The sequence below is a fragment of the Hypanus sabinus genome, chromosome 13, assembly GCF_030144855.1.
Source record: "Hypanus sabinus isolate sHypSab1 chromosome 13, sHypSab1.hap1, whole genome shotgun sequence".
NCBI classification, from domain to species: domain Eukaryota; kingdom Metazoa; phylum Chordata; class Chondrichthyes; order Myliobatiformes; family Dasyatidae; genus Hypanus; species Hypanus sabinus.
The window spans coordinates 96,561,555-97,019,048 of NC_082718.1; the positions used below are offsets into that span (position 1 = coordinate 96,561,555).

At 40.2% G+C, this 457,494-nt stretch overlaps 8 protein-coding genes and 4 long non-coding RNA genes across 23 annotated transcripts in view; 6 read left to right on the plus strand and 6 right to left on the minus strand.

Moving 5' to 3' along the window:
• The window catches only part of LOC132403541 (uncharacterized), an 18,761-nt gene extending 10,230 nt beyond the window's left edge, over positions 1-8,531 (minus strand). For both annotated transcript variants that reach the window (XR_009515288.1, XR_009515287.1), the window contains exons 1-2: positions 8,398-8,531; positions 1,022-1,094 (exon numbers count right to left, since the gene is read on the minus strand). This is a non-coding gene — a long non-coding RNA (uncharacterized LOC132403541). The remainder of the gene's footprint in view (positions 1-1,021; positions 1,095-8,397) is intronic.
• Positions 8,532-63,960: 55,429 nt separating this feature from the next.
• On the plus strand, positions 63,961-91,097 carry LOC132403543 (uncharacterized). Its single transcript, XR_009515289.1, has 3 exons — positions 63,961-64,011; positions 67,780-67,908; positions 90,848-91,097. It is a non-coding gene; the product is annotated as an uncharacterized LOC132403543 (long non-coding RNA).
• Positions 91,098-150,907: 59,810 nt separating this feature from the next.
• On the minus strand, positions 150,908-173,371 carry LOC132404189 (uncharacterized). 2 transcript variants are annotated; one of them, XR_009515446.1, is made up of 3 exons: positions 170,031-173,371; positions 162,079-162,158; positions 150,908-151,109 (listed from the first exon to the last, which is right to left on the minus strand). It is a non-coding gene; the product is annotated as an uncharacterized LOC132404189 (long non-coding RNA). The 2 variants fall into 2 exon arrangements; XR_009515445.1 differs by having other exon boundaries at positions 150,908-151,112.
• On the plus strand, positions 169,842-209,108 carry nipsnap1 (nipsnap homolog 1 (C. elegans)). Its single transcript, XM_059988265.1, has 10 exons — positions 169,842-169,982; positions 173,380-173,513; positions 173,612-173,657; positions 176,866-176,960; positions 184,447-184,517; positions 189,511-189,651; positions 193,347-193,378; positions 202,931-203,025; positions 204,486-204,569; positions 207,965-209,108. The coding sequence occupies exons 1-10, from the start codon at positions 169,903-169,905 to the stop codon at positions 208,027-208,029; spliced, it is 843 nt and encodes a 280-aa protein (XP_059844248.1). The 5' UTR covers positions 169,842-169,902; the 3' UTR covers positions 208,030-209,108.
• On the minus strand, positions 184,526-193,338 carry LOC132404188 (uncharacterized). The gene is made up of 3 exons (XR_009515444.1): positions 191,080-193,338; positions 190,010-190,106; positions 184,526-188,045 (listed from the first exon to the last, which is right to left on the minus strand). It is a non-coding gene; the product is annotated as an uncharacterized LOC132404188 (long non-coding RNA).
• Positions 209,109-214,651: 5,543 nt separating the features above from the next.
• cfap73 (cilia and flagella associated protein 73) lies at positions 214,652-240,612 on the plus strand. 2 transcript variants are annotated; one of them, XM_059988264.1, is made up of 7 exons: positions 214,652-214,831; positions 219,028-219,133; positions 229,778-229,882; positions 233,414-233,614; positions 234,204-234,425; positions 236,771-236,926; positions 237,061-240,612. In XM_059988264.1, the coding sequence occupies exons 1-7, from the start codon at positions 214,776-214,778 to the stop codon at positions 237,124-237,126; spliced, it is 912 nt and encodes a 303-aa protein (XP_059844247.1). In that variant the 5' UTR covers positions 214,652-214,775; the 3' UTR covers positions 237,127-240,612. The 2 variants fall into 2 exon arrangements, with proteins under 2 accessions (XP_059844247.1, XP_059844246.1); XM_059988263.1 differs by lacking the exon at positions 214,652-214,831 and adding an exon at positions 215,247-215,522.
• A 124-nt stretch (positions 240,613-240,736) lies between these two features.
• Positions 240,737-281,921, minus strand: ddx54 (DEAD (Asp-Glu-Ala-Asp) box polypeptide 54). Its single transcript, XM_059988261.1, has 21 exons — positions 281,856-281,921; positions 281,117-281,386; positions 273,030-273,156; positions 272,525-272,595; positions 269,398-269,586; positions 267,621-267,670; positions 267,477-267,518; positions 265,263-265,358; positions 263,519-263,640; positions 260,473-260,534; positions 259,611-259,742; positions 258,292-258,502; positions 257,644-257,778; positions 256,957-257,178; positions 254,137-254,210; positions 253,849-254,040; positions 252,565-252,704; positions 250,159-250,272; positions 247,949-248,050; positions 244,937-245,037; positions 240,737-241,578 (listed from the first exon to the last, which is right to left on the minus strand). The coding sequence occupies exons 1-21, from the start codon at positions 281,904-281,906 to the stop codon at positions 241,340-241,342; spliced, it is 2,742 nt and encodes a 913-aa protein (XP_059844244.1). The 5' UTR covers positions 281,907-281,921; the 3' UTR covers positions 240,737-241,339.
• On the plus strand, positions 281,631-293,574 carry LOC132404187 (RBPJ-interacting and tubulin-associated protein 1-like). Its single transcript, XM_059988266.1, has 4 exons — positions 281,631-281,835; positions 285,200-285,560; positions 285,838-285,845; positions 289,880-293,574. Exons 2-4 carry the CDS (start codon positions 285,262-285,264, stop codon positions 290,431-290,433), a joined length of 861 nt encoding a protein of 286 aa, XP_059844249.1. The 5' UTR covers positions 281,631-281,835; positions 285,200-285,261; the 3' UTR covers positions 290,434-293,574.
• Positions 293,575-293,672: 98 nt separating this feature from the next.
• Positions 293,673-305,309, minus strand: iqcd (IQ motif containing D). The gene is made up of 5 exons (XM_059988262.1): positions 305,055-305,309; positions 301,712-302,500; positions 298,451-298,684; positions 295,812-295,883; positions 293,673-294,091 (listed from the first exon to the last, which is right to left on the minus strand). Exons 2-5 carry the CDS (start codon positions 302,438-302,440, stop codon positions 293,819-293,821), a joined length of 1,308 nt encoding a protein of 435 aa, XP_059844245.1. The 5' UTR covers positions 302,441-302,500; positions 305,055-305,309; the 3' UTR covers positions 293,673-293,818.
• Positions 305,310-305,494: 185 nt separating this feature from the next.
• tpcn1 (two pore segment channel 1) lies at positions 305,495-388,067 on the plus strand. Of its 5 annotated transcripts, none has more exons than XM_059988268.1 (28): positions 305,499-305,627; positions 315,240-315,334; positions 332,278-332,408; positions 340,570-340,746; positions 345,263-345,376; positions 347,913-348,043; positions 350,452-350,540; positions 352,535-352,569; positions 355,459-355,517; positions 356,625-356,724; positions 356,844-356,960; positions 359,488-359,612; positions 359,780-359,828; positions 361,036-361,099; positions 362,022-362,066; positions 362,512-362,568; positions 367,117-367,170; positions 367,706-367,778; positions 369,078-369,185; positions 374,871-374,942; positions 375,032-375,121; positions 378,005-378,117; positions 378,207-378,253; positions 378,341-378,409; positions 379,755-379,839; positions 383,135-383,274; positions 385,431-385,511; positions 385,868-388,067. In XM_059988268.1, exons 3-28 carry the CDS (start codon positions 332,376-332,378, stop codon positions 385,991-385,993), a joined length of 2,253 nt encoding a protein of 750 aa, XP_059844251.1. In that variant the 5' UTR covers positions 305,499-305,627; positions 315,240-315,334; positions 332,278-332,375; the 3' UTR covers positions 385,994-388,067. The 5 variants fall into 5 exon arrangements, with proteins under 5 accessions (XP_059844250.1, XP_059844251.1, XP_059844253.1 ...); XM_059988269.1 differs by lacking the exon at positions 305,499-305,627 and adding an exon at positions 313,835-314,966; XM_059988267.1 differs by lacking the exon at positions 315,240-315,334 and having other exon boundaries at positions 305,495-305,627.
• slc8b1 (solute carrier family 8 member B1) lies at positions 375,973-423,558 on the minus strand. 5 transcript variants are annotated; one of them, XM_059988274.1, is made up of 16 exons: positions 423,419-423,558; positions 422,555-422,766; positions 419,286-419,438; positions 415,549-415,601; positions 414,665-414,723; positions 409,922-410,026; positions 402,805-402,972; positions 402,575-402,685; positions 401,540-401,596; positions 401,117-401,253; positions 399,939-400,080; positions 397,293-397,414; positions 395,693-395,846; positions 395,184-395,264; positions 395,043-395,107; positions 375,973-376,409 (listed from the first exon to the last, which is right to left on the minus strand). In XM_059988274.1, the coding sequence occupies exons 2-16, from the start codon at positions 422,750-422,752 to the stop codon at positions 376,128-376,130; spliced, it is 1,887 nt and encodes a 628-aa protein (XP_059844257.1). In that variant the 5' UTR covers positions 422,753-422,766; positions 423,419-423,558; the 3' UTR covers positions 375,973-376,127. The 5 variants fall into 5 exon arrangements, with proteins under 5 accessions (XP_059844257.1, XP_059844259.1, XP_059844258.1 ...); XM_059988276.1 differs by lacking the exon at positions 423,419-423,558 and adding an exon at positions 423,103-423,395; XM_059988275.1 differs by lacking the exon at positions 423,419-423,558 and adding an exon at positions 423,036-423,395.
• A 58-nt stretch (positions 423,559-423,616) lies between these two features.
• Positions 423,617-454,299, plus strand: plbd2 (phospholipase B domain containing 2). Its single transcript, XM_059988278.1, has 12 exons — positions 423,617-423,879; positions 424,632-424,725; positions 427,872-428,045; positions 432,214-432,314; positions 436,170-436,384; positions 437,096-437,187; positions 441,852-442,012; positions 445,332-445,427; positions 445,635-445,706; positions 446,979-447,131; positions 449,980-450,142; positions 453,111-454,299. Exons 1-12 carry the CDS (start codon positions 423,617-423,619, stop codon positions 453,276-453,278), a joined length of 1,752 nt encoding a protein of 583 aa, XP_059844261.1. The 3' UTR covers positions 453,279-454,299.
• Positions 454,300-457,494: the final 3,195 nt, after the last annotated feature.

The window sequence follows — 457,494 nt, forward strand, 5'->3', positions numbered from 1 at the left end:
CAGCTGCTTGATTTACCTTTTATGAAAAGAAAAATGTACAACCAATAGCCAATCTGTTAAAATACTCCAATTCCTTTTCTAATAATCTTTCTCATGTGACTGTCCTCCATGGGAAGATCGCTTTAATTTGATGCTACCTTATAGCACCGCAAAATCAGAATATACTTTCTGCAGATCCACATCGAGTATATTCCATGAATACAATCGATGACTTCTGCCATTCACCAGCCTATTGCTTCACATTTGTAATAAATGTGAATTAATTAATACTAAAACCTTGAGACACTGCCTTCTGTGAAAGAGGGTCTCAAACTTTTACTGGAAATCACAAAATGATGGAATATATGATAGTGTGCATCGGCAGCAAGATAGTCAAGGAACAACTAGCCCATATTTATGGCATTGGAGTCAAGTTGGACCCAGAGCTGTAAGAATGCCTGCTATAATTCAATCACCTGTGAGAAATCCTCTTCCGCTCTCAAAAACTCATTAAAATACCTCCTATCAGCATTTCCACTAGGAATAGTTATTGGAAAATAACATTTTTATGATCAGATAAAAAAAAGACCCATGGGACATTGAAATCACATAAAACAAATTAATCTTATGGAGCACATTAACTTCACACAGTTTGCATTTTCACAGAAATAGCCTGGAGCATTCAACTACATATTCTATGCAACTGAGCTTAAAGCCTTAAAACTGTTCACTGCAGACCAGGGCAAAATAAAACCTAAAACATTGATTGTAGACATATAGAATTAAAATATGATCCTTTCATAAACATGCCACAGTGAACAGCATACTACAAATGTCTTGTTACCTTAAAGTAAAATGTCTTGATCTTGGGCAAGAGACAAGAATTTAAAATGTATTATAACTGAATGGAGTTTATTGTATAAATATTCTTTTGAGATTAATGGATAAGAGCAAAAGAATGGCATTTACGTTGTTGATACTAATGGGGAAGGCAACTATAGAAGAAAGAGCAAATATATGATCAATATTCAAAAATGTTTACCTGAGTTACACCTCACTGGGAATGTGCAGTTTGCCAGGAGCCAGTGGCAGATTATAGCTGACATGACTCAAACCTGCCGGAGAAAGTTATACACTTTAGTTATATGGAAGTAATAAACTGAGAAATTTAATTGCCCATGGAGCCATGCTAAAATAACACAACACAGGGGATCTACACCAGTTGACCTAGATACCATTAGTGTGTGACTTCCAAGTGCATAGACCATGTAAAGACTCGAGTAGCTAAGCAACCCCATGTGCAATCCTTTCCTCGTGATACGCATTAAGTGGAAATGATTTCAGGAGCCTTGTGCACCAGCTCAGACTTACCTCAGCTAATCCCTGTGTGTTAAAAGTCAAAGTGAAAAGTCAGTCAAGCTTATTGTCACCTGCACAAGTACACACGCGCACAGGTGCAATGAAAAACTTACTTGCAGTACCATCACAGGCATATGGCATCATATCAATAATAAAAACTTAAATTTAACAATGTTTTACAAGAAAACAAAATCAGAAGAAAATAAGTCAATTTTAGTGCAAAAGTGGTCAAAGAGTTCACAGTGTTGTTAGTCTGGAGTGATTAGGGTTTTGCCTGTTAGTTCAAGAGCCAAATGGTTGAAAGGAAGTAGTTATACTTGAACCCAGTGGTGTTGGACTTCTGTATCCCCTGCCTAATGATAATTCTGAAAAGATAGATGGCGGGGATTGCTGGTGATAGATGTAGCCCTCTGGAGGTTGCATCTCCTGTGGATAGTGCCAATGGTGGGGAGGGATGTGCCCGTTCTGTATTGGTCAAGAGTCCAGTAGAATGAACCTATGCTAGACATTATTATGTAGTTTTGGAAACTCTCAAGAGGGAACCATAGGCTTGGGAGCAGACACACTGTTTCAATGCCACTTCCACATTCTGAAGAAAATCCATGAGGTCTCACATGCAACGGACATTGCAGAATCAGAGCACAGTTCTCCTACCTCTACCTCGAATCATCCAGAGTTCAGAAAGACAGCAGTCTTTATCTCTGTAAACAGATCAGTTGGGGCCGCAGGTTGCAGCTCTTTCTGTAAAGGGTGATAGATCTCTGTCATACTGGTGTTATGAATCTTAGTCTCTGGGTGCATTGCTGTTCTGACACCAGGAAGTCAATGGAAGGATGGGTCACCCTAGCAATGACCCTTCACCGTCCTCAAGGGAGGGTAATTAACATTGCTTTGGGATGCACTAGAACCCAGCCAGACAGCTTCCAGAGCATCCATTGATTTCAACCAAAAGGATAATGCCTGATCGGTAAAGTTCTCCAGCAAACAGAGGTACAGCAGTTGCAGATCCAATGAGTCCAACAAGTTCTATTCCAACCCACTCCCTAACAAATCTGGTCACAACTGAGGATCCTTATGCTGTATATAGGAGAGGTTGAGCACTGCTTTCTGCTGTCCAGGCCTGCTTTCCTGTGCATTCTTGCATCCTGGTACATAGACACTGCTGAGTTGAATTCTCGGCAAATTTCGTATTACACAAGGTCAAACCAGTATGGTTCCAGTATTTACCCCTTATGCTCATACAATTGAAAAGCTCATTGAACTGTAAGATACTGATCATATTTAGCAATTCATTTTATGTTACACGTCAAAAAACATGTGAAGCTTTTGAATTCTAGTAAAAAATATATGTATTATGTAGACCATCACTATTAGGAATTCTGGGATTTCCATTCAGCTGTAGTCAGTTTAGTCCTATCACCACTGCGATTGCAAAATCTGACTTAAAGTCTGAGAGTCTGTATTTTAGTACTGAGAAGTTTCTCTTCATAACTTCTAGAGTTTAGAAAGAATAAAAATAGTCTTAATGAAACGTGAAGTTTTTGGAGGACTTATGCTGTTGTGACTGTGATCAAAGTCACTGGAGAGACACTGAAGCTGGAGAATATAGAAGTCTTTATTCTGCTCAACAAGCAGGCACCATACTGGAGACACTCTCGGATAGAGATTCTGTGACCCAACATCGCATCATGTTTTATATGTAAAGGGACAAAGGTAACAACAGGACATTTTCTATAGTTACAATGTATTCATTATATTTCTTTTGAGTTACATATAATTTTCAAATGACTAGATTTTCACACCTACACACCCAGAATAGTGTTAATCAATGCTGTCTCCGAGATGCATTCATGCATATCCTGGCATCTCAGATCAGTGGCTGTTTCCTGGTTTGCAATTGACTCCAATCTGCAGCTCCAGGAAGACCATTGTTCTGAGCTGCATTTTAAATTCAATTTACAATCCACATTCAGATCTGAAGACTGGTTGCTGTTGAGATTAATATTTGCTATATTTCATATTTCCAGAATGCACCCTAACAGAGGTTAAGAAGCTAGAGAAACAAGAACTAGCAATTATGAACTCCATTAACCTCAATAGAAGTAGGTGATTCCTACAGCATGTGCATTCCTTCTAACATCTCTTGGTATCATGCAAGAATTTAAGTGAATCTCTCCGTGCATTACCTGAGATCATTAAAAATCACATACCCTCAGTATTAATCAACAAGCTCCAAAACCTGGCCCTCTGTGCCTCTCTCTGCAACTGGATCCTAGACTTCCTCTTCTAGAGACCACAGTCAGTATGAATCGAAAATAGCATCTCCACCTCACTGATAACCAACACTGGCACAGCTCAAGGATGTCTGCGTAGCCCACTGCTCTACTGTCTCTACACCCATAAATATGTGGCTAGGCACAGCTCAAACACCATCTATAAATTTGCTGATGACACAACTATTGTTGGCAGAATTTCAGATGGTGATGTGGAGGTGTACTGGAGTCAGATACATCAGCTGGTTGAGTGGTGTCACAGCAACAACCTTGCACTCAACATCAGTAATTGATTGTGAATTTCAGGAAGGGGAAGTTGAGGAATATACACCAGTCTTCATCAAAGAATCAGCAGAGGAAAGTGTGTTATTATGTGTGTGCGTTATAAAGAACTTCATTTTTGATGGTGATGGTGAAAACAACTGAGTAACAAAATGTTCTAGTGTTCTCCTACACCAAGGTTGCCCTTATTAATAACAAACATAACATGGTGTCAGAAACTTGTTGTGAGAACTAAACATGGCCAGTAAATGACTTTTGTGTACAACTGAGGAAGAGATGTTGGCAATGGAAAGAAGCTACAGTCCAGAGAACAAGTTGTGTCACCGAATTCACTGAGAAATTTAGGTGAGAGGCGAGAGTTCCTGTCATGGATAAGCTAAACCCTCCCACACCTATGCAGTTTGCTGGCATTTAACAGATAACTAGAAAGGCTTCCAACATCAATTCAATATATATTTAGTGGGAAGTGATGAAAAATTGAAAGCATCTGTTTTTCTACATGACAAGGATGCTTTGGACATCTATAACAGCTTTCAAATTGATGAGAGAACTTTTATATTGGACACTGTTGACAAAATTTGAGGAATATTTTGTTCCAAGTAAAAACATCACATTTGAGAGATATGGTTTTTCCCCTGTGACCAGAAAAAAATGGTGTTATCTTTGACCAACTCTTAGCTGAGCTTCATAAATTGAGTAAGTCTTATGAGTCTGGAGATTTGAGGAACTCACTGGTGAGAGACAGAATTGTTTTCAGATCCCAGATAATGGGCACAGAGAAAGATTGATGCGTGTTAAAGACTTGACACTGGAAAAGGCTGTGGATATGTGTAGGGCAGCAGAAACCACACAAGTACAAGCCAAGGAGCTGCACAGGACAGACACAACAGTGCGTGCTGTGAAAGCAGAGGAGTAGTGCACAGGGTCTTTCCCAAAGCAACAGCTAAGTAAAAAGGAAAGCTCAAACAGCAAATGTGAAGATAGGCACATCCCAAAGACATGCCCTGCTTATGGAAAGTCCTGCAATCATTGTGTGAAGATGAATCATTTTGCAAAGTTCTGCAAAACAGAGGCTATCAAGAAAAAGGTGCACACAGTTGGCAAGGAAATAAAGGAAGACTTTGTGGGTTCGCTACTGGCTATTGGTGCTGTTAAAACAGAATGGATTGTCCCAGTGACTGTGCATGAGACAGTAATTCCATTCAAGCTTGATGCTGGAGCCCAGATGAATCTGTTATCCATGTATGATTACAAGACTTTCAAAGTAAAGAGCAAGTGAAGTAAAAAGTGACAGGCTATACTGGAGAGAATGTCCCAGTAAAAGGGGATGCACAAGAGGCAGCATTGAAAGGTATAGCTACTGTTTGTAGAAAAGTGAGTACAGCCTAGATCTGAGTGCATGTGAAAACTCGATCTGGTGAAAAGAGTTTTCATAGTGGCTTCACATACCAAAGATGACCACTTAACACTTATGGAAGAGTCCACAGATGTCTTTGAGGGCCTTTGATGCTTACCTGATATAACTCAAGAAACCCCTAACAGCATCCTTGAGAGCTCTGGAGAGATTATGCAAGAAATGCACAAGAACTCCACGTCCCACAGAAAGCTGTACCAGCTACACCAGCATGACAGTCAGGATGCCAGTGCTAAACGGAGTAATCACAATAACAAAGCTGTTACTCTTTCATCCACGTCATGCAGCGTTGGGTCAAAATCTCCCTCTTGACTTCCAGTAACAGACTGGCAATCAAAAATATCTCCACGATCTTCTCTGAAGTTGAAAAGAATAAAATAACAAGGAAGATGGGGGGATCACACCATCCCCAAGGACAGAACAACAGCAACAGTTCATTACAAAGCAACAGGAGGATTTGTTATCTATAATATGCAGTCAACAGAGGAATTGAGACAAAATCAGTTGGAATTTGTGCAAAGATTCACTGATCACATGGACGCAGTCTTGGGATTCCATTATGGAGTGAATTATGGTCACACATCAAGAACAAGAAAAGAGATGAACAGATAAGATCTTGGTAAAGGATGTGAATTAGAATTGACACGAAGTGCAAGCAATACAACTATGGAAATATATAACAGACCAAAAGGATCATTAAACCACTTCAGAGACTGCTTGAAAGTTCACGAGTGAAAAGGAGACTGGCTACAGAATATAAATATCTTTATTGGAAAAGATTCTTGTTTCTTGCAGCTTTGTGGGACATAGTATTGTGATTGCTTTTCTATAAAAGGGGGAAAATGTGTTATTATGTGTGTGCATAATAAAGAACTTAAGTTCTCAAAGGGCAATCTTGGTGGTTCACCCAGAACTGGGAGCTTCGATGGTGAGCTGGTCACACACGCTCAATGTTGAAAACTATTGAGTAATAAAATGTCCTAGCATTTATCTATGCCAAGACTGTCTTTATTAAAAGAAAGTGTGAGCAGATTCAAGGGTGTCAACATCACTGAAGATCAATCCTGGGCCCAGCATATTGATGCAATTACAAAGAATTTACAAAGGCATTGACTGTATTTCACTAGGAGTCTGAGGAGATTTGATATGTCACCAAAGACTCTCACAAATTTCTACTGATGTACCGTGGAGAGCATTTTAACTGGTTGCATTACCTTCTGGTATAGAGGGCCCTATGTGGAGGATTAGAAAAAGCTGTAGAAAGTGCCGAACTCAGCCAACTCCAACGTGGTCACTAATCTGTCCATCATTGAAGGCATCTTCAAAAAGTGACACCTCAAAAAAGGTGGTATCATCATTAATGACCCCCATTACTCAGGACAAGCCCTCTTCTGATTGCTACCATCTAGGAGGAGGTACAGGAGCCAGAAGTAACACATTTAATGTTTTAGGAACAGCTTCTTCCCCTCCACTGTCATGTTTCTGAATGGACAGAAAACCCATGTACACTACCTCATTATTGTCATGCTCTTTTTACACCACTCTTTTAATTTACCTTTGTATATGATATACCATACATATATACTTGTGTGTGTGTGTGTGTGTGTGTGTGTGTGTGTGTGTGTGTGTATATATATGGTATATACATATATATGTGTGTATATGTGTGTCTATGTGTGTGTGTATATATATATATATATATATCTTATAGTGATTTATAGTTATTTTGTTATGCATTGTAATGTACTGCTGCTGTAAAACAATAAATTTTGCAACATATGCCAATGACAATAAACCTGATTCTGATTCTGAATTCTCATTGACAACAAATGAGGAAAGTGAAAGCACAAATTTTAATTAACTTTTTTAATATTTTGCAGGGCACTAACTGAAATTTTGAATACATCCATGAAATTAAAGTAGAAGCTGAAGTATCATTAATAAACCATAAAATATTTTTATTTAAAAATCTATTTTATTTTGTAATGTTTATCTGAGAGATATACAATCCATGTCAGTCAAGTTATTTTTGTAATAACAGTGGCTTTGCTATAATTAGTTTTGCTAATGCATCATTAAAAATTTCAAAGCTCTCTGCAGCAGAAGAATACGTTCAAAGCAATTTACATCTTAATTCCATTGTCATAGGCTGAAAACAATGTGATATATAGACAGACAGTAATAGCAACTCTGGGATTTCCATACACCTGTAAGGAAACCCACAATTTGTTTTCAGTTTATTTCTATTACCATCGCAACTGCAAAATCTGGATCAAAATCTATGGGTCTATCAATCAGAGTTGAGAAGATTTTCCATGCAGACTGCTTTGAAACTATAGTTCTGTAAGCTAAATGATCAAACATTAAATATTAAGGTCACCAAGAGAACCAAAGGGATGAAAGTTCAAAGGAAATTTATTATCAAAGTACATATATGTCACCATATACTACCCTGAAACTCATTTTCTTTCAGCATACTCAATATAATAGAATAACAACTATAATAGAATCAATGAATGACCAGTCAAACTTGGGTTTTCAACCAATGTGCAAAAGACAACAAACAGTGCAAATACAAAAAGAAAGATAGAATAATAAATAAGCAATAAATATCAAGGACATGAGATAAAGAGTCCCTGAAAATGACTCTACAGTTTGTGGGAACATCACAATGATGGGGCAAGTGAAGCTGAATAAAGTTATCCCCTTTGGTTCAAGTGCCTCAAGGTTGAGGGCAATAACTGTTCCTGGTCCTGGGGCTCCTGGTGTCAGCAATGAGAAGGGAGCACGTCCTGGGTGGTGGGGGTCCCTGATGATTGGTGCTGTTTTCCTGCAACAGCACTTCATGTAGCTGTTCTCAATGGTGGGGAGAGCTTTACTCATGATGGACCAGGCCATATTTACTACTTTTTGTAGGATTTTCCATTCAACGGCATTGGTGTTTCCATACCAGGCTGTGATGCAGCCAGTCAATATACTTCCCCCTATACAACTATAGAAGTTTGCACAAGTTTTAGATGACGTGCCAAATCTATACAAAATCCTAAGGAAGCAGAGGCACTGATGTGTTTTTGTTGTATTTGCACTTACGTTCTGGGATCAGGCCAGTTCCTCCAAAATAACAACACCGAGGAATTTAAAGTTGCTAACCCTCTCCACCTCTGATCCTCTGATGAGGACCTCTGGTTTCTTCTCCTGAAGTCAATAATTAGCTCCTAGTTTTTGCCGACGTGGAGTAAGAAGTTGTTGTTGTGGCACCACTCAGACAGATTTTCAGTCTCCTCCCCACCCCCCCCCCCCCCCATCTACTGATTTGTCACAACCTTTGATTCAGCCTATGACATCAGCAAATTTGAATGTGGCATTGGAGCTGTGCTCAGCCACAGTCATAAGTGAATGGACATTGAATCCACGAATACTACCTGGCTACTTTTTTATTTCTATTTTTGCATTACTTACTTCATTACACTTAGCGTAATTCAGATTTTTCTCTATTATTATGTATTGCATTGTACTGCTTTCACAAATTCAACAAAGTTCACAACATATGCTGGTGATATTAAACCTGTTTTTGTTAAGTGTAAGGTGAGTAGAGCAGGGGTCTAAGCACAGAGCCTCGTAGTACACCCATGCTGATGGAGATTGTGGAGATGTTGTTGCCAATCCGAACTGAAATGATATGGGAAGAATGTAGATTTGATATGGAAGCTCAGCTTATTATCTGCTTAAAGCTTTGGTCCTTAAGTTCATATTTTCCTAAGAATCTTATTTCAAACTCAGATACTTTATCAGAAATGTGATCATTGGTAATAATTATTAATCAGGAAATTTGACACAGAAATTTTATGATTGCAAAGGGGAATTTCATTCTCACTGCCACTGATATTTTTTTAAATTATAATCTTACAGTTGTCAGTGGGGACACATTCTTCTGGGGCAGTGGTATGATTGAAGCAGGTAGTTAGTATATTCAGGAGAAGAATAAAGGAGTACAAAAAAAACTGGCACATATTTTCAAGGCAGTGGAGAAACAAAAATAGTGTCGTAAAAATTACTATGGCCCAACAATTAATATTAATGAAGTAGATAGAACTCTTTATTAACTTTTGGATCATGAAATGCAGCCCATTTCAAAATGTCTGGTGTCATTAGAAGAATAAACTAAACTGGAATCAATTACTTCTGAAATGGATCAAACAAAGAGGACGTGTAGTTTTTAATTGTTATTTGAATCAGTGTTTTATAACTTGGTAGAATGTTTGACTAGTGGATATGAAGTTGAAAATAATGAGAGCTTATCTCAACCAGAATTTTCAGTACTCTTCATTTTATTGAGGATTTCACTGATAAGGTTTGCTCTGGAAGAAACCAAGAGTACAAGGTTATGGAAAGCATAAACATTGAAAAATATCAGAAAGTATGAAGGGTATAAAGATCAGGCAGCATTAATTCAACACCTGCCACCTATTATGTTAATTTAAACTTAGAGAATCTAACCCAAACATAAAATCTCAAAGGCTTATTCGATAATGTTCTCCTCATCGACACTCCCTGTTGAAGTTTGAATCAAACAAAATGTTTTACAGAAACCAACACACACAAAATGCTGGAGGAACTCAGCGGGTCAGGCAGCATCTATGGAAAAAAGTAAACAGTCAATGTTTCAGGCTGAGACCCTTTGGCAGGACAGGCTGAAAAGTCAACTTTACTTTTTTCCATGGATGCTGCCTGGCCTGCTGAGTACTTCCAGCATTTTGTGTGTGTTGCTTGGATTCCCAGCATCTGCAGATTTTCTCTTGTTTGTGATTGTTTTACAGAAAGTAAACTTTGACTGGTAATTTTGTACTTTCTGTCAATAATTACCAGTCAAAATTTTATTGGTTGGACAGCACATGGGGAGAAACAAGAATAGTCTGCTAAGGGGTACCAATTCTTTTTAAATTTTGTTCAAACACTTTACATAATTGTCAACCTTTTATGACCACCAGGTTATTAAATTCACTGTCATATAACTTCCTTGCAGAAAAACAGCATACAGTTATTTGTTGTTTTATTGTAATCTACAGTCTTGTTTGCTCTAGAAGCTCAACTTAGAAACTATCTTTAATACTATGGCACTTGTGCACCACGGATAATAGCAGTTATGTGATTTATTTTCTTACAAGTTTCCTAATAAAGATCAATATTAGTCTCTCAATGTGTTCCTTCTTCTGAGCTCGATTCTAGTCTGAACATCACCAATGACCACTTGCACTTTTCAAGGACACAAACCTGGCTGACAAATTAACAAGCATCTAGCACTGAGTTACATGTGGTCTCAAAGAGACATGGTTAAAGTCCCAAAAACAGTTTTTATTTACAGTTCTTAAGTGCAAAATTTTGTGGTTCATTTTTCATGAAAGGCAGTTAAACTAGGGTAGGTATTTCCATCCAGAAGATTGTAAACCTTGTTGTCAGGTCTAGGAGCTTTGACTTCTTTGGAGTGATTTCTTAGATACCGACGTATTCAATCTACATAATGATTGGAAAGTAGACTATAAGTGCGCTTCATCAAATTAGACAACTGCGGAGAAGCTTAGGTATAAAAACATTGCTGCAAAATTTAGATCAATCAAACAAACAGAGAGACAGTGAGAGAATGCAATTAATCTTGACAAGAGTATCTCCACTGATCCTTATTGTTTTTTTCCACATAAAACCTCAATTGAGTTGTCAGATAAAATCTTACTTGAAAAAAAATGCTGATTGTTCCTGATGCTTTGTGCTGTCCCTTAATTTGTATTTAACCAGAAATTTGCTAACCAGTTATGTTAGTTTGACCAGCCTGTTTTACAGAATAATCAAATGGTAATCTGTATGTTCAAAGATTAGATTTTTAAAGAACCCTTTCTAATTGGACAGTGTGACTTAATAATTAAAAACATGAATATGATGTTGGTTCATTTAGACTCTTCAGCAGAATACATCTCTTAGGAATTTAGAGCAATGTTTAAGTTGATGAAGTGAAATTTGCTACTTTATGTTCAGTTTAGCTTTTCCAAATCATGGGAATTGGAATGACATGAAAGGGTTACAAGGCTGATGCCAAAAGGTGCAGGAAATGTGTTGAAAGAAAACAGGGAGTAACCCAACTTCTGTAGTCTTCATTAGATAACACTGGCAAGAAAAATAAGGAAACTTTCCACTAAGAAAGTAGAAAAGGCCAACACGTTTAAGGATCAATACCCAGGCAAGTTCTGCCAGTGTGGACTGTGAGACCTGCTTAATGTTAATGAAAAAAATAGATTTGAACAGATCTTTGACTCAATGAGCAATAACTCTGCATTCATAAGCAATTCCTAATATTTAACATTTTTTGGGCTGATTTCACCCTAACAGCCTCTTGAGATTCAATTTCAATCCAAAGGCATTTAGTAGTAGAATGAGTGCTGTGGATGATATTTGACCTTTGAAATCCACAGAGAATCCATGACTTCTGCTGGTTCCACGATGACAGATTGGCCCAGTGCCGAGCACAAAGAGCGTTTTACTGTCAGAGAGAAATATCATCATGGCCTAATGCAGAATGTCCACATGAAATTCTATGGAATACAGAATGTGCTTTCAAACCTGGGTGCAAAATGTCAATTAAATTGCTTGGATAATGAAAAGACTAGCTATATCCCATTCTGTTTCTGATGTCAGGCATGGCCTCTTCAACTGTCAAGATGAGGTCACACTCACGTTGGAGGAGCAACACCTCATATTCCATCTGGGTAGCCTCCAGATTGATAGCATAAACTCCAGATTGATTTCTCTAACTGCCAGTTATTTCTTCCCCCTGCCCCTTCTCTGTTTCCATTCCCTATTCTGACTCCCCTCTTACCCCTTCTCTTCTCCTTACCTGCCCATCACCACCTCCTCTTTCCCTTTCTCCCATAGTCCATTGTTTTCACCTATCAGATTCTTTCTTCTTCAGCCTTATACCTCTTTCACCTGTCACCTCCCGGCTTCTTAGTTCAGCCCATTTCCCCCGCCCTCCCACCTGCTTCCACTTATTATGTGCCAGCTTGTACTCCTTCTCCTCTCCCCATGTTCTCATTCTGGCTTCTTTTACAATCCTGCTACAGAGTCTCAAACCAAAACATTGACTGTTTTTGTACTCCTCCATAGATGATGCCTGACCTGCCAAGTTTCCCAGGTACTTTGTCTTTGTTCCTCAAAATTAGCAACATTGCAAAATCTCCTGTGTTTCTAACCATATAACTGACCTTTCTATTTGCTTTTTATGACATTTTTTTTGCATACACATCCATTTATTTAGTGGATGCTGAGGGTACACAATTAAAAATAAGCATTTTCACATTTTTCAAAAATCATCATATTCATGGAAAATCATCTTTGAATTGGGTGACCCATTAAGCATAATAAGCAGTTGAAAAGAAGTATTAGACGTACAAGACATTCTCTGAATAGAAAGGAAACTGGTCCTTTGTAAATTCTTTCTAATGCGTTAAATGTTTAACAGGAAGCTAAAGTCTATGAGCATGGTGGTCACTTTAATCATGTTCCAAAAAAGATTTTTGAGATTTAAAGTCTTATAATTGAGTTGTTATGTGTCAAAGTTAAAATACTCCGCTGCCCATAATGGAATTTCTAGTCAACATTTCTTGACTATTTTTGTAAAGCATCTAATCCTCCTCCCTACTGGGAATTTCAATAAGTAGATAATTTGATGTAATAATTTTAAAACTTAATATAATCCTTTGGAAATTTTCAATAATTCACACAATTTAATTTCTTTGCTTCCGGATATGTTGTATGAAGGAGGCAGCAATGTGCAGTAGTTAGTGCCTTTGCCTCACACTTCTAGGGACCCTGGTTTAATTGTGACTTTGAAAGCTACTCCTCACATTCTTTCATGACCGCATGGTTCTAGCGTCTTCTTCCCCATCCCAAGGATCCTGGTAGATTAATTGGCTGGTGTAAATCATACTTCAGTCTAGGTTAAGTGTAAAATGATTGAGGATGAGTGAATGGCTGTGTCAGAGCAGATGAGAAGCTACTTGGATCAGATGGGATGAATGGTCTCCCTCCATGGAGTTGTAGGTATACGATATGAATGCTTAAAGATGACAGTTTTCCCTCTGACTCTTGCAAAGTGTAGATTTTTTTTTCATTTTTTTAAAAATAATGACCTCAGAATAAATTCCCATAAATTAACTTTTGAGAGGGAAAAAGGGGCAGCCAATTCAAAACAAAAGGAGACAGCTAATTGTGACCTGAATGCTACAGGGTAATGGACCAATTCTCTCAATATTGTCTTGCCTTATATTATTCTGAAATAGATTAATTATAAAACTTAGCTCTACAAAACAGAATTACAGCTACAAAATCAGAGCCAAAGGGCTTCAGATTATTCTGTAAAGCATAAATTCTAATAATCTACAACAAAGGTGTTTGTTACATATAATGACATAAAAAACAACAGAAATAGGAGCAGGAGTCAGCCATCTGGCCCATTGAGCCTGCTCTGCCATTTAATAAGATCAAGGCTGATCTAGTCATGGACTCGTCTCCACCTACCTGCCTCTTCCTATAACCCTTAAACCTCTGCTACACAAAAATAGATCTGACTGTGTCTTAACTATATTTTTACTGCTTCCCTGGGTAGAGTAATCTACAGAGTTGTTGCTCTCAGGGGAAAAGCACTCTCTCCTCATCTCTATCCTAATTCTATTCGCCCAAATCTTGAAGCCTAGTTCTAGTCTCACATACCAATCGAAACAACTTTCCTGCCTCTACTGTATCTTATCTATCTCTTTCATAATCTATGAGATCTCCTCTCATTTTTCTGAATTCCAGTATGTATGGTTTCAAGTGACACAATCTCTCCTCATAAGTTAACCCTCTCATCACTGAAATAAACCACATGAACTACTTCTGCACCACCTCCAAAGCCAGTTTCTTTCTACAAGTAAGGAGAACAGAACTGCACACAATACTCCAGATGTGACTTCACCAGAACCCTGAATAGTTGCAGCATAACCTCCCTGCTGTAAAATTAAATCTCTCCGGCAATGAAAGCTACATTCCTGTTGCTTTCTTGATAACCTGTTGCACCTGCAATTCCTACACAAGCACTCGCAAAACCCAGCATGCTGCAATCTTTCAGCATTTAAGTAGTAATCTGATCTTCCATTTTTCCTTCCAATGCGGATGATCTCACGCTGATCTATGTTGCATTCCATCTACCAGACCCTTTCCCACTAACGTTATCTACATTACGACACGATAGCTTAGCAGTTAGCGTGACGCTATTACAGGTCAGTGTGCGGGATTTCAGAGGTCAATCCCAGCATCGCCTGTAAGGAGTCTCTCTCTGTTCGCCCTGTAGAATGCATGGGTTTTCTCCAGGTCCCTCAATCCAAAGACACATCAGACAGGTCAATTAGCCATTATAAGTTGACCAGTGGTTTGGTTAGTTGTTAATATGGGATTGTCGGGGGTTGCTTGGTGGGGTGACAAAGTGCTGGAAGGGCTTATTCTGTGCTGTATCGCTTAAAATATATTAAGTATAACAATATATATAATATATATTCCAATATATTTATATATATATCCCTACACATCTTCTGCACAGTTTGCCTTTCCACTCAGATTAGTGTCATTAGCCAAATTAGATATGCTACACTTGGCGCCCTCTTTCAGATTATTAAAGAACATTGTGAACAGTTACAGACCCAGAAATCAGCCCTCTGCTCACCGCTGACTGCCATCCAGAGAAACACCCTTTCATCTGAATTCTCTGCCTTCTGTGGTTAACCAGTCCTCTCTCCACGCTAATACCTTATCCCAACTCTTCTTGTATTACTGAAAGCTCTCCAGAAAACCAAGCGTACAATCTGCACCTGTTCCTCACCATTCACCGCACTCATCGTACCCTCAAAGAACTTCGGTAAGTTTGTCAGGAGCACCTGGCCTTCACGAAACCATGCCTGGTAGAACCCCTTCTCACCAGACATTTCACTATTCTTTCTTTAATGATAGTTTCAAGCATTTTGACGTGTGATAACAGTCATTAATACAAACACATTAATTTTACAGTTACCTGAGATTTAATCAGTGTTAACAATGACAAATGTTTATAACGTATTCAACTCTATATCATATGATCATTATGTTACTCATTTTCACTGAAACATAATGGCTTGGCTTACAATATTTCACTTATACTTTGGAACAATTTTTGAGGTTAAAGCTGTCAAATTGTTTCTGCTCTTCGTATTAACAGTCACTTCTTACTGCTGAAGCCAACTTGTTGGTTGATTCAAAGAGCAGAACCCACTAATGACACCACAGACTTCTGAGATGTCTATTACTTTTCGTGAGATCAAAAGGCACAATAGATTTTCTCCCAAACTGTAAAATGAGAGGGATAATTGGGGAGAGAAAGAGGGGCGAAGCTATGATGGCGCCCAGCAGTGATTCCTTTGAGCTCACCTGTGGAAACAGCTTAGGTTCTCCCTTTGATGTGTCTCTTCTCCCTTTTCAGAGTGGATGTGGTTCTGTCAGAGACCCTGACCTGGAGTTACTGTCAGACTTCGGTTCTTTGCAGTGATGGGACCCACTCCCGGGGCCACTTTTTGAAATCACAACAATGAGGCCTGGAAGACTAGCACGCCATGATGGTTTTGCGACCCTGTGGACGAATCAACTCTATGCTGGTGTGAAGCATCGCAGGAGGAAGCAGAACATCGGATAGGCTTTCAAGGACCTCTGTACTCGGAAAATCATACTTGCTTTCTCTCTCTCTCTCTCACACACTGATGCACCATCAATAACTCTCTCTGAGACGTAAAGGCGAGATATTGACTTTTATTGACTGGAAGAAGGAACAAGCAGTGAGTGACCACCATACTACATCCTGGAGGCTGAGAGGCCGGGCTCAGACCTCAGTCGCCTTTATACCGGGGTCAGTGGGAGGAGCAGTCAGCAGGGGGCGTGTCCAGACAGGTATATGTAGTTCACCACACACACACACACATACTCTCTCTCTCACTCTCATTCTCTCTCTCTCTCTCTCTCACACTCACTCTCTCCCTCTCACTGGAGGAGAGCTTGTTGCCAATTCTCAAGTCAGAGAACTCAGATATCAGCAAATCAGTGAGTTGTTCTGTTCCATCTCCCCTCTCGCTGTGAAAGGGTGACTCCTCTCTGTGCCTTTATTAGGGAGAAAGAGAGAGCCTGTGGTATGACCGATTGTCGGGGTGAACGATTGGTTTTTGTTAATGTGCAAATCATGGCCTTTCCTGGAGGCTTTGCTTGCTTGATGGGTGGAAGGTGCTGATGCTTTTTGCTGAAGTGGAGGGGGGTGGGGGAAGGTAATTGCTTTGCTGTTCCTTGTGAGTGGGGGGGTAGTAGGGGGGACTTTGGGGTGCTAACTATTTTACTGTCATTCTTTGGGGAGCTTTTCTGTTTTTGTGGATGTCTGCAAAGAACAAGAATTCCAGGATGTATATCGTATACATTTCTCTGACATTAAATGGAACTATTGAAGTTTGGTTAATCCTTTTCCTGAAATTTTTGGCAGCCATTAAATCATCCTTTTGTATGAAATGATCAGCAAAACAAAAGAGTTTCCTCACAGGTGGCGTGACTCAAAGCTCATTGATATTGTTATTGTGTTGACAAACGGCAAGAATTTTTATCCTAGTTTTAGATTTCCTGGTTTCCTTGATGAGGAAATCATTGCTTTGCCAGTTTCTCACTCTCCCTTCAAATATATTCAAGGTATTAAGTCCTTACACTGTGAAAAAGATTTTTAAAAAGCTACAACTTAGATAGCTAATGGACATCTTTAAAAATGCTTTTAAAATCCTTTATGGAAGTATATTATTAGGAATGGTCAGATTGCCAAATTTTGAGAATAATCTCCACACCTTTCACTGGAAGAAAATGTAGGAGCCCTTAGAATAATGCCACTCGTTGTTACAATTAATTCTAAATCACGTGTAAGTTCCTGCACATTACTGTTAGTCTTTATTTAGTTTTGCAAAAAAAATTGTATTTCTTTTTTCCTTGTAATTGCCTGCAAGAAAATCAATCTCAATGTAGCCAACAGTAATGCATATATCCTTTGATAATAAACTTACTTCGAGCTTTGAAATGACCAAATGAGTAGCAGAGTGGTTTTTTAATGTTCAGTACATTCTTGCCCAGTGTGAATGATATTTACATTGATCTGGTGCTCCGCATTGAATTGCTGAAATATGTTTTAAAAGATTTACAACGTATTGCAACCATATTTCTCATTCCCATTCTTGGCAAATTTTATTTGTGAGATGCATCAAGTGCTGAAGTCTATATTATGCAGAGGTCTTGTTATTTCAAACATTATCCAGGCTTAACAAAGCACTGCAGGTAGGCAACTGCTATGTAGGCAACAATATTCTGTAGTATTGCGGGTAGTACATCAAAGGCAAGGTCAGCCCTTATCTGTGACAGGCAAGGCCCTTGATTATACTGTATGTAACTCAATTCTCTATGTCACAGAATCCGGATTTCTTTTCCTTCATTCTACCATCAGGACAGTCACAGAGGCTGCTGAACAAAGGATGGCTATGGACCAAGAGGTGTGACCTGTGGACCAAGAGGTGTGACCCATGGACCAGTGCAGCACATGATCAACCCTGGTTCGGTGACCTGGACAAGAGTATTTGATGCTGAAAGATCCGAAACGCCCTATGACCCCACTGATGATGAGTCCCAGCACATCCTGTGATATATCACGGTACTATAACCCAGCTCTTTTGCCTTTGGTTTCACTCTATCTCACAACATCAGAATTTCTTTTCCTTCGTTCTCCTATCAGGGCCACCTCAGCGGTTGCTGAGCGAGCCTCCAGATAGCTATGGATCAAGAGGTGGGACCCGTGGACCAATGCTGCTGGAACACAAGCTGGGGCTTGGTCAGCCCTGGCTGGGCCACCTGCGTGGAAAGACACAAGAAATCTGATGAGCACAGATTGCATCACTGATGATGTGTCCCGTCGCATCCTAGGATGGATCTCAGAATCATCACACAGTTCTTTTGCCTATGGTATCGCTCTGTTTCACAGCATCAGGGTTACTTTCCAATCATTCTCCTTTCACTAATCTCTGCAGCTGCTGTTGTTTTGTAACTTCAAGACATTAAATTAATCCAAAGGAGTCATGAGAGTCCAGGAATATGAACGTAATTCAAGTTTACTTTCAGCGAGGTGCACGCATGTTACGTGATAGCTGGATGTTTTGGGCAATTCATATACTTTTACATATAACACATGATTAATCATTCAAACAAACAAGAATGCTTAATCAAACTAGGTATATATAGACAGGTTCTCTCAGATATTATTGAAATTCTAAATGCACAACAGCTGCCAAACAGTTAAACCTGACCGCTCGCTTCCCAGTTACTCTTTACTCTGTCCTAAGACCCATAATAAAAGCTTTTGTACTTTTCTTCTCATTTCAATAAATTGTAGGCACTCAAAGCAGAACTGGTTTAGGTCCAAGCAGTTCCTACATCATTCCACAATATTGTCAGTATTAATATTTTCATTGCTTCTGCCTTTATAGGATGGAAATAAAAGATAAATTCTCAAATCAAAAGCAGTTATGACATACACAAATTGGATTTGCTATTGCAATGCACAGAATCTTATTTTATTTAAACAAGCTGGTTATGTCTTGAGCAGAATATTTGCTCTGTATTCTTCTTAAAGAAAGATTTTAAAGATTATTTTCATTTGTCATATGGACATTGAAACATACAGTGAAATATGTCCTGTGCATCAACTTGATTGGCCAGCGGATATGACCAAGGCAGTTGATGATACCAAACGAGCTCTTTCTCGCACACCCTTAGCCATTCCCACTGAAACCTCAGACTAAGCTGTGGGTACTGTGCATGAACAGTAGTGTGGAAGTGTACTTGCATTCTTCAGCCAGCAGCTCTGTTCTCCATCTCCACCCCCACCCCCTAGCGTAAGATAGTACGGCATGTTTGACCATGAGCTCCTCGATCTCTATCTGGCTGTATGCCATTTCCATTTTCTTCTAGAAGGTCGCCCTTTCACAGTGCTCGTTGACCACAAATCCTTCATGCATGTGATGGTCAAACTATCAGAACCTTGGTCAGCATTTCAGCAATGCCACCTGGCCTATATACCCGAGCTCACAACTGATACACAGCATATCAAGGGGAAAAGTAATGCTGTGTCGGATTGCCTCTCATGGCCAGCCACTGAGGCCGTACACTTAGGGGTTGGCTATGCCAGCATGGCAGCTGACCCAGTTACTGACCCAGAGATCCAGGCTTACTGAACATAGGCCTGCGGTCAGCTGACATCAAGTTCGAGGAAGCTGGTGTTTCTCTCTAGTGCGTTGACTTAACCGGTTGCCCTGGCCTGCAAACTGCAGGCGGATTGAGAGGCCAGGCCTCTTGCATCTGTTACTTGGAACCAGCAATAATAGATGTGGAATGGAGTCAGGATATCAATGGAAAACAACAGAGTTTATTAACATTTAAGCAGAAACATAGAAAATTAAACAAGCGACTAACTTAAAATGAACTTAACAGTGCTATGTGTCTATAGCTCCCAAACAGTCAAACTTAAGAAAGAATTCTTAACGAGTCTTACTGGAGCACAGTCTCAGAATGTCAGTTCAGAAAGTATCAGGGATCCACAGGGGAATTGAGAGGAGACTTTTAGATTCAAAGTGTAGCAAAGAGATGATCTCGAAGATGGAGATTCAAAATACAGCAAAGAAGCAAATCTCACCGGGAATGGCCACCGTACCTTTCTGAAGGCAATTCGGCAGTCACACAGTACCCAAGAAGTGAGAATTTCGCCACGTAACTGACAGGAGACGACCCTTTTCCAGGACTGGTCACCACGCACCTGAGACCTTGCAGGGGTTTACCAAAGTGGGTGCCAAAAATCCACTTTGGGTTATCCAGTTCCACAACATACAAAGTGACTCCAACAGTGATTTGCCACAGGACTGCCTTCTTCAGTGAACTACCACACCCAGACAAGGATTAAACCACACATGGTATTCACAAAGGTTTTCCCCTCACCAGAGAACCCCCTCCTGTGGATTAACTATGTGACAACCACACTTTCATATTTGAATGGAATCAAACTCACCCCTATGGGCTACTTGGAGAGAGTCCAAATGGTGATCTCTTTGTCACTAGGTCTCTTCTGTTTCAAACCTTCCTCTCCCCTCTTCTCTGCAACTACCTCCAGCTGCAGCAACCGTGAGAGTCATTGATCAACACTCTGGACCGATCTTAACTCACCTCTTTGGGCGACTTGAAGAGTTTAACCAGTGACCTCACTCACTGGCGTCTTTCCATGATCGAAACCATACTCGACTCTCTGGAGCAATCTGCACTGCTCCTTTTATACTGTTGGGGTAGGTCAATGCGTGACACTCACAGAAACAAACTCACAGATTTCCAGTACATCACGTACCATCCCAAGAATTGATACTTGAGTACATTACACCTCACAGGAACTGATTGAACTAAAATTTGCTTGGCTTGGCCTCAGAAAGGACATTTGTGAATGGACTGCTGCCTGTTTTGGAGTGTCAGCGGGCAAAAGTTAACCATCATGTTCGGGCACCATTGGCACATTCTGAGCTCCCTGAGCAATGGTTTAACCATGTCAGAGTGGATCTTGTGTGGTGAACTACATATACCTGTCTGGTCACGCCCCCTGCTGACTGCTCCTGTGGCTCCTCCCACAGCGTAGCTCCTCCCACGCTGTCTCACTGTGGTGAACTACATATACCTGTCTGGACACGCCCCCTGCTGACTGCTCCTGTGGCTCCTCCCACAGACCCCAGTATAAAGGCGATTGAGGTCTGAGCCCGGCCTCTCTGTCTCCAGGATGTAGTATGGTGGTCAACCACTGCTTGTTATTTCTTCCAGTCAATAAAAGCCGATATCTCGCCTTTACGTCTCAGAGAGAATTATTGATGGTGCATCAATTTTATTGACTGGAAGTTTTAAAACATGGAAACTGTTTTACATCAGGGAAGATTGGATTTGGACCCCCAAGACCCTGAAGCAGCACTTGCCTTTGAACTCTGGCTTGCATGCTTCCAATCATACTTGGAGAAGGTTAGTGCAACTGAACCCGCTGTTATGCACCAAATTCTCCTCTCGAGGGTCACCCCAAAAGTTTACTCACTTATCAGGGACCTGCCGACCTACGAAGGGACACTGGACACCCTCAAAAGACAGTACCTGCGGCCGGTGAACACCATCTACGCAAGACATCGCTTAGCTACGCGATGACAGCAACCTGGAGAATCGAGTGCCGAGTTTCTCTGAGCCCTACAGACACTCGTCCGAACTTGTGATTGCAAAACTCTCACGGCGGAACAGCATGCGGAGCTGCTAGTACGAGATGCCTTTGTTACAGGAATTAGGTCAGTGTATGTGCGCCAGCGGCTGCTGGAAAATACCGATCTTACCTTACGCTCGGCGATCGAGACGGCTGACACGCTGGAGACTGCTCTGCACAACACTGACGCTGTCCAGCCGCATGATTCCCTGCCGGTTCCGTGGACACCTCAGACCCCACCGCCGCCGGTTCCCGCGAGCGAATTCGCCAACGCCGTTGCCAGTCGTGATTCCACGACCTCCCCGAACCCGACCACAGCTGCGGCCAGGCGAAAGCCCAAGCTGTGTTACTTCTGCAGACTCGAAAAGCACCCCCAAAAACGCTGCCCGGCCCGAGAAGCGACCTGCTCCAGCTGTGGGAAGAAGAGCCATTTCGCCAAGGTCTGTAAGTCTAAGCCACGAGCGGGATCGAGCAGCGCTGTGTGTGAGACATGGGGGCTGCCATCTTGCATGCCCAGATGTGGGCGGCCATCTTTGTCGGCGTCAACATGCCCTGCTTCCGACCCGCCGTTGTTTACCAGGCACCAAGTCGGCGGTTCAACTCTGGCCACTGTAACCTTCGACCAAAGTGCCCCACACCAGCTTGCAAGGTCAATGATGGACATCCTGGTGGAGGGGCACAGGACTAGCTGCCTGTTTGACACGGGCAGCACTGAGAGTTTTATTGACCCGGACACAGTGCAACGCTGTGGACTCGTGACATGGCCGGTAAGTCAGAGGGTCACCTTGGCATCTCAGTGATATTCCACAGACATCCGGGTGGGTTGAGTAGCGACATTGGTGGTGCAGGGCACAGAATATCAGAACTTTGCGCTACTGGTCATGCCTCAACTGTGCGCTCCTGTGCTATTGGGGCTGGACTTCCAGAGCCACCTCGAAAGTGTGACTATGGCATATGATGGGCCCCTCCCACCACTTGCTGTCAGGAATCCTCAGTTTGGTGGGACTTCGCTATATACCCCTCTACTGACCACACACACACACACACACACCGAACCACACGTCCCACCCAGCACCATGCCAACAGCTGTGCTACCGACACCACTTGTAGCCTCTCCATCCTCAAGATCCCTCCCCCATCACTGTTCGCCAACCTGACCCCCGACTGTAAACCAGTGGCAACTAAAAGCAGGAGATACAGCGCGGGGGACAGGACCTTCATTCAGTCAGAGGTGCGGCGGCTGCTCTGGGAGGGGATCATTGAGCCAAGCACAAGCCCTTGGCGGTCCCAGGTGGTTGTTGTTCAGACTGGACAGAAAGATAGGATGGTTGTGGACTATAGTCAAACCATCAATAGGTTCACGCAGCTTGACGCGTACCCCTTACGCCGCATCACGGATATGGTCAATCAGATAGCTCAGTACGAGGTGTACTCGACAATAGATCTGAAATCCGCTTATCACCAGCTCCCCATCCACCTAGAGGACCACCCCTACTCCGCCTTCGAGGAGGGCGGCAGGCTCTATCACTTCCTGTGCGTCCTATTTGGTGTCAGAAATGGTGTCTTGGTCTTCCAGAGGGAAATGGACCAGATGGTGGACCAGTGCCAACTGAAGGCCACATGTCCCTATCTGGATAACATCACATCTGTGGTCGCGACTGGCCGGATCACGAGTTATAATCCCCGGGGAAGTGGACAGGTGGAGAGGGAGAATGCCACAGTGTGGAAGGCCACACTTTTAGCCCTTAAGTCAAAAGGGTTGCCGGTCTCTCGATGGCAAGAGGTCCTCCCCGAGGCACTCCACTCTATCCGCTCCCTATTATGTACGTCCACTAATGCCACCCCTCACGAGTGCCTATTCTCTTTTCCCAGGAAGTCTGCCACTGAGACCACCCTACCAGTTTGGCTGACGTCCCCAGGGCCAGTGCTGCTCCGGAAACACGTGAGGAGTAATTAATACTCCCCGCTGGTCGAGAGGGCTCACCTTCTACATGCGAACCCCCAGTATGCCTACGTGGTCTTACCTGATGGGCGGGAGGAAACGATCTCCGTCCGCGACCTGGCGCCCGCAGGAGCAGCAGACCACTACCCCAAACACTCCACAGTAACTATGAACCCTGAACCCAAGGTGACACCACGCACACTGAGCCCTACACAGACTCCTCACGACACTCATATACTGGGCGTCTCGTACGCGTATATACCAGGCGCCACGCACACGCATGAGGGATCACTGACGCCTAGTGGGCTGACTCCTCCAGTTAGGCCGGAACCAGCACAACCTCCGTCTCCGGTGCAATCACCACCGGCATCTGTGCAATCACAGCCGGTGCTACGTAGATCGCAGCGACAGATTCGATCACCTGATAGACTTAACCTGTAAGAAACTTCGCCCCATGGGGACTCTTTTAAAACAAAGGGGGGGTGAATGTGGTGAACTACAAATACCTGTCTGGACACACCCCCTGCTGACTTCTCCTGTGGCTCCTCCCACAGACCCCGTTATAAAGGCGATTGAGGTCTGAGCCCGGCCCTCAGTCTCCAGGATGTAGTATGGTGGTCAACCACTGCTTGTTCCTTCTTCCAGTCAATAAAAGCCGATATCTCGCCTCACGTCTCAGAGAGAGTTATTGATGGAGCATCGCCTTGTTGCTCCTCTTCCCCTCTCCTGCAGTTTCACGCACCTTACCATGGTGGACCGCACCACTAGGTGGCCAGAGATTGTCCCTCTAGCATCAACGACGGCCGCAGAAACGGCTTGAGCATTCATCAGCACCTGGATTGCTCGGTTTGGCACCCTACCTGATATTTCCTCTGACTGTGGTTCCCAGTTCAAATCAGACCTCTGGGCTGTGATGGGCCAGAACCTTGGCATTAAGCTACATCACACCACGGTATATCAGCTGCAGCCCAATGGCCTATGGCTCCTTCAAGGCTGCTCTGAGGGCTTCCCTGACTAATGAGTGTTAGGGTGATCATCTCCCATGGGTCCTGCTGGAATTCAGAACAGCTCCAACAGAGGGCCTCATTTGACTGTGGCTGGGCTCATATATAGGCCAGGTGATTTCATTCCTGATGCCATGACCACCTGATCAGCTTCTCAACCTTCCTCAGTAAATTCAGTTCCTTTTCATTTATTCCTATCTCCCATCATGACATATAGTCTTCTTGGTTACCTGTTGACCTATATTCTGTCTCATTTGTTTTCATCCACCATGATGCACACCAACATCCCCTTAGGCCTCCTTACAGTGAACTGTTCCCTGTTTTGGAATGGGGAGAAAAGACTTTTATTATATATAAGAGGGGTAAAACAGGACGTATTTTGATAGATCACCTTAAACCAACCCACTGAAATTTGACGTATTCTGTCCCCATGCCCCTGGCATCGCAACATGACCACGAGTGAGTCAACACACCTCTGGATGAGCCAGAGGCACCTGTCATTCCTCCCCCATGGGACACAGGACCCGAGCTCCAGACAGGCTCACAGTACTGGTTATAGTGAATTCTGAGGGGGGCCTGTCTAGGGTAACATAATTAGGTGAAATGTACATCATTCACAACCACCAACATTGAGCTAGGGTTTCACTTTAAGAGGCTTGACTGATGTGATGATGTGATTATGTAAAGATTTTTATTCTGTTTAGGTTCTGGAGTTCAATAAAATGTGTTATTGATTTTATTAAACATAAAATGCCTCACTTGGTTTTATTTGCGAAAACCTACAAGGCGAATGATTTCCCCCAGGGTTTCCTGGGAGATTGGGCTGGGCTACAAGCTGCTGGTGGGACCAGGTCTATACAACTGGAAACTGAGAACTGGATATGAAGAGAGTTTGCAATGGTTGTAGGCGGGAAGCCAAATTCCTGTAGAGTGCATGCAGTATGCAGCCAGAGAGTGAGGGGAAATGGGGCAGAAATTGTGAGGAAAAGAGAGGAGCCAAGGAGGAAAGCAGGGGTGAATGAGGGATCTTTGAGTTGACAGGATGGAAGGACTATAGGAGGGGAAATCTGTCAGAAGCAGATGGAGGAAAAGAGATAAGGGGGTATTGAGTGAGGGTAAGGCTGAAGGAAGAGGATGAGGTAAAAAGTATGGCAAATGAAGTGTGCCACAGTGTGTGGCATGACTGTGCCTCAACAGTCAGAGGATGTTTGTTTGTGTTCAGAACATAAGTATGTGCCCAAACACACATGCTCATTCCTTGTAGTAAAGTTGGGTCTTGGGTCTTGGATTGCCGCTGAATCCTCTATGTGATAGTTACTGGGCAAAGGCTTAAAACGCTCATGGAGAGAACCAGAACAGAAGCATGTCATCCTTGATTCCAAGGGTAATTCGAAAAGATGATACTCCTAATATTCCAAAATTACATTGAGTTGAGAATTGATGCGAAGTTTTCTTCTGCAAATGTATTGCAACATGAAAAAGAAATGTAAGCCAAGCACGAGTTAAACTTAAAACTCAAAACTGTAATAAAAGGAATGGGATTAATATTCCTGCTTAGCAGAAGCATTCTTCTAATTGTTTCATTCTTTAACTAGACATGGAGAAGTACAAATCTATTTTTGATGCAGGTTCCATTCTTTTTCCAAATACGTGTTTTTCAACTTTGCGGGAAGTGTTCTGAGAATGTATTTTATTGAATTTTGGGATTTTTTTCCATTAATCTAAAGTAATTTTCATAGCTACAATAAATACAGCCATCATGTAAGTCAATTAAATAATATTAAGCTGTCAACATTGTTTGTTATAATGAGCTTTTTCTTGTCAATTATACAAATTATTCAGTTGTTAGGTTTTAAACCGACTGGATGTCACATTGCAGTTGCAAAGTGCTTGAAATGTATTAAGTTAATTAAGTGTAGGATGCATGAAAATTATACCGTATTATTATGTGATCGCCTCTTCCAGACAAGTGATAGAGTGGTTGTATCTAAGTGCATTTCTGAAGTTAATAAGATAACCCTCTTGTTCTTTCTTGTACCATCTTTCTCCTTCTCAAATGAGAAAGCAACTGTACGTATAAAAGAGCCAAAGGCCCAAATGTAATTTACTTTCTTTTGATCATTGAAATCAGTCTGTTTTCTCCTACCAGCTTCATACTCACAACAAATATGTCATTAAATTCAAGTAGACAATCCTAAACACGGAATGATTAATCACTTAACTCTGTGCTGGGAATCTGAATGAAACTCAAAAATAAAAAAATATTTCATCTCTAATATTAATCTCTGAGCTCCCGCAGGGCATCTTACACCAACACCACAACAGTAGCATCTGTAGCCATTCTGATTGGTGGGATATTTTCAAATTTTATCTGCAGTTTTACAGGTATTAGAAAGCTGGTTCTTGCAATTGCTAGCTCCATTTATTACATAAAAATGGTGTATAGAAGTAGTAGACTCCAGGTTTCCTTTTAAATCTTGTTCTTTAAGTGGAGATGTACTTGTCCAAAAACATCCATACGTGACAAAAATAGCAGTTTCAGAAGAAATAAGTTTCAGAAAATCAGATTTCATAATAACTAACATCTCAGACCAAACTTCCAAATGGAATCCACAAGTAACTTTTAATTCAGTCTGCTCAGTTTCAGAAAATACATTTTTAATGAATGTGGTATTGCAGTAATAGATATTTTCATACTGTTTTGCCAATGCAACTTTGATTATGGTTACAATCTTACCACAGGCAGCTTTCAAAATTTGATCCATTCCCGCTGGACACACAAGGCTCGGCTCAGAAACAAATATGGTAAGGATGTGATCCAGACTGGTTCACTTTCAGAGAGTTGAAGAAAATCTGTGCTCATCCAGAACAGGATATCTGACAAGTAGACAATTCAGAAAGAGTGGTGCGGATAAGTGAGGTACGGTTAGATCGATGCAGCATCAACGTACAAGTGTACTTGAGACAAATAGGATGGATGTATTTATGAAGCAATGTAGTAAGGGAAAATGGCATATAAAGAGAGGCTAATAAGATGAGATGCAATCGAGTGTGAGGAGGCCCCTATAGAATTCAAACACTAGTGCAGAGCAGCTGGGCCAGATGGCCCTCATTCTGTGCTGCAAATCTCATGTGATATTTATCTTTCTCTTATTTGGAATTAATCAAATTCAAGTGAACTTTGAAAGTTGTTTGGTTTGACATTGTCGCTTTACAGCAAATTTGCCTTGTGTAATGATAATTATACCACTGAATACACAATAACTTAGCTTGTAAAATAATCATCATAGTTCAAATAAAGGATACTTTAAAAATAGGCTTCTTAGTAAAACTTTGTAAGGTTGACTATTTTGTAATTTGTAGTCTTCATGAAATTAACTAAAGGAACAATGTAATATTACTCAAAAACAAACTAATAATAAATAATATTGAAAACATCAGTTGTAGTCCTTGAATGAGACAATAGGTTGTGGAATCAGTTCATTGTTGGGATGAGTGAAGTTATCCACTCTGGTTCAAGAACCTGATGGTTGAGGGGTAATAGCTGTTCCTGGGCTTGGTGAAGCGGGTCCTAAGGCTCCCTGAAGCAACTCATTAGTCTTCCCAAGCTCCAGTTTCCACCCTCCTCCCAATTATTGTATGTTTATCTGGTAAGTTATTTGGCTGTTGTGTATGTGTAGGTGGCTGGCCGAGTTAATAGAGATGCAAGAGGGAAAATAAGATTGGGGCTGAAGGGACGGGTTCCTAACTAATATAACTGCTGCAACTTCATTGATTATGAAAAATTATTACAAAATTCACCATGAAATTTGCTTTGATGCAAAGTTCAATTTGATCAAGGAATATTTAGTTATATATATTTACTTACTGTCGATTACACCACTGGCATTTAGGACAGCAATGAAGGTCCTCCATCTCTGGTGGCATTCAGAGCTTCCTTCATCATATAACCATATAACAATTACAGCACGGAAACAGGCCATCTCGGCCCTTCTAGTCTGTGCCAAACGCTTACTCTCATCTAGTCCCACCGACCTGCACTCAGCCCATAACCCTCCATTCCTTTCCTGTCCATATACCTATCCAATTTTTTTTTAAATGACAATATCGAACCTGCCTCTACCACTTCTACTGGAAGCTCGTTCCACACAGCTACCACTCTCTGAGTAAAGAAGTTCCTCCTCCTGTTACCCCTAAACTTTTGCCCCCTAACTCTCAACTCATGTCCTCTTGTTTGAATCTCCCCTACTCTCAATGGAAAAAGCCTATCCACGTCAACTCTATCTATCCCCCCTCATAATTTTAAATACCTCTATCAAGTCTCCCCTCAACCTTCTACGCTCCAAAGAATAAAGAATCATGTCAGTAGCTTTCTCTTAGTTTTCACTCCTGTCAATCACACAAGTCCCGAATGGACGTGGATATAGAAGGATCCTTCTTCGCTGTTTGCATAACAATTTTGTTTTACCTGTCAGTGTTGTTTGCCCTGAGCTGAGCCCCCAAACTGGTAGACCATTCTTAGACTGGTCTCTACCCTTTGACCTGTTTGGCATGGATAGCCCTCCCAACAGCCAAAGCATAAAGCCCTGACTCCAGCTAGCATAGCTCACTGGGTCTTTGAGGCACTCAAGCGTCCAAAGGTTATGGTCCTCCTGGATGGTTTAGCTATTTATGTTAAGTGGTAAAAACTATTTATAACGCTGGCAAAAATGCAAATATTAATGCCATGGATATGCAAGGTTTACCTGCAGCCTTCTACTGTTAGTGTATACCATCAGACTTCAGATGCAGCTTTGCACTGAGTGAGCTGTTCTGTGACTAGGCTTGAGTTAAATTGGGGTTTGCTAGGTGGCACAGCTCGAAGGGCCAGAAGGGCATATTCCGCGTTGTATCTCAATAAATAAAAATAACATTTTACTTTATGATAGTGCACAAACATGAAGTGAAAATCAGCAGCAAATAAAAACAAGATCATCATGAATATGTAGCTTCATTCATTGCTGCATGACAGGTAACAGCACCAATGTCATACAAATGAGAGGAGACGAATCAAATAAATAAAATGTTGTAACATCGAGAGCACAAATTTCTGGGAAACAGCGAACAGCAATGTTCATTGGTCAGTTCAAGCTTAAGATTCATGCACAACTAATTTTTCACATCAGAATTAGTGACTCCTGGGCAGAATTAGGGTAGTGAAGTGTGCAGTTTTGAAACTACAATCCTCCAAAGAAGGTGACTCGAGATTCACTGGTTTGTCGAGTAAGTGGTAAGGAAGGAAAAACGCAACTAGAATTAAACTTGGAAGTTTGAACATAAAACAACATAATAGTGAGATACTGCGTATATTGTTGGATTTCTCCTCAGTTTCTGATAAGAGTTCTTCCAGGAGTCAGAAATAACAAGCAAACTAAATAAAGATCTGAGAAACAATGCCAAGAGAGGAATTAACATGAAGGGGTTTCAGACAAAGGAATAGTAGTAAAAGACGGCACTTCTGAAAAATCTTTTTATAGGTGAGGTAAAGAAAATTCCTTCATTAGGAATGCATTGGTTAATAGGCTGCAGATGTAACACAATTACATCATGCAGGTAATACTTAGCCAATGAAAAATGAGAAAGGTGATAAACTGTTAGTGAATCCCCCTTTTTACCCAGCAACTTTAGAGATGTGCCTTGTTAGCCCCTTGTGGTGATAAAAATAACCTTTTTCAGACCCCGTACTCTAGGGTTAATGGGTTTTGGGTCCCACCAAAACCAGGAAGTTGGGATGTCTCCCCTACCGGTACCCTGATCGGTAGTAATACTATGCAAAGACTGCCCCCATGCAATTAGCCGTCAGCAAGAAATAACAGATTGTACATTGCATACAAATATAAAGGTATATTTACAAATGTCAGCTTTATCAAACAGCTAATAGGAAAAGAAAAAGAAAAATAATAAAAAGGGCCCATTACAGTTAACTCAGTCCAAATTGTGGTGATATCACATGTCACGTGTAAGAACGTGATGGGCCGGAGCTATGAGCATGTGCAAAACTGACAGAATGATTGAGAAGCCTGTATGTTAAGACATGGTTGCTGTTTGCTGTTAAATAAAGGTTCTAGTTATGTTCTTCCAGAATATGTGTATTTATGAGTAATCCACAGTGCATATAAAGAACACAACATGGTGTCAGAAGTCGGTCTGGAAAAATAATTCGTTTCACTAATGGGGAGAAGTGAAGGTAATTAAAAAAAGTGCAAACTTTTTCGTTGTTTGATAACAGCTTTAAAAATGGAAGCTTTGCAACCCTCTTCGACACTTCAGCTGACTGAAAACGTAGCTGAAAATTGGAAAAGATTTAAACAGTGTATTGAAATTTATTTATCGGTGATCAGAGCAGATGAAAAATTGGAAGAAACAAGAGCTGCCATTCTGCTCCACATGTCAAGGGATGATGCATTTGAGGTATATAACCATTTTACTTTTGAGAATGGAGATATTTTGAATCTATAAGCGATAATGGAAAAAGTTGACGCATTTTGTATACCGAAGTGCAATGTGACATATGAATTCTTTACCTGTCATCAAAGAGCTGGTCAAACGATTGATCAATTTGTTATGGAATTGAGAAACCACAGTAAAACATGTGAGTTTTCAGAGCTGACGGATTCTCTCATTAAACACAGAATTGTCTACAGCATTCTGGATAATGGGCTGAGAGAAATACTCGTAAGAGGACCAGACATAAATTTGGAAAAAGCTTTGATTCTCTGCAAAGCTTTGGAAACTGTGACGTCGCAGGCTATTGAGAACTGCAGCATACATGCTGTGAATAATCGTGAACATGTTAGAAAATATAATGAAGCAGCAATGAAACCAACAGAGAGCAAGACATCGTCTGAAAGAAAAAAACTTTGTGATCGCTGTGGGTGGGAGCACTGACCTAAAAAGTGTCGAGCGTATGGAAAAACTTGCAATCACTGCAGTCAGAGTAATCATTTTTCATGCTGTTGCAGTAGTATAAAGGAAATAAAACAAGTAAATGCAGTGCTTGAAAATGAATGTGAGGAGTTTTATATTGATGTGCTTTGTAAAAACAAAGTAAGAATGACTGGACTATGCCATTGCAAGTGAACCAATACATTATTCTGTTTAAATTGGATACTGGAGCACAAGTAAATGTTCTTGCAGAATTTGAGTTTAGTGCATTAAAGCCAAGACCAAAGTTACATCAGATGAATATAAAAGATACTGGGTATTCAGGTGCAGACATTCCAGTTAAAGGAACATGTGTGGCAATAGTATCATACAGAAATATGGTGCACGCGCTTTCATTTGTGGTCGTGTTTAAGAATGTACAGTCAATATTGGGTTTATCAGCCTGTGAGAGACTGAACTTGGTGAAAAGACTCTTAGTCCTGGACAGTGACACAGAGTCAGAATACAGTGACTTGATGAAGGAGTATGAGGACATGTTCAAAGGGCTTGATTGTCTTCCAGGAGAGCACACGATTAAAATTGACAACACAGTGCCACCTGTAGTACATCCATGTGCCTTTTGCATTACGTGATCAATTGAAAACAGAGCTTGATGGAATGGAATGGTTAGGAGTCATATAAAAAATTGATGAACCATTTGAATGGGTCAATTTGCTTGTTATTGTTCATAAGAAAAATGGAAAACTGAGGATTTTCTTGGATCCAAGAGACTTGAATTGAGCCGTTAAAAGAGAGCATTTCAAATTGCCTACTCGTGAAGAAATTATGTCACCGTTTGCTAACGCAATGTACTTTAGTTAATTAGATGTATTCTCTGGATTCTGGCAATTTAAACAACATGAATTGAGTTCAAGGATGTGTACCTTTAACACTCCTTTTGCCAGATAGCATGTTCTTAGGCTTCCGTTTGGAACTGCATCAGCTCCTGAAGTGTACCATAAAACCATTCACATTTTATATGAGCACAGTGAGGGTGTGGCTACTTCCATGGACGATATTATTGTTTGGCGATCATCTAAACAAGAGCATGATACCAGACTTAGACAAGACTGAGAGGCAACACACAAGACAAACCTGAAGTTGAATAAAGACAAGTGTCAGCTAGGAGTGACTGAACTTACCTCTGTGGGTGATATCATCAGCAATGAAGGTGTGCGTCCTGATCCATTGAGGGTTTCTGCTATTGAGAACATGCCAAAAACAGATCAACGCCTACCTTCTGATAAGGTCTGTTTGTAACTGACAACAAAGATTCAACTATTAACAGCAGATTACTACTCCTTGTATCCTGAACTGTGTGGTTTGGGCAGAACAACAGCAGACAATGTAATTACATGCATGAAATGAGTTTTTTTCCAGACATGGTGTACCTGATGAAGTTTTCGCAGACAATGGTCCACAATTCAATGATGAATGCATGAGGTGTTTTGATCAGGAATGGGGCTTTGTCCATACGACATCTAGTCCATTTTTCCCTCAGTCCAATGGATTAGTTGAGGTCAGTAGGAATTATCAAGAAACTAATGCACAAAGCAAAAAATAGCGGAGGTGATTTTTATAAAACTTTGATAGCCTATCGTAGTACTCCACTTGAATGTGGATTTTCACCTGCTCAGCTCTTGATGGGATGACGCTTGAGATCCAATCTGCCAATTGATGAGAGCCTTCTGAGAACAGAGGGAGGTGAACTAGTGAAAAGGTGGAAAGATGAACACAAGGCAAAGCAGAAAACATACTTTGACAGATGTTCTCACCCATTACCTGAACTGCACCAAGGAGATGAAGTGAGGATACAAGACAAAGTGAACACACGGACACAGAAAGCTACAGTACTTGAGGAAGTACAACCCAGATCATACATGGTCCAAACAGAGGAAGGAGCAGTGTTAAGAAGAAATCGCAAAGACCTCAAGAAAGAGCCACCTTCAGAGTTTCAGTTAACCAATGCAGACCAAACAAAACATGGAAATAACAATGAAACACAAGAACTGTGCGAACCACTTGAAAGTTCTGCTTGTGTTCGTAAACCCCCAGAGAGACTGATAGAGACATGTTAAATTATGTGTTTGTTTTGATTAATGTTGCTAATTGTTTCTATTTTTAAGGAAAGGAAGATGTGGTGATATCACATGTCACATGTAAGAACGTGATTGGATGGAGCTATGAGCATGCGCAGAACTGACAAAATGATCAAGAAGCTTGTATGTTAAGACGTGGTTGCCATTTGCTGTTAAATAAAAGTTCTAGTTATGTTCTTCCAGAATGTGTCTTTATGAGTAACCCATGGTACATATAAAGAACACAACACAAATGTGCACATAAGTTGAAGCTCGTCTTGAAGCTGTATTTAACTCACGTGGTGGTCACACAGTCTGCTTAAAAGCACACACCACCTTCTGATTGTTGCTTGAAATCTATTTTGAACAAAGAGGTGTCCCACAGGAGTATTGGTCTTTCCTCCTTGGAGCCATTCATCTGCACAAAACCCTTCAGCCATCTACCCTCCTGTCTTCTCCTAGCTCCTGCCAAAAAGACCTTGACCCACACCAGTGTCTGCCACCAAAACCTCTCTGCCCAGCATTCTCTAGAACCTTCTCCCAACTCCACCATCCTGATTGGCTGACACAACATTCCTAAGTTGAACAACAAAGCCCCTTATCTTTAGCTCAAACCCAAACAGACTGAAACCAGAACAGATTGCTTTTACGGAACTGCTAAAATGAATTGCCTACAGCATTGCAGTAATATCTTGCCCAGGGCATTACACTGGTTTAACTGCTATACCACTTTCTGCCAGTGAGTGTTAAAAATACTTGAGTTTGCTAAAAAGTACAAACTTATAGAAAGTATTATTTTTTTAAAAAGTGCTTTCCAACAGTATCTTATTAGGTCCCCATATCTGTAAATCAACTGTCACTTGAAATAAAACCCCAAAAAACTGCTGGAAAATCTAGTGTAGTTCAGGGAGTCAGCTAGCTGGTGACGGGAATTTGCTGGTCAGGATTTAGAGGGCAGGGTAAACAACAGAGGTAATATTCTAAACAGAAGACAAATGCAAAGAGCAGCAACTGATTGAGATTCCACCTTCCACTGCTCAAAAGAAAGCTAGTTGATCACTTAAGTATGTTATGAATGTGCCACAACTCTGAGGGGCGGAAGGGTACAAAGTAGCCCCCTCCTTTGTGAGAATCGCAAGATCGCTATTAATTCGAGTCTGGGATCCAGGAAATGAGAGAGAGACACTCAGGATCCACAAGGGTTTGGAATGTGGGTCCTGGCCTCAGCGATACAAAGCCACGGATAACGGCCATTGTCTCTTGGAGACGGAATTGTGTATTGAGTACTATACTATTCATTGAAGCCCTCAGGGGATGACCAGAGTGGGCTGGTTGAGGGATTGCATCATCCCAACCTGATTGGCATCCAAAACCCCGTGAGTAAGGATAAAAGAGGGTCTGGGGAACAACCCCTTCAGACACACCAGGAGAAACGTATGAGACCGGTGGGGACTTGTGTGTGTGTCCATCCTTGCCCGGATGACAAGTCTGCCACGGAACGGCCTCGCTAAAGGATGAATACGGATCAAGATTGCATAAAGGAAAGCTGGCAAGTTTCTATTCTCAAAACCACTCTCTCTCTCTCTCCAACAATTGAAAACCCAGTGGTCCTCAAAGGCTGAAGCCTGTATGAACTGAATGAACTGAGTGACTTTTATATTTCCATTGGACAATACATTTATCCCCTAGACAACGATAGAGCTATTTCTTATTGATTAGTATTATACCCGCACTTTTAGATGTAGTATTGATGACGTATATTATCTGTATGTTTGCATTGATATTATTTTTGTGTATTTTTACTAATAAATACTGTTAAAAATAGTACCATCAGACTTCAACGGACCTCTCTATCTTTGCTGGTAAGTGACCCAGTTACGGGGTTCATAACAAGTACATTAATCATTTATAAGCAGCTGCCTTAACGGTGGTTTCTGAATTCTTGAGTTCTCGAACTATCATCAGTGAAATGCTGGAAAGAGCAAATGGGCGATATACAGGAGCCAAAGAGGTGACAATGCAATCCCACAATAAATAATTCAACTTCACAGCTGCTCTCCTGATGTCCTCTGTGGAAGCACTTCTTCAAAGGAGTTGTGCTCACTCTTTCAGAGAGTTTTGAGGAAGTTCGGGGTAGCTAGTGCTTACTGCTTGTTTAGTATCTACATTTTTGGACCTACCAACTGCGTTATTGCTGTTAGAATATGGACCCAGGAAGTAGAAACTGGATAAATATGAAAGCCCAAATCTCATTGCAAATCACTGGTATTACAGGCTACCACCACCAGTGACAGATCTGCCATGCTTTGGAACTGTTGCTCAGACATTGCTAATGACCATAGCTCTCAATCAGAGCCTCAGAAGATGATAAAGTTACCTCCCCTGCTCCTGAAGGTCCTGCAGGAAACTCATGACCCAAAGAATAGATCACAACTTCTTCATGGTCCAAGATCCTGGCCCGAAATGCCAACTGCTTATTCCTTCCCATTGATGCTACCTAACCTGCGGAGCTCCTCCAACATTTTGTGTGTGTTACTCTGGATTTCCAGAATCTTCTTGTGTGCATGACATGCAGACTTTAATGATATCTGCCTTTCCTGTCTCTCTGCTGTCTACAGTGCCACCACTGACTGGTAGGGATAGATGAATTGAGACACAAGAAATTCATATTTTACAGTGAACACAAGAGGTAAAATGAATAAAATACGTCAAGAACAACAATTTCCTGTCATGATACAATCTGACATCCTACTGCCATGATATAATATCAAAAAGAATGATCTCCTTTGAAATGTTACTTTTTTTCTTTCTAAGCCTTTGGAGATGCCGCAATTAATGATTTCTACAAATTAAATATAATAGGTCCAATTACAACGGTACCATATAATCCTTTTCACCAGACTTCAAAAATAAAGAAGCTGAGCTATTTTCAATCTGCTTTCTGTGCTACAATAAGCTTCATTTGCTCCTGTAGGAACTATTTCTTGTTTTCCACCAAACACATCAACTGTCTCATGGTTTGCCATTTGTTGCCATGTTCAAGTTTTCAACCACAAGCATCTCTGCAAAAAATAAAAAAAAAACTATTTGATGTGATTTGTAAGAAAGTTCTTATGTTGGCAAGACATAATGTTACAAAAGCTGGTTGTTCACGAAATGGAGAGTTGACTGCATTAGTTTACAAGGCTGGTTAACTGAAATCAGCTTTTTGTCAGTAGAATAAAAGTTAATTTCCTGTGAATGGTTAGTCGATAAAATGTTGTCTTAAAACTTGGCAATCAAATGTTAATATAAGACTCTCCCTTTATTGTAGAGAGAAAACTAATTCTTCCCTACAGGATTCTTGATGACTTAATTCTAACTATTTATGCCGGTTTCATATTGATTTATTCAAAAATACTGCAAGACAAAGTGGTGATTATCAATTAGCCTGCTACCCTAAGATCTCTACTGTGTCTTCTAATGGATATTCACTCTTCCTGTGTATCTGTATCTGGAATTTTTCCCACACAGTAGGAGAGGGAATATTTATATATCATATTTCAAGCCATAATTTAGATTATCAGGGAAATGAAAGGGCAAAAAAGCTGAAGATTTTTTTTAATGTTTTAAATACAATTTCTCAGTATTTTAGTATTTTTTGGAAAACAAACCTTTTCATAGCTTAATAAGAAATATCCTACACCAACTTATAATGTGTTTTAACCTCATTCATAAGACCATAAGACAAATTTCACAAATTCATCATCCTTCAGCTAAAGAAATTTCTCCTCATCCCTGATTTGAAAGGGTGCCCTTCTATCCTGAGGCAATGCCAAGTAAGTAAAATAAAGAACCCTTGCTGTACTCTTTACAAAGATCATGAAGTGTTTAAAAGATGGTTGCTGGATTATTTCTTTTGGATGCTTGTACCTTGGTGGTGAATTTGTGGAATTTATTGCCACATGCAGCTGTGGAGACCAGGTTGATGGGTGTATTTAAGGCAGAGATTAATGGCATCAGAGGTTACGGAGAGAAAGCCGGGAACTGGGGTTGAGGAGGAGACAGAAAAAAAAAAGGATCAGCCATGATTGAATGGTGAAACAGACTCGATGGGCCAGATGGCCTAATTCTGCTCCTATGTCTTATGGTCTTGTGCCCATACAGAAGGCCATTCCATACCGGAGTTTGAAAGTCTGCATGATGAAACTGGAAATGGAGTACTTCTATTATTTGAAACTTTGACAAGATCTTTCCAGGCATAGATATTCAGGAGGGGTTTTCTCAGGGAATTGGGCATGACTTTGCGAATGAAGATGCCAAGCAGAACAAGAGAAACCGCCTGGAAAGGAAAGGGTGGGGTGTCAGTGATGGAAGGTAGGATGGGGGGACAGGCAGAGCTTCAATTGCCAGAGATAAAAGAAAGAATATATTTATCTCATTTCAGCAAGGACAAAGAGTTGAATGGTCTTCTTTTCACAAAAGTGGTAGTAACTAAAATCGTGCACCTGCTGCGAGCATATCAAACATTACCTCAGACACGGACAGCATCATTTGTGGGTGCCTGCTTCAAATTCAGCCAGTTCCAAATTCTCGCTGAGATCTTAGTGACTGTGGTGCTTATTTTTCTATTTTATCAGACTTTTCCTAGAACACTGCTGAAGACCAAAGCAACGTCTTAGAGCTGCAGAGCAGTTGTGCATTTCAGGAGGACACAATGGATGTGGAGACAGCCTCCCCACACTGTCTGCTGCCAAAGCCAAGCAGGAAGAGGAAACCAAATTGTTTGCATTGACTGCAGGCTTTTTAAAGTCTCACATAAATCTTTTTTTTACAGAAGTCATCAACTTTCAAGAACTCAAAGGGATTCAGCTTGCTCAGTGAATAGCGACTATGAACTGCAAATCCAGCAGATGAAATGCTATTAGCCTGGAAGTAGTCACAAGGCCTGCAGTCTGCAGTAGTCCTCTGCACTTTGAATTTGAAAGCCAGTAAGATGGTGGCTGCTGAAACACTGATAATCTTGATGCTCACTCCCTCGTCTACTTATGGAACTCTCAAAGAATCACATCCTAGATTGGTTGGAGAAAATTCCCAATGCTTCATGCACTTATTATCTACCTTTCCTTAAGAGGTGCATTGTGCCTTTAAGTAGCACTTCAAAGTTCAAAGTTCAAAGTTCAAACTTATTACCAAAACATTATACAGTATACAACCTGACATTTGTCTTCTTACAGGCAGCCACAAAACAACAAAACACCATAGAACCTGTTTAAAGGAAACCCCCACACAACAAGACCAGCAATCATGCGCGAAAGAAACAAATCACGCAAACAGAAAGTCATAATCAACACACGTGATGCACCATCAATAACTCTCGGAGACGTGAGTCGAGATAGGCTTTTATTAGCTGGAAGAAAGCACCGTCAGCAGCAAACGACCACCACACAGCATCCTGGAGACTGAGGGAGGAGCAGTGCCTCCAATCGCCTTTATACAGGGGTCTGTGGGAGGAGCCACAGGAGCAGTCAGTGGGGGGTGGGGGGGCGTGTCCAGACAGGTATATGTAGTTCACCACAACACGGAACATTAAACATCAAACCACAGAATCCCCAAAAGTGCGTCCACAGCGATGAGCCGCCAAGGTCCAGAAGCTGATGGCCACAGAGTCTCTCGGTTCGGCACTGTGCCGGTGGCTGCTGGCCACAACCACAGATCCAGTTCTGCACCGAAATGCCTCGATCAAGTCGCTCAAGTTGAAAAGCATGCCCAGCACCGAGGACGTTAAACATCAGACCGCAGCCGAAGGTGAGTCCGCACAATGAGCTGTCGAGGTGATCGAACCTTGCTGTGTGGGACCAGAGACTCCTGCAGTTTACACTGGCAGCAGCCGGGAGACCAGTCCAACACGGGTGGGCGGCACTGAACACGGCTCGTTTTCACCTACCACTCAAAAAAAAAATCAGGTCCACCGCTTTTGCACAGGTTTGACATGCTGTTAGCATGCAGCAAACAGGTGTGTGCTCATCGTGACCCAAAAACCACACGTGCGAATGGGCTGTACAATGTCTTCACTTAACTTTAATGGCTGACATTTGCTGCATTGTCTTTTTCCAAGGCAGTAACTCAAACGGCATGCTACAACTAATATAAATTCACGAACCGATTCAAGAGTGCATTTCGGTCTGCCTGGACGGTCTAAGCTGATCACTAGATTCTGTCGAGCTTTTCATCACATTAACTGACTTTTCAAATACAGGATGTACATAACAACTATCATTTCCCATGATTGCTCAGTAGGCCTGTTCAAGGCAAAGGAAAAGAACCTCAATGCCTTCATTTGCCCTGTGGCTGTAGTCAATTTGGTTAGCAGCTACAGAATACTAATGGGAACTGCACAACAAAACATTTGCCAGAAATCTGGATATTATATAACCTTGTTTATTTTGGATGTTAATTGAACAGCTGCAGAGATGTTCAATAGTGTGCTGCAGTAGTTACTCATCTGCGTGTTGGTGCGTGGTCAAGTGGTTAAGGCGTTCGTCTAGTTATCTGAAGGTCGCTAGTTCGAGCCTTGGCTGAGGCTTGCATGTTGTGTCCTTGAGCAAGGCACTTAACCATATATTTCTCTGCGACGACACCTAATGCCCTTCCCTTGGACAGCATTGGTGTCATGGAGAGGGGAGACTTGCAGACTTGAAACTTTCCAAGGTGCAAATCCACGGTCTATCGAGATTAACGGAGGTCTACACACACACACTCATCTGCCAGTACTCCATTATTGTTGCCTAGTCAGTTCAGAAACTTGGGGCACAAAGATTCAAAGTACATTTATTATTGAAGTATGTTTGCAGTGTACAATGGAGATTCGTCTTCTCCAGACAGCCACTAAACAAAGAAAACCATGGACCCCATTCAAAGAAAAACTTCAACCCCTCCACCCACCACACACAAAAAATGAACAAATCTCACAAGCAGCAACAAGAAAGAACGAGCAAAAATACAGAATATAAAAACACGAAATTGGAAGATTCCATTCAAACTACCGTCCAATCCACAAACCGCAGACCCAGAATTTCAATACCATCCTCCGATGGCACTGAGGGAGAAAGAGACCATCACACACAGACACCTGAACACTCGGCTTGATATTTCAATCTTCCTCGATGTCTTAATAGGCGAGATTGGTGAAAAATGGAGTCGATCATAAACTTGCACTCCGCCTCTAAGCTTCTTGGCCTCAAGGCCACTCACCTCCTAGAATTTTCTCAGAGGCAGCAAAGTGCCTCATCAATCAATTGGTCCAAAAACTGTATATCACAGTCTCCACTAGTACCAGAACCACATTTGAAAGAAAAAGACTTAAAAGAAATGAAAAAAAAAACAGTTTCATGGACGTTCTGGAAGGCGTCATCCAAGGTAGCATTCTTTCGTCTCACGTGTGCTCATCAGCACCCCTCACCCAATTCACCATGACCAGGGCCAACTTACAGCAAGCCATCCAGTTTATCATTTGTTTGGAAGCCCAGGCCAAGTCACAGGCAGAATGTACATATAGACAGCATTAAAAATCAGATCGCTAGGTTGCTAGAGCTCTGACACAGCTGTACTACCAGCTGCTCCACTGTGCGATGCTCCTCGTGCACTGTGAGGAGAAGGGTCATCTTCCGCAGTCGGGAGAAGCACTGAATTTGTGAAGGGGCTCTCTCCAGTTGTGCGCGTGGACTTCTCTCTCACGTCTGATATTAAACTGAAGAGGCAGCCACAGAGCAATCTTCTCAGTACCTCATATAGATAAAAACTACCACAGAGGAGTGAAGGAATCTCCATTCAGATTCAGGTTTATCGTATGCACGTACATTAAAACACACAGAGAAATGCCCCACTTACATTAAAAAACCAACTCATCCATAAGTGTCACTTCACATCTCGGTGCCAGTCTTGCACGCCCAGAGTGCTCAGCAGTACAAGACAGAACACAACAAAGCAGAATATACCAAGCAACAAAACTACAGCAGTGAAATAAGCTCCGGTCCTGCATCCCTCCCTGCCAACAAACCACGCACATACACAGTCTGCTAACTGCAGGACAGGCCGTCCTGGTCTCCACCCTTCAGCAAACTCCTGGAATTGCAGACACTGGGCCCCCGACTTCCCCAGTGGACCCACAGGTATTTGCAGACTCAGGACTCTGGCCAATGGGCCTCTGCTTCTGACTACTGATCGACCTGTGGGCTGCAATCTGGACCTTCAATCGACCAATGGGCTGTGATCTGGACTTTCAACTGACCTGTGGGCTGCGATCTGGACCTCCAATCGACCAATGGGCTGTGATCTGGACCTTCAACTGACCTTCAGGCTGCGATGCGGAATTTCATGCACCAGGAATTTAATGTTTGTGGTGAACTACGTGTACCTGTCTAGACACGCCCCCTGCTGACTGCTTCTGTGGCTCCTCCCACAGACCCCTGTATAAAGGCAATCGAGGCCTGGGGCCGGCCTCTCAGTCTCCAGGATATAGTATGGTGGTCACTCACTGCTGGTTCCTTCTTCCAGTCAATAAAAGCCGATATCTCGCCTTTACGTCTCAGAGTGAGTTATTGATGGTGCATCAATGTTCTTCGCTGTGAAACCCTTCCACTCCCCTGCAACCTCTCTCTTATCATCGGTCACCATTACTCTGATAGGGCTTTGATACAATAAGTGTGACACCAGCGCAGAAGCATTCCTCTGCTGCACAGCAAAGCATCACAAACCATGATAAAATGAGGACAATCCTGTTGGGAGGCATGCAGATCCAGCTTTTGCACTTTTTTTTTCTGGCTGTTCAAACATCTTCTGGCAAATTTCACAGTTACTGAGGAGTGCTAATCTGGTGCTGTTACTAAAAGCAGCGCTGTTTTAAACAAATAAGTGAAATCTAATTTCTAGGATTCTCTTTACTTAGAGATGGATTTGCTTCCATCAAATATGCAGTTTCATGAAGAGCATATTTAAGAGAGAAAGTCATCAGTAATTTCCTTTCTTGCGTCTGTAACAGAACCATTTACCGTCAGTATGGTCCTCAAGCTTAAATAGTTTTCCTTATTTGTGATCAACAATTGCCAAATTGCATATATTACTGTGACTTTTAATTTTTATTAGAAACACTTGTAATATGTGCTGTGCTGTAGAAATCCGAGTCTCTTGAGGAAAGGGAACCGGTGTTCCTTGGGTATTCATGGGAAAATTCAGAGTGTTTTATGGACAGAATGACTGAGGGAAAACTTAATCAGACTCCACTGTTTAATCAAGGTTAGAAATTCCACATAAGGCTACCCCTTAACATAGTCAACATGCTGTAGTTTAGAAGAATGAAGGGGGATCTTATTGAAACCTATTAAATATTGAAAGGTCCAGATAGAGTGGACATGCGGACAATGTTTGTTACAGTGGGGGAGTCCAGGGCCAAGAGGCACAGACCCAGGGTAGGATGACTTCTCTGTAGAACGGCGATGAAGAGGAATTTTTTTAGCCAGAAGGCGGTGAATCTGTGGAATTCATCATCACAGACAGCTGTGGAGGCCAAGTCATCATTGTTGTGTATTTAATATATCAGCAATATTTGAATAATGTTGTAAATATATTGTTTGATTAAGCATTCACTGTGCTTTACATAATGCATTGCGAGTTATCCGTAAAAGTACGTAATGGCATACATCATCATGCCACCTCGTGATACCTACGCAACTTGCTTAAAATAAAAAACTTCCACTAGTAACCTCCTGGGCTCTCATCTGTTTATTGCAAATTATCTTTTATATTTTGGAGTTATAAAGCATAACAATTATATATGTTTAAAGTGGATGTTGATAGGTTCTTGATTAATAACGGTGTCAAAGGTGACAGGCAGAGTGCAGGAGGATGGAGTTGAGAGGGATAATAAATCAGTCGAGATGGAATGGCAAAACAGACTCGATGGACCGAATGGCCTAATTCTGCTCCTATGCCTTATGTTTGCTCCCAGCGCATCCTTTGGTGTGTAAACACAAACGATGCATTTCACTGTAAGTTTCAATGTACTTATGATAAATAAATGAAACTGAATCACTGAATATTTAGACTAGCCCATGTGCAACAGTACAGTCTCCTTCCCTAAATGGTCTATCTGGTCTACAACAGAAGTTTGGTAACCCAAATGTCTGGATTCCTCTATTTCTGGTCTTTTGTTCATCTCCTAATTTCCTTTGGCAGCTTCTTGGGTCCTCAAGCTCTGGGAGTTACTTCCTCAAATTCTTTCACCCCGTGCTGTGGATCTTACTTAAAACCTATCTTTTGACAAAGCCTTTAGTCACGGGTGGACTTGAATTTGGAAATCCTACATGCAGACATTGGACTTTCAACTACACCAGCAGACTCTGGCTGACGGGCCTTGATCCTTGGCATCGACTGCGAACCTGCCAATAACCAGTCCTTGCTAATGATGGGGCTCCGAACACCAGGTCTCGAACTCTGCCGTCACTGATTCATGAACCCGAGGGGTCATTGGAGCCATTCCTCTTGCCCCCATGGGAATCTGACTCTGGAACCCTCCGACAATGTGCTGGCCCTGGGGGCGACGCGGCCCCAGCCTTCAACCATGCTGCTTGGTCAGTCTGACATCTGGCTAGACATCCTCCACCCAGGCCTGGCTCACAGATGTCCCCCACCCATGTCACTAGCCTTCAAAAAGGAGCAGAGACTTAAGTCTCCACCCTCTCCTCTAATTCTCCCACATTCCTGTTTCTTAACCCCAGCCTGACCCCTAATTCCCCTCCACTACATATTAAAATTTATTTGGTATGTTTGAAAGAGAAGATGTCAACACAGAAAATGTAAACAACGTCAAGATCATTCTATTTTGAATTAATACTGATTACGTAGCAGACATGAAAGAAAAGAACATTCTCTAAGATTAATTGCAGCTTTTGTGGCTTCTTAAATGCAAAGCAGCCTTGCATGTTGTGTCTCTTTAAAAGCCACATGGAAAGGCTTACTGCAGGCTTAACTTTGTTGAATCTTATCTTAGAAAGGATGTGCTGGAACTGGAGAGGGTTCAAAGGAGGTTCATGAAAATGATTCCATGATTGAATGGCTTGTCATATCAACAGTGTTTGAGGGCTCCAGGCCTGCATTCTCTAGAATTCAGAAGAATGAGGGGTGATCTCATTGAAACATATCAAATGGTGAAAGGCCTTGATAGAGTGGATGTGAAGAGGACGATTCCTATGGTGGGAGAGTCTAAGACCAGAGGACCCAACCTCAGAATAGAGGGGTGTCCTTTTAGAACAGAGATGAGGAGGAATTTTTTTAGCCAGAGAGTGTTGAATCTGTGAAATTTGTTGCCACAGCCAGCTAAGGAGGCCAAGTCTTTATGTATATTTAAGACAGAAGAAGTTGATAGATTCATGATTAATCAGAGCATGAAGGGATACGGGGAGAAGGCAGGAGATTGTGGCTGAGAAGAAAATTGACTCAGCCATGATGAAATGGTGGAGGACCCTCGATGGGCCAAATAGACTAAATCTGCTCCTATATTTTATGTTCTTATTGAATGCATTTTCACTGTCCTTTTTATTTGGCAAAGGTTCTTGCTGCCCTGATATTATAAGGAAAACCTTATAATTTTACCAGCAGAGACTAAACTGCTAAGAGCACTTATCAGGAAATGTGTGTGGCCCACATTGTATTAAACAATTAATTTTATCAAACAGAAAATCAGTGTATCCGCATGTTCCAAATTTGTAATCCTAGCAGGGATTACAGGGATCTAGCTTCTGCTAGAAGCATGATTTTGTAAAATCACCCTTATCCATCGTTGGTTTTTATCACTTAGTCAGACATTATTTTGAAAAATTTAAATGTTGAAGAAAAATAAATGGGTTGGTTGAAATACTTTCATTTATTATAGCTAAGACCAAAAGATATTGGAGCAGAATGAGGCTATTTGGCCCATCGAAATTCCTCTGCCATTTCATCATGGCTGATCCAATTTTCCTCTCAGCCCCAATCTCCTGCCTTCTCCCTCTATCCCTTCACGCCCTGACTAATCTTGAATCTATCAACCTCTGCCTTAAATATATATAAATACTTGGCTTCCACAGTTGCCTGTGGCTATGAATTCTACAGATTCACCACTCTCTGGCTAAAGAAATTTCTCCTCATCTCTGCTCTGAAATTCCGCCCCTTTATTCTGAAGCTGTGTTCTCTGGTTTAGATTCCCACCATAGGAAACATCCTCTTCATATCCACATTATCAAGGCCTTTAATCATTCAATAGGTTTCAATGAGGTCACCCCTCATTCTTCTGAATTCTCGTGAATGCAGGCCCAGAGATGTCAAATGCTCTTGATATGACAAACCATTCATCCTGGTATCATTTTTGTGAATCTTCTCTGAACCCTCTCCAGTTTCAGCACATCCTTTCTAAGGTGAGGGGCCCAAAACTGCTCACAATACTCCAAGTGAGACCTCACCAGTGCTTTATAAAGTCTCAACATTACATCCTTGATTTTATATTCTATCCTTCTTGAAATGGATGTTAATATTGCACTTGCCTTCCTTACCACAGCTCAACCTGCAAACCAACCTTCAGGGAATCCTACATGAGAACTCCCAAATCCCCTTGTACCTCAGTGTTTTGTATTTTGACTTCATTTAGAAAATAGTCAACCCTTTCACTTCTTCTACCAAAGTGTATGACATACACTTTCTGACACTCTATCCCATCTGCCTTTTCTTTGCCCATTCTTCTAATCTGTCTAGGTTTCTCTATAGCCTTGCTACTTCCTCAAAACTTCCTGCCCATCCACCTATCTTCATATCACCTGAAAACTTTTCAACAAAGCTATCATATCCATCATCCAAATCACTGACATATAATGTGAAAAGAATCAGTCCCAAACAGACCTCTGTGGAACACTACTAGTCACCAGAAACAGCCATAAAAGGCTCCCTTCATTCCCACTCTTTTCCAACTTCCTATGAGCCAATTTTATCTATGCAGAATCTTTTCTGTAAAACCATGGGGCTCATAGCTTGTTAAGCAGCTTCATGTGTTGCACCTTGTCAAAGCCCTTCTGAAAATCCAAGTACACATCAACTGATTCTCCTTTGTTTATCTTGCTTGTTACTTCTTCAAAGAATTCCAACAGATTTTTCAGGCAAGATTTTCCCTTGAGGAAATAATGCTGAAAATGGCCTTTTTTATCATGTGCTTCTAAATACCCTGAAAATTCACCCTTAATAATTGAATCTAATATCGTCCCAACCACTGAGGTCAGACCAACTGGCCTATAGTTTCCTTTCTTCTGCCTCTTTCCCTTCTTGAAGACTGAAGTGACATTTGCAATTTTCCAGTCCTCCAGAACCATTCCAGAATCTAGATTCATGAAAGATCATTACTAATGCCTCCACAATGTCTCCAGCCACCTTTGTCAGAACTCTGGGGTGTACACCATCTGGTCCAGGTGACTTATCCACCTTCAGACCTTTCAGTCTCCCAAGAATCTTCTCCATATTAATGGTAACTTCACACACTTCATTCCCCACGACACCTGGAACTTCCAACACACTCCCAGTTTCTTCCACAGTGAAGACTGATACAAAATACTTATTCAGTTCATCCGCCATTTTGTTGTCCCCCATTACTACCCCTCCAGCATCATTTTCTAGTGGTCCAATATCCACTCTCACCTCTCTTTTACACTTTGTGTATCAGAAGAAACTTTTGGTATCTTCTTTATTATTATTGGCTAGCTTACTTTCACATTCCATCTTTACCTTCTTAAACACTTTTTTCATTTACCTTCTGTTGGTTTTTATAAAGCTTCCTAATCCTCTAACTTCCCACTTATTTTTGCTTAACTCTTTGCCATCCTTTTAGCTTTTATATTGATTTTGACTTCTCTTGTTAACCATGGTTCTGTCACCTTGCCATTAGAATACTTCTTCCTCTTTGGGATGTATACACCCTGTGCCTTCTAAATTGCTTCCACAAATTCCAGACATTGCTGCTCTGCCATCATCTCTGCCAGTGTTCTTCTCCAATCAATTCTGGCCAACTCCTCTCTCATTCCTCTGTAATTCCCTTTATTCCACTCTAATATTGATACATATGATTTAGCTTCTCCTTCTCAAATTTCAGGGTGGATTTGACCATATTATATTCACTTTTCCCGAAGGGTCTTTTACTTTAAGCTCTCTAATCAATTCTGGTTCATTGCACAACACTCAATCGAGAATAGCCGATCCTCTCGTGGGCTCAACCACGAGCTGCTCTAAAAAGCCATCTCATTGGCACTCTAGAAAATCCCTCTCCTGTAATCCAGCACTAACTTGATTTTCCCAATATACCTGTATATTGAAGTCCCTAATGACTATTGTAACATTGTTCTTTTGGCATGCATTTTCTATCTCCTGTTGTAATTTGTAGACCACATCCTTACTACTATTTGCATATCTGTATACAACTCCCATCAGATTTTTTTTACCCTTGCAGTTCCTTAGCTCTACCCACAACGACTCAACATCTTCTGACCTTATGTCACCTCTTTCTAATGATTTGGCTTCATTTTTTTGTTTACCAACAGTGCAACCCCTTTGCCTTCCTACCTGTCCTTTCAATACAATGTGTATGCTTGGACATTGAGCTCCCAGCTATATTCTTTCAGCCATGATTCAGTGAGGCCTACAACATTATACCTGCCAATCTGCAAATGTGCTGCAAATTCATCTACCTTATTTTATTCAAACTCAACACCTTCAGTCCTGTATCCAACCTTTTCAATGTTCTTTGCCTTTTACTTTGCAACTCATCCTGTTGACTGTAATTTTGTCTTAACGCCAGCCTCCTCACTATGCATTGCCTCTGTTTGGAAGCCAGCTACCTCATCTTTAGCAATATTATCTGCCTTTCCTACGATACTTCTTGCACTGAAATATATGCAGCTCAGGATACTAGTTGCACCATAATCAGCCTTTTGATTCCTAACTTTGTCTTAAGTCTTACTAACATCTAACTCGGCAACCTGCAGTGGATGTAGTGTACATGGATTTCAGTAAGGCATTTGATAAGGTTCCCCATGCGAGGTTCATTCAGAAAGTAAGGAGGCATGGGATCCAAGGAGACCTTGCTTTGTGGATGCAGAATTGCTCTGTCCACAGAAGGCAAGAGGTAGTTTGTACTCTACGTGGAGGTCGGTGACCAGTGGTGTTCCACAGGGATCTGTTCTGGGACCCCTCCTCTTTGTGATTTTTACAAATGGCCTGGATGAAGAAGTAGAAGGGTGGGTTAGTAAGTTTGCTGATGACACAAACATTGGGGGTGTTGTGGATGGGCTGGAGGGTTGGCAGAGGTTACAGTGGGACATCGATGGGATGCAGAACAGTGCTGAGAAGTGGCAGATGGACTTCAACCCAGATAAGTTCAAAGTGGTTCATTTTGTTAGGTCAAATTTGAAGACAGAACTTAATATGAATGGTAAGACTAAACTTCCAATGTCTAAACTGATCTCTGCTCAAAGCTCTATCTCTGCATTACTTAAATAGTGCATCTTGATGCACCGCAGCTTTTTTTTTAAATCAATGGTGATACCCTGTATTAGAGACTACAGTTCTTCATGTGGGTTTATGAATAATAAATTCAGCAACACATAATTTGGTCTTTTTTGGCTGGTGCGGTGAAGAGGTCATAGCTTTGCTGTTGACTGCGTGGGTGGGGGGAGCTGGGGGGGCTTTAGGGTTCTAACATTTTAACTGTCATTCATTCCTTGGGATACTTCTGTTTTCATGGATATCTGTGAAGAAAAAGAATTTCAGGATGTATATTGTATACATTTCTCTGACATTTAAATGCACCTATTGAACCTATTTGGTCTGAATTCACTGCACAACCGGATTAGCAAGTTGGTAATGTATAATGCTTTTGTAATGGTATGTGCATTGGAACAATCCTGAAGCTACATTAAAATTAAAAAGGCAGGACAATTCCACATCATTATTGAAAGTATAGAACAGGAATAAAATCAGAATCAGAATCAGGTTTAGTATCACTGGCATATGTCGTGAAATTTATCGACTTTGTGGCAGCAGTAAAAATGAAATACATGATGGTATGGGAAAAAAACGTGAATTACAGTAAGTATATATGTATATTAAATGGTTAAATTAAAATAAGTAGCACAAAAATATAAATTTAAAAAACGGTAGTGAGGTAGTGTTCTTTGGTTCAATGTCCATTCAGGAATTGGATGGCAGAGGGGAAGAAACTGTTCCTGAATCACTGAGTGTGTGTCTTCAGGCTTCTCTGGTAACAGTGAGAAGAGGACATGTACTGGGTGGTGGAGTTCCTTAATGATAGATGCCATCTTTCTGAGGCACTGCTCCTTGAAGATGTCTTGGATACTATGAAGGCTACTGCCTATGATGGAGATGACTAATTTTACAACTCTCTGCAGCTTGCATCGATCATGTGCTGTAGCCCCCCTCCCCCCACCTTCCCATACCAGATGGTGAAGCAGCCAGTTAGAGAGCCCTCTGTGGTACATCTGTAGAAGTTTTTGTGTATATAACACTGAAGTTTAAAGTAAATTTGTTATCGAAGTATGTATATGTCGCCATATACTACCTTGATATTCATTTTCTTGCAGTAACCATTATTACACCAGCAATGACTAGTTCAAGGACCTTTCTCTATTTTGTTAATTAAGTATCCTGACCACCATCTTCTGGTAATATACATGAAAATAACTGAAGTGAAGATTTCTGCCTTGAAATTATTTCAGGATTAGTAATTTAAAAAATAACAAGTTATGCTATAATAAATTAAAATCACTGATTATGCTTTACAGTATCACAAAGCAACTGGGAAATATTTAGAGGACCTTTCCAATTTTGCCTTATACATCAAAATAATTATAGTGTACTTTTCACTCACTAATGTCTGCAAAGATCCATATAATTCCATATTGGGATTTCTTGTTAATAATTAATCATTAACCTTCTCCTGGCATGCACTCTCTTTATGCAACACCGTTAAGTAGTATTCTTAATAATTACTGTATCGCTAATAATCAAAGGTAATGCCGTATAAGCTGCTTCCTCAAATTAATGGTGTTTTTGATTATGTATCTGAGAAAGTTCATGCAATGACTCGTTTACCATTTCTACAGGAATATTAACAAGACAAAATTATGTTTGTAATATGTGATAAAAATATTCAAAGAAAATTCTGGGAAGGAACGCTTATTTAAATCCTTATATTATTGGGTATATATCAATATCAAATATTTAAATCTTTTTGACAAAACAAATGATAAAAACTGCTAATTTGAGGTACAAAAGTTAAATCTCTGATGTTTTGCAAACATCATGACATCAAGATGCAAAATGCAGCTATTAATATAATTTAAATTTGTTAATGAAGGTGACAGCGACCGTGGAGAATATCAGCAAGTAGCCAATTTGACAGTGTTTGGCTTTGCTAACCTCCTTCTCCATAGCTTTAGCCACACGTCAACACAATTAGAAGATAACCTTCTGTGTATGCTCAGTACCCAGATCACATCAGTAACCTTTTAGCCAACATTTTCAAATTAATCTTCAAACCAGCAGCATTTAAATGATTGTGTTCATACTTCTGAAGCCACCATAAAAAAGGATTATTTCTGGATGGAAGCAATGATAAATTCATTCATAACACACTGTGTTTCAATCATAAAGCTATACAGCAAAGAAAACTAAATTGTATGTTCAATGGCCTCTCAGTTGTGCAATATTGTTATAACAGAAAATATTCAATTTATACCCTTTTTCAAAGTACTGTACTTGTTTTCCACTGTATCTATATTCTCATTGTGTATGATATCAAAAGGAGCCTCCTGCTTTTTCAGCTTCAGTTCTTCAACTTCAATCTTCAGTTCATTTAACTGTTCATGGAGATGTTTACTCTTCTCCGTGTACTCAGTTCTGTAAGTGTTTGAAGAGAAGAAATCTGTAATAATGCATCTTAGTCACTCCACACTGCGAACAATGCAAACAATGTAATTGAGTATATAACAGATATATAAATGACAATGAAATCAGAACAGAAGGGAGCAACACACACACATTATCAACAGTACACACTGTGTGTATCATAAAGTGCTGAAAATACTTGTCAGGCCAAGATATCTCTGTGCAAGGAAAACCAAGTCAACTTTTCAACCAGTTATCTTTCATTGGGTGTTTTGCCATCTGGAACGATCAACCCAGGCTCCATTGGAGCACCCCTGCAGAGCTGTCAACTCCAAAGACCTTGATCACATCTGGTGAAAAGCCACAGGGGAACATTGATCGACCAAAGACTGAAACTTGAAGATCGATCAGAAGCCCGATGTTCAAAGCCCTGGGTCTGCAAGTCTGAAGTCCACTGGGAAAGTGGGAAGCCCGTTGTCGGCAAGTCCACTGGAGATTGGAGGGGCCGGATGTCCATGAGCCTGAATTGGAAATCATGCCCTAACAACCTAAACTGATACCCACTGTTTCACTGAGGGAATGCTCCAAAGGTGGGGAGTTTTCTTTTGGATGGTATGCTGTCTGCTCCATCAGGAAAATGTACAAAAGATCCTATTTGATGCATCTGTTTTATCACTGAAAGCATGGAATATCTCATCATTACTGCATTATTTGTGGGGCTTTACTTTACTCAAATTATCTGTCCCATTTCCTATTTAGCATAATGACCAAACTTCAAAAGAACTTCACTGAATGTTCCAAAGTGCTTGAGTAAGGAACAGTTGGCTGGAGGAACTCAGGGGGTCAAGCAGCATTTGTGTGAAAAAAGGAATGGCTGGTGTTTAACGTTAACAGCTTCCAAAGAGCCATGGTATCATGAGCCTTTTAGACTTCTGTGGCGTGCTATTGAGCTTTGGGCTTCTGGGGTTCTTGAGCAGCTGTATTTACTCATTGTTACAGCCGTTAAGCCCGGGTGCTTTATGTGTTGCTCTTGTCGGTTTGATTGTGACCAACTCGTGTTTCTCACATTCTGTGATTATTTAAAGGGGACTCTCGAGGTGTTGTGTAAGTGGAGAATGACTTATCTCACGGAGTCGCAGACGGTCGTGTCTCCAATGCTCTGCTGGTATTGCTATGCCTAACTGCTTGTTTCTTTCTCTTCATGGGGAGTCCACTGTTCCTCCACTCCTGGGTTGAGTAGTCACCAAAACTCACCGTGACGGGGTTTGCAGACGTCCACTCCTGGGCTGAGCCGGTGCCAGCGACCACTGTGACAGAGAATCTGCTCTTCCTCCGCATTTGGGGCCAGGGCTGCCAGCCCATACCCTGGCACAAACATTTATAAGAAAGTGCACCAAAAAAGCAAGATTTTTCAATTTTCTTTATACCAATGTCCGCCCCCTCCTGCTGACTTCCTATTTTTCTAGCTCACCAAATGGTGGCTTATTACGAGGCCAACATAATGTTGAGAGAGAATCTCACCCTATTCCAATGCCAACCTATCTTATGCATTGTCGTCAGTTAACTTAAATTATGGCTTTCCAAGCATAAAGGCCAACATCTAATTAGCATTTGTGACTCATTAATAATGTAAACATATATCCCCCAAAGTGTCTCCTGACCTCAACTACAAATATAAAAAAGGCAGAATTGAGCACTTTCCAAATCCAGAATTGATAATTCCTAATTGATAATTACAATTCCTAACAATGCAATTCTCTTACTTTTCATTTATATTAATGATACTTATGATGATACTTATCACCACAGGTTCCAAAGACACACACACACACACACACACACACACACACACACACACACACGTGCCATTGATATCTAGTTATCTATCCTTGCTTCCAAGTTGCTTCTAAACAAGATGAAACACAGAACATAAAAACATAGAAAAGTAGAAAACCCACAGCACAATACAGGCCCTTTAGCCCACAATGCTGTGCTGAACATGTACTTACTTTAGAAATTACCTTGGGCTACCCATAGGCCTCTATTTTTCTAAGCTCCATGGACCAATCCAGGAGCCTCTTAAAAGACCCTATTGTATCCGATTATTATGGGATCCTGGACATTTCAGTGCTTATCTATTAATTCACTCTCCTGACAATCTGCCTGCTTCCTAACCAGATTAATTTATGCCTTCAATTCCATAAGCTTTAATTTGGGTAAAACTCTCATGAGAGACTTTCTCAAATGACTTCTGGGAGGCTGTTTAAATAATATCACTATGCTTTTGACTGCTCACTACTTGGGTTAACCCTTCAAAAATTTCAATCAGGTTCATCAAGCTTGAATGACCCTTTACAAATTCTGACAGATTCTCTCTGATAAGCCACAAATGTAATGCATTTAATGGCTGTAACCAAATGATTTCCAAAAATTGATGGCTGCAAAATCCTCAGTGTTTCTGACTACTCTCACCAAGCTTACTTAAATAGCACTGTGGCATGCAACATTTTCTAACCAATAGGCTTGACCAGTGAATTGAGAGGACTTTTTCAAATTATAGATAGTCCATGTGCAATATGTTCATGTATCTTTTTAAAACCTTATTCCAAATGTAAACAGTTTGATCCTAGGAATTCGCCTCTCTTCAGAACTATAATCATTTTATTGCCAGTAGTTGAAACATACTGGAATTGATTGTGGCTCAGTGCCCAGCATAAAACACAGGACAATACCGTAACAGACACACAACACCAACTGACAATTTTGGGAAAAAAAATTGCAAATAGCCATGAGCTTTCAACAGTTAGCAGAATAGTCATGTGCGCAAATATCAATAATCAAACTTAAATTAATGTGAAATATAAAAGAATTAAAACCCGAAAATGTATTTGTTGTCCTGAGTGTGTACTTATCCCCAGGCTACAAAAGGTATAATTACTAAATTTGCTGACCCAGGAAAATAAGTTGTGGAGGGCAAAGGGAGACTACAATGGAAAAAAGATGCTAGAAAGTTAGCAAAGACCTGGCAAATGGAGTATAATGGTGAAAACATCTATTTTGGCAAGAAATATGAAGAAACGTTATCTAAGTGGTGAGAGATGGAAGGATCTGGATATTCTGATGTTTTATCTGCAAAAAGTTAGATTACAAGTACAGCAACTAATTAAGAAAGTTAACAATATTCTTGTTTATTTGTGCTGGGGAACTGAACACAAATGTCTACCTCACTTTTGCTCCAGCTAGATAAAGCATTAGCAAGACCAATCTGAAATGCTATGTACAGTAGTGGTCTGCTTATTTAACAATGGATGTGAATGCACTCGACGCAGTTCAAAGATGGCTTAGTAACCTAATGCCTGGAATGAACGAGGACTGGACTTGCATCTACCAAAGTGTGGGAGTGGGATTTTAATTGAAACATATACTGTAAATACTCGAATAATCCTGATAGACAGGATATGAGGAGAGTGCTTCTGCATGTATGATACTCTACAATCAAGAATTAGTGTTTTTAATTAAGGGATTCCCCCATCCAAACTTGACTGAATTCCCTTGTCCACTCTACCCATGTGATCCTGTGGTACCAAGGACTGCTACCTCTGACTCCCACCTAATGCCCCCCAACTCACAAGTAACCTGCCTTTTCTCCTACCTGACAAACCTGAAAACAACACCTAAAGAGAACCCTTCTATCTCAGCTTAAGGGCTAAACCCACTCCTTGGCCAAGTGTCCAGCTTATCCTACCATAATACTGGACTTAAATAGAAATAAACCTGGATAAAGTACTCAGTTAGGTTGACCTATCACCACAGAGCCCAAACCAACCCGAATGTAGAAAACAGATCTGACCCAACTCTGACAAACTCACTCAGCTCAGGTCAAGTGGCTAGGCTCCAAGTGATGTGATTCTGTAAACACTTGCTGACTACACTACAAAGAATTACTTTATTTAATTGGGCCCCTGAAATGGGATCTCAAACATTTCACGTTCTCCTTCAATTAAAATTCATTCTGGTCTATGGAGTCCAACAGAAAGCACTTCATTTCAGTTAAAAGCTGTTCATTAAAGATACCCTTGAGGAAATTGGTAAAAACTATTACTGCAATGTTTTAGGTAGCAGGTATTACTGTAGAAGAGTACTGTGATGATTATTGAATTAAAAGCTGCCCGATTAATGAAACAGAGTTGTCAAATGGGTCCCTCCATACCACAAATGTTGCATACAGGGAACACGATATGTGGCACTGTGCAATAATCTTACACACACATATAGAGCAATGGTGCCTAAAACTGAAATAATTTTATGTATTGCACTGTACAGCTGACATACATGAGTGATGATAAACCCGATTCTGATAGGGGTCTCTATTGTGGACTGGGAGTAGGAAGGGGACAGCGAGAGTGGAATCATGGTTAGGAAAATGGGAAGAGAGAGGGGAGGGAGTGGGAAGCAGCAGAGAGACATTCTGTAATGATCAATAAACCAATTGTTTGAAATCAAATGACCTTGCCTGGTGTCTCAGGACCGGTGCCTGTGCCAACCTGCCCCTCCCCTCCCACCCTCCACCCCACCCCACCCCCATTTTAATCCAGCTTCCTTTGCTCCAAGCACCTATCTGATCTGCTATATTCCTTTCTTTCTTTTTAAATCTTTTTATTAATTTTTAAGCAAACATAAATGAAACATGAATACAAAGTGTTTGAGAGTACATAGTTGATAGTTTAAGTAGACATTCAAATATATAATAATCAATACATATAGCCTCCCAAACTCATAGTATTTATGAACAAAAGAAATAAAAAGAAAAAAACCCCAAAAAAAAGAGAAAAAACACTAACCAACATGGGCTATTGCATAATGTTAGATACATACAGCAGTGCCAATAACTCCGAACCTCCATCCAAATAATTAAGGATAATAAAAGTGAGGTTTAGGAAAAGACAATTTAACTCATATGAAAATGATGAATAAATGGTCTCCAAGTTTCTTCAAATTTGACTGAAGGATCAAAAACAACACTTCTAATTTTTTCTAAGCTCAAACAAGAGATAGTTTGTGAAAACCACTGAAATATAGTTGGATTAATTTCTTTCCAATTCAATAAAATAGATCTTCTAGCCATTAACGTAACAAATGTAATCATTCATCGAGATGAAGAAGATAAACGACTATTATCCACCATTGGTAAACCAAAAATTGCAGTAATAGGATGCGGTTGGAAATTGATATTCGGAACTCTTGAAATACTAAAAATATCTTTCCAGTAATTTTGCAGACTATATTCCAAATGATGAAGTGACGTCTGTTTTAATCACCAACATTTTACATCCGTAGCAAAGAATTTCACGAGTAATTGGCAGAAATGCTGTCATATACTGTTAATCTTCAAATAATGCCTCCCCTCTTTGTAGAATAACCTTCAATTAATAACCTTAGATAGCAATTATCCTGACGAGATCACAAGACAAACACTTGCTGCACCCATATTAATGGCACAGCCTTCATTAAGGTGAAGCACTGTATTCCGCTTTTGGCATTCAGTGTTGTGACAGTGAAGATCCTTCATCCCTCTCCCAACAATTTGTAAAAGCCTCCTTCGCTGAAGAGCCCCTTTTATTGCAGCAAAGTGCCTTGCTCATTTTTCACACCGACTCTTCTTCAGGAAATTGCCAAAATCTGTCAAATCAATTTTGTTCTTTGACCCAGGTATTAGAAATGGAAGAAACGTTTGCTAATCCATTGAGGTACCGAGGTCGGCCAGCTTCACTATTTCAACCACAAGCAAGTGCTGAAATTTAATTTTCATTCATATCATCAAATGCTAATTCAACTTTGTCCATAAACTAATTACCTCTTGCCATGACAGGTGTTTCATCAGATTTTGGATTACTGATTTCTACGGAGACAATTTCAGTTTCAATACATTTTATTAGATAAAGGTGCCGCAGGTAACCTCTAGATTTGACAGCTGAGTTACAATGAATGGAAGGATGAAATATAATGTATTCTTGGCATGTAAATTAGATTAGCTAGTTTAAAAACATAAGAAATAGGAGCAGGAGTCGGCCATTTGGCCCATCGAGTCTAATCCGCCATTCAATAAGATCAATGGAGATCTGGCCATGGACTCATCTTCACCTACCTGTCTTCTCGCCATAAACCTTAATCGTTATGCAAAAATCTACCTAACTATGCCTTAAATATATTTAATGAGGTAGTCTGTACAGATTCCCTGGGCAGAGAATTCTATAGATTCACTGTTCACTGGGAAAAGCAGTTTCTCCTCACTCCAAAATCTTGAGGCGATGTCCCCTAGTTCCAGTCTCACTAACCAGTGAACAAGTCTTTCCAGCCTCTATCTTATCTATCCATTTCATAATTTTATATGTGTCTATAAGATCCCCTCTCATTCTTCTAAATTCCAGCAAATATAGTACCGGGATGGAGATAATGTCTCTATCAAGGGAGGTGCCAGGGGCTCCTTCCCTTCGCTAGCCTGAAGATTACCCTTGAGAAAGGTGTTGAACCCGCTTAGCCCCCGATCAGGGTCACGTGGATCCATGGGAGCAGGTGGAGGATGGTCAGATGATCATAGAAACATAGAAAGCCTTCAACACAATACAGGACCTACGGCCCACAAGGTTGTGCCGAACATAGAAATTACTAGGCTTACCCATTGCCCTCTATTTTTCTAAGCTCCATGTACCTATCCAAAAGTCCCTTGAAAGACCCTATCTTATCCACCTCCACCACTGTTGCCAGCAGCCCATTCCATGCACTTATCACTCTCTGAGTAAAAATCTTACCCCTGACATCTCCTCTGTACATTCTCCCCAGCACCTTAAACCTGTGTCCTCTTGTGGCAACCATTTCAGACCTGGGAAAAAGCCTCTGACTATCCACACGATCAATGCCTCTCATTATCTTGTACACCTCTATCAGGTCACCTCTCATCCTCCTTCGCTCCACGGAGAAAAGGCCGAGTTCACTCAACCAAGGCATGCTCCCCAATCTAGGCAACATCCTTGTAAATCTCCTCTGCACCCTTTCTATGGTTTCCACATCCTTCCTTAGTGAGGTGACCAGAACTGAGCACAGTACTCCAAGTGGGGTCTGACCAGGGTTCTATATAGCTGCAACATTACCTCTTGGCTCCTAATTTCAATTCCACGATTGATGAAGGCCAATACACCATACGCCTTCTTAACCACAGTCAACCTGCACAGCTGCTTTGAGTGTTCTATGGACTCAGACCCCAAGATCCCTCTGATTCTCCACACTGCCAAGAATCTTACCATTAATACTATATTCTGCCATCATATTTGACCTACCAAAATGAACCACCTCACACTTATCTGGGTTGAACTCCATCTGCCACTTCTCAGTCCAGTTTTGCATCCTATCAATGTCCTGCTGTAACCTCTGACAGCCCTCCACACTATCCACAACACCTCCAACCTTTGTGTCATCAGCAAACTTACTAACCCATCCCTCCACTTCCTCAACCAGGTCATTTATAAAAATCACAAAGAGTAAGGGTCCCAGGACAGATCCCTGAGGCACTCCACTGGTGACTGACCTCCATGCAGAATATGACCTGTCTACAACCACCCTTTACCTTCTGTGGGCAAGCCAGTTCTGGATCCACAAAGAAATGTCCCCTTGGATCCCATGCCTCCTTACTTTCTCTGTAAGCCTTGCATGGGGTATGTTTTCAAATACCTTTCTGAAATCCATATACACTACATCAACATACACTACTGCTCTTCCTTCATCAATGTGTTTAGCCACATCCTCAGAAAATTCATTCAGGCTCGTAAGGCACGACTTGCCCTTTACAAAGCCATGCTGACTACTCCTAATCATATTATACCTCTCCAAATGTTCATAAATCCTGCCTGTCAGGATCTTCTCCATCAACTTATAAAGCACTGAGGTAAGACTCACTGGTCTATAATTTCTTGGGCTATCTCTACTCCCTTTCGTGAATCAGGGAACAAGATGTGCAACCCTCCAATCCTCCAGACCAGGTTCTTTTCCCAATACCAAATCAAATACAGCCTCTCCTCTTGTAGGCTTATCTACATACTGTGTCAAGAAACCTTCCTGAACACACCTAACAAACTCCACCCCATCTAAACCCTTCGCTCTAGGGAGATGCCAATCGATATTTGGGGAACTAAAATCTCCCATCACAACAACTCTGTTATTATTACACCTTTCCAGGATCTGTTTCCCTATCTGCTCCTCAATATCCCTGGTGTATGCTGGTGTATGTCGCAAGTCCTGGTTATGCGACAACAGGTGATCTCTGAAGAGTATTGATCATGGTTGGGGTCTCCTGTCTTATAAAGACACGGATCAGAAGAAGGTTTTTTTTAAAAAAAAACACAAGCAAACCACTTGTGCAGAAAAATTTGCCAAGAACAATCAAGGTTAAAGACCATGAGCGCCTATGTAATATGGTGCAGCACATAATGATGATGATAATAGTCTCAGGTGATTCAATCTCTCCTCATAGGATAACTCCACTCATCTTCAGAATTAACTGTGTGTACCTCCTCTGCACTGCCTCCAAAGTCAGTATCCTTTCCTCGAATAAGGAGAATGGAACTACATGTGGCGCTCCAGGTGTGGCCTCAACATCATCTTGTTTACTTGCAGCATAATCTCCCTGCTCTTAATTTCAATCCCCCTAGCAAGGAAGGCCAGCATTCCATTTGCCTTCTTGATAACCTATTGCACCTACAATACAACCTTTTGCAACTTCATGCACAAGCATTCCCAAATCCCTCCGCACAACAGCTTGCTACAATCTTTCAACTTGTAATAACATTACAGTGGCCAAAGCAATAAATCAAGAAATATCTCAGGCAAATAAGAAGGGAACAGTTGCTGACATGGGGAACTTTCCCTCGCTTATGATCTGGATGAATCAAGTTGGTTGAGGCAGTTTTGAAGAGGTCTTCATAGAATGCGTCTGTGGTTATTGTTATTTAATTAGGAAGATGAGATAGGGTCAAAACTTACCAAGATTTTACAGTAGTTCCATGTCAAATTGTTGGCAATTGCACACAGCTGCAATCAGGTTGTTACTCAGTCATAAACTCAGAAGTCTTGAATTTGCTGGCCAGATAACAGCCTGTGATTTCTGGGCTGCAGTCCGAGTTCAAATTCTCGTGGAGTCCACTGTAGATTTTGCAGCTGCCTAGTTATTTGATTATATACACAGATGTAGGGGGAAATCACTTGCAGAACCTAGACCAATTTTAAATCTGGAACATGAATGTAAATCCATTCACTGGATTGGAAAAGAACGTTGCGTGAGAAAAGATTTGCACAATTTTGATTCCTTTGTAAATTGGTTGTCAGTCTTTGCTTATGTATCATTTTTTAATAAATTCTATTCTATTTATTTTTCTATAAATGGCTGCAAGAAAATGAATCTCCTGGTAGTATATGGTGTGTATACTTTGACAATAAATTGACTTTGAAGAAAGTACAAGAAAAATCACATTTTGTTTTAATTAGATTTTTCCTTTATATATATTCATACTTCATTATTTTTTAATATTATACATTCACAACTTGATAATTAGCAAAATTAGTCAGACTTTTCATGGTTGGGAATTATTTATTGTGACAGCATTGGGTTTGCTTACTTGAAATTCTAAATTCAAATGAAGACTTTCAAGTTGTCTGTTACATAAACCAAAGCTGGAGAGATGGATTCTAGTTCTTCCATGCTTACTCTATTCCTTATAAGCCTGAACTGCTTTCAACATTATACACCTTTTCTCCCACTTGAGTGTCTTCACAAGTATGTGATATTTCCTCAGATATCACAAACAGTCCAAAAGCATTTTTGGGAAACATAGATCTTGACTAGCTATTATTAATGCTGTAGAGCTAACTTCAGAGTACATAAAACTCTTCCACCTATAAACCCATCAGTATTGTTATGTTGCATGATATTATCCATCTGGTTCTGCAAGCTTTCTTGAACTAAGAAACTTACGAACCAGCTGGTCTGTTTGAAACAACCCATTATCTTATTCTCTACTCTTGAGCAATAATAGAACAGATTCAGTGACTCTTTACAAACAGAGCATCTTCAAAATACAGAGCCTATTTGCAAAGCTATTCTATACAGGGTTTTTTTTAAACTTCAAACTGCTTTCCATCTACATTTCAAGAACTGAAGAATGACTTCCATTTACAACTAAAAGTTAAACAAAGCAATATAGTTGAAAGTTTACTTATGACTGTTTGTGACCTTTCAAATGGCAGCTGCTATTTAGAAAGCAAGCTTAGCAAACATGACATAAAAGCAAATATCTATCACATTAGCTCCCATTATCCACCTTACACCAACCCTCCCTGTACCCACACCATCATCACACACAAGACACACAACACCCCCAAACCTAAGAAGATTGAGGCAACCAAGGCTCCCACCACCCCTCCCCCCCAATCTTAGCTGCATTTCACAGAGGCACCATTGAGACCATCCTGACAAGTTGCATCTCCAACTGATGTGGGAGCAGTTGATCATCGATCCAGAAGTCCTTACAAAGGACTGTGAGAACAGCTGAGAGGATCTTAGAGGTCTCCCTATCAGAACATTTATCAGGAGCGCTGTGTACACAGGGTCCTTAGTATTATTAAGGATCCCACCCATCCATCCAGCAACCTCTTTGACTTTCTACCATCAGACAGGAGACTACGATGCATAAATTCAAGAACAGTTAGAATGAGAAGCTGTTTCATCCCCTGGTCATTAGGTTTCTGAACTCCCTGCCGCATTATATTTGACGTGTTACTGGTTAACCTGTTTTGGACCTTGCAATATTTAATATTAATACACTTTAATTTGTTATTTTTGCATTATTCATCTGTAGATTTTATTCTTACCTTCGTAAGTTATCATGTGATATATTTGTTATGTGTACTACTCTGCTTTACAGCCTGGTTCGAAGAACGATTGTCTCATTTCCATATACATTATATGGTTATATACATTGCCTATACAAAAGGAATCACCCCCCGCCTTGAAAGTTTTCATGTTTATTGTTTTACAACATTGAATCACAATGGATTTAATTTGGCTTTTTTGACACTGATAAACAGAAAAATATTATTTCGTGTTAAAGTCTAAACAGACTTCTACAAAGTAATCTAAATTACAGGTAATTACAAATACACAAAATAATTGATTGCACAAGTACTCACCCCCTTCAAGTCAGTATTTAGTAGATGGACCTTTGATACCAATTACAGCCCTGAGTCTGTGTAGATAGGTCTCTATCAGCTTTGCTCATCTGGATACTGCAATTTTCTCCATTCTTCTTTGCAAAACTGCTCAAGCTCAGTCAGATTGCATGAGGATCATGAGTGAAAAGCTTTTTCAAGTCCAGTCACAAATTCTCAGTTGGATTGAGGTCTGGATTCTGACTCAGCCACTCCAGGACATTAACTCTGTTGTTTTTAAGTCACTCCTGTGTAGCTTTGGCTTTATGCTTGGGGTCATTGTCTTGCTGGAAAACAAATCTTCGCCCAAGTCACAGTTCTCTTGCAGACGGCATCAGGTTTTCCTCCAGGGTTTCCCTGTATTTTGCTGCATTCATTTACCCTCTCCCTTCACAAGCCTTCCAGGGCTTGCTGCAATGAAGCATCCCCACAGCATGATGCAGCCACCACCATGCTTCATGGTAGGGATGTGTTTTTGAAGATGTGTGGTGTTTAGTTTATGCCAAACATAGCATTTTGTCTGATGGCAAAAAAGCTCAGTTTTGGTTTCATCAGACCATAGAACCTTCATCCAGCTGAATTCAGAGTCTTCCACATGCCTTCCAGCAAACTCTAGCTGGGATTTCATGTGAGTTTTTTTTGCCACTCTCCCACTGTAACTAGTGAAGCACCCGGGCCACAGTGGGTGTATGTGCAGTCTCTCCTATCTCAGCCACTGAAGCTTATAACTCCTCTAGAATTGTCATAGATCATAGGTCTCTTGCTGGCCTCTCTCGCAAGTCCCCTTCTTGCATGGTCGCTCAGTTTTTGAACAAGGCCTGATTTACAGCTGTGTCATATTCTTTCTATTTCTTGATGATAGTGTGCTGTCTTTACAACAGTTATTTAGTTTATAATATTTTTGCTTAGTAATTCATTCGATAGTATTTTCTAGTTAGAATTAGAAGTGTTTAAAGTATATTCATTGCATGTAAAATATATCGGCATGCGATGACGTCACATCCGGTTTCGCCGCGTCTTGTGGGAAAATACCGGTTTGAAATTAGCGCGAGGGTGGGGGCTTACCACGAGGCAGACCCGAGCAGAAGTTGTTTTGCAGGCATGAGAAATCACAGTGAGAGCAACGCTGTAAGTTAATAGATAATCGATATATTGAACTAAGATGTTAATGTCGATCCTGTTAGAAGTAACGACAGTCGATAATGTTTATGCTTTCGTTAGTTAAAGAGTCGCGGATAGTTTGCATGGAAGTGTATTTAAAGTAGTCAATGGAGCAGGTAAACTCTCCCTGTATACTGCACCTTAGTGTAATGTAGTTATAGTCACCTTTGCAAGTATTTACAATTGAAATGTGATATTAAGGAAGGAACAAATACTGTATCAATCTTGTATTGTTTTATCAACAGTTTTCACCATATGTTAATGTGAAGAGTGAACAGTAAATGGTTAATCTTACTGCGATCTGGTTCTTATTAACTGTGGTTTATCTCGACGTTAAATTCGGCGTTCGTTACACGCGAAGGAGAACGTTACAGATAGACTTAACTGCACTCCAAGGGATATTAGTGTATCCTTCTGTGCTTTTCAACAAGCTTTTTGCAGAGTTGCTTGTAGTGTTCTTTAGTCTTCATGGTGTAGTTTTCACCAGGATACTGACTCACCAGCAGTTGGACCTTCCAGATACAGGTGTATTTTTACTACTATCAATTGTCACACCTTGACTGCACACAGATGATCTCCATTTAACTAAGTATGTGACTTCTAAAACCAACTGGCTGCACCAGTGATCATTTGGTGTGTTATATTTGGAGTGAATACTTATGCAATCAATTATTTAGTGTTTTATATTTGCAATTAATTTAGATCACTTTGTAGAGATCTATTTTCACTTTGACATGAAAGAATCTTCTTTCAGTTGTTCAGTGTCAAGAAAACCAAATTAAAGCCATTGTTACTTCAATGCTGTAAAACAATAAACATGAAAACTTCCAAGGGGGTTGAATACTTTTTCTAGACACTTAAGGTGCTGGGGAGTAGGTACAGAGGAGATGTCAGTGGTCAGTTTTTTACTCAGAGAGTGGTGAGTGTGTGGAATGGGCTACCAGCAACGGTGGTGGAGGTGGATACAATAGGGTCTTTTAAGAGACTTTCAAATAGGTACATGGAGCTTAGTAAAATAAAGGGCTAAGGGTAAGCCTCGTAATTTCTGAGGTAGGGACATGTTTGGCACAACTTTGTGGGCCAAAGGGCCTGTATTGTGCTGTAGGTTTTCTATGTTTCTATGTAACTTCCCATTTCTCAATGTATCCTTTTGTCATCTTTTATGATTGCCTTATTAACCTAAGTAATCTCCATATTTGTATCTAGATTATTTGTTTTCTTCAACAATCTTCATCTCCTTCCTTCCATGCAGTAGGAGGCATTTTCATCTTTCCTTCCAAAGTACAATGACAGAATTAATTTGCCACTTGCATAGCAACTCTACACACACTAATAGCACCATGGATTTTGTTGAATTCTTCGATAACTACACACAAATAGGTATCAATTATTAATCTGCAGTTACTTCAAATTTCAGAGTTCAGACTATTAGCATAAATTGTGAACAACTGTGGGCTCGACACCAATCTCTGTGAAACTTCCCTCTTTTTCCCAGTCTAGGTAGATAAGAACATAAGAAACTCGGGGCAGATGTAGACCACTTGACCCATCAAGCCTGGCCTATCATTCAGTATAAACATGGCTCATCTGCTCCTGGCAATTCCTTCTCTTCTGTGCCAGTTTTCCATAGCCTTCAATTCTCTGATCTTTTACAAAAGTTAGCTTCTCTTTAAATGCCTCCAGCAATCTAACCTCCATAACATTCCTGAGTACTGAAATCCAAAGATTCACAACCATCTGCAAGTTAGTCCTGACGAGGGGTCTCGGTTCAAAACGTCGACAGTGCTTCTTCCTATAGATGCTGCCTGGCCTGCTGTGTTCCACCAGCATTTTGTGTCTGTTGTTTGAATTTCCAGCATCTGCAGATTTCCTTGTGTAAGGATTTCAGTTTGAAGTCTACATTGAATATACCATGGTACTTGGTTCTGGGGTCCAGAAAATTAGTCAGTAAGCACAGGTTTTAAATGAACGGAGATATAGTCTATGTTTCAGGCCAAGACCCTTTATCAGGACTGGAGAGGAAAGGGGAAATGGCAGAAAAAGAAGGGGGGTGTGAGTGGAAGAGGAACTAGAAGGTGTTAGGTGAAGCCTGGTGGATGAGGGAGAGGATATGAAGTAAAATCTGGGCGGTGACAGGTTGAGGATGTAGAGGAGGCCCTCACCTACATCTCCTCCATTTCCTGGGCCTCCATGCCTCCTCCATCTTCCTGCCACTTTAACAGAGATAGAGTTCCTCTTGTCCCCACCCACCACCCCTCGAACCTCCACATCCAACACTTCATTCTCCGCAACTTCTGTCATCTACCCCACCCCTCAACCCACCTTCTTATTCTTCGTCCGCAGTCAAAAACATTGACTGTTCCTTCGTTTCCATGGATGCAGCCTGACCTGCTGAGTTCCTCCAGCATCTTGTGTGTGTCGCTCTGGATTTCCAGCATCGGCAGAATCCCTTGTGTTCATGTTTTAAGAAAAATCAATTGCAAAATACGAGTGCAGCTTTATCTTTCTCATTGTGGGCAATGCCTTCTTCACGGGCAACTTCCAAGAATGTGAAGGGCTATACATGAAGTACCCTGAGTGTCATAGGTGACATCAAACCACGCACAATGCCAGTTGTTGTGGCACAGTGTTAGCTGGGTATGTGAATTACCAGGAAGATCCCAGAGTCTGCAGAAAGACAAAAATTGAGTAGTATAATGTGTGGAAAAGTGAGTGTTAAAAACATGGGTTATTACCTTTAACTTTACCACAGAAAAAACAGCAGAAGTCACTTAGCACTTTAGTGTAAAGGTGTGTCAAAATATGAAACTCCCAAAAATAAGTGAAAATTGTAAAAAAAATGCCAATACTTACAAAAAGATACACAATAGATCTGTACTAATTCTTGTCCAGTGGGAACTCCTATCTCTGCACCATACTGAGAGCGAGGAGCTCCTTTTATAGGCACTAGGACATACCATCTTTAATTAGCAACATGTTAACTTAAGACTGCACATGAATTAGAATATGATGCACCCCACAATGTAATTACAATCATTTACAAAATGAACAGAAGTATTTACATTAAATACATTATACAAACAACAGATACGCACTTACATATCCCTATTACTAAAGAAATGGACTATTCCACTGTGCATGGCGGGAAAGGCGCTATAAAGCCAACTTGAGTGCATCAGCTCAGTTTAGGAGCTTGTGCACACTATGGAACTGTCGGGAGACAATAGCGTGAAACAGGAGAATGCTCAATACAGTCGCACACCTACAGCTAAGTACAAATAGAGAATGAAATTAAGTTAGACTTTGGTGTCTGGCTCTGAACGAATGTAGCAATGCCAGGGAAAAACAGTGGGTTATGAGGATATACCGGGGAAGACGTCGATGAGAGTGTCACTCAGCTCAATAACAAGGCAATGTGTGTGTGTGTTTACCAAGTGCTCTCTGTCACAAAGGAAAATTATTCACATTGGTATGAGTAATTGAAAATAGAGTATTTTCTAAATGGTAAGACTGCAACTAGAAAATTCAAAGGGAGGTCCTGATGTGTCAATTAGCGAAGTGTAGTAACGATAAAATTCAGGTAGTTCAAGCAGATCGGAGCACAAGTTGTATTTGAATTATTACTCCAAGACAGTTAGAGTAAGGAAGTCTGCAGATTTGGTCACAGCAGCAAAGGAAGGATGTACTTGCTTTGAAAGTAAGCCTAAAACATCGACTGTTTATTCCTCTCCACAGATGCTGCCTGACCCGCTGAGTTCCTCCAGCGTCTTGTGTGTATTGCTCCGGATTTCCAGACGTTCTCATGCTTCTCCCCCATTCTCCTCTTTCTTCATGGATGGTGCGCGTCCAGAAGCAAAGTAGCAGGTAATTCATCTCCGAAGCAACAGGAAGTGAGGGAGGCGTTGATCAGACAAAAGACAGCTGAGCTGGGGAAGCTGCGAGGATGGAGAAGAAGGAAGTATAGACAAAATAGTTGTGGGGATCTTCTTCTAAATGGCCTGGAGAGGCTGCAAAAGAAATTCAGCTGAATGATTCCAGGAATGAAGGAATTAAGTCAAAGAATGAAGATGCTATAGTTTTTCTCCTTGGAGGAAGAAAAGTTTGAGATGTAGGTGTCCATGATCATAACTGGTTTAGATAGGGTAAGTAGAGTGTAGCTTTACCCATTATTATATATTATATGGTTCCTTATGGTTGTTATAACCAGGGTGGTAATGAGGACAAGCTCCCACTACCTATTAAATGTTCCCAATGGCATGTGCCTCAAATAGTATCTGATAACTAAGTCCAGCTCCCAAAACGTCGACAGTGCTTCTTCCTATAGATGCTGCCTAGCCTGCTGTGCTCCACCAGCATTTTGTGTGTGTTCCTGGCCTTCACATGCAGCTTAGCTACTAAGCCTGGTAGAACCATTCCTACTGACAGGAGAAGGGGCAAAGGCAGGTTACTGGCACCTTAAAACCAGCCGTGTCAGGCAGATGGGCTGTCAGCTGTGGATGGCAAGGCACCTAGGAGAAGGAAAACACAGATCTCAAACCTCTACTGCCTTGTGGCTACACCCATTCATGGGGAAAGCTTCAGGAGTAAATCCCGAGGGAAAAATCCACAGCTGGAGCCCCTAAGGCAGTCTTACATTGAGTTTAACGCTGACTGGCAACTCCAGTAACACGGTATCAGTCTCTGCCGTTCATTTGAGTTCATCAGATGCATGGGGAGCGGAGCTTGCTCTCCATATTGTACTGCCCAGCATCGCATATCCAGAGAGTTGGGATACAATATCCCCGGTCAACCCTGACCAAAGGAAGCACAGATAAGATTCAAACACCAGGAGGGACAGATTCAAATTGATGGGCAAAAGGCAAGATAATGCAAATAAATATTGTCTTTTAAGACACTGAGAGGCTGCGACAATCTGGAATTTACTGCGTAGGGGTGCTGTATGCAGAGTTGATCAAGGCTTTCAAAAAATCAAATAAGATGCGCAAATTTATAGGGCTGCAAGGAAAGTGTGGGAGAATGGAATTGCACTTGTCTACTAACTGCCAGCATTGAAATGATGGGCTACGATGCCCTATTTTTCTGCCTCAAGGATCACATATACCTACCAAAGAGAGCCTAACATGATATTGTTAAGTTCTAAACTACTTTCCAGCCAAATGAGTATTTGTAAGGTTTTCTGGAATGTAGTGAGAAAAAACATTGCCTGAGTTACCAGAAAGAGGAATGAGATTATTAGCAGCCTGTTTCAGTGATAGAAGTCTAGGGATAACTATAGACAAGAGAGCTCTTCACATTATTTATTGTGTAAATCGCCCAAAAAGGCTGCCATACGTCCTGTGACAGCAACACCTTAAAAATATAACATTGCCTATAAAAATGCTTTGAGATATCCTGAAAATGCATCAAAGATGATCTGCGAATACAAACTAAAAATATAAATACTGAAACTACCCAGTAGATTAAAGAGAAGCTCTGCAGAGAGGAATAAATCAATGATTTTTCATCAAGATATTAATAATAAAACAGTTCTGTCAAGGCAAGGTATTTCCTAGAGAATGCAGAAAATACTTTGAAAATATTCTAAATGTCTTACGAAAAATGTTACCAGTACTTGGAATCTGACTACTATAAAGAAAGCAAGACAGCAGCTATACTTCATTAGAAGTTTGAGGAAATTTGGTATGTCAACTAAAACACTTGCAAATTTCTACAGTTGGAGAGCGTTCTAACTGGCTGCACCATCAGCTGGTATGGGGGGGGGGGGGGGGACTACTGCACAGGATCAAAGCGAGCTGCAAAGAGTTATAAGATTAGTCAGCTCCATCATGAGCACAAGCCTCAGTAGTATCCAGGACACCTTCAAGGAGCAGGGCATCAAAAAGGCAGCATCCTTCATTAAGGACCCACACCACCCAGAACAGAACACTTCTAAAAATCACAGAACTAGAATGGAAACAAGTCATCCTTGTCCCAGTTCTGCCACTGTCCAAAAACATCTGAAAGTCATAGAACAATGTCTGAATATACAGACCTCAAAGTGCCTTCTCGATGGCTGTAACTGCTTTGTTGGAAGATGACTTGCTGAATCTTGTGATGAAGTTGAGTTTCTTTGGAGCAGATGAAGAGGGGGAAATCATATAGGACTCAGAGGTCACTGGTAACCAGAAGTTCATAGTAGAATTGTGCATGGGTTCACCCAATCTGCATTTCGTCTCCTCGTTGCAATGCAGACCTCAAAATTCATGAAACAGGTACTCCAACTTGAAATAAGTGTAAATATTTACTGTATCATGATGAGTAAGTGGTTTAGATCCCAAAAGGATGGTGATGCAATTGCACAGCAAGGGAAAAATTCAGAGGCAAAATCCTGTTTTGGTTTTGCACCCAATGTTGATTTTGCAGTGAAGTGCAATGTTTATTGGAGGTATTCAACCTAAGTTAAACATTATGAATAAATAAATAATAAATCAATACTGTACCATATATAAAGACATGCTAGTGACCTCCAAGAGCTTTTGTTTGGATCTTTGCTCAGATTCCCGTACATCCTTCAAATCTTGTTTCAATTGCTCAGTCTCAGTTTAAAAAAAAGCAAAGAGATGACATGGGTCAATTTTGTAGCCTGGAGAAAAATACACACGCAGGACAATAAATACTTTTTCCGGTCTTTAATTCCTTTATCTGCTTTAGATGTTCTAATGCAGAAAGAGGGTATTGAAATAAAAACTATGAAATGAATAATAAAAAAACAGTTCCTGCTGTTACAATCTCAGCTTAATTTCAGACCACACCCTTGTTACATATGCAGTATGAAAATAATTAAAACAAAATATACAAAACCAATACAGTAGAGGCAGTTCTAAAAAAACAATGCAATTATCACTAGAATCCCACCAATCCTGTCCCTTATACACAACATCAAAAATATGAATAAATACATCTCATCTTAACTAAGAGCTATGCTCACATTGGCACGCCCGTGCTTAACTTCCAAACACATAAAGGTTAGACCCTGAAACGAGTTCCCCTCGCTCACACTACGTGAACAGAGATTAACACATTCACATTACTCCGTTACATTCACATTCGGTCAAGAAGAAATAAAAAGAGACAAAAATAAACTTCTGCAAGAACTTTTACAATATATTGCCTTGTAGTTGAATTACTAAAAAGACTAACTTACTAGGCCGATAAGGAACGTCACCCAACTAGGCTATTTAATTTTACTTGTGAAAATCTGAAGCATCCACATGTAAAACATGTCAAATTACCAATATTCCAGATTCACAAACAAGTGTAAACAAACTTATCAAATATTGTTCACCTTTCCTCACGAAACCTGGGAAAAGCACTCGAACGTTGTTCTCTCCGGAACTCGGCACTCTTCATTCTAATCCACTTGTGCAAAATGGCACCATCGTTTCCTCTTAAAGGCACAGGCAGCTGTTTTAGCATTACCAAGGTGAATACATAACATGCACTTTAACAATATAAAAAATAATATTCAAAGGTCACCTGGTTACGTAAACAACGTAATTGATCTTTCATTTTAAGCATGTATTGCATTGAACAAAATGGCAAAACAATATTATTTAAGAACTTGAAAGATAGATACAAAGAAAGTTATTCATTAACAATATTGCATTACAATAAAAGTAGCCTCAGTTCACATGATCCGTCGACATCTCAGGACTATATCACAATAAATTACAAATCTACAAAACCATTGGTAACAAGCAACAACATGACAATATTCTCAGGAAGAAAATGAGAAGGCCAAACACACAGAGCTCCTAGCAAACCTCTCGTTTTCATTTTGTAGACAGTGCGGTTGGCACTTAGAGGTCAGCGGGTCAGTCAGGTTGTGGTGGGAAAGGTAGTGTGACCAACAGCACACTGCTACAGCTAACAGTATGACTCCAGCAATCCAAAGCACGGAGATTCTGGAAGGGAAGAGATAAACACCAGGGAAATCTGTGCAACACTATTCACTTCCAAGTTGGCACACATGTTTATTTCATGTTGCAGTGTTGTTTCCCTGATTTAATTTCTCTGCATTTCCATTAACTCTCAGCCTGCAGAGGGGAAATTAATGTCTAGGCCAATGCCATTGTATTTGAATAACCAAGTCCATCCCATCATGAAAGGAGGTAAATGTAGCCAAAACATAGATGACAAAAACTGAAAGGTAACAGAATTTAGTTCTACTCTTTATACATGGTGCTATTTTGTTTAAATTGAAAGAAAAATGTGCAGTGGTTTTCACTGCAAACAGTGAGCTCACAGTTAATGGACTGAGATAGAGAGGATGAACAGATCTCAAATGTTAAATGCTTGCAGGATAAGGTTTCAACCCCCTGGCATTACAAACAATCAAACTAACCCATTAGATGCAAGTGCAGCTTAAGATTAATTACCTCTGCTCAGATTTGATTCTGCAGATACATATTCTGACAATGTGCACCACTGTTAAACAGATTACATTATCACAATCAAAACATTTACCACCTCTCCAATTCTTCAGCCACTTTGAGCATAAGCATCTTGTCCTCTGAGACGTTGTGCTGCATCAGTCTCTTTGCTTCCACTGTCCTCAAAACTGCAATCTTCAGTCCGTGTCTATCTTGCTCCATTGCTGATGCCTTCTGTGCCAATACTTGGCTATTCTTCTGCAACCTGAACTTTTTCTGCGAAGAAGTCTGTGATTTCTTCAGATAGCTAATGACGGACAACTCCTCAGATATAATTCTTAGCTGTTTATCCATAAGTAAAAGAAGCTGAGATTTTTATTGAATTCGATCACTTTATCTACCGATAATGTTGATTACCAAAGCTTCATTTGCCAAATGTCCTTCATTTAAAACTGCAACAATCAGTGTTGTAGCTCATCAGTTGATCTTTCTGCTTCCTCTGTCATCTGTTTTTCCTGTGGAAGCCATTGACGGTCCAAAGCAACACACAAAAAATGCTGGAGGAACTCAGCGGGTCAGGTAGCAGCTGTGGAAATATATAAACAGTTGATGTTTCAGGCCAAAACTCTTCTTCAGGACTGGAAAGGTGCCAGAATGAAGAGGTGGGAGGAGGGGAAGGAAGATGGCTAGAAGGTGATAGGTGAAACCAGGTAGGTAGGAAAGGTAAAGGGCTGGAGAGAGAGGAATCTGATATGTGAGTGGACTACAAGAGAAAGGGAAAGAGGAGGAAGCCCAGGAAGAGGAGATAGGTGAGAAAAGGTAAGAGGCCAGCTTAGGGAATAGAAGAGGGGAGGAGGAAGGAATGCTTTTTAATCGGAAGGAGAAATCAATATTCAGGCCATCAGTTTGGAGGCTACCCAAATGGAATATAAGGCAGACGTCCCACCTCTCCCAGAAGTTCCAGGAGTCTCCTGCATATTGATAGCAGCTCTCTGACGCCCACAAATTATATACAATATTCCAGAAATCGATTTTTTTGAGAGGGAGAGGGAGAGGAAGTGGAAGAGCGAGAGCAAGAGGGAGCATCCCGATTGGTCTCTCTTTGTGCTAAGTAGACCTATCAGCTTTCTCTGTGGGCGGGCTTTACAGTCGACCTCTCTCTCTTTCATTGTCCATCAGTTCAGTTTAGTGTCCTGCTGCGCCATGGCAGTGTTCCAAAAAAAGAAAATATAAACGTATTTTACCCCAGACTACACTAAGGTGTACCCCTGCCTAATAGGGGTCAAAAATAATGACAGTTGCTCACTCCACTGTTTGCAACAGTGACTTTTCTATTGCCCATGGTGGGTTAAAATGTAAAAGACATGTTGAGGGGAGTTTAACAGCTGTCATTTGTTCATTAGCGTAGCTAACGTTATTTAAACTAGCTGGCTCGCTGCTAAGGAGCTACTCTGTTGATGTCCTACGTGATGAGGCCAAACTCCCTGTAGACTTGTTTAAAGTTGTAACAGAATAAAAAAACGACTCCATGATAATATAAGTACATATTTCAATGTCACATTTTCTGCATATACCCAACTTGGTTTACAGATTAGACAACATCACTAAACAAAGTATTACATACACCCTTGGAGGTCGACCGGGTGTGGGGGAGGGGAGTGGTATATGGGGTTGTGGGGGGGTGGAGGTATGAGTTTTTGCAGGGTGGGATGTCTGATAGGGTGTTGCTCCTCCACTCTGAGGGTGACTTCCTCTTGGCACAAGAGGAACCCATGGACCAACTTTGTCAGGAGGTAAAATGGTTGGCCAGCCAGAAGTTCTGCTTTTGGCAGATGGAATGGAGGAGTTTAACGAAGCAGTCCCCCAACTTATGATGGATCTCACCAACATAGAGGAAGCTACGTCGGGAGCTACAGACACAATAGACAACCCCAGCAGACTTTGTCAGTCCGTCTACCAAAGGGTAAAAGGAAATAGTATTGAATGCATCAATGTATATCCATGACTGATAAATTAAATGAAAATGTAATTTTATTATTCAATGAATGCTGAAGAAATGGAACATTGGTTCTCTTGAATTATTTAATTGAATAAATGCATGTTTAAATTGATTAATAAAACAAGAGCTTTTTAAAAAAGTTATAAAAGTGGTGTTTCAGAAAATAAACCTTTAAGATTAGCTGTTACATTTTATATTACTAACTACTGTAAATAATGAGAAAGGAAATTGTTGTCAGCACAACACTAACAAACAGCCCATTCCATCCCTCTTCCAAAAAACATCCTGAAAGGGAAGGAGGACTCTCTGTTTGACGTCACACTGATCTCCGGTGAAGCCCTAAGCATGGTCAAGGCCTTTACTTGCACGACATTGCCCCACTTCACACTGGCTTCTATTGGTGCACAAACTGCTAGGCACGTCTGTTGACTTTAGCCTAACCATTTGACTGGATTTTAGCAAGCCTTTCCTTGTCCTTCCCTTTGTAACCTTGTAACATTGCCCATGAGCAGGAGGTCAGGCTCATCCATTATCCCAACTTACACTGACTCCAAATTAAGAATCTTATTGTTTTAAAAAATCTCACATTGTTTTCCAAATCTCTCCTTGGTCTTGCCCATATCTATGACCTATCCAAGCCTTACAACCCATGACAATGTTTATACACCTACAATTCCAGTCTCAAAACCAAAAGCAATTGTTCGGTCAATGGCAGCCATATGCCCTCATCTCCAAAATTCACAGCATGTTCTTCACTCCTCACTTACCTCCTTCAGAACTTCTTATGACCTAATGTTTTAAGCACCATTACTCATCTACTCCAATGTGCCATTACATGACACAGCACTAAATGTTGTTTTGATAACACTCCTGTGAAGTGCTATGCAACTCCTGGCTATGTTGAAGGTGTTATATAACATTTTTACAGAACTCTAAAATAATCATTACAATGCCAACAAATACATCTACCAAAGGGTAAAGGAAAATAACATTGTATGCATCAATGTATATCTATTACTAATAAATTAAATAAAATTAAATGCTGAATTACTAACATGTTCAAGACAAATGTCAAAAAATCACTTCAAACTGCTTATGATAATCAGTCATAATAATGCTTAATAAAATTCATGCAATAGTGGAGATAAGTAAGATTAATGACATATAAACAGCATAAGCTATAAATATGGCATAACCTACATTAATCTCAATTTGACTGAAATATTTCATTCATCTCGTTTGCAATCCATAACGTACAGGTGTCACGATTATAGTATAGGTGCAATGTCCTTTGCTTTGTTATCATTTAGCTACAAACTAAACAAGCATGTTTTGAAATGCAATTGGTCTGCATAAGTGATTTTTTGTTCACTTTAGATGTTTACTGACCACAAACAAAGATTTAAAATAACTCTTCCTACTCACTCGAATGTGACTTATTTTATAGAGACTGATGTTACCAATTTAACTTCTGCATGAGAACCAAGCAATATATTAAGATTTATGGGGACAGTTTAAATTATTTTAAATATCAAAATAATTTTATAGTCATAAATTATTCAGTTGGAACACTTAAATACTTGGAACACAAGAGATACTGTAGATACAAAATTTTGAAAGGGATAGATAAGATAGAAGTTGCTTCCATTGGTAGGTGAGACTAGAACTAGGGGACATTGCCTCAAGATTCAGGGGAGTAGATTTAGGACAGAGATGAGAGAGACTTTTTCCTAGAGAGTGGTGAATCTGTGGAATTCTCTGCCCAGGGAAGCAGTTGAGGCTTCTTCACTAAATATATTTAAGATACAGTTAGAGAGGTTTTTACATAATAAGGGAATTAAGGGTTATGGGGAAAAAGGCAAGTAGATGGAGCTGAGTTTACAGACAGATTAACCATGATCTTATTGAACAGTGGGACAGGCTCGATGGGCTGGATGGCCTACTCCTGCTCCTACTTCTTATGTTGTTATGTATGTTGCAGATCCAGAGTACATGCACAAAATGCTGGAAGAACTCCGCAGGTCAAGCAGCATCTGTGGAAAGGAACCAAGAATCAACATTTCAGACCAAGGACCATAATTGAATATTTGAGATAATTCACAGTGCATCCTTTCCATTCAATGCCAACATTAATATTAAATGGTATTATGTTCATTAACATTGCAGTTCCCAAACGGTTTTGATAAGAAAATAGGTTTTTTTTCTGTTTTAAAGAATTACACTCGACTTTGAGTCACCTTCTAAATCAGAGGTTGCCAACCTGGGGTCCACGAACCCCTCGGTTAACAGTAGGGATCCTGGACATAAAAAAGGTGGGAACCTCTGCTTTAAATAAAAGTAGGGAGGAGGCTTTAAGAACCTGCAATCCAGATTTAATCCTGCCCTTCCCCCTCCATTGAAATCAGCCAACACAGATTCCAGCCAGTGGAGGGCCTAGTAAAAATATGTGAATGTAACCAAAATTCATTCCCCAATAATGAGTCTGCAAAAACATCATAATATCATATTCAGCCATTGTGTTATTCTACATTATGAAAAAAATTGTAGATGAGCAATTGACACTCCCGGCAACTATTATTCTCATCACCAATACTCCCAAATCCCCTAACCCATCAATCTCCACGATTCACAATCAGGACAGAATCTTCAGATGCCGGAAATCCCGATGAAGGATCTCGTCCCAAGACATCAGCTGTTTGCTCTTTTTCGTAGCTGCTGCCCGGCCTGCTGAATTCCTCCAGTATTTTATGTGTGTTACTTTAAATCTCCAAGATTGCTTGAATTTGGTTGTCAGCCGCTGCAAACTTAGGGGGTGATGGCAAAAGGGGCAGTGCAAATTAGGGCATAGAGAATAGGAGTTCGGAGAAAATTGAATGGGAGTGACTACAAAGAGCAAACATGTAGATGCAAGACCTGAACCAGTATAGGAATAGGGGCCAGAGCCAATTGTGATTGACTGTTTCTATCCATTGCAAAAATGCATCATAAAATCTGGTCCCGAGACATCAATTGTCCTGCTGTTACATATTTGGAATTGCGGTCACATACACAGCGTTTGCTGTGAAACGCCATTATGCATCCACACAGAATGCTTTCTAAGGTGTATTGAAAAAATAACTGGTGAGGGTCAATGGCGACATGCCAAATTTTTTTAACCTCTTGAGGAAGTAGAGGCGTTGGTGAGCTCTGATGAAACTTCAATCTCATGTTGGAACTTTGAGTAAAGTCAACCCAAAAGTAAATCTTATAATTTAATTTTCATCTCACAATCTATATTGTTATCCCAAAAAATATTGGGCTACTAGTCATTTTACTTACATGTTTCCTGACCCACAATTTTGAAGAACTAAAGTTAAAAGCATCAGTATTTTTACTTAAGGGGTTGATGGCGAACTGGAAAAGAACGTAAATGAATGAGGAATACAAAGGAACTGGTAACATGAGACCTTTGTCATTTTTAACATAATTACATTAAACTGGTTAATTAATATAACTATGTTAGGTTATGCAATGCAATTATAGATTTCAGTATTATTTCAGGCATTTTAATAAGAGTTTACAAAAGAGCTTGACTCTATTTTATTAAGTTAGATACTCAGATTGGATCCGTTCGTTGAGAAACTTCACGTGATCAAAACAAAAATAGCACGGCGATCGCTGTTCATGGACGGAGTTCAATTCTGACAGGAAGATGTTTCCGAAATTCTAAGATTTATGTGATTATTCGGCTGTAGTTTATATCATTCTCCTTCAGTTTTCTGTGTTTTCCTCCTTGCTGCTGACTGGTAGGTTGGGGTTCTGGGTGGGTGATATATTTTTGTGGGAGGAAGTGATTGGGGATTTGAGCTCTGATGTTCTTGTTTTTTTCAGCGTGGGTGACCTGTTAGTTATTGCGTATGAGAGAGGGAGCTGGGGTTTGATGCTATTGTCGCTGTTTTATTATGAAGGAAGTGTTGGGAGTTTGACGTTACTGTTTCTTGTGAGGGAGGGGGTTGGGGGTTTGGTGTTTGATGTTCCAGCCGCCGTTTTCCGTGTGGGCAATCTGTTAGCTTTTGTGTTGGGGTGGGTGGGGTGCTGAGGTTTGCGAGTCTTGTTTCTTTTTCCTTTCCTTGCAGGGAGGGTTTTGGTGTCTTTTCTCTTTTCTGCATTTCATGGCTATCTGGAAAAGATGAGTATCAGAGTTGTATTGTATGTGCACACTTCGACAATAAGTGAACATCTGAACCTTTGATTTAAAAAATTGTCACCACAAATTTAAAGAAATCACATTTACTCACATACTTTGCACATTATATTAAAGCCTAATGAATGACCAATATTTTCCTACCCTCACAGTGCATATATACAAAGTTATACAGTGAGTTAAACACGTTCTCAAATATCACCTGAGACAGACGCTTCCTTCAGGGTTTTTAATGAGATCTTATTGTGAAAAGATACTGTTGTTTCATGGGTAAATAGAGAAAGGATGGAAATAGATGTCTTTCCACCATATGCTTCAAAATGAAATTGAAATTAACCCATGCAGGAAATTATTTATAAAAAACAGTTTACGAACAGTCACTGATGAATATATATGAAATGAACCGTGCCTCTAGAGGCCAGAACATTCCCCACCTGCATCCACAGGCCATCAAACTTAACTATTGAAACAGAAGTCAAATGATCATTTTATTAACTCTTTGGTAAAGGGAGGATAGTCTCAGGCTACATCCACACTAGACCGGATAATTTTGAAAACGCCGGTTTTGCGTAAAAACGATAGACGTCCACACCATGCATTTTTGAAAATATCTCTATCCACATTGAAACGGAGATTTCAGTGAATCTCCTCCTACTGGGCATGCGCAGGACACATCTACCAAAAACAAGCGACATATTTGGTGTTGAATCTTGCTGTAAAAGTGTGAGTTTGTGTAGTTAAAGACTAGAAAAACTTAAAACGATGGACAGCTGTTGGCTCTCGCGCAGGAGAACTTAAAAGTTAAAAAAAAAACAAATACTGGAGCGTACAGAGGCAACTGACAGGGCGTTCAGGGACAGATTGACCCGGCTGATGACAAATATTGAAAAACTGACTAACTCTGCTACATTAATAAAGCACCTTGTTAAATATATAAATGCTTTAATGTCTGCATCAGTGTTATCTTGTATTTCCATACAATGTTACATTAGGCTGTTACACATCTCTTGTCAGAGAAGTACTTGCATAAATAGGTAAACCACCTTCATAACAGCAAGGACAGAAAACAGGGCAAAGTGAGTATACTTATTTATTCAGTAAGTTATGGGTCAAAGTATTTGGTGAGTACATTTCTAACTCTTCTGGCTTCAGTCTCGTTGCCGTCTGTTCTGAAATTGTTAGGTTGTGTTCAAGAAAACAATGAAATAGCGCACTGCCGTCTGAGAGCGTTTTCAGAAGTCTCCGGTTACCCCGTCCACATTGATCTGCCCAAGCAGCATTTTCAAAAGTACCCACCCTGGAATGTGTTTCTGAAAAGCTCCGGTTTTGGGGGACAAAAACACCGTTTTAGTGTGAACGGAGGGTAAAAACGAAGAGAAAAAGCTTCGGTTACGGATTTATCCGCTGTAGTGTGGACATAGCCTCAGAGACTGGTCAATCGCGTAGCCTCATTGCAATACATAGGCTACGTGTAGGATTCTATTCTGTGCATTTTAGAAGAGCATTGGAATATTATTGACTCTGCTGAAGAGATATTCTTCAATTGCCTCAATTGCCTCAATTGCCTAACATTTTTCCAGCCTCTGCCACAGGATTTGGAAACCCTTAGCTGGATTATTAATGTACGTTGCTCTATCCCCGCTTGTGTGTTGCAGTGGCTCCTCATCAGGCCACTTACAGAGAGGGTCTAGCTCTTCACTAGGATTGAGACTTAGTCCTTCCACAGCTTTGCAAAAGCCTGACTCCCAGGACAAATTACTGGCAAACTAGTTGACAAACACTTTTAGGCTTGTTGTGATGAGGTCTCAATGAGTGAGATACCACATCAAATCTAATGCACCTGTGGTCCTGAATGAGGGCTTTACGGAGATTGTTTTTGCCAAATGTGTGTCCTGGGATAGATGGAAGTTCAGTTTGTCCATGTCTGTGTAGATGGGATTAACATCAGTAGCAACTCTTGACTGATATCTTGCTCTGATGAAACTGCAGAAGGGGGTGTTGTGGTTCTTTGCTGCTGTAGATCTCGACTCTCAATACCTGGCCTGTGTGAAAGTTGTCTCAATGGTGTGGACAGTTTCTCCTTGTATTGCTGGAGCACTGTCTTTCTCATTGGGAAAATGTGTTGGACATATTATTTAGTAAGCTGCATTGGCTGTAGTGTCGACAAGGCATGACTAATCTGGTTATCAACCCATCACTGTCAATGTCAGCCATGGCTTCATACTCCTTTCCCTCTGCTGAGGCAGTGGCAGCTTCACATTCTTCCTTAAACTCACTCAATGTAACCATTACACCCGTTCTCTTCATGGCAAAAGTGCTCCCTCCATGTCTATTGGGGTTTTCACCATGTCTATGCAAGCTTTCCCTGTTTGAATCTCAACTTTGCATTTAGCCTAAGCTGGCCTCATTCGTGCTGCTTCACTTCCAGCGAGGCTCGTGCTGCAGCTTCCTGAATCCCGGATTTGTTCCAGCGTAGTGAATACGGGATAGATGTGCCACATTCTGACCTCACTTCTAGGTCTTGGCGATCAACGTTACTCAGGTCAAAAGCTGACGTTGTCACGTGCAGAGTCCAGATACGTCTCCAGCACACGGGCAATGCTTTTGAAGACATATCATCTTTTCACTCTCCTGCCCCCCCCCCCCACAGTGCGTATATACAAAGCTGTGCAGTGAGTTAAATGCCTTCTCAAAAATTATACAAGAAGCTCTCTTGAGGGTTTTTAAAGAGATCTTACTTGTGAAAAGATATTACTGTTTCACGGGCAAATAAGGAGAGGATGGAGATAGATGACTTTCCAGCGTGTGCTTCAAATCAAATCAAAATTAACCCATGCAGGAAAAGATATTTTTAAAAAACAATGTAAGTACAGGAAGGGACATTCATACAAAAGAAACTGCATGCAAAATTAACTGTGCCTCCAGAAGCCACAGCAAATATACTCCATTGATTTTTTGAAAGAAGATGAAGAAGAGCCTAAAATGAGCAATTTGCTGGCATCTAGTTCATTTGGCAAAATCATAAGTACATGCAATCTTGAGAACTTGAACAATATCCCTAAATAAGTAGGTCAGTTAGGAGCTAAAAATATCATCTCTGCTCCCAATCTTTGACTAATGAGAAAAACGATATGTGTTGCTTAGAAAATGCAACAATAGGTTAGGATGTGAAGCTTTTTTTTAATATTTTGCCCTATTATAACATCAATACTTCAGAGAATTCTGTTGAGCATTTTACTCTAATGCTTCCTGCCCTCATTAGACCCTCAATTAGTACTTGATGTATGATAATTACGTCACACAAATGAATGATTATGTGATAACAAGAACCCCCTTTACTAACAAAATGGCACAGACTGTGAGATACGATATACAGAAAGTCAGAACAGGTTAGAGAGGGGAAAAAGATCAGTCAAACCAGCCGCAAGGAAAAGGTAATCAAGGAATAAGACAAGAAGAGAAAGATTCATAATGTATCCAAAGAATCAGCACTGTAAGGAAAAATAACTGTTAGGAATATAATTCTAAGAAACTAAAGCAAAGAATGAACTCAAATACTTTGAAACAAAGCAATACGCGCAAAATGCTAGAGGAACGCAGCAGGCCAGGCAGCATCTTTGGAAATGAAGTCGACGTTTTGGGCCGAGACCCTTCTTCAGGGCTGAAATACTGTGAAACACTTTTTTTTTTTGCCTTTTTATGATTAATGGTTACTTGCCATCCTGAGCTATTTCAGCTTGCTGGACTGGACGGTGTATTTTAAATCCTTAGTACATTCGCATGAATGGAGAAGCCATGCTTCCCACGGTCCCCTTGCTCAAATGGGAGGGAGAATTTTAGAAAAGCAAATCTGGCATTCAGCCTTAGAACACAAGTATTGCCTTAATACATTTTATTAAATTTAGTATGCCATAGATTGGGAATATAGCAACACACACCGATACTTCTGTCTCAATTTAAAGTACTCTCCAGTGCAAATGGAACAAAAATTAATGGGTAATGCTGTTGCCAAAGCCTAGTCTACCTTTGGAATACATGAAGGTATACCTGGGCTTGGCATGAGATAAAAAGTCAAATCTGTTTGGAATATCCATCAATTTTCCTTTCTGTAGAGTCACTCAATTTTCTTCCTCATTCTTCATGTGTTCTTTCCCTTAGATCAGATTCCAGGAACCAATTTTGTAACATCTAATTCAGAGCTGCAGTGCTGCAGCAAAATGAGAACATCAATTATGGAACCTGGAAGTGGTCCATTTAAAATTCAGAAATAACTTTCAAGACCATAGCCCATGTTAAAATTTTCACTACATTCCACAACAAAGCAATAACTTGCTAAAAGTAATGTTAGGAATTTCACTCCACCATAAAAAATATTTTAGCTGTCAGCAGCGTAATTATGAAGATCAAAGGCATCAACTCCAAGCACCAAACCTGTTCCCTTCTTATTTGAAAAAAACACCAAAGGAGACATAATTGACAGATGTACAAATGGTACATTATGGAAGAGATTTACTAATGATAACTGCAGTTATATCTATGTAAAGAAAATAGGAGCATTCTGTTAAGCTCTTGAATGTCAGTCAATTTACATTTTCAGAATAACACTCTTTAATCCACATTCAGTGGAGAAGCATGGCCAATTTTATTTAAGCCCGGAGAAGCAATGCTCAAACATGCATGGGTCTGAAAAGCCTGATAGAACTGGGGATCTCCATTCCGGTCAATGGGACTAGGCAGATTAAGTGGTTTGGCATGGACTAGATGGACCGAAGGGCCTGTTTCTGGGCTGTCTTTTCTCTGACAAAGGACCTTACTACACCAACATGAAGTAAAGGGCTACTTTAAGGCCTCTGGATGCAACAAATTCAAGTTTTGCACATCTCTCGTTATTTGAGGTAAACTGACTCTGAAAATTTATTTACATCTTTCACTGAATGTCAGATCATCATGGCTGCAAAAATCCTATTTCTTCCCTTACTTTAAATCCCACTGAATTATTTAGTTTCAATTTTATCAAGTATTTTGTAATGCGCCTCACTGCAGGAATTATAGATAAAGAATTATATCTTGCTCTAGAGATATGTTACTGTGTTAATTTGTTTTTGTGTATATATGCAGCACAAAATAATCAATATTTAACAGTACTTCATTATTTGGAGTTACTTTTCTCGAGTCTCCCTTCCAAGACAAACTTAAGTATATTCAATCATATTTATTGTGCCTGTTAAAAATGCAGTAACTTGTTTACCACACTGCATAAATATAACTCACTCTATGAGCCAATTCTTGATCTGAGCCGATATGCTTTTTCTGAAGTCTGATTGGTCAATCAAGGAAAAAGACAGGTTGCTGTGCAGTTACATTTGGTGCAAAACTGCACTTATAAACAGCAGTGAGAGAATTTAATTCTCCATGCAAGATAAAGGAAGAGAATTAATGGTCTGGATTTTGCAGTAAAACAACTAGTTGTTCGCCAATATTACTCCTTGGAATTACCATACATGCATATTCAAAGGCAGAAAGCCATCAATGGCCGTTAGCTATTTGACTCAACTCCGTACTGAAATCAACATGGAATTCCAAAAGGGACTGAGAGTTTGGGCTAATTATCCAACACTTAAAAGTCACCCGATGATTCTCCACTAGATACGAGGCTTTGCAATAAGTGCTTTTCCATAACAGATTTTAATAGAATTGAACAGCTGTGAGCCACTCAGATAGCAAATTTAAAGCAGCTTGTCAAGTCCTTTTAAAATCTTACATACTTATTTTTAACTGAAAAAATATCTCTAATAGTTCGTTAATTAACTTTTTAAGCATACATCAGAGTTTTAAGTTTAACTTTCAGAATATTTCTCCTGTTTTTGCAAGTTTAAATACTAAATTCCTATCATCAAGGGGAGACGTGATTCAAACAAACCTTTACTGATTTTGTGAGCTGGGTTCCACCACTCGACGTAAAACCATTGTTTCACCTTTACAGTGTAATGAAAATACCCAGTGTTTGGACAAAGTTTAAACTGGGAACATTACTAGAGGTATTTGTTTACTGTAGTCAGCAAAGAATGACAGACATTGATCAATAACAGTAAAATTTGGGTCAATGTTCCTCAAAAAAAATTGGTAGCAAGTCCACAATAAGGCTGAATAACTTTTTCTTGCCTTTAAGATCTATCTGCTGACTACCATTTATGATCATGGTCCAAGTTGCATGGCGTAAATACAAAAGAAAATTGTTAATAGTTAAAACATTATGCCATCCAAATCCATAATTTGTCCAGAAATTGTTGCTATATTCACCTTATTTGCCTCTACGGATTCCTTCTGTCCAGTTCCAAAATACAAGGAGAACAAGCGAAAGTTTACCATATTAAAATTGGAATTCTACATAGGAGATACTATGGAATCAATGTAAGCAACAAGTGGTGGTAGACTACCCTGGTAAATGAGGAACTGGTGAGGCTGTATCAATATCCAAAGGAAAGGTTCAAAGGTCAAATTAGTATAGACACATTACCACGTACAACTCTGAGCCTCACTTTCTTGCTGACAGCTTTGCAGAAAATCCTGTCCAATACCAGTCCACCGAGATGACGCTGAGCGTCCAGTCACCTGCCATTGTAGCTCTCCAGTCCAAGTCCACTCTGCCCCTTTGCCTCCTACAATAGAGCTCAGGGAGACATTATCTCTATTTCTCCACAACACACACAAAATTCTGGAGGAACTCAGCAGGCCAGGCAGCATCTACAGAAAAGAGTAAACAGTCAATGTTTTGGGCTGAGACCCTTCGGTAGGACCGGAGAGAAAAAGATGAGGAGTAGTTTTAAAAGGTGGGGGAAGGGAGGGAGAAACACAAGGTGACAGGTGAAAGCCAGTGGGGGGGGGGGGGGGGAATGAAGTAAAGAGCTAGAAAGTTGATTAGTGAAAGATACAGGGTTGTAGAAGGAGGGAGTCTGATAGGACAGGACAGAAGACAATGGAAGAAAGAAAAAGGGGGAGGAGCACCAGAGGGAGGCAAGGAGATAAGGTGAGAAAGGGAAAAGGAGATGAGGAATGGTGAAGGGGGGGGGCATTACCATAAGTTTGAATAAACGATGGTCATGCCATCAGGTTGGAGGCTACCTGGCTGGAATATAAAGTGTTGTTCCTCCAATCTGAGTGTGACCTCATCGCAACAGTAGGGAAGGCCATGGATTGACATATTGGAAGAGAATGAGAAGTGGAATTAAAATGGGTGGCCACTGGGAGATTTCACTTCTTCTGGTAGACGGGAGCATGGATGCAGAGAGAAGTGGTCTCCCAATCTATGTTGGATCTCACTGATATTCAGGAGGGCACACCGGGAGCGCCAGACACAGTATACGACCCCAACAGACTCAACAAGTGAAGTGTCGCCTCACCTGGAAGGACAAGGGAGTCATGTCAGGAGCGTTCTCTGTGGAAAGCTGAAAGATGAGCTTGGTGGTGGGATCTCTATTTCTCTCCCTGCAATTATCACCAACTTGGAGCTCCTTGCATGTTCTGCTTTTACTTTGGATTTCCACCATGAACAGTTTTGTTTTTCCACATCTTGTTTGCTGTGGCTTACAAAGACAGGCTCCTACAAAACACTTGCAAAGCCATGATCGTCTCAATACACTAGGATGCTTAGGGAAAAGCTAACCTTTTGAAGGGGATCTCAAATAGGCAACAAGTTGATATAAACACACATTAGAGAAGGACAGTCGCAGCGATTGTTTAGGTGGTTGGTGGCTAACTCATTGCAGCTACATATTGACCTCTGGTTAGAGCTGAAGTCTTATCAAATTTTAACATTTCAGGACAAGATAGATTTCACCACAATTCTGATACAGATTCCAGCAATATTTTTCCCCCAACAATAGCCGTTATTCTAAACAATTTCTAAACAAAGTGTATTATATGCCAAAGGTATAGAAGTCACCAAATTTTAAAAACTTAATTTTCATAAGAACAGCAATTATTAATTTCAAAGTTAGATTGAATTTAACGGTCAACAATCATTTGTTCCTGTGCTGGAACCATATCTGCTTTACTCAGAATGCTCAATGTGTGTTTAAATTTGCATTACTTTCAAACATTGATGCAAAATGTGTCCTGAGCTCATCTCACTTAATGAGTAATTGTGATTATTATCTAGTTTCAAGGGCTACACTTTGCCACAGTTTAGGAGTACTTCAATTTTTATTAATGAATATTGAGACTGATCAGTGAGATCAAATTAGTCCCAGAACACATTATTCAGCACAAGGAGCCTATTTAATTACATTGCTCTATTCAGTAATATCAGGCATCTATGAAAAAAAATAGAAAAGAATCGACACTTCAATCTTGAAAGTAAACAATTTAGACAGTGTATGCACCCTATGAATAAAATTATATGCCACATTCTTAATTTCTTATATTGCATGTCATTATTAAATCAACACAGCTCTTGAGAAGTCATGATGGCTTGTGGATGTGCTGATTCACTCTGTAATAGGCATCAATAGAAAAAGAAAGTTACCATGAAACTCTTAATACCATTTTATTGGGATTAGTTAGGAAACTTTCAAAGAAAACTGCATAACAAGAAAATTATTAGAAATAATGAGGCATAATCAATTATTCCAAACTGGTCTAAACTTAGGAGAGTGCCATTCTGATGTGGGTAAAAGCTCAGGGATGACTGGATATTGACATTTGAAAGACCTCATGGCATTAAAATAAGGAATTGAAATGCTGGGCAAAGTAAAAAAACAAGTGATGTGTTAACTATCACATGAGAGGATTTCTACCTCCTGTCACCAGGAGAAGCTTCAGTGTTACAATCATGAAGAAGGCATGACCCTCCTGGAGAATGGCCATCAAAGCATTCAGGGTAGTCGTAGAGGTGGCTTGGTGAGGAATGAGGAGACTGGAGGGGACGAAGTGACAATGGGAAAGGAAAATATAGATCTACACAAGAGTTCTTTCACTTTGAAAATATCTGACTTGCTACACAGATTACACTGAAACATTGTAAAACACTTATACTGTTTGGAAAATAGTTCATGCCGTACATTTCAAAATGGTGTGTAACCTTTAGGTATTCCATTTCAGGTTAATCTCCAAGCAAAAATGCATCATTTGTTTACATTAGAAACCTGAAGCAGACACACAATAAACCTAATATCTGTGAACCAAACAATTTTCTCTCTTAATTGCTAACAATTTGAAGGCACTTCAAAATTTCTCAAGCAAGTTAAGATTAATTGTTTGGAGCTAAAGTCAACAGCCCCTGCAAAATGGATTGTTAAGAGTCGTATGCAAGTCCATGCAATATAATGCAGGCTGGATGTCAATTCTATCCTGCTTATTAATTACAATGTCTCTAGCACTAACCATGCTGGTCATCCAGTCGAAACTCCAATAGTAGAGATTAGAGTGGGGATGTTGTGAATGATGTCCTGCAGTTAAAGCTAGCCTAAAGCAGCCTCTTCTTAATAGGGACGTACATTATAACGTAAACAATCATTGGCAAATATTTCATTTGAGTCTAGCATAGGAAACAAAGCCCAGAGCAACACAGAAGAGGGGCTCCAGTATTTACCGGAGGTGGAGGAAAGCAGGCAAATGCCTCCTGCTCAGAAAGCAATGAAGCCAAACAACATCAGAGATCAATTGGACAGTAGTGACCAGAGGACGTCCAAGAACCCTCTATTTTACGAATCACACTGCGAGCGTCAGGCATTGCTTGCTTCACCAGATCCATCAGTCAAGGTTCATATCAAAACTCTGCACATTAATAAGCACAAAAATGGAGGTAGAAGCCCGAAGAACATCTTGCATGCTCAATTGTGACAGATCGCAGAGTTCCACAGAGTTGGGACCCACTTCTTTTTATGGTATATGTCAATGACTTGGATGACGGATTTGATTGCTTTGCCACAAAGTTTGTGGAAAATACAAAGATAGGTGGAGGGACAGGTAGTTTTGAGGAGGTAGAGAGGCTGCAGAAGAGCTTAGACAGATTAGATGACTGAGTAAAGAAGTGGTAGATGAAATGCATTGTTGGGATGAGTATGGTCATGCACTTTGGTAGAAGAAACAAAAGTGTAGGCTTTTTTCTAAATGGAGAGAAATGCAAAAGTCTGAAGTGCTATAGGACTTGAGAGTCCCTAAAGATTAACTTGCAAGTTGATTCTGTGGTGAGGAAGGCAAATGCAATATTTGCATTCATTTCAGGAGGACTAGTATATAAAAGCAAGGATGTAATGTTGAGACTTTATAAAGCACTGGTGAGGCCTCACTTGGAGTATTGTGAGCAGTTTTGGGCCCCTTATCTTAGAAAGGATGTACTGACGCTGGAGAGGGTTCAAAGGAGGTTCTCAAGAATTATTCCAGGATCGAACGACTTGTCATATGAAGAGTGTTTGACGGCTCTGAGCCTGTATTCACTGGAATTCAGAAGAATGAGGGGTGACCTCATTGAAACCTATCGAATGTTGAAAGGCTTCAATGAGTGGATGTTGTGAAGATGTTTCTTATGGCGGGACATATAAGACCAGAGGACACAGCCTCAGAATAGAGAGGTGTCCTTCTAAAATGGAGATGAGGAGGAATTTCTTTAGCCAGTGAGTGGCAAATCTGTGGAATTTGTTGCCACAGGTGAGGCCAATTCATTGGGTATATTTTAGGCAGTGGCTGATAGATTCTTGATTAGTCAGGGATTGAAGGGATGGGGGAGAAGGCAGGAAACTGGGTTGAGAGGGAAATGGATCAGCCATGATGAAATGACAGAGAAAACACAATGGGCCAAATGGCCTAAATCTGCTCCTATATCTTATGGTCTTCTGGTCTTATAAATGACAAAGTATAAGCTGAAATATTTCTAATCATCAGTACTGACTGGACAATTCCATTATGAACTTCTCCCACAGTCTTAACCCGCATGGTATCGAGAAGTGGCTGAGGGGACAAGATTAAGCAGAGACTGTGAGCCAACTTGCAATAACAAAGACCCGGACTTCAGAAGTAGCCAGCCTTTAGCCAAGCTGTTTCATTAACAATCCTGGCAGCTAACCAACAATACAGAAATCTCTCCCAATGCACTGTGCTCACCTATTCCTCAGTCCTTTGCAAAGTAACAGATCAACCTGCATTTATTGTCCAATATCTTTCTTGTTGATGCCCAGTTTGGGCTTTGCCAAGCTTACTCAACTCAGTTTCTCGAAGGACTCAAAGTACATTCATTATCAAAGAACGTATAAATTATACAACTTTGAGATTTGTCTGCTTACAGGCAGCCACAAAGCAAGAAACCCCAAAGAGCCCAATTTAAAAAAAAGATCAATACCGAATACGAAGAGAAAGAGGGGAAAAAAACACACAAACTGTGCAAGCAACAAAAGCGAGCAACAACATTCCGAACCGAAGTAAGTCCATCGACCCACAGCCCGGAGCATCTGGAGTAGGCCCACAGGCTCAGTCTCCGTTCATCACACAGTGGGGCAAATCTCATCACTGAACTGGGCTAAATTGGATAAAGGACTGAGATAAGATCTTGATATCTATCGTTTATTTGGTCATTATTACTTCTTTCATTTTATTTTTGCACAATGTTTTGCCTTTTGCACGTCTGTTATTTGCTTGTCCTGGCCTTTTATTAATTCTATTGTGTTTTTTTGTATGTTCTGTGAATGCCCACAAGAAAATTAATCTCTGGATTGTATATGGTGACATATATGTACTCTGATAGGAAATTAATTTTGAAATTTTTCCTTTTACCAAGAAAGCAAATGGCTGAATTTTCCATTTGATCATTGTATTGATATTATAACTGTGAATTAAAGAGGAAGGTTTCCATTTGATTAAGTCATACCTAATGTTAAGTAATGTTGTGGATGTCAGAATACCTCAGATCCCAGTTGTCCTGTCAGGAAATCATCAGGACGGTATCCCAGCCCCTGACAACTTCAGCTTTTTAAACACAACATTCCTGCAGTTGCTGGAAATCCAGAGTAACACATAGAAAATGCTGGAGGAGCTCCGCAGGTCAGGCAGCATCTGTGGAGAGGAATACAGGGGCGATGTTTCAGGCCGAAACCTGCCTGACCTACAGAGTTCCTCCAGCATTTTGGGTGTGTTGCTTCAGCTTTTTAATCGATGACTTGTTACCCAGGATGTAAGAAAAGGAAGAGCTTGTGAGTTTAAAACTTGTCCTTCTTACAGGAAACTCCTCAGATAATGAAGCAAGAACTGGACAGCCTCTGGAGGGAGAAAGTAACAACTTTACCAGGAACGAAGATAATGTGACTTTTGCTCTATACACATCGCACGGGATATGCACAGGAGTTACCACCATCTCATCAACAGATATACCTTGTGATCTAGTTCCCACCATTGGTTTAGTGAGGTAAAGTCGACAGGAAGAGGACAAAAGCATTATAATTACATCTTAAGTAATTAAATAATCATACAACGAGTGCTAAGGGAGTCAAATCCCTTTTGGTTTCTGCACGGCGTACAAATGACATTGTGTGCCCTACGTATTTCACAAAAATAAATTTGCATACATTTCATGTATGTGCAATTACAGCATAGACTGCTTGATCAATATAATTAATAGTATTTGACATTATTATCCAATAATTAGCTACATAATTAAAACCACGTTAATTATTACATTAGAATCAAGACAACTTGCTCTCAAGACATTTGTTTTTCTTGAATGAGCTAAGAATTAATAATTTAGGCAAATTGAAGTAATACAATGAATTAAAGATATAAATTCTTTTGTATGTAAGAAGACTTCAGCAGCGGACAGCTCAGTGCTTTCTCGTACATAAGTAATTTAAACGATATACTTAGCCGCTGTTTGAAGTAAATTACATTTTAAAAATTTCATTTACAATTGTGGACTGTCAACGCCAAAAGTGTCTGCTGACCAATTCCAATTCTCCACAAGAAGGTGATGAGTTGACGGTTTAAATTGGTGCACTCTAAGCTGTGGAAGTATTTCTTCAGTACCATTAAAGAGGGAATTCCACGATTTTAATTTCATGATATGCAGAACATTCAGAAGTGCCTAACTATGTTAGGTATTTCTGAGGGAGCCAGATGTTGAGACAATTTCAGCAGAACATCCTGCTCTGCTTCTGCCCTTTATCCACTGTAATTACAGTTCCTGGTCATTAATAACCCAAAGATAAGGATGCGGAGAGATTTGATGATGGCTATACCATTAAACATCATATGCAGAAATTCAGATTATTATTTTAATCTTGAAGGTGCAGTGTCATTGTTGGTGTACTTTCACTAACAGTTCAAGGTCAATAAGTGTCTGTGCACTAAAAATGCTCTTACCAGCAACATTAACAAAAATTTTTAAATGATGTTGGGCATTGCCTGACACATGTGTAATTCAAATATTGCTGGTCACTTATCAACCCAAGGCAAAACTTTGTCCAGGTTTGCTTTCAAGAGGGTGAACCCTCACAAGGCATCAGGACCTGATGGTGTACCCGGCCAGGCTCTGAAAACCTGTGCCAACAACTGGTGGGAGTGTTAAGGACATCCTCAATCTCTCACTGCTACAGTCAGAAGCTCCCACCTGCTTCAAAAGGACGGCAATTGCACCAGTGCCCAAGAAGAACGGGGTGAGCTGCCTCAAAATCTATCGCTGTCACACTCACGTCCACTGTCCATGAGGTGCTTTGAGAGGTTGGTCACGGCTAGAATCAGCTCCGACGTAAGCAAGGCTCTGGGCCTACTGCATGTTGCCTACTGCCACAATAGGTGTACAATGGATGCAGTCTCACTGGCTCTCTCCTCAGCCTTGAATCACCTGGACAATAGTAATGCATACGTCAGGCTGCTGTTATTGACCACAGCTCAGCATTCAACACAATCATACCCTCAGTTCTAATCAAGAAATTCCAAATCCTAGGCCTCTGTACCTCCCCCTGCAAATGCATCCTTGACTTCCTCACTGGGAAACCACAGTCTGTGTGGATTGGAAATAACATCTCGTCCTCGCTGACAACCTACAGTGGCGCACCTCAAGGATGCATGTTTAGCCCACTCCTCTGCTCTCCCTGCACCCACGACTGTGTGGCTAGGCACAGCCCAAACACCACCTACAAATTTGCTGACAACACAACTATTGTCAGCAGAATTTCAGATGTTGACAAGGCTGCATACAAGAATGAGAGAGATCAGCTGGTAGAGTGGTGTCGCCGCAACAACCTTGCACTCAATGTCGTAAGACCAAGGAATTGATTGGTAAGTTGAGGGAACTCACACCAGACCTCTTCGAAGAATCAAAAGTGGAAAGGGTGAGCAGTTTCAAGTTCCTGGGTGTCAACATCTTTGAGGATCTATCCTGGGCCCAACATATTGATGCAGTTACAAAGAAGGCATGACAGCAGCTATATTTCATTAGGAGTTTGAGGAGAATTGGTATGTCACCAAAGACACTCACAAGTTTCCTCAGGTGTACTGTGGAGAGCATTCTAACTGGTTGCATCACCGTCTGGTATGGAGGGGTCACTGCACAGGATCAGAAAAGGCTGCAGAAAGTTGTAAACACAGCCAGCTCCATCATGGACACTAGCCTCCCCTGTATCCAGGACACCTTCAAAAGATGATGCCTCAAAAAGGTGCATCCATCATTAAGGACCCCCATCTCCCTGAACATGCCCTCTTCTCAATGCTACCATCAAAGAGGACACACACTCAACATTTCAGGAAAAGCTTCTTCCCCTCCACCATTAGATTCCTGAATGGACAATGAACCAATGAACACTTCCTCAGTACTTTTCCCCTCTCTCTGCAATGTTAGATTTGCTTTTTATATATACTTACTGTAATTTATAGTTTTATTAACATGTACTGCAATGTACTGCTGCTGTGAAACAACAAATTTCACGATGTATTTGTCGCTGATGTGAAATCTGATTCTGATTCTGACTCAGCGGCCATAATTGGTCAAATGCTGACTTGATAATAAAGTCTGCTGTTCTCAAGTCACCTCCGGAAATCAGCTCCTTGGTCCTTGGGTCTGGAACCAGGCAAAATCTAAACTGAGCATCTGAGTATTGCGGAGTAGTATTTGACAGCACACAATGCTTCCATTGTTTTAGGAAAGCACAGCATTCATTTATGTATCACTTTGCATTCAAAGAAAGCAGTCCAATAAAGTTCAAAGTTAATTTATTATTGAGGTGTGTGTCTATACTGTACACAACCTCAAGATTTACTTCTTCCAGGCAGCCACAAAACAACGAAACCCAACACAAGCCATTTAAGAAGATCACACACAACAAAGACTGTCAAACACCAAACGAATGAAAAGAAGAACTAATTGTGCCAATAATAAAGTTTAAAAAACAGACAGACAGAACATTAACCGCGGAGTCGCTGGAAGTGAGTCCACAGCCACAGGGGCGAGTGAAGCCAGTCCAGGAGTCCAATGTTTGCAGGCTGCAGTCATGGAGCCAGTTCAGCACTGAGGGGAGTACTGATGGTTGCAAGCTCACCTGCAGAGTTAATTCAGTGCTAAAGTGAATAAACCCCGGGGAGTAGTGAGCTGAACGCCAGTTCTTTCTTCAAACTTGGCCTTAAGTGAGTTCACAGCTGCAAGAGCCCGTTCAGTGCTGAGGTGACAGAATCCCGTCCAGGAGGCCAATAGCTGCAGGGCAACAACTGTTCCCAAACCTGGCAAATGGGATCCAAGCCCCCTGCACCCGCCTGCCTGACAGTAGGAGCGTAAAGAGAGGGAGACCAGTCAAACACAGGCAGACAGCACTGAGTACCTGTTGATTCTCCACTTTCAACTTCAACTGTTTTAATCTCTCAGCGCTTTCAATCTTTCAACTGTTTCAACGCTTTAATCAGCATGGAGTAATGGACCACAGGGTCATCTTCCGCCACTAGGTCTCGACGCAGCATCCAACCCCAGCAATGGCCGCCCTGGCCGTACCTGCATCCCCAGGAGGAAGAACCCCACAGGAGTCTGGTCGTTTAGTCAGTTCAAAAGTGAAATTCAGGCTGCAGACTGCAGCGATGGCAGTTCAGAAGAACTCTATTAGAGCACCTTGTAGTTTTGTGAGCTGCCTGCAAATTGTCGCCATCTTGTCATGCATTGGGTTTCAATATTAGGATGCTTATCTTATATGCAAATGCAATAATTTCTTGAATAATAGTTTATGATCAGATATGTTGCGTTACTACTTATTTATTGAAATCTCAATATCGTACCTTATTTGGCTCCTGTACTCTGAATTCCAGGCTGGCTATTCTCTCCTCATGTAATTCAGGGGTCAACTGATATAAATTTGTAACCTGCAAGATCAGTTTGCTGTGAGGATTGCTTAAAGATGCAAAATAACAATGCAAGAATAATTTTAGTTTGTTGAAATATCGTTGAGGTTGATAATGAAAATTATGTATGCTTAGGAATCCAACATTAAGATAACATTACTCAAGGGATTCACATTAGCTTCCCATATTACGTGGAGCTAAAACGTACATCTGACTCATGTAATGATTAATGTATTTAAACAGCAGAAATTGTACTCATTTTCACAAAAGTGCACAATAACTGAATTATTTTCCAAACTCCAGCTCCAGCTGATTGTAAGTGGCACCAACTGAAGTCACTGCTGACAAATTCTACAGGCAATCACTGCTGTGCTTGGGAGAGCTTGCTGGAAAATTGGAGTGGGCATATTAACTTTCATTTGCTAAATTGGATGTTTGAATCAAAGAGATGGAAGCCAGGAGAGACCACAAGCACACATGGAGTACCAGCAAATGATTCTGAATCAAGTTGTATCATTTCTATAGCGAAGTTTCCAGGAAATCCATAAGACCTAGGAGCAGAATGAGGCCATTCAGCCCACTGAGTATGCCCCCACCATTCCATCATGGCTGATTCATTATCCTTCTCAACATGATTCTCCTGTCTCCTCCCCACAACCTTTGATGTCCTGATTATCAAGAACCTGTCAACGTCTGCCCTAAATATACCCAACAATGTGGCCCACACAGCCATCTGCGGCAAGGAATCCCATAGTTTCACTACCCTCTGGCTAAAGAAATTTCTCCTCAGCTCTGTTCTAAATGGACGTCCTTCAATTCTGAGGCTGTGCCTTCTGGTCCTAGATTCTCCCACCACAGAAAGCAATCTCCACATCCACTCTATCCAGACCTTTCAATATTTGATAGGTTCCAATGAGATCACCCCCTCCCCCCATTCTTCTAAACTTCAGCAAGTTCATCAAACTCTCTTCACACATTAACCCTTTCATTCCTGGGATCATTCTTGTGAGCCTCCTCTTGGACTCTCTCTCATGCCAGCACATCGTTCTTATATAAGGAGACCAAAACTGCTCAAAATACTCCAAGAGCGGTCTGACCAATGCCTCAAAAAGCCTCAGCATCACATCCTGACATTTGTATTCAAAATAAATGCTAACATTACATTTGCCTTCCTTCCCACTGAATCAACTGCAAATTAACCCTTAAGGAATCTTACACGAGAACCCCCAAGTTCCCTTGCACTTCTGATTATTGAATTTTCTCCCCATTTACAAAACAGTCCATGCCTTAATTCCTTCTGCCAAAGTGCATCACCACCCATATTATATTCCCTCTACCACTTCTTTGCCCATTCCCCCAATCTGTCTACGTCCTTCTGCAGACCCCCTGCTTCCTCAACACTACCTGCCTTTCCAACTACCTTTACAATGCCTATAAAAAATATTCCCCCCCCCCTTGGAAGTTTTAATGTTCTATTGTTTTACAACATTGAATCACAGTGGATTTAGTTTGGCTTTTTGACACTGATCAATAGAAAAAGACTCTTTCATGTCAAAGTGAAAACAGCTCTCTACAAAGTGATCTAAATTAATTACAAATATAAAATGCAAAATAATTGATTGCATAAGTATTCACCCCCTTTAATATGACACGCCAAATCATCACTGATGTAGCCAATTTGTTTTAGAAGTCACATAATTAGTTAAATGGAGATCACCATGTGCAGTCAAGATGTTTCAATTAGTTGTAGTAAAAATATACCTGTATCTGGAAGGTCCAACTGTTGGCGAGACAGTATACTGGAAAAACCTACACCATGAAGACAAAAGAACACTCCAAATAACTCTGCAAAAAGGTTATTGAAAAGCACAAGTCAGGAGATGGATACAAGAACATTTCCGAGTCAGTGAATATCCCACGTTAAGACAGTCATCAAAAAATGGAAAAAATATGGCACAGCTGTAAATCTGCCTAGAGCTGGCTGTCCACAGAAACTGACTGACTGTGCAACAGGGGGCTGGTAAGGAAGGCCACTGAGAGACCTATGACAACTCTGGAGGAGTTACAAGCTTCAGTGGCTGAGATGGGAGAGACTGCGCTTACAACAACTGTTGCCCGGGTGCTTCACTTGTTACAGCTTTACGGGAAAGTGGCAAAGAGAAAGCCACTGTTGAAAAAGATCTCATATGAAATCTCAGCTAGAGTTTGCCAGAAGGCTTGTGGGAGGCTCTGAAGTCATCTGAAAGAAGGTTCTGTGGTCTATGAAACCAAAACTGAGCTTTTTGGCCATCAGACTAAAAGCTATATTTGGTGCAAACCAAAGCCCGCACATCATCAAAAACACACCATCCCTATCGTGAAGCACGGTGGTGGCCGCATCATGCTGTGGGGATGCTTCACTGGAGCAGACCCTGGAAATATCATTACTAAAGCCTCCACAATCTTTTCAGCTACCTCTTTCAAAACTCTGGGGTGTAGTCCACTCTGGTCCAGATGACTTACCTTCAGACTTCTCAGTTTCCCAAGCATCTTCTTAGTAATAGCAACAACTCTCACTTCTGCTCCCAGCTCTTTTGCTTTTCTAGTGTTCTGCTAATGTCTTCCACAGTGAAGACTGATGCCAGATACTTATTAAGTTCCTCCGCCATCATTTTCCAGCAGCCCAATATCCACTTTCATCTTTCTTTTACTCCTCACAGATCTATAAAAACCTTTTGTATCCTCTTTAATTTTATTGGCTATCTTACCATCGTATTTCATCTTTTCTCTCTTTGTGGCTTTTGTAGTTGCCTTCCATTTGTTTTTCAAAGCATCCCAGTCCTCTACCTTCGCACTAATTTCTGTCATGCTGTATGCCCTCTGATTTGCTTTTATGCTGTCTTTGACTTCCCTTGTCAGCCACAGTTGTCTCACCCTCCCTTTAGAATACCTCTTCAACTTTGTACCCTTTCCCCCAGAAACACCAGTAATTGCTGTTCTGCTGTTATCTCTCTTAGTGTCCTCTTCTCATCAACTTTGGTCAGCTCTTTTCTCACGCATCTGTAATTCTCTTTCCTCCACTGTAGTATTGATACCTCCAATTGTAGCTTCTTCTCAAACTGCATGGTGAATTCTATCCTACTATGATCACTGCCTCTTTATCTTAAGCTTCCTACATAACATCCAGTCCAGAATTACTATTCCCCTAGTGGGCCTAACCACAAGCTGCTCTAAAAAGTCAACTTATAAACATTTTACAAATTCCCTCTCTTGAACTCCAGCTCCAACTAGATTTTCCCAATCTACCTGCGTATTGAAATACCCCATGGTTATTGCAACATTACCCTTTTTACGTGCCTTTTCTATCACATTCTAATTTGTAGCCTACATCCTGGCAACTGTTTGGAGGCCTGTACATAATTCCCATCAGGGTCCTCTCACCCTTGAAGTTTCTTAAGTTTACCCACAAGGATTCAACATATTCTAATACTATGTCACTTCATTCTAAGTCAATGCCAGAGCTATGGCTAAAGAATTAAGACAGTGCCTGAAGGTATCCATTGACCACACATGAGGTCAATGAACACATGAAGAAGTCCCATTCACAAGCACCTCTACAATGGCTTTACTCACTACTACATGCATCACACCTCTAAGGCACACCTAGCAGCTTCCTGCCTAACAACGACACACCATCAAATTACATTTGCTCGATCTTACCAATTCCAATGTACTCATACACACATGCAGGCAATCACTTGCACCAACTGCATCAATCAATCATTCTTCTTGGAGCTTTGCAAAATAAAATGAGGGAAACTAGGTGACCAATGACGGGCTCTAACATTCTCATAGACTAGGCAGAAAATGCTGGATATCATAGGTTTGGCTTCCGGGAAGACAGTTGCCAGTAGATGAACAGAGATTGTGAAAGGTGAAAATACATTGGTTCTAGTTCTCTTCCTCATATTCCACTCACTCAGACTTTGCAGAAACTGCTTTTGAATTGAAAGTGTTAGCCATCAATGTGTTATCATTTTTCACAATCTCTGTTCAGCTGCTGGTAACAATATTTCCTGAAGCCAACTCCATGATATCTCGCATTCTCTCTTTAGTCTGTGCTAAGTGTGCTCCTTGCAGACAGTTCTCTCCAAACCATGATCATAAGCTTGCCTCATTTCCCTTGCTGATTCCCCAAAACCTCCCTCTGCACAAAGCTGAGCCACTAAACCACTATGAATAATCATTCTAGATCCTTTTTATGCTATAGACCCCTGCCAGTAACTGAGGAGTTTGTGGACTGCAAGTTGGGAACCGCTGCTCTAGATGGTGGTTGCAGACACTTGTTCAGTTATTTCAATTGCAAATGTACTGTTGGTAAGATTAGAAAGGGTATCCACACACGGTGATTCAGCAGTATGAGTGGAACAGGAAGAGCATCAAGGCATACCAACGATAATACAGGGAATGCAGATGTACGTTGCAAAGTATGATTCCAGCACTTATGTACAAGAGGTGTTAGATTGCTACACCTTTTGAAAATTTGAGCCTCTGGATTTGTTGCTGCTCAGCTAAACACTGAGCTTGTGCTCACATCCCCTAGACATTTGATGCAGGGAGGGGTAGTTCTTTCTATTTCACTAGTTGTGTGGAAAGCCAACACATTTCCACTAAAGTATGCATTGCACATCACAAATATCAAAGTATAATCTTTTATGAAGTAAAAAGAAATGACCAGCTTTGCCAGACTGATGTTCAGTTCCATATAAAGCAGAGATGTCACGTGCAGCTAACACCTGCAGTTTTGTTGGAAGTGAAAATACCCTTTAAATATCCTTCAAAAGGGCTAGACCCATCCTTGGCTACAACCTGGACTCTTCTGAGTCAGTGCTGGAGAGGAGGTCACTAAACAAACTGCTATCCATTACAGACTATCAGACACATCTCCCCCATGACCTACTGAATAAGCAGTGGAGCACCTTTTCAAATGGACTCATTCAGATCCGCTGGCAGAAGGATCGCTACAGAAAATCTTTCCTACCAAATGCAATAAGCGTATTCAACAGTTCATCTCTGTGTGACTTGGATGAAAATGTAGATAGGTATGTTAGTAAATTGGCGGACGATACAAAAAAAATTGGTGGTGTTGTGGATGGTGCACAAGACTGGCAAAGAATAAAGCAGCAGATATGGGTGGAAAAATGGCAGATAGGGTTTAAGCTGGCCAAATGTGAAGCGTTGCACCTTGGTTGTTCAAATGAACAGAGGAATCTTGGAATCCAAGTTCATTGCTCCCTGAAAGTCGCTACACTGATTGATAGGGTGGTTAAGAAGTCACACGGTGTACTTGCCTTTATCAATTGAGACATTGAGTTCAAAAGTCAGCAGGTTATACTGCGGTTTTATAAAACTCTAGTTAGATCCAGAGCTGTGGGTGTCCCATTGTAGGAAGGACGGCGAGGATTCGAAGAGAATGTCGAAGAGGTTTACTAGGATGCTGTCTGTATTAGAGGGTTCATGCTATAACGAGGGGTTGGGTAAACTTGGATTGCTTTTCCTGAAGTGTCAGAGGCTGAGGGGAGATCTGATAAAGGTCTATAAGATTATGAGAGGCATAGATGGTGTTGGCCAGAAAGAATGACATCTTCAAATCAGTGAATTCAAATGAATCAAGGGCAGTGGAAGCGGTTTTTGTTCTTGCCGTGTGCTTGGGGGATGGAGGCTGCCATTTTGTGAAGACACTCGATTCTCCATTTTGTGAGCTTGACATACTGGGCTTGATTAGTGTTTTAAAGAAGGCACAAAGACGCTTCAGGTAATCTGCTGGACTGGAGGTCATTTCCAAATAAGGAGTTATTTGTGAGGTGTTCTTTGGTTGGCTATAACATGCAGGATTGTGAATGCCTGAGGTGATTCAAGCTCATTGCTGACTGAGAAGAAAGAGCCATGAGTCAGTAGCTGTCCCTTGATGGGAAGAGGACAATAGATGGACGCTGGCTTGGACCAGAGCCAATGACCAGGTGTTAAAGGCCAGACACATGACCTGCAGCCAATGACAATGCAACATTTGAATTGATAAGCAATGGATATAAAAGTGGATGCTTTGTGTGTGCCGGTGGCGGTAACTTCGAAGAATAACCATCGCAGATACAAGCGAGAAGAACCCTGCGTGAAGCACGTGGAGAGTGAATCAGGACCACGAGGAACAAGGAACGCCTGGCCAGTGTAAATTCCTCCGCCCGGGTAATACCTTTGCTATTCTTTGACTATCCAAGAGAGTCAGGGATACTTAGCAGGTGTGCGCACAAAGTATTTAGTGAATGAATTCACGTATTTGTTAGTTTGAACAATAAAGGTAATTGTCAGTAAATACAGATCTCTCTGTGCCTCACTCAGAATCGTTGGAAGGGGTAGAAGCAGTATCTCTCTCTCACTTTTTCCAACAATGGAGTAGAAAAATAATATCTTCTTCCAAGGATTGAAATATCTAATACCAGAAGACATGTGTTTAAAGGGAGAGGCGTTAAGATCAAAGGAGAGGTGAGGGGAGAGTTTCTTTTTGAACAGTGAGAGAGGCGGGCACCTGGAATTCACTGCCTGGGGTAGTGGTAGAGGCAAATATACTTGGGACTTTTAAGAGATGTTTAGATAGGCACATGAATGTGAGGGAAATGGATGGATATGGACATTGAATAGGCAGAAGGGATTAGTTTAGTTGGGCAATTGATTATAAATTTAATTGGTTTGGAACTACATTGGGGGCTGAAGGGTCTGTTCCTGTGATGTACTGTTTTATGTTCTATGTTCCATCTCAGCCAGTAACCACATTGAATTGTACTTGCCTAAAGCAATTGCAAAACATTAGTAAGTCTTTTTCAACATGCAATTCTAATATCCAACATGTACGAAAAAGTTCATCTTCACCAAACATATGTGTATTAATAGTTTACTGCTAATGGAGTATAACGAGAAGTCTCATCATGGGTACATTATATTTGTATTAAATGCTTTGGCTTGTATATTTTATCACAACAAATTATGTACCATTTGATCATTTACATGCTTTGATTTTCCAGGAACAATCATCTTTACTGGTGCACTGATTTTACTTACTATTTTTGGTAATAACTCCCCTGGTGCTAGAAAATCAGCTGTGTGTACCTTTGGATCATTATTTTATTTTTATTTAGAGATGCAGTATGAAACTGGCCATTTTCTCACTGAGCTGTGCTGCCCAGCAACCCATCAATTCAACCCTAGCCTAATCTCAGGACAATTTACAATGACCAATAAACCTGCGAACCAGGATATCCTTGGTCGAGCTCCCAGAGGAAATTCATGCACACATGGGAAGAACATACAGACTTTCTTACAAAGGCCGTCAGAATTGACGTCTGAAACACAATATCCTGAGCTGTAATAGCTTCGCAGTGACTGCTATGTCACCCCGGCTCACCTGTAATCACCATATTGTAATAGAAAGAGATGATTAAAACCCATTCATGTGCTTCTTAATTACAACATTTTTTTTCCAAATTTTCATTTCACTTAAACTGAACCATTAGATACCAGATTATATCCCAGAACATTTTCCACCACAATTAAACATCAAGTGGGCCAGGAAATTGGGTGGAACATCTGAGCTAACTGTATATTAAATGGGGAACAATCATCTTCACTGATGCACTGCATTTTGTATAGAAAATACACAAAATACCAAATATTAAATTACAACATGTCATTGCATAACCTCAGAGCTTGAGCTGCAGTGTCCTGCCTCTACATGCCTGGTTGTCAATGAGTGAACAGTGGGACAAGGGTTCCTTTTAATCTGTTTTCAAGATCAGGCCATTGCTGGCAAGGTCAATATTTATTCCTAAATTTAATTGCCCTTTAAAAAAAATGGCAAGTTGGCTTCTTGAATTGCTGCAATCCTTTTGGAGAATGGGCTTCTCCACAGTTCTGTTGGGCGGGGAGTTCCAGGGTTTAAGCCCAGCAACGGTGAAGGACAGCAGGTGATCACGGTCATTTAATTCCAAGTCAGGGTGGCTCGGGATAGCACTGACTGAAGAATCTGTATGTAATATGCTCCCATCCACCTTCAATACTTACCCTTCAGTGGGGTGGGGGGGGTGGTTAGGGCAGTTGTGGGAGAAGTTGCCATTTTAGGACAGCCTTGTACCTAATAAAGTAGCCACTGAGTGCATATTTGTGGTTTTCTGCTGCTGTAGCCCATCCACTGACTCCTTAATGCTGTTATAGCCAGTTGTGGTAAATGGGATAAGCTCTCACCTCCTACTAAATGCTCCCAATGGTGTGTATCTCAAATAGCCTTTTAACAACCAAATCCAGCTGCCGGCCTTCATGTGTGGCTTAGCTACTAAGCCCGGTGGAACCATTTCTACTGACAGGAGAAGGAGAAAAGGCGAGTTACTGGTGACTTAAAACCAGTGGCTTCGGGCAGATGGGCTCATCAGCCGTGGTCATCCAGGAGAAGGAAAACTCCGATCTCAAATGTCCGCTGCCTTGCGGCTATGTCCACTCCTGGGAAGGCTTTGGGAGTAAACCATGAGGAATAATCCTGAGCTGGAGTCCCTGACGTAGTCCTATGTTGAGTTCAAAGCTGACTGGCAACTTCTGCAACGCTGCTGTTGCCAAACTGTATCGGTCTCCGCCGTTCCTTCTGATTCATCAGCTGCATGGAGGGGGGAGCCTGCTTTATGGGCAATAGTTTGTCCTAAGTACTGCCCTGGTTTGTGTATCATGTAGACAGCTGGGACATAGCATCCATTGTCAAGCCCGACCAAAGGAGGGCCTCAGAAGCTCACCCACTTTGAGCTTTGACATGTTGTGCATTCAGAGATGTTCTTCTTCTCACCACTGTTGTAACATGTTACCTACAACTTCCTGGTCATATTCCTCTGACCTCTCTCACGAACAAGCTGAACAGAGACCATAGCCCTTCATATTCCTCCTATCTATGGACCTATCTAAATTTCTCTTAAATGTTGAAAATGAACCCACATTCACCACCTCCGCTGGCAGCTCATTCCACACTCTCACCACCCTCTGAGTGAAGAAATTCTCTCTCATGTCCCCCTTAAACATTTCTCATTTCACCCTTAACCCATGACCTCCAGTTATATTCTCATACCCCTCATAATTTTGTATACCTCTATCACATCACTCCTCAATCTTCTACATTCTGGGGAATAAAGTCCTTACCTATTCAACCTTTCCCTACAACTCAGGTCCTCAAGTCCCATCAACATCCTTGTAAATTTTCTCCGCATACTTTCAATTTTATTTACATCTTTCCTGCAGGTCGGTGACCAAAACTGCACACAACACTCCGAATTAGGACTCACCAGTGTCTTAAAATTTTTCAACATAACATCGATCTCCTATACTCAATACATTGATTTATGAAGGCCAATGTGCCAAAAGCTTTCTTAATAACTATCTACCAGTGACACCAGTTTCAAGGAATTATGGATCTGATTTCACAGGTCCCTCTGTTCTACCACACTCCTCAGTGCTCTACCACACTCATCAGTGCTCTACCACATATCATGTAAGATCTACCTCGGTTGGCCCTCCTTAAATGCAACACCTCACACTTGGCTGCATTAAATTCCGTCTGCCATTTTCCACCCCATTTTTCCAGCTAGTCCAGATCGTGCTACAAGCTTTGATGATCTTACTCGCCATTCACTTCACCTCCAATCTTGGTGTCATCCACAAATTTGCTGATCCAGTTAACCACATTATCATCCAGATCATTGTTACACATGACAAACAACAATTGACACAGCACCCATCTCTGTGGCACAATACTAGTCACAGGCTTCCAGCCAGAGAGGCAACCATCTACTACCACTCTTTGGCTTCTCCCGTGAAGCTGGTCTCATCTAACGTGCTACCTTATCTTGAATGCCAAGTGACTGAACCTTCTTGACCAACCTCCTTTGTAGGACCTTGTCAAAGGCCTCACTAAAGTCTGTGTAGACAACATCCTCTGCCTTCCCTTCATCAAGGTTCCTGGCAACTTCCTCGAAAAACTCTATAAGATTGGTTTGTCATGCCCTACCACACACAAAACCACTATCCTTAATCAGTCCCTGACTATCCAAATACTTATATTTCCTGTCCCTTAGAATACCTTCCAATAATTTTCCCACTACTGATGTCAGGATCACCAGCCTATAATTTCATGGTTTATTCGTAGAGCCTTTCTTAAACGGAACAACAGTAGCTATCCTCCAATCCTCTGGTACCTCGCCTGTGGCTAAGGATGTTTTAAATATCTCTGCTAGAGCCCCTGCAATTTCTGCACTAGTCTCCCATGGGGTCCAAGGGAACGCTTTGAAAGGCCCTAAGAAGTCTCCCTAGTTTGCCTCAAGACAGCAGACAACTCCTCCTCCGTAATCTGTATCTGGCCCACAACCTCACTGCTGTCTTACTTCTATAAATTCTGTGTCCATCTCCCGAGTAAATACAAATGTAAAAATCCATTGAAGACCTCGCCCATCTCCCTCAGCTCCACGTGTAGTTTACCACTCTGATCTTACAGAGGACCATTTTTTCCCCTTACTACCCTTTTGCTCTTAATATATCTGTAGAAATCCTTAGGATTCTCCTTCACCTTGTGTGCCAGAGCAACCTCATGCCTTCTTTTAGCCCTCATGATATCTTTCTTAAGTGTTCTCTTGCATACCTCGTTTGTTCCTACCTGCCTATATGTGGCATGCAGCTGCTTCATTTCTTAATATCTCTCAAAAAACAAGGTTCCCTAAATCTGCTATCTTTGCCTTTAATTCTGACTGGAACGTGCAAACTCTGCTCTCAAAATTTGACTTTTGAAGGCCTCCCAATTACCAAGAACACCTTTGCCAGTAAACAACCTGTCCCAATCCACACTTGCCAGATCCTTTCTGATATCATCTAAATTGACCTTTCTCCAATGTACAATCTCAACCTGAGGACTAGACCTATCTTTTTCCATATTTACTTTGTAACTAAATGATGAAAAGACCCCTCCACAAATTCCTTTCACCTGCCCAGTCTCATTCCCTCATAGTTTATCAAGTATCACATACTCTCTTGTTGGGATTTATATATATATTGATTAAAGAAGCTTCCCTGAACACAGTTGACAAACTCTATCCCACCTAGCCTTTTTACAGTATGGGAGACCCAGTCAATATGTGCAACATTAAAATCATTTACTAGCATAATTTTATGTTTCTTCCAACTGTCTAAGATCTCTCAACAAGTTTTCTCCCCTAAATCCTGTGGATTGTTGTGTAATCTATAATATAATCCCATTAACGTGATCATACCTTTTTTATTCCTCTTTTCTACCCATGAAGTTTCTCTCCAGACAAGCACTCCAGTCTGCCCTGTCTGAACACTGTCATGGCATCTTCCCTGTCTAATTATGCCATTCCTTCCTCGTTAATCCCTCCCGCTTTGTGTAGGCTTACTGATAGCTTTCTGCACAACCCGTCCACTATCTGCTCTGGCACTCTGGTTCCCATCCCTCTGCAATTCTAGTTTAAACCCCACTCCACTCCATGCAGCACTGGCAAACCTTTCCGTTAGGATATTAGACCCCCTAAGGTCCAGGTGTAAACCTTCCCTTCTGTTCATGTCCCACCTCCTCTGGAAGAGAGCCCAATGATCCAAAAATCTGAAGCCCTTCCTCTTGCATCATCTCCTTAGCTACATATTAAACTGCATCAGTTTCCTATTTCTGGCCTCACTAGCAGATGGCACAGGAGCAATCTGGAGATCACAACCCTGGAGTTCCTATCCTTTTACTTAGCACCTAACTCTCTAAACTCACCTTGCAGGACCTCACCACCCCTCCTATCTATGTCATTGGTGCAATGTGGACCACAACCTCTGGCTGCTCACTCTCCCACTTTAAAATACTATGGTCTCAATCTGAGATGTCCCTGACCTTGGTACCCGGGACATTGAAGGACCAGGAGTGTACAAGTATAGGAATGGGAAATCATTGATTTCAAATCAAATTGAGGTCCATAAATTAAGAATGGAAAATGATAATTGTTCTAAGAGGGGAAAGAAGGAATAAAGAAAAATAATTTTAAAACAATTGATAACTTTCAAGGAGGAGTCTGATCAGGGGCAGATATACTTCATAGTATGAATGCTTCCAGTTCTCAGCAGGAAGGGTTGAATGATATTATAGGAATATGAGTCTTTACATTAACAAGGAAAAGTTTAAGGTAGTCAGGAAGTTGGTCACTCATCCATCCTCTGAATTGCTTTTGTAGTTATGCTACTTTTGTTCCTAATCAATGGGGGTACCTAAAATATTGAAGGTGTTAATACTATTGAATGTCAAGGGCAGATGTCTAGACTCCATTTTTTGGAGGTAATCATTGCTTGGCATTATTAACTCCTGATTGTTCTTTGTAAGTTACGAACATGTTCGTAACAGAGTCTGGATGTAGCCAAGGATTGCTTCAGTGGCTGTGGATTTACAAATGAATCCGAGCATTGTGTAATATCAGCTGATGATCCCTTTTCTGGTTTTGCAATTGAAGCAATGTTACAAAGTAAATTAAGATAGTAGGGCTCAGGACACTGCACTGAGTTAGTGGTAACTGCATCTGGGATGAACAATTTCTAACAACCTCAACCATCTTCAGAGGGATATTCTGCTGAAGTTCTTTTCCATAAAGAGGATGGTGGAATTCTGGATCAAGCTGCCCAAGGACAGGCTAAATGTGGATACAATGCATTGTATAAAAGCTGTTCAGACAAAACTTAAGATAGGGAAGATCTGCAAGGGAAAGCGAGTAGTGCAGATAGGCATCATGATTGGCATAAAGTACTGTGCTAAAGTCTTAGGCTCATATACAGTATACAGCTAGAGTGCCTAAGGCTTTTGCACAGTACTATATTTGTCAATGTGGAGCAGAGAGTGAGTTTGCAAATCTGGTGGGAGCAAAGGATATTGGGAAAGGTTCATTGGCTACATTTAAGAGGAAGTTAGATATGGCCCTTGTGGCTAAAGGGATCGGGGGTATGGAGAGAAAGCAGGTACAGGGTTCTGAGTTGGATCATCAGCCATGATCATACTGAATGGCGGTGCAGGCTCGAAGGGCCAAATGGCCTACTCCTGCACCTATTTTCTATGTTTCTATATAAGGGTAGAGCACCACAGAAGGGGTGAGGGACAAGTGGCAGAGAAGGAATGCCAGGGGCAGGGGATATAGTGTGGATATAAACACACCCAACCCTGAGACACCAGGCAGGGCAATTTGATACCAAACAATTGGTTTATTGATCATTACAGAATGTCCCTCTAGTGATTCCTGCTCCCTCCCCTCTCTCTCCTCCTTTTCCCAACCACGATTCTCCTTTCTCTACCCTCTTCCCACTCTCAGTCCACAATAGAGACCTATATCAGAATCAGGTTTAGCATTACTCACATGTGACATGAAATTTGTTTTTCTTTTGGCAGCAGTACAGTGCAATACATAAAATTACGCCATTACTGTGCAATATGTCTTAGGCACCCTATATGAGCCTAGGACTTTTGCAGAGTACTGTGGATGTGTTAGCCTGAAAGGTCCCCATTTCTGTATTGTATATTTCTATCCTTCCTTCCATGAGTTTTATTGAAAATTTATATGTATATTTAGCAAAATTAGCCAGCTTACAAGTTGAAGGTCAGCTGCCTTTTTGACTACAGTAACAGAAAGAGAATGGTAATTGTCCTCTTGTGGTGATTTACAATCTAGAAAAGTCTCTCACCATCACTTCAAGTTGATCAATGAATGGCACTTGCCATTATTAAACTTTCCAATGTAAATTAAGTAAATGCTAAACCATTATTCTCTTTTTCAGTCACCTTGAAACAGTCCTGCTTTACGATATTCTGATACTTCAAATAAATATAAAGATAGATATTTTGAACTGGTAAAATCTGTTTGCCATCATTCCTTCAGCTTTTGATATTCCATTGATGATAAAATGTCAAAAATAGAAAATAAAATTTTGAAAGGTTATAGACAAAGTCAACAGCTCAGACATAGTGTTAATACAGAAGCAATAAGCCGAAGTGTTTTTATACATGATTCTATATTGAAGAGCACTGCATGTGCACAGTATGTCAATTATGCTCAAGATTTTCTTTTAAAAAGTACAATTACATAATTGTGTAAATTGCTAAATTATCTTAGTGTAGTGATTAGGTTCAATTCCTGCCACTGCCTGTAAGGCACAACGTTTTATCATACACGCCACCTGGGTTCAATTCCTGCCACTGCCTGTAAGGAGTTTGTATGTTCTTCCCAAGACCACGTGGGTTTCCTCTGGGTGCTCCAGTTTCCTCCCACAGTCCCAAGACATACCGGCTGGTTGGTTAGTTGGTCACTGTTAATTGTCCTGTGATTTGGCTAGAAATAAATTGGTGCGGGGGGGTGTTTGCTGAGCTGCACTATATCTCAAGAAATAATAAACTATTTTCCCACTATATTTTAAAAAATCATGAGCTGTGTTGTGTCATAGAGTAGAAGTGATGTACAGCACAGAAACAGGCTCTTTGGCCCATCTAATCTATGTCAAAACCATTTAAACTGCCTACTCCCATCAACCTGCACCCTCCAATTCCTACCTTCCATGTACTCATCCAAACTTCACTTAAATGTTGAAATCAAGGTCACACTCACCACTTGTGCTGGCAGCTCATTCCACACTCTCATGACCCTCAAAGTGAAAAATTTCCCCTCATGTTCCCCTTAAACTTCAAACCTTTCAACCTTAACCCCTGACATCTGGCTGTAGTCCCACCCAGCCTCAGTGGAAAAAGCCTGCTTACATTTACCCTACCTATACCCCTCATATTCTGTATACCGCTATCAAATCTCCTCTCATTCTTCTTTGTTCTAAAGAATTCAGTTCTAATCTATTCAATCTCCATATTAGGCCTCGCCAATGTGTTATACAACTTCAACATAACATCCCATCTCCTGTACTCAATATGTTGACTTACGAAGGTCAATGTGCCAAAAGCTTTCTTAATGACTCTATCTACTTGTAAAGTCACTTTCAATGAATCATGGACCTGTGTTCCCAGATCCCTTTGTTCTGCCACACTCCTCAGTGTAAGACCAAGCGGGTTTGGTCCTATCGAGGTGCAAAACTTCACACTCGACTGCCTTAATTTCCACCTACCATTTTTCAGCCCATTTTTCCAGCTGATGCTGATTCCTCTGCAAGCTATGACAGCCTTCCTCACTGTCCACTACACCCCCAATCTTGGTGTCATCTGCAAATTTGTAGATCCAGTTAAACATACTATCATCCAGATCATTGATATAGATGACAAACAACAAAGGAACCAGCACCGATCCCTGCGGTACACCATTAGTCACAGGCCTCCAGTCAGAGGGGCAACTCCCTTTCCCTGCCAAGCCAATGTCTAATCCAATTTACTACCTCATCCTGGTAACTTTCCTGGTAACTTCCTTGAAAACCTCTATACAATTGGCTAGATATGACCTACCATGCACAAAGCTATACTGACTATCTTTAATCAGTTCATGTTTATCCAAATACTTGTATATCCAGTCCCTTAGAATACTTCCAATACTTTTCCCACAACTGATGTCAGACTCACTGACTTGTAATTTCCTGGTTTATGTTCAGAGCCATTTTTTTAAATAGCAGAACAACATTGGCTAACCTCCAATCCTCTGCTACCATCCCTGTTGCTAAGGATGACTTAAATATCTCTGCAAGTGTCCCGGCAATTTCTGCACTTGCCTCACATAGGGTCTGAGGGGACACTTGGTCAGGTTCTGGGGATTTATCCGCCCTGATTTGTCTCAGAGCAGCGAACACCTCCTCCTCCTCTGTACAGGGTCCATGAAGTTGATGCCACTTTGCCTCATTTCTACAGACCCTGTGTTCATCTCCTGAGTAAATACAGAGGCAAAGAATTCATTTAAGATCACCTCCATCTGTTTTGGCTCCACACATGGATTACCATTCTGATCTTCCAGACGACAAGTTTTGACCCTTGCAATCCTTTTGCTCTTAACATATCTGTAGAATCTCCTTCACCTTGTCTGCTAGAGCAACCTCATGCCTTCTTCTAGCCTTCCTGATTTCTTTCTCAAGTGTTCTCTTGCATTTCTTACACTCCATAAGCACCTTATTGGTTCCTGCCTCCCTGTACCTGCTATGCACCTCCTTTTCCCTCTTAACCAGTGCCTTAATATCTCTTGAAAACCAAGGTTCCCTACACTTGTTAACTTTACCTTTAATTTTTTATCCTGACAGGCACATACAAGCTTTGTACTATCAAAATTTCAGTTTTGAAGGCCTTCCACTTACCAAGTACACACTTGCCAGAAAACAGCCTGTTCAAATCCACATTTGCCAGATTATTTTTGATACCATCAAAATTGGCCTTTCTCCAATTTAGAATCTCAACCCGTGGACCAGACCTATAATTTTCTTTATCTATTTTGAAGCTAATGGCAGTGTGGTCACTGGATGCAAAGTGTTCCCCTACTTCTGTCACCTGCCCTGTCTCATTCCCTAATAACATATCCGATATTGCACTTTCTCTCATTGATGAAGGATACTCAGCTAAACACATTTGACAAACTTGATCCCATCTAGTCCTTTTATATTATGGGATTCATAGTTAATACGTGGAAAGTTAAAATCACCTACTATAACAACCTCAAACACAAGGTAATCTGCAGATGCTGGAAATTCAAACAACACACACAAAATGCTGGTGGAACACAGCAGTCTAGGCAGCATCAATAGGGAGAAGCGCTGTTGACATTTCGGGCCGAGACCCTTCATCAGGACTAACCCAAAGGAAAGATAGTAAGAGTCTGGGCCCGAAACGTCGACAGCGCTTCTCCCTATCGATGCTGCCTAGCCTGCTGTGTTCCACCAGCATTTTGTGTGTGTTGTTACTATAACAACCTTATGTTTCTTGCATCAGTCTGTGATCTCTTTACAAGTTTGTTCCTCTGAATCCCGAGGAGGGCTGGGTGGTCTGTAATATAGCCCCATTAACCTTTCTTATTTCTCAGTTCCACCCATAATGCCTCACGAGTCAAGTTCTCCCGTCCATCTTGGTTGCACACTGCCGTGACATTTTCCCTGACTCGTACTGCCACTTTTAATCCTTCCTACTCTGTCATGTCTAAAGCAACGGAACCCCCGGGATATTAAGCTGCCAGTCCTGCCCCTCCTGCAACTAAGTCTCACTAATGGCTACAACATCATAATTCCAGATATTGATTCATGCCCTGAGATCCCCTGCCTTCCCTGTGCATTGAAATATACACAGCCCAGGACTCAAGTTGCACCACACTCAACCTCCTGACTCCTGACTTTGTCTGCAGTCTCCACAACCTCTCAACTGTTCATACACCTGTAACTCTAATTCACACCCCACCATGCAGCATTAACAAACCTTCCCGCTAGGATATTAATCACCCTCCTATTCAGGTGTAAACTGACCCTTCTGTACTGGTCCTACCTTCCCTGAAAGAGAGACCAATGATCCAAAAATCTTACAGCGCCCCTCCTACATCAACTCCTTAGTCATGTGTTAAACTGTATAATCTTCTTAGTTTTGGCCTCACTAGCATGTTGCACAGGTAGCAAACAGGAGCTTATACCCCTGGAGGCCGTGCCCTTTAACTTGCAGAACCTCGTCATTCATCTTCCCCATGTCATTGGTACCAATATGGACCACGGCTTTTGGCTGTTCACACTCACACTTCAGAATACTGATGACTTGACTCGAGATGTCCTGGACCCTGGCATCCAGGAATCTCATTCTCACCCACAGAACTTCCTGTCCGTTTCCCTAACCAAGAAATACCCTATTACCACAGCATGCTTCTTCTCCCCCCATCCCTTTCCCTTCAGAGTCACAGAGGCAGTTATCAGTGCCAGAGCTCCGACTACTGTGACTTTTCACTGTTGGGTCATCACCCCCACCAGAATCCAAAATGATATACCTGCTGTTGAGGGGGATGGCCACAAGGGTACTCTGCACAATCTCCTTAACCCCTTTCACCTAGTTTCCTGTGTCCTACACCTTGGATGTAACTACCTCTCTAAATATCCTGTCTATCACCACTTCAGCATCCCGAATGATCCAGAGATCAACCAGTCCGAGCTCCAACTCCTTAACACGGATTATTAGAAGCTGCATCTTGATGCCCTTCTCGCAGTTGTAGTCATCAGGAACACTGGAGGTCTCCCTGCCTTCCCACATCCCACAAGAGGAGCACTCAACTCTCCTACCTGGCCTCTCTACTGTCTTAACTAGGCAGATGTAAGGAAGGGAAGGGACAAAATACTGGAGCTTTTCTTTTTGGCCTTCTCTGACTGAAGACTCTCTTCGCTGAAGTCTCGAAGAGCTAAAGTCTCACCATTCTCATTTTGTCCTCTACAACTACGGCTGCTACCACAATGGCCGCTCTGCTTGGCCATGCCTTCCTTTAATCTGTTCTTGCTAATCAATCCCAAATGCCAACTGTGGTGCAACATTTTAGGACATGAATGAAGTCAAGTGAAACAGTGGCCTGAATTTCCTTTGAAATCAATGCATAATCCCAAAAAAATAATAGGCCTCCCAGTAAATGCAGAAATTCTAAATTGCTTGTGTCATTAAGTTTTAAGCTTTAAGATACCAGATTAGATCTAATGCAAGATTAACGACTCAATTCTAGGAGCATTAAGTAAAATGTATTCCTTTGAATTAATGTTGTTTTAATTAGCAGTTCAGCATTTTAAGCTTTTATTTCTTAAAAAGAAACTAGTTTGATTAATTCTGCTGTACACAGCAATGGCCCAATTACACAATGGCATTTGTGTTCCAAAGGCACTCTGCTGAGTAGGGCCTTGAAGGGGACAATTGGAAGAGCATCTTTAGCAAAGTGCTCACAGGAGGACCTGCTAAACGAAATTGGAGACTTCAGGGTCATGTCAGCAATGAAATTGTGAGCTCAACGCTGACAGATTGTTCGAAGCCAATGTCAGGAAAATAAGTATAAATTGCATCATATTTTCTCTAACGCATCATCAAAATGTCAGAATTGCAAATGTGAAACAACTATTAAATATTCCAAACTGAAGTGTCTATTCACAGTCATATCCGGATGTACTGGCATCAATCCAACAATCTAAGATGGCTAATTGAAGGTAATTCTGAAAAGAAATTAGTTCACAAGACCTACATGCTTGGCATGCTAGACTGGGCTTGCCCACAGTTTGGGCCTACTTGCAGTCCCCAGGATAGTCCATTCTTCCTAAAATGAGAAGACGGTGAAAATATGAGGCACTTGGCGGGTGGGGGGAGGAAGAAGGAGGCAGCATGCAAATTTTACTAAGCATGAATGTGGGACTTTAACTCAGAATGAGTGGGAACTGGAGGCTGACGTACTGCACATGCAAACCTGTTTCATGAACTAATGGACGACAGAAATGAGAATTTATCCATAACCTAGGTAACATTTCAGACAGTGATATCATCTGGGGAAATGCCACAGGCACAAACATCGTTAAAGCTATTTCTGTTCTCACAGAACACTGAAGTGCAGTTGCAGCACCTTTTGTTTTCTGAGCAAAATCTTAATCTCATCCGAGTACTACGGCCTACAGCAATGTTTCAGTCATGGGACACAATTCACTAATACTGAGTAACACACAAAACAAATGCTGGAGGAACTCAGCAGGTCAAGCAGCATCTGCGGAGAGGAATTAAGAGTCAACACCTCAGACCAAGATCCTTCCTAAGCACCAGAAAGAAAGGGGGAAGAAGCCAGAATAAGAAGGTAGGGGAGGGGAAGGAGTACAAGCTGGAAGATAATAGGTGAACATAGAACATTGAAATTTACAGTTCATTACAGGCCCTTCGGCCCCCAGTGTTGTGCCAACCATGTAAGGTACTCTAGAGACTGCCTAGAATTTCCCTAGTGCATAGCCCTCTATTTTTCTAAGCTCCACGTACCTATCTAAGAGGCTCTTAAAAGGTCCTATTGTATCTGCTTCTACCACCGCTGCAGGCAGTGCGTTCCACACACCCACCACTTTCTGTGAAAACTTACCTCTGACATTCCCTCAGTACCTATTTCCAAGCACCTTAAAACTATGCCCCCTCATGTCAGCCATGTCAGCCCTAGGAAAAAGCCTTTAGCTATCCACAGGATCAATGCCCCTCATCATCTTATACACCTCTATCAGGTCATCTCTCATCCTCCGTCGTGAAGCCAGGTGAGGGGGAAGGTAGGTGGGTGGGGTAGGGGTTGAAGTGAGAAGCTGGGAGGCGATAAGTGGGAAAGGTAACAAGATGAAGAAGAAGAAGAAATCTGATAAGAGTAGACCATGAGAGGAAGGGAAGGAGGAGGGACAGCAGCGGGAGGTGATAGACGGATGAGTAGTCAAGGGGTAAGAGCAGAGCCAGAATGGGAAATGGAAAAGGAGAAAAGGGAGAGGCAGAAGCAATTACTAGAAGTTGGAGGAATCGATGTTCGTGTTGCTGAGGTGGAGGTTCTCCAGCTGGAATAGATGGTGCTGCTCCTCAACCTAAGAGTGCCCATGGACTGACACGTCTGAATAGGAAGAGGAGTTGACTTAAAATGGTTGGCCACCAGGAAATTCTCCCAGTTGCATTTGGAGCAAAGGTGCTGAATAAAACAGAACCTCAATCTATGTTTGGTCTTACCAGTGTAGAGGAGTTCACACCGGGTATACCAGATACTGTAGATGAGCCCAACAGACTCACAGGTGAAGTGTTGCCTCACCTGGAAGAACTGTTTGGGATTCTGAATGGAGGTGTGGAAAGTGGTGAATGGGAAGTTGTCGCACTTGTCCACTTGCAGTGATAGTGTCAGCAGGGAGATTAGTGGGGAGGGACGAATGGACAAGGGAATCCAGAAAGCAGAGAGCATGGGGGAGGTAAGAATGTGTTTGGTGGTAGGATCCCATTAAAGATGGCAGAAGGTTCAGAGAATGATGTGTTGGAAGCCCAGGCCAATGGAATGGTAGGTAAGGACAAGTGGAACTCTATCCCTGTCAAGGCGGCCAGCGGATGGGGTGAGGGCAGATGTCTGAGAAACAGAGGAGATGTGGGAGAGGGCAGCATCATTGTGTGAGGAAGGGAAACCCCGTACTTTGAAGAAGGAGAACATCTTTGATGTTCTGGAAAGGAAAGCCTCATCCTGGGAACTGAGAAAATTCCCCCTCTGAGATCCAACATAGATTGGGGAACCACTTGGTCAACATCTTCACTCCGTCCTCAACAGGGAGTATTTCCTATTAACCAACCATTTTAATTCCACTCTTCATTCTGACATGACGAACTATGGCCTACTCTACCGCTAAAATAATCACACTCTCAAGCTGGAGCAGTCACACCTCATATTCCATTTGGGTAGCCTCCAACTCGATCACCAACTGCCGCTAATTTCTCCCTCCTCCCTCTTTCCCCATTCGGGCTCCCCTCGTACCACCACTCTTCCGCTCAACTACCTATCACCACACTCTGATCCTCCTCCTCCTCCTCCTCCCTTTTCTCCCACAGTCCACTCTCGTTCCCTCTTCTTCAGCTCTTCACCTATCACCTCCCAGCTTCACACTTCATCCCTTCCCCCTCACTTGGCTTCACCCATCACCTTCAAACTTGTACTCCTTTCACACATTCTTATTCTGGCCTCCTATTCCTTTAAAGTCCTGATAAGCATAGAATATAGAAGAGTACAGCACAGGAGCAGGCCATTCAGCCCACAATGTTGTGCTGAACCAGGTAAAAACCAATCAAATATACCAAAATACTGATCTCTCCTGATGAATGGTCTAGGACTGAAATATCGACTGTTATTCCCCTCCATTGATACTGCCTGGCCTGTTGAGTTCCTTCAGCATTTTGTGTGTGTTGCTCTAGATTTCCTGTGTCTCCAATACTCAACAAATTGCAGGGTGCAGAACCGCAGTGATGAAATAATTGGATGGCTGATCTCAGAAGATCTACCAGGGCAAAAGTTTAAGTTCTGTCAGGGTAATTGGAGAAATTAAACTTAGCTTGTTTTTAAAGATTTGCCAATAAAATCTAATAAATGCATAAATGATCATTAAATTACTGGATTGTCAAATAGAATGGTTTGGAAGCTAAACAATCTTCCCTCCCCAAATAAAAAATGTTCCCAATATCACTATATGCTACCACCAAAATAATTTAACAATGTAATAGAAAGAAATTATCTTAAATAACTCAATTAGTTCTCTCCATTAATCACACTCCTGGAAATATGCCTACTTAATGTGATCTATCAACTGAACCCTAGGAACAGGATGATTAAAAACAACGTCAATCTCTTGTGACCTTCATAAGTAAGTCAAAAGGGATGAAGAAAGATGCAGAAGTAAAAGGATAAAACAGCAAAACGCGATAAGGAAGTGCTTGTCAAAAGATGGGTAAGGCAAAAAGAAGGGAAGAGAGAGAGAGAGAGAGAGAGAGAGAGAAGGAGGGAGAGAAAAATTAAAATAGAATGATTGAAATGGATGAGCCAAGAGATGCAAGGTGGGAGCTACCTCAGCATAAAGGGCTCAATAGAAATGCATCTATGTTCAAGTCAAAATTAATTGACCTCCTTATGTTCTTATGCTCTTATGTTTCTTCTTGCGTATTCTGGTGGATTTAGATTTAAAGGGTTCAATTTGGAAATGTTCCCAGTCAAGGATTAAAATGTGAAATAAGCCACAGACAGCTATCATTAGGCATATTACACATTGTCAGAAGCAACGACTCTTGTACTTATTTAAGCTGTTCCGAGGAATTTTACCGAGAGATCACTCAAGTTTTGCACAACTCCTGACCGGAAGTTAATGGCTCTACTCAGGTCTGTTGGCTGAAATTTTAAATTCCGCTAATTATTTGTTCCTTACCAGGTTAAGAACTACATGCTTTCACATATGTTACCTCCTCTGGAAATGAAACCAGCTCCAATGCAGATTTTGAGACTTATAGCAGAACTTTCAACACTATTGCCAGTTGTAGAAGAGAACAAGTACTGCAGATGGGAGCCTACAGCTTTAAAATAGATTTCTCAGCAAGAAAACCAATCGTGAAATTTTCAATGCATACAGAGATGCTCTGTTGGATATTTCTAACATATCAGTGACTGACTGACAATTCTCTGAACTGGAGAAAGGGAAGACACGAACAGCAAACTGCTAATAAAAACTGGCATTTGAAAATTAAATGTACAATTTTGGACATTCTTGGAAGAAAGATCCTGTTCTCTATAGTACTATTTGCACAGTAATTCACACTGACTACCCATATAAGAAATCATTTTAAGATAGAAATACTGACAACTGCTAAATCAATCCTTAATTCAGAAACTAACAGGAATTATTCTAGATGGAATCACGGATTCTAAGAGGGCAGAAAAAGAAAACTACTTTGTTAACTGCTTTTATTCATTTTTATGTTCAAATTATTAATCAGCAGCATTAGATTTTTACAGATTAATATATCCTACATATTCAAGTTTAGAAAATAAATAAGTTTCTGCTAAATATGTAAAATCTTTATTTATCAGGCGGAGAATTATTATTTAATAGAGGAATATCTAAGTAGCATGCAACAAGTAAAATAAAATCTAACAAGACATTGTTGCATTGTTGTGATGTAAGGAATAAGCAACTACTGCATATTGACGTAAAAGGGAATGCCAGAGGACAATACATGCAGTAAATCTAATGACAGGTAGTGGTACAAAATGAAGCTGTAGGGTGGTCTGGCCAGTGCTGTACTAAAATTAGAATATATATTAGAATTGTTAATAGACAATAGACAATAGGTGCAGAAGTAGACCATTCGGCCCCTCGAGTCTGCACTGCCATTCTGAGATCATGGCTGATCATTCACTATCTGCTCATCAGTAGTTATGGGTTTAATTAATGGCATTAAGATTCTTAGACTTTTTATGTGGGACATAAATAATTGAAATTCATTCCTTCTCCGAATTAACTACTATGTTACCACAGAAATTGCAAAGTTTCAACTTCACAAAATTTTACTTTTTTCCCTAAAATAAGCATACGTGAATATACCAATTAATAAAATAAAGCAACAATTGATTTTAAAACATGAAAAGCAGGATCGTGAGAATTTTCTCAGTGGATAAAGTTAATTTCATATGATACAGTAAAAATATGTAAAAATAGAGTTCTTTCATAGGGTGAAAATGAATGTTATTACATTCGAAACATAACATCTAGTCATTTAAAGATATCTAGCATAATACTGCAATTTAAATTAATCTGCAAATATCAAGACCACTGCAATTCACTTTTCAAACTGTTACATAAAACCAGGCAACTGATTTTCAGAACCGTAGCACAAATATCAAAGGCACAATCATGTCTTCAAAGCTATATCAACTACTGTACTTTGGTATTTTTAAATGAGCAGATGGTACAACAATTATCATTCAAAATGCAAAAGAGAAAATTGAAATATTAATGATTGAGGATTTTTTATTTAAATACAAGCATATTTCTCTGTCCAGTTATAGTAAGTGTTTTAATAGATCATATAATGAAGGCCGGTTCTTTTCAGTCTCTATTCAGAACAAGCTGCCTTGCTGCTGGAATTTATGGGTCTCTTGTGATAAAAGCAACCCATCTCCATCCCACTGCTTCCCACTGCCAACTGATTTATAGATGATTTCAAGGAATGAGACAGCTCTTCACATAAAAGAACTTTCATGCCATCGGTACCTTCTCAGCCGCGGAAAAAGCATTTGACAATCTAGCCAGTTTACATACCACAGCTGTCTCAGCCCATTTCAGAGCTACAGGTTCATCATGCGATGGTTTCTGAACCATGCTGCAAAAGCCTTTGGTTGCCTCTCTTACTCCCATCTGCAGACAAGCTTAATAGGATATTAATCAGTTGCTCATATATTTAACAAGTGGTGTTGTTCAAAGTCTGGTCACATTTTTCCACATTCAGTCCCAAGAGGGTGAAATCACTTATCACATGGAGATTATTTTAGCAATTGTACTTCTTGTTATCACCGAGTAGATCATTACAGCTTATGCCATAACAAATCTAATGGGTTATGACTAAAAGCCATCTTTATTGTGACCACTTACTCGATGGATTTTGCTTCCACTTTTATTCAGGGGAACAAGGGGCCAGTAACTTCTCTAACAGCAGCCTGTAAAGAGCTGTTTATTGTTCACCAGTTTTTAAAAGTCAACAAGCTTTCAGAATGGGCACAATTTTCGAAAGACAGGCTGCCTATTCAAATGAAAAGGTTGCAAACCTCCTACAAAGTTCAGTGACACTGGCTCTCTCAGCTGCCGGTATAGGTTCAAACTTGAAAAATCTGACCCAAGAACGGCAGAAAATCTGCAGATGCTGGAAACCCAAGTAACACACAGAAAATGCTGGAGGAACTCAGCAGGCCAGGCAGCATCTATGGAAAAGAGTACAGTCAACGTTTTGGGCCAAAACCCTTCAGTAGGACCCAGTGTAGATAACTTCACTCACCCCAACAGTGAACTGATTCCACAACCTGTGGACTCACTTTCAAGGTCTCTACAACTCATGTTCTCAATATTATTTATTACCCTTTTTTTTTGTATTTGCAGTTTGTCTTCTTTTGCACACAGGTTATTTGTCTATCTTTGTGTGTAGATTTAAGTGATTCTAATGTGTTTTTTAATATCTACTGTGAATGCATGCAAGAAAATAAATCACAGGGTAGTACTGTATATGATGACATATGTATTTTCATAGAAAACTTTCTTTGAACTTTGAAGAATTGATGTCAGTACTTTTACAGTTACCAAGCCGTAAACTGGGCCAGATTGCTCTGACTGAGGCCAAGACCAAGTAGTGTGCAGGTATTCAAAGGCCAGGAGGAGTCTGAAGCTTTTTCAAGGGCTGCTGATTAATCTGCAAAAAGTCCCACTTCCTATTTTCCATCCACAGGGAAGTATCTCAACAGGGTACAATAATAGAGAGAATAGCACACTGCAGACATTAAAGCTTTATACAAGTGTGACACATTATTCTCACAGTGAAGAATATATTCTACTGAAAACAAACATAGTTTGAGTTTTTGCAAATGTTGGTCTTCACGGTCTTACTGATGTAATAGAAATATCTATAAATCTGTAACAGAATCACAATCAGAATCAGGTTTATGATATATGATATGATACATATCAAGTCAAGTCAGATCACTTTTATTGTCATTTCGACCATAACTGCTGTTACAGTACATAGTAAAAATGAGACAACGTTTTTCAGGACCATGGTGTTACATGACACAGTACAAAAATTAGACTGAACTACGTAAATAAAAACACAGAGAAAGCTACACTAGACTACAGACCTACACAGGACTGCGTAAAGTGCACAAAAACAGTGCGGGCATTACAATAAATAATTAACAGGACAATAGGGCTAGGTTTCAGTCCAGGCTCTGGGTATTGAGGAGTCTGATAGCTTTGGGGAAGAAACTGTTACATAGTCTGGTCGTGAGAGCCCAAATGCTTCGGAGCCTTTTCCCAGATGGCAGGAGGGAGAAGAGATTGTATGAGGGGTGCATGGGGTACTTCATAATGCTGCTTCCTATGCGGATGCAGCGTGTAGTGTAAATGTCCGTGACGGCAGGAAGAGAGACCCCAATGATCTTCTCAGCTGACCTCATTATCCGCTGCAGGGTCTTGCGATCCAAAATGGTGCAATTTCTGAACCAGGCAGTGATTCAGCTGCTCAGGATGCTCTCAATACAACCCCTGTAGAATGTGATGAGGATGGGGGTTAGGAGATGGACTTCACAGAAAGTGAATTAGCTGGGTATGTGCACGCTTTGCCCCTCTGATGGCTCGGGACAGTTTGGCCCTTGCTGTTGTTAGGGCTGCCTTGTTGCCTGCTCTGAAGGCGGAGTCACGGGTCCTCAGCAGTGCATGCACCTCCGCAGTCATCCATGGCTTCTGGTTGGCACGTATAGTGATGGTCTTGGACAGAGTAACATCATCAATGCACTTGCTGATGTAGCTGGTCACTGATGCTGTGTACTCCTCTAAGCTGGTAGAGTCACCATCGGTTGCAGCCTCCCTGAACATGTGCCAGTCAGTGTGCTCAAAGCAGTCTTGAAGAGCAGAGATGGCTCCTGCTGGCCAGGTTTTCACCTGCTTCTGAACTGGTCTGGCGAGCCTGACCAGCGGTCTGTATGCTGGGATTAGCATAACAGAGATGTGGTCTGAGTAACCGAGGTGGGGGCGGGTCTCTGCCCGGTATGCATTGTGTAAATAAGATCCAACGTGTTCTCCCCTCTCATTGCAAAGTCCACATACTGATGGAATTTGGGGAGCACTGACTTAAGGTTCGCATGGTTAAAGTCACCGGTGACAATAAACAGTCCATCAGGGTGTGCGTTCTGCAGTTCACTAATAGCCCCGTACAGTTCACAGAGCGCCTCCTTAGCATTAGCACTGGTGGGAATGTAGACACCGAATAAAAGGACAGAGGTGAATTCCCATGGCAAATAAAATGGTCTGTATCTAACAGCCACAAACTCCACTGGTGATGAGCAGTGTCTGGAAACCAGCACAGAGTTGTTACACCATTTCATGTTGATATAAATACACACACCACCACCGCGAGTCTTCCCGGAAAGAGCTGCATCCCTGTCCGTACGAAACAAGGCAAGCCCGTCTAACTGAATGGCAGCATCCTAAATTCCATCAGTTTGCCCCGTTTCTATAAAAACGTACGCAGAGCAAACTCCCGCCGAGTATTTTGTTGCAGTCGGATGTAGTCCAATTTATTTTCCGGGGAGCGGACATTGGAGAGCAGAATGGACGGGAGAGCCGACCGGCTCGGGTTCACTTTTTTGCCTGGCACGGACCCCTGCTCACTTGCCTCGCTTCCGCTTCCTCGCACATCGCTTGCGACATCTCCATCTCCAGCTACCAGCATCAGGCGAGTCCGAGGATTGTAGGCCGAGGTTGCATAATTCAACCAGCAGATCCTTGTGGAGGTTTGTTTTTGGGCGATCTCTGTATTGTAGTAGTGTCTGGCGATGGTAGATAGCCGCTCTGTTATCCACGTGCCCTAATTGAAAATTGTGTATCAAACTTAAATTAGAAAATTAAATTAAAGTAACACCAGGTCTGAAAGGCCGCTGCTGCTGTGCCGCGCTGCCTCATGGTATAATATGATACCATGAGGTGATATAATTCATATCTTATATGATATAAGATATGAATTCAGTGAAGACTTCATCCAGGTTTGTTTGAAGATACCCTGGCCCATTTATCACTAGCATAAACCTGTAGCACCAGAGATCCCAACATACTTGACCATTGTAACACTACGATAAGGAACGCCTACCGCTCCTTGCCCAGGCTGGATTTTGGTAAATCAGGTCACCTGGCTGTCCTCCTCCTACCTGCATACAGACAGAGCTCCTGAGATTAGGACAACAGAGGTGATCATGGGAGGCAGAGGAATAAATACAGGATTGCTTTGAGTCTGTGGACTGGGCCATGCTCATCAGATTTCTGAATAAATACACCATGGTTGTAGCAGACTTTATTAAAACGGCTGTAGATCAGTGTATCCCCACTAAATCATTTAATCTACCCCAGTCAGAAGCCCTGGATGAACCATGATATCCGTAATTTCCTGAGGGCCAGATTGGAGGCGTTCAAGTCAGGAGACCAAGAAAATTATAAGAGATGCGGGTATGATCTCCGGAAAGCCATCTCACAGACGAAACGAAACAGGAATTCAAGATCAAATCTGAATCAACAAGGGATGTTTGACAGCTGTGGCAAGGCTTGAATGCTATCACCTCCTACAATATTAAATCAAGCAACATGGGAGACAGCAGGGCTCTGTATCCAGGTGAGCTCAATGGCCTCTATGCTTGCTTTGAACGTCAGAACATGGAGGAAACACCGTGAACCCCCACATTCTACAATTATCCTCCGATCTCAGTCTCTGAAGCTGATGTGTGGGCTGCCTTTGGGAGGGTGAATCCATGGAAAGCATTAGGACCGGACAGGGCACCTGACCACATACTAAAGACCTGTGCTGACCAACTGACCGGTGTGTTCACTGAGATCTTTAACCTCTCACTTCGGCAGTGTGTGGTACCCACCTGTTCCAAGTAGGCTTCAACTACACCAGTGCCTGAGAAGACTGTGGTGACCTGCCTGAATGACAGTTGTCCGGTTGCGTTTACGTCCACAGTGAGGAAATGTTTTGAGAGGTTGGTGATGAAACATATCGGCTCCTGCCTGAGAGGCCAATTGGACCTGCTCCAGTTTGCCTACCAGAGTAACAGGTCAAGAGCAGATGCCATCTCATTGCCTCTTCATTCAATGCTGGAACATCTGGACAGCAAAGATGCACACATCAGGATATTCTTTATTGACTACAGCTCAGCATTCAATACTATCATCCCCTTAAAACTGATCTATAAGCTCCCACACCTTGGCCTCAACACCTACTTGTGGAATTGGATCCTCGATGTCCTCACTTGCAGACTGCAGTCAGTTTGGATTAGCAACATCTCTTCCACAATCTCCATCTGCACAGGTGTACCACAAGGCTGTGTGCTTAGCCCCCTGCTCTACTCACTTTACACCCAGGAGCATGTGGCTAAACATAGCTCTAATGCCATTTTCCAGTTTGCTAATGACGCCACTGTTGTAGGCCAAAGCAAAGGTGGTGATGAATCAGCGTACAGGAAGGATGGAAAATATACCTGAGTGGTGCCACAACAACCTCTCACTCAATGTCACTAAGACCACAGAACTGGAAATAAGGAGGAAACCAGAAGTCCATGAGCCAGTCCTCATCAGAGGTGGAGAGGGTCCGCAACTTTAAATTCCTTGGTGTTACTGTTTCAGAAAACCTGTCCTGGTCCCAGCACTTAAGTGCAATTACGAAGAAAGCATGGCAGCTCAGTTACTTCCTTAAGTGGGGAGGCTCGTGCCCATGGTGAAGCTAACTGAGTCTACAACCCTCTGAAGCCTCTTTTGACCTTATGCATTTGGAGCCTTCATATCAAACGGTGATGCAGTCATTCAGACTGCACACCACTGTACATCTGTAAAAATTTGTTAGAGACTTTGGTGACATACCAAATCTTCTGAGGCTCCTAATGAAGTATAGCCTCTAGCATGAGTTCTTGATGGTTACATCAATATGTTGGGGCCAGATCCTCTGAGATGTTGATCTGAAAGCACCATAAAAAGCTAAACAACTAAGCCAAAATCCATCTTGATAGAAGCAGGGTTCAACATGAGATTGCTTCCTGAATGAACTCAACTTGATGTGTACCTCAGTGTATTAAAGAAAGTCTAAGCCATACAAAGAACATCATTTTTAAAAAAAAAACAGGATCTCATTTCAAGGGCAAGATATCTATTATCAGACTTAGGACTCATACTCTGGTGCAGTGTGCGCTAAGGACAACAACTAGATGCATGAACCAAAATGGCACTGAATGCACTTACATGGTGGAACATCATACCACTTTGATCACTTTTGTTCTTAATTGTTCAACAATTCAATTTAATATCAAAGAATATATAAAATATACAACCTGAAATTCTTGTTCTTCACAGACATCCACAAAAACAGAAGAGTGCCTCAAAGAATGAGTGACAGTAAGAGACTTTAGGTCCCTGAAGACCCTACTCCTCCACCCCATGCACAATCAGCAGCAAAGCATCGACCCCCCCACTTACTTCAGCAGAAAAATTAGCACCCCGTACCCACTAAGCAAGCAATAGCAAAGCCCCCAAGGACTGCAGTACAAAAAAAAACTAATCATTCATTCAATAATTCAACGTACCATGGGCTCTCTCTTTCTCCCTAATAAGGGGCAGAGCAGTGTCAACCAGTGAGAGGGGAGACGTAAACAGAACAACTTGCGGATTTATGTGTTAAAGTCTGCTACGTCACTTTTGTCTGAGTTCCTCGACTCGAGGATCGGCGGCAAACTCTCCCCCACCGATGAGAGAAAGAGAGAGAGTGTGATCCAAGTGCAGATCCTCTACAGCTGACCCACTGTTCCCGATATTCTGTTTTCTCCTGCGACACTTCAGTCGGTGGCACTGCCATAGAGTCAGCTCGTCCTAGGGTGCCATATCTCAGAATGCTGAAGGCATACTCAGCTTCTAGGCTGCATCCTTGGGACATCGCAAAATGGACGGTCGATGAGTTCTGGGAACTGGTCCCATCGCTGCAAAGAACCTAAGTGTTTTTTCATGTAAAAAGATGGATCAGAAGTGGAGAGAGTGAGCAGCTTCAAGTTCCTGGGTGTCAAGGTCTCTGAGGATCTAACCTGGTCCCAATATATCGATGTAGTCATGAAAAAGGCAAGACAGTGGCTATACTTTATTAGGAATTTGAAGTGATTTGGCATGTCAACAAATATACTCAAAAACTTCTATAGTTGTACCGTGGAGAGCATTCTGACAGGCTGCATCACTGTCTGGTATGGAGGGGCTACTGCACAGGACTGAAAGAAGCTTCAGAAGGTTGTAAATCTAGTCGGCTCCATCTTGGGTACTAGCCTACAAAGTACCCAGGACATCTTCAGGGAGCGGTGTTTCAGAAAGGCAGCATCCATTATTCAGGACCTCCAGCACCCAGGTCATGCCCTTTTCTCACCATTACCATCAGGTAGGAGGTACAGAAGCCTGAAGACACCCACTCAGCAATTCAGGAACAGCCTCTTCCCCTCTGCCATCCGATTCCTAAATGGACATTGAAGCTTTGGACACTACCTCACTTTTTAAAAAATATACAGTATTTCTGTATTTGCAAGTTTTTTTAATCTATTTAATACATGTAATTAATTTACTTGTTTTTTTATTATTATTATATTTATTATTATTATTTTTCTCTCTGCTATATTATGTACTGCATTGAACTGCTGCTGCGAAGTTAACAAATTTCACATCACATGCCATTAATTACAAACCTGATTCTGATTTATGTTTAGTTTATGTTTTTCTTGTGAATACAGCTAATATGATGCCGTGTGCCTGTGATATTGCTGCTAGGTTTTCATTCCACCTACACATTCATGTACTCGTGTGTATGACAATAAACTTGTCTTTGACTTTGGTGTTGTGTCCCAAAAGTGTACAGGTTCCTTCCCTTTCACTTTTATCAGTTGCCATTATGTGGCTCAGTGAGTACAACACTTATGGAATTAGTTTATTTTGTACTGTCCATTTTGCAGAAAATGGTTCCCTGGAGCAGTTGTTTAATTCATTTCACGTTACTCAAGGGAAAATAAAAAGCAATTTATTCATGTTCTTTCAAAAGACAGTGTTAATTGCTTCAAATGCTGAAGGTTATTTTTAAATAAATGCTACCAAGACAAATCAATAAATAAACTGATATAATTGTATTTGGGTTGTTCTGGAATATTGTTACATGTTTCTGCCTTGAGAAGAGTGAATGTCAAATGATTCTGCAATATTTCTCATGCCAAGTCACTGCATAAGCACATTTTTGAAATGTGTTTGTAATTTTAAACTCTACAAACTTATGAGTTGCTATTCATTTTAAGCCTTTCAGCTCCAAATTCCAGACCTGCTGAAATCATTTAAATTTATGCACTAAAAGTTCCCCATGCAATTACACTATACTTTAGGTAAATGTTTGCACATAGCAATGTGAGCAGTGTCAACATGGCAGAGATTTTAAACCAGTGTTTTACAAGTTATATCTATATGAAGAACTTGGAGGTCTGGAACAGTATTGTTCAGATGAAGAACTTCAATATTGAAAAGATACTCTATATAATATCTAATCACATCAAAACTATATTTTTAAAAATTAATAAATTCAATAACTAGAGCTTATCAGGAGCCCACACGTGCTTAAGCTGCTGCACAAGCCATAGTCACATGCAAGACCAGGAAAGAGAGTATGGGGCAAGCATAAAAGATGGAGTAATATGGTGGGTGGTGGAGGCAGGTGGGGGGAGGGGAGGAAGGAAGGTTGATGCATTGTTGCTGCTTGAGAATGGGAGGGGGAGGGGTCCTTGGGGCTCTAATGTTTTTCTGTCATTCGTGTTTGAGGGGAGTTTCTTCTGTTTTGTGGATGACTGTGAAGAGTAAGAATTTCAGGTTGGATACTGTATACATTCTCTGGTATTAAATGGGACCATTAAAATTAGGGTACCAAGAAGCCAGGAGCTGCACATGGGAGAATGTTGGCTGTGAGCATTCCAATTATTAGCTGCAAGTTTGCATTTGGCAATCAATTTGAGGCAGATTGTGGAAGGAAACAGATTACAGCTTGTGACAACAGAGGAAGAGATGGGCGGAGTGGGAAAGATCAATTATCATTGTAGTTGCACCTTAAAAGATCCTTCCTTTTCTGAAATAAAATCCAATAATATTATTGTATGGACTAGTAACTGGCAAAAAAAACAGAAAGGAAGGATTTGTGGTAACAAAATACTGAACAATGTGTGTACTAATCACAAGAAAATGTTCCTGTAAATTACAAGCAAACATATTTAAATACCTCATTACCAATAAAGATGAAAAATAAATGAAAACTCAAAATGCACAGGAATCCTGTTCAGGAAATTTAAAAGTTGGTTATTACCAATTTTTTGTATCTTAAAAGTTTCAAAATACAGAGGATTCTGGTTAATTGGTCCATCAGTTAATCGGGGCAGTCATTTATTTGTGAAACTCTTAAAGAATAAAAACTAAATAAAGAAAATAGCCATTTATTCCTTTCATTTATTTGGGACAATATGCCATTTAATTGGGACAGGAAACACTTAACGAGCAATTTTGAACTAGCATCAGTCACATATACTTGTATGGCCGTTAGACACTACACCATGCTTGGAGAGATCCATTTTTAAATAGCGACAGTTCTGTGTGCTTGCATTCAAAAAGCAGTGGTTTTTGTCACTGATAGTTGGCAAGAAGTAAGCAGTAAGACAATTTGGAACTGTTTCGCTCACTGCAGTTTCAAGCATTCAGACTTGGAGATGCAAGAAAGGGCCGGGAGAGAAGATGAAACTATTTCACTACTTCAAGTTAGGTTTTATGAAGGTATCAACAATCATCTTGAGTGTTACAATGTAAATGAAGATTTGGAGGATGCAATTGTCCAAAGTATTGTATGAAGGCAGTCTATCATCAGTACTAGGTGCTTGTGCTGATTTTGTTCAGTTACAGTCAATCAAAAGAAAGCGGCAGATGAATTCCTCCTTCAGTAACTATTAGGAACTGATACAGCTTTGTGTGTAATTAACTTATTTTGATAAAAAGCAATTCAGTATCTCCGACAAACTTTCTTTGATTTTGTAATTCTATGCACAACACGGTTAGAAAAAGGTGTTAATTCCAAGTTGGGTCTTGAACCAACAAATGCCCCTTTGCATTTTGACACATCAGGTGCGTCAGATGCAGGTGCTTTAAACAATAAACTTTCAGATGACAAAATTCAGAAAGGATTCTGTCAAAGAAGCCAGAGAGCTAACTGTTGATCTTGAAAATGAAATTATACACCAGAAAATAGAGCATATGCAATTCCATAAACAATACAATGGGACATCACATGATATATGGCAGGTTCTAGATGCTATTCTTTCCAATTTGAAATTGGTGTAATACAACCTCAATAAAAAAATCACAAATTTTAACAATCAATCTACCAAGCTAGTACATCCAATTGGGAGTTATTTTATTACATCTCATTTCCTTTCCATATTTTACACAATACTTATCCAATTTGCTTTTGATTTTGATTGACCCAGCTTTGGTATCCAGTTGTGTTGTGCCCTATATTCTGTAAGTCCTACATGAAAAAAAATCCCAAGTTTTTCTTATGATTCTCGTGTTAAACATAAAAATATTATTTTCTACTATTAACTCTCTCAAAATCTTTAAATTAGCTCAGTAGATCATTCTTAAACTTTCTTTTTGCATGATAATAAACCTCACAATCGCTCTTCCCAGGTATCATAAAATTATAATTGTACCATTACATCAAACAGTTTAGCATGGGACAAGAATGGGACATTCAGCACACAACGTTAGTGCCGAACATTCTGCAAAATGGCCATTAAACTCATGCCATTTGCCTGCTCATGGCCTCTTACCTTGGATTTCCTAATTGTTCATATGTCTGTGCAAATGCCTCTTAAATGTTTTTATTGCATCTACTTCTGCTGTCTCTCGTTGCTATGGTTTTCTGAAAGGTGTGTGGATTCAAGAACTGCCTTAATGTCTGGCTCTGTTCATTGATATATTGTTCTACTCAATCCATCACTGTTTAGAAATACAATTTTATGTTTAAATGTGTTCAGGCAACTAGTGATTTAGAGTTGCCTGCCTTTCTAACTTGGATCCCATGTTCTGTTTAGAAAGAAGCGGCTTAGATTATATTTCCATTAGTTATGCTTTTTCTCAACAATTTCTTATTTATGAAATGACTTAAATGCTACAAAGAATTCTCCAGTGCCAAAGCTGCAGTGTGCTTCAGTTAATAAGCAGAGCACTTCCAATATGTTCTTTCATCAGGCCTCACTCAACTTTAAAATATATTCCAGAGTTAGAAGGGCAAATAAGGAAACAGATACACAAGGAATTCTGCACATGCTGAAAATCCAAAGCAAGACTCCTTCGTACTGAAGAAGGGTCTCGGCCAGAAACAGTGGCTGTTCATTTCCATAGATGCTTCATGACCTGCTGAGTTCCTCCAGCATTTTGTTTGTGATGCTAAAGATCAGATGCTGAGTGACTGAAATACTTCAAAACTTTAAAGCAAGTAAACAATAGCTTCACAAAGTACTCTAAAAACGCATTGGTGAACAAGCACAGACTAAAATTAGGTCACAGTAATTAAAGATGCTGAGACTTCAAAAGGGTAAAAAAAATACATTATTAAATCAATAAGCTATGAAAGCCAGCTCTGGAAGGTCTGATTTGAATACATCAAATTAAATATAAACAGCACAATTACATATTACTTATAAGCAAAGACAAATAAAATAAAATTCAAATAAAATTCAGAAGGCATTCAGTGAGATAGCGAAGGCTGCAGTACAGGCGGTGGGACCATCAGGAAGGAGTAAAGGTACCTAACCAACAAGAGTTTTGCTACAGACAAGATACTTCGAAACGTGGTTCTGTTAGAGAGACAGGTACAAGGCTGCATGACCACACCCACGATCCAGGTGTTGGTATCAGTTAAACAATGTCATTAACTGAGGGAGGGGTAAGGATATCATCATTAAGACAGTTTTTGAATCCACCCACCTTGCAGAAAACCATAGCAAGGAGGCACAACAAGAACCAGTAACTGTTGTGACGCAGGGTTTCAACTCAAAATGTCAGCAATTCCTTCCTTCCTCCAGATGATGATCCACCTTCCGAGTTCCTCCAGCAGATTGTGTCTTGCTTAGGAGCCTACAACTGCTAGACTAACCAGTTCTCTCATCCTCATCAACATGGCTACCAGCCAGCAAGAACGAAGAAAACGGTGTAGCAGTCTGCGCGCACATGCAGAAACGGAGGTCCAAAGTATCAGGGATTTCTTCACCCAAGCCTGGTCACCACCTAATTATCCAGAATCATATTCTCACAGTCTACTGGTGAATCTGAACAAAAACATAGCACCTACTGCACACTTAAAACTCAGAGAAAGATTCTTAGAATGTTTTGATAAACAGCTTCGTTGTGGGACTTATTTTTATTATGTGCATCAAGAATGGTATTATTGAATTTCTGTATCTTGCAGATGCTATGTAACAGTTTTCTACAATGACTGTATTTATAATCAGTCTTACACTCAGTGGCCACTTTATTAGGTACACCCATATGTTAATGCAAATATCTATTCAGTCAATCCCGTGGCAGCAGTTCAATGCTTAGAAACATGCATATGGAGATGAGGAGGAACTGCTTTTCCCAGAGAGTGATGAATCAGTGGAATTATCTGCCCGATGAAGCAGTGGAGGCTACTTCAGTAAATATAATAAAGACAAGGCTGGATAGATTTTTGCATTGTAGGGGAATTAAGGTTTATGGGGATAAAGGCAGGTAGGTGGAGATGAGTCCATGGCCAGATCAGCCATGATCTTATTGAATGGCGGAGCAGGCTCGATGGGCATATGGATAACTCCTGCTCCTATTTCTTAAGTTCGTATGTTTTTATGCAGACATGGTCAAGAAATTCTGTTAATGTTCAGACCAACATCAGAATTGGGGGGGTGGGGGGGCGGGGAGAAATGTGTTCTAGGTGACTTTGACTGTAGAATGATTGTCTGAGTCAGGCGGGGTGGTTTGAGTATTTCAGAAACGGTGCGAAAAACAAAAAAAAGACATCCAGGGAGCAGCAGTTCTGTGGATGAAAGCACCGTGTTAATGAGGGAGGTCAGAGGAGAATGGCCAGTGTGGTTCATGCCAACAGTAACTCAAATGACCTCACGGTACTGTACTACACGGCTGTACAGAAGCGCTCCTCTGAATGCACCACATGTGGCGTCTTGACGTGTTTGGCCTAAAACAGCAGATCATAAACATGCACTCAGTGGCCACATTATCACACACAGGAGATATGTTTTACTTAAGTGCTTCAGGCATTCCCATCTTTATTTTTGAACTCCATCAAAAATATACCATTCAAATTATCTATAGCCTTATAACAACTTCTTTTTCTCTAAATTTTGTCTCCCCCAACAGTAAAAAGTGCTGCCAAAGCCTGAATATCTGGAGCATTCCGTTTCTAGATTGCTAATTGAAGTCAGTAACCTTGTTTCGTTTTTTAAACCAGTTTTTGCCAGTGAATTGCAAATCTGATTGTGACAATTCCAGTTTCTGGCAAAAGTATGCTCTAAATAAACAAATTCAATTGTAACTTTATACTCCAGCAAATGAATTACTAAGGGGCTGCACACTAGAGGAGATTATAGAAAGCAGCTTAAGATAATGAGCTAATTCCCAGAGTAGAATCTATTCAATATAAAATAAGTATATTTTTTAAATAGACAATTTTTAATATCTGTTTTGACTAAGTTTTGGAGGAACTAACAGGTTTTATCATGATAAAATAGAACAGCATGCTATTCAATTATGATCTACTTTGTATTAAGGCTAATGTTATTATTTTCTTCATAACATAGAAAGGCTTCCCATCTTACAAAAAGGCTGATTGCCAAGTAAACCAACATAATTAACAGGACAATAGTTGTAGGAATATCAACCAACTCCCAAGTTGTATTCATAAGAGACTGTAATCTTTGTCGAATTGAATAGTCAGAGTACATTTGAATTTTCCTTAATTCCTCAAATAAAAGCACCTTCTGTATTCCACACATGTCAACCCACGCTGCCGTTTGGGAAAAACAATCTGAGTTTCAACTTGCGAATGTTTCTGTCATGCCTTTAGGTTAAAATATTCTTGTCCAATATTTTGCAACATAATGCACACAGCATAATATATGCAAAAATCGAGCAGACCGAGAAGAAATTTAGCTGAACTTTAGCAAACTGCAAAAGAAAGGATAAAATATGTTAAGCTGAAATTGATGTGGTATGAGAAAAACTATTATTTTTTACTAGTCAGTGCCAGTAGCTTTCAGAGTGATGACTCTGCATTGTGCTTTCCATAAAGTTGTTCAGACAATATCATGCCAAGGAAGATAAGCACAGCATGTTGCAATGACTCTTAATTGTAGAAATTATCATAATTGTTGTTCCAGATGCCTCTGTGCACTAGGAAATGAGCTAGCTCATTGATCTGATATCTTGCCTTGCAAAACATTTGTCTTTGCAGAAACTCAAAAAGGACACGTGGGAAGATGAGATCACAATGATTATTATTCATTCAATCAATAATTCATTTTCCCTTTCATTCACTCTTCCAGTTATTCATTAATTCGAGTCGAGATAACTGGCAAGTACCATTACTGCAAGATAGCTCAATTGACACATAGGGTAGATGTATCAGATTGCCTCTGGAGCCTGCAGCACCGAGCATATCCAAAGATGAGCAATTTTGTTCGTTCAAATCTGCCTCATATTTGGTTGAATTTAGTGTTGTTAGTCAGTCACTTGACTTGAATCAGCTTTCACTTACACAAGGCCGTTTTTAAAAAAATCATAGAAATCTCCGGCACAGAAGGAAGCTTCTTCTTTATTTTAGGTTCTCATGCCAGCCGAACATTGAACTCTTGATCGTAGAACTTTCCCATCCAGATAAATACTGTAATACTATAATAAAAATGTGATAAATTTAATCATAAAAATAGAAATGATAAATTTGCCTTCTTCACATTTTTTAACAATGCCAGATCCCTTCTACATCATCAGTGGAAAAAAAGTCTTCAACTGTTGTTAAGGTGACAGCAATGAGGCATCAGTGACAGCAGGGGGATGTGGGGCTAGCAATGACTGAGGGTTGTGGGACTAGCGATGATGGACTGTGTTGCAGGAAATTCACATCAGCCTTGGTTATGTCTCCAAGGTTGTGAGCCGTCTGTGGCAAAGGCAGAAACTTGATTGGAGAGACCCAGTTATGGAGTGCTGAAAGGGATGAGCTTGAAGTTGGGAGCCAGTGAAACAGATCATAAGACGAGGAAAGGAAGGAGAATTCAGGTGCAAGGTCAGAGTCCTGGGTTTGTTCTTTTTTTTAGAGAAAGGTGAGGATGCAGATTGAAAGAACGTTGACAATGTACCAGGGAAGAAAGAATTTTTAACAAAAATGATTAATTGAGGAGGAAAGAAGGTAGAATAGATGACAGATTTGATGGATTACAAACCTTTGTATGTTTTGGTGAGTTTGGATGGGACACGAGGGCTGACAGAACAGGGATAGTTATAGTGAACAGTTGTTTTGAAGATCATAGTGAAAGAAATACATGAAGGGGTACAAGTAAACAGCTTGCATTACAAGCAGCAACAATTATTCTATTATCTAAGGCCTCTAGAGCAGTGAACTGTTATAGAAGAGAACAATGGGGACTAACAGTGCTAGATAAATAATATTTGGGATTGTCCAATAATTCACTAATATCCATCCAAATATATTTACTTGCACTTAATGGTGCACCACGATGGTATATAGGGGGAGGGAGAGCATGAGATGGGTGGGGGGTGGCAACAGAAGGTGGGGGGGGGGGCGCAGCATCAGAGGCGGGAAAGCATTCACTACAATCCTGATTAGGTCTCCTATATCCAAAGCTCAGAACACTCCTTTAATCTGTTCCTGTAAGCAGACTGAGTTAAATTCAGGACAGGCACCATTTGACTCACTTTCACTTATTGCTTTCTTGTACGGCTGTCAAAATACTGAAAGTGATGGTGGTGAATTCCTCTGATTTTCAGTTACACTGGAACAAAAATAAACAGTACACATTACTGGCCCACCTGGGAGAACTTTTTTTTAACCCAAAGTAGGAAATACCAGGGTTTGATTATCTTTTCTTCTGACAGTGTAGAAAATGTATTTTCCAAACAGTATTGCCGTTTTCCAATGTCAGATTTATTAGACTTCAGCTTTCAAGGATTGGTGTATCAAGAATTTTAGCTGATTAAAATTTTTTAAACTGGAATGAAGGTCACAGATCTCCAGTGTAATGGCAGAATAGGGGCAGGCAGAGTGACTAATTATTCTTTGGAAGTGAGCAATTTCTGGTCCAGAGAATGCATGGCAGATCCACCTTTTTCCCCTTGATTTTCTCCAAGAATTAGAAATAAATTATGATGTGGAGGCAAGTATCTTGGAGGATTTTAAGTGAAAATAAGCAAAAAGCTACAGACAAAATTGATTATTGGGATGGGGATTTGGGAGTGGATTCTATAGAGAATATTGAAGGAAGCTGAACTGGATGGAGAATTCTGCAAACACACATAAAAATTCCTGAAGAAGGGTCTCGGCCTGAAACATTGACTGTTTATCAATTTCCAGAGACATTGACTGACCTGCTGAGTTCCTCTAGCATTTTGTATACGTTGCTTTGGATTTCCAGTATCTGCAGACTTTCTCATGTTTACACAAAAACAGTGTTGGAAATACTTAGCAGATCAGAAGAGTAAGATCAGCATTGTTTGGAGATGTCGACTCTTCTTTCTTCCCAATCAATTTTGTTTTTAATTCAGGGAGGAATTGGGCAATACATCCTTCATGGACCAAGAAGAGCAGAAGTATTTCCTCCAGCTTCAATAAGCTTACCTGAACACGATTGGAACCTCAAGACTGCCTTACTCCTATAACCCACGACGAAATCTAATTTACTTCCCAGTAAGCCCAACGCCTCAGTCACCAATAAAACCTAACGTATCCCCTTAATGTCCCATAAAGTTGAATTTCCAAACCACCTTTTAGTGGGGAAAACACTAAATTTGAAGATACCAAACCTTTCCCTCAAGACTCCCAATGTCCAGAACTCGTCTCACTACCCAGTTCATCTTCCATAAATACTTACTAATGAACTCACTCCCAACCCCAGGTGTCCAGTAACCAACTCTGTTGACAATTTTCCAACCCTACCCCCCCCCCCACCTCTAATCTAACAACAACTACAAAGTTGATGAAAATAGTCTATGAAGAATCTTGGGTTTAACTTCAAGACATTCAAGATGTTCAAAGTTCAAAGTAAATTTGTTATCAAAGTACATATACGTCACCATATACAACCCTGAGATTCATTTGCTTGCAGGCATGCTCAATAATCCACAATAAAATAATAAATAATAACAATAATAGAATCAATGAAAGACCAGACCAATTTGGTTGGCAAAAGACAACAAATAGTGCAGATAGAAATATTTTTAAAAACACATTAATAAGTAAGCTATAAACACTTGCTTGTGGATTCTCATCCATGAAACATTTTCTCATTATCCCCAGATCATTCCCATTCTGACTCTCTGCCCAGCCTTATAATTAACTCAAGGCTGGTGTTTGGTGTTTGTCATTACTTCTATAAGACCACCAAGTCAGAAGGTGACCCATGATGGGCAGCGCCATAATGCAATCAATAAATATCCCATTTCAAGTACTATCTTTAATCCCTGCTGAAGTACAATTGCTGATCACAGAAAAAGTAACAGAATACAGGTCTGTTCAAAAAGCAGGTACTTAGCTGTAACAACACCAAAGTAAAATTTCTCTTTACTGCAGAAAAAAAGAGGAATCCAGCTGTGTATAGCAAGGCTCGAACTTGAGTGGGAACAAAACGGTTTCAGAACAATTGAAGATGTGCCCCTTAAAATCACATCATCCAGACAGAAGTATACTTACATGCTTCTTCTGTTATCCACCTAGACACTGTTTCATGCAAAAAAACAAAATGAAAACAATGTACAAAATGTACTACCATATTGAATTTGTACAAATAATATTCCATACGTTTTAGTACCTCTAGGAAAAAATAAATGCTGGGGGAATCTCCTGTACCAGTTCTGGTTCTGCATTCTCAGGATAGAACTTCTGTACACTCCGTGACCACTTTATTAGATTCACCTGTACACCTGCTCGTTAATGCAAACATCTACTCAGCCAATCATGTGGTAACAACTCACTGCATGAAAGCATGCAGACATGGTCCAGAGGTTTGGTTGTTGTTCAGACCGAACTTCAGGATGGGGAAGAAATGTGAGCTAGGTGACTTTTCACTGTAGAATGATTACTGGTGCCAGATAGGGTGGTTTGAGTATCTCAGAAACTGATGATCTTGTGGGATTTCTGCGCACAACAGTCACTAAAGTTTACCGAGAATTATGCGAAAAACAAAATCATCCAGTGAACACAGATTATTGGGTTATACATCATGGAATAGGCCCTTCCAGTCCTTTGAGCTCTGCCACCCAGCAACCCCTAATTAACCCTAGACTAATCACAGGGCAATTTACAAAATCCAATTAATCTACCAACCGGTACATCTTTTGGCTGTGGGAGGAAACCAGAGCACCTGGAGAAAACCCCACATTGCATGGGGAGGATGCACAGACTGCTTACTGATGACGTTGAAATGAATTCCAAACTCCGATGCCCCAACCTGTAATGGCACCGCGCTAGCCCCTATGCTACCATGGCCCCCAGTTCTGTGTGCAAAAACGCCTCGTTAATGGGAGAGATCGGAGGAGAATGGCCGGACTGGTTCAAGCTGACAGGAAGGTGACAGCAATTCAAATAGCCATGCGTTGCAGCAGTGGTGTGCAGAAGAGCATCTCTGAATGTACAGCACATCAAACCTTGAAGTGGATGGGCTACAGCATCTCAAACATACATTTGGTGGCCATTTTATTCGGTACAGGGGGTACCTAATAATGTGGCCACTGAGTGTATCTTAGATTACAGGATAGAATACCTATATCTTAGATTATAGAACATGATGAATCCAAAGAAGATGGTTTTGTCCTTTGGAAACATGATGCTCTGTTATCCAAAAGATATAGAGTTTAATCCTTGATTTTAAACCTGAACAGTTTATTTGCAAAAGCATTTTAATACACAAGAGCATAACATTATGCAAGGTACCTTTTTATCCATTTTCAACCATGCAACTGTGTCTTTCACTGCACACTGCTTGCCAACAAACAGGATGCTCTCAAACCAATTGCTTGACAAACCAAATCAAAAACATCTTTGCCTTCCCATTTCACCTGAAGTCTACTGAATGAAAGTTAATGATTTTTTAAATACTGTACAAAATAATTTAAGCACCAAATGTAAGTTAGATTTCTAAAGCAATATACAACTGTTTTTGAATTAATTTTAAAACCTCTATTTTATCAGCATTCCTATTAAGGTTAAGATTACACCTGCACATTATTAAATGTTTACAAAAAATAATGAAAATGCTAGAGCTGAAGAAATGTTGATCAATAAACTAATTTTAAGATATAGAGCAGTTTAAATGAAGCAGTCTACTCACCATGTAAATCAAGTCAGAAAATTATACTGTCCACAACATTTGGTTCTCAGACACTTCGATGAAAACTAGGTCTGAATCTGTTGCAGATGAAATGAGCGGTCCCTCTGTTGGCTGTAGTAAGTAACTGCAAATGGTTTGGATACAATCAAGCCAGTTGCCAAGGGAGAGGGATGAAAGTTCTAAAACCAAATACAACCCCTGAGATTCATTCTCTTGCAAGCAACCTCAATAATTCCATAATAGAATAATAACTACAACAAAATCAATGAAAGTTCACACCAACTTGGTCATTCAACCAGTGTGCAAAAGACAAGAAATGTGCAAATATAAAAAGACACAAATAATTGTAAATAAATAAATAATAAATATCAATGACATGAGATGAAGAGACCTTGAAAGTGAGTCCATAGATTATGGAAACAATTCAATGATGAGGCAAACTGACGTCATGTGAAGTTATCGCCTCAGATTCAAGAGCTTGATGGCTGAGGGGTAATTGTTCCTGAACATGGTGGTGTGAATCCTGAGGCTTCTGTAACTTCTGCCTGACGACTGCACAAACAAGCAATAATGTTAAACTTTTCTTGCTGAAAGTGCAAAACAAAATCCTAAAGAGAAAAAATGACACATTATTTCTGAGTGTACAAACAATTTGAGAAATCAGAATTATAATCCTCGACAGATTAACCAGCAAATAACTCCACACTGAGGCATTTTTCTTTGCTCATTTTTTATTCCACCCCGCTTGCCAGCATTTGATGAAGGGCACCATCTTTAATCAATGAAAGTAGACAAGTTATCTGCCAGTTCTTTATTCCTCAATGTAATTTCATTTCTCTTAGTCTATGCGGGACCTCCATTCACTTTTGCTTATCTTTTCCTTTTCCGGCACCTGCTACACTGTATTAGCCTCTTAAAGATCTGTCTTTGTGTTTCTCGATAGATTATTCTCCTATTCTACTTCTGTTTCATCAATTTTTTTAAATTTACCTAAAATTAAGATTCTATTTATTTGTGGTGAACCATGCATTAATTTTTAAACAATGGCCATTTCTTTTTAGTCACATTTTATTTATTTATTGAGATACTAGGTGGAATAGGCCCTTCCGGACCTTTGAGCCACGTTGCCCAGCAACCCCTGATTTAGCCCTAGCCCAATCATGAGCCAATACACAAAGACCAATTAACCTACCAACCAGCAACACGAGTAAATCCGCAGATGCTAGAAATAAATAAAAACACAAAATGCTGGCAGAACTCAGCAGGCCAGACAGCATCTATGGAAGGAGGTAGTGACGATGTTTCGGGCTGAAACCCTTCATCAGAAGATGAACCCTCCTGATGAAGGGTTTCGGCCCAAAACGTCGTCACTACCTCCTTCCATAGATGCTGTCTGGCCTGCTGAGTTCTGCCAGCATTTTGTGTTTTTAACCTACCAACCGGTATGTCTTTGAACTGTGGGAGGAAACCAGAGGACCTGGAGGAAACCCATGCAATCACTCGGAGAACACAAAAACTCCTTACAAACAGTGACAGGAAATAAACCTAGGCCATTGGTACCGTAAAGCAGTGTGCTACCCTGCCACCTGTCGCTCTGAATAGTGCCTGATATACTCCAGATACCTGACACCTCATATCTTCATGCCTTGCTTTGAATTGGTTTAAAATTTTGGCTTTGGATTGAACTAAATCATTTTTAATCTTCATACAAAGCTTTGCCAAAAGATTCAAAATACCAGGTTATTAATTAAGCCTTTCTCATTCCACAGCATTAGTCCTGAATCAACACGCACAAAATGCTGGAGGAATGTAGCAGGTCAGGAGGCATCCATGGAAGTGTACAGATAGTCGACATGTTGGGCCAAGACCTTGTTCTTCCTTGTTTTTTGTGACCCTGTTTTGAAACAGCTCATTCCCTGACTGGCTGTGAGGCACATTAAAGTATTGTATCCCATAAACACCATATTACCCTCATTCCAGTCCCCACTATTTCCCTGTATTATATCATTCCTCTCAGTATAATTCTACTTAAGGAGAACAGACACCTCTCAACAATGCTTCTGTTCCTTAAACTTACACAAAGTAACTCCATGTCTCGGTTTTCTGAGCCAAAATCCTCATCCTCATCCTCATTCATTCTCTCTCGCTCTCTCTCTCTCTCCCTCCCTCCCTCTCCCTCTCTACCTCTACCTCTCTAACTCCATTATTATTAGGGCTTCTCATCATCCTTTTCCATTTTACCAATCTTTTTCCTAAAAAGGGAAGTATCCAGTGATGTTTAAATTCCAAGCAATGACCGATTTTCAGCCATGTCTCAATAACCGCTTTTTAATTATACCTTTTTATTTTTATCTGTGCCATTAATTTACCCAGCTTGCTGCAAGTTTATATTCAGTTAAAAAGCCTTCAGTTTTGCATTTTGTATTTCCCTGCTCTGACTATAATTGGTCTTATACTTAGGTGTTAGTATGCTCCATTGTTTCCTATCTGATACTGATTATCTTCACCCATTTTGCTGACTTGCATTGTCACTTTTTCCTTTACTTTTTAAATTTTCCCCTTTGTCAAAAAAGCTCCCTGCTACAATTTAGTTTAAAAACTCATCTGCAGTCATAGTTATTTGATTTTTTGTAACACAAGTCCAAGCCAGTTATAGTAGGGCCTTACAGAGCAACTTGCTCTGTATCAGGTACTGATATCAGTGCCTCACGAACAAAATGTTCCAAGTGTAGGGTAACGGGCATTTTATAGAGCGAGATAGGCCAGTTGGTCGAGTGGTGTCACAGCCACAACCTCGCACTCAATGTCAGTAAGAGCAAAGAGCTGATTGTGGACCTCAAGAAGGGCAAGATGAGGGAACACAAACCTATCCTCACAGAGGGATCAGAAGTGGAGAGAGTGAGCAATTTTGAGTTACTGGTTGTCAATATTTCTGAGGACCTATCCTGGATGCAACACATACTAATGCAGCTATAAAGAAGGCAAGGCAGCAGCTACATTTCATTAAGGAGTTTGAGGAGATTTGGTATGTCAACTAAAACAGTCAAAAACTTCTACAAATGTACCTTGGAGAGCATTCTGATTGGCTGCACCACTGTCCGTATGGGGGTCTACTCCACAAGACCGAAATAATTTGCAGAAACTTATAAAACTAGTCAGCTCTATCATGGGTACCAATCTCTGAAGTATCTAAGACATCTTCAAGGAGCAGTGCCTTAGGAAGGCAGAGTCCATCATTAAGGACCCCACCACCCAGGACATGCCCTCTTCTCACTGTTACCATTAGGAAGGAGGTACAGAAGCCCGAAGGCACACACTCAACAATTCAGGGACAGCTTCTTCCCCTCTACCATCTAATTTCTAAACAGACATTGAACCCACAAACACTTTTTAACTTAACTACTTAATAGGCAATATATATTTAATGTAACTAGATTTTTTTCTCTATATTTATTTATCATGTATTTCATTGTACTGCTGCCACAAAGTTAACAAATTTCACAACATATGCTGGTGATATTAAATCTGATTCTGATCTCTCCTGTGTCAACAACACAATACATCTGTGAATTCTAACATTTTCCTGTTATGAAGAAAGGCTGTTGAACTGAAATATAAATTCTGTTTCTCTCTGCACAAATGCTGCCAGCCTGAGTATTCCCAGACAATGGGCAATGCAGCAAAATATTAACTGCGTATCTCATTTCTGTTTAAGGCAGTTTAAATATCTTTGATTTTTATGATTTGCTGTACAATATATTTTTTTCTGTTCTCCCTAAATTTGCCCTTTCTTCCTTCACTTTCACTCAATTTCAGCATCCCTTTGTTAGCTCAGTCTACACAACAATAACTGAACAGCCTGGCCTCAATTCCTCTCAGTAGGTAGTCACCTTTGCAATATTCCATTATCTATAGACACAGCACAAAAAATTTTCAGGTACTGAAAGCACAGGATAAACAAAAGGAAGCTATAAACACACTGGATGTTTCTGATGTCAGACCAACATTTAAAAGAAGTTGTTTTTCATTTTTAAAAATTGCTCGCATCAACTCTGACTCAACCATTTTTCATGACTTGCATCTCGTCTGAAATGTGATCAATTACTTAATCCTTTTAGAGTGAAATTTCCTTGTGAGATTTTCTTTAATGTGTGGAACATAGATCAAAAATGGAATTGCTAAACAAGGCGATGAGTAGCACAGATTACTGCAGAAGCGGAAACATCCTAAAATGGGTCAGAAGACCGATTGAAGAAATTCCCTTAAAATAACAAGTTAGATTTGGAGAAACAAAATTAACATTAAATAGATTCTCACCTTCGGGCTGGTCTTTGAAAAATATAAATAATACAGAAAACATCTGTTCTTTTGTACTGTCGAATTTTTAAGCCAAAAACTGGCTCCAATTGTGAATGCTCTTCCTCATAATAGTCACAACACAGAGGCATTATTTGGCCTAGAGTCTGGGTTGGCTCTCAGAAGACAACTATCAATCCCATTCCCATAACCAATTAACGTGTGAACCAGCATATCTTTGACACTTGTGATTAAAACCAGAGCACTTGGAGGACAAGTGCTGATAGGGAAACATAAGGACAGCACTGGAAGTCGGGATTGAACCCTATTGTTGGATTCAGTCAATTGAAAAGGTGAAGTAGTTCAAAATGAAGCTATATCATGACGTGTTATCTGCAGATGTCTAATGTATGAAAAAATGATGGCTTCCCCATCTAGAAAGAATAACAAACAATAGATGTAGTATTTCCATTATAACTCAATAAGTCAGTTTTGCAAGCTGCTCTTAAATCTTCTATTGCTGACTTTACAAATCCTAGTGTGTTCAAAATTGCCATTACAATGTTTTAGCATCTGCATCACTCACAGCACAAGGATGCAGGCAAACCAATCCTTTCACCATGACCAACATCAAAGCCAATTTCACCTCTGCTCAAAACTGTATACTTTTTTGGGGGGGAAATCTGTTTTTTCCCCCAAGATCTACTCAATTTGCCTTCTGCCAAAAAATCTACTAATCATTTAAGATTAGTTTTCTCCTCCAACTTCAAATTTGGACATCCCAAAATGAACTTCAAACTATTTCATTCAACAATTCTGATGCAAATCAATTTTCCCTATCTCTGTCTGAAACTTAGTTATTTAACATTAAAAATAGACCTGTGATTGCATACTGTATTATTGTGAAGATTCATTCTTCAAACAGTACAAGACTACATCTTTTCTCATTCTCAGTCTTTCAGAGCACTTTTCTGTATCCTAAGGAAATTTCTAATGTTCTCACTAATCCCAAAACGATGATCTCAAATTCTTGAATTATTCTGTAGTCCTTTTGTTAATATTTCTTTGAAGTTTCTCCGGGGGAAAATAACAGGGTTTGTGAAAGAGATGTCAATCTAATGGCTTCATTTTTGAGGAAGCAGTTCGTGCTGTGGAGATAGGGGAAACTCATCAATATGCCAGAACTCAATTTCAACAAGGCAGTTGAAAAGGAATTAAAGACAATCACGAAAATAAACTGCAACTCCAACAACCTGATCAGTACCACTCCGCTGGAGATTACAATATTTCTGAGTCACTTTCTCCCTTGCAACTGCAAGTTTACAGCAACTTCTAAGATGTCATTGGCACTTGTATCCTCCTCTGTGAAAAATTATTATGCATAATTTATCTTAGTCCTCATATTTCCATTATTAATTTCCCACACTCACTTTCTATACGATCAATGTTATTGCCTTTATTAAATATCTTCTTTCTAGCTAGCTTTGTCTCATATTCAAATTATTTAATTTGTCCTGATGAAAGGCCGCCCCTTCATTCCTCTCCATTGATGTTATCTGACTTGATGTGTTCCTCTGGCATTTTGTGTGTGTTACTGGTCTTCTAGTTATTTTTTCAAACATTTATCTGATATCCTTATCTGTCTCCCAGCTTAACAAAATTGGTTCATTTCCTTCCCACCTACATCCACGACACTTCTCATGCTCTTGATCACTTCACTATCCTTCAACTCCCTGGCCCTGACCGCCTCATTTTCACCATGGATGTCCAGTTCCTATACACTTCAAAATTTCCTGAAAGCTCGCTGCTTCTTTCACAATAGAACAACCATCCATTTCTCCTCCATCATCACCTTCTTCCATCTGGCAGAACCGGTTCTCACCCTCAACAATTTCTCTTTCAGTTCCTCCTACTTCCACTAGGCTCAAAGGGCAGCCATAGGCACCTACATTGGACCCCTGCTAGGCTGCGTAGTACAGTTCATGTTCCAAGCCTTCCCTGGTAATACTCCCCAACTCTTCCTCTGCTACATCAGCAGCTGCATTGGTGCTGCTTCCTGCACCTATGCTGAGCTCATCAATTTCATCAACTTTGCCTCCAACTTCCACCCTGCCCTTAAATTCATTTCGTCCATTTCTGACACCTTTTTGCCTTTTCTCAATCTGTCTCCTTCCCTGGTGAAACTGTCAACCAACATCTTTTATAAATTTACTGATTCTTACGGATGCCTTGACTGTACCTGTTTCCTGTAAAAATGTCATTCCCCTCTGAGTTCCTTCATCTCTGCCGCATCTGTTCCCAAGATGCAACATTCCTTTCCAGGACATCAGATCTGTCTTCTTTCAAAGAACGTGGTTTCCCTTCCTCCACCACTGATGGAGGAATGTCTGGTGATCTCAGACATTCATGCTCACCTGATCTTCCAATGTATGTCCTTACCTACCACCCCACGAGCCTCCACATCCCACATTATTCTCTGCAACTTCTGCCATATCCAAAGGGATCCTACCATTAAACACATTTTCACCTCCCACACTCTCTACTCTCTGCAAGAATCACTCCATCCATGATCTCCTTGTCCATTCTTCCTTCCCCACAAGTCTCCCTCCCAACACTTATCTCTGCAGTGGCCAAACTGCTACACCAGCCTATTTATCTCTTCCTTCACCGTTAGGAGCCCAAACAGTCCTTCCACATGAGGCAACATTTCACCTGCATATCTGCTGGGGTTGTTTATTGTACCTGGTGCTCCCAGTGTGGCTTTCTCTGTATTGGTAAGGCTCATCGCAAATTGGGGGACCGCTTCATTAAGCGGCTCCGCTCTCTCTGCCAAAATCAGAACTTCCCAGTAGCCCAACATTTTAATTCAAATTCACATTCCAACATGACAGTCCATGGCCCCCTCATGCCAGGCTGAGGCCACCCTCAGAGTGGAGGAGCAACAACTTAATTTCCATTTGAGTAGCCTCCAACCTGATGGTGTGAATATTGATCCCTCCTTCTGGTAATAAAAAATACCTTCTCCCTCCTCTTTTCTTCTATTCCCCATCCTTATGTCTTCTCACCTGCCTTCTTTCCTTTCTCCTCTGGTCCACTTTCCCCTCCTGTCAGATTCCTTCCTCTCCGGCCCTTAACCTTTCCCACCCACCTGGCTTCACCTATCATTTTTTAGCTATCTTCTTTCCTCTCCCATGCCTTTTCAATCTGGTGGCTTCTCCCTTCCTTTCCAGTTCTGAAGAAGGGTTTTGACATAAAATGTTGACTATTCATTTCCATAGATGCCGCCTGACCTGCTGGGTTCCTCCAGCATTTTGTGCATGTGGCTTTGGATTTCCAGCATCTGCAAAATTTCTTGTTCCTCTACTTTACATTGGATATTATCTTTAAAAATTATTTTAGTTTCTCCACTTGGGTCTCTTCCTACTTGTTGAAATGTATACTGCACATACTTTGAAAGATTTCCTTAAATATCTTCCACTGCACCAAACTGACTCATCCCTTAATCCAGTTTGCCAATTCCCTTTTGCTGACTCTGTCTGCATACCCATAATTGGTCTTATTTAATCTTCAAATACTATTCTTAGAGCCATTCTTCATTCCCCAAAGTGAATGCAAAATCCAATCACATTATGACTGCTCCTACCCACATGCCTTAACAGGCATTAGACACACTCTTAGCAGATTGAGATGGAGCATCTAATAGGCAGAGGTGCTTCTGAACCACATGAATCAACTATGAAAGGTAGGTATAGCTCCATTTGAAGGAAGAAGGTGGGGCCAGTGACCAACGCGACCAAGGGCCACATTCTACAGACAGTTCACAAAACTATTTCTTTGATGTCTTTTTTTTTCCAAGTGCGGTTCTGCTACTGTTGGAGCTGGGTGATATACATTTTGGTGGGTGTGTTTTCAGGCCAATTGAGTGATCTGGCACTCTGCTGTCTCCGAGGGAGTTCAGTGAGGTTTCGAGCGAAATGTGCAGCCTCGAGGCTAAGAAGCCCGGAGACTGGGTGCGAGCCCATGATCGACTCCACTTTTCACCGATCTCACTGGCTAAAGCATCTAGGAAGATTGAGATCATCGAGGATGAGAGTGGATGGCAGGTGAATGTTTAGCACCATCTACCAGCCTCTCGCTCGCTGCTACCGGAGGAAGATGCCTGCATATGACGGTCTCTCTTTCTCACTTGCTGCTTGCAGAGGAAGGCCCCTCTGTTCAAATGGTTTCTCTGTCCCTCTTGGTGCTGTTGGAGGATTGTGTCTTGGAGTCCTGGGTCTTGGGAATGGCCTGATCAACGCAGTTTGTAGATTGGATTCTGTAGATCACACGATGATGTGTTTCTGGTCATTCCTTTTTGTGCTGCCATTTTGTGCGATCTTGATTAGGGCAGCCTGCAAATAACGAACAACACAGCGCTATATCGAACTAAACTCAGCTGTACTCAATATGCCTGGGTTGGTGCTTTCATATTCTTTGCTTCTCACTTGTTACTTCTGCGATTTGCACAATTTGTTCTTTGCATTGGGGGGGGGGGGGAGGTTGATTTTTTTTTCTTTGAAGGGGTTCCATGGTGTTTCTTTGTTTCATGGCTGTCTGTGGGAAGACGGACCTCAGCGTAGCATAGTGCAGACATACTGAAGGATCTCGGCCCGAAATGTCGACAGTGCTTCTCCCTATAGATGCTGCCCGGCCGGCTGTGTTCCACCAGCATTTTGTGTGTGTTGTTTGAATTTCCAGCATCTGCAGATTTCCTCGTGTTTGCTCTTTGCTAATAAATGTGCTTTGAGTCTTTGAATTTGACTCCGTGGGTATAGTACGTTATAATGAAATCAAATCTACTGCTGATCATGAGTACTATAAGTAAAACACATAAAATCAGGATACAGGCTGTGCAAAAGTCTGAGGCACCTACTGTATATATAGTGAAGGTCCCTCAGACATCTGAATAGTACAATAGCAATGATATGTATTGCACTGTGCTGCTGCTGAAAGAAAAACAAATTTCATGACATATGTGAGTGATCTGATATGGGTCTCTATTGTGGACTGGCAGTGGGAAGGGAACAGAGAGGGGGGAATCAAGGTTGGGAAAAGAAGGGGGGAGCGGGAGGCACCAAAAGAGACATACTCTAATGATCAATAAACCAATTGTTTGGAATCAGATGACCTTGCCTTGTGTCTCTGCACCCATGCCAACCCTCCTCCCTGGAATTCCTTCTCTGCCCCCTGTCACGTGCTCCTCCCACGGCTCTCCACCCTCGCTGAACCAACAACCTTTGCTTTCACCATTGTACAACTTCACTCCCTGCTCCATGTTGACAAATACAGTATTGTGTTGAGCAAAGGTCTGAGGTACTTTAATTATATATATATATGTGTCTAAGAGCTTTGCAAAGGACTGTAAAACAGCAAACACAATACTTTTAATATTTAATATTACAGAAATATTCCATGTTGCTGTCTTATCCTCAATCTACATTGAAATCAAAGGGATGGTAGATCCAGACTTTGCCAGTTGCTGGGCTATTAAATGTTGGACTGGATCTGAAAAGGTGATCATACAAAACGTCTTTCAAAATCATACAAAATGACCTGGTCTACCATCTTTTATTCTACAATGTTTATCCCTGCGTTCAAATCTGAACCAGGTTTAATATCACAGGCATATTTCGGGAAATTTGTTGATATGCACCTGCAGTATATTGCAATATCTAATAATAAAAAAGTGTAGATTACAGTGAACACATATACTTAAAAAGTTAAATTAAATCAATAGTGCCAAGAGAGGGGGAGAAATGTAGTGAGGTAGTGTTCTCAATGTCCATTCAGAAATTGGATGGCGGGGGAAGACGCCATTCCTGATTTGTTGAGTGTGTGCATTTAGGCTCCTGTACCTCCTCCGATGGTAGCAATGAGACGAGATCATGTTCTTGGTGATGGGGGTCCTTAATGATGGATGCCGCCTCTTGAGGCATCGCTCCTTCAAGATGTCCCGGATGCTGGGGAAGTTAGTGCCCATGATGGAGCTGACTGAGTTTACAACTTTCTGCAACTTATTTTGATCCTGTGCAGTGTTCCCTACCACCCTCCCCCATACCAGAGGGTGATGAACAGTCTCCATGGTACATCTGTAGAAATTTGCAAGTGTCTTTGGTGACATGCCAAATCTCCTCAGAATCCTAATGAATTATAGCCATTGTCATGCCTTCTTTAGAACTGCAGTGATAAGCTGGGCCCAGGAAAGATCCTCAGAGATCTACTGTCAAGATGAATCCACACTCAGGCTGGAGGAACAACACCTTATATACTGGCTGGGTAGCCTCCAACCTGATGGCATGAACATTGACTTCCCTAACTTCCATTAATGCCCCTCCTCCCCTTCTTACCCTATCCCTGACATATTTAGTTGTTTGGTTTTTTTTTCTCTCTCTCTCTGCCCATCACCCTGCCTGTTCTCCATCTCCCTCTGGTGCTTTCCCTCCCTCCCCTTTCTTTCTCCCGAGGCCTCCCGTCCCATGATCCTTTCCCTTCTCCAGCTCTTTATCACTTTCGCCAATCACCTTTCCAGCTCTTAACTTCATTCCACCCCTCTGGTCTTCTCCTATCATTTTGCACTTCCCCCTCCCCCCACTACTTTCAAGTCTCTTAGTATCTCTCCTTTCAGTTAGTCCTGACGAAGGGTCTCGGCCCGAAACGTTGACAGTGCTTCTCCTTATAGATGCTGCCTGGCCTGCTGTGTTCCACCAGCATTTTGTGTGTGTTGTTTGAATTTCCAGCATCTGCAGATTTCCTCATGACAGCCGCACAAATCAAGGCAGAAAGAAAATATCAATATGGGTGCTGTTGAACAAGTTCTCAGAAAAAAAAGTGCTTTGCTTCTGCCAAGATATTAAGTGAGTGCCTAGTCAACATATTTCAAGAGGTAAACAAAAACAGATATTTTAAAGTCCTCTCAATAGGTTTTCACTCGAGGACAGAATGAGTAAAGTGCAGTACTCTCTAGACCAATTTTGAACAGCAGGTCAGAAGTTGTGTGTTTTTACTAAGTTAGTACTGAAAACTTCATCCTCAAATGGAGTCTACTTTAATTCCTTTCAATGACTGCCCTCTTGTGGTTACTCGTAAAGATTTGTGGATACTGGGTCAAACTCTCTGAAGCACTTGGAACTGTGGCATAAAGCAATCTGGAAGCATCTTTTAAAAATGGCTACCAATAGCTTTTAACCTAGAGACTGTTAGGCTACCTCCGCATTTTGAAATCAATTAAGCAGAAGTGGTGCGTCGCTAATCCAAAAAGTCAGTTTCAGCTCCACTGTTTGTGGAGACACTGCAGTCCTGACTCTGAAGGTTGAAACATCGCTCAGGGAATTGAGACAATTAAATAATGACTGTCGATTGCTATGTTTTGTTTTGGTGTTTCAATGGTATGTGTCCCCCTGGAGTTCTCAAGGGCATATGTCATTATCCTTCCTGCAATGACACCCAACAAGGTTTGGCCATATGTTGGCACGGAACTCAGTGGCAGGCTGTTTGTACCACACCCAGAACTAATTCTGCATTTTTTAAGTAAGGAATTTAAACTTGAATTTATATAATGCCTTTCATATTCTTTTCACAACATCCCAAAAGGATCTCTTTAGGAAACTTGGCGCCATAAGAAGCAATTTGATAATAATCAGATTTGTTTAAGTAGCTTTATTTGGTGGCCAGGTCAGAGTGATAGGTCACCCACTTCCCGACCCCGTTCTCAATTAAAGTTGTGCCATTCGATCCATTTCTGCCCACCTGAGAGAGAGTAAAGGCGACGGCGCTGTTGTACAAAAAATATCCGGAAAGTGACTTCGATCCACATCTTCTGCGATTAGGATCGCCACCAGCAAGCTCTCTTGTCTTTCTTTTCACCCCTTCTTTTAGAAAAGAGCACAGAACATCAGCAAGAGACAGGGTCAGAGGCAAGCATTCAGTCACCTTATACCTAAGCAGAAAATGCAAAGGCAGATATTCAAAAACAGTCCTTACATAATTTCACACGGATGAACAGCTTCCAAATGACAGAATTCAAAGTTCGAAGTTTATTATTAAACTATATCCAGTACATTATATAACCTTGATATGCATTTCCTTAGAGGCAGTCAGAAAACAACGAAACCCAGAAGAATCCATTTAAAAAAGACCCACTGTGCAGAGAAACAAAAAAAAATCGTGCAAACTATGAAAGTAAGTAAATAGCATTCAGAACGGAAGTTTTATTAAGTGAGTCCGCAGGCACGAAGCCAGGCATCAGTGCAGCTGGAGAAGGCCACAGCCCCAGTTCAGTCCAGAGCAGGGTAAATGTCGCAGGGCAATGAGCTGAACTGGCCCGACCCTTGCCTCTGGTCCTGACAACCTGACCTTTTCAATCTGGTTCGATCCAAACATTGGGACCTGTCGCTTCAATACACTCTAGGGTCATATCACCCGGTCACATTACATTTGACTTCATATCAGCATGAGTGTTATTAGCAAATTAAATGTCTTCTGCATCACATAAACCAAAATAATCTTCCACTGTTCATAACAGCTCTTTGAGGGAGCATGCCTCACCATTGAAGTCATGCTACTGTGTGCACCAATATTTAAACTGTCACGTTTCAGTGGGTTTAGTGTGAAATATAATTGAGTTTTCACCTACTGTCTCATAGCATGAGCAAGCGGAACTGGCAAAAGACAAACTGCAATGGGAAAGCATATCGAGAGGAGGACCCTGTCCAAGGCCTTTTTTTTAAAAAAAAGAAAGAGAATATAAGTTTGTAAGGTCTGACTCCCAAATATCAGAATGTGAAGGAAAGCAGATGCCATGGACATTAAACAAAACATGGTAAACGTGTACTGATTGGGTTGATGATTTGGTTAAATATTTATTATAGTCTTTTCATATTTTAAGCATTGTTTAGATTTACAGTACTGTGCAAAAGTCTTAGGCATATATAGAGAGAGTGTTTGCCTAAGCATTTTGCACACTATAAATGGATTAAATAGTAAAATGTGATGCAATGCGATTAAAAACTGATTCAAAACTATATAATTTAAATATTACCATCACAAGCTGTGAATTTAAATACTTAAAGTTAAATAAAAATAATAATTCCCAGATGATGGCTTGTTATGGATTGCTTTCGCTGAGGCGTTGGGGGCTGAATGCAGGCTGAATGACACAAGTTTATTAAATTATCAGAGGCATTGATAGGGCATATAAATCAGGATACTAAAAGCTTTCTCAGCTACTGTATATAAAGAGTAAAATGGAGGTGAGTGTTGATATTTGTCCACTGGAAAATGATGCAGGCGAGATATTAATGGGGGACAAAAAAATGGCAAATTAACTTAATGGGTAATCTGCAACTGTGGAAGACACTAGCTAGGTGCCTGAAGTCCGTGAGTGTCAGGGAGCAGGAGTGAGTGCCATTGCTATTACAAAGGAAAAAGTGCCAGACAAACTCAAAGGTCTTAAGGTGGATAAGTCACCTGGACCAAATGGATGACATTCCAGAGTCCTGAGAGTGGTTGCTGAAGAGATAACGGATGCATTGGTCATGATCTTTCAAGAATCACTTGACTCTGGCGTGGTCCCAGAGGACTGGAAGATGCAAATGTCACTTCCACTCTTAAAGAAGGGAGGAAGGCAAAAGAAAGGAAATTATAGGTCATTTAGCCTAACCGCAGTGGTTGGGAAAGAGTTGGAGTCTATTATTAAGGATGAGGTTTTGGAGTACCTGGAGACTAATGATAAAATAAGTCAAAGTCAACATGGTTTCTGTAAAGGAAAATCTTGCCTGACAAATCTATTACAGTTCTTCAAGGAAGTAACAAGCAGGGTGGACAAATGAGAGGCTGTGAATGTCATTTACTTGAATTTTCAGAGGGCATTTGATAAGGTGCCACACATGAGGCTGCTTAACAAGATAAAATCCTATGGCGTTACAGGAATGATACTGCCATGGATAGAGGAATGGCTGACATGCAGGGGGTAGCGAGTGGAAATAAAGGGGGCTTTTTCTGGTTGGCTGCCTCAGGGTGGTGTTCTTCAGGGGTCAGTATTGGGACTGCTACTTTACACAATGTTCACCAATGGTAGTGCTGAGGAAGCAATGCGATTGTAGCAGGACTTAGAGAGATTGGAAGAATGGGGAAATGAAAAGTGGCAGATGGAAAACACTACTGGTAAATGTATGATAATGCATTTTGGTAAAAGGAACAATAGTGCGGACTATTATCTAAATGGGGAGAAGGTTCAAACATCAGAGGTGCAGAGGGGCTTAGGATTCCTTGTGCAAGACTCCGAGTGGGCAAATGCAATTTATTTCAAGGGGAATAAAACATAAAAGCAAGGAGATAATGCTTTATTAGACACTGGTCAGCCAACACTTAGAGAATTGTCAACAGTTTTGGGCCCCATATCCCAGAAAGGATGTGTTATCGTTGGAAAGAATCCAGAGGAGGTTTACAAGGATGATTCTGGGAATGAAGGGGTTGACATATTGGAAACATTTGGCAACTTTGGGCCTGCACTCAATGGAATTTAGAAGGATGCGAGGGGATCTCATTGTAACCCACCGAATGTTGAAAGGACTAGATAGGGTGGATGTGGAGAGGAAATTTCCTATGGTGGGGGTATCCACCATAGGCATAGCCTCAGAGTTGATGGGCGACCTTTCAGAACAGAGGTAAGGAGGATTTTTTTTAGCTAGTGAGTAGTGAATCTGTGGAATGCTCTGCCACAGACTCTGGTGAAAGCCATGTTTGTGAGTATATATAAGGTGAAAGCTGATAGTTTCCTGATTGGTCAGGACATCAGAGGATATGGAGAGAAGGCAGGTGTATGGGTTGAGTGGGATTCAGGATCAGCCATGATTGAATGGTGTAGCAGACTCGATGGGCTGAATGGCCTAATTCTGCTCCTATGTCTTATGGTCTTGTGGTCTAGACAGCCAGAATCTCTGTCCCAGAATAGGAATACTGAACACTAGAGGTCATGGTTTAAGGTGAGAGGGGGAAAGTTTAAAAGGGGATGTGAGATGCAAATTTTCATTTATATACTGTACCTAAGTACCTTGAACGTGCTGCCAGGGATGTTAGTGGAAGCAGATACAACAGTGGCATTCAAGACATAGCTATGTGGGGAATGGAGGGTCCTGCAGTCAGACATGGGTAGTTTATTGCTGTATCTTGTACTTATTGAGCTATAGTGCAGAATAGGTCCTTCAGGACCCTCGAGCCGCACCACCCGGCTGTTCCCCGATTTAATCCTAGACTAATCACAGGACAATTTACAATGACCAATTAAACTACCAACCGGGAGCACCCAGAGGAAACACATACAGTGGCGGAGCAAACATACAAACTCCTTACAGGCAGCAGTGGGAATTGAACCCAGGTCACCTGTACTGTAAAGCGTTGTGCTAACCATTACGCTACCATGCTGCTTAACATGCTCAACACAGTTATCGCTGGCCAAGGAATTTGCTCCTGTACTTGACTGTTCTATGCTCTAAGTTACACTTTTGAAATTGGTTGAACTTCCCAATTACTCCATGCCATTTTATATTTAAAGCCATCGGCAGCTATCTGGGGAAGAGAGTTCTTAAGATCCACTGCCATATGAGTGAGGAAATTTCCCTTAATTTTGTTACTAATAGTACTACCTTTTAGTTTGTGGACTGACCTACATTCTACACTCCTAAGCTAGGGAAACATCCTTTCCATATCTACCTTAGAACATAGAACATTAGAGCACAGTATAGGCCCTTCAGTCCATCATGTTGTGCTGACCTTTTAACCTATTCTAAGATTGATCTAACCCTTCCCTCCAACACAGCCATCCATTTTCCTATCATTCACGTACTTATCAAAGAGTCTCTAAAATGTCCCTAATGTATCTGCCTCTTCCATCAACCTTGGCAGTGCATTCCACACACCCACCACTCTTTGTGTAGAATAACTTAACTCTGACATCCTGCTATACTTTCCTCCAATCACCGTAAAACAAAGCTCTCTCATATTAGCCATTTCTGCTCTGGAAAAGGCTTCTGTTGTACTTTGGATCTGTGCTTCTTAACATCTTGGGCACCCCTATCAAGTCACCTCTCACCCTCTTTCACTCCAAAGAGAAAAGCCCCAACTTGCTCAATCTATCCTCAGAAAGCATGCTGTCCTAGTAAATCTCCTCTGCACTCTCTCTAAAGCTGCCACATTCTTAGTGAGCACATCTTCAGCAATCGGTTCCATCATTCATTCTCTCTCTCTCTCTCTCTCTCTCTCTCTCTCTTCCCCCCCCCCCCACTCTCCCTCTCTCCTCCCTCCCTCCCTGGATGCTGGTAGCACATGTTCTGTCTTCTGATGGGATCATACCATAATCTGGGGTAATTCAGGAGATTAGCAACATCTTCTCAACCACTGAAGTCAGACTAACTGGCCTATACTACCAAGCACATCTTTCCCTCCCCCACCCCCGCTTTTCACAGGGATCACTCCCTACGCGACTCCCTTGTCCACTCGTCCCCTCCATCCCTTCCCACCGATCTCCCTCCTGGCACTTATCCTTGTAAACGGAACAAGTGCTACACCTGCCCTTACACTTCCTTCCTCACCACCATTCAGGGCCCCAGACAATCCTTCCAGGTGAGGCGACACGTCATCTGTGAGTTGGCTGGTGTGGTACACTGCGTCCAGTGCTCCCGGTGTGGCCTTTTATATATTGGTGAGACCCGACGCAGACTGGGAGACCATTTCACTGAACACCTACGCTCTGTCCGCCAGAAAAAGTAGGATCTCCCAGTGGCCACATATTTTAATTCCACGTCCCGTTCCCATTCTGATATGTCTATCCATGGCCTCCTCTACTGTCAAAATGAATCCAAACTCAGGTTGGAGGAACAACACCTTATATACCGGCTGGGTAGCCTCCAACCTGATGGCATGAAGATTGACTTCTCTAACTTCCGTTAATGCCCCTCCTCCCCTTCTTACCCCATCCCTGACATATTTAGTTGTTTGCCTGTTCTCAATCTCCCTCTGGTGCTTCTCCCCCCTCCTTTCTTTCTCCCCAGGGCTCCCGTCCCATGATCCTTTCCCTTCTCCAGCTCTGTATCACTTTCGCCAATCACCTTTCTAGCTCTTAGCTTCATCCCACCCCCTCCGGTCTTCTCCTATCAATTCGCATTTCCCCCTCCCCCCAATACTTTCAAATCTCTTACTATCTTTCCTTTCGGTTAGTCCTGACGAAGGGTCTTGGCCCGAAATGTCGACAGTACTTCTCCCTATAGATGCTGCCTGGCCTGCTGTGTTCCACCAGCATTTTGTGTGTATGTAACTGGCCTATAGTTTCCTTTCTTCTGCCTCTCTCTCTTCATCAAGAACAGAGTGACATTTGCAATTTTCCAGTCTTCCAGAACCATTCCAGAATCTAGTAAATCTTGGAAGATCATTACTTATGCCACCACAATCTCTTCAGCCACCTCTTTCAGAACTGTGTCTGAGTCCAGGTGCCATATCTACCTTCAGACCTTTCAGTTTCCCAAGAGCCTTCTCTCTAGAAATGGTAACTTCACACTCCTTATGACCCCTGACACTGGAACTACCACCATACTGCCAGTGTCTTCCACGATGAAGACTGATGCAAAATACTTATTCAGCTTGTTCACCATTTTCTTCTCCATCATTACTACCTCTCCAGCATCATTTTCCAGCAGTCTGATATCCACTCTTGCATCTCTTTTGCACTTTACGTATCTGAAGAAACTTCTGGTATCCTCTTTAATATTATTGGCTAGCTTTCTTTTGATTTCATTTTTTACTTTCTTAATGACTTTTTAGATGCCTTCTGTTGGTATTTAAAAGCTTCCCTATCTCCTAACTTTCTACTAATTTTTGCTCTATTATATGCCCTCCCCTTGGCTTTTATGTCGGCTTTGACTTCTCTTGTTAGCCACGGTTGTGTCATCTTGCCTTCAGAATACTTCTTCCTCTTTGGGATGTATACATCCTGTGTCTTCTGAATTGCTTCCAGAAATTCCAGACATTGCTGCTCTGTCATCATCCCTGCCATGTTCTTTTCCAATCAATTCTGTTTAGCTCCTCTTTCATGTCTCTGTAATTCCCTTTACTCCACTGTAATACTGATACATCTGACTTTAGCTTCTCCCTCTCAAATTTCAGGGTGAATTCAATCATATGATGATCACTTCCCCCAAGGGTTCTTTTACCTTAAGCTCTCTAAATCAATTCCAGTTCATCACACAACACCCAATCTAGAATCTATTTGTACAATGTGCTCTTTTGCACATTGGTTGTTTGTCTGTTTTTATGTGCAGTTTTTCATTGTCTTTCTTTGTAATTACTGTGAACACTGCAAGAAAATGAATCTCAGGATAGAATACGGAGACAGTCGTGTGTTACGTACCCCGTAACTGGGTCACTTACCAGCAAAGATAGAGAGGTCCATTGAAGTCTGATGGTACTATTTTAACAGTATTTATTGATAAAAATACACAAAATAATATCAATGCAAACATACAGGTAATATACGTCATCAATACTAAATCTAAAAGCACAGGTATAATAATAATCAATAAGAAATAGCTCTATCATTGTCTAGGGGGTAATGTATTGTCCAATGGAAATATAAAAGTCACTGTTAGTTTGTTCAAGCTGCAGCGTTTTGGTTTGAGAGAAAGATGGGTTAGAACTTGCCCAGTCCTTTTATGATGTCAATCCTTTGAGAGTCGTTTGGGAGTTGGTTTCCCCATTGTTAGCTAAAAGCCGTTCTTCCGTGGTAAAAGCCACCGGTTCTGGGGCAAATGGCACCAAACGCACGTGGCCTCCTCCCATCGGCTTCCACTATTACGGGATCGCTAGCGTTTCTTCCGGTGCGTCTGAGGGGCTGTTCCCACAGACCCTCTTTTATCCTGACTCACAGGGTCTCAGATGTCAATCAGGTTGGGGTGATGCAATCCCTCCCCCAACCAGCCCACTTTGCCTGAGGGCTTCCATGTAGCACAGTATTGTAATACACAAGTCCGTCTCCAAGAGACAATGGCCATTTCCCATAGCTTTATATCGCCGGAGGGGTCAAGACATTCCAAGCGTCTCTCTCATTTCCTGGGCCTCCTGAACTGACTCAATAGTGAACTTGTGATTCTCACAAAGGAGGGGGCTACCCTTCCTTCGGCCCCTCAGAGCTGTGGTACATTCATAACATGTGTACTGTGATAATAAATTTATTTTGATTTTGAACTTTTTTCCTAGAGGGACTCGCACTATAATGCAACAACTAATACTGCCTCATTACTGAGGTTCCAAATTCTACCACAAGACAATACATCCCCTCCATACCCTATCTTTTAAGCTCTCTAAGAATCTTGTGTTTTAATCAGCTATCCTCTCATTCTTCAAATTCCAGCAGATACAAACATACACTCAGGCGTCTTTGCAAGTCAGGCGTGCAGGTACAGTGAGGTACAGGTGCAATTAAAATCTTGCTTTCAGCAGCATTGTGTGCATATACGGCAGGTAACACACAAAAAGTAAAATGAGGTGGCACCAGAGAGAAGTGACATTTGCAGAAAGCAGACCATTTTTGTATTCACATTCCGGAAACATCTGTCATATCTGACCATTCAGTAATCTGGTCTGAGCTATTTCCACTGCATTGTATCCTTTCTTAAACAAAATGACGAATATTGTAGTTTTCCAGCTCATTGTTTCACTAATGCGCAATACAACCCAACCATAACCTACCTGCATTTCTCTTTAATTCCCTCTAGGAATAAATAACATTACCTTAAAGTATCCATGTAGTTCCACTTGTGCAAGGATATACAAATCTCTACAATTTCTCACTACTTGCTGCATAATGCTTTTTTCAAACTGTTCCTCTTTTGCTGACAATATTTAGAATTTTGTTCTTCTTTTCATAGATTGGACCTATCCCATTTCACATGACACTCAGTGGAAATAAATGGTGTCAAAGGAAAGCTGTTCAATGTGGAAGCAATTGCCAGGCAAGAAATGGAAGCCGGTGGTTAGCAGGTATGCCAAGACCTCTATTCGCTGAGGGAAAAGTTCGGACTGATTGGGCATCTGTGGTGAAAATGAGTCAATTGAGGCCCAGAAAGAGGAACCTGTTAACATGTGTTGAGCAGCAGAACTATTGTAGAAATAGATGGCAAAAGAGAAAAACGGTGTCACAGATGAGGGGCTAAGATAGGAAGAGGTGAAGTCCATTCACAGAAATGATGAGCATTTCAGGGTAGTTCCGTTTAAGGAAAATTAATTAAACACTGGAAAGACTGCTGGAAATCCAAAGCAACACACACACACACAAAATGCTGGAGGAACTCAGGAGGTCGGACAGCATCTACTGTATGGAATTGAATAGATTGGCGGCATTTCAGGCCAAGAACCTTCTTCACGACTGAGAAAGAGGAAATGCCGGAGTAAAAAGGTGGGGGGAGGGGAAGGACACTAGCTGGAAGGTTATAGGTGAAACCAGGTGGACTGGAAAGGCCAAGATCTGGAGAAGAAGGAATCTGATTGCAGAGGATAGTGGACCATAAGAGAAAGGGAAGGAGGAGGGAACCCAAGGGAAGTAATAGGCAGGTGAGAAGAATGAAAGGTTAAAATGAGGAATAGAAGGTGGGGGGGGGAGAAGACATGTTTACCGGAAGGAGAAGTTGATATTCACGCCATTAGTGTGGAGGCTACCCAGGTGGAATATCAGGTACTGCTCTTCCACCCTGTGGGTGGCCTCATCTTGGCACAAGAGGCAGCCATGGATCAACACGTCAGAATGGGAACGGGAATCGGAATTAAGATGTTTGCCCACCGGGAAGTCCTGCTTGTGGCGGATGGAGCCGAGGTGCTCGATGGAGTGATCCCCAAATTTTTGATTGCTCTCACCGATGTGGAGGCCGCATGGGGATTTTGTCTGTTTGCGAGACTATGAGGTTAGGGGAAGTCTCCAAGAGAAGGAACATTGATAACTAGCTGTGAAACAATGGGCCCCAACAGACAATGTTTACATAGTCGAGAAGGAGGCATAGGGAGTTGTAAGAGCATTGACATTTAATGTCTCTAAAATAGTGGTCTGTTCTCCAAACACCAACGAACCACCTTGCGAAGTGGATTAAATCAGACGTTGGTGTTATTCCTACTAAACAGAATGTTGCAACTCTGTCAGAGAGAGTTAGATTTCAGTGAGTGAGCGGACATTGACACAGCAACAATTTTCACTAAATAGTTACGGAGATGAAGAGGAAGACGTCCAAATGGTTCAGAAGTCGTGAACATGAGAATACGGGATCACCATTTGGGGTGAAACCTGCTGGCAAAAGAAGTGGGAAGAAGAGCACAGGTGCATTTTGAGCTTGAAATCTCAAAATTTATTTATGTGGGGACACTAGGGAGTAAAGCTAAAAACTCAGCTGAATGCCTCTTCCTGGGATTTCTTTGGAACTTGATGTCTAGGGTTATCTGTCCTGGAAGGAATTTAGTGCTATCTTATAAACTATTAACCTAAGTGATTAGAATGTTGTCTTATATGATAAGGTAGGATTCTAAAGAATGTCTGATTGTTTTTAAACTTTTGCACATCGTATAAACTTCCAGACAATGGGAAATGTCTCTGATATGTTCTGTCTTTTTCAAAGGGAGACAAAAAAGCATTTATGTCAGATGGAATAAACAAGTTATCAGAATACAACTTTTCAGTGAGATCTCTATTCATACTGGCCCTAATTGCAACATTTGAAGCTCAACTATCTGCAAGTTAGTATTAGTCAGTACAGGTGTATAAAAAAAAATCTTTGGGTTTGATTCAATCCACTCATATTGGTGTCAGTAGTCTATGTTTATTCCAGAATGCAACTTTTCTAGAAATGAGACAGTGGGAAAAAAAACTGTTGGGAATTTGAGAATTTCAAATACTCTTAAGAAAGAAGATCATGGAAATAGAATAACCCATTTGCTTTCTTGGTAAAGAAAGCAGCTTCACGCGGTCCAAATGAAATGGAGCCTTTATAAGAATCTACCCAAAAAATGCAGAGATAAAGAAGCAAGGCTTACTGTCTTGAAGTTCAAAGTATATTTATTATCCAAGTACAGCATATATCCTCAATGTTCCCTCTAATTTTTTTCGCAGCAGCCAGACCAGCCATTGCTCTGAGCAGTAACTTTTTTTAAATGGCCTGAAAGCTGCAGAGCTCTTTAAAAATTTGTTTTATAATATGCATGCTCTGAATATTTAGAATGAAAATTGAAAAAAAAATCACCTACTTTCGATTTTATTTATTAATTGAAGGGATAACAAAGAAAATCTTTCACATTTCATAAATTTTAATACTTTACATGGCATCGGCATTCAGCAGACCAGCAATTCATTAACAGTGAGTTACGGATTTCCACTCTGTTTTTACTGTTACAAATTGTAACAGTGTGGTAATTTGAAACACTGACAATGTGAAAATGTTGAAGCCCTAAAATGTTTCAAAGGTTGTGGTATATTTATTATTTAGAAAATTTCTGGTTACATAATTACATGGTACTTCACAATTATATTATCATAGATTTCAAAATTATATTAGCATAATTTCAAAATTATATTGTGGTTATATAAAAGAAAACTCCAGCTGCGCAGCAACAGAGGTTCCGCGCCTCAGAACATTTCAGTTACCGTACGGACGCGCGCTTGCACAGCTTAGAGGGAACGGTGCATATACTGGTTAAGATTCATTTTCGTGCATGAATTTACAAGATTCCTTGAAGCTTGATTTTGGGGACAAATAAAAGCAAGATTTTGGAGGGAAAGGCACAGTGGCTCAACAATTGTGTGTAATATACCTGATAAGGAGAAGCCAGGATTGTCATTGGTGTGAAACTCTTCATGACACCATCTGGTTGACAGATTAATAAGAGCAGCTCTAGAAAAAAAAGGAAGATGCAAAATACAAGAGAGCAGATTAGAGTTGTTGGATATGACTGGATGATGAAATTGATGACTTTGTGGCGAAGTTTGCAGACAACACGAAGATAGACGGAGGGACAGATAATGTTGACGAAGCAGACAGGCTGCAGGAGGATTTAGGCAGATTAGGAGAATGGGCAACGATGTGGCAGATGGAATACAATGTTAGGATTACACGATCATGCACTTCGGTAGAGAAAAAATAAAAGCATAGACTGTTTCCTAAACAGGGTGAAAACACGAAACTCCAAGGTGCAAAGGGACTTTAGTGTCCTTGTGCAGGATTCCCTAAAGTTTAATTTGCAGGCTGATCAGTAGGGAGGAAGGCGAATGCAATATTAGCATACATTTCAAGAGGACTAAACTGAAAGAATTAAATCTTTTTAGCCTAAGTATACATAGTATGAGAGGAGACATGTCAGACATGTTCAAAATCATTAAGGGCACAAATAAGGTGGATGGCCGCTGCTACTTTAAATTAATCCATCAACAAGGACTCAGGGCCATAGGTGGAGACTGGTTAAAGAGAGATTTCAGACTAATATCAGGAAGCATTTCTTTACTCAGTGGGTTGTTGACACATGGAACAAACTACTTAGTTGGGTAGTTAAGATCAGAAACTTCCAAATCTAAACTTAATAGTTATTTCAACACACTAGCTTAAGAAAGGATGTGCTGACATTGGAGGGAGCATGGAGGAGGTCCATGAGAACGATTCCAGGAGTGAAAGGGTTATCATATGAGCAGCGAATGAAGACTCTGGGCCTTTATTCATTGCTGTTTAGAAGAATGAGGGGTTCTCATTGATAGAGTGGATGTTAAGAGGATGCTTCCTTTTATTAGGGAGTCCAGAACCAGAGGTCACCGCCTCAAATTAGAGGGACATACATTTAGATTAGTGACGAGGAGGAATTCCTTTAGCCTGAGGGTAGTAAATCTGTGCAATTCATTGCCGCGAGCTGCTTTGGAGGCCAGGTCACTGTGTGCATTTAAGGCAGAGGGTGATAAGTCCTTGGTTAGTCAGGACGTGAAAGGTTATGGGGAGAAGGCAGGAAATGGGGTTAAGATGGAAGTGGATCAGCCATGATGATGGCAGACTCAGTAGGTCGAATGGGCTAATTCTGCTCCTATGTCTTATGGTCTTATGGCACACTAGACAGCCTTAGTGGAGAGAGGAAAACATGAATTAATATTACCGATGGATAACCTGCAACTGAACTAACTGGATTTTGATACAAAGAGAAAGCTGTTGTGACTGACTAAAACTGAACAACACGGACACACAGAAACTGTAACTGGGAAACATAAAAGTCTTTATTTACACAGCAAACCCACAGGAGACAAAGAGTCCAGGTGAATCGAAGATAATCTCAATCTCCTGACACAATTTCAACATAAACGATTAACTACAGTTTCAATTGCTACTTGATAGGATCATTTGGGATGTAGTCAGGTAGGTTTACAGAATTATTTATTTACAATGGCAGCACATCCCAACTAGCAGAACCCCTTTGAATATTCAATTCTGGGGTCCGTTCCAAAAAGCCCGATGGCACTGTTCTAGTTTTTGTATTAGTGTCATGTAATACCATGGTCCTGAAAAACGTTGTCTTATTTTTACTATGTACTGTACCAGCAGTTATGGTCGAAATGACAATAAAAGTAACTTGGCTTTCCTTGAGCTAAAATTTGATGTGCCATGTCATATGGCGCAAGTGATCGAGGTCTTTCCATGACCATGACTGTTCTTGGCGAATTTTCCTACAGAAGTGGTTTGCCATTGCCTCCTGGGCAGTGTCTTCACAAGACGGGTGACTTCCAGCATTACCAATACTCTTCAGAGATTGTCTGCCTGGCGTCAGTGGTCGCATAACCAGGACCTGGGATATGAACCGGCAGCTCATTGGCCCATCCTCCACAAGCTCCCATGGATTCACATGACTCTGATTGGGGGGGGGGGGGGGGCTAAGCTGATGCTACACCTTGCCCAAGGGAGACCTGCAGCCTAGTAGAGGGAAGGAGCGCCTCACACCTCCTTTGGTAGAGGCACATCACCACTCCGCCATCCAACCTAAAGTATTTCTCTTTTATTTGTGCTGAAAGATGGCTCCATGATTATACAACCACCCAAAAGGTTATGAGACGAAACGCCCTACTTGACTTATGCACTAAGTGGCAGAGATACACCTTTTGCCGTGTGCTGAGAGCAGGAGCAATCATCTATTGTCCCATTGGAACTACGTAGGGAAGGTGAAGATCAGAATGCCACCTTAAATTGTGTCCAGGTCTTACTTCCTGAAGACTGGTTCCCATTCCCTAACAAAAGCCAGTTAACAGAAATCATTGAATTTGATGTTGAGCCCAGAAGTATAGCTAGACGGAAGAGGAGGGGCTGTTCCCCAAACTTACACACAGGAGCAGAAAGGTTAGAAGGTCAACTTTATTCACCATATACATTTTTTAAGCATTAGGGATTTCCTCTGGTGTGTGGTGAGACATGCAACAAAAAAAAATAGACAATTATACAGAAAAAATAATTACATAAAAATGAAGTTAGAAGTACAGATGTGGAATAAAATGTACATCAGTAGCAACATGTATTTATAATGTAAACATTGAAATATACAGAACATTATAGGCCCTTGGGCTCACAATATTGTGCCAACAATGTAACCTACTCTAGAAATTGCCTAGAATTTCCCTAGCGTATAGCGCTCTATTTTTCTAAGCTCCATGTACCTAATTAAAAGGCTCTTAAAAGACCCTATAGTATCCACTTCCATCACACTCCACACACCAACCACTCTCTGTGTGAAAAACTTACCCCTGACATCCCCTCAGTAGTTATTTCCAAGCACCTTAAAACTATGCCCCCTTGTGTTTGCCATTTCAGCCCTGGAAAAAAGCCTCTGACCATCCACACGATCAATGCCCCTTGTCACCTTGTACACCTCTATCAGGTTACCTCTCATCCTTGTCGCTCCAAGGAGAAAAGGCCAAGTTCACTCAACATATTCTCATAAGCTATGCCCTCCAACATAGGCAACATCCTTGTAAATGTCCTCTGCACTCTCTCAATAGTATCCACATCCTTTCTGTACTGAACACAGTACTCCAAGTGGGGTCTGACCAAGGTCTTATATTGCTGTCACATTACCTCATGGCTCTTGAACTCAATCCCATGGTTGACGAAGGCCAACACACCATACGGCTTCTTAACAACACTGTATAAATGTTTACATTAAAACAGCATTATAAAAAGTGGTCTAAAGTGTTTACAGTGCAGTGAGGGTGGGGGGTAATAAATAAAGGTGGTGGGGGGTAACTAGAATGGTTGATCAGGTTAACTGCCTGTGTGGAAAACTTTCCAAGATTGCATAAAGCTTTTGTTTTAATATCCCAGGTTTTGGGAAAAGGTTTTGCTGGGTGGGTAATGTTCACAATTATTTTTGTGGGGGTAGAAAGTATACATATATACCAACATAACTGGTGTTTGTTACTGTTGGGGCGTATTCTGGAGTTAGGATATATAGCAAATATTTACTTCACCAGCAACCAATCTTCAGACCAGAATGCGGAATGTAGATAGAATTTAAAATGCAGCTCTGAACAATAGTTTTCCAGAGCTGTCGACTGGAGTTGATTGCAAACCAGACAATGCTGATTATCATTTATTTTGTGTGTGGGTGCGAAGAAGTAAGTGTGTGTAATTCAAAGGAAGCTCTGTAGATACATTGTAACTATAGAATTGTCCTGCTGTTACCTTGACCTTTAGCATTGAAAAATGCCATGTAATATTGGATCAGGAAGCCTCTGCTTCTGAGAGAGTCTCATTTTGTTGAATACAACACTTCTGTATCCATTAGCTTCAGTGTCTCTCCAGTGAGTTTGCTCAACAGTCACTAACTTGTTCCCTCAGGTGGAGACAGAAAGATCCAGATAAGCATGTATTGGAGATGGAAGATTAAAAGATGACAACAGGAAGGACATTGTCCTGCTTGGTGGTGCAATGATATCAGCGCCGGACTCCGAAGCAAAGGTTCCTGAGTTCAAATCCAAGTTCAGGTTGAGCGTCAAGCTAGCAACTCGGCCTTGTAAAAACAAGAATAGCTTGCTATGGGAACACCGTCAAAAAGATGGTGCCCTGATATCTCCACTGCCGAATTAAGGACTATTCTCTCCTTCTTCAGGAAGGACTCTGGCGGCAAAACTAATGCCGTGTTCCAAGTTTTACACAAGTGCTGGTCTCATTTTCATCATGTACATCTCTCTCCCTCTCCTTAGTTTGGGAATATGAAAAGACCAGAAATGGACAATCATAGATACCTCAAGATATTGTAGGACTGCTGAAGATTAGAGGAAGGGGATGTAATTAAAAAAATGGGGAGATTTTAAAACAAAACTGAGAATTTAAAAATCAAGATGTCATTAAATTGAAACCAAGATCAGGACAATTGTAATCGGTAAATGTAGCGCAATGCATGTAAAGATTTAGAAAACAATATTCTGATAAAACTCAAGTTTGTAGATGGGAGAAAGATTCATCCCACCCTACTGTGCTTTGATTTATCCACCTCAAAGCAACTAGAGGAAGGTTTTGGCAACAGGTGAGCTGTCACAAGAGCAGAATTAAGTCATTCTTAATTACAGACAAGGCAACTGACCTGAATTTCAAGTTGGGGCCACATACTTGAATAAAGAGTAAATCAGCCTTGGGTAAATGACAGAGTTCAGTTAAATATAAATAAAATTAAAGTTAAATTACTACCAGTTGTTTGGCAGAAATAGCATCTTGGCACTATCAAGGTAGATGGTTGGTGTACTTGCACAATAGCCATACATTAATCTCATCGTGGCTGTTTAACAGACAGACAGACATACTTTATTGATCCCGCGGGAAATTGGGTTTCGTTACAGCCGCACCAACCAAGAATAGTGTAGAAATATAGCAATATAAAACCATAAATAATTAAATAATAATAAGTTAATCATGCCAAGTGAAAATAAGTCCAGGACCAGCCTATTGGCTCAGGGTGTCTGACATTCCGAGGGAGGAGTTGTAAAGTTTGATGGTCACAGGCAGGAATGACTTCCTATGACACTCAGTGTTGCATCTCGGTGGAATGAGCCTCTGGCTGAATGTACTCCTGTGCCTAACCAGTACATTATGGAGTGGATAGGAGTCATTGTCCAAGATGGCATGCAACTTGGACAGCATCCTCTTTTCAGACACCACTGTCAGAGAGTCCAATTCCACCCCCACAACATCACTGGCCTTACGAATGAGTTTGCTGATTTTGTTGGTGTCTGCTACCCTCAGCCTGCTGCCCCAGCACACAACAGCAAACACGATAACACTGGCCACCACAGCCTCGTAGAACATCCTCAGCATCGTCCGGCAGATGTTAAAGGACCTCAGTCTCCTCAGGAAATAGAGACGGCTCTGACCCTTCTTGTAGACAGCCTCAGTGTTCTTTGACCAGTCCAGTTTATTATCAATTCGTATCCCCAGGTATTTGTAATCCTCGACTATGTCCACACTGACCCCTGTGCACATCTGTGCATTTCAAGAGTAAATACTTTTTTTAAAATGACAACCATCTCAAGTACATTCTCATTGCTGGAAAGTTCATAAAGTGTTTTGTTTTTACTTCCTTGATTTCTCTTTACTTGAGACAGAAAAACATTAGAGTAGGTGAATTCACTGTCTAATCAGGTACATTAGCAAAGAAAGGGGAAAACACATCAAGGGAGAAAGAAGAAACAGAAAGTTACCTTTTTAAAAGTGATTTTTAATATTTCCAACAATTAGACTTTGCACTTGAAATGAGAGATTTTTCACAGCTTAAGTAGTCAATTAGCAGAAATTGTGAAAATGGTCTTCTTTTCCCTTTTAGATAGTCCTTGAGTTCATGGCATCCCCCAATTCATCCAGATTCTGAGGACCCTGAGGTGGCTGTTAAGGCCAAATTGGAGATTGCAGACCTGCCACTGATGGGTGGGGCTGTTTCTGAAGGGGGAGCGGTTAAAGAGGTGGTGTGCTCACTATACTATTCACACAGGATTTATCCATGCTCCCACTGAATGGGTTCCACAATAGGTCAGATATTCCTTCTCCACCCTGAGTGATTATGGGCCAGAAATCCTCCAAGGGGCCATGTAAAATACGTGTTTTTAATAAGGAGATTTCGAATATTTCTCTGTCTGCCTAGCAATTTCTTCTAAGGTCAAAATAAAGTGTTTGTTCAAAATAAATGCATTGTCAAAGTAGGTACAGGTCAACCCTGAGATTCATTTTCTTGCAGGGAATCACAGTCAATACAAGATACACAATAGTATCAATGAACGTCTGCATTCAACAGGATGGACAAACAATCAAAGTGTAGCTGCTCCAGGCAGGGGCAGGATGCGTCTGGAGATAAGACACTAAGTAAGACAAGTGCTGTCATAGACTCAGGAAAAGGAGAAATAACATGGACAGGGAACAGGTATGATCTCCAGAACAGACAGCACGGCTCAGAGAGACAGCAGCCCCAAGCAGGGGTAAGAGCTGGGACAATAGTCATAAACCATGTCAGAAGGTCCCAAGGGTAAGGGCCAACCCCGGTCAGGAGCTAGTAGATTTAGTGCAACGGCCTGCAGAGGCAGCGGCAATTAAAGACACACCAGAAAGGGGAGAGGAAGGTGCGGAAAAGGAATGAGTAAGCAGATCACGGGGCAAAGATAGAAACCGAAGAGGAAGAAGCCAGTTTAGTAAGACCATGTGGAGATGTGAAGGACCACTGTAATCAAGTTAATGCACTGAGGGGGAGAGCAAAACAGCAGCAAAGGATATCTGATTGGAGAAAGTCGGAGAGAGAGGATAGCCCTCCCACGGCCAGGTGATCAAGACACAGTAAGGGAGCTGCCTGAAAAGGCAGGGCTCTGCTCCCAGGTGGTCCTGCCAGAAGTCTGGTATTGATTCAGATTTATTTATCACACACATGTCAAAACTTGTAGTGAAGTGTGTCATGTGGGCAAGCAGCTGAGCACCCAACCATGTGCTGGAGGCAGCTTGCAAGTGTCACCACAGATTCAGGTGCCAACATGGCATGCCCACGATGTGGAGCTGAGCAGCACAAGAAACGGCAACAGCAGCAGCAAAGTAAACCCCTTTACCACCCTTTCATGAAGGAAATGCAAGATGGAGACAAATCTTTGCATTCAAACATTAAGAGAATCCCATCGTCATTTTGATAGCAATATCCAGTTTCTCCACAAATCAAGAAGCATTTTTTTCAATTTAATGTGCATCTGAAGTTGTGTGCCCTATTCAATCGCACTGAGCACCATTATCACATCATGAAAAAAAAATCTGGCCCAATATCAAACACCACAATTGTTCCTATTTCAACATTCACAGAAACGCATACTTGAAATTTACGTTAATAGATTCAAAAAGCGTTAAGATGGGTTTGAAAAGCATGCAGTAGGGATTAAACGATTGGGTTTCAAAACAAATCAAGCATCACACAGCATTATACCTCTAGCGATCGTTAGACGGGAACAGGAGCGGAGCATTTCCCATTTCCTGCCTATGAGCACAGCTGTGGCGCTCACGTTCCCTGCTGAACGACGTTCGCCGAGAGGACTTTGGCAGACCTTGGCAAAAAAAACACCACACACACAAACGCCGACCTTTCCACCAGAAAGACAGGAAGATGGCGGCGATGTGGCCTGCTCGGATATGGAAATCGCCGACGTTGTTAACGCGGAGCTCGGTGGCGCTGACTTTCACCAGGTAGTGTGGAGCTGTGTGGCCTGGGTCCCCCCGACTTGCCCATGTTACCTGTCCATTGCCGGAGGACCGTGCGGGACAGGTCCGAATCACTGTCGCCCGCTTCCTTGTGTGTCCTCTTCAGATAAAATGTCGCTGCCATTCCGTTTCAGAACACCGGAGTAAATGTAATCAATTAAAGTTGGTACTTCGATACACTGTCACGGTTGTGGCCAGATTCTCCCAAAGCCAGGCGCATTTACTTAGTAGCCTGCCAGTGGGAACTTAGTTTTATGCATGTGAGTCGGGGTTCTCTGACTTTCTCGATTTATTTAAGTTGGTGTAATTATGGTGGTGCTTAGACATTTTATCGTTTACTATTTTGGGGTTTTATGATTATTTGGCGATGAAAACTGATTACTTTTCAAAGATGTTCAAAACAAAGAAAGGTATTGTTGAAATAAACACATTCTCTTCATTGTTTCGAACTGGTTAGGCATTCACATGTAACTGGAGTTTTGGTTCAAAAACTAGGTTTTTTTTGTGGCACCAAAGTTCATTAAAGTGAAAATGTATCCTGATTTCAGACATTAATGTTAAACATTTCTGAAATGAGAGGGGGTTGCCATTTAATCCATAATCATTAGTTTGAAATTCCATGTGTGTTTCTGTGGTAATAGTTGATATAACTAGGCTAAGATCACAACCAACTAGCATAGCTAAAGTGTGTGATCTATATACTTTCAAATCCTTGGAGACTCTTCTTTAGAGAAAAGATGTTTGGAGAATGATTGAATTAATTGCTTGCATGTAGACAAGCAGTTCCAGTGAGCTATGGGTTCTGATAAAAAGCTGTTTTTGCTGAAGCACTTGTGATCCGAGTATGTTGTGGCTTGTTGACAGAATTTAGTTGGCTTTTGCACTTGAGTGACTTCAGCTCCATATCTGTTAATAATCAATGTTATTAGGTCCCAAGGTTTTACTCTGATAATAATAAAGAAATGTTAAAAGTAAACTTGTCTAATTCTTAACATGTGTTTGCTGATTTTTTTCCAAAGAGTATTTCTCCCTGTCCCCTATTTCTGACATTTACTGGGAGCGTGGTGTACAAGGAGCTCGAAGTGTTGTTGAGGATCCCTACCACCCATCCCACTACCTCCTTCACTCACTACCATCAGGAAGGAGGTACAGGAGCATCAGGACTAGGACCGCAAGACCGGTTAACAGCTTCTTCCTCTACGCCTTCTGCCACGACTGAGTCTCATCACTAGGATGGATGTTTATTGTTTATCTTTACTGTGCACTTACATGCATTTTGAATTATAATTTAATAACTTATTTGGGCTAATATTTGATGTGTTCTGTGTGATGTATGTATTTATGGGTGCACTGTGGTCTGGGGTGGAAGTTGTTTCATTTGGTTGTACAGTCCAGATGACAATAAACTTGAACTTGACTTGAAAACTGTACTCACTTTTAATGCTAAGTATTGGAGTGCAGAGAGCAACCATTAATTTTGTTCAAAAATACTTTGCTTCTGAAATCTTTCCAATATTAGGATAAAATATCTCAATCTCTTAACATTAAGATAACAATTAGATGAACATAATAATAAGCATATGCCAGGGTATATATATATATTCTCAAAACTTTAATGCCACATTTTAGACTGTAATCATTTCCTAGACTGCATTTTCAATTGTGCCTGTGAGCAGACATTAATGTTGAAGAAGTAATAGAAATTTCAAGGATAGACATATTTTTAGTAGAATATTTCATTGCTTTGGTTGGTTTTAGTATTAAGTTATAATAACTACTTGATTAATAGCAACACAACTTTGTTGTGTGAACTATGACAATATTTACAATGTGGTTTATAGAAAAAATATTGTAATGCAAACACTGCGGTGTAAAGGTCAAGACTTGTATTTTTGCTTTTCTGATTAAATAGTTTTTAAGTCAAATTATTTGATAAATATTCTCTTTTTAGTTGATGCATCAAATACGTTAACACGGAACCATTTAATAAATTTTTCTGGGATTGAAAGTTGTCATATGAAGAGCAATTGTTAGCTCTGTGCCCGTATTCACTGGAATTCAGAAGAATGAGGATGACCTCACTGAACCCTATGGAATGGTGAAAGGCCTTGATAGAGTGGATGTGGAGAGGATGTTTCCTATGGGGGGGAGGGGGAGAGTCTAGGACCTGAGTGCACAGCCTCAGAATAAAGGGGTGTGGTTTTAGAACGGAGATGAGGAAATTTCTTTAGCCAAAGACTGGTGAATCTGTGGAGTTCATTACCACAGGCAGCTGTTGAGGCCAAGTCTTTAGATTAATTTAAGTCAGAGATTGATAGGTTCTTGATTAGTTAGGGCATGAAGGAATAAGGGGAGAAGGCAGGAGAGTGGGGCTGAGAGGGAAAATGGATCAACCATGATGAAATGGCAGAGCAGACTCGATATGCCAAATGGCCTAATTCTGCTCCTATATCTTGGTCTTTTTTTATTCAGATTATCTCCGCATTCAAAATCAGACTAGATTATCGCTATCTAATTTATGTTTTTGTTATCTTTGAAGCCTTTGTTCTGATTATATCAATGATGATATGGTGAATTCAGGAAAGACTGAAACAGAATTTAGCACATTTTGTTTTCCTTTACCATGGAAAATATGGCAAGTTCACCAGTGGACAGCAATTTCTTAGTATTATTAAATATCACCAAATTGGTAGATATTCTGCCATCTTTTCCTTAAATATCACAATAATTATTTTTGCAGATGCATTATTATAAAGTTCAGATACATTTTCCAAACAATCCAAAAATAACTAAAAACTTGATTTGCTTTAATCCTACTGTGTCCTGAAAACTACATAGTGAATTTCTGATGCCCATCAGCTGCCAGATTCTTCACTAGATACCCGAACTCTTAGAACCAAAGCTTGCACTCACTTGAAAGTTTATATTTCTTTTGGGTTTTGCAAAATTCTATTTTATTACATTAAAGGACCTTTCAATGATAAAGGAAAGCTACAGTCCTTGGTAGGCTATCTTGCAAGTGACAGCCAAGGCCTATTTAAGATGGCCATCTGATACTCATCAAAGGGTAGCTTTGAAGAGGGAGGATTAATGTGCATCTGTGTGATTTGTCATTGCTGTGCCTCTGTTTTGATTCAGCCGCAGCCTGGAAATAGCCCTGTTACTAAGTAATGCGTGGAATACCGTGCTTCATTTGCACAAAGAAGCTGAAATATTTTCCACTTCGATGTGTCAGAGGCTGATAGATTCTTGATTAGTCAGGGCATGAAGGAATAGGGGGAGAGAGACACTGGCCCCTGGGCAAAATCACTCCACAATTAGGCTTGACCATTCCTAGTATGTGAACACACGTTTGATTTATTTATTTTTCTTGCTTTTACAGGGCAAGTAGTAAAGAAGAGAAAACTGACAAAGGGTGGTTTCGATCGTTATTTGTCCACAGAGTAAATCAAAGAAAGGATGCCCACTCTAATCTCCTTTCCAAGAAGGAAACCAGCAATTTGTACAAAATGCAATGTAAGTGAAAATGCTTCTGCCAATGCTTATTACTCACTATTATCAAAAGTCAACTGGTTGTTCAAATTATACTGAAACATTTTTTGTTTTTGTCTTAGTTCATAATGTGAAGCCAGAATGTTTAGATGCCTACAACAGCTTATCGTAAGTTCCAATCTCTTGAAAATCAGTTGATTTTATTCAGACAGTGCCCATGATCTTTGAAAGAGTGATGTAGCATTTTGTTTATTATTTTCACACTAGGATTCCTCCACGTTGGAATATATTACATATTCTCACCGCTGTTTGTGTCTATAATTAGTCTATCTCTGTTCTCCTATGAGGATTCTCAGCCACACTAATTGTGGTCTTCTGGGCATTCCCCATTTTAATCACCACGTTTTAAGCTGCTGAGGTCTTGAGTTCTGGAATTTCCTCCCTTATTTTCTCAGCCTCTGGTCTCTCCTTTAAGACCCCTTATTTTCTCCCCCCAGCAATCAAAGCTTCTGGTTATACACCATACTATTTCCTTGAGTGGCTCGGTGTTAAATTTTATTAAATAAAGCACCTGTGAAGTACATTAGGATATTCCATCAACTGAATGATGCTATGCAAGTGCAGGTAGTTGTTGCTATTGGTACTGGTGCTGAGATAACACAGGACTCAGCAAAAGCTCATTCAGACAATCATGTCGGCGTCGGTTGGGATAAATGGGATAAATGGGCTAATGCTCGGGAGGCAGACAACTCTAGGTCTGTTCAGAGCTCAAGTTTGCACTGGAGCATAATGAATGGTTTTTCCTCTACTGCCTTTTCATTCATTGAGTTCCAGTCCAGGCTCCTCTCCCTTCTAAACCTTCCACCAAATCCTTTAAATCTATGTCCCCATGGTTTTTGAACACCCTAATAGTTATTGCATTTTAATCTTTGAAGCCTTTCATCATTTAGTACATTTCAATTAAATCTGTTCTCAGTCTCTTCTGGTCCAAAAGAAACAAGGCCGGCTTGTCAATGTTTCCTGAATGAAAGTTTTCCAGTCCCACACATGACCTTGTAAATTTTCATAACACCTCTCCCATAAAAATGACTTCTTCCCTGCAACATTTTGACTAGACTGAACATAGTACTCATAACCTCCTAATCTTGTATTCTATGCCCACACTGAAAAAAAAGGCATTCCACTTTAATTGAATTGATTGGCTACATGTAAGGTTGGCTGAACATGTGCTCTAAATTTCTTTTGTTCCTTACGTTTATTGTTTATACACGTATCTTCTTACAATATTCCCTCAGTGCATTACCTGACACTTTGATGAGCTAAATTCCACTCACAATGTTTCTGTACAGCCGACCACACCAGCTGAATCCTTCTGCAGTCCAAATCTCTCTTCCTCACTATCAATGTAATGGGCATTTTCTTTAAATTTAAATTAATTGCAGTTTTATTTTCCAGTTAACCCAATTCCCCAGCACAAAACTACTTCCTGCATGCTTATTTGGATTATATACACCTTTACAGGAAATAGTGGAACAATTGGATACACTATTGCATGCACTTCTTTTGGTCAGATTACAAATGGATGTTGGCCCAGTTTTTAATCATCCATCAATCTTGCTCTGCTTGCAGAATCATGAGTGCATTTCTTTGTTGGGATGCTGAATTTCCCCTTGATGAGGAACTAGATTTAGTCGGTCAAGTCCAGACATGTTTCACATTGGTAGTCTCTATTAAAACTGTCCTTAAGAGATATCAGTCTGTAAATAACATTTTTTGTTACAATTATGAAGATTTGATTTTGACTGCTATTAAACAAAGGAATCCTTATAGACAGTGCTTGTTGAAACAGGAGAGATGATTCCTTCGAATTCCAAAAACACTCACCACTATCTGTTTGTATAATTCTATATAAATTCATATAAAATATAAATGATTTCTTGGCTTGACCAGAGTGCACAGAACTGTGTGTAAATTATAATTTTGGCATGTCGCCTAAATGTACATCTTTTTGTTTACCTAGTTTTATGCGATGTGAGTGATTTCATCTGACTGCTGAATAATGTATGCAGTCCAAAAAACCCATACTCACAAACACCTGCAGGTTAAGGTCGGTTTTGCTTTTCCCCTAGATGTTTTGTAATTTGTAAAATATACTTGTTCTCAGCAATACTGACAGGATAATTTTAAACTCATATTCCTAGATGCCTTGAAAAGATTTGGCCTTCTTGAAAAGGTTTTGATAATGGTTTTTTTTCAGTGATAATGGTTGTGATAATGGTTTGATAATGGTTTTTTTTTCAGTGATGGGAGGCAGAAAATCTCAAGCTGATGATGAAGTACACAAGTCATTCTGTCTTTTCTCTTCCTATTTTGTTTTAAGTCATTGTGTTAGAACTTGGTTGCTTTCTAAACGAAAGCAGAGGATATTTAACATCAGTGATACATTAAATCTGGATTATATTTTATAAAGCCAAGCAAAAGGCATATGTAGGCCAGTTATGTTTTCATAATATTATGGAAGATAGCCCACATATCAGCAGCTTTTACAATTACAGTGTTGGGATTTGCACAATCATTGGATAGCTAGGCTTTTGTCAAGTGGATCCCAATGACCTTTGCCACTCCTAGCTGTGTTTGGTGTTGTGCAGGATTTGTCTAATCTCTTCTGCTTGACTCACTCCTTATGATTCACACAGAACAAAATTTATGTAAACTCCTTGCAGCAACTAGCCGAGGAAATTAGTAGCGAGCTGCTCTGACAACCCAGCCGTGAATCATTTCAAAATCTAAATGGGATTATTTCCTAATTCTTTCTGAGCAAGTGCAAAAAAAAATGTGGTAAACTGGTAGAAAATTTATCTGCTTAGAACTGCATAAGTTTTTCCACACTCAGCTCCTAATCCACAAAATTTTCCAACCTGGCTTGCTGAGTTTCAATAGCTTAAACTCAACAATGCAGAAAAGGGTTTGGGTCCAAAACGTCGTCACTACCTCCTCCCATAGATGCTGTCTGGCCTGCTGAGTTCTGCCAGCATTTTTTGTTTTTAAATATTTCTTCATCGTTGGTTGTCCTCTTTGGGCCACTAAACCCTTCAGGTCCTGGCAAATTATTTGCAGGTAACATTGTGCTCTGAAGGGTTAGCAGTATTTTTTCTATTTTCTCTCTAATACTAGCCAACATATGTTTTTGGTAAACATTGGGTTGATTGTAAAATTTATAACCTAATCAATACATATGTATATTACACTTTTTCCATATTTTTGTATTGAATTATTAATGTTTATGTATAAGTCTACTTAAAGAAGCATTTGATTTGTACAGATCTAGATTGTTTGCAATTGGGTTAAAAATAAAACCTTTTGTTAACAACCGCAGGGAGAAAATATTGCAAAAGCTACACAATGACCCTGACTACCCGTGTGAGATTGTGGGAAGCTGGAATACATGGTATGGTGAGCAGGATCAAGCAGGTAATTCTACTACCCAGACTTAATTTAGTTCGTCCTAACCTTCCTTCTCACCTTTGGTTTAATTATCATATTTGGATCTCCATAATCATTCCTGACCTTGGGTGGATGCTCATCTTCCTGACTGAGCCTAAAGCTACAGCTGGGACTCAGTCGATCACTGTGGAGTCTGGCTAGTTATTCGTTCAGGTAATGCCCACGGGGGCGAGCATAACGTGGTGTCACAGTTGACCAGTGATTGACAGAGCTGTCTTCGCAGCCTGACAGCAAAGTAATGCTCCACCCCGCTATCTTCATGGAAGCCGAAGCTGACTCCAGTGACCTTGGAGTTCTGCTAATGCCCTTAGGCACCATGATGGGCACAGCGGTTTGCGCGGCGTTATTAAAGCTTGGGGCTTCAGAGGCCAATCCTGGTGTCCTCTGTGTGCAATGCACGGGTTTCCTCTGGGTGCTCTTGTTTCTTCCCGCAATCTAAAGACGTATTGGTTAGTAGGTTAGTTGGTCATTGTAAATTGCCCTGTGACTAGGCTAGGCTTAAGTCAGGATTTCTGGCCCATGATGTCAGTGTGCATTTTAATAACATCTGCTTTCACTTGGCCTGTAGCCTTCCCTGTCCCCCCACAGTCCCCGCCTGCTTACGTCTCCCTCTAAATGCCTCAGAAATATATATATCGTACCAGCTTCACCCCCCCACCACCACCACCTTTAAATCCCTCCCACCTTAAAGCTAAGCCTTCTTGTACTTGACATTTTCAACATGGAAGAAGGATACTTGGGGTTGCCCCTCAGCTCTGACACTCCAGAGAAAGCATCCAAATTTAACCAATCTCGTTATGGCTTAATGTGCTCCAATCTAGACAACATACTGGTGAATCTCTTCTGCACTCCCTCCACATCCTTCCTGAAGCCACCAACCACTACTGCACACATTACTCCAAATGTGGCCTAACTAAATTTTTATATAGCTGCAATATAACTTGCCAACTTTTATACTCAGTGCTCCACCCAGTGAAGGAAAGAATTCTGTCTGCCTTCTTGATCACCCCCTTGATTCACTTGTCTTCACCTATGCAATGCCTCATTCCTGGTTAGAACAAGAATGCGCTGCTCGAAGAATTCTCCTGAACATGCTTTAGCAATTCATCGTTTTCTCTTCCCTTTATTTGTTGTCCCAAATGACCTTTAAGTAATAATGTCTGATAATATCACCACTTGAAAGATATTGCACATCCCCATAACCTAGCTGCAAATTTGCTTCTCTATCTCTTATCAACAAGCACCATGAGATGTTCTTAACCATAAACATCTTGTTCTTGCATCTCTTTTGCTACCCTGAACTTTGCCCTTTGGGTATTTTTTTCCTGGAGCATAAGATCAAGAAGCTACCATTCTTCCTTGTATTTTGTGGTGACTCCCAAGTACTTCCAGAGCAACACAAACAAAATGCTGGAGGAACTCAGTAGGTCAGGCAGCATCTGCGAAAAGGAAGAAAACAATTGACTTTTTGAGCTGTGACTCTTCACCAGGACTGAAAAGGAAGTGGGATCGAAGCTAGAATAAGAAGGTGGGGGGGGGGGGGGGGGGAGAGGAAAGAGTACGCACTGAAACTAAGTGGGGGGGGGGGGGGTGGAAGGTAAGTAAGTGAGGGAAGCTTTGAACTCTAGCTCAAATACCAGAGCTACTCCTTCAGGTGTACTTCCTCAGGACAAGCGTAGTTCCCACGTGGTGTTGCAATTGTAAGAAACAGGTCTTGGCTGACCAGTCTCAGGGTTCCTGCCAGTGACGATGGTAGCAACAACTCCTCTAGCTCCCACTAGTGGTGCTAGCCTCAAAGTGCTATCTTAGATAGTGCTTCAAAGTTTCTAGTCAGGGATTTCTGCTGAACTCTTGGACAAAATTACGTTTAATCCACCGGCTGCAGAGTTAACAGCGGGACTGAACGATCACCAGACCCAATGACAGCGATCTGGCCAAAGCGGTGGTGTGTGAGAGGAAGTAGGAACATGACAAGAGAGCTGGGGCACTAGTGAGGCTGGATGCTCACCCGATCAGGCCTGCGGTACCGTCACATATCCTGGCCAGCGCCCGCCCGCTAAATAATAAAATGGACTTACTGTGAATGAATGCACAGAGAGAGATGAGAAACTGCTGCGTTCTCATTTTCACTGAAACGTGGTTAATCGACCTCAAGCCTGACTCGGCATTTCAGTTTGACAGGGTGACTCTGTTCCGCACAGTCAGGAACTCCTCATCGGAGAAATCCAAAGGTGGTGGAATACGTGTGTACATTAAGAAAGTTTGGCGCACAAACTCACTTGTAGTTAGCAGTCACTGCTCTAGGGAAATTGGGCATCTTACAATTAAATGCCAGCCACGTTACCTGCTCAGGGAGTTTATTGTTGTGTTCTTCACCCCTGTCTGCATTACCCCCACCCCCCCAAAGGGTGAATGTCAAGGTTGCACCGGGAGAGCTTTACAGTGCCATCAGCTCTCTACAAAAGAAAAGCATCCGAATGGTCTCTTCATAATTGCAGGAGACTTCAATCATGTTAACCTGCAAGACATTCGACCAAATTCCACCTACACATCACCATAGCCACTCGGAAAACAAACAGACTGGAGAGTGAAGATACATTCACTGTCATCTTGATCTCTCTGACCGCATCTCCATAACGTTAATCCCAACATAAATGCTAAAAATGGAGAACCCAGTCATGAGGACCATCACTGTCTGGTCTAATGAGGCAATCTTTATGCTTCAAGACTGTTTTCAACATGCCAATGGGCAGGTGTTCATGGAGGCCACCGGAAGGGGTAGACACAGACTGTGAGGAATGTGTCTCGTCCGTCATCGGAAACATCAGTATGTGTCTAGCCAATGTTGGTACCTCAAGAAAGGTTATCTCATGGCCCAACCAGAATCCCTGGCTTAACACAGAGGTGCTCTCCGTACCAAAAGCCTGTGACACTGTCCTCAAGTCTGGTGACAGGCATCTCTCAGACCAGACAGAAGAAAGCTCATCTTCAGCATTGAGAGGGCAAAGACTGTCTATGTACAAAAATGCAGGAACACCTGTCTGATGATCATCCCCAGTGCACGTGGCTGCAGATCAAGGACATTACTGACTGTGTAAGGAAAAGCCTCGTTGACTGTACCAGCAACAAGGTCCGCTCTGATGTCCTAATCAACCTCTATGCACGCTTCAAGGCATGCAACACAATGCCGGCCATGCAGGGTGCTCTCCTCCCGGGGAGCTGCCACTGTGTAACAGCAGCAGACGTGAGAATGGCTCTGCAGCAAGTGAACCCCCACAAGGCAGCCAGGCCAGACAATATCTCATCCGCGTACTCGGAGTGCGCACGCCAGCTCATTGATGTCTTCACGGACTTCTTCAACCCTTCACTCACCCATGCTGCTATCCCCATGTTTCAAATCTGCCACCTTCATCCCTGTAACAAAGAACGCTACAGCTTCAGAACAAAACGACTACCGCCCAGTAGCACTGGCTGTGATCTTCATGAAGTGCTTTGAACAGCTGGCAAGAGCACACTTCAAAAACCCCATTCCTGCCAATCCGATACTAACCAGTATGCTTACCGACAGAACTGCTCTACAACAGATGGCATAGCATCTGTCGTGCACCTGGATCAGACGCACCTCGAAAACAAGGACACTTGTGCTGTTTCAGCATTTGACACTATTGTTCCTCAGTCCAAGGTGAACAAACCCCTACTCCTCGGACTAAACGCACTGCCGTGCAACTAGGTGTTGGACATCCTAACCAACAGACTTCAGATAGACAGGTGCACAACCACTCCTCCCTCTCTATCATCCTCAGTTCAGATGTCCAATGAGACAAGGATGGTAGTTGTACAGGAACCGTGGTGTACAAAGGCTGTTGAAAACCTGGTCAAGAAGAAAAGCTTATGAAAGGTTCAAAAAACTAGGCAATGATAGAGATCTAGAAGATTATAAGACTAGCAGGAAGGAGTTTAAGAATGAAATTAGGAGAGCCAGAAGGGGCCATAAGAAGGCCTTGGTGAGCAGGATTAAGGAGAACCCCAAGGCATTCTACAAGTATGTGAAGAGCAAGAGAATAAGACAGTGGGAAAGTGTGTATGAGACCGGAGGAGATAGCAGAGCTACTTAATGAATACTTTACTTCAGTATTCACTATGGAAAAGATTCTTGGCGATTATAGGGATGACTTACAGTGGATTGAAAAGCTTGAGCATATAGCCATTAAGAAAGAGGATGTGCTGGAGCTTTTGGAAAGTATCAAGTTGGATAAATCTCTGGGACCAGACGAGATTTCCCCCGGGCTACTGTGGGAGGCAAGGGAGGAGATTGCTGAGCCTTGCTGAGATTGGCAATGAACTTTGCATCATCAGTGGGGACAGGAGAGGTTCCGGAGGATTGGAGGGTTGCAGATATTGTTCCATTATTCAACAAAGGGAGTAGAGATAGCCCAGGAAATTATAGACCGGTGAGTCTTACTTCAGTGGTTGGTAAGTTGATGGAGAAGATCCTGAGAGGCAGGATTTATAAACATTTGGAGAGTCATAATATGTTTAGGAGTAGTCAGCATGGCTTTGTCAAAGGCAGGTCATACCTTAGGAATCTGATTAAATTTTTTGAGGATGTGACTAAACACATTGATGTTGATAGGACAGCAGATGTAGTGTATATGGATTTCAGCAAGGCATTTGTCAAGGTACCCCATGCAAGGCTCATTGAGAAAGGAAGGAGGCATGGGATCCAAGGGGACATTGCTTTATGGATCCAGAACTGGCTTGCTCACAGAAGGCAAAGAGTGATTGTAGACAGGTCATGTTCTGCATGGAGGTCGGTTACCAGTGGTGTGCCTCGGGGATCTGTTCTGGGACCCCTACTCTTCGTGATTTTTATCAATGACCTGGATGAGGAAGTGAAGGGATGGGTTAGTAAGTTTGCTGATGACACAAAAGTTGGTGCTGTTGTGGATAGTGTGGAGGGCTGTCAGAGGTTACAGCAGGACATTGATAGGATGCAAAACTGGGCTGAGAAGTGGCAGATGGAGTTCAACCCAGTTAAGCGTGAGGTAGTTCATTTTGGTTGGTCAAACATGATGGCAGAATTTAGTATTAATGGTAAGACTCCTGGCAGTGTCGAGAATCAGAGGGATCTTGGGGTCTGAGTCCATAGGACACTCAAAGCTGCTGTGCAGGTTGACTCTGTGGTTAAGAAGGCATATGGTGCATTGGCCTTCATCAATCGTGGGATTGAGTTTAGGAGCCAAGAGGTAATGTTGCAGCTATATAGGACCCTGGTCAGACCCCACTTGGAGTACTGTGCTCAGTTCTGGTTGCCTCACTACAGGAAGGATGTGGAAACCATAGAAAGGGTGCAGAGGAGATTTACAAGGATGTTGCCTGGATTGGGGAGCATGTCTTAGAATAGGTTGAGTGAACAAGGTCTTTTCTCCTTGGAGCAGTGGGGGATGGGAAGTGACCTGATAGAGGTGTATAAGATGATGAGAGGCATCGATCGTGTGGATAGTCAGAGGCTTTTTCCCAGGGCTGAAATGGTTGCCACAAGAGGACACAGGTTTAAGGTACTGGGGAGTAGGTACAGAGGAGATGTCAGGGGTAAATATTTTTTACTCAGAGAGTGGTGAGTGCATGGAATGGGCTGCCAGCAACGGTGGTGGAGGCAGATACAATAGGGTCTTTTAAGAGACTCCTAGATAGGTACATGGAGCTTAGAAAAATAGAGGGCCATGGGTAAGCCCAGTAATTTCTAAGTAAGTACATGTTCGGCATAGCATTGTGGGCCAAAGGCCTGTATTGTGCTGTAGGTTTTCTGTTTCCATGTCCTGCCTGGCTGTTTGCTGAGCTCACTGCTGTACATTCTGCTCACACATGACTGCACCCAAGCAATCACATCACCAATTTCACTGATGATAATACAGAGCCTTATCATCAACAATGATGAGACGGCTTACAGAGAGGAAGTGGAAGAGCTCAAGGCCTGGTGCCGGGCAGATAACCTCATCCTCAGTGTCAACAGGACAAAGGAGATGGTTACTGTCTGCAGGAGAACTCACCACTCCCACACCCCTTTTACATTGGTGGCACAGATAAGGAAACTGTAAGCAGCTGCAAACTCCTGGGGAGTGCACATCACACATATCTCATGGTTCCAGGACACATTCTACACAGTCAAGAAAGCTCACCAATGCCTCAACTTTCTGAGGAGTTGGAAGAGAGCTGGTCTTTGCACATCCACACTTATATCATTCTACAGATGCATGGTTGAGAGCGTCCTAACCAGCTGCATCACCGCTTGGTACGAAAAGTTTGCTGCAGCAGACAGGAGGGCTCTCCAGTGGGTGGTGAAGACTGCCTAACACATCTCTGGCATCAGCCTACCCATCATCAAGGGCAAATATACAGGAAGGTGCTGGGGAAGGGCCAGTAACATCATAAATCCCACTTACATCAGGTGGGAGACTAAGCAACATGCACACCAGGACTGGCAGACTCAAAAACAGTAACTTTCCCCAAGCAGTTAGACTGATCAACACACTATTATGTACAGTGTAGCGTCACTTTATTGACGCAATCAATCTATGTATATAAGCTCTTTTGTATTTATATTGATTGTGTGATGTATTACTATTATTGTGTTCTTTTGAGTACTTTTGTGTAGTGTTGCATCTGGTCTAACAATTATTTGGGTCTTCTTATACTTGTGTACAGGAAGTGACATTAAATGATCTTGAATCTTGAATTGTGAATCAATCTTACAAAATATTCTTTTGCCTCTTTCAGAAGATAATTGGTATCTTGTTTAAAATGTTATTTTAAATCAATTCCTTGGGACCTTGGCTCTTGGACCTCCCTGTGTCCTGTTAGGCTGCTCCTGGTTTGGTAAAGCATCCCTTCCTCGTCGGCACCAAAAATCTCCCAATTGTCAAATTTGGCAATCTGAACTGTGGAAGAAGTACTCTGCTTACTGGCACATAGCTTTCCTGTTCTATTTGGCTTCCTAATTTAAAAGAAACATGTTTACATGCAGAATGCTCTCTGTTTTCAATGGTATATAAATAGACTTTCTATCTTTATCTCAGTAGGCCTTTTAGAATTTTGGTTGTGAGAGTTAAATATTCAACTCCACATGTTTGGCTCCAATAACTTCAGTGGAATCAGACACACAGAGAACCCTTAACTTTCTGTGTTTAATGTTAATGAACAATGACTGCCACCTCCCATAAGAATTGCTTGAGACTGCGGTATCCCCAGGTGATCACGCAGAATCAGGATCAGGTTTATTATCACTGACATATGCAATTTGTCGTTTTGCAGTACAGTGAATAAGGTTTCATTATTATCATGAGACTAAAATGCCTGTGGCATAAAACTTGCTGGTGAAAAGACGCTGTCTTGCATGCAGAATCGGCATTTTTGTTTAGTCTACAATTTTTTGTCATCCTTTTATTTTGAACAGTGCATTTATGGAGGTTTTCTGGTGGTTATCCTGCTATGAAAGATGCAATGGAGAAGCTAAAAGAAAACAAGGTAATAAATGAAAACAATCTTTAAACACAAAGCATGAAATGATGAAATTTAGTTTGAAATTCAGCAAGCTGTGCAAATACTTATGCCCTTCTAATAAGCAGAGTGTTAAGGAGTTAGAGCTGGAACTGAATGAACAACGGATCATTCGGTAGCCTAAGGAGACAATAGATGGGACATATCGATAGGTAGTTACACCCAAGGTGCAGGATACAGGAAACTGGGTGACAGTCAGGAAGGGGAAAGAGATTAAGGAGCCAGTGCAGAGTACCCATTCCCCTCAACAACAGTATATCACTTTGTTTACTGTTGGAATGTTGGGGGGATGGTAACCAAACAGAGGAGTTTCACAGTGGGTGAGTCTCTGGCACTGAGTCTGCCTCTGTGACTCAGAAGGGAAGAGGGGAGAAGATCTCACACTGTGGTGATAGGGGATTCATTAGTTAAGAGAATAAACAGGATGTTTGTGGGCAATTGAGTCCTCAGCATTCTAAGGTGAGAGGATGAACAGCCAGAAGTTAGGATCCATGTAGGTACCAATGACATGGGTAGGACAAGTGATGAGGTTCTGCATAGGAAGTTCAGGGAGTTAGGTGCTAAGTTAAACAGCAGGACCCTAGCGTTGTGACCTCAGGATTAATACCTGTGCTGAGTGCTAACGAGACCAGAACTAGGAAGATTATATAGTTACATACATGGCTTAGGAGTCAGTGTAGGAGGGAAGGCATAATATTTCTAGATCAATAGGCTCTCGTCCAGGGAGGATACACCCTGTACAGAAGAGACGGTTTGCACCTGAGCTGGAGGGGAACTAATATCCTAGAAGGAAGGTTTATTAATTCTGCACGGTGGGGTTTAAACTAGGGTTGCAGGGGGGCGGGAACCAGAGTGTCAGAACATTTAATGGAGAAATAGTGGAGGCAGATGTTGGTAAGACTTCAGACGAAGTTAGGAATCAAAAAGTTGAACGTGGTGTGATTAGCGTCCTGAGCTGCATTTACTTAAATGCAAGAAGTATCATAGGAAAGGCAAATAATAATGCTGAAGACGAGGCGGCTGGTTTGCAAGCAGAGGCAATGTGTAGTGAGGAGAGGCTGATGACAGGACAAAATTTCATTCAACAGGATGAGTTGCAATGTAAAAGGTGGACAAAATTGAAAAGGGTGAATACAAAACTGAAGATGTTGTGTTTGAATGTGTGCAGTTTACGGAATAAGGTAGATGAACTTGCAGCACAGTTACAGATTGACAGGTATGATGTTGTAGGCATCGCTGAATCATGGCTGAAAGAAGAGCTTAATGTCCAAGGATACACATTGTATCAAAAGGACAGGCATGAAGGCAGAAGGGGCGGTTTTGCTCTGTTGGTAAGAAATGAAATCAAATCAATACAAAGAAGTGACATAGGGTCAGAAGGTGTTGAATCATTGTGGATAGAGCTAAGGAACTGCAAGAGCAAAAAGGCCCTGATGGGAGTTATATGTAAACTCCCAAACAGTAGTAAGAATGTGGCCTACAAATTACAATGGGAAATAGAAAACGCATGCCAAAACAGCAAAGTTACAATCGTCATTGGGGACTTCAGTATACGGGTAGATTGGGAAAATCAAGTTGGAGCTGGATTCCAGGAGGGAGAGTCTCTGGAGTGCCAACAAGATGGCTTCTTGGAGCAATTTGTGGTTGAGCCCACTTGAAGATCAGCTATTCTAGATTGGTTGTTGTGCAATGAACCAGAATTGATTAGAGACCTGAAGGTAAATCACCCTTAGGGGCAAGTGACCATAGTATGATCAAATTCATCCTGAAATTCAAGAAGGAGAAGCTAAGGTCAGGTGTATCAGTATTACAGTGGAGTAAAGGGAATTACAGAGGCATGAGAGGGAAGTCGACCAGAATTGATTGGGAAAGGACACTGGCTAGAATGATAGCAGAGCAGCAATGGCTGGAAGTTCTGGAAGCAATTTGGAAGGCACAGGATATATAAAGAGGAAGAAGTATTCCAAACGCAAGGTGATACAACTGTGACTAACAAGAGAAGTCAAAGCCAACGTAAAAGCCATAGAGGGGCATATAATAGAGCAAAAATTAGTGGGAAGTTAGAGGATTGGAAAGCTTTTTAAAAACCAACAGAAGCAACTAAAAATGTCATTAAGAAGGTAAAGATGGAATATGAAAGTAAGCTAGCCTATAATATTAAAGAGGGTGCCAAAAGTTTCCTCAGATACATAAAGTGTAAAAGAGAAGCATGAGTGGGTATCAAGCCACTGGAAAACGATGTTAGAGGGGAAGTAATGGGGAACAACGAAATGGCAGACAAACTGAATAGGTAATTTGCATCAGCCTTCACGGTGGAAGACACTAACAGTATGGTGGAAATTCCAGGTATCGGGGTCATGAAGTGTGTGAAGTTACCGTAACTAGGGAGAAGGTTCTTGGGCAATTGGAAGTTCTGAAAGTAGATAAATTACCTGGACCAGATGGTGTATACCTGAGATTTCTGAAGAGGTTGTGGAGGCATTAGAAATGATCTTTCAAGAATCACTGGATTTTGGAATGGTTCTGGAAGACTGGGAAATTGCAAATGTCACTCCACTCTTCAAGAAGGAAGAGAAGCAGAAGAAAGGAAACTATAGGCCAGTTAGTCTGACCTCAGTGGTTGGGAAGATGTTGGAGTTGATTATTAAGGATGAGTTCTCAGAGTACTTGGAGGCACTTGATAAAATAGGCTGTGGTCAGCATGGTTTCCTCAAGGGAAAATCTTGCCTGACAAAATCTGTTGGAATACTTTGAAGAAATACCTAAAACAAGCAGGATAGACAAAGGAGGATCAGTTGATGTCGTGTACTTGGATTTTCGGAAAGCCTTTGACCATTTGATGGAGACTTTGATGGAGTGGGTGTGGAAAGGACGTTTCCTGTGGTGGGTGAGTCTAAGACCAGAGGACGCAGCCTCACAATAGAGGGGTGTCCTTTTAGAATGTAGATGAGGAGGGATTTCTTTAGCCAGTGAGTGGTGAATCTGTTGAATTTGTTGCCACAAGCAGCTGTGGAGGCCAAGTGTTTATATTTAAGGCAGAGATTGAAAGATGTTTGATTGGTCAGTGCATGAAGGGATACGGGGAGAAGGCAGGAGATTGGGGCTGAGAGGAAAATTGGATCAGCCATGATAAAATGGCGGTGCAGACTCGATGGGCCAAATGACCTAATTCTGCTCCTATATCTTATGGTCTAATGGTCTTATAGCCTGAGAGAAGAAATTCCTCCTCACCCGTTATGTATGGGTGACTCCTTTTTCTTTGAATTACGTACCCTGTTTCTAGAGTACCCCAGCAGGGAAAACATCATGTCAGCATTCATCATGTCAATCCCCCCTCAAGACTTTACACGTTTCAATAAGATCATCTGCAATCCTTATAAACTGCAATGAATACAGGCCCAACTTACTCAATCTTTCTCCATACATCAAAGGCCTTCCCAGGAATCATCCTTGTGTCCTTTTCTCTGCACTGCATCCAGTGCCAGTGCATCATCCCTGAAATATGAAGGGCAAAACAGATTACAGTACTCCAGGTATGACCTCCTCTAACGCTGCATCAAAATGAGCCCACTGTTGTGCTTCAAGCGCCTAGCAATATTCTATTAACCTTCTTAGTTCCTTGCTGTAGGTATAGATTAATATTTTTTGTTTCATGTACTATGACCCCTCCAGATCCCTTTGTACCACAATATTTATTAGTCACAGTGAATAATAATGTGTTCGTGAAATTACATTTTCTAAAAATTAATGTATATGCTGGCTGCAAACTTCTTGCCTATTCTGTGAACTAGTCGATCTCCATTTGCTCACTCTTTGTGTCCTCCAATCAACTTGTCAACAAGTAGATAACCGCAGTCTGTGTTTGTTCAAAAAAGACTGCTGTCACAGTCAATGCTATGGAAACTTTGAAACTTTTTCCCAGTATAATGGGTTGGGGATGTAGCTCAGCGGTGAAGCGCATGCTTTGCATGTACGAGGCCCCAGGTTCAATCCCCGGCATCTTCACACTTAGAGGCGGCACAGTAACATAGTGGTTAGCACAAAGCTTTACGGTATAGGCGACCAAGGTTCAATTCCCGCTTCTGCCTGTAAGGAGCTTGTCCGTTCTCCTCCTGACTGTGGGTTTCCTCTGGGTGCTCTGGTTTCCTCCTACAGTCCAAAGATGTACCAGTTGCTGGGTCATTGTAAGTTGCTGTGTGGTTAGGCTTGGATTAAATCAGGCGGCATGGCTCGATGGGCTGAAGGGCCTATTCTGAACTGTATCTCAGTCAATAAATAACTAGTTCTTGGCATCAGGTTTTGACTCCTTTGAACAATGGTTTTGAATCCTATACTGTTTTGAAAGACAATATGAATTTGAAGGAAGAGGTGGGCCATACTGTGCCTTCTCGAACATTCAGTAGGATATTGGCTGTCTATATTAGATTAGATTAGATTCAACTTTATTGTCATTGTGCCGAGTACAGATACCAAGCGAAATGAAATGCAGTTAGCATCTAACCAGAAATGCAAAGAATAGTGTAATTTACAAAATAACTGTGAATAAAAAGTAAGTGCTACAGCACACAAATATAAAAGTACTGAGACAGTACAATACGGGTGCAATACTGCTTAACGCAGTGATGTGAGGTTCAGCAGGGTCACAGCCTCAGGGAAGAAGCTCTTCCTGTGCCTGCTGGTGTGGGAGCGGAGGCTCCTGTAGAGCCTACCGGATGGGAGGAGAGTAAAAAGTCCATGGTTAGGGTGAGATGCATCCTTGATAACGCTTTTCACCCTGCCCAGATAGTGTTTATGGTAGACGTTCTCAATGGTGGGCAATTGGGTGCCGATAATCCGCTGGGCAGTTTTCACCACATGCTGGAGTGATACAGGACAATTGTCATACTACACTGAGATGCAGTTGGTGAGTATGCTCTCAACGGTACAGCGGTAAATATATACTGTATTTCCATGCTTTCAGGAATACCTGGAATTCCGAAAGGAAAGAAGCAAGATGTTGCTGTCTCGTAAGAACCAAATACTCTTGGAATTCAGTTTCTGGAATGAACCACTCCCAAGGCCAGGACCTAATATCTATGAGCTAAGGACATACTACTTAAAGGTAGGTTGCTGTAATAGATAACTTTGTGTCCAACTTCTTATAGTGACGCTCCGGAGTTTTCAAAGTAGTTAGTTAGTTCAGGCAACTGGCAAAAATCCAAAGGACGGAATGGCTTCCTCTGGGTGGAAATGTTCTTTGAATTTCCTGAGAGTTTCCAATATGCAATTTCTTGTGGCGGGAATAAATATAAATTCCCAATCTGTAAGTAAGCATATTTGTTGGACATAGGGAACTGCGCCTTAAATACAAGAGATCAGTCTGCTTTAACTATGCTGATATTTTACAGTGGATACAATGTAATGCAGCACCTTTTAATGCATCCTCAGGTATAGCTTCTCCATGGATGTATATTTGTTACCTTTCCAATCTTCTTTTCTATGAGGGTGACCGGGGTCGCTCATTCCTTTCATTCCTATGCCTAATATCATCCAATGGGAATAAGCTTCCTTGGATTCCTAGTAGATAGTACAAATTCAGAGGTTCAATAAATTAAAAAAAAACATATTTCCTTAAGGAAATCTTACTAACAATAAGAAGAAAATAATTTTGGGAAATAATAAGTTGTCAGATTATGTATGATAATCAGCCTAGGCTCAGATCGAGCAGGAAACACTTTGTGACACAAAGAGCTTGAAAGGAAAGGTAGGTTAATTGGTTGTAAATTGTCCCATGATTAGGCTAGGATTAAATTGGTGATTGCTGGGTGGTGTGGCTAGAATGGCCAAAAGGGCCTATTCTGCATTGTATCTCAATACATACATAAATAAAATCTTTCTTTTGATGCATACTCTTAACCAAAAACTAAATATCTGCAGACTAATAATTTCCATCTTATGTTTGGCTCAGAAGACTGGAATGGAAAAAATAAATGTGTTTTTAACCAGGACTGTGAGATGCTGAATGTCATTTGCTGCTTACTTCTGAAGTCTCCATTTTTTACAGAAGCCACTCTTTAGCTGAATTTAGTTCACCCATTCTTCAGAAAAGATTGATGGAAATAGTACAGACGGAGGGATCAGGCACTGGTGTTTTCAAAGACGGGCAGTCTAGAATTGGGCAGGCAATTTCCAGTATCAAACAAAACTAGCATCTGCATGACAACTTCAAAAATTGTCTTGTTGTGTCTTGTATGCAAAAAGCACAACAAATCCAAGCTGGCTCGTCACCAACGAGTAAATCTGCCCTCAATTGCCAGCAAAGGGCTGGAAGGAGTTGTCAGCAGTGCTGCCAAGTGGCATTTAATTCACTGATTACGCGCTTAGCAGTGCACAGTTTGGATCAAACAGCTTAATTCCAGAGTTGAAGCAGGAATGACATCAATACACATTCAGCGGTAAATTGAATCAAAAAATAAAATGAATGAGGAAAATCCCTCAGTAGTTCACCTCAGAGGAAGACATTTGTCGTTGTCAGAACTGGAATCCTTACCAGTGGTGCTCTGGGGCCCTCAATGACTGTAGCAATGCTCTTCCTTCCAGTGTAGGTCAGAAGTGGGCAAGTTCACAAGTGTTGAATTCCACTTGCAATCCTTCAAAACTGAGGCAGAATAACCACATCCAGTGAGGAAAAGGCTAACCAGCTACCTTTGCCGTTCAATCAAATCACCATATCTACAGTGTAGGGGGTAAAATGAACACCTTCCCCACCCTTGTTCCTCCCCTTCACCCCCACCTGGCTCCGTCTGCCTTTTTTTTTTGTCTGACCCAAATTCCTCCTTCCCCAACCCCAACTTAGACTAATCTGCTCGTCATCCATCTTCCCCCTTTCCCCTTTACCAGCACCTTGGCTCACCTCTGGTTGCTGCTCAACTCCCATTCTCTTACTACCTATTTATTAGTCATCTTGTTTCTCCACATTTAGGCCTGATGCGCCAGCAGTTCCTTTCCTCCCACAGATGTTCGCCCGACTGAATTCCTCCAGCAGACTGTTTGTTCCTCCGGGTTCCAGCATCTGCAGTCCCTCCTGTCAACTAAAAGGGAGATAGGAAATAGAGGGCAGGCAAAAATCAATATTCCTGTAGCCAGCAAGATATATTGAGGAGTGCATTGCAAACATCAGTGCTAGAACTTCAGTTTCATACAGCTTGGATGAAGGCACCAAGATTTGGTTGTTACATTTGTTGACACAAGTAAATATAAGGAGGTAATTCGTGAAGAGAACATAGGGAGGCTTTAATCTGATATAGATAAGTGAGTGGACAAAGCTCTGGCAAATGCAATATAATGTGGGAAAATGTAAAATTCTCTATTTCGGCAAGAAAATTTTGAGAAAAAGAAAGCTCATAATTCAAATGGTTGGGAAGCAGTGTGGGATCTGTCTCTACCAGAAGAGGTGCAGGATGCTCCTTCGCTCTTCTGGGCTGCAGTCACCCTTGGGCAAGGTGTAGCCCCTGCTTCACCCCCCGATCGGGGTCACGTGAAGCCATGGGAGCAGGTGGTGGATGGTCGTATGAGTATCTGGTGCAGATCGCAAGTCCTGGTTGGGTGACCATTGACATCAGGCAGACAATCTCTGAAGAGTATTGATCATGGCTGGGGTCACCCGTCTTGTAAAGACACTGCCCAGAAGGCGGCAATGGCAAACCACTTCTGTAGTAAAAAATTCCCAAGAATAATCATGGTCTTGAAAAGACCATGAGTGCCTACGCTATACGACCCAGCACGTAATGAAGGAATGAATCCAAATTGGGACAGAGTACAGAGCTCTGAGGTTTAAGGATGTTCTAGTGTGTGATTTTCCAAAATCTAGTTTGCAGATACTGCAGGTAATTAAGAAAGCTGATAGAATGTTATTGTTTAATTTTAGGAAATTAAGTACATAGGTAGGAGTTGTAGTTTACACAGTAGAAACCACATCAAGTACTGTGTTTCATAATAGTTTAAATATTTACAGAATGTGTTGGAAGAGGTTCAGAGTTTTAATTTAAAAGAAGCATTGGAATGGGCTGATTGTCTTGCGAGGTAAAGTTGGGCAGCTGGACTTGTATTTGGCAGAATTTAGAGGAGGTTATTTCCTCATGTGGTGAAATTTAGAACCTGACCTCACCCATTTAAGGCACTGGTGAGGTGAAATCCTTTCTCTGAAAGTGGGGTTTTGAGTCTTTGGATCTCTGCTCCTCCTATAAGTGAAAATCCTTCAATTTCTTATCCAGGATCCCTTTAGATACGTTTCTGCCTTTCATCACAGGTATCGCTGTGGTAGAAAATTCAACACTCCAACCACTATGTCCTGTATGTCCTGAACATCACTTTGCATTCACTGGAGTGTGTTCTCTTGCTTTGGCCTCCAGTTCTGGTCTCATCCATAGATGGAAATATTGTCCTGCACCTACCTTTTAATCCCCCTTATTGACATCCTGTTTCTTTGATCAATTTTTCTTCATCAGTCCTGACTTTCCATGATAACATAGAAAAGATAAACAGAGTAAGTAAGTAAGTGTGTGTGTGTGTGTGTGTGTGTGTGTACACTTTTTAAAATTCTGCCTCTATTCTAGTTTATATGTTTATATTCTTTCAGAGGGAGCTCCTCATCTCAATCCTTTAGCTGAGTATTATGTGACCACCATCCTTCCTTTACTGTGTGGCATCATGTCCAAACCTTTTGAGAATTAATTTGTTACAGGATATATTTTATTGCAATGATGTTTGTTTAGCCATGCAGTGAATCTAATATCTAACACATTTCTTTTATTCTAGCCGGGGACCATGATTGAATGGGGTAACAACTGGTAAGTAAGTTTTAATAGGCCTACTAAATGGGTTCTGTTGTTGTTTGGTATTGAGCTGAGCGGCTCAAGATATGTGTCAAATGTAACAGATCTAATTTCAGCATGAATATTGGCTGTCAAAAAATCTAGGATATTTCAGGAGTATTAATACATTGGGTGACATTAGAAAGTGATACTTGTGTTGCCCAATTTCATTTCAAATTTTTTTATTTAATATTTTACAGCGCCCACACTTCAAAAAAGTAATTCTATAAAATGCTCTAAAAGCATATTAAAATGGAGAGGGAAAACTTTTCTAAATTTTTGTTTTATCTTCTAGTGTGTGTGTGTGCATGAAGTTCCTAAATTCCTTGTATTAAATACATCGATATGTCAGCTCTTTTATTCTTCAATACCTTATACAGATTATAGGCCTATAAAGAAGCACTTTATATTTTCTATAAAGAAATCCTAGTTATATTTCCCGCTATGGAATGCAATGAACTACTAAAGAACTTAGACATCCTCAACCATTATGAGCTGTTGATGATGGAGGAAGTAAGCACTCACCCCACGCCTTTAAGTGTGCAATTGCCCTCAATGCTCCCCCAATTCTTTGTAAGTAGTTTTTTTGTGGGGACAATATCTGATGCTATTTGGATCCTCATTATCAAACATCACTACATCCAATGGCCACTTTATTAGATACACCTGCTTGTTAATGCAAGTATCTAATCAGCTAATCACATGGCTGCAACTCAGTGCATAAAAGCATGCAGACCTGGTCACAAGGATCGGTAGCTGTTTAGACAAAACGTCAGAATGGGGAAGAAATGTGATCTCAGTGACTTTGACTTTGGAAAGATTATTGGTGCCAGACAGAATGTTGAGAAATTGCTCATCTCCTGGGATTTTCACACACAAATCAATCTCTTGAGTTCAAGGAGAATGGTGTGAAAAACTCAAAGAAACATTAGGTGAGCAGCAGTTCTGTGGGGAAACAAAATGCCTTGTTAATGAGAGGTCAGAGGAGAATGGCCCGAGTGATTCAAGCTGACAGGAAGGGGACAGTAACTCAAATAACCACACGTTACAACAGTGGTGTGCAGAAGAGCATCTCCTGCATGCACAACACTTCAAACCCTAAAGGGGATGGGCCACAACAGCAGAAACATACACTCAGTGGCACAACAATCTCTAGGGTTTATAGAGAATAGTGCAAACAACCAAACTCATCCAGTGAGCAGCAGTTCTATGAACAAAAGTGTCTTGTTAATGAGAGAGGTCAGAGGAGAATGGCCAGACAGATTCAAGCTGAGAGGAAGGTGACAGTAACTGAAATAACCACTCGTTACAATGGGGGTGTGCAGAAGTGCATCTCTGAACACACAACATGTTGAACCTTGAAGTGGATGGGCTACAGTAGCAAAAAACCATGAACATGCCCTCAATGACCACTTTATTAGATACAGGAGGTACCTAATAAAGTGGGCACTGAATGTATGTAGGAAAATACTTACTTATATTACAACATATAGTAGTCTGTAGGTTTACTCCGCTGCAGACTAGTGTCACAGATTATGTATCTGAGTTCCCAATTTCAGAGTTGTCTTTGCCAGGTTGTATTCTTGTCATTTTGGAAGGGATATTGGTAACCAAGTCACCAAGTTAACTAGTCTGAGACAGGGCAGAATGGGACTGGAATAAATGGAGCAAAAAATAACCATGGTTCATTAAGTGCATTAAAATTATCTGCAAAGATAATTTTAACTTGTGATGACTGGCTGTAGGTCTACTCTGGTTTAAGATGGTCCTCATGAAGCTCAACAACTGCTTGCTGGTAGCAAAGAAAGCAACTAAATACTTCATTAATTACACTTTTTCTGTTAAACGATCACTGCAGACAATAGATTGTAACTCCCCTGTCAGAGTTGAGCTTTTGAACTGCCTGTGTGACCTGGCATTTTTGCTGTGGGAACTGAAGTCTCGAAGGTGTAGGACATGCGCGGTGTGGTGTGTATAGGCTGTGGGGTCCAGGCCAGAGAGAGGGGAATGAGCCAATCTCTGGCCACTCCTGGAGCAAAGTCAGAGGCAATTCGTTTTGGCAGAACCGAGGGAGGCGATGCAGCGTCGAGGCAGCGGGGCCCAGACGTGGACCTGCGGGCGAGGAAAGGCCCAATACTTGATCGATTTAGATGCCGAGCCGAATTGGAAGAGTTGGGTACGGGCCAAGTTGAGGTGGCAGGGCACCAGCCCAAGAGCGTATAAAGCGGCAGGGTCCAGATCCGAGAGCAGGCTGTGGACGATTTAAGGGCTGGGCCAGATTGAAAAGGAAGCAGGACATGCGCTGGTTCAATTTGCTGCTCTGGGAGGTTTGCTCATCTCTGCACTGAACTGTGGTTGTGGCCTGCAACCATCACAGAGAAGGGTCTCGGCCCGAAACATTGCCTACTCTTTTCTCACGTATGCTGCCTGACCTGCCGAGTTCTTCCAGCGTTGTGAATGTATTCTTTGATCCACAGCATCTGCAGTTGTATTTTTGTGTTTTGAACAGTGTGAACTCACTTTTCTGAACTTTTGCAAAGGGTGCATAAAGCATACATACTTCGATAATAAATGTACTTTGACTTTGGCTCTCCCGGTTGTTTCTATATGAAGTAATCAATGGCAGTTGCTGTAAGTAAAATAGATTTTAGGTAAGTAATTGAAAGGCATAGTTCCCATTCCAACCTTCAGAGTTGATCGCAGCCAAAGTTCAAAGTTTAGAGTAAATTTATTATCAAATTACACAAGTATCACCATATGCATCCCAGAGGTTTGTTTTCTTGTGGGCATACACAGTAAATCCAAGAAGCATGGTAGGGTCAATGAAAGACCGCACCCAGCTGGGCGGAGGAACAGCCAACGGGCAAAAGGCAACAAACTGTGCAAATACAAAAGAGAAAATAATAATAATAATAATAATAATAATAATAATAAATAAACCACAGATAGTAAGAATAAGTCCTTGAAAGTGAGTCCACAGGTTCAGTGATGGGCAAGTGTAGTTGAGTGAAATTATCCCCACAGTTCAAGAGCCTAATGGTGGAGGGATAATGACGGCAATTTATATTGTTCTCTTTTGGGTTTTTGACATTTTCTTTTCATGGCTGATTGGCGGGTGGGTGGTCTGTAAGTGTGTAGGGGAGGAGTGGGGGGTTTGGGAGTTTTGTTGCTACTGTTGCTGTTCTTTTATGTGAGTGAGGGGGCCGGGGATTGTTATTGTCGCTGTTCTTGCAGCCGGGGATTGTTATCATCGCTTTTTTCAGCCGGGGAGGGGTCGGGGATTGTTATTGTCGCTGTTTTTTCAGTCAGGGAGGGGTCGGGGATTGTTATTGTCGCTGTTCCAGGGGTGGGGTTGGGGATTTGTTGCTATATTTTTCTGCGAGTGAGGGGGTCGGGGATTGTTATTGTTGCTGTTTTTTTTCTGTTATTGTTATTGTTATTGTTATTGTTATTGTTATTGTTATTGTTGCTATTGTCGCTGATTTTTTTTCAGCAGAGGAGGGGATGGTGGATTTTGCAGTTTTGCAAGTTTTGTTTCTTTTTCTATCTGTTGTCTGGAGAAGACAAAAATCAGAGTTTTACTGTACATGCATACTTTGACAACAAAATGAACCATTGAACGTTTTGAACCTTTGAACTGTTCCTGAACCTGGTGGTGTGAATCCTGAGGTTTTCGGTACCTTCTTCCTGATGGCAACAGCAAGAAGAGAGCATGACCTGGGTGCTGGGGGTCCATGATAATGAATGCCACTTTCCTGCAATAGTGCCCTGTGTAGATGTACTCAATGGAGGGGAGGGCTTTACCTGTGATGGACTGGGCTGCATCCACTACTTGTTGTAGATTTTCCATTCAAGGGCATCGGTGTTTCCATACCAGGTTGGGATGCGACTAATCTTCACCACACATCTATAGAGGTTTGTCAAAGTATTAGATGTCATGCTGAATCTTTGCTAAATTTTAAGAAAGTAGAGATGCTGCTATGCTTTCTTTATAATTGTACTTGCATGCCTGACCCAGGAAAGGTCCTCTGTAATGATAATACAGAGGAATTTAAAGTTACTGACCATCTTCGTCTCTGGCCTCCCTTTGAGGGCTGGCTCATGGACCTCCAGTTTCCTCTTCTTAAAGTCAATGATCAGCTCCTTGGTTTAGCTGACATTCAGTAAGAGGTGGTTGTTGTTGTCTCACTGCTCAGCCATCAGATATCCAGTCTTCCTCCTGTGTACCTCCTTTGATTTGGCTGATGGCAATGGTACTGTAAGCAAACTTGAATGTGTTGCTGGAGCTGTGCTTAGCTGCACAGTCAGAAGTGCAAAGCAAGTAGAGCAGGGGGTTAGGCACAACAGCCTCATTGTGCATCTACTCGGATGGAGACTGTGGAGGAGATCCTAACTGACTGGGGTCAGTATGTGAGGAATCAAGGATCCAAGTGCACAAGAAGGTATTGAGGTCTTAAAGATTATTGATTAATTAGGAGGCAATGGTAGTCTTTAATACTGAGCTGTAGTTGCTAAAGAGCATCAGATGTCCTGGGTTTGAGGGAAGAGCCAATAAAATGGCATTTGCAGCGGACATGTTGTGCTGGTGGATCCAAGGCCTTGTCAGGCAGGAGTTGATGTGTTTCATCACAAGTGGATTTAAGTGCTGCCAGACGATAGTCATTGAGACGGGCTACCATTTTCTTCTTAGGCACCAGTAAGTTTGAGGCCTGCTTGAAGCAGCTGAGTACCTTAGTTTGCTGAAGCAAGAGGTTTAAGATGTTACAGCCAATTGTCTTCAGTGCTTGTCCAGGCGCCGAATCTGAGCTGGATGCTTTCCGTGAGTTCACCCTCTTGAAGGATGCTCTCACGTTAGCCTCAGAGACTGAAATCACAGGAACATCAGGGTTTGTAAAGGTTTGATGGTCAAAGCAAGCACAGAAGACATTAAGCTCACTTGGAAGCAAAGCTCTGTTGCCACCGATAGCGTCTGATTTCACTTTGTACGAGGTGACAGCATTCAAGCCCTGCCACAGCTGTAGTGCACCCTTCATTGATTCAACTTTAGTCCAGAATTGCCACTTCACCTGTGAGGTGGCTCTCTGGAGATTGTGCCTAGACCTCTTTTCTCTTATTTGGTCGCCAGGCCTGAATGCCTCTGATCTGGGCCTTAGCATGTTGTGGATGCAGCCAAGTAAGGATCACTGCCCAGCACGCTACACTAGTCTGTTTCAGCTTTTTGTCCAACAGTGTCCAATTGCAATACCTTCCTGATAACATCAGAATGGAGTCAAGTGGGATTTAAATAGACCACTGTGGCTGGGATTTGGCTTTTATTAATGGTCACTCAGTCAAGAGAGTTTAGCAATGATGGAACCAGCTTCCCATTAACAACGTGGAAGACAGAAGTTACATATGAACAAAGTAAAATGTGCTCTAGGAGTAGTTAAATATACAAAATAATATTCGGATGCTTTTCAATGATGCATGATGCCTTTCAATGATATCAATGGGACAGCATGGTAGCATAATGGTTAGCACAACACTTTACGGTACAATACTGCTTAAGAGTACTCCAGTTTACTCACTAACTTCAATTCTGCCTAATTCATCTCCTTGATCAGCTGAACCGCCTCATCCAACCTTTGATACCTCTAGACTTAACTATTTGACTTTGTTTGCTTTGTTGTCCTCCCATTTCCTGTCCACCACGTGCTTGAAATGATCCCAAACCTTGCTAATCATGCCCAACCCACAGAAGTCTTGTTCAAAAACAAAGTCCTCTGCTCATGGACCTAGGCCACTCTGCTAATACTTTAATGGTGGTATAAATGATCGCATAATTAAATAGATTAGTGATGATGCAGAATTGTTGCCTAACTGCCGTACATTTTTCAAAAATCTGTGATGGGCGGGGTTGTGGGAAGAGATTTTGGAACCAAGGGAATAAAACTTCCTGCACTACAGCTTACAATCTTACAGTTTTGAATTAGTCAACCCCAGGAAGATAAAGTGCCGATTTCAAGATATAATAACGTTCAGATTGAGGGTAGTTTTATGCACACCGAAACATCAGATCCTACAGCGAAATGTGCTGGCATTGGAGAGGATCCAGAGCAGCTTCACAAGGATGATTCCAACAATGAAAGGTTATCGTACAAGGAACGTTAGACGGCTCTGGGTCTGTAATCGCTGGAATTCAGGAGGATGAGTGGGGGATCTCATTGAAACCTTTCAACTGTTGAAAGGTTTAGACAGAGTAGATGTGGAAAGGATGTTTCCCATGATGGGAGAGTCTAGGACAAGAGGGCACAGCCTCAGGATAGAGGGGCACCCTTTCAAAACAGAAATGTGGAGAAATTTCTTTAGCCAAAGGGTGGTGAACTTGTGGAATTTGCTGCCACTTGCAGCTGTGGAGGCCAGGTCAATGGGTTTATTTAAGGCAGAAATTGATAGGTTCGTGATTGGACATGGCATTAAAAGTTACGGGGAGAAGGCTGGGAACTGGGGTTGAGGAGGAGATTTTAAAAAAAGGATCAGCTGTGATTGAATGGCAGAGCAGACTCAATGAGCCAGATGGCCTAATTCTGCTCCTGTGTCTTATGGTCTTAATAAAAAGACTATCTTGTTGTACTTGAATTCTCCACAAAATATTTTTTTTTGAAGATAGTAAGTGGCAGTCAATGAAGCCTTACGTTTAATAATGAAGGAGCCAAGGGGTTTGTATAAACTTTTACAAACCATGTCTTGGCAATGAGAGCTGTAAACTGACTGACCTCCAGGCCTCCAGTGCATTTACACCACGAAGTATGAAATGATCAAAAAGCCAAATGAGGTCGGATATCCCACCGCTGCCTGTCTGGAGTATGTACATTATCCCCGTGACCACGTGGGTTTCCTCCAGATGCTCCGGTTTCCTCCCACAATCCAAAGACACGCTGGTTGGGAGGTTATTTGGACATTGCAAATTGTCCTGGGATTAAATCGGGGGATTGCTAGGTAGCACGTCTCGAAGGGCTGGAGGGGCCTATTCCACAGCCTATCTCAATAAATAAATCAAACTGAAATGAAAGAGAAAATGCTTGAAATATTCAGCAAGTCAGGCAGCATCCTGGGAGAGACTAACAGAGTTAAAAGGCTGAGTCCTGCCCAACCCAAACTCTTCCTTGTGCACGGTTACTGCAGACATTCAGATGGAAGGTGTTGGCCGTACTGAGCCTGACTCCCACACTCGGTACCGAGTCAAGCAGCGGAATATGGGAGGCGAGGCTTGCCGGCGTCTGGCTTCCTGCACATTCCTGTCCTCCACATTGCGATGTACAGGTGCGAAGGTCAGTAAAATGCTGACCTGTGCAGTGCTGCTGACTGGGGCACTTGGACTGTTGGGGGGGGGGGGGGGACCCTCACCCAGAAAGTCTCATTTAGCACAGTCACGTACCCCATGACCGGGTTACCAAACCAGCAGAAATGGAATAATACGTTGGAGTGTGGTGGTACTGTAACTGAAAGTGTTTATTAGTAAACTAAGTAATACAGTATTACAAAATGCAAATATAAAACAGGTTAGCAATGATATATACAGAAGTGTGGAAATAGGGATCAAAACCAAGCTCTATCAAAGTCAGGGGTAAATGAATCGTCTTAAGATGATGCAGAGTTCAGTTCAGTTTAATTTAAGTCGAGGTAGTTGCTGTGGTACCGTTGGGGGGGGGGAGAGAGGGAGAGGGAGAGAGAGGTGATGCAGTTGCAGGCAAACCTTCTGTTGTCTTCTTGTCCTGTTGCGGTCACCGACTGTGACCCCTCCGTACCAGGCCAGACCGTTCTTCAGTGGTGAGCCAGTCACCCAGGCGAGGGTGGACACACTCACAAGCCCCCACCGGTCTGCCTTCACACACTGTGAGCCCCTGATCAATTCCCCCGAATCGATCCTCCAAACCCCCACCTTCCTGTGGGTGCACAACGCTCCTTCAGTGTCCTGTGGCGTGTCTGCCCGTGTCTCTGCAGACCTGCTTTATTATCTCCCCTGCTGGGGTACCAGCCATCCATCACATGTCCATCACCTGGCACCGCCTTGCTGTCTCAGCAGGAATCCACACAAGCAAGCAAAAGTGTCCTTGGAGCAAAAGTAAACAATTATCAAAAAAGCCATAATACTAAATCATTCTCCCACTCTCTCATTATCAGATTCTGCAGCAAGAGGCCTCCCCCCTCTTCTTCTCACGTTAGCAGCATAGTTCACGGGGGGCGGTCAGCTCTGGCCTCCATCTCCACCTGGTTTGCTCATCACACATCACAGCACAGTTACAGAGCTGTTCTTTTAATTGGGCGCACACAGGCTTGGACTCCAGTTTATTTTCTGAATAAATAGGAAAATCTTATTTGGGGAGGACTTGCAGGTTTAGGTTGTATGAGGTTGCACATTTGCTGTATCTGGAGGGATGTATCTGTCAGTTGTGGAATGATATGTGTGAGGCAGAGGACTGACCCCTAGAAGGGTTGAGGTGACCTTCAGTGAATGTAGCAGCAAGAATTGGACTACGCCCAAGTTCCCTGAGCCTATTGCCAAAATGGTTGAAATCTGAAATCATGAAATCTTTATTCCACCTGCCCTACCCTTCTCAGATGTGGTTCAAAGCCCAGGCAACATTGGCATGAATGCAGAAATGAACAAAAGAACATCTGTAGCTTGTGGCGGGAATAGGGTGATGACTGGGTATGATCTACATACTGGTGTTAGCACTTGTTTCCTACAGGTGCTAACACCAGTTACTAATTGTACCTTCGAGCCATTCTTTGACAGGGCTGGGTTCAAATGGCTTTATGTAAAACACCCATCAGCTGTTTGTTCAGCATTATTTTGGTTTGGATTAAGCTTTGCATCTGCAACCATCCTGCATTCAACGTACTTAGAAAATCCACCCCACGTTGCCAATTTCAAGGCTACACTCTCTGACAGAAGATTCCACCCATCCTTTACAGATTTAATCAAGCAGAACCACACTCACAGTCACAGGCCTTCTTGTGGAGTGCAGTGATGTTGAAGGCACATTTTAATTTGTATTGAACCCTGAAATGAGCCTCTGACTGTGACCATTTCCACTGAGGTCACGGGTTAAGGGGAAAGCTGAAAAGTTTAAGGGGAACACAAGGGGTAACTTCACTGTGAGGGTGGTGAGACTGGTCTTCCATTTTGTAACGTCACACTTCGCCTCAGATCATGAGCTGCTGAAACCCTCAGTTTTACTATTCATTAGTATTCTTGTTTCTAGATTTTTTTTTTAAAAAACTCTGTTTTCCTATAGGGTGTAATAACCTCCATACCCATTTGGAAATAAAATTAGAAAATATTGGAAATGCTCAGCAGGTCAAGCAGCATCTGTGGGAATGGAAACAGTGCAAACGTTTCAGGTGGATGGCTAGGGAAAAATGATTGTAAACCATTAACAGAAATAATTCATCCCATTTTTTCTTTGATTGACCAACAGTCAGCACAAAAGCTAATGTAACTTGGGCTTTTTAAAATAATTGTCGATCTTTGATTGTCCTCAGGGCCCGAGCTATCCGGTTCCGGCAGGAAAACAATGAAGCTGTTGGTGGATTCTTTTCACTGATTGGTGACCTCTATGTGGTCCATCATATTTGGGGTATGTTAAATGAATTATCTTACAATAGTGTTTGGGCTATATTTTCAGTTTGCTTCCCAGGCATTTTACAGAATTTGAGCCAAAGTGCAGAAACAGGCCATGCTGAACTACTTAGACTGCCTAGTCCCATTGACCTGCACCCGAATCATAGCCCTCTGTACCCCGGCCATCTATGTGCCTATCCAAACCTCGGTAAGACGCTGAATTCCAGATCGTGTGCACCACTTGCTCTGGTAGCTCTTCCCAAATTCTCATGACCCTCTGAGTGAAGAAGTTTCCCCCGTGTTGCCCTTAAGATTTTCACCTTTCACCCTTAGCCCACGACCTCCCAACCTCAGTGGATAAAGCCTGCCTGTACTTACCCTATCTATACCTCTCATTATTTTGTATACCTCTATCAAATCTCCCCTCAATTTTCTATGTTCCAAGGACTATAGTTCTGACTATTTAATATTTTCTTATAATTCAGGTCTTCCTGACCTGATACCAGCCTTGTAAATTTTCTCTGTACTCTTTCAACCTTATTACATCCTGCCTGTAGGTAGGTGGCAAGAGCAGCACAAAAGACCCCAAATTAGGCCTCACCAATGTCTTATAAAGCTTCAACATAACGTCCCATCTCCCGTGCTCAATATTTTGATTTATGAAGGGCAACAAGCCAAAAGTTTTCTTTACGACCCTATCTACCCATGACGCCACATCAATGAATTGTTGACCAGTACTTTGTTTAACCGCACTCCTTAGTGCCTCACAATTCACTGTGCAAGACCTGTCCTGGCTGGTCCTATCAAAGTGCAACACCTTGCACTAATGGACAAATTGCATTGTGGATTAGCTGAACAGATTTCCAATTACATAATACTTGAGCAATAACTTGAAACTGCCTTCTGGGAAGTAGTTTTCTGCTGTTGAATATTTAAGTTATAGTTGATCGGATGGAATCAAATATTGAATTTCTCCACATATTTTACAATAAATTGACATGGCAGTAGATAACACAACAGTTAGTTGTCATCAATTTTAACTGCTGAGATCTCAGATAAACCACACACAAACTAACTGAGGTTAAATTACTAAAAGGGTTTGACGATGCGATCGAAACATTCCTTTCATACCCCTGAACATGAGTCTGCAGAATTATGCAGCATGAAGGAAGGTCATTTAGCACAGTGAGGCTGTGCTATTTATGAAATTAATTGTCATTGCCTCCCCCACCCCCCCCCCCACCCCCTCAGGCTTGCAAATCACTCTTTTTAAACATGTGTCCAGTTCCCCTTTGTAAAGTCTTATTTTCAGATAGTGCCTTCCAGATAATAAAAGTTTGTTTCATTTTAGAAATGTTCTTAATTCTGTCACCTGATAATGCGTCCAATGCAAGCTATTATTCCTCGTACTAAACTCTCAAAGTTAATATGAACAATGAATAAATGATGTTTTTTTCATGTCGTTAATTAATCTAGCTTACAAAGACCTTCAGTCCAGGCATGAAACAAGGAATGCAGCCTGGCAGAAGGCTGGATGGGATGAGTGTGTCTATTATACAGGTAACCTAACTAGCATAATATTGCTTTAGGAGCTTCTAATAAATTAAGTGGGAAACACAGAGAAAACTGAAGTTTAATTTTCTTATATATTAAAGGCTTTCTGTAACCGGTAGTTGTCAGTAAATAATTATTTGTAGCCCAAGGTCAGTATAAGGGCGGACAGATATTTAGTGATTGTAAGTATCAATGAAGATCTTTCCCCTATTTTTTAGATATTTAAATACGTCCATACTTACGAGGCTGTCTTGTTTTTGGCAATCGGCTGTGGGCTATTGAGGTGGCACAATTACGGGCTTGCTGTGAAGCTTCTGAACTAATGCCCTGAAGGAGAGGAGCTCTGCTCTATCCTGGTAACAATTGTGACATCGACGCAGGAGACCTGGCTGTGATGAACCCCGCTCAGATACAAACTGAATTAAATGGCTTACTGAATGTGTCCCCTTCCTCGAGCACCGTGACCACGCTTTTCAAATTGATACCCCACCTCCCCGTTGCAAAAATTCATATCCCCACTGCCTTTATTCCTCATTCCTGTTCCTCCAAATATTGACTATAAGAATTAGGCCACTTGGCCCATCAAGTCTGCTCCACCATTCCATCATGGCTGATTTATTATCCCTTTGAAACCCATCCTCCTATCTTCTTCACGTAACCTTTGATGCCCTGACAAATCAAAAACCTATCAACCTCCGCTTTAAGTATGCCCAAAGTATACTCAGTAGTCTGTGGCAAATGAATTCCTCAGATTCACCACCCTTGCCAAAGATAATATTCTGTATGCAGTGGAAAATAACCAGGAAGTCTTGGTTCTGTACATGGAATTCTTAAACCTCTCTACATCACCCTCTTTTAAAAAAACAGTAATGTTAATTAAGAATGCAATAAACCTCATAGGATTTCACAGGAGCTGAATCAGGCAGCAACTCACCAAGTGCGGAGATTTGAGCGGGCAGGAACCTGTGTAAAGGGTTGGGTTTTACGGGCCTGAAAGGTTTAGGGGGATTATCGCAGAGCCTGTGGTCTGGAACTGAATGTACAGCTAAGGGTGGAGCCGTGGGAATGAGACAGCGAGGATTGCAGAGCTGTAGAACCAGATGAGGACTCTGACAAAGTGCAAGGCCGTTGAGGGATTTAAATATGAAGATGGGAATTTTAAATTTGAAATGTCAGTGAACGAATACCAAATTGAAGCAAAAGTCTTGTGGCTTTGATCAAAACTTCAGTCACCATCTTAATACTTCATTGTTTGCTTCAGAGTTAATTTTCTTAACGTCTTAGGTGTGTTGGCCTTGAAATTCCCTTGCACATCTCTTTTTTTTTAAAAAAGGGTTTTGCAGTTGAAAATAGGCTTAAATAAGCATAAAGTATTAGTTAGCCAGTGGTGTAGAGGAATCCACACCGGTCTTCAAGGCGAGTGGTCCCAGGTTCAGATCCGGCCGTCTCTTGGCACGCTTTCCATCCGTGTTTGGTTGAGTGTTGAGCTGACAACTCGGCCTTGTAAAACAAACAAATGCTAAAGAAACAGCAAGGTTGCCTCCTGACGTTTGCCACAGGTCGCGGAGAGGGGCAACAGCAAAGCATAGAGCAAGATTGACACAATTTCTGGGCTACTGATGCCTAGCAGGAAATTCAACCCCTTGTTACTGCTAGAATCTATTTACAGTAAACATCCCAAATACCATCAAGAATAATGCAATTAATGAAGTTAATGTCCCTTCTCATCTTGCTCTGTCACGAAGTCCACTTCACTTGAAACTCCTCTATTTAAAGGGGTGACATTCTTTTTCCGCACTGAGATACGTGACATACCAAGTCCTGAAGCGCAGCCCACCTCCATTTGGCCAAGGTGATGAATACTTAGATTTCTAGGCTAAGATTCATTCTGTGCTGCTGTCACTCTCTTTAGAGAGTGATCTCTGCCCCTCCAAGAAAGTGCAGCTGAACAGCAAAAATCTCCAGTTGCTGGAAAAGCCCTCCTCGAAGTACACCGGTGAGCTAGCTTCCGAGAAAACAGTTCCACACTGTGGCACAGACATCTACTCTTTTGACAGGCAGAGTGGCCTCAAACTCTTCCCTGCATTGTGCTTGTGTGGGACAGTCTTACTCCATTATAGAGAGCCCCCTAGCAAACTTGCTGTCCAAGGAATGAATACGAATTATAAACAACAGAGGGCCAAGAAATGGTCTTTGATCACCTCATCCTCCCAGCCTGAAAAGTACCTGTTTACTCTGACTCTCTGTCTTTACAGAAACCAATCTTCAAACCAGTCTAAAACACATCCCCTAATACCATGGGCTCTGGTGCACAGATGAATGCTGGTAGCTGGTGGAACTTTGGTCAAAGATAGGGTGTACTCGGAACCCAGCAGGTTGTTACTAAATGCTAAGTTATCTGGAAGACTGAATTTTAACTGCCCATGATATAGAATCTTAACCTCAAAGCCTCATTTATTATCAAAGTATGTATGCAGTATCCAACTCCTGAGGTTCATTTTCTCGAGATAGCCGTGAAGCCAAAGAAAGCCAAGGAAATTGAAAGAAAAAGCATCAACCCTCCCCATGCACCAATGAAGCACTTACAGATAACCACAAGTTACACAGCACAACAAGGGCGTCAAAGCAAACCCCCCCCCCCTCCACCCCCAATGCAGAGGAACAAAACAGTCAAGTCCCGAGAATGTCAAATTCGGAAGGGGGCAGGTGGTGAAGAGGATCTCCTGATGGGCTTGCTCCTGGGCCTGATCAAGATGGCCATTCACAAGTCGAGGTGGAGGGCGCTGCCTGGGCCGACTGCCTGCCCTTTTTCCGAGGATATGTCCGTGCCCAGCTGTCCTTGGAAAGGGAGTATGCACAATAGGCACGTTGAGGGGCTTCCGGGAGCTCTGGGCCCCTCTGGAGTACTGATTGTCTAAAAGACGCTGGTAACCATATTTTAATCTGAGTGTACTCACTGTCATGTAAGTACTGAATGCCTGTGCCTTGGGCAGTAGTGATATAAATAAATTTTTACAGTTCTGTAGAAAAACCCATCAAATCTCAATCCAAATTGCACCAAATTTAAATCGCATGTCCATGGCAAGATTAACAACCCTCCTCCACCTCCACCACCAGAAAATTAAATCTGGCAAACTGTGATAACATCAAATCCAAACCCTCCTCCCCCCACCCCCGTACAGAAATTACCTGTGTTATCTAAACTTTCTTCACCTCATTTGGTTCCGCTTAGGTGCAAGGATCGAACAATTGCTCGACTAGTTCAATCTGGTATTCTTGGTAACCTATCTAGATTTCACTAAGATTAGAATGCACACAGTATACTGAGTGCCAGAGAATAAATGCTGTATTGATCTTTTTGTGATGAAATGGATAACTCTGCTTTATCTCAATTCCTACAGTTCCATTGATCCGGTACATGGAATCAAGGATTATGATTCCACTGAAGGTCTCCACATTACAGTGACGATCCATTTCTTTACTTGGCTACATGTTTCCCAGTTGGATGTAAAAGCTGCACAAATTCAATATAGTCATCAGTGTTTCCTCAGATCTTAGTCATCAACCAATTATGTATGTATCCATTCTTGTGGAAAGATTGATGTTTACCAGATATATAGTAGCAGGTTGCACTTTAACCAAATCACACAATTTTCATCATGCCATATGGAAATGTCAGTCTGTTCCCAATGGATGATCCCAGGACAAGCATAATTTAACAAATAATTAACTACATCCCATTTACGAATATACCAATAATATTGGATTAATTCCACTTTTTGTAACGCTCTGATGTATCAATTTTCAGGTGTGTTTATTGGCACATAGGTAGGCTACTTCCAAACTGAAGGGATGATATTATTTGTTGTTAACATTTACTGAGTGTGGTCAATTATCAATCTCTATGGACAGTGTGTAATGTAGACGATCACTGGTGCTTTTCTCAGTTCTTTTGAAATTCTAGCAACATTTGACAGCAAGAAAATTAACAACTTGTTCACTTTAAAAAAAAGGACCTTTGTATTAAAATTCTTAAATCGCCTCGTGGTTCATGTGGATAATTTTGAAATACATGGTACTTTAAGTGGTGTCAATCACCCACAATATTATTCCTCTTACACCTTCCCTAATTCCTTGATATGTTCCCCCTTTTTTTAATGGATATTTTGTACAAATCCACCTTTCCATTAAGTAAGGTGATTGATTCCAAGTGTAAACATCAGAAAGCCAGATTACTAAACCTGGCACAGGAATTCGCTGATGTTGCAAACAATACTTCATACTGCAATAAGTCGAGGAGCATTTTTTAAAAAAATTTAATTGAAGCTGCTTATGTAACTGATGCTGAAGTTAGTGATTTTCTAAAGTGATGGGACATGGTTTAATGCATCAGGTATCGAATGAATCTTGAATCACTTCACAATCTGTTTACAGTTGAAGTTATGACTGTGCTGTTAATTTTTTTGTGATTAATGTTTGTGATGTATTTTTAAAAATGTATAAATTTTAATGATGTAACCAATTAAAAGTATACATTTTGGGGTATTTTGTAAGCTTAATGTTTCACTGCTGTTGCATTTAAAGGAGAAATCATTCTTATATGGAGACTTTGGCAACTTATGAAATACCATTTTTGATCATACACTTTAAAAATGTAGAAAATTTGCATCACATGTAAGTTGTGTGGTTGGTGGTAACCAAAGTTTGTGGATATAATCTTATCCTCAGAGTCTTGAACCACATCGCCTTGATATTCCTGTGTTTATGGCAGCAATGAAGGTCCTCCATCTCTGGTGGTATTCCCAGCACCCTTCACCATGTCAATAGCTTCCTCTCAGATTACTGTCAGTCATACAAGTTCCAGGTGGAGACTCAGGAATACTGTCGCACTCAGATTACTTTTACCATAACAACTTTGATTTACCAGTCAGGCTAGTTAGCTCTGAGCTGAACCTCCCGAACCTGGAGGACCTGTGGCCTCTGCCCTTTGATCTTTGGCATGGGTGACCCTATCCACAGCTCTATGGGTCATTGAGACACACAAGCCTCCAAACCACAACAAGGTTGTGGTGCTTTTGGAGGAATTGATATTTCTATCTAATTTTTGATAATTTTATACTTAACAAAATTAAGACATTCAACAACTAGCTCATTCTGATATTTATGTTGAATTCTATTTCATAACACCTAACCAATATTTCCTATTCCTTCATGCACACACCTGGATTACCTTTCAATATGTCTGTTCTTTGCCCTAGAATTCTGTACTCTCATAAAAATATAAGAATTAGAAATGGGAGTAAGCCATTTGGTCGCTTGTGCCTATGGTTGTTACCCCACAATTCCCTGAATCCTTTAAAATTTAAAGATTATAGTTACCATTATTTGGAATATACTCAGCAATTGAGCCTCCAATTCTAAAGATTCACTACTCTCTCCTCATCCCTGGCATGAATGGTGGACCACTTAGATTAGGATTGTGACATCTGGTTCTAGTTAGGCTGGTCATTGAGCTCTTTGAAGTTGCATTTTTTAATAAGATCGTGTACAAGACAGCCCACTCCATCCCAAGAATCTTAAGAACCTTCCCTGGGCAGCGAGAGCACACCTGTCCACAGTTTTCTAGTTCCTGTACTGTGGTCCTCCTCCTAGAAAGGCCAGCAGCTCATTTGCCTCCCTAACCACTCACTGTAGCTGCATGTTAACTTCAAGAGATTCGTGTACAAGGACACTGAGGTCCCTCCGAACAAATACATTTGAACTATCGTCATTTTAGAGAATCATTTCTTTTTTACCGAAGTGGATGATTTCACACTTTTCCACACTACTTACCATCTGCCATGTCCTTGCCGACTCACTAAAACGATCTATACTCACTGCAACATGTCTGTGTGCTCCTGACAGCCCACAATGCTACCAGATATGTATTACCAGCACGCTTGGATGAATTGGACTTGGATTCCTTCATCAGAATCATTGATGTCAAATACAACAGGTAGAGTCCAGCACTGAAATGTGTTCTAGACAAATACTTCATTGAGCATGTTCACAATTTTAGCATTCCAATCAATTAACCTTTCTGTGTGTGTTGTTCTGGACTTTCAGTTTGTGTAGAAGCTCTTGCCTTTTCCTTTCTGTCTTTTAGGAAAATAAAACTTATTAAAAAATAAAGCATTTACTTTTGGAATGGCAGGCTGTGACCAGTGGGGTACCGCAAGGTTCAGTGCTGGGACTGCAGCTGTTTACGATATACATTAATGATTTAGATGAAGGGATTAAAAGTAACATTAGCAAATTTGCTGGGTGGCAGTGTGAAATGTCAGGAGGATGTTATGAGAATGCAGGATGACTTGGACAGGTTGGGTGAGTGGGCAAATGTATGGCAGATGCTGTTTAATGTGGATAAATGTGAGGTTATCCACTTTGGTGGCAAGAACAGGAAGGCAGATTACTATCTAAATGGAGTCAAGTTAGGAAAAGGGGAAGTACAACGAGATCTAGGTGTTCTTGTACATCCAAGCATGCAGGTACAGCAGGCAGTGAAGAAAGCTAATGGCATGCTCACCTTTATAACAAGAGGAACTGAGTATAGGAGTAAAGAGGTCCTTCTGCAGCTGTCCAGGGCCCTGGAGTACTGTGTGCAGTTTTGGTCTCCAAATTTGAGGAAGGACATCCTTGCTATTGAGGGAGTGCAGCATAGGTTCACAAAGTTAATTCCCGGAATGGCGGGACTGTCATATGTTGAAAGATTGGAGCAACTGGGCTTGTATGCACTGGAATTTAGAAGGATGAGAAGGGATCTGATTGAAACATATAAGATAATTAAGGGATTGGACACGCTGGAGGCAGGAAGCATGTTCCCGCTGATGGGTGAGTCCAGAACTAGAGGCCACAGCTTAAGAATAAGCGGTAGGCCATTTAGAACAGAGTTGCGGAAAAACTTTTTCACCCAGAGAGTGGTGGATATGTGGAATGCTCTGCCCCAGAAGGCGGTGGAGGCCAAGTCTCTCGAAGCATTCAAGAGAGAGTTGGATAGAGCTCTTATAGATAGCGGGGTCAAGGGATATGGGGAGAGGGCAGGAACGGGGTACTGATTGTGTATGATCAGCCATGATCACAGTGAATGGTGGTGCTGGCTAGAAGGGCCGAATGGCCTACTCCTGCGCCTACTATTGTCTATTGAAAAGAAAACCTTTACAATTAGTTTTAAAACAGTATTGTATTTGTCAAGGAGAGGAACTTTTAATATTTTTAAAATCCATTCAATATATGTAATTGATTTACTTGTTTATTTATTAGTATTATTTTTATTTTATTTATTTTTTTCTCTCTCTGCTGGATTATGTATTGCATTGAACTGCTGCTGCCAAGTTAACAAATTTCACGACACATGCCGGTGATTATAAGCCCGATTCTGATTCTGATTCAGGTGCAACGCTTTCCCTTTCGGACGCATAGTCCCATTGTCATGCAGTTCTGAATCAGAGAACAGTTTATATTCTCAATAAACACTTTAGAAAAACGTTATACTTCTGTAACAGTATGAAATTCTGCTGAATCCTGTTCTTTTTGCCATCTTTTCTGAGGACAATCGTCATTTCAGTATTTTACAGAGCACTGAAACAGTCTCTTTGGCCCATGTAGTCCTTGCCAATCCTTTTAAACTGCCTAGTCACATCAACCTGCACCATTTGCACACATAACCATCCATATCCCTACTATCCAAACATCTTTTAAACATTCCATCGGGCTTGTGTGCACACTTGCGTTGGCATCTCATTCCACACGCATGATTCTCTTAAGTGAAGAAGTTTCCCCACATTTTCCCCTTAAACTTTTCACCTTTTACCCTTAACCCATGAACTCTAGTTCCACCCAGTGTCACTGGAAAAAGCTTGCATGCATTAACCCTATATACTTATCATAATTTTGTTTACTTCTATCCAAACTCCCCTCAGTCTTCTGTGTTCCAAGGAATTATGTCCTAACCTCTTCAAACTTTCCTTGTTACTCAGATACTCCAGTCCCGGCAACATCCATGTAAATTCTCTTGGTACCCTTTCGACCTTATTTAATCTTTAATGCAGTTAGATGACCAAAGCTGCACACAATACTCCAGATTTGTCTTCATTTAGGTCTTACACAACATCAACTTAACATCCAATCTCCTGTACTTAATACTGATTTTTGAAGGCCAATGTGCTGAAAGCTTTCTTTATGATCCTATCTACCTCTGCCGCCACTTTCATAATTACGGACCTGTATTGCCTGACCCCTTTGTTCTACTGCACTCCACAGTGCCCTACCGTTCACCGTGTACGACCTATCCTTGCTGGTCCGACCCAAGTGCAACACCTTACACTTAAATTCCATCTGCCATTTTTCAGGCGGGTCCAGATCCCGCTGCAATCTCTGATAGTCTTCCTTGCCGTCCGCTGCACCCCAGCTTCGGTGTCATCTGCAAATTTGCTGATTCAGATGACCACATTATCTTCCAGGTCATTGACATAGATGACAAACAACGGTCCCAGCATTGATCTCTGCGGCATTCCACTAGTCACATGCCTCCAGTCAGAGCAGCAACTATCTACTACCACTCTCGAGCTTCCCCCACAAAGCCAATGTCTAATTCAGTCTTCTACCTCATCTTGAACGCCAGCTTACTGAACCTTCCTGACCAACCTCCCCTACAGGACCTTATCCTTGCGACATCCACTGCCTAACAAATTACCCTAATTTATATTATTTATTGTAAGTTGGCGTCATTTGTATTGTAGGATCATTTTGCCTGGAGTTCGACTGACAATTGTTACATTTGGACCCTACAGATTACTGATGTTTGAGCCCATATTTCACTGGTGAAAGTCGCTAAATAATTATATCAACTTGTTATCTTGTGGCAGAGAAAGCCTTAGAGCGGGAAACATTTCAATAGCAATAGCCTGTACTTACATTTGCACAAAGAATACACTTGGTAAGACTATTAGTCTTATGTGAACACCACCTGACACATTATTTCACTCTTTCAAAGTAGGTTTCAATTTGGATTAAAAATAGATAAACATTGGTTTCGTCTTCAAAGAAATGGGGGCAATTCTCAAGTATGTAGGCAAGTTTTCCTCCCACTCCTGCCATTAACAAACCCAGATTATCAGTCATTCTCTACCACCATATGGGACGAGTAATAAATGGTCTTGTCCGCATCTTGAAACAAGAAAAAAATCTCATTTTGTTTATCTATGCACGTGACTTTTTTCAAAATACCTATTTCTTCTGAAATGCATTTGGATGTACTGCCTTTTCGAATGTGTTAGATCGATAGTGCCTTTGTACCCAGAATACAGTAGTTAGTTATTTTACAGTGTGGAAGAAACTGTAAAATGCATGATAGAATACAGTATCCAATCCAATGATTTAATAATACCTGTTAGCTCAACTGCCGTGTATTTTTTGGGTTATTTTGTGTGAAGTCATGGGAATTCCAACACATATTCCGCCTGTTGCAGGTATTTTGGAGCCGGTTTCTCATTCTGTTCCTCTGCTTTTAATCTGTTTGAATAAGGCACGGTGCCAGGAAGCTGGCTGCATAAATGATTTTGAATGAAAGGTATTGAAGGTAAGGAATCTTAGGCAATATCCAAGGATGACTTAGCGGAGCATGACTGCTCTTTTAAAAGACGCACAGACGCGGTTCCTGCCATTACCTGTATCACGACCGATTGTTAATCCCACTCTGGAAAATCACACAAAAACTGTATGTACGGAGAGAAACAGTTAGAATTTCAAACCCAGACCGTTTCAGCAGTCCTCACACAGTAATGAAATGTTGTCTCCGCAGGCTTACGGTATTCGCAGTAATCTCCTGCTCTCTGACCACAGCGGACGGGGTCAAGTCCCGGTCCAAATAGCCCAGCTAGTGTCCCTCCGGTTCGGTGAAGTGTTCAAGAAGTGAGTGAGTAATGCCCGGCCCAGTTAGCAGATGTGAGTTCATGGTGTGCGGTCGAGCGATGCATGAATTAACTTGTTGACCGCATAGTTGCTTTCAGGCGATGCCTTTGTCCACGAGGGGGCGACTCGGAAGCGGGTCACGTTGCCCAAGCAACGAGCCGGGCGATCGCCATGGTAACCCGAGCCGGGTGCGGGCCAGTGTTCTGATTGCAGTGGGACGCACTCGTCGCAAAGTTAGTCAAACCCCGAAAGAGTGAAAAAAAGATGGAAAAAAAAATGGAAGGCTACTTTAAAAACTTCTTCGAAGAAAAACTCATGGTGTAAGCCAAACTACTTTTTGTATCCTTATGGAGTGTTTTGCAACAGTCTGCCTTTCTGTATTGACTGGGCTTTAACGAATTTCTTTTAGTTAGGGGTTTAAAATTACACCGTTAGATTTATGGACTTATTCTAAAGTTTAAAAGCACTCGAATACTTCAGATGCCTGGAGATTTTAAGGCAGCATCTGTAGAGAGGGACGAACAGTCGACGTTTCGGGCCAAGTCCTGTCCCTACCATAGATGTTGCCTGACATAGAGTTCCTCCGGCATTGTGTGTGTGTGTGTTATTTTAAAGTTCATGTGATTTGCATCCTTTCAAAATGATAGAGTGGGATTTATGACCAATGGGTATGGTCTGGGCAATATATGGGTACGTTTTTTGGGGGGTCTTAACGGTATGACAGCTGCAGAGCATGGGAGGCCTAAAATCATAGATAGATACAAAGATTAAACCTGGCTTGAAACGTGATAGATCCCGTAAATACTATGACGAAGTTGTTGGTGGGGCTCGTGTACATCAACCCTCGTTCAGTTGACAGGTAGGGCAGGTGGAGACACAAGAAATGACAGACGCTGGAATCTGGAGCCATAATCTATCGGAGGAACTCAGGCGATGGAACAGAATCTGTAGGGTGAAAGGAATTTATCAACATTCTGGATGGAAGCCCTGCATCAAGACTCTTTGTAAGAGGTGAAGTACGGGGCTGAGACACTGTTGGGTTGGAAGGTGTGGAGGGGAGGTCTGATGTGCTGAGGTCTGTGACAGTGGAGGAGATGGTGGCTCTGTGTTGGTGGAGGGAGTTGTGGTTTGAGTGCTGTTTATCCGCATTCTTCAAGGGGGTTCCGGCTTTGCCAGATAACAGCCAGCAGCTCTGTTGCCATAAGGTAGGCGTCTGCCTCGTACGGTTATCAAGTTTCCAGCTTGTCTGCGCAACACAGTTGCCAAAGCCACATAGGCACACTTTCAATATGGAAGCTCATCATCCAGTCTGCCGCAGTGTCCCGCACTGTTGGACTCTTCCCTGGATCAGAGGATCACTGTCATTTACCAACATAGAGATGAAACTTCCAGGAAACACAACGTTCATTGGCGGCAGGTGGATTTTGGCGGAACTGCGCAATGAAAGCAGCCCGTGTCCATCGATCCCTCAAAGTCGCTCTGCAAGTTGATTGGGTTATTAAGAGTGGGTTAGCCTTATTAGTTTGAGGACTCAGTTCAAGAGCCGTAAGGTGTTGTTGCAGTTCTATTAAACCCTGGTTAGACCACACTTGGAATGTTGTGTTGAGTTCATTATAGGAAGAATGTGGAAGCTTTAGAGAGGGCGCAGAGGAGTTTAGCCAAGATGGTTGGTATCTGTCTCGGAGGACAATGGGTGATCATTATCATCACCACAAGCCTGGGCAGAAGGTATGGAGATCCTGAGATGCCCAGTTGTCAAGAGCCCCCTCTAGGCTCACCAGTGTAGTCCAAGAGGAAAGCTTATGAAGCCACATGTTTGGCACCAGCCTGGCTGCAGGAGCTGCCTGCAGGATGTTCAATGACGTCCAGCCACCCTAGGGGCTTCACTCCAGATTTGCTGTCTGGGTTTACCCCCATCTCTGGTGACGCTGCTCACAAGGCAGTGGGGCTGTTCACTCGTAGCTGAGGATCCGGTTCATGAGCACCAGGGGATGTTCTTGCTCCATGGGCCTGCGTGCTGCATATGCAGGGGCCAGACCTCCTCCCTGCCCTCTGTAGTTCAGCCTGAGTCCGAAAGGAGTTCAGTTTCTGTGTGTCACCAGCGAGGAGGCACTACATGAGGCTTGCTGTGGGAGAGGCTGTGTACTGGGGGGGGGGGGGGGGGAGAGATGGACATATTCAGCTCACCTTTTTGCAAGACTGCTAGCCAATGGTGGAAACTGAAAGTGAGAGTGACAAGCACTACACACTAGACACGTCACAACAACCATGTTGACACCAATTTACCAAGGTGCTGCCTGGATTAAAGAGCATGTCTTATGAGGTTAGGTTGGGCAAGCTCGGGCTTTTCTGTTTGGAGTGAAGTAGAATGAGAGAAGACTGGATAGAGGTGTATAAAATGATGAGAGGTAAAATAGAGTGGACAGCCGGCAACTTTTTCCCAGTGCTAGTACAAGAGGGAATAATTTTAAAGTGATTGGAGGAAATTATAGGGCAGATGTTAGAGGTACTGTAGGTATTTTACACAGAGAGTTGTGGATGTGTGGAATTTGCTGCCAGGGATGGGGATAGAAGCAAAGACATTTGGGAAGCTTAAGAGACAACCAACACCAGTACAAGGCTGATTTTCACTGTTTGGACATTGTTCCTAAGGACCTCGCGAATGTACCTCAGTAATCGTTTAAAGAATTATGCTCTGGATGCACTGTTGAGTTATTTTGGCTGCTTAGTTTAACTGAATAAAGGTCTATTTAATGTTAGGGTTCTATCTCCTGGGTTTGGTGAGTGAGCACAAGAAATTGGTGGTGAGCTGCTGTATCGTAGTGACATGGCAATCTCAGCAGCCTTGCACGCAATTCTACAACAGCAACAATCTCAGTTTGTGGGGTCCCAACTGAAGTTAATCTAAACCTTGACCAGCAGGTTAGCATTGAGTCCCAACAACTTCAGTGACAAACACTGAACAGAACTCACGTGAGCCAGTTCTTACATTCATTACCAACTTCTGGTTTGGGAGTTATGTTCGAATTGTGGCTCAAACATTATGAGGATATCTTCCGGGTCAAATTCGCCGGTAAAGATGACTTATGGAAGACATATGGGGTAGAGCTGTCATATCCTATGCCTTACCTGATGGTTCCAGAAAAAACTCCTGCATGCAGCCCGATCACTGACAGCAGCATAAAGGACATATGGACAAATCAAGAAGGAATACTGGGAATCATCCTTGTGGTGGAGAAATCCAGATGCTTTTAGCGGAAGATTCCATTTGCTTACTGATCACAATGCATTGTTGGCTATCTCTGGGTCCAAGAAAGGGATTCCACTGTCTTTGAAGATGGGTGACAATGTTATTAAGCTAGGAATTTTGAAATGTGTTACATGTCAGCCCAGAAACTTGTTCAGGCAGATGCTCTGTTCAAACTTGTGAATCAGCAGGTTACTGAAAATGAAGACAAAGTCATGGCTGTGATTTCAATTGATTGCAAAGTCCACTGGGTTGTATTGGATGCTGCTGAAGGACTTCTGGTCACAGCTGACAAGATCAAAGCAGAAGTGTCTGCAGAAGACAACTCACATCATCAGTGATCACCACTATTGAGGCTGTACCATCTTCTCGCAACTACTTTTGTTGTACAAAAGCCTGAAGACTCATACCAACCAGCTTCAAGAACAGCCATTCAGTCCTTAAACCAACCTGCATAACCGTATTCACTACCAGAATCTAGTCATTCCTGAAGGATCACTTCTAATGCCTCCCTAATCTCTTTAGTCCTTTTTCAGAACCCTGGGGTGTAGGCCATCTGGTACAAGTGACTTATCTGTCTTCAGACCTTTCAGCTTCCTAAGCACCTTCTGGGAACTAGTGACTACATTCACATCGGTCCCCCGTCTCTCAAATTTCTGGCATTGAGGACGCAAAGTACTTACTCACTTGGATTATACAAATGGACTTGACCACAAGATCCCTCTGCACATCAGTAGTGTTAAGGGTCTTTCCATTAACAATGTACTGTCTCTGTATATCTGATCTCTCAAAATGCAACACATCAAATTTGGCCGGGTTAAACTCCATCTGCCATTTCGCTGACCTAAATCCCACTGTATTCTTTGCCAGTCATTTAAACTACCCACTAACCCATCCATTGAAGATTTCATTACAATCATTTATATGAGGATAAAATGGACTTTTGCATCCAATAGATTTTTTTTGTTCTAATTAAATTGTTGTAAAAATGTGTGTAATTTATGTTTATATTTTGTTGTGAGTGTTTCTTGTCTGGTGCTGTGGGTCTGAGATGGTGCTGTAAGTAAGTTTTTTCATTGCACCTGTGCATACAGGTACTTGTGTGTATGACAATAAACTCGACTTTGTCTTTCATGATCTCTGTAGCATGTGATGTCAGGTTGAGAGTGAGGAGTAATTAGCATATTGCAGATATAAAAATAATGTGTGGATCAAATATGGCAACAAGTAAAATTAAACTTAAATAAAGCTTCTGTTCATCTTTTAAAGTGAAATGCCAAGCCAACCAACCATATTTGCAACAAGTGCAATGCAGTTATTGGAGAAAAGACGAGAATTGGCTGAAGTAGAAGCGGATCTTGCAAACGAAAAAGAGGTAAATAACCAATATGACAAAGGTTCAAAGTTAAACATATAAATATGGGTTCAGGGAATAAACATACAGATATGATTTGCATTATTTGCTTTAACGTTTCTCCCGAAAGAACCATTGTCCTACCTCATAAAGGAAGCTGTGCACAAGTTGGAAAGTGCTCCATGTCACATAGTCTGTAATCCAGATCACTCATTTTGATATCTATAATCAATACATCTATCATATTTTATTAAGCAGCACTGCCATTTTTACCTCTGAGACCTGCTTTATTCCACAATGTTCCAAACACGAGAAAATCTGTGTATGCCAGAAATCCAAAACAACTCACACAAGATGCTGGAGGAACTCAGCCAGCTGAGTTCCTCTAGCATCTTGTGTGTGTTGCAGGCTATGTCCACACTACACCGGATAAATCCATAACTGAAGTTTTTTCTCTTCATTTTTACCCTCTGTTCACATTAAAACGGTGTTTTCGTCCCCGGAAAACAGAGATTTTCAGAAACGCTCTCCAGAGTGTGTAATTTTGAAAATACCGGATTGGCCGGAGCAGTGTGGACGGGGTAATCGGAGACTTCTGAAAACACTGTCATTACGTGTGGAACAGATGCTGGTGGCAGCGCGCTATTTCATTGTTTACTTGAACGCAACCTAACAATTTCAGAACAGACGGCAACGAGACTGAAGCCAGAAGAATTAGAAAAGTACTCACCAAATACTTTGACACATAACTTACTGAATAAAAAAAGTATACTCACCTTGCCCTGTTTTCTGTCCTTGCTCGTATGAAGGTGGTTTACCTATTTATGCAAGTACTTCTCTGACAATAGATGTGTTACAGCCTAATGTAACATTGTATGGAAATACAAGATAATACTAATGCAGACATGTTTTATACATTTAACAAGGGGCTTTATTAATGTAACAGAGTTCGTCGGTTTTTCAATGTTCGTCGTCAGCCGGGTCATAGTGTCCATGAACTCTGTCGGTTGCCTCCGTATGCTCCAGTACTTTTTTTCAGTTTTGAGTCCTCCTGCGCAAGAGCCAACAGATGTCTGCCGTTTAAGTTTTCTAGTCTGTAATTTAAGAGACTACTAGACAGGTATATGGAGGAATTTAAGGTGGAGGGTTATATGGGAGGCAGGGTTTAAGGGTCAGCACAACATTGTGGGCCAAATGGCCTGTATTGTGCTGTACTGTTCTTTGTAACTAGACAAATGTGCACCAAGTCTTTCACTGTGAGATTCGACACCAAACATGTCACTTGTTTTCGGTAGTTGTGTCCTGCGCATGCGCAGTATGAGGAGATTTGCCAAAATATCCATTTTAAAGTGGACAGGGATATTTTTTAAAACACCTAGTGTGGACACCTATCATTTTTACATGAAACCAGCGACTTCAAAATTATCCGGTCTAGTGTGGACGTAGCCGTAGAGTATTCCTAAGTTAGCTTATAAATGGAATTCTGGAAATGGAACACATTCATTATTCCAGTTATAAACTAATAGTTGAGAGGTTTAGTTTACTGATTAATCTTTCATTTGGATTGAGAATTAGCTAGTATTTTATTATGTATCATTCAGTAAATTAGAGATTTTTAAAAAGGCATAATTCCTCCAATTTATATAATCATATTCTTGTATGCTGTGATGTAGTTTAATTCTGTAATATCTGTTCTCTTCATCGTTAAATCTACATCACCATTGAACACAATATGAAGGTTAGTATTCAGACCTAGGAGTTTAAGCCGTGTGGTTGTGCATTAATGTATTTGAAATTGTTAAGCCTGTGCCCCCCCCTCCTTTTTGAGAATCACAAGATCGCTATTAAGTCAGGTCAGGAGACCCAGGAAATGAGAGAGAGACGTTTGGAATGTCCTGGCCCTCAACGATACAAAGCCACGGAACAGGTCATTGTCTCTTGGAGACGGAATTGTGTATTGAGTACTGTACTTCATGGAAGCCCTCAGAGAATGACCAGAGGGGGTTGGTTGAGGGATTGCATCATCCCGACCTGATTGACATCTGAGACCCTGTGAGTCAGGATAAAAGAGGGTCTGGGGAACAAACCCTTGAGATGCACCAGAAGAAACGCTAGAACTCCTGTAACATCGTAATAGCTAAAGCCGGTGGAAAGCCCACGTGCGTCCTTTTCCATTTGCCTCGGAATTGGTGGGCCTTTACCACGGAAGCACGGCTTTAGCTAACACAAAGGAGAAATCAGCCCCAACGACTCTCGAAGGATTGACATCATAAAAGGAATGGGCAAGTTTTAAACTCTCTTTCTTGACTCCAACCAAAGGCTGCAGCCTGCAGCTGGAATAAACTAAAGTGACTTTTATATTTCCATTGGACAATACATTATCCCCTAGACAACGATAGAGCTATTTCTTATTGATTATTATTATACCCACGCTTTTAGATTTAGTATTGATGATGTATATAATCTGTATGTTTGCATTGATAATATTTTTGTGTATTTTTATCAATAAATACTGTTAAAAATAGTACCATCAGACTTCAATGGACCTCTCTATCTTTGCTGGTAAGTGACCCAGTTACAGGGTACGTAACAATTGGGGTTCTCGTCTCAGGATTTGACACCAAATTGGGAGGCCAGTGAATCAGGCCTGTAAGTCCAAACTTGGATCTGGTTATACGGGTAGCCAGACGGGAAACCAGCAAAGATGGACGTGGGTGAATTTATAGAAAACCCGACTCTGGAGGCGCTAGAGGCGGCCACCAAATCGGTCTTGATAAATATGGCGAAAGGTCTAAACCTCGCAGAGGTGAGGTTGTCAATGAAAAAGCGGGAGGTGCGAAGGGCTATAACTTAGTATTATATTGAGAAGAATGTGTTTGCAGCTGAGGTATTGGAAAATATCCCTGAAAAGGTACCAGCTAGTGGGACGGCTCAGTTAGAGTTGGAGAAATTAAGGTTGGAACATGCAATTAAGTTAAAGCAGCTGGAAAGAGACAGAAAGAGCCGAGACAAAGGGAGCATGAGCTCCAGCTAAAGGAGTTGGAGGTGAAAAGGGAGCATGAAATGCAGTTAAAACAGCTGGAAGCAGCTGAAAAGGAGAGAGAGAGAGCTGAGAAAGAAAAGGAAAGAGCCGAGAAGGAAAAGGAGGCAGAGAAACAGAGGCAACATGACTTGGAGATTGAGAAGTTAAGGCAAGAGCGAAGAGATCAGGGGTCAGACCGAGAGGAGCAGTTTAATGTTAGTCGGGAGTTGAGGTTAGTACCTCCGTTCGAGGAGACGGATGTGGATAGTTATTTCTTGCTTTTTGAAAAGGTGGCTGTGAATCAGAAGTGGCCCAAAGAGCAGTGGCATTGTTACAAAGTGTGTTAAAAAGGAAGGCACAATGAGGATATACAGCATTGTCCATGGAGGAGGAAGAGGAGGAGAGTTATGACAAAGTAAAAGCAGCCATTCTCCGGATTTATGAATTGGTACCTGAAGCATATAGACAAAAGTTCAGAAGTTTAAGGAAAGGGTGGAATCAGACGTATACCGAGTTTGCCTATGAAAAGGGTGTGCTCTTGGACCGTTGGCGTACAGCAGAAATAGTGGAAGAGGATTTTTGGCGTCTCAGGGAGTTAATTCTGATTGAGGAATTTAAAGGTTGTGTTTTGGAGGATATCTAGATGTAATTGAATGAGAAGCCAAATAAGTCCATCTCCTAATTTGCTAGGTTTGCAGATGAATATGCCCTAACCCACAAGACAAAGTTTTCCTTGAATAAAAGTTCCCAGAGAGACCGTGGGAACGATAGAGAAAGCCCGCCGGCTGAGGCAGAGGTCCCGCCGGGAGCTAGTGGTAAGAGTGGGGAGGGGAGGCAAGACGGCCAGAGATTTCCGGGCTTGACCTGTTTTAATTGTGGAAAGGGGGGACATATTGCATCTAGGTGCTTTGCTCTGAGGAAAGAGACAGGAAAAGGGAAAGCAGCAGTCCCTATTGGATGTGCCATGGTAATCAGTAAATCGACAAGAAAGCCCCGGGTAGACAAGGTACAAGAAGTGTCTGAGACTTGTATGTCAAACAGAATTGTGTCTGTGAGAGAGGGAGACCCACCAGTTCCCGTGCAAATCTGGAGAGACATGAGGGCTGAACTGTCATTGATTAGCAGTAAGGTACTGGATTTTGGTCGCAAGACGGGAATGGTAGCTGTGAAAGGAATAGGAAAAGGGACGGAAGTGGTGCCCTTGCATAGGATCATTATGAATTGTGAGCTAGTCTCTGGACCAGTTGAAATGGGGGTGCGATCAGAATTCCTGAGAACTGACGCGGACGTCCTTCTAAGTAATGATTTAGCCGTTGGTAAGGTTTGTTCAGCAATGAAGCTGACGAGACAGCCGGTGGAGGCTCCGCCCCTAGATTCCAAGATCTATCCCACATGCGCGATCACTCGCCGCATGTCAAGAAAGGCAGCTGAGAACGAGAGCAGTTTAAATCCGGCCAGTATCGAGTTGGCCGAGATGTTTCTACCGACCCTGTACCACAAGGGTTTAGAGGGTGGTAAAACTAAGAGTAGTAAAGTGAAAGAGAGTAAGGGAGAGGGGGTAGACCTGCCCTTAGCGAGGAGAAAAGTTCTAGAGGCACAAAATAAAGATGAGAAACAGATAAAGCTGTTAAAAGGTCCAGAGTTGGACATGGATGATCTGTCTGGGTTGGCAGAACTGTTTGAAGAAGTGGAAAATTCTAAAGGTGTCCCCGATAATGAAATGAGGGCAATCCTAGATGAAAAGGGTGCCCTTGCCTTGAAGAAGTCTGCTGGGTTGGCAGATGAGGTTGTTTCAGCCCGTGGGGGTGAGTTTACTCTGGAAGGGAGTTGCCCAGAGAGTAGCTGGGAGAATCAGGAGAATTTAGAATTTGGACCGGGTACGGGTATTGAAAGCCTGGAAGAGGCAAATATCCCGTCTGAGTGTGTCCAAGATGTGGATGCACATGGTACTGAACCTAGTAATGGAGCTCAGAAAAAGTCTGAGGTATTTGATTCGGTTGTAAAGGAATGCAGTCCTTGTGGGTCAGATGGACTTGGTTCAGTGAAGAAAGGGTTAACCTTGGTAATAGTGGGAAGTGAGAGTTCCCAGGTGTTTGTGCTCGAAGGTGTGTTAAAAGTTAGTGAGGAGATCAAAGGTGGTGAGATGGATATTATTATTGAAGGAAAAGGGAAATATGTAGTTCCCAAATTGAATGAAGAAAATTTAAAGGCTGGACTGATATCAGAAGCAACAACCAGGCTACAGAGACAATGGCTTGGTACCACAAAGCCTGTGAATCAATTACAGGTTGACTTGGAAGGTAAAGGGGCCCCACATGCTATTGTTATTCCAGAGTGTGGTGTGAAAAGGCAGAATTTGAAATGCTGTTTGAACAAAGAGTTTAAACTGAAAACTAATAGCCTGAAGGGTCCTGAAGAGAAAACTAGCAACTTGCGTAAAATTAAAGAATTGGGTGGAAATTCAGAAGATGGTCTAAGTTTGGAACACATTATTGATAAAATAACTCCTATGGAAGGAGCGGACGAAAGCCTATTTCGCCAGGTTGTACAAGCTCCCCACGTGGGAATTAACCGGAAAAGAGGCGAGGGTTAATGGGGACGCCATTTTTAAATAGCAGAAGCCGGTTTTAAGGGATTTCAACAAAGCTTGTGAATAATAAAAGACAACCCCCATGGAAGCCTGCCTGTTAAGTTTGAAAGCAACATAAAGATTAGTATTTGCATGAACTTTTGTAGTATACCCGTAAGCTAAGATCACAACTCTTTAGATTTTGTTCGCTAAAGAAAAATAAGACCTAAAAATAGGTGGTTATTAAATTGGAGTCTGATGCTACAAGACTTTAGTAAGGTACAAGATGTTAAGATATGAAAGGAAGTGACAATGTAATCGGTAACCATCTAGATACTGAATTGAATGTATAACTGTATTACTCTGTAGAAAAAAAAAACTTTTGTATTGTGTTAGATTCTAAAATCCTGTAAGACTCTGTATTACTTTGTTTTTTCCCGATGGTAAAAAACGTGTTGAAGAAAGGGGGTGTTAAGCCTATGTCCCCCCCCCCTCCTTTTTGAGAATCGCAAGATCACTATTAAGTCAGGTCAGGAGACCCAGGAAATGAGAGAAAGACGTTTGGAATGTCCTGGCCCTCAGCGATACAAAGCCACGGAACAGGTCATTGTCTCTTGGAGACGGAATTGTGTATTGAATACTGTACTTCATGGAAGCCCTCAGAGAATGATCAGAGGGGGTTGGTTGAGGGATTGCATCATCCCGACCTGATTGACATCTGAGACCCTGTGAGTCAGGATAAAAGAGGGTCTGGGGAACAAACCCTTGAGATGCACCAGAAGAAACGCTAGAACTCCTGTAACAGCGTAATAGCGAAAGCCGGTGGAAAGCCCACGTGCGTCCTTTTCCATTTGCCTCGGAATAGGTGGGCCTTACCACGGAAGAATGGCTTTAGCTAAAACAAAGGAGAAATCAGCCCCAACGACTCTCGAAGGATTGACATCATGAAAGGAATTGTCAAGTTTTAAACTCTCTTTCTTGATTCCAACCAAAGGCTGCAGCCTGCAGCTTGAATGAACTAAAGTGACTTTTATATTTCCATCGGACAATACATCATCCCCTAGACAACGATAGAGCTATTTCTTATTGATTATTATTATACCCGCGCTTTTAGATTTAGTATTGACGACGTATATTATCTGTATGCTTGCATTGATATCATTTTTGTGTATTTTTATCAATAAATACTGTTAAAAATAGTACCATCAGACTTCAACGGACCTCTCTATCTTTGCTGTTAAGTGATCCAGTTACGGGGTACGTAACAAAATCATACTGATATTTACTGTAAGAACCTTGTGAAGAGCGATGTGATTGAATCACAGCATCACTGAGTAGCACAAATACAATCCTCTTTTGAAATGGTGACCTTAAAGTTATGTGTGGCATCAAAGAAAGTAATGGTAGAGTAACCATGTTCTACTGGGAGAAGATCAGATCGTATCTTCAGTTTGGAACATTGAAATGTTTTGCCCTTTCTTCCAAAATTGTCTATTACTAAGAAAAAAAACAATCATGCCCCTTAATTATCAATATTTCTTTGTAGAAGATTAAAAGATGTGATTTAGACCATAAGCCATAGGAGCAGAATTAGGCCATTTGGCCCATCGAGTCTGCTCTTTTGTTCCATCATGGCTGATTTATTATCCCTCTCAATGCCCATTCTCCTGCCTTCTCCCAGAGCTGTCAAATGTTCCTCATATGTTAACCGTTTCATTCCTGGAATAATTCTTGTCAACCTTCTCTAGACCTCTCTAATGCCAGCACATCTTTTCTTAGATAAGGGTCCCAAAACTGCTCACAATACTCCCAAGTGTGGTCTTACTAATGCCTTATAAAGCCTCAGCATTACATCTTCACTTTTATTGTTTTAGTCCTCTTAAAGTGAATGCTAACATTGAATTTTCTTTCCTTACCACCAGCTCAACCTGCAAGTTAGCCCTCTAGGGCAGGATTTCCCAACCTTTTTTATGCCATGGAGCCTTATCAGTAAGCGAGGAGTCAGTGGACCCCAGGCTGCGAACCCCTGCTCTAGGGAATCCTGCATGAGAACTCCCAAGTCCCTTTGCATTTAAATATTTTCCCCTTTTAGAAAGTAGTCTGCACCTTTATTTCTTCTACCAAAGTGCATGGCCATACACTTTTCTACACTATATTCCATCTGCCACTTCTTTGTCCATTATCCCAATCTGTCTAAGACCATCTGCAGTCTCCCTGTTTCCTCAACACTACGTACCCCTCCACCTATCTTTGCATTGTCTACAAACTTGGCCACAAAGCCATCTATTCCGTCATCAAAATCATTGACATTTAACATGAAAAGAGACAGTCCCAACACCATCCCTCATGGAACATCAATAACCCCTTGTTGCCAACCAGAAAAAGCGTCCTTTATTCCCACTCTTTGCCTTCTTCCAAACAACTAATTTTCTATCCATGTTAGTATTTTTCCTGTAATGCCGTGCACTCTTATTTTGTTAAGCAGCCTCATGTGCAGCAGCTTGTCAAAGGCCTTCTGAAAATTCATGTGAACAACACCCACTGACTCTCCTTTGTCTATGCTGCCCGATTTTTCTTTCAAAGAATTCCTACAGATTTGTCCGGTAAGATTCCCCCTTAAGGAACCCATGCTAACTTTGACCTATTTGATCATGTGCCTGCAAGTACCCTGAGACCACGTCCTTAACAATTGACACCAACATCTTCCCAACCACTGAAGTCAGGCTAACAATCCTATCATTTCCTTTCTTCTGCCTCCCTCCCTTCTTAAAGAGTGGAGAGACATTTGCAATTTTCCAGTCTTCCAGAACCATTCCTGAATCTAGTGATTCTTAAAAGATTATTAACAACACCCCCACAATCTCTTCAGCTACCTTTTTTGGAACCCTGGGGTGTAGTCCATCTGATCCGGGTTACTTATTTATGATTCAAAGATTCAAAATTCAAAGCACATTTATTATCAAAGAATATATAAATTATATACCTTGAAATTTGTTTGCCTACAGGCAGCCACATAGCAAGAAATTGAACAATCCAATTAAAAAGAGGACCAAAACCCACTGTTCAGCGAAAGGGAGAGAGAGAAACCCATATATCACACAAAAAATAGAAGCAAGCTAAAAGCATCCTGAACCAGACCAAGTCCCAGATCTGCCCCCAGAGCAGCTGGAGCAGGCCCTTCAGACCTTTCAGTTTCCCAAGCGTGGCGCGTGGCCAAATGGTTAAGGCATCGGTCTAGTTATCTGAAGGTCGCTAGTTCAAGCCTCAGCTGAAGCTGCGTGTTGTGTCCTTGAGCAAGGCACATTGCTCTGCGACGACACCGGTGCCAAGCAGTATGGGTCCTAATGCCCTTCCCTTGGACAGCATCGGTGGTGAGGAGAGGGGGAGACTTGCAGCATGGGCAACTGCAGGTCTTCCATACAACCTTGCCCAGGCCTCAGTCATCATCGAAAATCGATGGACAGCCGAAGAAGAAGAGTGCTCCTTATTGATAGAATTTGAACTCACTTCTTTCCCCAGACACTCTCAAGTTTCTGACATACTGCAGTGTATGTCACAAAATGCTTTTTAAGTTCTTACACAAATTTCTTTGTCCCCTGTTACTACCTCTCCAGTGTAATTTTCCTGCACTCTGATATCCATTTACACCTCTCTTTTACACTTTATCTATCTGAAAAACTCTTTTAGGTGACGTGCCACTTTATCTATCTGAAAAACTCTTTTAGGTGACGTGCCACATCTTTTGAGAACTGTCAAAACTCTTCATGATGTGGCTTTCTGATGATGGGGTTGTCAATGTTGTTCCAACAATATGGGACAGATCCATAATACTGTATAACTGAAGATTCTTGGGCCAGCACAAGTTCAGTGTAGGCAGCAAAACTGGATTAGAGAGCCTGGGTTATAAGGGGAGTCGGCCACACTGATAGTTTTCTTCCCGGGAGTGCAGGAGTATGTGTGCTGACCTCATAGAAGTTTATAAAATCATGAGTGGTGTGGTCGAGTTGGGTACCAATCATCAACTCCTGTGCTGTTTACTCCATTGTTTTTTAAAATGCGTTTTATTTAGGCTTGGTGATCCATCCATTTATTGAGAGGGAGAGAGAGAGAGAGAGGGAGAGAGATCTAGCATCTTAATAAATGAATGAATCTCTCTCCCTCTCCTCTCTCTCTCCCTACCCCCTCAATCACCCTCCTTCCCTCTCACCCCCTCACTCCCCCCTCACCCACCCCCTCCCTCACTCACTCCCCCTCACTCATCCCCAACCTCTCTCAATTCCCCCCCCCCCACATCACACCATACCTTCATTAATGTCAGTCTTTGGAAGACGTATACAAGGTGTAAATCTCAAACCATACATTCCTTCTACCTCTACACACAGACTATTATTTATGTCTCTTAATGGGGCATATTCTTCTCTTTCCTTGACAACAGCTGCCACTATTTTTTAACTCCTTGCGTTCTTATTTTCTTCTTTTATTGAATTTCTGTAGCTCCAAACTCTAGCACCTTAACAGCAATATTAAATTCTAAGTGCATAACGTAAGCTTCCTTTTTTTTTTGTCTTTAATTTCCGTGACATTCTTGGTGGCCCAGAAATGGAGATCTCTGGCTTGGTCCTGCTAAATCTAGTACGGCCTTTCTTGTACTGATTAAAAAAAGATTGCTTTGAATCCATCTTAAGAATTCCAAACAACTGGGTTCACACAGTCAAGTTTACAGTGCACTGGAATTCCAGTTTCATTATACCATAGCTCCTTGGTTTGATACAGAGTGTCTTTCTCAAATCCACTGTGTCAATGCATTGCCACGTGATTTTGTGTAAGCCCAGTTCTTTTTCCATGGGTCTGAGACAGAACTGAAAATTGCAACTTTATCATTTGTCTGCTAATGCTACTGGAAATACTTTTCTTTAATGCGCATGTTAATTTCCAGGGATAAACATTAAAAAAGGATTTTATAACTGAGAGTGAATAAAATATTCTCCCAGAAATTTGACCAGTGAAATGAGATCTAGTATTCTGAGAACTTACTGTATATGTTTAGTTTTATTAAACCCTGCTTCCTTTGCAGGAGTTCCAAGTGAAATGCAAAATCTTGAAGCAGAGAAGAGAGGACCTAATGAAGAAAGAAGAGGAGCTGAAACAGTCCATACAGAAATTTGACAAATTCTTAAAGGTAAATGGTGCTTGGACTGGTGAAACCATTGGGATCATTTTAGCTGGCTTTTGGGTGTCAGATAAAAAATATTTGTGGATAATAATAATTGAATTGAAACCTTAATTAGTCAAGCTTTGGGCTATGTTGTTAATGGCAGTGGCCAAGGTTTAAAGTGTATATAAGTACATAATAAATACGGAGAAGTAAATAAGTGATGTTGAAAGTGAAGTTACACAGTGCATTACTTACATTTTGAGAAGTTGTTAATTGGCCATCCTGCAGGCATTGTTCTCATCTAGGGGATTGTGAGGATTAGGATGAATGCAGGTAGGGAGATTGCCAGAATGATAACCACAGTAGAGCAGGAGATGATCAAAAGTCAGAGGGAAAATAGATTACTGTCCTGCAAAGTACTCCTGAAAGAGCATGTTGAAAGAAGGATCGGAAAGGAATAACTTCATGAGGGACAATACCAATATGGGGACAGAGAAGAGCGATACCTCTGAACGATAGTGGGCCAAGAGTTCCGAGAAAGTGTTAAAGATGTTGTAAAGTAGGAAAATGGAGGCAGGAATCCAATGAAAGTAATGTAGTCCAGCAAGTTAAAGAAACAATTGATCTGATAGTTTCCAAGGGAAGGAATATGGGTAATTGTTAGGGATCAGATGGGCCTACAGAATTAGATCATGAAATGACTGTTTTAAAAAATAGTGAAATTAACAATTAGTAACTATAATTTATCTGTACAGCAATGTGCACAGCTTCAAAAACATATTGGGGAAATTGAAGATATTGATCTGATATACTGGGTGAGCTGAAACTTACAGTTAACATATAAAGGACAGGGCAAGTGGTGAAATACTATGGGATCTAACACAGACGGAAGTAGAAATGGGGTAATAGTGTTAATTAAAGATTGCATTGTAGTAAAAGTAACTGATAATCAGATTCAGGTTTATTATCACCTGCATGTGACGTGAAATTTGTTAACTTAGCTGCAGCAGTTCAATGCGAAACACAATCTAGCAAAGAGAAAAATAATAAATAAAATAAAACAATAATAGTAAATAAACAAATAAATCAATCATGCACATTAAATAGATTTTTTTAAACGTGCAAAAACAGAAATACTGTATATTTAAAAAGAGGTAGTGTCCAAAGATTTGATGTCCATTTAGGAATCGGTTGGCAGAGGGGACGAAGCTGTTCCTGAATTGTTGCGTGTGTGGCTTCAGGTTTCTGTACCTCCTACCTGATGGTAACAGTGAGAAAAGGGCATGCCCTGTGTGCTGGAGGTCCTTAATAATGGACACTGCCTTTCTGGGACACTGCTCCCTAAAGATGTCCTGGGTACATTGCAGGCCAGAACCCAAGATGGAGCTGACTAGATTTACAACATTTTGCAGCTTTTTTCGGTCCTAACATAAACCATAAGAATTGAGCTAAACTATAAGAAAGAATCGATCAATGGTACTAGAGTGAGGAACGGCCTGATGTTCAGACCATTTAAATGCTGGGCCTGATTGAAAAGGCAGGGCGTCAGGGCCAGAGGCGAGGGTCAGACCAGTTTTGCTCACTGCTCTGTGACATTTACTCAGCTCTGCACTGAACTGAGGCTGCGGACTGCTCTGGCTTCATGTCTGTGGTCTCGTTTTCGTTCTGAATGCCATTTGCTTACTTTTAATATTTTAAGCTTTTTTTCCGTCTATACATTGAGTGTTTGACAGTCTTTTTTTTTAATGGGTTCTCTTGGGTTTCTTTGTTTTGTGGCTGCCTGTGAGGAGACAAATCTCAAGTATAATGTATACATACCTCGATAATCAATGAACTTTATACTTTGAAGTTCTGGGATATTCCACAGAATATTAATGTAATTATTGAGAAAGTTAGAACAGCAATGGGAAATATTTGAAAAGACTATCAAAAAGGTTTAGGGAAAATATATTGCATTTTAAAGACTAACAAACTAAAAATGAAAACAAGATAAATTAATGCTAGGGTAAAACTAAACAAAAAGGAATCACTTTGAACTTCTGAATCAGAATTATGTTTATTGTCACCGGCATGTGTTGTGAAATTTGTTAACTTTGGACTTGAAAGGAAGGCTGACAATAAGATTTAGGAAAGAAGATGACAAAGGGAAGGGAAAAGGTTTCAAAATAAAGTATCTATCATGGAACATACTCTAGCGAGCAGAAACAGCAAAAGGAAAGTAGGGACCATCAGATGATGAACAAGTTGATGGTTTCACTAACTTCAGAATTAAATAATTACTCTGCCTCATTGTTTACCAGGGAAACTAACAATATGTAGGTGGGGAGGAGCACTAGGGACAGGATTAAAAAGAGCTGTTAAGATATTTGCAAAGGCAAGATGCAAAAGAATAAAATCCTTGGTTCAGATTGTACATTGAAGGAACTTAGGAAAATATTAACAGAGGCATTGTAAGGTAAATATAAAACTTACTTGGGAAAAGAACTAATACCACAGGACCAGGAATTCCTCCTATTTTTAGGAAGGGAGATGTAGGAGAATTTTAGACAAAATAGCTTACTGTTTGTGGTGGGAACAATAAGGAAATCTTTACTCGAGTGCAACAGAACATTGGTGCCATACACTGGCACAGCTAGTACAGCTGCTGCCTTACACTTCCAGTGGCCTGGATTTAATTCTGGCCTTGGGCGTTGACTGTATTCCACGTTATTTCCCAAAGACGTATCTTGCTTTCAGCATAATTTCCGATTTGAATATTTGTGTGGAGTTTCCCAATATTTATCTCTGCCTTTTTGTAATTCAGTGAGGTTAGGCTGCCAAACAGATGTTCCAGAGAGAGCTGTGAGCTAATGTCAAAGACTTGGTTTTGGCCTGATCCATCTGAGACGTTTCCGTCCACACTTATGGACCTGATGATGCCAAGTTGCATGTGGCATCTTGTGCAGTTTGGTAGCATTGTGTGTAAATAGTTGCTAGAAATACGCCATTAGAGCATCACTGGAGAAGGGGACTAACTCGAGTATGCTCAGCTGAAAGAATAAGCTGAGTATAATAGTTGAGAAAGGACAAAATTATGAGTGGTACAGATAGGAAAAATGCAAGCAGGCCTTTTCCACTTAGGCTGTGTGGGACTACAACCAGAGGTCATGGGTTAAGGGTGAAAGGTGAAACACCTAAGGGGATCATGAGGGGAGACATCTTCACTTAGAGGGTCGTGAGAGTGTGGGATGAGCTGCCAGCGCAAGTAGTGCATACGAGCTCGATTTCAATGATTAAGACAAGTTTGGGTAGGTACTGGGATGCTTGGGGTATGGGGGGCTGTGGTCCTGGTGCAGGTCGATGGGATTAGGCAAGTTTCAATGATTCAGCATGGGCCAAAGGGCCTGTTTCTGTGCTGTACTTTTCTATGGCTCTTTGACTTTATGACTATCAATGGCCTGTCATAAATATGAATTATTTGTCTTGCGAGAGAATACAACCTACTCAAAATATATACTTATAGACAAAATAATCAGCATATTAATGTTCATGATTTTATTCCTGTTCCCTCCCAAGGAGAATGACGCCAAAAAAATTAGAGCTAAGAATAAACGAGTTACTGAAACCGAACTAATAAAACAAAAAGACAAAGATATTCTGAAACTACAATACGAACAGGATTCGCTGATCAGGAAGAGAGAAGACCTAAAGAAGAAAGTGGAGGCTTACGCCATTTATCCAAAATATTTGGAGAAAGTAATAAAAGTATCAAGTGAGGTAACTGAAAAGAGTAATGCTTTACACTTATATAAATACATGATGTAATTCAAGTGGACTACTTTTGGAATAGAATCTTGTGTTTCATTAGCGCACCCAATGTATTTAAATTCTCAAAGTTTTCACTGAGGCTAAAAGGTGGTGCTAGAGGTACAGGTACTGAAGGCTGTGTGAAAGGGGAAAACACTCAGCACTTCAGGCAGGCAACACCTTAAGTCAGGACAGAGAAAGGGAGAAAAACAAGTTAGTTTTCTTCAAGAATAAAGTCTCAGTTGTCTGAGTGCAATTAAACTGGGGGGGGGGGGGGGGGCGGAGGGGAGGGGTTGCAAAAGAGCCCAAGTTGCTGAAGGCTTTGTTGATGATAGAAAGCATTTTGAGATCAGTAGAAAGGTGGATGGGGATCTTCTTGAACATTACCAAGGAAGGTGAAAGCAGTCAGAATTAATACAGAAGATGAAAACAGCAGTGTTCAATTATTTTAATGATGACATTTTCTTTTTTATTCTCTCAAACCGTGGCTGACTGAATAAAAAACTTTTTCCAATTCTGTTTGTATTTGTATTCCAACTCTCTTTCAATTCTCTTCAAGTTTCAGAATATCCAGATGGTGAATCATCGTTTTGAGGCTTTGTTTCATGCATATGATACGCTCTTCCAAAAATACCAGGGAAACCAAGAAATCATGAAGACAATTAAGACGGATCTTAATAACTTAATAACAGAGAAAAGCAATGAAAATATGAAATACCAGAATAAGCTGGCAGCGCTGAAAATTTCTCTGGAAACAGCCAAGTCTAAAACCTTAAAATGGGTATGTGTCACCTGGGGACCAAGACTTGATATCCTAGATTTTGGCTAACTGAACTGCTAGTGGTGAATTACTGCTAATTAGATTCAGAGGGATGTGCAAGTCAAAGTTCAAAGTAAATTTTATTATCACCACATACAACCCTGAGATTCTTTTTTCCTGTAAGCATACTCAGCAAATCTATAGAATAGTAATTGTAAAGAGGATCAGTGGAAGATCAATTAGAGCATAGAAGACAACAAGCTGTGCAAATACAAATATAAATAAATAGCAATAAAAATAACGAGAACATGAAATAACAAGACAAAGAGTTCTCAAAGTGAGATCATTGGCTCAAGAACATCTTGATTGGTGAGTTTAGCTATCTCCTTTTGTTCAGGAGCCTGATGGTTGAGGGCTAGTAACTGTTCTTGAACCTGGTGGTGTGAGTCCTTAGGTTCTTGTACCTTCTACCTGATGGCAGCAGGGTGGTGAGGATCTTTGATGATGGATGCTGCTTTCCTACGACAGCGTTTCATGTAGATGTTCTCAGTGGTTGGGAGAGCTTCACTAATGATGTACTGAGTTGAATCCACTACCTTTTGTAGGATTTTCCGTTCAAAGGCATTGGTGTTCCCATACCAGGCTGTGATGCAGCTTTGCTAAACGTACATAGTTCCCCACCTCCCACAATAATTATATAAAGTCTAATATGATTATGGATCCATATGCACCCTTGCACATAACAATAAAGTATTAATTTAAATTCCCTGCATATACTCCTGTGTAAATTTAATATTTTCTATTTTACTGATTTGTTATTTTTATAAAATTCATATGCTTAATTTTACTCAGGTACACTATGTGTATAAATGAAATTTATTGCTAGGAAGACAGACTAGTGTGCTTTAGTGTTGGTAAAATGAACTGCCTAGTTTCATTCAGGTGTATTGGTAATGGTCAGGAAAATAAATCTTAATAATTAATACAAAAATCTGAGCTGGTAACTTGATCAAGGAACCAAAAGCTTATTTATAAAAAGTTATACCTCACTTTGGTTATATGAGTATAGAGCAAGTACTAATAAAAATTATTTTCAGGAACGATTTAATCTAAAAGGACACAATGAATTAGGGTAGTGTTACATGGGAGCTTCCAAATCATTGTTACATGATGGTGCGTTACAAAAGGCGGCACACCAGCCTAGCCATAAAGCAACCAGATATCAATTGCCTGTGATTTTGTGGTACGTTGCTCTCTTCACTGAGGTGTGCTCAGTGAAGATGAGGTGAACCACATATGCCAGGGTTTCAGAAAAAGCTGGAACAAAGTTCCGTTCACCCACATTTTGCTCTGCGGCAGTCTGCCTGCTCCATATGGAGGTGCTTAAGTCACACGAAACAAATATGTAAAATAGTAACGTAGAAGTCATTGTTCTCTGCCAATATACAGTAACTTGTGTGGTTCCCCGCTAACAGCAGGGTGAAAGTAGCAAACGAGGTGGGAGAGCGGAAAGCTGATTGGATAAGGACTTACTATTCGGGGGGGATGGACTACAGGGTATAAATACCACCGTACTGGACATGCCTAGACATCATTCCTAATGAAGGTGGCAGAGTGTGTCTTTGAAACGTTGGTTATAATCAGTACCTGTACCTGGCTGGATGCCCTAGAAGAGTTTGTTTGTTACGTTCACTAGTTTGGCTTTTTGGTATCTTAATAAAGGTTCTTCATTTCGGTGGATTAATAGTATGCTGAACTTTTCAGGCAGGAATCTCTGATCTCATGTTACTGCAAGTTGCCTTGCCAAATCCTGGGGACAGTCTGTGAGCAAATCTTCGAGCTTCACTTGTTTAGCATTGACCACAAAACATGGGCCAATATTAACAAAAAGACATTTTAGGTGATTAAGGCTCCAGAGGCAAAAATATGTTTCTTTTGAATAGTATAGTTGTGTGGTGAATTGTGTGGAGGATGAGAAGAGACATGATAGAGGAATACAAGATATTAAGAGGAATAGATAGAGTGGACAGCCAGCACCTCTTCCCCAGGGCACCACTGCTCAATACAAGAGGACATGGTTTTAAGGTAAGGGGTGGGAAATTCAAGGGGGATATTAGAGGAAAGTTTTTCACTCAGAGAGTGGTTGGTGCGTGGAATGCACTGCCTGAGTCAGTGGTGGAGGCAGATACACTAATGAAATTTAAGAGACTACTAGACAGGTATACGGAGGAATTTAAGGTGGGGGGGTTATATGGGAGGCAGGGTTTAAGGGTTGGCACAATGTTGTGGGCCAAAGGGCCTGTACTGTGCTGTACTGTTCTATGTTCTATGAAAATAAATAATTGTACTGTTTTCTAATTATACAGGAATCCACATGGGTACATATCCAAAATACAGCAGCAAAAAGAACGCTTGACTTGGGCATGATAAAAATGGCCATTTTTAACCTTTATGCACATGTAAAGAACACAGACATGGATATTGATGCTGTTACAGAAGACACAGATGCACAGCTTACCATAGTAAGTTGTCTATTACTTTAAGGTCGTGTTTATTTCTATTCTGAATGCAAACCTTGAGATGTGCTGTATATAGGTAAAAGCTTTTGAATGCAATTTGGCACAAAGTTACTAATTGTTTTTGGATTTTTTTCCAGGTACAAGAATACATTATGCAATTAAGGGAGATTATGCAGGATTTCAAGAGAATGGAAAACAGTTAGCTCACCCTCAGTTGCAGTAAATTGCAAATTATTTTAAACTGTTATTGGTTAGAAAATACTACAGAATGAAAAATCAAGTTTTACATATGTCTATAATTGAAAATAAATTGAAGTTTTTGTATTTAAAGGACATATAGGTAAAACTCAAACTATCACTGAATGTATTTCTCTAATGTTCACATCTTTGTAAGATCTACAGCTTGTGTCAACTGTGCTGCAAAATGGGGCCGCTTAAACCAGTACTATATACCAGTCAGTTTAACCTCAGTGATGGAAAAAGTTCTTGAAACAAGTCAGGGAGGGAATTCGCAATCAAGTGTGGCTTCGTGAGAGAAAGTCAATATGGATCTGTTAAAGACAAGTTATGTGTAACTAGTAAACACGAGGAAATCTGCAGATGCTGGAAATTCAAACAGCAATACACACAAAATGCTGGTGGAACACAGCAGGCCAGGCAGCATCTATAGGGAGAAGCACTGTCGACGTTTCGGGCCGAGACCCTTCGTCGGTACTTCATTGGAATTGCAACAAGAGTGTGTGATCAAGTGAAACACAAGAGGCTGCAAACACTGGAAATAAGTTTGATCTTAGTGATGGAAAAAATTCTTGAAACAAGTCAGGGAGGGAATTCGCAATCAAGTGTGGCTTCATTAGAGAAAGTCAACATGGATCTGTTAAAGACAAGTTATGTGTAACTAATAAGTTTTTGGTGCTGGAACAGAAAGAGTCATATATGAAATATGGTTGCTGAGGTATAAATCGACATTTGACAAGGTGCTGCGTAGTCGGCTTTGATTGACGGTCATGGAATAAAAGGGGCTGTAGCAGCACGGATAGAAAACCAGCTTAGTATCAGGAACAGACTAGTGTGGAAAAGCTATTCTCCCAGACAGGAAGAAATTGTCAGAGGAGCTCTTGAAGGGTCAGACACTTAAGATCAATGCACTTCATAATGTAAATGATTTGGAATTGTATTTGAACAACACAATTCCAAATTTGCAAATAACATGAAACTTGAACAGCGAAGAATAAAAGGACAAGCCAGAGCAAACATGTATATACAGATGAAATTTAATGCAGAAAATTCTGAAGTCTTGTGCTTTGGTAGGAAAATGAGAAACAAACTAGATCGAAAGGCATCATATGAAGAAGTTACGACAGAAATCAAATAATCGGCATAGTTCATTGGAAGTGCCAAGGCAAGGAAAGTGATTTTGAACATAGTAAAAATCCACATTTTTATATAGAATCATATAAATTTTAAAGAAATATTTACTACTATTTAAAAAAAATCTGTATCTGTAGTCTCCACCAAGCCCCCAGCAGCACATTCCAGGCACCCTCCACTCCTTGTATAAAATATCTGGCCTGCACATCTCCTTTGAACTTCTCTCTTTCATCTTAAATACATATGCACGAGTGAACTTCTGTCAGTCCTTCCGCTCAGCTTGCAATGCTCCAGACAAAACAACCCAAGCTTCTCCAACCCCTTCCTAAAGCATTTGCCCCCTAATCCAGGCTGCATCTTGGTAAAACTGTTCTGTGCATAAAGAGCAAAGGAATTTGTCACGATCAATACTGGTTTAGCCGCAGCTGAAGAATTACGTCCAGTTCTAATGCATTTTAGAATAGAATGTTAAAGTTTTGGAGGGAGTGCAGACAATTCCAGTGATGAGAGACTTTATGTGGATAGAGGGAAAAAGCTAAAGTCATTCCCTTGGAATAACAGGAATCTGTGAGGTGGTATATAAAATTATAAAAGGTATAGTTAAGAGTAGATGGAGAGAAACAGTTTATTTTGCTAGAAAGCCTAAGAGCTAAGGGATTAAAAGAACAATGATAAACAATTTTTTTTTACACACAAGTGTGTTTTAGAGTTTTGAATGAACTGTCAGAGTGCAGTGGAGGTAAGTTAATTGTTGCTATCAGAATGGAGCTGGATAGATATCTGAAAAAGGAAAATGTTTTGGAAATAGCAAATGTTTAATATTACAAGTAAATTTATCTGAAATGGTTTTTGATAGTCATGTATAATTATCACAGCAAAATAATTCAAAAATTGATGGTGCAGTTTTGGTCTTATTATCTTATAATGGGCACTTTCCACATGAAGATTAGTGAAAATCCTATAATGGCAGTTAGTGCAATAGATTTAGCAAACTGGACTTGGTATGCACTCTGCGTGGAGTTCACTTTAGTTGTATGAAGTGACGCAAGTTTCTTTTTGCTTGTTGAAGCAATTCCTGATTATACGATGTAGGGCTTGCAGGGCTTTTATTTCCCCTCATCAAGGCTACCAGACTGAGGCAACTGTATTCATTGCAGAAATGACATATTGTGCCACCTGTCCCACACCCCTCCTACATTGCTCCACCCCCACCATGCCTAACATCCTTTGCACCCACCAGACTGACAAACTTCCTCTCTCTCCGCTTCACATTGACAAGTACAGAACTGTGCAAAAATAATAGCCATCGAACAAATCAGAGAAAAAAAACACAAAAGCATTCTTGAAACTTTCCATAGCTCTCCTCAGTAACTTCTGAAAACTTGGGATAATCATACAACAACTTTTACATACTCCAAGAACTTTAAATTTTAGCTAAAAGTGGATTCCTTCACCATCATCTTTGTAATGTAATATTTCAGAGATTATGTAACTGGTGTGTTATTATTTGATGAAAAGGCTGGGTGATGAAAGACACTAAACAATTGTTATGATTAAAATAATGTGAATGTTGAAATCAACATGGTAAACCGGTAGCAATCTCAGTTGTGGATTTAAGTACTAAACTTAAGCCGACATCAATGGAATGCTTCTTTATTGCAGATGAAAGCCATTGGATGAAACAGTCAATAAGTATGTCTTTGTATCTTGGTAGATGAAAAACAACTTCAGCATATGCCATTAGTCAACCAGCATTTCCTCTTCAGCCACCATCAGATGAGTTATTCTCAATTATCAGTGGTAATAAGCTGTCATATTCTTGTACGGTACTGATAACTCTCCATGCACAATCAGTTTGAAGATGTCTGATACCATGTTTTAACCACAATAAACAGGTTTTGTTGAAATTGCCAAACTACTTTCAGCATTATTTTCATTCTTTATTTTACTATTATGGTCAGCTAAAAATGCATGATTTTACAATTCAGAGAGAGAATTTCATTCTAATTATTAAAATATGGAGCAGGATCTCAGAGTTTCACTGTCTATTCCAAGGTTCCAATCAGAATGGACTGTCAGTTATAGAAAGTGCAGAAATTTGCGCATCAGAAGGAATGGAATCTCTTTGAATCGCGTGGCAAAATTTTGTAGCTGTCTCTCATTGGAATGCTTTTAGCATTACACCAAGGAGATTGCCTTTTGGATCCTACACTAGGGCAGAATCAAAGACCCTGCTGAATTCTTTGTGTTTGAAATTATTTATGTTATTTTAAAATTAACCAGAACATAAATATTTCCAGCAGATAAATTTAAGAATTGAAAAATCAATTACATCTTCTACTGCCAGCAAAACCCTGCTCCAAGCTCGGTCAGCTGATAGAGGCTGAACGGGGAGGTAGCTTCCTTTGCCGAGGGCATGTCAACTGACTTTGGAGATTAGTCCTTTGGGTGTGTGTAGTTGGGGGTTTGGGGAGGGGTGGGGAAAAAGAGGAGAGAGAAGGCAGAGGAGAAAAAACTTGGACTCGCAGAATTTAGCCCACATTTGTTTAGTTGCATAATTTTAATAACTTTTCAAACAATTCACAATGGACACACTCTTGGAGATTTTCATGAAAGCATCTGACACCCTCATTATCTAACAATATAATTTTACAGTTTAGCAAAGGAACAAAATGGTTTGAATAAAACATGTTTCACCATATAATTGAGAAGGTATTTATTTTAAAAAAATAAACCCAAAAAAAAATTCTGAGCTATCTTTATTAAATGTGCATAATGTCTGTCTTTGGACTACAGTAATTCTGAGATATTTTGATGAAGGCAGTACACTTCTTATAAAACAATCTTCATTATAAAGTCTTTATGCTGCAGATTGTATAAAAATCAATATCTTCAAACAGTCTTCAGATATCATTACCTCTTTCCATTCTAAATAAACTTCCATTCCATAACCAGCATATATAAAGGGAAGGCAAAGTGGACTTCAGCTAAATTTAGCCAGAACCACATTATTATTGTAAATGGCAAAAATAGTGCATTTCTGTATTACATTTTTTTCCTCATTTTCCCTTTCCCTTTCCCTCTCCCAAACGCCATGGTCTTCATTTCTCTCACATGTTGCCGATTCTTCTTCTTGAACTTCTTCATTCCTCCCCTTTGCAGGAATTGCATTTTTTCCTTTCTCCTTCTTTCCTTAAGAATTTCAGCTTTGGTCTTAAGCTCTGATCGTACTCCATGTTGCTGATTTGGTTTTCTTGAGGAAAACCGTGAGTTTCTTCTTCCACCTGCAAGATTGTACATTGGATTTTTGTAAATGGCAAAAGCTAAATCTGGTCCAATGTCTGTGTTGGCACTTTTCTTCACAAGACGCTACTCTAAATATAATTATCTGTTTGTTATCCACTCTCTATAGACATTGCTTTTATCAAGTGATCAGCTCCCTTTTGAACTAAACGCAAACTTCTCACAAGAGTATACAGCAAGAACACTAACTTTGGCTAAAGAATCTTTTGATGGTTGGTATTATGCAGCAAAATAATAGCAAGATGACAGAAAACTGCAGGTGAACAGTGGTTTGCTCCTTGGCTCCCTTGGGGGAAAAAAAACTTTTGATAAATGGAACATCACGTCCTTCTGAAGATATGACCTCTCTAATCTTTTGCATTAAATTGAAATTAAACCAAGTAATCTGGTAATCAGTAAATTTTGATATTATTCCCTTAACACTTCTATCTATTTCTTTTTGTGGAAGGAACAGCCATAATTGTGATACATCCAGAATTGCCGTGAATCCCAAAAATAACCCAGCAGATCTGTGGATCATTGTTTTTAAAATAATTCAACAAACTTACTTTTGTCCTTTAATTATCCCTTTATTCAGATTACATCATTCTTAATTTTTAATACTACCTCCTTTGCTATATAAATTCCAATGTTATTTTAAGTCAACGATCTGGTTGGTACTAACAAAAAAAGTCTCAACTATTGGATCAAAACAATAAATGACTCATACATTAACTGACTCTTACACATCTTGTCTTCATTGCTTACTTAGTTAGTCCATTATTTAAATTCACTATAGATTCACTATAGACTACGGAGCCATGAGGGAAGAGCTGGTCAAAGTTAAATGGGCGGATGCCCTGGCAGGAAAGTCAGTGGATCAGCAGTGGCAGATATTCTTGGGCATAATACAAAAGATGCAAAAGCAGTTCATTCCAATGAGAAGGAAGGATTCAAAGAGAGGGAAGGGGCCACAGTGGTTGACAAAGGAAGTCAGAGATTGTATAGCATTAAAGAAAAAGAAGTATGACAGGGCTAAGATGAGTGGGAATACAGATGATTGGGAAAGTTTTAAGGAACAGCAGATCTTAACTAAAAAAGCAATACGGAGAGAAAAAATCAGGTTATGAGCTCAGTCTAGCCAGGAATATAAAAGGGGATAGCAAAAGCTTTTTTAGCTATGTGAAGAGAAAGAAGATAGTTAAGAACAATGTTGGCCCCTTGAAGAATGAATTGGGAGAAATTGTTATGAGAAACAGGGAAATGGCAACAGAATTTAATGCGTACTTTAGATCTGTCTTCACCAGGGAGGACACAAGCAATCTCCCAGATGTATGGATGGGCCAGGGTCATAAGGTATCAGAGGAATTGAGACAGATTGACATTAGGAAAGAAACTGTGATGAGTAGACTGGTAGGACTGAAGGCTAATAAATCCCCGGGTCCAGATGGTCTGCATCCGAGGGTTCTAAAAGAGGTGGCTCAGGAAATTGCGGATGCATTGGTAATCATTTTCCAATGTTCCTTAGATTCAGGATCAGTTCCTGAAGATTGGAGAGTGGCTAATGTTATCCCACTTTTCAAGAAGGGAGGGAAGGAGAAAACGGAGAACTATCACCCTGTTAGCCTCACGTCAGTCGTGGGGAAGATGCTTGAGTCCATTATTAAGGACGAAATAGTAGCACATCTTGATGGCAGAAATAGGATTAGGCCGAGCCAGCATGGATTTACCAAGGGCAAATCATGCTTGACTAATCTGTTGGAGTTTTTTGAGGGTGTAACAAGGTTGTTAGACGAGGGTAAGCCAGTGGATGTTGTGTACCTAGATTTTCAGAAGGCATTCGATAAGGTGCCACATAGAAGATTGGTGAGTAAAATCAGAGCTCATGGCATTGGGGGCAGGGTTTCAACATGGATAGAAAACTGGTTGGCAGATAGAAAGCAAAGGGTAGCAGTGAATGGGTGTTTCTCGGACTGGCTGGAGGTGACTAGTGGGGTACCACAGGGCTCTGTATTGGGACCACAGCTCTTTACGATTTATGTCAATGATTTAGATGAGGGCATTGAAAACTATATCAGCAAGTTTGCTGACGTTACTAAACTGGGTGGCAGTGTGACATGCGAAGAGGACGTTAGGAGAATACAGGGAGACTTGGATAGGCTGGGTGAGTGGGCAGATACTAGGCAGATGTCATTCAATGTGAATAAATGTGAAGTTATCCACTTTGGAAGCAGGAACAAGAGGGCAGAGTATTGTCTGAACGGTGTAGAGTTAGGTAAGGGAGAAATGCAAAGAGACCTAGGAGTCCTAGTTCACCAGTCAATGAAGGCGAATGAGCAAGTGCAACAGGCAGTGAAGAGGGCAAATGGAATGTTGGCCTTTGTTACAAGGGGAATTGAGTACAAGAGCAAGGATGTCCTTTTGCATTTGTACAGGGCCCTGGTGAGACCACACCTGGAATATTGTGTACAGTTTTGGTCTCCAGGTTTAAGGAAGGACATTCTGGCAATTGAGGAAGTGCAGCGTAGATTCACTAGGTTGATTCCTGGGATGGCAGGGCTGTCTTACGCAGAGAGATTGGAGAGATTGGGCTTGTACACGCTGGAATTGAGGAGATTGAGAGGGGTTCTGATTGAAACGTTTAAGATAATTAAAGGATTTGATAGGATTGAGGCAGGAAATATGTTCCAGATGTTGGGAGAGTCCAGTACCAGAGGGCATGGATTGAGAATAAGAGGTCAGTTATTTAAAACAGAGTTGAGGAAGAGCTTCTTCTCCCAGAGAGTTGTGGAGGTGTGGAATGCACTGCCTCGGAAGACGGTGGAGGCCAATTCTCTGGATGCTTTCAAGAAGGAGCTAGATAGATATCTGATGGATAGGGGAATCAAGGGATATGGGGACAAGGCAGGGACTGGGTATTGATGGTGAATGATCAGCCATGATCTCAGAATGGCGGTGCAGACTCGAGGGGCCGAATGGTCTACTTCTGCGCCTATTGTCTATTATGTTAATTAAGTGACCACTGTGCAGTGATCAACAATGGCAGCTATGATTCAGCAGGATAATTTCCTTTAAATATCCAGTAACATTTTATGGCATTTGTTGAAACTTCCAGTTAAGTGACTGCAACAAACTTTCCACCCATATATGATCAACAGCAGAGCTCTGTCCAAAACTGGAAACATTTTGTATAGAGAAAATGTCTGCATGCAAAATACATTTTGTAAGATTAGATTTATGCAGTTAGCTCTTCACTAATATTTGGCAGAGAAATAAAGCCAGTCGCTGAATGGATTGTTCAGTGTAACACTGAATTGCAAGCACTGATTGTAAAATTATCAACTTAACAAATGATCTTACCATAGCCACTTTTCTTGCCCCTGTGATTACTATTCTCATTTTCAGCTTCATCATCAGAAACTCGTTCATCTATCTTATACTTCTTCTTCCATTCTTCATAACTAAATATTGCCAGTTATGGAAAATCATACATTTTGTAGTGTTAACTTATCACCATTTTCAAGATAAAGAAATGGCAAAACATAAAACAAAAGTAAGTTTATCAAATATAAACAATTCCAGCTCTTTCTTCACCTACCTTGTGCAAGTTATCAGATTTTTATTTTCAACATTAATGATGTAAGTTTTTAACTATCCAAGATCACCATCTACATTTAATTAATCCAATATATAGACTTGAATCATAAACAAAATAGCACAGGAAGTCATTCCAAGACATCCTACCTCGATGGAGCCATTCAATAACCTCTACCATTGTACTTCCTCTGTTAACTATATTCCATTCCCCTTCAAGTATATATCTAATTCCTTTGGAAAAGTTAGTATTGAGTTCATTTCCCCTATTAACGCTTCAGATCACTACTCTGTGTAAGAATTAGTTTCCTGAAATTATCTGATTCTTTTGTGATTAAAGTCTTTGCCCAAAGGTTCCGAGATGCCACTACAATTCCTCCAAATGGTTCTTGTCTCAAAACCCATCAAGATTATCAACCACACCATAAATCTCCTCCCCTTCCTCTTTTAAAGATTCACCATCCTTTTGAAAAGTTGATGTCAAGATTATAGTTGGATCTAACTAGTATTTTATGAAAAGTCAGCAAAACATCTGTTTTTATATACGATTATCCTATCATTAGAGTCAAGGCTTTATTTTTAAATGTGCCTCTCAAATGGGCCTGCCACCTTCAAATGTGTGTGCATGTGCATCATGTATTTTTCCAGCAACTTTAACAAGGTAACAAGCACTCCCAGTGACTTTGGAGCATCAACCACCAAAGGTTGACAAGTAAAAAAGCTGACATTTAACTAGGGATGTAGGTTTTACATAATATCATCATAGAGGAATGAGAGGTCATAGGGTCATAGAAAAATGAGAACCTAACATCCATTTATACTAACCCTATTCTCCCTACATTTTATCAACTCCCTAAATTCTGCAATTCATCTAAACACTAGACGCTGTTTGCAGTGACCAATTAACCTAATAATCCAAAAGCCTTTGAATTGTGGAAGGAATTAGGAGCACCTGGAGGAAACAGAGATGGTCATGGAGAGAACATGCAATGTGCACTGAGGCTCCTGGGGTCACGAATTAATGCCAGTGTCTGGCATTGTGAAGCAGCAGTTTTACTACAGTAGATTCAGATTAATTGGGCGATCGGGGCAGTTGCTTATTTGGGACAACTCAAAGTAAAAAGACTAATCGAAAAAATAGCCAGGAGTCACTTCATTTATTTGGGACACTATGCTGCTTAATTGGGACAGCAGACTGTTGCAGAAGAGTTTCTAACTAGTGTCAGATGTGTATGCTTGTGTGGCTGTTAGGACACTACAACGTGCTTACAGCAAAAATATAGTTGGCGAGAAATAAACATTAAGACAGTTCAGAAGAGTTTTGTTCACTGTGGTTTCAAGCATTCAGACTTGGAGATGCGAGAAATGCCCAGGAGTAAAAATGAAACAATTTCACCAATTCAACAATTTAGGAACTATGAAGAATTTGAAGGTACTGACAATCATCTCAAATGTTATAACAAAAATGAAGATTTTGAGGATGCAATCGTTGATAGTATTGTACAAAAGCAGTCCTTTATTGGCACAAGGTGCCTGCACTGATTTGGTTGATTAGACAACCAAAAGAACACAGCAGCGTAAGGTACACTGGATGAATGTCTCTGTTGATATCATTAGGAACTAATATAGGTTTATAGTACTGTAGTAATGATAGTGTTATATAATTGGTTCTGTATTTCATTTAAATACATAATTTGTTGCTCAGTTAAACATTAGTTTGTCTTTACACACACACACACCTTTTCAACTATTTACAAGAAACTTTGGCAAGTTGGGGCAGCTGCTTAGCAAGGCCAAAATGTGTCCTAATTAACCAGAATCCACTTTAGTTTCTGTGAAGAAGAGATGTCTAATGAGGGAATTTTAGACTTGAGACATTGTAAACTGAAGGCATGGCCACCGTTCATCTAGAGAGTGCAGTGATTAAAACAGAAGTTGTTCACAAGGCCCAAACTGGTGTGCATTAGGTATGGTAAAATTTTACAGAGAAAAGAAGTGGGGTGAGGGGGGAGGGATAAGGTTTGTAACCAATGATCACAGTGGAGGGAAAGTAACATGTAAAAAGGTTACCGATATATATAGGAGGGGTATCACAGAGACTGGACATCCACCTGTGTACCCTTTTCAAGGCACATTTATCTTTTCTAAGGATAGGTGCTCAAGTCTGATCAAATTTTGTACAACAAAACTACTACTTTCTGAATTCAGCAGAGTACAGTTTACCTTTCTTTATGTTGAGTGCAACACAATGCACAGCAATATCAAAGTTCGAAGTATGTACAGGTGACCCCCGCTTTACGAACGTTTGCTTTGCGCCACTTTGGTTTACAAAAGACCTACATTAGTAACCTGTTTTTGCATTAACAAAGAGCATTTTCACTTCTACGAAAATTTTTCTAATATAAATTAATGATTCTTTGCTTTACGCCATTTCAGTTTAAGAAAGGTTTCATAGGAACGCTCTACCTTTGTAAATGGGGGGGGGGGGGGGAAAACACCTGTATACCATATACAACCTTGAGATCCGTCGTCTTGCAGGCAGCCACAAAGTAACAAAAAAATCCCACACTGCATACAGTCAAGCATCTGATGTGTGAAAAAGAACTGTGCAAACAAACACAGAACTTGAACTGCAAGTCCACAGCCACATGGCCAGTTCAGCACTGCAGCTGGCCCAGGAGCCCAATGGCTGCAGGCCCCACCGCGGAGCCAGGTTCAGCAGGAATAGATTAAAGTCACTCCAATATGAGAAAAACAGAACCCAAATGAAAAGGATACATGTTCTTTTTATATGAAGCATTGATGTATTTTCCACTTTCAGTCTTTATTTTCTTATTTTGTTTGCCAGTGTCCCTGATAAATCGCTTTCTTTTGCGGTCCCTGCACAATTAAAAGAATGGAGATGAGATCAGCATTTAAAACCAACTTGAAATTCAAGACTTTACACTCAACATCAGTAAGACCAAGGATTTGATTGTGGACTTGAAGGGGGAAGTTAAGGTGAACACACACCAGTCTTCACAGTAGTTTCTAGTTCCTGGGAGTCAACATCTCCGAGGATCAATCCTGGGCCCAACATATCGAAGCAATTACAAAGAAGGCACAACAGTAGCTAGATTTCATTAGTAGGAGCTTGAGGGGAATTGGTATGTCACCAAAGGCACTCACAAATTTCTACAGATGTACTGTGGAAAGCAATCTAACTGGTTGCATCACCGTCTGGTATGAAGGACGGACTGCACAGGATTGGATAAAGCTGCAGAAAGTTGTAAGCATAGCCAACTCCATCGTGGACACTAATCTGCCTAGCATCCAGGACATCTTCAAAAGGCGATGCCGCAAGAGGATGGCATCCGTCATTAAGGACCCTTATCACCCAGGACATGCCCTCTTATTGCTATCAATGAGGAAGTGCAGTGTTTCATCACACATCCGACCTCGCAGATGATGGAGAGTTTAGGCGAAGCACAATGCTGGACACCCTTATTTTGACCTGTACAGTATTTAAGTGCTTTGCCCAGTTAAGCTTCTGGTAAATGCTGACCTCCAGAATACAGGTGATCGAGATTCAGACACAGTAACGTCACCAATGTCTAGCGCAGTCAGAATCATGTGTGTTGTAGACTAGCAGTGCCCGACTATTTGTTACTTTTCTGCCCATGCCAGAATATTGCCCAACTTTTGCTACAGATAGTTACAGTTTATTTTGTTTGCAGAGGAATCATGAACCGAAATTGAAGTCACATTTTTAGGCATATTGTGGAAGGAAAGCCATTAATAAAGTGGATGAGAATGAGTATATTGGTTTATTATTGTCACATGTACCAAGGTACAGTGGAAGACTTGTCACACATACCATTTATACAGATCAATACCTAATGCCCTTCCCTTGGACAACATCGGTGGCGTGGAGAGGGGAGACTTGCAGCTTGGGCAACTGCCGGTCTTCCATAAAAAAAACTTTGCCCAGGCTTGCGCCCTGGAAACTTTCCAAGGTGCAAATCCATGGTCTATCAAGACCAAAGGAGGACTACTACACAGATCAATACATTTCAACAGAGCTTTGAGGCAGTGCAAGATAAAACAGTAACAGAATGAAGAAAGTGCAGTGCAGGTAAAACACTGAACTGAGGACCTCCTACATTAATTCCCTTGAGCGGAGATGACTAACATCCAGCAACCACAATCGTCTTCTGCTCTGCTCTGTCACTTCAGCCACTAGCACCTGGGTCACTCCATCAAATGCTGTTTCAGTGTCAAAGGCAGCTGCTGTGGAATTCATCTTCTTTACAATGTCCTCAGCAAAGCCCCAAGGTGGTCTACAGCTCAGTCGTCCTGACAGAACCCAGGAGTGTCACTTAGTTATGGGCAAGTTCTGAATGTCACCTTCCATCCCACTGCTACACAAGTGAAAACAGACCTACGGTAATCAGCCAGATTGGGCGATTTATTTTTATTTGGTTAGCGATAAAGCACAATAACGGGCCCTTCCAGCCCAAGGTGGCCCTGCTGTCTAGTTACACCCATGTGACTAATTAACCAGTATCTCTTTGGAATATGGGAGGAAAACCACACAGTCACAGGGAGAACATTCAAAATCTTTACAGACAGAGGTGGAATTGAACCTAGGTCACTGGCACTGTAATAGAGTTACACTAACAGTCATGCTATGTCACCCCATACATGGACACAGTTCCCAGTATTTATAACTATACTGCATCAATTAAGCCAGAGGCATGGGGAGATTTCAGCAACATAGCCGGGATGTCATTCTTCTGCCACCCACGTCCACCATCACTCTTATTGGATTCATTGCTCTTCAGCTTTTCTTGATACCACATGGACTAACTTGAACTGGTTGAAGACAAGTTTCTCTGCAGGAAGTGTGAGGAGGAGGTGAGATGGGTCATTCACACAGTTCACTTGAAGGCATTACGCAAAACAAGACAGGGTTATGGTTACAAAATTACATCATTTATAATTCTTACCATTTCAACAACTGTTTCTGCTTTGTCATATCTCCTGTTTCGTCCCCCATCAAGTCCAACACTGCACCAGATGCCTGCTGCTCAAAGGTGGTACCTTCCCCACTTAAGCTTAACCTGGGTTCAAATGGGGAAAAAAGAGTTCTTGTTTAAATAAAGTTCTTGTTCAGGAGTGCACTGCACAACTGGAAAGATCAGTTTGAAAAGCAGAGTAATAAGGACAGAACATCATTATGGATTCTATTTCTAGATAGCAATATAGATTTCAGATTTTCTAATTACCCAGATCATCTAATAGCCAAAATGGTGTATTCAATTATTTCCACACTGCCTTCCAATCAGCATATCTTCTGACTTTGACTTAAAGTGAGAATTATTTGCCTCAAATGCTGTATGTGTCAATATCTTTCAGTCCATAGCCTCCTCTTGTGCCACGATGAGGCCACCCTCAGAATGGAGGAGCAACACCTTATATTCCATCTGAGTAGCCTCCAACCTGATGGCATGAATATCAATTTCTCCCTCCAGTAGAAAGATTTTTTCCTCCCCCCTCCCCTCTTCTTCTATTCCCCACTCTGGCCTCTTATTGCCTGCCTTACACCTCCCCATGGGTCCCCTCCTCCCCTTTCTTCTATGAATGCTTCTCCTCTCCTATCAGACTCCTCCTCCAGCCCTTTACGTTTCCTACCCACCTGGATTCACCTACAATGTTCTAGCTATTCTCCTTCCTCTCTCCCCACTTTTCATTCTGACATCTTCCCCCTTCCTTTCCAATCCTGAAGAAGGGTCTTGGCCTGAAACATCGACTGTTTATTCATTTCCATAGATGCTGCCTGGCCTGCCGAGTTCCTCCAGCATTTCGTGTGAGTTCCTTTGGATTTACAGCATCTGCAGACTTTACCCATTTATTCTTTCTCCTCAAATTAGTCAACTGATTTACTAGAAGCTAAATCATGTTTAGGATCTAAAAGCACATCACTTAGTGATTTCCAAATGGAAATCAGCAATAAATGCAAAATACTAAAAATACACAACAGGTCAGGTGACATCTGCGATGGGAGTAATGGGAGATCGTTCATCAACATCAATTCCATTTTGAAATCAAATCTGTTGACATTTTCATATGAATTAATTTGGCCTTTTCCAGACCTTCTTTCTGCTTATTCATGTTCAGGTATGGAGTTCCGGAGTTCTTTGACACTATCATATACTTGTAAACTGTTATTATTGCCCATGTTAGTTTAGTTTAGTGTTTTATTTTTTTTAATATATACTTTTTTTTCCACATATTTTCAATTTTTTTTTCTTTTTTAATGGTTATTTTTGTTTTTTTTTCATATAATCATATGGACTTGATTGATTAAGGTATTTTCTTCTGTTGATGTTTAGTAGGATATTGTTATCTTATTATCAATGTGATTTCAAGTCTATTGTATTCATAATTTACTTATTATTTTGTTATTTTTTTTGTGTGTATATATGAAAATCAATAAAAAGATTGAAAAAGAAAGAAATCTGTTTCCAAATTGCAGCTGAGATGAATTCCAGATCACAATTACCTGCTGCATGAGAGAGCTTTTCTTTAGGTTCCTTGGCTGTTTCACCAGTGTATCTAGGAACCATCCCTTAATTCCCCCTCCCCAGAGGAAACAATGTCAGTTTTCCCGCTGTATCCATTCATGTCACTAATCCTCAGTATGATTTTACTAAATCTTTCTGCAGGTCGCTGGGTTCTACACAGCCTTCTCATAACAAGGCAAGCAGTGTCTAACAGAGATTTAGAGCAATCTCCTTGATAAAGCCAGGATTTCAGCAACTTTCTAAAAACTAATTCAGAATTTATCTGCCAGCGTCAAACATCTGTGCACATGTACTCTATACCCACTTTCCTTCTCCATTCATGAAAGGTATGCTTTATATTCTGTTGTTTTACTTCATATTCAACCAAAGTATACCTCTTTAATATTTCTCCACATTATTTTTTTTCTGCCATGTGGTTGCCTATTTGCCCAACCACTATCCTACTGCCCACTTACTATACTTCTAAGCTTGTGTTATCAGCAAATAGTGAAACTGTGCTGTGTATGTTTAGGTCATCACAAGAAGCAGTGATTCAAACACTGACCCTTGGGGGGGGGGCATGGGGGGGGGGGAACGCTACTGTCAACTTGTCTTTAGCCTAGAAACTAACTATTCACCATGGTTGCTTACTGTTCCCAGGATTATTTTAAATCATACCATCCTCTTACACAGATATGCCATTACACTTCCAAATATACATTGTGGACCATCTACTACTGGGAACAACACAGAAGAGCTGCAGGAATATAGAGTAGCGATAATGTAAGACTTCAACTATTCCAGCTCAGTTCTCAGAACCACAGGTAAAAGAGCCTTACACCTATTTACCCTCTTTCAGAATTGAAGTCCTTTGGTTGATAAGGAATGTAAAACTGATCATCCTTGCTGCACTCTTTCTTCTTTCTGGGCAGGTGATCTGAGGGTTCTTTATTCTTTCTCTTCCTTCCCACAACTTCCGAGAACACGATCTGCCAATGAGCAAGAAACGGTTAGTTAACAATGTTACCGAAAAAGACAAAATCTTCTGGTTTGGTACAAATTTAAAAGGCTTTTCTAAAACAAAAAAGATAAATCTGGTGAAAATTGTCAATTTCACACATCTACCAACATTTTATATCCAAACATTATAATGAAAATTACCATTAAAAAAACCTTATTAGGTATCACACATAAAAAGCATGTTTTGAAGTGTCGGCACTTGCTTTTTTCATGAAGACATTCTGCTGCATCGACTGCTTAAAAGAAACTGACCTCTTAACTATGAAGCTCCCAATAAGTCTAAAAACATGGTAATATATATCTGATTGTCATTCCACCCCAACAAACACAAAAAAAGATTCTAGTCACACTGTGAGAATATAATTCATCCGGATCTTACAGCAAAAGCCACAATGATTTTGGAAAGCCTGCTATTATCATCATCGGACCAAATCCTGAGGGAAGAACAATTTCTCAGCCTTTGTAGTTAAACGTGATTCACTGTCCAGGCAATTCATCAACTCCTTCCATAATCAGTAAACGTGGCTCAAACCGGTAGATGCAGTGCATTAAGTTTTTATGTCACTGCATTCAGAATGTTTGCAGATCCATCCTTTGGTCTGTGAAAGGCAGCTGCTGTACAACTAACTGACTGGGCAACCAAAGATACAAGTGTACTTTTATTTTTAACCAAAGGTTCATTACTACCCAATGTTATGTAAAGAAATACATGTGGGTATATGGGCACAGCAGGCAAGGGCAACAATTACTGCCTATCCTCAGCTGACCTTGCTTTATCACATAGGAGTGCCATCACTATGGGTCTGAAGTCATATACGTGTCAGACATCAAATTTACTTCATTAAAGTACTTTAGTAAACAGATGCACTGTTAGTTTCATAGCTGCCACTGTGATTCCAGTCTTACACATCAGATTAACACAAGAACGCACACTCCCCTTGCAGCCAAGGTTGAAAATAAACGCTAATCCAAATCATCACACCAAGCTTCTTCATTACTTGTCCAATAATTTAGACTGCATGCTAACAAAATCCATTCTTTTGTTCATCCTTTCAATTTAGGCCAGAATAAATCACAATTTGCATTTTACAGTAATCTCAAAAATTCCCTCACCTCAATGTTCTCATCATCAGCCTCCTGCCCAGCAGAGAGATCCTTTGAGCTTGGCACGCTCCTGGATACACTTGTTTGCTTCTCTTCTTTCAACTTTTGAAACTTCTGGATTATATGTTGCTGCTTATTTCGTGTCATCCTCATGATTTCACTTGCCGTGCTCTTGTTTGTAGGATTTATTTCAAAAATAGTCTGTAATAAATTAGGTAGGAACTATTGTTTATAACTTAAGAGCACTCTCACAGAATGAATTATGCTTACTTAAGTACATTGAAAAGGTTTCCTTACAGATTTTGCTTTGTAATTTTTGATATCGTCGATAACTTGCAGTCTTTGAAGTTCTGTATTTTCCAGGCTAGTACCTAAAATGCAAAAAAATCTTGAACTATAGTTACATCAAAAATAGTGCAACTAAATATTTAAAACACTAATACTACCAATTCCTTTAGAAAACTTACTTTACTATAAGAACTCTGCTGCTGTGAAAAGATGTAAAGTAGTAACCTTTTCTGCACGAAGCTTAATTTTGTAGAAAGGCTCGTGATGTAAGGGCTAAATTGAGTTGTTCAGACAGGGAGCTCAGTTTTTCCCATTATTCCAGAGGTTTAAATACAATGACAAACCCCAGAATCCATTTTGTAACTTATTGACCCTCTTGGCGGGCAGAATTCAGGAAAACCCCAAGGCATTCTACAAGTATGTGAAGAACAAGAGGATAAGATGTGAAAGAATAGGACCTATCACGTGTGACAGTGGGAAAGAGTGTTTGGAACCGGAGGAAATAGCAGAGGTACTTAATGAATACTGTACTTCAGTATTCACTATGGAAAAGGATCTTAGTGATTGTAGTGATGATTTGCAGCAGCCTGAAAAGCTTGAGGATGTAGATATTAAGAAAGAGGATGTGCTCTTTGAAGATGCTTTTGGAAAGCATCAAGTTGGATAAGTAGCCCAGACCGGACAAAATGTACCCCAGGCTACAGCGGGAGGCCAGGGAGGAGATTGCTGAGACTCTGTCGATGATCTTTGCATCATCAATGGGGACAGGAGAGGTTCTGGAGGTTTGGAGGGTTGTGAATGTTGTTCCTTTATTCAAGAAAGGGAGTAGAGATAGCCCAGGAAATTACAGACCAGTGAGTCTTACCTCAGTGGCTGGTAAGTTGATGGAGAAGATCCTGACAGGCAGGATTTATGAACATTTGGAGAGGTATAATATGATTAAGAGTAGCCAGCATGGCTTTGTCAAGGGCAAGTCATGCCTTACGAGCCTGATTGAATTTTCTGAGGATGTGACTAAACACATTGATGAAGGAAGAGCAGTAGATGTAGTGTATATGGATTTCAGCAAGGCATTTGATAAGGTACCCTGTGCAAGGCTTATTGAGAGAGTAAGGAGGCATGGGATCCAAGGAGACATTGCTTTGTGGATCCAGAACTGGCTTGCCCACAGTAGGCAAAGAGTGGTTGTAGACGGGTCATATTCTACATGGAGGTCAGTCCTCAGGGATCTGTTCTGGGACCCTTACTCTTCGTGATTTTTATAAACAACCTGGATAAGGAAGTGGAGGGATGGGTTAGCAAGTTTGCTGATGACACAAAGGTTGGAGGTGTTGTGGATAGTGTGGAGGGTTGTCAGAGGTTACAGCAGGACATTGATAGGATGCAAAACTGGAATGAGAAGTGGCAGATGGAGTTCAACCCAGATAAGTGTGAAGTGATTCAGTTTGGTAGGTCAAATATGATGGCAGAATATATTATTAAGGGTAAGACTCTTGGCAGTGTGAAGGATCAGAGGGATCTTGGGGCCCGAGTCCATAGGACACTCAAAGCAGCTGCACAGGTTGACTCTGTGGTTAAGAAGGCGTATGGTGTATTGGCCTTTATCAATCTTGGAATTGAAATTAGGAGCCGAGAGGTAATGTTGCAGCTATATAGGACCCTGGTCAGACCCCACTTGGAGTACTGTGCTCAGTTCTGGTCACCTCACTACAGGAAGAATGTGGAAGCCGTAGAAAGGGTGCAGAGGAGATTTACAAGGATGTTGCCTGGATTGGGGAAGCATGCCTTATGAGAATAGGTTGAGTGAACTCGACCTTTTTTCCTTAGAGCGAAGGAGGATGAGAGGTGACCTGATAGAGGAGTATAAGATGATGAGAGGCATTGATCATGTGGATAGTCAGAGGCTTTTTCCCAGGGCTGAAATGGTTGCCACACGAGGACACAGGTTTACGGTGCTGGGGAGAAGGTACAGAAGAGATGTCAAGGGCAAGTTTTTTTACTCAGAGAGTGGTGAGTGCATGGAATGGGCTGTCAGCAACGGTGATGAAGGCAGATACAATAGGGTCTTTTAAGAGGCTTTTTGATAGGTACATGGAGCTTAGTAAAATAGAGGGCTATAAGTAAGCCTAGTCATTTCTAAGGTAGGGACATGTTCAGCACAACTTTGTGGGCCACTGGGCCTGTAATGTGCTGTAGGTTTTCTATGTTTCTACTTTAACTTTGCAGTAATAGGCTGAACTTCTAGAGACCAAGACCCAGTTTTCACAATTCAGTTATTTTGAATGAAACATTTTGAAATATGATGAATTAGAAGCCAGATAACGCTTTAATAACAGGATTTAACTAAAGTATACAGCTCTGGGGATTAAATCGGGCTCAGCTCACAGTGGGAAGACAACGTACTGATCTTGCAGTAGTTGGGGTGGCTGTTAAAGTGCTGCTTTAACAACCATTCATTCATTACTTTAAATTACCATCTGTTCTTAAAACAGTTGGTTTGTGAGAGACAGATTCAGTAGAGCTGACTGTGCAACCAAAAATAAAAGTGCACTTTTATTTTTAATCAATGGCTCATTACTATTCAATGCTGTCTGAAGAAAAAACAAGTGGATAAATGGGCACAGCAGGTAAGGGCCAGCAGGCAAGGGCAACAATTACTGCCTATCCCCAAGTGACCCTGCTGCGTCACTTCGTGATTTAAAGGAATTGTGTTATTTTTATGTTACTGATTAGTTACAAAGAGAAAAAAAAATCAGTTTGTTGGGATACTATAGAGACCATCTCGTCTTGACATGTGTGATATATACAAGGCAAACAGATTTAACTTACCAAATAAAGAATGAATGCCCAATGTCATGAAGTTCAATTCTCTAACTCTCTTTATTGACTCTGGAGAAGGAGGGGGTCTTGATTTCAGATACTGAATGTAAGCATTCTCTGACACTCTCTTCAGATTTTGAAGATCTAGTGAAGCTCTGTGATTTGCCATAAGTAATGATTCTTCATCATCTATAATACTCTGAGGGACTCTGCCATATATTCCATCTGTATCTGAATATGCCAAAACAATTTAAAAACAAGGTTGAGGACAGAAAATGACATAATGTTACTGAGAGACTACCATGATATCAGCTGCATCTCCTATTACACAGAAGTACCTTCTCTTCAATTACTGCTGAGCTAACAATGATTGTTTTCCACTTTTTGATGAACATGAACACACTTATCAGAGGATGTAAAAAAAAAAGCTGGCCCCAAAGCCCTAACCCTAATACCAGAGATTAGAAAAATTAAAGAATTCTCTCCAAAGAAAATCAAATGAGTATTCTAAATCTTATAATACAATGTAATCTAATTAGGATGTCTTTCCTTGAAAGAACACAGTTTAAAAAGATTAACTAAGTCTATAGTCCAAGTGTTACTTTCTCACAATAAAGGAAGAATTTTATTTAAAATGCATTGCACATAGTAAAGTAGAAAAAGAGATATTGCCTAATGCTGATAACATAAACTTACCATCGGAATTCTCAGTCTGGCCTGCAAATTTGAGAGGTCGTCCAAGGAACAAATGCAGATCATAAACATATGGAATTTCATCCAGAGATATTAATGAATAAGCAGTGCCACTTCTACCAGCTCTTGCTACTCGACCTAGTTCACAACACAATTTTACATGTCAACTATTAGTAAATAAACAATATTGTTTAGTCATCCAAAAGAGCTTCCAATTGGTTTGGAAACAAGTTTACCATAATTAACAAAAACAGCAAAAGCTAGAAACAATCAGGTCAGGCTGCATCAGCAGAAAGTAAAACTGTTAACTTTCAAGACAAAGACAAGCGATACCTCTATTTTACTTTGTACAGATGCTGGCTGACCTGCTAAGTGTTTCCAGCATTTCATGCTTGTTTCAGATTTCCAGCATCTACAGTGTATTTCCTCACACGTTTAAATTAAGCATGCATCATTTACTGTAAAATTATACACGACAAAATATGTCCAATATTCTGTCCAGACTAATCAGTATAAAGATTGCATTTATGAAAATGAACAGAAAGCAGTTAGATGCTCATATACAATTTTACTCATTTAGAATATATTAAGCCCTCCCTCGCTGACATGTTCCATCAATTCTTTCAACTCTGAAATTGTCACTATTCTTACCGACTCTATGCAAGAAAAGTTTAGCTTTGGATGGGAAATTGTAGTTTATGACATTATCCAACATGGGAATATCGATACCACGAGCTGCAACATCAGTAACAATCATCACCATACATTTTCTATGGACAAATTTCCCAATGTTGATCTTTCTTGCTGTTTGATCCAGAGCACTATAGATGTATGCACAATCAATGCCCTGTCTGGTTATTAGCTGGTGGAAACAAAAAGAAATCAGTTTAAGTATGTGCAATTTCAGGAAAAAGATCTTCACTTTGCATTTATAAAAACAAAACTTTGAAAAGACACTGACTGTTTTATGAAGTACAATCTGTATGTCGTATTCTATGTGCAAATGTTAAGTGAACAGATGCTGAGGAAGCTGTCATCTTAGGCATTGCGAAGCAACTCCTGAACCACATCTGCTTAAAAGTAGCAATATTATTTAAAGTCCCAATCAGGTTCCTGACAGATTAAAGACAAGTCTTCAGCGAGACTATCTCACAGTATACCAATACTAATCCATTCAACAGTAGCATCTGTTTAATACTACAGTTGCTGTTGTTCCTTTCTGTGCCTTTGGGCACGTCGGGCAGCAACCTTGCCATTCTTTTAAAATTTATCTGTTTTTTACGAGGCTGAGTTCACTGAACCCAGCACAGATGGAAAGCATGCAAGGAGACGGCCAGATTCAAACCTGGGACCACTCACCTCGAAGTACGGTGCACATGCCACTACACCACCAGCCGTATTTATTACTATACAGCAATGAACTGCAGACAAGACAAATCCCAATATAACCCTCATCTTGTCAGCCATACTGGGCACTTACACATGCAGCAAATTCATAAGGACTGAACACCTGATGTGGTCTTCACAAAAGTCAGCAAATGAAAATTACTAAGTAACATCAAAGTCCATGGCCAGGAAAACATTTCCCATATTATTTGTTCATTGCTACAGTGTATAATATTCTAAGGGTACTGCTTCAATAAGGAAACAGATCTTGTTACGAGAACACAAAAATCTATGAAAATCATGACACACCGCGCATCCAAGAAAATAATGGACAATAACTCTGGTATTCTGAAACTGAATCTGAACCTACACATTATAACTGTAAAATCAGTATCTCTTCTCAGGTAATTTTTGACAAAGTCACCTTTGAATCTTATTTACCCAGAGACTGTTTAAAAAAAGAGACAGGAATAGAATCACTCTGAATAACATTTTTCATAAAATGAAAAGATGTCCGTTATTGCTTTTGCTAAGGATAGGATTTAGATCAACGATCTTTAACCAACTTTATATTTGATACAAACCTCTTTCAAGTATTCCACATGATGTTTGGTAGCTGCAAAAACAACCGTCTGTTCTTGAGGTTTTATAATATTTCTTAGCAAATAGAGCAAAACAGATGCCTTGTCATCAGACCTCACGTGAAAAAATGCCAGCTGTAACAAATTGAACACAATGTTTAATGCATGTCCACAACGTTTTTTTAAAACTTTAAAATTATGCTTCAGACCGTTCAAAAGGTGATGCCTCAAAAAGGCAGCATCCAACATCCAACATTAAGAACATGCCCTCTTCTCAATGCCACCATCGAGGCGGAGGTACAGGAGCCTGAAGACACACTCAGCTTCTTCCCCCCACTATCGGATTTCTGAATGAACAATGCGCCACACACACAGATACATTGTATACTTATTGTAATTTATAGTTTTTATTACCATGTCTTGCCATGTACTGCTGCCGCAAAACAGCAAATTTCATGACATATGTCGGTGATATTAAACCTGATTGCTAAATTTGGTAATTCTTAATCATATAAAACACAGATAAAATAATTTATATATTTAACACATCCAATACTGTAAGACTGCCCAAGTTAGTGTAGATCTCCCTGTAATAATCTTCTGAATTATTAACATTTCAAATTCACTGGGAATGAAGACAAATTAGTAATCATTTTACCATTGGCGTGATAATGAATTTTAGTCAAATAGAAGGAACCAATTATGAAGACACAAGTTTTTCCATTAATGTATAACACATACACACACCCCCCCACCTGAAAATATTTAGTACCATGCAAGAAACACAAATATGTACTGCCTGATAGTATTTCTACTCTTATGATTAAATACACATTTATGCAAACAATTATAAAATGATTCTTACCCGTAACTGATCATTCAGCTTAGTATCTACATCCAGTCGGATTAGTACTGGTTCTGTTAAACCTGCAACAAAGTGTTTTTTAAAAAATTCATTAAGTAGCTTTTAAAACCTTAAGAACTAAAAGCAGATCACTTGATCTTAATCTACAAAAGTTGCCGGCAGTTTGCAATTTAACTATTGGTGTTAGGCACTCAAATTGCAGCACTCCCAGAATTCTGAGCATATGCCATCAAATGTAGAAAACCAGAAACTACTGAGATTCAGAAAGCTAAATCTGTCAGTTTACTCAGAACCCAGTTTTGCTAATATTCTCCAACATCGCACCATTGAAGATTTTGTCCTTACAAGAACAGAGAAGCAATAGGTCAGGAGTCAAAAAGATAAGTTGCTTTCCTTTAAAATTACTTTGCTTTAGAGTCAAAGAGTACATAAGTAATCCCTTCCAAGTTCAGGCCGACAATCCAGTGTCCATCGTTTAAAGTTTAATATTATTTTAAAATATTTTGGGTGCTGCCGTTAATTTTATTTCTTAATAAGATTAAATTATTTTAAAAGCTTTGATCCATTTTAACTGTCCTCAATTGTCCTTGATATTAGCTCCTTCCATTTGACTTCAGTTTTATTGTGGCATTAAAGATCAATTTAATGACCTACAACCTACAAACAGGAAATGTTGACAATTCAGAGATTTATAACAGCACTGACTGTCTTCCAGGTATGAATGGGACATGGTCTGAATGTCAGAGAAATTTAAAAAATTAAAATAACACTTGCAGTTTTTACAGGAATAGCAAAACACATTTAAAAACTGTAAGTTATGCTGTTTAAGCTTTTAGATGCCACCAATACTCCAAGACATTTAAATGTGATTAAAATTGAGGTAGATGAGATAAGACCCTGTTGCTGCTCAGACCACACAGCTGGACTTCGGAATACCAAGAGTCTACATCAGGGGTGTCAAACTCATTTTAGGTCACGGGCCGGATTGGGCAAAATGCAGCTTCAAGCAGGCCGGATCAGTCGGGCGCGTGCGAACGCAGCTTTCATTGCCTCCCTTTTTTCAGCCTGTTCTCATGTGTCTCAGTCTCTGCTATAACTACAAAGTGTTTCACTTCACAAATTCCGTTTCTTATGAAGAAGACTGCTGAGCAAGCATTATTTTTATGATTGGTATTAAGTTACAATCATTGGCTTCATATCGCCGGGCCATTAATAATTAAAATAATAGATCTTACCAAAATGATCTCGCGGGCCGCATATGGCCCGCGGGCCTTGAGTTTGACACCTATGGTCTACATGATTGATACTTTGCGTCCAGACCTAGTAACTTGAACAAAAGCTGGTGATTCCAGGCAAGGTAGTCAATGCTTCATTTTTGAGGAGATTATTTTACAAGTGAAAGGTGTACATTTAAAGTTCCAAAGTCTTGAACACTAGGTCAACTTTGACCTGCCAATTTGACATTTGCATCTTCTGCACAGATGCATTGGCAGATTTTTGCAGAAAATAAAACTAATTCAATGTATTTACATGATAATTAATGGGGAACTAACGGGTAATCTTTTAAAATTTTATGAAAAAATTTTAACACTTAAAATGAGTAGCAAAAATATAATTAAAATTTTAGGTAAAATATCAAGGACAACTTTTTCCATGTCCAAAAATATTTACTGAAAATGTAATATCATATTTAAACCACACTAAAAATATAGTCTCAGACAGTGCAAGTGAAGATATGTTTACATATCACCATTATAACAAACTATAATTGAATTGTTTGCAACATTTTTGTAACACATAAGGGAAATCAAATTTGGTAGTCATATTGATGAAAAACAGAAGTCATTTTTTATACAATATATATAAAATCGAGGAGAGACTCATCAGATCCAGCAGCATCTATAGAGAGGAATGAAGTATCAACACATCAGGCTGAGACCCTTCATCAGGACTGGACATGAAGGGAGAAGAAGCCAGGGTAACAAAGTGGGAGGAGTGGAAGGAGTACAAATTGGTAAGAAGTGATTTCAGCTTAGCAAGAAGGTATGTGGGTGCAAGTTGGGGTATTAAGTAAGAAGCTGGGGTGGGGGTGGGGTGAGAGATGGAAGAGAGAAATGGCTGAACGAGGAATCTGAGAGGAGAGGGTAGTGGACCATGGGAGGAAGGGAAAGAGGAGGGGCACCAGAGGGAAGTATTAGGCAGGTGAGGAGAAATGATAAGGGAGAAGCCAAAAAGAGGCATAGAAAAAGAGGGAAGGGAGAGGGGGAGAAATCAATGCTCATGCCGTTAGACTGGAGACTACCCGGATGCAATATGGGGTGTTGCTTCTACACCTGAGAGCGGCCTCATTATAGCAGTAGAGGTGGCCATGGATCAGCATGTTAGGATGGAAATAAACAGTGGAATTAAAATGGTTGGCCACCAGGAAATCCTGTCTGTTGTAACCAGCCAGAATGCTCTCCAGCATACATCTTCAGGAATTTGCAAGAGTCTTTAGTGACATATCGAATCTTCTCAAACTCCTCATGATGTAGTTCTGCTGGCTGAACAAGATGCCTGCTTGTGGACTGCATGAAATGTGTTGAGACCAGGACTGATTCTCCGACAGGGACTTCCTCTTTTCACCGCTGTCCCCTCAATGAGAATTGATGCACGTTCTCCTGACATCCCCTTCCTAAAGTTCACAATCAATTCTTTGGTATTGCTGTCATTGAGTGCAAAGTTATTGTTGCAAAACCAGTCATCCAGCCAATCTATCTCACTCCTGTCCACTTCATCGCCATCAAAGATTTTACAAACATCAGCGCATTTATAGATGGTACTTGAGCTATCCTTTGCAACACTGTCATGAATGTACAGAGAGTAGAGCAGTGGGCTAAGTATGCATCCTTGAGGTATCCCTGTGTTGATTGTCAGCAAGGAAAAGATACTACCATCAATCTGTAGTGACTGTGGTCTCCGGTTAGTTATATAAAAACAATGCAGACAACATTAATGGCATTATAAACTACTGCAGTTTTATAACACACTATGTTAGAAGTCATACCAGCACGTGCAAATTCCACTAACTGCTTGGGCAATGTGGCTGAGAATAGCAGGGTTTGTCTGGATTCTGGCAACCTTTGAATAATCTCTTGCAACTGCTCCGCAAACCCCATTTCAAACAATCTGGAAGAAAAACATTTATACAAAAAAATCAGATGGTCACCAGCTGAAAGTGCCGTTTAATTCTCTTTTGGTTTACAGAAAGGACAAATCATTTTGACTTTGGTACATTTACACATAGGGTCATTTATCGATATCTGCATGTTAATCAACTGAAAGGACAGTTATCCATCTAATTGCGGTGCAATAATAAAAGCTTCCACTTTCTCAATTCCCGATTATGCATGATTTATAGTAAATTGTGATGCATAGCAATACTTTCACCAGGGTACCATTAGGACAGACTCCCAGTTCTTTGTATTCTCCTCCATTTGCTGTTTCAGAGTGCTAATACAGAGTCATTTATCCTAAAGTGGAAGCTGGCATCCAGGACAAAGCCCCTGCTGTCACTCAGCACATATGTACACCCTGTCTAAATGCCCTGTTGCCCACCCAACTCACAGAAACGCTCTCATCCAGCTCCGGTCACCTCTTCATCTCTTTCACATATTTATACTACTGTCGGTTTTATCATAATAGTGCCAGTAAAATTACACTGTCCTACCTAAACTTGCGCCTCACGCTTTATGTCAACCTGTCAATCTTCAGGCCATGCCATTGATGGTACTTATGCTAATATTATTTTGTGACTCTAAGTGCTGGATTGTAACTGACTCTATGTGCTGTGTGTGACAGTACATTCTGTGTTTTGCACCTTGGCCCAGGAGGAATGCTATTTTCTTTAGTTGTATACACGTGAATTTTTGAATGGCAATAAACCGAACTTCCCACTTGCTAACTTGAACCACCACTGCAAACGTAAAACTGAGATGTACCATCTCTGCACAGCATCTCATTCATCAACAATGTTAGAGGATAGAGCAGGTGAGTGGGAACAACATCAAGCCCTCTTCAGACCACCCTAATGAAACGGTACTGGGAGACTACCTGCCTCATAACATGATGCATGCCATCACGAGCTTATCAAGTACAATGACAAATGGACAATAAAAGTTGGCCTTTCCAGTTACGCTTAAAACCTACAAAACAACTCACACATACAACAGATGCAATTTTAGCAATGGAACAATACAATCCCTGCTTTATAAAAATGTTATAATTTCAAGCAAGATAATGGCTTAGTGCCCCAGTTCAGTCCATAATCTAGACCAAGGTTCCCAACCTGTGGTCCACAGACCCCTTGCATAATGGTGTTGGTCCATGGCATTAAAAAGGTTGAGAACCCCTGATCTAGACTAATGTTTTGATTTACCAAATCTTTGCAGCATTAGCTGAGGAATTTTACATCTGTGAATCAAAGCTAACTTTGCCCTCTCAGGTTAGTATAGATATTCTTAAGACCACTCAAAGAAAGTTTTTCCAACATCTAATCCAATAATTGTCCTTCAGTTTACATCTATAATGCAATCTGGTCATATATCTCTCTGTCTTTCATGAAGAACTTGGATGCAAATTATGAGAGTGATAACAATTCAAATTCACTTTATCTCCTTTAGGATGTCCTGAAAAGCTTTTCATAAGTTCTAGTTCTTTACTTTTACTTTAAAACTTACATTTTCACTATATAGTCCAAAATCATGTGCAAACATCAGCAAATACAATAAGTGTATCTTTATAAACTTTACCTGTCAGCTTCATCAAAGACCACATATTCAACATTATGTAGCTTGAGGTTCATTTCCACTATCACATGCATTAATCGACCTGGTGTGCCAATTATACTGTAAAGAAGACATATAGAATATAGATCAATTCAGTCCATGACTCTACTGCACAATGTACACCATTAATAAACTCATTCCTTCAACATTGGCATTTGCTGTCTCTAGTATGGAGGGGCTACAGCACAGGATCTGAAAAAGCTGCAGAAAATTTCAAACTCAGCAGGCTGCATCACGGGCCCAATTGCAAGGATATCTTCAAAAGTCGATGCCTCAAAAAGGCAGCATCCATCAGTAAGGACCCTCATCACCCAGGACATGACTTCTTCTCATTGCTACCATCAAGGGGAGCGTGAAGACACACCCTCAGCGTTTTATGAGCAGCACGTTCCTTCCGCATCAGATTTTTGAATAGACAATGAACCCCTGTACACTATCTTACTCTTTCTTCCCCCCCTCTCTTTTTGCACTACTTACTTATTATATATTTTAAATTATACATACATATACACAGACACACGCGCGCACATGTGCATACACACATATACATATATATAGTAACCTGTAGTGATTTTAAAATTATGTATTGCACAGTACTGCCGTTGCAAAACAATAAATTCCACAACATATGCCAGTGATATTAAATCCAATTCTGATTCTACATTTACTAATATACTACTTGGAAAAATTAATAATTTAACTATTTAGACATCAGTCCCAAAGGTAAATAGTTTGCCAAATGAAGTCCCAGGCAGCATTGCTGTGCAGTTTGCACTTTAGGATAATTATATTCAATTATAAAAATTCAAGACTTCACTGTTCCATGCCTGGGGTGAAGTTTAAATGGCATGCAAAGTCCATATCAAAACATGATGTACTTAACTTCTAAACAATACAGTATTTAGGAGACTTAAGAAACTTAATCAACTAAGTAGATGTTTAAACTTATATTTATATTCATAAAATAAAGTTAGCTAGAAATCCTGATGCAGAGACTAGAAAGAAATTACTCAAACAACTTAATATGCTTTCCATTATTTTATTGGCACATTATTCCTAAAGAACAAATTGTTTTGCCCAAAGTACTTTTTGATGCTAAATCAAAAGGAGTTGGCTTGTCCCAAAGCAACCGTCTAACTCCCACTCATGCAACACATAAAAACTACAAAGATTTGTAATCCAATCACAAACAAGAGAAAATCTGCAGATGCTGGAATTCCAAGCAACACACACAAAATGCTGGGAGAACTCAGCAAGGCAGGCAGCATCTATGGAAAAGAGCCGGCAGTCCTGCCGAAGGGTCTTGGCCCAAAACGTTGGCCCAGTGACGCTGCCTGCCTGGCCTGCTGAGTTCCTGCAGCATTTTGTGTGTTTTGCTCAAGTTTGTAAATATCCTTAGATTTTACTCTGCCTCTGTTCAGCCCCAATAAAATAATTCCTCATCTTAGCCTATACCTTTGAACAGTGATATTCCAACAATCAGAACACAATGATTAAATATAATTAACTACATCCAACAGAACTAAAACTGCCAATTGCACAGAATTATTCACATCCTTTTCTGGAAATTATGGAAATTGGAAATGGGAAAACAAACAGACTTATATAAATGCAAAAAAAAAATCCAGAACTGAATGGATCAGACAGCATCTGTAAAAACAAAGGAGAGGTCAATATTTCATGTCGAAACTGTGCGTCAATCCTGATGCAGGTTCTTAACCTTTTGCCTCCACAAATGCTGTCTTACCCACTGAGTTCTTTCAGCTGTCTTTTTAAGCTTCAGATTACAGTATCTACAGCAGGGGTTCCCAAGCTGTTTTAATGACCCCTATCATTAACCGAGGGGTCTGTTGTCAAAATTAAATAGGTTTTTGTAACATATTGTTATTGTATGCTTAATTTTGCACTGTTTTAATGTTCCTCATTGGGATTTGGGGTTTTTAATTTGTAAAATGTTTTGAAAAACTAATAAAAAAAAATTTAAAAAAATTAAATAGGTTGTTTTACAAAAGGAATTTCAGTACGTGAACATTGTCCTACAAAGTAATCTGAAACACTAAAGACATTTTAGAAGATACACTTCACAGAATGTTTTTAAGAGGTAAAAAAAAACTGCATGAAGAAATTATCTTCAAGACTAATAATAAATCAGACTACATTAAGAAAATGTTAACTCACATATCAGGATTTTCATGAAGTGCTGCAAATTGATCTTCCATTCTAAAAATAAGTACCACACATCTCGTTAAATATTTAGTGTTACTTGATTCAATTAAATTACACTATTAAAGACTATAGATTACCACTTGAAAACGTACTCACCTGTCTCCACCCAAGATTAATGCTGTTTTGAAGCCAGTAAACTTCCCAAGCTACAAAATCAAGTAATGAAGAAAATTATGTTCATGACAGGTTTTTACTTAACTTCATTTGAAATTGTAAGGCATATTTATTCATTCTAGGAATAAAGCTTAATTTAACAAGAGGCTCTGATGAAAAATAACATTTAAATGATCAGTCCTAAACATACAATACATAGACCTCAAGGGCATTTGAACATTTTGGTGTTTTTTTTTAACTACCTTGATGGGACATGACATGACCTGCCTGGAAGGTTCTTCACTGTACCTTGGTACATGCAACAATAATAATAAACCAAAACATGTTTGCCTTTGTACTGAAAGTAACTTGGACTTTGTAGATGCATCAAAACACCTCAAAACTTACACCACTTCTACAGCACCCGCATACACAAGCTAGAGATCTAGAAGTTACCATTGATGATTTCCTAAGAAGAATTGCTTTTTAACTCCCACAAGACTATTCAGCAGAATCAGGTGAACGATGAAGTGTCATCGCTGTAAAATATTATTGCTTACTGTATGAAGTATAATTGAATTTTTAATTGCACGGGAATGTTTAAGAACCACTCTAACTCTGAAAATTAACTTATTTTGCAGATAGTCAGCCCTTAATTTTTTAAAATAGTCATCATTATGTGTTGCATCGTATGACATGGGCGATCATGGTCTATCCATGAACATGATTGTTCTTGGCAAATTTTTCCTACAGAAGTGGTTTGGCATTGCCTTCTTCTGGGCAGTGTCTTTACGTGAAGGGTGACCCCAGCCATTATCAATACTCTTCAGAATTTGTCTGCTTGGCGTCAGTGGTTGCATAACCAGGACTTCAGATATGCACCAGATGGTCATACGACTATCCACCACCTGCTCCCATTTTCACCTATGGTAATGTTAGCGTGTCGCTATTACAGCTCGGGGCATCAGAGTTCAGAGTTCAATTCCAGCATCATCTGTAAGGAATCTCTGTCTGTTCTCCCCATGGAATACATGGTTTTCCCCAGGTTCACCGGTTTCCTCCCACTGTCTAAAGACGTACTGGGTTGGTTCATTGGTTATTCTAAGTTGTCCCATGATGAGGTTTGGGTTAATCGGTGTTGTTGAAGGTTACTGGGGTGATGTGGCTGAAAGTGTCGGAAGCCCCTACTCCATGCTTGATTGCCAGATAGATAAATAAATTGACTGAATATTCAGTTCAAATGTGGAGAAAATGTTGGGAAATAGGAATAATCCTGAAAATTTCAGTCTAGAATGAACTGCCTGGCAAGTGGTGGATGCGATTTCGATTTCAATGTTTAAGAGAGTTTCGTTGGTACATGGATGGGAGAGATGGACGGCTTTAGGCAGGGTGCAGGATGATGGGGCAAGGCAGTTTAAATAGTTTAGCATGGACTGGATGGGCCGAAGGGCCTATTTCTGTGCTGTAGCTTTCTATGATAAAGCAGCCAGGGAAGCTGATAATGGTAAAACATACATATCTATTGCTAACGTACTCACACTTTGCTCTTCACTTACACATAACTTATTATACATACGTAATTTCAGTGCTTTAGAGCTGAAAGGATTTCAAAATACTATTAAAAAGCTGCTTAACAATAAAATAAAAAACTTGTCTTCTATTACAATAATATAAATGTAATAAATTATTTAGGACATCATAAGTGTAAGTGCAGTACTGACTATACAATTAACTCAAATCTATAAATCCTGAAAAAAAAAACAGAAAGGAAACATTTTACCTCTTTCGTGAACTTCATGGTTTGTAATGCAAGTTCCCTGGTTGGGCTGAGAATTAAAGCTCTTGCTCCTGTCTGGGCACAATGTACCTTCAGCCGCTCAAACAAAGGAATAAGAAATGCTGCAGTCTTACCGCTGCCGGTCCTGGCCATGGCAACGACATCCTTTCCATTGAGTATCACCGGGATTGTCTAAAACATAAAACAAGATCTTAACTCAGAAGCTCTTGCAGCGATTCTTTGCATACGTATTATATCACAGAGCAGGCCATTAAGCCCATTAAGTCAATAGCAGTTCCAGCAGATCAATTCCATTGGTCCCAATCTCCCTTTCCTTATTTTCTCTCACATGCTATCAATTTCGCTTAGCTTCTTATTGCCACTTACCTGTTAAAGGGTAAGCTAGAGCAATCAATTAACCATCAGTCTGTCTTACAGATGCGGGAAGAAAGCAGAGAACACTATGAATACTCTACACCATTATAGGGAAAATGTGTAAACTCCAGGGTCATTGACTTTCTTTCCAGTTCGCAGTTCTTCCCATCTAGCCAAGCTACCATATCTGACCGGGTGATAAGGTCCTGTATGAAGCTGAGTCATAAACAATACAGCAGAGAAATAAACCATTTGGTAAATCTGGTCCACGCCAAACCATTAATCTGTTTAGATGCATCAACCTGCATCTGGACCATAGCCCTCCACATGCTTACTATCAATGTGCCTATCCAATTTCTCATAAACGTTGAAATCAAACCTGAGTCCGTCACATCCACTGGCAGTTCATTCCACACTCTCACCAGTCTGAGTGAAGTTCCCCCTCATGTTCCCCTTAAAATCATTCACCTTTCACCTATGACCTCTAGCTCTAGTCTCACCCATGTTCAGTGGAAAAAACCTGCTGGCATTTACCCTATCAATACCCCTCATAATTTGCATAACTCTATCAAATCTTCCCTCATTCTACCACGCTGTACAGAATAAGGTCCTAACCTATTCAACCTTTCCTTATAACTCAGGTCCTCAACCCCTGGCATCATCCTTGTAAATTTTTTCTGCACTCTTTCGGTGACCAGAACTGCACACAACGTTCCAAATTACACCTCACCAATGTCTTATACAACTTCAATATAACACCCCAATTCCTGTACTCAGTACCTTGATTTATGAAGGCCAAAGTACCAAAAACTCTTGCTTGTGACACCACCTTCAAGGAATTATGGACCTGTATTCCCAGATCCCTCTGTTCTACCTCACTCCTCAGTGTCCTACTGCTCACCGTTGAAGTCCTAACCTCGTTTGTCCTCCCAAAATTCAATACTTCAGACCTGCTTGCATTAAAATTCCATCTGCAATTTTTCCAGCCAGTCAAGATACAGTATCAAGCTTTGATAGCCTTCCTCACGGTTCAATGTGCCTCAACATTAGTGGCAACTGCAAATCTGCTGATCTAGTTTACTACAAGTCATTGATACAGATGATATACAACGGATGCAGCACCGACCCCTGGAGCACACCACTTGACACAGGTCTCCAGTCAGACAGGCAAGCATCTACTACCACTTTCTGGTTTTTCCTACAAAGCCAATGTCTAATCTTATTTACTAACTCATTTTGAATGCCCAGAGCCATGTTGACCAGTGGGACTCATGTGGGATTTTGTCAAAGGCCTTTCTTAAGTTTATGTAGGTAAAAAGCAGTGGATGTTGCTTTCATCAACTTTCATGGTAACTTCCTTGAAAATCTCTATTAGGTTGGCTAGGCACAACCTACCACACACAGGGCCATGTTAACTATGACTAATTAGTTCCAGTCTATCTAAGTACTTATATATCGTGTCACTTAGAATACCTTGCAATAACTTACCCTCTACTCACACCAGGCTCACAGGCCTATTATTTCTCAGCTTATTCATAGACCCTTTCAAAAAACAACAGAACAAAATTAGCTATCCTCTAATCCTCTGGCACCTTACCTGTAGTTAAGGACATTTTAAATATCTCTGCTAGGACCCCTGCAATTTCTACGCTAGGCTCCACAAGGCCTGAGGGAACACCTTATCAGGCCCTGGGGACTTATCCACCTTAATTTGCTTCAAGACAGCAAACACCTCCTCTGTAAGGTGTATATGATTCACAACCCCACTGCAATTTTGCCTCATTTCTACAGAGCAACAGGGTTATGGACTCTGTGTCCATCTCCCGAGTAACAAAAGAAATCCATTTAAGATCTCCCCCATTTCTTTCGGCTCCATGTAGAGATGACCACTCTGATCTTTAAGAGGACCAATTTTATCCCTTGCTATCATTGTAGGACATTAGTACTACCCGAAGAAGTTTTATCTGCAGATCACAAATGCTTGTATTATTAATGCTCATACACATGAATAAGTTCTTATAATAAAAGTCTGACATACATACTTGTATATATGTTTATCCTTACAATCAGCAAAACGAGTTTCCTGTCTCTCTCCACTTTTAGCAATTGCTCTTTCTTTTCAGACTTGTGTTCTTTGATGCCATTCATTACAATACAATGGAGGAACAGTTACCATACCAAGTGACTTTTGTGTATTTTCTGACATATGCACAAGATCAACTTATGAACGTCTGTAAATATCGAACATATTTGTTGCTCAGGGTTGGTCCATATTAAAATTATCAGGTGAACTAGTCAGGGCTCTCTTACACCTTTAAGTCTTACAAGCTTAAGACAGCCACTGTCAAAGATCAGGGAGGAAGGAGTCTGTTTGTCTGACCTCTCTGCTGAGAGGAAATAACATTGAGGAAAAAGCAACTTATATTACGTCAACCTGATTGGCAAATTTACACTGAGATGAATATAAACATGACAAACATTAAAACTGTTTGCACACATTAAAAAGTTTCAATAATCTATTAATAGAAAATAACAACTTAAATCTCTCTCTCTCACACACAATTTACAGTCCTTAATTATCAACTTTCAAATATTATTTTAACTAATTGTTAAGGCCAGTAATAATAATCACTTCTTGGTGCCATTGCCACACAATAAACACAAATATATTTTCTTACATTCTAGTTCCAGATATGCTAATTTACGTGGACAATTCATGGAGCAACAATTGAACGATAATGCTACAACAGGTCACCTTTCTCTGAATCGGAGTCGGCACTTTATAGCCTTTCTTCATGACACCCTTAAAAACAGGAAAGCTTAATCCTATGGAAAAATAAAACAAAATTAATTTTCTGACCATTTTGCACAAGCATTAAAAACCAACCTCAATTTTTCACCCCTGTCCCAATCCAATTCCCTGCTCTCCAAAATGTCACAAGTTCTGATTTTTATCATGTTATAAAATCCAGAGTAATAGATAAAATTACTAACGTATTACTTTTCAGTCATATTGATATAACAGTTTCATTTAATTAAGTCATCAACTTGAAATATTAACTTTCTTTTACTATCCATAGATACTACATGAGCTGCTCTTTATTTCCAGCTATTCGAGTTTTTTATTTCACATTTCAAGCATCTGAAGTACTTTGCTTTTAGAATGTGTTGTACTCAGTTTACACCTTTGGCCATCAGAGACAGCAATTTGTTACAAATAACCAAAGTAGTGATTGCAGTATTAGCAGAGTTGGGCGTACCCATGGACTGAAAACCACCCGATTTCTTCTTCTTCTTATTCTGTTCCCGGACCAGCTCTCGAGTGTCGGGTTCCACATCAGACTGGTAATCAGCTGAAGGAAAGCTTGGTAAACATTTGACATAGTGCTGTGGAAGTAAATAAAAGTAGATTAACTCATAGCATTTAAGACACAAACAAATATCTGAGGATCTGATGCAGTAAGTCCCAGCTATATATTTTCCATATAAACCTGTAAGGTCAATGGCACAAGCAGAGACTTGATGTACCAAAGAAAGGTAGAATTTCTCTCTAATGCAACTAGGGACAAGAGGAACAGATTACAGAATGTCTAACTTGTTGCCCAATTCACAAATGTAAAGGATATAACCACCTGCAATAAAGCCACAAATGTAAAATTAGATTTATAGCATTTGTGAACATTTATAAATAACAACAACAAATATCTTTATAAGCGATAAAAAGAATGTTTTTGTAACATGGAACAAAATCTTTCTGAAATATCTTCATTTCTTTGCCCAAGAAATTATAGTTGTGAACACAGCCTAGTTCAATAGAAACGTAAAAAACCTACAGCACAATACAGACCCTTCGGCCCACAAAGCTGTGCCGAACATGTCCCTACCTTAGAACTACCTAGGCTTTACCCATAGCCCTATATTTTTCTAAGCTCCATGTAGCCATCCAGGAGTCTCTTAAAAGACCCTATCGTTTCTACCTCCACCACCGCCAGCTTATTCCACGTACTCACCACTTTTGGCGTAAAAGCTTACCCAACTTTTCTCTGTACCTACTTCCAAGCACCTTAAAACTATGCCCTCTCATGCTAGCCATTTCAGCCCTGGGAAAAAGCCTCTGAATAACCACACGATCAATGCCTCTCATTATCTTGTACACCTCTATCCTAGTTCCAGTACTTCTTCGGTAACTAATACTATATCATGAATTTTGTCTTTTCCCCTTTTATAATTGTGCATGGAATATTTCTGTACATTATCATAAAAGCTTTTCACTATCTCAGTACATATGACCAATTATCAATTACCCACTGGTTACATCCTGTGTTTATGACCATAAGACATAGAAGAAATAGGCCGTTCAGCCCAAGTCTGTTCCACCATTCCATCATGGCTGATTTTTTGTCTCTCTCAATCCCATTCTCCTGTTTTCTCCCCCTAACCTTTGACGCACTGACTAATAAAGAACTTAGTCATGTCCGCTTTAAATATACCCAAAACGGTGGCCTCCACAACTGTCTTTTTCACTACACTCTGGCTAATGAAAATTCCACCTCACCTCTGCTCTAACTGGATATCCTTCAATTCTGAAGCTGTGCCCTCTGATCATAGATTCCACCACAATAGGAAGCATCATCTCCATACCTATTCTATCTAAACCTGTCGATATTTGATCAGTTTCATTAGGATCCCTCCTTATTCTTCTAAACTCTAGCGAGTACAGTCCCAGAGCCTCAGATGGTCCAATGTTAACCATTTCATTCCTGGAAACATTCTCGTGAACCTTCTCTGGACCCTCTCCAGTGCCAGCACAATTTTTCTTCAATAAGGAACCCAAAACTACTCACAATACTTCAAGTGCAGTCTGACCAACGCCTTATAAAGCCTCAGTATCACATTGTTGTTCTTTTATTCTAGAACTCTCTAAATGAATGGATACATTTCATTTTCCTTTCTCACCAACTGAACTAAACCTGCAAGTTAACCATCCTGCAAAAGGACATCCAAGTCCCTTTGTATTTCTGATTTTTGAAATTTTTCCTCATTTAGAAAGTATTCCTTTAACTAAAGTGCATGACCATGCATTTCCCTACACTATATTCTATCTGCCACTTCTTTGCCCATTCTTCCAATCTACAGGTGCAAGAAAATTTGTGAACCCTTTGCAATTACCTGATATTCAGCATTAATTACTCATAAAATATGGTCTGATCTTCATCTAAGTCACAGTACTAGACAACCATAATCTGGCTAAACTAATAACACATAAACAATTGTACTTCTTCTCTTCAACACTGAGTACACCATTTCAACAATCACAGTCTGGGTTCAAAAAAACTATGTGGTAATGCCTTCTACAAAACCTACTCCAATCAATGAGATGAAATTGGAGGTGTGGGTTGTAGACATGCCCTGCCCTTTAAAAAAGATACACATCTCCTGACATCTCCTCTGTACCTACTTCCAAGCACCTTAGTGCACCATGTGCACTCTCATGCTAGCCATTTCAGACCTGGGAAAAAGCCTCTGACTATCCAGACAATCAATGCCTCTCATCTTCTTATACAGCTCTATCAGATCACCTCTCATCGTCTGTCGCTCCAAGGAGAAAAGGCCAAGTTCACTCAACCTGTTCTCATAAGGTATGCTTCCCAATCCAGGGAACATCCTTGTAAATCTCCTCTGCACCCTTTCTATGGTTTCCACATTCTTCCTGTAGTGAGGTGACCAGAGATGAGCACAGTACTCCAAGTGGGGTCTGACCAGGGTCCTATATAGCTGCAACATTACTTATAAGCTCCTAAACTCAATCCCACGACTAATGAAGGCCAGTGCACCGTATGCTTTCTTAACCACAGAGTCAACCTACGCAGGAGCTTTGAGTGTCCTATGGACTCAGACCCCAAGATCCCTCTGATCCTACACACTGCCAAGAGTCATACTATATATATTCTACCATCATATTTGACCTACCAAAATGAACCACTTCACACTTACCCGGGTTAGACTCCATCAGCCACTTCTCAGCATAGTTTTGTATCTTATCAATGTCCCGCTGTACCTCTGACAGCCCTTCACACTATCCACAACACCTCCAACCTTTGTGTCATCAGCAAACTTACTAACCCACCCCTCCACTTCCTCATCCAGGTCATTTATAAAAATCACAAAGAGTAAGGGTCCCAGAACAGATCCCTGAGGCACCCCACTAGTGACCGACTTCCATGCAGAATATGACCTGACTACAACCACTCTTTGCCTTCTGTGAGCAAGCCAGTTCTGGATCCATAAAACAATGTCCTCTTGGATCCCATGCCTCCTTACCTTCTCAATAAGCCTTGCATGGGGTACCTTATCAAATGCCATGCTGAAATTCATATACACTACATCTACTGCTCTTCCTTCATCAATGTGTTTAACCATAACCTCAAAAAATTCAATCAGGCTCGTAAGGCACGGACTGCCCTTGACAAAGCCATGCTGACTACTCCTAATCATATTATACCTCTCCAAATGTTCATAAATCCTGCTTCTCAGGATCTTCTCCATCAACTTACCAACCACTGAGGTAAGACTCACTGGTCTATAATTTCCTGAGCTATCTCTACTCCCTTTCTTGAATAAAGGAACAACATTTGCAACCCTCCAATCCTCCAGAACCTCTCCCATCCTCATTGATGATGCAAAGATCATCACCAGAGGCTCAGCAATCTCCTCCCTCGCCTCCCACAGTAGACTGGGACACATCTTATCCGGTCCCGGCAGCTTATCCAACTTGATGCTTTCCAAAAGCTCCAGCAGATCCTCTTTCTTAATATCTACATGCTCAAGCTTTTCAGTCTGCTGCAAGTCATCACTACAATCACCAAGATCCTTTTCCATAGGGAATACTGAAGTAAAGTATTCATTAAGTACCTCTGCTATTTCCTCCGGTTCCATACACACTTTCACACTGTCACACTTGATAGGTTCTATTCTTTCACATCTTATCCTCTTGCTCCTGACTTACTGACATACTTGTAGAATGCCTTGGGTTTAATCCTGGCCACCAGGGCCTTCTCATGGCCCCTTTCTGGCTCTCCTAATTTCTTTCTTAAGCTCTTTCCTAGTAACCTTATAATCTTCTAGATCTCTAACATTCCCTAGCTCTCTGAACCTTTTGTAACTTTTTCTTTTCTTCTTGACTAGATTTATTACAGCCTTTGTACACCACGGTTCCTCTACTCTACCATAATTCCCTGTCTCATTGGAAAATACCTAACCAGAGCTCCACACAAATATCCCCCGAATATTTGCCACATTTCTTCCGTACTTTTCCCTGAGAACATCTGTTTCCAATTTAAGCCTTCAATTTCTTGCCTGATGAGGCCTGAGGAGCCTCATAATTCCCCTTACTCCAATTAAGCATTTTTCTAACTTGTTTGTTCCTATCTCTCTCCAATGCTATTGTAAAGAAGACAGGATTATGATCACTATCTCCAAAATGCTCTCCCACTGAGAGATCTGACACCTGACCAGGTTCATTTCCCAATTCCAAATCAAGTACAGCCTCTCCTCTTATAGGCTTATCTCCATATTGTGTCAAGAAACCTTCCTGAACACACCTAACAAACTCCACCCCATCTAAACCCCTTGCTCTAGGGAGATGCCAATCGTTATTTGGGGAAATCAAAATCTCCCATCATGACAACTCTGTTATTATTACACCTTTCTAGGATCTGTTTCCCTATCCCTGTTATTATTGAGCAGCCTATAAAAAACACCCAGTAAAGTTTTCCTGTTCCTAACCTCCACCCACAGAGACGCCGTACACAATCCCTCCATGGCATCCACCTTATATTGATGAACTAAAACCGTTTTTTATAGAGGAATGGTCTAAAATTCCTCCTCGCCATTGAGCAAGTCTGATCAGCAGCTACAGGAAACGTTTGGTGGAGGTTATTGCTGCTAAAGAAGGTTCTATCAGTTATTAACTACAAGGGTTCACATACTTTTTCCAGCCTGGACTGTGAATGATTAAACAATGTATTCAATAAAGACATGGAAGTACAATTATTTGTGCGCTATTAGTTTAGGCAGATTGTGCTTGTCTATTATTGTGACTTTGATGAAGATCAGACCACATTTTATTAGTAATTAATGCAGAAAAACAGGTAGTTGTAAAGAATTCACAAACTTTTTCTTGCAACTGTCCTTCTTCAAACTCCCTGCCTCCTCAAAATAACTGGCCCCTCCTCCTTTCTTTGTATTGTAATCAAACATAGTCACAAAGCCACCAATTTCATCATCCAAATCATAAACATATAAAGTTAAAAGAAGCGATGCCAACACTGATCCCTGCAAAACACCACAAGTCACCAGCAGCCAAACAGAAAAGGTCCCCTTTATTCCAACTCCTTGCCTTCTGCCTGTCAGGCAATCTTCTATCCATGCTAGTAACTTTCCTGTAAAACCATGAGCTTTTATCTTGTTTAGCAGCCTCACGTGCAGCACTTTGTCAAACGTCTTCTGAAACTCCAAGTAAACAACATCCACTAACACTCCTTTGTCTAACCTGCCTGTTATTTCCTCAAGGAAATCCAAAAGGTTTGCAAGGCATGAGTTTCCCTGAAGGAAACCATGCTGCCTTTGGCCTATTTTATCATGTGCCTCCAAGTACCCTGAAACCTCAGAATCTGCCTGTCCTTCCTCAGTCTCACTACACGCTGCAACTACTTGTATACATTCCCTCCTCAGCCCTATCACTCAAGTTCCTGCCTCCCTGCCAAGTTAGTTTAAATCCTCACAGTATCCACTCAAACTAAATGTAAAATCTTCAAAGAATATCCTTAAAAATGACAATGGCAGAATGGACTTTTACTTCACAAGTTCTTACAGGACATTCAAATTATGAAAGCTATTTAAACATCCTGAAAGGTACCACATTTGATAACAGTAGTATACCTGTGAGAGGAATTTTGTCCCCAAATGTCCATCAAGGGTCAGATAAGGGTCCATCAAGGATAATAAAGGGTCAGATCTGATATTAAAAAATAACATTAACAAGCCACTAACTCAGGGGGAACCAGATAAGAGAGAAGATAATTTGCAATGCTACATAGAAAAAGGGAACAAGCTTGATAATTGTTTTACTGGAAGCTTAGGTAGACTCACTGAGATGAATGGCTCCTTCTATTCTATAATTTAATGATTCTATGACCCCGTTGAATCATTAAACCATTTTAAAAAGGACAAAAAAGTCTACATGAAGAACAGAAGTTGCAAATAATAATGGTTAACATTGGCACAAGGAGCCTAGAATTTTTTGTGAAAAAGGATAAAAATCTAATTCTTACCACACATCCAGCACTGAGCATGGATCTTTTGCAGGGGCTGATAAAAGGGTAGGGATCTATTCTTAACAAAGACAGATAACAGGGGCAGAAGTGATCAATGACTTACAGAGGCCTTAATGAAAGAATTGAGGTGGTATACAGATCATCTCACTTGTGCGGGGAACCAAAACAATTACAAATAAAAACAAATAAAGGAAATTTTAGTTTCAGAGTTCATATATGTTACTAGATACAACCCTGAAATTATGTTTCCTGTGGGCGAACTCAGCAGATCTACAGAATAGTAACTGTAACAGGATCAATAAAGGTCAAGTAGAGTACAGAAGAAAACAAACTATGCAAATACAAATATAAATAAAAGGCAATAAATAATGAGAGCATGAAATAACAAGATAAAGTGAGATCATTGGTTGAAGAAACATCTCAATAGATGAGTGGAGTTATCCCCTTTTGTTCAAGAGCCTAATGATTGAAGGGTAGCAACTGTTCTTGAGCCTGGTTGTGCGAGTCCTGAGGCTCTTGCACCTTCTACCTGATGGCAAAGACCAAAAGAGCATGGCCTGGGTGGCGAGGATCCTTTGATGATGGATGCTGCTTTACTACAACAGCATCTGATATAGATGTGCTCAGTGGTTGGGAGGGCTATACCCTTGATGTACTGGGCTGAATACGTTACTTTTTGTAGGATTTTTCCATTCACAGGCATTGGTGTTTCCATACCAGGTCATGATGCAGCCAGTCAATATACTCTCCACTACACATCTATAGAAGTTTTGATGTTATGCTGAATTTCTGCAGACTCCCAAGGAAACAGAAATGCTGTTGTGCTTTCTTTGCAGTTCCATTTCTATGATGGGTCCAGGGCAGGTCTTCTAAGATAGTAACACCCAGGAATTTAAAGCTGCTAACCCTTCCACATCTGATCCAATGAACACTGGCTCATGGATCTCTGGTTTCCCTCTGCTGAAGTCTTGCTGACATTGAGTGACAGGTAGCTGTTATGGCACCACTCAGACAAATTTTCAGTCTCCTCAAGTATGGTGATTTATCACCACCTTTGATATGGCCTACAACAGTGGTATCATCAGCAAACTTGTATATGGTGTTGGAACTGTACTGGGCCACACAGTCATAGATATAAAGTGAGAAGAGTAGGGGGCTAAGCACACAACCCTATGGTGCACCTGTGCTAATGGAGATTCTGGAGGAGATGTTTTTGTCAACCTGAACTGACTGGGGTCTGCAAGTGAGGAAATCCAGGATTAAGGGTGAGTATTGAGGCCCAGGTTTGGAGTTTACTGATTAGTTTTGAGGGGATGATGTATTAAGTGCTGCACTGTAATCGATAAAGAGCATCCTGATATATCCACCTTTGCTGTCTAGATATTCCAGGGTTGTGCGAAGAGCCAATGAGATGACATCTGCTGTAAACCTATCCAGCAATTACTATAATAATGAGAACATGGAATAATAACCACCTGTTTTCTTTCCCCAACCGATATTACAGTGTCTTTCATTTCAATTTGCTTTTCTTCAGCGTCAATTTTGACAACTTTTGATCTGTATCCTTTGACAGACATGTCATCTGTTCTCTTCATGCCCTCTCTCTCTCAAGAACTAGCACATTTATATGCTGACCTTTCCAGTTCTGAAGATACACAGTAAACAGGACATCAGTAGGCAAGCGTATCTCCAGCATTCTCTACTCTTTGCAACCGACAAATATTTAAAGACCACTGTCACGTCCCACTTCATCCTCTCCCCTAATCGGTGAAGAAATTGTGAAACTACTCCCCTCAACACTTCACTGCCCAGTGAAAGTGAAGCTGCGCGGCCTGACGTCCTCGGTAACATCTTTAAGGCTTTCAGACCTCATTCAACAGAGACCACTCCTGTCCCTTTCACGACCCCCAAACCCCGCGAACAACACAACTTCCCAATGTTCCTCGATCCTGCCCTCTCTCTTTACTCTTGACTCATCTCCCAACCCGACTATGTAAGACTGGAGCACCAACCTCGCCGACACCCGACGCATCCTCCTCTATCGAAGGCACCAAATCGAACTCGCCGCCATCGCTCTCGACCTCCACGTCCCACCGATGGCCCTGAGAGCGGATGCGCGCCTTCCTGGGCTTGTTCGGTCGCTTCTTCTTCTGAGCCATGGCCCCTCGTAGATTCAAACCCAACCGGCGGTGGAAACACGCGCTCGTCAGCAAGTCGCCCTCGGCGCCGCCATCTTCTCGACCCGCGTTTACGTCAGAGGTCAATGGACGACAGAACCTGGGCTAAACAAGAGGGGGGGAGGACTGGAGCCACACTGTCAACCTGCATTCAAGCGGCTCTTCGAACGAGGGACGTTTTTAAAATACTTTCAAAATAATCGTGTAGAATCTAAACATGTTTCTTATATTTAGATACTTTTGCATGATATGTACGTGAGCATCTGTTTCCCCCCTCTTCCTGCTGAAGGGCGATGGTATTCTCAGCGCTTGATGTTTGGCTGCCATCGTAACGGGGCGGCCAGTGGGCGGGGCTGTGACGGGAGCGAGGACGCGCGCGGAATCGGTGGTGGTGGGGAGCGAGGACGCGCGCGGACGGCGCCGGGAGCGGGGGCGCGCGCGGGGCGACGGACGGCGGCGCGGCCGGTGTTTGGCTGGACCGTGACCGGTCGCACCGGATGCTGCGCGGCCACCGAGTCCGGCAAGGTCCGGCGTGCGTGCTGGTGTTTGCTTGGGTGAGACCCCCGTTCCTCACTGCCTCCTGATGCTTTCTGTGAGCGCTTTGACACGAAGGCGGATGCTGCATATGTTCAGTGGGTCAGGCAGCGTCCGTGGGGGGAAGAGAGAAAAGCAATCTTTCTCGAGAGGTTATTGACTCGAAACGTTCACTAATTCTTTGAGCTATTCATTAACCCAAGTCTGGCATTGATATCATTTGCAAACTAGACCTTTTAACCAATAATTGTGTTTCTGCATGTAATCTTTGGACTGATGTTCTCAGATGGGAGACTCTAAGGCTTTTGAATATGATGAAATAACAACAGACTGAACCTATAGTTATCTTTGACTGGAACACAGAATATACACTGACAGATTCGTTCAGGGTGGATGATGGCTGATGAGTGAATATAAAATTTCCATGTATTACATCGGGGAGTCAGGTAGCATTGTGGAGAGAAATGAACAATCAATATTTTGGGGTGACATCCTCCTGAACCGGATGAACTACAGTTTATCTAAAATGGAAAATGATGCGACATTGAGGTCCTCTTCCGCATTATTGAGAGCCTAGTTAGAATTAGTCAGTTAAAATATGCCTGATACCAGACTCCTAAATGGACATTCTGTTCTGAGCTCTGTCATAAAGTATCAGACAGAGTAAAAGATATGACAATGTACTTAAAGCCTCCTTGAGTTGTGGCATCTTCTGATATTTGGAGATCTCTGTTCCACAACCGCTCTAACTGGACCATTTAGGATAGTCCTGAGAACCTCAAGATCAAACATCAGGTTACAAGCTACACGCTCTGTTGCATCCATCTACCTCATCTGTCTTAAGCATCTGTATCCCTTAATGGCCCCATTAACCACAAATATTATTGCAAAACCAGTCATCTGCAAACTTGAGGGACTCACAAAAAAGATTTATTCTTCTACTAACACCCCACTAAAATTGCAATATTTTGAGTTAGACTTGGGTTTTGACCTTGATATGCGGTATTTGCTTCTTATCTCATTTTTTACTGTAGTTGCCAATTGTACATATTTGGAGGGTGGATTATGTCTGATATCTGGTGCTCAATAATATCTGAAGCAGAATTACAGTTTGGCAAAAGAATAAAATCCTTAAAATTGATTTTCTTCCTTTCACTTCCTTGAGAACTCTTAACAATTCTGATTCCAAGTGTTGGATGTTTGCAAATTATTGTCTGGCTGAAGAAACCAGAGACTACACATTTTATAATAATGTATTCTTAATTCGGATTTAATACAAAACCTGTTTTAGAAAAAAAATTAAACCTTCACATTGGCATTTTAATTTGTTGATTTAAAATATATAGCAGAATCCTTAAAGTTACCTTTCTATGTGTCTTAAAATACTGTTTAATATGGTTTTTGTTTGTGAAGATTTGGAAAGTGTTTTTGAATTACAAATACAATGCGGAAGTTTCACCTTAATTAAATACTTGTTTTCTTGGTGATTATACATGTACTCAAGAAAACCAAGCAGTTTCAGATTTGTGTTAGGTTGAAAATAGAGTGAATAATGGACCATCAAGAGAGTTTTACTGTAATTGAATATCATTGTCATAGGAAAAAAACCTGCTAAAAATTAAATCTTAAAGATATACATTTTGTAATACTAAATCATGAACCGTCTGGAACAGCATTTTAGAGAAACAATCTGTCATTAATTGCTACAAAAATAAATGCTCCATTAATTGTGTTTTTAATAATAGAAGAAAACTAAATGGAAATTTCAGAGTTAGCTTTTAAGAAAAGATGCGTTCTGATCAGACTTACGACTTTAATCCATATTTGTCGTGTATATCCTTTGGATATCACTATCATTCCACTCACTGATGGAGACTTGCCACAATAGTGCCTGTCACAAAATCACACCTGCAGCTACACACATCACCACCAGGTAGAGTGCATGTTCAACTTATCCAATTACTTTGAGACATCAACATCATGTTATTTGCCAACTCATTTTTAAGCTATAAATTTGTTTCTGAATTACTGTTTATTGAAATGTGATATTCATTCTGTGCTTGGAGGGCTCAGATCTTGTTCTTCTTTAGTCAGATGCTCAAGTAGGGGTATCCGGAAGGGATGCCTGAAGTTAGTGCATCTGATCTCTGGCTCTCCACTGAAGCAAGAAGGCCCTGATAACGCATAGTCAGCTGAGCTAAGGGGCAAGAAACACGTAGTATTTGGTCCATTGACTTTAAATTGGGCATGGCTGGCATATCTTGTTGGCCTGAAGAAATTAAAAATCTATGGAACAGGTATATGGATCAAGTCAAGGACGGTGAATGAGTAGACCAAACAAATGTCTTTAATTCGTGCCGGGTGGTGGAATACATGGTCTGTTATTTCTTCAATTAACTCTTTATGGATTAAAGCACTTGTAAAAGGACATAACGAAGGCCGATCAATTATCTGCTAATCAGAGATAATTTCCAAACAAGGAGTTATTTGCAGGATGCTCTTTGATTAAAGCAGAAGAAAATGGGCTTGTAAGAGTTGTCTGTGTCAGTGAACATAAGTGGCCTGACCCCAGTGTCTGACTTGAACTAGCTATAATTAGTGTGAAATGCAAACATGGGAATATCTGTAGATGCTGGAAATCAAAAGCAACACACACAAAATACTGGAGGAGCTCAGCAGGCTTGGTGGCATCTATGAAAAAGAGTAAATATTTGACGTTTCGGGTCGAGATCCTTCATCAGGACTAATAAAGGGTCTTGGCCTGAAACATTGTCTGTTTACTCTTTTCCATAGGTGCTTCCTGGCCTGCTGAGTTCTTCCAGCGGTTTGTGTGTGTTGCTTCAGTTTGAAAGGGCCTGATTCAGCACTAAATAATGAATTAACATCAGATAATCGCCAAGGGGGTGCCACCTGTAGTCTTTGACCAGGGTTAATGAGGTGGACATCGGATGTCCCAATGAATCAGAGCCAACAAAATAAATGAGAACATTGCAAAAATAATAAAGGAAAGGTATAATAATGAAGGTTTTCAGAGATAGAGGGAGGAATCAGATGAACAAGCAAGAACTCTGGGGAGACCAACTAACACAAGACCATTGTACCTGGCGCAAGGAGAACAAGGAAAAATCAGTTAGCCTACAAGAGATTCCCTATTTCGATGTAAGTCAGTCTGGATAAGTATTGGTCCAAAAGGAACAGTATAATAGTTTTGTAGGGCATAGGAAGAATAAATATATTGTTGACAATTGAGCAAGTTCAGTGAGCTTGAGGGATGATAGATTCTACATGTGCTGAATATAGAGTAAATAAAAAATTCAAGGAAATCTAAGTAGTTTAGACAGCTTCTTTTGAAAAGAAAAATAACTTGTATATTGTTGTCTTTAGAGTGACTTCACCAGACTGGCAAAGACTAATCAACACTCGGCAACCTATCTTGAGCTCTTGTCATGTCGGCTGATATATCAATTACTGCTGTTCAGCCCTGTCGTGCAAGTCATAAGGGGCGCAGCCGATACAGAGTTGGAGCAAAGACCTCGTATGTGGATGAAACATTATTTGGCCAGTCTAGCAAGCTTCAGAATTCAGTGGATGAATTTGATCCACCATGGGCTTCAACATCCCAATCCTGTTCTCAACAACCGTTACTGTGGAGTGCAAGTGTACACACAAGGGCGGAAGGAGATACCAGCCAGATTCCAGTCCCTCTCAAGTCTGGAGGTACACCAATGAAAAAGAACAAATATAGGTAATGTTGGGCAAACATTATTGAATTTTTGTGTTATACTTGATGTTGCATAATACAAACCCCATTTCCAGAAAAGTTGGGATATTTTCCAAAATGCAATAAAAACAAAAATCTGATATGTTAATTCATGTGAACCTTTATTTAACTGACAAAAGTACAAAGAAAAGATTTTCAATAGTTTTACTGACCAACTTAATTGTATTTTGTAAATATACACAAGTTTAGAATTTGATGGCTGCAACACACTCAACAAAAGTTGGGACAGAGTTAAAATAAGATTGAAAAGTGCACAGAATATTCAAGTAACACCAGTTTGGAAGACTCCACATTAAGCAGGCTAATTGGTAGCAGGTGAGGTATCATGACTGGGTATAAAAGTAGCGTCCATCAAAGGCTCAGTCTTTGCAAGCAAGGATGACTTGTGGCTCACCCCTTTGTGCCAAAATATGTGACTGAATTGTTAGTCAGTTCAAAAGGAACATTTGTCAACACAAGATTGCAGAGAATTTAGGTCTTTCAGCATCTACAGTACATAATGTTGTGAAAAGATTCAGAGAATTCAGCGACATCTCAGTGTGTAAAGGGCAAGGTCGGAGACCACTGTTGAAAGCGTGTGATCTTCTTGCACTCAGGCGGCACTGCCTAAGAAACTGTCACGCTACTGTGACAATTATAGCCACCTGGGCTTGGGAGTACTTCGGAAAACCATTGTCACTTTACACAGTTTGTCGTTGCATCCAGAAATGCAACTTGAAACTGTATTACGCAAAGAGGAAGCCATGCATCAACTCTATGCAGAATCGCCAGCGAGTTCTCTGGGCCCAAGCTCATCTCAGATGGACCAAAAGACTGTGGAACTGTGTGCTGTGGTCAGATGAGTCCACATTTCAGCTAGTTTTCGGAAAAAACGGGCATTGAGTTCTCCGTGCCAGAGATGAAAACGACCATCCTGATTGTTATCAGGGAAAGGTGCAAAAGCCAGCATCTGGTGTATCAGTGCCCACGGCATGGGTGAGTTGCATGTATGTGAAGATACCATTGACTCTCAGGTCTATATTAGGATCTTAGAGAAACATATGTTGCTATCAAGGCGACGTCTCTTCCCGGGATGTCCATGCTTATTTCAGCAGGACAATGCCAGACCACATTCTGCACGGGCTACAACAGCGTGGCTTTGTAGACACAGAGTGCGTGTGCTTGACTGGCCTGCTGCCAGTCCAGATATATCTCCTATTGAAAATGTATGGCGCATCATGAAGAGGAGAATCAGACAACGGAGACCACGGACTGTTGAGCAGCTGAAGTCTTATATCAAGCAAGAATGGACAAAATTTCCAATTGCAAGTCTACTACAATTAGTATCCTCAGTTCCAAAACGATTAAAAAGTGTTATTTAAAGGAAAGGTGATGTAACACAATGGTAAACATGCCTCTGTCCCAACTTTTGTTGAGTGTGTTGCAGCCATCAAATTCTAAATTTGTGTATATTTACAAAATACAGTTAAGTTGGTCAGTAAAACTATTGAAAATCTTTTCTTTGTACTTTTGTCAGTTAAATAAAGGTCCACGTGATTTAACATATCACAGATTTTTGTTTTTATTGCATTTTGGAAAATATCCCAACTTTTTTGGAAATGGGGTTTGTAGATTATGTGTGAATGACTAAAATAAGTCCACTTGAAGAGTGCAAGCACATCCTTTATGCAGTGGCCCAATATACTTTGTGGATCAGAGATGATTCCCAATCACAAAATGGATCTGTAGAACTAAGTAAAGTCTAATTGCGAATTGTGTGTAGATGAGTGTATGGGAATGAGGAGGAAGTACAAAAGAAATTAGTTTAAAGACGTGTTTGGTGGTTTGCTTAGACTTAATAGGTTGAGGATCCTATTTCATTGCCGAATTACTGTTTCTATTCTTGAGATCAGCTGGAGGAAAGATCAGATATACCATGTATGTTGTTTAAGGTATCAATTGACCTCTAAAAGATCCAGAATTCCTAGAAGTGATCGGCACCATCTTGTTTGATAGTTCAGACATAAGCATCAAACAATTGCCAATAGATTCTGGAGCTGATAGACTGATGTTAGAAAAAATTAATTCATTCATTCTGTGCCGTGTCGTATGATTTGGGACTATCATAGTCCTGACCATGATTGTCCCTGGAAAACCTTTCTACTTAAGTGGTTTGCCCTTCCCTTCTTCTGGGCAGTGTCTTTACAAGACGGGCGACCCTAGCCATTATCAATACCCTTCAGAGATTGTCTGGTGTCAATAGATGCATAACCTGGACTTGTGATATGCATCAGGTGCTCATACAGCCATCCACCATTTACTCCCATGGCTTTATGTGACCCTGATCGGGGGGTGGGGGACTAAGCAGGTGCTGCACCTTGACCAAGGGTAACCTGCAGGCTAGTGGAGGGAAGGACCGCCTTACACTGCCTTTGGTAGAAACATATCTCCAGCTTGCCACCTAAAAATGCAGAGTTCTGTAAACTGCAGGTTAAGCATACCTTTTGTTCATCTTGTCTGCTGTTTTCCTGAACTAAAAGCAACTGAAGGTTTTAGCCAATGTACAGCGCATCATTGCAAGTGAACATCTGTAATTCTGGCCATAGCACCCTTCCTTTATTCAATGGTAGTTGCCTGTTGCTTTGAAACAAAATGGCATGTCAAATGTGGCAACTGTTACAAAGGTTATTCACTTTTAACAGAGTATATGACCCCATTCCATAATCCATGCACATATATACACATACAGCAGGTCTACAATAAAAACCATGCTGCTAGGATAAACAATATAGAATGTATCAGTTAACATTCTTAAAACAAAGCTTTAGCTAATTGGTGGGGTTCTCACTACTTGGCTGAAGTAAAATGGTATAAATGCTGGAAATCTGAACTAAAAAAATACATTTATTGCTTCAGATAGATGTACTCGTACATCCTCTCTTTTTTCTGTCCAGGAATGCTGCCTGATCTGCTCAGTATTTCCAATATTTTGTTACGATTCAAAACATGCAACTGTATGTGGTCTGGTATCCAAAGATGATAACTTCAGCAAGAGGAAGCATATAGAACAGTAAACGGAGTAAAAGCAAGAGAAAGCAACACTGCTGTCTGTAGTTCTGTGATTCTGTGTGACTATTTGTGGGCAAAATGAGGAATATCAACCACTGTGTCCCTTTCACCAAAAGTCTCATATCCCTTACCATTTCACATTGACCATCACTGTGCTCTGAGCAATAATGCAAACTTAAAAGTCACCCGGAAATGTAAATTTTAGTTCAAATTTATAAACTGAAGCATACTGAAATGCTTGCAATATAAATTGATTATCCTTCCTTTAATGGCCTCCAGTCTTCTGAGGGTGGCTTGTTTTTCTAGTTTTTAACTGTGGCTTCCTGTTACCCACATCTTCTCCAAATAAATAAATTCGGTCAATAAATGTCATGCAATGTATGTGGTTAACATGGTTGTATCGTTGCTAGTGTATGTGAGCAGTAAGTTTGGGTGTATGCACCTTAACTGTGAAATGATGAGATAACTATAGATTAATTGAATAACTTATTTTCTGGTCAGGTTTAGGTCCTCTCAATGCATTTTGTAATTATAAAAGCATAAGCAGTGGGGAAAATAGAATAACTTTTTTGCTTACTTCTTGGATTAAAACTTCATCTTTACATTTAAAAAAAATTGGTAGTTTTGCCATACTATATGCTGTGGTGATTTGTACATCATGTGATTCAAGTATGATTCGATTAGTTGATATTTCCAGTCTCCTACCCTTTCCCACTGCCTCCTAACAAAAAAGGACCCTGTCCAAGGATGATGTGTAATATGATATGGCTATCATAGTTGAATAGCTGCTTGTGTGTATCAGCAGTGAATTCTGCTAATTTAACCATATGAGCTCTATTTATACCGAGTACTTTGATTTATCGTAGCAATAGATTGTAATGTCTGAGGGGAGTCACACTGAGCAGTCTTGCCACATTATGTAGTTCATTAACACAGCACTTGTGTTGTTAATGGTTCTGACAAACTTTTAGATGACCTGAAGCAATAATTTTGTGGAGAATTCTCTTTAATTAGAAAGAGTGGAACTTGCTTCATAATACATGAATAAATACTGATTTTGAAATTAGTTCAGTGTTGCATAATTAATTGCAAAATGGAAAGATACAATAATATATTCCATTTAAGTTTGACCCAAGCATAAGTAGTATTGTAAAGTGTATTTTTTTAAAAAAAGTAATCAATTTCTTTTATATTTAGCATTATAGTTATTCTTTTCATTTCCTTCTTTAACTTAGGTTGGTGCTGTAAACCCAGCTATTGCGATGAGTCTCTTTTTGGCCCAAGGCAAAATGATGCAAGCTGGGAGGCACCATGGACTGCAAAGGATGACAAAATTAAGATACGTCCACTTCTGTGGACTCCTTCTCTGCACAAAATTAGTTCAAATGTATTTCCTTCCAGCAGCAACCAGTTACCATCTGCCAAAAGAAATCCAATGAAACCATTTTGTCCAACCACTAAAGAAACTTCTTCTGACTTTAATACTGAATATAAAGGCAAAACTGATTACTGGAAGCGGCCAGATAGTAATAATGCCTCCCCTAATGGAACTCCATTTCGAAGAAGGGCACAGTCTTTGACTAGGGTGCACAGTTCTATAAAAGAGACTGTGAAGGAAGATTCAATACAGAATGGCTCCAGGATTGTAAAACAGTTGCAGGGTAGACCAATTTCAGTTTCTGCTGGATTCTCAGGCTTTAGACTAAGGTCAGGTAGTTTGTCAAATTCTGCTGCAGCCAATCGACTCAAGCCAAGTTCTGCCAAATTGAACCCACCCTGGAAATACTAAGGCTGTTTTGCTTTTGGAAGCTGGAGTAGATGTTTTGCAGCCGTTTTGGAGTTGGAAGGGAACTATATTTTCAGATCCTTAAAATCCAAGAAAATACCAAGTGTCAACTTAAATCCAAACAAGAACAAATTCAAAAAAATTCTTAATTATGGAAAGCTAGAAGTTGTTGTTTTAGGGTGTAAGTTAAACAGACTGTGCTCACCAAAACTACTCTTCATAACCAAGGGCAGCTTTGGCTTTTTTGTGCACGTATATATGAAAGTGGAAGTCTAACTCCAGTTCACAGTATTCTAGATATAGATTAAATTCCAACCAGCTTCTGGGAGAAAAATTCCTTCCCCCTGAACAGAGAAAAAGATGCCAAGTAGAGTCTGATTGAAAGACCATTTTGGAAGGAAGAGTGAGCAACATAAAGGGATTTTGCATTTGTGAAATAAAGCTAATGATATAGGTACAGGTGATAATAAAGCTTTAAAAATGCATACATTCTTTTAGGAGATTGATATATAAAAGTAGAAAGTTCATACTAAGACAGTGGTGAGTTCATGTCTAGAGCACTGTGAACTGAGGGTAGTTATTAGAAGGTTCACCAGGAGTCTAGGACCACAAGGCATGCCCTCAGAATAAAACAGCATCCATTTAAAACTTTGATAAGGATAGTTGAGTGAATGGCCCTAGAACTCTATTGAAGCTAAATTCTCATGTATATTTAAAGCTGAGATAGACTTTTAATCAGTAAGAGAATTAAGGATTATAGGGAAAGGGCAGAGGAGTAGGAATGGGCTTGGATCTTCTGGAGTGTTAGCCTATTAATGTTTGATATGAAGTTAACATTTCTTACAAGGTTTGACAAGATAGATGTGGAGCAGAAGTTAATCTAGCTGTGATGTCTAAAATCAGGTTTACACTATTCAAATAAGATATCAAATAATCATTCTGATACAGTTTTACCTGAGCCTGTCCAGAGTTGTGTTTTAAAAAATCTAGACATGTTGGAAGAAAATACCAACTGTGCCCATATGATGGATATTCATTGTGGAATGTCCTGTCAAAACCCAGGTTGCACTGGAATCTTACAGCAGATTCCAGTCTGCAAGTTCTGGATGGAAAAAACTCCAAAGCCAAATTAAATCTTAACACTTTACCTTAATGCAGTGTAGGGTAAATGCTGTCCAGCAGTCATACTGTGGGGAAATAAGACTGGTTGGGATTGTCCTAAATAAAGAGACAAGCCTTGCTTAATTTTCTTACCATATCAATTTATAGTTATGTTTTTTCAAAGATTCTTCTGCCTATGAGAAAAGTATCAGTCTCTGGTGCAGAACAGAGCTTATAATTAAAGCTAAGTCTTTATTGCCTTTCTGATGGGAAAAACTGTGTATTCAGTGGTGAACTACTTTAAAAAAGACATTAAAGCCAAGGTCTTGTGCAAATAAGAATGGTGTGTAATTCTTGTGGTTGATATTTATCAGAGTACTCTTTTGAAGGGCCTTATTGCATATATTTGCTAAGTCGTCTTGGTTCATTGATTACACATTTTGCAAGATTGGCACAAGGAAAAAATTCAAGTTCAAAGTTAAATTTAACTTTCTTCTTTTAAATCATATTCAATGTTTGTAGCCTACCTGTACTTTTTATAATGGAGCTACAGTATGATGTTACCTTTTACTCCTATTCAAGTATTTGTAATTATGGATCTTTTGCTGTTTGCCTATGTTAATCAAAAGGAATTCATACTTGTGCTCAATATCATTTATACGATTAAGAATTAAATTTCTCAAATCATGAGCTATTGACAGAAGTAATCTAACATATATTAACACAATAAACTGAGATACTTAAATCATTTTTGTTTGGTGTATTATATTCATTATCATCTTGTGTTTACAAGCCAAAAAATCTGTGCGTATACTGAATCCATTAACTCTTTAAGAACATAAAAAAAGCAAGAACAGCCCTTTAACCCCTTAAACCAGTTGTCATTTAAAAAAATGACAGCAAATTACCCAACTTGCACAACTTCTCTCCACTAACATTATATTCGGTATCCCTTTAATCCATCTACATTCACAGAATGATTTTCTGGCTTAGAAATCAAGTGTGCCCATGGACTGTTGTGAAAACCAGATCATGGCTTGGTACGAAGACGGGTATCTCATTGACATGGGGTTCACTGCCCAATAGATTGGTGATGGGCTCATTTACAAACAAAAAGATTAAGTCTGGGAACTTGGATTTCTTGCTGAAGCTTTGCATAGGCCCAGCTCTCGTACATGATTAGCATATAATTATAGTTTTAAATGATTTATTTCCCTGCTTCATTTCTCAGAGCTTAATGCTGATTTTGCAATTTCAGTATTTGCCGAATTAAAATAACATGGCTATTAAAAACCTGTGATGACTGTCTAAGAAAGCATTTATGTATTTCACGATACAGGATGGAGTAGGGCCTCCCAGCCCTTCAGGCCCCAGCAACTCCACAACCCTGATTAACCCTAATCACAGACAATTTAGAATGACCAATGAACCTATCTGATAGGTATTTGGACTGTGGGAGGAAACTGGAGCACCTAGGGAAAACCTATATTCCAATAAGATGTACAGATTGACATCAGAATTTAACTCTGAACTCCAGAATGTCCCAAGCTGTAATAGTGCCCTGTTAACCACTCTGTGACTGTGGTACCCTTTACTTGCCAAAATACTATTGGGTGGAACAGTAGTTTGTAATTGCTTTTCTCTAACATGGTGGTGAATTAAAAATAAAGTAGCTAATTGGAAGGAGAAGCTACCATGACTCACTTCATGATGCTGTAATTAGCCTGTTGCAAAGTACAGTCCCTCAACTTAGCATATTTGTACTCTGCCCCCGAACATGGTCATGAATCTAATGGTGGTATAGGAGCTCAGCAAACACTCTTGATCCCCAGATCCTTGATTTCTAGGTAAAGAATCTGAGGTACAGATAAGTTGCCCTCCAATGAAAACATCAATGTTTATGGCTGAGTATCATTTGAGGAGACAAAAAGACTAAATGCTGGAATTGGGGGGGGAAGAGAAAGCAATCCTAGAAGAACAGCATGTCAAGTGGAGACAAAAGATGCAGTTCTGACAGAGTCTTTTATGTCAACTTACACTTTCAAACTTATTTGGGCTACTGAGTGCTATCAGTGTTATACATTTTTATGAGTATATTTCAGCCCATTGTGTGTTATATACACACTCATACACTGAGACCACAAGGTTAAGAGTTTATTTTTATTTTTGTAAAATACAAGATGTTTGTGTAAACAGCATTAGTGAAGAAAACACCAATGATTCGCAAAACACTTTTTTGGAAGATGAATGTTATATTTATTTACTTTCTCTCTCCATCAGCTGCTCTTCACTTCCTTTTTCCTTTCCCCTTTTTCTTTTTCTTCTTTAATGATTTCATCAATTGGCGGACTTTGTAACCTTTCCAGAATGCCTGGATGATAACAGCTGCTCTTCCCATAAGGTACATTTGCTCCTCTTTGGCCTTCTTTTCCTCTGCTTTTCTCTTTCTCTCTTCTACAATCTGAATATATTCCGACTCAAGTGATTCAATCTTTTGTTCTAACTCAAGGAGCAGAACACCTTCATCTTTGTTGATTTTAACAAACTGTTCATATTCATCCTGGAAGAACATAATTTTAATACATTTTGATAACCTATTCATTATTAGTATTGCATTCAACATTGATTTGTTTTCTAAATAAAATACTTTATTGACATTTTATGTGATTATTTTCCTCTGTTTGCAATCTCTTGAACCATCTTTAAAGAATGTCCTCTATGAGTCCTTGTAAGTTTCAAACTTAAACTCCGGCTCATTTTGATTATCTGAGATCTTTAATGGATATCTCACCAACTTTCATATAAAAATGGATCAATCTCTCTACAATTCCTTCTGTAATACAAGGTTTTCAAAGGAACATGATTTTGAAAATATTTCCCCAAGGTCAGCATCACAGTAATTTGTTTCGCAGACAAACTTAGTTTCTTTTTCAGTAATTATTTCCTGTTATGGCAGAGGTTCGTTGAAAGATAAATGCTTTAAGGACGTTCATGCAAGGTCAGTGAAAATTCCTACTATCCTGCATTTACCAGAATTGAGTATAGTGAGAGAACTGCCAAAACAAAATTCCCAAATGCTTATTGTTTTGCTTGCTTTTTTTTACAAGGCTGACCCCTGGATGATTTTGATTGATGGACTTTGTAACCTTTCCAGAATGGCTGGACAGTAACATCTACTTTTTCTAGCTGGTATATTTACTCCACTCTGGCTGTCTTTTCCTCTGCTTTTCTTTTTCTGTCTTCTACAATCTGAATATATTCCAATTCAAATGATTTTATCTTATGTTTCCAGTGCTGGAACTGGATCCCCCCACTCAGTAAAGGTGTTCCATGTGTAATAGCAGCACATCACAACCCATCTTTAAAATTAAATTATATTGACTTAATGTTGCATTTTGAACTCAAAATGTGAAGTAATACATTTTTTGAAATTGATATCAACATAGAACATACACAGTGACTGACAGGGGCCTGAGATATGCTTCAGAACTGAGAGACCCCAGGTACAAATACATAGTTGTCTAAAAGTGGCAACTTAGTCAGGGTGGTGAAGAAGCTTATGATATGCTAGCCTTTATCAATGAGTATAAGAGTTGGGACGTCATGTTACAGATGTATAAGATGTTGATGAAGCAGTACAGGGAAGTATTGGATGCACTTATGGTTGCCTTATTATAGGAAGGCTGTGACTAGGCTAGACAGGGTGCAGAGAAGGTTCACTGGACTGGAATATTGAACTGTAAGTAAAGTGTATAGGCTGGGAATGCTTCCCCTGGAATGGAGGCATCTGAGCGGTGATGTTATTAGAGGATTATAAATTCATGAGGAGCATTGAAAAGATGGATGGTTGCAGTACTTTTTTTCCATCATGGGGCAGTCTAAAGCTATTTAAGCTGAGTGTGAAAAAAATTAAGGAAGACCTGAAGGAGCACCTTTTTCACACAGCAGGTGATGGGTATATGGAACAAGATGCCAGAGGAAGTGGTAACAGTGGGTACAATGAAAATGTTTAAAAGATATTTGAATAGGTACCTGGCTGAGGCACATTTGAAGGGATAAAAGCCAAACACAGCTCAGATGATGAGTTAGGCAGCCATCCTAGTTCCATACTATATGACTCTATAACTCAATTTAGTGCTCCCAATTACGGATCATAGGCATTGCTGGTAAGGCTGGCATTTATTATTCAGTCCAATTTCCTTGAAGCTTCACAATTTCTGTACAAATATAAATAAGAACAGTTCTTTGGAATCTCTAGTGATCTTTGCCAAATAACATACCTGTTTTTCTTGTATGTCAGCATCATATTTCTGGATCCAGTTTTCAATCTCTGTTTCAGTTTTGAACTTGCGCTGAAATATGTTATAAGGATGAAATATCAGATTCTAGCAACAATTTAAATCAATCCTCACAGCAAAAGAGGACTTACCATTAAATCTAGAAATTAATTGTAAACTACTAACAGAAATTAATACTTAATATTTATTTTATAAATTAACTGGAAAATCCCCAGTGGACAGACTGTAGATAAAATGCAATTTTCCTGATTGATGCAACTACAGTAAGTTAAACAATCAGCGTTGATTCTCATAAACAAATTTAAAATAGTGTTAGTCATCACATAGTTCTTAATTTGCTATCATATTGGCAGAGATAGAAATTAATTAATTCCTGGGATGGCAGGACTTTCATATGAAGAAAGACTGGATCGACTAGGCTTATACTCACTGTAACTTAGAAGATTGAGGGGGGATCTTATTGAAATGTATAAAATTCTAAAGGGATTGGACAGGCTAGATGCAGGAAGATTGTTTCCCATGTTGGGGAAGTCCAGAACGAGGGGTCACAGTTTAAGGATAAAGGGGAAGCCTTTTAGGACCGAGATGAGGAAAAACCTCTTCACACAGAGAGTGGTGAATCTGTGGAATTCTCTGCCACAGCAAACAGTTGAGGCCAGTTCATTAACTATATTCAAGAGAAAGTTAGATATGGCCCTTGTGGTTAAAGGGATCAGGGGGTATGGAGAGAAAGCAGGTACAGGGTTCTGAGTTGGATGATCAGCCATGATCATACTGAATGGTGGTGCAGACTCAAAAGGCCGAATGGCCTACTCCTGCACCTACTTTCTATGTTTCTAAGTGTTTATTTTCTTGCTTACCATGACCACTGACCTTTGGAATGTACGTAGTTAAAATGTAAGGTTTGTGCATTTGTGAAGAACTATGCACGTATTTAAGAGGTGTTGGAATATTGATAAAAAACATTTACATGTGTACAAAGGATAGCAGTTTGCTTTGTATTCTTATTGAGAAAAGAATTCAATGAACATGGGTATATCCTAAACTTATCCAGAATGATACCTATCTTTGGTTTTGCTGGTTCGGTTGGATCTTTGCCAAATGCAGAATATTAAATATTATTTGTTAATTGGCTTAATACTTAATTTGTAGTGTTCGATTACTTTTTGCCTCAGTTTTATTCTAAGCCTAGCCACAAAAGATTTTGTCATATTTCTGGCACATTCAATTTTGTTTCAAGTCTACAACCTCTGAACATTTTCTTCTTTCTTTTTCAGGATTGTAGATATTAATATTTATTTGGTGAAGACATAATATAGAAATACATCCAGAGTTGCAGGACTTATCACCATTGTTAAGAATTCATGTTATACTGTACATTTGCATATTTTTGTGTCCTTTTTGTGATAATCTTGCTTCCCCTCTTAGTCATAAACAACAATTTTCTTTTAAGACTTAATTAGGTCAAAACTTATGAGACTTTAGTTTTCATGTCAGGTGTTATTAAACTACAGGGAGCATTACAGTAATTAACAAATCACAACCAGGAACAGGGATTTTGGATCATCCTCCATTCACCAGTATTTGTACTAGAAAAATGGTGTCAGATATTTTTGCAGACCTAGGTGACTTCTTCCAGTTCACCCACAAAACAGCTTATTCTTCTTTTATCACATCTTTCATTTCTTTTCAAGGTGGCTGGGGTGCTGTTGGAATCCTTGATCTACAGCTGCAGCTCACACTACGGTTCTCCATGAGTACTATGCGAGGCTGGCATTTCGATATCTCCAGGAGTGGCCTGGAAGACATGCACCTTAGGATGACCAATATCGCCGAGTGAAGCGACGTGGGGGAGTGAAACATTGAGACAGCAGGCGGTGTGTGCTGCTGTTCAGAAGGAGGCCCTGGTAGTTGAGCGATCCTCTCTCTCTCTCTTTGATGGTGAGTGAGAGCCTGTCCATCCTCGAGTCAGGAGACTCAGAAAAGCAATGTGGAAGACTGTAACATCGAAACAGCGAGTGGTTGGTCTCCCGCTCTTGTTGTTGCAAGAGTGATCTTGCTAGTGAGAGAGAGCCTGTCTGTCATACCAAAGTGTTGGGATGGACTATGGGTTTTGATGGACTCTAGATCAAGGTCTCTTTGGGGGTTTTTGCTATTGCTTGCGTTTTGGGGGGAGGAGATCAGTGCTTTCACTGGGGCAAGTTGAGGGAGGAGCAGAGTCAATGCTTTTGCTGCTGCTTGTGTGTGGGAGGAGGGAGGGGGCGTCGGTGTACTAATGTTTTCTATCATTCATTCTTTGGGTTTTTACTGTTCTGTGGATGTCTGCAAAGAGTAAGAATTCCACAATGTACACTGTATACATTCTCTGATATTAAATTTTACCATTGAAATCAGGGCAATATGAAGTTTAAATGTAACTTCTCAATATAGAGTTCAATGTTCACCTACTTAACTCAATCCAATCTAATTTATATATTTTTTAAACTTGGTTAATTTATTTTTGACCAACAGAAATAATTGTGCATTTTCACAGGAAATGCAGCACATATTATGTTTTTTTGCAACTTAATGGATAATGAAAAAATGAAATATCAGGCTATTACTAGAATATGTATATGTACCCTTCTTAATGCTTGCTCAGATGATCTGTGCTCTGTAATCAAATTGTTCAGCTGTGTTCGAAGCTGAGATATTTCTTCCTGCAACTTGACCACTCTCCCTTCTGAATCTTTCTGATCAGCTTGTTGCTGTTTTTCTGCATCTTGCTTAATTTGACGAATGTAATCTTCTGAGAATAAGTCAAGTTGAAGCAGGTTGTTTTTAAGTTTTCGAATTATCTCATTCTTCTTCAACATCTGGTAATAGAATGTATATTTGATGTTAAAATATTGTTACTGATATATATTAAGTAGGATTTGTTTTAATTATACTACTTGTCTATATCAACATGGCTACTTCAAACATAGAACAGTACCGTACAGGAATAGGCCTTTTGGTCCATGATGTTGTGCCAAACTAATTAAACTAATGATACCTAATTAAACTAATCCCTTCTGCTTGCACATGGTCCATATCATTCCATTCTCTATATAGTCATGTGCCTATCTAAGAGCCAGACTGTGTATATTATAATTATGCAGTCTGATATTAGTCCCCCAGTTTCTCTTGCACTATGATTAAGAGAATCAGTTTTCATATTTATGTACCGTGTTGGTAATTGCAAATTTAGCTGCTGCAGAAGGAACACTTGAGTAATCTATGTCCTTTTTACCTTAAATCTTGTTTCTTACTCAAATAGCTAAAGCTGAAGTAATCCTTATAAAAGTCACTGGTGCCTTAAATAGAATGGATTTAAGATGTTTCATTTACCTGATTTTTCTCCTATTACTACCCTTCTGAAGGCAAACTCTTATCTAATGAAAGAGTGGAAGATGAGTGGCAATTCAAAAGATTAAAGTAGGTTTAGAATGCACACATGCAAATCCAGGAAGTCATATATAATTGTTGTATTGCATGCATTATCAGCCATATACAATTATGATATCATGGCAGTAACACGTGATATGACCTTAACAAAGGCATGTGTTATGGGGCAGCAGACTGGGTTAAACCAAATAACTCTTTCAAAGAGCTGACTGAGGCATAATATGTTGAATACTCCCCTGCTGTGCTGCATCACTGATTCTATAATAAAAAAAGAGCCACATTCTTGTTGCTTGTGAGTATATTTCACAAAGTTCTGAACAAGTGTGGGATAACAAAAATGAATCCAATAGCTATAACAGCACCAAAGCACACTGGGTTACTTAATAAAAAACAAAGAACTTGAATTTATATTCAGTGGGTTTGCTTCTGGTAACAATATCAATGCTTTTTTGAAAAGGGAGAATGTGATTTGGAAGTAACATCCCTAATTCCTCTCTATAGTTGCAGCAGTCTGGGATGAATGATGCCCAGTGCAGATTAAGTTCTGCTGTCATCATTGATAGTACAGAAAAATGGGTTGTTGGTCAGATGGTTCTGAGATTGAGATGCTTTTATTGCTTTACTTTGTACATGTTTGGAATTATACCGAACCAGTGATTTATCATCCTCTACTACATTAACTTCTTTTTAAAGAAGTTTCTTAAAAATATGTCATTGCATGAAATTGAATTTAGTTTGAGAGTTGTAATGGATGAACATCAGATGTCATTCAAGGAGATTCTGTATGCATAATACAGCAACAGTTTATTTTCTACTAAGCCATTGATTTAATACAGCTCCTCTATATGCTGCATTGAATGAGGCAGTTTCAAACTGTTCCCACAAGTCAATATGAATCAGTAGTAGTTATTGCTCTCTAATGAGGCTGAAACCATTACAAAATTAGAAATAAGGTACCAAGGTATGAATATGCTGTATCCTGTTTAAATATTCTGAAACAAAATATAAATTTACATGAATCCTAACAATGTACATTTCTCTAAGAAAGCCAAAAATATCCGCAGAAGTCCAATCTAGCTCAGTGATTTTTTTGCTTCTCAGAGTATAACGATAAGTAACATTAATTTGTACAAGCTTACTTTCTGAATCTTAGTAGTTTCCCAAATGTCTCATGATGGGAGGTGGTGTTTAAGATAATTTTTACTGTGGATTGTTAATAATCTTGTACAAGACACAAAACAAAAATCCATTCTTTAACCAAATTTGACTGACATATCTATCAGCTTGTTTTGATATGTACTTTTTTGATTTCTGTGGATTTTTCACCACCAGTTGAAAGTTAGTGGTGGCTGGAGGCAGGAATACAATCAGTTGGAAGCATCAAGTGAATTTTCTGTAAATGAAGGGTCTGCCGAAGTGAGATGCCATACATGTTGAATATTTCAGCAACTGTGTCCAATTATTTTGATAAGGATTACATCACACTGTTCGGAACACAAGGTCACATAATCTTGTGAACCAAGCCACACTGCCTATATCAAATTTGGCCCACCTTTAATGACCAATTGAAAATATGGTAAAGATAATGATGTTGTGCTACGATGGTTTTGAGTATGAATTTTGCATTTGCAAATATAATTCATTGTATCATTATTATTATTTTAAGAAAGGCAACATAACCACTTAAGGGAATGATTAACCACTAAACAAAGCAGGCAGCTGCAAAAGATCAAAACTAACTCAAACAAGACAATTTTCAACTTTATTCCCTAAGCTTTTTCTCCTCCTCCCCACACTATTTCACCCTTATAAATAGCCACTCTCATTCAGAGAGTAATATTTAATTAGGAAAGAAAGGATGTACTTTCAATATCTGCCAACCAAACCTCAGCTATATTCTGTTAATAATGCTCATCTTAATAACAGTTAGGCAAGAATAATGAAATGTTGTGCAAATCATGTAAAAGTTGCCATTTTAACCTTTTTGCACAATGTAAAATATCTATAATGTATTAATATTCATAAATCTATATTTTAGCTAAAAGGTATCAAACTGAATGTGTATTTTGGAAAGGTTTCATACTTCGCATTATAATTTGTTTTAAATGCCTGGTGTACAAGTTCTTGGATGCATTTGAAAATCTACTTTTAATTAATCTGGTGAATTATACATAGCCACTTAAAATAATACTTCTCAAAGTCTAATCCCATGTCTCTGTCATGAGAGGTGGAAATTGGTAAAGCTGGGCAACAGGGCTCTGGTGAAGCTGTATATGCAAATCCCTATACAATGGATAAAATAGATTGCAGAAACATTGATGAATGTCATCGGGAAATCATCGGTGGCCAATGCTCCACTGGGACCTAAAGGCGCAAGAAGAAGCAGGCCGCTTATAAACAATACCGTTGTTTGAGGTAGGGTAAGATATCAGATTAATAACAGGTGTAAGGATTACCTCATTTTCTTTATCTTGGATGGCTGCTGCCAGTTCTGCCTCCAAAGTGGCAATAATTTCTACGTTTTGCTTATCTTGCAAAATGATGTTTTCCATAAACGCAGACTTTTGTTCATCTTCTATGGGTGATACCAAAAGTTTTCCAAACACCAAGTCTTTCAGCTTAATAATTGCCAGAATGAGACTTACACAAGGTGGTTTCCGAGCTTTACATTCCATTTGAATGACTTGACATGCTGAAGGATTTCCCTGTAAGAGCCGGAGGATGCTTTTAACTGAGCTACCAAGGGCCTGCTTAAGAAGTTTGACATCATTTACTCTCTCCTCTTTGGTTTTTACTTTGTGCTTTCCATCTTGATTTTCCTCTTCAGGAGACTCTTCCTCATTCAATTTACTAATAGCAAAATGCAGGTGTTGCTCTATTCTAACATATTCCCTGAAAGCACATGTTAATTCTAAACCGATAGCGACACTGAATCTGCTGAGGTTGTAGGCAATGTGGGGAAGCAAAGTAACTCTTTCCAAGTTCTCAATGGTCTTTTTAATTACTGAAATAATTCTTTCTGCTTCAATTGATGCAAGCTTTCTTCTGAATGGTTCTAAAATTTGCAGAGCATTTGCTTTGGGACTCATTCTTGGTGTGATCAGATCATAATCAATCATTCTTCTGCCAAAAGTCTCAACGTTTGTGGAATCTTTCTGATGTTGTTCTATGGCTTCTGTTGCCATTGTTTCTTTCTTCAGGAAGTGTTGCTCTTGAGATCTTTAAATCTTCAACGGGTTATATTGCTGAAACACAAAAAATATTTTCTAAATATTGAAGCAGCACTTTTATCAAAATCTGTCCTTGAAACCATTGAGAGACAAATTATGGAGTGAAATTATTCAACGGTGATTCAGCTACAGCAGTCAAAAATTACATCCAATGTCTACACTCATTTAATGTGATAAAATCAAAATGTTTACTTTCTAAAGGAGAAAGTTTAAACAAAGTCACACTTAAAACACATTTAAGCTGCAGATGTTAATAGTTGAAGTTTACTGTGGCCACAACAGGAAATTTCAGATCACAACCTTAGGGATCTTTCTGACTACCAATACCACTATTACAATTCACTGGCAAACCAAAACCTTTGTGCTTACAAAATGCAAAAATCCAGGACTTTGGGGGCTGGCTGTATCAGAACCAATGAAACTGATGCTTTGGTCATTTAATCGTTTACATGGATGATCTTTCCATATCTGTATAACTATTGTCTCCTTTTGCCTGTATGATCATGGTTTCTGTCATTTAATCAGCTCAAAACTTCAATCTAGTAGAGCCCTTGCTTTCTCTTTTTGGCTGTGTCTGTTTGAATTTGTTCACCTTCAACATCTTCCAATTCTGATAAAAACTCTTGAATGGTAACCCTACTTCTATCTTGCTACATAACATATGCTGCCTGGCTTGTTGAGTGTTTCCAGAATTTTGTTTTTATTTTAGATTTCACTATCGGCAGCATTTTGATCTTCTTTGATTTCTTTCACATTTATTTTCCCTTCATAACCTCACTTTTTTTCCACATGGTGAAAGAAGCATTTATATAAGATAATCACAATCTACACAGGACAAAACACTACACAGCAGTAAGAAGTTCTGTTTATGAAGAAAATATGCTAATAATCAGAGGTTTTGTTGAGTAATATAGTATTAGATTCAAGATTCAAAAACTTCATTGTCATTTTAACCTTACATCAGCTCTGCAAGGCAGAATGAGACAGCGTTTCCCAGGAGCAGTGCAATCATAACATAACAAACGCAACAGTAAATAATAAACATAACAATAAATAGTAAAACACAACAGCCACATGTCAGTTAAAAACAAGTTATGTGTATTAATTAAGAGCATTGTTTCAGTGAAAGGGCAGCGCAGTTGAATAGCTACTTCAGAGCACCACAAACTCAGTTTGCACTTCACCTCTCTGATTGTTTCCTCCAGATTCCTCCCTTATCCCAAAAGCATATGGGTTGGTTGGTTAATTGGCCACTGAAAACTGATTAATGTAAGATTAGTGTAATGTACGTGGATAGTTAATGATCAGCATGGGCTTAATAGGCCAAAGGACCTGGTTCTGTGCCACATCTCTCTATAATTCAAGGGTTCCTAACCTTTTCTTATGCCATGGACCCCTACCATTAACTGAGGGATCCACAGACCCTAGGTTGGGAACTTCTGCTATAGATCTAGAAACAATGATAAAAGTTGCGCTTTTAAAGGGGATCATTTACATCCACTTGAATGCACTGGTAGCTTGACATTACATCCAAAAAAGGGATATTGATTAGTTTAACATTTTCTTTGAGCACAGCATTAGAATTCAAGGTTCAAGGTACATTTCTTATCAAAGTATGTAGGCAGTATACAACTCTGAAATTTGCCTTTGTTTAAAAAGTAAAATCTACTTTTAGAATTCACACTCATGGAGTGAAATTTAAACTCACCACCTTCTGAATTAGAGAAAGAGTGTTACTATTGGGCTGTGGTTGGCACAATAGATCAGGGTACCAGCAGGAAATATGCAAGGACTGCAACAAATGATTGCAGAAACATGCAAAAGCAGAGGAGTGTCTTAAATACCTGCAAGTAATATCTACAAAGAAAACGTATGTTTTATATCATATTTTTTCAAATGCTACTGATCTCATAATAGTTGTTATAAAAAGATATTATTTGAAATAATTGATAAAATGAACAAGAATAACTTGCTTTATTGAATTACAATTATAAAAATATGTTAGTTATATAAAAACTAAAATCAACTTTATGATTATTCTATCCTTTCAGCTGTTCCCTAAAATTACATCTTTATTAATATCTCCTTATGTGATTTAAGGTCAATTTCCATCGAGTTATTTCGGCGTGATATTTTAAATGCACAAAATAAATGTAAGTTTGGTGTTTGGTAAATGGGACATATTCCGACTGAAATAATGTAAAAACCATAATTTGATGTATTCATTTTGAAAAAAAGGTCAATTGCGTTTGTTTAGAATGTAATGTGCCAAAAATATACACATATACAGAGAATTTTGGAGTTTACTGCGTTTCCAATATTTCTCTATTTAGCTCCTTTACAAGGATAATGTTTGTTGGTTAGCCAATTAACCTTCCCTATTGACATCTCAATCATACGAAACATGGTTGAATTGTATTTAGATGGCGTCCTTGATGATTTCAGAACCCCCCAAACGGCTTTAACAACCAATCATTCTTTTAAGATGCGGTCGTTTCTACACTTGATCAACTTGCTACTACAGCCAGCGATAATCACCCAAAAAATACTTTGACGACGACAGCCTTACATTTCTCTCAGAGCTCTGTTTGGGTAGAAGCACGCATTAAGAGAACCGTTGCTCCTCATAAGCTCCTCAGATGGAGAAAACACAAATCTGCTCCACTCGGCAGACCGGCTGCTTGGTCTCTCCACCCAGTGTTCAGCCTGGTTCCGGTCCTTTACTCTTTACATGTCGGGAAGCTCGAAATCCGGAGAAAGCACAACCGGTGCTTCTGTTTGCCAAATGCGCTTCTTCCGTTGCTAAGAGACGTGTGACCTTTCCCCTCTGACCCCATGGCCACGGAGGAAAAGACGAGCACGGGAAGCATACCGCGACCAAACGTGATGGTCTCTGCGCTTTGATTGACGTTCCTTCGCGGCGGCCTCGCCCAGCCTGCTGACAGCTTCAACCAATCGGCAGTCGGAGGGAGGAGAGGACCCACCCTCCATCTGCAGCGTGAAGTTGGGTTGAGCGGCGTGAGAGGAGGCTGCGACGAGCGAGCGATGGCGCTGCCTGTCGATGATGACGTCCCTTTAATCTTGACAGACGACAACTCGGGGCTGAGCGCCGACTCCATCAGAGACGATATCCCCAACGAAAGTAGGAAATGTGATCGCTTATACTTTTAGTGTCCGAATCTTAAGCGGCGCAACTTTGGGTTGTCCCCCGAGCAGCCGGTGCACCCTGAGCTGTGCGGGGAAGCCGAGAGATGTTTACATCTCATTGAAAGCAGTGCTCTGTCACGCTGCTCGCTGTGGTGGTGCGAAAACTTGCGACCGTCTGCCTCATCGTAAGAGGTTAGCATATAAAAGCAGCATCTGGTCAGCCAGCTTCTGTGGAGAGAGGGTTAGAGGTACAGGTGCCTGGCTTTCGGTGGATCTGATGATGCCGAGCCAGTGTGTGGAAGAGTTGAAGATGCACTTTTATGAAACCCAGAGCGATATTTGGGAGCGTTGCTGTGCATCAGCGTATTAGGGGACTATGTAGTCCATCCACCTTGTAAAGGAAATGCCCATTTAAACCACGAACCTTATATCAGCATAATAAGACATTGTGTGAGGTGATCGATTTCAGTACAAAACAAATGATGAGTCTTCTCTTAAGGGAAAGTTTAGAAAATGTTAGTGTTCAGAAGACATTTGTGTCTCTTGTGCAGCAGTTATTGAATGTTGACATACAAGTGCAGCAGGCAATCGGGAAAGTAAATGATTATTATATAAAGGACATAGGCTGATTCACGAGATTGGTTCATGGGATGGCTGGTCTCTCAATGAAGAGGCCTCTATTCTCAAGAAGTTAGAAGTTATTGCATTGAAATTCTTAGAGATTTTGATAGGGTACATATAGAGTGGATGTTTCCTGTGGCCAAGGAGTCAAGAACTATTCAAATGATTTAAGACTGAACTAAGTATTTAAGACTGAAACGAGAAGAAATTTCTTCACTCAGAGGACAGTGAGGCCCAGTCAATCTAACTCTTTTCTGTTATTAATAGATAGGGTGAAGTTTTATTGTGTCTCATTGATCTTTTTGTTCCTGCCTGTCATCCTTGTTCTTTCAGTTTCTGAAGTAATTTTCTATTAATCATTAGCTCTCATAGATTAAAAAACAATTGCATAACTATTTTTAAAAGAAGTAAATTTTACTTCTGAGAAAATGCTCAGTAAGTGTTTACATTGTGTAGCCATCTGACTTGAGTCTGAACAGACAACTGACAAAGTGAAATGTTGAAAAAAAATAAGGTGGATAAAGAGTCTGTTTTTTTCACGCTAGCTCTTTGCTAAAACTTTTCCAAACCAATCCCACAGATTCGCACACTCCTAATTGCTTTGAATGTTTTATTCTGATTTGTCCGCATGAATTGCAGTCTTTGCTAGCCTCTCCCTGGTGATAAAATCTGACTCAGAATCAGGTTTATCATTACTGTCATATGTGACATGAAATATGTTGCTTTGTTTTGCAGCAGCAAGCAAACACGAAACATTAAATTATTATAATTGTTATGAAGTATCTAAATCTTAAAAAAGAATATTGAAATATGTTCATGGACTATTGAGAAATATGATTTGCAGAGAGGAAGAGTCTGTTTCTGAACCATTAAGCATTGACCTTCAGGCTCCTGTATCTCCTCCCTGATTGTAGTAACCAGAAGAAAACATGGCCTGAATGGTGAGGATCATTAAAGATGGATGCCAACTTCTTGATGCACCATCTCTTGATGATATCCTCCATGATGAGGAGGGTTATGCACATGATAGAGCTGCCTGAGTCTAGAACCCTCTGCAGTTTCCCTGTGGACTGGAACCTCCTTCTCAGGCTGTGATGTACATAAAACAAAAGAAAATGACAATATTGCTTTTTGTATTTTTTGAAATGATAACTTCGTTACAGTTTCATCTGATAATTTGGCAGTTGAAACCTTTCATGTAAACTTATTATCTACATGGAAATCCTATTCATATCTCTGTTTCAACTGCAGTTTATTATCTCTGATATTATCTTAGTGTATTTTCAGTTTTTCAGTATTTTTAACATCTTACACTGGTGTTTTTTCTCATCTTTTCAGGATACTCTTAATTTTTTGTATATTTACATTATTTTTATTTATAAAACTATGAATTTTATTTGCCATTTTGTTAGTTTTATCAGTCTGTAATCAATATTCCAGGGAATTAAGTATTTGTCACTCAGGTATCTCTGACTTACATCCTAAAGTATCTTCCTATTTATGTCTATGTGTTCCTCCCAAGTTATATTCTCACAGCTAACCACATTAAATTGCACCTGCCTGTCATCCCATTCAATTAGCTAAATGTGTCTTTCTGAAAAATAGCACTGATATTTCCATAACAATTTTAATGTGGAAAACAATTATGACACTTCACTAAGATATATTGGATAAAAAGATGGCACCAGGACAAAGCTGAAAGATATTAAAAATAGTAACTAATAGCTTTGACAAAGTAGGTGGAGAAAGGTGGAAAAAAGATGGGACTCTTGAAAACTTAGTTAACGGAAGTTGGAGATGTCAATGTTAGCTTAAAGAAATTCATTCTAACATTGACAAAGAGATTTCTTGATGCAATAGAGATGCAGTATGTTTGGCAAGCTGCTGACTAGAAAAGGTTACAGGATAAGGAGGGACTTTGCCATGAAATGATTGAAATTTTATGTTAGAAAATTTGGAGGGACCTACAGCCATGGAAATTCGGAGTGATGGCATGGCAAAGATTAATACACTGACAACCTGGAGTCATAACATAATAAGAACATAAGAGATAGGAGCGGGAGTAGGCCAATCAGCCCCTCAAGCCTGCTCTGCCATTCAACAAGATTATGGCTGATCCAATCTTAACTCTAGTTTTCACCGAATCCCACAAGGCAACAGTGCCAACCAACAAAGCACCATGCCGCCCATTTTATTTTATTATTCATCCCGCCCAAACCCATGTGATCACCCGGGGGGAAAAAAACCAATTTGCCAATTAAGGAGAAAAAATCTGGAAAATTCCTCTCTGACCCATCCAGGCTATCGAAAACTGGTCCAGGAGATCACATGGCTGATCTAAACCTAGCCTCATGTCCACTTACCTGCTCGCTCACCGTATCCCCTAATGCCATTTTTATCCAGGAAAATGTCTATCTCCGTTTTGAATTTATTGAGTGTAGTAGCTTCCACAGCTCTCTGGGGCAGTAAATTCCACGGCCCCACTACCCTCTGAGTGAAGAAATTTCTCCTCATCTCAGTCCTGGAACAGCATCTCTTTATTTTAAGATTATGCCCCCTAGTCCTAGTTTCACCCATCATTGGGAACATTCTCCCCGCATCCACCCGATCAAGCCCCTTCACAATCTTATATGTTTCAATAAGATCACCTCTCATTCTTTGGAACTCCAATGAGTAGAGTCCCAATCTACTCAACCTCTCATCATACATCAACCCACCCATCCCCGGAATTAACCTAGTGAACCTTCTCTGCACTGCCTGGAGAGCCAGTATGTCCTTTCTTAAATATGGACACCAGAACTGCATGCAGTACTCCAGGTGTGGTCTCACCAATACCTGGTACAACTGCAGTAAGACCTCCCTGTTCTTATATTCCATCCCCCTAGCAATAAAAGCCAGCATTCCATTGGCCTTCTTGACAACCTGCTGCACTTGCATACTAACTTTTTGTGTTTTCTGCACCAGGACCCCCAGATCCCTTTGCACAGAAGCACTTTCCAGTTGTTTGTAATTTTTCTCGTAATTTTTTTTAGATTTCCTACTCTGCGTCATCAATATATTTTAATTCTCATATCTAAGTCTACATTGTATCTAGATACTGCAAACAAAAAAAACCCCAATATTATATCAAAAATAAATTGGCAGTCCCTTCTGTGACTGTAAAATGGTACTTTAGAACATGGAATATTATGCTAAATATGAATGAAAGAGCCGGGACCAGTCATTATATCCTTTATCAGTTTCCCCCTGAGCTTGTGGGCTACATTTTAACCTCCAGCTGTCAATATCACAACTGATAGAGGCAAACACACCAGTTTCCAACAGTTCAATTAAAATTGTGATGGTATAGACGTCCAACTGAAGCCAGAAGTATCTTTCTTTAACTATGCAAATTAGGTTCCCTTGATGATATGAGCACTCAGTTACAAAGTTAACCTGAGGCATGAGCAGAGGACCAGCGTTGGTTTTGCTGCCAAATTAAGTCTTCTGGGAACTGGATTTAGTGTTGGAAGATATAAGAGCTGAGAAATTATATTAATATGACCTGCAGGATTTAACTTCTTCAGTCTTGAAGAAGGGTCTCAGCCGGAAACATAACTGGTCATTCCTTTCCATAGATGCTGCCTGATCTGCTTTGTTTCTCCAGCATTTTGTGTGCTTTGCTTTGGATTTCCAGCATCTGCAGACTTTCTTGTTTTCATGATTAAATTTCTGACTGGCACACTCTAAAATCTAGGACTGTGTGCAGAAGGACTCACTAAAGCTTAGTGCAGTCACTGCAAAGAATCTATGGGCAAGGGCTCAGTTTAAGGGCTTACTGGCATTGCACATTAATTGGTTGCAATCTGCATTAAAAGCACATGAACTATTTGCTCAGAGGTTTAGGTTAATGATAGTCAGTAATGTGCTAATATTGTGTAATTGGAATAACATAACTTGTGATATAAATGTTTGTTTTTCTTTATATTTATTTTTGGGAACTGCAAAGCCAGCATTAATGGTCTATTCCTAATTTTCCGTAATAATTGCCAATGAGTGGGAAATTTCAGGATTTAGATCCAGATTCCAGGATTAAATTTTCAAGTCAGGAGGATGTATACTTGGAGGGTAATCTGAAGGTAAAGCTGTTCCCACATCTACAGCCCCTGTCATTCTTGGCAGAGACCGTAGGCTGGCAGAATAGCTCCAGTGAATTTGTAATTAGCATTCACTTCAGCCAGTGTGCCATGGAAGTGGAGAGAATGAGTGTTTCAAGTGGTTGATGGGATATCATTCAAGCAGGCCTCTCTGTTCTGGTACAGAGTTGCTGGTGCTGTACTATTCCAGACAAGTGCAGAACTTTCCATGGCATTCAAAGTTCAAAGTAAATTTAGAACACAAATTCCTGTTTTGTGCTTGTAGATGGTAGAAACCCTATGGGCTAACAGTAGCCGAGTCACAGTATATTTAGCCTACAACCTGCCCTTATTTATGTTACTGGTCCTGTGGTCTCTGGTTTGTGGTGCCCCTCCTAGATGTTGATGGAGATTTGCCAATGATTGTGCCATTGAATTTTAAGGGTAGGTGATTCAATTCTCTCTCGTTGCAGATTCCATTGCCTTGCACTTTTGAGAATTCATATGGATCCAGAAGAGGAGAAGGAGAGAGTTAATCACAGTAAATCAAATGTCACGTGCATTAGTGACTGCATATGACTGCAGCCGTTGAATTGTTTTCTCTTTGATGCCCAGTGACTTCAGTTGTACCATATGCCTTGATGTCAGATACATTCTTGATGTCAGTGGCAGCCTTTCTAGCCTCACTTCTGAAATTCACTTTTTGGTTCCTTGTTTATTTCAAGGATATGTTGACGTCTAAGCTGTGTGCTTCTGGCAAAACTCAAATTTGGCTTCAGTGTCAGAGTTATTGATCAGTTTCTGTTACTGCATAATGCTGTTTGTGATAGTTTCATCACTCAGTAATTTTAGTATATTCATATTTCAGTTTACAGGATAGTCACAGCCCTAGAAAAACTATTTTTGTATCTTTTAAAGGATAAGATTAGTATTTTTATATTTAAATAGTATCTTACTGATGTTATAATGTTGCAAATTTTATGTCAATTTGTTGTAAGTTTCATCAGATAAACATACAAAAGCAAAACATTTCCTGAATTAAATTCTTAAATATTTTTAGCTGTGCTTGCTATACCCAGCATGATTTTCCTCTTTGTTGGTTAGCTTTATAAATGAAAGTCCATATGTCCTCTATGTATATAAAAAAATATACATTTTATAAAGGGTGATGATATCTGTTTGTGAAACTCTCATCCTCTCCCATTGTTTATCTGCAGGAGTGATTGATATTGGAGTGACTTTGTTTATGTGATATTAGAAGTTGTGTTGTTTTCTATTTTGCTATTTAATAACACAAGGATAAGCTCAAAGCAACAGCAAACAAATTGTAATCAACTTGGCAAAACTGTGGAGAAATCATACCTTTAGTATGATTAATAGCCATTTGTAGATAAACAAAACATGTTCTAAATTAAGCATTTCACTGACACCACAATATACAGTATTTTCTAATTCAATCCTTTTATGTTTTTATGTCCCTTTCCTTCCTAATCCCTTCACTCAATCATCCTGTCACTATCGCTTTCCATGCCTTCCCTAACCGTTAAACAACTTGTGACCTGGTATCAGGGTTTCAAAGTTTTAAAGTACATTTATTTTCACAGTATGTATCCAGTATACAGCCCTGAGATTCGTCCTCCCATAGGCAGCCATGTAAGAAACACTGCGGAATCCATTTGAAGAAGATGTTAAACACCCACCACGCAAGGAAAGGAACAAATCACACAAACTGCACAATCAAGCAAGTAACATGCAGAATATTAAACATAAAACCGCAGAATCCCTGATACAGTCTAGGAGTGCCAGCCACCAAGGCAGTTCAGTTTAATGCCGTCAATGAATTGGAATCAGTTTCATTATTACCGGCATGTGTCATGAAATTTGTTAACTTAGCAGCAGCAGTTCAATGCAATACATAATATAGAAGAAGAAAAATAATAATAAATAAATTACAGTATCCATATATTAAATAGATTAAAAATCATGTAAAAACCAGAAATAATATATATTTAAAAAGTGAGGTAGTGTTCAAGGGTTCAATATCCATTTAGAAATTGGGTGGCGGAGGGGAAGCAGCTGTTCCTGAATCACTGAGTGTGTGCCTTCAGGCTTCTGTACCTCCAACCTGATGGCAACAGTGAGAAAAGGGCATGCCCTGTGTGCTGGATGTCGCTAATAATGGACGCTGTCTTTCTGAGACACTGCTCCTTGAAGGTGTCCTGGGTACTTTGTAGGCTAGTACCCAAGATGGAGTCGACTAAACTTACAACCCTCTGCAGCTTCTTTTGGTCCTGTGCAGTAGCTTCCCCTACCCCCCATACCAGACAGTGATGCAGCCTGAAAGAATGCTCTGCACGATACATCTGTGGAAGTTTTTGAGTGTATTTGTTGACATACCAAATCTCTTCAAACTCCTATTGAAGTATAGTCGCTGTCTTGCAATGACTGCAGGCCTCAGCCACAGAGCCAGTTTTGGGTGAAACCGCCTTGATCAAATCATGCAAATGGCAAAAAGAAGTAACCAGAAAGACATGGAACATGAATCGCAGAGTTCTCCAAAGATGATTGCACAACCATGGAACGCGTTCAGTACTGAGGACATTAAATATCAAACTGCAAAGTCCCCTGAAAAAGCCACAAGCCACACCGTCGAGGTGATCGAACCTGCACCCTCTTCCAGCAGCAGCAAGAGAGAGAGACCAATCAGACACAGGCAGGCTGCACTCACCACCCACTCATCTTACACTCTCGTCCTCATCGATTTCAATCTTGCTCAGAGCTTTATTCAGCAAGGAGCAATGGGTTCGTGTTCTGCCATTAAGAAATGATGTTCACACACTCCGCTCACAACCTTGCTAAATTCTCTGGGAGGCAGCAAAAGTGCCAGATTGCTCAGTTGACCCAAAAATACAATAACGAAATGGAACTTACAGTTAGCAATCGATCGCAGAAGAAGCACACTTAAAAGAAGAAGTAGAAGTCATTCTGTGAGCTGCCTGAAGGATGTTACCATTGGTCACAGTGGTCCCTGCCATTACCGTGAAGTCTTACCAATGTCACTCAATATTCCTTTGCATAATAAGATGCTGGAAATAAATATAATGACAGAGCACAAGATTACAAGGAAACTAAGAGTAGGAGTAAACTATCTACCCCTCAGTCCGGCCCTGCAGGCTTCACCTCCTCTTCGGCCAGATGTCCATTGCCCTCGGATCTTTGATCTTTCAAAAATTCATCTATTATTTTAAATACTTTCAGGGCGATAGCTTTCACTACTTTCATGGGCTCATAGATTGTTCAGATATCTGATGGTGTAAGGGAAAAAGCTGTTCCTAAAAACTGAATTGTGTGCCTTCAGCCTCACAAGTGAAAATGAAATTCTAAACACAGACCAATTTATATAGTTCACTTAATGTATTAAAATATCCCAAAAATGCTTTCAGGAGCTTAGTCTTATGAAAAAAGTGCAGATTGCTTTGGCAGTGTGAAGTATCTACTTGCTTCAAGCAGGCTTCAATCCTACCAGTACCCAATGGGGTAACCTGCCTTAATGACTATTGTCCTGTAGCATTTCATCCACAGTGAAGTCCTTTGAGAGATTGGTCATGAAGCATATCAACTACTGTCTGAGCAGAGACTTGGAATCTCTTCAATTTGCCTGTCATCCCAACAGGTCAACAGCAGATACCACTCTAGAACAGCTCTGGAACATCTAGATAATGAAGGTGCTTACATCAGGATGAGCTTCATTGACTACAGCTCCGCATTCAATACTATCATCCCCTCAAAACTCATTACTAATCTCCAAGTCCTAGACCTTGATACCTTCCTGTACAAATGGATCCTCAATTTCCTCACTGCAGACTCTAGTCAGTATGGATTGGCAACAATATCTCCTCCACAATCAACATCAGTACAGGCACACCACTAGGCTGTGTGCTTAGCACCCTGTTCTACTCGCTTTATACCTATGAATGTGTGGCTAAGTACAGCTCCAGTGCTATGTTTAAGTTTGTTGTTAGCCAAATCAAAAATGCTGGCGAATCGATATATAGGAGGGAGAATAAGAATCTGGTTGAATGTTATCACAACAATATCTCCTCACTCAACGTCAGCAAAATCAAAGAGCTGATGATTGATTACAGTAGAAAGAAGCCAAAGGTCCATGAGCCAGTCCTCATCAGGGGAGCAGAGGTGGAGGTCTGTAACTTCAAATTCCTTGGCATTACCATATCAGAGACTCTGCCCTGGAAATGGTGTGCAGGTGCCATCACAAAAAAAAAGCATGACAGTACTTCTACTTTCTTTGAAGTTTGTCTAGATTTGGCATGTCACCTGAAATTTTGATGAATCGCTATAGATGCAGAGTTGGAGAGTGCCCGGATATGGAAACACCAGTGCTTAAAATGCAATGCAGAGCCTCACATTGATTACACTGACAACGCCTTAAAAATTTGCAGTTTCTGCCATCAAGGACAGGGCAACAGGCACAGCGAATATTATCACCTTGAGATTTGTCTCCAAGACACACACCGTCCTGATTTTAAAATACAGATTGTAGCAGTTCCTTTACTGGAAGTTCAACAACCTTTTCAAAGGTAGTTATGAATGTATATTGTCATAGACATTCACTTCCTGAAAATGAATAAATAAAAAGAAAATTAACTTGAAATTGCTAAGCATATATAATTTTATAATCACTATATTCTCTAAATTTCTTCTTTGGTATTAATTAACTTTATGAAGTGTTGCACCTCTTGCCTTGACAGATTAGTTGTTGTGAAACTTTTATTTCCTGTTATTTCATTATAATTTGTGGTTTTTTTTGAACAATGACATTTGTAGGCCTAATGAAAAAAAAATCTCTTTAGTTTCAGGAGGGATAAGATCAGTATGTATTGCAGTTAGTGAAAGGAAGATAACACATCTTTTTAATCAAAGGAAGATCTCCTGTAACAACGTAGAGGTAAATATCAAAAGCTATTTGTTTTGGCAGAGTTATGTGCCTGATATCAAGGGAAGGATGTGTACTGTGCATAACAGGTTTGTTCCTTTTTATCTTTAAGGATGGCAATGGTTAAGCAGCAAGATGCATTTTCTGCAAATTAGTTGCAGATGACCTTTTCTTTGAACATGTTTGCAGTCAATAATTTAGTAAGGATTGTTAGATACATAGATATTTCTTTATTGATGCTGTTTTATTGATTCACTAACTCAAACACCCATACCTTAAGAACCATACTGCTTGAAAACGGCCATTTGATCCACCATATTCATGATGACCGAGGGGACCAATCTCATTATTAATCCAATCTTCCAGCACTTGTCCCATTGCTTTCTGTACCCAAGCATTTACAAATCCATATCTGGACAGTTTTTAAGTGCTGCCAGCAACTCTGCTTCCCCCACTTTCTCAGGCAGTGTTTTCCAGTTATCTCTGGGTGGAAGGCTACCCCTCAGATGCCCTCTAAATCTCTTACCACTTACCCCAAATGTGCCCTCAAGTTTTATCGCTATGTGATATGGAGAATGGTTTCCTACAGTAAGCACTATTAATACCATTCATAATTTTATATACCAGTCATGTCCCTACTTAACCTCATCCACTCCAGGTAAAACAGACATAACTTTTGCACTCTTTCCTCATAAATGAACTGCTTCACCTCAGACAGCATCGTGGTGAACGTCATCTGCAGCATCTCCAGCACTATCATGTCTTTCCTATAGTGACCAAAACTGCATGCAGTAATCTAGCTGAGGTCTGACCCATGTTTTATAAAGTTGGAGCATATCCTACCAGCTTGTGTATTCATCGCCCTGACTAAAGAAGGACAGCTCTCCATATTCCGCCTTAACCATGTAATCTACCTGCACTGCCACTTTCAAGAACTTATGGACTTGTATATCAAGGTCCCTCTGCTCCTCAAAACCCCCTAGAGCTCTAACATTCTCAGTATATGGCCTGTCCTTATTGATACTCCCAAAATATATCTGGATTAAAGTGTATCTACCATTCTGAGCAACACACACAAAATGCTGGTGGAACGCAGCAGGCCAGGCAGCATCTATAGGAAGAAGCACAGTCGACGTTCCAGGCCAAGACCCTTTGTCAGGACTAACTGAAAGGAGAGATAGTAAGAGGTTTGAAAGTGGGAGGGAGAGGGGGAGATCTGAAATGATAGGAGTAGACAGGAGGGGGAGGGATGAAGCTAAGAGCTGGAAAGTTGATTGGCAAAAGGGATACACAGCTGGAGAAGGGAAAGGATCATGGGACAGGAGGCTGAGGGAGAAAGAAGTGGGGAGGGGAGCACCAGAGGGAGATGGAGAGCAGGCAAGGAGTGATTGTGAGAGGGGCAGAGAGAGAAAAAAGGGAGAGGAAAAAAAGAGGGTGATAGATAGATAGATAAATAAATAAATAGATAAATAAAGGATGGGGTAAGAAGGGGAGAAGGGGCATTACCTAGATGGAATATAAGATTTTGTTCCTCCAACCTGAGTGTAGCCAGGTTGGAGAAACAACACCTTATATTCCATCTGGGGAGCCTCCAGCCTGATGGCATGAACATTGATTTCTCTAATTTCCATTAATGCCCCTTCTCCCCTTCTTATCTCATCCCTTATCTATTTATTTATTTATTTATTTATTTTTCTCTCTGCGCCTTTCACAATCAACTCCTTGCCTGCTCTCCATCTCCCTCTGGTGCTCCCCTCCCCTTCTTTCTCCCTCGGCCTCCCATCCTGTGATCCTTTCTCTTCTCCAGCTGTGTATCCCTTTTGCCAATCATCTTTCCAGCTCTCAGCTTCACCCCAGCCCCCCTCCTGTCTTCTATCATTTTGGATCTCCCCCTCCCCCTCCCACTTTCAAATCTCTTACTATTTCTCTTTCAGTTCGTCCTGATGAAGGGTCTTGGTCTGAAACGTTGACTGTACTTCTTCCTATAGATGCTGCCTGGCCTGCTGCGTTCCATCAGCATTTTATGTGTTTTGCTTTAATTTCCAGCATCTACAGATTTCCTCGTGTTTGCCATTTCTGAGCTCATTTCACCCTGTAGCTGAAAACGATTCTTCATACTATCCACTCCATGCCTTTGTATCATCTGCTGACTTACTGATCAAGCCTCCTGTGTCCATATCCAAATCATTCACATATATCACAAACAGCTAGACTCCCAGTGCCATTCCCTGTGGAATGCTACTAGTCACAGGCATCTAATCCCAAAAATAATGTTCTTGTAACACCCCATCTCCTATTGCTAAGCTTATTTTAGATTCAATTTACCAACTTACCCTGGAATCTATGAACTCTAACCTTTTGCCATGCAGGAACTTGTCAAAGACCGTACTGAAGTCCATGTCAACCACTGTACTCATCAATACATTTTGTTACTTCTTTAAAAAGCTCAATCCGATTGGTAAAATAATACATGCCCTTGACAAAGCCATGCTGGTTGTCTCTGATTTTTCTCTACCTTTCCAAGTGACCACTAATCCTGTTCCTCAGTCTTTTTTTCCAGTAATTTCCCTTCTACTGATAATAGGGTTTCAGGTATGTAATTATCAGGCTCTCCCTGATGGCTTTCTTGAAAGGGTGACCATATTTGTCCTGCAGTAATCTGTTATCTAACTAGTAGCTAAAAAGTTTTTAAAACCTCAGTCATAGCCCAGCAAACTGTTCTCTTGTCTCCCTTAACAGCCAGGGATGAAGGCCAACCAATCCTGATGATTTATCCACCTTTAAGCTCACTGACATATGATTTTCCTCTTTATTTGCACTAGTATATCCATTCCTTCTTCACTGAATCTTCCACCTACATTTCTTTTGTGAACACTGATTAAAATGATTAATTTAGCATCCTGCTCTACCTTCCAGCATCATGCACAAATTGGCCATACTGGACCCTACTCATTCCATAGTTATTCTTTTTATGTTAAGATACTTATAAAATATCTCTGGATTTGCCTCAATCTTGTTCTGTAGTGATATTTCATAACTCCTCTTTACCTTCCTAGTTTTCTTTTTAAGCACCTCTTTTCTTTTTATATTTTTGATAATTGGCCCCTCATTAATCCTCTACACTTGCCATATTGTTCCTATTTTCCCCTTATCCAGTCTTCAGTACCCCCCAACAGCCTTGTATTTTTTTACCCTTGGCTTTCACTCTTATAGGGGATATGTAAGCTCACCCTGTTTCTCCTTTGAATGCTTACCTCTTTGCAGATGTAGACTGAACTCTTAAGTCAATGCTCTCTGTCTGACTTTACCGGGTTCTGTCTAAAAGCACATACCACCTCGCTCAAGGAGGGAACAGTCCCCTGATATGATAAAGTGGATTCTTATCCTTACAAACCACCTCAATATGGCTTTGCACCTTATTCTTTGCTGCACAACACTTTCCCTATAACATTTTATTCAGCATTCTGTTATTCTCTCTTCAATGTACTTTTGCATTGAAATGATCAATATGGATGGCATGCAAAACAAAGCTTTTCAATCTACCTTGGTACAGGTCACAATAATAAACCAATTTATCAATTTTAAAGGAATTTGCCCCCAATTTATGACCTATATTCCTGTCTTTTTATTCCTAACTTTTTCTGTATTCACTTTGAAATGCTGTATGTCAAGTTGTAGTTGCTGTCTTCAAAATGCTGTGCCACTGACCTGCTCTCCATTTGACCCAATACATTCCCCAACCAGCATTTTGTGAGTGTTGAATGTTTCTTCTGTTCAGTCTATTTGCTTACCACATCAAAAATCCCCAAATTTTTGCTCCCTCTGAGCCACTTTACACTAAGGAAATCCTCGTGGAATATTTGGGGAATTGAAATCCTGTGGTACAAAATCCAATATCTATTACATCCCTCTGAATCAGCTATGTATCTGTTTCTCCAAGTGACTGTTAGGAGGTCTGTGATGTACTCTTAGCAAAGTGATAATATCATTTTTGTTCTTAATCTCCAATCACATGACCCCAGTTGAGGAACCTTCAAGGATATCTTCCCTCAATACTGCATTCCTTGACTAACAGTACAACACCATCTCTTCTTTTGCAACACCTCTGCCTTGCATGAAAACTCTGTACCCTGCTTTACTGCATTGCCTTGTCTCAGTAAAGGCAACAATATTGTAGTCCTATGTGTTAATTAAGGTTTGGAGTTTATCCACTTTATTTGTTAGATTCCTTATTTTAAAATAGATGTAATATAGCTTTGATTTTTGCTGATGTGTATTCACCTGCCTACTTTGCCTATTACATTTATCCTTCTTATCATTCTATTTGTACATTCACTAGCCCATGGCACTGAAAGCAGTCCAGAAATTACAGCTTTTGAGGTCTTGCTCTTTAAATGGTTCGTTAGCTCCCTAAATTCCTGTGCAAGACCTCATCCTCCTGAACCTCCCCCCCACCTTGACTTAGGTACCAACATACATCACAACCACTGACTCTTCACCCTCCTCCTTCAGAATGTCCAGAAGGCACACAGAGTCATCCTTGACCCAAGCACAAGGAAGCAGTAGGCCTTCTTGGATTTTGCTCCTTCATTCCAAGCTTCTGGTTTCTGAAATCCTAGTATTGTGATGGTTTTGTGTTTGTTGACCGCAAAGTTCTGAATGCAAACAAAGACCTACCAGATATAAATAACCATTGATATCTTACCAGATTTAAGTGAGTTCTCTCACTAAAGGGAGATTATACTGTAACTATCCAATCTGTAACTGTCTAATCTTTAAAGACTAATTTACTTCTCTGTTTATTCTCCATGGCAAATTTAGTTGCCTATACCCACTATTCAACTGGTGGGTCCCCTCTCCCTACCAAGGAGAAGATACTTCCAGTTAATAGTTTAAAACACAGTTCGTTTATTTTCAATGACAGTTAAATCCAACAACACTTTTAAACCACATTTAAAACTCACAGAGGATTTCTATCTTAAACACAAACCATTTCCAAAATACAAAGCACAGTGGACAAAGGATTTCAAAACACAGGTTCAATTCCTATGTATAATCTAAAAAGACGTATCCGTGAGTTGCAGATGTAAGAATTATCTGTCTTAGAAATCAAAGACAGAGGAACGGTCTCTAGTTCACCCCAGTGTTTCTTTCTTATTTCTTGATATTTCTTATCCCATTTTCAGATAAGCCTGAACTGTTCTCTACATTTATACCCTTTTTCTAACACTTGGGTGACTTCACACATATATGTTATTTCCTTAGATGTTCTTTTAACACAAAAGATCTAAAAGCATTTTTAATCTGCATTATGGTTAGCGTTAGTGCTATAAAGCTACCTTCCTTGAGTTCACAAAATTCCCAACATTAATAGATTAGTTATTGATGTGGTAAATGTTTGTTTCCATCTGGTCTGCAAGGTTCCTTGAACTAAGCAACTTCGTCAGCATTGTCTGTTTTGAAAAGCTAAATCAAACATTATTCAGCAGTAATAAGCCAGGTGAAGTTACTGCAAAGAGTCTTCAAAGCAGCTCTATAAACAATACTTTGGTTTAACTTCAAACTGATTACTGTTTGATATTTACATTTTGAGAAGTAAAGACTGATTCCCATTTATGACCAGAAACTAAGCAAACTGTTAGTTGGAAGTTTACTTACAAGTGTTTCATTATACAAATGCAGCTGCTGTGTTAAGAAAGCGCAATTTGCAAACAACCAATGAGCCAAGGAAGTAAATATCCATAATAGTTTTTCTTAGCAAAAGGTTAACAAACTGGAAGTCTGCAGAAGTACTTGTGGATAGGGATAATCAATATGTTTTTCTCATTTGCAAAACCTAGTTTGTATATTTCAGGTACTTCGGATATAACATTTGCACTGTAACAGAATTTACGGCGCGTTGTACTATTAATGAAATGACAAAATGAAGAAAAATTGTTTTTGAATAGTCAAGAAGAAACCCCTTGAAGAATAAAACTAAATTTGCTATATTTATGAGCTTGATGGTATATATTACAAATATCAAAATAATAATAGCTGCTAAACTTACAACCACTATTTAGAATGCTATGCATCATACCACTGAGCACACACTTCCGTTTTCTGTATGCTACTCTGTCTTAACTTGCTTAACCCTTAAGTCAATGAATAAGCCAAATTGCAAGGAACCAACATTTTGTTAGTTAATGTGTTCCTTGTTTATGAGTAGCTGTATGTAGTCCTTTCATGTTAAATAGATTCCAGAAAAATATATTAAAGCTGCACTAGTAGAATTTGCAATTTGTATCATTCAGCCAAAATCAAATGTATCAGTACATCACAAACTTTTAGCCTAGCATGGTACAGCTGGCAGAACAAGAGGTTTCAATCATTTAGTAGGCTGAAGTAGGAATTCACAAATCTATTGTAATTCTGTGTACAGATGAATAAAAAGAAGTTTGGTTTTTATGTGGTTATGAGGGTTGTGTGGAATCGGATGATATAACTTAACTTCTGGTCCTTAGCAATGCAGAAGTACACAGGGCCTTGCTTTCACTTCTGTATCAATGGAACTTGCAAACATAACTGGTCTCTGCTCCGATCAATTTAATCATAGTCCTTTGAAAAAGTCATCCTACTTTTGGGAAATTCAGACAAATGTTATGTGCATGTTTTCACTTGACATAATTAGGTAGATTTATCTTTATTATGTATTTAGCTTTTTAGTTGTGTAACTGAGTGTTAATTGAGTGAACAGTACAGTATTTCTCAGTCTTGTAATTTTTCTTTTAATCCTGCTTTATAAAATATTTACCATGTATTATTTGAAGTGTTAACATTTTTTCTAGCCTTCTAAAGAATTCGTGTTTCATAAATTTGTATTGAGTGCATGAATAGTACTGAATAAACAGTTTGAAGAGGAAGAAAATTCCAAAGGAGATTAAATAATATCTACTCTTACTCTTTAAGAATGGTGAAATATTAATCAGAATTACCAATACAAGTAAAATATTAAAGTGGGCACAGTACCAGTAAAATAGAATTATAACAAAATGTGAATTAAGCAGCAATGTATTGAAGGATAGATTGTATTCTTTGGATTAGTAAAGTAAAATCGCTTTTTTTCCTATTGTTATATTGTCCAAAATTGGTAAACAATATATTGATTAAACCAGTCAGCTCAAATACACAATGGATCAGTGAACTTTACCCACCTCCCTTCCCAATTATCCAAATACCTGTTCACCCAGATACTGATTTTATACCTCACCCTCGACCACTATCCAACAGCTGATCCCTGCTTTAATCTTTTTGAGAATCACGTAACCCAACACTTTTTTATGCTCATGGCCATCTTTACCCTCTGATCAGCCCTGACCAGCAGCCCTAAATTTCTGATCCCTTACTGTCTCCCCACAACTAACAGACCCAGGTTTAGATGTAGACTTTTCTACAATGGGTTGAGTCCCTTAACTGGATGGATTTTTCCTCTAACATTATTATTTTACTATAAGAGAAGGAAATTCATGTTTCATTTTGAATTCAGTAATATTTCACTTTTGGATTTAGTACGCACTCATAGAAGTGATCTTTCTGAATGTAAATGCACTGAGTAGTTTGGTATTCTCTTATGCAGTCCTTCAATATTTCAGGCTTGATAATTTCTCATTGCAGAGTTGATGGCTTTTATTCAGTCCATCATTTAAGTGTGTTTTCTTGAGATAAAAAGATCAATAAGTTGAGCTGCCTTTATCTTATAGCTCTCCAATCATCATCTGTGACAATAAGTGTAGTTTAGCAGTGATCTCAACCTCCAAAAATAACCATTCCCATCCAAGTAAATGATATGCCACTAGCCAGTGTAAACATTCTTACAAAAAGAGGAAATACTGCTACTTTTGGAAGTGATTTAAACGTGGATCTGCATATTCAGGACAGAAGATTGGGGAAAGGAATGAATTCTTAATGCAGCAAAATGAATACTGATTTTCTAACTATTCAGAATGTTTTTGATGTAACTTTTTAATAAGCTTGATTGTAATAATTTAGCAAAGATATTTCCAGTTCATTGCAAGACAAAGGTCATTTTCTCATGTGAAGTCCATTTGTAAATTTCCAGCAAAATTCATTAAGTAGCAATGAGATGGGGGATAGTTGAAGGAGGCCAGAATTACCACAGTCCCTGCTTAAGTCAGTGGTCATCACCAACAGGTTAGGCTGTAGTCTTGCTGATCAACATTTCTGTGTTGTTCGATGGTTAGACAAACTGACTGTATTTTAATAATGGGAATTCAACTGCCAGTTAAAAGAGCTCATATCCAATGTTCATTGCTCTGTAACTCTCTTGTGATGTTATTGGCTTTGCTAAAAACTGTTTGCCTGCTAGACTGTAAAAACTACTTGCTAAAGCAGTAACTGACCTTGATGAAATAAAGATTACATTGCATTGTCATTACAATGTCATTACAGACAGTGCAGCACAGGACACCTTGATGCACTAGGAATCTCACTTCAAAAATATTATTGCAGCTTGGTTGATTGCCAACTTTAAACCCAGTTACACTAGTCCCAGAAAAAAAATCTTGATGACGAATTAGAATACTTGCAGTAAATTTTATATTTCAAAGAAAGTGTATTTGGTGATTTAATTAAAATGTCAAAAGATTTCATGAAAATGTTTGTGATGCTATGGCTTTCTGGCAGTAATATTAAATTATAAAGTCAGAGAACGCTACAGCATAGAAACAGACCATTCAGCCCATCTTGTCTGTGCCGAACTATCAATCTGCCTAGTCCAGTTGACCTGCATGCAGACCATAGCCCTCCTTACCACTCCCATACATGTACCTATTCAAATTTCTCTTAAATGCTGAAATTGAACCCACATCCACCACCTGAGCTGGCAGGTTGCTCCACATTCTCACCATCGTCTGAGTGAAGAAGTTCTTCCTCATCATATTCTCCTTAAACATTTCACTTTTCACCATTAACATAGAAACATTGAAAACCTACAGCACAATACAGGCCCATCAGCCCACAAAGCTGTGCCAAACATGTCCTTACCTGAGAAATTACCTAGGGTTACCAATAGCCCTCTATTTTTCTGAGCTCCATATACCTGTCCAGGAGTCTCTTAAAAGACCCTATTGTATCCACCTCCACCACCGTCGCTGGCAGCCCATTCCACACACTCACCACTCTCTACATTAAAAAAACTTACCCCTGACATCTCCTGTGTACCTACTTCCAAGCACCTTAAAACTGCGTTATCTCGTGCTAGCCATTTCAGCCCTGGGGAAAAGCCTCTGACTATCCACACAATCAGTGCCTCTCATTATATTATACACCTCTATCAGGTCACCTCTCATCCTCTGTCACTCGAAGGAAAAAAGGCAGAGTCACTCAACCTATTCTCCTAAGGCATGCTCACCAATCCAGGCAACATCCTTGTACCCTTTCTATGGTTTCCTCATCCTTCCTGTAGTGAGGTGACCAGAACTGAGCACAGTACTCTAAGTGGGGTCTGACCAGGGTCCTATATACTACTACTACGTCGACTCAGGCCCAAGGAGCCAGCGTCGGGCGTGATGACGGACTCTCCACTCCTCCTCTCCGTCATCAATGTGTTCAGTTCATCTACATTAGCCATGCCACTATCTCCTAGGAGCGTGTTGACCATAGTCTTGGGAGGGCGCCCAGGGTTTATCCTCCCATGCTTGGGCTCCCATGTGATGATTAGGCTGGCAGGTAGCTCAGGGTGGCGTAGACAGTGCCTATATAGCTGTAACATTACCTCCTGGCTCCGAAACTCAATCCCACAATTGATGAAGCCCAATGTACCATATGCTTTCTTAACCACAGAATCAACCTGTGCAGCAGCTTTGAGTGTCCTATGGACTCAGAACCCAAAATCCCTCTGATCCTCCACACTGCCAAGAGTCTTACCATTAATACTATATTCTGTCATCATATTTAACCTACCAAAATGAACCACCTTACACTTATCTGGGTTGCACTCCATCTGCCACTTCACAGCCCAATCTTGCATCCTGTCAATGTCCCACTGTGACAACCCTCTACACTATCCACAACAGCTCCACTTTTGTCATCAACAAATTTACTAACCCTTCTCTCCACTTGTTCATCCAGGTCATTGATAAAAATCACGAAGTATAGGGGTCCCAGAACAGATCCCTGAGGCACACCACTGGTGACTGACCTCCATGCAGAATATGACTGGTCTACAATCACTCTTTGCCATTTGTGGGAAAGCCAGTTCTGATCCACAAAGCAATGTCCCCTTGGATCCCATGCCTCCTTTCTTTCTCAATAAGCCTTGCATGTGCTACCTTGTCAAATGCCTTGCTGAAATCCATATACAGTACATCTACTGCTCTACCTTCATCAATGTGTTTAATCACATCCTCAAAAAATTCAATCAGGCTCGTAAGGCATGACCTGCCTTTGACAAAGCCATGCTGACTACTCCTAATCATATTATGCCTCTCCAAATGTTCATAAATCCTGCCTCTCAGAATCTTTTCCATGAATTTACCAATCACTGAAGTAAGACTCACTGGTCTATAATTTCCTGTGCTATCTCTACTCCCTTTCTTGAATAATGGAACAACATTTGCAACCCTCCAATCCTCCAGAACCTTTCCCGTCCCCACTGATGATGCAAAGATCATCGCTAGAGGCTCAGCGATCTCCTCCCTCGCCTTCCACAGTAGCCTGGTGTACATCTCATCCAGTCCTGGTGACTTATCTAACTTGATGCTTTCCAAAAGCTCCTGCACATCCTCTTTCTTAATATCTGCATGCTTAAGCTTTTTGGTCCACTGTAAGTCATCCCTATAATCACCAAGATCCTTTTCCATAGTTAATTCTGAAGCAAAGTACTCATTAAGTATCTCTGCTATCTCCTCTGATACCATACACACTTTTCCACTGTCACACTTGATTCACTCATGTCTTGTCCGCTTGCTCTTCACATACTTGTAGAATGCCTTGGGGCTTTCCTTAATCCTGTCCGCCACGCCCTTCTCATGGCCCCTTCTGGCTCTCCTAATTTCTTTCATTTTTAAGCTCCTTCCTGCTAGCTTTATAATCTAGATCTCTATCATTACCTAGCTTTTTGAACCTTTTGTAAACTCTTCTTTTCTTCTTGACAACAGACCATGACCTCTAATTGTAGTCTCACCCAACCTCTGTGGGGGAAAAAACCTGCTTGCATTCACCCTTTCTATACCCTTCATAATTCTGTATGTCTCTATTATATCTTCCCTCTGAGTTCAGCGAATAAAGTCGTAACGTATTCAATCTTTCCCAATAACTCAGGTCCTCATGTCCCAGCAACATCCCTGTAAATTTTCTCTGCAGTTTTTCAATCTTATTTGCATCTTTCCTGTAAGTAGGTGACCAAGGCTACACACAATATCCAAATTACACCTCTCCAATGTTTTATACAATTTCAATATAACATCCCAATTTCTGTACTTACTACATTAATTTATGAAGGTCAATGTGCCAAAAACTTTCTTTATGACTTTTATCTACCCATGACACCACTTTCAAGGAATTATGGATCTATATTCCCAGATCCCTCTGTTCTACCGCACTCATCAGTACCCATGTCGTGCTCACCATGTTGGTCTTTCCCAAGTGCAACACCTTATACTTGTCTGCATTAAATTCCTTCTGCCACTTTTCAGCCCATTTTTCCAGCTGGACCAGACCCCACTGCAAGCTTTGATAGTCTTCCTTGCTGTCCGCTGCATCCTTAGTCTTGGTGGCCTCCGCAAATTTTCTGATCAAGTTACCACATTATCATCTAGGTCATGGACCCAGCTCCAATTCTTGCAGCACACAATTAATAACAGGCCACCAGTCAGAGAGGCAACCATCTACTACCATTTACTGGCTTCTCCTGAATGTTTAATTTAATTTATTTGCTCATCTTGAATGCCAAGCAACTGAACCTTTTTGACAAACCTCTTGGTCAAGAAGGTTCAGTCGTTTGTGAGACCCTGCGGAAGCTTGTGAAAGCTTGCCAACGTCCATATTGACAACATCCACTGCCTTGCCTTCATCAATTTTCCTCGTAACTTCCTCAAAAAAACTATAAGATTGGTTAGACACAGCACACACAATGCCATGTTGACTATCCCTAATCAGTTCCTATCTATAAATACTTACATATGCAATCCCTTAGATTATTTTCCATTAATTTCCCCTACGAACGATATCAGGCTCACTAGCCTATCATTTCTGGTTTGTTCTTAGAGCCTTTCCTAAACAGCAGAACAACATTAGCTATCCTTTAATCCTCTGGCACCTCACCCGTGGCTAAGCATGTCTTAAATATCTCTGCTAGGGCCTCTGCAGTTTCTGCAGTAACCTCCCACAGGGTCAAGGGAACACCTTGTCAGGCCCTGGGGATTTATTCACCCTAATTTGCCTCATGACAGCAAAGACTTCCTCCTCCATAAACTGTATAGGGTCCACGACCTTGCAGCTGCTTCGCCTACTAAATTATATATTTTTTAAAAATTATATGCAATTTACAAAAATCTGTCTGTCTTCATGCAATTTGTAATAAACAGGTTGTAAATTTGCTTTTCTATTAAATATCTACAGCAGGATATTGCTGTAATTCTCATTTTATGTAAACCTTTTGTTTTGAAAGACTTTGGTCCTTGTAGTCCAGATTTAAACAGTGAAGAGGTGCATTTCCAAATTATGATGGCATGAGACAAAGAGGAAAAGCTGCTTATGCAGGTTCTTATGTACCCAATATGTGCTTTTAGGTGTAGCATTCTTGGCTTTGGGAATAGATTAGAAGAATGACCACTGCACATGTTCTTATTGAATAATTACCACTACTTTCAACCACCGTCACGCTCCTGGAGTCAAAAAAAATCACCCTTATCTCTTAAAATATGCTTGTTTTCCCACTTTTCCATTTTTTGGCCAAAGCATCATTTCTGTTTCTCTCTCCATTGATGCTACCTAACTACAGAATGCTTCAAGTACTTTCGATTTTGGCTTGGATTTCTCCCTGTGGTTTTATGTTCCAGTACATGACCCACATGCTGCCATTTTTGAACAACAGTTATCTTGTGATTTGGTCTTGAAAAATGATATTCTCCTATCTGGTTAGTCCAGTAACACACTAGAGTATAGGCCTGCAACATCTGTGATGAGCTGCATGCTGCCCAATCTAAGCAGCTGGCCTCCCAGCTCCAAACAACCTCCTGCAAAAGAGAAAGACTGCTTTAGGCTCCTCTTATCCTGCGTTCAGCTTGACAACATACTACTGATTATATTATATATGTACATCGGCCGTGACTTTTAAGCGTCTAAACTGTGGTCTTCATATGAATCCTTGAGGCAATGTCGATTTGCTGAACTTCCCTCAAGCAAGTCCGCTCACAAGATTCTTTATGCCTAGTGCCAGACTCCAACCTGCAAGTGCCTTGTGTGTCTCACTATGTATCATTTTCATCTATTCTGCTCATCCCTTGTAAACAGATATTATACAATGATGTCCTATTTCCCTTCTACTTCTCTAGCGTGGTGTTTCTTCATGATGTGGAGAGGGGAAACAAGCGACTCCTCTGATAACCTGTTAAAGACAGCATAGAAGATAAGCTGCTATTGATGATGCTGGGCTCCCAAATTTTCTGGATTGTGAGATATTATACCAGTTAATATTTCAACAAACTTAGTTCAATTTTTTTTTAGATATTGCACAGATATTGCATAATTTTAATAAATGAGTTGCCTCAGGATTCTGTGATCCACCCACCCATTTCCAACAGTATGGAGAGATGCCTGTACTTTTCAGGGTTCTGCTGAAGTTTGGCATGTCTTCGAAAAACTTGGTAAACTTCTATAGGTGTGTGGCGGAAAGTGTATTGACTGGCTGCATTACAGCCTGGTATAGGAACACCAATAACTTTGAGCAGAAAATCCTACAAAAGGTAGTAGATTTAGCTCAGTTCATCACAGGTAACACCCTCTCAACCATTGAGCACATCTACATAAAACTTTGATGTAGAAAAGCAGCATCCATAATTAAAGATCCTCATCACCCAGGCCAGGTTCTTTTCTCGCTGCTACCATCAGATAGAAGGTACAGGTGCCTCAGGAATTGCACCACCAGGAAAGAAACAATAGAACCATAGAATATTACAGCACAAAAACAGGCCTTTTGGCCCTTCTTGGCTGCGCCAAACCATTTTTCTGCCTAGTCCCACTGACTTGCACCTAGACCATATCCCTCCCTACCCCTCTCATCCATGTAACTGTCCAAGTTTTTCTTAAATGTTAAAAGTGAGCCTGCATTCACCACTTCAACTGGCAGCTTATTCCACACTCCCATTACTCTCTGTGTGAAGAAGCTCCCCCTAATGTTCCCTTTAATTTTTTCCCTTTTCACCCTTAACCCATGTCCTCTGGTTTTTTTTTTCTCCCTTAGCCTCAGTGGAAAAAGCCTGCTTGCATTCACTCTATCTATACCCATCATAATTTTATAAACCTCTATCAAATCTCCCCTCATTCTTCTACGCTCCAGGGAATAAAGTCCTAACCTATTCAACCTTTCTCTGTAACTCAGTTTCTCAAGTCCCAGCAACATCCTTGTAAACCTTCTCTGCACCCTTTTTCAACCTTATTAATATCCTTCCTGTAATTAGGTGACCAAAACTGCACACAATACTCCAAATTCGGCCTCTTCAAGGTTCAACAACATTTACTATCCCTTAACTATCAGGCTCTTGGACAAAAGAGGATAACTACACTCACTGAAGAACTCTGTTATATTGTTATTTTCTGGTTGTTATTAGTCATATCTACTTTTGCACAGTTTCAGTGTTAACATTTCCTAATGTTTACAATTTACAGTTACTATTCTATAGGTTTGCAAAGTATGCCCAAAGAATCTCAGGGTTGTATATGGTGACATATATGTACTCTAATGATAAATTTTAATTTGAACTTAGAACTTTAGGGTGACCTTCCTCCAGTTTCCAGCTGGCTTAGCTTAAATGGAGGGCATCAAAGACACTGAGCAATGACGTCATTATCCTAGGAGGCTTAACCCTTGTGTATGATAGCATCAGTAGGATGAAGATGAGGTGTAGTGTAGGAGAGGCTAAGATGTCTGGAGGGTGTTGGTAGAATAATAGTGTGATTAGCACTTTGTAGTTTTGTTTCTCGATATATGTGTTTGTAGAAGAGAACATTATTTTTCGTGCTCTATCTTAGCAAACCATGTGAGGTCATGAAATTTCTTCCAGTATTGTTCCATCGGAATCCTGACTTCTATTGGGCAGTTTTAATGGTAGTACTGCTGGGTCTCCAGGCCAACTCCATTTCATATTTTAGGACTCCAATGTCTGTTTGAGTATATCTAGGCTTTCTATGTCGTCTTTGGTAGCCATAGTGCATGTTGCCACAGGCAATGTACCTTTAATGATTAACAATTTTGTATGATTGCTACACACTAAGATGTTGGTAGTTCTGCTGAATTGAGCTATGTCCTTTTTGAATGTTCCTGACAAACTTCATAATTATAACCATATAACAATTACAGCACGGGTACAGGCCATTTCAGCCCTTCTAGTCTGTGCCGAGCGCTTACTCTCACCTAGTCCCACTGGCCCGCACTCAGCCCATAACCCTCCATCCTTTCCTGTGCACATACCTATCCAATTTTACTTTAAATAACAATACCGAACCTGCTTCTACCACTTCTACTGGAAGCTCATTCCACACAGCTACCACTCTCTGAGTAAAGAAATTCCCCCTCGTGTTATCCTTAAACTTTTGCACCCAGCTCTCAAGTCATGTCCTCTTGTTTGAATCTCCCCTATTCTCAATGGAAAAAGCCTATCCACGTCAACTCTATCTATCCCCCTCATAATTTTAAATACCTCTATCAAGTCTCCCCTCAACCTTCTATGTACCAAAGAATAAAGACCTAACTTGTTCAACCTTTCCCTGTTTTCCACAGGATCCCAATTTATTATTGGTGCCAAACATAGCATTGTTTAGCACACCAGAAATGGGTATAATGCATTTCCAAGCTCTCGTCTTTAAACCATCAAACATTTTGAAATTCCTGTCAACCTTCACAACTGTATCACCAGTTTAATTCTCTTCCACTACTGATTAAGTCAAAATACTTACAATTAATCTCGTGCTAAGATTCCTACGTATACCCTAATATTTATTCTGTATCACCTCAACACATGCTTGTGTAGGTCCATCTGATCATCAAACCCTTCATCTGTACTTTTGTTGTAGCAGATTCACACTTTGGCGTCACTTTCTATCATCTTTAACAGCAGGTTATCTAAAACAATTCTATCCATATTCTGTCATGCAATGTGCTACAATATCCTTCATCTCTGCACTTACGATTTCCTCTTAAAACCCTCCCCGAAACACTCTTTAACCAAGTATTTTTGTAACCTCTCCCAATATTGCACTGTCAATATCAAGTTACCTTTGATTCTTATTTCAGGGAAAAACTGAGTTATTTTACCACATTGAAGCCCCCATTGTTGTGTATGATTGAAATAAAGTCAAATGTTTAGATTTAAGTTAGAGCTTAACTGAAACAAAACTAAGAATATGCAAGTTCTATATAATGATGCTGTTCCACACAAGATCAAACTAACTGAGTGGTGCTAATTTTTTTTAAACATTAATTTATATATCATTGTTGAAACATATTATCCAATGTTTTATCTTCCTTCCTCCCTATCGGAAGCAATAAAAAGGGACCTGCTTTTAAAAAAACAGCAAACAGCCGTAGGTCATCTGCTTCTAGTATTTGTAAGACAAAGTGATGACATCCCCTGTCATTAATGCACGATCAATGAAATTCAAGTCACATTTTCTTGGATAATGCTTGACCCACTTGGCCTTCTGCTACTTGAACCATCCATCTTCTCTCCCCTTAATAGATGGAGGAAGATATGATATTATCAATGCTGAAGTGGTGGCAACATCAGATGTTCGAGACTACAGAGCAAGCTATGGTTCTTTGAAACAAGTCTGGGAGATGAACTATCAGGAAGCAGCAATCTACTTGCAGGTATGGTGATTTTTATGATTTAATAACCTTGCTTATATCAAGCTGTTAAAAAGAAACAATATTGAGTAGATTGGTATAAATTATGTATATGATGTAAGATGCTGGTGTTGCTGCTAGATGCAAAATTCATATTACAGTTGTTATTCATCAAATATTGCAATTAATCCTTGCAATGCTGATTCCACTTCTCTACTGCTTTTGATAGATTACTTAGCTTAATTTCAATGTCATAGAAATACTTGATTTTCTGTTCATTGTAGAACATTAGAAATGAAGATATATCCTTAAAAAAATGTGATTAGTACCTAATAGATGGAATTCAAATGTGTAGGAGTATTAAAAGACCAGGCATGAGTATTATTTGATTTTTGTGTTGTATTCCAGTCAACAACATTTCCCTAATTTTAATATTTTTTCATCTGCGTTCTTCCTTGCTTTGTTCAAGTTTTCCATTATTGTGGAAAATTTGTTCCACTGGATTGTGCACTCAACAAGAATAGTAGTAAATTTGTATTTGAAACCTGTTTCTGTAATTTAGTTCATTAATTTCATTGGGATCAATTTTCCAAAGTGGAGCTCAATTTGCTTGTGGGATCATCATATGAATAGAAGCAGATTTTAAAACTGTTATTTCCAGGCCTTTTTTTTAATTACTGTTTGCTCTTAGTTAAGAACAAAGTTTCCTTATGTATTTTGTTATATCTAACATTATGCCTCAAGCACTGTTGTTCCTAGTAGAAGGTGCAGTCATAAGAGGCTCTCATTTCACAGTAAATTCATGAATGTTATTGCATACTGGTGGCAGAAATGGTGAATTTGGTGAGTCAAGTTTGGGTTTGTTATTGACTTTGTGAGCCTTGTATTTGCTGCAATAGGAACTAGCACTGTATTAATGCTGCCTGTTGTAAGCATGCTCAAAGGACATTTTTCATCTGAACAACAGTATTGAAGCTGAATTAGACTGAATTAGCCTATTTCATCCTTTATGATTGCTGGGGTATTCACTGAAATCTGTGAATATAACATAGATTGCAGGAGTAAATAGCAGATTTCTGACCTAAATTCCCCTCATTCAACCTTGCCCTTTTGTCCTTAATACCTTTGAAACACAAAATATTACCAGTTTCATATTTAAAATGTGCATACCCATTCCTCAGTCTACAAAGGAGTGCATTCCTGGAAAATGTTTCCTCGAGCAAGATCTGATCAAATGGATTATGGATATTTTGAAACAGCATATTTCTATTTCTATGCATGGAGAGTGTTAATGTATCATTACTTTACAGCAAACATGTTGCCCACAGAGGCAATAACTTGATTGTGGAAGTTTGTAATTTATAAGCTTATACACACTAGAACACCATGTCAACAGCTATTTGTAAAAGGAATTTCTGAACTTCTGGTGGTGTGCTTCTTAACTTCACTGTTGAAATACCTAGACATGATTTTTAGAGTCTTCCCACTTGGTTTAGACTTGCTAGACTTACAGAAATTTATCTACTTATCTTTTCATTTCCCTTAAAACCTTGAAACTAATGAATGGTTAATTTTCTAAACTTACAGGGAGTACAATTCAGTTTCCTGTAATCTCCTGTCATAACATAAGGGGTTCAGAATTAGAGTTTAGTTATTATTATGCCAAGTCTACCTTACATGCTCGATGTACCCCTCACATGTGATTCCCAGAGATGCTCACAGTACTACAGTAACCTAACCTGGAATTTGTATAACAGCAGTACTGCAGTAACCTAACCTGGAATTTCTACCTCCTTGTGGTCAACACCAGTCTTTCTGATTTTCGATTATTTAATATACCTCACCATGATAATTTGAAATCTAAGGCTGTTGATTTGCAGATATGTTGTCCTTTGTTACATACATGAAATGTGCGATCAATTTAACTTACCATAGGGCCATTGAACCCCTTTTCTGGAATTCAATTTTATTGAACTGAAAAGAATTGAATTTTTGTCATAGAATTCAATGCTACATTATAAATTTGCCTTTTGAACATTCAATCAAGGACAGATTCCTACTCTACATGCAAAAAGCTGTCCCAAACATAATATAAAACTGAGTGAAATCAGCCAGGCACTTTCCATCAAGAATTACCCTTGTGCAAGTGATGATTTGCAGGAAATAGTGCTGTTCCTGGAAAGTTGCATGGGAAATTAGTTCATAGGTTCGAAGGTCCACCTATATGTTACATTTCTGGAACAAGTAGGTTTTAATTAGATAATAGAACATTTTAAAGAGGCCTTCTTGAGGAAATCCTAACATGCCATGCACCCAGATAGCAACACACAAACTTCTAGAGGAACTGAGCAAGCCAAGCAGCATCTATGGGAAAGAGTGTAATCGATGTTTCAGGCAGAGACCCTTCATCAGGACTGGAGAAAAAAAGATGATGAGTCAGAATTAGAAGGTGGGGGGAAGGGAGGAAGAAACACATAAGAACATAAGAAATAGGAGCAGGAGTAGGCCACCCAGCCCATCATGCCTGCCCCACCGTTCAATACGATCATGGCTGATCTGTAAACTCAGCTCCATTTACCAGCCTTATCCCCATAAACTTCAATTCCCCTACTATGTAAAAATCTATCTAACTGTATCTTAAATATATTTAGTGAAGAAGCCTCAACTGCTTCCCTGGGCAGAGAATTCCACAGATTCACCACTCTCTGGGAAAAACAGTTTATCCTCATCTCCATCCTAAATCTTCTCCCCTGGATCTTGAGCCAATGTTCCCAGTTCTATTCTCACCTACCAATGGAAATGGCTTTCTATCTTATCTATCCTTTTCAAAATGTTGTATGTTTCTATAAGATCTCCTCTCATTCTTCTGAATTCCAGAGAGTATAGTCCCAGGCGACTCAATCTCTCCTCATAGGTTAACCCCTTCACCCCTGCAATCAACCTGGTGAACCTCCTCTGCACTGCCTCCAAAGTCAGTATATCCTTCCTCAAGTACGGGACCAGAACTGCACACAGTACTCCAGGTGCGGCCTCACCAGTACCCTGTATAGTTGCAGCATAACCTCCCTGCTCTTGAATTCAATCCCTCTAACAATGAAGGCCAACATTCCGTTTGCCTTCTTAATAACTTGTTGCACCTGCAAGCCAAATTTTTGCGATTCATGAACAAGCATTCCCAAGTCCCTTTGCACAACAGCATGCTGCAATCTTTCATCATTTAAATAATAATCTGTTATTCTATTATACCTTCCAGAGTGCATGATCTTGCATTTACCAACGTTGTATTCCTTCTGCCAGACCTTGGCCCACTCACTTAACCTATCTATATCCCTTTACAGACACTCCGCATCAGCTGTACAATTTGCTTTTCCACTTAGTTTAGTGTTAACAGCAAATTTTGCTGCGCTACACTCAGTCCCCTCTTCCAAATCATCAATGTAAATGGTAAACAGCTGCAGGCCCAGCACCGACTCCTGCGGCACCCCACTCACCACTGATTGCCAACCGGAGAAACACCCATTTATACAAGGTGATAGGAGAAATGAGGAGGGGAGGGGTGAAGTAAAGAGCTGGGAAATTGATTGGTGAAAGAGATACAGGGCTGGAGAAGAAGGAATCTGATAAGAGAGGACAGAAGGTCATGGAAGAAAGAAAAGGGGGAGGAGCACCAGTGGGAGGTGATGGGCAGGTAAAGAGATAAAGTGAGAGGGAGAAATGGGAATGGGGAATGGAGGGAGGGAGGAAGTTACCGAAAGTTTGAAAACTCGCTGTTCATGCCAAAGGTTGGAGGCTAACCAGACAGAATATAAGGTGCTGTTCCTCCACCTGAGTGTGGCTTTATCACGACAGTAGAGGAGGCCATGGATTGACATGTCGGAATGGGATGTGGAATTAAAATAAAGTGGCTATTGGGAGATCCTGTTTTTTCTGGTGGACAGAGCATAGGTGCTTGGTGAAGCTGTCTCTCCATCTATGTTGGGTCTCACCAAAAAACAAGGCCACATTGGGAGTACCGGACGCAGTATATGACCCTACAGGTGAAGTGTCGCCTCACCTGGAAGGACTGTTTGTGGCCCTGAATGGTAGCTTCCTATTTGATGGTACAAGCATCGATTTCTCAAACTATTGGTAATTCTCTGCCTTCATCATTCTCCATTCCCTTTTCCCTCTCTCACCTACTCTCCTCACCTGACCATCACTTTCCTCTGGTACTCCTCCCACTTTTCTTTCCTCCATGGTCTTCTGTCCTCTCCCATCAGATTCCCCTTTCTCCAGACCTGTCTCTCTTTCACCAATCAATATCCTAGCTCTTTACTTCACTCCTCCCCGCCTCCTGGTTTCATCTATCACCTTGTGTTTCTTCCTCCCCTCCCTCTACCTTCTATCTCCGACTCCTCGTCTTTTTTTCTCTGGTCCTGATGAAGGGTCTCGGCCTGAAACAGCAACTATACTCATTTTCCATAAGGTGCTGCTTGGCCTGCTCAGTTCCTCCAGCACTTTGTGTGTGTTGCTTGGATTTCCATTATCTGCAGATTCTCTCTTGTTTGTGATTGTACACATTCAAATAGATTACTTGCAATTTAATTTCTTATTGGCTCTCCTCAGTTTCTTTTCCCTCAATTATCTATCAATTATTTATTGACCCCTCCTTCCCCAGCAGGTACCACTCTTCTCTCATATCACAGGATGTCCATATCCACAACCCCTCCAACCTCAGCTTCCAACCAACCTGACCTAAACAACTCCTCAGATCCATTCAGTTCAAAAGGTTCCAGTTTGACCAGCCCCGTGGCCCCAATGCGCCTCACTATTCCCCGGCTGCAACCAAACTGGACTCCCTCCCCCTTCTCAAAATTTGATCAAACCCCTGGTTCCAGTCCTCCTAGATATTTCCTTTCATGCAATCCATAATAGTGCTGTTATGTCAATTAATTACAACATTGTAATAATGAGGCATGATGGAAGGTCAGCTTAATCAATTAAAGATTAAAGAATAGTGTATTGATACGTAAATCATACAAGGGTATGTGTATTTGATTTTGCTATTAACTAAAGGACACTGCAGAACTGAGATGATGTATAAATGACACCTTTAAATTACCCTTACTGTAGTATAATTGTAAGGCAATCAATGCCCTTTGTTACTTAGAAAGCTTTCAAAGATAATGCAGATTAAAATAGTATGCGATTAAGATTGGCAAAGCAACATTCAGGAGCAATTGTAATGAGAAGAAAGAGCTACAGGAGGAGTGGAAGAGAATGTAGAATTGGAAATGCAGAAACAATTGAAAAAAGAAAGTTTAGTAGCTTTCCCTGCAATGACCTTTGAATTGAATGAACAAGTTGTCCACTTTATTGTAAAGATACCCAAGTATCTGTGCAGGAGAGAAAGTGGCAAATATATTCACGGAAACAGAGTTTTCCACTTGAGTGTAATTAAAAGGTCACCTGGAGTCAGTGTTGACACCAGGAACAAGGATGCAATTCTTAGGTTTTGGGCAGAACCAGGTTGCGTAATGCTTGAATGTTTCCTCTTCTTGACCTGCTGCTCCCTTTAAGCTCACTGGCTTCATGAAAAATATATTATACTATTATGCAACATTTTTGATAAAAGGGGAATAAAAGTGCATTGGGATATTAGTAGTAATAACATTCAACGGCATGGAAAATCTGATAACCTGGCACCACCTGAGGGTGCTGATCCTCAGATAATTACGGTTCTAAATTTTAATTAAAAGGGAAGATAAAACAATATAACAATGTTGATCGATGTTACTGGAATTGACGAAAAACATTTAGCAATGTCTTGAAGAAGGAAGTACTAGTTGAAGTATGCTAAAAAACACACATGAAGTATACATCATAGAATGAGATACATGAGAACAGTCAACTAACAGATGTGTTGCAATTTTAATTTACAAAACTAATTCATTCTATTACAACATACAAAAAAACTACAGTGCAAGTCTTCATCAAACTGCAGAATGTTCGTCAGTGTTGCATGTAGATTTTACTTTAATAATGCCCTATTTAGTGCAATAAACTAGTTTATTATTATCATTCATTATGTTACTGTATACACAATAACTTGCCATATAACTAATCCTGACCGTGATATAGACTATTCAGTTTAAGATGACAGATCTTCAACACAGTGGTATGCTAGTATTTGAAACATTGAATCTAATTTATGGAATGGTAAAAAATGTAAAGTCTAAACCTAGAGACATCAGAAAAACTGGCTGTGAAACCAACTTTCATCAACAAGTTCAGTGTATTCGATGTAAGAACCAGGATGAGAAGATTCTGAAATGTAGATATTTTAGATAATCAATTTTTAAGTGTCCTAATCTAAAAATAGCTATAAAAATAATGAAGCTTGGCAATACCTTGAACAAAAGTCAGGATGATTAGTCAGTTCAACACTTCCTCCTTTGCAACCGCTCAGCAGATGATGCCATTGCCACCACCCTCCACCTGGTCCTAATCCACCTGGACAAAAATGACACATACGTTTGGATGCTGTTCATAGACTTCAGTTCAGCATTCAACACAATCAGCCCTCAGAAACTGATTGGAAAGCTGAGCCTACTGGGCCTGAACACCTCCCTCTGCAACTGGATCCTAGACTTCCTGACTGGGAGACCTCAGTCAGTCCGGATCAGGAGCAGCATCTCCAACACCATCACACTGAGCACAGGGGCCCCCCAGGGCTGCATACTCGGTCCACTGCTGTTCACTCTGCTGACCCACGACTGTGCTGCAACACACAGCTCGAACCACATCATCAAGTTCGCCGATGACACGACCGTGGTGGGACTCAACAGCAAGAACGATGAGTCAGCTTACAGAGAGGAGGTGCAGCGGCTAACGGACTAGTGCAGAGCCAACAACCTGTCTCTGAATGTGAACAAAACAAAAGAGATGGTTGTTGACTTCAGGTGAGCATGGAGAGACCACTCCCCGCTGAACATCGACGGCTCCTCGGTAGAGATCATTAAGAGCACCAAATTTCTTGGTGTTCACCTGGCGGAGAGTCACACCTGGTCCCTCAACACCAGCGCCATAGCAAAGAAAGCCCAGCAGCGTTTCTACTTTCTGTGAAGGCTGAAGAAAGTCCATCTCCCAACCCCCATCCTCATCACATTCTACAGGGGTTGTATTGTATTATCCTGAGCAGCTGAATCACTGCCTGGTTCGGTAATTGCACCATTTTGGATCGCAAGACCCTACAGCGGATAGTGAGCTCAGCTGAGAAGATCATCAGGGTCTCTCTTCCCGCCATTACGGACATTTACACTACATGCTGCATCTGCAAAGGAAACAGCATTATGAAGGACCCATGCACCCCTCATACAATCTCTTCTCCCTCCTGCTGTCTGGGAAAAGGCTCCGAAGCATTTGGGCTCTCACGACCAGACTATGTAACAGTTTCTTCCCCCAGTTTCTTCCCCCAAGCTATCAGACTCCTGAATACCCAGAGCCTGGACTGACACCTTGCCCTATTGTCCTGTTTATTATTTATTGTAATGCCTGCACTGTTTTGTGCACTTTATGCAGTCCTGGGTAGGTCTGTAGTCTAGTGTAATTGAAGTGTGGTTTTTTTTTCTCTGTGTTGTTTTTTACGTAGTTCAGTCTAGTTTTTGTACTGTGTCATGTAACACTATGGTACTGAAAAAGTTTGTCTCATTTTTACTATGTACTGTACCAGCAGTTATGGTCGAAATGACAATAAAAGTGACTTGACTTGACTTTATATATTGAGTTTTCTTGGCACCAAACCCAAGTAAAGGTAATATTTAGTTGTGATGGGTAACTGCTGAAAAATATTTCTAGGTTGAAGTTCTTGGTGCAGCTTACATAGCACCTGGTAGTAATGCTATAAGGAGTTCTATTTTCTCTTGCACCCCTTCTGGAGAACATATCAAATTAACACACACACAATGCTGGAGGAACTCAGCAGGCCAGGCAGCATCTATGGAAAAGAGTACAGTTGACATTTCGGGCCGAGACCTTTCGGCAGAACTCAGCCTGAAACGTTGATTGTACTGGTTTCCATGGATGCTGCCTGGCCTGCTGAGTTCCTCCGGCATTTTGTGTGTTGCTTGGATTTCCAGCATCTGCACATTTTCTCTTGTTTGTGAACATGTCAAATTATTCACAACTCTTTTCTTATCACTTTCAGGAGGGAGAAAATAACGACAAGTTTTTCACACACCCAAAAGATCAAAAAGCCCTTGGAGCCTACCTCTTTGTGCATAATCACACATTCTACGTGATGGAGTTGATTTCTGGATTACTGCTGTTGATACTCTCAATGTGCGAGGCGCCAGCTGTTCCCTCACTCCGACTGGACATTTATGTATGTTTTCTTGTAAAATACAATTGGTTCAGTTTTATTTTATACATACTTTTTCATTATTGATTTATCGTGCTTAAATTGTTTATGCAGGATATCTCTCTTATTAGTAAAACATATTATGTTAAATGATACAAATAAACTTGGCTCAGTCGAGTTGTATGAGGTAGTGGTATGGAACTATCAATTGTCTTATGTGGTCACTGAGATACCTAACTTTGTACAGTAATGGGAATTGAGGAGAACATGACTTTGAAACATAATTAATATAATAACTTGTTCTGTTTTATAGAACATAAGGGAAATAGCAATACACAAACACAAATATTGCATACAAGAAGATACCTCAATATGCATTGTATTAAGAAGGTACTGAGTAGACAAAGTGTGGCCAAGTGGTTAAGATGTTGAACTAGCGATCTGAAGGTCATGAGTTCAAGCCCCAGCAGGGCGGCGTGTTGTATCCTTGGGCAAGGCACTTAACCACACACTGTTCCAGTCCACCCAACTGAAAATGCTGGGGGTTAACCTCGTGATAGACTGCCATCCTATCTGGTCTCTGGGGAGTCTCGTACTCTCAGTCGCTGCATGCCACAGAAACTTGGTATAAGCTCTGGCCTGATGAGCCTATAAGGACAGACTTTAACTTTGAGTAGACAAAAACTGATGGGCAAAAAAAAAGAAAATCAGACTAGGCAGAAAACCAAAGGAACAGTTGAAAGAGGAGTTTTGTAGAAAACTTAGATTTAAAGTAAAAAGACCTTTTTTTTTAAAGATTATTATAATTTTAAGATTATACTTCCTTTTTGTGGATTCCCTCACCAACTATTCTATTGAATCCCATTCCAGGATCTGAAATAGAGTGTTCATTTTTATTATACAGATCAATCGATTTTTGGATATGAAGGGATACAATGGATGTGGATAGTGTTGGAAAGTGGCACTGAGGTAAAAGGTCAGCCATTATCTTCTGGACAGGTAGAACAGGCATGAAGAGCTGAAGGGGATACCTTTATGTTTTTTTATGTTATTACTCAATCCTGTAGGCAATCAAAACCTGTTCTCATAGTTTAATTGCTTGAAATCTGCACTGCATCCCATCAGAATCAATATGTCTGTTATGAGTTTTCATTCCAAGCCTAAGCACAGTTGAACATTGGGTTGTGTTCTCTGGAGCATCAGTAGCTTGATTGAGGTTTATAAGATTATGATAAGCATAGGTAGGGCAGATAGAATCTTCTTCCCAAGGTAGAAGTTTCAAATATTAGAGCACAGGTAAGAGGGGGAAAGTGCAATGCTAATGTGTGGAGTAAGTTTTACACAGAAAGTATTAGGTGCTTGAACTGCATACTGGTGGGAGTTGTGGTAGCAGGCAGTAGTGTTTAAGAGGCTGATAGAGAGACATGAATATGCAGGGAATACAGGATATGGGTCAGATTCAGACTGAACAATTCATTTAATTTGGCATCATGTTTAGCACAAATATTGTAGGCTAAAGTGCTGTTCACAATAACAGGGATGGGTTCTAACCAAATCCTCATGCAAGTAGGACTATCCAGTCCTGGTCCTACATCTAATGATAGTAGGACATCAGGAGTGTTCTCAGCCTTGACAGATGTTTCCTTTTAGACTTCCAGAATACGCAGCAGCTGCAATAGCAGGTTGTGGAGGCAACCACGCAATAGTGGTCTCCCTCCAAGAGTCTCACACTATTTGTGCAGAGTGAGGGATGAGCAGACTGGGAGGGTCATTAAATATCCAGGAAAATAGGGACATAGAAATTAGAATGGCAGAGTATTAAAGGATACTGTAAGTTAGTGGGAATGTTAGAGTAGGTTGGATCACAATTAAGCTAAGGAGGCCTCTGATGAGAGAATGAGGTTTGTTCATTATAGAGACTACATAACAGAGTCACAGGACATTACATTCATTCTGAGACTTTTTAGGCTGAAGGAAGGAAGAAAATAACATGATCCCTATAAAAGATCCAGTAACAATTCCATGCTGAATGACTAAAGCAACATTTTTAAGGAGAGGCAAGTAGAACAATCAAATGCAGCAATGAAGTTGTAGTTGGAAATTATACATAACAACAGAGAGACCAATGAAAAAAGCAGAGGATAAAAGCTACATAATCCCATATCTAGCCTGTTTCAGCCTAAACTCAGATTCTGCTTTAAATGTGCTCACTAAGTAAGTTCTCTTGGTGTATCAATTGCTTATGTGCCGCCTTGCGTTTCAGCTGTCTACTCACCACCAACATCAGGAGACTGGTGAAGGTGCACCGTTAACACCTTCTTGAATGTGCATCAACTCTTACTAATTATGTCTAAACCCCCTGTACTCCAGAGTATTTGCTCTCTTTGGTAAAGGCTTAATCTGACTTAATTTTATTGAAAAAGTAGGAGGAGTTGCATATCCCCAGATAAAGCTCCATTTTGCTCATTCATGTCAATCTGTTTCCCTTTGTAATAGTGATGCCTCCAAACTGAATGGCCCAGGTTTTAATGTCTATTGCCTGTGCTCACACTTTAGATAGTCCATTAGTATGAATGTATAAGGCTGAAGTTGCTGGAGAAAAGAATAGTGTGATCCATTCGGCAAAACCTTGTACATTGATTGGCACTTCCATGTTAACATACTCAGTTTAATTGTGCAGGCCAGATAAGGCCATATCCATGACACCACTGATAATCACATAGCTACACCCACTTAGCTTTGCCATCTGTCAAAGCTTTGGAATACTTCCTGTTCTGATATACAAAAGCATTCTGTGATTATGAAACATAACTACAATTGTAGAATTTTTTTTAAATCTTAAAGCACATAAAATTATAAACCATTTTGAACATTGCTTCAAACACAAGTAATTGAAATAAATTTTATAACTTGCCCTACTTTTGCCTATGCTCCACACACTTGTAAAACTTCCATTGAAACAAATGAGCTTGCGCACCCGGCAACAGATCTGACCTGACACAGGATCTGTGTACAGATTCCACCTGCTTTCTGGAAGTGCCTTCCATAGATGTTCACCCAACTACAGTGCTGCTTTATCCTCCACACAGATGCTGACCTTCTGATTTCTTTTGGCGTTTTCCATATTCACTATAGATTTTTATCTTCCGCTTCAAATTTGTCCCATGTTCAGACTTTACATTGACTCTGTGGGTTTGTCTTTGACAAAATGATGCTGGTTTTGATTTGGACAGCATGTGCTTAGTTTAATGGCATTCCTAATTTTGAGGCTTCATATACAGAAATCAAATATAGCCCAACTCTGAGAAAACACACTGTAAATTGGACACATGCATACAAGAGTCCAGGCTGTGTTAGTGTCCTATGAGGAACATTTTGTTCTTAATGTTCATGCTATTCAGGGAACTTTGAATCCTGTTTCATGTGGTATGGTATGGAAACTCATTCTGCAGAATAATCAGAATATTAATTTCCTATTTCTTTTCAGTATTTTCTCAGAAGTTCTGCCTTAATTTTTTTATTCAAGATTTTTTATTAAGTACTTGTTTTCGCATTGGTTTAGTTTCGTCACGTGTACTGAGATGCAGTGAAAAGCTTAGTTTTGCAATCCGCTCATACAGGTAATTTTAAAACATGGGTACATTGTATAGCACAAGGGAAAAGCAGTATTGCATTTATTGAGAAAGTGTAGTGCAGGTGGACAATAAGCTGCGTGAGCCATGTCGAGGTAGATTGTGCTGTCAAGCTCGTCTTTAACATACAAGAAGTTTGTTCAAGGGTCTTAAGCAAATAGGATAGAAGCAGTTCCTGAGCTGGTCAGACATGTCTACAAGATTTTATATCTTCTGCCCGACGGAAGAAGGGTGAAGAGGTCTTCGATTACGATAGCTGCTGTTCTGTAGCAATAAGAAGTGTGAACAGAGTGCGTGGAGGAGACCCTGGTTTCCATAATGGTCTAAATAGTGTGCCTTCGATTTCATACGTTCTTTGGCAGAGCAATCACCATATCAAACCCTGATGCATCTATGAAAACTGATGAGGGTCAATGGGGACATGCTGAGTTTCTGAGCAAATAAAGGTGCTGGTGTGCTTTCTCTGCCATGACACTTGCTTGGTTGGACCAGAACAAGCAACTGGTGATGTCCAGACCCAGGAAGTTAAGGCTCTTCAGCTATCTCCACCTCAGCACTGTGGATACATGCAGCCAACAAGCAGCTCTTCTATTTTGCTGAGATTGAGGGAAAGGTTGTTGGCATGACACCATGCCACTGGGCCTTCTTATTTTCTTCCTGTGCTCCATCTCATCACCTTTTGAGATTCAGCCCATTACGTTTGTGTCACCCACAAAATTGTAGATAGAGTTAGAGTAAAATCTGGCCTCACAGTGTATAAGGATTAAAATGATAGGGAGTGTATAAGGCTGAGGAGATAGCTTTACAGAGCACCAGTATTGAATATAATTGTGCAATTATTAAACTAATGTTGTTTACATAAATCTACAATCTATGTTATATAAATAAAATTTGTTTTGTTTGATTAGGTGCATGCCACACTGGAGCTACTTGCACTTCTCACAGTGGTGTTTGAGCTTGCTATGAAGATGAGATGGTTGGGTTTTCATACCTTTATTAGACATAAAAGAACTATGCTGAAAGTAAGTGTTTCTTTTCTATAGTGATAACTCTAGGGCTTGCCATCTGCAGATGCTTTTATGTCTCAATCCCCTTGTGACATATGCTAACTTAGTGGTCACTGCTTTGTATAGGCAGCAATAACAGACTATGTGTTAGATCATGTACACTTGTATGTTTGTGTTTTATAATTTCCATTTGGTAAACTAAGTCATCTTACATCCCATTGCAACTTAAATTAAAGCACATTTTCAAATTGTAAAATAATTATGGCATTGAAGAGACTGTTTAGTCTGTTTTGGCCCCATGTCTCAGACAAAAAAAAGCCTACTTAAGCTAGTTCCAGTTCCCCACTATAGCCATTTCCTCTATTGCTCGACATGGGTAACAATGAACTTGACGTGAATATGAAAGTTTTTTTGAGAGAGTTTATGCAACTAGTTCTAAATTATGAAGCCAGAATGAAAAGGTAATAATTTCAAATTATCACTTCAACAATGTATAAATTGGCTTGCACTCAATAGGATCGGAGAGTGTGTGGATTAAAACTGGTGGGGTAAAATAAATTGTGTTTCATGACACACTGGCACCAGTGCATTGAAGAAGAGAGCTATTACATTGTGATGGGTTCTGCTCGAATCAAGCTAGGACTAGTGGTGTGGTTAATCAAAATAGTAGGTTCTGTAAAGCTTTAAATTGAATAGTTAGTGATATTATTGGTGTCCTGCCGAATGGTTTCAGCTCAAAACGTTGACTGTACTTTTTTCCATAGATGCTGCCTGGCTTGTTGAGTTCCTCCATCATTTTGTGTGGTTTGCTCAGGTTTTCAGCATCTGCTGATTTTCTCTTATTTGATGTTATATTAGGGGCTCAGATAAGGGACAATTTTGAAAGTTAAGCTTGAGTTGATGGTGAAGGATAGCAACATGGATAATGGTAACCGAAGTGTGACAGGTAACGACAGAGCATGCAACTCCTACAGACTGAAGAATACACCTACAAATAAAGTTTGAATAAAAAATGTTTAAAAACAAAAATAAAAGCTTTATATCTGAATGCATACAACATTCATAGCAAGATAGATGAATTGAAGGCAGAAATATAAATAAATGGTTATGTTCAAAGGTATTATTATAGAAACTCACATGGGCCCAAGCTGTGTCATCTCAGCAAAATCCAAATTGTGATGTTCTAAAATAAATCTGTGTAATTTGCATTTGATGTGTATGTCCTATGCTTGGCGCTGAGGCTGGTTATATTCACAAAATTATTGGCTCCTGACTTGACAGGGGTGTAGTTGACAAAATAGACATAAATATATCACCTACTAAGATTTCAAAAATAGCTAACCTCTGGGTATAATTTACTCCGTAATTTGAAATATTCCTTTCATGGGTTTCCAGAACTGAGGATTCTAAATCACATCTTTGCCAGGATTTTGATTGCAAACTAGACACAAACTAACACATACAAAGTACTTGAGGAGCTCAGCGGCCCAGGTAGTATCAATGGAAAGAAATAAACAGTCTACGTTTCAGGATGAGACCCTTCATCAGGACAGGATAATAAGGACAGAAGGGAAGAAGCCAGAATAATAAGGTAGGGGGAGGGAAAGGAATGCGAGCTAGAAGGTGATAGGTGAAGCCAGCTGAGGGTAAGGTAGGTAAAAGGGGGAGGGGAGATGAAGTGTGAAGCTGGGGGGTGGGGGGGTGGTGATAGGTGGAAAAAGGTAAAGAGCTGAAGAAAAAGGAATCTGATGGGAGAGGAGAGTGGACTATGGTAGACAGGGAAGGAGGAGGAGCACCCAGGGAGATGTGATAGGCAGGTGAGGAGAAGAGAAAAGATAAGATGGGAGCCAGAGTGACAAATGGAAGAAGAGGGAAGGGGCAGGGTGAAAATTACAGGATATTATAGAAAGCGATATTTATGCTATCAGGTTGGAGGCTACCCAGACAGACTATGAGGAGTTGCTCCTCCAACCTGAAAATGGCCTCAGCATGGTACTAGAGGAGGCCATGGACTGATATGGACCAATAATGTCCAGAATTCATCAATTTCACAGCCAGCATTAAGTTCTGTGAGAAGCCTCATGGGGAGAACAAGTGATTGCTGGTAAATGGGGAAGCAACATCATCTACAAGGCTGAAATTCTGGCAGATTTCTCGCACTCTGCAAGTTGCCTACATTTTACAGGTTAATAATGATGCATAACAGCATGCATTATTCTAATGTATAAATTCCCGGTAATACCTGACCTATAGCCCCAAATCTCCTGTCATTGTGTAAGGATATCTCAAAGAAATTCAAGACTGAACAGTTATAGAGCTAACTTGTCAAAGATCATATATTTCACATAACTCCCAAATTGGTATTTCTTCATATTTTACTTTACTGTTTTCCAGTAGATTTGGACTTTACACTGCAAAAATTGAGTAATTTTTTTTCCTCTTACAAGAACTTAGTAAATGCTGTTACTACATTAATCACAAAATTATTTGTTTGTTAGCTTCTCTGCTTTGAGATATTTAACCTTGTTTCCAATGTGATGTTTTTTTCCAGAGTTCAGTCTTGTTTGTACAGTTTGTAGAAGTCATTGTGGTATTAATCAGACAGACCTCACATGCCCGGGTGACACGAGCTTTGCGACCTATCTTTCTGGTAGACTGCAGATATTGTGGTGCTGTGAGAAGGTAAGTTCAAAGTCATTAATGTATGTCTTTGTTTTTACAAACTTTAACTATAGAGACGGCTCACAAATTCTCAATGATAATGTTTTGTTTTTTATGAATAATCAAATTTAATTAAATCAGTGTAATCACCTGATGTCCCTTAGAGATGATTCACTATATTTAAATATGGTCATTATAGTTAACTAGAACAAAATCCTGGAAAGCAGATGCTTCAACATCAGTCTGTATTAGTCAGTAATAAGGTGATTTAAAATTAGAGGGCAAGGGTAATTAGACTTAAGCTTATGAATATAATTTAGTTCCCACTTTAAAGTTACTCATTTACTACTTACTTTTATTTTGTTATTAGTGAGGGAAGACATTATTTTTGTTTACTTTGGGAGTTTCCTTTATAAATACATAAAAGATAGAATTATAATATAAGAAAATGGCAAGAAGTAAATATATTCAATCAAATAGAAGTTCAGATTTAAAGGATTCCCTTTGGATTTATGTGGAACTCTAATTAACTAGACAGAGTAAGAAACAGTGGAAATAATGGTTACCTTGAGTTGTTGGACACCTGGGTATTGAGTAGTATTCGTATATTTTGATGATTCAAGTGAAAGTTCAGGCTTGATCTTTTTCTGCTTTCCTGCCACGATAATTGGTTGAAAATAAAGTAAAAACAAGAGGAGAAAGTAAGAAACAGCAAATAAATTGTCTAGGAAGAAAGCATTGTGAGACCCCTGCATTGTATGTACTGCAAAGATACACTCCAAGGGAATTCCCCTTTTACATTTCTTCTCTAATTCTGATCATTCAAAATAAACATGGCAATCATAGGGAATATGGTAAGTATGTTTAATTCATACATAATTAAATTTAACTCATTTAATTCACTTGTTCTACTTTGCCCAAGATCCTGTAGTAGCTTTTATTTAGGTATATGAAATGGTTTGTGAGCCTCAGCTATTCTGAATTATTCATGTTGCATTAAGGTTAGAATTGGCACATGATTCTCTCTAACAATACAAGGATTATCTAAATTGTTACAAGGATTAACCCCCAATAGTAATGGTCAGTTTGGCACATAAAGAATCTTGTATTATTAGCAAGTACCTTTAGTGGCTCGCATGTGAATTTACACAAATGAATACCTGTGTGCACACCTACCAAGTTTCTTTGACCCTTCATGAGCAGTCAAAGAAGAAAAAAGGTAATAACTAAAAAAAAGTGTCAGCACTATCCAGGCATTCCTTGTGGTCCCAATGTGATCTCCACATCCATGATGTTGGTTTCCAGAGAGTTGTCACTGCTTTATATTCAAAGCCTCTCACTTTTATACACTCCTTATCAGTTGAAATGTTGTGTTTCATCTCATTGGCTCTGGCCTATCTGGCTAAAATGTGTCAGCGCCCCACTGGCTCTGGTCTAAGCCAGCATCATTCCATTGCCCTTCTCACAAATAGCAACTTGTAATTAATGTTTCCATGTTCTGAATTAGAGCAGACCAGCTGTTACTAGGCTTGAGTTACGCAAGTCAGACACAGACGTCCGTATTCATAAACTTGCATGTTCTATCATACCAAAGAACACCTCATAAATAACTTTTTATTTGGAAATGATCATTAGTTCAGTAGTTTATCAGGCTCATCAACGTGTCCACTTTAACACACTTGACAGAGCTATTATTGAGCAAAACTAGTTCACAAGACAACTCACAAAATGGAGGTTACAGAGCAGCTTCACAAAATGGCAGTCTCCATTCTTCAACAACATGGTAAAAACAAAGACAATTGGTTGTCTACTTCCACTATTCTTGATTCATTTGAATTCACTGATTTATAGCTTGTAGTTCTTTCTGGCTAACAAAATTAAAACATCTTTGTTTTAGTTGCTGAAACTGAGTAAACGTAACAACTGAACAAATTTGGTGAAGTATGAACCAATTTTGTTATGTGTTAAAATTACATTGTACAAGTTAATGTGTCTTAAGGTTACATAAAATGAAACTATATTATATACATTAACATTAACTATTATAATGAGCTATATACGTACATAAAGTGAAACCAGATTTCGTCAATCTGTATTTGAATTGGGTAATCTATAAAACATCATTGTTTCTTCCTGATGGGTTGAAGTACTAAAAGCTGTATTTAATTAATGGAGGTGAATTGCTTCACAGGGTAGAAGGAGGATGTATTTATATTGAAGTTATAACATTCTATATAATTTTTGAAATTTCCGTTTGAATAACATGTCATATCTCTAATGATTGTGCCTTCTTGATAAAATCAGTCTACATCTTATTGAAATCAAATTGGTTAGTTGATCTTTCTTAAGGTCCTGCAGAAATTCTTTATTTAAAATTATACGTAAGGTACAATCAGTTCTAAGTATATTTTTATTTTCTGATTTTCCAGAAATTTGCGCCAAATCTTCCAGTCTCTTCCTCCCTTTATTGACATTTTATCACTCCTACTATTCTTCATGGTCATTTTTGCTGTTTTAGGTAAGCTAAGCTATTTTATTAATGTTCTATCTTTGTTTTATTTAATGCCATCCAAGTACAGTATGTTAAGCACACATTGTTTGTATTGAGTATCAAAATATGAAGAATAATTAATCAGACATTTAATAAACACAAAGTACACTGCAGATGCTGTAGTCAAATCAACATGTACAAACAAGCTGGAGGAACTCAGCAGGTCGGGCAGCATCCGTTGAAACATTGACTGCTCGTTTCAACGGATGTTGCACAACCTGCTGAGTTCCTCCAGCTTGTTTGTACGTGTTAATCAGACTTTTAATTGTCGAATTTTGAATTTGAAAAGTTTTATTAAGCATAGATCTTAAAGAAATTATCCACTTTGTGCAACAGCATATATAGAGAAGCTATTTGGTAAATGAAGAGCTAAATTAAACAGTAGAGGAATTAAATTAACGAGGCTGAGTGGCAACTATGTGAGAATTTTTACTGAAGAACAATACGATGTTCATTCAAAATATTCAATAGATGATTGGGACAAACTTCAATAATATATGTGAATGGAAGGTGTGTCATTTAGTGAGGATGAAATTTGCAATCTCTTTGTTGCATGTGACTGTTAAATTGTAATAACACCAAAACTAAGTTACTAAATGTAATCAGATTTCACTGATTACAATGATAGTTACCTGAGAGACTGAGGTGCAAGATTCTTGCAAGAAAAGTGAGCCTTTTTCAGAAGAAAAAATGAATTTTCAACCAATGAACATTAATTGACTTTTTTATTTTCAAAAAGTGTAGAAGTGTCTGAGATTTTTATAGGTCTTCTAAGAAGATACACTAGGTGTCATTTAACTGCTTCCCCGTCATCAATATTCCTGACACCAATTTAAATAATCTCTAGTTAGTTTTAGCAAAAATATACAGTTGACCACTGTGTTACAATCATTCATATAAAGGAAATTTGACTTTACAGAATTTACAAATACTACCAAATATTCAATCTCATAGAATTTATGTGAAATAAAATTAAATTAAAACACAACTAAGCAAAACTTACTTATTTCAAATTTATATTTGGTGAATGCACAGATGACACAGATTTGCATTATGTTATGCACTGTTTCTTAAGAATACAAACACCACCCCTGTAACAAGGGGATTGTCGGTATAGCAGTTTCATATTCTATGGAAAGAATCAATCGTAATCCTTTGCAGATTACATAGTAGCATTATAGCAAAAGCTCTTAATCAGTACTGAAAATGTTCCAGGATGTACTTGATAATATCACTTATGGGTGCAGCTTTTAATGCATGTTGAAGCTCCTGTTGACTGGTTTCTATGCAGGAAAAATGTATTAGGAAATTATGATGGCTTAGTTAGCTTTTCTTTCCCCTTTAAAGAAGATAAGTGGATAAGGATTGAAGTATAAGTTGTATAGGGTCTCAGCAAAGTTATGGAATCTTGCAAAACTTGAAAAAGTTTATAGTGGACTGATGACAGAGATGCTATCTATGGAATTGATTCATTTGCAGGCATGTACCATGATAAAGTAGTAGTTAGATCTGGAATTAAATCAGTAAGATATCTGATGTGAGTGAGAAAAATCTGAGTCATTATGGTGAATGAAACCTTTAATTGTGGTTTATAAAAGGGCAGAACTCCAGGACTGTAAGTTGAACATTTTCAGAAATTGAAATAACGTATAGGTACAACAACTCAAACTACGAAGAGATAGTTTAACAGCTGTGAATGTTAATATTCTGATTTCTACAGTATATTCCAAATGAATGAAGAAGCTCTATCTCTGTCACATAGCCAGCTCCAATGCAGCTAACTTCAAATCTGTTTGTACCTGCCACCATAATGTAGAAAGCAAGGAAAGAATAAGAATGGGAAAACGTTAAGTGCATTTAGTCTTTTGACCTTCATCCTGCAAATATGTTTACATCTCAGGATGTGAGTCTGTAATTATTATGTCTTCCAGAATGTGACACCATATCTTTTCTTTCTATAGGTTTTTATTTGTTTTCTGCCAATCCATTGGATCCAGTAAGTAATGGTAGCTAATGACAAAAATGTTTGTTAGTCTCTTCTGTATTTTTTATTCAAGTACGCTACACTAGCTGTGCCTATGATTAACATTCTAGTAGAATAATCCTGGTGACTTTTGTACAATTACTATAATATTGTCAAATTGCCTGTTACTTCTCACGATTGTGTAGCTATATTGCACTAGTTTAAAAAAAGATGCCTGAGCTTTTTTTTTTGACTTGTCGTAACCTGACCTAAATTGTTTCATCTTTTTACTATGTGTTTAAAAAGGAAGAAGTGGAAGATGCCAGAATAAAAAGGTCGAGGAGGCCTTTCCCACCCATTTGGCTTGACCTATCGCCTTCCAGCTAACTTCTTTTCCCTCCTCCCCCCCCCATCTTTTTATTCTGGCTTCTTTCCCTTTCCTTCTCAGTCCTGAAGAAGAGTATCCACCCAAAACATTGACTGTTTATTCTTTTTCGCACAGACAGTGCCTGGTCAGAATCACTTCTGGATGGCTGGAACTGTACAGCAGAGACAGAACTAACTGCTGTCCCACCATTTTAAGCAACTGCCATTAACAAACCTCTAGCACCCTTTGGTTATAGAATCATCTCCTCACCAATGATAGCTCTGAGTTTTGTGTTGTACGTCATCATCCTACACTTTCCAACATTTGAAAATTTATTTATTTTATTTATCCTATCAACTTCCCTTTACATCTAAAAAAATTGAACACACAACAATGGAAACCATCTGGACTAACCAGCACTTGTACAGCTTTGCATCTTCTGACTCCAGATCAAATATTGAGATCACTATTTCATTCTTATTTTAAATGTATCTTCTGAAAGCATCTCTGAATTTTAATGGTTTGGGTATGGATGTCTAAATCACTTTGGATATTCTCTGGTTGTAGTAATTATAAAAATGCTCTGACATACATTTTAGGTCCAGTGGATGACCTCTTGATCACCATTATTAAAAAGGAAAATGCTGCACATACCTAAAATCCAGGATAAAAACTAAATGCTGGAAATGCTCTTCAGGTCAAGGAGCAACAGCAGAAAGAAATTGAGGTAGCATTGGAATTGATGAAATTTCTACAAATGTTTCCTGACCTGATAGTGTATCCAGCATTTCTAATGTTATTCACGATACTGACATTTATTTGCTGCAGTTTTCCCCTTTTCTTGCATTATTACTTTCTATTCTACACTTCCATTTACACTACTTGCAATGCCATCTAATGTTTATTTATTGGAAGATTTTGCACCTCTTCATCTAACTCTTTAATGATTGTGACAAATCCTGTGCAATGCCTCAGGTCAGATCTATGTCATTTATATTTTCTCCTGCTCTCCCTGATCCGTGCAGTCAGTTTCCAAGCCAACTGTATATTTTTTCTCTACTTCCATAAGGCTCAATTTGAGCTGTCAGTCTACTTTGAAGCAATTTATCAAATGCCTTCTGAAAATCCAAATAAATAACATTTATTTCCAAAACCACTATCCTCAACTTTGGGCATCTATTCAAAACAAAATTAAATCAGACTTTCAGATAAGCAAACGTTTTCAAGGTGTTCTGATCCTCTGACCTAGAAACATGATGTATAACATTTTATTTGCCCGTGCTAGGCATTGAAATTTTTTTTTCCCCCATGAAGTAGAATGTTGTTGAACTGATCTCTGGCCACATGTGGTTCTAAATCACAATTGTCAACTTTCACATCCCATGCACAACTCATTTATTGTACTGTAGGGTGAATTCTTCCGTCTGGTTTTGAGGTGTAGCTATCCTTGGTGGTCTCAGAACTACCAATTTTCATTGCAATACTTTCTTTGTAGAAATGCAACTTAATTTTTTTTTTCCTGAGCAGGCCACAGTCCAGTGCTGTGAAGCTCTCAGGTAGGTTCTCCAAATATACGAGGGGTGATTGATAAGTTTGTGGCCTAAGGTAGAAGGAGTCCATTTTAGAAAACCTAGCACATTTATTTTTCAACATAGTCCCCTCCTACATTTGCAAACTTAGTCCAGCGGTCGTGGAGCATACGGATCTTGGGTCTCCAGAAAGTGTCCACAGCAGGGGTGATTGATAAGTTTGTGGCCTGAGGTAGAAGGAGATGAGTTATACAGCTCCCGTTACATGCAAATGCAGTTCAACTCTTTGAGTGATTATGCTGCAAGTTTGGTTAATAACTCATCAGGGTGATTGATGTTTGTGGCCTAAGGTAGAAGGAGATGAATTATTAACCAAACTTTCTGCATAATCACTCAAAGAGTTGACCTTCTTGTGCATGTAATGAGAGCTGTATAACTTATCTCCTTCTACTTTAGGCCACAAACTTATCAATTACCCCTGCAGTGGACACTTTCTGGAGGTCCAAGATCCGTGTGCTCCATGACAGCTGGACTAAGTGTGTACTTGTAGGAAGGGACTATGCTGATAAATAAATGTGCTAGGTTTTCTAAAAATGACTGCGTCTACCTTGGGCCACGAACTTATCAATCACCCTTGTATTTAGCTACAAGTCGCACACCCTCACCATTATGCTTCCTCTGATTCTCGCAATACTCATCCTCAATTTCCCCCCCCTGAGCTTTCAATTCTTGAATTGTTTAACCTGGTCCCAAGCCCCAGTCACCTGACAACCACCTTCCTGCTCATGGGTTAGAGAGTCACAGAGTCATGCATGGAAACAGGCCCTTTGGGCCAATTCATCTATACTGACCAAGCCGTCCACCTAAGCTGGTACCTTTTTTCTATGTATGGCGCATATTCTTTTGCCAGACCTCCTTCTTCATGGACTATACGAGACTGAAAAGAATATGTAAAATTATGAAGTTTTGTTTTTATAATGTAAATATAGGATTCTCAGATGATGCTTTATTTTTTCTTGCTTACAGTATTTTAGTACTCCAGAAGACAGCCTTGTCAGCTTGTTCGTTCTTCTAACTACAGCTAAGTGAGTCTACGTAAATGCACCAACTCAACTCGGAGCAGAATAGAAATAATTGTATTTCTCAACACTATTACTCACAGGGAAATGTGTCCTTATGTAGAGAAAGAAGCTTTATTTTTCATTGCTAGATACTAGTTCAATTCATATTAAGTGAACAATTGTCAATTAACATCATAGCAAATGTTTTCTCAGTGTAAGCCAGAAGCATAATTTGTTAAGGTATTTCAGTCAGCTGAAGCAAGACTTTTCACAGTCAACATCATTATATGCCGTGTTGTATGACGTAGGCAATCATGGTCTTTGACCATGATTGTTCTTGGCAAATTTTTCTACAGAAGTGGTTTGCCATTGCCTTTACAAGAGGGGTGTCCCCAGTCATTATCAATACTCTTCAGAGAATGCCTGGTGTCAGTGGTCACATAATCATGACTTGTGATATGTACAAACCGCTCATACAACCGTCCACCACCTGCTCCCATGGCTTCACGTGACTTGATCGAGGGGGCTAAGAAGGTGCTACACCTTGCCCAAGGGTGATTTGAAAGATAAAGGAGCGAAGGTGTGCCGTACACCTCCTTTGGTAGAGACATATCTCCACCCTGTCAACCAATTTTTTTCACAGTAACTTAAGAAATTACCCACATACGTCCCGTGTGGTTTAAATATGTCTATGATCTATGTTTAGCTTTGTAAAATTGAAAAATTCCCTTCTTTTTCTTGCATAAGAACATGGTCTTCAGCCTGACAAACTGGAAAGGTCTGAGGTTTAATTTTAGACTTGTACTAAGTAAGGTGGTGAGAATGCTAGACTGAGATTCAAGATTCCTTTGCTTAAGGATGGAAAGCTTTCTTTTGAATATTTTGAATGAAATAGTGTGTGCTCAGGAGAAAGAAAGATGAAGTTTACAATACCTCTACATTTTAATAACATCAGACAATCCAGAATCAACCATCAAAGCGAACTATTTTGTATATTCCACATGTATGTGTTCTTTTAATTGAACTATCAACAGTCACTCATTCCAGGGATGAAATAAGGAGAAAAGTGGGGTTAAATTTAGAAGTAAAACAGTCATCTTTTACCTCTACTAAACATAACAAATTCTGTAGTTTTCCAGATGTGATGATGCCAGCTTATTCCAAAAATGCTTGGTCCTGTGTATTTTTTATTGTGTACTTATCCATCGAACTCTACTTCATCATGAATCTGGTATGTTTTGAATAATATTAGTTCAAAAGACATGAAAAGCAAACTGTGAATTTGTTAGACAGCACTCGTTTGATTTATAAAAGTTGTCTTAAAATTGTAATTTGACCAAAATTTTCCAGCTTCTTGCTGTGGTGTTTGACACATTTAATGATGTTGAAAAGAAGAAATTCAAATCACTGCTTTTGCACAAACGATTAGCAATAGAGCACGCCTTCAACCTTCTGGTCAGCAAACGGGTAAGTGCTGTACAAGCACTTTTATACATAAATAACTGAAAGATTTCTTATATATCTTTAGATTAATCTTATAATTTAGCAATTTAATTGTTGTAGAAAATCTTAGCACAAATCTGTAAACATATTCCTGCAGGAAGTGGCCAACCTATTTTGTTATTGTACATAAACCCTATATAAATCACTTGCAATTCTTAATTTACATCAAAACCAACACAATAACTTAAGAAAAAACTTATTCTTTTGTTACTTTCAACCAAGTGACACAAAAATTCACACCAAGAGGCAGTATTTCGGTGATGGTAATAATAGAATATTAAAATTCGCTTTAATGGATTTATGCCAATGTGCAGTATCATCTGTAGATTAAGTATTAGAGTGTTGGAGAAGTTCTATATAATACTTTCAGAAATATCCCAACTGGGGTCATATATAATGAATTACTGTTTGCGGTCAGCTTTGTTAATCTGTGGTATTTTACATTTAAAAAGTAGTTCATAGTGATAATGGTATCCTATATAAAAATGAATAGTGCACACAGGACTTGCATACTTTGTACCTATCATTATTAGAACAGCTTTTTAAAATGCTGAATGAATATTTCTGCTCATGACAGAGTCTTGAATTGCTTCACCAGGACAAAACAATTTTTGTCAGCCAGGGTGACGTGGACAGGGACTCAAAAATCACCCAGAGTAATGTAGGAGTCCACATACTTCCAACCTCGGGCAGCCTCATACCGGTGTCCACAAATTTTGCAAAGCTTTTGGAGGAAGCCCAGGAGTGATCCCTGCCAAACTGCAGGCCTCAGTCTGTTTAGCCCCATGACTGTAGGAGAAATTGCTCAGCCATCTTCAGGTACCACCAGCCAAAATTCTACCCAAGGATTCAATCCACTTAGAACAATAAAGTTCTCCCAAGCTTTTCACAAGGCTGGACTGTAAAGGAAAGCTTGGAGAGGTTTTGGATTGGTAGGTAGAAGTGGTGGTGAGAGAAGGCACAATGATTCAGAGGAGAGATAGAGGAAGGGTGTCTGGACCAAGATGGATTGAGGGGACTAAGTGATAAGACTCAGTACAGAGCAGACTTAATGGGTCAAATACCCTAATTCGGCTCCTATGTCTTATGGTCTAAGTCTAAGATATGACTGCAGAGATAAAGGATTGGTGGGACAAGGGGGTGGGGGAAATGGGAAATTAAAGGTTGGAGGTTACACCAAAGAAAACGATATTCTGGAATGGGGCAGTGAAGGGTAAGAGGAAAAATGGGTGAATGGATTGGGTAAGGAGGCAGAGGAGGTAAACAAGAACACCCTGTACCCGAAACAACTTGAATGCATAAGTTAGTAGGTATGAGTATAGTGGTGGCCATATAGCTGAGAGGGACTTATTCTTGATGTCTGTATCAATGGACTGTGCCCTAATTCCGTCAAGCCTGCGTGGCACCTGCTGTGCAGCCACGATCCCATTTTAAAGTCATACAGAAGCAGCTTGCATTCCTCTGCATGTTGTTTGAGATTTGGCTTGGCAGGATCTTTAACAAATGTTGCTCTGCTGCTGTGGCTCAGAAACTCAGACTTTGTCATTGACCTGGCTATCAAGTCTCACAGAGGCAAACAAGTGAGGTAGTAGGTACTCTTTTATTTGGAAGGCCAAACAGGAGGACAGTCTTTATGGTGTGAGTTTTGCTGTAAAGAACATGTTAGTCTGGATCTCACTAACTCCCCTGTGATCCCTGAGCTCACAGCTTAATACAGAACCAGCATGTTTCCACTCACCAGTGCATATGATCTAATCCTGAAACAATGAGAAAGGCCAAACTAGTTTCTGCCCTGTTTAAAAAATCCTCGGCCGAGTCTCTGAGGGGCATAAACTAACCCCCCTATATAGATATCCTCCTGCTTTATGCATGGTCTTGTCATGACCAAAAACTTTCATCAGAGAGATAAGTAAAAATTTTATAAAAGAGAAAAAGAAGTGTGGCTTAGTACCATTTGTAAGCAATGATCAATTCCATGCAAGCATATCTTCCATTCTTATACTTATGTGCCTATTATCAAGGCACATAATTATTATTATACCACTAATAATATAATTATTATATAATATATAATTATATAAATATATATAGCATAAATTAATTGTATACAATATAATTATATAAATATATTTATATAATATATAATATATAATGTATATAATATAAATATATATTATATATATAATATAAATATAATTATAATAATTATTATTACTATATCAAGGCAAGTGCCTTGATCATATCCATATAATCTTACTAAATGAAGAAGTTTTTCTTGGCAATTGAAGATTATTGCTCATAACCAACCAAGGGGGAGTGAAAGCACCTCCAGTGTTCAATGCTGCTTGTCTCCTGAGATCTTGAACATCATAAAGAATGAGGAATGAACATGGATCTTTAAAGTTTTATATGTCAACGTCTCACAGAGAAATTCAGCGCACAGTAAAGGACATAAATCATATATATTTTAATGTTATATTCTTTACTCCAGAGGCCTAGTGGCATTTCCTTCAAACAGTTTGAGGGCTTGATGAGATTCTATAACCCAAGAATGAGTGCTAGAGATAAATATCTCCTTTTCAAAGCACTGAAGAAAAGCAATACAGAGTTACTTGGGTAAGGACTTTCAGGAATTATGTCCTAATTTTAAATTTTTTGGAAAGTATTTTATTCTCTTTCCAAATCAGTGCCATATTATAACATGTACTGTTAAGATTACAACTATGCCTGCTATTACAAGCATATGAATAATTTATCTGTTTAAATATATATATATTCTACAGAATAGAAGATTTTTACAACTTCTATGAAGTTACTGGATTAAAATGGAAAGTAAGTATTGTGTGAATTATATAGTTTGCCTTTATGTCGCTCTGAACTGAGCTCTGACCTGGATGATTGTTTATGTTGAAAAACTGTAAAGATGTGCATCTTACCGACACTACAACTTAATTCTTATAGTTAACCTTCAACAAAGTGATGCAAAATCAGTGTAAAATCCAATTTTTAAGTTATTAAGCTTATAATAGAGTGCTGATGTCTTACTGTTTTCCCAAAATGTGCTATAAACTTAATCAACAATTTTATATTTTATAGTTAAATACTTATTTAATTTATCTAATAGGAAGACCCTGGGTAGATTATGTATTTTTGGCTCCTTTTTTTAAATTAGTAGACATACAATGTGCCTTATTTAATTGAAATACATACTGTGCAAAAGTCTTAGGAGCATATAAATAGCTATCATGCCTAAGACTTTTGCAAAGTACTATAGTAATTTTATCTGTTGCACTGTATGAAAAAAAAACAAATTTCATGACATATGTGAGTGATGATGAACCTAATTCTGATATGAGTCTCTATTGAGAGTGGGAAGGGGGCAGGGAGAGGGGAATTGTGGTTGGGAAAAGGGAATGGGAGGGTGGAGGGAGCGGGAAGCACCAGAGAGACATTCTGTAACAATCAATCAAACAATTGTTTGGAATCAAATTACTTTTCCTGATGTTTCAAGGCTGGGTGTGTCTGCACCTGTGCTACCCCACACGCCTGGCACTCCTTCTCTGCCACCTGTCCCACACCCCTCTCGCAGCGCTCCACCTTACCATTCCCAACATCTTTTGCTCCCACCAGCAAAGCAGGGAGTGATTTACATACTGGTTCCCCATTCCACATAGACAAATGCAGTACTGTGCAAATGTGTTAGTCACTCTAGCTATATATATACACGCGCACGTGTGCCCAAGACTTTTGCACAGTACTACATTGTAGCATGGTCAATCCATCATTTTTAATGGAATGTATTTCCCATTGCTCTGGTTGGAAGAAAGCCCGAGTCAAGCATTAGATTCATTACATAATTCAATCACTTCTTCCACCCACACTCTTTGTACATAAGCTTTTGGGAATGTGAAATTGTTACCCATAGCTCAATAAGTTATCACTTATTTATTATATTTCTTAACAGTAGCTACTGTTAAACAATGTAAAACAAATATGTACTTCAATTGATTACAGTTTGATATTGCTTTTCCTCCACTAGGCAAAAAGAAGTGGAGACTATTGGTTTTATGACCTCCCACATACTCCATTTCTTATTTTTAAAGGTAACTTTTATTGAGGCAGATCTATTGATATTAGATTTGTTGGATATCCTATATTTTGGAAATACAAGGATTATCACATAATCTTTAAGAACCTTTAGTTCATTTAATTTCAATTTACTTCCAAGTGTAAATATATTGTAGATCATAATGAATTATGAAGCTGTAGATTGGTCTCATTGTTTGCATAATAGCTGCTAATCACTAAAATATTATGTCTAATATAAATACCTCAGCCCAAGATAAATAAATATTATTTTGCATTTTTTAAGATTTCACTTTTGGAATTTGTTAAAATTGCTATGCTTGGTACATTTATTATCCAAAATTAGTTATTCTGCAAAGTTAACGTACAATATTACTGGGGCTTATTTCCATTAGAGTACAGGAGCCAAGATGCAATCAAAATTATTAGAGGCCTAGTTCGGATTAACAGAAAGGACCCATTTCCCTAATCAGGGCACTGATTTAAGGTAGAGGATCAAAGTAGAGTTCAGAACAACATTTTCATGTAAACAATGCTGAAGACCAAACTGTTTGTTATGTTTTGAAAAATGCTCTTTGAATATTTGAAATGTCTTAAAAACAGAAAATGCTGGAAATATCTGATGAGTCAGGTAACATCAGTGCAGAGTCTTGAAGTGGCTTAATTTGGAGAGGTCAGAGAGAGAGAGTTGGGAAGGGGAAGTCTTTTCATTCTGAACAACTCTTTCAGACCAGCATGTGATATAGTATGCCAAATGACCTTCTATATCATTACTTGCTGTGATCCTACAATTTCTGTGTAGTAATTTTTAATATAATTTGAATAGTTTTAACCTCAAATCATAATGCAAATGTCATTTTATTAACTGGAGACTTCAACATGTTTAAAAAGTGGACATTTTAACGTGCTGTGAATGATAAATCGTCTTTGTTTTTATAGGTATTAATATCCTTGTGAAGTCCAAAGCATTCCAGTATGCCATGTGTGAGTAGATATATTCCTTGTTCAGTTTATACTATTTGATTCACGCTGAATAATTTGTATTTAAAACTATTTTCATGATGCAAAATAAGTTCTCAAAACTCTGATTGCAGATATGTTTCATCTGTGGAAATGTGAATGCATTGTCACAGAATAAATGAAGTTTGTTGATCCTACCTAAATTATGATGCTTTCATGTTCTAATCTTTTTCCAAATATTTTTATTAATTTATGAAAGAATAATTAGAAAGAAAGAGCAAAGGACTTTTCTGCATCGTATTAACATTATAACATGATAAAAATTACAGATATTATTCAAAATACTACTTTTGAGTGAATTGTAATCTTCAGCCAATCCCCCAAGCTTCATTACAGAATTAATTACATGCTTTTGGAAAAGGTGCAATTATGAAGATTTGATTAAAATAAATCTCTCTTTCAATTACAGATGTTGTAATTGCTGTAAATGGAGTTTGGATACTGGCAGAGACACTCATGATTAAAGGTATCAAGACCTACTCTGATCCTGGATCTTTGAAACTGCTTTAGTCAGAACTGTTTAATGAGTTGAATTGAGCTGAGTGAGAACTAGCAGTTCTATATACAACTGGTGGTTATCTCCTATTAATAGCTCAGCCCATTTCAGACTATCATAATAGGAAAAGGTTGGGACAATTCATACCCAGCATCTCAACTTCTTGTCAGGGATGAGTAAGGAAAAAATGACTACCTCTTTCATTTGAGTGGAGTTTCCAACTCTTAAGAAGATGACAGTGCAAGTAAGTGTTGGAATTTCTTTTACTTTACTTCAATGATTTTAGTTGTTAGGGTGCCTAAGACTTCTGCACAGTACTGTATTTGTCGACATGGAGCAGAGAGTCAGTTTGTAAATCTGGCAGGAGCAAAGAATGGTGGGAATGACGAGGGTGGAGCACCATGGGGGGGGTGTGGGACAGGTAGCAGAGAAGGACCGCCAGTGGCAGAAGCAGTACATTGCAATGCATAAAATTACTATATTACTGTGCAAAAGTCTTAGGCGAGGCACCTAAGGCACCCTAGCCTAAGACATTTGCACAGTAATGTGTATTAAGCCAAATTGAAAATCTGGCTCATTTTTTTATAATTGTTAATTTCTAGAATAATGACATTTGGAGACATAGTTTATTATTAAAGTACATATATGTCACCATATACAACTCTGAGATTCATTTTCTTGCAGGCATACTCAATAGATCCATATTAGAATAATAACCATAATAGAATCAATGAAATACTGCACCAACCTGGGTGTTCCGCCAGTGTGAAAAAACAACAAACTCTGCTAATAGAAAAAGAAAGACAAAATAGTATTAATAATAATAATAGTAATAATAATAATAATAATAATAAGTAAGGAATAGATATCGAGAACATGAGAGAATGAGTCCTTGAAAGTGAGCTCACAGATTGTGTGAGCATTTCACTGATGAGACAAGTGAAGTTGATTGGTTTAGGAGCTTATCTAGACAGCTAGAACACAATATCTATGGTCAACTCTGACTGACAGAGGCCTCAGTTGCATCTATAGAAGTCTGTCAAAGCTTTTAGATGTCATGCCGAATCCTCTCAAACTCCTAAGGAAGTAGAGGCACCGCCATGCTTTCTTCATAATTGCACTTATGTGTTGGGCCCAGGGCAGGTCCTTCAAAATAATAACACAGAAATTTGAGGTTGCTGCCTTCTTCACCTCTGATCCTCTGAAGAGGACTGGGTCATGGCCCACTGGTGGTTTCCTTCACATGAAGTCTATAATCAGCTCCTTGGTCTTGCTGACAGTAGGAAGCTGTTGTTATGGCTCCACTCAGTCAAATTTTCAATCTCGCTCCTATATGCTGATTCATCACCACCTTTGATTTGGCCTATGACAGTGTTGTCGTCAGCAAACTTGAATAATACATTAGAGCTGTGCTTAGTCACACAGCCATAAGTGTAAAGTGAGTAGAATGGGGGTTAAGTACACAGCCTTGTGGTGCCCCTGTGTTGATGGAGATTGCGGAGGAGATGTCGTTGCCAATTCAAACTGGGGTCTGCAAGTGAGGAAATTGAGGGTCTAATTGCACAAGGATGTATTGAGACCAAAGTCTTGAAGCTTATTGATCAGCTATGATGGGATGATGGCATTGAATGCCAAGCTGTAGTCCATAAAGAACATCCTGATGTATGCATCTTTGCTATCCAGATATTCCATGGTTGAGTGAAGAGCCAATGAGATGACATTTGCTGTGGACCCTTTGCTCTCATCGATAAATTGGAGTGGATCCAAGTTACCTCTCAGACAGGAGTTAATATGTTTCATCACCAACCTCTCAAAATATTTATTACTGTAGATGTAAGTGCAGCTTGGACAATAGTCATTGAGGCAGGTTACCATATTGTTCTTAGGCACTGGTATAGTTAAAAATCTCATTGAACACTCCAACTACTTGATCATCACAAGTCTTTAGTACTTAGCCTCATACCCCATCTGGGTCGGACACTTTTTATGGGTTCACCCTCCTGAAAGCTGCTCACACATTGGCCTCGAGACTGAAATCACAGGATCACTGGGGGCTGTGGGAGTTCGTGAAGATTCCTCCATGGTTTGATGGTCAAAGTAATTATAGAAGGCATTGAGCTCATCTGGAAGCAAAGCTCTGTTATCGCCTGTTTCACTAGGTTTAACTTTATAAGAAGTGATTGTATTCAAGCCCTGAAACAACTGTCGAGCATCCTTTGTTAATTCAAGTTTAATCCAGAATTGCCACTTCACTCATGAGACGGATTTCCGGAAATCATACCTGGTTCTCTTGTACCTTTCTTGGTCACCAGACCTGAATGCCTCTAATCTGCTCCTCAGATTGCGGATCTCCTGGTTCATCCTGGGCTTCTGATTGGGGAAGACTCTGAATAATTGTGAATTGTGAGGATGCACTCATCTACAACTGTTTCAATAAAGTCTGTGACAACGTGGTGTATTCATTCAGATCCACAGATGAACCCTTGATCCCATAGCCACTCCTCTTTCTCCCCTAACCACCATTTTGTTGTCCTAATCTTTGAAGCTTTGCTCTTTAGCTACTACCTGTATGCAGGTAGAAGAATGACAACCAAGTGATCAGATTTACCAAAATGCAGTCTGGACATGGAACAGTAAGCATTCCTTATCTTAGTATAACTGTGCTCTCAGGTGTTGGGACCTCTTGTGCTACAGGTTATATGCTGATATCATTCAAAAATCTTCGGAAGCAGAACCTCAGCAGCGCACTTCACAAAACCTGGTGAACTCTCAGAGCTCACTCTTAATAGGTGTGGATGACTAGGTCATTCAGTCCACCACGCCTAGGAAAGGTACGTGCTGATGAGCAGGCAATGTTGGAGGCAGGCCTGAACAATGAACTGGATTCATTGCAATAACAGCCTGTTGTTTTTGCTTTGTACTTAAACACAAATATTCATGTTGACAGAAAATATATGTGTGATCAGACTATCCAATTAAGTTTAATATATAAACTTAAGACTGCAATTTTTTGTGTGTATTTCCTGTGCCGGTTTTCTTTCTTCAAAAGCACTACAGTTCCTAGGTATTCTCTAGCACCTTGTATTCATGCTCATTCTTAGAAACCTAGAAAATAGGTGCAGGAGTAGGCCATTCGGCCCTTTGAGCCTGCACCGCCATTCAGTATGATCATGGCTGATCATCCAACTCAGAACCCTGTACCTGCCTTCTCTCCATACCCCCGATCCCTTTAGCCACCTAATATGGTTGTCAGCATTGCACATATTTTAAGCAGTCTATTCACAGAGCTGTATCATAGTTCCATCATATAATCCACACCTCTGTATGGTCAATGACTGTCACTGGTCTTCAGAAAAGATTGGATCATGTTGGAATCCTGGATAATTGTTGGCTTATGTTCCTTATCCAAGTACTTAACTATTGCTCAACTGGAAGATTACATTAACATCTGTTCCAGTTAACCTGAAAGGATTACTAAATAAAGAGTTAGATGATCAAGTAGACTTTTCTATTGAACCTATTTTGTTTCATATGGGATCAATCTTTGACTTGACAGTTGGTGCATAAAGCTAGCACCTAGATTTTCAGTTCTTAACAGAAATCCAGGTTTCAATAGAAATGTTTTCATTAAGGATGGCTGATTAGCACCATTAATTATATATATAAAAAAGTTAATTTGGTAAGAAATCCATTTATTTTTAGAAATTGGTGCATATCAAGAAAATTCAAAGCTAAATTGCATCTATTATGATGGTAAAGTAGATGAACTCAAAACTTTAATTAACAACAGTCTCAAAGGTTCAAAGGTTTGTTTATTATCAAAGTATGTATGCAGTATACAACTCTTTTATTGTTTCCATGGCCGAGATATTGACTAAGGAAGGACAGAGCAGGCAGTCAGTTTCCCAGGGTATATCTTTTTCAGGCAAGGTGGAGGGAGAATGAAAAGGGTTGAGGTATTGCACTGTTTAGTTACAGATTCCATTACTTCAGTATTGAGAGAGTATACCTCAAGAAGATCCTCAAATTAGATCATTTGAATATAGTTTAGAAACAAAAAGAGAGTCATCACTTTGCCGAAGGTGGTTACAAATCTCCCAAAAGTCAACAAGAGACAGAGGAACATACATGTAGGCAAATATCAGAAAGATGCAATTAAATTAGGATTATCATACTGGAGGATTTCCATTTCCCAAACATAGGATTGCCTTAATGTTAAATACTCAGAGGAGGTGGAATTTTTGAGAGATTTCCAAGATGGGTCCCTGACTGCATTTAAGAAGTTTCTTGATGAGCACTTGAATTGCCTGAGTATAAAAGGCTACGTATGGACCACATTGTGGGAGATGGGATTAATACAATGGTCCATGTGGACAAATTGGGCTAAATGACCTGTTTCTATGATTGTATGACTTAAATTTTTCTTGAATATTTGTCTCTTTTGTATACAACTGTGTGTTTGAAATTATACTCCTTCTTTTGTTTCCTTATGGAATGATGGCATTTTCTCATTTGTAGATGGTGCCTTTTTCCTTAGAATTGTGCCCTGGAGTTACATTGTATTTCTCACAAGTAAGTGTAATTTATCTTACGACATAATTTTTATTATACCTTTTTTCTCTTATTGTGATACTGGTATGTTAGTCTTAGATACATTTGAAAGCATTGGTGTTAAACATCAGGGACTGAGTTTGAAAATAATGGAACGACATATAGAAAATAAAAGCAAGGATTCTCAAAGCACCCTTCAGGCCTGTTCCATCATTCAATGTGATTATGGTTGAGGATCCACTTCAGATTAGAAAATTTGAAATTTAGATCACATCTGTAAACTTCTAAGCTGCAACAAGGACAGAAAATTACGAAAATCATAGAAGGAAATAGTTATTTCTATTTGTAAATTAACCTGCTAAAAGAATAGTAATGTAATTTGATACCTATATTGGTTTAATAGTGGCATTCCTGCTAAAACATTTGCAAAAATGAAAACTTATGAATGACTCTTCAAACTTCAGTTTGATCTGGTCATTTTTTTTTGCATTCAAACTTATTCTCAGTATTGCCATACTTTTTTCATACAGTGGTTGTAATGTTATGTTTTGTGTAGTTTATGGGGTTGAAATGCTGCTGAAAATTACTGGACTAGGACCATCTGAATATTTTACGTCTGGATGGAATCTGTGAGTATGAAAGAAATACCAAGTGACATACAAAATGAAACATCTGTAATCATCTTCAGTCCAGAAAGTTTGGATCCAATTTCTTAAAGATTGGTGTAAAGTTGTAAACAGGATTACTTTACATAAGCAGGTTTTTAAACTTGAAATTTTTATCGATGTGTGAACAGCTGATAAAAGTCGTTCATACAAAGCAATAAGGTGCTGAAATTTCTGCAGCTATGCACCAGCATTATTATTCTGCTGTGCCATCTGAAGCTTTGGGGTGAAGTGAATACTGATGAATTTCTTTCACTTATCCTTCCATATTAAGTTTATGCATGAAAGTATTAAGCTATTTGATTAGCATTTTAGGATTTTTAAAGCGCATAGCAGTAGAAATTGCTGCTAGATGCTACTAATTTAAGTTCTTCTGGTGAGGAGTTTCAAAGTGGCCTTCCTCAACATTGTGACTAAAACCATTTAGTCCATCAAGCTGTATTTATCAAAACAGCCAATCCAGTATCCAAATGATTTTAAATATTCTATGAAGTTTTACTTCTTTAGAAGGCAATTACAAATAATTACCATATATGAAAAAGATTAATTTGTTTGAAATTTACTATTCATTCCTTGGAAATATACTTTACAATCTAATTTAATTTGACATGTCATTTTAAGTATTTATCTCAATTTACACCTGTATCTGAGTTGGTGCTCTAACTACTAACAAGGCCAAATGTTTGTGTAAGTGTAGGAGAAGGAGTGCTGGATAACACTGTGGGTGCCAGGTGAGGACATAGTTTTAATGTACTATAGGTATATGGCGTTGGCACATTGCTAAATGGCATGCTATCTTGAGAGTTCAGTTAAATTGCACTAATCACATGTGCTCAGCAGAAAATATGTATTCCAAGTAAACATAATCATCATTTGTTAGGAAGCTAGGTTCAGTTTTTTGGGCTAATTTTGAATCTAATGTAGAAGCAACTCAGCAGGTTTAAGTACTAGCTGCTTTTCAATTTACTACCATAAAAATCTTTTTTTTAATATTACATATCCTAATTTGCTTTAAAAGCAGACTATTTATCTCTTTGACATTAGATTGATTTTCATCTGTGCAGAAACAGATTTATTTATATCAATCCCAGTTTTTCCCAATCCCATTTTCTAAATTACTGATACACTGTAAGTGATAATGCAGTTGCTATCTACTGAGCATAAAGGTATACCTCCTACGGGTTTTGAGGTGATATTTGCCTTGAAGTAAAATTTATTTGGTATACATTCAGCAATTGATGTCATATGTCTTTCATATTTTAGGTTTGATTTCCTGGTCACCATATTTGCTTTTGTTGGAATAGTGGTTCTAGCATTTGATATGGAACCATTCTATTTCATTGTCATATTGAGACCACTTCAGCTGCTAAGGTCAGTAACCAGTTCTTTGTAGAGTATTTATCTTTTCCGGGTAGACAACTTTTCTGGTCCGGTTTCTTTTAAAATCTAGCTAGACTGCAACAAAACGTGCTTGCTTCTGAAATTAATGCACTTAGCATCTCTTTTTGTAATTTTAACTTTGTTTTTGGATTCTTAATGTCTGAACTATAAACACAAATTATAGCCAAAACTGGGGGTGATACTTGTACATCATTTGAAGTTTTCAGCGCAAATTGTTGTCTTCGCACTAAAATGTAAAACTGGCATTGAAAACTGCTTATGACGGAAGACACGGAAAGTGATATAAGGATAACTGACTATTTATAAAGTCAAAACATAGAACACTACAGCACAGGAACAAGTCCCACAGTCCACATTGTTGACTAATTAAAGTAATAATCAAATGCCCAACTAAACAAATTTCAATGTTCATAGTTGTCCATTTCCTGCACATTGATGTGCCTTTCTAAGAGACTTTTGAACAGCTCTCCATATTTGCCTCCACCACCACCACCCCAAGCAGCACATTGCAGGCATCTGCCACTCTCAGTGTAAAAAAATAATTTTCCTGCACGTTTCATTTGAACTTATTCTCTCTCACCTCAAATACATGCCCCTTAATATTAGACATTTCAATGCTAAGAACAAGTTACTAGATGTTGTTGTGTTTTAATATTTCAGTAATATATGTGCAATATTGTAAATATATTGTTTGATTAAGCATTCTTTGTTACTTAAATAATTATGGGTTATATGTAAAAGTACATGAATGGCATACGTCATTACGCCAGCACGTCATATGTGCACGCCTCACTAAAAGTAAAATGAAACTAAGCACATGCATCTTCCAGCTTTATGGTTTTCTTTCAATTAGTGGTAACAATAAAGTTTTAAATGAATCTGAGATGACTATCTACCTGTTGAAGTACAGTGAGACACTTGAGTTTAAAAAACACAGAAAACGGATGAAATTTTTGGGTTTATAAACAGTTAATACTGGGCGATAATGAATTTTTTAAAAAGCAAAGTGACTGGCTACATCAGAAAGATAGATGCATTCAATTGCACATGAGATAATTGGATGATGTATACTGAATGAATTGAGCAATATTTTGAAGGACATGAAATAGCCAATTAAAATCAAATGCCAGTTTTGCTGAATTCTGTTCGTGGATGAGCATACAGTTTGCTTAGAAGTTTAACTGCTCCAACCAAACCAGCCAAAATGAGCTTTGCTGATATTGTGAAACTAATACAAGAACATTTAGAAACAAAACCACTGTGATCGCAGAACACTTTAGCTTTTGTAAGCAGAATCAAAAGGAAGGAAAGTCCATTTCAGCTTATGAGACTGAATTGAAGAGATTGTCCCTGCATTGCCAGTTCAGTGCTGGGCTCAATGATACACTGAGAGAGCATTTAGTTTGTGTAGTCTTACAAGAAAGCATTCAAAAGTAACTCCTAACTGAAGCACAACAGTTGAAATCTCTCTGTCAATTGAAACAGCAGACAGAGGTGCAATTGAGTTGCAGTCAGGAATTTGAGTTTGAACAAAATTGTAGCATCTAAACAGAAACCTTCCTGGCAGAACAAATTGGGTTATCATTGTGGCAGGGGCTCACATACACGAGACCCATGTAGATTTAAAGGTTAAACTTATGGAAAATGCAACATATTATGACACATACAAAGAACATGTCAGGCAGATAAAAATAAATGAACTGCACAGGGGAAGCGATAAAGATAAAAAGTCAAGTTGTGGTTTTAAAAAGAGCACTAGTCTGCATGCTGTTGATGGAAACAATCTGAGACTGATCAGAGCAACATAGGACTCCGTAGCTTTGAGTTTTAAAATGTAAAAACTAACAAGAGACAAGCCATGTGGTTTATGCCAGAAGGGAACAGCAAATTAATTAAAGTGCATTTGGACACTGGCTTGGCTGCTTCAGTCATTCTAGAAAATGAAAATGAATTTGAACAGTATTTCAAAGATACTGAACTCAAGCCTGCAGATATTCAATTAAGAAGTATTGGTAAAAAGATGTCATCTGTGGGAATGACATTCATAACCATGAGCAACAACAACCAACAAGCCACTAAAAACAGGAGGGCCAGTATTGTGGAGTTGTGAGTGGCTGATTAGAGATCCATCCATCAGTTGCATGCCACATCCTGTGCAAGAGAGTCAAATGAAACTGAATTAAGAAAGGTACTGGATGATGATACGGAAGTGTTCAAGGATGGCATTGGAAAAATCAAACATATGAAGGGTAAAATAGTGTTAAATGAAAATGCCTCACCCAGGTTTTACAAAGCCCATCCGGTTCCTTATACCATCCATGATGAAGTAGCTATTGAGCTAGATCACATGGAGATTTAAGAAATTCTTTCTAAAGTTGAGTAGAGTCCATGGGCAACACAAGTGGTCACGGCAGTCAAGAAGAATGGGTCTGTCAGGATCTGCGGTGATTTTAAAGTTGCCGTGAACCCTGTACTGAAGGTTGATCAAAACCCTCTGCCCAGGATAGAGGATATCTTTGCAAACCTTTCTGGAGGAAAACACTAAAGCAAAGTGGACTTGGCTGAAGCCTACGTACAGATGGAGATGGACTAAGCATCCAAAGTGTTTCTCACCCTAAATGCTCACAAAGGGCTTTATTGCTATAATAGGCTTATTTTTGGAGCAGCATCTGCACCTGCACTCTGGTAGAAAGCTATGGACCAGGTGCTGCAAGGTGGCCAGGCAGACATTGTTACCTAGGTAACTCATTGTTACTGGTCAGAATGACAATTTCTTCAAAATGTCAAGATTAGAAGATTATGGGCTCAGAGCATGAGGCAACAAGTATGAATTCTTTTAACCAAGCATCACTTACTGTAGTCACACCATTGACGCACAAGAATTACACAAGTGTGTTGAGAAAATTTCAAACAGTGGTGGATGCTCCAAGGCCAAAGGATGTGTTACAGTTGCAGTCATTTTTAGGCTGAGGCAATTATTATAACAGGTTCTTGTGAAACCTTGAACTCATTACTACAGATTGGGAAGAAATATCTGTGGACAAAACAGTGTGGGGTGGCTTTCCGAAAGGTAAAGGAAATAGTGACGGTAGACACTGTACTCACACATTATGATCCGCATCGTCCAGTGAAGCTTACCTGTGAGGCCTCACCTTATGGTACAGGTGCAGTCATGTCACATGTTATGAGTGATGAAAGTGATCCCCCATAGTTTTTGCATCACATTCCCTTATCACTGCAGAGAAAAATTATGCACAGATTGACAGAGGCCTTGAGTCTGGTTTAGTGTGTAAAACATTTTAACCACTAAATGGCTGGAATGTGTGGCAGAAACTTTTTTTCACCCTTATTTTTATCAGCACCAGGTTGAACTTGCCTTTGATAAGAGTTTGCCTTAATTGGGGATTGAGAGTTATTGTACCATCCAAGCTGAGGGTGTAAGTGTTGGAGGAGCTACCTCTGGTCATCTAGGTGTGATCAAAATTAAAGCATTTGTCTGGTGGTCTGGGATAGATCGAGCAGTTTGTTATATACTGTTCAGGATGCCAACACATTCAGAAATGCCATGATCTCACCTCTCTATCCCTAGGAAATGCCTGGATTACTTTGGCAGAGGATTCATGTGGAATTTGTTTGACTATTCATGGGCACAAATTTCTTGGTCTTAATGGATGCTGCTACAAAGTGGCCAGTAGTGTTCCCAATAGCCTCCACTACAGTCTTGCACACTGTTAGTGTGTTGAGAAGCCTCTGCTCAAGGAAAGTGTCCCAGAACACTTAGTCAGTGACAATGGACCACAAGTTTGTTGCAGAGCTATTTCAGTCATTCCTAAAATGAATGGAATAAGACATATTAACTCTGCACCGTACCACCCAGGTACAAAATTTGTTTGGAGTCTAAAGAATGCACTGTGTGCAATGTCAATAGGATACACTGCACTGACACTGAATCAGAAGTTCGCCAATTTCTCCCTATATATTGCAATGCAGCACACTAACCAACAACTCACCAGCCAAGCTGTTCCAGGAGGTCCCTTCCACTCATGCTGAGATCTCCTCAAACCCATATTCAGAACAAGTTTGGAGAATAAATTGGGGGCTCCTCAAACAAGGGGATTTGATGTCAGATTGTGTCTGACATCATCTGGAGATGACACATCAATCGGTTGAAGGATGAAGAGTCAATGGTTAGAGAAGAAAGGTGTCTAGAACTGTTAAAACCACTTCCTGCTGCCCCAGAGTCAACTCCTACAAGCACTACACCACCAAAGAGAGGAGGTCCCGGAACCTTATATTGTTGTACAGCCACTAGTTTCTCCTGCCAAACAGAGTGACCTCCTTTATCAGGAAAGACATTATCCAACAAGAATAAGGAATCCTCCTCAGTGATTAAAGTTTTAGGTGTGAATGGGACAATTTAAAATTTACTATGCAGTGGATGTCTATAGCAGGTGTAGGTGGGGGTGTGTGTGTGTGTGTGTGTGCGTGTGTAAAATAAGATGCATTCTATATTGGGTTGGAGTTTATAGGTAAGCGAGGAGTCTTGTGTATTTAATGTAAATATAATTGATTAAACATTATTTGATGTTTAAATAATTAAATATGAGTCATATGTAAAAGTTTGTAAATGGCATAAATCATTATGCTGCCACATCATATGATTGCGCCTCACTAAAAATAATATGAAACTAAGCACACGTATTTTCTGGCTCTGTGTTTTTCTTTCAATTAGTTTATGTTCTGGAGTTACAGAACATAACAGCTGCCTACTCCCTCATAATCTTATAAACACCTGATATCTCCCCATCAGCCACCATTCCAGAGGAAACAACCCAGGATTGTCCAATCTCTCCTTTTAGCACACACCTTCTAATCCAGGCTTCATCCTGGTCAACCTCACCTACACCTTCTCCAAAGATGTACCATCCTTTACATAATGGAGTGACCAGAACTGAACAAGTACAAACAGCGGATGTGGCCTAATTAGAGTTTTATAAAGCTGCAATTTAACTTCCCAACTCTTGAGCTCAATCCTTGAATTAATAAAGGCAAGTATGCCTTATGCCATTTAACCACCCTTTCAACCTGTTTAGCTACTTACAGGGAGTTAACGATTTGGACCCCAAGACATCATCAACACTAGTAAGGGTCTTACCATTGTAAGTTTTCTGTCACTTTGCATTTGATCTCCCAAAATGCAACACCTCACACTTGGCTGGGATAAATTCCAGCTGCCATTTCTCTGCCCGTATCTGCAACTAATCAATATCCCACTGTATCCTTTACCAGTCTTCCATGCTAGCCACAACACCACCAATCTTCATATAGTCTGCAGACTTACTAATTCACAACTCTGAACTGATTTTACAACTTACACCTCATTTTCTTGGACTTTTTACAACTCATGTTCTGTGTATTATTTTTTTATTTGCAAAAGCAGACTTCCTTAGCAAATTAGTTATTTGTTAGGCTTTATTTGTGTAATTTTTTTCCTAAGTTCTGTAGTATTCCTTTACTTTGTTACAAAAAAATGAATCTCAAAGTAGTATATGGTGATGTACCTGTACTTTGATAATAAATTTTATTTTGACTGTGACCCCTATTTATTCTGAAATATAAGACGTGATCTGTTAAACAATTTTCTCTGTTCTCCAGATTATTTAAGATTAAACGAAGATACAGAGATGTTCTGGACACAATGTTTGAATTGCTTCCTAGAATGGCCAGGTAGACTCAATAACTTGGCATTCTTAATCTTTAAGAAATTATTATTTCTCCTGCTCCAAGTAATTTGTTTTTATTTTCTCTCCTTCCAGTTTAGGGTTAACTCTCTTGATATTCTACTATTCATTTGCAATTGTGGGAATGGAGTTCTTTGCTGGTGTTCTCTACCGTAACTGTTGCAAGTAAGTATATCTGTAAGATGGAGGAAATGTAATTGTAACTTACACTGGTTTTCTCAGAAACATCTCACTCTAAAACTCCTCTCCCCATACTGAAATGCATATATTTTCCAGTGTCCATTGTGAAGAGACAGTCCCATCTCAGACTTGATGACTCCTTTCTGGGACAGCCTAATTTCACAGTGGAGCACCAGACTGAGTTTCCCTAAGCTATGTCCCATATTTACTTTTATTCCTTGAGGCCTATTACCTCCTGACACTCATCATCCAGATTTGACCCCCTTCAGTTCCCCACAATAAAGTTACATCCTCCTTTCAGTAACTCCTGATACTCTGGACCTCCACTGCAGCTTGCAGTGGCAGACTCTAGTAACGTGCTACTGTTACCAGCATGGCTACACTGGAATGTCTGGGGCAAATGATAGTGAAATCTAATTTTGGTTGTACAAGTACAGTACTGAAAGTGCTGTGGGTTTGAAGGTCTTATCTCCCATCTCAAAAAGACATAAAATAACCCATGTCAGGAAATCCTTGCTAACATGTATTCTTCATCTAGTGTCACTAGGCAGGTTATCTAGTTATTTATCACAGAGCTCTTGGTGTGCATTTGAGCCATTCTCGTATTAGACCAACAGCTGCACTTCAAAAGTACATCCCTTATCTTCAAAGCAAACTCAATAATTACACAGGACAGACCAAAGATTCAGACTGAGAAAAATAAAAATAAAGCATTATTTAAAGTTCATAAAACATGCTCTACCATGTCATCTACTTTGATGCTTTGCTGAAACAACTACAGTATTCAAGCAATTCACACACTATTAAAGCTTAGGGTGTCAGAATCAGGTTTAATATCACAGCATATGGCATGAAATTTGTTATATTTTGGAATCAATACAATGCAATACAATAATAGAGGGAAAAAACTGAATTATACTAAGTATATATATATTGAATAGTTAAGTTAAATAAGTAGTTCAAAAATAAAAATAATGTAGTGAGGTGGTATTCATGGGTTCAGTCCATTCAGAAATCGGATAGCAGAGGAGAAGAAGCTGTTCCTGAATCGTTGAGTGTGTGCCTTCAGACTCCTGTACTTGCTTCCTGATTGTAGCAATGAATATAGGGCATGTTCCAGGTGATGGGGGTGCGTAATGACGGACGCCACCTTTTTGAGGCATTGTTCCATGAAGATGTCCTGGATGCTTTGGCGTTCGGAGTTCATTCCTGGCGCCATCTGTAAGGAGTTTGTGCCTTCTCCTCGTGGCGATGAACAGTTTCTTCTCACATTCTAAAGGCATACCAATCAGAAGGTTAATTTGCAATTTGTAAATTATCTTGCAATTAGGCTAGTGTTAAATAGGCGGATTGCTGGGTGGCTCGGCTCATTGGGCCGGCAGGGCCTGTTCAGTGCCGTATCACTAAATAAATGAGTATCACTCAACCAAGGCACTACAGTGAAATGATTACACCACCTACTGGAGAAACTGAGAAATACAGTTGTCACCAAAAAGTAATAGATTTTAAAACACTAGGATTTTTCTGTTGGATACCTAGTACACTTCAGTGCATTCTTGCGGCATTTATTACTCAGACAAGAACATTTCAGATTTGACTCCCATCTTGTGCTGAGTTAATTGATCTCAATTAATATAAGTTTGGATACTGCAGTTGTTTCCATGTTCTTCATATAAGCAAGGAAAATATCAACTTGTGTTTTTACAGCTGATTAATACATCATGAGCCATGCCGGAAAGTGTGAGGGTGTGGATCTTGGCTGAGGGCAATGACTGGTTTGGCTCAATAGCATTGTCTGCTGATTTAATGTGTGGTGATTGGTTCCTTCAGAATCAGAGTTTGGTGTAATCCTTCAAGAGAGAAATTTTGGGGTTAGTGGTTTTTCCTGACAGGTTCTAGTTTAGTTGTAGAAACAATCTATGGTTAAATATTTTAAAATAAACTTAAAATTTTCACTTTAGAATTATATCATTAGAAGTTTTTTATGCATTAGGTTAAGATAGCTTATAGAGAAGTAGAATGCAAAAGAGCTATGCACACTATAATTTATAGCTAAGGGAAAAAAATTATTGCACCCTGTTTTCACAAGTTGATCCAAATGCCCGTCTTGGTGATACCCAATGAATTAAAGCACTTAAATGGGGTAAGGAGTATACCACAGAACATTACAGCACAGAAACAGGCCTTTTGGCCCTTCTTGGCTGTGCCAAACCATTTTTCTGCCTAGTCCCACTGACCTGCACCTGGACTATATCCCTCCATACACCTCTCACCCATGTACCTGTCCAAGTTTTTCTTAAATGTTAAAAGTGAGCCTGCATTTACCACATCATCTGGCAGCTCATTCCACACTTCCACCACTCTCTGTTTGAAGAAGCCCCCCCCCCCATGTTCCCTTTAAACTTTTCCCCCTTCACCCTTAACCCATGTCCTCTGTTTTTTTTCTCCCCTAGCCTCAGTGGAAAAAGCCTGCTTGCGTTCATTCTATCTATACCTGTAATAATTTTATATACCTCTATCAAATCTCTCCTCATTCTTCTACGCTCCAGGGAATAAAGTCCTAACCTATACATCTTTCTCTGTAACAGTTTCTTTTTTACCTTTAAAACAAAACAAATAACTTATTGGTGGTAGGTTAACAACTCTGTTTGATTTACTCTGTGAGCCAGAATGTAGCTTAGCAGAGAGTTAGGGATGTTTCATTTTAGCAAGATATCTTTGAATGTTACTACTACGTTAAATAAAGTTCTATGAATTAAGTTGCCATGCAATGAAATTATTAGATTTTGGGGTGCTTTTAGTTCATATTGATGTCACATACAGTAAGCTTCTGTGACCCACTAATATGACCCCATTCTTTGTTTGCAGTAATAGCATGGTAGCAGATTCCTATCGTTGGGAAAATCGGACTGTTGGCAACAGAACAGTGATACAGGGCTATTATTATCTCAATAACTTCAATAACATCTTGAACAGTTTTGGTGAGTAAGATTTGGGTGTTATTTATCTGTCTAGGGCAATATACACTAAGAGCTCTGAAAATAATTATGTATTTTTTATTTCTTTTCAGTAACTTTATTTGAGTTGACTGTCGTAAACAATTGGTATATAATCATGGTGAGTTTTCATATCATTGGATATTTTCCAATAATAAGTCTATAATTTTAATTTCTAAGGGAGCTAACTACATCCCTCTCTCTTTAGGAAGGTGTGGTGTCTCAGACTTCTAATTGGAGCCGTATTTACTTTATGACCTTTTATATTGTAACAATGGTAAGTGGAGTAGCTTTGTTCTTCTGTATTACAATTTATATAATCATAATTTAGAATATTAAAGATAATTTCTAATGAACAATATTAATAAAATTATCTTATATTCATTAATTGCTTACAATCATAAATCTGATAGAAATTATCTAAAATTTATCTCATAAAAAGAAATGAACTTACTTTCCTTTTAAACTAAGTTTTCCTCTTCATTTCAAGAATCTGGATAACAAATTACTGTGTTGAAATGTTATGTATCACTGATTCATTTTGGTTTTGTACACTGTTCCCGGCCAACACCCTCAATTAAATGGGAATGCTTATTTGACCCTCTTTCATCTGTGTGGGATTTGGGTAAGCAGTGGCTTGACGTATGGGTATATGGAATTCAGAAGGCTGAATTCAGGATTTCGGTGAGGGGTATGAGATTTAGAGGGGATCTTTGAGGGATCTCTTTCACTCAGAGAGGAGTGTGTACCTGGAATAGAGTGCATGGAAGTGTCGAGGAAGGAGAGTTCCTGTATTTAAGTGGCTAAATGAGCACTTGAATTCCCTAGGCATAAAGAGCTATGAGCTAAATGCTAGAAAATGGGATTCATATGGATGGGACCCCGCTCATTGGCTTGGACACAGTGGCATGAATTGCCTCTTTCCATTGACTCAGTGACACTGCGTTATGAAACATAGCGCTAAAAGATGTCCAAATGGAAGTTGTCTCAAATATATTTTGGACATGCAGCATCGGGAAGGTGGGGGTCTTGGTGCAGCAGTGGGAGACATTGTTATCAATAATACATATCTCTCTATATAAGACTACATTAACTCCTATTGCACTGCTTTCATGAGCAGTCTGATTCCTGTGAATGCAGTCTGTGTATTTAAAGAACTACTGGGGTACGTAGCTTTCTAATGTCAACTGGGGGAGAAAAAGAGAAAGAAAAAAACCTGCCAATGTGAAAAATGTATTCTGATCCCAAAGAGAAGAACTGTACTTGTCTGAGTAAATAATGATGATTTCTATAATTCCACATGCACCTTCAGCTTCTAAATGTGATTATCAATGTGCAATTCATATTAGGAAGGATTTTTGATGCCTTAAAATATTTATTAAGTAATTTTGTTCAAAAATTAATACATATAGAATTTAATTTCTTATTTAGATGTAGACTTAATATTTCATAATGTCACCATCTTAATATGTTTACTTTCAACCAAAATTTAATTATCACATTCTAAAAGAATCACATGAACAAGTGATATTCTAAATTATAAAATCATTTTCTAAATGATTAAAAATCAGTTTATCTTTCATAACTCTCAGTTGTGATTTTTTTAATTGTTTCTTATTTAGGTTGTGCTTACTATTATTGTTGCCTTTATTTTGGATGCCTTTCTGTTTCGAATGAACTATAGTAGAAAAAATAAAGATGAGGAAGGTATGTATCCACCATTATCCATTCTATATTTTCTTTTTGTAATTTAGTATTTAGTTTCCTGATGCTCATTTTTTTTTGTATTTTAGTATGGTCATTTAAGAAATGAGTATTGTGTGTTACTTAAGAATCTCATCTAAAAAGTATGTTCTTATAGTGTTGATGTTACGGTATAAAAAAATCAAGAGGTATGATATATTGTACGATCCAGACTTCTAATTAAACACAAAAATGCAAGGATTCTCAGTAGGGTTGGCAGTGGAGAGTAAAAGAAAATGTTTCAGGTCAATTTCCTGTAATCAGAACTGTGAAAAGCTAAAACTTATTCCATTTCCCACTTACCACAAGGAAAGGGATAAGGGCGAAGAAATGAAAAGGAATGGTCCATGAGACCTGCAAAGATTGAGCAACATAATGCTTACATCAACTGAAAGAGGGTGGTAAATGTACTGTATATCCCTAACCAATGCAAGTAGGAGACAAATGAAATCTTTGGAGATACGAAAAACAAAATTGGCGTAATTATCTGAACCTAGAACAGTACAGCAGGACCCCATCAGGCCATGATTTGAGTTAGATTATAAAAACCTATTCCATGATCAATCTAACTGTTCCCTGCTACACATCCCATAACCCTCCATTTTTCTTACATCCCTGTGCCTATGTAAGAATCCTTTTAAATGAGAGGTGATCGAATTTCAATGCACTTAATAATAAGAGTATTCAGGGAATGCATTCTTCACTGTCAAAATGTTGACTTAATACAAAGGAGAATGATTAATAAATACGTAGAATACAAGTGCAGGTCAACGTTTGGATACTTTGCATTATTGACACACTTCCTGGTTTCCTAAAGCCTTCCCTTTTCTGGAGTGCAGTTTTAACAGTAATTGGAATGCCCAGCAAGAGTCTCCTTTATATATTCTTCCATTGTGTACAATCAACCCCAAGGAGGACAAGTACCAGGCAGAAGATCTATAGCCAGTTGTAGGGTTGGTGTGGTAGAGGAGTCGAGGCCTTTCCCTTTCTGAAGACCTCTTCCAACTCCTTGTATATGGAAGGAACTTTGACTGGTCTGGGTGTTGCAATTTCTTCTGAACCCTCCCTCAAGGACAATTCCTGAGGCTTTGTAGGTGGGAGGAGTGGTTTAACTGACCTCCAAGTCACTTCCCTAGGTTCACTGGCTCCGTTGTGTCCTCAGGCAATGGCAACAAAGTGTTACAGATGATTCTTGCACCCCTGGGAACAGGCTCCAAGGGTCTTCATTTAGGAGTCTTTCCTTTAGTCGAGACCTTACGGTTGGATCCCTTAGGGCTCAGGTTAGCCTGCACTGAAGTCTGTCCCCTTGCTGGTTGGTGGTGTAGGGAGAATCTGGGGTTTGGAACACCATGCCGCAAACATACCCTCTTATGACAACTGCACCAAGCAATGATTCTCCCTCTCTCCAGACCACGGATGGGTTATGCTGAAACAGCCAAGGGTGCCTGAGGATCAGGGGTATGAGTGGTGAGTCAATGATGTAGAAACTAATGTCCTCCACATGATCCCCTATGCTCATCTGCAAGACCACAGCTTGATGCTGAATCTGGCTGGAACCGAGCCATTGGCCGTCCAAGACAGATGTGGGCGTGGACTAGCTCAACTCACACAACAATACGTTGAGCTGACGGGCGGCTCCCAAGTCCAGGAAATTACCAGCTGCCCCAGAGTCCACAGAAGTTTCACCTGTTATTACCCCAGGAGATCTCCACCTTCATCATGATGCCCAAGTGCATAGAGTTGGGAGTGGTGTCTGCTTCTGTCACAGTCCTCCCAATATTGGACAGTCTTATCACTTCTCCCAAAGGCTGCAGCTTCAGGCATTTGGCCCACAGGTGGCCTGCTTCCCCACAGTGACAGCGGCAGCCTTCATTCTGATGCCAGGACCTCTCGGCGGAAAGTTAATCGAGGGGCGTGGCTTGACCGAGTCCCTAGCGGGAGGAGGGTTGGTCATGGTCTGAGTTTGCCGGGGGGGCGGCGGTGTAGAATCAGGATGGTTTGAGGCTGGGTTTGGGCTAGCTGTCTTCAGCCTCTTAATATGATCCCTCTTACATTTTGCCAGACAATTGTTGAGGCAGGTGGATTGGTCAGTGAGGATCTCTAAGTTCCCATGCTGGCTGTCCCAAAGTGATAGCATCCTTGAGCTTGTCCCAAAGTCCGTGGCAATTTAGAGTGGCCAAGGCTTCCTTGTTCCAACCACTTTCTTGGGCCAAAGTCCGGAACTCAATAGCGTAGTCGGCTGCTGACCATCCACCCTGTAGAATCTTCATCAAGCAGTCTGACATTTGGCTGGCTGCGGCGGGGTGATGGAACACCTCCGCCATGCTGTCCTCTGAGTCCGAGCAAATCTCTGACCTTGGTTCCCAATGCGTGGTGGCCCAGGCCAGGACTCTTCCAGTCAGAAGAGAAGTTATCAAGGCCAACTTTCCGTGCTCCGAAGGGAACCAGGATGGCTGGAGATCAAATACTAATGAGAATTGGGTGAGGAAGCAAGAGGTCAGAACCCAGGTCACCATTGAATCTTTCTAGGATTGGAAAATGTACTGGCTCTCCTAAGCGACTCTGGCTTCCTCCTTGCGAAAGCTGACAAACAGCAACCTGGAGGTCATGAATCTCCAAAGTCCATCTGGAATCCCTCTCACTGTAATGGAATGAGAACTGAGCACAAACAAAACACGAGATGATATGTCACGTGGGCTTACGATTGAGCATTGAGGCTCCGTTCAGGTGCTCTTTAAATACTGAATTCTTGACACCAAAACATGATTGCCGATTAGTGGGAAGGTCCTGAAGCCTTAAAGATGCCACACCCTGGAGAGTTATGGCATCTAAACTCTAGAAGCTGGCACAGTTGGGGGAGTCTAGTAACAGTTTCTTTATTAGTATTGTGAGTAAATCCTGATACTCCCTGCAAACTTTAACTAGAGAAACTGCAGTATTCAGGGAATTATCATACCATCACCTCAAAGACAATTAAGGACAGTCAGGAATAGCTTGTCTTACCAACGGCATTCATATTTCATGATTTTATGCCTTCCATAATTTATTGAAAGGCAGTTTGAAAGGAGTATTTTTACTCATGTGACAGGAAATCAAATAAGCACATGTGAATATTTTTGAGAGGACGCTAGGTAAGGGTGAGAAGAGATCAGAAGGTTATGTTGAATTCATTAGATGAAAGGTGAGGTGAGCTACAACTGGAGCATAAAACATGGTTGTAGCTGGTTGAGATAATCTTCCTGGACTTTTGTTCTTTCAGATGAAAATGGAATTGTTTTTGAAACTGAGGTGGAGAAAGTGGAGATTGATAGACTTCTTGAATTCAACAAACAGAATGGTTCTCCAGCTTCTGAAATCGCAGGGCTTTTTAAATTGTCATCCAGAATGGCAAAGAATGATGTATGTATTCATATCTTCTTCATTTATTGGTTATTTTTCATTCAGTTTCAACAACTTGTCTTTAATATTACCTGAAGTTAGCACTGTCCTTTATGAGGCAACAGTTTTCTTGCAAATTCAGGGTAGGCAGGAAAAGTTTGTCTGCTCTGTATTGGTGGAGTGGATTGTGATGCTGTGGAAGACGGGGGTTAAGGTAATGTCCAGGCAAAGATAACTTTACAGGTAATGTGCGGACAATCTATGCAAGAAAGACCTTTGAAGGAGGGTCTTTGAAGAACACAGCTTTCCTTTGTACAGCAGGGGACCAGAGAGGATTCTAGGGTGACACTACTGGTCAGTTACTTTCCTAATTATTGAGTATTATTGGTCATTAGCATGGAGATTCTATTGGCTATTAATATATGGATTCCTTAGTTTAAATGGTGATTGATTTTGCAAATGAGGAATTTGAACATACATAAGGTTACCAATTAGTCAATATGCAAGTATATCTACTGGTCATTTTTTGTATAAAAGTGCTATTTCTTTGTTCAAACTTCAGAACAGCCTGGTGACAGAGGCCATGTTTTCTTTGTGCATGAGTACATAAAGTGTGATTGAGGAACAAGTGTGAGTTTCGGAGTCCAGTAAATCAGTGACAACAAACTTAAACGATCACAAAATAAAAGAATGTCATTATTTAATCAAAAGCAGAAATCTCAAGTCAATCATCACTGAAAAGTCAACGAAACATAATGTTTTACATTGATGCAGCCCAAGCTGCTATATATTTATAAATTATTTTGTTTCATATGAATATTGAACCATTAAATAGCTTGAAAATACTGAGCCCTTTCCAATTGTGTACCGCCATGATATTGCTTTTTTATATGTACAGTATATAGTGTTATATAAAATGTAATAATTCACAATTCACAAATCTGAATACAAATAAAATTAAAGACTAGTTTACTTACATTCCTATCACAGTTTTTACACTTGGATAATATTCTAGGTTATGTACTCATTACTTTCTTGCATTAATTTATTTTTAACTGCCCCAATGGTTCAGAAATTTTACTCAGGAAGCACTGAGGAGTATTGTCACAGGATTTTAAATTCCATTTCTTATCTAATTGTAGTTCAGGCATTACAGTTAGCCAAAGCAAAATAAAAACGGAGTTCCTGAATCCGAACATTTTTACCGCAAGTGAACATTTTATTTATTGAGATATAGCGCAGAATAGGCTCCTCCATCCCTTTGAGCAGTACTGCCCAGCAACCCCTAGTCAATTTACAATGACCAATTAACCTATCAACCAGTATGCCTTTGGACCATGGAAGGAAACTGGAGCATTCAGAGTAAACCCACATGGTCACAGGGAGAACTTACAAACTCCTTACAGACTGCGGCGGGAATTGAACCCGGGTCGCTGGTACCAGAAAGTGTTGTGCTAACACACTACCATGCCACCCCAACTTGTGTGGATTCTGGTGGGAGTCAAGATCCCTTTTACCTATGATACTCTTTTCTCTTGGAATTGAAGACTTTTACTTAAATTCACTCTCCAGACTCGCAAATGTATATAATGTTTAACATAATAGCATTATCTGGAGGAATAAGGTTTGAACAACCTAATTATCATTGCTCATTATGTTTTTATGACTTTACCTCGAATCTACAGTAGACGAGTTAATGAAACCCAATTTTAGCTGTGCCCAACAGAGAAGGACAAATTGAAAGCAAAGGAATTCCCACAATAATAAGAACACCATTCAATTTTTTGAAAGTTGGCCCCCAAGAATAAAATTACCTTAATACTTTTTGATGGGAGTATTAAATGGCATTTAATGCAGCCAAAGGTCAAGAAGAAGATAATTACCAAGACCTTTATTGACCAACCTGTTATAATTATACACATAGTACACTGCAGATGCTGTGCTCAAATCAACACATACAAACAAGCTGGATGAACTCAGCAGGTCGGGCAGCATCCGTTGACTGCTCATTTCAACCGATGCTGCCCGACCAGCTGAGTTCATCCAGCTTGTTTGTATATTTTGTTATAATTATACATTATCCATATATTTTGGTTTCATAACACCTCAAACTTCTTCCAGGGGATATTTTAAACTGTAATAATGTTTCATTTAATTGATTTCTTGTTTTATTACAGCAACTTAAAATGGTTTTCATTGGCAGAAGATTAAGAACTAAAAGTGACCTGAGTATTAAGATGTATGAAGAAGAAATTCAGGTATGAGAATCATAGCATGCTGTAAGCTATACTGTGTATGTCACATAAACAAATCCATTAGATCATTTGAATTGTTAAAACATATTTAAAATGGGAGTAATTTTGCAGAATACTCTTCAGTAAAGAATTATTTCATTCAGGAAGTGTGGAGATCGATAGAGGTATGTGATAGCTTTTGCCTAATAAACATGGAACTTCAAATGGATAAGCATGTTTTGTTACTCAATTTGATTTCATGAAGGCTTCTGTATGTAAAAAGGACACAACATTAGTTACCAACCTATTCAGTTATGTCGACATTTTAGTAGCTCATTTCTTATACAATCCAAAACAATAAAGTATATCTATTTCCACAGGAATGGTTTGAAGAGCATGCTCGAGTAAACCAAACACTTCGTGACCAGCCACTGGAATGTATTTTGAATTCTAGCACTCATCTGCCTTCTGCAGAACTACGACAACGATCTCAGACTGTAACTTAAAAACATAACCAACTTGTCCACTATGCAATAATTATTCAGTATTATTTTGTATCTAGTGATTTGCACGTATGCACTTGACCTACTGCGTTGGCAGAATCCCGATTTCTGGAAGGGGCTAGACTGCTAGGGGTATGGTAGCCACATTACTCAAAAATTCTGATCTGATCACATTCATCTGTGGTTAAGTTCTATTTGTCAGAAGATATGTACTGTTAAGTCTTTAACATTACATTAATATTAAGCTTATAGCTGTTTTATTTCATACTGGATTTTATAATCTTACTCTGTGGATAGCTGATAGCAGTATTTTAATATAAAACCCCCACAACCAGTGTTTTTTTAAAAATCACATCAATTCTCAGTATGTCTTTAAAATGTACTGTACATAATTCTTTTGCCTGAGAAATCTAATTCTCAGTGGTTCTTCTATTTGTAAGCCATAGTATTAAAAACAGGGAGCAAGGTGAACCTAAATGGAACATTAGTCTAACCTTAATATTGAACTGGTGTGACATCGGAGGCTGTTGCCACTACATCTGGGAATATATACTGTACTAAGGTTTCAATTTGTATTTTTTGGAAGTTCTGTGATAGTGTTATTATGTTTTTAATTGTTCCATAAATTTACACTAAATTCAAGCCTGCTTAGTGCTACACATCAAATGTTTTCAATTTGCAGTGCTCCTCTGATTGTAACACGTGTTTTTGCAAAATTCTGTTTGTGTAAACATTCTGCTGTTTCTGATTCATTTGTCTTAAATTAGTTGATCAGATTTACTACTGAATTACCTGAAGAATTGCTTCCTTAATTATTGTTTTTATGTTTATAATGTTATAGTGTATTAGTGAAGCTCACAGGAGTAACCCAGTTAAGTTATTCATTTGGGTACAAAGTGCCATTTACAGCTACCAAAAGTGTAATGAATGATAAAATGATAATGCTGAACTGGTTATTTACTGTTCAAGAGAAAGGATGAAAGGCCTTTCACAGTAGTAGCATAAACCTTTTGCAAATTTGTTTGATGAAGTAACAATAGAAAACATGATCAGATATTCTACAGGTCATTCTGAAGGCACACAAGGGGCAGGAACCAGAAATGAATTAAGGCATTATTTTGGGCCAAATGGTCTAATTCTGCTCCCATGTCTTATGGTCTTAATGAAGGAATTTTCTCTCTTGCATTACCCAATAACAGTGAGATATCATGGCAACAGTGCAGATTGTGTTAAGTTTGAAAATGACCAAGCAAAGTGACATTTTTTGTCATCTTTATTTGTGAACTTAAGATTTAGACAATGTGATGATAAAAATCTAAACATAATTACCTTTTGACAATTTGGTGACAGTTTAGTAAATTGCTAAACTATGACAGCAAATTCCATAGATAATAAATAATTGAATTCAGTTCCATGTGTGGGTAATTATCAAGAATTGTTTGTTCACAAAAAAAATGTAATCTCATCAATTCAAAACATACAGTATTATGCCATAAGCTGTAAATTAGATGGCTGCAGCAATTAATGACTTAATTTATTTATACAGTATTGTCAATATTAACAAAAAAACAAGTCACATATAATGGGAGGAGTCATCTATAAATATTATTTTCAAATCTGGAATTATGAATTCAAATTTACAGTCTATTAATCATTTAGATGTTGATTTCTGATGCAAAATATTAACCTTAAGACCCAAGAGCACAATTGGTCTATTTGGCCCATTGAGTCTACTCATTCCATCATAGCTGATTTATTATCCTTCTCATCCCCATTCCTTAAGTTATGTCTGCAACTTTGGCACCCTTACTCATCAAGAACCAGTCAAGCTCCATTTTAGATACACCAAATGACTTGGCCTTCACAGCCTCTGTAGCAATGAATGCCACAGATTCACCACCTTCTGACTAAAGAAGTTCCTCCTCATCTCTGTTCTATAGGGTTATCAGGAAACATCCTCTGAACCAGGGGTTCCCAAACTAGGGTCCATGGGATTAAAAATGGTTGGGAATGCCTGTTCTACGTGTCCAGCTTTTTCAATTTTCAATAGATTTTAATGAAATCCCCCCCACCCCCCATTCTTCTAAACTCTAGCAAGCATAGGCCCAGAGCAATTACCCTTTCATTCCCAGGATCATTCTCATGAACTTCCACCAGTTCCTCTCCAATACCAGCACATCATTTCTTAAATAAGAGGCTCAAATCTGCTCACAGTACTCCAAAAGACGGTCTGACCACTGCCTTATAATGTAAATTGTAATTGCAAAGACGTACTTTTTTTAAGAAAATGATGCAGGTCTAATTTCTTTACTCAAATTCTCCTGCCATATAGTTAAAAAAAAAACTAAAAGGGTGTCTTCCAAGGATAACCTTATAGTTTCAGGAAGGATGTCAATGATGTAATATTCACACTTCTTGTGCATCCAGCTTCTGACTCTACCTCACCCATCCCCAAACAAGATCTTCTTGCCCTTTTATTTTGTCTGTTTCCATCTTATCACCCCTAGACAGTCTCCCAACTCTATCCCTCTGCCAAATGGCTCCCTCCATCTGCCCACCATCCCTCACTCCAGTCATCGCATACCAGCCACTGCCTCACCTGTCCCTCTCCCATTTATGCTAGTTTTCCTCCCTCAGTCCTGACACAGGGACTCAATTTTGAATCACTGACTATTCCTTTGCCTCCACAGTTGCTAGCTACCCTGCTGAGTCCCTCAAGCAGTTTGTTGTTTTATTTTTAAGACTCCAGGCACCAACATCAACAGTTTTATTGATCTAGTTAACAACTATGGTGAGTCCGTGCAAAAGCAACTTAGTTGGTCCCACTCCTGTCTTATCTCCATGGCCCTGCAACTGTTCTCCCTTTCGGAAACGTACCAATTCCCTTTTGAATCATTTAATCCTGGTTTTGTATTCCAGATTCCAATCTCTCACCTCTCAATGTAAAATCTTCATGTCACATTTGAGAGTCACTTGCATTCTATATTCAAGTTCTTGATCCCTGCATTAAAGTGAACAGGATTTATGTCTGCCTAATCCATCTATACCATTCTTGGAAAAATTATTCAATTTTAAATTATTGTAATAGGAACTCATTACAGATTAAAACTACCCTTGTAGTTTATCCACCATTTGATAAACACTGCTTTAAGCATCATTGTAAAGTTGCTGTAGTATGTACTTGTTGATATCAATAGATATTAAACTATTAACCTTAAGTATTAATCCAGTCATTGTCTATGTCAGTAGTCCCAAAGTAACATTGTATATTGCCACTTGAAAGGATCAATTCATCAGTTCAGCCGCAATACAACTTTAAATATTGAACCAAAATTTCAGTGGTAAAAGAATGCTATTTAGTTAAATATGTACTTGTATACATCAAATTTTAATTTCCAGACTGTTCTTCCCCTGCAAAGAACCAAAATGAGGCCTTGCAAAAGTTGACCCAAGGTCTAGAGGGCTATCCCCACACTAAACTAAAAAGCACAATTCTAATAATTGTCTGGTTATTCCTTAAAATTACTGAATTGGGTTTGTACATATTAAGCATTTGAATGTGTGGTATAGTTTAGTGATAACAATTAAAGTTTTTATTTGAGGAGTTTAATAAGAACAAAACACAAGAACATGATTAGGCCGAGTCACTGTCATTTGATTATGGCTAATTTATTTTCTCTCTCGAACCCAACTTCTCTTAAGTCACTCTCCTAACTTCTCCCTGTAACTTTTGACTTGCTTACTATTCAAGAATCCATCAACTTCCACTTTAAATACACCCAATGACACGTGCTCAACAGCTATTTGTGGCAATGAATTAAACACCCTCTGGCTAAAGAAATTCCTCATCTCTGTTCGAAAGGGATGTTCTTCTATTCTGAAACTGTGACCTCTGGTCCTAAACTCTCCTACTATTGGAAACTTCATTGTATCCACTCTAGTTCTTTTAATATTCAAAAAGAATCAATGAGTTTCCCTGTCATTCTTTTAAACTGAGTACAGACCCAGAGCCCTCAAACACTTCTCATATAATATACTAAGTCATCAGCATTTGACAGACCAACCACTGCAATGTTGAACTAGTCCCATTAATTAAAATTGAGAGAATGAGCTAATCTTTTAGATTAGGCTATCAATCTCATTTTTTAAAAAAAGCTTGGACTTTATCTAACCTGGCTGACCAGACTAATTCCTGCATTTTTCAGATTTCCAATGTTGTGTTTTTGTAATAAAACAAAGCAACAAGTGCACTAATTTTATGCAGAAGGTAATTAAGAGTTTATTTTTGTAAATTGGAGCTCCTCTTCTCAGGTTTTCAGAGTGAATTAAAAGCTTGATCATGCATGTCTATATAGAAGTTAGATTGTCCCATGAATAATTATAGTCCATCAATATATATAACATTTGTTTAGGGATCAAGGAGTTGTTACTTGTTGTAGTTTCAAAAGGAGAAAACAGAAGATTATTTGAATTGACTTTGTCTACTGTGTTTTAAGTAATTTCTCTTCAATGCTCTCTGCGTACATTTAAATTTCAGTTTAATTCTCATTATAGGCATAATTTTCTACTTAACAATGGAAATTTATGACAGTAGTAGTAACAAAATATTCTCGTAGCCTGCCAAAAATGCAGCAAAGTAGAAAAAAAATATTCGAGCATTAGTTGACTCAAGATCCCAGGGACCGATAGTATTTTCCCAAATTTACATCAAAAACAGGCAACAGCCATAAATCTGGACCATAACATTTTCACCAATGTGACAGTTCAAACCAGCACTGAGTTGGAAAATTCAATTTTTAAACTTATACACTGTGTCTGAACCTGGAGTAGCACTGCACATACAGAAAGAAATATCTGGCCAGGCAGATGCTGCCAGAAAGAAAGATTGATTCAAGTAGATGTGCAAAATATTAACGATAACCTTACAACAGTTTTGGTTTATTTTCAAGGTTATCCAGAATATTAAAATACTATGCTGCCTATTTTCCTTTATCTGCACTCATTCAAATTTGGTATGCTTATTAAAGCTGTATTTTACTGCAATTAGTTGAATTTGTAATTCAGAAGTCAAAGTACTGTAATTCAAAATAAAAATGCTCTACAAAGTGTTCTTAAGTCAGTTTCCTCATTTTCATCCGTTAAAAAATCTATCTAATGTAACAAGCCTGTAAAGCTCAGCTGAATTTCATGACTACAAACAATAATTTAAACATTCTACCATTAGCATCTATGGCTTAACTAGACTGTCCCTTTGCAATCCAGTTTCCTACTGGAATTTATCCCTCCACCTGCAGAGGTTCCTGAAAACTATATTACAGGCATAAATTTGGTCAATCTTCACTCATGTCTCCTTGAAGTTCAGTGTAAAATTTTTTGTTAATACTCTTATCAGGGATATAGATCTGAGAATGGATACCCACCTGATTTTCAATATGCACCTACTTATATATAAAAAAAGTGCAGCATATTGATACTGCACATTTGGAAGGTAACTCAACTTATTGTGTGATTTTATTACCAATGTTACAGCATAATTAAAGGGGGACGAGAGGGTAAAACATGTTCTCTCCATCTACCTTCCTGGAAGAAAATCTCAAATCTCAAAATGCCTGTTAGCAGGCCAGCAATCAAAGCTCAAGGGTTCATACAGGCTGGTTCTAGTTAATGAATGACTGTTGTATTCAAATGGTGAAATTTTATTATTTACACTGTTGGAGAGGGAAAGCCACTATGTGCTGAAATCACCATTAGTAGAGTGAAGAAGAGGGACAGAAACACTCCAGAAAGTGAGAATAAGCAAGAAATAAATCTGGGTAGAGTGCTATGTTCCAATGGTTTTACAGCCACCATTCTAATTGGGATTCCAAGTACTGTTATTAGCAAGGATTGCTGGAAAAGGAGGTGGTATATTATGAAAACTATTAGACAGGAACTGATAACTAATATTTTGGTTGGAGACTTGTGCACAGTGGTATATATCAATTACCTAGACCAAACAATGCATCCCAGAGTGGTTGTTAATGCTTTATACAACAAAGCATTAGCCAAATTATGGAAAGCAAGAAGCAACAGAGTCTGAAACTTTGAAGTTTCTTGCACAAATGTTAAGCCACTTAGATTTAAATATTCAAGCAACCCAAAATTCACCGACCATACACCAAAAAAATGCCGTTGACCAGAAATATTTACTGTTTTTCTCTGCAGATAATGACCGAGTATCTACAATATCTTAAACCACACTTCAAGACTTACAACAGCAATTAAATTTTAAAAAGACAACCATCCCATTAGTGTAATTAAGGTGGTGGTGGGGTGGAAGAAAGAAGAGTAAAAGAAATTAGTTTACACCACCTGTAGCATTATGTTGTGATCTTATATCTAACTGTTCAAGAAAAGCAGTGTGGAAATCCAGGCTCCAAAATCCAGAAATCCAAAGTGCTTTGTTTAAAAATAAATGAATTCACCTCATCTTACAGAAATAGAAAATAAAGATGCATCAAACACCAACTGGTAGTTATGTGGAAACACTTAAATAATAACATTTATTTCACAAGCAAAAACTGTACAACAGCAATTTATCATGAAATTTGGTACTGAATTCAAGCATGGTGCACAGACTGCACAAACTCCATACTGCACAGGTTCCTGTTAATGCCATATTGGCATTTTTTTTTTTTTTTTTTTAAATGGTTGGGAACCCCTGCTCTACAGAAAAATCTTACTTGAAAAATCATTTCCTTTTGAAATGTCAGGGAGTGTCAAACTTTTTTTTAAAGTTATCTACAACAGTGCAAACGGAAATGTGCCTGGTTAACCAGAGTTCAGCAGCTAGTGAACTGCAAGATCAGGAGATCTGCCCATCCACCCCCCCCCCCCCACTGAATCCAAGCGAGTGACTGAATTCCAGCTCCAGTAATAACGGCTTGTGGTGAAAGCAGATGTTCTGTAAGCGGGTAGAAAAACAGTTTAAGCCTTGCAAAGGTAGCAAGGGTCCTTGCATTCCACTAGTGCTCAGTGATTTATGGTCCATAACCAAGTGAAGCAGCCTTATTTCATAGAATACCTGAACTTACTTCTCTTAAATCTCATGGACATAGAAAAATCAAAACTGGCAATTCTGTTGAACAAGAGATTTGAAGTCAAAGTAATGTGCAAATTCCATTTAGCATCTTTCCCATTCACCTTTCATTTATAGTTAACTGACAATACTATAATTTAAACAAATCTGTCTACAATATGTACTAGAACATTTACAATATCTCATCCAAGGGAAGCCTTATTTTAAATATGTATAATTTCAGCTTCAGTCAATAGTGCAACTATAACAAATAATATATAAAATACAATAAGAACAATGCCATATGCCCGTGTGAATTTAAAGCCTTGGAGTGGAATTAATACAAATGACATTACAAGACTTAAGCCTAGTGATCCAACTAGAATCCAATCCAGGAGGCTGTCACGTTTGATCTGAGGGAGAAAAATGAATTGCGTAAATTTCTACTATTGCCAAAGTTTACTACTATAACTAGGCTGTTGAAGATGTTTTAGTGTACAATCATATTTTCCTTTGGATTTGAACCAAATTTATGGATCATTGTTCATTACAAGGAACTCTGCCAGAGACATCATGATGTGGTTATTAAGCATGTTTATCCGATACAAAAGTCCTAGCAATTGACAGCTAAGGCAATAAGCCATTTCAAATCTACCAAATTTAAAGACACATCATTCGCTTAAAAATTTAATTCATTGCCAGCATCCGACTTTGAAACCATACAGTGAATGCAGCTGCAATATTCCAACTGATGCAAGCAACTACGGCTGAGATACCAGAGTACTTGGTTATGGACTGTAGCTCTTGATGGACTCAAGAACAAGCCTCCTTGGGGGCTTTGCTATTGTTTGTATGCTAGGGTGGTGGTGTTTCTGCTGGTGCAAGTGGGGTGGGGGTGAGGGGGAAGGGAAGGGTCAGTGTTTCTGCTGCATGTGCATGGGAGGGGGCTTTGATATATTACCATCATTCATTCTTTTGGGTTTCTTGTTTTGTGGACATCTCTGAAGAGTAAGAATTTCAGGTTGTATACATTGATATTAAATTGAACCATTTGAAATGAATCGGTCATGTTAAGGTGAATTATATTGTCAACCCCAAGTTCAGGGACCAACACTTTTGAATGTCACACCTAATCCATAGGATCAAAACATTCATTTTAATCCACAGTTTTAATCTATAGGATCAAGATATTTTTGACTGCTTACTTCAATTGCTACTCAAGACCCGTTTGATATTGTCCACTTTTGCTCATTCAATTTTTAATTAGACATCGTACTTTCATTAATGTCCACTTCCTCCATTAGTTCCACTCACAACTGTTTCATCCTTGACCCCTCTTCATCTACAAAACTTCCATCAACCAAAGTCATGGGAACAGCTTTTATTATACCTAGCTCTCCCCTTTCTTTGACTGCTTTTGCAAATCTAGCCTTGTTTAACCTTCCATCAATCTATTGGGAAGCATTTCCAGAAGCCACTTACCAATCAGCACTCCTTTTCCAGTTCACTGCTCTTACCTTGAATAGCTTTAACTAGAGCAGGGCTACTAACCATGTCCTTTGGTACACATTCTTGAATAATACTAATACCTTGGCAAACACAAAAACTTGTCTTAAGTGACTTTTATTCCCCTGGAGGATACCACTGGGATCATGACTTCAATCCCATACTCAACTGAATGCGACTGACCACATTTTATTCCAAACCACGTCCCATTTGCTCTTTGCCCTAGTTTGGAAGTCCTGTACCCACTTGATCCTAATCCGATTTTGCCCTGAATGTTAAATATCCCAAATTGAGTTGTTCTAAATTTTGACCAGCCCATTGCTCATATCTCCCCTCCTATTATATACCTATCGATTCTACCTCATGCATACAAGAGTTTCAAATTTATGATGGAAGACAATGTGACAAGGCTAAAACCAGCTTACATTGTCTTTTCAAAAACATAGAGACAAGGTAAAAAGTGCATTCAAAGCAGGGATTGACACATACCTCAAGAATATTATTGTTGTAGGGCATTTGAATCAGAGAGCTTAGGCCTATACCAAACAGCATATCTACAATTGAATTAAGGAACCATACAACTTTGAACAGACTGTCCAAATACAGATGCCCCCAAAACAAAAAGGATACTAAATATTATCCCACCAAAGCACGCAGCAATAGCCATACGTGGATATCCTTGTCGGGCTACTGTGATGTCAGAGAACAAATCTGAAAAATAAGAAAGCGTCACAGGAAACCAGTTTCAAGCTCATTCTCCTCCCCCCCACAAACATACAAAATTCAAATTTGATAGGTACTGTGGCATTAGAGAAATTCAACATCTGTGCATTATTCCCCTCCCCAAGAAATGAAACCACAAGCACAAAAAAAAATGCAATTCCTCTTCCTCATCTGACGGCCTTACCTAAAGGCAAGTGTCTGGGAGGGTACAAGTACATGGTTAAAGGGCAACTTCCCCCCAGCCTCACATACACAAAAAAAAAGGCTTAAATCACCTTATTCCATATTTAAGATGCTGTGTACTTCAAGAACTTCTGTCCTCGCACCCCCCCGCCCCACCATGCTACAGATATAGTGATCAGATTCTGACCATTGTAAATTGGCCACCATTGCCTCCCCAACCAGACTAAACATACCTCCGATACTGTTTCCCCAGGCAAGTAATGTCAATCCCAGTACTGTATTACTTAGGTTAAAAATTATTCCAATGGAGCGCAAAAGATTGACAATCTCAATGGCTATGCCGTTGATCAATATGATGCTGAAGAGAAACCCAATAAAAGCAAATGCCTGAAATGAAACAAATTTCTGTCAGATCTCTCTGTACTGAATGCCTACTTTAGAGCAATGCAAGTAGCACATTAGCCTTTACACTCACAGTAACACTGATCCATGTCCAATTCCAACCAAAATCATGAATTTTAACATTTGAAATGAAAGCACAATGTCAAGAGTGGCGATAGAAAGTCAGAGTTTGATTCTGTCAAATGCATACCAAAAGATTTATCAAATGGATATTTGTATTTAACATTTGCAAATGAAATAAATTAAAAACTGGAACTTTTCAAAAGGTTAAAGACATGAGGATAATTAATAAAGGACTGGGTCAAGAATAACATATCTGGAGGGCTACAAAAACCTACAAACCAAGAATCTGTCCAAACTAAAGTGGAGAAAAATCAAGCTGTAATGTAGGATAAAGTAACACAACATTAGTGAATAGAGGACAAAATGAATTAACAATGAATACCAAGGTAAATTGTTGCACTATAAAAATTTGCCACCAAGTCATCGTAATTCCCTCCAAGAGGACCACAACTTTGCCTCAGGGTTTGGAGGCTTGTGTGCGTCAATGACCTGGAGAGCTTATATTGGCTGGAGTCAGGGCTTTATGCGTTGGTTCTTGGTAGAGCCACCCATACCAAACAGGTCAAAGGGTAGAGGCCAGACTAAGAGTGGTCCACCAGTCCTCCAGGTTCAGGGGCTTCAGCTCAGAGCTAACAACAGACTGGTAAAACAAAACTGCTATAGAAACAGCAATGAAGAACCCTTCTACATCTGAATGTAACGTTATTTCTGATTCTCCACCTGGGAGTTGCATGACTGAGTGGTGAAAACAGAGCTACTGACACAGTGAAGAAAGCCCTGATCACTGCCCGAAATGGAAGACCTTCATTGCCTCCAACACTAAGCAGTAGTCGAGTCATTGTAATTGCAAGATTTAATTGGTGCATAGCCAACTGCAGTCACAAAAGTCAAATACAGAAGTAAATAACAGCTTTTCCATTCAGCTCACACATCAGCTCATCAATTCAAAATGCTTTAATGCATGCATCTAGAAATAAAGGAGCTCATTTCCTGAACCGCAGGCATTTCCAGATTCCAGCAAGGAACCGATTGTGTTACAAACACAAGAAACCCTGCAGATGCTGGAAATCCAAAGCAACACATACAAAATGTTAGGGGAACTCAGAAGGCCAGGCAGCACCCATGGAAAAAAAGTAAACTGCTGACATTTCAGGCAGGGACTCTCAGGTTGTGTTTGTAAAGATTGTACTGACTTCCTTTAACAGAGAAGGAATTTTTGGAATGCAATTGGGAACACACTAGTAAAGCCATCTGTTAGATGTTTAGATTGGAGCCAAGTTTCAACATGGAAATCAAATACTGCCTCAGTATTGTAAAATATACAATCATTCAAAAAGCAGCTTTATAAAATCTGGATTGATGGCTTACGCAGTGAAACTTTGGTGGTTCCTCATTCTTTGTGAAGAAAAAAATTATAGATGCCAAGAGCAATGAAATCACCAGAGTAAGACCCCATACAGGATACTGGCCATGGATGAGTAGTAATCCATCTAACGAAAAAAAAGGTTAAGTGATCGCACGTGAAAACAATACTGCTGTTAAGAATATACAAATTAGAAATGGATCATACAATATAACAAGTGCAGCATATTAAAGCTCAATGAGAAAATGCCATTTTATTTCTGCAAGAAGAAACAGCAAATGGCCACAAGATACACCCATTTCCCCATTCCCAACCAAGCCGGTTTTACTATTGTACAAGTAACCTTGCCTCGTGTTCAGCTTTCCATCCGATAATCATGTGTTCAGATCCTTGAGTGTCCAAACTTGTTTTGATTATACTCACCAAGCCTTCCCAGACCTCAGGATTATAGTTTCAGAAATTTACAATCCAAATTAGGCTGTGGGCCTGCCTTACTCTTCATAGGGCAAACCCTTGAACAGGCAAATTTTGTATACCAGAGGTAAATTTATGTTTAAAAAAAACATGCAACACACAAGACAAGCTCAAAAGACACATTTGTCCTTCAGACACAGAAGCCCAAATGGTACTTCAGCTGTCATATTAAAGCCCTGTGTAAGGGAACTGTGTTAATCCTGAAGAGTCAATTCATTGCAGTAAGAGGACTGTTGCTGTCACAACATCCTTGCCTTGAGTCAAGTTACCTTTGAGACCTCAGGTGTTGAGTGTTAACTACATAAAGGACTCGAATTACATAATTCAATGAGGTGGTCAAATTTCCTTCTCCAAATAAAGTTAGTAAACCAGGCTTACCCTAATGTCCACTTTTGCAGTACACTACCAAATGCAGTACCCATCAGAAAGTGACCAGTTATTCCAGTTTGCTCTAAACCAATCCTCTTATCAATATGCCATGCAAACCCCTTTTTTTGGGAATACGTATTTTCCCCCAGCCCCACTCACCCCACCAAGTCCAAGGCAGTCCCCACCTCCTGCTGTACAGAACATACAAAAATTCCCCAATAAGCCTTACAGAAATGAGAATTCATTCTGCAAAGGACAGCATCCAGGATAAAGCAGGGACAGTGACTCCGTCCCATGATCAAATCTGACACGAGCCCATGTGTTACTTCATGTGGCAAAGGATTCTATTTGTTTCAGAGCAGAATCAAAGAAACTGAAACAAGACCTTAAGGTCACAGGTTCATGCCAACCACGTACATAGTCCGCTTTATTCACCCTTCTTCCCACTGAATCAGGCTGCACTTCCCCTCTTAAGATTCTCCCACCCACCCATGCTTGAGGCAATTAACCTTTCAACCCATGTCTTTGGGATAAAAGAGCAAACCAAAGTACCTAGTGAAAACCCAGTCAGGGCAAGAACAAACTCCACACAGGAAGTCAGGATTGGCTCTTGATCTCTACTAGCTGCACCACTGTGCTGCTCTTGCACTTTTCACATTTATTTTGACCAGAATGTACTTGTGTCAAGACCAAACGTTTAGTGTCCAACGGGAAAAATAACTATTTACCTAATGGATATCAGCAAGGTGACCTCACCCCATTTTATTCTCCACTGGAAATGGAGATAAGGCAAGAAACCACAATCTGAATTTACTATTTGATCTAAATACCTCTGCTGCCCAACAGAGCATTAAGCTGTGAAGCTGAGACGGTTAAAAGCAGAGTCTCCATTCAAAATGTTTCCATTTTAAAATAATTGACAACGATATAGAACATTATGGCACATAGATATTCAACTGCGATTATTTTTTAAACTTTATAGCAGCTATATTTTAAAAATTTTATTCATTAAAACACTGTGGAACAGGCCTTTTTGGCCACACCGATCTTCAATCTGCTATTTAATCCCAGCCCAATGATGGGACAACTTACAACAACCAATTAACCTACCAGCCAGTACATCTTTAGACTGGGAGGGAACCAGAACCCCCGGAAACCCATGCAATCTCAGGGAGAAAGTACCAACTGCTTACAGGCAGTGAAGAGAATTGAACCTGGGTCGCTTATACAATAAAGCATTTGCCACCCTCTATGCTACTGTGTCATTCTGTTAGCAACATTCAAAACCAGCCAGTTTCCAAATCCTGCATTAGCGCTTTCCAAAATCAGTCCAATGACCTCAATAGTCATGCTCAAAGTACATTTGCAACTTGACATGGCCAAACTACAGACCAACATTTTTTTTTGTTGTTCTGTACAATTTAAAAATCCCTTGCACTTACAACAATAAAACATCTGGAAAAAATTGAACATTTGGGGTGAATTATCTCAATGAGTCAGCAGTGAGGATGGAAAACCAATAGCAAAATACGAAAGCATTAGTTGCGCAAATTCATTTCCCCCCCAACTTTGCACAGATGTTTCATTTTGGGACCATAAAAAAAACCGTCAAGGCAGATGATTCCATTATTAACATCCCCTCCCCTGACAGTATTAGTTCGAAATGTTCAAGATTGAGAACCAACCGCACTTCTCAATGAGATGTCAAATCTCACCCAGAACCACTCCAGTTCGGACTGCCCTTTCCGAGATGTCTTTTTGATACTTGGACCACTATGCTAACAAGGTTTAAGGCGAATTATTCTTACAATAGCCTGATTTAAATACCAGGATGCAGACAAGCGAGCCAGTAACTATTTGCAGACAATTCAGAGGCCGCTTCCAGTTGTGGTCATCTTGGTCAAAATCAACCACGGGAATGCAAAGCAGAAGCAGAAACTCTATTGGCAGCTGAAAGAGAGGGGAAAGAAAACAGAAGTTATAACCGAATGTTGACAGCAGTTGTACATTATTGTAATTAGATAGCCTACCAGTCTAAAAATGAAAAAAAAACTAAACCAAAACAGGTGGCAGGAAGAGGGGGTGGGGAAGAAAACAAACAAATCAGAATCAAGTGACTAATGGAAAATTCACTAAATTCAGTTCTGGAAAATATCTCTGGTTTGTCCAGCAATGACTAACTAGCATGCTGAAGTGTCAAATGTCTAGGATCATGGAGAGATAGCTCAATTGTTTTTTTTTTTAAATATATGGAGCAGCTAAAACAGTTGCCCAATATTTTATTTAAGCACAGTGCAGAATAGGCCCTTCCAGCCCCCCAACCAACAACCCTCCAATTTTAATCCTAGCCTAACCACAGGACAATGAGAAATTAACCTACCAACCAGTACAGTACCTTAGACTGCGGGAGGAAACCCACGCAGTTGTAGGGAGAACGTGCAAACTGCTTACAAGCAGCAGTGAGAATTGAACCTGGATCACTTGCACAGTAAAGCATTGTGCTAACCACTATGCTACTGGGCCGTCCCAAATTTGAGGACATCAAAATAATCTAACCGACAACCTTAACAATCCAGAATGTAGCACTTCCAATGATAAAAACATTTCTCCTTTGTTTGAAGGAGAGATCAAAATAGTAAGATAGCGAAGTTCAGCAGCTCAGGGCAGAATGTATTAAAAATTAGGATGAAAACTCATGAATTAAGTTAACTCGCGTCTCCAGGAATATGAACATTTCAGAATTTTAGGGTAGTATTAATACCACCTCCTCTCAACCCCCCCCCCCCCCCCTTCACCAAATATATGTCTCCTTATGAACATAATTTTAAATGTAGATTAATAGGTTCTTGATCAGTAAGGGTGTCAAACTTATGGGAAGAAGGCAAGAGAATGGGATTGACAGGGATAATAAATCAGCCATGATGGAATGGCAGAGCAGACTTGATGAGCTGATTCTGCTCTTACTTTATAAACAAGCAGAAATCACCTTCAGGCATTTGAAAATCTTCCAGGGCAGACGTTTCCTCCTCCATTTCTGAAGGTCAATGGGATTAAGAGCACCCAGCAGAATAGATTTTGTAGATCTGGGTTCTTCATTTTCAATTAAGGACTGATACTCGCTCGCTGAGGAAATAAAACTCTGGTCAGAAGCTCACGGTCTGGACTGCAGCAGTTGGGAAGCATTACCAAGACAAAAGCAAAACCAAACGACCCATCACTGAAGTACACTACACAATGGCCCAAGAAAGAATCCGCCCTTGCCACATGCCAACATGCAAAGCAGGCCAGTGAAATAGCTCAACAATAAATTCTGCACATTATACAATTGAAAATAGCACAAAGTTCTACAGGGCTCTTGCAAGAATAAAACAGATAGCACAAATCTATTTTAGATTAAGAAAGTGCTTACAGTCTCCATGTATGGGCCTCTTGGTACATGTAGGAACTGCGTCATCATTTTCACAAACTGGAAAAACAGCAATTACTTCGGTTACTACATCCAGCACAACATGCAAATCTCATGATTTATGTGGCGCTAGGCTGGGAATATTGTCCCAAACAATATCAGTTTATTAAAGCAGAATGATTAGCAGCTGTTTACTGCTAATTCTTCCACACAGTGTACCATGTCACAAGTCACAGAGGAGACTATATAGCGACACCAAAAGCAGAAATCATCTTCCTTCTTTCAGAATAAGGCAATTTAAAATTTAACACAAAGCAAGCCACCAGTAATCCATACACAAACTCTGCCTTCTTAAGACTGGCAAGATCTATATTTATAGTGTGGGATGAGGATGTGCATTTCAAAAGGATAAAGGAACCCAACTTCCTCCCCCACCAGCACGTTAGATTTTTGTGTAAAAGTCTTCAGCACGTTGACAGCTCGGGGGGGTCTAAAACCTTTGCAGTAATTTTACACGTTGCACTGTCACACACACATACCTACACACAAAAAAAACTCATGACACGAGTGATGATAAACCCGATACTGAAATGGGTCTCTAGCGTGAACTGAGAGTGGGAAGGGGACTTGGAGAGGGGAATTGTGGTTGGGAAAAGGGGAAGGCAGAGGGGAGCGAGCAGGAAGCACCAGCGTGACATTCTGTAATGATCAATAAACCAATAGTTTGGAATCAAATGACCCTGTCTGATGTCTCAGGGGTGGGGAGGGGCGTCTGTACCTGTCCCACATCCCTTCCGCGTGGCACTCCACCTTCACCGTCCACCTTCCTTTGCTCCCACCAGGTTTACAAACTCTGCTCCATGTTGACAAACACAGCATCGTGAAAAGTCAATCGCCCTAGCTGTACATGGGTGCCCAAGACTTTTGCACAGTACTGTACATGGCTACAACCTCCGTGTAACCTACTGCAGATAGTCATTCTGAGATTATAACTAAAATTTTAAACGCCGTCAAGCACAAGATTAGCAATTCACTTACTTTCTGGAAGACTGTTGCAAAGAGAATTTTGTAGCCGATTTTTGTTCTTCTTGTAAATTATACTGCTGACAATGACCACAAACACATAAACTGCATACAGTGCCAAGTAACCTGTGGAGATTATGTGCAAAATTCATTTGAAAACAGATTACTACATGTCTAAATTGACAAGTTGTCAGAAGCTAAAAATCAACTAACATTTATTCTTGAAACTTAAGCAAGTTTCTCACCAAGTGCTTGCGCCAAATCAATGCGCCCATAATAGATGACTAGGAAAGCCCAGAAAACTGAAGCCATATAGAATATTACATCTCGAAGAAAGGGTCTGGATGCAACTATAAATGGTCTTGCTAGGCCAACACCTCCAGCGACAACCGTGGTGACAAATATACCAGCACCTGCAAAACAGTGAAAAGTCTGAAGCTTCATAGTTGTATTTCATTAGTACATCACCCTAGACTCTAGCAAATTTCTGCTGCAGAGGGGCCACTGCACAGGATCAGAAAAAGCTGCATGAAATTTCTTTCACCGACAGAAAAGCAAACTGATCAAAATCCTTCATTTCTACACTCAAGTGTGATACACGGAAAGGAATGCATCTCAACCATGGTCAGATCAGCTTTATGAACAGCACCTGAATTTCAATTGGAACCCTGGGTTGTTTTAAGCTGCAATATTCCTCATTCCCTCAACACCCACCCCATCACCACAGTTCCTACGCTACTTTTAGAATTTCACCCCATTTATCCTGTTTCTATTCTTTCTCCCTCTCACAGTTCACTCTCCCACCAGGGATCAGTTTTTATTCATCACAGACATGTATTACTGTCGTCTGTGGGTGTGACATGCAACAAAAAAAAATCAACAATGTTCAATAATTATAAAGAATTCTATGAAAATAAAGTTAGAGTATAGATAGGGAATAAAATGTGCATAAATGCCAGCATTTACACTGTAAACAGCATTATAGAAAGTGGTTTAAAAGCTGCTTACGGTGCATTGACTGGGTTAATGGGTGGGGGGGGGTGTTGATGACTAGAATGGTTGATCAGACTAACTGCCTGGGAGAAGCAACTATTAAGAGGGCATTATATTTTAACTTATAATAGCCCTCTAGCACTTTGCAGAAAGCAGCTTTAGGAAAAGGCAGCTTGCAGGATGGGTAGCATCTACTGTTACGCCCGTGGCCCCCTCCTTTTTGAGAATCGCAAGATCGCTATTAAGTCAGGTCAGGAGACCCAGGAAATGAGAGAGAGACGTTTGGAATGTCCTGGCCCCAGCGATACAAAGCCACGGAACAGATCTGTCCCTTGGAGACGGAATTGTGTATTGAGTACTGTGCTTCATGGAAGCCCTCAGGCAACGTGGGCTGGTTGGGGGATGGCATCATTCCACCCTGAGTGACATCTGAGACCCCGTGAGTGGGGATAAAAGAGGGTCTGGGGAACGGCCCCTGGACACGCACCGGGAGAAACGCTAGAAGTTCCGTGACAGCGTTTAATAGAGACAGCCGGTGGAGGGCCCACGTGTGTCCTTTCCTGTTGCCCCGGGATTGAGGCCCTACCACGGAAGGCGGCTTAGCTAAGGAAGAGATCACCACCGACGCCATTTTGAAGGATCGACAACATAAAATGGAAAACGGGCAAGTTCTAAACCTCCGTCTCTCTCTCCAACCAAAAGCTGCAGCTTGAATGAACTAAAGTGACTTTTATATTTCCATCGGACAATACATTATCCCCTAGACAACGATAGAGCTATTTCTTATTGAGTATTATTATACCCGCACTTTTAGTATTGACGACGTATATTATCTGTATGTTTGCATTATTATTTTGTGTATTTTTATCAATAAATACTGTTAAAAATAGTACCATCAGACTTCAACGGACCTCTCTATCTTTGCTGGTAAGTGACCCAGTTACGGGGTACGTAACACTACAATGATCGTTTCTGTCTGCTTCTTTGTTCTGGATATGTACAAGGACTAAAGTGGTGGCAGACTGCTTAAAAGAAAAGGGCCTTTTCTCCTGAGGCACTATCAAATATTTATCCCAAAGATAGAAATATCCATATGCATCACATATCCTTCATTGATCTGCTTACTAAAAAAAGTTGTCTAATAAAAGTTAAGTACATCCATGATGCCTTTCTCCAAATCAATTCACTTCTCCAAGTGCTTATTCGCTCTCTTCACCATCATGTCCAAACTGCTCAATTGCATATTTATTACAGTAATATTGAAAATATATTGTTCAAGCATTGTTTGTTTACATACAGCATTACTCCACAGTATAGTTTTAAAAAAAAACAGCAAATTTTTCTCCAGAAGGGGAGACAGTCAAGTTTTTAAAAAAGACAGAAAACAGACAAAATTCATATTCATAAACAGAGTACCAGGTTATAACAAATAAAAGTAGAAATAGTTGGCAACATCGTAAAGATTAGCACAATTGATTGCAGAAGAGATAACTGAATATTGTATACTGAATGAATTGAGCAGTATTTTGAAGCAAAACAGTCAATGAGAAGAGTGTGCCAATGTTACTGAGGGTTAACAAAACCAGCCTTGAGCTTTGCTGATCTTGTGAACATAATGGAAGAACATTTAGAACTGAAGCAATTGTTGATTGCAAAATACTTCAAGTTTTCATAAGCTTAATCAAAAAGAAGGGGAGTACATTTCAGCTTGTGGCTGAATTAAGGAAATAGTCTGAGCATCGTCAGTTCAGTGATGGGCCTTATGATGCACTGAGAGATCATTTAGCTTGTGGAACTTTACAAGAAAGTTTTCGAAAACTGCTCCAAACTGAAGCACACACATTGAAAAGAACAGATGTATCAGTGGAAACAACAGCCAGAGATGCCATCGAGTAGCAGTCAGGAATGAAAGAGTGTGCGAACAAAACTGCAACGTCTGAACAAGAATCTGCCTGGCCAAACGAATTGTGTTTCCGTTGTGGCAGAGGCTCACATACACCAGACCAATGCAGGTCTAAAGACAAAGCCTGTAGAAAATGCAACAAAGTAGCCCACATATTTATGCTCTTTAGAGCATGTCGGCAGACAAAAATAAATAGAAGAGAAAAAGTCAAGCAGTTTCAAAAAAAAAGCAAGCAAGCAGAAATCTGCATGCTGTTAATGAAAAATCTGATAATGATGAGAGTGACACAGGACTGGATAGTCTTGAGATTTAAAATGTGAAAACAGGAGAGAAGCAAAATAGCTTACACCATAAGGGAATGGCAAATTAGAAAGTAATTGGGCACTGGCTCAGCTGTTTCAGTCAGTCCACAAAATGAATTTGAATGACATTTCAAAGATACTGAACTGAAACCTGCAGATACTGAACCAAGACACTAGAGAAAAGACAACTCCTATGGAAATGACATTCATAACAGTGAAATACAACAACCAACAAGCCACGTGTGTGTTAAGAACAGGACGCCTAGCATTGTGTGGTCACAACTGCCCGAGACAACTATAACTTGCTTGGAAATCCATACTTCATTTTCAAACCACATCCCCTACAATAGAGGCAACTAAAAATTAAGAAAGGTATTGGATGATGCCAAAGCAGTGATCAAGGTTGGAATTGCAAAAGTCAAACAGAGAGTCACAGGAAAGTACAGCACAAAGAGTGCATTGTCCCATTGTGTCCATTCCCAGCCATTTAAACTGCCTAGTCCCATCAACCATAACCCTCCATTCCCCCACCATCTATGTATCTATCCAAACTTCTCTTAAATGTTGAAATCATTTTTGCATGCACCACTTGCACCAGCAGCTCATTCCACACTCATGACACTCCTCAGGAAGTTTTCCCCCCTTATGTTCCCTTTAAACTTTTCACCTTTTACCCTTAACTCATGACCTCTAGCTGTGGTCCCACCCAACCTCAATGGCAAAAGACTGCTGGCTTTTACCCTATCCATACCCCTCAATTTTGTACACTTCTATCATATCTCCTCTTAATCTTCTACATTCCAAGGAATGCAGTCCTAACCTATTCAATCTTTCTATACAACTCAGGTCATCCAAACCCCGCAACATCCTTGAAAACTTACTCTTCAACCTTGTTTACATATTTGCTGTAGGTAGGTGACCAAAATGGCACATAAAACTCCAAATTAGGCCTCAATTTTTAAAACTTATTTATTTAAAAAAATTACAACTTCAACATAACATACTCAATACTTAAATTTATGAAGCCCAATGAGCCAAAAAACTTCACGATCCCCTTCAACCTGTAACACCACTTTCAAGGAATTATGGATCTGTATTCCCAGAATCCCATTCTATTGCACTCCTCAGTGCCCTGCCACTCATTACACAAGGCTACCCTGGTTGGTCCCTCCAGGGTGCAACACCTTGAATTTGTCTTCATTAAATTCCATCCGATATTTATAAGCCCATTTTTCAAGCTAGACCAGATTCCATTGTAAGTGTTGACAATCTTCCTTGCTGTCCATTACTCCAATCTTTGTGTCATCCACAAATTTGCTGATCCAATTACCACATCATCCAGTTCATTGATATAGATAACAAACAATGGACAAAGCACTGATACCTGCTGCACTCCACTAGTCGCAGACAACTATCTCCTACCACTCTCTGGCCTCTCTCACAGAGAGAATGTCTAATCCAATTTATTACCTCATCTTGAATGCCAGGACTGAACTTTCTTGAACAACCTCCCATGATGTACCATGTCAAATGCCTTACTAAAATCCACGTTGATAACATCCACTGCCTTGCCTTCATCCACTTTCCTGGTAACTTCCTTGAAAACCTTGAAGATTGGTTAGACATGACCTACCACACACAAGACCACACTGACCATCCCCTATCTTAGCCTATCAGTCCCTATCTATCCACATACTCATTTGATACCTTGGAATACTTCCCACTAACTTCCCAATACAGATGTCAGGCTCACTGGCCTATAATTTCCTGGTTTATTTTTAAAGAGCCTTTCTTAAACAGTGGAACAACATTGCTTATCCTCCAATCCTCCAGCACTTCACCCATTGCCAAAGGCGATTTAAATATCTCTGCCAAGGCCCTGGCATTTCCTGCGCTTGCCTCCCACAGGGGAACACATTGTCAGGCCCTGGGGATATATCCACCCTAATTTGTCTCAAGACAGCAAATACCTCCTCCTCTGTAATCTGTATATTATCTATGAAGTTGATGCCATTTTGCCTCACTTATATAGACTGTGTCCATATCCCGAGTAAATACAGATGAGAGAAAAAAAAACAGCACTTAAGATCTCTTTTGGCTCCATGCATGGATTATCATTCCAACCTTCCAGAGGCCCTCCTGAGTTCTTTCTTAAATGTTCTCTTGCATTTCTTATACTCCATAAGCACCTAATTTGGTCCCACATGCCTATACTTACAGTGTACATCTTTTCCCTTAACCTCTTGAAAATCAAGGTTCCCTATACCTGTTATCTATACCTTTTATTCTGATAGGCACATACAAGCTTTGAATTTTCAAAATTCCACTTTTGAAGGCCTCCCACTTTCCAAGTACACCTTTGCCCAAAAGCAGCCTGTCCCAATCCACATTTGCCAGATGCTTCCTGATGTCATCAAAATTGGCATTTCTCCAATTTAGAACCTCAAAGCAAGGACTAGACCCATCTTTTTGCATACTTACTTTGAAACCAATGGCAAAAGGATCACTAGATGCAAGGTGTTCACCAACACAAGCCTCTGTCAGCTGCCCTGCCTCATTGACCAATAGCAGATCAAGTATTGCACACTCTCTCATCGCTCTTCCATGTACTGACTAAGGAAACTTTCCTGAACACATTTGACAAACTCTACCCCATCTGGTCTTTTCACAGTACGGACCCGGTCAATATGTGGAGAGTTACAATCACCTACTGAAACAACCTTATGTTTCTCGCAACAGTCTACAAGTCCCTTCTTAACACTTTTGTTTTAAAAAAGATGATTTAGTGAAAATGCCACATCCAAATCTTGCAAAGCACATCTGGTTCCTTACACCATCCATGATAAAGTAACTAGAACTAGAACACATGGAGGCTGATAGAATTCTTTCTAAGGGTGAGTGGAGCCCATGGACAACTCCAGTAGCCAAGATGGGTCTGTCAGGATCTGCAGTGATTTTAATGAAACCCATAACCCAGTACTGAAAGTAGATCAACTTTCTGCTCAGGATAGAGGACATCTTTGCAAATCTTTCTGAAGGGGAACACTTCAGCAAAGTAGACTTAGCCGAGGCCTATCTACACTCGGAGGTGGAGAAGTCCAAAATGCTTCTCAACATCAACAAAGGGCTACAATCACCATAATAGCCTTATTTTTGGAGCAGAATCTGCACGTGTACTCTGGCAGAAAGTTCTGGATCAGGAGCTGCAAGGCTGCCTATTTGCTCAGTAGACAACATCGCTAGCAGTGAGTTTAGGAATATTCTGGAAATCTCAAGACATCATTAAAAAGAGCATGATGCAACAAGTGTGAGCTCTTTAAAGGTTAAATCTTGTTCGAGGAACCCTCAAATTGCCTCAGCTGTTTGTCCTGCGTACTCGTCCTGAGATTGGGTTTGAGAAGATCCAAGTTTAAGCACAAGGGGCGACCCAGGAACAGCATAGCTGGTGAATTGTCAGTGGCAGAGTGTGCTACGTTGTGTTATATGGCAAGCTTCTGATTCAGTGTCAATGTAGTGTGTTGTGCTAGCAAAAATATTTGCCTGCAGTCTAAAGAATGCACTGTGAGCAATGAATTCTGTATTGGAGTTATAGCTAAGGAGTGGTATGGTGTATTTAATAATTAGTATTATAAAATATTTTGATTAACCATTCTTTGTTTACATAACTCATTGGTTACATGTAAGAGTACATGAATGACACACATTACGTCACCACATCACACATGCTTGCCTCACTAAAGTGAAAATAAGTATACACAAGTATCCCAGCACCTGTGATTTTCTCCCCCTTTCTTTTGGAGCTACAAGAGATAATACCAGTCTCTGTACTTGTTAATGGGAACAATATTTGCAATTGCTGTCCACCCCTAGTTGTCCATCTACCCATTGATCCTAGAGTCGCATTTCTGACTCAGGTCTGTTCACATCCTAATCAAATGGCCTTTCTGCAAAGAAAGATGTTTACTATGGTCGACAGTAAGCTCTACACCCTTTTCCATATCCACTGACATATCCAGCTTGCTTCCCACTCGGATACATGATCCATTTGGTCACTTCCCAGCAAAGATGACATCATGGTCAAGCAAAATGTACTTTATAAAGGCAATGACGACCGATCAATAAAACAATTGGAAACTAATGCAGAAAACAAAATAGGCAACTTACCAAACAAAGCTCCAATTGCCAGGCTTGCTGTTCTAGAATCAGAAAAGGCTGCAATTGCACTGAACAGGTCAGGAGCTCCGTTACCAAGGGCAAGGAACGTTACACCATAAATAAAACCAGTCAAGGATAAGTGATACACATGTCAAATATCTTTAAAATAAAAACCCACGATAGTTAAATAGTGTCCCTTTGAGCAAAAAAAGTTAGTAAAAATTGACAGCCATCCAAAAGGAACAATTTTAAAATTACTTAAATGTAACAATTCACATTTAACATCGGAGATACCAAAGACATCGTAAATTGAAGGTTCATTTCAAGGTTATCCATTCAAAACAGTCGCTACACAGATGTTTGACCCACTTGCTCATTAATTGAGAAGGGCTTGTCCTAAATGAGAAGAATTGATTCCAAAGTGATACAAGGTGTTTGATACTGGACAAATATTACTACAAAACTGAAGAAAAACTTTCTCTAACTCCTTCAGCCAAGTTCAGCCAACTTGCCAGCTAAGCAAGTTATCAGAAATCTTGCTGACAGACAGCTAATTCAGGAGAGGCAACATGTTCAAAGTTCAAAAGTAGATTTATGATCAAGTATATAAATATTACCATATACAATCCTGGGATTCATTTTCAATGGTGGGAGGGTGGCTTTACCCCTGATGGATCGGGCCATGTCAACTACTTTTTGGAGGGTGTTCTGTTCAAGAGCATTGGTGTTTCCACACCCGGTCACAATGCAACCAGGAATGAACTTGGTTTGGATCATGGACTGGGCAATTTCTAAACTGTAGAACAATTCTAACAATTAACAATGACACATTGATCAAATGGCAAAATAGTAATTGAATATTGGAACACACTCAGCAGTCAAACAGAATTAATGCTTCTGCACAATGATTTTTCCACTAACAGAAAACCTGCTCGATTGCAAACATTATCCTTGAAAGGACAAGAGTAGATGTGGAGTAATTAGTTTGAGAAAGGGAGAGAGACAGACTGAGTAACAAGCTCATGGTGCAGAAAAAATAAAGGCAAAGTCTTGTACTAATCTGATTTTTACATCTTCACACCATTTATCAGCCCCCACCACTTGTGGAATTCAGTGTGACTCCACCTTCAGATATTCAGACACAAAGAAAGGGAGCGGAAACAAAAAAAAATTCAACATTTTGAGTTCCCAAAAGTTCTCAAGTCCAGAGAGCAGCATTCACTCTACAAAAAAATGGTGCCTGGCCCAAGTATTCCTAGTACTCTCTGGGGTTTTAGTGACATTAGTGATAATGGGATCCTTCAAAGCTGTTTAAAAAAAATGGGGAGGTGGAAGAGCCAAAATAATCAAGAGGACATCATACTTTATTCACTTTAATAGTTTTCAATTCCTTTCCCATGGTAAATATGCTCCACTTAACTATTTGTGCAAAGAGTGTGTGCAAAAGTCTTCTTTTGCACATTGGGTTTGCCAGTTTAGTTGTCTAGTTTTTCAAAAAAATTCTACTGTATTTCTGTAAATGCCTGCAAGAAAATGAATCTCAAGGTAAATATACGGTGACACATACATACCCAATAATAATTTACTTTAACTTTGATAAAATGCCGATGGGAAAGCGTCCAGCTGCAATGTTAAAGTCTTTAGCCAAGTTGTTCCATTTTAGCTGAAGTACTGGCATTGGATACCTTTCCTGTCCACCCCAATAAATAAATAAATCAGGAGATATGGCCAACACAAGTGACAATTCTGTTGGAAGGGTTCAAATGTGTGCCAATACCTTCTGATGTTAACATGCTTCTCAAACTTGCCTTGTGGGTTGGGCCAGCTCCATTTCAGATTGCTAGCTTGGTACAAGATACTGAGCAGTGTGAAATTCAGTACCTTCAGGGTTAAGGAAGTATTTGAATGAGGGTATTAGGAACTGAGAGAAGCCTCTTCCCCCCGGCTGGATGCACAAAGGAAGCTCATGTTTGAAAGCCAGTCATCTCAGCTCCATGACAATGCCCCTTCTCCCTCTCACACAGACAACATTTGCAACTCTGGATAGATGCCCCTTTACAGGATTAGGGCTAAACGGGATAAGTGGTGCATACCAGGAGCGAGATCATTCATAATCTAAACACCTTTGATACTCAAAAGGCAACCTTCAACTTGAGTGTTGAGTGGAAGTGGTTAAACAGAAACTTAACCAGATCAGAATCAGGTTTATTATCACCGTCATCTGTCGTGAAATTTGTTAACTCAGCAGCAGCAGTTCAATGCAATGCATAATCTAGCAGGGAGAGAAAAATAAATAAATAATAAATGTTAATCAATTACATTTACTGAATAGATCATCTAAAATGTGCAAAAACAGAAATACTGTACACTAAAAAAAAAAGTGAGGTATTGTCCAAAGCTTCAACGTCCATTCAGGAATCGATGGCAGAGGGGAAGAAGCTGTTCCTGAATCATTGAGTGTGTGACTTCAGGTTTTGTATCTCATACCGGATGGTATGAGTGAGAAAAGGGCATGCCCTGGCTGCTGGATGTCTTTAATAATAGACACTGCCTTTCTGAGACACCACTCCCTAAAGATGTCCTGGGTACTTTGTAGGCTAGTGCCCAAGATGGAGCTGACTAGATTTATAACTCTCTGCAGCTTCTTTTGGTCCTGTACAGTAGCCACCCCATACCAGACAGTGGTGCAGCCTGTCAGGATGCTCTCCACGGTATAACTATATAAGTTTGAGTGTATTTGTTGACATGCCAAATCACTTCAAATTTCTAATAAAGTATAGCCACTGTCTTGCCTTCTTTATGACTACATCGATATGTTGGGACCAGGTTAGAGCCTCAGATCTTGACACCCAAGAACTCGAAGCTGCTCACTCTCTCCACTTCTGATCCCTCTATGAGGATCGGTATGTGTTCCTTCGTCTTACCCTTCCTGAAGTCCACAATCAGCTCTTTCGTCTTACTGATGTTGAGTGCCAGGTTGTTGCTGCGACATCATTCCACAAGTTGGCTTACCTCACTCCTGTACGCCCTCTCGTCACCAGAGATTCTACTAACAGTGATTGTGTCATCAGCAAATTAGGAGATCGTACTTGAGCTATGCCTAGCTACACAGTCACATGTACACAGAGAGTAGAGCAGTGGGCTAAGCACACACCCGAGGTACGCCAGTGTTGATCGTCAGCGAAGAGGGTATGTTATCACCAATCCATACAGACTGTGTGTGACCACTCAGTCACAGACTGAGCAAGATAAGCCAATGAGTGGAGAGCTGTTGCAGCAACAACCTTGCACTCAACATCAGTAAGACAAGGGGGTGGGGGGGTTGGCTACTGCAAAGGACCGAAAGAAGCTGCAGAAGGTTGTAAATTTAGTTGGCTCCATTTTAGGTACTGGCTTACAAAGTATTCAGGATATCTTCAAGGAGCGGTGTCTCAGAAAGGCAGCATCCATTACCAAGGGCCTCCAGCACCCAGGACATGCCCTTTTCTCACTGTTACCATCAGGTAGGAGGTACAGAAGCCTATAGACACACACTTAGCGATTCAGGAACAGCTTCTTTCCCTCTGCCATCTGATTTCTAAATGGACATTGAACCTGTGAACTCTACCTCACTTTTTTTTAAAATTTAAAATGCATTATTTCTGTTTTTTGCAAGATTTTAATTTATTTAATATACATATACTGTAAATTGATTTATTTTTTCTTCTTCAATATTATGTATCACACTGAACTGCTGCTGCTAAGTTAACAAATTTTATGACACATGGGTGATAATAAACTTGATTCTGACTCCGAAATGGCAAACACAGCTGGAAGTGCATATTCTTCAGAAAAAGTACAATACCCAAGCCTTCGCACCTGTCAAAATGACAAACTGAGAGTGCAATGGACTTCTTGAAATCTGCCTAGAGAACATGGAAATTGCTGTAACAAAGCAGTAAAGAATCATCAGGACAATACAAGCTTAAATAATTACTCCAGTGCAGCATCTAAAACATGCAGAACAATTGGCAAACTCACCTTAACCAACCAAAAGAACAAAAAGACAATATTAAACATCTGCCTAAGTCAGACACCAGCTCAAAAGTTTCTTTGACTGGAAAATTTCCTCCCCAACAATATTCTTGAATACATTTGCCACAGACAGAAATTTAAGATGGAAGCACATCCCCTTCCTCAAGTGCAAAGCAGGATTGAACAATGCACACAACACAACAGGCCAGGCAGCATCTATAAAGAGAAGCACTGTTGACGTTTCGGGCCGAGACCCTTCAGTTAGTCCTGACGAAGGGTCTCGGCCCGAAACGTCGACAGTGCTTCTCTCTATAGATGCTGCCTGGCCTGCTGTGTTCCACCAGCATTTTGTGTGTCGTGTTTGAATTTCCAGCATCTGCAGATTTCCTCGTGTTTGAACAATGCACAGTATTTTTATTAACCCTACAGTGCTCCAGCAAAAGAACTGGTTTAAAAAAAAACAGCAAAATCCTCAAATCAAATCTGAGCCAAGAATCAGGTAATATTGATATTCTGAACCCCAAATATAAACTCTATTTTGAGATCATTCATTCTTCGAACTGTCAGATTCTGTTTGCTTTATACAAATGTAAATATCCAGACACATAGGCATGACAACATTACCAGCTAGAACACAAAAGTTAGTTCTAGCTTAACATGCCATTCAAAGGTTGTGCTCACCCAATAAAACCATTATCACACATTAAATATTTAAATATATTCAAGGCATAAAGGATACTGCCACATTATGTGACAACTTTAAACTTGTAGATATGGCAGCCAGGTTTGGACAAAAGCTGAAGAGAAGCAAAATAATTACACTTGTCTTTGGAAATTTATGATCATAACATTGAAAAATTCCTAGTGTATGGGAAAATGGGAGATGCATACTTTCATAAAATAGCACTAGCCGTTATGTGCCAACTAACTACAGGAAAGTTATGGTGCCAGACACTCTGGATTTAACTTCAAGAATATTCCAAGAAAAACAACTTCTCGTTTATTTATAATCAGAATATTTGGAGAGCACAGAAAGAATGATTAAAATGCCAAATACAGAATGGTATGACTACACATTTTATCACTTTATTACTGAAGGTCAAGGAGAGACAGAGTGCTTCAGCAGAAATATCAGCTCCCCCTTTATTTCAATTACTTCAGCATTGTGGAGCTGCAGAACAGACAAGACCAGTGTGAAGGAAATGAATTGCAATCTCACCAAAATCTAGAATGATTGGCTAAGAATCCACTGCCACAAGTTTCAGAACATGGAGCAAGTACTATTTTCTAACATAAAGAACTTTGTCTTTCATATGCTAGAGCCTGGAAATACTGTGCAGTGGTAACTTGCATGGGCTGGAGGGACATCTCTACTTTGAAGTCCAAGCAGCTTCAGATACCTCACTTCAGTCAATTGTCTTCAACTATGCTCCATTTGCATCTTTATTTTAAAAGGGGTGGGAAAGTCACATTCTTCCAGAAAATGAAGCATGAACACCAGTAAAGACACAAATCAGAATAAATTTCAATAATAGATAGAGAGCAAAATTGACAGTTACTTTGAGAACTTAGGCAAGTGTCAGTAAAAGATTCAAGATTAAATACCCAAAGACAAAACTTACAATTTTTCAGCTGTTATTCCAAGGAACATGAATAGGTAGAACAACCAAACAGCCTGTGTAAAGTATAAATTATGTTATTCAGTCAAGTGCTTCATTCAATGCCTTCATTACAATTTGATATCAAACATTTGCAAAAATTCAAATCTATAGCCCACAACAAATTAATACCATCAGCTACATTTTAGCCTATTTTACAAGCCACGTATTTTGTTCACTGACACTAGTACAAAGCCAAAAAATTGATTTAATACTTCTGCTAAAAATAGGTTAAGAGAAGAATGTATCGAGGATAAACACAACACGAAAGGGAAGCAGAAGTGGTTTAAATAGTTTTTATGCCACTCTAAAACCTTGTCGGTTCGATTTAACGCAAATCTTGCAAACCTGCAGTGCTACAAATGATTGCACACAGCAAATCACATAATCAATAGCAAGATCAATTAATAACTGTACATTAAGCAGCCATATTAACCGATAAATTCACTATTGGGTTATTTCTGAACATCACAAATTTGTGCATTAAGACTCACGACACCAACTGATCTGCTATTTTTCACACAGCATGTATCTAAACCATATGTGTGATCATTGCAAATAATTTTCACAAGATGAGATTAGGGCTAGGCAGCCATTTTCAGAAAGTGTGGACTACTGTATCAACCCAAGCAATATCTGTTCATAATTCAAATCACTGATTAAGGGGCAATAGCCATGAACACAATACAGATTATAAACACAAATAGTTCTACAGATGCTGGAAACCCAAAGCAACACACATAAAATGCTGGAGGAACTCAGCAGGTCAGGCAGCATCTATGGCAAGAGTAAACAGTTGATATTTCAGACAAAGGCCTTTCATCAGGTCTGAAGACGAATTCCAGACCAAAACATCAACTTGCTGTTCACTCCATAGATGCTGCCTGACCTGCCAAATTCCTCCAGCATTTTCTGCACAATACACATTAACAGTTGAGGCCTGAAGAAACTGTGTACAATTAGTCGAGAGTTATTGGAGCTCAAATTGGAAAAAAAAAACAGCAAGGAAAGCACAACCCATAGCAAAATGGGTCAATTCTTAAATATTTTGAAAAGATGGCTGCTAGCAAGGGCAGAAATAAGAAAATGCAAGGAGTGTTTCAGACACCTGGATCATTGGGATTCATTCCAAGGCAGGGAGATGACTTACTCGAGGGCACTCTGCACCCATTCTGGAGGGGTATCAACATTGCTGCAGTGAGCTTTGCGAGTGGTACTTGGGAGGGTTTAAACTAGCATGGAGTGGGGCAGGGAACAAGCTGTGAATCACCAAGTGGAAGGATTGAGGGGAAGGTAGAGGTTAGGTCAAGTCAGGTCAACTAGAGACAAGTCAATGAAAACTTTGGGAATGACAATCTAAAGTGCCCTTATTTAGAAAGAGCAGGTGAGTATGGAGTCTGGTTTAGCACATGGATCCACCGTGTTCTGGGTATTACAGAACAAAAGGCTGAGGGCAGGGCAGAATGAGCAGCTCAATATTCCAGAGTAGATGCAGATCTGACAGATAGAGTTGCGACACTAAATAGGGAGAATGCTACAGCTACAATGAGAGAAGACGCAGTGCAGGGTTCATCCGGTATAAGAAAGGTGCAACCACTATGAAGGGATTGTACTGAAGGTCTCCCAAAAGCCCGAGGAGCAAATATACAGGCAGCATATATGAGGGATTTTAATTATCCTGAAATTTATTGGGCCTCTCTTTGTATCAGGGGCTTTGCCAGCTCAGAAGTTAGGCTGCATCACGAACAATATTTAGTTCGTGCAATCGGGGAAGGAGCCATACTTGTATTTGTACTGGGAAATCTTGGGCCAGATGATTGTATGCTCAGTGGGGGAGATTTCAGTTCAGAGTCCACAACTTCAAAAACATTTTTAAGATAGTATTGAAGGATAAGTCCAGTCTTCTAGTGAAAGTGCGAAATTGGTGGAGGGAGTACAATTATAACAAAATCAGGCAGGAAGTGGAGAAATAGATTGGGAGCGACCGTTTGAGAGTAAACGCACCTCCAGCATTTGGGAATCCTTTAAAAGCTAGTTACCAGAGTTCAGCGCCAGCTCGTTTCTGGGAAGATGAAGGATAGACTGATAAGGATTGAGAACATTGGATGAAAAGATATATTACAAGTTCCAGTAAAGAGAAAAAGGAAGCATTTAGAAGACTTATGATGAACTTAAACATCAGACAAGGCACTTGAGGAATATAGAAGCAGGAAAGAAATTATACCAATTATGAGGGCTAAATGGGACCATGAAATGTCCTTGGCAAGGAGATTTAAGGAGAATCCAAAGGCATTTTAAACACATACTGGGAGCAAATTTGGGGAAAGAATGGGTCTATTCAATGACAAAGGAGGGAATTTATGTTTGGAGCTAGAGAAAGTGGGTGATATCCTTAAAGAATAACTTCTGGCAGTATTCATCAAGATGGGGGTGGATCCACCACAAGTTAGTAAACAGAATCCAAGATCTGCACGACACCGGATAGGGAATGTAGTGACAGAGGATACCAGCCTCTCCCCGCCCTCCCTCCGTAAAGGGAGAGGACTCTGACCTGAGGTGTTCCACAAGGGTCAGTACCTCTCGGTTGGATGAAAAATGCAAGAGGTCTGATTAGCTGGATATTGAGGAAGGGGCCAAAGGGTACATCAGGATATTGATCAGTTAGAAATTTGGGCAGAGAAATGGCAGACAGAGATTACTGCAGACAAGAGTAATGCAATGCATTTTGGAGGTCAAATGCAAGACCAGACAGGATCCATCAGAGCATTGATATACAGAATAATCTTGGGGTGCACATCCTTAGCTCCCTGAAGGTGGCCACAAGTGGATAGGATGGTAACAAAAGCATATGACACGTTTGCCTTAGTCAGTCAAGGCACCCAGCATAAAGGTCAGTGACTCACATTGTGGCTATTTAAATCTTCTGTTGAGCCATGTAGCTCTGGTTTCTACATTACAAGGAGGATGTAAAGGCTTTAGAAAGGGTGCAGAAGAGGTTCACCAGTTACCTGGTTTGGAGTGCATCAATTACAGGTTAGACACACTCAGATTTCTTTTTTGTTGGAGCATTGAAGGCCTGATAGAAGATTACAAAATTACAAAAGGCATCAACTAGATGTCCAGTCAAATACCGGAGGGTGCAAGTTTAAGGCGAGTTGGAGTGGTAGATATGAGGCACGTTATTTATGTCCTAAAGGCTCAAGTTCAGATTGGGAGACCGAAAGATAGTTGAGATGACATGGAACAATGGTACACATATTGATGGAAACTTCTTTTTTTTTCTTTTTGTTAAATTCTGTACAGGTCATAGTTCCCTCCTCCCAAAACTTCCATCTTAAGACCAGGCTTGGACTACTAACAAGACCACAGCATTGATGTGCAGTTACACAATTAAAAAGAAAGGAGGAAAGGCTGAAAAATTAAACTTCAACTAGCACCTTAGACCCCACAGCCACTTATCTCCACTCAACAATATTCAATTGTAAATGCTCCAGGTCCAACCAGAAAGCAGGTTACATATGCTGGAGGAATTCGTCAGGCTTAGAGTTTGTCTCTGGACTTTATGCAAATCGAAACCAAAAAGAGAAATTAAAGCATAGGCAGGAAGCTGATAGCCAAGAACATTTAACACATTTGGGACTTCCATATTTTAACAGTTTTTTTAATATTTACTCTGTTTAATGAAAATAGCCGATACTTACATAAAGAACGACAGCCAACGGTAGCAGATTGTGGTCAAACCCACAAACAGCGCCCTTGAGGTAGTCAATAAAGCCACTTCCAATTTTGCAGTCTTCCGTAGACTTTACAAATGAACACCACTGGGATCCATTCAGCTGCACCACGTTATGACACTAGAAAGGAAACCAAGTTAGCAGCTTCAGTTCTATTCAGTATTTTCTAAAGAAAATACCATTCATTCTATTGCTCAGTGCTTTCTAAATGTTCAAAAGTTGAAAGCTCAAAGTAAAGTTTATTTTCAGAGCACATACACGTCATCACATACAACCCTGAGATTCTTTTTGTGTGGGCATACTTAGCAAATCTATAGAATGGTAACTTAACTAAACGTCAGGAACTATAAACTGTAAACAGTGAGATACAAATTAGTAGCAATAAATAATGAGCATGAAATAATACGTAGTTATCCCCTTTTGTTCAAGGGCCTAATGGTTGAGTGGTAGCAACTGCTCTTGAACCTGGTACTGCGAGCCCCGAGGCACCTTTACCCTCTACCTGATGGCACCACTGCATGGCCTGGGTGGTGAGGATCTTTGGTGATGGATGCTGCTTTTCTATGGCAATGTTTCATGTAGACGTGCTCAATGGTTGGGAGGGTTTCACCCGTGATGTACTGGGCCGAATCCACTACTTTTTGTAGGATTTTCCACTCAAAGGCATCGGTGTTCCCGTGGCTGGCCATAATGCAGCCAGTCAGCACACTTTCCACCTCACATCTATAGCAGTTTGCCAAGCTTTTTTGCTGACATGCCAAACCTCCGCAGACTCCTGAGGAAATAGAGGCGCGGTCATGGTTTCTTCACGATAATATTTATATGACGGTTTAAATGCTGAGCATCCTGATGTATGCATCTTTGCTGTCAACTTTGACTGCCAACCATGTTGCTAAAAAGACGGAGGCACTTAAAAATATCAGAGAGAAGTTAGGGACTTTAACATGCATTCAAATTAAATATTGTCCATATAGAAAGTCTCCACTTTACAAATCATTGTGCTCAGACAACAGGATTTAAGTTTGGATTTGTTTTCCTGCCTCCCCAAAGAGCAGGACAAGACAGTTTTGCTGAATTCCTTAAAGCTGACATGTAACATGTGTTCTGGTCAAATACAAGTTTGCCCAAAATGCACCCTTTTTTTTATCATCATATTCCTACACCAGTGAGAATTTTCACTTCAAATACTTTCAGCAGGTGACTTCAGTGCAGCAACTGAGGATTGAAGACCTTTGACAGGAAAGCAAGGTGAGTTTTCTCCTTCAGTTAATATCCAGGAGACCAAACATCAAAAAAAAGATAAGTGTTGGGTGGGCTTCAACCAGCTGATATATCCTATTCAAATTTATTCCGGTTTGAGGGACTTTGTTGTGTCAAAGTTAACTGCCAGACTTCACTTCATTGCAAAATAATTCTCAGCCAATGCCCAGAGGCCAAGAAAAGTGCAACAAACTGGTTATTTTTAACCAAATGGGACATTCAAATCAGGACTCTAATAGAAAAGATACCAATTAAGATTTAAGAAAAATACACCGTACAGATAAGTTGGATAACTCCAAACAGATATTGAAATACTAAAACTTGCAAGAAAAAAAGCTTTCCTACTAATACTCTGGGATGCCATACTATTTAGCTCTGACATTTCTTTCTTTAGCATAATTAATATGGCCAGCTGTCTACACACTAATCAGATTTCTTAAACTAGGAAACCAGCACATTAATTAATTTGATATAAATGCCAATCAACTCCAACCCAAATCCAATGACTACAGTGGCTAACTAACCATACAAGTTTTTAAAGAAGCGAGGGGAATGGGGAGCTCTTAGGGAGAATATACACAAACAGCACTAAGGTCAGGATCAAACTGAAGTGAACCAGCTGTACAACCAGAGCAAAGTAACATAACACAGCTGCAAAGTTCACCCAACCAAGGGGAGTGGAAGGAAGATAGGTTACAGAAGGACTCGTTTTTAATACGCTGCTCATTAACAAAGGAAAATTACTGGAGCGAGGCTGCTGCTTAGTCACTGGCAAACTTTTTTTTTGCAGATAACAAGCAGCTATAAACACTTTTCAGAACCAGACCTAACAAGTTACCTCGTTACTTCAAGAGAAAATCAACTTGTTTATAGTTTGACTCACTGAGTAGTGGAGTTTGGAATATTTATGGTAGTCAAGAACTAAACAGTCTAGGACATTTGCAAAGACTGGTGCAAAGAACCATGACCAAGAAAGGAAAGTGTTTTGACAGTATTCAAACCAGAATGCTTACAAAATTTAAACCTTTGAGAACATTATTGGTATACTGCTCTCTGCCCACTACTAGCTTTAGATAAAATAGTTTAATATTTATATATTCCATTAGTGACAATAATTGACCTGGTCACTAATTGTGAGGATTAAGAAAACCTAGTTTAATCAATGCCTTAAGCTAAATTATTCACCACACCCTCAATACAACATTAAATCTTCCATTTGGAAATGTTGGCTACCATAAACAAAGTTGGAAGTTCACAGATATGGCACCCCTAGATTCATTTTCTTGCAGGAGTTCACAGTAGAATACATTAGATTTAATACGTGTTATGTGCACAAGAAAACAGACCGCATATATTAAAATTAAATAATACCGGGAACAAGAGTTGTAGAGTTCTTGAACGTGAGTCCATTAGTCGTGGAATCAGTTCAGGGTTGAGGTGAATGAATTCTTTTGTGCTGGTTCAGGAACCTGATAGTTGAAGGTAATAATTATTCCAGAATCTGGTGGCTTGGGACTTAAGGCTCTTGTACCTCCTTCCAGGTGACAGTAGCAGAAGAGAGATGGGCATGGACGGTGGAGGACATTGAACAGGACACGCACCCCTCATTCTGCAATTAGCCCTTTTCAATGCCTCCATTCAAGGAACACTTTATAAAAACTCATCCTCACCGCTTCGCTGAAGTGACGGACTGGTGTTCTTTTCTCATCTGGGAAGAGCACTACCATACAGTTAACCCAGCAAGACTGGAGGAAACGGTTGCTGCTTACATTAACCGGGGAGGATATTCAACAGAGGATCTCGCGGTTACTCGTAAGAAATCAAAACTCATTTCCAACTTCTATTAGGTTATGAAATCAGAATGGAGAGAAAGCAAGCTAGAGATGGGGACTACTAACTCACGAAATTAACCAAGAGATAACATTTAAAAGCAAGATATCCAAGATTACATTTAGGTCAAGCCAGACAAGACATACCTCAGTTGACCGACAGGTCGCTTCAAGTAGACCGAGAGAGCTTGCATTAAGAATGTTTTCAGACGAATGGAGCTCAATTATTCCAGCAACGTTTTCAAAGCGACGGGAATCGGGAGTCCCGTGGGACTCAGGTGCGTAACCCTTCGCAGTCCTGAGCCACAGAAGCCAGGCGATTACAGTGAGACAGCCCACCTTCATGGCCGTGGGTCAGTCTAAAGAAAAGAACACGAATCAGCGCTCTTTCAGTTTGCGATTACCGCTCTACATTAATTATCCAGCAGATTAGGAAGTCGCTCAAGAAACGCTCGTTATCCCAACATAAATAAACCCAGGGAACCTATCAACCGCGAGCTTAGAAACAGCCGACATATTCAATTTACTCAAACGACATTAAAAAATAAAACCATGCTCCAACTCCACTCTGAAACCCCAGTACTTACACCAGGAAGTAAATACAACAAATAAAAGCAAAGGGGTTCACCAGGTTCACATTCCTACATCCAGTAAATCAGAATAGCCCTATCCCTTGAGCAAATTGTTCTCCGTACGCAATGTTGTTGCCTCCTTCCTGAAAGGTAGCTGGAGTACTGGCCGATCAACCCACTTCACACTCCAAAAAAAACCACTAATAACCCTCAATCAACTCATTACTTCCTCGCCCTCCCCCTATTTAAATCAGTTCGTTCCAATTAATGCGCAGGGTCAAGAAGAAGCACTGGCTCCGTTCGTGCTCTCATCTGCGGTCCGGTCCAACGTGAACCCATCACGCATTGAAGCAGACACGCTTTGAAAGGTCATTTCACGGACCTCCAATCAACGAGATTCGACAGATACAGCATCCCCGAATACAAATACGCAACTTACTCGAAATATTCCATATGTTGCTATAACGCTCCGCGAAAGCACACGCAAATCATCAAACACATTGACGTGACAATAAAATGTACAGCACAGGTATGCAAATGACTAGCATCTGGCAAATATAGTGAGGAGCTGGACTTTCACCCGCCACGAAACTTGTCAATCATACGCACCGGTGTCAGCTGATGTACCAGTCACGTGATGCGAGCTGGGGACAACATGGCGCTGGTCAGCTGCTGTGAGGGACTTTGGTCCTCCATCCAGTGCCGGTCTTTCTGCGGAATGGCTGCTTGTTATCGTGTCCTGTCGTTGTTGCTGCTGGTCCTGGTGCCTCTGGCGGCTCCTGAGACGCTGCACCGCTCTGTCGTGCTCGATCAACGTAGTGGGAGGCTGAGAGTGGTTCGGGGGCTGCGGCGAGATGGGATCGCGTGGGCCAAATTCACAGACAACATCAAAACCACAGGGTACGGACGGTGGGAGGAAGGAAGGTGGGGTGGCGGATGGGTAGGTGGCCGGGTGGGGGGGTAGATTGGCAAGAAGAGTATATAGCAGGTGGGCTGCGGGTACCGGTAGGATCACGAGGTGTAGGTAGATGGGGGTGAGGGGTGGGGTCGGGGGCAGAGGAGGGGGAGGTGGATGCGATTGGGTGTCGGGGGCAGAGGGGCAGGACAGGTGGGGTGGTGGATGGGCGCCTGGGAGCAGGGGATGCATGGTGGTGATGGGTGTTGGGTTGGGGAATGGATACTGGGGAGCAGGTGAGGTGAGATGGGGTGAGCTTCGGGGGCAGAGGAGGTGGGGTGGGAGATGCGTGGCTGGGGTGGGGGTGGCAGAGAAGGGTGTTCGGGGGATCTGGAGAGGGATCCATTTGGAGGCAAAAGGCTGGATGGGGAAAGGAGACAGGATAAGTCTAGATGGGAAGAGTGCTGGAGAGTGTTACTGTTGATCAATGAAGAGAGGAAGACTGACAACTTATCATAAATTAACTGTGCCAGTTTCCACAAATCCTCTTAATAGTCTCTAAATAAGGAATATTATGTGAGGTTAAACATACATGCATATGTTTAACCTCTAACATTAAGGACATGTGTTTATCTTTCCTAAAGTATAGTAGATTTAAGTTTTTGCCCATCTTGCAAGTGTTGGTGATTCATATACTTCTCTGTTTTCAGTCAGTATGTTTAGCTTCCATTTATTTTACTTTTTCTGTCCTCCATAGCTGGTCCTACCTTGAACTTGGTACTAATGGAACGTATGATGATAAAGTTCAGGCTTATGCTGCAGGAGTGGTGGAAGCTGATGTCACACGTCCAGTAAGCTTTACTAATTGCTCTCAGATTCTAGTTTGCCGTGAAAGAAAAGATGTCAAGAAGGATTCAGAAGTGCTTCAAGAATTGTAATAACCAGAAAAAAGCTGAGTAGTGTACCAATAGTTATTTCACATTCAAAGCATTGGGCAACTATCTTAGGTTGTTACTGGAAATCGAAAATGTTAGATATATCTTTGTTATAAATTGTTCATTTTAAATATGAATGAATCAGATATTTTGTTTGGCATCTTAATACCAATGAACTGCTATAACCAATGCAAACTTTTTTTCTCCAAACTACTCTGCATGTCACTTTTGTTCTGAATGATCTCCCTGCTTTTACCCTTTAACAATTCTTTATAAATTAGACTATTAGGTTATTCTGCGGTGTGATGTATTGAAACTAAATCTGACCCTGACACCTGTCCCAAACATGTTGACTTTCTGTTTGGACGGTTATTACCAAATGAACATTTGATGTTTACGAGCCGAAGCTGACAGAAGCAGGGAGATCAAAAAGCCAGCAAACCAGGAAGCTTATAATTTATGGTCTGTATGGCTGCATATTTATGAATGAACTTGGCACTCTATTTTCTGCAGATGAGAAGGATCAATGGTGATCTCATTGGGACATTGAAAATACTTAGAGAGCTCATTGTCTTGGAGTTAGAGGGGAGTCATTTCCCGGTTAGGGATTCCAGAACCAGAAAATCACAATCTCAAAGTATGGTGCCATTTAGTATTGAAATGGGAAATTTCTAAGTAGAGTGGTGGATCATTTGGAGTTCAATGTTCCAAGTAAAGTTTATTATCAGAGTACATACATGCCACCACATACAACTCAGAGATTCTTTTTCTGCATGCATACTCACCAAATCTACAGAACAGTAACTGGAAAGAGGATCAATTCAGGAGCATAGAAAGCAACAAACAGTGCAAATGCAAGTATAAATAAATAGCGATGAATAACGAGAGCATGAAATAACAAGATAAAGAGTTCTTAAAGTGAGATCATTGGTTGTGGGAACATCTCAGTAGATGAGTGTAATTATCCTTTTTTTTTGTGCAAGAGCCTTGAGGTTGAGGGGTAGTAACTGTTTTCTGAACCTGGTAATGTGAGTCCTGAGGCTCTTGTGATGGCTGCAGCAAGGGAAAAAAACATGGTCTAGGTGGTGAGGATCTTTGATGGATGCTGTTTTTGTATGACAGTGTTTCATGTAGATGTGCTCAATGATGTACTGGGCAAATCCACTCCCTGTTGTAGGGCTTGCCACTCAGGCTTTGGTGTTTCCATACTAGGCTGTGTTGCAGTTCCACGCACAAAGCAAGTTAATCATTTTCTGCAAATCTCTAGGCATTGTACCTTTGCACTGTGCCTACTGGTACAGAAGCAAAAGTAGCGCTGAAATTACCACACTCCGCATAGGTATTGAGAAATTGATTGTAATCTGGTAAGGAAGAAATCTGTTTTCCTTTGAATTGTACTCTGGCATTTTTAGAATACACACTTAATTTTCAATTAATGTCCACTGCAAAGGACGGTAACATTGTCAATGCAAAATACTTAGCATGCCAAACTCAGTTTGGATATTGTGCTGGGCTCTAGGCATCGTGTGTGGTAGGAGTGGAGATCACAGAGGAAGTTCTATTCTTCTTTACAGGTTGAGGCAACAATCTAGGTAGATGGGTGGGAGTCAGCAAGTGCAGGATGTGGAAATAGGATTTGAGGAGATAGGTGGCAGTTTTAGGTGCTGTGAGCATGGCTGGGTAGAAGTGATCAGCGGCTCATTGATTTTGATGAGGGTTGTGAGGTAGGACTATGAGGCAAATGGGCACATCCTCAAATACAAGAACAGCTCTTTAGAAAAAGGATGAGGAGGAATTTCTTAACCCAGAGGGTGGTGAATCTGTTGAATTCATTGCCACAGAACGCTGTGGAGGTCACGTCATTGAGTATATTTAAAGTGAAAGTTGACAGGTTCTTAATTAGTGAGGGTGTCAAAGGTTGCAAGGGGAAGGCAGGAGAATGGGGGTTAGAGGGATAATAAATCAGCCGTGATCAAATGGTGGAGTAAACTCGAGGGGCCGAGTGTCTAACTCTACTTCTGTATCTTGTAGTCTTGTGCTAAAGATTTAGTTCAAATGAGTTTTAGCTTTTGTATTTTTTTTTTGTTAGTTTATAAATGTCTCTAAAAGTTGGATATTGAAAGCTTTTAAAACTCAATTTAATGTTTACCAACAGCAAAGACCCACCCAGCTTTGCTGGCTTTGAAAGGCTATCGGGCATTTTGCAGATTTTCTCACCTGAGGTCCCCACGGACATTGAAAGCAAAGTGTTGGTCTTGGGGGTGCAAAGTGCTGGTGAAACAGGCCCTCCACGTAGATGCAAAGTCTGTGAGGACACGAGGCGAAGGAAGTCGGGAACAAGTGAGGACGATAGAGCAACCAGAACATGCATACCTTGACAATTTGAGGACTTGGATGAAATTACTGTGAGAATGAGGTTCAAAGTTCAAATTTCAAGTTCAAAGTAAATTTATTATCAAAGTGCATGTATGTTACCATATACAACCCTGAGATTTATTTTCTTGCGGGCATACTCAATAAATCCAATAGCCATAATGAAATCACTGAAAGATTGCGACAACAGGGCAGGCAACTAATGTGCAGAAGGTAACAAATACAAAATGAAAAAAATATATAATAAATATGAGCAATAAGTATTGAGAGCATGAGATGAAGAGCCCTTGAAAGTGAGTCCATAGGTTGTGGGAACAGTTCAATAATAAGGCAAATTAAGTTGTCCCCTCTGGTTCAAGGTTCTGATGATTGAGAGGTAATACTTGTTCCTGAACCTGGTGGTTCCAATGCCACCATCTTCCCTTTCTAGTGGCAACAATGTGAACTTTGAAAATAAGGTTGAGAATTGTAAAGAAGAGGTGTTGCTAACTATGGGTCAATTAAAGTCAACATGTTTTAAAGTGGGTAAACAGGACTTGATTATATTCTGCTTCCCAGTTCAGTAATGATTGATTACAATTTGAAACAGATTTTCTTGTAACATTTTAATTGTTACCAGCATCGAATTCCCTGTATGTGTCCTTGTACTTGGCGATAATAAAGGATTCTGATTCTGTTATGTTTTCCAGTATATTTATAAGCATTGGATGAATACATTATATAACTACTGTGGATCCTTCAAATATCAGACGACCTACTGTGACAAGCTTAAAAATTACATTGAGACTAATCTGAAATGGATAGGAGAGAACTTGGCAGAAATTTCACTGGCGGATAAAGAAAATAAAGCATATTGGCATCAGGTAAGATCAAACCTAGGTACAAAAGGACTTGAAGTCAAAACTGTTAATGAATCAGAATCAGGTTTAATTCCACCAGCATATGTCATAAAATTTGTTAACTTTGCAGCATCAGTACAATGAAATACATAATAGAGAAAAAAACTGAATTACAATATGCATATATGTTAAATAAGTAGTGCAAAAATAGTACAAATTTAAAAAAGTAGTGAGGTAGTATTCATGAGTTCAATGCCCATTCAGAAATTGGATGACAGAGGGGAAGAAGCTGTTACTGGATCCTTGGCTGTGTGCCTTCAGGCTCCTATACTTCTTTCCTGAGGGTAACAATGAGAAGGGGCCATGTTCTGGGTGATGGGGGTCCTAAATGATGGTCGCCGCCTTTTTAAGGCATCGCTCCTTGAAGATGTCCTGGATACTATAGAGGCTAGTGCCCACGATGGAGTTGACCAATTTTGCAACTTGCTGCAGCCTAACAGGGATCCTGTGCAGGAGCACACCCTCCTCCCTCACCGTACCAGACAGTGATGCAGCCAGTTGGAATGCTCTCCACGGTACATCTGTAAAAGATCTGCGAATGTCTTTGACATACCAGATCTCCTCAAACTCCTAATGAAATATAGCCACTGTCTTGCCTTCTTTATAGCTACCTTGATACGTTTGGTCTAGGTTATGTCCTCTGAGGTCTTGATGCTCAGAATCTTAGATTTGCTCACTTCTGGTCCCTCTATGAGGAGTGGTGTGTATTTCTCTGATCTTACCCTTTCTGAAGACGGCTATCAGTTCTTTCGTCTTCCTGATGTTGAGTGCAGGGTTGTTGCTGCGACACCACTCAACTAGCTGATACATCTCACTCCTGTACGCCTTCTCACCATCTAAGATCCTGTCAACAATGGGTGTAATTTCTAAGTTTGAATTATAAGAAAATGGGAGGGCAATTAATCTAAACATAGCACCCATCAGGGTGGTCACCATCTATGCAGAGACAGATGGAGATAGCAGGGCAGCGAACTGCCAGATGAGGTGATTGAGTTGAAATTTAAACCTGGTCTGCTGGATATTTCTACCAGCTTCTGTTCAGATATTAGATTTCCAGCATCCATAGCAATTTTTTGAACATGCGGCAATGCAGAGTTTAAAATCCATAGATTTGGCAAGTTGCAGATTGGCAAAACTGCACTGTCACAGAAAGCTTACTGCTTTTTCTACTTTGCCATGGTCGGGGAGTCTAGGACTAGAGGCACAGCCTCAGAATAGAGGGACATCCATTTAGAACAGAGATGGGGTAAGTTTTCTTTAGCCCGAGGGTGCTGAATCTGGAATTTATTGCCACGGATGGCTGTGCGACCAAATCATTGGATATATTTAAGGCAGAGATTGACAGGTTCTTGATTAATTAATCAGGGCATCAAAGGTTATGGGGGAAAGGCCAGAGAATGAGGTTGAGAGGGATAATTATGTAACAGGGAGAAAATTTTTTGTTAGCTGTGGTGATTGTGTGTCTGAAGTCCATGATAATGTGTTTTCTGTGACACGAGGATCAACCTTTGGCCCATTGTTCTGGCTCTGCATGCTCCCATGAGGTCAGATTATTTCAAAATACAAGCTGAATTTCGAGAGTTTTACAGATGGCAGGCAATTGTACTCATCTGTTAGGACAAATGACCTGTATCTCTAAACCCTCTGTTCCGGTCTCTTACTAGCATTACAGAATAGATGAGTTCAAATTTCCTTAAACTAAATAAACAAAAAACAGAAACTTTGGCTATTGGCAATAAAAAGTGTTAATCTTAGAAATAAACTTGATCAGCTGGCTTTTCAAATCAAGCCCAGCTTGAAGAATTTAGGCATCATTATTGACCATGAGCTAGACTTCAAAAATCACATAAACCATATTATTAAGGATGCTTTCTTTCATTTTAGGAACATTGCAAAAGTTTGATTTCTTATAACAACTCAAGATGCAGAATAATTGATCCATGCTTTTGTTTTTAGACTATACTGTAATACACTCTTTTCAGGACTGGCTGAAAAAAGGGATGTAATTCAGCTGCAGCTTGTTCAAAATGCAGCAGCAAGAACCATAACCAAAATAACAAAATCTGGGCACATTTCATCAGTTTTGTCATCATTACACACCGGCTGCCTACGTCTTTTAGGATCAATTTTAAAATGCTCTTAATTGTATACAAGGCTCTGAATAATCTAGCTCCTCTGTATATTTTGGAGTGTCTTTCCCCTTACATCCCTGATCATAATCTTAGATCCATGAATCCTGGTTTGCTTGGTGCTCCCAGAGCCAAGCATATACAAATGTAAAAACTAGAGGAATGTAAGGTGGGGGGGTCATATGTGAGGCAGGGTTTGAGGGTCAGCACAACATTGTGGACCGAAGGGCCTGTAATGTGCTGTACTATTCTCTATGTTCTATATATGGTAATGTAACCTTTTGTTCTTGTGCACCAAAAATCTGGATTACTATTCCAACTGAGATATGCCAGTGGAACATTTCAAAACACTTCTAAAAACCTTTTTAAAAATTTGGCCTACTTATAGAATTGCCTAATGTCTGTTGATGTTGATTATATTTATATAATTCGGTATATTTAATTACATTTTATTCGATGTAATGTTTTCTTTTTTTTTTATTAGTTTTTTTATACATTTTACAAGATGTAATGTTTTCTGATTTTTAATTTTTTCTTATTTTTTATGACTATATTGGTAAGTTCTTTGCATCAATTGTGATTACAAAAAGTGCTATAATATATAAAATTATTAAATAAGTAATGATGGAATAGCAGAGCAACTCAATGGGCCAAATGGCCTAATTCTGCTCTTCTGTCTTATAGTCTTGTAGTATTGTACTCTGAGTAAATCCAGGATTTAATTTTAGAGTTTTCACTTTTAGTTCCATGAATCACTTTCTGGTTTGAAGCAGATTTATTCACACAATTGCGTTTATACTGGTAGAAATGTCAGCAGTTGACCTTGGCATGGAAGCGTTTAAATTATAGTTTCCCCAAAATAATTCTCCTTGCACATTATAGTCAGCTGACTTTTTTTTTAGTATTGCTTAGCTTGTTAATGTCATGGTTCTGTGGTAACAAGTGGCACTGCTATTTATGAAATAAGGGAGTAGGAACAGTATGGGAAAAAATTTAAAACAAAAAAAAAATCCAACCTCTCAGAGATTCTTTTTTTTAAAGTGACTTTTAAAATGGCAGCCACATTTGGCCCAGATGCATTCAGAATAAACAGTTTGCGTGGATGTATTTAAATATCCAGATTATCTCTCCTCTATGTTGCAAGATGGGCAATTAAGCAAAATTATCTAATCTTATAGAATGCAGTTTGGTTAAAAAAGGCTTTCAGTGATTGTATTATGCACTGATCTTCAGCCTTCATGTATATTCAACAAGATAAAAACAAAATTTTGTACCTTACTGGTTGGCTCATAAATATGTTAACTGGAAAGCTAGAGCTAAATTTCCAAATAGCTCTTAATCTTCCTTTTTAATCAAATTCAGCAGAATAATATTTTAAATTCAGATTTCCTGCCTGGTGCTTTTTTTACTGTTAGAAGAATCATTTGGTTTTGGAGATGAGGACAGCACGGTAGTGTAGTGGCTAGCACAACGCTTTATGGTACCAGCAACCAGGGTTCAATTCCCACCGCAGCCTGTGTGGGGTTTCCTCCTACAGACCAATGACATACCGGTTGGTGGGCTAATTGGTCATCATAAATTGTCCGGTGATTAGGCTAGGATTAAATCAGGATTTAATCGGGAAAGCTCGAAGGGCCAGAAGGGCCTATTCCACACTGTATCACTATAAGTGCTATTACAGTGCCAATGACCTGGCATCAATTCACCGCTGCCTAAAAGGAGCTTGTACATTCTTCCCATGACCACGTGGGAATCTTCTGGGTTTCCCCCACATAGTTAATTGGTTATGTAGGTGTAATTGAGTGGTCTAGCCTCCTTGGTCCAGAAGGGCCTGTTTTAGTGCTGTATCTCTAAATAAATAAGTATGAGCATGCCAAACAGATTTACCTCGATGTTGTTAAATTAAAAATGAAAGCTGTTCAAGTAGTCTATGGTCAAGATTGTTCCCCTAGTGGCCAAGAATGTATGACTGAGGATGTTAAAATTTCCTTTAAATTCATCAGGTGCATTTGGCGTTACTGCAGCTGCAAGGACTGGAGGATGGATATAATGAGGATATTCTGTTTCCTACCAGAAAATTGAACATTCAGCCTTTTGGACTAATGTAAGTACTTTTTATAAGTCACACACACTGCCGTCCAAAAGCAGTTACCTTGATTTATTCCCATTAATCTCATTCTCCTATGACTAAATAAATGGATGTTGCTTCTGATTTTTCAGCTTCATCAAATTTCAAGGGTGGGGCTTCTACATTTTTGTTATGTGACAAGGCTTATGATTCTATGGCTAGCAAATCTTTTTGATGTGGAACGAGCTTAGAGTTGGGAGGTGGAAATTGTGGGTTGGGGATGAAAGAGCTGCCTTGATTTGTATTATCACACGAGTGCTAAAGCTGTAGAAACATCTGTAGTGTGTCCTTGCAAGACACTTGTACAGGCCTTTTGTGCTATACCCATCTCAACATGCATCAGCCCAATGTGTTACTCATGGGATATACTCTGGCAACCAGTTACGTGCCCAAAAATAATTCCCGCCATTTTGGACGTAGTTTAAAAACACTGGCCACAGTTTAAGAGAACCTGTTTTTTTTTCTCAACGTGATTCTTTACACCCACCTGGACTGTTTTTTTTTAGGGCCTTGTTTAGTATAACAACTGTAAGGATGTATCTGTGACAAAACAGAAATGTCATATCAGCCTGGGATGTGCTAACATCCTTACAAACAGCAGCTTTCTAACTTGGAAGCAAAAGTACAATTATGTGAGGTCACGTAATGATGTAATTATTCCCGTATTATCACTTCGTGGTTCTGAATTTGAAACCAGTCCACAGAGAACTGGTCTCTTTATACCAATTGTTGGTCTCTTTACACCTGCTATAAGGATCCTGAACAAAATTTAGCTTTGGGTACTTTTGAGGGAATTTTAAATAATTTAAGCCAGCAATAAATTCTAAAATGCCAGTAATTACTTTTCATGTAGCTCTGCGGAGAGGAATTTCAGTGGCTGGAATGTGTTTATTTGATTTTAGTCTTCCTCTACCTTTTATTTAATGCCATGGACCCCTACCATTAACCGAGGGGCCCAGGGATCCCAGGTTGGGAACTCCTGAGGCACAGTTTATTCATGAAGGAACTTGAAAGCACTGGTGCAGTTGAGTACATTTCCCTGAAGTGGAGGCTGCAATAGATTATGAAAACGAAAGCAGAGAGCTCTGTGGTATGCTTGACGTCCTTATGCCTGGAGTGGGACGCTGATCACCACCAAGCAGAAAAGTGTTTCATTTCCCTCATGCAGATATGCCTGACTTCAAGTATAACAGAGTCCACTCTCTCCTGGAAAAAATAAAGTATAGCCTATTTGTCAACAGCTTTGAGTACATTGGCAGTGTTTTACGTGGACTTTAATAGTAAATGGAACTAATTTGGAAACTGCTCGGGCAGTTGGTGATTGGGTTGAGTTGTTTTCCAATCTTGGCCGTGCACTTGCAAGTGAATTGCCGAGACTGGAGAACAACTCAACCCAATTAATAATGAATTGAAATGATAAGTAGTTGTAATGTAACTTCCCGCGCAACTTGATGACTCTGTACAGAAATTACTCATTGTGGTTAATAGCGGGGGAGAAAACACAATGGTTGCATATATGTAGATAGGAAACCAGAAGTATTACTATGAGATTTGACCTTTCCTTCACTCGTGCACATGCATATTGCGAACTAAAGTTCTATTTTCATATTTAGTATAAACTGCAGATATGTTAAACTGACACTCTTTGTATTGATCTGACGTCCTTTTTTCAGTGCTCTACACATTCCCTCTGCTGTTACCTTTGCACTTCAGAGTCCCATAAAAACCTATCTCCATTTTTTCCTTCATAAGAGAATAACAAGTGACTGAAAATGCTGGAAAACCACCATTTAAGCATTGATTTGTTTGCTAAATGATTTTAAGGTCTTTCTCATTACTCTGAGATATTAACTATTTCTCCCAATCAGATGCTGCCCAATCTGAGCATTATCAATCTTTGCTTTTGAGTTTCTTTCACGCCATATTGTGGGTTTGTAAAAAGAACACTGCCCCTGTCAGCTGCGTTTCCCAGAACATAGCTGAAATAGTTCCTTCCCGACTGTGAATGCTGATTTCTGTTGAAACCCTCTGGTTTCTTTGGCTGATATGAATCTTAACTTAAGGGTCAGTAAGGAAAACAAAAAGAAAAGGTTCCATTTTAATTAAACAGTCAGATGTGCACAAGTTGGAACACATCTTGAACTTCTTAGTCACTCGTACACTACGCCGTCAGTCTGCATGAAAGCTCACAGCATCTTGTGAACGTCACTTGCAATCCATCTCGAGCAAACGGGTCTCCCACTGGGTCCTATCCTGCGACCGGCTCTCCCCAGAGCCTTCTCTCTTCATCTCCTGCTGAGCAAAAAAAAACCCAAGACCAATCTCAGTATCGCTCCCCAAAAAAAATCACCTCCACCTCCCCCCCCCAGTTCCAGCATCCTAATGGACAATACATATTCCTCATCATCCCTTATCTTCAACAATAATCCAAAAAGGTTGAAAGCAGAGCAGAGCTGCTAAGTGAATTACCTACAGCATAACAGTAAAAATGTGAACCAGGGCATTACACTATATTCTGTCAAGAAGTGGCGCTGTTACTGCTTAAGGTGACAATTTCCGTGGGAAAGCATCTAGAACAATGTTTGTTTCCTCCCAAATGGATTTGCTGTTTTAATCTCTTGTCTGATGCAGACAATTACAGTCTGACTAGGTACAGAGACTTGTATTGTCATAAGGCATCCCAGCAATGGAACAGGCTAAATTAATTTACCTTTTCCTAGATTTTCCTTTTATGTACATTTGTGTTAATGTTTGTATTAAGTTTTTCTTTGCTGGTTTTTATTGTATCTTATTTGCTTTTGAGCAATTTCTGTATAAAATCACTAACTTGAAGACCTCTCGGCTCATGGAGGTTTCTTTTCAGTTTTTACTAATAATGTGGACATATTAAACTGGAAGTCTGACTCGTGACTCTTAACCGAGCTGCCTCTGCTAAACTAACCAGGGCATTCTGTTTTATCACAGCACTAAGTTTGACCACAACTTCCCCTGATATGTTTCAGTTAAATAGTTCATTAATTTTTCACCTTCGGTTGTTACTTTGGGTTTTGTGGAGTATTGAGTCTGCTAAAGTCTCAGCAAGCAGCTTTACTACTTCAGTAATGTTGTTGAAACACCAGACATGGGATAAACCACTTCTCCTTTCCAATGGATGTAATCACGTTGAATCTTCTGTGATTATACTCTGTTTTCTCCTTCTTGGGCCCTTGGCTCCCAGCGGAGCATAGGCCATTGCTGGCCTCCCGTCTCTGTTGTCCAAAGTCAATGGTATAGTTGGAGTTCACCAATGCTTCTGTAATCCATTGCATCCACTGCGCAGGGGATCAGTCTATACAGCTTCACCAGCCTTGTCCACTTGCACCTGTTACGCAGGGACGCAGGACTGGACTTTGAGAGGCATTGTGCTCTCAGTAGGTCCAGCAATCTCCATTTTCTTCCACTTGTATTATTTCTGTTTCAGATATTACTGTGGGCCTCCAACGAACGAAGTAAATTGTGAAACTGTTTTGCTATGTTTTCACAGTGAAGGAGAAGGGATTTTTTTTGTTTGTCACAATAGTTTCTGGTGGTGTCAGTTCAGATTTTTAAGGCACATTGATATGTTTTCTATTTGTGATCTTTGTGTTAACATTAATTATGTATTTCTATTATGCATTTTCATTTCCTTCTGCACTACAGCTATTTATTCTGGGCCCAACCTTCCTGCAAAGAGATTGATATTGGCCTGAGAAGCTTGTGACAATTAAGGATTTTCTTGCAGAATAACTCGGCTTATTATCCTTTTGATAACACCTCTTACTTAATCATTTTAATTAATTTCCATAATTGTAGTCTCTTTCAGATGTTTGGTGACTTGGAAGATCTAGAAAGTGTATTTAATAAATCAGACAGTTCAAAGAGGTTTGGTTCTGGATCCTGCTCTGCATTCATCAAGCTACTGCCAGGCAATAAGGAGCTGTTTACTTCTCATGACACCTGGAACAACTATCAGACAATGCTGAGAATTATCAAAAAGTACAAGCTGTCCTTCAAGTCCTTCCCAGGAGGTATACGTGTTGCAAAAACAATTCAGCACTTTTAACAGCTGTGAAATCCCATTGTATAAAACTTTAGATCACAAATAAGCAAAAATAACGAACTTTGCATTTTTTGTCTTGTAATTTGTATAGGTGTGCACATTATCAGGGAATAAAAGTGTTGAATTTCAGTATTCTTTGGGAGGCCTTAACTGGACAGTAAAATCTTGCTCTTGCTAGGTCTTGGAAGAACCAAGCTTAGACGACTGGATTTCGATAATATGCCCTTGCAATTTTTATCATTTGCCTATCACATTTGGGATCTGTTTGAATTATTCCATCTTCTTTGGTTAAAAGTATTCTTTGTATGCAGGTTATTAGAATATGGGGAATATTTCCTGACGACTTGGTCCTGGCATATAAAAGTAAATAATTCGATGTGTTATGAATGAGCTAAACGGGAGTGTGCATTTGTGCAAAGGCAATTTATTTATTGAGTTAAAACAGTTTTTAAAGTTGCATCTATCCACAGAGATGCTGATCCCTTTGCCATCCAGAGGAATTGTGTCCTGTACACTGGCACTCAAGATGAGGTGCTTAAATTTAAATATTTTCTGCAGTGAGTGCATCAGCTGTAAACAATGATTCTTTTATGAAGTAAATGAGTTTAGGTTCACAAATTACTGGAAATCGAAGGAACTAAATTAACATTTTTTTTTCATTCTCTTCTGTTCGACATAGGTGATTTAATACCAGGAGAAGTGCAAGCTTTTTCATCGTATCCAGGGATTATCTTTTCTGGTGATGATTTTTACATCCTGAGTAGTGGATTGGTGAGCAGTTTCTTGCTGAGTTTTTAACTTTCTAACTTTCACTGGCCTGACAAATATGTAAATATCTTTGGATATTACTTATCTGTTGGAGCATCAGTGGTGTTATGTTAGAGCATGAACATTTTGAATTATTCCAAGGATGGGCATATACTTGTAAGACTGGTATGTGTAGCTTGCCAATGAACTGCCCTGGAAGGGGGTCACTGTACCTCCAGATGCTAGCTCACTGTCAGTTTCCAATTTTGCAGCTGGGTGTCTTCACAAAGGTGGAAGAACGACTTTTTCCAAGTGGTGCATGTTGTTGAGAGGAGACTGGATGTGATTGTATTCGCTCTTCCAGCCCGGTGAGACGGTTCTCTCACACTTCTGGCAGGCTTGTAGATTGCAGAAAAGAATTGCGCAGTTGGGTTGCGAACTGCTGAGCAGCTCTTGGAACAACTGCCCCAGTTAGGTTTCCTCCCTGACACGCAGAAGTCCCACAGGTTGACGTATGGTGGAGAATTGGGTGATGGAATATGAAAGCCATTCCAATATGTCCATCCATGGCCTCCTCCACTGTTGTGATGAGGTCACACTTAGGTTGGAGGAACAACACCTTATATTCCATTTGGGCAGCCTCCAACCTGATGGCATGAACATCGATTTCTCAAACTTCCAGTAATGCCCCCTAACCCCCCCCTTTTCCCATCCCCTTTTCCTTCTCTAATCTCATCTCCTTGCACACCCATCGCCTCCCTCTGGTGCTTCTTCCCCCTTTTTTCTTTCTTCCATGGCCTTCTGTCTCTTTCACCAATTAACTTCCGAGCTCTTGACTTCATCCCTCCCCCTCCAGGTTTCACCTGTCACCTGGTGCTTCTCACCCCCCCCCCTTCCCCCCACCTTTTAAATCTACTCCTCAGTTTTTTTTTCTCCAGTCCTACCGAAGGGTTTCAGCCTGAAACGTCAACTGTACTCTTTTCCATAGATGCTGCCTGACCTGCTGAGCTCCTCCAGCAGTTTGTGTGCGTGTGTTGCTGTGGAAACCAGAATGTTGTTTTGAATTTGTTCCACTTTGACACATTAATTGAGGCATTGAAGATGAAAGTGAAGACTTGGAATCATTGTGCATATCCTCACTTCTGACTTTGAAGGAGAGAAGGTCATTAATGGAATTGATGAAGGTGATTGAACAAAGGAGCAACATCTCAGTACCACAAAATGCTGGAGGAACTCAGTGGGTCAGCAATATCTCAGTGCTCAGACATCGTCCTCGAGCGCAACCAATTTCCTTCTCACAACTTGCATCTCCCACCAATGGAAAGCTTTCCCCCAGATACCCATTTCTATTAGAGCTCCCTGATAGCTGAAAGTGTCAAATGTTTCCTTGATGTCAAAGTCAGACACTGTTACCTCAATTCTGGAATTGGGTACTTTTGTCCACGTTTGAAATGTGCTGTGTGGATTTAAGTGGCCTGACACGACTCAAAATGGTCACCGGTGAGCAGGTTCACACAAACGAATTCCCCTCACAAACTCCCAATGACACTTACAGGCACTCTCCTCAGAGTAGATAGATGGAGTGGCAATTAACTGGGCTGGATTTGTGAAAAACAAAGAAAAATAACAGATACTGCAGCTCTGAAATAAAAGCGGAAGGTGCTGGAAAAACACAACAGGACAGGCTGGTTCTGTGGAAAGTGAAACAGGTAACTCGGCTGAAAAAAAAAATGGAAGGCCGTATATGTCACCACATACATCCCTGAGATTCATTTTCATGTGGGCATACTCAGTAAATCAGTAATGACCATACAGAATTAATAAAAGACCGCACCAACTTGGGCATTCAAACATTCTGCAAAAGACGACAAACTGAAAATCAAAAGAAATAAATCGTAATAAATATCAAGAACACGAGATGAAAGTGAATCCCTAGTTTGTGGAAACATTTCAGTGATGGGGCAAGTGAAGTTATCCCCTTTGGTTCAAGAGCCTGATGGTTGAGGGGTAATAACTGTTCCTGAACCTGGTGGTATGAGTCCTGAGGCTCCTGTATCTTATTCCCGGTAGTATTGCAAAGAGAGCATGTTGTGGGTGATGGGGGATCCCTGATGATGGATACTACTTTCCTGCGACAGGCTTTTGCGTAGATGTGTTCAATAAATGACACTTCAGTTTCAGAATCAGGTTTAATATCACCAACATACGTCGTGAAATTTGTTAACTGGCAGCAGCAGCAGTACAATGCAATTCATGATAATATCGAAAAAAAAGTACCGTGGATTCCGGACTACAGAGCGCACCTGATTAAAAGCCGCACACTCTAATTTTAGAAAGAAAATCAATTTTGTACTTGTACAGGCCGCACCGGATTTTAAGCCGCAGGTGTCCCACGTTGTAATATGAGATATTTACACAGAAAGATATTACACGTGAGGATTTTTTAACTTTTAATTAAATCCGTATGGTAACATAAACAAATACATATTGCAAATGCTTTTTTTCGAACAGTGCCTGTAACACAGCTACTTTTAAATATACATACGTATCGGTAACACACAAATTACATTGCGTATACTTTTTTACTGAAGAGTGCACGAACAACATTCCAATATCTCCTAACGACTGGTAAAAAATATATATATACTGCAGCCTACCAGGAAATGTTATTGATCGCCTTCTTCATCTTCCTCCTGCGCACTAAAACCATCAAAGTCCTTCAGTGTCCGAATTGAACAACCTCAGGATCTCATCACTCACTTCAGTCTCTTCGTTGTCGCTCTCACTTGAGCGCACGCGGTCCTCTTCATCACGCAGCAGTCCAGCCTTTCAAAACCCTTTGGTGATGGTGGATGTTGTGACACGGCTCCACGCATTTAGGATCCACTGGCAGATGTGAGTTAAAGATGCTCTTCGCATGCGTCCTGTTTTGGTTAAGGATTTCTCGCCGCTCATCATCCAAGCCTTCCACTCAACACGCAGCGCCACTTTAAATGCCCGGTTCATGCTGATGTCCAGTGGCTGCAAATACTTCGTGGTGCCCCCAGGAATCACAGCTGGAATTGAGTTTGTACTCTTGATGGCAGCTTTCACTGAACTTTCATTGTCAGCCGCTTAAAAAATCACCATCGGTGGAAGCTTTAGTCCGGTTGCTGTGTAGCTCAGAACACAAGTAAAATGCGTTCTCTCATGGCCACTTGTTTTCAGTGTGATGGACAAGTCACCTTTTTTATTAACAGTCCGAGTGAGAGGCAGGTCAAATGTCAAAGGTACTTCATCCATATTTATGATATCATCTGGCCCGATGGAATTCTCCGCTATCTTTGTTTGAGTGAATGTGCGGAAGTTAGCAAGTTTTTCCTCGTGGTCGGAAGGGAGCTGCTGACACAGAGTCGTGCGTACCCTGACGGACAGGCCTTTTCGTCTCATAAATCTAAAACATCACGATGGCCCACCTCTAAAATCTTCGATTTTCATTTTGGTGGCGATTGCTTTAGCCTTCAGTCTGATCTGCACGGTGAAAACACCGCGGCCGTCTGCTCTCTGTGTGTTAACCCAGTCTTCAAGAAAGTTTTCAAGTTCGGGCCATCTGCTGTGATTACCTCTGAAAGCTTTTGTCGTCTTTTTGCATTGACTCAGTTCTTCACGCCGGCGTCTCCACCGTCTCACCATCGATTCGCTTATGCCAAGATTATGTGCAGCAGCTCGATTTCCTTCTTCAACCGCCAGATTGATCGCCTTTAACTTAAAAGCTGCATCATATGCTTTTCTTCGAGTGTTTTCCATGTTGATGAGGGTGAGTACAAATGACTGATTTACAATAATTTAATTGTGAAAGTGCGCTTGATTTATCGTACAATTTCATTGGACCTCTGTGAACTACTCATCAATTTTATTGGTCTACTGTTACGAGGCAAAATGTTTTTGGCGGCATGAAAAAAAAACATGCATTAGCCGCACCGTAGTATAGGCTGCAGTGTTGCCGCAGTGTTCAAAGCGTGGGGAAAAAGGTAGCGGCTTATAGTCCAGAATTTACGGTAAATCAATTACAGTAAGTAATGTATATTAACTAGTTAAATTTTAAATAATGCAAAAACAGAAATGGGGGAAAAGATTGGGTTGAGTGTCTATTCACAAGTCTGTTGGCAGAGGAGAGGAGGCTGTTCCTATTCGCTGAGTGTATGCCTTCAGGCTTCTGTACCTCCTTCCAGACAGTAACAATGAGAAGAGGGTAACTCTTTGTGGTGTTTCACCTGAAACATAACTGTTTCTCCTTTTAGAGGTTGCTTGGCCTTTCCAACATGTTCTGGATGCATGTTGTCCCACTTTCTGTGAACAGTACAGGCTTGTAACATTTTCCACCTCCAGATAGATTGCCAAAACTTCTTGTGGAAACAAGAGTTTGGGTTCATGTGTGAAAGATGCATTAATATGTAAGCAGAAGTTGTGGTTTTTAAAACAATATAATTTAGTTGAATATGGGGAACAATATAAGTGGAGGAGAAAGATTTGCTGTGTCTTTGCATTATAAAGACATACAAGTAAATAAGCAAAAGGCAATCAGAGAAAAAACAAAAAATTTCACGACATGGCAGTGAAATTGAATCTGATCCTGAAATAAAAAATGTAATTTTAACATAAAAGTCCTGAAAGTAGAGCAAATGTTTTATTAATGTTCTTTCTTGTAGGTTACTCTGGAAACCACAATCGGCAATAATAATGCACAGTTATGGAGTTTTGTCAAGCCAGTTGGTTCTGTGATGGAATGGTTGAGAAACATCGTAGCTAATCGACTTGCAAGAAGTGGTGCAGAATGGGCTGCAATTTTTAGGAAATTCAACAGTGGCACGTGAGTTCTGTCCGTTTCAAAACTTCTTATTGGAGCCCGGAGCTGTGACTGATGTGTAAGCCATTTTATGATCTGTACCCCATTCTCTGGACCTGGAGTTTAGTGTAGCCTAAAATTCCAAAATAACTCTTAGTTATCATAATTGATTTTTTTTTCCTGTGAATACCTTAAGGGGATCAGGATCTATATTTTGCAAAGAGATTTTCTGATGATGTAGATACTGTACATAGTTGAATCTCACAAGTGATCATCAAATATATATGGATTCATAATGTACGAGGAAGCCTTTCAGTCTGCGTTACCTCTTTGCAATTGATCTCATTGTCCAGGCCTTTCTCCATACCTTTACAGTTCTTTTCCCTCAAGTATCTAACAAATCTTTTTGAAGGCCCAGTTTGATTCTCCATCGTTATTATTCGTGTCAGGTAAGAATAAGAATCTTCATTGAATATTTTCCTGGGAAGATAAATATTCACGTGCTATGTAAGTACCTTCTTACGATAAATGTTAAACGGATGTAGATACTGCCCATATAACACTGCTGGCTTTGAGTGCAGCAACGAGGGTCATCCATCTGTCTTTCTTGAAGGATTCTTCATTGCTTTTTCTGTAACAATTGTTTTTTTTAAACAAGTTAAGGTTGTTAGCCCTGAGCGGAAACTCCAAACCTGGAGGACAGGTGGACCATTTTTAGTCTGGCCTCTACTCTTTAACCTGTTTGGCATGGTTGACCCCACCAAGAGCCAAAGCACAAGGCCCTGATGCCAGCCCACATATCTGTCTAGGTCATTGAGGCACACAAGCCTCCAAAACCTACGACAAGATTAATCCTTCACTAACATTCAAAATCTGGAAATGTATGCTCGACCTTCACTTAATGATGTACATGATCAAAATGGCTCGATTTGAAAACAGTGCATTCTTTAACAACATAATGCATGATTCTGCTGCACGACATTTTATTTTTTAGAAGGACTAGATTTCAAATTGTTACCTGATTTGATTTGTGCCCTACTTCTCTGGACTCCGTGGTTTCTTAAGCGTTTCTTTGTTTGGGAATTGATGGTAAAAATATTGACCATCTGAGATGTAAATGTGAGCAGATAATTTTTCATCACATTTTCAGATTTACTTTTGTAGTCAGGCTAATTTCTCACATGGACTGATATATTAATCTGCAACCAACACACTTAAAACTGTGTTTCACATATATTTAGCTGCCTTGTGGTGTGAGTACTCACAACTGAAATTATTAAGTGGATTTGCATTTCCTAGAATGACTTCCTAATGTGAATCTTGAATTTCTATTTGTAGTGTTTCTTCTCTCATTTTATCATTGCTACTTATTCAATTGTGGAACGTTTATAGCTTTGATCATAGCTCTGGCTTCCTGATGTGCATTTGCTGATGAGTCAATGGTAGACGTAAGCTGATAAGACAATTGAATGCCAGCTTAGTGGAGTGCTCTCCAAGAGGATCACATCCTTGTCGTGGGGCTTGGAGGCTTGCATGCCTCAAAATCCCTGAGATCTATGCTGACTGAAGTCGAGGCTTTGTACTTTGGATCTTGGTAGGGTCACCCATTCCGAACAGGTCAAAGGGTAGAGGCACAAACAAGAGTGGGCCACCGGTCTGGGGGTTCAGCTCAGGGGTAACAACCCTGACTGGCAAACAGAATCGTTTTGGAAACATGTGAGCGTGACGGTATTCCTGGGTCTCCACCTGGGGCTTGACAGTAGTGAAAACCGAGCTACTGATGCGATGAAGGAAGCCTGGAACACCAGAGATGGAGGACTTCCATGCTGCCCCAAACGCCAGTGGTGGTAGTTAGTGGGGTGTGTGGCTTCCTGATAAACATTGGTTCCTTGCCATTAAAAGCTTCAGGCACAGGAATTTATGTCATGTAATGTTTAAAGTTTTCTTTTAGGACATTAATACAGTATATATTTGTAGGATGTGATAGGGGATGAGAGTGAATGGTGTACTTTTTCTGTCCAATTCATCAAAAGAAGCTGATCCAAGCATCTCAGCAAAAACTCTGGAAGGTCTAGGCTTTAATTTCATTTTGAGCCACTCAAAGTAACGTGGTTTAATTGCAAATTCCTACGTAAGAGGTGAGAGAAACTGCACCAATTGAAACAGTGAGCATAATCTGTAGTAATGTTTGTGTAAGCTTTATTATCTGATAACATCATATCCAAATGAGCCAGTTAGGGTGTTGTGTTCTTGTAAGCAGAGTACGTGTTAGTCTGAAGATCAGGTTTTGCTGGGCTACTTATAATCAGTTTTTTTTCTTGGTGTACATTCTTGATGATGTTTTCTGTGTTTAATATTTGGTCAATAGGCTTCTCTATCCACTGTAATGACTTGTTGCACTCCTGCAAGTCAGTAAATTTGATTTATTACTGTCATGTAATGACAGTGGAAAAACTTGTCTTGCATGCCGTCCATGCAGATCAGTTTATTCAAACAGTGCATTGAGGGAGCTCAAAGTGAAACAATAACAATGCAGAGGAAAGCGTGCGGAGGGAATGCAGTGCAGGTAGGCGTTAAGATGCAAAGTTACGAGGTAGATTGAGGTCAAGAGCCCATCTTCGTGTACTGGGGAAACAGTTAATAGTCTTACAGAAACTGTTCTTGGGCATGGTCGTACATGCTTTGAGACTTGTCTTTTGTCCCACAGGTGGGGGGGAGAACGTTCGGAATAGGTGGGGTTTTTGATTTTACACTAACTGTTTTCATTGGTTCCATTTGATATCGGAGAATGTATGTGGTATACAAGCTGAAATTCTTACTCTTCACAGACATCTACAAAACAGGAAACCACAAAGAATGAATGACAGAAAAATGTTAGAACCTCCAAAGCCCCCCCCCCCACTGGTTCCAGCAGGAAGCATCACCCCACCGCCCCCCCCCACCACCAGCAATAGCAAAGCCTCCAAAGAGTCCATGATCTAGAGTCTGTGAAAAACCACAGTCCATATTTCCACACTTCGACATGCCACAGGCTCTCTATCACCAACGAGCGAGAGGGGAGAAGTATAGATGGTACATGGAGGGGAAGCTGGTTTCCGTGATGAGCCGAACTGTGTCCACAGCTCTGCGGTTCGCCCACAGCGGTTGCCATACCGCTGTGATGTATCTAGGTAATATGCTGTCAATGGTCCACCAATTTTATATTTAAAAAAAAAAATTGGTGAGGGTCAAGTAGGCCAACTTTCCTTGGCCTCCTGAGGAATCAGTGGTAATAGTGAATTTTCTTGGCTGTGGCATAAATGGAGAACTATAACCAAACATCATGATTTTCTTTCTGTTACAGATACAATAATCAATGGATGATCGTGGATTATAATTTCTTTACACCAGGCCAACTGAATATCAGCAAGAACTTGTTGACGATTCTGGAGCAAATACCGTAAGTGTGAATGTGATGCTTTTGGTTTATCGGATTGTTTGACTTTCCTGTGCCATCTGGATGAGTCATTTACACAGTTTGTATTTATATCGTGCAACTTTTTGATTCTTGCCTACGTGGTGAGAATGGCTGTGGACTGTTGTTTTTGGCTGCTGCTACTGTTTTGTATTTCATGGTTTCTCAAAACTAACTTCTGAGCAATTGCAGGGGCCAAATAGTTGTTGCCGATAAAACGGACGAGCTGATGCAGAGAGGTTACTGGGCCAGCTACAACATACCGTAAGTATAGACTGCGATGAATTCTAGTTACAGTACTGTGCAGTCTTGGGAACATGTATATAGCTAGGTGCCCAAGACTTTTGCACAGTACTGTTGTGATTTTATGTATTGCACTGTACTGCTGCCACAAAAGCAAATTTCATGACATATGGGAATGATGATAAACCTGATTCTGATATAGATTTCTATTGTGGACAGAGAGTGGAAAGGAGGCAGGGAGACTGGAATCACGGTTAGGGAAAAAGGAAGGAGCGGGAAGTACCGGAGACACATTCTGCAACGAACAATATTCCAATTCTTTGGAAATCAAATAACCTTGCCTGATATCTCAGAGCTGGATATGTCTACACCAGTCTGCGCCACACCCCATCCCTGGCACTCCTCTGCCACCTGCCCCATGCCATGTCCACAGCACCACTCCACCCTGGCCATTCCCAACATCCTTTCCTCCCGCCAGGCTTACAAACTTCATCTGTGCTCCACATTGGCAAATACAGTACTGTGCAAAAGTCTTAGGCACTCTTGTTATATTTATGTGCCTTAAACTTTTGCACAGTACTGTGATTTGTTCTAAGTTTGTTCTCCTGTTTCTTCTTAGGCTACCCTGACAGCTTGATAAAATTTTTATATGCATTCCTCAGAAACAAGCCCATGACCTGCCGTGCTCTTTTAATTTTTAATTCTCGTTCCATTATCACACTTGCCGTCCTAAGTTTATGCAAATTTAGGTCAACCCCTCTGACACACGAAGCCCTTCAGCAAGTTATCCTAACTATCACAGACAATCCACCAATTTAGCTGCAATGAAGTTAATCAGATTTGAGCGGATTTTCAATCAGATTTCTTACATTATGACACGGCATGAATACAATTTCTTTTGTAAAGTTTGAACCATTCTCCTATTCCTCCCCAACATTGCCATGAAAGCTTCAGACACAGAAACAAGGAAAGTACATTAGTCTGTGACTATTCAGAAAAGAGCAGGGAGCCTTTCGTAGACAAGATATAGCATTCAAACCTCAGCTGGCAACAGTCTGCAGAGTTATTTCTCATGCAGTGCTGCACTGCTCAGTTTCCAGGATATGTGCTCCTCAAGATGAATGTACCCTTTCCCAAGGGAAGGAAAATCGGATACAGTACTCTATCCAGTTTATGATTTTATTGCTTCTCTGTAGCATTTCTCACTCAGCATAGTCCATTCGGTAGAAGAGTTGCACAAGTAACTGTTTTTAACAGATGTTTTAACTCCAAGTTGTGCTTCTATTTTTGTAGGTATTTCAAAGAGATCTTTAATGCTAATGGTCAACTAGACCTGTTTAAGAAATATGGAGACTGGTTCAGTTATGACAAGAGTCCTCGAGCTCTGATATTCCGTCGAAATCAGACCATGGTTACAGATATGGCTTCAATCATTAAATTAATGAGGTACCTGGACTATATCAATGGTTGTTATAATTCTCTCTTGCTCTGATTTATTTAATAAGATCGTGTTGAATAGGCCCTTCTGGCCCTTCGAGCCATGCCACCTAGCCTAATTGTGGGACAATTTACAGTGACCAATTGGTGGGTCTTTGGACTGTGGGAGGAAACCAGAGCACCCGGAGGAAACCCACGCAGTCATGGGGAGAACTTACAAACTCCTTACAGGCAGCGATGGGAATTGAACCTGGGTCACCTGTACTGTAAAGTGTTCTGCTAACCACTACACTATCATGCAGCCCGTGCTCTTTATAGAAGTAAGCATTGGATATTACTCTGAATTATAACACAAAATGTTTCCTTGCATATTGCTTTTAAATGCAACTTTGAAGTGCAAAATTAATTAGCTGTTTACTCCTGCGTGTGAACTACACTTCACAACCAATTTGTTTCCAGGAAGCAATTGACTTGAATTGGTATAGCATCTGTTTGCCTGCCCAAATGTGGTTATAAGCCAAAATAAGTGAGGTAAGAGCACAGGAACTTAAGAGGAACAATAGCTTCCCTCAGTCAACTCTATTTTTTCCTGTTTAACCTCTTGCAATCCTTAATGTAGTCATTTTTTAACTTAAAGAAACTTTAATGCAGTTCTTCATATGTTAAGCCTCAGATGTTGTTTCGCAATGTTTCTGTGCTTTATTACTTCCAATATATCCTCCCCTGATCCAGCAGCAACAGATTTGGGTGTTCCAGGGTGTGGTAGGTTAGCAAACTGACAAGAAGCCAGGCTCTATTATGTGATCACAAACAAGGGATTCTAGAAATCCAGAGAAATACACACAGAATGGCGGAGAAACTTGGCAGCTACAGCAGCAATGGAAAGGAATAAAAAGTTTCAGGCCACGACCCTTCTCATACTGATGCTGATGTTGCCCCGCTTTGTGATTTGGGTTCTGCCCCGTGTATGTCTACTTGCACTTACATCCATGGTCCTGACTGCAGCCCAGTTTTCAGCTCCCAGCCCAAGCCAATGCCTGGCTCCGTCCCCAGCGGTCACTGCACAGCCTGCTGCCAGTCACGCTCCTGATCTATTTCCCAACCCCAGTCTTTGCTGCACATGTGGTCCGTGTTCCTGCTTCCCCTGGGCCTCTTCCTACCAAGCTCTCAATTCTGGCCACACCATGCCCACATTCCTATCAGCTGCAGTAAACAAAGGGGCCTCTTCTTGCAGTTTGCCACAGGGAGTGTCTTTGCAAGTGTCCTAAACGAGTTTTCATAAGACATGGGAGCAGAATTAGCCCATTTAGCACAACAAGCCTGCTCCGCCATTCCATCAAAGCTGATTCATTATCCCCATCAACCCCGTTTGCCTGCCTGCTCCCCAAAACCTTTGATGCCCTTACTAATCAAGAACTTACCAACTTCTGTTTTAAAATTAAGTAGGCAAAGCTCTGCTTTTCAAACCACTGTGTGGGTTCCATCCACCGGGAGCATCATCTTGTGATAACCCTGAGAGAAATAGAGGAAGCAGAACATGGTGGGCTTTTCGGACCTCACCCAGGCCTTTTGACTCCATTAACAAGGAGGCACTGTGGAGCTTTCTCAAAACTGGCTGGCCGGCAATACTTTTCCCCATCTAGCATTTGCCTCATGATGGCTTGCAATCCATTATCCAAGCAAGTGGACCTGCAACAGGGCAAAGTAGTGAGGCAGCAGTTAATACTGCTGCCTCAGCTCCAGGGAATTTTATATGATCCTTATCCAAGGTGCTTCTTATGTGGACTTTGCATATTTTTCCCCGTGTCTTTATGCTCTGGTTTCCTCCAAAATCTCCACTCCAGGGCCAACCAGAGATACTTTCTTTGTTTTTACAAGACAATGCTGGGCATTAAGAACTTAAAGTACTGTAGGTCTTCCTCATTAGTGAGCTGCATGTTGACAGAGGAGCTGGACTTGTTGCGGACCATGCTACAGAAAGGCTTTAGACCCGGTGAGTGAAGTCAGTGTGCAGTCTTAACAGCGAGGGGGCATTTCTCTTGCGGTTGCAAGACCCTCTTGGGCATTGGTAGTGTAAAATACTACAAGTTCACTTCACTGGTTTATTAGTGAGACCCTGCAGTGGGGGAGCTGTGTGGCCTCAGTTGTAGCGAGGACTTGTTGTAGGTCTTGTGCTGTGGACTTGCCTGCTGCAGCAATCTAGGAGTGGAGAAGCCGGAGGCGGTACGGCACAGTGTCTGTGCTGGATTGGCGGCTGTCTCCTCCAATCGGTGTTGCTGCCTGTGTGCGCTCGGTGGAGGACAAACTGCATTGTGCATACGTTCACCTGCGGGGAGCGGCTTGCTGTTGCCGACAAGAAGAACAGGCACCATCAGTTTACAGGACGCCATGTCACTCGGGGACTTGGTTTATGTTTGTTTTGTATAACTGTCGGTCCACGAAGAAGTGCTTGTTTCTTTTGGCTGTATTCGTGTATGGTTGATTGATAATTAAACTTAATTAACTTCTGTAAATCATCCTTAAGTATAGGTAAATGTCAAAACAGTCAAACTGGTATTGTTATGTGCAAGAATTGGTTGCATGTGTATCAGGACAAGAGAAATGGACTGATAGCATTTCTCTGCTGGGAGCTGGAGCACACCACCTTGCAAACTATACCCCTATTCCTTTCCTGTCAGGCATTACCAACTCCATTTCCATAGATCTGTTTGATTTGCTGAGTGTTTCCATCATTTTCTGGTTCTAACTCAATTTGTAGTCAATAGTTGCACCTTAAGATCTTAGAATTGTACTTGTGTCCTTCAAAGTCAACTTTAAGATACAATTTGGATTTCTTGACTCACTGTTTTGCTTTCAGGTATAATGACTTCATGCATGATCCTCTGTCGGTGTGTCAGCAGTGTGTTCCGAAGCCCAATGGGGAGAATGCAATTTCAGCCCGGTCTGATCTTAATCCAGCCAATGGAAGTTACCCATTTTCTGCATTAGCTTTGCGATCACATGGAGGCACAGATATGAAGGTGAGATGTACTGAGACAGCAGTTCTGCGGCATGAAGGCTTGCGAGGAATGGAAAATGTTTAAAACGGTGGTTGGTCTATAAATGAAAGGGGAAAGATTAGTTAACACTTTGGGTGTAACTTTTCATAAAGGAAAGCAGATTTATGATAAATGGTACCTGCACCTTTCTATCAAGGCACTGACTAACCTGCAGAGCAGTTACAGTAATTTCTACTTTAGATTCCCAGCTTTTCTAATTTTCTTCATGCAAATAAGTTTGCTTTTATTTTTGTTTATTCCAGCGATCTTTCAGTTTTCCAGTCTTCTGTTGAGTGGATTTGCAATCTAATGGTGATCAATATATTAGCACAACTAGAAAATCAACCTGGGGTGCTTAAATAGTGCATCCCCAATTTTAACTTCCCTCAGATGAGTATTTTTTTAATTCAGCACTTGTTAAGAGACATGTTAAAAATGAGCCAATGAATGTATATATGCTCCCTTTTCAGCAACATTAGGTTGGCTGCTGTCCAGGAAAGCTGTTCACCACTCCTAAAGGATATTTGGGGATGAGCAATAAATTAAGGCCCAGAGTGTAAAAAAATGAATAAAGCAAATATCTCCATAAGACATTAATCAGCAGTGATGAATGTTACCTTCACTTTTGGTATTTTAGTCTACATGTATGTCATGTTGCTCCTCTCTGGGGTTTACTTCCTGCTCTGAAAATCTACCTTACAGAGATATCGTATTTTCTGAGGTCCTGCCCTTCTAGTAATCTTATGCTCAAGCAGGAAAGGATTAGCAGTTCTATGGCATAGTTCAGAGTTTCAATGGCAGGATTCAAAGAAAAGCAATGGCATTCTATGATCAAATTTTTTAATTAAAGAACTAATTTGCTTTGCTATGTTATAGCTCACATAATTACTGCACAACATACTCAGTCCTTGTACATACAATAAAGAGTCTGCAGATGTAGTTCTCTCCAAGGGTAATGGAGATCATCTTTTGAAGTGGTCGTGTACCCTTAAGTAAGAGATGTACACTATTGTCTTTGAGTTGTACAGCATAGAACTGCCCTTCAGCCTACCATGTCTCTACTCATTATCAAAATCCCTTTTCCTGTATTAGATCCATGACCCTCTGTACCGTATTAATTTAAGTGCCTATGTTCTTAAATGTAGATTCTACCACCAGTAGTAGCAAGTCAACCAAAGTGTACTTAAAAAGAAAAACTTTCACCTTGTATCCTCTTAAGACTCCTTTTCCTCTGAACAGCTTGCCCTCTTGTTTCGGATACTCTTACTATAGAATAGGATTTCCACTACCTACTCTATCCTGTCTCTTAACGTTTTGTATCTCTGAGGTCGCTCCTCTGTCTCCTACTTCCACAGCCCATAAAGCACAGCCATTATGAGGAGACCCATAATTAAAGTCCTCCGATCCAAGCCACACCCTGCTCAATCTCCTCTGAGCTCAGAGAACAACCAGATCCTCCTTGTAGTGTGGCAACCAGAACTCTACAAAATACTCAAGTTGTTGTCTAACAGTATTTTGTAAAATTCTAATTTTATTATTCGGACAATTGCTGCCTTCACCTGCAATCCCATCTTATAGAAGCTATTGGACTTGAACGTCTGGGTCTCTGCATTCATTGGCGTTCCTTATGACCCTATTATTCAGTGAATACAGCAGATCTGTACCTACCCTTTGACTTTCCAACATGCATCACCTCATACTTGTCAGGATGAGCGGGGGTGAATTTGCCTTTTTCTGCAGGACTACAAAAGCATCTTTTGCTGATCAGGAACAGGGCATTTCCAAGTGCCTTCTCCCCCCAGCAGGAAGTGTTGGGCACCCTGAGTGGTTTCTCCCCACCCCCCCCCACTGAGGCCACTGATGGCCTCTCCTCCCGTGCCCGCTCGCATTCCCATTACAGCTGTTTCTCCCACACACTGTCCTTTTCTGACTTGTGAGCAGCTAGTTGTGAACAATTTTCAGGATGGAACCCCATAATAACTTGGGGACTGTCTGTCATTTGATAGGAAGGGGGTTGGACTGAGACAGGATAATGTTGGGCAAAACACTGGCAGCTGGAATTTAATCTTCAACTGTGAGGTGATTTGTGAAGACATGCTGACTACAGTGTCTATATATACTAATATCACTAGCTCCCATTAGGTCTGCATCCATTGACATGTTTCCTATCAAAATACCTGTCCAAATACAAACATTGGACCTTTCAAACATTGTAATTGCATCTATCTCAACTACAGCCCAAATAAGCCAAGGACATGCAGAGTGAATGTTGTTCTAAACAACAGTGGGATTTTGTATACATGATTTGCTTAAAAAGTGGCAGCACGCGTAGTGTAGGGCGGTGAACAGGACATGCAGGATGCTGGCCTTTATTACCCAGGGCATGGAATTTAAGAGTTTGGACATCAAGGTACAGCTTTATAAAACTTTGGTTAGGCCTCTGCTGCAATATTTTGTGCAGTTCCACAGAGCAGAAAGGATGTAAGTGCATTGGAGAGGGTGCAGAGGAGGCTTATCAGAATTTTGCTTGAGATGGACTGTTTCGGCTATAAGGGGCGACTAAAGACTGCGTTTGTCTTCCAAGTAATGGAGATAGTTAAGACGGAACCATACTCTTGATAGGAGTGGCTAGTGAGAATCTTTGCATCATGGGTTAAGGTGAGGAGCAAGAAAGAAAGGATCTGAGGGAATAATTTTCCACCAAAAAAATGGTTACAATCTGGGATGTGCTATCTGTGAGGATGGTGGAGGCAGATAGTCACACATATCTGAACAAGTACTTGACCTGTTGAGGTACAGAAGGCTACAGACCAAGGTAAACGAAGAAGATATAGATAGATTTTTAATGGTCAGCAAGGATATGGTGGACTGAAGAGCATGCGTCTGTACTGTGTGACCCTTGACTCTTTATAAAGTCACTAATAAAGTTTTTAATTTGTGTCATGCCTAGGTTACCTCATTTGAATTGCACAAGGCCTATCAAATGATTGCAGTGAGCGGCCCAACGTGGGACCAGGTCCCGGCGTTTCAGTGGAGCAAATCTCCATTCAGAAACCTTGTGCACTTGGGACATCCCGATCTTTGGAAATTCCTGCCAGTAAGGGTGGAATGGAAATGAACGCTTGGCATGTGTACACAATTAAATATAGTACTTTAAAATCAGATCATGCCAGTTATCTTGATATTCTTCTTCATTTAAAATATCACTGTGACGACTTGTGTGAATCTAATTTATGAAATGAGAGTGATTTTTAAATCACAATGCTGGTGTAGATTTCACAATGATTACCAGAACTTATCGAAGTTTTATTTGTGAATGAAATCTTAATTTCATGCACCTAGTACACTAAATCACAAGCTCATACAGTAAAACTTGCAGGAATTTCTGAGCTAATATGTTTACAGCACATTATCTGTGAAAGACTATATTTCTGTGCTTGGCCAGGCTGGATTTACAGGAAGAAGCACTGTCAACGTTCCGGGCCGTGACCCTTCGTCAGGGCTAACGTTAGTCCTGACAAAGGGTCTCGGCCTGAAATGTCGACTGTACTTCTTCATATAGATGTACCAGTAATTTGTGTTTGTTGCTCAAATTTCTAGCACCTGCAGATTTCCTCGTGTTTGCATTTTTATACTTGGCTAGTCAGCAAAGGAAAATTTCACTTCCTATAAAGCCACATTTTTTCCACTTCGTGTGACCTGATACAGCTTTGCATCTCTATGTATGACAAATGATCCCTAATCTCCCTGACCTCAAGCTGAGCAGCTGAAGCCTGCTTTCCCTTCGTGGCCAACAGCAGAATCAAATAATGGTCAAAGTTAGAATTGTTACACAGCGGGTGAGCCTGGACACATCTTCCTGTGACTCGTGTTCCCAAATGACTGATTGCCAATGTTTAGTAACTTTAAAGCCAATTTAACTGTCAGACTCAAGCAGTGGTTGCTGGCAACCAGACTGGTATTAGTATTTGCAAATAAGATTTCGATTTCACATTTCTTAAATTTTACATGTATAGCTTTTATAGAATATTATACACAGGATATATTAAACACAAATATGGTGTTTCATGTTTGAGTACAGAGGATGATGTCTGTACTGGATTCTGATATTTGAATAAAAATGGTGATAAATAATTCTGCATCAGACCTTTTGTGGCCTGCTTTAACATCAGGAACAGTTAATGCAAATTCTCCAGTTTTTTCCTGGAGCAGGTAGGACACCTTGCTAATGGTAAGCAAACATGAAAATACTTTTTAGTGAATAGGTGAAGTGCTAAGTTGGAATACAGTCCATTCATCCTGTGATCTAGTCGGTTTTCTATCTCCTGACTTGCGATTTTGTGCAGTTTTACTGCAGAATCGCCACGAGTGCTGATCAATACAGATGCTGCCTGTGAGAAATAAGGTTAAGCTTCTGAAGAGTAGAGTTTTCAGGTGAAGCAAGAGGTTTATGACTTTTAGTCCTGAAAATGTAACTTAATTTCTTAATGTAAATTAACTTCAGATCTTAATATATTTAAATGATTTTTCAATAGCTAAAATAAAATTTTAGAAATTTAATAAGATTTGGGCTGTTGAAGCCTGGACGTTTCCCTGTAAATTAGGCTTGGCTACAGCGCCACCAAGTGCAAGAGAATGTAATTGCACTTAGGTCATCCTAAATATTTTGCAAGCAAATATGTACAAATTATATTAGTACGTATATAACATTTATCTATCTGGCATACTTTCAAGTGATATTGTTGAACGCCGAAGGAAATTTCTAAAGGTATTCCTGAGGGAATGTGATAGATGTTCATAAGCTTAATGCTATAACTGATGACTTGAACTATAGATTCACTATACATGAATGGAACTGTCTTACAGCTCAGGCAGTGTAACATAAAAACATTTTAATCAAAATAATACATTCTGGATCCTAGTGAACGAGTACCTTGTGATCACACCATAAACTGAAGCATAGCAAACCCACTCCCACCTCGTTTCCTGAATTCCGAGCTTGTGTGTGAGAGCAAGATAATGTTTTGCGTTATGCCTTCACTGAAGGTATTGTCAGGCCATGTACAGTCTTTTGCCAATAGTTTTTCATTCAGAAAAATTGGGAATTTTGAACTTGTTTAGAAACACCAAATCTGTGCATGAACATGGGCTCTTATCAATTGCAAGCGCTATGGGACCGCTGGGGAAATGCAGATTTAGCCTGCCACATAGAACCGCTGTTTGGGGTTGATAGTGAGCAGCAGTGGCTGGAGTTCCTCAGAGTAACAAATGGCGCACGATTGGTTTATCTGAAAGAAGCAAAGCATTCTAAAGGGAGGACGAGGCAATTGTGGCTGACGAGGCAAGTCAAAGAGCATAAAAGCAAAAGAGAGGGCACACAATGTCACAAAAATTATTTATTTTATTTACAATAAATCAAAAAGCTCCTTTGAGTGTTGCTGCCCAGCAACCCCTGACAACCTTGTTTTAACCCTAACCTAATCTTGGGACAATTTACGGTGACATACTAACCTACTAATTGGTAGGTCTTTGGACTGTGGGAAGAAAACAGAGCATTGGGAGAAAACCACTCATTCCACAGGAAGAACATACAGAGACTCCTTACAGAGGATGCCAGGATTGAGTTCTGATGCCCCGGTCTTTGGTAGTATTGTGCTACCGTGGGAAGCTTTTCAAAACCAACAAAAAGCAATAAAAATAAAGAGGGAAAAGATGAAATATGCAGGTAAGCAAGCCAATAAAATAAGAGAATACCAAGAGTTTTATATATGTCAGGAGGCAGAGTGGCTATTACTAAGGAGAAGGTGTTTGAGAAGCTGCAAGGTCTAAAGGTAGAAAGATCACCTGGTTCAGAATGACTAAACCCAGGGTTCTGAAGAAGCTCGCTGAGGAGATTAGAGAGGCTTTAGTGATATTTTAAAAATCACTAGGTTCTGGATTGGACTGGAAAATCACAAATATTACTCCACATTTTAAAAAGACAGGAAATCATACAATGTTAACCTGACTTCAGTGGCTGGCACTGTGAGTTTAATGGTTGGTGTACATTAAGGATGAGGGTTTGGGGTATTTGTTGGCACATGGTAAAAAGGCCAAAGTCAGCATGGTTTCCTTAAGGGGAATTCTTGCCGGATATTTCATTGGAATTCTGTAAGAAAAGGAGAAACCAGAGGTCCATGAGCAAGTAATCAGAGGATAAGAGGTGGGGAGGGTCAGTAACTTTAAGTTCCTAGGTGACAGTATCTCAGAGGACCTGTCCTGGCCCCATCATATTAATACAATTGCGAAGAAAGCACGACAGTGCCTCTACTTCCTCGGGAGTTTGCAGAGAGTCGGCATGCCATCGAAAACCTTGGCAAACTTCTCTAGATGTGTGGTGGAAAGTGTGCTGACTGGCTGCATTATGGCCCAGTATGGATACACCAATGCCTTTGAGTGGAAAATCCTACAAAAGGTAGTGGACTCCACCCGACACATCACGGGTAAAACTCTCCCAACCATTGAGCACATCCACATGAAACATTGCCATAGAAAAGCAGCGTCCATCACCAAAGATCGTCACCAGCTAAGCCATGCTCTTTTCTCGCTGCTACCACAGGCACAAAGTACAAGTGCCTCAGGACTCATACCACCAGGTTCAAGAACAGTCACTAACCTTTAACCATCAGGCTCTTGAATAAAACACTCATTTATGGACTCTTTTATCTTGTTATTTCATGGTTATTATTTATTGCTATTTATTATCTGTATTTACAGTTTACAGTTCCTGATGTTTACAGATCCTGTTTAGTTACTGTTCTGCAGATTTGCTGAGTATGCCCACAGAAAAAAAAATCTCAGGGTGGTGACATGCATGTACTCTGATGATAAATTTTACTTAAACTTTAAAATGTGTGAAACCTGAGCAGTGATTGTCTTCTGAAACCAGTCATTTGCTGCCTGAGTTATGACTATCGCAACAAATTTCTGACTAGCTTGAGAGCAGCTGCTCCTGTGTGAAGCATTGTCCATTACACAGTGCAGTCAAGTATGATCTTATAAGATAGGGGTTCCCAATCTGGGGTCCTTGGACCCCTTGCTTCATGGTATTGGCAAAGTTAACACCTTGCTTGACACCAGTCATCACTGAGGATAGGAATCAAACAGCTGGAGTAACTCAGCTGGTCAGCAGCAACTGCAGAGGCAAAGGAAAGGTTGATGTCTTGGCTCAAGATCTTGCACTGTGTTCATCAACTTGCTGAGTTCCTTCAGCTGTCCGTATTTTGCTGCAGATTCCACCATCTGCACTGTCTTGTGTCTCCCAATGCAGTGTAATTCTGTTTTGGAACGCACAG

Bases quoted from the DNA above. Each gene is read 5' to 3' on its own strand.
- nipsnap1 (XM_059988265.1), top strand. From the start codon at position 169,903: ATGGCGGCGATGTGGCCTGCTCGGATATGGAAATCGCCGACGTTGTTA. The intron at 173,658-176,865 runs GTAAGTTCCAAT...TAACAACCGCAG, and splicing joins GATGCCTACAACAGCTTATC to GGAGAAAATATTGCAAAAGC. The intron at 204,570-207,964 runs GTAACCTAACTA...CAATTCCTACAG, and splicing joins TGAGTGTGTCTATTATACAG to TTCCATTGATCCGGTACATG.
- cfap73 (XM_059988263.1), top strand. From the start codon at position 215,395: ATGACAGACGCTGGAATCTGGAGCCATAATCTATCGGAGGAACTCAGG. The intron at 219,134-229,777 runs GTAAATAACCAA...CTTCCTTTGCAG, and splicing joins ATCTTGCAAACGAAAAAGAG to GAGTTCCAAGTGAAATGCAA. The intron at 229,883-233,413 runs GTAAATGGTGCT...TTCCCTCCCAAG, and splicing joins AATTTGACAAATTCTTAAAG to GAGAATGACGCCAAAAAAAT.
- ddx54 (XM_059988261.1), bottom strand. From the start codon at position 281,906: ATGCAGCATCCGCCTTCGTGTCAAAGCGCTCACAGAAAGCATCAGGAG. The intron at 269,587-272,524 runs GTGACCTGTTGT...TTTATGTTTTAG, and splicing joins CGACTCCGATTCAGAGAAAG to ACAATCCCGGTGATACTCAA. The intron at 267,519-267,620 runs GTGAGTACGTTT...ACTTATTTTTAG, and splicing joins TTAATCTTGGGTGGAGACAG to AATGGAAGATCAATTTGCAG.
- LOC132404187 (XM_059988266.1), top strand. From the start codon at position 285,262: ATGTCGGCTGATATATCAATTACTGCTGTTCAGCCCTGTCGTGCAAGT.
- iqcd (XM_059988262.1), bottom strand. From the start codon at position 302,440: ATGGCAACAGAAGCCATAGAACAACATCAGAAAGATTCCACAAACGTT. The intron at 298,685-301,711 runs GTAATCCTTACA...TTCTATTACCAG, and splicing joins TCCAAGATAAAGAAAATGAG to ATGTTGAAGAAGAATGAGAT. The intron at 294,092-295,811 runs GTATGTTATTTG...ATGTTCTTCCAG, and splicing joins CTGACATACAAGAAAAACAG to GATGAATATGAACAGTTTGT.
- tpcn1 (XM_059988267.1), top strand. From the start codon at position 305,531: ATGGCGCTGCCTGTCGATGATGACGTCCCTTTAATCTTGACAGACGAC. The intron at 340,747-345,262 runs GTATGTTTTCTT...TTGTTTGATTAG, and splicing joins CACTCCGACTGGACATTTAT to GTGCATGCCACACTGGAGCT. The intron at 378,118-378,206 runs GTGAGTAAGATT...ATTTCTTTTCAG, and splicing joins TAACATCTTGAACAGTTTTG to TAACTTTATTTGAGTTGACT.
- slc8b1 (XM_059988274.1), bottom strand. From the start codon at position 422,752: ATGAAGGTGGGCTGTCTCACTGTAATCGCCTGGCTTCTGTGGCTCAGG. The intron at 401,597-402,574 runs GTAAGTGAATTG...CTGTTTTTCCAG, and splicing joins TTGCAACAGTCTTCCAGAAA to TTTGTGAAAATGATGACGCA. The intron at 400,081-401,116 runs GTGATTTCTGCT...CCTCTCTTTCAG, and splicing joins AGATTTTCAAATGCCTGAAG to CTGCCAATAGAGTTTCTGCT.
- plbd2 (XM_059988278.1), top strand. From the start codon at position 423,617: ATGCGAGCTGGGGACAACATGGCGCTGGTCAGCTGCTGTGAGGGACTT. The intron at 432,315-436,169 runs GTAAGTACTTTT...CCATAATTGTAG, and splicing joins ATTCAGCCTTTTGGACTAAT to TCTCTTTCAGATGTTTGGTG. The intron at 442,013-445,331 runs GTGAGTTCTGTC...TTTCTGTTACAG, and splicing joins AGGAAATTCAACAGTGGCAC to ATACAATAATCAATGGATGA.